This window comes from Mesoplodon densirostris, chromosome 2 (assembly GCF_025265405.1).
Source record: "Mesoplodon densirostris isolate mMesDen1 chromosome 2, mMesDen1 primary haplotype, whole genome shotgun sequence".
NCBI classification, from domain to species: Eukaryota; Metazoa; Chordata; class Mammalia; order Artiodactyla; family Ziphiidae; genus Mesoplodon; species Mesoplodon densirostris.
In genome coordinates this window covers 152,027,691-152,529,243 of record NC_082662.1, presented here as the reverse complement: position 1 = coordinate 152,529,243, position 501,553 = coordinate 152,027,691, and the positions used below count along the sequence as shown (strand labels likewise).

The 501,553-nt window shown below is 42.2% G+C and overlaps 8 protein-coding genes and 1 pseudogene across 18 annotated transcripts; 3 read left to right on the top strand and 6 right to left on the bottom strand.

The window, feature by feature from the left end:
* The first annotated feature begins 38,638 nt into the window (after positions 1-38,638).
* LAMC2 (laminin subunit gamma 2) lies at positions 38,639-99,346 on the top strand. Its single transcript, XM_060088517.1, has 24 exons — positions 38,639-38,712; positions 38,865-39,082; positions 57,703-57,891; positions 65,672-65,807; positions 68,843-68,941; positions 72,019-72,155; positions 72,953-73,075; positions 74,364-74,553; positions 78,112-78,224; positions 81,077-81,295; positions 81,921-82,103; positions 82,940-83,185; positions 85,242-85,387; positions 86,397-86,553; positions 86,860-87,065; positions 88,138-88,217; positions 89,300-89,449; positions 89,975-90,119; positions 90,979-91,128; positions 91,651-91,765; positions 93,188-93,387; positions 95,289-95,447; positions 95,541-95,640; positions 99,086-99,346. The coding sequence occupies exons 2-24, from the start codon at positions 39,004-39,006 to the stop codon at positions 99,337-99,339; spliced, it is 3,576 nt and encodes a 1,191-aa protein (XP_059944500.1). The 5' UTR covers positions 38,639-38,712; positions 38,865-39,003; the 3' UTR covers positions 99,340-99,346.
* Positions 99,347-109,262: 9,916 nt separating this feature from the next.
* On the bottom strand, positions 109,263-318,734 carry NMNAT2 (nicotinamide nucleotide adenylyltransferase 2). Its single transcript, XM_060091160.1, has 14 exons — positions 318,717-318,734; positions 312,487-312,557; positions 278,013-278,086; positions 275,529-275,674; positions 147,437-147,525; positions 146,349-146,416; positions 144,078-144,156; positions 140,760-140,886; positions 139,126-139,206; positions 137,929-137,973; positions 133,728-133,804; positions 112,202-112,303; positions 111,997-112,064; positions 109,263-109,628 (listed from the first exon to the last, which is right to left on the bottom strand). Exons 4-14 carry the CDS (start codon positions 275,611-275,613, stop codon positions 109,526-109,528), a joined length of 924 nt encoding a protein of 307 aa, XP_059947143.1. The 5' UTR covers positions 275,614-275,674; positions 278,013-278,086; positions 312,487-312,557; positions 318,717-318,734; the 3' UTR covers positions 109,263-109,525.
* LOC132484529 (large ribosomal subunit protein eL22-like) lies at positions 306,182-312,512 on the bottom strand (annotated as a pseudogene).
* A 3,514-nt stretch (positions 318,735-322,248) lies between the features above and the next one.
* SMG7 (SMG7 nonsense mediated mRNA decay factor) lies at positions 322,249-394,335 on the top strand. 8 transcript variants are annotated; one of them, XM_060091153.1, is made up of 24 exons: positions 322,249-322,943; positions 345,418-345,509; positions 354,162-354,193; positions 356,591-356,708; positions 358,694-358,826; positions 367,790-367,961; positions 369,541-369,612; positions 370,722-370,872; positions 371,259-371,394; positions 376,035-376,197; positions 376,545-376,701; positions 379,458-379,528; positions 380,737-380,797; positions 381,954-382,073; positions 382,972-383,398; positions 385,494-385,638; positions 386,122-386,504; positions 387,156-387,527; positions 388,301-388,450; positions 390,403-390,483; positions 390,958-391,117; positions 391,806-391,976; positions 392,097-392,242; positions 393,090-394,335. In XM_060091153.1, exons 2-24 carry the CDS (start codon positions 345,457-345,459, stop codon positions 393,201-393,203), a joined length of 3,588 nt encoding a protein of 1,195 aa, XP_059947136.1. In that variant the 5' UTR covers positions 322,249-322,943; positions 345,418-345,456; the 3' UTR covers positions 393,204-394,335. The 8 variants fall into 8 exon arrangements, with proteins under 8 accessions (XP_059947136.1, XP_059947139.1, XP_059947138.1 ...); XM_060091156.1 differs by having other exon boundaries at positions 345,371-345,509; positions 382,972-383,260; XM_060091155.1 differs by having other exon boundaries at positions 345,371-345,509; positions 386,212-386,504.
* On the top strand, positions 333,556-334,801 carry LOC132483245 (large ribosomal subunit protein uL3-like). The gene has a single exon (XM_060088516.1). The coding sequence runs from the start codon at positions 333,568-333,570 to the stop codon at positions 334,777-334,779; it is 1,212 nt and encodes a 403-aa protein (XP_059944499.1). The 5' UTR covers positions 333,556-333,567; the 3' UTR covers positions 334,780-334,801.
* Positions 359,306-359,824, bottom strand: LOC132483244 (glycine cleavage system H protein, mitochondrial-like). Its single transcript, XM_060088515.1, has one exon. The coding sequence runs from the start codon at positions 359,822-359,824 to the stop codon at positions 359,306-359,308; it is 519 nt and encodes a 172-aa protein (XP_059944498.1).
* Positions 394,336-396,986: 2,651 nt separating the features above from the next.
* On the bottom strand, positions 396,987-423,021 carry NCF2 (neutrophil cytosolic factor 2). Of its 4 annotated transcripts, XM_060088511.1 has the most exons (15): positions 422,848-423,021; positions 420,806-420,888; positions 415,452-415,560; positions 410,794-410,928; positions 409,791-409,898; positions 409,439-409,498; positions 407,953-407,996; positions 406,285-406,426; positions 406,015-406,083; positions 404,939-405,014; positions 403,155-403,180; positions 402,583-402,734; positions 402,344-402,455; positions 399,182-399,359; positions 396,987-397,099 (listed from the first exon to the last, which is right to left on the bottom strand). In XM_060088511.1, the coding sequence occupies exons 1-15, from the start codon at positions 423,019-423,021 to the stop codon at positions 396,987-396,989; spliced, it is 1,581 nt and encodes a 526-aa protein (XP_059944494.1). The 4 variants fall into 4 exon arrangements, with proteins under 4 accessions (XP_059944494.1, XP_059944495.1, XP_059944496.1 ...); XM_060088512.1 differs by lacking the exon at positions 409,791-409,898; XM_060088513.1 differs by lacking the exon at positions 410,794-410,928.
* Positions 423,022-447,937: 24,916 nt separating this feature from the next.
* ARPC5 (actin related protein 2/3 complex subunit 5) lies at positions 447,938-458,149 on the bottom strand. Its single transcript, XM_060091150.1, has 4 exons — positions 457,781-458,149; positions 455,332-455,404; positions 452,729-452,905; positions 447,938-449,318 (listed from the first exon to the last, which is right to left on the bottom strand). The coding sequence occupies exons 1-4, from the start codon at positions 457,921-457,923 to the stop codon at positions 449,256-449,258; spliced, it is 456 nt and encodes a 151-aa protein (XP_059947133.1). The 5' UTR covers positions 457,924-458,149; the 3' UTR covers positions 447,938-449,255.
* Positions 458,150-468,916: 10,767 nt separating this feature from the next.
* On the bottom strand, positions 468,917-470,017 carry APOBEC4 (apolipoprotein B mRNA editing enzyme catalytic polypeptide like 4). The gene has a single exon (XM_060088510.1). The coding sequence runs from the start codon at positions 470,015-470,017 to the stop codon at positions 468,917-468,919; it is 1,101 nt and encodes a 366-aa protein (XP_059944493.1).
* Between the last annotated feature and the right edge of the window lie 31,536 nt (positions 470,018-501,553).

Sequence of the window (501,553 nt, the reverse complement as noted above, 5' to 3'; positions counted from 1 at the left end):
AAATGTTTTACGTTTTGCAGGCCATACAGTCTCTGTTACAACTGCTCTGTCTGCTGTTGTAGCAGGAAAGCAGCTGTGAACAGTCTGTAAACAAATGAACAGGGCTGTGATCCAGTACAACTATTTACAGGAACAGGCCCGGGCTTGCGGGCTGGAGTCTGCCGGACCCCCTGGTGTAGTCTCCATATTTGAATAGTGACTACGGAGGACTATTTTCAAATTATTGGGGCTTTCTAAATTAGCAGATGTATGTAAAGAGTTGTCTTTCCACCTTTTAAATACACACATCTTCAGCTAAACTAAAGGTACTTTCGTACTTTCTTTATACGATGAGAAACACTCTCAAACATAATGGAAGGAACAGTAAGTAATGTGCTGGACCAGCAGGCCATCTGGAGGGCTGACCCAACTGGAGTAACTTAAGACCAGATGAAGGAGTTTGCAGCTACAGAGACAACAGTAAGGCTTTGCTCTGCTCTTTGGCTCTGTTTACAGCCCTGAGGCTCTGGGAATGACATGCCACCTGCCCAGTCATGTAAATCATTACAGCTGTAACACCTGTAAAGAAGAACCTGAACTCTTCTCTTTAGACTTCCTCGAAGAGAGCTTTAGAGGGCACTAGTTACTAGCTTTCTTACATACCGTGTTCTTAACCCATTTGTAGGATATGATTCAGGTGCAAATATACCTCCATAGTTACTGTGTCAGAGTGATGAGTGGAATTCTAAAAATTTGTTCCTATTCCTTTTGTTATTTCAGAGTCAGCAGTTTCTCCGAAGTTGGTATCAGCATAATCTGATTCAAAATCTCTCCAAAGGTTTACCCCTTAAATAAGCACTCTAGCCCCTTAATAAATCTGAACTCACCAGACCCACTTCCGTTAAGTTCAAAATAGAATGTCTGGAGAAGACAGGACTCCTGGTGCCCAGGAGAGTCATGAAGTAGAAAAGCAGGTGGCACCTTCCCCCTAAGGTGAGGAAGGACCCACCCAAGGAAAGATCAAATCTCTTCAGGCCAATAGTTTATGGGAACAGAAATGAGAGGGCTGTAAATGTCAGGTAATTTTGCCTGTTCACACTAAGCAGGTTTAATTGAAAATATTAATAGTTGGAGTGAAAAATAAGAACTTTCTGTAAGGAATCTATGTATCTCTCAGAGGCTGCACTCATTCAGGAGTCAACCAGAGTGTCTTCTATTTGTATGGAGTCTCCTAGAATGATTATACCTGCTCTATACCGATAAATGAAATTCTAAGTAAAAATCGTATGCTTAAGAAAGGGAAATATTTAGCAGAAGACCAAAGAAAATCTCAAATAAGAATTCAAATAAGAGAAACCTTAACATTTCAAGTATTAAGACCTCCATGTCTTTGCTTTAACTCTTCTCTGCCCAGAATGTGCTTGCTTTCCCTTCCCCAGTACAGGAAAGCCTACGGTCCAGGTGTTCCCTACTCTGTTGAAACTGGCCAGTCCTTTGTTCACCACCCCTCTCGGCCTGGTACTGGCTTCCGGCATGGCCCTTGGTCATGTGTTTATTGGTCAGGTGGGTCTCACCCACCTCTCCCTCCCCCGTCTCTCCTAACCTCTAAGATCAGGGTCTTGGTTACTCCCTTACACATCCTCAGGGCTAGGAGGCAGACAGTAGTCACTCATGTTGTCTTACAGATGCGATCAAATCAACCTTTCTCATCCTGTTCTCCCACTCCTGTTACTTTTTCCCTGCTGTGAGCAGAGAGGGAGGTTTATGGATACTTGTTAATTTCTCTCTCTTTCTCTCTGTGTCTCTATCTCTCCTCCTCTCCTTCCAATAGCATTCCGTTCACTCAGCACTCTTACCTAAGGATGGATTTGTAGAAAAATAACCAAAACCACTGTCTTTCACCAAATGGCATAGCACAGACCTCACCGGGCTATGCGGTCAGCAACCAGCTGGTGTGATGCGGTGTACAAGGCCTGGGCCTCTGCACTCCCAGCCTCACACTAGCCATTCCCAACGCTGTGTATGTGTGTCTGCGAGTTTTACCCACAGCCCCTTCTGTAGGCATCTCTGGCTCCTGGCCCAAGTTATAATATTAATTCCTTTTCTTTTTCTCTAACTCCTGGGAATGGTCCTAGTAAATTTCAACAGACTGGTTGGTGTTTTATTGTTTGCTTCCTACCTTGGAAAGCCTTATAACTTAGTCCATAGAGGTATTGCTTATGTTTAATTCAGTATGATTAATTCAGTATTAATTCATAAGCAGAGGTATTGCATATGATTAATTCAGTTTGTATTTATTTCTGTAAAAAGTTGAGCTTCAGGCCTTTGATCAAATCAGAATGTAACCCTCTGTTACATCACTGTTCCCATGAGTTTACCCAAGTCAGTGTAAGTGCTTCTCTGTAAAAGGTCCCTGGTCATACCTTTGAGGGCCACCCTTCCATCCTCGCATAATCCTTTTTCACCATGGCTAGTAACCGAAAATTCTACGTGAGCCTTAGACTGATGCTTTGGGGGCCCATGCCATGGTGTCTGCCCTAATAACTGAGATCCTTTGTCATCTTGGTAACTTCAAGGCAATCATCAAATTTTGTGCCATGGCAACTTGTGTTAACAATTTCTAGTGTGATTTCATCCTGAATATTCAGTGCTTGGTTTCTAGGATGTATATGATGCTAATTTTCCTTAATCTTCTCTGTTCATTGATCCCAGACTCTTCTTCCATGGACCTTTCTTTCCTCCTGAGCATGGTTTCCAAGGTGAGATTAGTGCAGAGTAAGCACAAGTCCAGCCAGGAGCAGAAACGTCTGGGGAAGATGTGCTGTCCTAGTGTGGATTACATGTTCCTGGGCTGCTGAGCCAGCGTCCAAGATAAAGGCTCAGGAGAAACAGCTGTGCTTTGGGTAATTACATGTTTAGCGTGGTCAGAGAAGGTTGTGTTACAACTTGCTGGTCCCTCTTGGCTCAGACAGTCTGCTCTCTGTGCTGTCTCGGTCCGGGTGATACAGAGGCGCACACCTGGCCAGAGAGATGAGTTTTGCCATGTAGATTTCAGATGGGCTGCCTGCCCTCTTTATGTTTCTGAGGGCTCAGGCAAGACTAGCACTATCAAAGTAACTCACACTGCATGCCGTGTTTTCAAAGGCACTTTCATAATTGATTTCTTTCATTTGCCTCTCGTGTGATGACGCTCTCCATTTGACCATTGAGAAAATCGAAGCCATGTTTTGCTTCCCCATCACCCTAGCCACAGTTAGCTGTTGCCTCATTTTCTGTCATGATTTTGATCCATTTTCCTTTTAAGGTCCTCGATTATGTACATGTGTTTTATTAAAACTTCCTCAAATCCCTTGTTTAGAGTGATCAAGGCAGGATTTAAATATATTAGTAACTTGCCCAATATTAAGGAACCAGTTAGCGGCAGAACTGTTACTTGGAACCTGATTGTCCTCAAGCAACCTGGGTCATATACACCTCACGGCTCACACCTCTCTCTCTGCTCTTGTTTTTTCCCTCTCTGTCTCTTCCCTCTACATAGGCTCAGGGTTAAGGAGCATGAAGCTGGGTCACCTAGCTTTACCTAGCTTCCTAATGTTAACATCTGATATATCTATGGTTCACTTACCAAAACTAAGAAATTAATATTGGAGGAATACTACTAACTAAACAGTTTTTGCCTACTTTTAAATACCGTTTCAAGACTCCATTTTAAAAGTAATACTGAATTTTAAGACAGAAAATGAAAGTACTCAACATTAATACCCAAGCTATGGGACAACGGGAGTGTGGAGTCCAAAATAATTGATTTTACCTTCATAATACACTCAAAACTGCCCAATACATAACTTATTCCTAGTTAATTGCAAATAAGTCATTAAACAACTTGCTAAAATGTCAGTGTTTCAAAAGAGATTTTGAAAGACCCATCAGAATGAACATGTCATTCATAATATGACACAAATTTAAGTATTTATTAGAAATAGGAAATTTACTCACAAAGACTGCATTGAAATGTTTTGTTCTTATGACATAATTTCAGACTTAGAGAAACATTTTCAAGAACAGTCAAAAAATTCTCCAATACTCTTTATTCAGATTCCACCAATGGTACACTTGCTTTTTCACTGCTCTCTTGCTCTCCGTGGAGAGGGAGAGAAAGAAGTGTTTTAAGTTGCAGACACAATGCCCGTTTACCCATAAATACTTCAATGTGTTATTTCCTAAAGACAGGAAACTTTCTTACATATCGACAGTACAATTGTCAAAATTAGGAAATTCCCATTGATGCAATACTATAATCTACAGCCCTTATACAGATTGCACCATTTGTGGTAGGCAGAATAACGGCCCCCCAAAGATATCCACATCCTAATTCCTAGAACCTATGAATGTGTTAGGTTACACAAGGCAAAGGGGAATTAAGCTTTCTGATGTAATTAGGTTGTGAGTCAGCTGATCTTAAAATTGAGAGATTATCTTGGATTATCTAGTTGGGCCAATCCTTATACATATAAGGATTCTTATAATTGGAAGAGGGAGGCAGAAAAGGAGGTCAGAGTGATGCAATGTGTTAAGACTGCCACTGTCGGCTTGAAGATGGAGGAGGGGGCAGGAGCCAGGGAACGTGGGTGGCCTCTAGAAGCTCAGAAAGAAAGACAAGGGAATGATTCTTCCCTAGAGCCTCCAGAAGGGGACAAAGCCCTGCTGACACCTTGATTTGAGCCCAGGGAGACCCCTATCAGACTTCTAACCTACGGAACTATAAAATAAGAAATTTGCATTGTTTTAAGCCACTAAGTTAAGCCATATTTCCTTTCATCTGGAACAATTCTTGAGTCTTTCTTCGTATTTCATGACATTGACATTTAAAAAAAAATACAGACCCTTATTTTGTAGAATGTTCCTCAATTTGATTTGTTTTCTTTTGATTGGATTCAGCTTGTGCACTTTCATCAGGGTGATCGTAGAAGTGATGCTGAATTTTTTTCAGCACATTAAATCAGGAGACACATAACTAATTACTGGCAATGTTAACTTTGCCATTTGATTGGGCTGGTACCTTCTAGGTTTCTCCATTGTAAAGTTACTCTGTTATCCTTTGTAATTACTAAGTATCTCACAAGGAGATGCTTTGAGACTATATAAATATCCTGTTACTCCTTATACCTTTACCCAATGATGGCGGCTGCCAAATGGAGATTTTCTAACTCCATCATTCTTTCTGTATTTTTTTTTTTTTTTTTTTTGCGGTATGCGGGCCTCTCACTGTTGTGGCCTCCCCCGTTGCGGAGCACAGGCTCCGGACGCGCAGGCCCAGCGGCCATGGCTCACGGGCCCAGCCGCTCCGCGGCATATGGGATCCTCCCAGACCGGGGCACGAACCCGTATCCCCTGCATCGGCAGGCGGACTCTCAACCACTTGCGCCACCAGGGAGGCCCTCTTTCTGTATTAATTGGCGTTAATGCTGGGAGGTAGAGTTTTTCCATCTCTCCCATTTATCTATATCTATATCATATATATTTCTATTACTTTTTTTTTTTTTTTTTGGCCACACCTCATGGCTTGTGGGATCATAGTTCCCCAATTGAACCTGAGCACGGCAGTGAAAACACCAATTCCTAACCACTGGGCCACCAGGGAATTCCTGATTGCTATTACTTTAGATTCATGAATCCTTATTTTATTTACTATTTTGTTCTTGATATTTGTTTTGATCTTAAATGTCCCTTATTTGGCCAATGGGAATACTCTAAAGCTGGCTTCTGTGACCTTTTGATACATCCCCATCATTCTTTAAGCATTATCTTACTTCTGGCACATCAAGACATTACAGGCTCATCTTGTACTTTCCCTGCCCTGATCTTGGAATCCGGCACTTTTCCAGGAGCAAAATTAGGTTTTGTCAATTCTCAAAATGCCAATAGCCAACAACAACAATGATAGCAAAAATAGGTTGCTCAAATGAATGCAAAAACTCTTGAAAATGGTGATGAGTTTTAAGCAAATTGTTCATTAGGCTACCTGACTTTAGGGGACATGGCCTGTTCTCTCCCTATAGATGATTGCCTAGGTTATGCATTATCAACAAATATTTTTGGAGTACTCATTGCTCGTATAGCCTACCTAGTACTGGTACTCATGGGTTTTACAGTGTGACAAAAGCAATTATTCCTACTTTGGGAAATTTATTTAAGTCAAGGAGGCAGCAAAAAACAAAACATAAACAATACAAACAAAAATAGAGAACGACATATTTCTATAAAGTAGGAATATGTGAGGATGTTGGTAAACAGATGCATAGGGATATTATATATATATTTGTGTGCATGTGTGTGTGTGTGTGTGTGTGTGATCAATGAATGCTCAGGACTGGTTATTATGGGAAGTCTTAGAAGGACAAATTATATGAAAAGGTGTGTATTTCTTAGCTGTGTTGGAGAGAATATAATCTTGGAAATGAGCTTGGAAACACTGACCCAAATACGACAATGCATGGACAGAGAATTCAATGATGTGCAGCTGCATAGTTGAGTTTTCTTCCCATCCATTCCTCTCTATGTCTTGAAGATGTTCTGGCAACCCAGCCCTGTGGTCTCTAGCCCCAAGGAAAACTCATGCCCTATATGGGCATTTTCCATGTTCCAGTTCTTGATTGATTATTGTTGGCTACTCTTAATGTGTGGTACTGTCATTTCATAAGACCAATGACATCATGGCAAATTATTTGGTTATTTCAAACTCTCACTTACTATTTGAGGGTCTGAAGAAGTGCCTAGTCATTTGTCAGGGCCCAAAGTAGAAAGATCTTGCCATGTTGAGATCAAAAAAGGTAGTTATCAAACCATTAGTAGTCTATTGATGTTTTATTAGATTCTAAGAAAGGGCTGGCAAAAACTATTGTGGGCCTAATTATGCTCTTTTGCTGAGTGTTATGAGGGTTAAATATGTAATATAATGAGGTTTGTATTCAAGTGGAATTGTGGACTCAGAACGTTTCCTTGAGCAATGGTTTTCAAAGAGAGGCCCTGAGACCAGCAACATCTACGTTGCCTGGTAACTTCTTAGAAATGCACATCCTCAGACCCCACCCCAGACCTACCAAATCAGAAATTCAGAGTTGGGGGGAGAGGGATAATCTGTGTTTTAACAAGCCCCTTCTAGGGGATTCTGATGCTGCCTAGAGCATCAGAGAGTGCTACGCACTGTTCTCGCAATTTTCCCCCTTGTGTTAATCTTTGTTACTGGTATATCCTGTGTGTCTGCATGTTGGACTCAACCAAGCATCATCTTTACTTTCGGCTCTCCTTGCTAGGAAACAGGTTGTAATTGGGGAGAGAGACGTTCAGAATGTGTCTATGCTAATTACAGTGTTAGAGACAGTGTTAACTCTTTTCTGTGCTTCTTAAAACTACTGAGAAACTCTAAGTATTCTATAACACTGAATTGGTTGATTAATCAAGAATTTCCTCTTTTGGAGTACAAAGACCTTCTTAAAAAGTCGGCAGAGACTGATGTATCTATTTTTTAAAATCTTTTAATATAAGTATTTTATCTCCCAATTGATTTCTCCACTTTTTATAAGATCTTCTAAATAGTAATTTCTATCCACTAGGTATGAACAGGCCAAAGGGTTACAGGATAGACTAGACTTTTTATGATTCATCATTACCATCCAATGCTGTGAATGTGGTGAGCTTGTTCTGAAGTATAAAGTAAAAGAGAGCCAAATCATTTAATATGGGTGATTCATTTGAAATTAGGATAACCAACAAATACACCTAAAGACATCAAAAGAAGCTCAGTTTAAACCTCAGACCTTACTGAGCGGCCACAGTTCATGGACAACTTAGCTGTGTGCTCTTAGCTAACTAAGCCTCTCAACCTGCCAGTGTTTCCCATAAGTGGCGCTAGCACAACCTTACAGAGTTCTTCATGTAAGTGGGTAAGTATGTGACATTATACAAAACATAGGATAGTCAGGTAAACTAAGTTTTTGTGGTGCCTGAAGCTTGTACAATTTGGGACCTTCCTTTAAAAAAATATATACAATCACAAATGCAAAAGTAAGGATAGAGCTGGAAAGAGGCCTATAAGCTCCATTACCTCCACATGGGAAATCCATGTCTGTGTGGTTACTATATTTATTTTAAGCCAGGGGAAGGCAGAGCAGTTGCTTCCTTTATGTCACTGTGTCATCGGGCGTGTGCATGACTGTACTTCCCTTCCACTGCAGACACCTCAGCGGTGGTCTGTCCAGGAGAACCTGTTTGGTGTGCTCACTGCATGACGACAGTGGGTGCGGCTCCGAAGGGAGTGCCTGGCCTCCAGAATGTGCCCAGAGGCTGCAGAATCAGACTTTTGCCAAAGGAAGAAAGAGCGCCCCAGGGCAGGCATTCGTGTTGGAGCAACGGGTGGATGACTTGACTGGGGAGACCCCACACTATCTTCTTCACTAAACCTTTTAATCTCAGAATTGGAAGAGGCAGACTCTATTCTTAAAGATCACTTCTTAAAATAGAATTCCATCCACTTCTCTCCTCAGGGAATTATATATAATACCAAAGACAGTCCAATACTGGAGTCATTCTTAGGTGCATTCAGGCCCAAGCCTGCTCTAAGCGTTCACCATACAGAACAGAACATAAACTCTGGACAGCAAGGACTCAGACCCTCATGTTTCAGCCAGGACTTGGTGCCAGGTTATTTTTATTAAAACAAAACAAAATAGCAAACATAACAAAAACAATGCTATTTTAATGAGTTGAAAGATCTAAACTCTTAAGCTTACCCTTCTAAGTCTATTTTTCTGGAGCCTGTGAGATGGTAGAGGACAGGGGTATAGGACAGGGGTCCTCAACCCCCGGTCCTCGGCCTGTTAGGAACCGGGCCACACAGCAAGAGGTGAGCGGAAGGCCAGCGAGTGAAGACTCATCTGCCTCTCCCCATCTCCCCCATTACCGCCTGCACCAATCCCCCTCACCCCCCCACCCCTTGGAAAAATTGTCTTCCACGAAACCAGTCCCTGGTGCCAAAAGGATTGGGGACCGCTGGTATAGGTTAATAATAGTGTTCTTCAAATTATTTAGGGAGCCCATTTCACTGGGGACCCAGAGTACCCTCTGGGTATCTGCACACTTAAGTGGCATTGTGAAGAATATTCTGGTCAGAAAACACTGAGTAGAGCTTCAATGTAGGACTCGAACACCTCAGTTAGTTCCCATTTACCAAAGGAAAATGATTTTTGGTAGTTATAGATCTAGTACTAAAATAGAACCAATGCATGCTCACCTAGCATGCTGAGAGTCTATTCTGTGACTTTCTGAAATAACCTAGGAGAGAGGCTTGCCACCTGTGAATGATGAACACAAATTTATCCAGGACTATGTCAACATCAGCAATCAGAAACTTTAGTTTTTGTTCATATGACATCATTATATCAAGGAAAGTTTTCGCAAGTTTTCCTTACTGACTCTTGAGTATCTCAGAAACTTTAATGACTTGTCATTCTACAACTGTGTACTGAGAATCAGCTCTGGGTGAGGCCCTGACTATGTGGTGGGGATCAAGCTGTGTACAAAACAGACAAAACCCCACCCTTATGGAACTCACATTCTAGTGGGGGAGGCATAATAAACAAAAGATGGATGAAATATGTGTTAGCTAACCATGTAGCACTTCATATGTTCCAGATACCTTTCTAAGAACTTTACAAATATGAAACCTACAACCTGATGAGGTGAGGACTATTATTATTCCCATTTTATAAATGAGAAAAATGAACAATAGAGAGATTCTATCTTGACTACCTGGTAAGTGACATAGTGGGACCTTGAACTCAGGCACACGGACTCCAGGACATACCTGCATCTCAACCACCGCATCATACTGACTCTAAGTGGCACACCGATGTCTAGTAGGGTCGAAAGGAAAATGATTCTCTATGGAGAAAAATAAAGCAGGGAAAGGGGGAAAGAAAATGTTTAGAGGGTATGGCGGAGCTTGCAGTTTTATACAAGATGGTCCAGACAGCCTCACTAAGATGGCATTTGAGTAAAGAGCTGAACCACATGACTGTCTGGAGAAAGCACCTTCCTGATAGAGGCATGAGAGAGTGCAGAGTCCACAAAGAGGAAGTGGCTATGTGACTGGAGGTGAGGAAGAAGGGAGACACTGAGGGAAAGGGGATTGGAGGTGGGCCAGGATGCACAGTGTAGGACCTTGAGGCCATTACAAGGACTTTGGCTTTGAGAGTGAGATGGAATGCCATCGGAAGCTTTTGTAACCAGGAGTCATGTGGTCTGAGCTATACTGTAATAGGAGGATTCTGGCAGTGGTGTTAAGGTAGACTAGAGGGGGGCAACAGCAAAAGCAGGGAGGTGAGATAGGAGGAGATCACAATAATCTGTGCAAAAGATGAGGGGGCCTGTATTAAGGTGACTTCAGTGGAGGTGATGAGAAATGATCCAATTCTGATTATGCTCTGAAGGTACAGCAGGGCAGCAAGATCTGTGAGAATGGGAGGAGTCAAGAATGACTTTAAGGTGCTTGGACTGAAGTCCAAAAGTATGGGAAGACTGAGGCATAAGAGGAGCAGGAGGCAGAACATGAGGAGCTCAGCTTTGTGTTACACTGGGGATGTGAACTCTCCATCCAAATGGAAATTTCAATTAGGAAGTTGAATCTGATCTTAAGAGTTCAGGGGGGCTGTGCAAGGAGGCTAAAGATATCAATGTGAAAGTCGTTAGCAGATGTGCTTAGAGCTGAGACTAGCTGAGAAAACCAAGGGAGTGAGTATAGACAGAAAAGAGACGAGGTCCAAGACCTGAGCCTTGGGTGGTTTCTTCTCCATTAGGAGGGCACTTCTGTGTTAAGGGGTCAGAGAGATGAGGAGGAATTGACCAAGAAGGGGTGATCGGTGAGGTAGAAGAAAAGCCACATGAGCATACAATGTCCTAGAAACCAAGAGAAGTGTTTTAAGGAGAAAGAAAGGAATGGTCAGTTATGTTAAAGGATGCTGAAAGATGCAAGAAATGAAGGCTGAGAATTGGCCATTGCGCTTTACACCATGGAGGTCCTGGAAGGCCGTAGCAGGGGCTGTTTCAGCGGAATGGTGGAATGGTGAAGGCTGAGGCCTAATCGCAGTGGTTGGAGGGGTTTCTTGAAATCTAACTGCAGCAGTTTCAGAAGGTACTGGGAAGAAAGAACCCCGGGGAGGGCACGGATAGACAATTCTTTTGTTGTCCGCAAGGGAGACAACTGTAGAAGGGGCAGAAAAATAGGGCGGAAGCTGAAGTGTAGCACAGGTTCAAGGGAGATTTTTTTTAAATAAATTTATTTATTTTGTTTATTTTTATTTTTGGCTGCATTGGGGCTTCATTCCTGCACATGGGCTTTCTCTAGTTGCAGCGAGCGGGGACTACTCTTCGTTGCGGTGCGCGGGCTTCTCATTGCCGTGGCTTCTCTTGTTGCGGAGCACAGGCTCCAGGCACGCGGCGTTCAGTAGTTGTGGCTCGCGGGCTCAGTAGTTGTGGTGCGCGGGCTCAGTAGGTGTGGCTCGCAGGCTCAGTAGTTGTGGTGCATGGGCTCAGTAGTTGTGGCGCGCGGGCTCAGTAGTTGTGGCGCATGGGCTCAGTAGTTGTGGCACACGGGCTCAGTAGTTGTGGCTCGCAGGGTCCAGTAGTTGTGGCTCACAGACTCTAGAGTGCGGGCTCAGTAGTTGTGGCACACATGCTTAGTTGCTCCACAGCATGTGGGATCTTCCCAGACCAGGGCTCGAACCCATGACCCCTGCATTGGCAGGCGGATTCTTAAACACTGCACCACCAGGGAAGCCCTGGGAGTTATTTTTAAGATGAGAAAAATCCAGAAGATAAAGAAAAACTGATGACACAGGAGCAAAGGTGAAGAATCCCTTTCCAGGGGGTGGGGTGCTATCCTTGACAAAGGTAGTGGGGGAGCCCTTCTGTTGGCCTGGGATGAGGGCTGTGACAGCGGGACAGGTGAAAGGAGGGCAGGTTATTGGATGAGGCAGTAAAAGTGTATGGTAGAGGCTCTCTTCCGAGGGCTTCCACTTTCTCAGAATCTTGGGAAATAGGTCAGCAGACAGTGACATGGGGAGGAGGTGTGAAAGGTTTGGAGAAAGGGGGGAAGAGAAATAGTCTTTGAGGGGAATGGAAGAACAGGCAGCCTAGGGAAATGGAGTCTGATCGCTCACAACCCCTTGAGGTTAATAAGTATGAATTCAAAATGTGACAGTAAGTTGTGCCTGGGATTTTAGTGGGACTCTAAGGGAGGGATTCTAATGACTGACCATGGCATTTAACATGGGTGAAGGGGGCTGAGATGGCAAGAGGGTGTGGGAGGAGTGTATATGTGGAAGGTTCAGTGGTATTTTTAAAGTCTGGGCACTAGAGAGCGTGACCTCCAAAAATCAGAGGTTGTGATTAGAGATTGGGTGCTTGAAACTGAGGTTCTAGAAGAGGTACAGTGGCTTGGAATGGCAAGGTCTAGATGTGATTGTGAGAGTGAGTAGCTGAGTAGGGTATGTTTTACTAGAGAGTTTACTTGGTTAAGCATCACAATCTTCTCTCTCTTTCAATCCTGTCCCAGTGGAAGCTACCTCAATAAATTGTCCAAAAGTTTTATTTTTCAAATGAAGCCGAATGAAATCTTTGTTTACTGGCAGCTCATAGGCCATGAGTGAACCACTGTGATTCATAGATGCCCTGACTGTCTGCATCCTGCACCCATACACGTGACTGGGACATTTGGTGGAAATGGATGGGTTTGAATCTCAAATGAACATTAGCATACATACCTGGTGTTGATGAAGTATACTTGAGTAATTTCTGTAAAGCCAGTGGTTTATGTAGGGATATTTGATCTGCTCTAACCAAGTATCAGATTACTGTATTTCCTTTTGCAGTTGCCATGTGCATTCTGCAAATTGGCCTTCTTTGAAGTGTTCCCCTCTAGGCAAAGAAGTTGAAAACCATTTACCCAGAAATCCTTAATCAGAACACTTAATTGGACTGAATTTTTTTCGGCAATTGATTTAACTGAAAAGAAAAATATCTCAAGAATATAAGCTCATATCAATTATCTCACTAAAAAAAAAGACAACTATCTAAAATTTCCAAGTGAAGTCAGAGGATGGGCAAAAATTTGGCTTACACTGTTTATATTAACTATAGTGCTGAAGAGTAAAAATAATGACTAAGAATGAACAAGATCCATGGGCTTCCCTGGTGGCGCAGTGGTTGAGAGTCTGCCTGCCGATGCAGGGGACACGGGTTTGTGCCCTGGTCTGGGAGGATCCCACATGCTGCGGAGCGGCTGGGCCCATGAGCCATGGCTGCTGAGCCTGCGCGTCCAGAGCCTGTGCTCCAAAACGGGAGAGGCCACAACAGTGAGAGGCCCGCATACTGCAAAAAAAAAAAAAAAAAAAAGAACAAGATCCAAAATCTTCCAGAAAGATTATAATAATCATGCTTTAGGCAATGTGGATGACACAGAGAGGGCACCTAATTTGTTAAAGGCATGAATGCCTTAGTCTGCAAAGCGAAAGTGCCATATTTAAGAAAAAACTGTTAGCTGGCGTTTAGTTAGCAATAAACCATATTCAACCACACCATCTCTTTTCCTGAGCTTTCTATTTAATCAAGGATTCTCCATTTGCTGTGTGTATAGGAAGTGAAAAATTGAGAAGGCTCTGAACTGACCAGGATAATTCTTTTTAAAAATCTTCACCACGATTACAGTAAAACTGTTCAAGGGCTTTTTTCCTTCTGCTCATTTTAATGGCCTGGGATACTAGATCAAAATGCAGGCCTGTTTTCAGGTGTTTGTGAAAGCACACCAGAACAGGATAAGACAGGAACCAAAGCCTCCACCGCTGGGAAATGGATGCTTCCATACACCATGCAGTGGGTGGGTTTCCAAAGATATGTGTCAGAGCCATGGAATGCTGTGACTAAGGCTGTGCCCGACATGAGCATGTTAGAGGTCTCTCTGTCTTGGAGTAAATTCTGGAGAAATAAGCCCTCACCTATTTCTGTCAGCCTGTGCTTTGGAAGCAAATTTTGAATTGCTTTAAGAGAAAAAGTATTCTGATAGAATGAAGACAGTGGCGGCTGAAGTTTGATCTGACCAAAGAGATATGGAAACCTTATAAGCTGATGCAACAATAATCTTCCCCCATTTTCTTTCAAATTAACCCCAAACATATGCTTTTTAGTTTTATAAGAAATCTTTCCAAGGAGAAGTTCAAGTGGATTTTCAGCTACCCAGCCAATTATTCTAATTGTAATTATTCTAATTCTAAGACATGGAATTTATTCTCAAGTTGTTTGGTTGTGTGTGGTATGTGGTGAGGTGTGTGTGTGTCTGTGTGTGTGTATGTGTGTGTGTGTGTGTGTGTGATTTTTAAGAGCATGTTAACACTAGATCAATCGAAAGAGAGAGGCATAGAGAGAGCTTCCTTTCTGAGGAGGGGCAGGATTCATGCCTACAAAGGGAGCCTAATAGCCTGGAACACTGAGAACACATTTTCAGGACATGCTGAGGTAACCAGTTTAAACTTGCCAAGGGATGCTTTTCCACTTGGCTCACAGCTATTCATTTATATTGGTTCTGACCATCCCACTCATTTTATGTTTAATTCCTTATTCATTTTCAGATCTTTCCATATAGGGTTCCTGAGGAATTGCTAATTTCATAGCTGCCCTTTGTGACGCTCAACTAGGAGATTGCCAGGTTTTAGAAATCTTGGTTTTGTCAAATTTCCCCCATGCCCAGCTTAAGAACACTCCAAAGAGTAATACTTAATTACAGAAAGTGGCGAGTTTTCAGGATATCAATTTGAGGGAAGTTGGCTTTAGACTTTCTTCAGTGACGTTTGGGAAAAAAAAAATTCATTCGAAAAAACACTAGGCTAGAAAATTAGTTGAGGAGAAATGACAAATCCCCCACAGAGAAGAATTCCAAATAATTTATCTAAACACTCTGCCCTCCAAGAGGTGGAAGGTAACTCCCTAGCACTTACGTGTGGGCAACATGTAGTGACTTCCTTCCAAAGAGAACTGTGTGGAAAAAGGGGGGAATAGTAACTTTACGGTGGAGAAACCTGGCAAACACTACCTCAGCCAGGTCCTCAAGGTCAACACCGACAGTGATAAGTGATGTTGACAATGTCTATCCTTGATACAATTAAATGGCACTGATCTTTGTGGTCTTCCTCCTAAAAACCCACAACCCCAGTCTAGTGATGAGAAAAACAGACAAATCCCAATGGAGGGACATTCTACAAAACATGGAACCAGTACTACTCAAAACTGTCAAGGTCATCGAAAACATGGACGGTCTGAGAAACTGTCACAGCCAAGAGGAGCTGAAGGAGATGTGACAAGTAAATGTAACATGGTATCCTGGATGCACTCCAGGAACAGAAAAAGGACATTAGGTAAAAACTAAGGACATTCGAATAAAATATGGCTGCTAGTTGAAAACAATGTATCAATATTGGTTCATCAATTGTAACAAATGTACCCTCCTAAAGTAAGATGTAATAGGGGAAACTGGATGTGGGCTATATGTTAATAGAGAATTCAGAGAGAACTATATACTCAATTTTCCTATAAATCTATAACTTTTCTAAAAAATGAAATCTTTTTTTTTTTTTTTTTTTTTTTGCAGTACGCAGGCCTGTGACTGCTGCGGCCTCTCCCGTTGCGGAGCACAGGCTCCGGACGCGCAGGCCCAGCAGCCATGGCTCACGGGCCTAGCCACTCCGCGGCATGTGGGATCTTCCCAGACCGGGGCAGGAACCCTTGTCCCCTGCATCGGCAGGCGGACTCTCAACCACTGCGCCACCAGGGAAGCCCTAAACCTCTCTTATTTGTGGACTTCCCTCCCCCATTCACTCCTTCTCTTCCAGGGACTCAAAGGCTCATACTTTCTTCAACAGGAATTATCCTTGGGATATGAATGGCCGAATTTGTTATGACCCATGTTGTCAGATGTACTGTGTGGATTCTACAGAGGAATAACGGAGGAGGGGCGGGTGCTATGAGCAGGGTGGGAAAGCGTCACTCTCTGAAGTAACGCCTGGTTTTTAATTACAATGTTGGCTCTGATCCCACACTCAGATCCCCTCAGGGATGTGCAGTGATACTGAATCCCATCCTATAGTTGATTCTAGCCCTAAACCTAACATTGTGCCCATCTGATGTCTTGGAAGCAACCCAACCTTGGGACATTTTCAAGTGGTTTCTGTAATGAGCATTAGTGAACCCACAGGTGTGCCTAAGTGAGGATTTGTGAGGCTGAGCATACTTTCCCAACCCTGTATTTCAAAAAGGTTCGTTCCCTTTTATTTACCAAATAAGGTAAAATTGTATATACCAGCCCAAATGAAGAGAACTAGGTGCTCTTTCTTGTTTGCAAAAGATGTGCATAAGACTTTGAGAGAGTAATTTAAACAGCAACTTCTCAAACTCTGCCCTTTTCCATAAATTTCCTTAAATGGTCAGAAAGTTCACAACTTAATAAAGACCCTTAGAAAGGCTAGTCAAAGAATAGACCCATTCAGTTACTTCATAAATATAGGGAGCTAAAAAAATAAAATATTCCATCACGACTTCCTGTTGGAAAAGTCAAAGCTAGTTCAGATCACTTCCAGGGAAGACCTCACCTCTAGAAAATGCTGTTTGTTTTAAAAGTTCCCTGGGGTGTGGGATGGTGACAAGTTTTCTTTACTTTTCTTTTCTTTTTTCCTTTTGGTTATCTATGTGTTCTAATGTTTCTACAGTGGACATGTATCTCTCCTGTCACAACAGAATTAAACAAGAAAAGCTATAAAAGAAAGGGCAGATTGCTGTTTTGGCAGGAAAGGGCTTACCTGGAAAATCATGATGTGAAGGTACACAGGAGGGGTTCTTCCTGTGACTGAGCAGGCATTGTAAAGCTGTGCCCTGGTTTGAGGGAGGTTTCTTCTATGGCTGCAGCAGGACTCTGGATAATTCCATCAAACGCTGTTGGTAGATTGAAGATCTGGTAGAGAGTTCAAATAGTCTGGATCCATGGAATGAACAAATAACTTGAAGACAATTCAGAAAACAAAATGAAACAAACAAAATGACACACGGCTAAGGTTGGAACACAGATCAATATAAGGAACTGATACTAATCCATCTGGAAGAGAAGAATGAGGTTAAGTCAATGGGCTTGAAAAACTAAGGCTTTCCTTCTGAAGCTGGTGTGTTCTTTCTTTTTCAGCTCTGCTGCTCAGAAAAGAACAAGAGAAAAAAATTAACTTAGGTTGACATGTGAGGACCTTATATCGATCCCACTGTGTCCAATTTTCTCTCATCGTGTAGTTGCATCATGATTTAGGGGATTGGACTCAGCTCCAAAGCGGGCCCATGTTATCCAAGCCAGGGGTTGGCAAAATTTTTCTGTAAAAGGCCAGATAATAAATGTCTGAGGATTTATGGGCCTTATGGTCTCTGTTAGCAACTACTGAACACTGCTCTTTTATGGAAAAGTAGCCATGGATAATATGCAGAAGAAGAGAGTGACTATGTTCTAATAAAACTTTCAGATAAACAGCTGGTGGGCAGGATTTGACCCACAACCATTGTTTGCCAACCTCTGGCCTAAGCCAGTCATAGTTATCCATCTCTCTTGCCAGTCGTTAGGGTACCCAAGCTTAAACCAATCAACAAAAAGCATTTTCCTGGTGATAGTTCCTGGTTCAGAGACAGACATATGACCTAAATTGATCCAATCAGGAAGGGGAAAGATTTTTGTTTGAAATTTGGGAGAGGAGAGAGGGGTTTGAGCCTCTAACCCCCCATGTGAATAAGGAAGCATACAACCCTGATTGTTACTGGCAATAACAACTATGATTCTACTACTACGCGGGCAGCCAGACTTCAGATGAAGTGGACCCTGGACAACAGAAGAGAAAGATGGAACTTGGATCCTTGATGGTATCATTAGACCATAGGGTAATTTAACCCTATTTCCCACCTGACCTCTGAATTTTCAGAGATGTGAGCCTCTAAATTTGCTTATTATAAAAACCACTTTGAGTTGGGATTTCAATTACTTGTAGCTAAATGCATCCTAGCTGATGAGAAATTTAAAAATAAGTGTATGGCTCTCAAAAGTTTGCAAACTCTAGAAAGAGTTGACCCTGTTTCTATAAAATTTCCTCTCTGTCTTTAAAAATAAATGTAGAAAAATAGGATATAAAACTACTATAGCTCTTTTTAATTGCCTAATTAGTGAGTGTGTGTCTTCCAGGGGGTCGAGAAGGTTTGATTAAATGACCTTTAATTTACGGAACTGTGGAATATCTGGGTTGGAGGACACTTTCTCTGTGATGAGACAGAGAAGATGGATGCAAAGAGGTACCTGAGGATATGGGTTTTCTCTCTGTCTTCCATTCATACCCTTGGTCTTAAGTGTAGGTCTCTTCCCTTCTTCATCTTCAAGCTCTAAATGTAAGAAAGTACTTTTCATAAGCAACATCTCAGTTTAAAGTTTGTTACTTACACCATTTTTGTTAGAGTTATTTGCAATTCTTCTATATTCATTTTAGTCTCTTTTATTTGTATGAATTTATAGCTTTGGTAATCTGTGAAAATATCTTTTTTTTTTTTTTTTCTTTTTGCGGTACGCGGGCCTCTCACTGTTGTGGTCTCTCCCGTTGCGGAGCACAGGCTCCGGATGCGCAGGCCCAGCGGCCATGGCTCACGGGCCCAGCCGCTCCGCGGCATATGGGATCCTCCCAGACCGGGGCACGAACCCGTATCCCCTGCATCGGCAGGCGGACTCTCAACCACTGCGCCACCAGGGAGGCCCGAAAATATCTTAATAAAGTAAGAGAACTTGAGTTTTAGAATTGTTTTCCTTCCAAGCAGTTCAAATCTGTGTACTATTAACTTAGTCATCTTTCTAACATTCTTAAGGGGTAATTTAGATAAGATAAAATTTCCCTCATCATATTAATATTTAAACTGAGATATAGAAAAGTGAGCCAGTTCAGTCTTTCAAAATAAGTACTAAACATGTATTACTCTTTCAAAAAGATATTACTGAGAGCCTACTAAGAACCAGGCAGTGTTCTAGATCTTGTTACAACACAAAATCCCTGCTGTCCTGTAGCTTATATTTGAGAAGAGACAGATGAAAAAAACATGTAAATCTTATGGCAGGTGGTAATAAGTGGTAAGAAGAAACAGAAAACAAAGGAAGAAATAGAGAATAACTGGGCAGGGGAGGGAGGTGGCATCTGATCATGGTCATCCTCAAGTGGGATGGCTCTGAGGTAGATGGACTCCTAGTTTGAGAAACAGCAGAGGGACCAGGATGGCTGGAGCAGAATGAAGGAAAAAGAGGACAATAGTGGATGGGTTGGAGGGGTGAGGTGGAATGTAGCGTGTATGACCTTAGAGGCTGCATAACGACTTTGGCTTTTATTCTTAGAAAGATGGGAATCACTGGGACAGTCACTGGCTACAGACTCTCTCTCTGACTAGCTTAAATGTACCCAGCAATGCGAAACACAGTACAGTTTTTGAATTCTTACTGTTCACCAAGCTGATTTATAGTCTTAACAAGCAGTTGAGTAGCCATTTATTAGATAAATTAAAGGGATTAATTCATTCTACCAGGGTAAGTCTTTGAAACTCTATAATATTTTTCCCTTTGGTTCCCTTCATGCCTAGTAAATTGTGTTTTTGTTGCACTTGTCTTTTCATCCTTTTCCCATAGATTATACAGAATGAGCTGTATTATTTATCAAGCATCTACCACCCTGCCTGGTTCATAGTAGATGCTCAAAAAATAATAATAATTTAACAAGTAAATGAAAGAATTGGCATAGCAAAATATTTTACTGTGATAAAGGATTCTCTATATAAATTACTTCTATAAAATAAATCTCAGACTTTAATATGAAGAATTTAGCCTAGGGTCACTGAAAAAGACAGATTATAAGAATTTTTTTCCTTTTTTTTACATCATATTATTTTCCTTAAAAATATCAAATTATAGGCTTCCCTGGTGGTGCAGTGGTTGAGAGTCCGCCTGTCCATGCAGGGGACACGGGTTCGTGCCCCGGTCTGGGAAGATCCCACATGCCGCGGAGCGGCTGGGCCCGTGAGCCATGGCCGCTGAGCCTGTGCGTCCGGAGCCTGTGCTCCGCGACGGGAGAGGCCACAACAGTGAGAGGCCCACGTACCACAAAAAAAAAAAAAAAAAAAAAAAAAAAAATCAAATCATAAAATCAAAATCTACATTGTGGTGACAGTTTTTGTAGGTAAATTCCATTTGTAGGTGATGACAACACCTAAGTTTTCAAGAGTGTTCTAGAAAGCAATTTAAAATACATTTAAAATACATATGCTACTTCTTTCATTTCTCATAGAACACCCTTCAAATATAGCAATGTGAATACCTTACTTTACAATCGTGAAAACAAAAATATGTGCAACTTTCCAAACTTTAGACTCAAGAAGGCAAAACTAAATGAGCATGAAACCTATACCCCATTTCCAGGCATCTGGTTTATAGGATTTTATTAATATAAAAGTGATATTTGCCAGTAGAAATGTAAGGTTAGAAAAGTTTAGGTAACACATAAGACAATTTCTGCTGGGTAAAATTTTAATAGTCAAACAACAAATTACTAAGTATTTACTTTCAAAGAATTTTTTTTTTCCATCAGAAGTGATCCTATACACTCACTGATTTTGCAAGAACTCAAATTATGGGACTACTGACCACAGAGACAACACTTAGTTAGAAGTGACCACTGTGAAGGAGAGGTTTAGTGAGACATCCATTTATAAAAAGATGTCAGAGAAGGTCTTGGACCTGTGCTGTGTATGCAGTATGGTAGCCACTAGCCACATGTGGCTATTTAAATTTAAATAAAATTAATGAAAAAAATTAGCCCCTCATTTGCACTAGCCATGTGTAAAATGCTCAATAGACACATGTGACTAGTGGTTAACTTGTTAGAAAATTCACATACAGAACATTTTGACCATTGCAGAAATTTCCACTGGACAGCACCACCTTAGAAAGTACAGGTAGCGGAGTCAAGCTGATGAAATCTTTAATAAAGTTAGGCAAGCAAATTACTCTGGAAAGGGAAGCATGGATTCTGGGGAAAAAACATCTGATCACACTAGAATGGCTCTTTGGGAACACAAATGAGTTTCAAGACAAGATAGAAACAACAGTTGCTGTTTGGATGTTCAAAAAAGTTACTAAAATTCCACACCAGAAATTATTTTAAAACTTTCATTACCTTAGAACCAGAGACAATGTTTTGTTATACACAGGGAACTTAGAGAGAAGAAAGGGCAGTTCTTTGGATGGAGGAAAATGTGCTAAAGGCAATATCCTCCAAAGATTGGTGTGGTAAACAATGTTTTCTAAAATGACTGTAAATTACCTGGAAGACATAATACATGGTTTAATCTTCCAGATGGTATTTTCTCAAGTTGATGCTAAATATCAAATTGATGCAGAGAACAGAAACTTTTTCGGAAAAGCTCACAAGAACTGGAGTAAGAGGATGGTGAAATGTGAAATTCAATGAAAACTGGTGTTAATTATTGTATTTAAGGGAAAATAATCCAAATTAGATTAACTAAATGATGGTATCTGAATCCAGCTTCATATCAAAGACAAAATCAAGAAATCATGTGGACTAATCCTTTGGTTCCCATTTCTTGCTGATGGCTAAAAGGAGCCCCTCTGGGGAGACAAAGCAGAGAAAAGTTTTCCTTCCTTTGGATACATGCAGGCCTGTGCCAGAGTATGTGGCTTGGCAAGAGCAGCTCCGTGCTGGACTTTAGTACTCTATCCCCGCCACCCCTGCATACCTCCTCTGCCAGATGCTCTTGTGCTGGCCATTACCATACAAGGTGACCCGCATGAGGCCCTCCATCCAAAACTGTTATGCTGCCAGTTTGCAAGCTGGGATGCATCCAAATGTAAGGTGCTTTTACAGTCTGGTCCCTCTTTGTCAATATATACATGGGAAAGCTTGGACATATCCTTAGAAAGCTAACCAAAATCATCACTAGAGCAGATTACTAGATGAGTCTAAAAATGGGGTTTTTCATCCAGGAAAGCAAAGAACATGTCAGTAAAGCTTATAAAGTCATAAGGGATTGGGCAATGGCTGTAATATACTCTTGTTTAGCAAATCCTAAAGTACTAAAACCAGGAACAATTAAGAGATCCTTTTAATAAAAGAAAGTTGATTTAATATAGCAGATCAAAAACTTCTAGAAAATATAGATATTTAAAAGAGAGAGTTGGTTAGATTTACAGATGGTAATTCCATAGTATGCTAATAAGTAAATTTTAGGAAATTTTGAACAGTTTTCCTAAACATTTGAGGTTAGAATCATGGAGGCAACCCACCCTCAAAACATCCACTGGTGCTCCTGTGAGGTCCACTGTGTGAGGGGACAGTGACCTGAATCAGCATGGCATTTTATGTGTTATCACTCTTGGCTTTGTCTGTGTTCCTGAGGGAAAATCAACATTGTGGTTGACTGGTTAGAAATGATCTGGTTCTGAAAGGAAGCTCATTAAATTAATTTTTATTAATATAATTTATTTATAAATTTGTAAGAATTCTTCAGAAAATTTTAACAAGAAAGATTAGAATGTAGATAATATTGGGACAGTTAACTCGAAGATGGGTTTTCCATCAGGCCCTGAAGGGTAGAAGATTTGGAATTGCCCTTTTCTTAGAAAATATTGAATGTAAGATTAAAACCTAAAAACCAAACCAACCAAACAAAAGCCCACACATTTTACTCAAAAAGGAGATTTTCTACCTAGAGCTCAAGTAATACGTATCTGTGTGTGTGTGTGTGCGTGTGTGTAGAATTTTTAGCATAGGTATAATCCGTTCTAAGATTACCAAGGCATGTAAAATATATTAATTCCATATAAACAATTCTGCTGCAAAACCAAGTAGTCATATTCTGCTTTTGCTGTGTTTTTCTGTTACTTCCCAGGATTGCTTTAATAGAGCACCCTGAGATAAGAAAATAGCAAAGGTATTAGCAGCTTTGATAAAGCAATTAAATCTTGCTTTGCTGTGTCTTCATACAATAAAAGATAGGACATTGAAACAATTGTCCAAATAATTCAGGCCTGAAATATATTCACCTAAAATATCCAGGGAATTAAGTGTGTCATTTTGGTTTAAGTTGTCTGAATCACTGCGTTAATTCTGCTATTTAATCTAAGTAGACATATTGAAGCTGTGAGAAATTTTTAGGTCAGCGAGGAATGTCTCTAGATTTTTCTGAGATTATTTGAAGTTCTTTCCATAATTGCAGTGATCTCACAGTTTTACCTTTTAACTGAAGTCTAATCCAATCTTCAGGCTTCCTGCAAAAGAACCACCCAGGAATGTTTGGGGATTTCTGTGTAACCAGGCCGTAGAAAAGCTGACCCCAGGGAGACAGCCACTAAATTCTGGAGCTCTTTCGGACTGCTCAGACTCATTACACCATGCTGAAACTAATTTCCAATTATCCTAAGGAGTTCAAGAGTTGAGTTATTTTTTTTTTTTTTCAAATTTTTTTTTTTTATTTTACAAATTTAATCAGTTATACATATACATATGTTCCCATATCCCCTCCCTTTTGCGTCTACCTCCCACCCTCCCTATCCCACCCCTCCAGGCGGTCACAAAGCACCGAGCTGATCTCCCTGTGCTATGCGGCTGCTTCCCACTAGCTATCTACCTTACGTTTGGTAGTGTATATATGTCCATGCCGCTCTTTCACTTTGTCACAGCTTACCCTTCCCCCTCCCAATATCCTCAAGTCCATGCTCTAGTAGGTCTGTGTCTTTATTCCTGTCTTACCCCTATGTTCTTGATGACATTTTTTTCTTAAATTCCATATATATGTGTCAGCATACAGTATTTGTCTTTCTCTTTCTGACTTACTTCACTGTGTATGACAGACTCTAGGTCCATCCACCTCATTACAAATAGCTCAATTTCATTTCTTTTTATGGCTGAGTAATATTCCATTGTATATATGTGCCACATCTTCTTTATCCATTCATCCGATGATGGACACTTAGGTTGTTTCCATCTCCGGGCTATTGTAAATAGGGCTGCTATGAACATTTTGGTACATGTCTCTTTTTGAATTATGGTTTTCTCAGGGTATATGCCCAGTAGTGGGATTGCTGGGTCATATGGTAGTTCTATTTGTAGTTTTTTAAGGAACCTCCATACCGTTCTCCATAGTGGCTGTACCAATTCACATTCCCACCAGCAGTGCAAGAGTGTTCCCTTTTTTCCACACCCTCTCCAGCATTTATTGTTTCTAGATTTTTTGATGATGGCCATTCTGACTGGTGTGAGATGATATCTCATTGTAGTTTTGATTTGCATTTCTCTAATGAGTAAAGATGTTGAGCATCCTTTCATGTGTTTGTTGGCTGTCTGTATATCTTCTGTGGAGAAATGTCTATTTAGGTCTTCTGCCCATTTTTGGATTGGGTTCTTTGTTTTTTTGCTATTGAGCTGCATGAGCTGCTTATAAATTTTGGAGATTAATCCTTTGTCAGTTGCTTCATTTGCAAATATTTTCTCCCATTCTGAGGGTTGTCTTTTCGTCTTGTTTATGGTTTCCTTTGCTGTGCAAAAGCTTTGAAGTTTCATTAGGTCCCATGTGTTTATTTTTGTCTTTATTTCCATTTCTCTAGGAGGTGGGTCGAAAAGGATCTTGCTGTGATTTATGTCATAGAGTGTTCTGCCTATGTTTTCCTCTAGGAGTTTGATAGTGTCTGGCCTTACATTTAGGTCTTTAATCCATTTTGAGCTAATTTTTGTGTATGGTGTTAGGGAGTGATCTAATCTCATACTTTTACATGTCCCTGTCCAGTTTTCCCAGCACCACTTATTGAAGAGACTGTCCTTTCTCCACTGTACATTCCTGCCTCCTTTATCAAAGATAAGGTGACCATATGTCCGTGGGTTTATCTCTGGGCTTTCTATCCTGTTCCATTGATCTATCTTTCTGTTCTTGTGCCAGTACCACACTGTCTTGATTACTGTAGCTTTGTAGTATAGTCTGAAGTCAGGGAGCCTGATTCCTCCAGCTCCGTTTTTCGTTCTCAAGATTGCTTTGGCTATTCGGGGTCTTTTGTGTTCCCATACAAATTGTGAAATTTTTTGTTCTAGGTCTGTGAAAAATGCCATTGGTAGTTTGATAGGTATTGCATTGAATCTGTAGATTGCTTTGGGTAGTAGAGTCAATTTCACAATGTTGATTCTTCCAATCCAAGAACATGGTACATCTCTCCATCTATTTGTATCATCTTTAATTTCTTTCATCAGTGTCTTATAATTTTCTGCATACAGGTCTTTTGTCTCCTTAGGTAGGTTTATTCCTAGATATTTTATTCTTTTTGTTGCAATGGTAAATGGGAGTGTTTCCTTGATTTCACTTTCAGATTTTTCATCATTAGTATATAGGAATGCCAGAGATTTCTGTGCATTAATTTTGTATCCTGCAACTTTACCAAATTCATTGATTAGCTCTAGTAGTTTTCTGGTAGCATCTTTAGGATTCTCTATGTATAGTATCATGTCATCTGCAAACAGTGACAGCTTTACTTCTTCTTTTCCGATTTGGATTCCTTTTATTTCCTTTTCTTCTCTGATTGCTGTGGCTAAAACTTCCAAAACTAGGTTGAATAAGAGTGGTGAGAGTGGGCAACCTTGTCTTGTTCCTGATCTTAGTGGAAATGGTTTCAGTTTTTCACCATTGAGGACGATGCTGGCTGTGGGTTTGTCATATATGGCCTTTATTATGTTGAGGAAAGTTCCCTCTATGCCTACTTTCTGCAGGGTTTTTATCATAAATGGGTGTTGAATTTTGTCAAAAGCTTTCTCTGCATCTATTGAGATGATCATATGGTTTTTCTCCTTCAGTTTGTTAATATGGTGTATCACATTGATTGATTTGCGTATATTGAAGAATCCTTGCATTCCTGGAATAAACCCCACTTGATCATGGTGTATGATCCTTTTAATGTGCTGTTGGATTCTGTTTGCTAGTATTTTGTTGAGGATTTTTGCATCTATGTTCATCAGTGATATTGGCCTGTAGTTTTCTTTCTTTGTGACATCCTTGTCTGGTTTTGGTATCAAGGTGATGGTGGCCTCGTAGAATGAGTTTGGGAGTGTTCCTCCCTCTGCTATATTTTGGAAGAGTTTGAGAAGGATAGGTGTTAGCTCTTCTCTAAATGCTTGATAGAATTCGCCTGTGAAGCCATCTGGTCCTGGGCTTTTGTTTGATGGAAGATTTTTAATCACAGTTTCAATTTCAGTGCTTGTGATTGGTCTGTTCATATTTTCTATTTCTTCCTGATTCAGTCTTGGCAGGTTGTGCATTTCTAAGAATTTGTCCATTTCTTCCAGGTTGTCCATTTTATTGGCATAGAGTTGCTTATAGTAATCTCTCATGATCTTTTGTATTTCTGCAGTGTCAGTTGTTATTTCTCCTTTTTCATTTCTAATTCTATTGATTTGAGTCTTCTCCCTTTTTTTCTTGATGAGTCTGGCTAATGGTTTATCAATTTTGTTTATCTTCTCAAAGAACCAGCTTTTAGTTTTATTGATCTTTGCTATCGTTTCCTTCATTTCTTTTTCATTTATTTCTGATCTGATTTTTATGATTTCTTTCCTTCTGCTAACTTTGGGATGTTTTTGTTCTTCTTTCTCTAATTGCTTTAGGTGCAAGGTTAGGTTGTTTATTCGAGATATTTCCTGTTTCTTAAGGTGGGATTGTATTGCCATAAACTTCCCTCTTAGAACTGCTTTTGCTGCATCCCATAGGTTTTGGGTCGTCGTGTCTCCATTGTCATTTGTTTCTAGGTATTTTTTAATTTCCTCTTTGATTTCTTCAGTGATCACTTCGTTATTAAGTAGTGTATTGTTTAGCCTCCATGTGTTTGTATGTTTTACAGCTCTTTTCCTGTAATTGATGTCTAGTCTCATAGCATTGTGGTCGGAAAAGATACTTGATACAATTTCAATTTTCTTAAATTTACCAAGGCTTGATTTGTGACCCAAGATATGATCTATCCTGGAGAATGTTCCATGAGCACTTGAGAAAAATGTGTATTCTGTTGTTTTTGGATGGAATGTCCTATAAATATCAATTAAGTCCATCTTGTTTAATGTATCATTTAAAGCTTGTGTTTCCTTATTTATTTTCATTTTGGATGACCTGTCCATTGGTGAAAGTGGGGTGTTAAAGTCCCCTACTATGATTGTGTTACTGTCGATTTCTCCTTTTATGGTTGTTAATATTTCTCTTATGTATTGAGGTGCTCCTATGTTTGGTGCATAAATATTTACAATTGTTATATCTTCTTCTTGGATTGATCCCTTGATCATTATGTAGTGTCCTTCTTTGTCTCTTCTAGTAGTCTTTATTTTAAAGTCTATTTTGTCTGATATGAGAATTGCTACTCCAGCTTTCTTTTGGTTTCCATTTGCATGGAATATCTTTTTCCATCCCCTTACTTTCAGTCTGTATGTGTCTCTAGGTCTGAAGTGGGTCTCTTGTAGACAGCATATATATGGGTCTTGTTTTTGTATCCATTCAGCCAGTCTGTGTCTTTTGGTGGGAGCATTTAGTCCATTTACATTTAAGGTAATTATTGATATGTATGTTCCTATTCCCATTTTCTTAATTGTTTTGGGTTCGTTATTGTAGTTCTTTTCCTTCTGTTGTGTTTCTTGCCTAGAGAAGTTCCTTTAGCATTTGTTGTAAAGCTGGTTTGGTGGTGCTGAACTCTCTCAGCTTTTGCTTGTCTGTAAAGGTTTTAATTTCTCCATCAAATCTGAATGAGATCCTTGCTGGGTAGAGTAATCTTGGTTGCAGGTTTTTCTCCTTCATCACTTTAAGTATGTCCTGCCACTCCCTTCTGGCTTGTAGAGTTTCTGCTGAGAGATCAGCTGTTATCCTGATGGGGATTCCCTTGTGTGTTATTTGTTGTTTTTGCCTTGCTGCTTTTAATATGATTTCTTTGTGTTTAATTTTTGACAGTTTGATTAATATGTGTCTTGGTGTATTTCTCCTTGGATTTATTCTGTATGGGACTCTCTGTGCCTCCTGGACTTGATTAACTATTTCCTTTCCCATATTAGGGAAGTTTTCAACTATAATCTCTTCAAATATTTTCTCAGTCCCTTTCTTTTTCTCTTCTTCTTCTGGAACCCCTATAATTCGAATGTTGGTGCGTTTAATGTTGTCCCAGAGGTCTCTGAGACTGTCCTCTGTTCTTTTCATTCTTTTTTCTTTATTTTGCTGTGCAGCAGTTATTTCCACTATTTTATCTTCCACCTCACTTATCCGTTCTTCTGCCTCAGTTATTCTGCTATTGATCCCATCTAGAGTATTTTTTATTTCATTTATTGTGTTTTTAATCGATGCTTGATTCGTCTTTAGTTCTTCTAGGTCCTTGTTAACTGTTTCTTGCATTTTGTCTATTCTATTTCCAAGATTTTGGATCATCTTTACCATCATTATTCTGAATTCTTTTTCAGATAGACTGCCTATTACCTCTTCATTTGTTAGGTCTGGTGGGTTTTTATCTTGCTCCTTCTCCTGCTGTGTGTTTTTCTGTTTTCTCATTTTGCTTATGTTACTGTGTTTGGGGTCTCCTTTTTGCAGGCTGCAGGTTCGTAGTTCCCGTTGTTTTTGGTGTCTGTCCCCAGTGGCTAAGGTTGGTTTAGTGGGTTGTGTAGGCTTCTTGGTGGAGGGGACTACTGCCTGTGTTCTGGTGGTTGAGGCTGGATCTTGTCTTTCTGGTGGGCAGGTCCACGTCTGGTGGTGTGTTTTGGGGTGTTTGCGGACTTTTTATGATTTGAGGCAGCCTCTCAGCTAATGGGTGGCGTTGTGTTCCTGTCTTGCTAGTTGTTTGGCATAGGGTGTCCAGCACTGTAGCTTGCTGGTCGTTGAGTGAAGTTGGGTGCTGGTGTTGAGATGGAGATCTCTGGAAGATTTTCGCTGTTTGATATTATGTGGAGCTGGGAGGTCTCTTGTGGACCAGTGTCCTGAAGTTCGCTCTCCCACCTCAGAGGCACAGCACTGACTCCTGGCTCCTCAATTTGGGATGATTTGTTGTCTATTCATGTATTCCACAGATGCAGGGTACATGAAGTTGATTGTGGAGCTTTAATCCGCTGCTTCTGAGGCTGCTGGGAGAGGTTTCCCTTTCTCTTCTTTGTTCTCACAGCTCCTGGGTCTCAGCTTTGGATTTGGCCCCGCCTCTGCGTGTAGGTCGCCGGAGGGCGTCTGTTCTTCGCTCAGACAGGACAGGGTTAAAGGAGCAGCCTCTTCGGGGACTCTGGCTCACTCAGGCCGGGCGGGAGGGAGGGGCACGGAGTGCGGGGCGAGCCTGCAGCTGCAGAGGTCAGCGTGACGTTGCACCAGCCCGAGGCGCGCCGTGCGTTCTCCCAGGGAAGCCGCCCCTGGATCCCGGGACCCCGGCAGTGGCAGGCTGCACAGGCTCCCGGAAGGGCGGTGTGGACAGTGACCTGCGCTCACACACAGGCTTCTTGGCGGCGGCAGCAGCAGCCCCAGCGTCCCACGCCCGTCTCTGGGCTCCGCGCTTTCAGCCGCGACTCACGCCCGTCTCTGGAGCTGCTTTACGCGGCGCTCTTAATCCCCTCTCCTCGCGCACCAGGAAACCAAGAGGGAAGAAAAAGTCTCCTGCCTCTTCGGCAGCTCCAGAGTTTTCCCGGACTCCCTCCCGGCTAGCTGTGGCACATTAGCCCCCTTCAGGCTGAGTTCTCGCCGCCAGCCCCAGTCCTCTCCCTGCGCTCTGACCGAAGCCCGACCCTCAGCTCCAGCGCCGCCTGCCCCGGCGGGGGAGCAGACAAGCCTCTCGGGCTGGTGAGTGCCGCTCGGCACCGCTCCTCTGTGCGGGAATCTCTCTGCTTTGCCCTACCCAGGTATGTGGGGAGTTTCTTGCCTTTTGGGAGGTCTGGGGTCTTCTGCCAGCGTTCAGTAGGTGTTCTGTAGGAGTTGTTCCACGTGTAGCTGTATTTCTGGTGTATCTGTGGGGAGGAAGGTGATCTCCGCGTCTTACTCTTCCGCCATCTTACCCGGAAGTCAAGAGTTGAGTTATTTAATAAAGAGCTCTTATACCTGGATTAAGGTATCAGACCAAGATAAAACCATTAAGACCTGATTAGATGACGTAAAAGGATTTTGCATAAGAATTCGAAGTCATCATACACTGAAGAGTTACAAAAGGTAATGTGAAAAGGAAAATGTACTCCTAATAACCAAACCTTTATTGCTATCTGCAGGAGGAGAGACAAATATAGTATATCTTATAAAGATTAGGCATTTGGTGGGTCAATTATACTTCAAAAACAAACAAACAAATAAACAAATTCATAGAAAAAGAGATCAGATATGTAGTTACCAGAGGCGGGGGCTGAGGGAAGGGTGAATTGGATGAAGGTAGTCAAGAGATACAAACTCCCAGTAGTAAGATAAATAAGTACTAGGGATGTAATGTACAACACGATAAATATAAGTAACACTGCTCTATGTTATGTATGAAAGTTGTTAAGAGAATAAATCCTAAGAGTTCTCATCACAAGGAAGAAAAATCTTTTTCTATTTCTTTAATTTTGCATCTGTACGAGATGATAGATGTTCATTAAACTTATTGTAATCATTTCATGACATGTAAATCAAAGCATTAATGTTGTACACCTCAAACTTTTACAGTGTTGTATGTCAATTCTATCTCAATAAAACTGGGAAAAAATTCCCTCAGCAAAAGTAAAAATAAATAAAAAGATTAGGCATTTTATTTTTATTTGAAGATCCAACTCAGTTTTTTTTTTTTTTTTAATTTGGAGAAGGGCGTGTTTATCCAAGTGAGAGGCTTAATTTGGTTTTATACTCTAGTTGAATAATAACTCTAGAGCGAGACATTGGCATGGATTTGTGAAGGAGCCTGGGTAACCTCAAAATGAGGATAATAATAGCACCTGCTTCAGAGGGCGGTGGTGAGGAATGAAATCCAAAACCCCTGCAAGGCTCCCAGCACTGAGCTGGGCACCCGCAGAATATTCAGTATAGTTTCGCTGTCAGTATTGTAATTGTCAAAACTCTTATTAGATGTTTAAAATACATCCAAAGTTTCCTATCTAAAGGCAGAGGGTTAGACTCTAAATGCTAATGTTTTAAATTATTAAAGGTGGAAAGTTCCAGATTGAAACTGAGTCACGTTTAGAAACATTGTTTTGTGAACTTGTTTCTTACTTCTGAAAGGCAGCGGTGGGGACCTTTGATCTAAGGTGGCTGCCTGCTTCTTTGGGCTTATCTTGTCATGCCTGCAGCCCTGACCCCCAACACTGCAGTCCAGGGAAGAAGTTCACTGCGGTGGACTCCTTAACTCTCTTTCAAATCTGAATACCTATGGCCCACGTATGAGAGTGGATAAGGAACCAAGGGTGGCATTTAATCTACTAATGGACATTTCACACCTGAGTGGATGACCAAATTTTGTCCACAACACAACAGCTGGCACCCCCCTGAATCCACTAGAGTTCCCTGGCAGAATCTTTCACCCTCGCTTTTTTTTTTTTTTTTTTCTATTTTGCCTTTTTTTGAGCATGTGTCCTTGTTCTCTCCACTCCTCTCCATTTGTTATATTGGTTAAACAAATAATCGGTGTGAATATTTCTGTCTATAATAGCTATATCAAAAAATATGCAAATGGGCTTCCCTGGTGGCACAGTGGTTGAGAGTCCTCCTGCCGATGCAGGGGACACGGGGTCGTGCCCCGGTCCGGGAAGATCCCACATGCCGTGGAGCGGCTGGGCCCGTGAGCCATGGCCACTGAGCCTGCGCGTCCGGAGCCTGTGCTCCGCAATGAGAGAGGCCACAACAGTGTGAGGCCCGCGTACCGAAAAAAAAAAAAAAAAAAATTCGCAAATGAAGTTGCTCTTTGTGGTTAGCTGTTGATTTCCCATCACTTCCCTGGTCCCACGTGCATCACCAGCCAACCATAGAAAAAGGAATATCTCCCCTTAAAAAGTAAACGGTGGGGAGGGGGAGGGATAAATTAGGAGTTTGGGATTAAGAGATACATACCACTATACAAAACAGATAAACAACAAGGACCTACTGTATAGCACAGGGGACTATATTCAATATCTTGTAATAACCTATAGTGGAAAAGAATCTGAAAAAGAATATATAATATGTATATGTACATATAATTTAATCACTTTGCTGTACACCTGAAACTAACACAACATTGTAAATCAACTATACTCCAATATAAAATAAAAATTAAATTAAAAAAATTTTTTTACGGTAAAAGGTATTACTTGAACTCTGGTCTGGCTTCCACTGCTCCCTGAAAACTAGCTGTGGGAACACCATATACATTTCTGCATAAGATGGAAGCTTGCCACTTCAGCCAGGATGCTTGCTTCAGAGAACACTGTTTTTCTGGAGTCTGGCCAACCTCAGAGAATTTACCCAGACGATCCAGGAAACACCAAACCATTTCCATTTATGGACATTTTCCTTTACCAATTAAGAACAAAGGGGGAGTTGTTGGTTTTCTTCCTCTTGATTGCATTATTTTGCGTTTAAAAATTTTATGCAAATGCTGACGTAATTAGAACTATCTGAGGAGATTAAAGGCTTGGGATCAAGACCAGCACCCCTGTCTCCTGCTGGCATGTTAACAGCCAGTGCTTCAGTTTTTATCATAAGTGAGTTTGAAAGCGGGTGACATGCCAGACATTCCTTCTGAAAGTTAACTAAGGTAATGATGGAACTCAAGGCAAAAAATCAACATGTCACTTGCAATTCTATTTGGTAGGTTGGGGTGGAGAGATGACAGTTCTGTGAGGTGATTTACACAGCATGTAAAAAAAAAAGTCCCCTGGAGGATGACAACTGCAAAAGAAACAATGGACAAAGGGGACTTCCAAGGCCTCAGCCTTCCTGGTCATGCCCTGGGGAAATGCTCCAGTACCTTTCCATCTCTGTTCAGAGAACTTCTGCATAGAACATTATCCCCACTGATACCAGGGGTTACACTCTAGATGAATGTGACTACTTTGGAAAAGGTAAGAGGAAATTCTAAGTGCTGACTTCCTAGGACAAAAATCCAAGATGGGTTTAAAATTCATGCTCCTAAGCAAACATTTCAGAAAGGCATCTCTTTCCTTTTGTAAATTGCTGAAACAGACCTCCAGAAAAGGGATCCCTAAATCAACTACACTTCAGTAAAATAAATTAAAAAACAAAAACAAAAACAAAAAACGGAAGAGGGGTCTCCCTGTAATTCTTGGGTGGTATTTCTGCCTGAAGGCCTGAGATGGCTTTCCGCTCGAAGCTCTTTGGAGCTTAATAGAAACAGCAAGACGTCGGGTCTGGAATCTGTGCTCTGGTTTGTCACAATTTATGCAGTCACTGATGTGTTTCTAGTTCTGCGCTTGAGTTTGCACATTTGAATTAAAGTATTGTCTTAATTATAAAATAGCTTTTTTTGAGATTTTTCTCTCGATTAAAAAAAAATAAATTTATTTATTTATTTATTTTTGGCTACGTGGGGTCTTCCTTGCTGCACGAAGGCTTTCTCGAGTTGTGTCAAACGTTGCGGTGTGCGGGCTTCTCATTGCGGTGGCTTCTCTTGTTGCGGAGCATGGGCTCTAGGTGCGCGGGTTTCAGTAGTTGTGGCGCACGGGCTTAGTTGCTCCGTGGCATGTGGGATCTCCCCGGACCGGGCTCAAACCCATGTCCCCTGAATTGTCAGGCGGATTCTTAACCACAGTGCCACCAGGGAAGTCCTGAGATTTTCTCTTATTTTATTATTATTTTTTATTTATTATTATTTTTTTTGCAGTACGCGGGCCTCTCACTGTTGTGGCCTCTCCCGTTGCGGAGCACAGGCTCCGGACGCTCAGGCTCAGCGGCCATGGCTCACGGGCCCAGACGCTCCGCGGCATGTGGGATCTTCCCGGACCGGGGCACGAACCCTTATCCCCTGCATGGGCAGGCGGACTCTCAACCACTGCGCCACCAGGGAAGCCCTCTCTTATTTTTTAATACTAGTTTTATTGAGGTATAATTTATAGACAATCAATTTTACCTGTTTTAAGTGTACAATTCGATTACTTTTGACCACCTTCATATTTCAGAATATTTCCTTCACGCCCTCAAAATTATCCTCACACCGCATTGCTGTCAGTTCCCTACTCCTGGTAACCACTGATCTGTTTTTTTCCTTGTAGTTTTACCTTTTCTAGAATTTCATATAGATGGAATCATATAGAATCTGGTCTTTTGTGTCTGGCTTCTTTCACTTAGCACAATGCGTTGAAATATATTCATGTTCTGTAAGTATCAGTAGATCATTCCTTTTTATTGATGAATAGTATCAAGATTTTTTTTTACTTTTTTTGTGTAAAAATAAACATAACATAAAATTGACTGATTTTTGTCTGAATTTGAAAAAAAAAGATTTATTTGGGTCATGTGGAAAAGCAAATAGATTTTTGTTGCCTTTTTTTTTTTTTTTTTTCCAAAAAGGGCGTATGCGTTTTTTTGTTTGTTTGTTTTTTTAAAGAAGATGTTGGGGGCTTCCCTGGTGGCGTAGTGGTTGACAGTCCACCTGCAGATGCAGGGGACACCGGTTCGTGCCCCGGTCTGGGAAGATCCCACATGCAACGCAGCGGCTGGGCCTGTGAGCCATGGCCGCTGAGCCTGCGCGTCCGGAGCCTGTGCTCCGCAACGGGAGAGGCCACAACAGTGAGAGGCCCGTGTACCACACACACAAAAAAGAAGATGTTGGGGGTAGGAGTTTATTAATTAATTTATTTATTTTTGCTGTGTTGCGTCTTCATTTCTGTGCAAGGGCTTTCTCTAATTGTGGCAAGCGGGGGCCACTCTTCATCGCAGTGAGCGGGCCTCTCACTATGGTGGCCTCTCTTGTTGCGGAGCACAGGCTCCAGACGTGCAGGCTCAGCAGTTGTGGTTCACGGGCCTAGTTGCTCCACGCCATGTGGGATCCTCCCAGACCAGGGCTCGAACCTGTGTCCCCTGCATTAGCAGGTAGATTCTCAACCACTGTGCCACCAGGGAAGCCCTTTCTTGCCTTTTTGAAAAGCATGTGTTTATTGAAGTTAATCATAAGGATATATTCAAATCCATCTTACCTTTATATTTTCTCTGAAATATAATATTCCATCCCCACCCCTACCCATGACTTACTTAAAATGAAGTTCTAAATGGAAAACTTTTGAAACATTAGGCAGGTGAATCTGAACGTGAAGGAAATTTCCAGATGTGTAGCAAAAATACAAATTAATTAACTTCTGAGTAAATGTTTGTAATCAGGACATGAACCTGGATTAGACCAAGTGTTTCACAGACGTTTAAAATTCTGATGGAATAATCAATTAGTAGAAGGGTTAAAGCAAAAAAAAAAAAAAAAATCCCATCTTTCTCTATGATATTTGTTAGCAATTATAACAAGGAAAAACTGATGGTGCTTAGTGATAATAATAGCAACAACTGTTATTATTATTATTACTAGTATTATTATTATAGCTTACTTGTATAATGCATATTATATGCCTGGTGCTGCTCTAAGCACTATATAGGTCATTAACTCATTTAATTTTCCCAACAAATCTACTAGGTAAGTGTTCTATTATTTTTGCCATTTTACAGGTAAAGAAACTGAGGCATAGAGAAAACTAAATAACCTGCCCTGATGAGTGATGAAGCAGCCAGGATTTGGCTCTGGGAATCTATCAGCTCCAGCGCCTTGACTTTTGACCTCTAGAGCATTCTTAACCACAGCAATGCACTAGCGAAATGTTCAGATTGGCAAAGGGAGTTGATACTGTCCCTGAGGGAGGTAGGAAATCAAGCCAGAGCAGAGGTTGCAAGCCTGAGCCAGACAGGTTGTTCAGATGTGTGAAGAGGCCCAGAATAAGGCAAGGAGAGGAGGTAGGAACTGAGAAACACTGGAGCATTCTGTTCATATAAAAGAGGCTACTATTGGCCTGGTATCCAGGGGCCTGCTGCCTGTTTTCTACCCCAGGTCGATGACCCCTGGGGCTCCTTGCAGAACTAACATGTTAGGAAAATCAGAAGTATTTGTTCAAAGTTCATTGTGACTTAGCTTTACTGATGTGAGCCAAGAGTCCACAGCCTGGTGGGGTTATAACAGAGATGTTGATAAATAACCATTGACTACATATTGAATTCATTCAATATTGTGAATTTGTCTTTTTTATGGTGCTTCTTTTTTTTTTTTTTTCTTTTAATCAGACTGCATGGCAGAGGGAAATATCCATGGCGCTTTTTTTTGCCGGCGGAGGGGGGGCATATATATTTATTTATTTATTTAGGCCAAACCCTTTGGCTTGTGGGATCTTAGTTCCCCAACCAGGGATTGAACCCAGGCCCTCGGCAGTGAGAGCACGGAGTCCTAACCACTGGACCTCCAGGGAATTCCCTTTTATGGTGCTTTTTAATCTGACCTAACAAAGAGTTTATGGACTTGAAACTAGATTGCCTGATTTTGAACCTTGGTTTTGACATTTACAAGCAGTGTGACCTCGAGCATGTTGCTGATCTTTCCATGTCTTTCCATGTATCTTTCTTTTTCTCATCTGTAAAATGGGGAAATTAATAGTACATCTGTTTCATAGCATTGTTTTGAAGACTGAAGGATTATGTATAAAAGATTTACAACAGTGATGGCAAATAGGTACTGTATATTTTTTAGCTATTATTATTACTCTCCAAAAATGATGGTAGCTGGAAATTATCTACTCCAACTTTTTTTTTTTTTTTTCGCGGGCCTCTCACTGTTGTGGCCTCTCCCATTGTGGAGCACAGACTCCGGATGCACAGGATCAGTGGCCATGGCTCACGGGCCTAGCTGCTCCGCGGCATGTGGGATCTTCCTGGACTGGGGCATGAACCCGTGTCCCCTGCATCGGCAGGCGGACTCTCAACCACTGTGCTACCAGGGAAGCCCTGCTCCAACTTTTGAAATATAATAAACTATAGTAATCTGTACTAAAATGAAATTACCTTCAAGACGTTACTTTGCAGGGCTCTGCTCTTTGTTCCTGCAGGGCTGGGGGGCATTGCCCATCACTGATGGGTAGGCGTACGAGGAACAGACAACTCAGGGACATGATTTCAGCCTCTACAATGCACCAGATACTAGAAGGGAAAATTCTAAATACCTGGTCTCTGTGACCTGAAACTTCAGCAGTAATCAGACACAATGAGTTTGGGGAGAGAAGAATATTGTTTTGAATCATGGACAGAATAAAAGAAAATCAAGCTTGGGATTAGAAAATTGGAGCTTCCTTTCTAGTCCTCATTTTTTATTGATGGAGATTTGTTTTTAGAGTAGGTGTTGGCCAGTTTGCAGTAACCTACCTCACTCCTATGGGTCCTTGGTGCTGTATTCAGATCCCAGGTATTCCTGAACACCTGGTTCATTCTCCATGTTCTGTACAAAGCCAAAGCTGTCCAGGCAGCCCAACCTGGCCTTGATTACATGCACCGACTGAAATCTTATACCCTTTGACACTTAATCATGTACTATTTTGCATTGTTTGTTGCCCTATGTTGTTATCATGTATGGAACTATCTAGAGAACACCCATTCATTTATTTAGTCAGTGAACAATAGTTTATTGGGGGTCTTTGCAGGCCTTGATGATGAAAAGTAGGGGTGATTATTTTGGACAGATTGTGTGTGTGTGTGTGTATATATATATATATATATATATATATATATATATATATATATATATAAAATACCTCTGGCAATTTAAAAATCTCTAGGAGGAACCAAAGCTTTCTCCTTGGCAGCCACCTCTTTGAATTAGTGCCACCAGCCTCCCTAGGGAAAGGGACAATGTAGGATACACCACTTGCAGTTTCTTACTCACCTAGGACAATGGACTTGGATGATACCCACAGTTGGACTCTGCAGATATTTTCTAAAGGGCCCATAGAGAATGGCATGAGAAATATGCTCTATGATGTAAAAAGAATATAAAATCTGGATCCTCTTTCTTATTCAATCCAACAGAACACTAACTGAGCACCAAGTGCACGCTGGATACTATACTAGTTGTTAGTAATACAGAATGGTACCTAGCCTAGTACAGACGGGTGGGAGGCCCACCAGTCAACAGATGACTTAATGAGTTACTAGGCCTGGTGATCAAGAGGTTATGGGGACCCAGGAGAGGAACCTTGGTCCAGCCAGGTGATGGTGAGGCATAGAATGAGGTGTCACCAGGGTGGATAGGCTGGGGTAGGGCTACTGTATTTCAGAGAGAGGTTGAGCCTAGGCTGGAGGGTAAAGGGGACCCTGTTGTGACTGTTGGAGTGGCCTGTTTTCCTTGATGTCTTTCAGACCAGAGCTGATCACAGCTGCTGACTTATTTCTGAGTTTGCACTCATGAGACTGGGCCTCCCAGTTTGAGGAAGGAGCAGGCTGCTAGCTACCTCCGAATTCTGCCCTGGACCACCCTGGGAGAGAAGGAGGGCTCAGGGGGATCTGGCACATTCCTCCAGAAGGATCCCTGGGCCGAAGCCTCTGCACCACACCCTTGGCCCAGGCCAGGTGTGCACTCTTCTTGAGGCGAGGGGGGAGCCTGGCAGCTGGGGAGAGCGCTTTTACAGCTCCGTGTGTGCTGTGTGTTTGCTTCCCGAGGGCTGGGTCCTCCTTATTCACAGGTGAGTCACACCCTGAAACACACACTCTCTTCCTGTCAGGACTGAGTCAGGTAGAAGAGTCGATAAAACCACCTGATCAAGGAAAAGGAAGGCACAGCGGAGCGCAGAGCGAAAGCTCCCAGCCGCGAGGCGCAGGGCAGCACCCCTGCAGCGGCTGACTGCGCGGCCCGGCCCGGCCATGCCTGCGCTCTGGCTCAGCTGCTGCCTCTGCTTCTCGCTCCTCCTGCCTGCAGCCCGGGCCAACTCCAGGACGCCAGGTGAGTCCCTTCCAGGAGGAACGGCGCAGCCCTGGGATGGGAACTGGCCTTTCCCTGCAGACCGTGACGGCTGCACGCACCTCCGAGGAGCCCCACTTTGTGAAGACCTCTTTAGAGCTCCCTCCTCCTGCCCCATCTGGGGCTCCTCCAGAGATTTGTTTACAATAATATTATATATTATTTACTGATACTATATAAAGCTGTCTGATTCTTAAAATATGAAGCCAATAGGTCGTGCCAAACCAGGGTTTTCCTTGCTTTAAAATTGTTCCTTCTTGATTGCTTTTTTGATCAAAGGGCTTCTGTTTGATCAGTAATAGCAAAACATGTTGGTATATAAATTCTATTCCCAATGTGTGTTTTTACTGATGGGATTTTGGTGAGAATGCTTTCTGTGACTGTGAACCCCACAAAGATTGAAAAGGAATCTCTTCAGTCATCCTTCTGGAATTCCCGTTTCTTTGGGATGGAAAATGAGTTAAGAGTCTTAACAATGCTTTACTTTTGCATAACATTACTTTTTATAGTACTTTCACATAATATGCATTCAACAGGCATTTATTGGGCACCTATGTCATAGGTCATTCGATCTTATCTAGGGCACCCAGTGGCTGTCACTTCATGAGGAGTTCAACTCCTATAAACAAAACTTTCTGGGCCCCTAGCAATGGTTTACTGTATGCCTGTGTCAGCTATGACAACACATAAAGTGTGTTTTCCTTAAGTTTTACTTAGTGGTCACTTAGTGACCAATGTCAATTGTCACTTAGTGACAATGATATTTGCCTGTGTAATTACCCCAAATTCTCAGGTTTATTTTTTCTTCTTGTATCTGATGGCATTTCAATAATTATCTCAATAGGTCCAAGAGCCATCTTCACACATGTGCATGTGTGAACATGAGACTAGGTTCATGGGTACGTGGAATTATCTTAGATATTTCAATTATTACTTTGCAGTCTGGGTGATGCTGCCTGAATTGTATTTGAATGGCATGAATGTTTTAGCGTGTGTTTGAATGCATTTGATAGTCTTTTTTTTTCCCTAAGATAATATTGGAATTAAGTTACAACCCATCATCCTTGACTACCATTTAAAAACCACTTATGAAAATGATCATGTGGGTTAGAGTCCCTCAGAATAAATAACTTTAACCTAGTGAGAAACATCCTAAAAGTAAGAACAGTCTTTGAGTATTAGAATTCAGAGGAACTGCTTATGGATCAAATACTAGAATTCCTTGGTTTAAAAAAAGAAAATATGGAAATGGATTTGCACAAAGCTACATAAGCAGCTACTGGCAGACACATCTGGCACTTGATCCAGTGGTTCTTAGACTGGAACTTTAGGGACCACATTATAAAAGCAATAAAGGGGGGCTTCCCTGGTGGCGCAGTGGTTGAGAGTCCACCTGCTGATGCAGGGGACACGGGTTCGTGCCCCGGTCCGGGAAGATCCCACATGCCGCGGAGCGGCTGGGCCCGTGAGCCATGGCCTCTGAGCCTGCGTGTCCGGAGCCTGTGCTCCGCAACGGGAGAGGCTGCAACAGTGAGAGGCCCGCGTACAGCAAAAAAAAAAAAAAAAAAAAAAAAGTAATAAGGGAACAAGTTACATATGTTTTATATAATGAGTAACTATTGAAGCATTTTCCTTTTTTGGCTATAGCTGAGTGTATGTGTGTGCGTTAGCATTAGATAACAGAAACAAATATGTAGGGTGATGAATTGTTTTATAAAATAACTGTTTAATAAAATCAGACTCAGGGGGACAGAGTTTGGACTCTAACTTCTCAAGGATGGACAAGCTCTGAGTATTCCATCTATATCATTAAGTCAGAAACAGTGTTTAGGTTCATTTCTAGACTTTCCCCTTCCTTAAAGACAGGCCACTTAAAATACTAGGCTGCCTCCTCAAAGGGCTTCATTTGAGGCTCAATGAGAGTGTGAAAAGTTTGTGTTAGGCTAGAGCACACATGCTTTCCCATTTATGGGATCCTGTGATGTAGTGGGAGTTGGACCGAAAGTATGGTGCTTGCCACCTCCCAAAGTGACCTGCATCTGTGCACCTCTGCGAGTCTAAAGCAGTGATATTGCTTCCTGGGTGTTCCCTTGCAGGTGAAATTATGGTGTTTGTTAGATATAATCAGAGTTGGTCTCAGCTAAAGCACAGGTTTTAGAGTCAGCCTGACCTGGCTTCAAAATTTGGCTGATTCACTTACTAGTCCCTTATTCGTAACCATTCAGGTTCCTCAGCTGCTTGGAGTCTGTTCTTTGCCTGTTAAGTGGAGGCAATAGTGCTGTGTATCCTTGCAGGTCTGTTGAAAGGATGAGATGTTACTGTAAAGTGCCTTAAAATGCCTAGAACCACGTTTCTTCAAAAGGTCTGATGCTGGGCTTCCCTGGTGGCGCAGTGGTTAAGAATCCGCCTGCCAATGCAGGGGACACGGGTTCAAGCCCTGGTCTGGGAAGATCCCACATGCTACAGAGCAATTAAGCCCGTGCACCACAACTACTGAGCCAGCGCTCCAGAGCCCGCGCGCCTCAACTACTGAGCCCGCGTGCCACAACTACTGAGCCCACGTGCCACAACTACTGAAGCCCACACTCCTAGAGCCTGTGCTCCACAACAACAGAAGCCACCACAATGAGAAGCCCGTGCACCACAATGAAGAGTAGCCCCCACTAGCCGCAACTAGAGAAAGCCTGTGCGCAGCAACAAAGACCCAATTCATCCAAAAATGAATAAATAAAATAAATTAATTAAAAAAAAAAGTCTGATGCCAAAGTCTGATGTAGTGAACTCAGATGCTTAGAGGTCGTTAAGAAAGATAGAGACTCCCCTTCAGGAGCTCACAGTTGGTGTGAATGTGGGTGTAGCTCCAATGGTCTGGATCATAGTTCACTTGGACAGGTGCGACTGGAGAAGGGAGATAGGAATGAGACTAGAACAGGAATGAGACTAGAAATGTAGCCAAGAATCTGGTTGTGAAGAGCCTCATGTACCAGTCTGTGCCATTAGGTTGGTACCCTGTAAGCAAAGAAGAGTTGCGGTTGCAGATGTTTTGTAAGTGGGGTGGGTGTGGTCAGATTCATGTTTAAAAGATCACTCACTTAAGGGCTTAGAAGATGGAGTTGAGCTAGGAGAGGCAAACAAACAGCCATTGCAATAATCCAAATGAGAGGTGATGAGGGCTTACCTCATGGTGGTGGAATAGTAAAGAGGAAACAGATCACAGAGACATTTAGAAGGTAAAATTGGAAGAATTTGGTGATCCAATGAGTGTGTGCGTGTGTTAGGGATAATAGTAAGGGAAAATTGTGAGAAATGAGAAAGAGTCCAAGATGGGTCCAAGGCTTCAGGCTTGTGTAGTTGGTTAGACAGTGATGCTGTTAAAGGAAATGAGGACTATAAGAGACGATCAGATTTGGGAGCGAGGCTGGGCAATGGATGAAGTGAAGGAAGTGAGTTTCTGTGGGGATCTGTTGTATTTGAGATGCAAGTGGGGGTGTCCAGTGAACAGCTGGAGCTATGATTTTGAAATTTAGAAGAAATTCAAACAATATAAAGTTGGGAGCCCAAAGGTGGAAAACAAAGCCTCGACAATAGATAAGACTACCCAGGACAAAGAGGCAAAAGAAACCTCAACGCTTAACAAGGAGATGGAAGAACAGAGAAGGAGAACAGGAGGAAGGGGCACTGAGGCTAGAGGAGAATCAAGAAAGAGGAGAGGGCTTCCCTGGTGGCGCAGTGGTTGAGAGTCCGCCTGCCGATGCAGGGGACACGGGTTCGTGCCCCGGTCCGGGAAGATCCCACATGCCGCGGAGTGGCTGGGCCCGTGAGCCATGGCCCCTGAGCCTGCGCGTCCGGAGCCTGTGCTCCGCAACGGGAGAGGCCGCAAAAGTGAGAGGCCCGCGTACCGCAAAAAAAAAAAAAAAAAAAAAAAAAGTATTGTAAAACTAACTGCTCTCATGTAATATGAGAGATTTTGAAAAGACTTAAATATGGCCTTATATTCACCTTATATTCTAGTATGTATAGTAAATGGGAGTATAGAATTGGGTTGGAGTGTAAGCTGGAGATTCCTATGTAAGCTTAAATTCTGAGTACCCTGAACTGGGGGCAGCCACTGGTTTAGCTCCACTGATCCAAGAAGCTGAGGATGAATGTTAATTTGTGATCAGTGTTTATGGGAAAGTCAGGAGCATGAAATTAAGATGTTGAGGCCATCCTGGGAATATTTTTCCCATTTAAGTTCTTAGTGGCTCAACTATATTGACATTTTTTTTCCTAGAGAAATTTGCAAGGACAAGACTTGAACCATCTATTACAGACCAGTGTAGAAGTAGGAGCTCCCTAGATTCTGGAATACTCTAATTTAGTCACAAATTAGATCTAGCAGATTACTGAATCATTACTGAGCTGTGTTCTAATATAACCCCCAGGTACATGATGTAATATTTGAATCACACCCAAAGCCAAAAGCTGAGTCTCTTCTGTGTCTCTGGGTGACTGTATGTCCGTATATGTGCCTCCCCAACTAACATGTGCTTCCTTATGTCGTGTAAGAAGAAAAGACTGGTTCTTTCTCTAACATTGATCATGTGAGGACTTCTGCAGTATCAGAGGAAGGTGGAGATCAATTGGGCAAATGTACACATATCCTGGACTTCTTCAGGCTTGTCGACCACTTACAGAAACCCAACTGTTTCTTTTCCAGGTTTTATTTTTAATTCACTGTGTGAATATGGATACTCATATTCTTAAAAAAAAATTAAATGGCAACCAAATAATTTCCCGCACTAACTTAAACATTAGAAAAATGATGAAATCTTCAGCTGCACTTATATGGGGTATTTCTTACAAAAAGTTTTGCGTGTTTCACCACTTTCTTCTCTTATTACAACATCATGGAACTAAATGAGAATGGCCCTTAAGAGTTCTCTACAGGAGCTTCTACTTTTATAGTTAAGGAAAATGACTCTCAGAGAGGCAAAGCAACTGTCCAAATTCTCATGGTTGGTTATAACAGAGCTGAGCTCCGGCATGTATGACCCTCATTTATAGACTGGAAAATTGAGGCACAGGAAAATGATTGCCTTGACCAGAGCCAGGCAGTTAATAACAGGATCAGATTTCAACTGCTAGTTTAATTTTCTTTAACAAGATATTCCCTTGGCTTATTTCTCATTCTTTTAAAGAATTTTCATTTAAATCAATTTTCAGAACTGATGGAATCTTGATGTATTATAAGAACATCCCTTATGCTTCTAGATGGGACATCTGTTCAGACATCTCTATTTGTGTGAGTCAATAGAGTGGCCTTTCCTTTAAAAATGTCAGCAAACAGCAGGTTAAAACCAAGCACAAACTCCAGTCCCTGGGGCCCTGATAAGAGAACAGATTTCAGACTACCATGTTTCCTCTTCTCTTTGTTCAACTCTGTTTATAGATTATCACACAGCTTGGAATTGACCAAGTGGCTCAGGACAGTTGAGGGACAGCAATAAGCCTTTCTGCTTCACCTGTCAATGTTTTGAATTTATTTATTTATTTATTTATTTATTTTTGGCTCTGTTGGGCTTTGTTGCTGTGCGCGGGCTTTCTTTAGTTGTGGTGAGTGGGGGCTACTCTTCGTTGCGGTGCACAGGCTTCTCATTGCCGTGGCTTTTCTTATTGTGGAGCACGGACTCTAGGCACGCGGGCTTCAGTAGTTGTGGCTCATGGGCTCAGTAGTTGTGGCTCGCGGGCTCTAGAGCGCAGGCTCAGTAGCTGTGGTGCACAAGTTTAGTTGCTCCGCGGCATGTGGGATCTTCCCACACCAGGGCTCGAACCCGTGTCCCCTGCATTGGCAGGCGGATTCTTAACCACTGCGCCACCAGGGAAACCCCTGAATTTATTTAAGCATCGTTGTGCCCAGAGGTATTTTCTCTCTCTGCTGGAGACTATTGGTATATATTTTGAAGTCTTTCAGTTTCACAGCCAGAGCATTGACCATTAAGCTTCATACATATTTACTGCTCTTTCAAATCGCTACCCGTTTTGCTCTTGAAGAGAGGAAACTCCTAACGTTTAAAGGTCATTTCTCATTTCAATAGGCTGGTCTACTTTGTGAGAGCAGTGGATCCAACAGCATCCCAAAGCTGCCGCTCTTGCCTCATCCAGGGGGTTGTACGTGGGACGTGGTAGGAGGGGGTCTTCATGTGCTGAGATCTGAGGGGAGAGAACCCAGGCCACAGATGACCTAGCGTGGGAAATGACAGCAGAGCAGCAGCCCATTTGTCTGACTGGGATGCAGGACACGTTGCTCCCACTCCCTGCTGGAGGCTTCATGGTCCAAACTCTTCTTAGAATAATTTGTTACTTCTCTTTATGGATAGATGAAAATGGCTGGTCTCCTAAAGACCATTTAATTCATTCTTCTGTCTTTAGGCAATACAATTTTAATTTATTATTTTCAAATGGAGTTTTTTCAGCAATGAATCTTTAAGGAAGGTCTTATAAATGCATTCCATACTTTTTCCAAAGTTGTAACGTACATGAATTACCACGTTCTTTTGGCAAAACTAAGAACTCTAGTGGTGCATAGTAAGCAGGCACATACCTAAATGTGTGTATCTTTGTGAAGGAATGTAGTGATAGCAAAAAATCTGTGGCTAATCTCCTTGTACAAAAATGTCTTGTTCATAAAAGCAATGAAAGGTTTAAAGAGGAAGAATCATTAGGTAACTTTTTTTTAAGGAGCCAACAAAACACAAATTTAAGCAATTGAAAAACCACATTTAATGTATGCTCCGAAAAGCATTTCAGTACAAGTCAGAATTGCCTTTTAAACTTTTCTTTATTCAGACTCGCCATACATGATTTCTTTCCTTTTGGTCCTCATTGCTTCAGGGGCCACCTCTAGCTGTCCTGGACTCGCTAATATCCTTTACTTCAGCTGCTTCTTAAAGGGGCATATGACACCTTTGCCTGGACCATGTAGTAGCAAGTGCTCAAAGAACACTATGCTCTTTGATTAACAGTCAGATGTGCTTTCTGTATTGGGATGCTTTTCTTTACAGATGATCTCATGGAGATATAGACATTTCTACAGCAGTTTCTGTGGTCAGAAGGGTATAGGGTTACATGCGGTGATAGAATCCTCACCGCGATCACCGTTGATCACACCCTGTAGCTGACACCAGCTGTCTTGGAGTCGAGCCCTTAAAGACGCCGGGTGTAAGAGAAGGGAGCCTCTCCTGTGTCCCTTGTGTCCTAACCTTCTCTTCCCTCTCACCTTTGCTACTCAGACAAAAATTGGCATCCCCAACCTCTCTGTTCACTGGGGTTTCTTTCCCTCTCCCCACTGTCTGCCTGGGCCCTGGTGGGGTGTTAGGGAAGACATCTCCAGGTGTGGTCTCCTGGTCTAGTCCCCACCAGGCTGAGTCATCCACAGTCCAAGTGTACCATTTCTACGTCTAGGTTATAATAAAATGTGCTATGAACTCTTGATGCAAATAGGTGACTGCTTTTAAGCCATAGTCATTCAAAAGGAAACTGTGGTGATCTAAGTTTCATTGACTCTTGATGACTTAAGAGTTGAAACAATTTGTCCATGTTCTAGCCTTCAAAATTGCCCATGCCATTAGAACACCGACGTCTGTTGTTCCTCTCCTCAGAGCACTTCACGTCACAGGCTAACTTGCACTGCTTGGACATTTACACGTCCAGGGAAACAAACGATCAGGCAGGATAGAGCACCAGTGGTCCTGGCTGTGCTGGCCTATAAGACAGCTGTGAAAAATGTGAGGCCGAGAAAGGGATTCAGTTAAAAAACTCTTAGCGAGGGACGTGCCATGTCAGTTTTCTTATTCTATTTAGAAAACATATTGTGACAGACCTGAAGAATCTGAAACTGGAAGCAGTCACACATCAAACCATAGAATTCAAGATCACTTTAAATGATGAAATGTTCAGATTTTGTTTTAAAGTATTTACCCAAGCTGAGAAACATATTAAGCTTTGGAAAGAAAAATCTCATGGAGGAGGTTTTAAATCTAAAAAATATGAGCATTTTCATCTTTTTATCATAATTTAAGAAAAATACTCATCTTGTCATCCTGAGTATCTCTGATTTGGAGGTAATTTCAACAATTGCTTTTCTTCTGAAAATGAGCATCTGTCAGGTTTTTTTAGAGTATACTATTCTCACCTTTACTTTTAGTCACCATTTTCTATCTAGTTATTTACATTTGGACTTCCTAATGAAGGGCCTCATTATAGCTGACTTCCTAGAGGTGAAGTTTGCTACCTTTGAGCAGAAAAGGTTGTCAGTGTACATAAGGCCAGTTCTTTGACTCAGAGGAAGGGAATGATATCTAAATAATAATAAATGAAGATTGAATTTTTAGCATAACTTCTTTGAACAAACCAAAGGTAAGAGAATGGTTGAGGTTGTGTAGCCCCAATCCACATCTCCCCACCAGGATGCTTGTCCTCTGCAGCAAGAATTTTAAGAAACAGAGGAAGTCAAGACCTAAAATGAAATATAAGTGAAATGAATGGCAGAGAGATGAGGAGGTCCCAGTGGGGAGGGTTATGTGAAATTAGTCTGGAAAAGTAGATAGGATTAGGCCGTGGAAGTCTTTGTAGGCAATGTTAAGGAGTTCTGGTCTTTATCCTAAAAGTAAAGGAAAGGTGTCAGAGAGTTTGAAGCAGGGAGGTATTGGTAAAATTTGTATTTGGAAAAGTTTTTCTGACTACTGAGTGGAGGGAGGCAAGAGAAGTTGCAGGCGATCCAGTTATGAAGCTTTGCAGGCAAGCGGTGGCTGGGGTTTGGTGTAGAGTGGCCATAGTGGAGATAGAGTTGGGTGGACTTGAGCTATGTAGACAGTTATATCAATAAAGTTGGGAGTTGAATAGAATAGAGTCAAGCGAGAAAGATGGAGACCCTATAAGGATAGTTCCCAGCTTTCTGATTTGAAGGGATGACAATCACAAGTTTGGTTTTAAACATGTTTTGTGTAAACAGCTTTTGAGACAATCAGCTGGAAATGTAAAGTGGATGACTGGGCATGAGGGTCTAGAGTTGAGAATGAATTCTGAGCCAGGAAAGTATCTTGGTATGTCAATACCCGTTGTGCTTATTGAAGCCCTTGGCTTGGATGAGAGAGTTCTTCAGTGAGAGGCATGGAAGTTCAGGACTGAGCCTTGAGGAACACCCACACTTCGAGTTGGGACAAGGAGAGGATCCCGCAAAGACTTGGATGGGGCAGGGGGTGAGGGTCATAAGCCAAGGGGAAGTACAGTACAGTACAACATCACAGTATCCAAGGGAAGAGAGTTTCAAAAAGGAAGGAGAGAGAAAAACATTCAATGTCTCAGAAAGGGAATGCGGGGCACAAAATACCAGAAATGAAACACAAGGCACACACCTTTCCTCTAAGTAAGGAAGAGAATTGAGCACTGTTTCTAAGTGGTTTATACGTGGACTCATCCACAGGAGATTATGGGCAACTTATTATAAACTTGCTGCTGTTTCACTAAATCAGTATTAGTGCACTGAGCAGCTGACATGGTAGCCAGAGCAGCAAAGCTCAATGTAAGAGCAGCCAGCACACACTGTCAGGTTCAAACATGACGATCAGATTCCTAGCTCCTGAGATAGTCCCACACAGCAGCCAAGTACACTACCTGTCAAGGCTGCCTGATCACGGCAAACTGATCTCATGGTCTCACGCCTGCCTCCTCCCCTCGCCCCTCCTCCCGCGCAGCCCTAGGCGTGCTGCCCTTTGAGATGGGCAGCTCCGGGCTCACACACAGAGGACAGGCAGTCCTGGCACAGAAATAGTTCATCCGGTGAGAGCGGCAACCTGAAAGTCTCAGACACCTCCTTCTAACGAAGTATCACATTCCTCTCACAATTCTTTCTGTTCTCATCTCACCACGTATTTTTTTGGGTACAGACATTAGTTATTTTACACTGAATGCCATACATCTAGACAATGAGAACTCTATGTATTGTGTTGAGAAAATTTCATATTGGGTCCCTAGAGTCCTGGGGGATTTCTGTAAGTTCCAGTTCTTGTTTGGCTTTTCTTAGAGTCAGACTGCCTGCTATCCTTCTAGCTAACCAATCCTTCCAGCCAGCCATTCATCCACCAGTCACAGTCTCAAGCCCTGTACTAGCTACTATGGGGTACAAAAGTGAGAAATGCTATAGAGGAAGTAAGTCATGTACACAAATAGTGATGACTCAAGATATAGTGATAAGTGCCAAGAGAGAGATGGGGATGAAGACCTGTGGGCATCCAGAGGGAGAAGCTCTGAAAGGGTTATCAGTAGAGACCGAACACCATCTAATTTATGTTCCTAAGATCTCTCTGGCTGCCGCATAGGTTTAGGGAGGGTGTGAGCAGGTAGTGCCCAGGCAAAGAAAAGAGCAAGCCTCAAGGTCCAAGGAGGGAAAGAGCTTGGTGCATCCCAGGATTCGTGGGTGTGAGGGTCTATGTGTTGGAGTCCAGTGAACAAGAGCTAGAAAGAGGACCGAGGTCAAGTTGGAGAGGTCAGCAGGGCCAAATCTTCAGGGTTTTTGAGAGGAGTTTGGATTTGAAATTTTGTTGTTACTGTTAGAACACTAAAAACATTGATGTTCCATCATAGGAAAGTGGAAATTAGATCAGCTTGGTGAAAAACAGAGCTGTGCTTTTTTACATTTAGAACAATAGAAAGAGGATCTGTTTGTACACAATTGACCATATGAATGCCAGATTGTTGAAACGTTCTTGTAATTGCTTGTAATGTTTCCTCTGGGGAATTTAAAATGAGGTCTTGATGAACTGCAGCCACTGATGCTGATTATACCAAGACCTTGCCCCAAGTACAACCCTAGGAAATATTTTCAGTTTCCTTTCATTCTCCGAAGGATACAGCTTGGAAACGGCCTTTGCCCCTGAGCTTCCTGTCCTGACCCGTTAGAGTTGTGTGTTTGAGCGAGGGTGGGAGTGTTACGTGAGCCTGAGGCAGTCCACACACGTTGCTGCATTGTTTGTAGAGTTTCCAACTCCTGGATCTTCCTCCTGGAGGGGAACGTGGGTGGTGGTGGGCAGATCAGCCTGTGTCTGGCTGCCCGGCAGGCTTTTCTAAGAAGCACCTTGAGGGTCAGTGATGGTATGCTATTATAGTTATTATGATAATAAATGCTTAAGTGCCAAAGAAGCAGTATACATCGGAGTCAGACACAATTACCACCCAAGCTTTACTAGACTGAAAGAAATACATGAAAATCAGTGAATGATTCGGTTTATGCAGGGCTTGAGGTGAACTTGATGAATCTCGTTCCTTTAGCTGTGGAGATCATCCCCGCTGACAGGGCAAAGATTTAATGAAGTAGAGTGAGGGGGTGGAGAGATGAAAAGACAAAACCTTGAAGAGATGTCCCTAATTTGGAAAGAGTACCATACAAATGAATAGTCAAGTAAGAGTAGTGGGTAGGACCTGGCTCCTATGATACAGAGTTCAGTGAAACAGGGAGAAAGATCCTGCTGCTTTTAATTCTTAGACCCTATAAGGCTTCAGGTCTATTCAGGGTCTGAGTCTGATTTGTTTCTATATTTTCTGGTACAGTGATAGTTTAATGCCAGGTCCTGGACCCGTACCTGTCCATGGTGAAGTGAGGAAAACAAGGATAACATGATGAGTATGTGACAAAGCCCAGTAAATGTCAAATAAGTATATATTTAATGTCTTATTTGACGAAATAAAACACTGCAGCTCCCTTTATTGAAATCTTGCTGGCGCAGGACTATAGAAATCTTGCTGGCTCAGGGCTTCCCTGGTAGCACAGTGGTTAAGAATCCACCTGCCAATGCAGGGGACACAGGTTTGAGCCCTGGTCCGAGAAGATCCCACATGCTGTGGAGCAACTAAGCCTGTGCACCACAACTACTGAGCTTGCACTCTAGAGCCCGTGAGTCACAACTACTGAAGCTCGCTCACCTAGAGCCTGTGCTCCACAGCAAGAGAAGCTGCTGCAATGAGAAGCCTGCACACCGCCATGAAGAGTAGCCCCGGCTCGCCGCCACTGGGGAAAGCCCGCGTGCAGCAATGAAGACCCAACACAGCCAAAAATAAAAATAAAATAAAAAAAGAAAGGAATCTTGCTGGCTCACGAAGTCCCAGTGTCTAAAATGAATGAAATAAATGTGCGTCTCATTGAGAACAGAAGGAAGGAGAAAAAGGAGTAAAAATCAGTTAAACAAAATCTATCAGTGAGGTCCTTTGGAGAGAAAGGGGATTTATCCAGAGAGGGAAAGGAAAATCTGCAAAAAAATGACAGGTGAATAGTTTGATACATTTGTTATAGAAATAATTCATGATAATTTAAAACATCGTGCCTGATAGACAAATAGCCAAAGATCATGAACAGACAGATATCAAAGTAGAGATAAAATAGTAAACCAGAATATGGCACTTTTCAACCCTCCCTTCCTACTCACTTTACCCACCTCCAGCTACCTATTTCCTTTCACTGCTTTATGTATTTCTCCTTAACAAATATTGCTATCCCCATATTCTCCCTATATTATTTACCTTGTTTATTTTCTTTTCCTTCAATTCGCATGAAAACTCCATGAAGGCTGGAACATCTGTTTGTTTTGTCTACCTCTAAATCCCCAGTGCCTAGAACACTGCCTGGCACATAGATGCTCAATCTATATTTATTGGATGAATGGACCTTGACAAATGATTCCCAGCCGACCCATGACACGTCCAAGACCCCCATCTTTATACTTCCATCACTTGCTTTTGTGTCAAGGCTCCCTGATGGAAAGTAGACAACATATTTATAAAATTTACAGCTGACCCCAAATTTGGAAGAATAGCAAGTAGATTACAAAATAAAAATGAAAAAAATTCTAGACATAAAATTGAACAAGGCTAAACATAAGGGAAGGAAAATATAATCAAGAGCATTTTTAGCAAATCCTCTTGTTTTAAAGTGTATTATAGGTGTGTATTTAGGTCTGTGAATCTAAATAAATCATAATCTAAGTTACCAAGAAAGGCTATTTTCTGGATTGGGGTTGTATGGAGAAAAGTGTCCCCTCAATTAACAGGGAAGAGAGTAACTGCTAATTATTGGTATTTTTGTTTTTTGTTTTTTTTTTACTTTTTTTTTGTTTGGTTGCTGCCTCACAGCATGCAAGATCCTTAGTTCCCCCACCAGGGATCGAACCCGTGCCCCCTGCATGGAAGCATGGACTCAACCACTGGACCGCTAATGAAGTCCCTGGTATTTGTATTTTTTTTTAATTTTTTAATTTTTTGGCTGCATTGGGTCTTCGTTGCTCCGCGTGGGCTTTCTCTAGTTGCGGCGAGCGGGGGCTACGGTGCGTGGGCTTCTCATTGGTGGCTTCTCTTGTTGTGGAGCACGGGCTCTAGGGGCGCGGGCTTCAGTAGTTGTGGCTTGTGGGCTCTAGAGCGCCGGCTCAGTAGTTGTGGCGCAGGGGCTTAGTTGCTCCACGGCATGTGGGATCTTCCCGGACCAGGGATCGAACCCATGTCCCCTGCCTTGGCAGGCAGATTCTTAACCACTGCACCACCAGTGAAGTCTGGTATGTGTATTTTTAAAGCATGTCCAGACATATGGGGCCACATGGAGTCCTGAAGATGGTAGAAACACATCTGGGGGTTTCCTGAAGTTCAAGAGAACATTCATTCATTTGTTCATTAAAAATATCTCAAATACCTACTATGGACCGGGCACTGTGCCATACAGTAGGGCTTTATATTTCCTTCTCTAAAGCATGAGACGTGTTTTCAGCCTGTTAGAATAGCAGAGTCCAGTGCAAAGTATTGCCCTCGGACACAGCTTTATTTTTAAAAAAATTTAAAAATATTTTTTGGCCAACCTTTAAAAATCAGTAGATTTCATACCCAAAGCCAGATTTCTGTCTTTAAAAAACATAAGTGGAAATGCTGATTACAATAGGCATCATTCCCATGGGGCTACCATTGGCTGGGGGTGAAGTGCTGCTTCTTCCTTTAGCCCTTTTGTCAGCGTCCCCACTGCTCCCTGTTGCCTTGCTCCTGGCCTGACAGTGCCCTTTGGCAACCAACGTGTCCTGGTAGTGGCTGGACAGAAATCAGTCACAGAATAAAAAAGGCCAGGGCACAAGCTGTAGGAGGCCCATTTTATTAAGCCCAGTTGAAAGAATATTCTGGAATTAGAAAAATAAAGATTTTTTTTCCAGCAGTGAGAATGAATAATAATTGCTCTTAGGAAAGTTAGTCTAAATTTGGGAGATGACTTGAGAGAGGCCATGTTTCACATGCATCAAGGACAGAAAGGATTATTCCATGCCAAAGGAGCAAACTCTCTCTCCTCAGTCTCTGGGTGTGAATGTTTGGAAGATTCGATAGTGAGCCAAGTGTAGTGCAGCTAAGTGTTGAGCTCAGCGCAGCCTGGTAACTTCAGAGTCCCACAGGCAAGGCTGGAGAGAGTTTCTTCCTGGCATTTTCACATACTGCAGATACAGGCAGCCAATACATTCCCTAGGCCTGAGGCCCACAGGTCCCCTCACTCCAGCCTGCATAACACTGGGCTTAAAGGGAAACCCATTTGAGAAGAGGAGGGTAGCTTAGCAATAGGTTTGTAGCTGAGTTCCAGAGTGGAGATGCTGGCTGAAGCCCTCCCTTACTGGAACTATACGGCATCTCCATTGAAGGCTGTGAATTTAAAAGAGGAACATCAATTCTTGCATAGTAGAGCTTTAAAGGAGAAAGGATAGAAGGAGAGGGAAATGGTTTAAAAAAAGATTATAACAAGGTTATCTATTTTTAAAATAGTGCTCTAAAAATATATAATTTCCTTATGAAATTAACTACTACCAGCAAAAAGTTTGTTCTGAATAAAAAAGACACAATGGGGCTTCCCTGGTGGCGCAGTGGTTGAGGGTCTGCCTGCCGATGCAGGGGACAGGGGTTTGTGCCCCGGTCCGGGAGGATCCCACATGCCGCGGAGCGGCTGGGCCTGTGAGCCATGGCCACTGAGCCTGCGCATCCAGAGCCTGTGCTCCGCAGCGGGAGAGGCCACAACAGTGAGAGACCCGCGTACCGCAAAAAAAAAAAAAAAGAAAAAAGACAATGAAAAGTTCGTAATTATTTTGAGATTGCTCCCAAAAGTCATCTGGGGTAGAGATCCCGCTGGGTATCGTCACAAGGATCTCTGGCTGGTGAATTTAGCTCCTAATTGTGCCTAATGAGGTACCTGGTAGAAATTTCACAGCACATGACAGCTGTGTGGCACATCTGTTAGAAATCCAAAAAAACAAATTGGTTACACAAACATTCTTTGGGAAAGTTTCAGCTTAACACCAGTTCTGTGAAAAAGCCCTGGGAGTTTGAATTGAATGCAAACTTCATATGCTTTGAGTTTAATGAAAATGTTAGGCTCATCCGTGGAATTATAATGTCTGGTCCTGTTGTAAGCTGAGCTGTTCAAACCACACTTGAAGAACTGTAGTAAATTCTGGTCAGTTAAAGAAAGATAATGAAAAGTAGAGTTTGTTCCTAGGAGGGGCATCAAGAAGAAATCATGACCTGGGAAATGGTTGAAAGTCTTGGAGGTGACAGGTCTCCAGTTTAACCTGAAGAAGAAAAGACTAAAGAGGGAGATGCTCTAACTATCTTCTGATACTCAAGGACTTGGCTGATGCAGTACCTTGTAAAACAGTGCCTGAAAGAAACACCTGATGAGTACATAAATAAATGGAGAAGAGAGTAGGTATGCCAGCGTGTGTGCCTGTGTGTGTGTGTGCGCGCGCATGCGCATGTGTATGTGTGGTTTTCCAGGGAAGAACAGAACACATGGTAAAAATTACAAGAAGGGAGGCAGATTTAAAACTGCATAAAAATAATTTGTAATAACCAGTGCTGTTTAAGGAGGGATGGGACATCTTACTAGATTAGGAAGAATTCTAGAAGGGTCTGAGTAATTCTCTATGAGGGAGTTATAGAAAGAATACCTACATGCAATGACAAGCCAGCTCTTGGAGGCATAGGGATAACATAGAAAGGTGAGGGCATTGCAATTGGACAGACCTGGGAGCAGTTACATCCTTGCCACTTAGCTGTGTGACCTTAGGTGAGACACCTACCCCCTCTAAGCATTCATTTCTTCATCTGTTGACTGGAGATAATTAAACCCATGTTAAAGTGTTACTGTGAGAATGAACTGAGCTGCTGAATGTAAAGTCCTGGATATAGAGTGGGCTCTAGATAGATGTTCTTGACTTTGCCTAGATTAGGTGGCATCCAAAGGCGTAAGAGAGTGTTTTAGGAGCTCTTGCAAGGAAGTCACTTAGGTGACTTCAGATATACTTAGTCACCTTTGCCACCTTTGTGCCTTCAGAGCTGACCCAGCCTGCACAGGGCAGCTGCTCCATACATGTTGGTACATTTGCTGACTTTTTAAAGTCAGTACTCTGGGTAAGTCATGGCCCTGGGCACTGCCAGAGACAGGCTATCACTAGGGTTGCATGGCCAATGGAGACAGTGTGTCTGGGGGAAAGAAAGTGGGTTTTGGCATCAGACAGAGGTTCAAATCCCAAATCTCCACTGGCTCAAGTTACTTAACCTTTCCAAGCTGCATTTTTCTCATCTAAGGCAATGCCTATTTCATGTGAGTTAGGGGTGAAATAGCACAGACGAAGGACTTGATGTTCTTTTCTCAGTGGGGTCCTTTCAGCAATCCAGGGAGGCACATGATGAAGACTGAATTTCTCAAAGAAGAAATAAGATTCAGAGAGTTGAAGTGATTTGCCTAAGGAATTAGTAGAACCGGTATTTGATACCATTTTTTTACCTCAAGGCTCATCACCTTTTCCAAACCATGGCTGACCTTTTTTTTTTTTTTTTTTTTTTTTTTGCGGTACGCGGGCCTCTCACTGTTGTGGTCTCTCCCGTTGCGGAGCACACGCTCCGGACGCGCAGGCTCAGCGGCCATGGCTCACGGGCCCAGCCGCTCCGCGGCATGTGGGATCTTCCCGGACCGGGGCACGAACCCACGTCCCCTGCATCAGCAGGCGGACTCTCAACCACTGCGCCACCAGGGAAGCCCTGACACATTTTTTGAGCGTCTGCTGTGTGCCAGGTACAATACTAAGGATTTCCCCTGTTACCTCATTGGTGGTTTCAGTCCCACATGGAGATGTTAGTCACTCCATGAATCTCTTTGGAACGTGCACAGGATAAACTTTCCTAGACACTTGGGGAAAGTCATTCTTAATGGGACTATGGTTCTTTTTGACACCTGGCTTTGGGAGAGATATTTATGGCAGTGAGAGGGGAGGACATTACCTGTCCAGACAGTCATATTAGCGCCTCAAGAAAAGGGAACCCTGCTACACTGTTGGTGGGAGTGTAAATTGGTGCAGCCACTATGGAAAACAGTATGGAGGTTCCTCAAAAAACTAAAAATAGAATTGCCATATGAGTCAGCAATCCCACTCCTGGGAGTTTATCTGGACAAAACTATAATTTGAAAAGTTACGTGCACCCCTATGTTCATAGCAACACTATTTACAATAGCCAAGCTGTGGAAGCAACCTAAATGTACATGGACAGATGAATGGATAAAGAAGATGCAGTACATATACACAATGGAATATTACTCCCCCATAAAAAAGAATGAAATCATGCCATTTGCAGCAACATGGATGGACCTAGAGATTATCATACTAAATGAAGTAAGTCAGACAGAGAGACAAATACCATATGATATCATTTACATGTGGAATCTAAAATATGACACAAATGAACTGATCTACGAAACAGAAAACTACTCACAGACCGAGAACAGACTGTGGTTGCCAAGGTGGGTGGGGAGGGATAGACTGAGTTTGGGATTAGCAGATGCAAACTATTATATATAGAATGGATAAATAACAAGGGCCTACTGTAGAACACAGGGAACTATATTCACTATCCTGTAATAAACCAACCATAATGGAAAAGGATATGAAGAAGAATATATATATATGTATGTATAACTAAATCACTTTGCTGAACACTAGAAAATAACAGAGCATTGCAAATCAACTATACTTCAATAAAATAAATTTAAAAAAATATTTGTTCCTCAGCCTTGATCATCACTGTAGGGACGGATGCTAAGGGTCCTGAACAGATGAGACCATCGGCTCTTACACAGTCGTGCTGGAGTGCACAAGCTGGCAGTTCTCAGGTCTTCTCCAGCTCATAGGCTTGTACTATGGGCTTGCACAGAATTTTAAAAATGAATTCCTTGCAAATATTTAAATCAGGACTTTTCACGTAGAAACACACAGTACAGATTTTGGGTTTCTCTGGAGGAGTCGGTAACACTGTCTGGCAACACTGACCTCACGTTCTCTTGGGTTCTCCCGGGCAACACCTGACCAGCACTGCTTCCTTAGGTAAAGCAAGAACTCTCTCCATCATCAGGTGGTGCATTTGACCCCCTTCCCTTCTGCCGTTGAGCAGTTTGAATTAATATGCAGTACCCTGGGCATCATTTGTATTCATAATAATAAAACGCCCGGGAGGATTGCCCCTGACTTGTTTCCTGCTGACGATGTCTTTTTTTGCCCTGAACCTAGTCTGTGATTGCAATGGGAAGTCCAGGCAATGCGTGTTTGATGAGGAACTTCACAGACTGACAGGAAATGGATTCCGCTGCCTCCACTGCAGTGACAACACGGGTGGCATTCACTGCCAGAGGTGCAAGGAAGGATTTTACCGCCAGAGAGACAGAGACCGCTGTTTACCCTGCAATTGTAACTCCAAAGGTAGCTGGATAAAGGGGGAAAGAAAGAGGGAGGGGGGAGGGGAGAGAATGGGGAGGGTGTGAGGGGGAGGGGAGAGAATGGGGAGGGAGGGAGGCAGGGAGAGAGAGCAGGCCAGGAGGGAGATGTTCAATTTCTAGAACAATTGGGAAGATACTGTTCTTTTTAGCAATTTCAATCTGAAAGGAAATATGTTTTTCTTAAGTCTGGGTTATAGGAACCAGCTGTGGTCTTTAGGGTACATTAGTTTGAAGTCTAGTCCCAAGAGAGACACGCGATTACTTTCCTGGCAGATAACAGTCTGTGACCTGGGAACAAAGAAGCTTGCCACTCTTCCAGTGATAGTTCTTCATATCCATAACTGTCCCTTTGACTGACCTCTCAAAAAATAAGAGATTAGAAAGACCTGTTTCGGGTGGTGTGCTGGGCACTAGCAATATGAAGTGATACTAATAGAAGAGACAGACAAATAAATAGGCAGATTAGAGTCATTCACAGGGTTGTGAACAAGAGAAAACAGAACAACAAATAGGAAGCACCTAACAAGGCAGCTGGTTCATAGGAGAGCCTGTTTTTGTTGTTGTTGTTGTTTTTTTTTTTTTTTTTTGCGGTATGCGGGCCTCTCACTGTTGTGGCCTCCCCCGTTGCGGAGCACAGGCTCCGGACGCGCAGGCTCAGCGGCCATGGCTCACGGGCCCAGCCGCTCCGCGGCATATGGGATCCTCCCAGACCGGGGCACGAACCCGTATCCCCTGCATCGGCAGGCGGACTCTCAACCACTTGCGCCACCAGGGAGGCCCTGTTTGTTTTTTTTTAAATGTATCACCCACTGCTGTATTCTCAGAACTATAGGTAGTTTTTGTGTACGCAGACACACACATCCTGCTATATTCATCGTGGGCGGACAGTAAAGACAAGTTAGTAAATGTAAAGAGGGAAAGAGAGGTAAATAAGTTGGGACTTTTTAAGGCTACCTTGTTTGTCTTTTATCCTCCTTGGTAGTATCTGTTTCTCCTCTTTGCCAGAAAGTGTTTAATAGCATAATACGATCAATATTAGTCTACCAAAAAGGTGTAGCCTTAGTGCATGGCTATGACTTAGTGTAGTTCTGTGGAGCCATTTCTTAGCAGCAGCTGAAAGAGTCTAAAAATGGGCAGATTTTGGCCTAGCCATGACTTGCTGGTAGAGTGTGTCAGGGAGCTTTATAGAAAACTGGGGTGACCCTGTGTTGGTACAGACCCATATACCAGCAATCATTCCCAGATTCTTCAGACTTGCTGCTATTATGTGGTTTGAGTCAGATTTGCTCAGCTTTGTGGCTTTGACTCAGCATCCAGAATCCTTTGGGTTTAGCAATTCTCCCTCTGAATCAAAGAATGTCATAAAGAAAAATTAAAAGAAAAATGATTCTACTTTAATGGGCATTTAACCTCTCTGAAGACCCTGTATCCCCTTAGGTTATGCAGCTTTGTTGTGAGTCACTGGAGTTGGGTCATCCCAGCAAAATAATCAGCGAGAATGTGATGAGAAATATAATTGGCTCTGCTGGAAAGCCTGGCCTGAAGACAAGGTTATTAGTCTCAGAATAGACAAGGAGCCTGCAGCCTAGCAAAAAGAGATGGTAATGAAGCTTTACCACGCCATCATTTCTTTTACACTGTGTAGTCCATTGCCCACCCAGCAACAGTGAGCCTGGCTCTTTCTTTTCTTTGGGGGAATAGATATCTCAGACTCAGGGTGAACAGCCTAGTAGGAAGCAGTGGAGCCCAGCGATGATTTATATCTTGTATGATAGCTACCATGCATTACACACTTACTCTATGCCAGGCACTTTTCTAAATGCTTTCATCCAGTAATTAATTTAATCTTCACAAATAACCCTATGAAGGGGGTGCTATTATGATGTTCATTTTACAAATGAGGTATCAGAGGCTTAGAGAGGGAAGTTATGAAACTTGAGGGCTGAGTGGCATGTTGGTGGCAGGGACTGTACCCACCATGCACCATCTCTGGCTACATGTTGGCTGCACAGGTCACTAAATCAGTGGCACAAATTTAATTCCCTATGTGATTTCTCAGTTGCCCAACCAGCCAGGAGGTATTTTTCACTTTCAAATAGTAACTTCCCAAGGGAATTTGTTGTATATTCAATTTCAAACGCAGAATTCATCTTACCAAAAGCTACCATTCCATGCATGGCAAATGAAGCCAACAGCATTCATAATCCCCAAAGTGGTCACAGATTTTGGATGTCATATCAGTTTCTCCTAAATATAGCAACTAGGCTTATTTTTAAGTGATGATTTTGTGGGCTCAGCAACAGGGCTGAATTATCCTCAATTCTTATAACCCTGATAACGTTTTGTGGATACTTTGAAATTCACCGTGTGTGTGTGTGTGTGTGTGTGTGTTTTCCTCCCCAATACCTAAATTCTTGAGATTTATGTAGACATCAATGATATTGGGCTTGTTCTCTTTTTTTTTTTTTTTTTTTGTGGTATGTGGGCCTCTCACTGTTGTGGCCTCTCCCGTTGTGGAGCACAGGCTCCGGACGCGCAGGCTCAGCGGCCATGGCTCACAGGCCTAGCCGCTCCGCGGCATGTGGGATTTTCCCGGACCGGGGCACGAACCCGTGTCCCCTGCATCCACAGGCGGACTCTCAACCACTGCGCCACCAGGGAAGCCCCTGGGATTGTTCTCTTAATTTTATTTTTTTTTACATATATATGACCCAGGCAGTGGATTACTCAAGACTAAAACATTTGAGTTATTATTTAAGACATGTCTTAGATAATAATTTAATTATTATTAAATATAATGATTAAATAATAATAGTGCTATTTTAAAATGCAAGTGTATATATTTTTAAAGGGTTCTCAAAAGGAAGCAAGCTCTCTTGGTTTAAATTTTTAATATTAGTCATTTTAGAATACCTTTGTGAGTCCTCAGATGCATGTAGACTGTATTACATAAGTCCTGAAAGTGCTTATTGAAACAGTAAGCTGTTCTTCATCTGTCCTTTAACCCCAATTGTTCACAGTCCCTAAGAATAGCTCATGATGTAGGAATTGGGACAGGTATTTTTATTGTAATGAGATACTCTGAAAACCCAGTGCTATTATTTTGGAAGTTTGGGAACATGAAATAAATCAGTCCTATTCACAGTAAGGGCCTGTGTACGTTTCCATGTCAACTTTGCAAGGCTTGAAGGAGGCCTAGAAGATATAAGTATAAACTACTTTTTTGAGCACCTACTATGTGTGAGATGTGGAATTAGGCCCTTCATATATTTTATTTATTTATTTTAACATCTTTATTAGAGTATAATTGCTTTACAATGTTGTGTCAGTTTCTGCTTTATAACAAAGTGAATCAGTTATACATATACATATGTCCCCATATCTCTTCCCTCTTGCGTCTCCCTCCCTCCCACCCTCCCTATCCCACCCCTCTAGGTGGTCACAAAGCACCGAGCTGATCTCCCTGTGCTATGCGGCTGCTTCCCATTAGCTATCTATTTTACGTTTGGTAGTGAATATATGTCCATGCCACTCTCTCACTTCGTCCCAGCTTACCCTTCCCCCTCCCCGTATCCTCAAGTCCATTCTCTAGTGTGTCTGTGTCTTTATTCCCGTCTTGCTCCTAGGTTCTTCTGACCGTTTTCTTTTCTTTTCTTTTCTTTTTTTTAGATTCCATATATATGTGTTAGCATACGGTATTTGTTTTTCTCTTTCTGACTTACTTCATTCTGTATGACAGTCTCTAGGTCCAAGGCCCTTCATATATTTTAGTTCAAAGTTTTACAGCAGCTCTACAAGGTATGGTTGTCCCCACTTAAAGAAGGGATGAGGAGCCCTTTGCCCAAGGACACACAGCTAATCAGTGGCAGAGCTGGTATTTGAGGTGAGAATTGTTGGACCCCAAAGCCTGGGCTCTTTTCATGTCCCCCAGCTTCTAGAACAGTATTCTCTACATAATGTCCTATGGAATATTGTGTTTCCCAAGATAATAATAGGCGTTGCCTGTAAGAATGTCAAATAATGTTTGGAAACACTGGCATTAGAAAGTTAAACAAGATTCATGCTTACTGAATGTGCTGTTATGTTGTAAATCTCTGAAAGATTTAGGATGTACCATTTCCCAAACTCTTTTGAACACAGAATGCCTATTTCCATGACATGACTGTTAATACCCATCAGAAGACTGTTTTGTACAGTACTGTTTAGGGCTGTTTGGGAAAAACCCCTAAATAAAGTACAGTCTTCTCCACCTTATAAGAATAATTTGTTGGGACTTCCCTGGTGGCAGAGTGGTTAAGAATCCGCCTGCCAATGCAGGGTACACAGGTTCGATCCCTGGTCCAGGAAGATCCCACACGCCGTGGAACAACTAAGCCCATGCGCCACAACTACTGAGCCCACGTGCTACGACTTCTGAAGCCCCCGCACCTAGATCTAGCCTGTGCCCCGCAACAAGAGAAGCCACCGCAATGAGAAGCCCTCACGCTGCAACGAAGTATAGCCCCTTCTCTCCACAACCAGAGAAAGCCTGAGCTCAGCAATGAAGACCCAACGCAGCCAAAAATAAATAAAATTTTAAAAAAAGAATAATTTGTTTCTGAAAAACTACTGTAGGGAGAGTTTTCTTAAATTGAAAGCATAATTTCCATTAATTTGAATGGAGAAAAACAATGTGTTTTGGGGTCCCAGATTAACACCCCTTTATGTTAAAAATAATTAAATGGTATTAAAGAAGGAACATTTAATGTTACTCATCAGAGCATAAATTCAAACAGGAATTTACCTTCTAAGCCCTGTCTGCTGTTTGTCTCTGAGTGCCAACCCCAGTGGTCTTTCCTCACTCTCATCTTGTTAAATGCTCTCTTGCCTTAGATCCTGAAAACCATCCCCTCTTCCTTCTCCCTTAACTTTTCCCAGAATTCTCCTCCGTGAGACTTCTCCCTGCTCCCATCACCTTTTCCTTAATCAGTGAGGTTCCATTTCTGTCCAAGGCACCTTCCCCTCCTCTATCTGCTCCCGGAGTGACCTTACACTTGCTATAGCTTCCTGTTCTGCCTGTGGGCTGAAGGCTCCTAAGTCTTCATCTGCAGCCTCTTTCTTGAGCTCCAGATGAACGGTTTCACCTAAGTTCATTGTGTCCCAAACTAAACTGGTTATCTTCTCTTTTTTTTTTTTTTTTTTTTTTTTGAGCTACGCGGGCCTCTCACTATTGCGGCCTCTCCCGTTGCGGAGCACAGGCTCCGGACGCGCAGGCTCAGCGGCCATGGCGCACGGGCCCAGCCGCTCCGCGGCATGTGGGATCTTCCTGGAACGGGGCACGAACCCGTGTCCCCTGCATCGGCAGGCGGACTCTCAACCACTGCGCCACCAGGGAAGCCCTGGTTATCTTCTCTTGATGATTCACTGTGAGGCCCTGTTCCTCCTCTGGCCTTCTCTGGTTTGTCAGGAGCCTCATATCTAGCGGTGCCCTCTGGGGACCTGCTGTCGTCTATGTTGACCCACCCCTCTCCCATCATCCATATCCCAGGTCTGTTCATTCTACATCTGCGGTGGCTCTCACAGCATGTGCCTCCTCCTCTTCTCATCCAGACTCCTCTAATCTGGGCCATTGTGTCAGGGGAGGATTTCTGCCCTGAGAGCCTGCTGCTCTCCTGTCCCCAAGCCATCCTGCAGTTGCTCTAGAGTTGACCTTCTAAACTGCACATCTGATCTCGTCGCCACCTGCCTGATCCTCCGAGAACTCCCTATTATCCACAAATGGATTTGTTATCCTTCCATCAGTTCTTAATTCACCAGTAGATACGGTGAGCTAATATAAAGCTCCCAATTCAGTGTCTCACACGTAGCAGGTGCTCAAAAAATGTAGTGTCTGTTATTATCACTGAGGGCCCTTTCAAGTGTTGCAAAGTTGACATGGAGACTTTCACAGACTCTAACTGTGAATGTGACTAATGTATTTCATGTTTCACCTGTGGCTATAGATACAGAGCCAGTACTTTTATTGATTTGAATTGTATCCACAAGTGAATTAAAAGTTCACAGACTGGTAAGAAATTAGAAAAAAAAAAAGGAGCTAATGGTTAGAGTTCTGTTGACTTTACAGATTATGAATAGCCTAATTATCACAGTTAGTTGGAATATAGGGATTACTTTATAATTTCGCCAACTGCTAGGAAGTTATCAAGTGGGTGAGCCACCTTCCACCTCAGCTTTTGGCTTTTTCCTAACTCCTTTCACAATAGCCACACCCTCTTTCTTTTTTTTTTTTTCTTTTTGCGGTATGCGGGCCTCTCACTGCTGTGGCCTCTCCCGTTGCGGAGCACAGGCTCCGGATGCGCAGGCCCAGCGGCCATGGCTCACGGGCCCAGCCGCTCCACGGCATATGGGATCCTCCCAGATCGGGGCACGAACCCGTATCCCCTGCATCGGCAGGCGGACTCTCAACCACTGCGCCACCAGGGAGGCCCCCTCTTTCTTAAGGGTTAATGAATCCAACAGATTTCTGAGCCTCTTCTCTGTGTTGGGTGCTGGGGATACAGCAGGGAACATAAGCTGAGGTAGTCATCGGTAAGCAGGGCTAAGGACTGGGGGAGCAGTGGGGTGGATATTTTAGATATGAGAGTCAGAGAAGGTTTCTCTAGGGAAGTAATATTTAATCAAGATGTTAAGTGCTGAGAATGGGCCAAGGAGGGGAGGTTCTGGGGAAAGAGCATCCAGGCTGAGGGAGAAGCAGGTGCAAGTGCCCAGAGGAGAGAAGCAGTTGACACATTCCAAGAACAGGGAGGGGAGCTGGGGGGCTGGACCTCAGTGAAGGAAAGCGGGAGATGAAGCAAGAGAGGTCGAGTTTGTAGGCCGTGGTACAGAGTTTGCACTTTATTCCGCTCAGAGTGGGGACCCACTGGAAGACTTAAACAGACGAGCCATATGATCTGAATTCTGTTTGAAAAGGAGCACTCTGGCTTCTGTAGAGAGAATGGAGCATAGGGAGGCAAGGATGGAGGCAGGAAGAAGAGTGTGAGGCGGGGTCCGGGTGAGAGAAGATGGAGGCTGGAACTGGGGTGTGGAAGGGGGTGCGGTGAGGGGTGGCTGGGTTCCAGAGTGGCACATTTTGTTATCCTGAGCACCTCTTGCCTTTCATCAATACTCAGTCTGAGAGGTCCCATTTTACAGAGCATGTCTATAAAAAATTAATCATAGGACAAGTACTCTAGTGCCCCAAACCAGGTAAAATGCACAGGGTCTTCACTCCTTACAAGGGATGATGCTCCAAGGGTGAGAATTTCTGCCACTCCAGGTAGGTAGAGGTGCTTTTGGTTAAGAGGCTTTTTTGTACTCTTAAAATCATACCATACAAGCACTGCCCCTTAAAAGATGGTGTTTGCCTGCCAGAGATAAGGGAGAATGTGGCTCACTTTCTCATCCTGTCTTTGTGGAGGCCGAAGTGCTCATTCACCAATGTCCCTTCTTGAGATCTCAAGGATTTGACAAACTACTTAATGTTGAAACCAGAGTAGATATATAAATAATAATGCGTTCAGGAGTCATTTCTGTTCCTTTCCCTGAAGAAGCTATCCTTGGCTGTCAGGACTTTTCCCTAGTGGGTGGATGCATATCCAGATAATGTGAAAGAATTACTAGAAGCAGCAGGTGGTGGTTATTACTTAGTATTTATTGAGCTCCCACAGGGTGACATTTTCTTCCTAATGTTGCATAAATTAAATATGTCCTTTTCTTCTTTCCTTTTCCCTACCTTGTGGTCACAGGTTCTCTTAGCGCTCGATGTGACAATGCTCGACGATGCAGCTGTAAGCCAGGTGTGACAGGAGACAGGTGTGACCGCTGCCTGCCAGGCTTCCACACCCTCACTGAGGCTGGGTGCACCCAAGACCAGAGGCTCCTGTAAGTGCCTGCCCCGTCACTGTGGCTTCCGCTGTGAATAATGGCAATTGTATCAACATTAGGGACCACTTAACATTTACTGATTAACTGAGTTACTGAAACACCGTTTCGAGGACCTCACGTGGGTCATCTCACTGACTCCTCACAATAATCCTAAAAAATTGGGATTAGCCTTATGCTTGTGTTAAAGATAAGAAACTGAAATCGTGAGAGGATAAATAAGATGCCCAGTGTTGCTGGTGAGGGTGGACTGAAAATTCAGGCTCAGAGTTTTGTCTCTGGAGCCTGTGGTCTTCACACTGACAACTGCCCCTCCTTTAGATGAACTAGGATGGAAGTAAAGAGTCCTTCAAGTTTTAAGCTGGAACTCGTTTCAAATAAACAGACTCAGAGTAGGAGAACTTTCTGCATAATTTTAATCCCCTTTAGCTTGAAGCATTCTCTATCCCTCCTCAACTTCCTTTTTGGAAGAAGGTGGAGCATACATTAGAAATCACATGACCAACCCACAGAGATGCAGAGCTGGCAGGGTGTTGGGCTGGCTTAGAGGAGGGGGAGCTTGGCAGGGAAGCCATTGGCTAGAAGGCCACCCACAGAGGAATTGCCTCCCCATTGCCCATGTTTCCAGCCCCTTGCCCATATGAGACCCACCCAGCAGCCATGCCTGCACCATCCCCATTACCACTGGCCCAAGTTCTCTTACCATCCGGGCCTGTATGTGGCTTGTTCTCTCCCAGACCTCCCTGACCCCTCCCTGGGCCCTGTCTCTCTTTTGTAAACCCTTGTAAACTATGACGTGTGTTCTATCCCAGCTCTGCTTCAGATTTCCATTAGCTCCTTGCCCACCTAGAATGAGATCCAAACTTCTTATCTAGGCAGGTAGGGCCCTGCAAGACCCTTCTGCCCCCTCCAGCCTTGGCCTTAGGCTACTGCTCCATTTCTCACCCCCTCCCAGCCTTCCTTTTCTTCTTCAAAGGAGCCAAGCCTATGTGACTTCGGCCTTGGTCTAGAACACTCTTCCCTCCTTCAGAGCCATGCAGAGCTTCACTGGCTCCATCCCCACCTCGTCCATCTCTTCACAGAGGCCTTCCAGACCAGTCCCCACCCCTCCGTGTTCTGACTCTGTTGTTTTACAGTCTCTTATTTTCTACATGCATCTGTTTATCTGTCTCTCCCACTAGAAGGTAAGCCCCACTTGGGCTTTGTCTTGCTCACCACTGCAGGAAGAGGCACGCAGAGGGTGCTCCAGCTCAGTTACACTGGCGTTATGCTTTATTGCCATTGCTGTTCATGTATCTGCCCTGCCTTGAGACTCCTAGAGAACATGGCTATTTCCTATTTCTTACTATCCCTGGTGCTTAGCCACCAGCAGATGCTGAACACATGTTTCTCAGAGGATCCTGATAATGGTATAGAGGGACCAAGATGGGGAGGATACTGTGGGAAGATGAAGACTGGGAAAGAAATCTTCAGGAAGCTGGTTGGGACTTGACATCTGACTGGATGAGGAATGTGAGGGATGAGGAGTCAGATGCAGGCTTGGCAGGATTTGCTGGGGTCACGGGGCAGTCAGAGGGGGAGCAGGTCAGTAGGGAAAAGACAACAGACTTGGTTTTAGACGCATGAGATAAACACATGTGCTTATGTGCCAAACGCAGTGACAGATACCGGTGCTTTGACGAGTCGGTCATTAGTCAAAGCTCTAGTCTGCACAAGTCAAGGAGATTGTGCTAAAATTAAATGAGGAAAATACTGATTATTTTTCATCGAGAAAGTCTTGCGACCAAAAAAAAAAAAAAAAAATCAGCGAAACTAGTAGCAATTTAACTCCTAGGTATACGTTCAAGAGATATGAAAACATACGTAACTGCACAGAAACTTGTCCACAGATGTTCACATTAGCATTATTCATAATAGCTAAAAAGTGGAAACAACCCAAATGTCCATTCCAATGAATGGATGAACAAACTAGTATATTCACGTGACAGGATTTTATTCAGCCATAAAAAGAAGGAACTACTGATACATGGTTGAATCAACATGGATGAATCTTGAAAACATATTAAGTGAAAGAAGCCAAACACAAAAGGCCACATGTTGTTCCATTCCATTTATAGGAAATGTTCAGAATAGGCAAATCTACAGAGACAAAAGTTGGTCAGTGGTTGTCTAGGGCTGGAGGGAGGGAATGAGGGTGATTCCTAAAGGACACGGGGTATCTTTCTGGAGTAATAAAAGTGTTCTAAACTTGGTTGTGGTGCTGGTTGCACAACTCTGAGGGTCAACTAAGACCCATTGAACTGTATACTTTAAATGGGTGAATTACATGGTATGAATTATATGTCAATAGAAGTGTCACTGGAAGAAAGAACTAAATGAACCAAAAGCAAGTAGATGGAATCAATCACGATGAAAGCAGACACCACTGAATTAAACAATAGGGAAACAAATGAGAACTTTTTTTTTTTTTAATATCAACTGACCCAAACAGTCAACCAAACTAAACTAAACAGCTTTGTGATGAATGTGGTTTACATTCTGGGGCAAACCCCTCCTCGTTTTTTTTTTTTTTTTTTGCAGTACGTGGGCCTCTCACTGTTGTGGCCTCCCCCGTTGCGGAGCACAGGCTCCGGACACGCAGGCTTAGCGGCCATGGCTCACAAGCCCAGCTGCTCCGTGGCATGTGGGATCCTCCCGGACCAGGGCACGAACCCACGTCCCCTGCATCGGCAGGCGGACTCTCAACCACTGCGCCACCAGGGAAGCCCCCCTCCTCTTTATAGGATTGGGTAGCAAACAGTTCCTGGACTGGCTGCTGGCCACAGACCACACTTTGAGTAGCTCTAGCATGGACAAACGAATTCTTAAAGGTTCTGAGAGAGATTAGCATGGACAAGAATAGCTAAGAGAGGCCTCACTGAAGATGAAAGATTGACTCAAGTTGGTGACGTTTGCTTATGAGTGCTTGATCTTCAGGTGTATAATTGCAAAGTATTTGGAAACACATCCCTAATTTTCTTTTTCTTCTTTTTCAGAGACTCCAAGTGTGACTGTGATCCAGCTGGCATCTCGGGGCCCTGTGACACAGGCCGCTGTGTCTGTAAGCCAGCTGTCACCGGAGGGCGCTGTGATAGGTCTGTGTGAACTGTGACCCTACGGGCACAGCAGGGTGTCCTTTGGCAACTAGAGTGAGAATTCATCCTCTGAGTGCAATTACGGAAAAGGGACACGTAACAAATGTTGATGACCTTCTTCCTGCCCCCTGTCCTCAAAAACTAGGCTTTATTTATTTATGTTTAATTTTACTTTTTTTTTGGCGGTGCTGCATGGCGTGGAGGATCTTAGTTCCCCGACCAGGGATCAAACCTGTGCCCCCTGCATTGGAAGCACAGAGCCTTAACCACTGGGACTTCCCTCAAAAACTAAACCTTAAAAAAGGTGCAACCAAGACCCCAAATCTCACTGGACTCCAAGCTTTTGCTCTGGGTCCCTTCTCTGTTTATGCTGTGACAGAGGCACAGGACCCCGGTGAGTCCCTGGCCAGCTGGCTCTGAATCCCAGGTGCTCTATGCAAGGTGGTATGCTGCGATGAGGTCACATGACTCAACCTGGTCCCAGGAAAGGCCTGGTCTAATTAAACATGTTGGGGAAATCTTAGTAAGTGGGAATATCGCAGTGTATGGCCACAGATAACCGTCTCATGCTGAGAAGGACCGGGGATGGGATGGTGGTTATATGCACACACATGAAGTAGTGGGGGAGATGTAAGAGCCCTTTGGGTCCCAAACCACGTTGGGACAGGTGGTGCAACCAGGTCGATCCACCTTCAGTTGCTGCTGCAGGAAATTCCTTAAGTACAAACTGTACCCAGACTTAAAACTCTTCCCTCTCCTGAGATTGTTGTGAGCAGAGGGCTGCGAGGTAGGCCCCAGAGGTAAAGGCTTCCCCCTTATTTCCTTAAAAGAAAGAAAGCAGTTCTTTGGCATCCTGCCAGTCTCATATCCCTGGGCAGAAGAAATGCCAGGTACATTCCTGGCTTTTGTTTTCAGGGGGTTCTTTGCTGCTGAGGTGGGGGGGTGAGGAAACATAGCTTTAAGTGTTAAAAAAGGAGTCTTTTTTTTTTTCTTTTTTTTGCTTGTTTTGCCGTACGCGGGCCTCTCACTGTTGTGGCCTCTCCCTTTGTGGAGCACAGGCTCTGGATGCGCAGGCTCAGCGGCCATGGCTCACGGGCCCAGTCGCTCCGCGGCATGTGGGATCTTCCTGGACAGGGGCATGAACCCATGTCCCCTGCCTCGGCAGGCGGACTCTCAACCACTGCGCCACCAGGGAAGCCCAAGGAGTCACTTTTTGAAAGCATTTTAAATTTCAAAATAGAACACAGAAATAGAAAGTCACATAAAATGTTGTCAGCAGCACCAATTATATGAAATAGACCTTTGCTAAAAATATGCCAGCCTCATAACACCCTCCCTCCTTCCTAGAAGTCACCACTATTCTGACTTACTTACTTTTCTTCATAATTAATTACCTAAGTACATCCTTAAACACTGTGGTTTCGTTTTGCCTGATTCCCTTCACTTCCCTCCCCCCACCTCCCTTCCTTTATCATTCCCTCTCCACGCTTTCTGTGCCCCCCACTTCTTTCCTCCCCTCCTCCCTCCCTCCTTCCTTCCTTCTTTCCTTCCTTCCTTCCTTGGTTTTTAATCTGAAGGTTTCCTCCACAGAAACTATAATGATTTTTTAAACCCCTTCTCTATAGGAAAAAAAAAAAACCCAACTTATTTATTTACAGCTGGTTTCTGAAGCATCTGTTGTTCACGGCTAAACTGCTTTTCCGTGATTTTGCACAATGAACATATTCTTGACATATAGTCCAGTGGATTAGACCACGTAATTTATCAGCAGACATACCTGAGTTAGAATTTTTTCTCAGCCACTTACCAGCTGTATGACCTTGAACACGTTTCTTAACCTCTCTGGCCTTGGTCTTATCATCTAAGAAAATTGGAAATAACAATTCCTATCTCATAAGGTTGTAGTGAGGATTAAATGAGGGAGCATAAGTAAGGTGCCTGGCATATCACAAGTGCTAAATAAATGATAAATGAAACTACCATTATTTCATGTAGAAGGATGTCGTTAACTTGAACAGAGAAGAAAACAAATCCTTCCTGGCTTCCCCTGCCCTCTCCTCTATGACCCCAGCCTCCGGGACTTGTCTGCCAGCTGCGGTCCTCAGAGAAATCACCGGAGGGCTTGAGCTAGGAGCAGAGGGGAGGCCAGCCTACATTTTGCTTTTGTAGGAGCCTCTAGCCATCCTTTTTTGGCATAACCTCACCTGCCCCCTCCCCTGGGGGTCAGAGCCTAGGTACAAGGGGCAGGGATGGTGGGCAATGCCAGGGAGGGTGGTCTGGGAGGGGTCAGTACAGCTGAGTGGGCGCTGGGGCAGGAGCATTTGCCTTTCTTTTGCTGGCCCCCACTTCCCACCCTTTTGCCCCTGTTAAATACTTACTCCAGGACAGGGCCAGCTCTGCATATCCCTACCTGACCCCTCTCTGTCTTGCCCACTCAATTCCTCACCAAGGATGGGGAACATCACTGTTTCCAGACCATCACCTCAAACGTGATACTGCTTTACCAGAACAAGAGAAAGTGAATATTCTTCATGCTTTCTTTTTAAATTAATCAATCAATCAATTAATTAATTAATTGACTGTGTTGGGTCTTCGTTGCTGCGTGCGGGCTTTCTCTAGTTGCAGCGAGTGGGGCTACTCTTTGTTGCGGTGCACGGGCTTCTCATTGTGGTGGCTTCTCTTGTTGTGGAGCACAGACTCTAGGCGTGCAGGCTCAGTAGTTGTGGCTCACGGGCTCTAGAGCACAGGCTCAGTAGCTATGGCGCATGGGCTTAGTTGCTCCGTGGCATGTGGGATCTTCCTGGACCAGGGATCGAACCCATATCCCCTGCATTGGCAGGTGGATTCTTAAGCACTGCACCACCAGGGAAGCCCTTTTGTGCTTTCTTAATGGGGAGCTGTGACTTGTCCATCAGGGGGTCTGGGAGTGGGGGGTGGTATGTGCAACTTAGTATTTCTCACCTCTGGGAATTAATGGGCCGGGTGGAAGAGAAAGTAGAAATGATCAGTCATCATATTCTCTATAGGGACAAGAAATAACCTATAATATTGTCCTGATTTCTAAAACAACACTGCAGGTGCCGACCAGGTTACTACCACCTGGATGGGGGAAACCCTGAGGGCTGTACCCAGTGTTTTTGCTACGGGCATTCAGCCAGCTGCCAAAGCTCTGGAGACTACAGTGTCCATAAAATCACCTCTACCTTCCATCAAGGTAAAGCGATCTGTTTTCTAGGTTTTTTGCTTCTAATGTTGTATAGGGTTTTGTGCTTATAGACTTCCGTCCGCAGGATGGGGTCCTTGAGTCATCTTTAGCAACTCTCTTCTCACTTTAAATGTATATTATTTTGTGAGGCAATAAGGAAATGCCTAGTGTCTTGTAAAAGTTATAGCTGAATAGTTTACTCAGACCAGCTTATGAATAACTTAAAAAAATAACTAAAAAGAGACCAGATTTTCATCTCCCTGCATTTCCCATCCCATCTATTTTAAAACTACAAAAGAATCATTCTTTTGGATTGAAGGGCTTAACATGAGTCTTCCTGGAATTCACATTCACTAATAATACCGCTTTCACATACACCAAACGAGTTAATTTATGTGAAATTAGTTACCAAGCTACAAACACTCTAAAAATACAGGAGATTAATATGATTTCAACTCTGAGTTTCTCTTTGAACATATTGGACCCTCTTACCTCACTAAGGCCAGACCCTGTTTATGTAAATAAAATAAAAATACAAATTATAGGCAGATGAAAACATGCTCTCTTATTCTAAGAGTCAGACTCAGAGACAAGAAGTCACAGCAGCTGTAGGGCAGGAGTGGGTGAAGGTGAATACAAAGTAGAGAGGTGCATAGGGGGTTTTGAGGATGGTTCACGAATGTGGAAACATTAAGAAATCCCCACTTGTTACTCACTGCTAGTGAGTAGCAATCAAGTCTTGCCTTGTTTAACTCAGTAGATATTGGGGTTTGTCCAAATGCAGAGTGGTTGTATTTGTGTTTCAGATGTTGATGGCTGGAAGGCTGTCCAAAGAAATGGGTCTCCTGCAAAACTCCAATGGTCACAACGCCATCGAGATGTGTTTAGCTCTGCACGACAGTCAGACCCTGTCTATTTTATAGCTCCTGGTATGTATGGTATTTTTCCTGTAGAAGCCAACTTAGAAGACTAAGAAGTCAGGATAGAAAAATGGGGTTAGAAAATGTGGACATCTTATCACTTAGTGTTCTGGGCAGCAGTATCTCCAGAAGACAATTGGGGCTTCAGCCCTTTTTGACAAAATCATGGCACAGTACAGCAGAACTGGGTGTCCAGGTGGTCAGACCCTGGTTCAGATCCCTACTTCACTCAAATGGGAAGTTTCTAGGTTTCCCATCAAGACAAGAAATAAGGACAGTGGTCAAATCTGTGGGTCTACTGAGAAACAGATGGAAAAGTGAAAAGAAAGCATTTCTCAGAGCTTTAAACTGATTGTAAATGTTAAAAATATACATTAGTCAGAGAAGCTGGATGGAAAAGCTCTGGCTAGAATTTTTTTTAATTAATTAATTAATTTATTTATTTATTTATTTATTTTTGGCTGCGTTGGGTCTTCGTTGCTGCGTGCAGGCTTTCTCTAGTTGCGGCGAGTGGGGCCTACTCTTTGTTGCGGTGCACGGGCTTCTCATTGCAGTAGCTTATCTTGTTGCGGGGCACGGGCTCTAGGCGTGCGGGCTTCAGTAGTTGTGGCTCACAGGCTTCAGTAGTTGTGGCTCATGGGATCTAGAGCGCAGGCTCAGTAGTTGTGGCACACAGGCTTAGTTTCTCCGCGGCATGTGGGATCTTCCCGGACCAGGGCTCAAACCCGTGTCCCCTACATTGGCAGGCGGATTCTCAACCACTGAGTCACCAGGGAAGCCCCTCTGGCTAGAATTTTAATCCTAGTTCATATCCTTAGCTAATATGTGATTCCTGGGCAAGGTGGCCTCTTAACCTTTCCAAACTTCAGTTCCCTCAGCTGTTGAATGTGAAGAATAATGACAACCTCCACGAATTGCTGCCATCAAATGTGATGTCAGTGAAAGTATTCTGTAAACTAGAAAGCATTATGTAACAAATGGTATTATTGCTGATAGACCTGGGATCTTTACATATTGGTCTGTCATAGGGGCCAGGCTATGAATCATGTAATGGATGGAATTGTCTTATAATGAGGCCCTTTTAGCGTTTCAGTAACTAACCCTTTTTTGTGGCCAAGAGCTGCACGGCCATGTCCACTGCCATGAACTGGCTCTTCTGGCAGGGTGGCTGGGGAAGGGTGATGGGTGGGTAACGTAGGATCCCAAGAGAAATTGCCAACATCGATGGAAACTTACTCACTCCTTTGCTTCTCCAGTCTCAGAACTGACCTCAATCTTTTCGAATTCTATTTCACAGCCAAATTTCTTGGGAATCAACAGGTGAGCTATGGGCAAAGCCTGTCTTTTGACTACCGTGTGGACAGGGGAGGCAGACACCCATCCACCCATGACGTGATCCTGGAAGGTGCTGGTCTATGGATCACAGCTCCCTTGATTCCACCTGGCAAGACACTGCCTTGCGGGATCACCAAGACTTACACTTTCAGGTAAAGAGAGGGACTACAAGTGGGTCAAAGAGAGCAAACTGTGACTGAAGTCTGATTCCTTTGTTCATCTAGTCATCATTCACTGGTTCAACAAGCTTTTCTGAGCACCTTTTATGTACCAAACATGGTGTTATGTGCTGAGACAGGTCATGATTGCTGCCCACAAGCCCCGGACAGGCTAATGGGGGAGAAAAATAAACAGATGATTACAGTGCAGCTTGTAAGGGATAAGGTGGACACAGGTGCTTTGAACACACACAGGAGATATCAGTAACTCACACTGGAGGGATCAAGGAAAGCTTCCCAAGAAGACGTGACAAGTGAAGAGCCACTCTTTAAGGAAAGAAAAGGGGGGAAGGTTAACATGGCAGAAGAAGCATGTTTGAGGAAGTTTCGTACATTTAGGAAATTCTAAGTGGTTAAGCATGAGTGGAGCATGGGGTCAGGGAGAGGAATACAGTGAGAAGTGAGGTCAGAGAAAGAGGCTGAGGTAAGGTCATGGATGGCCCCATGTGTGTCTAAGGAGGTTACATGTTATCCTGTGGAATGGGATATTTTTTGAAGTATAATTGACCTAAACACTATGCTAGTTCCAGGTCTAAAACATAGTGATTTGATATTTCTATACATTACAAAACGATCACCCTGATAATTCTAGTTACCACCTGTCACCATACAGTGTTATTACATTATTGACTATATTCCCCAGGGTGTACACTTCATCCCCATGGCTCATTTATTTTATAACTGGAAGTTTGTACCTCTTAATCTCCCTCACCTATTTCACTCATCCCCCCACACCCTCCCCTCTGGCAAATACCTGTTTGTTCTCTGTATCTATGAGTCTGTTTTTGTTCTGTTCTGTTTGTTTGTTTTTTAGATTTAACATATAAATGAAGTCATATGGTATTTGTCTTTCTTTGTCTGAATTATTTCACTTAGCATAATACCCTCTAGGTCCATCCATGCTGTTGCAAATGGCAAGATTTCATTTTTTATGGTTGAGTAATATTCCATTGCATATATATATATATATATATATATATACACACACACACACACACACACACACACACACATACATACATATATACCACATCTTCTTTATCCACTATTGATGGATACTTTCCATATCTTGGCTATTGTAAATAATGCTGCAGTGAACATAGGGATGCATATAGCTTTTTGAATTGGTATTCTTGTTTTTTTCAGAAGAATACCCAGAAGTAGACTTGCTGGATCATATGGTAGTTCTATTTTTACTCTTTTGAGGAACCTCCATACTGTTTTTCATAGTGCCTGCATCAATTTACATTCCCATCAAGAGTGCACAAACATTCCCCTTTCTCCACATCCTTGCTAACACTTGTTATTTGTTGTCTTTTTGATAATAGCCATTCTGACAGGTGTGAGATGATATCTCCTTGTGGTTTTTTTTTTTTTTTTGGCGGTACGTGGGCCTCCTACTGTTGTGGCCTCTCCTGTTGCGGGGCACAGGCTCCGGACGCGCAGGCTCAGTGGCCATGGCTCACGGGCCCAGCCGCTCCGCGGCATGTGGGATCTTCCCAGACCGGGGCACGAACCTGTGTCCCCTGCATCGGCAGGCGGACTCTCAACCACTGCGCCACCAGGGAAGCCCTCCTTGTGGTTTTGATGTGCATTTCTTTGATGGTTAGTGATGTTGAGCATCTTTTTCATGTGTCTGCTGGCCACCTGTATGCCTTCTTTGGAAAACTGTTCATTGAGGTCCTCTGTCCACTTTTTAATTAAGCTGTTTGTTGTTTTGATGTTGAGTTGTATAAGTTATGTGTATATTTTGGATATTAATCCCTTATCAAATATATCATTTGCAAATATTTTCTCTCTAGAATGGGAATTTTGAATGGTGGGTGCAGAGAGTTCAGGGGAGGGGGCTGTGCCTATTAAGTGCTTAGTACTGTGTCAGAGGCTGAGAATTCAAGATGAAGAAACGTGGTCTTTGTCCTTCAAGAGCTCTTGTCTAGTAGGATATGTAACATGTCAAAAAGCAAACATAACACAATACAAAATCTCTTCAGTGGTGGTGCATGCTCATGGGGAGTTGGGAGGAGAGGAAAAAGTCTTAGTTCTGCCTGGAAAAGCATTACTAAGGACGCAGTATGGACTGAGAACAGGAAGAAGCACAGGGCTTTCCCAGGGACAAAATCAGTACAACCCGTACATGTGAGTATATGTGGGAATGTGGAAAGGCATAATACAGGGGATTGATAAGCAGTATTTATGGCTGGAACACAGCGTGTATAGGAGAGATGGGCAGATAAGATTGAAAACGCTGGAAAAAGACCCAGCATGGTGGTTCTTGGATGTCATGTCAAGGTGCTGAGATCTTGCCCATGCCTACAAGATGATGGAAAGCTATTGAGAGATTGGAAGTCGAGAATTGGTGTGATCTGGTGTGAAGGCTGGGTGCAAATACTGTGTGGAGGACAGTTTGTGTAGGGTCTTTAATTGAACCACCAGGACATATTCACAGTGGTTTGAGTGAGGGTTGTTGGGGACCTACCCCAAGGCAGAGGTAAAGGTAATAGAGAATAGAAGACCCACAGCACACACACAATGTGTTCTTAAATAACTGAGTGCAACTTATTCTAACGATACAAACACCCAGCTCTCCACGATGGAACACCCATTCCCACCTTCTCAGCTTGGTAAACTTACTCTTTAAGATTCAGCTTACAGGTTTTTCCTTTGTATTAGCCTTCTCAGAATCCTAGGTAAAGTTACAGTCCATCCTGAGTTTCTATGGCATCCTGTTCATGCCTTTGTTATAGCCCTTTCTGCATTGTATCATAATTATTTGTTTACCCGCCACCCCTGGGAGACACTGATCACCTCACTCTACTTGTCTTTGTATCCTCCGTCCTGATACAGCTTCTGGCTCAAACCAAGTGCACAGTAAACGGTTATTTCACGAATCAGTGGATGAAACAAAAGGGTTAGTATTGTTCCTGGAAGAGCTATTCCAGTAGAAATCAAAACAACATAAAGAAGAATAGTACAGGGGCTGGTGATGTGATGCACTGAGGCAACATGATGCCAAACTAGGAAGTATTAGTTGTGGACAGTGTAGAAGGTGGAAACTGACTTTTGAAAATAGGAGGTGAAATGTGCTCAGATTACAAATCATTTAAACAACAAAACCAAAAATGAATGATGGCTCTTGAGGATCAGAGCTTCTGGAACTCAGAGATGTTCCTGCTATTAGGTTTTATGTGACCAAGAATAGAAAGTGGTCTCTGAGGACTTGGACCAGCACTGGATGCTGTGACCCCAGGAGCTCGGCTTCCTGCACTGGGATGCCCTCCATCAAATCCTGTGGGGCTTGCACTCCCCATGGAGTGAGAAATTTCCAGGCTTGTGCCTATGAGGATGTGGCTACCAGTCCTTCATCCCCGTACAAGCAGGGCTGTGAAGGGGCTTAGCTATTCCCCCATTCTCAGGCATAATTTGTATCGGGTATATGCATTATAAGATTTGATAAGAGTTGGATTTTTCAGCTTTTGCTTTTAAATCATGCAGATTAAATGAAAATCCAAGCAGTAATTGGAGCCCCCAGCTGAGTTACTTTGAGTATCGGAGGTTACTGCGGAACCTCACAGCCCTGCGGATCCGAGCTACCTATGGAGAATACAGTAAGTGGCTAAAAGAAATGAATTTCTCTCTTCTTAGGTTTTAATTTAATTTGTTTCAGCTCTCTAAGGTGGTGACAGTCTCCAAACAATTAAACAAACTACTTAATGGTTTTGATATCGAGTCTCTGATTGGGTCTAGATTTGTACATTCTAGAAGAAGTTGTTAAGAAGGAATGTTTCTTGAAAAGAGGTCAGCACCAATGAAGAATGAATGATACTTCCTCGCTAAAGAGCCTCTGAATTTAGATTAAAGCTGATTATTTGAAGAAGATAACCTACAGCAAAAGGCACTTTCCCTTAGCTCAGAAATCGCTTCTACAACATTGTTCTCTTTATTTCTTGAGTAACTTTCCTTTGGGATTATACTCGGTGCTACCACGTTCGGATATCATCATGTATTCTGTTAATTCCTATTATTGAACTTCTATATACTATGTACTATATTGGGTACTCCTAATCTTGATTGGGATTATTTTTATTTTATTTTATTTTATTTTTATTATTATTATTTTTTTGCGGCACGCGGGCCTTTCACTGTTGTGGCCTCTCCCGTTGTGGAGCACAGGCTCCGCACGTGCAGGCTCAGCGGCCATGGCTCATGGGCCTAGCCGCTCCGTGGCATGTGGGGTCTTCCCGGACTGGGGCACAAACACGTGTCCCGTGCATCAGCAGGCAGACTCTCAACCACTACGCCACCAGGGAAGCCCTTGACTGGGATTATTTAAATGAGACCTCCTTAAGCTTTTTAGCACACATGTAAAAAGGAAGCATGGTTGGCATGCACCATTTCCATGTCACTGATATAGCGAAAAAAGCAGGAAGTAGAAAAGGTGCTTACTAACAATTTATTGAATCTTTACTATGTGCCAAGCACACTACAATACATGCATTGTCTCATTTAATTTCACAAGAAACATAGGAGGTAGATACCACTGTCATTTCTCTTCTACTGTTGAGGAAACACAGTTATCGAGGTGTTTTGTGACTTGCCCAATTCACACAGATAGTGAGGATTGAGCCAGAATTTAAACCCTGATTTTTCTGACACCAGAGCCTGTACAGTCAGTCATGATGAACTACTATATCTTTATGCATGGCATAGTGAGTGAATACCAACTGTCTTTGATAGGGCTATCAATGAAAAAAATTCATCAATAGTCAATCTAAGAGGGCTTCTCTGGTGGCACAGAGGTTAAGAATCTGCCTGCCAATGCAGGGGACACAGGTTTGAGCCCTGGTCCGGGAAGATCCCACATGCTGTGAAGCAACTAAGCCCGTGCGCCACAACTACTGAGCCTGCGCTCTAGAGCCTGTGAGCCACAACTACAGAAGCCCACGCACCTAGAGCCCATGCTCCACAACAAGAGAAGCCACCACAATGAGAAGCCCACACACCGCAATGAAGAGTAGCCCCTGCTCGCAGCAACTAGAGAAAGCCCACGTGCAGCAACGAAGACCCAATGCAGCCAAAAATAAAATAAATAAAATTTAAAAAATTGTCAATCTAAGAAAGAAATGGAAAATCTTATTCGAGCCAATATGAGAATTATAACCCAGAAGACAGTCTCTCAGAGAATTCTGAAGACTGTTCCAAAGAGGTAAAGGGGGAAGCCAGTATATATGTGATTTGGGAAGAGGGTACGTGCAATCAAGCACACATTTTGGTAGAAGGTTACTGCTATTTGCAAGGAACAGATACCTTAGTTAATGGTTTAAGTGCTTTTCTAAGTATGGGACGATGCAAGAAACTGGGTTCATAAAATTTTCTCCTGAAAATATCTGACTATCTGAGGGCCAGTTCTGTCAGGTTTCCTAGAGCACAAAGTGCCACATCCTGATCTTCACCCTGAATTCCTTTCAGGATGTACTGGTCAGTGACTGCAGTGGCTAAAGACTTGATTCTTGTAGAGCTGGATAGTGGGCAACATTCTTTATTTTATAATCCCTTCCCTTTCAGTCTTAAGTTCAACCAAGGTTTGGGAAGCATTTCGTGACCAATTGCTAGGAATGCACATTCCCAGGTCAGGCGAGGATTTCATTGACAGACCACGGAACGTGCTATTACTGGACTAGGTTCAGTTAACAGTAGCCAAAAGCCTCTGGACCGCCTGTCTTTCTAGTCTGTTCTGGTCCAGAAAATAGTTCCCTCTTGTTGCTTCTTCCCATATCCAGAGTTATTATGCATGATTACAATCTTACAGAACTATATATTTGATCAAATTGTTTCAAGTTGCCTAATCATCATTAATTTTATCTGAGGCTCAATCACACATTTGGTAATGCAAGAAACAATAATCTTGTAAAATAGGCAGCATATAATATAGCTAGTAACATTAATAGGTCATAAGCAAGTATTTAAGCTAAGAACTTCCATTAGGTGCGGCCCAGTATCTCCCCAGGTCGTCTGACCAGTCTGTTCTGCGCTAATTGTTATCTTTAAGGAAAATGATATATTGGCATTGTACATAAAGTTCACCAAAGATGTCTGTACATACAAGGCGAGTAGTGGGTCATCATGACCCCTTAAAAGATTGACAAAGGAATGTTATTTTCTAAGGAGTTACATGGCTAGTGCCAGAAGGAGAAAAACTGATCTTTATGGTTGAGCAGGTATTTCTGCCACAGGGGAGGTCTGGTTAACACATAATGCAGATGTACAATGCAACTAGAGGGGAAGGAGGAGGCCAAAGGGCAGAGAAAAAGTTTCATGTTTAAATTTTTCTTGTCTTGCCTTAAAAATGTGAATTTTCATTGCATCAAGGAGTTAAGAAAAATAAAATCCAATGAGAGGCCTGACTTTAGATCCTTGGACCTTACCACTTGCTGCTTCTAAAGTGTTCCCTCTCTTGCAGGTACTGGGTACCTTGACAATGTGACCCTGATTTCAGCTCGCCCCATCTCTGGAGCCCCAGCACTATGGGTTGAACAATGTGTATGTCCTGTTGGGTACAAGGGACAGTTCTGCCAGGAATGTGCTTCTGGCTACAAAAGAGATTCAGCCAGACTGGGACCTTTTGGCACCTGTATTCCATGTAACTGCCAAGGAGGAGGGGCTTGTGATCCAGACACAGGTGAGTGAAATGACACCTGGACCAGATGGTTGGGGGCACAGCCAGGTGACTGAGGTCTCCCGCGGAAGAGAGAGCTGTGTAGGAAAGACCATGCCTGAACTCATTTCAGAGATGGGAAAGGATTAAGGGAAGCAGGGCTGGAGTCAGGGAAGATGGACATGGCGCTTTATTACACTCAATCCTTTTCATTATGGAAATGCCACAGGGTTGTGAGAAAGGTGCTAGGTTACAGGAAATGGCTGTCATGGTTCAGTGCTGGGTGGGGGAATTGGTGTCGAGTTGCAAGCATTGTACGGGGAGATCAAAGGCAATGTCAGGACTGGAATGAATGTGCCCACAAATGGTGTCAGGCCTTGGGGGACAGGGGAGCGGTGTTAAGTTATGGATGGTAAAGGAAGTGTATGTCTGCTTAGCCTGGGAGAGTGAGGGTGAGATTCAGGGTCGTGGCCATGTTTAGAGTTGGTACTAGGGCAGAGTGCCAGCACTCAGGCACTCTGGGGAAAGCTTCAGGAAGGCAGGCTGTGAGTTACTAAGCTCTGACTTGCACATGTCATGCGTATTAAAGCAAGTGTACAGTTTTACCCTGCTCATTTCTCTGCTCCTCCATTCTTCCTCTGCCTCCCAGGAGATTGTTATTCAGGGGATGAAAACCCTGACATCGAGTGTGCCGACTGCCCCATTGGTTTCTACAACGACCCGCGTGACCCCCGCAGCTGCAAGCCCTGCCCCTGTCACAATGGGTTCAGCTGCTCCGTGATGCCCGAGACAGAGGAGGTGGTGTGCAATAACTGTCCCCACGGCGTCACTGGTGAGGCCAGCTGCCTGCCCTGTCCTGATGCCGTGAATCTGCAAGGATAGCTTCTATTCCAAGGGATTCCCAGGGCTAGTCTAAATGGGCTCATTTTAAAGATAAGGATAGCTTGTCGCTGCCCGAGAGCTGAAGTGGATTGAGGAAGGGCAGAGTGTACAGTTACGGGGAGGAAACATCTAAAGCTGTTTTAGGAGGTCTGTAATTAGGAGATGAAGTTTTCAGATGAAATACAGGGTTTAACTAAGTTTTTAAAAATGAACCAAGGTGGGCTTCCCTGGTGGCACAGTGGTTGAGAGTCCGCCTGCCGATGCAGGGGACACGGGTTCGTGCCCCGGTCCAGGAGGATCCCACATGCTGTGGAGCAGCTGGGCCCGTGCGCCATGGCCGCTGAGCCTGTGCGTCTGGAGCCTGTGCTCCACAACGGGAGAGGCCACAACAGTGAGAGGCCCGCGTACCGCAAAAAAAAAAAAAAAAAAGAACCAAGGTGAAGAAGGAAAACTTAGTGGCCTTATAAATGTCGCATCTCTCTGCTGGTCAGTCTGAAAGAAGAGTTTATCTTCAGCAGCAGTCTCGGTGGTATGGGTCTCAATCCGACTTTTTCCCAGTCAGCTAGTTAACTGGCAGGAAGGCTCCTAGTGGCGCTTGTGTTCTAAAATCTGTGACCACCGTGGAGTGGAAGAGCCAGGCCCTGGCCATGGGCTCCCATTCCTGAAGCTACTGTTCTGGGGTCCATGGGGAAAGCTCCTCTAGAGGGCTATTTGTACTTTTGTCCTCTGCGTCTGGTTTCACTGCCAGTGGATGATCGCTCGGGCTTGGCTCTTTGTTCCTTCCAGGTGCCCGCTGCGAGCTCTGTGCTGATGGCTACTTTGGGGACCCCTTTGGGGAACACGGCCCAGTGAGGCCTTGTCAACCCTGTCAGTGCAACAACAATGTGGACCCCAGTGCCTCTGGGAACTGTGACCGCCTGACGGGCAGGTGTCTGAAGTGCCTCCACGGCACAGCCGGTACCCACTGTGACCAGTGCAAAGCAGGCTACTTTGGGGACCCCTTGGCTCCCAACCCAGTGGACAAGTGTCGAGGTAGGACTGCACCCCTAGACGGATTGGACAGCCTGTGTGTGCGTGTGTGCGTGCATGCACGCCTGTGTGTGTACACGTGTAAGAACATACGAATCAGCAAGGCCAACAGCAGGTAACATCGTGGTGCTGCTTTGGTTTCTCTGACCAACTGGCTCGTGAACAGCCTGGACCGTTCGCCTGTCAGAGGTCTTAAGAGCAGTGTCCCCTGCATCAGGGCTCTGGAGCCAGAGCTGGAGGGTGTTGAAAGGGTTAAAACTGGGCGGGACAAGTGCAAAAGGTCAGGTTTATGCTCCAGAGTGGAAGAGGAGATGAAATGGGGCTGCTTCCAGCACCCAGTCCGGAGGCTGGTTGGCAGGGTGGGGCTGCCAGACCCGTAAGCGGAAGGTGATGAAGGGCTCGAAACTAAGCCTGAACACACTGAAGTGGGAGGGGAGTGGGCTGTAAAGAAGTTGAAGAGACCCTCTCAGGAAGTCAGTGCGATTGATGTACAGAAAGGTAACAGTCCAAACGTCTCCTAAGGAGACTGGGCTTCAAAGCAGTAGCTCCCGTGGAGCATTCCTGGGGGCCGCTTCAGATCAAAGCATGAATGTGCAGATCAGGCCTCTTGCTCAGCCCTTCTTTCAAGCCTTCGAACATGTTCTATTCTAGAGGCAAATTCCATTCTAGGGAGCTGGCCTGCCCCACAGACTCACCCCTAGGTCACAAAGGTCCCAGACCAGCCCTGGTGCCCAGAACTCAGGAGCTTCCTCATTTTAAGGTTCAGAGTGCCTTTGGGGACCGAGATTGGAGGACTCCTGGTCTGACAGGAGGTCTGCAGGGAGCCCAGAGCCACCCCCCACAACTCACACCAGTGTCCTCAGCCCCAGAAATGCTGAGGACCTCTGTGCAACTTGGAGCTTCTACCCAGGGGCACGAATTCCACCTGCCCTGAACCCAGCCTGTGGGTTAGCTGTGATGTCCTATGATAGGAAGCATCCACATGACATCAGCGGTACTGAGTTCAAGTCCAGTTTTTTTTAACACACCTATTGTATTACGCTGATCATGCCAATTAATCTCTCTGAGCCTCAGTTTCCTCATATGGATGATTAATATTTTACTCAAAGTGGTTGCAAAGATAAAATAGCATATGAGAAAGCATACTATAAACTATATAATTCCATCTATAAGGTGCTATGAATAGAGATTTCACTGCCTTTAGACCATACATTTTTTCACTCAACTATCTTTTATCAAGCACTTACCGTGTACCCAGTGTGGAGCTAGATACCGAGGTTATAATAATGAATAAATCAGCTCCAGCTCCCAAAGAGCTCATATGCTAATAAGGAAGACACACAAGTATGTAAGCAAATAATGACAGTACGCTTAGACATATGATCATACTACCAAGTGTTTTGTGAGCACTGAAGGTGGAGTAACCCAAAGAATCACTCCAGTAGAGTAGTGTCTCACCCACTGTTACATCCTCAGCTCCTAGAACAGAGCGTGACACATAGTGGTACTGAATCAATTTGATTGAATAAAGGTACTGCTTTACTGCAGAAGGAAAATATCACTGGCTCTTGCCAGGTTCTCATTCCAGCTTGCCATTTTCTTGCTGTGTGTCCTAGGTCAAATTACTCAGCTTCTCTGAGCTCATATTCCTCATCTGTAATATACAGAGAGATGTCTACTTCTGGCACATATAGGCCCAGAAGAAATGTTATTTTCCCTGTGAGCAAAGCCAGAGTGTCTGCAGAATATCCAACAGGCTTATGATTTAATGGGAGGAAGTAAATAAGTGTCACTAGAAAGGATGAACAGTTGTAGTGTCTCTTCATCCAGTCACACACCCCAAACAAACTTGCCAGATGATTCCGAAGACCTCTCTGTATTGCGGGAATGTGCTTGGAGGCGTAGCCAAGAAATGAATCTAACACAATATGAATCAACAAGGGCAAAGAAGGATTCTTTGCCCTTGGTGACTCAATCTTCCTTTTATCTTTGCTATACCTCCAGTTTCTGGAATTAGCTTGACATGAAAGCTTCCTGTTTGTCCATCTTTTTTCTCTAGCTTGCAACTGCAACCCAGTGGGCTCGGAGCCCGTGGAGTGTAGAAGTGATGGCAGCTGTGTTTGCAAGCCAGGATTTGGCGGCCTCAACTGTGAGCATGCAGCATTAACCATCTGTCCAGCTTGCTATAATCAAGTGAAGATTCAGGTGTGAATGCTAGCCAGACCTCACCGCAGGAGTAAAATCCTGAAGTGTCTCCTGGGTGGTTCTGTCACAAATCCAGGACTCTCCTAGGTTCCTGGGGATGGGGGCGGGGATTACTATTTCTTTCTTTAAAAATTGCTATGTTAAAACAACTTCCATATACTAGTAAAAATACTTCAGGCTTATGTTCTTATATTTACCATTTTCAAAACCCCTTTTGCAGATACTGCCGCATTCGGTACTCATGGTAACTTAGTCAAATTGGAAGGAAAAGCGTTCTGATCTCAGCTTTCACGGAGCAAACAAAGTTTTGAAAAATGTGTAATTTTTCAAAGTCACATGGCCAGGTGGAACCGAGAATACCATCCATGTCCCCTGATTCTGAATTCAGTGCTCTTTCCATTATAATATGCCACTTTCTAGCTGGATTTTTTCCCAAGAGATGTCCTTATAAAACAAATGAAGAAGACATAAACATATAAAAGATATGAGGAGTCCAGAGGTGACAAGGCTGTCAAAACAGGAATAGTCTCCAGAAATTTCTCATTCAAATTCCAGAGAAGAATGAAATTGATGTTGTTGTTGTTAATTATTAATTAATATTTTACTGGGGTGAAGGGTGGGGGAGGAAAGGGCCCAAACAGAACCCAAATGTAGAGCAAACTCAACCTATTTTTCCAAATTTATCTATTTAACCAGCCCTCTGTAGCACTTTATTCCAGGCACTGTTCTAAGTACTATACAAATACTAACTCATTTAGTCCAAGTAATAAGTCTGTGAGATATTATTATTATTATCCCCATCCTATGGATAAAGAAAATGACTTACCCAAGGTCACACTGCTAGTGAGTAGTGGGGCCAGGATTCAGACTCAAAGTCTAGGCTCTAGAATCTGAACTTTAACATGACATGCCAAGCATTTCTGGGCTTTTAGCTACTAGCCCCTGGGTACCTGCTATTTGACCATGAACTCTGTCACCTGTTCTAATCCTCTTCCTTGTGTGGTTTCAGATGGATCAGTTTATGCAGCAGCTCCAGAGCCTGGAGACCCTGATTTCAAAGGCTCAGGGTGGCGGTGGAGCAGTACCCAACACAGAGCTGGAGGGCAGGATGCAGCGGGTTGAGCAGACCCTTCAGGACATTCTGAGAGAAGCCCAGGTTTCAGAAGGTGATGAAGGCCAATTTCCTTCACAAAGGAGAGAATTCAGAGTCCTAGAAAGCAACACACTAGGTCACAGAATCTTCGGTGGTAACAGTTCAACAGATGTCTCTGCCTAGCCCTTGCGGAGGTGGAAGGACTGGGATGTTCTCCTGGGATCTGAATGATGGAGATAAAAGAGCAGTTGCATGCATTCATATGTTGAGTTTTCACCATTTTGCCATAAGCCACTCAAAGTCACTTTTTCAACCCTCCGTTATGTTTGACAACTTGGCCCCCAAAATGCTTATCCTCCCTTTCCTTGTTGGTGTTCAGGTGCTATTAGATCCCTCAGTCTCCAGTTGGCCAAGGCCAGGAGCCAAGAGAATAGCTACCGGAACCGCCTGGATGACCTCAAGATGACTGTGGAAAGAGTTCGGGCCCTGGGCAGCCAGCATCAGAACCGGGTTCAGGATACTCACAGGCTCATCACTCAGATGCGCCTGAGCCTGGAGGAAAGTGAAGCTGCCCTGCGAAACACCGTAGGTGGTGCTGGGTTAGGGGGCTGAGAGTCATTGCTGAGATGGAAGACAGCCCATGTCACAGGCTCACCTTTTCTCTCAGGTTTTCTGGTCTCTGGCAGAAGTTAGACTTCTCTTCCTTGCAGCAGTTGCATCTTTCTTTATGTTCTTTGGCTTCCTGCAGTTTCCCATTTTACTGTGCTATGTTCCTCTCCTAGTTCATTTCTTGCTACCCATAGCCTCATCTTGGCCGTCTCTTCTCCCTTCTTTCTGCAAATCTTCTAGGTTGTTAGTTCCCAGAGGGCAGGGTTCAGTTTTGTTCATGTTTACATTCTCAGCCCGTAGCACAATGTGTGGCTGTGATAAATGTTTGCTGTAAGAAAGAGAGAGAGAGAGAGAGAGAGAGAGAGAGAGGAAGAAAGAAATAAAGAACAGATGAAAAAGGAAGAAAGGGAAGGAAGAAGAAAGGAAGGAAGGAGGCCAATAACGGCATGATTCTTAAAATAGGGAAAAAAAATGTTGCCAGTATGATTTTCTTAATGACGTAGTTTGTAGTGTGGTCAGAGGCAGAGGTTTGAATGGGCACTCTTCTCGTTCTAAATAAAGAAGGCAGTGGTGATAATAATGTAAGTGGGTGGATAGGAGGTGGATAAAGAAAACTGGAAGATAATCAGATATTATGCTGAGAAAATGAAGGATTTAAAAATAGTGTGTATTGATTTTCCTTTTGTAAAAAATTCAGAAAATACATAAAAACCCCCTATGGTCTCATTGCTAAGAAATAACTATCATTAAAACTTGGTCTATGTTCTACTGGACTTTGAATACATATGCAAATATAAACATGTATATATTTTAAAATGTATCTCTATCTCTATACAGGCTTCCTTTAAACTTGGATTTCTATTTTATTCTTGTCTATACATTTTTTAATGTAATGACCGTCGTGACCAGGGACTCGACGTGTCACGTTGCAGAATGCTGTGTGACTAATGACAAGTGGCTCTGACAGACAGGTGCAGAACCTGCTTAGGCTCCATGGCTCATATGTAAGCACACGGCAAAGCCTTAACCAATTGTCCTTTTTCCACAGGACGTTCCTCCCTCAGAGCACTATATGGGGCCCAACAGCTTTAAAAGTCTAGCTCAGGAGGCCACGAGACTGGCAGACAGGTGAGCAGTACTGGAGGGCACCTCTGCCTCAGACCACCTCTGCAAGGCCAGACTTGAACAGCGCTGTGGGGTATTCAGGACCAAAGCATATTCATTATCTCCAGGCTCCTTTGCAGCCATCCCCCTGCCCTGAAGCCATTTTTTTAACCCCTTGGCTTTTAGTCTATATAGGTGGCCACTGGGCAAGGCCACTTGGCAGGAGTTGGGGGCGGGGGTGTTTCTTTTGCAGATTTCTTTATGACTCAACAGCATGGCTTTGGTGTATGTCAGGTGTAATTCCTTGGGCCCCATCAAATGAATCAGCCCTTGGAAAAGAATGCTTTGCACCTTTGAGGGACTCCCAGGCTCCCACACCAAGCCTGGGAACAAGTAGCTGCGAGCTGTTTGCTGGCTTGTGGGGGCCAAGTCTGCAGAGGGGGAATGTCCTCCTGAAAACCGGCTCTGCAGGCCCCCAGTGATAACGGGCAGCTCCTTAGTTCTTGCCTGACTATAAATCCTACCATGATGAAGAGGTTTGCTCGTGGCTGAGGGCTCAGCAAGGTGGCAGGCTCTGCTAATCCCAAATGAAATTGTTAGCAGAAGGGGGCTGCCTTGTGTTCTTGCAGCCTCCTGAGCTCGTTTCCATCACTTTCTGGAACCAGGAGGACAAAAGCAACTGGGGGACTTTTATTGACAGGCTTTGTCCCCCTTAGTGGTGGGCTCAGTTTAGAGATGCAGCAAAACTAAATAGGGAGTTGGCTCCTGAATGTAATAAAACCTAGGGGTTTCTCCTGCAGAAAACAGTTTATAAATGCAATATTTTATCACCCTGAGACTTCTCCCACCCATCTCCATAGCTTCCACTGATTATGCCATAAATGGAGAAGATGACCAAAAAAGTCTAGGACATGAGGCTACTTCTCAGAACACCCTCTGCTTCGAGATAGCTTCTCTATTAGAGGAGCTCCATCTCATCTGGGTCAATTCTGTTTGGTTTTTCTAGTCCAACCATTTCCCTTACTCCTCTCCTTTCATTTAAATAAAAGCCCCAAAGGAAGCTCTTTGCCGTGGAAACTCAAATTCTTGGTTTTTGATCCTTTCAGCCACGCTGAGTCAGCCAATAACATGGAGCAACTGGCCAGGGAAACCGAGGACTACTCCCAACAAGCCCTATCCTTGGCGCGCAAGGCTTTGAGTGAAGGAGGCGGAAGCAGCAGGCTGGACGGCTCCATGGTGCAAGGGCTTGTGGGAAAGTACGTTTCAACGGGTCCTCACACGGGCCAATATAATCCACTCTCTCCCAGGGTTCAATGGAAACCACGTCTGAGGGTTGCTGTGTTTCTTTAGAAGTACATCAATGCTAAAGGGACGAGAGGATGAGGGTGTTACTTTGGAGGAAAACAGATGCCTTTAAGGCTGGAAGAAAAGGTTGATTAACCTAAGTAAAGTTTGTGTTTTGATTGAGAGGTGGTATATTTGGAGATACGGTCACTGTCTGTGGTGTTTAAAGGATGTGAGTACACTCATCTGATGGCATGGCACAGATAAACATAATATATTCATATGATCAAGAATTGGGGAAAAAAAATTAGGGAACTTGGGTTGAATTTTTCTGACCCAACCTGTATAAACTTTAAGGTCTGTGTTTAAACTGTGGAAAGGGACACATCTCGTCTGGTTCTTCCAATAATCCCGACCACGTACTTTTAACAGGATGAATTTTTGCTTTTAATAAAAAAGAGTGAATTCTCAAAGTCCTCTTTCTTCACTCCCTGCAGATTGGAGAAAACCAAGTCTCTGGCCCAGCAGTTGTCAAGGGAGGCCACTGAAACTGACATTGAAGCAGATAGGTCTTATCAGCATAGTCTCCGCCTTCTCAATTCAGCATCTGAGCTTCAGGGGGTCAATGATCAGTCCTTTCAGGTAAGGGCACCTAACCTATGCACTGATGTACGGAGGAAGGGCCATAATGCTTTCTTCTCTGGGGATTCCGTTGAATTGTTCAATCATTCAGTTTTTTTCTTCATATTGACTTTTCTTGCTTTAGATTAGAAAGAGTATTTATCCTCCTCATTATCCTTGTTCTTAAACCCCAATCTTGGTCCCTGATAAGGCCATGGCTCACATCCTGAACCTATTCCTATTAGTGGTTAAAAGTTTTCTGTCTCTTTCCTAGTTCTGGGGACTGTTGCAACCTGTGGGAAATTATTATAGATAAAGTTTGATATTTACATTTGGGTCCAACCTATAGTGTATCTCCACATATGGCCACTCAGAAGGCTTTTGTTTTTCTCAAAAGTTTTGCATTGTTTCTGTTATCTTCCTTTAATTATTGCAAATTTATTAGATTAAGATTCAGCTTTCTACCTATGGCAAAAAGTACTCACAATGATTTCCACAAAAATTTTCCCATGTACTGGAGGGGTGGGATGGGGAGGGTGGGAGGGAGGGAGATGCATGAGGGAAGGAATGTGGGAACGGATGTATATGTATGACTGATTCACTTTGTTATAAAGCAGAAACTAATAAAAAAAATTAAAAAAAATTTTCCCATGTATATATAAACTAACACATAAAATAATAAAAAAAAAAATAAAGCAGGCCTAAAACCTGTTTGATGTTTGGGAGACCTGTTGCCTGACTTTCATGAGGAACGTTGCCTCATTTCTGTTAGACTTTGGGCCTGGATAGTTGTTTTCAAACAATGATGGCAGGTCCTTGGAAGTCTGGTGTGACAACTGGTGAGCAGAAAGTAAGGCTCTTTCATTTTGGGGGCTCACAGGTAGAAATGAAGAGGATCAGACAAAAAGCTGACTCTGTCTCAAGCCTGGTGACTAAGCGTGTGGATGAGTTCAAGCGTGTGCAAAGCAATCTGGGAAACTGGGAAGAAGAAACCCGGAAGCTCTTACAGAATGGGAAGAATGGGAGACAGGTATCCTTTGTTAGTCTGTTCATTCAACAAACATGTATTGAAGGGCTACCATGTGAATTAATGCTGTAAGAAGAACCATCAAAAACTCTCGAAAGGTCATGATACTGCTGCTTATAGAGACCTTAATGTAATTAGCTCAGCTCCACCCACTGAGTCAGCCCTCAAATCTAGGAATAGGACTCAGGCCTACTGGGTCTAATTTTGGTCTGGCTCTGTCTACTAGCTTGGTTTCAGGAAGTATCTAGAGTTTAAAATTAGGATTTGCAAATTGTTCTTGTACCTGATAGTGGACCAGAGCTTGAGACTGTTCTTGATGTGGGCTCCTATTGGGTCATTGGGTTATGAAGTTTGTGCTGCCCTGGGTTGTGGAGCGGTTTGCTACAGCACCCCTAGACTCTTTGGCGAATCACAGCTCTCTGCTGTCATGAAGAGAAGTGTGTCAGAGTGAATATGCTGGCAGGAGGGCACTCCCTGGGTGTGTGTTACATTTTCTCTAATCTTGTTCTGCCTGCCTATTTACAGAAATCAGATCAACTGCTTTCCCGTGCCAACCTTGCTAAAAGCAGAGCCCAAGAAGCACTAAGTATGGGCAATGCCACTTTTTATGAAGTTGAGAACATCTTAAAGAACCTCAGAGGTGAGTATTTCATGGTTCAGATCACTTGAGCTTTTTTTTTTTTTTTTTTTTTTTTGCACTACACGGGCCCGTCACTGTTGCGGCCTCTCCCATTGCGGAGCACAGGCTCTGGACTCACAGGCCCAGCCACTCCGCGGCATGTGGGATCCTCCCGGACCGGGGCACGAACCCGTGTCCCCTGCATCGGCAGGCGGACTCCCAACCACTGCGCCACCAGGGAAGCCCCACTTGAGCATTTTAAAGTTATAACCATGACTTTGGTTTATTTTGAATCTTTATAAATCTAAGTGACAGGTACATTGGGGTATTAATAGACACTTAATAAATATCTTTCTAAAGAAAAACATTTTTAAATATTTGATGTAGTAGAAAGAATTGAACTAAATGTCAAAAGGCTTGAGTTCTGATCTCTGCTCAGCCACATGACTGCACTGAGCTGGCTGTGTGACCATAGGCAGGTCCCATGCCTTTCTAGATTCTAATGTTCCCCTCTGGAGAAATTTGAACTAAATGACCTCTAAGGTTCCTCACAGATTCAATATCCCTCTACCATACAGATAATTCTCTTTTCTTTTCCTCCCTCCTCTCTCCCTTTCTTTTTCTTTCTTCCTTTCTTCTTTCTTTCTTCCTTTCCCTCTCTTTCTCTCTCCCTCCCTCCCTCCATCCCTCTTTCTTCCCTTCCTTCCTCCCTCCCTCCCTCCCTCCCCTTTCTTTCTTCTTTTTTTTCTTTCTTCTTTCTTTCTTAATTTCTTTCTCTCTTTCTTCCTTCCTTCCTTTCTTTCTTTCTTTCTTTCTTAATTTCTTTCTTCTTCCTTTCTTTCTTTCTTTCTTTCTTTCTTTTCTTTCTTTCTTTCTTCTTTCTCTTTCTTTTGCCTGGTTGGTTCCAGTATATTGACAGAACCAGTGAGGTTGCTTTGTGGTAATAATAAAGCAAGCTTTGTCATAGCATCTAGATTCCAGGTAATCTGGGTTTATGCCTTGTAGAGATTTGGTTAAAGTTTCAGTCTTCTTCACTAAGAACAAAAAATAAACATTCCTAAGTCTTAGGATTTTCTTCAGAGAAAGTACCTCTCTACCCATTCTGTCCAATTCCCAGCTATTGCCATTGGCAGCTTAGGGTTTAAGGCTCTGGCTTGAAACTTTGGGCTTCAAAGATTCCACCTGCTTCTGATTCACTTTGGGGTTCACTTTTGCAATGATGGGGACCCAGGGCAGGCTGACTGTTGATGGTTAGTTCAGTGCCTCCTTTAAGATGCTTTCTCCTGGACAAGAAAAAGTAATAGCCACAACTGTCCACACTCTCACCCCCTGGACAGTATTAACACTCTTTCTGTAATTTTTCTTAAAAACCTCAGCCACTTTCATCTTCCGTTGGAAGCTAATTTTCAACTTTATGGCAATGTTTTCTTATCTGCATTTCAGAGTTTGACCTGCAGGTTGAAGACAGAAAAGCAGAAGCTGAAGAGGCCATGAAGAGACTCTCCTACATCAGCCAGAAGGTTGCAGATGCCAGTGACAAGACCAAGCAAGCGGAAACGGCCCTGGGCGGTGCTGCTGCTGACGCCCAGAGGGCAAAAAACGCAGCCGGGGAAGCCCTGGAGATCACCGGCAACATAGAACAGGTAAAGGGACATCGAGGTGCAGGTTGGTGAGAGCAGCTCCAAACGCAAGGGTTATGTTCAGTGAGCCAGAGTGCTGGGCTCACGTTGACCCGTAGGGTCCTGTTATGGTCCACGGCGGCCCTAGATCCACTTGGCTGACCCTCCTGTTGATTGGTTCACAGGGCTGTCATTGGCTGAGAACTGCTGCCCTATGCCCACCATTTTCAGCTCCCTTTTTGGATAACACCATGAGAAGAACCATCCAAGACTGTTGTTTATATAGACTATTGTATTAGTTTCCTGGAGCTGCTCTCACAAAGTACCACGGACCGGGTGGCTTAAAACAACAGGAATTTCTTCTCTCACAGTTCTGGAGGCTAGAAGTCTGAGACCAAGGTGACAGCAGAGCTACACTCTCTCCAAGACTCTGGCTAGAAACCTCCCTTGCCTCTTCCTAGCTTCCCGTGGTGGCTGTCAATCCTTTGTGTTCCTTGGTTTGCAGCGACTTCACTCCAGTCCCTGCCTCTGTCATCACATGGAGCTCTTCTTCCTGGGTGTCTCCACCTCTTCTTACAAGGACACTCGTCGTGTTGGCTTAAGGGCCCACTCAACTCCAATATGACTTTATCTTAACTAATTACATATGCAACAGCCCTATTTCCGAATTAGGTCACGTTCTGAGGTACTGGGGTTTAGAATTTCAACATATCCTTTTGGGGGACACAATGCAACTTGTAGCAACTATACCAGTGTTTTGAGTCAAGATTATGAAATTCTGGAGTTCTGGATCCCTTGACCCTATGTTCTGTGTCTAAGCTCCACTTACTCATTTTTCTCTTTCCTTCCATTCTGTGCCAGCACTGTGCTTGGTGCTGGGGATACGGATGTGGGAAAGACCCAGTCCTTCTCTTCAGAGAGCATTCACTGTAATGGGAAAGGGCAGGCTAATTACACTTACAACCCATATGTTAAATGCTACAGTAGAAAGAGTGCTTCTGAGCTGGACGAGAGCTTCGTAGTTCTTATTTAAATATGACTTCTAGAAAGCTTAAGCAACTCTAGAAAGCCCAGAGGGAACTCTTGATATCTAGACTGTGTGGCCTCACCCTTGGACCACTTGGTAACTTACAAAAAATAATCTCAAATCTTAGGTCCCTTGAGGGTAGAGACCAATTTCCTGTGCTTCTCTTTACATGGCTTCTAGGGCAGAGGCGTCTGTGTAACTTGATGCCTAATAGGGGCTTATTGGTAAAGATATTGTTAAGATTCATTCGTCCTAATAAAAACAAAACTCAAAGCTATAGCCCATTCATTCTCTGCACCCCAAACTCAACTGTCTTGGGGAGTAAAGCCATTCAAAAGATGGCGGCAGGGCTTCCCTGGTGGCGCAGAGGCTGAGAGTCCGCCTGCCGATGCAGGGGACACAGGTTCGTGCCCCGGTCCGGGAGGATCCCACGTGCCACGGAGCGGCCGGGCCCGTGCGCCATGGCCGCTGAGCCTGCGCGTCCGGAGCCTGTGCTCCGCAATGGGAGAGGCCACAACAGTGAGAGGCCCGCGTAACGCAAAAAAAAAAAAAAAAAAAAAAAGGCGGCAGCAAAGAAACATGACAGAGAGTGGGATGAGTTTCTCACCCTCTGGGTTTTCCCGACTGGTTGCTGTTTCACTCACCACTTGGTGAGCTTAACCTGAGAGGGAAGCAGTGTCTCAGGGCTGATCATCCTAGTCCCTGGAGACATACCCCCAAATTAACTTGTTTGAGGAAGACCTTGGGGAAGGGTGTGTCCCCAAGTCTGACCCTCTCATTGTTCATCTCACTCCATCGGGCCTGGCTGCAGCTGTATTTTTTCTGCAGTTGTCTTTGGGATGTTTTTGTGCCTTACCCCTCTCTCTCCTTCCGTCCCTGGCTCCTTTTCTTCTCCCAGGAGATGGGGAGTCTGAACTTGGAGGCCAACGTGACAGCAGATGGAGCCTTGGCCATGGAGAAGGGACTGGCTACTCTCAAGAGTGAAATGAGGGAAGTGGAAGGAGAGCTGGCAAGGAAGGAGCAGGAGTTCGGCACGGATAAGGATGCAGTGCAGACGGTAAGTTCCCATGGCTTTCCAGCAGAGAGCACTTTAACCTTGCCGGCGTGGGAACACCCTTGCAAAATGGGCTTGTGTTTATGTGTTCCTCAGGTAATCACAGAAGCCCAAAGTGTTGATAACAGAGCCAGGAATGCTGGAGTCACGATCCAAGACACACTCAACACATTGGACGGCATCCTACACGTAATAGGTATGTGGAATATCCACAACCTTCCAGTCCAAGTTCCAGGGCTTCTCCCGATGAGTGGGAGTCTCAACTTTCCTTAAGGGTATCAGGAAATCTGCTTTGTTTCCAGGCCCAGATACTTCACGGCCTGGAAACTTCTTTACATTTTGGGACTCTATTTTACCATCTCTAAGATGGGTCACTGAGCACCTACCTATTGCCCTTGGAGGTGAAAGTCTGTAGGTCAAAGAACTGGGTGTATGTAGGGCAGGTATATTGAGGCTCAGAGAGGTTAATAATGTCCTGCAGAACACACAGTAAATTGTGGAGGCAGGATTCGAGCTTCACAGTGAAAAAGAATACTGGACAGTTTGACAGTCCTGCTAAGGATTCTGACCTTGATCCTGAGAACTTAGTAGACAGTGTCAAGCAGAGGGATGACATTGTTGCTGTATATTTTGGAAAGATCACTGGGGCAGCTGAGTGGAGGAGAGTATGAAGGTGGGTTAGACAAGAGGCAGGATGAGGTCGTTCAGGAGACAGTTGAAAGAACTGAAGGGAAGTCACAGAGTTCTGAGGAAGTAGGAGTGGTGAGGGGGAAGATCCTCCCAGTCTGTGAGGTCAAAAATCACCCGCCAAGTCTGCTGCTTGTCCCTCCCAGCCACAGTTACACCTTGCTGTAATGGGTTGTGGAAACTTGAGCTGCCAGGTAGATGACCCGAAAGAAATGTCAAGGTGGTAGGTCCACGAGATACTGCAAACTTTTAGGATAAACTAGATTTGATGGCGCCATGTGGCAGCAGCTCAGGTTTCCCCACAGAATCCCATCGAAAAGAAAACCCACATAAAGTAAAATCATGGGCTTGGGCTTCCCTGGTGGCGCAGTGGTTGGGAGTCCGCCTGCCGATGCAGGGGACACGGGTTCGTGCCCCGGTCCCGGAAGATCCCACATGCCGCGGAGCGGCTGGGCCCGTGAGCCATGGCCGCTGAGCCTGCGCGTCCGGAGCCTGTGCTCCACAACGGGAGAAGCCACAGCAGTGAGAGGCCCGCGTACCGCAAAAAAAAAAAAAAAAAAAATTATGGGCCTGGGTAGAACTGATGTCAAACACGTATTGGCCTGTCTCATTGAGCCTGGACTGCAGCATGTATGGACCTAGGGATTCAGTCAGAGATTCCAGCAACATTCAGGAGAACCTCTTTATTTTCTTCTTTTTTTTTTTTATTAGTCTCTGCTTTACAACAAAGTGAATCAGTCATACATATACATCTGTTCCCACATCCCCTCAGGAGAACCTCTTTATTTTCTTCTTTTTTTTTTTTTATTAGTCTCTGCTTTACAACAAAGTGAATCAGCCATACATATACATCTGTTCCCACATCCCCTCAGGAGAACCTCTTTAAAACCGGATTTTTCTGTGGAGTGTCATCATCACCCCGAGAGACCAATATTGTCTGTGTTGTTATCCTGACAGGTTTGTTTTGTGATCCAATGAGCCCCAAAGAGTAAAAGACCCACTAAGGGTAATAAATAAATAAATAAATAAACCCTCCCCAGTGGAGAGTTTAGTGATTTTGCTCAGTGTTCTGAAAAAGGCGATGAAACTAACAGGGCCTTTAAAGAGAAAGTGAGAGCGTGGGGAGAGAGGCTGGATGGGAACTGTCAAACATTTACTGTGTGACAGGCACTGTGCCAGGTTTTTCGTGGTGGAAGATCATTTTAGTCTTTTAAAGGTCCTATAAAGTAAGTTTTATTACTATTATTATTTTTTGTTTGTTCATTTGTTTGTTTGTTTTTGCGGTACGCGGGCCTCTCACTGCCGTGGCCCCTCCCGTTGCTGAGCACAGACTCCGGACACGCAGGCTCAGTGGCCATGGCCCACAGGCCCAGCCGCTCCGCGGCATGTGGGATCCTCCCGGACCGGGGCACGAACCCGCGTCCCCTGCATCGGGAGGCGGACTCCCAACCACTGCGCCACCAGGGAAGCCCCTATTATTATTATTTTTAAAATTTATTTATTTTACTTTATTTTTGGCTGCATTGGGTCTTTGTTGCTGCGCATGGGCTTTCTCTAGTTGTGGCGAGCGGGGGCTGATCTTCATTGTGGTGCTCAGGCTTCTCACTGCGGTGGCTTCTCTTGTTGTAGAGCACGGGCTCTAGGTGCGTGGGCTCAGTAGTTGTGGCGCACGGGCTCAGTAGTTGTGGCTCGTGGGCTGTAGAGCGCAGGCTCAGTAGTTGTGGCGCATGGGCTTAGTTGCTCCACGGCATGTGGGATCTTCCTGAACCAGGGATCGAACCTGTGCCCCCTGCATTGACAGGAGGATTCTTAACCACTGCATCACTAGGGAAGCCCCAAGTTTTATTAGTTTTATTATTTTATTTCACAAAGGAGTAAACAGAAGCTCAGGGAGTTTAATACTGTCCCACCGATCACATAGTAAGTTGTGGAGGTAGGATTCTAACCGAGGTCTCTGTCTCCAGTGTTCCTGCTGTTTTTGAGAAGCTCATGCTGCCTCCCCATGGACATTTTGTCCCCAAGCTTGCTTCACTTTCCCTGCGTGTTGTAGAACCCTGAATTTTGGAATTCTCCCCTGTCCGCAGGTGAAGGACTGATCCACTGGATCAACATTTTTGTTGTAGTGCTGTTTCTACTCTGTTTCCTCTCCTGAGTCCTGGAGCAATAACAGTTTAATCTCTCTAGTTGTGATAAACTTCTGCAGTCAAATGCTATCACTGCACCTGACCTTGAGTTTGAATTGACTAAGGACCACTCAGACCTTTTCAAACTAATTGGGTCTGGCCAGGTGCCCTTCATGCTGACATTAGTGTTAGATTGTTTATGGGTGAAACATACCTGAACAAATGTGACCACATTTCATATTGGAAATAAACTAATATCAAGCCAGATTCCCACTGTTTCAGGCCAGAATGAAGTCTTACATCATTTCATAACAGCTGGAATTCATCCCTCAAATAGCAAAGCACACCTTGGCCTTTCTAAACCCCAAGGCCCAGCCAGTTTCTAAAGGTCTTCTAATAGAAAACAGCAAGAGATTTCCTAAGGGTGGTTCAGAAAGCAGAATTTGGAGTTGATTCTGATGTTAGGAATGAGCTGTGTTGGGCAGACACCTTGAGCAGTATTCAGTCCCTGTGACCTTCAGCCTTCATCTTTTCAGAGCAGGAGCTGTTGCCTCTAGCATGAAAACAGAAATCCAAGCTTCATCTTGCTGAACTAAAGAGTCCAGAGGCTTAAACTGGGCTGTTCAAAACCCAATAATGAGGCTCGTGCTCCCAGAATTTCTTCTAGATTATTTCTAATTTAAAATAAGCCTTTCAAATGCACAGCATACTATTTGCTCTGGGCAGGTGAAAACGGAAATTAGTTAAAGTTACAGAAGGGCCTTCATATGTTCAAGGAGATGTAACCACAGCTTTTTCCTCTGTTAACTCCTTTCTCGTTTCCTAAAATAGACCAGCCTGGAAGTATGGATGAAGAGAGGCTGATCTTACTGGAGCAGAAGCTTTTCCGAGCCAAGGCCCAGATCAACAGTCAGCTGCGGCCGTTGATGTCAAAGCTGGAAGAGAGGGCGAGCTGTCAGAGGGGCTACCTCCGTTCGCTGGAGATGAGCATAGATGGGATTCTGGCTGATGTGAAGAACCTGGAGAACATTAGGGACAACCTGCCCCCAGGCTGCTACAATACGCAGGCTCTCGAGCAACACTGAAGCTGCCTTCGTGATTTCTCAACTGAGGTTCTTGGGATAGAGACCTCAGGCGCAGGAGCCATCTCCTGTGGGTGGGGTGGGATGGGGACATTTGAACATGTTGAATGAGTGCGCTCAGGTCAACGGAACCTGGTCCCGTCCTTGAGACCCTGGCCAGATAAATGTCTTATTGTATCAGTGTGATGCTCTTTGCTTCCTGATTCAGGGTAATGAGGCAAATGGCACTGGGTGTGAGACTCATCGAGGGCCTGGACCCCAAAGGGTAGACTGGATGGAAGGACAAACTGCACAGGCAGGTGTTTGTCTCAGAGTAGTCATAAACCGAGTCCTGGAGTATGGACAAGTGCTGCTGGGTTGTAGACAGCTTATCCTTTGTGTAATGTGACCAAGGGGAAAATTTTTTGACTTTGCCCACACCTAAAATTCTTCCTAACGTCAGAACAGAGAGTGAATCCCAGTCATGCTGTGGTCAGTAAAATACTATTGCCTCATGGTGTCCGATGTGTTTTTGTGGATCAAAGTTCCTCCCACTTATCACCCAGTCCATACACACATACTCCACTTTCAAGCTGGAAGAAGTGAGCAGTGACGGAGTGAGGAGCTGTAAGGCTGGCGCCTTTGGAGCATTGGTACCCTGCCACCTTCGACTTCTTCTGGGCCTGGAAGTGCCCTCCTCTCCCCTGATGATGGCAGGCAACTTAGAGGCGACGTTTTTATTAAAGCATTTCCTGCCAGCCAAGCAAACATTGGGAAAGTATTTACTTTGGGGTTTCAAAGTGATGTAAAAATGTAGCTTGGGCACTGAAAGAGGTGCAATTATCCAAGATTTATTAGTCCTAATTCAATGCCATTTTTCAAACACTAAAAATTATATGCCTCTGTGTGTTCTCTCTTCTGATACCGGACGACGTTCCTACTTACACTTGAGCTGGGTAGAGTCCATCCTTCCATCCGTCCATCCTTCCAACATACACCTATTGTACCGATTGTGTGCCAGGGGCTGGGGTACAGCCGTGTCATAGTCTGTCCTCATAGAGTTGGTTGACTAGTGAGGAAGACAAACCTTGAAAAAAAGTTAAACCTACAAATCCTGTTCATCACAAGTGGTGTTTACTGCAATAACCCCGTGGTTTGCAACCTCTTTTTCTCAACAGAACATGTGTTGCAAGACATCCCATGGGGGCACTTGGGTTTCGGTAAATAGCTGAAATGGCTCTGGGTTGTGTACACTTCTTTGCATTTCAGCTGTCACTCTGCCCCCTTTCCTCCACTGATTGCAACACATTGTTGAGCCATAACACCAGTGGGAATTTCTGGAAAAACCAGAAGCACTTCCAGCCTCAGCTCAGAAGGCTTTGGTGCTGCTTCACCTCTGTACTTCCTTGGCTTTTCATGGACACGTTTTTAAATAAAGAACAATTCTTAGATGCCCGTGGCCGGTTTCTGATTTGTTCAACTCTAAGCTTAAGGTGTAGGTACCAAAGCAATCAAAACAAAGAATGCTTCAGAGACAGCAACGAGCCCTAGAATTAACATCGCTACTTCCTTTTTCTGAGCATCTTGTTTTGCCCTTTCCAACCATGCACACACTTTATGAGATTTAACTGGTGCTGTCTTCTAAGCAAAAAGGAGGATTTATTTCTGGAACAACCTGAGCAGGGTGGGGGTGATAATATTTTTGTCTTTGTTTGCATCAGCTCTAAAATAAAGGTAAAATCAATAGTTTGGGGTACGTTATCCTGTTTTTAATAAACTAAAATTTAATAAATGAAGATCCTGAATTGGCTATCTGCCCAAGTGGCTGAGGAAAGGGTTCTGCTTCTGCCTACACTGACCCCCCCCCCAAATTCTGACCGATCTGATCACTATGCTTTACCATCTCTGAAAGTGCATTTTTAATCCTGTCTTGGAATACACAATCACATAGGCTACAAATTCGCTTACGTTAACGACTACTATCTCACACAGACCTAAAAATATGCATAACGTCCTCACGACAGACTTCCTTCTTGCCCTCATGGCGTACTGGATGTGGAGAAAGGTGGCACAGTAGCCCTCCACATAGTCATTTCCAGAGGCCCTACCGCCATGTGACTTCTCAGGTTGCCCTCTGCACCACCTCCATTCCAGGGGGTGGAGGGGAAAAAAGACATGGAAGACGGAGACACATGGAAGGTCTTTGTGGGCCAGGCCTGGGAGGGGCTGCACATCACTTTCTCTCACATTCTGTGGTCCAGAACCCAGTAGTATTATGACCACATCTTACTGGCAAGGGGTCTAGGAAATAGTCCCTTGGCAGGAAGCCACTTCTCTGACAATTCTATACTGTGAAAGGGGAGCATGCATCATGAGTGACTGGCTATCTGTCGCTGCCAAGTGTAGGATTAGGTAGTAGCGACTCTAGAGAACTTGGTGGGGGATCCCATTAGTTAATAACCAAGATGCATGTAATCATAAAAGGATTCCTCAGTGGGATAGACTGTTAAGGAAGTCATAAAAATGTCTTCCCTGACAAACAGGAAATGACCCCCGACTAGGGATGGGGAGTGGAAAAGTGACTCATGTGACTCTCTTAGTATAATAATGACTCCCTCATTTCTGAGGATGTGGCAGACTGTCCCTAAGAAGAAAGAAGGGGCATGTGACTTAGAAATAGCCTATCCAGGACTTAGACTCTGTTACCAGTCCTGAGCTGACCATGCCAAGTTAAGGGTACTTTCCTTCCTATTTCTTATCAGTGTTTATGATTTGTAGTGGCAACTCTCTTGTGCTTCTCGTCTGAGAGTTGTCTGATTAACTGTGCCACTGGTAAGCTATCACACATATCATCATCTACTTTGGCTCATGGGGATTTCTGTTTGGAGAGGTGGATAGAAATGAAACTGCCCATAGACTGTAACACCTTAGCAGATGTATTTCTTTTCTTTTCTTTTCTTTTTTTAACATCTTTATTGGAGTATAATTGCTTTACAATGGTGTGTTATTTTCTGCTGTATATAACAAAGTGAATCAGCTATACATATACGTATATCCCCATATGCCCTCCCTCTTGCGTCTCCCTCCCACCCTCCTTATCCCACACCTCTATGTGGTCGCAAAGCACAGAGCTGATCTCCCTGTGCTATGCAGCTGCTTCCCACTAGCTATCGATTTTACATTTGGTAGTGTATATATGTCAGTGTTACTCTCTCACTTCTTCCCAACTTACCCATCCCCCTCCCCGTGTCCTCAAGTCCATTCTCTGTCTATGTCTTTATTCCTGTCCTGCCCCTAGGTTCATCAGAACCTTTTTTTTTTTTAGATTCCATACATATGTGTTAGCATACGGTATTTGTTCTTCCCTTTCTGACTTACTTCACTCTGTATGACAGTCTCTAGGTCCATCCACCTCGCTACAAATAACTCAATTTCGTTTCTTTTTATGGCTGAGTAATATTCCATTGTATATATGTGCCACATCTTCTTTATCCATTCATCTGTCGATGGACACTTAGGTTGCTTCCACGTCCTGGCTATTGTAAATAGTGCTGCAATGAACATTGTGGTACATGTCCCTTTTTGAATTATGGTTTTCTCAGGGTATAGGCCCAGTAGTGGGATTGCTGGGTCATATGGTAGTTCTATTTGTAGTTTTTTAAGGAACTTCCATACTGTTCTCCATAGTGGCTGTATCAATTTACATTCCCACCAACAGTGCAAGGGGGTTCCCTTTTCTCCACACACTCTCCAGCATTCATTTTGTTTGTTGATTTTTTGATGATGCCTATTCTGACTGGTGTGAGGTGATGCCTCATTGTAGTTTTGATTTGCATTTCTCTAATGATTAGTGATGTCGAGCATCTTTCCATGTGTTTGTGGGCAATCTGTATATCTTCTTTGGAGAAATGTCTATTTAGGTCTTCTGCTCATTTTTGGATTGGGTTGCTTGTTTTTTTGATATTGAGCAGAATGAGCTGCTTGTATAATTTGGAGATTAATCCTTTGTCAGTTGCTTCGTTTGCAAATATTTTCTCCCATTCTGAGGGTTGTCTTTTCGTCTTGTCTATGGTTTCCTTTGCTGTGCAAAAGGTTTTAACTTTCATTAGGTTGCATTTGTTAGTTTTTGTTTTACTTCCATTTCTCTAGGAGGTGGGTCAAAAAGGATCTTGCTGTGATTTATGTCAAAGAGTGCTCTTCCTACGTTTTCCTCTAAGAGTTTTATGGTGTCTGGCCTTACATTTAGGTCTTTAATCCATTTTGAGTTTGTTTTTGTGAATGGTATTAGGAAGTGTTCTAATTTCATTCTTTTACATGTAGCTCTCCAGTTTTCCCAGCACCATTTATTGAAGAGGCTGTCTTTTCTCCATTGTATACTCTTGCCATCTTTATCAAAGATAAGGTGACAATACGTGTATGGGTTTATCTCTGGACCTTCTATCCTGTTCCATTGATCTATATTTCTCCTTTTGTGCCAGTACCATACTGTCTTGATTACTGTAGCTTTGTAGTATAGTCTGAAGTCTGGGAGCCTGATTCCTCCAGCTCCATTTTTCTTAAGATTGCTTTGGCTATTCTGGGTCTTTTGTGTTTCCATACAAATTGTGCAATTTTTTGTTCTAGTTCTGTGAAAAATGCCATTGGTGGTTTGATAGAGATTGCATTGAATCTGTAGGCTGCTTTGGGTAGTATAGTCATTTTCACACTGTTGATTCTTCCAATCCAAGAACATGGTATTTCTCTCCATCTGTTTGTATCATCTTTAATTTCTTTAGCAGATGTATTTTTGATCTGATCCCAGGATGTGATTCTTTTTTTTCAGTACTCTTGGGAGGCTGAACAAAAGGGTGAGATGATACTCAGCAATGTTCAATGTTTGGAACAAGTCTCAAGGACCAGGAATATGTTTATCTTTCTTTTTTTAATGTTTTATATGGTCATGGGAATGTTGTGGATTCTTGCTGTGGTTAAATTTTCCCACCTGGAAAGCAGAGATTAGATTTTTTTTTTCTCTGCTTTCCTTATACTATGGGCTACATGGAACTTTCTAGGAAATTCCAAGATCTGAAGCTTACTTATGGGTCATAAGGGAAAAAATGTGCTATGTACATGTATGTTAATTCATAGGTAGTGTATATATTTTATAAGTTAGTATAAGTAAGCAAAATAAACCAGTGTTTATACCCAATTTTAAACAAGAGCACATCATTATGTAGTCTCAGGAGAGAAGGAAAAAAGTGTTTAGCTTTGTGAGTAAAATAGCAAACATAAATACAAGCCATCAATTTATAAGGCATATCAAGCACCATCGTGATATGCCAACAAACCCACATGGATACACACAAAGCTGACTAATCTCAGTCTTAAACAAAAAAAGATACTAAGAACCAAACTAATTTTAAAAAACCCCACACAACTCATCTGACAAACAAGTAGCTAAGCCTTAAATGAGGTGGCTAAATGGGGAATTGTTATCTGACCTACTGAATCATGACTGATATTAGCTAAGGACTATCACTATTTACACCTAAACCCATGCATAATGTATGTCACGACTAAAAATTAAATACAAACTAATAGTCACAGCAGGATTGAACAATTAACTTATTCAGTTTTTGCTTGTTTACTTTACCAAACAAAACCAATTGTGAGTTTAACAATTTCTGTCTTACTTAAGATCTTTTATGTCAAGAATCAAGTTATCCAAGTTTTTAATTTTCACAAATACATTTTTAAGTCACAAAGCACTAATTTCATTAAGGATCCAAAGCTAACCAATACCAGACTACGCAGATTAGGTAGAACCTAAGATTTGATTTTTTTAAAAAACTGAGAAAACTTAGGCACAATTGACAAATTTGCTAATTATTCTTCCCTGCTTATGGGTGTGGTTGTATATACTTTCATATTACACATGCTGCATCAGCTAAACCAGGCAGAGAATCTCCTGCTCTAAGAGCATGCTTAACAACCGTTGGCTTATGTCAAGTAAGACTGTGAAGAAAAAGTGGTTAATTCTGCAAATCACAGAGAAGATTCTAGGCCAAGACACGAGACTAGTAGCATCATCTTATTTATTCATGTAATTGAAACATTTTGCTGATAAAACTTTTGTCTGTGACTATTCTAGCAACAAAACTTTACTCAAAATATTTCACTGTGAGATGGTGTTGCAACTTGAATGTAGTTTTTATTAATGTGTTGATTTCCAAAGCAAATCTTATTCTCAAAATGGCAGATTCAGGGACCAAAAAGTGATTCAAAAAAGCTTCCCCCTCCCCATGCCAATCCTTGAGACTGCTTGGATCAAGCTGAGGTCTGGGCCACAGACCTAGACTGAAGGCGGAGGGAAAGAGTGTAACTCATTCCTAACTGACTGTTACAGGCTAATAGGACATTCCAAACATACACAACAAAGAAACTACGTGAAGAATTGCGTTTACTGGGCAGCTATAGGAAGGCGCAGACCAAATGAAGTGGACAGAGCACATTCATCATCTTTACCACGATGCTGTTCCTAAGGTCTCCAAATTGGATGAACTACAAAATCGATCCCTGTTTCCATCCTTCCCATCTCACCTGCCCGCTTTCCTGCCGTAGCCTTGGGAGAGATCCTGAGCTTTTCATATTCTACTGATTTATTTTTGCATTACTCTTCTGATGAATAAAATATAACATGCTTCCCTCTCTTAGTCCTCTAGAGAGAGACAGAGAGTCTGTTTGGGGGAATAGATTGGGGCTATTAAAATACAAGTCATTTCTCCCTGTAATTCTCTGCCTTTTGCTGTAGTTTGGTTATGGAGTCTTGCTTTCAATTTAATTAGAACATCATGTTCTTTTATTCTTTCTGAGAAGCTGAAGCATGAGACTAGGGAACGTTGCGGGAAGGTTGGCCAAGCCGGGACAGGAAGAACAGCGTCTCTAGAAGCTCTAGTTCTGGGTTTCAGGCACTTCAGTAAGAGACTTTCCTCCCCTGTTCCCATGTACATTCAAGGAAAGTGAAAGCAAGAAGGCCCCAGAGGCTGCCTGGGGTTAGGGAAGGGGGGTGGCAAATGAGGTACCAGCTAGCAGCACAGACCCCTGCCCGCAAAGGGCCATTCCTTGAGAAGAGAGTCATTGACACAAAGGGTTTCCCTCCTGCCTGTTCTTACATATCAGCCACTTTCATAAAAGTGGGAGGGACATTTTTATTGGTAGGCAGGAAATGAGGCTCCAGACTCCTCTGACACAATCTTTCTAGCCCATGATCTTCTCACAATCTCTGAGCCTTTAGGTTGGCCTTTTTGGCAAGGAGCAAGACCTGAGTGGAAGTTGGGGTCTCGAGGTCATCTTGCTGGCACCTGGGGCACTACTTCAAACTCTGAATCATCTCTCTGGTGTTGGCCTTGGCTGAGTCACAGTCATTGTGTCCTGCCCTGGACTGAGAGAGGGGCTCTGACCTCCCCCTAGCAAGTGAAGAATGGGGCAGGGCAGGAAATGGACAATTCCATCCAAAAGGGGAGTCACTTTTCCTGGTATTAAAGGAAAGCTATTTTAACATGATCCTTATGATTCACCAAGATAGAATCTGCCCCATTTCATTCCTAGAAATCTTCTATGCTCCCATTCTTTTCCTCAGCTCATCTCATTCTCCCTACAAGCATGCCTTCTGCCTCCCCCTCCCCCCCCTCCCCCCACTGAATGCCGAGAGCCAGCCCTGTTTCCTCTCATGGGTCGTGGACTAAATGGGGCTTGACCACAGAGCCCAGCAAAGGGAAAGTGGACCAAAGAGACAAAAGACAGCTGGTCTTTCTCAGATCTGCTCACGTGGATCTTCAGAATAAACTCTATCCATAAATTCCATATCCTTGAAAATGCATGTTCCCCCAGGGAATCCAGCTCCCTGATTTCCTTTGTTTCGTTTCCTGGCTTGCAACTGTCTTGCCTAGACAAAGACACTTCTGTCACTCTCTCTCCAGCATTAATGTAATCTTGAGCACTTTCTGGGTCTTTGCCTTCCACAAAGCAATCCTTTCTTGGATTCAGATTTCCTCCAAGCCATTGCCATCTCCAGCTATCGGTTTCTAAGGGAAACTTAGCTACAGCCTTCCTCACCATCACATCCTCCCCCAGGACTAGCAAACACAAGGCCATATACAGGGAGCACCTGAGACAAACATAACTTGAGAGAAAGATGCCAGGTAAAGGCTGAAAAGTACATCTTATCTGGTCAGTATCATGGGGAACCAGAGGATCAGAGACCATGCGGTGTGATGACCTAAGGGGCCAGGGAGACGTTAGCCTTTTGCCAGACTCTACACTTGCTCTGTGACCTTAGACCAGCCATTTAATCCAGTGGATCTCTGCTCCCTCATCCTTTAAAGGAAAGGTTGGATCAACAAATCTCTAAAGATCTTTCCAGTTTATGATTCCATGATCCTTAGCCAAACACTGAGACCCAAGAATAGGATCTCACTTCTGTCCTTTGGAGATTATTTCCATAATGCAAGAGGAACAGCACCTCCCCCGCCCCACCTTGCTACTCTTCTGTTGAATTTAGTTTCTTTCCCTGGAGGCTATTGAAGGATGTTACAGATGTGAAATGTGTGGTGAATAACATTGTTTCTTGTGTCAGATTCTACCCGGCCCCTTCTGGGCCAGGGTTGGTACTAGATTTTGGAAAAATTATCCTACCATTCAGGGACCATTCCTCAAAGAACCAAAAACCCAAGAGCCAGAGACTGGATGAGGGACACAGAGTACAGGACGCTAATTTCCTTTTGGTTCTTTAAGCAGGTCATGAACGAGGCCTGAACAACTAGAACAGAGTCTGTCAAAACTATTTCCAGGGCAGCAGAGGAAGGTGGGAAATTAGGGAGAAAAGGGGTGAAACACTTTAGCAGCTCTTGACACTCCCCCGAGATCTCTGTTCTGTGAGCCCACCCCCACCAGGCGGCGATGACTGTGGCTGCTGGGCTCAGCACAAGATGTAATCCTAACCCAGGAACAAGGCTGAGGATCTGCTTCTCAAAAAGGAACTAACCTCAAGCGCCGCCTGTGTTACCAAGCTAGAGTGGGTGAGAATCACCGGTTCCCATCAGGGAAAATAACTGCTTTCTTCTAGGTCATCCTGGACTTACATTATGACAGAACCATTTCCCAGCCAAACAGCCAATAAGTAATTCCAGTTAGCAAAGATCTCTAAGGTTGAGTGAATTCCTAACATATTTTATTTCAGAAATGACTGTATTATTAGGATTTGGCCTTGCGTACGTGATTCTTCTCAAATGCAAGAATGCAGTTAAGTATGGCCTCCAAGGGCTTTGATGGTGATCTGAAGGTCCTTGGTAATGTCCGGGCTGGCAGGGAACAACCCATATTCTGTCATCAGTCACAGCCCAAATAAGTAACCGCACAGATGCCACCAAGAAAGGAGAAGGGACTGGCTCTGTGTGATCACGGGCCCATCAGGAACGTGGTCTTCTGAAACTAGGGAAATGGGCTCAAATCATTCTGAGAAACCCTACTATTCCCAGGCTTGCATCCCAGGTTTCAGAACATGAATGTCTCAATCTCGACCCCAGACTGCGGTGTGTGTGGGCAGCAGAGGGGAGAAAGTGGGTAGGTGGGTGAGGGTGTTGGGAAAGTGGAGGTGGCTTGGCCTCGTTCACCGGGTGTAGCCCACACGCACCTTCTGAGAGCTGAGGCTGGCTGCGGTATCCTATCAAAACGGAAGGAATACCACAGGAATGCAACAAGACTACAAACATAAAGAACCACGGACACTGATTGGTTCCAAGTTCTCTGAGGAGTGAACAGCAACAACACAAAACATAAAAAAACGAAAGAAAAGAAAGAAAGAAAGAAAAATAGCCCTTTGTGGTAAAGGGCATGCTGGGAAGGCGAGGGCCGGAGTCGCCTCCCCAGAGCATGCTGGGAGACGGACACCCACTCATCTCCGAGGACCGCACTTCCCCCACACCTACCCCTTCACCCACCCCCAACCCAGAGACTAGAGGAAAGTTTGTCCGAAGATGACTGTGGAGTGGGGTATGCCGTGGTTCTCTGCAGGTCCTCCACACTGTGGGGGGTTGAGTCAGCAAGTGGGGACAACAGTCAAGATGAGATGGAGGAACAGAGAGGCAGGAGAGAAATGTGATGGACAGAGGCTGCAGGGGCCAGTGTGTTGGTGGAGGATGAGGGGAGATTGGAGTACAGGGCCCTGGGGCTGCTAGCCCGAGGTGTTGATGTACAGCTGGCTCTTAAGAATGTAGTCGATGACCGGCTGGGACAGGTAATCCACAACATGGCCATCCCCATGCTGCAGGGCCAACCTGGATGAGAAGAGACAGTAATCAGATGACATCCTTTCCTGAAGCAAGGCCAGAGGACAGGCCAGCCCATTCCCTTTCAGGGAAAGGGTTTACCCAACACCCCATTACTGGTCTTTGCTTAGGCTAAATACAAGGCATCTCTATCAGGAAAAGCCCTCTTGCCCCCGTAATTCCTCCCCCATCCTAACTCTGCCACTTCCTAACTGAGGAACCTTGGGCAAGTTGTTTAAGCCCATCTATTCTTCCATTTTCTCATTTATAAAATGGGGGTAGTATTTGGGCCGATCTCAGTTATTAAAATGATTAAATGAGTCATTACACAAAGCACTTAGAAAAGCCCAAGCACACAGTAGGCATTTCAATGGAAGTGTTAGCTATTCTTATTTCATTTCTTTGTATTTCTCTACACCATGGTCTCATGAAAATGAACCTTATGATTGACCCCTTCTTTTCCTTCCTATGGAAGCCCTGATAGAGAAGAAGTTGCCCTTCTCACAAGCCCTGGAGGGCGGGTGGACTACCAAGTACAGAAGGGGTCTGGTCATACAGTTTGGTTTCCGCACGGTTTTGCTCCAGCCTTGGTCTGGCTGCTCCCCATTTTCTATGCACACTATGGTCTTGGGAATGTCAGGCCCCAAGGAGCTATTTGTAAGAACTCATATACTCCTCTGGATATCTAGATTCTAAAAGGCATCTGTGCTGTGCACTGTGAGATCTCCCCAGAGGCTGGCTCAGTGCCTTTTCAATGCATAGTGTCCTGACCTTCCAGCAAGCTAGGTCCCCAAGTACCTCCCTGCACAGTTTACAGGGAGCCTTCTTGAAAAAGTGGTCTATACCTGTGGTTTCCAAATGCCAGTCCCAGCTTCACAAGAATCACCCAGGAAGCAGATAGCCAGGCCCAACACCTAGAAATTCTGATTCAGTGGGACTCAGTGGGACACGGGAATTTGTGCTGTGTAAGTTCTCACAGTAATTCTACTGTGCAGCCATGGCTGGAACCACAACCTTCCCCTTTCCCCTCAGTGGTTGTTGTCTCTGGGTTTCTGCTCTCACCTCGCAGTTGATGCTACTATTTCAAGTGTCTACATAATCACCTTCCAGGGAAGAAGTCCAGTAGACCTTTTAAAATCCTGGGCTCATTTGATTTCTCTGAAACATGCGACGCAGATGACAACTGACAGGTCTCTCCATCTTTGTACCCTCTGCTGCTATTTTTCCAGGGCCACCAATGCTGGTGGTTTCTGACTGCTCCTTCGTCTTCTTTTATTTTTTTGTTACTTTTTAAAAATTGAAGTATAGTTGATTTACAATGTTGTGTTAGCTTCAGGTATAAAGTGATTCAGTCGTACATATATATCTATCTATTCTTTTTCAGGTTCTTTTCCCTCGTAGGCTATTACAAAATATTTAGTATAGTTCCTTGTGCTATACAGTAGATCCTTGTTGATTATCTATTTTATACATAGTAGTATGTATATGTTAATCCCAAACTTCTAATTTACTCCTCAGCCTTCTTTTAAATGTTAATGTGTTTTAAGTATTCCCCATAGCCTTCTTTTCTTGCTGACTCTCCCTGTGAGCATAGCCACAGCCCTGAACTTTAATTTACACTTAGGTACTCATGGCTTTCAGTTTTATTACACTTCCAGACCTCTATATTCCACACATCTTATTATTCCACTGGACATTTCCACTTGGGGCTTGTGGTGAAGACTGTTAACTGGTCCCTAGTATCCATTCTTTCTTCTGCTTAGTACTACAACCTCCCAAGATTTAGTTGGACACAGGGCTGCCAAGTTACAAAGTCTACTCCCAGCCTCCCTGGAGGCTAGGCATGGCCACATGACTGAGGCTGAGCCAGGGGGCTGAAGGGGAAGGGATATGTGCAACTTCGGGTCACCTTCTTAAGGACAAAGCTCCTTGCCCTTTCCCACTGGCTGAGGGAACAGTCACTGTAGCAGCTGTGGACCCTGAGAGGGAGGCTTCACATTGAAAAGAACAGAGATTAAGTTTCTTCTGACTTCAGTTAGAGGGATATAAACATTTCTCTTATTTAAAACTCTAACGATTGGAGGTCTTTTTGTTATGGCAGCTTAACCTAAACCGTTACAAATTCCATGCGTACCTCAAACTAGAGTCCAAACTAAAAACCTCCTTTTCCCCCTTCAAACCAGCTAAAACTAATAAATGGCCTGTCCCCCTTTTAAAAGTCAATGACTGGGGACAAATAAATGAGCTCTAAAAAGAAGGCTGCATACTGGGGCAGCAGGTGTCAGCCAACCTAACGGTCAGCCTGGACTGAGGAGAGTTGTATGGGAACCTGTAAGCCAGTCTGACCAAGGTCTCTCTGGTCGTTTGTCAAATGTACCTGCTCTTGGTTGAGCTGACGACAGACATGGGATGGTTGATGTCATCCTTTACCACCATGATGTTGTTCTGGGGACAAAGCAGAGAGAGTAGGTAGCCAGTCTCTCACACTAAACTCCTTTTGCATCCTCACTTCTCCAGCCCCCAGGCTTCTCAGAGAAGGGCCACATCACATTGTTACACCAGCAGGGAGATGGAGGACTCACTTTGTATTTGCGGAGTATTGAGGAGTGATTCATGATTCGGTCTGTGTCGGCTGCGTCCCGGGGGACCACCACGATCCCAAAGTCCCCAACAATCACCTCCATCTGAAGAAACGGTGAGGGGGGAGGGAGAGAGAGAGAGAGGAAGTGCCCTTTGGTGAGACCTTGACTACAAACCCCCTACCAAGCAACTACCTAGCAAGGTGGAGCTATCTTCTCTCGGAACCCCAAGCCTTAGTCCCAAACTTGCCTTCTCAGCCCCATCAGTCAGCTCCTTCAACTTACAACCTGTAACAGTGTTCGTGGAATGAGTGGGAACTTCACCTGGCACCCTTAATGAACACCTCTAGACTGAATTCAGTGGTTCAGTGCACTGAACCTCTAGTGCACTCCTGCGTGTCTAGGCAAGATCTCTCCAATTCCTGAGGCTCCCGCTGAGCTCATAATGCTGAAGAGCAGCATGATACATGGTGCTTACCTGGTAAGTACCCTCTTCGGTTGCTCAGCAAGCATACCCCAGCCCCCGGCTGGTCTCCTGAAAGGGGCTGGAATGCTCCCCTGGCTCACCCATGTCAAAGATGCTGTGGGACTCAGGACAGTGAAAAGCAGGAAGGGCTTGGAAAATGTCAGTGTGCACACAGGCAGTGATAAGGAGGATAACTATGGGGTCACTTCTGAAATCAGCCTCCGATAGAAGCTGGCTCCCATTATGAGAAATGAAACCTTTTCATTTAAAAAATAATTTTTTTGGCTTCCCTGGTGGTGCAGTGGTTGAGAGTCTGCCTGCTGATGCAGGGGACGCGGGTTCGTGCCCCGGTCTGGGAAGATCCCACATGCCGTGGAGCGGCTGGGCCCGTGAGCCATGGCCGCTGAGCCTGCGTGTCCGGAGCCTGTGCTCCGCAACGGGAGAGGCCACAGCGGTGAGAGGCCCGTGTACCACAAAAAAAAAAAAAAAAAATTTTTTTTCCTGATTATAGATACAAGCTTGGGAAACTCAGAAAAAGAAAAAATATATATAAGAAATCAATCACAACCACACAATCCAGAGAACCACTGTTGACAAGTTAGTATTTATGTTCAGGGTTCTTTTCTCTACAAATTGATGTGTATATCCACGACTGGACTGAACTGCAAAATTAATCATTTTACCTATACATTTTTTTTTCTTTTAGCATTATATTGTGAGCATTTTTTCATATGGTTATAAATATTTGAGGAGTTCCCTGGTGGCACAGTGGTTAAGAATCCGCCTGCCAATGCAGGGGACACAGGTTTGATCCCTGGTCCGGGAAGATCCCACATGCCGCAGAACAACTAAGCCCGTGCACCACAACTACTGAGCCAGCACTCTAGAGCCCATGAGCCACAACAATTGAGCCCGTGCCACAACTACTGAAGACCACGTGCCTAGGGCCCATGCTCTGCAACAAGAGAAACCACTGCAATGAGAAGCCTGAACACCTCAACAAAGAGTAGCACCTTTGCTCGCTGCAACCAAAGAAAGCCTGTGTGCAGCAACAAAGACCCAACTCAGCCCCCCCCAAAAAAAAATTGAAGATGTGTTTTGACAATCTGTATATTTCATTGCCTGTCTATACTGATATACCATGATATATTAAATGGAATTTGTGTTATAGACAGTGTACAGTTACTTCTGATTTTTGCAGTGAAAATAACACTTTGTTGAAGATCTGTATACATAAATCTTTTTCCACATCTCTGATTATTTCCTTAGGATAGGAAGTAAAATCATTGGATGAAAGGATATGAACTGGACATATTTCAAGTTCTTGAGACTTATTACCAAGCTGCTTTCTTGAAGGTCATGGAATTTTTCTTTTCAAAGAGCCTGAGAGTTATGGCATTTAATAGACTTGGATCTAGCCTGGGCACATTACAGTTTAGATCTTGCCAATTAAGGATCCCAGGTGGAGGGAGAAGGGGACGGGCAGGTTTCTTCCGAGCATGCAGCTCATTGGGCAAGACCTGCTTTGGGGCAAAAAAAAACAGGTTTTTTCTCATAATTCTCCAACCGAGTGCCACAAAAACAGACATTATAGAGCAGTACAGCCGCTTCTTCTCTATCAGAGGATTTCTGTACCAGCAGAATTCCACTTCTAAGTCTGATTCACTGATTATGCGTGTGTGTGCTTGCACTGTGTGCACCTGTGTGCCCTTGGCTATTTCCATCCACCTTCACCCTATTTCTCCCATGGCTTACAACTGGAGCTAGAGCTGCAATTAAAAATTGGCTGAAGGTGCCATAGGAGGGAAGTTGTGGAGAGAAATTAAAAGCTGGGTGTACAATATCTGAGCCCACATTGGATCGTGCTATTTGGAAGATACAGAACATTACACAACATACCGCATCTACTGGTGATGTTCAGATCTGATAAACTGGCCCCAGGTCTTTGTCCCATAAACCAGGAATGTTAGGGAGAGGCAGGGCAGGGAGTTGGAGGTAGATCCAGCCTCTCCTGCCATAGCATTTAGAATATTGTACTGGGACTCACTACTTAGAAGGTAATTGAAGACGCTGGTTCTCAAATTTGGCTGCACATTAGAATCACCTGAGGACCTTAAAAAACCCTCAAAGCCCAGCTCACACCCAAGATCAACTAAATCAGAATCTCTGGGAATGGGGCCCAGGCATTAGTTTTTTTTTTTTTTTTTTTTTTTAATTCTCTAGATTTTAATTCCAATATGCAACCAAGTTTGAGAACCAATGATCTAGGTACTGAATTAAAACTTGAGGGGAATTATTAGGGTAGAGAAAGAGATAGAAAAGAGAAGGGAGGAGAAAAGACAAGAGATGGAAAGGGAAGGGGAGGGGAAAGGAAGGGAAGGGAAGAGAATCCATCCAAGCTGGTATACATGGAGATTCCTCAACTGCCTGGCTAAGTAGGTAGGTGTTTCGCGATATCTGGTGTTGATTGTATAACATAGGATTTGAATTCAATTTGATTCTGAGGATCTGATGGGTGTTTCATGTATGATGCGTGAAATAACAGGGCTATTTAAAGTGAGCATTCTAGGACTTCCCTGGTGGCACAGAGGTTAAGAATCTGCCTGCTAATTCAGGCGACACGGGTTCGAGCCCTGGTTCAGGAACATCCCACATGCCGTGGAGCAACTGAGCCCGTGTGCCACAACTACTGAGACTGAACTCTATAGCCCGTGAGTCACAACTACTGAGCCCACGAGCCACAACTACTGAAGCCCATGCACCTAGAGGCCATGCTCCGCAACAAGAGAAGCCACTGCAATTAGAAGCCCACACACCACAACGAAGAGTAGCCCCCGCTCACTGCAACTAGAGAAAGCCTGCACACAGCAACGAAGACCCAACGCAGCCAAAAATAAATTAAAAATAAAAATAAATAAATAAAGCATATATATTGCCATTCTGAACCATTGTTTTAATGCTTTAAACTAGAATGCTCTCTCTAGAGAGCATAAACTAGAGAGCATTCTAGTTTAAAGCATTAAAACAACGGTTCAGAATGGCAATCAGGCCTCACAGGGAATGGCCCTACCCGTGACATTAGTGCAGCTGCTGCTTTCTACTCAGGAACTAATGATCTGAGCACCTAATCAATAACAATGCAGGCTGCTCAATGGGTGGTAAGCAGATGGAGACCTTGATGCTTGAGATGGAATTCCTCTTCCAGAAACAGGTGACAGATTTGCCCTCTGGAAATCACAGATGGGGTGAAGGAGATGGGTCTACCAGACAAGACACACAGCTTTACTGCATCCAAGTGGCATCTCTGCAGGGGTTTGGACCAGAGAATGCAGACCTTTTCTGCTCTTTTGGCCAGATCTGAGGACATGGGCTTGATTTTCATGCCAGAAGGTGTTTGTGTGAGTGTGTTTTGGGGTGCTAGGAGGTGCCGGGTGCTAGAGTTGGTGAGGTGTGCCCTCATCCCACAGGTACCGATCTCCCTCCAGGAGCTTAGCTGCCCTGCCCACCCCCACCCCATCCTTGTCTCCTGTCTTCACGTGGCCTCCAAGATCCACCCTCTCCTGGTCATCCTTCTACCTCGCTGGCTGCTCTTTTGTGGCCTCCCTGTGCTGTTCCTTCTCATCTCCCCAATCTCGAATGACTGGAGTCCCCCAGGCTCAGTCCTTGGAGCTCTTTTCTTTTCTATCTACACTTGCATCTTTAATGATTTCATTCAATTTCAAAGCTTTAAAGACACATGGAAGGCTCCCAAATTTATATCTCCAGCGTAGACTTCTCTCCTGAACTTCAGACTCATACATCCAGCAGTCTCTTCAACATGCCCACTTGGATGAGGCATCTCAAACCTAAATAATATGTCCATGAGCCCCTGAACTCTCTGACATCAATCAATCAATCAGTCAGTCCCCTCCACCATCATCCTACAGGCACCAAGATGCTTTTCCTGTAGTCTTTCTCATTTTAGTAAATGGAAACTCTCTTCCTACAGCTGCTCAGGCCAAAGCCTTGGTGCTTTCCTTGATTCCTCTCTTTCTCTCACACTCCACATTCAATCTATAAAGCAACCCAATTGGTTTGGTCTTCAAAACAAATCCCAGAATCTGCTCATTTCTCACCATTTCCATCACTTCTACCCTGGTCCAAGCCTCCTCTGGTAGGTTAAACAATGGGCCCCCAAAACACCGAGGTCCTAATCCCTGGAACCTGTGAATGTTATTTATGTGGCAAAAGAGACTTTGCAGATGTGATTAAAGTAAGGATCTTGAGATTATTCTGGATGACCTAGGTGGGCCCTAATGTAATAACACGTGTCCTTAAAGAAAAAGGCAGAGGGAGATTTAACACAGGAGAGAGAAGATGATGTGAAGATGGAGCAGAGAAGATGCTACACTGTTGGCCTTGAAGATGGAAGAAGGGACCAAGGCATGCAACAAATGCAGCTCTAGAAGCTGGAAAAGGTAGGAAACAGATTCTCCCCAAGAGCCTCTGGAAGGACTATGGCTCTGACTACAACTTAGTATTGGCCCAGTGAAACCTATTTCACACTTCTGGCTTCCAAAAGTGAAAGAGAAAAAATGTGTGTAGTTTTAAGCCACCAAGTTTGCAGCAACAGAAAACTAATTCATATATGATCTTATTTGCAAAGGAGAAATAGAGACAGACATAGAGAACAAATGTATGGATACAAAGGGGAAAGGGGGGGAGGTGTGTGGGATGAATTGGGAGATTGGGATTGACATATATACCCTATTGATACTATGTATAAAATAGATAACTAATGAGAACCTACTGTATAGCATAAGGACCTCTACTCAATGCTCTGTGGTGACCTAAGTGGGAAGGAAATCCAAAAAAGAGGGGATATATGTATACGTATAGCTGATTCACTTTGCTGTGCAGCAGAAACTAATACAACATTGTAAAGCAACTATACTCCAATAAAAATTAATAAAAAAGAATTTTTTAAATTAAAAATAATGAAAACTAATTCATCTCCATCAGCTCTCACTTGGCTTGCTCCGGTTTGTTTTTCTCTTGCCTTTTTCAGTCTATTTCCAACATCCAGACTGATAACGTGAATATACCAAATTATGCTGCTCCTTGGCTCGAAACACTTCACTTAAATACCAAGATGGCGGTGTGGGAAGGAGTCAAGATGGCAGTGTGGGAAGACACAGAGTTAGGTCTCCCCACAACTAGGGTGCCTGCTGGCTGCTGGTGGGGAACTCTGACCCCCAAGAAGACGGGAGGAACCCCAGAGTGAACCAGTAGGATGTAGGGGGACCGAGAGGGAGGAGAAATGGAGGCCAGACAAGATCTGTGCCCCTGAGGCTAGGGATATCAGGAGAGACAGGTGGGAGGGACTCTCCAGGAAGAGCAGGAGAGGAGCAGAGGGCGATTGCCCTCCCCACTCAGGCATGGGGAGCATGCTGAGCTCCCAGGCTGATCCCCCAACCTCCAAGGCCCCTCCAGGCTGCATGGGTCCTTGGGGGCATAGGAGGGAGGCCAGGGGGATCAGGAGAGGAAGGTGGGAGGGGCCCTTGGGGAGGAGTGGGAGAGAAGCGGAGGGCGACTGTCCCGCCCACTTGGGCATGGGGAGCCTGCTGAGCTCCCAGGCTGGTCCCCTGCCCTCCAAGGACCCCCCCATCCCCCTCCAACTGCATTGGTCCTGGGGTCACAGGAGGGAGGCCCGGGAGATCAGGAGAGGCAGGTGGGAGGGGGCCTCCCAGACCCCAGACCAGAGGAGCAGGAGAGGAGAGGAGGGCATTTGCCCTACCCACTCGAGCCCAGGAAGCCTGCTGGGCTCCCAGGTGAGGTCCCCTGTCTTCTGAGACCAGGGGTGGGGGGCACGCCTGGGCCCCTTCTGTTCCTTGAGCCTAAGCCCCACCCCCCATAGGCCCCAGGGCCTTTTCCAGCCCTGTGGGTCCTGAGCATTGGCGCCACCCACCACCCAAACGTTGCCCTTGATTAGGCCCTGCCCTCCACAGCCAAGGCCTTCCCCACCCCCACCCCACCTTTTCTTTTTTGGCTGCCCATGTGGCTTGTGGGATCTTGACTTGCAAGCCCACGGTCAGATGGGAGCTCCTGCAGTGGGAGCTCTGAGTCCAAACCATTGTACTAACAGAGAACCTCAGACCCCAGGGAATATTCATCAGAGTGAGGTCTCCTGGAGGTCTTCATCTCAGCACCAAGACCCAGCTATACCCAACAGCCTACAAACTCCAGTGTTGGAAACCTCAGGTCAAACAACCAGTAAAACAGGAACACAATCCCACTCATTAAAAAAAAAAAAAAAAAAAAAGATGGCAAAAAAATATGTCACAGACGAAGGAGCAAGGTAAACACCTACAAGACCAAATAAATGAAGAGGAAATAAGCAATCTACCTGAAAAAGAATTCAGAGTAATGAGAGTAAAGAAGATCCAGAATCTTGGAAATAGAATGGAAGCACGGATTGAGAGAATACAAAAAATGTTTAACAAAGATCTAGAAGAAGTAAAGAACAAACAAACAGAGATAAACAACACAATAACTGCAATGAAAAATACACGAGAAGGAATCAATAACAATAATGGAGGCAGAAGAACGAATAAGTGAGCTGGAAGACAAAATGGTGGAAATAACTGCCAAGGAGCAGAATAAAGAAAAGAGAATGAAAAGAACTGAAGACAATCTCAGAGACCTCTGTGACAACACTAAATGCACCAGCATTCCAATTATAGGGGTCCCAGAAGAAGAAGAGAAAAAGAAAGGGTCTGAGAAAATATTTGAAGAGGTTATAGTGGAAAACTTCCCTAACATGGGAAAGGAAATAGTCACCCAAGTCCAGGAAGGATAGAGAGTCCCACAGAGGATAAACCCTAGGAAAACCACACCAAGACACATATTAATCAAGCTAACAAAAATTAAATGCAAGAAAAAATATTAAAAGCAGCAAGGGAGGGCTTCCCTGGTGGTGCAGTGGTTGAGAGTCCGCCTTCCAGGGGGACATGGGTTCGTGTCCTGGTCCAGGAAGAATCCCACATACTGCGGAGCGGCTGGGCCCGTGAGCCATGGCCTCTGAGCCTGCGCGTCCAGAGCCTATGCTCCACAACGGGAGAGGCCACAACAGTGAGAGGCACGTGTACCGCAAAAAAAAAAAAAAAAAAAAAGCAGCAAGGGAAAAAACAAAAAATAACATACAAAGGAATCCTCATAAGTTTATAAGCTGATTTTTCAGCAAAACCTCTGCAGGCCAGAAGGGAGTGTTAGGATATACTTAAAGTGATGAAAGAGAAAAACCTACAACCAAGATTACCCAGCAAGGATCTCATTCAGATTCAACAGAGAAGTCAAAAGCTTTTCAGACAAACAAAAGCTAAGAGAATTCAGCACCACCAAACCAGCTTTACAACAAAAGCTAAAGAAACTTCTCTAGGCGGGGAAACACAAGAGAAGAAAAAGACTCACAAAAACAAACCCAAAACAATTAAGAAAATGGTAATAGGAACATACATATTGATAACAACCTTGAACGTAAATGGATTAAATGCCCCAACCCAAAGACACAGACTGGCTGAATGGATACAAAAACAAGACCCATATATATGCTGTCTACGAGAGACTCACTTCAGACCTAGGGACACATACAGACTGAAATGAAGGGTTTGAAAAAGGTATTCCATGCAAATGGAAATCAAAAGAAAGCTGGAGTAGCAATACTCATATCAGATAAAATAGACTTTAAAATAAAGATTTTTACAAGAGATAAGGAAGGACACTACATAATGATCAAGGGATCAATCCAAGAAGATATAACAATTATAAATGTTTATGCACCCAACATAGGAGCACCTCAATACATAAGGCAAAGGCTAACAACCATGAAAGGGGAAATCGACAGTAATACAATAATAGTGGGAGACTTTAACACCCCACTTACATCCAGACAGAAAATAAATAAGGAAACACAAGCTTTAAATGACACAAGAGACCAGATAGATCTAATTGATATTCACAGAACATTCCACCCAAAAGTGGCAGAATACACTTTCTTCTCAAGTGCACATGCAACATTCTCCAGGATAGATCACATCTTGGGTCACAAATCAAGCCTCGGAAAATTTAAGAAAATTGAAATTATATCAAGTATCTTTTCTGACCACAATGCTATGAGATTGGAAATCAATTACAGGAAAAAAACTGTAAAAAACACAAATACATGGAGGCTAAACAGTGCGCTACTAAATAACCAAGAGATCACTGAAGAAATCAAAGAAGAAATAAACAGATCTCACCTCAAGAAACAAGAAAAATCTCAAGTAAACAATCTAACCCTACACTTAAAACAACTAGGGAAAGAAGAACAAAGAAAACCCAAAGTCAGTAGAAGGAAAGAACCCATAAAGATCAGAGCAGAAATAAATGAAATAGAAACGAAGAAAACAATAGCAAAGATCAATAAAACTAAAAGCTGGTTCTTTGAGAAGATAAACAAAACTGATAAACCCTTAGACTCATCAAGAAAAAAAGGGAGAGGACACAAATCAGTAACATTAGAAATGAAAAAGGAGAAATCACAACTGACACTGCAGAAATACAAAGGATTATAAAAAAACTACTACAAACAACTATATGCCAATAAAATGGACAACCATGAAGAAACGGACAAATTCTTGGAAAGGTACAATTTTCCGAGACTGAACCAGGAAGAATTAGAAAATATAAACAGACCTATCACAAGTAATGAAATTGAAACCGCAATTAAAAATCTTCCAACAAACAAACGTCCAGGACCAGATGGCTTCACAGGTGAATTCTATCAAACATTTAGAGAAGAGCTAACACCTATCCTTCTCAAACTGTTCCACAAAATTGCAGAGGGAGGAACACTCCCAAATTCATTCTACAAAGCCACCATCACCCTGATACCAAAACCAGAAAAAGCTATCACAAAAAAAGAAAATTATAGACCAATATCACTGATGAACACAGATGCAAAAATCCTGAACAAAATACTAGCAAACAGATTCCAACAGTACATTAAAAGGATCATATACCATGATCAAGCGGGATTTATCCCGGGGATGCAAGGGTTCTTCAATATTTGCAAATCAATCAATGTGATACACCACATTAACAAATTAAGGAATAAAAACCATATGATCATCTCAATAGACGCAGAAAAAGCTTTTGACAAAACTCAACACCCATTTATGATAAAAACTGTCCAGAAAATGGGCATAGAGGGAAACTACCTCAACATAATAAAGGCCATATATGACAAACCAACAGCAAGCATCATACTCAATGGTGAAAACCTGAAAGCACTTCCACTAGGATCAGGAACAAGGCAAGGATGTCCACTCTCCCCACTCTTATTCAACATAGTTTTGGAAGTCCTAGCCACGGCAATCAGAGAAGAAAAAGAAATAAAAGGAATACAAATTGGAAAAGAAGTCAAACTGTCACTGTTTGCAGATGACGTGATACTATACATAGAAAATCCTAAAGATGACACCAGAAAACTACTGGAACTAATCAATGAATTTGGTAAAGTTGAAGGATACAAAATTAATGCACAGAAATCTCTGGCATTCCTGTATACCAACAATGAAAAATCAGAAAGAGAAATTAAAGAAACACTCCGATTCACCATTGCAACAAAAAGAAAAAAAATACCTAAGAATAAACCTGCCTAAGGAGGTGAAAGACTTGTACTCAGAAAACTATAAAACACTGACAGAAGAAATCAAAGATGACAGAAGCAGATGGAGAAATATACCATGTTCTTGGATTGGAAGAATCAATATTGTGAAAATGACTATACTACCCAAAGCAATCTACAGATTCAATGCAATCCCTCTCAAACTACCAATGGCATTCTTCACAGAATTAGAACAAAAAAATCTTACAATTCATATGGAAACACAAAAGACCCTGAATAGCCAAAGCACTCTTGAGAAAGAAAAACGGAGCTGGAGGAATCAGGCTCCCTGACTTCAATCTATACTACAAAGCTACAGTAATCAAGACAGTATGGTACTGGCACAAAAACAGAAATATAGATCAATGCTACAGGATAGAATGCCCAGAGATAAACCCACGCACATATGAGCACCTAATTTATGACAAAGGAGTCAAGAAGCTACAGTGGAGAAAAGACAGTCTCTTCAATAAGTGGTGCTGGGAAATTGGATAGCTACATGTAAAAGAATGAAATTAGAACACTCCCTAACAGCATACATAAAAATAAACTCCAAATGGATTAAAGACTTAAATGTAAGACCAGACACTATAAAACTTTTAGAGGAAAACATAGGAAAAACACTCTTTGACATAAACCACAGCAAGATAATTTTTGACCCACCTCCTAGAGTAACAGAAATAAAAACAAAAATAAACATATGGGACTTTATTAAACTTAAAAGCTTTTGCACAGCAAAGGAAACCATAAACAAGACAAAAGACAACCCTCAGAATGGGAGAAAGTATTTGCAAATGAAACAACAAAGGATTAATCTCCAAAATATACAAACAGCTCATGGAGCTCAATATCAAATAAACAGACAATGTAGTTTAAAAATGGGTGGAAGACCTAAATAGACATTTCACCAAGGAAAACATACAGATGGCCAAGAGGCACATGAAAAGATGCTCAGCATCACTAATTATTAGAGATGGAAATCAAAACTGCAATGAGGTATCACCTCATGCCGGTCAGAATGGCCATTATCAAAAAAGCTAGAAACAATAAATGCTGGAAAGGGTGCAGTGAAAAGGGAACCTTCCAACAGTGTACTGTTGGTGGGAATGTAAATTGATATAACCACTATGGAAAACAGTATGGAGGTTCCTTAAAAAACTAAAAATAGAACTACTGTATGACCCAGCAATCCCACTACTGGGCATATACCTAGAGAAAACCATAATTCAAAAAGACACATGCACCACAATGTTCATTGCAGCACTATTTACAATAGCCAGGACATGGAACCAACCTAAATGTCAATCGACAGATGAATGGATAAAGAAGATGTGTCACATATGTACAATGGAATATTACTCAGCCATAAAAAGAAACAAAATTGAGTCATTTGTACTGAGGTGGATGGACCTAGGGTCTGTCATACAGAGTGAAGTAAGTCAGAAAGAGAAAAACAAATACCGTATGCTAACGCATATATATGGAATCTAAAAAAAAAAAAATGGTACTGATGAACCCACTTGTAGGGCAGGAATAAAGAGGTAGACATAGAGAATGGACTTGATGACATGGGGTGGGAGGGCGAAGCTGGGGTGAAGTGAGAGTAGCATCGACGTATATACACTACCAGATGTAAAATAGTTGGCTGGTGGGAAGCAGCCGCATAGCACAGGGAGATCAGCTCGGTGCTTTGCGATGACCTAGAGGGGTGGGATAGGGAGGGTGGGAGGGAGGCTCAAGAGGGAGGGGATATGGGGACATGTGTACGCACATGGCTGATTTGCTTTGTTGTGTAAGAGAAACTAACACGGTATGTTGAAGCAATTACACTCCAATAAAGATGTATTTAAAAAAATAAAAAGTATCAATAGAACCCCCCCCTCAAAAAATACCACCTTCTCAGTGAGACCTTCTCTGGCCATGCTATTTCAACCTGCGTCCCTGTGCACGTAGACCCACACCCATCCCACGTCCTCACAGTCCCCACTTCCTACTGTGCTTCATATTCCTCCATAGCATTTATCTCTAACACCTTGTATATTTTCTTTATTTAACCTTTTTTTGCTCTCCTGCTCTCTTCCCTATAAAGGTAACCTTCATGAGGGCAGGCAATTTTGTGTGTTTCGTTCACTGCCATGTTCCTGGGTGAAAAGGACCTGGCACATCATCCATGCTCGATATATGCTGTTGAGCAAGTGGATTCCTGCAGAGTCCCCTCTCCGGCAGTTGTCCTTGAGTTAGCTGATAAACTCTCTCACCTCAGGACATGGAAGGAAGCCCGATGTACCTAATGGAAACTCTGAGAGACCCAAGGCAGTGACTCGAGACAGACTTTCAGTTCCCCATGAAAAGCACGGGTGATCTTACTTCTGTAAGTTCCCAAACTTCATCTGATTGGTCAGCAGAATCACCCCGGAGCTTTAAAAACAATAATAACAACAGCAACAGCCCCTCCAGACCTCACCCCAGGGATTTTGATACAACATGTCTACAATGGGGTGGAGCCTCCCTCTTTACAATGCTTCCTACTCCTCCTGATGTGCACCCACCTTTGGAAAATTGTCACTTTTAATAATAGAGGCAGTTGCCTAAGCTGCTAATACTCTGGCTTGGTTTGGGATGAAGTCAAAATGAGATACTTGTGGGATGAGCACCTCTCTGGGGATTCCAGCAAAAATGAGGACATTTCCTGCCCCACCCCCGCCCCACCCCCGGCCCTGGGGAGATGAGGACAGACGTCTGACCCCGGGAAACGGAGGGCTTCTCAAGCTCTCCCTGCCCACGGAGCCCACAGGAATGTGCCCAGGCCCCTGGGACGGAGCTCCTGTGCCAGCACGAGGGGCCCAACACCTCCCGTGTCTTCATGAAGAGTTCTCTGCAGGTCTTGCCGTGGGGGTGGGAAGGTGGGTGAGGGGGTGGTCAGAGCACCAGAGCCGTCCTGCTTGGCAATTCCCTCTCCCGATGGTGACTGATGTGACCTCATTCTGCCACACGGCAGTGAGGATCAGGGTACAGTCTTGTCCCCCGGCCGCAGACAGTGGCCTCTCACTAGCTCTGGCCTGTGTCGTGTCGCAGAGGTGGGGGTCTGTGACATTCATCCTGCTTCAACTTCCTGCTCACAGGCACAGCTTTGATCATATCTTTTCATCTTCTGGTCAAAGGCTCCCCAGGGGCGGCAGGGGTGGGGATGGGGAGAGGAAGTGGGAGGGGGCAGACTCTGTTCCCCCCAGTGTGGGGAATCTGAGGAAAGGATATGAGACATGTCGAGGCAGGAAGCAACTTGGCCTTGGGAGTGAGAACACTCGTGGCAGCCAGGCAGCAGATCTCTTGGAAGGAATGTGGAATCATCATCATCCTTCCAGGAGGCGGAATTTCAAGACCGGCCCTGCTGGGTTTCAGGGATACTTTGGGTGGGAGGATGCCCTGTGGTCTTAGCCAGGCACTTTCCTGGGCACCAGGGCTGAGCAAGACAGATACGGCTTCATCTCTTGGCTCAAACACTATCTAGTGGGAGACATTAAACAAATGACGAATTATTTCAACTGTATTGCTCTGAAGGATAAGGGCAGGTTACTATTAATCTCTTGTAGAGGCTAATGTCTTCTGGGTAACTGGCAAAAGTTAGGGCCATGTCTCACGGTGGAGGCTGAATTTCTCCAACCAAGCTGTTCCCAGGTACTCTTACATTCTTTCATTCAACAAACTTTTATTGAGTGTATATGGTGAACCAGGCACTGTCCTGGTGTTGCCCAGTGAGACAGACAAGCGCAGTGTGCTCACAAAGCTTACCTCCAGTAGGGAGAGATCGTAAACAAGTAAATACATAGATAAGAAAACGTCAGGTGGAGCTAAGTACAATATTGAATATAAAACAAAATGACTTTTAAGCCGGAACCTAAATGACAAGAACCGGCCAGACATAGGGATACCTGGGAAAAGAGCGTTCCCAGTGAGGCCACAGCTAGTGCAAAGGCCCTGAGGTGGGAAAAACGGTTCAAATAAAGAAACTAGGTGGAACTGGGGCTTAGAGAGGCGGGAGAAGTAGAGAAGGACCAGATCACGATAAAGATGGGGTTTCATTCCAAATGTGAAGAGAAGCCATTAGAGTGCTTTAAACAGAGGGCTTGACTTCCATTAGCGACAGAATCCAATTTACACTGACTTACCCAGGCAAGTCTAACTGGTAAGACCCTCCATGGAATCATTCTGAGATCAGGGTTCAGGATCCTGACCATCTCCCTCAAACAGTCCTCTCTTCTCAAGGTACAGTACCTGAGTTACTCAGGCCAACTCGTACTTCTTCTCCAGATGAGGATATTCAGGGATGAACAGGGGACTACCAGCAGGAAGCGGAAGCACCATTTGTTAGAGGACCTGCTATGCACCAGGCACAGTACTAGCAGCTTTATTTCTTAATACATTTAACCCTTGAAGCAACCATCTTCTGAGATGTGTGCTTCAGTTCTCATTTCATAGATGGGGAAACCAAGACTCAGTGAGATGTAGTAACTAGTCCAAGCTGCACAGCCAGTGAGTGAATTTGAACCCACTCTGGTCCTTTTTAAAGGCCCTTTCCACCACAGTATGCCTCTTCTAGATCCATTTTTAAGACTTCCATTTTAGTGACTTGAAATTTCTTGGTTTGAAAATATAGTCTATCTTATTTTTTCTCCAGGCTTATCCCGAGCTAAGTCTTCAGCTCATTACTCTACATCACCCCCTAAAGTATATAATTTTGTGTGCTTCTGAGTAGGTTAAACAAGATGCAAGGAGAGAGCATCCAGCAGAAACCACACAACAGTAGGTGAGAAGCTTCTGAAACATGCTCCAGCCATTTCGGGAAAGAATCCTCCACCCTTCTTCTGGCCCCTGATCCTCTCTGGAGGGAATGCATTTCCAGGATGGCTCTGTTAGTCCAAATCAATGAATGATCCTTTAGAGGGGTTTCGCAGAGGAAATCATTCCCACTCCCATTTCCAGTCTGCCTGGGACTGTGGGAAGGCAAGGAATTCCAGACTCAAGTCAAAAGCGTGAAAACCAAACCAACAGTGCCTTTCACACGAGAACCCTATCTCGCATGGTAGGGCCGAAGCCGCCTTCCCCAGAGCTGGAAACACGGCATCAGGCTTATCAGTGTGGAGACCTAATCCCCAGGGTGGAAGTGTCCATTGGGCTTCCTGGCTGGGGCTGGACTGTCTGATAAAAACCATCTGAGCCTGAAAAACCAAATGTTTGTCTTTGCTCCATTTATCCTGGAGCCCTGGGATTTCTTCTGGAGTGGCTAGTGCCCCAGGCTCTTCCTCTGTTTATTTTCTTTGGTTGTTTTCCCATAGCTGGTGGATGCAGGAAGCAGTTAGCCCATGCCTGGTTGGCTGGAAAAACGTAGAACACAGCCAATTAGAGCCAGCCTGTGGAATGTTGGGCTTTGAGAAGTGCAAAAAGAAAGAAAAAGAAAAAAAGAAAAAACAGTTTCCTCATTGGCCCATCTCTGGTGCTTAATGTTCCACCTTTGGGTTTTCATTCCTTTGAGTTAAATATTGACCCTTGCTCATTTAAAATGCAAATACCATTTTCAAGCGGGGAATACATTTAATCATTAAACTGAAAGATTTTGCCTGCTTGCTGAAAAGTCAAAAGTCTCCCAGATAAGGACCAAGATAAACCTTCTATTTCAACCAGCCAGAACCAACTCCCCAACAGGTCTTATGCCCACCACTGGACCTTTTACAGCCTTCTCTCAACCTCAAAAGCCCTTCTTTTTGCAGGCACTTAACCCAATCCTGCCCATTATTCAAAGCCCAGCTCAAGTGCTAACCCCTTCCTTGTGGCCTACTATGAATTACACATCATTCTTCCCACTTGTCTGTCTTATCTGGATTAGGGATCTGAATGTATGCAAAGTCCTGCTCTGCTGCTAATAGCTAAGTGGTCTTGGACAAGTCACAATCCACGTGAGCCCTGGTTTCCATACCTATAAATGGGAACCGAGATTCCACTTTCAGGAGTGTTCCGGTGGTTAACTGAGATAATCCATGAGAAACAAGCAAAGTGTATATTGTGTCTCCCCATTAGAAAGCACAGTGCACAATGGTGGGGAACTTTGTCTATTCTGTTTTCTCCATTCCTGCAGCCCTAGAACAATGTCTGGCCCATGGCAGGTACTCAATAAATATTTTAAAACCAATGAATAAATAACAGCCAACATTTATTGACTGCTTACTAGGTTCAAGAACTCTTCTAAACTTTTTATATGTTTTATTTCATGTAATATAAAGAACTAATAGAATAAAAACTGCAAGATATTTTTAGATTGCAAGTGCTGCAAGGACAAACGGTGTGCTTATATTCATACTGGGCACTCAGTATCAGCTGGAAGATTGATTGAACGAAAGAATGCTTGAATCAGAATTAATTGCCAGACTGCCTTCCATTATAATATGATGGACAAAGCAGCTGGCAGCATCAGACCCCTAGACGATGGGTTTTGTCTGGGGGAGGGGAGTGAGGATAAGAGTTTCCTGTTTCACAAATCTATCCATGGCTGACCCTTTAGGCTTTGGCCTTGACTTCCCACAGACCCCAGTCCATGCCTGGATATGTGCTTTGGTGCTGGTGTCAGGATGCGGCATAGCAAACATCAGGTCTCCTGGGGAAAACTAGTTCTAAAAAAAGTCTGGGAATGGGATGGGATAGAGAGACTGGGTCCCAAACTCCAAAGGCTGGTCCAGGAAACTGGATCTTGCTCTCTCTCTGGAATCAAGAATGAAAATGCCAACTGCCAGGCCACACAAGCAACTCTTTTGTATTCCACAGAGAGAAACATGATGAAAATGTATGGAATTTTCTCCTCACAGAATGTAAGGGGAAGGGGTGTGTCATTGGTCAGAGAAGGTCAGAATTCACTATGGGCTGACGGATTTTTGTATCTGTTGGGAAATGCCCAAGGGATGTGTTTGGGTGGGGATGGGTTGTTCCTTTAGTTGTGTAATTAGATTTCTGGATGGAGAGCATAGGTTCAGGAATCCAAAGCAAAAGAAAGAGCAAGACTGACTCAACCGGGAGAGTTTTGATTGTGCCGAAAGAGGGCTTGGCAGCCCTACTGTAGAACAGACTGTCCCAGCTGCTTTCCAGCCTGGGCGGGGCATTGCTGCTCCACGGTCCCCACTGAGCTTTCTTTGCGAAAGGATGGTGGGGCTTCTATGTCTCCCAGACCTGTCTGAACTAGTGGCTTCTCTCTTGGTTTGTTCCTGAGGATTCTGGAGAGACTGGAATGCAGAGCAAGGGTCTAGGACTTTTCCAAGAAACTTGGTTCTCTTCCCCACCCTCCTGTCACATCATTGGCAGATTCAAGGCTTCAGGTTCATGGTCACTGAGCACAGGTCTGTGGCCAGCAAGTATCACTTGGGACACCAGGTGATAAAAAGAAATGTGTTCTGGGCTTCCCCGGTGGCACAGTGGTTGAGAGTCTGCCTGCCGATGCAGGGGACATGGGTTCGTGCCCCGGTCCAGGAAGATCCCACATGCCGTGGAGCGGCTGGGCCCGTGAGCCATGGCCGCTGAGCCTGTGCGTCGGAGCCTGTGCCCCGCAACGGGAGAGGCCACAACAGTGAGAGGCCCGCGTACTGCAAAAAAAAAAAAAAAAAAAAAAAAGAAATGTGTTCTGATAAAGGGTTGAATAAATGAATGAAACCTGGGACAGAAGTGGGTCTCACATATTTGACCCCTGGTCATCTCAGTCATCTCATGGTTAGGAACAGAGATCCCTGAAATGGGCCGCTTCCAGGCAAATTCCAGAGGCTAGAACTTTCTATTAGAATAAGCAGGGCTCACCCGGTACCAGTCTTGAAAGAAAGACCTTCCTTTTCTAGACCCTGAGCTCCAACTTTCCCCAAATACGGACAGTGGGATAATTCACTGAGTTACTAACTAGTTTCATGTTCCCTATATATGCCTTTGCCCAATCCCCGCCCTATTTCTAGCAGAGAACCAGACCCTTTATGAGAGGACTTTTCAGGGCAGAAAATAGTAGGTTTTGAAGTCAATGGCTTTAAACCACTGAAGAGATTTCCCTAGATGTCCAGAGGAGGGGAGAGAAAATAGGGGAGATAGCTTCAGAATAGAAAGAAGAGGTTCAGCTGCCCCCCTTCCACACTAGAAAGAAGCTAGAGAGCTGTGAAGCCCACCCCCTCCTCCCTCCCAGACAGCACCCTAAGGGCAAAGCCTCAGAAGAAAATAGGGCCAGGATCATAGGTGGGTTGGGCCCAGCACGGGGCCTTCCAGACTCAGCCAGGAGTCCCATGCCCCAGGTGGGCCTGGAGCAGGTTGCCATCCACCTCACTGGACCGCGAAGGCCCCAATAGGGAAGATGTCTGCAGTGACCCTGATGAACTGATGTTCACGTTCAGAGCCCACGAGAGCCTCTCAGGTTCTGCTAGTCAGTAATGAATGAGACTAACTTTCCATCATCCCTGCAGGATGGTAATTTGGGGTTGAATTTTCATGTGATTTAAATAAATTGTGATATTTCTGGCACACTTCTGTTGTGGCCTGAAATTCACACTTGTTACATAAGGAAACAGCTCCTTGATTTTGTTTTTGTTGGTTTTTTTTTGCCTCTACCTCGGCTGTCATGATGCTAAGGACCCCACAGATTCACTGTCGGTTGAATCAGGGAACTGAGCAACTGGCTGGGCGGGGGTGGGGAGGTAGAGCTCTAGGCTCTAGAAAACCATCTGGAGTGAGCCCTGGGGGTCTGCTTCACCCAGTCCCCCTTCTGCCTGTGCTGTGGACTGAAGTTCTCAGCACCCTGAACAGGACAGATGTGGGGTCCCTGCTGGCTTGGAATTGCTGTGCCTCTGGGAGCAGCCAGGCTGGGTGCTCCCATCTCCAGGATGACCCGTCAGGTGGGAACTTGGTTGAATAGATGAGGGTCTCACTCCATCTCCACTACCACAGCCCCAGTAAATCCACAGCTATCGGTTTTTCAATTCTTTTCTTGTAACCAACACGTCATTTCAGCATCAGGAACCAACTGGAAGAGGAGTGACCTGGGGCTCTTTTTCCTGGTTCTCTGAATGTGGGATCTGACAACGTCAGGAGCAGCCATGTCGGAGAGAAATTAGAGGCCCTGCAGTCAGCCTTCTCTCTGGGAGGAACACAGAGGGACTGGCCGTGCTTCAAGGGCCCTCAACTGAGTCATTTTCAGGCTCCAGAAAGCCGGGTCTGCCCTTGAGAGTCACACTTAGCAAACAGGCCCTAGAGACGTCCTGTTCATGCAGCGGCCGTTCAGGCTGCTGCCCCTGTCAATTTTATCCCTCTAAATGGCTCCCCAGCTGCCAGGGCCTCCCCATGGGATGGGGCCTCAGGCAGTTGCCCGGATTTGCCTGGATTCTTTTTTTTTTTTTTTTTTTTTGTGGTACGCGGGCCTCTCACTGTTGTGGCCTCCCCCGTTGCGGAGCACAGGCTCCGGACGCGCAGGCTCAGCGGCCATGGCTCACGGGCCCAGCCGCTCCGCGGCATATGGGATCTTCCCGGACCGGGGCACGAACCCGTATCCCCTGCATCGGCAGGCGGACTCTCAACCACTTGCGCCACCAGGGAGGCCCTGCCTGGATTCTTGAAAGAGCTTTGCTGAAATCTTGTACAGAACTTCTCCCGCATTACTTTTTCCTTTCAAAGCAACTTGTGAAGTAGAGAGGAAAGTAAAAGTTAATTAAGCCACTTAATCCAGAACCGAAAAGAGGTTTCAAATTTCACCTGCAGGAAATTGTGCAGGGGTAGAGAGGAAAGGACTACACAGTATAATCTGCTTCCCTGAAACTATGCCTCCCGTCTTGGTTATCCCACAGCAGGTTAGCACCTATGCCCTTCACCTTGAATATTTATGTGTTTATCTATGTGTCTATTTAGGTAAATTCACTTATTAACAGTTGTTGTATGTCACTGTGTGTCAGGTGCTAGGCTGGGCACTTTACATGGATAATCTCACTTAATTCTCCCCAAACCCTATGAGATGGGTACTATTATGATGCCCATTTTAGAGATGGGAAAAACTGATGCTCGGAATATATTTTGTCATGAGCTGTGTTGGAGCAGAACTAGAATCTTGAGTTTAACCCTGAAGGTTCTCTATTTCTCTCTCTCTTCAGAGACATATATGTACATGAAAAATTTTCATATGCAGACATCTTACCAGGTGATAATACTTGGTACCAGGTGGTACCTGATACTTGGGGGCTGGGACTGTATTGGTTATTTCTTTAAAAATCTCAGAATGCTATAGATAACATTCTACAGATTTTTGAAAAACAACCAAGGTCCAAGGAGTTGAGTGATTTGCATGGGGTCACACAGTAAGTAATGAAAAAGTACTAGGTCTAGAATATCTGCCCTGAGAATCCAACTTTCAAAGGGATATGGGTTTGGGAGCTAGTAGCATTAGCTCTGGCTATCAGATGAATGAATTAATGAAAGAACAAAAATGAATGTACATCTGAAGGGTGAGTAACTCATGAATTAGCTAGTTTAACACCATCTCTGTCAGATCTGGTACAAAAGATGTCCAATGAGCTTCTAAATGGTATAAGTTTAACTTCCTAGTTCCCTCTATCCCAAGTCAATTGCCAGAAGGATCCTACTGACCTTTTGCTATTAACTTCTCCTCTCTTGACCCCTTTTCTCTTGTTAAGGGAATTCTAGGGTGGTATTTACCACCTCTTCAAAAGAATCAAAGGAAAACAAAACACACAATAATTTCAAAAGGGCAAAGTCTTTTAAAAAAATTCCCCCCCCCCACCCTGTCTTTCCCCACCAGCACACACCCTCCAAGCACTACGTGGAGAAGGTATTCTATGACTCAGATTGTTTTTTTTCCCAGGGGCTTTCCAGGAGCAAGCCTGAGGAGGAGTGAGTATAAAAATACAGGACGAGATAAAGCTGGGGGGAGGTGAGAATTTTCTTTTTTTAATTTAATTTAATATATATATATATATATATATTTTGCGGTACACGGGCCTCTCACTGTTGTGGCCTCTCCCGTTGCGGAGCACAGGCTCCGGACACGCAGGCTCAGCGGCCATGGCTCACGGGCCCAGCCGCTCCGCGGCATGTGGGATCTTCCCGGACCGGGGCACGAACCCGTGTCCCCTGCATCGGCAGGCGGACTCTCAACCACTGCGCCACCAGGGAAGCCCTAATTTAATTTTTTAAACTAATTTTTACTGGAGAAGAGCTGCTTTGAGAATTTTCTTCCATCATGACGTGAATGGGTTGCCCATTGCCCTCCTGTGTGAGGAGGGAAGTCTACAGGTCAAAGTCGAGTGCCCCCTCCCCATCCATCCCCATGCCAGCTGTGCACAGGCCTTAACCTTGCTACTCACATCTGCCTCATTCCAGAGCCCTGGGATGCAGAAGGACTCCAGAAGGTCACTGCCACACAGCAGCAAGATCCGCAGCTCTGAGGAGGGGGAACAAAGTTTGAAAAGGGAGTGAGTGGAGGCCTGGGAAACATTCAAGTCTCAGCCTTCTTCCCCCGCTGAACACAGAAGTGTCCCATCCTTGGGGCTCCAGAGCCCAGTTCTTCCAGGCACCTCTGCTCACACCTCCCCCAGGCTCATTTACAGACCACCCTCATTCCCTGCAGGAGGAATGCAGCAGAGCGGGAGACTAACTGTCCTGGTTTGCTGGTACTGAGGGGTTTCCAGGATGGGTTTCCATGCTAAGCCAGGATGGCTGGTCACCCAAACAGAGACTGAGCCAGCTACACGCCTAGTGTGAGGTTTAAGGGTCTCTCCTTTGCTCCGTATCACACCGAAGTGCCCGTGGAGTTTGGTTCCTCCGCTGCTGTGCGTTATCTGGGGTTTGTCTCGTCACAAGCACCCGATGGGATGGGGGGCAGGGGACACCGAGTACACCCTCAATTCATCAGCTAGCTCAGCTCATCAGATGTCCTCTCTTTACATGGCCAGTGTCCTCAGCAAAGGGCTTGAGAAGTGAGGCTGCCCCCCACTTTCCTGACTCCCACCCGTACTTCTTGCTTGTCACTTGTTTTTCTTCCCTCATTAAGCTCACTCTGAATTACCCCAGTGAGGCCACTGTCATTTAAAACAGGCAGCAAACTGACCGGGGCCTGAACACTGAGCAACAGGGGGAAAAAGAATCCTGGGATTCTCAGAACCACGTGGGGAGAGACTTCCACCTGGGCTGGGATTCAGGTGGTGCATCTGGTTCCTCGGCATCCCAGGCCCTTCCATCAAGAGGCTGTGGCTGTGGGTATCTTGCCTGAAACAGTGAGACAGCCCCGCTCTGAGCCTTCCAGAGAACGCTGCCACCCTGGACCCTGAGGCCGAGAGATGGGCGGCCGCTCTGCCCGCCTCAGACCCTGTAGCTAGCTCAGGGACCTGACGAGGACTTTCAGGTGGTGAGCTCGCCCTGGCTGCAGGCTGAGTGGAAGGCTGCTGGGCTGGCGACAGACAGTGAGAGCATCTCACGGTCCCAGGTCAGTGCAGCTCATACTCAGGGAGCCCCATGGAGCCCTGGGGTCTTAACTCTTAAATATTCCTGCAGCCTTCCCTCTCCCCTCTCCTCCACATCACACTGTAGTCTCATGGTCTGTTTATGTCCAGGGACCTTAATTGATCTTTATATCTCCAGGGCCTGGCAGAGAGACCTGTGCACAGTAGGTGGCTCAGGATGTGTTGAATGAGTGAACAACAGACAGGCTGACCGCAGAGGCCATGTGGGCAGGCTGTCTAAGAGCCTTCTGGGCGCTCTGGGATGGCAGTCCGGGATGGCGATTGTGGCCTTGTCTCTTGCAGCATGGAGGCCCTGGTCAATGGTGCCTCCCTCTGTGTTAGGCCACCAGCCTTCGGATGGCTGAGAGGAGCCAGACTGGGCTCGTTCTGGGATCCTGTTGTTCCCTGTCTCCAGCTTGGAGCCACCCAGGATTCCAGGTCAGTTCTCTGTTGAAAGGCTGAAGCTCTGGAACCGTGGGCCTAAGAGTCCAGTTAGCTGGCGGTCTCCAGACGACATGCTGGTCCTCAGCTTCTTCTACATCAGTGATCCTCAACCGGGGGCGATTTTGTCTGCAGAATTTGGCAATGTCTGGAGACTTTTTTGGTTGTCAAGACTGGAGAGAGGGGTGTGCCGCTGGCACCTAGTGCTTAGAGGGCAGGAATGCCACTCAACAGTCTACACAGCACACAGCAGCCCCCGTGACACAGGATTATCTGGTCCCCAGTGTCAACAGGGCCGTGGTTGAGAAGCCCTGCTCTACAGCCATGGAAGTGAATCTCTTTTCTATTCCCAAGCCAGAGCCTCACTTTCTCACTTCAAAATAATGTAGGATTATTTTTAAAGCCAAAGCAGATCAAGTTAAAGCGTGGGGTTTGCACCTTTGCTTGCAGCGCTGGAACAGATGGATTTGTCACAGGCCAGAGGCCCTGGCAGGGCTTGGGATCCCACGTGTGGCCGCTGGAGGGCAGCAGTGATTTCTCAGGTTTATCATCTGAGACTAAGGTACGTGTTTTCAGCCCATAAGCCTTGGGTCTGGGGCAGGCCCCCGGAAGCAGTCAGCTGGTTAAGAAAGTGGAAATGGAGCCATAGGTGCTAACTGAGCTAGGAGAAATGGCTTTTTCCTTCTCGTGAAGCGTGCAAGGGGATTTCAAAAAGGGGACGTGTGAGCCAGAGGGCCTCACAGCACAGTGGTCTAGAGGCCAGGCAAGCTCCCTTCCTGGGACCTCCTCTGGGTCCAACTTTCTTCCCCAGTTCAGGATCCAGGGAGCCAGAATCAGCACTCTCCTGCCACACTCTCCTCCCGGGAATCCGGGTTATGCAAAGCCCCAGGCCCTGCAGCCCCTTCCACTCCCCACTGCACACTGAGGCAGCTGCCACCGGTACCACACGAGGCCACAAATCCATCCAGACAGCTGTGGCCACTCAGCTTTCCTTTCTCTGAAAGAGGAGTAAGATGGGGCTAAGACTAGCCCTGCGCCTCACAAGGCTGCAGTGAGATGGTAAAGGTGGAGCGCTAGGAGCTAGGAGCGTGGCCGTGTAAACAAACACCCATCGCATTGCCTCTCGGTAGGAGGGGGAACTCCCCAGGGCGGGACAGCCTGATACACAGGCCCTGGGTGCTGGGAAGGTAAAGAGGTCCCAGCTGAAGCTGGGCCACAATGCATTCCTCCTGGAACAAGGTGTCGGAGGAAAATACACATTGGAATAGAGCTGAAAGTCTGAAGACTGCTCTGAGCTCGGCTGGTCTGGTGGAGAAGACTTCCTCCCTGGGAAGGTAGCTCCTGGCCAGGTGTGGAACAGCAGGGAAGGGGGAGTGCAGGGCTTTTGGGTGTTTGGGGCTGTGGAACCTGGGGTTGCATGCTTCTTCCTGCTGGCTTTGGGAAGCATCCAGAAAGGCAGGCGCCCTTTCCTGTGGTCCTCACATAACCATGTGCTGGTAAATAAAGCCTATGAAAACTTGATAAAAGAATTGGGAAGTGAGGAGTTTTGAGTACTTAATACTTTTGAATACAATGTATTTAACTGTTACTTAATATATTTTAATTTTTAGTATAAACTGCATTTAACAGCTGGTTGGTAAGACCCCTGAAAATTTTACAAATGGCTCTAGCGAATAAATATGAGCCAGCTCAGGCGCACCACTGCCTGGCATCAGGGGACAGGCCCCAGAGAAGTTCCTTGAAATGGCATCACATCTGCTGGGCCTCCTGGGAGAATCCAGTGCCCAGGTGCAGCCCCAAACCTCCAGCTCTGGGAGGGGGTGCCTGGAGCATCTCTGTAGCTCGAGTTGAAGATTAAGCATGTCAGCTGGACACCAGGCTGCCCCTCATCCTAGAATTTCAAGCATTCCAACTGTCACTGACCCTCCTTGTCACCTGGTAGCTGCATCAGCTCCAGCTCCACTCTTGCTGTCTGCCCTTCACCCGGCTTCAGATACTTGTGTCTCTAACTTATTCTGGAACCTTGGAAAGATCTGTTTCCTGGTTTGTTTCCTAGGGTTGCCCAGGACTCAGCTCACTTCTATGGGGGGTTAGCTCCTTCCCATCCTGAGAGCTCCATGTAACCACCCTCCACCTGCTCTGGCCCGGGGCCTTCACTGCCCTCACACACAGTCGGGGCCTTAGTCTCTACTCAAGGCTGCGGGGGAGGTCACAGGTGTGGCTTTCTTCCCCGTCTCTCCTCATCCTCCAAATGCCGGAATCCTCTGCTGAGGAAGGTAGGGGAGCTCTTCTGCTGCAGGCACAGTGCTGTGGGCAAGAGAAGAGTCTCTCTGGCTGGCAATGAACTCAGCTTCCATGATTTTTGAATGAGGGAGAAGAGGCTCTGAAGGGAAAATTGCCAACTGATCCCATCCTACCTCCAGGGAAGCTGCCTGAATCTAGCATGGAGAGGTTAAAGGAGAGATAACTAAGCATATGATCTTAGCTTGGGAACAATCAATTATCCCTCTAAGAGCAGACCCTGCTGCAAACACCACCCAGGGTTTGCAAGGCTCTCCCCTCCCCCGCGTTGCCCGTGGTGGAGGCAGGTGGCTCCAAATGTTCCCACTTGCCCAGCCCCACTCACCAATCTCCTCGTACCGCATCACTGTGCCCAGATTGGCATTCTCATCTAGGGAGGAAAGAGGAAATGCAGAAGCATCAGGGAACCAACTTCCGGATACCTGATGCACGTTCTGTACAAGAGCCTCCGCAGAGGGAGAACCCGGGATGTGGTGACTGGGTGGGAGTAGGGACATCTGAGCAACATAAATGGAGAGCACCGTCTAACTTAAAATGGAGAGGGAGCATCTCCTCAGGCTCCAGAGGCAGGATTCACTGTTCTGGACTTTCAGAATTGGACAGCCTGGCTGCGTTGCCAATGACGGACACACGTGCTCATGCTGAGCGCCTTTTGTTTCCTTCTGTATTTAGGGGAGGCTGGCCACAAGAGCAACTTCCTTGAACCCAGGGTGACAGCTTGTAGTGTCACACGGAGGCGGCCCTCTCCCGTTCAGCGTTCTGGTTCAAAGAACAAGCAAAACTGAGTACGCTGAGATTTTTCACGTGGCAGAATGGAGAGCCCGGGAAAGATGTGAAAGACAGAGGCTTTACCACGTGCTCTGAGTGTGCGCGCCCACATGGGGCACACGGTGTGCAGAACACCGTGGAGATGCCATCCTGGCCCCCTGCCTCCTCAACCATCCCTCTTAGTTCCTATTCAAGGTTGGAAATTGGAAATGGGAGAAACGGCAGCAGTCAGCCCCAAAGCGTCAAAGGAATGGGGGCTAGAGCTTCAGCTCTTCTGCAGAGCCGAATTTGGGGTTTGTAGGAGAAAGAGCCCCAGAGACAGCTATTCTCATCTATGCTGAGTCCTTAGGGGAGCAGCCAAAAAATGGAGAAAATTAAGGAAAGGGCTTGTGTGTTCTTAGCCTCTCAGCAGGAGTACTGACACTGCCAGAGCTGGGAGGACCTGAGGGAGGATGCTGGGCCTCTGAGAACTCTCAGGCGGGTGGACACATTCTATAGAGAGAAGGACCAGAAGAGCCCAAGGAGGGGAGAGGAGTGGGGAAGGTGTCCAGGATCCCTGAGCCAGGATGATCGCGCCTCTGGGCTCCCATCACACCTTGGCCCTGCAGGCCTGGTGACATCCTCTCTTCTCTCCCAAGTTTTGCTCTATAGATGCTCATCCTACAGCAGGTGCTGGGGCTTGTCTGGTGAATGAACAAAGGGAGGAGGGAAAGAAAAGAGGCGGGATTGGTAAAGAAGGTCCTTGCTCCCTTACCCACAAAGGTAAAGCGCTCCACCGGTGGGCGGACACAGCAGATCCGGCTTAGGCTTTCTCCCACCTTTCCCAGGATCTTGGCTATGGGAGAGAGAGCAAGACAGACAGGGACAGACGGAGAGAACCACTCACAACTCACACTCGCGTCAGTCCCACATTTGGGCCACTGTAAACATTGGGGCTGCCCTGGAGGGGCAGGGGTTGGGTCATGGAGGCAGTAGGAGGGTGAAAAGAAAGAACAGAAACATGACAGCTCAAATTCCCTCTTCTCATCCCCAGTCCAAGGCACAAGCATCCTGAGCCCTAGATGGGAATCTATTTTCTGGTCGTGTTTATTACACGGTTGAAAAATTGGAAAACATGGAAGAGGAATATATATAAAAAGGAAAATAGCACCCATAATTCCACCGCTAGAGATAACCACCACTGAAGTATGCATATATTTTTTATTTTCTCCCATTTTTATTATGCGTATTAATGCAGATATGTCTACGTAACATAAATTGGATCATAGTCTACATTTAAAGGGACTGTGCCCTGTTTGCATTTTTCAGTTTTTAATATCATGTGCATTTCTTCAGCCATCCCCAACACTAAAGAGTAACACCCCAATCTACGGAGACTTGGCCTGTGGCAAAGAACTCATTTGGAGTAATTTCTGCTGGGCAAAGGCCTTCCTTCCCTTTCAGATGGTGTTTAGAATAATCAGACATCCTACTTTGGCTGAGAGGGATCTGGTTTTCAGTGATCTTTCTGAGCTCTAATCCAGAGAAGTTTTCTGAGCCCCCAGATGTAGCTATACACAAACTATGAAATTCTGGCTCATCCTTGTGAATTACCCTATTTATGATAGACTGATAACCAAATAGATTATGGTCTCTAGGCTTGAAAAGTAATACCAGGATCTGTCTCTTGCAATTGGCCTGGAAGAAAATATTAGAAAGAACATGGACCTTGGAATCAGACAGTCCTGAATATGAATTCTGGCTCTTCCACTTTTGAGCTGTGTGACCTTAGGTAAATCACTCACCTTCTCTGAAGCTCAGTTTTCTCTTTGTAAATGGGAATATAATATCTATATCACAGAATTACCGCATTAAATGAGAACCCGTGTAAAGCACTGAGCACCGTGCAAGCATATAGTACTAGGTGCTGGGTAAATGTTGGGGGACCCCTGCTCTTTGACAGTGAAGGGATGGCTAAGAGTGTGGGACTCTGGCTGCAGACTGTCTGGGTTTGACTCCTGGCCCTGCTACTTCCTTACTGTGTGATCTTGGCAAGATCCTCAACCCCCTTAGAAAAGGCAGAGAAAAATGCTGCCTTTTGTCTTTAATTCCCACTTAAGGCAATCATATTTATATTAAAATGCACACCATCACCCCTGTCTCTCTCTGTCTCTGTTCCTGTCTCTATCATTGTGACTATTTCTCTCTGATGCCCTACATTAAGAGTTCTCAAAGTATGGTCCCTGGACCAGAGCATCAGCATGGACTTTTTAAAACTGCAAATTCTCTTCCTTCTTCCAGACCCACTGAATCAAATTCTGGGGCAGCGCTTAGCGATGTGGATTTTAACAAGCCCTCCAGGCGATTCTGAAGTTTGAGAGCCACCGCTCTACACCAATGTTCCCCTACCTGCAGTGGGCTTGGTGGGCACATTGCTGTTCTGGTAAATGGGCTGGGAGGTCTCATTCTGGGGCTGTCCAATCACAGGCGTCATGGAGGGTGTGTTGACATTGGAGAGGATGCAGCCAGTCACCCGCTGGGGGAAGGAGGAAGGGCAGAGTCAGTGTCGTTAGCCCAAGAGACTTATGAAAGCGTTTCCCAGTTACCTCCAAATGCTCATCTGCTTGTCCATCATGGTGAGGTGTCCTGGAACTGAGAAAGAGGGCTGGAGGTGGGTTCTAGACCCAGCCACACCCTGTGACCACACTAGGCTAGCAGGAGGTGAGAAACGCGTGGGATGTGTTGTTTCACAGACCTGGGTTCAAGTTTGAGCTCTGCCCCCTTCTGGCTGTGTGACCTTGGATAGTTACCTGCTCTTGAACCTCAGCTCAAGAGCCTAACACAGAGAGGCAAAAGAGCCACGCATCTGGGCTGCGGCAGGATTACACGAGCGAGCACACACAGAGCGCCTTTAGAGCATCTGGCACCTGGCAGGAAGTCTGTACATGTTGTGACCTTCTGTGGAACATGCATGCCTGCTCTCCCTGCCTGCTTCATGGGGCTCAAATGAGGTCATGTCTGCAAAAGGGCTGTGCAAGCTTGGGAAAGGTCATGCAAACAGCAGGCGCTATCACCACCTGCTGCCTCTCCAGGCCGGAGACGCCAATGACAGGGCCAAGCTGGGGAGCAGTGCCAGGCGGAGCAGGGTGTGTTTGTGCTGCAGGAAGAGGGCGGCGTTCTGGGAACTCTTGCGCCTGCTCAGAGTGTGAATACACATTCCAGAGCCAAACGGAAATTCTATGTGTATTATCCATTGTCCTGTGTTATCTGGCCTGCTGCTTCTCTCTAGTGCTACAGAAAGCACAGAGCTGATAACGCAGCATTCTTCACAGCTGACCCAGAAGCAACCCCCCTTGCCCACGGGGAGTGGAGCTATTGGGCAACAGAGAAACAAAGGGTGAATTTTCAATCTGTTTAGCTTCATAGGGCTGTTGCTTATTCAAGGTCCCTTCCCTGAAAGCCAGCTTCCCCTCAATCCCTGGCCCACCACCCTTTCTGGATTACTGAGTCCTGCTGCCAGAGGACACCAAGTCCCAGGATTGGGGTGACCCTCCAAAGGCGTCTTCCACACACCACCGTGCAGGCAGAGCAGAATGTGAGTCCTTCTGAACCCTGGAAAGGCAGGCGTTTGTCTTGTGGGGTGACCTGTCACTTCTGTAATGTTCCTGACAGGAGATGGTCACGAGAGCAAGCAGCCACACCTGGGAGCCGGCTGAGGTTGGGGACCACAGGCTCTTCTTAGCCTGCTTTGTGGGATTCTCTGTCCGGCTGCGGCTGGTGGAGTGGAAGGGACAGTCTGCCTCCTTTTTATTATGATTTCACATCCAGAAAAGAAAACGCCACATTCTCATTAAATAACCGGTCTGGTAGTTGAGGATTTTCTTCTTCTTGCTGCATGCATCATTTGCCCCATTCGACTTGTTCTCTGCTGGAGAAGAAAAGTGCTGGCCACCTGTCCCGCTCTGCCCTCCACAGGCTCCCACGTTCTCAAAGCCTTGCATCACCTATTAAGCCCCGTGTCTATCTCTCCAACAGGTCCACTCTCCATGCCAGGAACACCGGCCTGATGCTGGGACCAGGGAGACTAGGAGTTAACAAGCAGCTCCAAGCTCCCACTCCAAGGCGGGGGGCCATCGGGACTGGCATTCTTTGCCGGCCTGTGACCATCACTGCAACAGCTGGGGGTTGTTGGCCAAGCATCTCGGGCCCAGACTCATGCTTCTGGGCCTGAGTAACAGAGGGAGGGCTCGGGAAGCCCAGACATTTAGACAGCAAAACAGCAGCCAGGCTTTCTGGCTGGTAGAGCCAGGGCTCAGGCATGCCTGCAGGGTCCCCGATTCCTCCCTTCCATCATGCAGCCTGAGGCTCCTGGGTGAAAAGAAGGTGCACAGGTCTCCAGTGTGAAGCCACTGAGATTTAAAGGCTGTCTGCGAATCTTAGCCTCTCCTGACGGATACATCCTTATACAGTAAGATGGATGTCTTTCATTACTGCTGTTGTTGAGACAAGCCCAGAGGAGCAAGTCAGGGCCACCCTACATCAGAGTCCTTCCAAAGGGACCAGGGAAGACTCGGGATGTGTGTGAAAGGTTGTGAAAGCAGAAAAAAAGGAGATGGGTTTTCTTCAATTCCATGGGGGAAAAGCTTATTAGATGAAGCAACAGCCAGCTAGTGCTCTCCACTTCTCTTGCTCTTGACTTCCTGGATGGTCTGGAGCCCCAGAATTCCACACCTGTTCAAATAAAGCACTGTGCACAGCAGGTGGAGAGTGGGGGGACTGGGGCTGCTGGCAGCTCCCCAACGAGAAGATTCTGAAAGGCCCCTCTGACAGCAAACACAGATGCGATGGAGGCGCCCCCTGTGTCGGGATGATGCCATTCTGATCCTTGTTTGGGGCTGGGGAGGGCTGTGCATCAGGGTCAGCGGAGGCAAGCAGGATGGGTTGCGTCTCGTCTCGGTGGGTCAGGCTTCTCGCTATGGATGGCACCACTTTTCACCCCCACACGGTGGGAGTCGATGGGTTGCTATCGATCTGTGAAGGGCGCTTTCTGCACACGCTGACGGCTGCTGCTGGCTGGTGAGGAACCTGTGCTTACCTAGCAACCGGCTCCTCGTCACCGCACACGGCCACAAGCCCTAGGCAGCCATCTGTGTGGACTAGGCAGTCACTGTGTGTCCTCAGATACCCTGGTTCACCTCTCTGTGCTTCCTTTTACCCACAAATAAAACAGAGATGAGGACACTGTCTGCCCGTGGACTCCCGTGAGGAGGAATGAGTGTGCATGACAGTACGACGCCTGTGGGTATGAAGTACAGCAGTCACGGCCACCTACACTGGGGTAAGAGGACCAGTGGGTCCCCAGGAGGTGTGGCAGGAGGACCTGGCTGCTTGTAACTCCGCCCAGTGCCCTGCTCTCCTCCTTTCTTTGCTCGCTTCTCCTTCTCTCCTCACTTTCTGAAGCTTTCCAGCTGTGGTCTCCTGAATCCCACCTTGAATTTACTGCCAGAAGATGAAAACTGCCCCAAGTCATATCGAGGAGGGGGACAAGGCAGGAAGCAGCCTCTGGCGCTGCTCAGGGTCCCTAATTCACTGCCCTCCGTGGTGCTGCTCAGAGCCTGGTCTCTCCCACCGCTGGAGGAAACAACCAGGTCAGTAGGCCAGCAGCATCCTTTCCCTGGCCTGCCCGGCTTCCGTGGTCCACCCAACCCTGAGGCTGGCCCAGCTTACCTTCATGAGGTCCCGATGGTGTTCGAGGACGCTGCAGGTTGTCTGCCAGGTGTCCTGATAGCACTCCCACGGGTCCACCCTGACAATAGGAAAGATGTTTCTCTTGGTTTCCATTCTCACACTCTTTGCTTATTGGTTCCTTCCAATGACATGGCTCAAAAAGCTTAGCAGACCTGGTCATACCAAGTACTTAGACCTTGAATCAGGTAAAACATGGGCTTGAAACACCTTCCTGAGCCTCAGTTTCCCCACTGTAAAATGAGAGGAGTTTGACACAGGCTTACATGAACAGTTGCTGGTACTGGTCTGGCCAGGTTTAATATCAGCACCAGACCTTCCCAACTGTGGGGCTTTGGGAAAGTTATGTGATTTTTTGGTGCTCACTTTCCCATCTGTAAAATGGGAATAACAATAATAACACTCTTGCGGGGTTATTAGAAGGGGTCAATGAGTTTTCTATGCAAAGTGCTTAGTATAGTGTCTTGCTCTTATTCTTACCTGCAAAATGGGAATTCTCCTCTGGACCTTATAGGACTGTGATAAGAATGAAATGAGCCAGGCCCTCATCAAGTGGCGACTGCAGTTACCTGAACTGGGGAATCTGCCCATGTCTTACTCCCTGTGCAGCGGGGTGCCCTGTGGGCATGGAGGTGGGCATGGCAGCCAGACCGGAACGCACAGCCCCGCAGACTGGCCAACCCCTGCTGCACACGGGATGTGAAGTGAGCAGGGATCCAGCCCCTGACGGATGCAGCACTCGGGCTTAATTACCAACTTAATGAGCTGCTAAATTGGGACGTTCCTCAAACATGTACTTAGCAGTTGAGCATTCCCTCCCTAGCCCCACCTCACAGCACACCTAAGGTTTCCAGAGATGAGATCTCATGAACTGAAAACCGTTAGTGACCCAGCTTGCCCTGAGCCCCCAGGTCCCTGACCACCCTCCCCCCTGAGATGGGCAGACACCTGACCTGGCTAAACAGGCTCCCCCATGTCCAAGGACTCTGCACACCCATGCCCCATCTCTAGAGCTATCTCCAAGCCTCTCTGGTGACCCCAGTTCGTGGAATGCGGATTTTCCCAGTGCCTGGAGCAGTGCAGGGCAGGCAGTAAGTGCTCAGTGAATATTTGTTGAATGAATGAGGGAGTTATTTCAGAATCTTCTAATCACATACAAGCAGTAACAGTCTCCTGTTCAGTATTTCCCCCACTGGACCCCATTTGCCCCTGAGGTCATGAGGTGCCGTGCTAAGGGGCTCCGTTTCTACCCTGACGTGACCACAGATGTGCTGTTCCCTCTCAAACTCCTTGACTTCTCCTGAGCTGTCTCCCAACCTCACCTCTGTCTTGGGGGGAAGGGGGGATGAGAAAGTCTGTAAAGGGCATGCACTGTTCACACAAATCACTGCGCACAAATGGCACGGATCGCTATTTAATTATTATTGTCGCTTTCCTTCACTGTTCCCATTTCCACCCACCCCATCTCTTCTCCACTAACTCTCTGCATCCCTCATTTTGAGGTCAGCGGCCCTTCATTCCTCTCCTTTCCTGGAAACCTCTAGGTGCTGCTTATTTTTCCACGGGGGGACATCACAAGACAAATGGTGTATTGCTATTTTTTTTAAAAAACGTCATCTTCTCATGCAAATTATAACTGTAGGAGCTTTGGGGGGCATAATTAGCATAATTAGTGGAGGTTTGCTTTAATTACACTGCAAGCACAGTGGATAACGGTGTCTGCCATCTTAGAACTGTGCAGGGACCGTCTGTGCAGGGATCATCTGAGGGAAAGGCCACGAGCACTTGGACCTGTCCCCCCCACCCGGCCCCGCCCCTCTGTCCCACTGTCATCGCGGGGCCCTAGGAAGCCTGGACGGGAATGGAAAATAGCCAAAGCCGGGGGACCTTCCCCGAAAGGTAGTGACAGCTCATGGAAGTGAGTACGGATGGAAGTGGAGAGGCATCTCGGACTTTCTGGCCCTGTCTCTCCCCAATCCCAGTGATGTCTGTGGAAGCTCCGAGCGTACTCCTGAATCCAAACGTGCCAGAGCAGATGAAACACCAAAAGCTCCCTCTTTAGTGCCCCAGGCTGTATAAATTGGTTAAAAAATAAAGTCATCAGGCCACCCCAGAATGCTTACGTTATTATTGCCTGCATGGGGTTAATCTCTCCCCTGGCCTCCCCACTCCTGTGGGGACTCTTCCTATTGTCCACCCATTCCCAGGGTGTCCCTGGGCCACCCACCTCTGGCATCATCAGGCCAGCCCTACCTGATCCAGTCGGAATTCTGGACGGCCAGCTGACACATGATGAGACGGTGCCGGCTCGACACAAGGCCCTGGGAAGCAACAGAGCAGTCGTTGGGTTGGGAGGCTCACTCTGCTCCCCACAGACTCCCTAAGACTCCATCCCAAGCCAGCCCGTTATAAAAGTGCAGCATTTTTCAGTGCTGACAGAGAATGAAGGTGTGACCTATCCACATGTCCCCCTGCTACACACAAGCGTAGAGTGGCAGGGTGGGCGGGAGAGAAAGAATGGAGGGTGTGTGCAGTATACTCTCCTCCTCCATCAGAGTCAGAGGTGAGCCTCCACTGATGAAGAAGCCAGTGTACACCCAGCACAGAGAGGAGACTTAACGTGCTGAGTGTTGCCTTGTTTCCAGGGTCCATCTGGCTGGGTCACTTCCCCAGAACCCACCAAGTTGTATCTGGGGGAGGAGGTTGAGGTCTGGGAGGGCTTCTAGATTTTCTGGGATGTGTGGCAGGGAGGGAGGGGCAGGGAAATGAATTTTTTTTCCTTTCTTTTTTTTGCGGTACGCGGGCCTCTCACTGTTGTGGCCTCTCCCGTTGTGGAGCACAGCCTCCGGACGCGCAGGCTCAGCGGCCATGGCTCATAGGCCCAGCCGCTCCGTGGCATGTGGGATCCTCCCGGACCGGGGCATGAACCCGTGTCCCCTGCATTGGCGGGCAGACTCCCAAACACTGCGCCACCAGGGAAGCCCGGGAAATGAATTTTAAATCAGATTATAGGAGGCATAGGCCTTTGTCTCCTAAAATCCCAGGAAAGATTGCTCAGCCCATAACCAGCCCCCAGTTTGGCATCCGTGCCGAGTCACACGGCATAGATGAGCTCTGACTGGGCCTGGTCGCAGGCAGCTGTAGCTCCCAGCTGCTGCCCAACCCCCATTCGCTCAGGTCTGACTGTGGTCCAGAGATGGAAAGCAGGACACCTGCTAATGGGTGTTTTGCGTTTCCAGGAATCGTAGATGGCAGAGATGGCAGTGGAGCAGTTTTACATCAGAGGAACCATCGGGTCAGGAAGGGGGGTTAGGGAGGGGAGGGGCACAGGAGGAACGCACCTGTTTTCCATAGGAGTCGTGGACAGGAGACACAATCCCACCAATGACAATAAACCTTCCAGTTTTGTGTAGATAATCTCTGGCTCTTTCTAATTAAGAGAAGAAAACCTCACATTATTAAAGAGGAAAGGTGTGGATTAGAGGTATCATTGAAATCAGTACGTTCAGCTCTGTAAGGCTTATTTCCCGTCTTTCTTGCCATTTAAATAGAAAGTGCCAACTTTCAAAGCAAACATTGGTGTTTCAAAAGGTTATGGAACCAGATTTCAGCCCCCAAAGCGAAAGGATTTAGAAGTCAAGGGGATTAATCCAGGTTTAAAGGTCCAGTGCTGGACTAGCTCAGAGAGATTTAAAACAAGCACCTCACTCAAAGCCAAAAGAGCAACTGATTGGAATTAACCATTATGATCACAAGCAGAAATTATTCCGAAGTGAAGGAGTCATTTTTTAAAAAGAAAAAAGAAGAAGCCTTCTTATAATATGAAAGGTGGGCTGACTGCCTCATGGAGTTACTCAGAAGAGGAAAATCACCAAAACAAATTTAAAGGGCCTTCCACATAATTAGGGAGAATTAACAATCAGACCAGAAAACCAACATTACAGTTGGTTGAGAAAAGTTCGGCCAGAGAAAAGCCCATTTTCTTCTGCTGAAAAAAAGTCATGATGTTGCTTTTTCAAATTTACCAGACAAGCCCAATTTCATTTTCATGAGACAATTTAGCAAACTAATAAGTGATGAAGATTTTGGTTCTGTCTTTCTTCTAAGGTGGTTCGTTGTACAAATCCAACAAGTCCTGAGCTACTACAGCTGAGGGAAGGTGGCGTGGATTTACTGTGTAGCTGAGGGATTCTGTGAGGGAACAGGGGCTTGGGTAGCAAAACTGGCTGTGTAGTTTACAAGCAAGCTTCCAGGATCACCCTGCTGGCTCTCTTAAAAATATTAATTCTCACCACATTTGCCTCTTTTTTTTTCTTTCGATGTGAAATCTCTTAAAGTTTTTTTTAAAAAGTAATTAATAAGCTTTATTTTTTTAGTACAGTTTTAGATTTACAGAATAATTAAGCAGACAGTACATAGAGTTCTATGTATTCAGTCCCCCCATCTTCCGACCTCCCCCCCACACACACCTCATTTCCCCTGTTATTACTATCTTGCATTAGTGGGGTATAATTGTTACATTTGATAGGCCCGTATTGACACATCATTATTAACTATAGGACATAGTTTACATTGAGATTCACTCTTTGTGTTGTATGGTTCTGCAGGTTTTGACAAATGCATAATGACATGTGTCCACACTGGTTTCGTAGAGAATAGTTTCTCCACGCTCAAAATCCACTGTGCTCTCTACCTATTCATCTCTCTCCCTCCTTCCAACCGCTGGTAACCACTGATCTTTTTACTATCTCTATAGTTTTGTCTTTTCAAAATGCCAAATAGTTGGAATCACACACTATGTAGCCTCTTCAGACTGGCTTCTTTCACTTAGCAATTCATATTTAAGGTTCCTCCATGTCTTTTCCTGGCCTGATAACTCATTTCTTTTTATTGCTGAATAATAGTCCATTGTCTGGACATACCACAGTTTGTTTATTCATTCACTAATGGAAGGTCATCTTGGTTGCTTCCAGTTTTCACTGATTATGAATAAAGCTGATATAACATTCATGTGCAGGTTTTTGAGTGGACATAAAATTTCAACTCAGGTAAATATCAAGGAGTGTGATTGCTGGAACATGCGGTAAAAGTATGTTTAATTTTGTAAGAAACTGTCTAACTATCTTCCAAAATGGGTGTACAGTTTTTCATTCCTGCCAGCAGTGAATGAGCGTTCCTGTTGCTCCACATCCTCCCCAGCATTCAGTATTGTCAGTTTCTAACATTATAACGTGTGTCATCTTTGCTTTTTAAAAGAGTGATATTACTTCACTAGTTTCCAAATCTTATTCTGAGGTCAAGAATAAATTGAAGGCCTTGTAGCAAAACCTTTTGGATATCTGAATAAATTCTATAGCCCCTCCTCTCTTCCCTTTGCCCTTTATACCTCAGTCTTCCTTAGGATCATTTCCATATGGGCTTTGGCTGTCACAGATCCTCTGCTGCAATAAGCCAGACCTTCCTTCGTCTCCCTATCTTAGAAAAAGTGTCCTCTCTTTACTCTCCACTTACCAAAGCTTTTCATTTGAAGCTCAGCTCCACCCCACATCCAGCATGCCTGCCCTGGCAACATCCCCCTTTGCTGGACTTACTGACCTACTAGCTCCCTGTGCATCCTGTTCAAGGGATATGATCTGGAAATTGTTTCTGAAAGTTTGTGTCTTTACTCCTCTTCTGTACTGAATTCTTCAGAACCAGGGACTTTGCTGTAGAGAAGAGGTCCTAAATGCACAGCTAAAGGAGATGTGCAGTTAACATGCATGTGAGAAGCAAGCAGAGTGTAAGATGATTTACATTCAAACAACCTTGGCTTGTTCTGTTGCCACTTGACACACTGTACAGGCTTAAGAAAAGCAATCCACAAGTAGTTCAGTCTGTCACCCATGCCAAAGACTTCTTGGGCTCTTAAGCACTCAGCACAGTGGCTTGTTTATTGAGTAATGCTTGTTCAACAAATGCTCATACCTAGAAGGCTCATGTAGCCACCTTCCCTTAGGGTTTCCTTCCACTGGGCCATGTCTGTGCGGAGAGCCACTCACTCCATTCCTCAGACCACACTCCAGAATTTCCAAGGGAAATAGGTTGCACCAAGCAACCTCATTGCCTTAGAAAATGTTATCCTTTCCCTCTGGCCAAGATGAGGGGGCACTTCCCCTGGCAATGCTCCAAAGCTCACTGTCTCACAAAGAAGCAATTTTTGAAAGGGATAGCCCCAACCCTACACCCTAAAAAAGGATTCCTGATCTGAAATAGTTAAACACAAAAGAGTCATGATTGTGATCATGCAGTCAAATCAATTCAGTTAACATTTATTGAGCACAAAATACCATGATGGATCCTAGAGGGATAAGAGTGGCTTTATTTATTGTTCTCCAAAGGTTCACAATAATGGAGAAACAGAAGGCTTTAATGAGAGGCAAAATGGGTGAGTGCTATAGCTGTGGCTTTCAATGTTGTTGTTGTTGGTGGTGGTGTTTTACTGCAACCCACAGTAAGAAATACATTTTATATCCTGGCACAATACATACATATGTATGTTTATGTATAATTAACTGAAACAAATGTTACAATATTTTCTAGTACATTCTATTCTAGTAATTACAAATTTAAGTAAAAAGCTGGTCACAACCTAGTAATGCATGGCAACCTATAGTTTGAACAACTCTGTGAGATACTAGGGCACATGGGAAAAGGGACAAGAGAGGTAATTTTGTCTTCCCAAGGAGTGTGAGGAGTTCCAGCAAATATTCAGAAATTGCACAGTTTAAAATATGCTTATCAGGGCCTCCCTGGTGGCGCAAGTGGTTGAGAGTCCGCCTGCCGATGCAGGGGATACGGGTTCGTGCCCCGGTCTGGGAGGATCCCATATGCCGCGGAGCGGCTGGGCCCGTGAGCCATGGCCGCTGAGCCTGCGTGTCCGGAGCCTGCGCGTCCGGAGCCTGTGCTCCGCAACGGGGGAGGCCACAACAGTGAGAGGCCCGCATACCGCAAAAAAAAAAAAAAAAAAAAAAAAAATATGCTTATCAACTGGTTTAGCCTTAACCACTAGGGTTAGGCTGTAGGGGGCCTGGTAGGGGTGGGGTGAGGGTGAGGGAGGGATACTGTTCGGTAAGCAAGTGGGAATCAAACTTCAGAGGGTCCTGAAAGCCAGGCAAGGAGTGTGACTTTTATGCCACTGTTTGGTCAACATGCATTCTATGGACCACTTGCATTGGAATTACCAGGGAGAGGCTATTAAAATGCAGATTTTTAGGTCCTCATCCAGAGTTACTGAATCAAAATCTCTGGGATTGGGACTTAATCTACTTTTAAAATTAGTTTCCCCAGGTGATTCTTTTGCTCTCTAAAGTTTGAGAACAATAGACATACATTGACAATAACCATAAAGATGAAAAGTATAGATAATAGGGAATCATTGAAGGCTATTGAACCTGGGGAGTGACATGCTCTGAGCTTGAAGAAAAACTCACAGAAAGGATAGTGAAGATGGTGAAAAATCCTGCCTTAAAGGAGACAATCATTCCCGGCAGGAAGTTTGGGGCCAGGTAATGAGGGATAAAGGAAGAAGATGACCCATCAAAACTTCCCAGAGAATGTTCAGGAACCATGGATTTCCTCCTCTCTCCAGACATTTTGTTTGCTTTGCCTCTGGGGCTTTGCAGTTGGATGTGTCAATGCAATGCCATGTCATCAATATTTCAGACCATACCTTTATGACTGTACTAATAGCGCTAGGTTTTATATTCTGCAATTCACTTGTTGCCTTAGTATCCTCTAATTTGAATGGAATGTCAGGCAAGTAAGAAACTGGAGGGACTTAATCTTGGAGGAGTCAAGATGGTGGTGTGGGAAGACACAGAGTTCGCGTCTACCCACAACTAGGGTGCCTGCCGGACACTGGTGAGAGACCCCAATGCCCAAGGAGGTGGGAAGAACCCCCAAGCAAACCAGTAGGACATGGGGGGACTGAGGGTGGGGGAGAAGTGGAGTCTGGACAGGACCAGCGCCCCTGAGGGGTGGCTGAGATGGGGGAGGGGTTCTCATGCTTGGAGGAACCCTCGGAGGCTTGGATCAGAGGGGATGGGGCCCAGCATTTCCACTGCCCTATCGTCCAGGGAAGTCTGCCCGGCTCTCTCTGGCCGGGTCCTATGCCCTCAGAGGTCCCCTCCAGGCTGGGTTGGTCCTGGGGGCATAGAAGGGAGGCTGGGAAAGATCAGGAGAGACAGGTGGGAGGAACCCTCCAGGACAGGAGGAGCAGGAGAGGAGTGGAGGGCATTTGTCCTGCCCACTAGAGCCCAGGAAGCCTGCTGGGCTGCCAGGTGGGGTCCCCCGCTCTCTGAGACCAGAGGTGGGAGGCACGCCTAGGCCCCTTCTCTTCTGTTGAGCCTAATCCCTACCCCACCCCACCCCTGCCTTTTCCAGCCCTGTGGCTACTAAGCATAGGCCCCACCCACTGCCAAAACCTCACCCCTGCTTAGGCCCTGCCCTCCACAACCAAGGCCATTTCCACCTTTTTTCTCTTCCTCCTTTTTACTATTGTGGTTCTGTTTTACCTTCTGGTTGTCGTTTCATCTATACTTTTATTTTTATATTTTTTCTAACATAGTGGTTACTTTCCTAGTCTAATTTTATTTTTTACTTTGTTATTGTTCTCCTTTTTTTTTTTTGCTGCCATGCGCAGCTTGCAGGATCTTGGTTCATGAGCCAGGTGTAAGGCTGAAGTTCCTGAGGTGAGAGCTCCAAGTCCAAACCACTGGACTAACAGAGAACCTCAGACAGCAGGGAATATCGTTCAGAGTGAGGTCTCCTGGAGGTCCTCATCTCAGCACCAAGACCCAGCTTTACTCAACAGCCTACAAACTACAGTGTTGGAAGCCTCAGGCCAAACAACCAGTACGACAGGAACACAATTCCACTCATAAAAAAAAGGAAAAAAAATGAGATGGCAAAAAAAAAATGTCACAGATGAAGGAGCAAGGTAAAAACCTACAAGACCAATTAAATGAAGAGGAAATAGGCAATCTATCTGAAAAAGAATTCAGAGTAATGATAGTAAAGATGATCCAGAATCTCAGAAATACAGTGGAGGTACGGATTGAGAAAATACAAGAAATGTTTAACATTTCTAGAAGATCTAGAAGAACTAAAGAAAAAACAAACAGAGAAAACAACACAATAACTGAAATGAAAAATATACTCGAAAGAATCAATAACAGAATAACTGAGACAGAAGAATGAATAAGTGAGCTGGAAGACAAAATGGTGGAAATATCTGCCAAGGAGCAGAATAAAGAAAAAGAATGAAAAGAATTGAAGACAATCTCAGAGACCTCTGGGACAACACTAAATGCACCAAGATTCGAATTATAGGGGTCCCAGAGAAACAAGAGAAAAAAAAAGGGTCTGAGAAAATATTTGAAGAGATTACAGTGGAAAACTTCCCTAACATGGGAAAAGAAATAGTCACCCAAGTCCTGGAAGCACAGAGAGTCCCATACAGGATAAACCCTAGGAAAAACACACCAAGACACATATTAATCAAGCTAACAAAAATTATATGCAAAGAAAAAATATTAAAAGAAGCAAGGGAAAAAACAAAAAATAACATACAATGGAATCCCCATAATGTTATCAGCTGATTTTTCAGTGGAAACTCTGCAGGCCAGAAGGGAGTGGCAGGATATACTTAAAGTGATGAAAGAGAAAAACCTACAACCAAGATTACCCAGCAAGGATCTCATTCAGATTCAACAGAGAAGTCAAAAGCTTTTCAGACAAACAAAGGCTAAGAGAATTCAGCACCACCAAATCATCTTTACAACAAATGCTAAAGAAACTTCTCTAGGTGGGAAACACAAGAGAAGAAAAAGACCCACAAAAACAACCCAACACAATTAAGAAAATGTTAATAGGAACATACATATTGATAACAACCTTGAATGTAAATGGATTAAATGACCCAACCAAAAGACACAGACTGGCTGAATGGATACAAAAACAAGACCCATATATATGCTGTCTACAAGAGACCACTTCAGACCTAGGAACACATACAGACTGAAAGTGAAGGGATGGAAAAAGATATTCCATGCAAATGGAAATCAAAAGAAAGCTGGGGCCTCCCTGGTGGCGCAGTGGTTGAGAGTCCGCCTGCCGATGCAGGGGATACGGGTTCGTGCCCCGGTCTGGGAGGATCCCATATGCCGCGGAGCGGCTGGGCCCATGAGCCGTGGCCGCTGGGCCTGCGCGTCCGGAGCCTGTGCTCCGCAGCGGGAGAGGCCACGACAGTGGGAGGCCCACATACCGCAAAAAAAGAAAAAAAAAAAAAAAGAAAGCTGGAGTAGCAATACTCATATCAGATAAAATAGACTTTAAAATAAAGATTGTTACAAGAGATAAGGAAGGACACTACATAATGATCAAAGGATCAATCCAAGAAGAAGATATAACAATTATAAATGTTTATGCACCCAACATAGGAGTACCTCAATACATAAGGCAAAGGCTAACAACCATGAAAGGGGAAATCGACAGTAATACAATGATAGTGGGGGACTTTAACATCTCACTTACATCAAGACAGAAAATAAATAAGGAAACACAAGCTTTAAATGACACAGTAGACCCAATTGATCTAATTGATATTTATAGAACATTCCACCCAAAAGTGGCAGAATACACTTTCTTCTCAAGTGCACATGGAACTTGAGAATAGATCAGAATAGATCAGAACTCCAGAATAGATCACATCTTGGGTCACAAATAAAGCCTCGGAAAATTTAAGAAAATTGAAATCATATCAAGTATCTTTTCTGACCACAATACTATGAGATTGGAAATCAATTACAGGAAAAAAACTGTAGAAAACAAATACATGGAGGTTAAACTGTGTTACTAAATAACCAAGAGATCACTGAAGAAATCAAAGAAGAAATAAAAAAATACATAGAAACAAATGACAATGAAAACACGACAACCCAAAACTTCTGGAACACAGCAGAAGCAGTTCTAAGAAAGAGGGAAGTTTATAGCAATTCAATCTCACCTCAAGAAACAAGAAAAATCTCAAATAAACAATTTAATCCTACACCTAAAGCAACTAGAGAAAGAAGAACAAAGAAAACCCGAAGTCAGTAGAAGGAAAGAAATCATAAAGATCAGAGCAGAAATAAATGAAATAGAAACGAAGAAAACAATAGCAAAGATCAATAAAACTAAAAGCTGGTTCTTTGAGAAGATAAACAAAATTGATAAACCCTTAGCCAGATTCATCAAAAAAAAAGGGAGAAGATGCACATCCATATAATTAGAAATGAAAAAGAAGAAATCACAACTGACACTGCAGAAATACAAAGGATTATAAGAGACTACTACAAACAACTATATGCTAATAAAATGGACAACCATGAAGACATGGACAAATTCTTGGAAAGGTGCAATTTTCCAAGACTGAACCAGGAATACTTAGAAAATGTAAACAGACCTATCATAAATAATGAAATTGAAACGATAATTTAAAATCTTCCAACAAACAAAAGTTCAGGACTAGATGGCTTCACAGGCGAATTCTATCAAACATTTAGAGAAGAGCTAACACCTATCCTTCTCAAACTCTTTCAAAAAACTGCAGACTGAGGAACACTCCCAAATTCATTCTACGAAGCCACCATCATCACCCTGATACCAAAACCAGAAAAAGATATCACAAAAAAAGAAAACTATAGACCAATATCACTGATGAACACAGATGTAAAATCCTGAACAAAATACTAGCAAACAGAATCCAACAACATATTAAAAGGATTATACACTATGATCAAGTGGGATTTATCCCAGGGATACAAGGATTCTTCAATATATACAAATCAATCAATGTGATACACCATATTAACAAACTGAAGAATAAAAACCATATGATTATCTCAATAGATGCAGAAAAAGCTTTTGACAAAATTCAACACCGATTTATGATAAAAAACTCTCCAGAAAATGGGCACAGAGGGAACCTACTTCAACATAATAAAGGCCATATATGACAAACACACAGCAAGCATCATATTCAATGGTGAAAACCTGAAAACATTTCCACTAAGATCAGGAACAAGACAAGGATGTCCACTCTCACTACTCTTATTCAATATAGTCTTGGAAGTCCTAGCCACAGCAATCAGAGAAGAAAAAGATAAAACGAATACAAATTGGAAAAGAAGGAGTAAAACTGTCACTGTTTGCAGATGACATGATACTATGCATAGAAAATCCTGAATATGTCACCAGAAAACTACAAGAACTAATCAATGAATTTGGTAAGGTTGTAGGATACAAAATTAATGCCCAGAAATCTCTGGCATTCCTATACACTAACAACGAAAAATCAGAAAGAGAAATTAAGGAAACAATCCCATTTACCATTGCAACAAAAAGAATAAAATACCTAGGAGTAAATCTACCTAAGGAGGCGAAAGACTTGTATTCAGAAGACTGTAAAACACTGATGGAAGAAATCAAAGATGACATAAACAGATGGATAAATATACCATGTTCTTGGATTGGAAGAATCAATATTGTGAAAATGACTGTACTACCCAAGGCAATCTGTGGATTCAATGCAATCCCTATCAAATTACCACTGGCATTCTTCACAGAATTAGAACAAAAAATTTTACAATTCGTATGGAAACACAAAAGACCCCGAATAGCCAAAACAATCTTGAGAAAGAAAAACGGAGCTGGAGAAATCAGGCTCCGTGACTTCAATCTATACTACAAAGCCACAGTAATCAAGACAGTATGGTACTGGCACAAAAACAGAAATATAGATCAATGACACAGGATAGAAAGCCCAGAGATAAATCCATGCACATATGGTCACCTAATTTACAACAAAGGAGGCAAGACCATACAATGGAGAAAAGATAGCCTCTTCAATGAGTCGTGCTGGGAAAACTGGAGAGCTACATATAAAAGAATGAAATTAGAACACTGTATAACACCATACACAAAGATAAACTCCAAATGGATTAAAGACCTAAATGTAAGACCAGACAGTATAAGGCTCTTAGAGGAAAACATAAGAAAAGCACTCTTTGACATAAGCCACAGCAAGATCTTTTTTGACCCACCTCCTAGAGTAATGGAAATAAAAACAAAAATAAACAATGGGACCTAATTAAACTTCAAAGCTTTTGCACAGCAAAAAAAAACCATAAACAAGATGAAAAGACAATGGGAGAAAGTATTTGCAAATGAAACAGTGGACAAAGGATTAATCTCCAAAATATACAAACAGCTCATGGATCTCAATATCAAAAAAACAAACAATTCAACTAAAAAATGGGTGGAAGACCTAAATGGACATATCACCAAAGAAGACATACAGATGGCCGAGAGGCACATGAAAACATGCTCAGCATCACTAATTATTAGAGAAATGGAAATGAAAGCTACAATGAGGTATCACCTCATGCTGGTCAGAATGGCCATTATCAAAAAAAGCTAGAAACAGTAAATGCTGGAAAGGGTGTGGAGAAAAAGGAACCCTCCTGCACTGTTGATGGGAATGTGAATTGATACAACCACTATGGAGAACAGTATTGAAGTTCCTTAAAATCTAAAAAGAGAACTATCGTATGACCCAGCAATCCCACTACTGAGCATATACCCTGAGAAAACCATAATTCAAAAAGAGACATGTACCACAACGTTCATTGCAGCACTATTTACAATAGCCAGGACATGGAACCAACCTAAATGTCCATCAACAGATGAATGGATAAAGAAGATGTGGCACATATATACAATGGAATATTACTCAGCCATAAAAAGAAACGAAATTGAGTTATTTGTAGTGAGGTGGATGGACCTAGAGTCTGTCATACAGAGTGAAGTAAGTCAGAAAGAGAAAAACAAATATCATATGCTAACACATATATATGGAATCCTAAAAAAAAAAAAAATGGTACTGATGAACCTAGTGGCAGGGCAGGAATAAAGACTCAGACGTAGAGAATGGACTTGAGGACATGGGGTTGGGGAGGGGGAAGCTGGGGCGAAGTGAGAGAGTGGCATGGACACATATACACTGCCAAATGTAAAATACATAGCTAGTGGGAAGCAGCAGCATAGCACAGGGAGATCAGCTCAGTGTTTTGTGATGACCTAGAGATGTGGGATAGGGAGGGTGGGAGGGAGGCTGAAGAGGGAGGGGATATGGGGATATATGTATGCATATGGCTGATTCACTTTGTTGTACAACAGAAACTAACACAGTATTGTGAAGCAATTATACTCCAATAAAGATCTATTAAAAAAAAAAAGAAAAAGAAAGAAACTGGAACCCAGCTAAACCTAAGTGGCCAAGGAGCAGATACAATTACTCTTTCTTTGTTTCCCATAGAGATTCTAAATGCTTGAAAAGTCTAGTGATATCTAACTCAGGAACTGTGGTACTGTGGAAACAACACTGAACTTGGGATCATAAGACTTCTGGATCTTGGGTAAGTCACTTAATTTCTCTGAGTGTTAAGTTTCCATATCTGTTAAATGCCTTCTTTCCAAGGTTGTTATGAGGATCCAGTCAAATTCTGAATATAAAAATGCACAATGCCCATGTGGTTTTACTGGAGAATTCTACCAATCATTTAAAGAAGAATTAAAACCAATGCCACAGAAGGATGTAATGTAAAACATGGTGACTATAATTGATAAGTAAAATGATTCTAACACCCAATTCCAATGTGTGTGCATGTGTGTGTGTGTGCATGTGTGTGTGTGTTTCCCGCACCACCAGGCAATTCTTGGACACCAGTGAGGTGTCCTACAATTCAACCCAATTCTGACTCATCTACCTGGAGAGAGCTTTGGATCCCACAGATTAAGGGCTCAGTCTTACAAGACTGCCTCCTCCCCTTCAGATGACAAATTCCAAACTCAGGTTGTTACTGTGCTTCTGACCGACCAAGCGGCTACAAACTGGAGTTTCCCATGACCCACTCCTTGGACTTCATATGCCAGTCACAAGTCCAGGTTGTTACCTGTATTTCTGACCAACTGGCTATAAATCAGAGGCTCCCATGACCACCTCGTTTATCTGATTAATTTACTAGAGCAACTCACAGAACTCAGGAAACCCATTTACTTACCAGATTATCAATTTATTACAAAGGGTATTAAAGGATACAAATCAACAGCCAGAAGAAGAGATACATATAGTGGGGTCCAGAACAAAGGAGCCTCTGCACTCGTGGAGTTTGGGGTCTCATGGAATTTGGGGCATGGCACAGTGGTATGTGGAAGCATTCTGGTTCCCCAACCTAGAAGGTCTTCAAACCCCTTGCTTTTCAGGTTTTTAATGGAGGCTTCATTATTTAGGCATGATTGATTAAATCATTGGCTATTGGTGATTGATTCAACCTACATCCCCACCTCTTTCCCAGAAATCAGAGGGTGGTGCTGAAAGTTCCTACCTTCTTCTCTTAGTTGCTTTCCAAAAGTCATCTCATCAACATTAGCCTAGTTGTGGTGGAAAGGAACTGAGGCAAGAGATCAAGTATTATAACAAAAGATGCCTCCATTGTTCTTATCGCTCAGGAAATTCCAAGGGTTTGGGGAGCTGTGAGCCAGAAACTGTGCACAAAGACCAAATATACATGAGAAACGTATATGTGGACATCTGAATGACCACATCTACCTTTCTTATAAATCACAGTATTGCAATAACACTGTATTATCTAATTTAAATTTGCTAAGAGAGTAGAACTTAAATGTTCTCACCAAAAAAATGTACATCCGTGAGGTGACGAATGTGTTAATTAACTACATGAGAGGAATCCTTTGACAATGTATACTTAAATTAGCACGATGTACACTTTATCTTAAAATTGTATATGTCAATTATACCTTAATAAAACTGAAACTTAAAAAAGATTCTAGAGTTTCTTCTAAAAAATAGAAAAGAAGGGAACCCTTTCCAATTCATTTTATGAAGCCACTATTGCTCTGACATCAAAACCAGACAGAGTACAAAACATGCAAAAATCATTAGCAAAGTATTAGCAAATAGAATCCAGCTATATATAGAAAGAATTATACACCATGACCAAGTGGCATGTAATCCAGTGATGGAAGGCTGTTTCAATATTTGAAAAATCATTCAGTGTAATTCACCACATTAACAGGCTAAAGAAGAAAAATCACATGATTATATCAACTGATGCAGAAGAAGCAGTTGACAAAATTCAACATTCATTCATGATAAAAACTCAGAGAAGTAGGAATAGAAGGGAACTTCTTCAATATGATAAAGAACATCCATGGAAACCTACAGCAAACATCATACTTAATGACGAAAGACTGAATGCTTTCTCCCTGAGATCAGGAACAAGGCAAGGACAGCTGCTCTTACCACTGCTATTCCACATGGTACTGGAAGTTCTAGCTAGCTCAGCAGAGCAAGAAAAAGAAATCAAAGACAAAGAGATTAAAAAAAAAAAACCTATCTCTGTTGCATATGGCATGAAAGTCTACTTAGAAATCCCAAGAAATCTATAAGGAAACTCCAAGAATTAATAAGTGAGTTCAGTAGGCTCATAAGATATAAGATCAACATAAGAAAATCAATTGTATTTCTATATGCTAGCAAAAAAACACATGGAAACAAATTTAAAATACAAGATGACTTAAAACGTTTCAAAAAATAAAATACTTAGGAATAAATATAATAAAACTTATACAGAACTTATATGCTAAAAACTATAAAATACTGATAAAAGAATCAAAGAAGATCTAACAAAATGATGAGACATACTGTGTTTATGGATTAAAAGACTCAACATAGCAAAGATATTAATTTTTCCTGAATTGACATATAAATTTAATGCACTTCCTATCAAAATCTCAGCAAGATTTCTTTTTTGCATAAATGAAGATAAAATAATTCTAAAATTTATATGGAAAGGTAAAGGAGCTGAAATAGTTAATACCTTTTTTAAAAAAAGAGGAATAAAGTGGAAAAATTGATCTGTCTAAATTTTAAACCTTATTATAAAACTATAGTAATCAAGAGTGTGAGGTATTGTCAGAGAGGTAGACGCATAGATCAATGAAATAGAACAGAGAGTCCAGAAATGGCCCCATACAAGGATGGCCGAATGAATTTTGACAAAGGTGCAAAAACAGTTCAATTGAGGAAGGGTAGTCTTTTCAATAAATGGTGCTGGAGCAACTGGACAGCCATAGACCAAAAACAAAAGAAAAACAAAAACACTCTATAGAAAAGTTAATTCAAAATGAATCATAGATTTAAATTATGTAAAACTATAAAACTTTTATTTATTTATTTATTTATTTATTGTGGTATGCGGGCCTCTCACTGCTGTGGCCTCTCCCGTTGCGGAGCACAGGCTTCAGACACGCAGGCTCAGCTGCTATGGCTCACGGGCCTAGCCGGTCCGCGGCACGCGGGATCTTCCCTGACTGGGGCACGAACCCGTGTCCCCTGCATTGGCAGGCGGACTCTCAACCACTGCGCCACCAGGGAAGCCCTATAAAACTTTTAGATGAAAATACGCGAGAAAATCTTTGTGTCCAGGGCTTGGTGAAGACTCTTAAGACATGACACCAAAAACAGGATGTATAAAAGAAAATAAAAGCAAAAAAAAAAAAGCAATAAATTGGACCTTAATAAACAACTTTTTTTTTCTACAAAAGACCCTATTAAGAGGATTAAAAAAACAATTTATAAATGGGGGGAAAATATTTGCAATCCACATGTCTTAGGATTCATATTTGGAGCGTAGAAAGGACCCTCAAAACTTAACAGTAAAAAAACTAACAAGCCAATTAGAAAATGGGCAAAAGATGTGAAAAGACATTTTACTGAAGAGGACAGATGGATGGCAAATAAACACATGAAATGATGTTTAGTACCCCTAAGCATGAGGAAATGTAAATTAAGACCACGAGGAGATATACTTATTCACTAATAGAATGGCTATAAGAAAAAAGAATGACAATGCCAAGTGCTGTCAAGGATGTAGAGAAACTGGGTTCCTTGTACATTGCTGGTGGAAATGTGAAATGGCAAGCTACTCTGAAAACTAGTTTGGCAGTTTCTTAAAAAACTAAACATACATTTACCATATTACTCAGCAATTGCACTCCTGGGTATTTATCCCAAAGAAATCAAACCATGTCTACATAAAAACCTGTACATGATTGCTCATATTAGCTTTATTTTTAACAACCAAATACAGTAAACAAATAAAATGGCCTACAATAGCTAAATGGTTAGACTGTGGTACATCCATACCATGGAACACTACTTAGCAACAAAAAAGGAACAAACAAAAAGGAAAAATGATAAATGCAACAATTGAGATAGATCACCAGTTCATCATACTGAGTGAAAAAAAGCCAATCTCAAAATGTTGCATACTGTATGATTCCATTTACATAACATTCTCAGAAATTATACAGATTTGTGGTTGTCAAAGGTTAGGGATGGGGGTACAGGAAATGGAGGTGGGAGTGACTATAAAGCTGTAGCTCTAGGGAGATCTTTGTGGTGGTGGACTCGTTTTGTATCTTAATTGCATTGGTTACATGAATCTACACATGTGATAAAATCACATATAACTACACATACACTTTATACCAATGTCAATTTCCTCATTTTAATATTGTACTGTAGTTACATAAAATGTAAGCATTTCAGGAAACTGGGTGAAGGGCACATGGGATCTCTTGGTACTATCTTTGCAACTTCCTATGAATCTATATTTGTTTCAAAAGAAAATGTTTTTAAAGAATTCACACTAAACCATGAAACAATGTATAACTTTAAGGTGGCAGTGTGCAAATCCAAGCAAATGGCTAGAAAACTCGGGGGTTAGATGCTTCTGGAAATTTATCTCTCCTCATCCCTTTGTAGTTTTGTTACTATCTGGATTCCAAGGTTTTGGGTTGTTAAGGCTGGGAGGTGTCATTGAAAGCAGTGCTTCTCAAGCTGATGTCCATGTAAATCCTCTGGGGATCTTTTAAGGATGTAGATTCTGATTCCAAGGGTCTCAGTGGGGCCTGAGATCAGGGCCTTGATTAGGGTGAGGTGAGAGGGGCAGGATCATTCAAGTGCAGGGTCAGCTCCTGTCTTCATTTAAAATTATGATATTTTCTTCATCACGGGTTTTTGCATTAATTTTGATTTTTAAAAATATTATTTCTTTTGATTACTGAGTTTGGGGGTGCCCCCTTAAATTTTGCACTGGAGGGGGCCATCCCCCTTGGCCTCACCCTACTCCTGGCCGTGCCTGAGATGCAGCATTTCTAATAGGCTCCCAAATGAGACCAGTGTTGCCAGTGTGTAGACTATATTTTGAATAGCGAGGGACTACAGACAGGTGGGGCAGCCCCTGCCATGGTAGGGTACCCACAAAAGAAGTTCTCCTCCCTCCTCGACTCCACCACTACCACCACTTTGCATGACAAGGGCATTTCTCAACACTGGCAGGTAACCCACTGGCAAAGCCGTAGCTAGGGCCCTGGAATTTAATTTCATGCCAAGCTTCCCAAGTTGTGGTCTATTGTTGTCCATCAGCTCTGTCCCAGGGACACAGCCAAATCACTCTCACATTTTACATTCGGGTCTGACCCACCCTCCATTTGGTCTACTTTCCTTGCTCCTAGTCTCACAGAGCAGGAGCCCGAGGCTCCCAGTGGCATTGTCATGTCCTGTCCTTGGTACCCAAGGATCCACTGTGTCTCACAACTCATTCCAGGCCACTTGGAACCAGGTAAATCTACCTTCCTGACAGGCTGTGCTGGACCCACCAGCCGAGGATAGACACAACACAGGTGATTTATCCATTTATAATAATACATGAGACATGAGACAGACATGTCTCGTCTGCCTCCGGGCTACTCAGTGAACCCGGCTGATGCGTAATCTACTCTCCTCTTCCAGGAAGTTCATGGAGGAAACACAGTGGTCAGGACATCAATACTAACTTGATTTTTCCTTTTCAGCTGCAATTAGAAATGACCCTTTCTGAGTTGTATTCACAGCTGGAGCTGCCTGCATTTTCCTTGTTTGTGAATTTCACAGAGGCAGTCTGGATTTGTAAACATTCTAAATCTCAGAAAGCACTTGCTAATAAAGGAAGAAACCAAACTGTGAGTCCCTCTAGGCAGAGTTATTCCTGCTCAGGGGCTAAAAAAAAAAATTATTTTTAAGGGAACCATCCTTGTGGCCTAGCAAACTGAACCTCGGGCATTCCCTAACAAAAATTTAATGAGTGTTTATTATGTTCCAGGCTCTCTGCCAGGTGCTGTAGGGGACAGAGAGAAGTAAAAGACACAATCCCTATCTCTAGGGAGCTTAGGTTTTCAATGCAAGGACATGGCATCCTCTGCTTAATCAATACCAAAATGAACAGCAGAGACCTTAAGTGCTATAGGACTTCAGGGGAGGAAGCAATCCCAGTGGAATGGGGTGGCCTGGGAAGCTTTCCTAGAACAGATGAGACTTGAGCTGGGTCCTGACAGCAGAGAAGAGGAAGGTATATTCACTCTGTCTTTTTATTTTCTGTTTTCTGATGCTTTAACATCTGGGCCCTTGCTGACCCTGGAAGGGCCACCTCCAAGAGTTTGTCAATTCCTAGAGATAGTAAACAACTTATCCTAGAGATGGAAAACAACTCACTCTAGAATGCACCCTTCCCGTACCACCTCCTCCATCTGGCTCTCACACTCAGGGCCACTATTCCCCCGCCCTAATCACCCCAGAGCTGGGTACCAGACTACTAGAGACAGCTCCTATGTCACAGAGCCTGTTGAAATCATTCACACTAGCCAATCCTAAACCTGCTTACCCTGCCTCCCCCCCTTTCTTCCTACAGAAACCAAAATAAAGGCTCTTACCCATGCCTCACCCCATCTCTCTGCCTCCTGACTGGCCCTGGTGCTTCCCCATGTGGGCCCCCACCCCTGAAACCTGTCATGTCCTCTCCTCTTGGGATCTGTGAGTATACATATCTTTTCAACGGCAATCATCTCCTGATCTGTTGGCCTTGCCACACCTAAATAATAGCAAAGCCTACATTTTGAAACAGAAGAAAGACACTCATTCCAGGGGGACAAGGCAATGTGAGCAGATGAACTGAGTCATGAGTGGAGTCTCCAGGCTCTACGGCTTGGTTTCTTTGAAAAGCAATGATACCATTTTCAGCCACTGTCACTGAGGGTGTCCCCCAAACAACTTGAGCATCTTTCTGGATCTTCCTCTAGTCCCAAATCCTCCGGTCTCAATCCTTTTGGGAAGCAGGGAGCCAGGCGATCACATGCCCCTGGCTGGGTGAAACAGTCAATCATACCAGCCTCTCTGAGTTGTCCAGCCTAAGGCATAAGACAGTTGTCAAGTGAGATTCCTACTTGAGTCTGAAATGAGTATGAAAGGGTGGTATTTTCTCTGACGTTGATCCATGGGTGAGACAATGGGAGCCCACCATACCACCCCTTGGACACCATTAGCTGACTGGGCTAAGAGCCCCCTAAAATAAGTGCAGCTTACTCCCCCCCACCCAGGGATTTACTCATGGACTTACTCACCCCAGGGAGCAGTTAGCTGAGCTCTTCATGAATCAGCCCTGCCCTTGCTAGTCATCTACAAGTGCGTGCCATCACGCCTCAGCGGAACTGGGGGAGAGGATGTGGATTCACCCCTCACTGGATTCACCCAGTGGCTTCTCCCCTTCCTCGTACCCTTTACCTGCAACTCTAGGAGAAGCAATGACATATGAAGCCCCTTGAGGTCATGAGAGCACAGATTTTTCTTCACAGTGAAAGCGTCTTAGTCCTGCCTCTCTGACTCGGGAAGACACGTGATGGAAGCTACGCTTCCCGAGGAGATGACAGCGTGCCCAGATCCGGTGCCTTCTTCTGCCCGGTGTCTGTGGCTAGCGGCTGACCAGCAGAAGAGGTGGTCTGAGCTTGGATGCACGTGGGGATCAGGCTGAGGTCCCTGGACACAGTCATGTGCAGAGCAGCCCTGAAAACCTGGAGAAGCTCCCCTGGACACAGAATCCAGTCTCCTATTGACCATCTGTCAACTCTCACCCGCTGCCCCCACCCCCACCCCCACTGCGCATGCCTCAGTTCATGTCTGAACTGACCTGGGAAAGTAATCAGTGCTTCCCAGAACCCCTTGCATGCTTGGCTTTCCTCTAGTTCCTGGATTTTTAACCATTTGTCTGGCTTTTGCAGCCCTGAACTGGTTGTCAGGGAGAAACAGAGTGGCACAGTCACTCCCTCATTACTGTGGATTTATTTGCTCTACTACCTCTAGCTTGGGAGGATTGGAGTCCCTTTGTCTTCACAGCTGGGAAATGATTTATGACCCTCATTTCCTCAACTCTCACTTCTGACAGACCATGCTGGGGTGAACCTCTCATACGTCCCAGCTGCCATGTGCCACCCCAGAAGTCTCCATTCAAATCCATTCCACTTGAAAAGCCCCCCTCTCCGGCCCCCCACGATCTCCAGCCGTCACCCGTTTCAAACCAGGCTACAAGCTTCTTGGAATTCACCCACTGTTGAAAAAGCTTTTTTCTATTTATTGTCTCAGAAATAGAGAGCTAAATATATACATGAACCCTTCAGTGAGACTCACAAACACGTGAGAGAATTATTTCAGAACCCCGCAGACTGTAATACTAAATATAACTGGGTGGGTGGGTGGATTGGGGAGGGAGGCGTGGCTAGAGTGGAAGGTGAGGGGGAAGGAATAAAGGCAGGAGGAGGACACATGATGTAGAAAACCCACCGTAGCTTCACATTAGGGAGACGAGTCTCTGTCATTTGCATGGAATCAGGCTCTATTTTTAACTGCAAGTCTGTTACTCCACACTTTATTAACCATTAACCTTTTTGAATGGCTTCTTATTTAGGGATAATTCAGGCTTTGCAGTAGGATTTATTGAGGAAATAGCTTTGCCTTTATTAAGTAAAACAAGTGGAGAACATGAGGCCAAGAAGTTTCCTTTTTTGTAAGAATGTGGTCCTCCTGAGGCTGTAGTGAAGGGTAGGATTTCTTAAAGGTTAAAAGTTGCTTTTCTCCTCAAGAACGGTATTGGAAAAATGCTGTTTTCTTCACAGCTTTCTTATTTGTGTTCATCTTTTCTCTCTACTTCCCCAAGAGTCAGTAGAAATACCTTCTGGAAATAAGGGCCCCCTTAGCTAGGGCAACTGACTGCCCGGTTTTGCCCAAAACTTTCCTAGTTTTAGCACTAAAAGTTCTGTGATCGGGAAGACCGTTCAGTCCCCAGCAAACTAAGACAGTTGGTGTGTTATGCTAAATAACGGCCCTCGAAAGAAGTCCACATCCTAATCCCTGGAACCCGAAAATATGTTACCTTAACATAGCAAAAGGGACTTTGCAGATGTGACTTAAATTAAGGATCTTGAGACAGGGAGATTTTCCTGGATTATCCAGATGAGTCCCATGAAATCACAGAGGGAAGGCAGGAGGGTCAGACTCAGAAGCGATGTAACAACAGAATCAGAGGGAGATTTGAAGATGGAGGAAGGAGCCAGGGGACCAGGGATGCAGGCGGCCTCTGGAAGCTGGGAAAGGCGAGGGAGCAGATCTCCCTCAGAGCTTCCAGGAAGAACACACCTTGATTTTGGGACTTCCAGACCACAAGATAATAAATTTCTGTTTCTTTAAGCCAAAAAGTTTGTGATAGTTGATTACAGCAGCAGGAGTAAATCAATATAGTTGTCACCCTAACCCTGCCTCCACCAGGGTGCCCGGTCAACCACTGAATCTTGCCGTCTTTTTCTTTCTTTTTTTTTTTTTTTGCGGTATGTGGCCCTCTCACTGCTGTGGCCTCTCCCGTTGCGGAGCACAGGCTCTGGACGCACAGGCCCAGCGGCCATGGCTCACGGGCCCAGCCGCTCCGCGGCATGTGGGATCCTCCCAGACCGGGGCACGAACCCGCTTCCCCTGCATCAGCAGGTGGACTCTCAACCACTGCACCACCAGGGAAGCCCCGTCTTTTTCTTTTACATGCACGTGGACCAAAGAACAAGGATCAGCTTCCACAGAAGTGGAGAAAAGAAATCAGCTCACAAAAAATGTACATGTGTTAGACTCTTTCAGGGTCACAGAAAGGATACAGTTTTAAAGTAATTCCAGTGTTATTTTGGAATTTCCTCTTTAAAGAAATCTATAAGTAAAGAAATAACTTATAAACACCCCAAAGTAAAGCCTTTGGAATTCCTTAAGTTTAGACACCGAGCCCACCTAGGAGGCAATGGAGTACAATTTTATAGGCTCTAGGTTCAAATCTTGCCCCAGTCGTTGAACCTGTGTTTAAATCCTGACTCAGGCATTACTAGCTGGGTGATCTTGGGTTAGTTACTCAGCTGCTCTGGCTGCTGACTCATCTCTAAGCTGAAGATAATAAAATTATTCAGCTCACAGGGTTATTAGCTAGTAGGTGCAAAGAGCTCAGGATAGCACCAGCACCCAGGAAACACTGACCATACTTTTCTTTCTTGGGAAAGCCTAACAACTCCTTTGGGGAGGGAAGTGTGAGATAATAGAAAATATATATATTGGTCTGTGCCCCCAATTCCTGGCACAGAGCTTCTAAAAGCCTTGTAATTTCCTAAGTGATGAGAAAACTAGGAGCATCTATTGTTCTAGTATATGTCCTTGACCCCCGTCCCTGACACAGGGCTCTTAAAACCCTTGCAAATTCCTAAGTAATGAGAGCACAAGGAAAGTCTTTTGTTTTAATGAGGTGACTCTAGGTGAGTTCCCAGATGACTCCTGGGTGGAGGCTGGTCACCAGGAAGGCCAAGTCATGATTAAAAGCTTGGAATTTTCGGCTCCACATCCCCACACCCTCCCCATCCTCCAGAGAGGGGGGCTGGAAATGGAATTAATAATTGATCGTGCCTACGTGAGGAAGCCTCCATAAAAATCCCAGTAGTAGGTGGTTCAGAGAGCTTCCAGGCTGGTGAACATATCACAGGGAGGGTGACACACCCCAGCTCCACGGGGACAGAAGCTCCTACGCTCGGGACCCTCCCAGACCTCACCCTGTGTATCTCTTCACCTGGCTGTTCATCTGTATCGTATCCTTTAATAAACTGGTGAACGTAAGTGTTTCCCTGAGTTCTGTGAGCTGCCTAAGGCATAAGACAGTTGTCAAGTGAGATTCCTACTTGAGTCTGAAATGAGTATGAAAGGGTGGTATTTTCTCTGACGTTGATCCATGGGTGGGACAATGGGAGCCCACCATGCCATCCCTTGGACACCATTAGCTGAGTGGGCTAAGAGCCCCCTAAAATAAGTGCAGCTTACTCCCCTAAAATAAAATAAAATAAGTAAGCAGCTTACTCCCCTAAAATAAGTGCAGCTTACTAGAGCATTAGCAAATTAACCCAAGGAGGGAATTTTTAGAACCTCGCATCTGTAGAGTTTGGTCAGAAGCACAGGTGAAAGCACGTGAGCTTTCTACTGGTGTCTGAAGTATGTGTGTGGAGTGAGGTGAGGGGTTAGGGTTAGGGTCTGGGGGGAATGGGACAGTCCTGTGGGACTGAGCCCTTAGCCTGTGGGATCTGATGCTAGCTCTGGATAGATAGTGTCAGAAGTGAGATAAACTGTAGGACACCAGGCTGGCGTGGCAGAAACTGCCTGTTGTGGAGAAAAACCTCCAAACATTTGGTCACCAGAAGTGGTAGAAGTGTGTTTTGTATGAGGGGTAAAGGAGACACACGAGGAAGGGTCTCATAGCAGGGAAGAACTGGGATTTTCCCTACGTAGGAAGGTGGAAAACAGATTTTTTTCCTTATAACCAAAGTTATAACAAGAAAAATTCAAAAACTCTATCTAAAAACATGCAGCTTGCCACTGTGGGAGTAGGAAGTCTGAGAAGTCTTACTTTCGACCTGCAGTGCTTGCTGGTATCCCCAGTGAGATGTTTTTCTTGGCGCTCACTACCTCTCTCGTCCTGCCCTATCCTTAGGAGAGCAGATGTGCCCCTCTTGGCTTGAGAAGCCACCTCTGGAGACCAGGAGTCTGACTCTTTCCAGACCCTGATCTCCACTTGTCCTTACGTGAAACCAAAGAAAGCATTCTGAGTCATGTCAGTGAAGCCAAGACTGAGGGCGGGGGTGGGGTGTGCTGCACTTGGGCAGATTTCCACTCACTTTAGAGCATTAGCTGAGTTGCCGGGTGTGTTCAGATGATGGATGGGAGAGAGAGCCACATCCAGGAAATATCAGCCTGGCCCACTGCTCTCCAGGTTATGGACTGAGCCCTGCTGGCACGGGGCACAGAGGTTTCCGGTGCGATGGAGGAGACTGTTCTGAACGGTTCCATTGGTCTTATGAAACTCTCAGAGCGCACAGAGATTTTTGCTGCTTCTCCCTGAACTGACTTGGAGGTATGACTCCAGGGTGCACCAGCAGGAAACAATCTTAAAATGGCCATTAGGATTCTGATGTGAAATGAGATACCATTGTTGTGTATCCCTTAAGGCAATTTAAAAAAATGATACTAATTAGTGTCAGTGAGGATGAAGGGAGGTATGCATTCTAACACCCTGTTGGTGGGAGTACAAATTGATTAAGCCTTTTAGGAAAGCAATATGGAGGTCAGCATCTATCAAAATGACAAATGGGCATAACCACTGACCTGGCGATTCCACTTCCAGGAACCTATACTACAGAAAAAAACTTGCACATGTGCACAGAGATGTGTTCAAAAGGATGTTTCACTTTAGCATTATTTGTAATAGTAAAAAATCAGAAATCAATATGAAAGATGTTAGACAAATTATGGTATATACATCTAAAGGAATATTATGCAGTCATTAAAAACAATGAAGAAGGCCTGACATGGAAGAACTCTAAGACATATTGCTGGGGGGGGTGGAAATCAAGTAACAGAGCAATACCTATAGTATGGTGACATTTGAATAAAATGCTATGAGTGTAAAATAAATTCAGCTAATGATAAGGAGAGAAGGGAAGAAGCTGAAACAGAAGGTATGGTGTGGGCCAGCTTCTTTGCGGAAGTGACATGGGGGCAGAGAAGTGAATGACAAGGCCTCAGCCACACAAAGATCTGGAGGGCACGTGTGGCAGATCAGCGGCAGCAGCTGGTAAAGTCCTGGAGGCGGAAGAGCCAGGCTGGTGCTGGAGTCAGAGAGGTTTGAGGGAGACCCACAGGCAAGGGCCTTGTAAGCAGGGAAGACGTTTGGGATTTTATTCTAAGCGCGTGGAGGGCTGTAGGCAGGAGAAGGATCTGAGTTACATTTCTGAAAGCTCAAAACTGGCCTTGGGTGGGGCTTCCCTGGTGGCGCAGTGGTTGAGAATCTGCCTGCCAATGCAGGGGACACGGGTTCGAGTCCTAGTCTGGGAGGATCCCACATGCCACGGAGCAACTAGGCCCGTGAGCCACAACTACTGAGCCTGCGCGACTGGAGCCTGTGCTCTGCAACAAGAGAGGCCGCGACAGTGAGAGGCCCGCGCACCGCGATGAAGAGTGGCCCCCACTCGCCGCAACTAGAGAAAGCCCACGCACAGAAACGAAGACCCAACACAGCCAAACATAAATAAATAAATAAATTTATTTATTTAAAAAAAAAAAAAATTGGCCATGGGTGGAAAATGAATAGTGGGGGAGCAAGAGTGGAGGCAAGTGACAATCACAGGAGTCCAGGCTAGAAATAGTCATGAACCTACCAATTGCCAGGCCTCCTGTTGTGTTCTTCTGACAGAGATATGTTAGTCTGCATCTTCCAAGGTGTTCGGTAACTACGATATTATTTTTAAAAGTAAAAAGACCTATGTTAAGTGGAGAGTAATATTATAGGAGAATTAAATTTTGTTAGAGTTGATTAATTAATTATCTTGTTAGAAACATATCTTGATCTGGTCAAATTCTTTCCGCAGCATACAGCAGTTTACTCAACAACCTGATATTACATTGTTAGTTTATGAAATGGGTAGCAGAACTGTTCCCCCAACCCAAGAGTGAAAAGGAAACCCCAGGAATTATGAAAACCTGTATAAAATTCCCAAGTCAAGTTCCACAGTCTCATGCTCTTACGTGTACTCTGTATGTGCTTAAGCATAATTCTCTGGTTTCTGTTCCTTTTTTTAGCTAAAGTTACAGTGTCCCCTAGAAGACCAGACTTTTTTTTTTTTTAAATCCTAATTTTAAGCATAGCAAATATTTTCTCTTGGATGAACCTTCTCAGCACTTTTTTGAAAATATAAAGTGGACACTAGAAGAATCATGGAAATTCACCCCGGGCGGTCCATAGCTCTGTTCTTGGAATATAGAAGATGAGTTTCGTGACCTTCCACAGAGAAGGCAGTTCTAATTAGAGTGAAAAGAGACAGCTAGGATTAGGTAAATCTGCAGTCAACCTAGGTGGGGCTCAGATGGACTCTCCCAAACATTCTTAAGATGCCGTATTTCTGATTATTCAAAAACCTTGGCATGGTGATCTGAAGCTTAGTATCTCTAGGTCAGCTTCCCAAACTGCCCTGACCCTGAGACTGCTTTCTAAAACTCTGTGTGAACAGCCAGTGCAGAATATGACATAGTCCTAATGCTTTAGAACCAGCACCCGGAGTAATACAACAAACCCCGACTTCCAGAGTGCCTCAAATATCAAATCACAACTATTTCTCATCCCTCCATTAGCCCAACCTTGAATCAAATGCCCTCCAGCTTGCTCTGGTCCCTCTCCTGTCCCCAGTAGTTTCCCAAGAAGGCCAGAAAGACCCCTATTCTTAAGGAAGTTTCTAGATCAGTTGTTCACAATCAGGGTTGATTTTGCTCTCAGGGGACATTTGCCAATGCCTGGAGACAATTTTGGCTGTCACAATTGGAAGGAGGGTACTACTGGCTTTTAGTTGGTAGAGGCCAGGGATGCTGCTAAACATCCTGCAATGCACAGGACAGCCTCCTACAACAAAGAATTATCTGGTCCAATATATGAATAGTACCAAGGTTGATAAACCCTGCTCTAGATAAACAAAACAAGGCCTCTGTCTTGATAAAGCAGGAACTAATGTTAACACAGGTGGAAGAATTACAGTCCCAAGAGAGAAAAAACAAAAAAGGGCGTTGGGATTTCAGAGTCTGCCTTTCCGCCTCTTTTAGCACTAAGGACTGTTATTGGAAAAAATGACCAAGCCAAAGACCGTTATGACAAAATGCCTGCGTGACAAAGGGATTTCCAAGCCGTCCAGGAGGGTTTTGCGAGATTAGGCCTAAGATTCCTGCTCACCCTAAGAGGCTGCACGTGGAAACTTGTCCCCACTGGAGTGAAGGACAGTGATCTGGGACAAGCTTCAGCTCACCTGCCTTCTTCCTCTCTATACACTCCGTTCCCTTTGCTCTTACAAACCGAATCCATGAAGGCAGTCCCGCATCTCAGTTTCAAAAATCCCCCTGAGCTGACAGAATGAATGGTTTCCGTGCAGTGCCGTTAAAGAGCTCAGGATTTTGGAACAAGCAGACAGCGATATAGGGAATTCTTGGCCAGAGATCAAGGGAGAGAGACCCTTTCTCCTTGCATGTCCTAATTAATTAATTGGTTCTCCATAAAAAGTTGTAAGGGAATAATTCAGACAAGCAGCAGTGAAAGGATTTTTCAGCAGCCTGTTTTCTAGACTCAAAGTAATATTATATAATCATCAGGCTAAACGAATTGCACTGGTTTCTTGGCACTCCCCTGGTAAAGCATTTTTCTTTTGAAAGTTCAAGTGACACGAACCTCTTTGCCCTGTCTTGGCAGGAGTGGACAAAGAGGCCTGTCCTTAGTAAAGCTCCCTGGAAGGACCTGTTTCCCACCTCTCGGGCTGGAGGACAGGAGGGGCTGCTTTATAACCTGATGATTAAGAGCCTTGAAACGTAGTTACGACTTTTCTTTTGTCACGTGGACTGAAAGAAGCAGGCTGCTGCCCAGATCAGAGTAAAACGATCGTAGGATACATCCCAGACTTCAGGCCCCTGCATACACACACATACACACACAGATCATCCTCATCATCATCATCGTCCTGGTGTTCTGCCCAGTTAAACCAAATGCATTTAGAAATTCACAAGCATATTATAAAATAGAAAAAGACAGAGGCATGTTATTCACAGGCTTTTGTTGTTGTTTTGGGGTAGTTTTAAAATTTTTAAATAATCTCAGACTTAAAACAAATTGCAGGAATAATACAAAGAATAATACAAAGAATAAAACAAAGAACTCTATACACCATTCACCCAGATTCCTAATTTGTTAATATCTTACCACATTTGCTTTACCATTTTTGCTTTCTGTACATTCATAGTGTTGTTACTTCTTAAACTATTTGATAGTAAGCTGTCTCTTTGCTCCTAAATACATCAGTGTGTATTTCCCAACAAAAAGGACATTTTAGTGACAGTTTATTAAGTTCATCTTTTCCAGTTGAAGGAAGGCTGAACGTTTGACAATGGTTTCAAAGTCTGAACCTGAAGAATAGGATTTTCCAAGGAGCTCTTGGTATATCTGGGTGCAAATCCTGGCTTTGCTACTCTCCAGCAATGTGACTTTGGATACCTACTTTTTTCTTTTTTTTTTGGCATGCGGGATCTTAGTTTCCCAGCCAGGGATTGACCCCTTACCCCCTGCAATGGAAGGGCGAGTCTTAACCACTGGACTGCAGGGAAGTCCCTGGATACCTTCTTAAGTCTCAGTTTCTTCATCTGTAAAATGGAGATAATGCTGGTAACTCTTTCATAGGTTGCTGTGAGGATCAAATGAACTAAGTCACTAAATAAGACTACAGTGGACAGGTTTAACACACGTGTGACACAATGCTCAGTAATGATAGTGCTTTTGCTCGTAATTATTCAGGACAGCTACTCTCCAATATTTCTCCAACCAGGGTCCTTTCCTATGAAGCCCAATCCCATAGTTTTCATTGGTGGAACTGGCATCACATGTACAATCTCCTTAATTTCTCCCTCTCCACTGCCAGCCACCCACCCCGCCACATACACATCAGTCTTCTGTTCAATTTAACCATGACAAATTTAGAAATTTATGAGCATACTATAGACTAGGAAAGAACAAAAACCCATTTCTCATAAGGTTATTAAAGTACTGTGCTTTGAAGTGGGACAGCCACAAAGACTCTAGCATGCCTGTGATCACATCTCTTAAGGAACAATAGACAGCAATTTGAGTAATTACCGCAGAAGAGAGCGAGATACCTGGCTTCTGGGTATGTGGGTCAACCAGCGGTATTTTCTGTCTCTAGGCATGGATAACTGGGTATTTGATTAGTAAGGAAAAAAGAAAACTAATGTTCAGAATATACTATGTTCCTGCCTATCTTTCTGCCTATGTTCCTAATCTATCTTTCACAAGATAGATATTTCTACTTTCAAGCATCTCCTTTTGAGAACTATACCTCTTAAAATCCAACAACAATGCATGTGTATTAATTAATCACTAATTATTACCAATGGCAGCTCCAAAGGGGAAGGCTGGAATAAATGCCTTGAACCAGAAACCTATGGTTTGGTGCCAGCTACGGCTGGGTTTTCTCTCCAGGGCCCTGCTGGGTGAGTAGCTATTGGGAACTGGGTGCCTTTTGCTGAGCTACAGCTCTGGGCCTCCTGTTTATGAGGCAGACTCTGCCAACGGCTGTCTCAGCTGAAAGTCAGAAGCTTCCTTCAGGATGTCCCATGTGGAACCTTCTGCCTCTCTCTAGGGTTATCCATTCATTACCCTCTAAGATGCCTTCAAATCTTTCACAACTACCTGCCTGTAGGGTGAGACCCAGGCTCCCAAGTAGAGCATATCTGGCCCTTAAATCTGTACCCTGCAGCCCCTCCTCAGCTCCTGCTACAGCCCTCAAGCACGCCCTCTTCCCCCAGTGACATGGATTCATGAACACGCCACCGGTACCTTCATCTCTGTGTTCCTTCTGCCTCAGATGCCCTTCCCTAGCTGGTAACACCTGCCAACCCTTCAAAGTCCAATTCACCACACTGCGAAATTCATTCTTTCTTTCCACAATTCCGTGTATATCTCCATAACAGGTTTGATCACATTTTCTTTGGGGCAACTATAGTTTAGCACAACGCTTTACTTCTTTATACATCCCAGTACCCGGCCCCTCCATATCCACTAAACATTCAATAATACTCTGCAGACACTCATCATATGCATGGCTCTTGAGTTGAACTACAGCACAGGTATGGATAAAAGTGCAAGCAACTAAAAGAATTTCCAGTCTGGAGGTGATTTTTTTCATCTACAAATGTAGCAACGTGTGGGCCAAAAAAACCCCACCAAGGTTCTATACTTTGTATATGCTAGTTTTGAGATTTAAATTCCTAATATCACTTCATACAGAATTTAAGAGATAAAATAATAATTAGGTCAAAAGTTTAACACTCCATCTTAATATTCCATCCAATTTTTTTCTGTTGTTGTCTAGAACATTCATCCACCCCAACAAAAAGATGCTGCTCATGAGTTAAAAAAAAAAAAAAAAAGAAGAGTGGGGCTTCCCTGGTGGTGCAGTGGTTGGGAGTCTGCCTGCCGATGCAGGGGACACGGGTTCATGCCCCGGTCTGGGAGGATCCCACATGCCTTGGAGCGGCTGGGCCCGTGAGCCATGGCCGCTGGGCCTGCGTGTCCGGAGCCTGTGCTCTGCAACGGGAGAGGCCACAGCAGGGAGAGGCCACAGCAGTGAGAGGCCCGCGTACCGCAAAAAAAAAAAAATAGAAGAGCATATTCAATGGACTATTCATCATACTGTGATGACCATCTGTGCCTGGCTGAAATCACTTGGGGCAGATAGATGGATAGAAATAAAATGCTTTTGCACATGCTTTTCAAAGGGTCCGTTTATATTTCAACTGTTTTAACACAATAAAGAATAAGCACCAAGTTCCCCACTGACACGGCATTTCCATATTGGTGAACACAAACATGCGTCATGCACGTTTGGTAGCATGTGTGTAAATAGTCCAGCATTGCTTTAGAGGGTACTGTGCACCGAGGACAGGTGCTGTGTGTGTGTGTGTGCATTTAATTCAAGGCAAATAAAAGACATCACATCCAAACTGCTTTTAAAATATTAGAGTAGCCCATGAACTGAGCACACCACCAAATTCAGAGTAACCAAAGCCTTTAATCTTTGATACGTAGAGGATTTTTCTCCTTAGTGACTACTGAAATAAAACACCTACTCTGGGGGAGGGTTGGGCCTGTATTTCTCTTCTTGGGTTCCGTTTCTGCGCACTCTGACACCATCTATAGACTGGGGGGGCTGCAGGCAGCTTTCCTTGGGAATGCTGATGACATCATAGGCCCAGAGTGTCCGCTGACACCACGTGCTTGGGTTCCCAGGGACATCCCCCCCTGGAATCTGGAATTCATTTTGACACAGGTCACGGAGAGCCATGTGAACAATGAGGAGGGAGCGGGTGGCGGGGCTGAGTGTCTGTCTTCCCAACTCCTCCCTGAGATCAGTGGCCACACGGTGAGATGGAGGCAGAGGGGAGGGGGGCTGGCCCCGCCTCTCCTGCAGGCTCTCCAGCTTGAAAAGGGAGCGGATTCATACCAAACACATTCTCCCTGACCCATTTTCTCCTTCATGTCTGTGAAGATCATGTGCTGAGTCAAACAACAGCCCTGGATTTCTTCTCAGGCCACCGTAATACCCAGGGCAGACCCAGGGTAGGCCAGCTCCACTGGGCATCCTGGGCCTTTGAGCTGGTCAGCCGTGGGCTTCCGATGGACCGTGCAGGAGTGTTGACACTTTGCTGGTGCTCTGGAGGGCAGGACTGGATGTCATCTGGCTTGCTGTCTTACCCATCCCACCCCCCAGCCCTTAGAAGATCATCTTCAATGTTGATACTCAATGAACAGTGAGGGAGTGGATAAATGCAGACTTCTCCCATGGGGATATAGTATATTGTATACTAGGCAAAATATGTTGGAAAGAGCCCCCTATCTGATCCCCCTTCCTCCCACTTGAGGAAAACTGAGGTTTTTCACAGCAGCACCAACTCCTCATGTGGGCCCTGGCTCTGTATTTTGGAATTTCATTTACCTCCTGGGTGTATCCCATGTTCAGACCTCAGGGCCTCCCTCCTGCCCTCAACTGATGGTCACTCAGTACTCTGACACTGCTAATCGCCCGACAGGTGTGTATTTTATAAATGTTACCTGATCCATGTCTAACACACACTTTAATAAGAGCCCTTACCGTCTCTCCCCAGAAAAGTGACTCCAAGATGGGAATTTCCAGAACCTGCATCAAGGTGGGGTAGATCCCTCTAGATTGGGGCCCTCAGGTCATGCCTCAAAAGCAGCAGCCACAGGGCCATGTGGTCAGGATGGTCAGCCCTTTAACTATACACAGTAGGCCCAGCTTCACCCTGCAGGTCTCAGCCCCAAATCACCAGTCCCACCCTTAGCCTGACCTTAGTTTTCTACACACTCTCTGATCCCCGGTCCTCACCACCTGCAATCAAGTCACCTCCAGACAGGCTCTGGAAGCAGAAAAGCCCTGTTAAGAGTTGACTCAGTTTCCCCACATTTTATTGACAGAGAAGAGAAGGCCCAGAGACTGCCCAAGATAACCCATGGGATGGAAAAGGATTCTTGAACTCCCACCCAAGTCCATGAACTCCAGGAATTTTGTCACTGGTCAAGGGACAGGCCTCTACCCACGTTAATGCCAGGAGCTATTCGAAGAGTCTTGACTAGTGTCCAAAATAATTTTTTTTTTTAAATTAGCATCAACTGTGAGCTGGATACTATGCTAATAAGCACAAGAGATACAAACAGAGCACCCAGTGTGGGAGAGAGATACCTAAACAGACAAACACAATACAGTGCTGTAAGAGTTATAACAATGGGCCAGGTTTCTTTTTTTTAATTTTATTTATTTATATTTTATTATTATTATTTATTTATTTTTATTTATTTTTTACTAGATTCTGCTTTATAACAAAGTGAGTCAGTCATACATATACATCTGTTCCCATATCCCTTCCCTCTTGTGTCTCCCTCCCTCCCACCCTCCCTATTGGGCCAGGTTTCTGAGTGTTGTATATATGCCTGGCACTGTGCTACAGGCTTTATAATTACTGTTTTAATGACAGAGGTAGCTCACGGTGCCATGGGAGCTCCTGAGTCCCACAGACAGTGGGAAACTGAGCCTCTAATCCTGGGCACTGGTCCAGGCTAACACCGTCTTTGCCTCACCACCCCCGCCCCCGCAGGCCCTGGGACCCCAGCCCTGGATCCTGAGCGCTCCGCTCACTTTGGCTTTGTTGGGCCTTCTGGGCCTCCCACCCTGAAGCTCTCCTGCCTGTTTGCAGACGCTAGCCCAGTCTGTTAGAGAAAAGCCCAGGCCTGATGAAGAATCGGGGCCAGGCTTTGGAGCTGGCTTCTTCCTTGAGAGGAGGAGGGGGATACAGAAATCATGCCCACAGGAAAGGAGCGATTGAGTTGAGTTCTGTGTCTAGAAGCCAGGTCAGCTCTGGAAGATTTATGCCTGGTCGGTTTTGGAATTCCGAAACCAGAGCAAGGTCATCTTGCCCTCCCTGAGAAAGGAAATCCCCCAGAGAGGGTGGTAGGGGAGGAATTTCTGAGAGCCAGCGTCTCCTGAACAGGGAAGGGAGGGGTCGGGGAGGAGAGAGCAGTAGAACACTGCCCAGCCCTTCTCCCCCTGGGAAAAGTCCTAAATCCTTCCTGTCTCGGGTGAGCCAGAGGCCACGGGCTCCATCTGCTGAGACCTTGTAGATACACACACCAAACAAGCCCCAAACTGCTGACCTCTACCTTTACCTTCGCTGGACTTCCTAAAATCAGATGCAGGAGCAGAGAGCATGGGTGACCCAGACACAGAGCTGTGTGGTCTGGGGTCTGGGTGCCTGGAGCAGGAAGGAGGGAAGGGCCATGAAGTGCAAGGCTACTGAGGATTTTTAAAATCACCTTTTTGTTGTTACTGTTTATTTAATCATCATATCAGCTTTATTGGGGCTGGTATCATTAGGCACAGTTTATGGATGAGAAGCTAAGTGTCAGAGTCAGGAATCACACCAAGTCTGGACTCAGAAGCCGGTGCACTGGGGACACAGGTGTGTGCACACCCCTACACGATAATCACCCAGCCTGAAACTGGTTGGTGGCTCTGGATTTTAGTTGACTCACCTAAAAAAATATCTGCTCTGCTTACTTCCATTCCACCAACGTTGAGAACCTACTATGTGCCAGTGCACTATGCTGAGTGTCAGGAATACAAGGACCTATGAAATCAAAGTCTGGCCCCAGAGTAGTTTATATATCAGTGAGGGGAGAAAGACTTATCCACAGGTCATTTCAGTACAATGCCCACATGCCCAAGTGGTTATAAAGTTTAAGTGAGATGATACATGCAAGTGTTGAGCAAATCCAAGGATCACCCTGATTTCCCCGAGGTTGAGCCAGTGTTCTTAGGAGCAGAAGGAGAATCAAGAACAGGATGGGAAATTCTTCAAGAGTATCCCAGGGCAATCCTTCCATCTCAGGGGTGCCTCCGTACACCAAGGCCTGGGCTGCCTCCTGCTTCCAACTGGTATAGTGACAGGGCCATCCTTTCTTCCCTTTTTTCCTTCCTCCCTTCCTCTCTCTCTCTCTTTTTTCCCTCCCTCCCTCCCTCCCTTCCTTCCTTCCTTCCTTCCTTCTTCCTTCCCATCTCCCTCCTTCCTCCCCTCCCTCCTCCCCTCCCTCCCTCCCTCCGTTCCTTCCTTCTTTCCTTCCTTCCTTCCCCTCTATTTCTTTCTTTTTCCCGCTGTTCTATGAGTGTCCAGCAAAGTCCTTGGTGGAGAGACCCATGGTGAAGGATGGAGTGTAACCTAAGAAGACCTCAGAAGGGAGTTTTCCACCATCTGCTCTGTCTTTGAGCATCTGCGATGTGAAAGAGTTCCCATGCTCTCATTCCCATTTTCCTGGACTTATCCCAATGTGATAGGAAACTCATTATTCATCTCTTTTAACAGCCTCTCCTCTTCTCTGCCTATAGAGGGGAATTGTGGGACAGTGCTGTCTTCTTTGCTGAACCGGGGTAAAGGGAAAGGAGGGAATTGAGAGAAACCAGACTGGGTAGATTGATTTCCTCTGGAAAGTAACTCTGAGTTCCTGGTGGAAGAGAAATAAATAGACCCTGAGAGTGAGATGAGAAGAAAAGAAAGATGCGAATATTCGGGGCTTAGGGAGGGTTTATAGCAGTGTGGGGAGAGGGGATGGTACTTGAGAGATAGTTGTATTTGAAATGTACATGGCGAGACAGATTCTTTTTAAGTGTTGCTCTATTTTGAGCAGAACACGCTTTTGGTGTTCTTTGAGAGATTTTAGCTGAGATTAAGATTTCTTTGTGAATTACTTTCTGTCTATCTGACAGTTGTTTCTGTGAGTACATCACCATGTCAGGACTGGGTCATGAGGCAGCCATGTTTTCTGTGGGTTACACCAGCATTCACAGAATTCAATCAAGTCGTCAGTTCTAACCTCTTCATTTTATTACAGATAAAGAAACAGAGAAAAGTCAGACAGATCCCAGTTCCTTGTTTCTCACCTAATTTCCTAACCAGGTGGTGGAATTGCCCCCGTCCTTTTGTTGCTGAAAGGAAATGAGGAGAGACTGGTGAGCAGAGGAGAAAAAGGAGAGGAGCAGAGAGAGAAGCTATCTCCTGCATTTCCTTCACTGATACTTCCCACATCTCAGCCACCTGCATGCTGGCAGGCAGTGCTAGTCCTCTCTCTGCCTTGTTTAAGCTATATGGCTTTGGGCAAGTCACCTCCTATCTGAGCCTTAGTTTCCTCCTCTATGAAATTGGATTAATAAAAGCAACTTTGGGCTTCCCTGGTGCGCAGTGGTTGAGAGTCCGCCTGCCGATGCAGGGGACGCGGGTTCGTACCCCGGTCCGGGAAGATCCCACATGCCGCGGAGCGGAAAAGCAACTAACCTGCAGGGTAGCTGGGAATTTTGAATGACAATACGGAAGCATGATTTGACCTATAAGCTACAAGGTGTGATGTGATGAAACAAAAATGTCCAACCCTTTATCCCACCAAAAAGAATCCTTTCATTTCAACCTAATTCCATAAACCTCTTTCTCCACAATGAAAAAGGATGCATTCTTTCCTCCTAGGAGAAGGTCCAAATCATATACATAATAAAGGGCTGAGAGAGAGAGAGGAAAGCTCAGAGACTAGGGTATAAAAGAGTTTATTTAGGGGAGAGGTTTGAGAATGTTGGTGCCAGAGCAGCTTTAAGTGTGTAAACTATCTGAATAGAAAAAGAAATAAAATTTTAATTAATGTTGCTGGGACCACATATTTGAGTGCCTTTAACATCCTTGACAATAAAGATGGCATTCCTTTTTAAGTATAAGTAAATGTTGAACTGACTTTTCTGAGTATGACAACCCTCTGAGACTGTACTGTCTGGGTTTACACAGGGTATAAATATGAGGAATTTATCATATTTATATTTATATCATGTTTATCATATTTGTATCATCTGCCTGAGAGACTCTTGAGGGAAGAACATGCTTGAGTGTGTGGTCGCAGGCTCTCCTTAGACCCGAGCACAGTGGGCCTTGACCTCTACTTCTTCAATATCCTGTGCTGCACCTGCAGCCTTGAGGCACAAGGCATCACTGCCACTATCTAGGGCTAAGCTGCTCCTTCTCATCTAGAAAGATCCCCCTCTACCCACTCCATCTAGCTGGGCAGACCTCTCCCTCCTCCTGCCCCTACTCCTTATGAGCTGGGCTTGTCCCAAGCAATGTCCCCAGCTGGGGGCTCTCACATGTCACCAGATTAAGAAGCGTCTACAGAGGGAGCAGCAGCAGCTGTCAGGGGATCACTGAACTACCACTTGGCTCCCCAGGCCCCTGGAGCAGCCATCTGGAGACTAAACTCTTCTTATCCAAATCACGGGGTGAAATATTCAGGACCACACAGTGAAGTCTAAGTCCCATCTGAACACTTGAGACTATTTAGCATTCATTCTCACGATTTTAAAAACTATCTGTCTGTTGACATCTCCCAAATTTCTATCACCTTGCAGACTTCTCCTCTGAGCTCTAATCTCAGAGATCTAATGATCTGCTTGACACCTCTCCCTTGACTGTCTCTCATAAACATCTCAAACTTGATACACACAAAACCAGATTCTCCATATCCATCCGCAAATCTTCACCCCCAACACTCCCCCACCTGCTCCCTCCCTGCAACAATGACACACTGCCCAGGACCTAGTTGCTGAAGCCAGAAACCAGGGTGGTATCGTTTGTTCCTCCCTCTCCTTTAATCCCCACGTCGGCTCCATCAACAGCCTCTAAAATCCACCAGCTTCTTTCTATCTCCACCGCCACCACCATATTCCAAGTGATCCTTATCTCATGCCTGTATGACCAGGGGGTGGAGCTAGAGGAGAACGGGGCTGGAAAGGGGGCACTTTAAACCCGAGATGGAGCCTTGCTCACTGCTGCCCCCACCCCTCATACCTGTTGCATGGGGTCAAAATGGGAAGTTTGGGAATCTGAGAATGGAAAGAACTTGGCACCACAACTCTGGAAGTTGACCCTCTGCAACTCTGGAAGGAGACGGAGATGCCAGCACCAACAGGGATGCCCTGTTAATGCAGATGAGCAGATTTAGGCAGAGAGAGGGCCTGAGATACTACCTTCCCTGCAAACTTCTCCCCTCCCACCCATCCCACCCCGTTATCTTTGCCTCCTATAAGATGGGAAGTAGATCTGACAAATGCCCATGTGCAAAGTAGGACAAAGGTTAGCTGAGAATGGAGAGCTTTGAAGCCTGATGGGTTCATCATAAAGTGGGCAAGGGGATCCAATGTCAGAAGCTTTAAGGTGGATGACCAAACTGGGGACCTGAGATGGGGCACAGTGGTAAGAGCTGAGAGGAGGGCAGAACTTGGAAGGGCAGAGCCCTCAGCAATCACCTCCTGTTGCCCAAGGCAAGAGAACAAATGACAAGTTACATTAAAACAGCAGGTGCCTGCAGAAGACATATGTGGATCAGGAAGGACATAAGCCCCTTGGAATTTTGAGCAAATTCAGAGAGAAAGGGAGAAGGAAAAGGAGGAGAAGAATTCTGAAATTGCTGAAAGAGTACTCAAAAGAGAGTCCCAGAACTTATTATGTCATCTGCATAGTACCCCTGCATAAGGGGGAAATGGACTCTCATTAGCTAAACTGAGTTTCATTATAGAAAAATAAACAAAATTAAGTGTTTGCCAAGGGAAATTTCACACTGGTGAAATGGAGGTCCAATCACACTATTTCCCTTACTCAGAATAGAATCCAACCTCCCTACTTTGACCCCAAAGGTCCTGCATGGTCTGGCTTCTACCTCTTCACCAGCCTTATTTCAAACCTCTCTTCCTGGACCACTAAATGGCAGCTGCTCTGCCTTTGAGTTCCTCCAATACTCTAAGCCCTTTCTTATCTTTGGATGTGCGCTCCATCTCCCCTCCTCCTTTCTGACAATTCAAAGAGATACCACCTTCTCAGGGAAGTCTTCTCTGTCCACTTTCTAAATGGTTTTCTTTATGTCATCCTCTACCTCTGCACCTTGCTTCCATCCTCTTACATTGTACTTCTTCCTTCTTCCTCCCTCCCTTTCTTCCTTCCTCCCTCCCTTCCTTCCTTCCTTCCTTTCATTATAATTAACATACAATATTTTATTACTTTCAGGTGTACAACATAGGGATTCAATATTTTTATAAATTATGAAATGATTACTGCAATAAGACTAGTTACCATCCATCACCATACAAAGTTATTACAATGTTATTGACTATATTCCCCATGCTGTACATTACATCCCCATGACATTTATTTTATAGCTGGAAGTTTGTACTTCTTAATCCCCTTCACCTACCCTCTCCCCTCTGGCAACCACCAGTTTGTTCTCTGTATCTTTAAGTCTGTTTCTGTTTTGTTTTAAGATTCCACACTGAAGTGAAATCATAGACCATTGTCTTTCTCTGACTTATTTCACTTACCCTCCAGGCCCATCCTTGCTGTAGCAAATGGCAAGATTTCATTCTTTTTTTATGGCTGAATAATACTAATATTCCAGATACATATACATATATACACACATACATAACATATATATATGTATATTCTTTATCCATTCATCTGCTGATGGACACTTAGGTTGTTTCCATATATTGGCTATAGTGAGTAATGCTGCTATGAACATGGGGGTGCATATATATTTTTGAGTTTGTGTTTTCATTTTCTTTACATAAATACCCAGAAGTGAATTGCTGGATCATATGGTAGTTCTATTTTTAATTTTCTGAGGATCCTCCATACTGTTTTCCAAAGTGGCTGCACCAATTTACATTCCCACAAACAGTGTAAGAGGTTTCCCTTTTCTCCACATTTTCACCAACATTTGCTGTTTCTGCACTACCTTCCTTCTTTTTGGCTTGCTACTTGTATCCACCACTAGACTTGAACTCCCTAAAGGCAGGGACTTAGACTTTCCTTCCATCACCATTATGTACAAAGCTCCTAGAACTGTGTGTAGTAGGTGCTTGGTAAGTATTTGTTGAACGAATGAATCTCTGAGCCACCAGAGCCCACCCAGTAGGGTATTTAATGCAGGGTAAATGTGGGTTCAATGACTGTGGTTCAAGCAAGCAGTCCCCAAGGTTACTCAGGAATCAGAAGTCACGCCAAGTCCTCTCTCTGGATACAGGGTATATGACTAGAGGCTCCTGGCCCAGGGGCCTTTAGTCATTTCACCATAATTCATCCTGATCTACTAGGGGGAACACCTAACTGAGTCTACCCTCTGACTCTCCAGGTGAGAAACTTGAGGCCCATTGAGATGATGTGACTCTCCAGTTACTTAGGGGTAGAACTGAACCCAGTGTCTGAGCTTCTGACAGCTAGTCACTGCTCTTTACCCCACATCAGGCGGCTTCATCCTAAATTCAATTTCTTCCTCAGTGTAAATAAAGGAATTTTATTCCCTCTCCTTCAGTTAAATGTAAATATGGCCAACTTGTAAAGAGACTAAAATTCATAAATACTCTGGAGAGATACATACATTTACCTGCATGAAAAAAAGGAAAAGTGTCATGTTCTTTAAGAGGCTCAGGGAAATCTTTAAGGTTTTTCTTTAAACTACTTTAATGCTGTGATGGTTTGAGGAAAGCACATTAGAAATCTCTAGAGAAAATGGCTAAATAGGCCCAAGATATTATACCTACTTTAAATAAAACCTTCTTTCACCTCGTATTTCATCTCATATTGTTTCCCAAGTGGAGCAAAATAGATAAGTCCATTGTTACTACTTTTTAATGCAATTTCAATGTGCTTTGGATATTAGAAGAGCCATCACCTTTTCTCCCCTCATACTCAAATAATAGTTAAATCATGTGTTATGACCATTCGCCCTATGTGGGCAGTCTGTTTTATTTCTTCACTATTTGCCCAGCACATAGTACAATTCTTCACACGTAGCCAGTGCTCAAAAAAGAGGTGAATAAAAATGTATTGAGCATCTGCTATATCCTGTGTACCCAGCCTGGGTGCTGATGGTCAGAGGTAGACCAAAGACACATATCCCTGTCCTCATGGAGCCTAAAACCTGGAATGGGGAGACAGACAAGACCGGTATTTATTTTGAAGTATACATACAAACATACACACAAATGTACAATGAGAAAAATGACATGAAATTAATGAACAGAATGCAGTAATCAGGCACACATGAAACAGGCAAAGAAAGCTACTTAGAGATGGTTGCAGGGAAGATATATTGGAGAAAACAATTTTCTTTTGAGGCATGAATGAGGAGGAAATCAGGGGCAGAACTTAGAGCTGAGCATTCCAAGCGGAGGTGTGACAGGTGCAAAGACTCTAGGACAGGATAAAGTTTGGTGTGTTCTAGACCATGAAAGGTCCAGTGTCGCTGGAATGGTTCAGCAGGCGACATATCATGTTGGACGTACTCGAAGGGAAATGTGAAGTCATTGACGGGATTTAAGAAAGGGAATGACATGATTTCACTTATGTTTTGAGAAAAGCACTTTGGGGACTTCCCTGGTGGCACAGTTGTTAAGAATCCGCCTGTCAATGCAAGGGAACACGGGTTCGAGCCCTGGTCCAGGAAGATCCCACATGCTGTGGAGCAACTAAACCCCTGCACCACAACTACTGAGCCTGCAGTCTAGAGCCCATGAGCCACAGCTACTGAGCCCGTGTGCCACAACTACTGAAGCCCACGTGCCTAGAGCCCGTGCTCCGCAACAAAAGAAGCCACCGCAATGAGAAGCCTGTGCACTACAACGAAGAGTAGCTCCCGCTCGCCGCAACTAGAGAAAGCCCACGCCCAGCAATGAAAACCGAACGCAGCCAAAATAAATAAATAAATTATTTAATTAATTTAAAAAAAAGAAAAGCACTCTGGGCTGTGTGGAAAAAGGACTGAGAAACTAGAGGACCAATATATATATATATATATATATATATATATATATATATATATATGTTTTTAGTATCTTTATTGGAGTATGATTGCTTTACAATGGTGTGTTAGTTTCTGCTTTATAACAAAGTGAATCAGCTATATATATATACATATATCCCCATATCTCCTCCCTCTTGCGTCTCCCTCCCTCCCACCCTCTCTATTCCACTGCGCTAGGTGGTCACAAAGCACCGAGCTGATCTCCCTGTGCTATACGGCTGCTTCCCACTAGCTATCTATTTTACATTTGGTACTGTATATATGTCCATGCCACTCTCTCACTTCATCCCAGCTTACCCTTCCCCCTCCCCGTGACCTCAAGTCCATTCTTTATGTCTGCATCTTTATTCCTGTCCTGCCCCTATGTTCTTCAGAACTAATTTTTTTTTTTTTTTTAGATTCCATATATATGTGTTAGCATACAGTATTTGTTTTTCTCTTTCTGACTTACTTCACTCTGTATGACAGACTCTAGGTCCATCCACCTCACTACAAATAACTCAATTTCATTTCTTTATATGGCTGAGTAATATTCCATTGTATATATGTGCCACATCTTCTTTATCCATTCATCTGTCGATGGACACTTAGGTTGCTTCCATGCCCTGGCTATTGTAAATAGAGCTGCAATGAACATTGTGGTACATGACTTTTTGAATTATGGTTTTCTCAGGGTATAGGCCCAGTAGTGGAATTGCTGGGTCTTATGGTAGTTCTATTTTTAGTTTTTTAAGGAACCTCCATACTGTTCTCCATAGTGGCTGTATCAATTTACATTCCCACCAACAGTGCAAGAGGGTTCCCTTTTCTCCACACCCTCTCCAGCATTTATTGTTTGTAGATTTTTTTTTTTTTTTGCGGTATGCAGGCCTCTCACTGTTTGTAGATTTTTTGATGATGGCCATTCTGACTGGTGTGAGGAAATACCTCATTGTAGTTTTGACTTGCATTTCTCTAATGATTAGTGATGTTGAGCATTCTTTCATGTGTTTGTTAGCAATCTGTATATCTTCTTTGGAGAAATGTCTATTTAGGTCTTCTGCCCATTTTTGGATTGGGTTTTTTTTTTTTTTTGGATATTGAGCTGCAAGAGCTGCTCATAAATTTTGGAGATTAATCTTTTGTCAGTTGCTTCATTTGCAAATATTTTCTTGCATTCTGAGGGTTGTCTTTTCATCTTGTTTATGGTTTCCTTTGCTTAGAGGACCAATATTGCAACAGATGAGGTGGGAGTGGATAAGGGAGATAGATGGAAAGGGGAGGATGGGCTCAAGATACAAATGAACTTATTTACAAAACAGAAACAGACTAACAGACTTAGAGAATGAACTTATGGTTACCAGGTGGGAAGGATGGGTTGGGGGAGGATAGATTGGGAGTTGGGGATTGGCATATACACACTACTATATTTAAAATACATAACCAACAAGGGAACTCTGCTCAATACTCTGTAATAACCTAAATGGGAAAAGAATTTGAAAAAGAATAGATACATGTATATGTATAACTGAATCACTTTGCTGTACACCTGAAACTGATACAACACTGTTAATCAACTATGTTCCAAAAAAAAAAAAAAAAAAAAAGATTGGATCATACCCTTGATGTGTAATTTAACCTTTAAAGAGACTAAATCACCTGTATTACATTTAAGGGATTCTATTCACTGGAGGACAATAAATTGATATGTAAACTCTCCTGCATTTGCTATAATACTGAGCAAGTGTCATTTCTTTGAGAATTTGTGTGAACATCATTTATATTAAAGAGTGACCATTAAAAAAAAAAAGATACACATTAGAGGAAGAATTACCAGGTTAGCTGAAAGTTTGGCTCCAGGGGTTAGGGAAGGGCTGGGATAGCCATGTAGGTGGGCAAGGACCCGGGAAGGACCAAGATGAGAAGAATATTATTAGTCTACAATCACACTGCACCGGGATAATAGGGTTTGGATGGCTGTTACCCTTACCATTTCCTGGCAGTGTTCATAGTTCTTTTCTTTCCATAATAGGAAACCAGAGACAGAAATTGGTGAGATAATTTCAGTTCACATGCAAATTATGAAGATGTGTTGCCACAAGAATTACCAAGCCAGCAAACCTAATAAACCATATTTCCATGCAATCCTCCTTGTTCGTTGACAGTTCATGTATATCAGTGCCTCTTACTGTCTGTGCTCCAACAGCTCTTCCCAATTTGAAAATGTGCACAAGGCACAGAGACTAATATTTCCCAGAATCATTTAGCATGGAGTGGGTGGTAGGGTGAACTGGCTGAAGAAGAGAGGGGATGTTTATTCGGCAGCACAGAGCTCTCTGTACACAAAAACCAGGTGATTTCTCGGTGCACAAGGACATTCGTGAGTCACTCGGGCAGATCTCTTGGGAGCAGTGCTTGAAGACTTGGAAATAAAAACAGTCCTTTTGGCTGCCGGTTTTCTTCTTTTGCCCCAGGAGGCCACTGCTTTCCCTCTCTGCTCCTCCCTGCTCCTGGCTGCTCCCTGGCTCCCCTGGGTTTCAGAGGAGCTGGCACTGAGCACTCCCCTTTCTCACTTGACATCCTCTCCAACACAGCAAGCAGCTTTCTTGCCAAATCTCTAGGTCAGTGGCTCATCAAATGTCAGCTGCCCCGGCAGCTCCCAGGACAGGAAGGGAAGTTGCAGCAGCCAGTGCTGAGGGCCAGAGAGAGGAAGGTGTCATGTGAGAGGTTCATCACCTGGTCCTGGAACTGAAGACCACACAGCTCTGTGGCTGGACCCCAGCCACTCAGACTGAGTTGCCAGGTCCCTGAAAAAGGTGAGTGGCCAGACACCACAGGCCAGGACCCTGGCTTCCTGGCTTCCTCCCCACCCAGCCGCCCTACCCCATCTCCCCTCCAGAAACTGGAGGGGCTGTGCTTTCTTTGGACATAATCTGAGGCTGAGATCAGCAAAATCTGGACCCTTAGAGAGCATTTCAGAAAGAGCCTCTGTGGTGCTAATCTAAAGGTTAATGAGCCTTTCTAGGAGGTCCTCTTCTCTGACTCACCATCTCTGCCTCCCTGCCACTCCCCCAATGTTCTTGGGCAGTGGCCCTCTGTCCTCTGGTCCTTTCTCAGAAAGAAGGGGATCAGTGCAAAGTCCTAGGCAGACCCACAGTGAGCCACCATGGCCACTATTGACCTGAGCAATCCTCAGTTTGCTTTCAGAGCTAGCAATCCTCCCAGATCTGGTCTAGGTGATTTGTCTCCAGGTGCCCTGCCTACTGGCCGTCCCAGTCCCAACACTTAGTGCTGCTGGAATGATCTTCTGCAGCAGTAAAAGTCTGCCTCCTGCAAGGGAGATCTTATGGAAGGTCTGCCCAATTTATACTGACCCAAAGACCCCCAGGGACAGGAAGCTGGCTGCCATCTTGTAAAATGTGACCCTATTCTCCAACTCCACTCCATTCCTTCTAGGTGGGTTAGCAGGGCCAACAGGAATCTTTTCCCTGATGTTAGGATTAGAGGCGAGAGAGAAAAACATGGAGAAAGAGAGATTTGGTCCTTCTGTGAGGCCGTAGTTGGCCTTTTTGTGCTGTGAATCTTGAGATGTAGAGGTAGCAAGTCAGCAGAAAGAATGAACAATGAATCAGTTACACAGAAAAAGGCAAAGAGGAGAGATAAAAATACTTCAAGGATTCCCCACAGCATTCCAGAACTGGGTTTCCTGTCTCCCTGAGGCCCATTCCTGCCCACAGGGGCCCATGATTATTCAAATAAAGTCCCTCTTCTTCCTAAAGTGATTTCTCTCTCCACCACCAACATAGAATAATAATGCTATTATATTTCTTTAATTCTAACATGCTCCATCAATTTGAATAATGTTTGTGTGTCTGTGTATGTGTGTTGGGGGAGAAACACTACATTAAAAATAAATACTGTTTGTATGACCTATTCCAATTTCAAAAATGTTCAACATGAAAAGCATGCATCTTAACACTGAGGAAATAGGACACTTCAATTACGCACTCTCTGATCCTGACTCTTAACTAGGTAAAATTGTCCATTTAAATCCAATTAAATTGTATATGTCTCCAAGTCATTAAGAAGTAGCTGGACTCTATCTGTTGTTGTTTACACGGGAGGAGACCACTTGAGTTAGCCCTTAGCTGGTCAGGAATAGCCTTTGGCAGTTTCCTACAGACCCTGCCATGGGGATCCTAACCATGATCATAACTGTGGGACTCATTATGGATCATAATCATAAGAGGATGTCCCTGTTAAGAATGTTATCCAAGCTCTTACTGCCACTCTCAAGGAGGGACACAGTCAGAGCCACATTAAGTTGTCCGCCCTTCCCAAGGAGGCTGCCCACCCACTGCCTTTTTGCCGAGCGTGTTCGCTTTCCTCCCTGCTTCCATCTTCCTCTGGTAATCCCCACGACGAGGTCCAGGAGGAGGCAGGGATGGCTTGGCCCAAGCATAACTGAGCACTTTATGGAGGCTTTGCAAACAGCCAATCTTAGAGTGGTTTGGAAGGCATCTAATCTACTCCTTCCTCTGCAAGATGTGGAACTGGGGCTCAGAGAGCCTGAGAGAGCTGCATAGGGTCCCTTGGCCAGATAGTGGCACAACCCAGACTACACCCAGGTTCACTGACCTCCCATGCTGGGCTCTAGTCTCTCTGTCACCACTCCTCTTCCCCCCAAAGCAGGGAGGCTGGGCATCCAGCAGGGATACAAAGGGAGCCATCATGAGATGCAGCATGACAGGTGATGAAGAGCATGCAGCTGGAGCCAGAGTGCCCAGGTTCAAATCCCAGCTCCACCACTCCCCAGCCCCACCACTCCCCAGCTACGTGGGCTCAGGCCAGCTACCTAACAGCTCTATGCCTCAGTCACCACATCTGTAAAATGGAGATAAAAACAGTATCTATTGCCTAGGATTATTGCAGCATTATTTTAGTTATTGTGAGTAAAGCATTTTGAACACTGCCTGGCACATAGTATACTCTTATGTTTGCTAAATAAAGTTGAGCAGCCTCTGATGCCCCAGGGTCTGAGGAGGAGTCTGTGGGTAGAGCCACCCTGGGGCATCATGTGGACAGAGTCCCTTAGCCCCAGGCTGCGGGGCTGTGTTACAAACGCAGCCAGGTGCAGACCCGAGGAAAGGAGGGTAGGACGGATGCTGCGGCTTGGGTGACCTCAACGCAATGCCCGTCACCTTCCCCACCCATACCCCCTCCTGGAAACCTGCATGTCCTTTCCAAGGGCCTTAGCTAGTGGTGCCCCCTGAGAACACTGTTGGTGGCAGCGGGGCCACATGCTGAATGGCCAGTTACCTCCAACTCCCAAAGCTGGGCCTGGTAGAGGAGAGTGTTTCAGAGCTCTGTGAGAGCTTCCAGAAGTCTGGGTCAACCTGGCACCAGCTCTAAAAGTGTGGAGTGGGGTCACGAAAAGGAACTCCTAAATAAAGGAGCATTTCTTATTAACTGAAAAACACATGGGGTTTTGTGGGGTTTTTTTTTTTTCTTTTTTGCCACATTGCATCTTTAAGGGTTAATTCAAACAGGAACAGAGAGGTGAATTCCATTCCAATTGGCAGCTCCTCCCCCTTTAAGGTCCTCTCAGAGGCTAGTGTAAAACATGCAGAGAAAGGTTTTCACCTCCTTCAGGGCTCAGAGCTCCCAATTCCCGGCTACACGACCCTAACATCTCAGTCAGATCTTCACTCAACATCTCAGAAATGTGGAAAGAACCTTCTCTGCTTCCTTCCTATGCTCAGCGCCCACCCCCCACCCCCCGCCACCGCCCGCCTCACTTCCCCAGGTTTATTAAAGGTCCAGGCTTGATGTTCAGGCAGAGCCACAGCCTGAGACCCTGAACCCCTCGCAGCACTTCCAGCAGAAGGACCGGGGCGGGGCTGCCGAGGGCTGCGGAGGCCTGTTTTCCACCTTGCAGCTGGGGACTTGAGGAGGAGGAGGGCTGACGGGGAAGCTTGAAAGGAAGAGAAGGAGGTTGGAGGGTGAGGAGCTGGCAGGGGACCCTGCTGGACAGACCAGGTGAAAGGAGAGGAGATACCGAGGGGCTGAGTGGCAGAGGGGAGCACAGGCAGGCTGGCCCTGGGGCAGGCCAAGGGAATCTGGGAGCCTGGAAGGGAAGTACCTTTTCTCTTCTAATGAAGAGAAGCCACCAGGCTTACTTTTTTTTTTTTTAAATAAACTTATTTTATTTTATTTATTTATCTTTGGCTGCGTTGGGTCTTCGTTGCTGCGCACGGGCTTTCTCTAGTGTTGGCGAGCCGGGGCTACTCTTTGTTGCGGTGAGCGGGCTTCTCACTGCAGTAGCTTCTCTTGTTGTGGAGCACGGGTTTTAGGCACGCAGGCTTCAGTAGTTGTGGCTCGCGGGCTCAGTAGTTGTGGCGCACGGGCTTAGTTGCTCTGCGGCATGTGGGATCTTCCCGGACCAGGGCTTGAACCCGTGTCCCCTGCACTGACCGGTGGATTCTTATTTTTATTTTTAAATAAAATAAATTTATTTAAAAAAAAAAGAACCCCTGTGTATAATGCCTTTGGGCAACTGTATGCTAATTTGTAGCTTTCCTACCCTTACGCTGCTAAACCTTTTTTGTTTTTTTTAAGATTTTTAGGAATTTCATGTAATGTCTGAAACATTTATATTAACATATTTCCATACAAATAACCCAAAGAAAGTTTAGTATTACTTGTTTTTTGTTTGTTTGTTTGTTTTTATACTGCAGGCTCTTATTAGTCATCAATTTTTTTTTTTTTTTTTTTTTTTTTTTTTTTTTGCGGTATGCAGGCCTCTCACTGTTGTGGCCTCTCCCACTGCGGAGCACAGGCTCCGGACACACAGTCTCAGCGGCCATAGCTCACAGGCCTAGCCGCTCCGTGGCATGTGGGATCCTCCCAGACCGGGGTATGAACCCGCATCCCCTGCATCGGCAGGTGGACTCCCAGCCACTGTGCCACCAGGGAAGCCCAGTCATCAATTTTATACACATCAGTGTATACATGTCAATCCCAATCACCCAATTCAGCACACCACCATCCCCACCCCACCGCGACTTTCCCCCCTTGGTGTCCATACGTTTGTTCTCTACATCTGTGTCTCAACTTCTGCCCTGCAAACTGGTTCATCTGTACCATTTTTCTAGGTTCCACATACATGCGTTAATATACGATATTTGTTTTTCTCTTTCTGACTTACTTCACTCTGTATGACAGTCTCTAGATCCATCCACGTCTCAACAAATGACTCAGTTTTGTTCCTTTTTATGGCTGAGTAATATTCCATTGTATATATGTACCACATCTTCTTTATCCATTTGTCTGTCGATGGGCATTTAGGCTGCTTCCATGACCTGGCTATTGTAAATAGTGCTGCAATGAAAATTGGGGTGCATGTGTCTTTTTGAATTGTGGTTTTCTCTGGGTATATGCCCAGTAGTGGGATTGCTGGGTCATACAGTAATTCTATTTTTAGTTTTTTAAGGAACCTCCATACTGTTCTCCATAGTGGCTGTATCAATTTACATTCCCACCAACAGTGCAAGAGGGTTCCCTTTTCTCCACACCCTCTCCAGCATTTGTTGTTTGTAGATTTTCTGATGATGCCCATTCTAACCGGTGTGAGGTGATACCTCATTGTAGTTTTGATTTGCATTTCTCTAATAATTAGTGATGTTGAGCAGCTTTGCATGTGCTTTTTGGCCATCTGTATGTCTTCTTTGGAGAAATGTCTATTTAGGTCTTCTGCCCATTTTTGGTTTGTTTCTTTAATATTGAGCTGCATGAGCTGTTTATATATTTTGGAGATTAATCCTTTGTCTGTTGATTCATTTGCAAATATTTTCTCCCATTCTGAGGGTTGTCTTTTCATCTTGTTTATGGTTTCCTTTGCTGTGCAAAAGCTTTTAAGTTTCATTAGGTCCCATTTGTTTATTTTTGTTTTTATTTCCATTACTCTAGGAGGTGGATCAAAAAAGATCTTGCTGTGATTTATGTCAAAGAGTGTTCTTCCAATGTTTTTCTCTAAGAGTTTTATAGTGTCCAGTCTTACATTTAGGTCTCAAATCCATTTTGAGCTTATTTTTGTGTATGGTGTTAGGGAGTGTTCTAATTTCATTCTTTTACATGTAGCTGTCCAGTTTTCCTAGCACCACTTATTGAAGAGACTGGCAGGCAGATTCTTAACCCCTGAACCACCAGGGAAGACCCACCAGGCTTCCTTTTTGAACTGCTTTCCTTTCTGGAAGGCTCTGCGCTCTCTCTGTGGGGCCCTCCTGCTGCAGCCTCAGGCCTGAGTCCTTCAGAAAGAGAGACACACACACTCCTGGTAACTCAGGGCCCCCTCCCCAGGGAATACAATCTGCCCCCCACTTTCCCAGGCAACCCTCTTGCCAGCAGCACGCTCTGCTCTGCATCCCCTTGTAACCCTCCAAACTGAACCTGTAAGGTAATACGTTTACAGTATATTGATTTAAGCCACTAAATTTGTGGTAATTTATTACAGCAGTGATAGGAAACTAATACTCTTACAAGCTACTTGATTTCCCCACCACCCAAACCATTTCTAGGTAGGCCTGAAACATGGTGCCCCCCTTGGCTTTCTCTTCAGATAACCTGTGCCTGGTGCTTCCCTCTCCTGACTTAGTAATGCTGCCATTAATTTTCTCATTTCCAGCTATGAATTTATTCTCCACAGCTATCTCAGGGACCCACCAGTATAGTCTAACTGTTCCCAGTAAGGAAGCTGGATGGAGAAACATGAGTCCAGAGGCTCTGAGGAATATGCGTGATGCCATTTCCTCTAACTGAAGAGGACACTGGAAAGGGTCCCTCCAGCAGAAAAGCTGATCAAAGGTTTCTCCATTGGCCCTCCTGGCCACACCCAAAGAAATGTATTGCATGAGTGTGTCATGCAGACTGTGGTTGGCCGTCATACACTGCCATCTCCAGGGATGTACACAGCCCAGGGCCTCCCCTAGAGGTTTGCTGGAAGGATACAGGTTACATGTCCCCGGCCCACCTATCCCCACCCCACCAGCTGTCACCTGGGCAATCTAGCTAGACAAATATCAAAGGAGACCTTCCTTGGCCTTCTACACAGCCTCTTCCAGGGAAAGGTGTTTGTCTTTATTCCTCACTGAACAAGCACAAGCCCATTTTGAGATTCTCTGAGCCCTAGATGGTCAAGACACTCTCTTCTTCTCCAACTTTCACACCACGGGCAGCAGCTCTAGGCCTTAAGGCCCCATCAACATTTAATGTAAATCCTGTTACATTTCAGCACACTCTGTGCTTTTCATGAAAGCCACATTCAACTGAACTTATTTCACCCAAGAGTCTGTTTGTGCCTTCTTGAACAGGTACCGCAGTGGGCAGCTGAGGAGAGCACAAGAACACCCCACCCAGTCTTTCTGGCCCCAACTCAGATGCCCACGGACAGCTGAGCGCTGGTGTTTGGGAGGCTCCAGTGTGCCCTAGGGAGGCGGCTCTGGGCCCACTCCCTGTCTGCTCTGGTCATTGGGTCAGGAATAGGTCACATGTTATTGTCTTAAGTGGAAAGAACTAAGGAACTAGAGCACAGTTTGGGATTAGGTTATCACATGTCTCCCAACTCCTCATCATGTTAATTAATAATGATTACCGGATATAACCTCCCAGGCATTTTATGGATGCCTTGTCATTCAAGTCACTCAACTACTCCATTATTCTAATTTTGCTGGGCTTCTGTGAAAAGTCACCAACAACCACAACCAAAATGACAACTCCCAACGCAGCAGGTTTCTTCCTCCTTATTAGATCCTGTCTCTCTGTTAATGGCAGCACCATCCACTCAGATGCCCCCAATAGAAATGTCTGGTAGAAACCACATGGTCTCATCCTACTTTACACCTCTTTGCTTAATCCATCTCCAGGTCCTGGAAAACCAACATCTCTGGCTGTGGATGCAGATGGGAAGGAGACAGCCCTTCACTGGTGAGTGTAAAATATGAATGAGCCAGCAACCGGCCATCACCTCCACCCGCCCCCTGTGGTGAAGTGGTTGAGTGTAAAGGGCTCCTTTTCTGATCTATGGCTGCTTTTTTTGCAACTGAGCTTAAAGATGTTTCTGCTCAGGTCATCTCCAGTTACAACTTGGCTTTGTCTCCTTGGGATGAACATTTCTCCCATCTATATGATGCCTTCCTGAAGCTTAGGGAAAAATATGACTTCCCAGAAGGGACAACGCATCTGTTCCTCTGGTGCCTTCCCTGTGTCCCAGGGTGGAGTGGATCAAGCCTTTCTCTGCACTCCCATGTTAATTTGTGCATAACTCTTTTTGCAGTTATTGCTAAGCACTGTCATTTATTTCACTGCATTATTCTCTACATATGGTTCTTCAACTAGATTGTAGGCTCTCAGAAGTCAGGTCAGGACCAGGTTTATCTTCTAATCTCCAGACTAGCTAGTGCCTGGCACATTATAGATGCTCATCAATGTTTGTTGGATAAACAACCTCTGAATATAAGGGGCTGGCCTATTCTTTGTGCACAGGATGTTCTCAGGAGATGAAGAGGTTTACAAGGAGAGTAGGAGGCAGAGACCTTCAAGGCAAGAGTGTCTGAACTCTATGAAACTCGTTTCTGGGAAGAACTAAAGCCTGGTCAGAAATTACTTGCTGAATTTATGTGATATCCTCTAATACCAACATTATTCCCTGGCGACAGACTTTCATGGCTTCCTAAATCAGCACAGAGAACTTCAGTTTGTTGGTTTTTAACCAGCACATGCACTATTGTGTTACTAGAGTAGCACCATGATCAAATGTAGGCCTAACGGACTAGATTAGGAATCAAGCTAGGGGGACCAGATTAAATATGACAGCTATTAACATTATGAGTCACTGTCCCCTCCACTTTTCTTTTAATCCTTACACCAGACTTCTGTTACACAGGGCTGACTGAATACATGCATTATTGCCCCTCTCTTGAAACCCCACTAAAATGACATTAAAAGAATAAAAAGGTAAAAATGTCAAGGACAAAGAACATGGTAGGGGAGACGCAAGATGCCTACACATTTTTGGAAGGTGCAAAATAAACGTATGAGTGGTAATTGACGTGGCAGAGTGGAGAAAGCCAAAACTTAAATGCCTGGAGCTAATTTGCACCATTGAACCTAAGAATGACTCAGGATTTGAGGTACCATTACCTTAGAAAGCATGGAGCTGGACAGAGAATGGGTAAAAATTGGCTTAATGGGCTGTTAGACCTACACACCCCCTGGCCTCCTCCGTGTAGCAGTTTGCTGTCCCTCCCTGACCTTGGCAGGAAATGGGAATATTATTCTCTGGAGCAAATGTTCCTAAAAGGTTCTAGACTCTGAGAAATGAGACAAAGTGAAGGGCAGAAGGAAAGTGCTTTCTGGAACACAAGGGGATTAAGTGAAAGTCTCCATGCTGAAGAGTGAGAGCCACAGCTCCCTTTCTCATGAGGCTCCCAGAACACATGCAGACTAGTTCATGTTCCTCAGGCAGAAGATTGAGGACTCCTCTTTAGGGAAATGAGAGGCTCAAGAGAAGCATGGATTGATATTGATGGAACCACCCTTGCACGTCCCTAAAATCCACTAGTCAACAGGCTCCATCTATGACTCAACAAGGCCCAGCTTATAAACGAGCAGTCAAGGATCACCAGTCATTTGAGAAAGCATCCAATATAAAGGTGGAAAAACAAAATAAACAAATGGGGGGAGGGGAGGAACTCAGAGAAACTGGAAATGCAGAAATAGAAAAAAATTAAAGACATTATAATATCCTCAGAGAGATATAAGATCTTGCTTTCATGAAATGAGAAGTAAATTCTATAACAAAGAAACAATTATTCATTCATTCATTAGATATTTACTGTGCCTATTTGTGCATGGCACTATTCTAGGAGCTAGAAACACAGAAATAGTACTAATACAGAAAACATTTAAACATTCCTGCCCTCATGGAGCTTTCATTTCAGTGAGAGAGACAGACAACAAACAAAAAAAATAAGTAAAATATAGTATGCCAGATTATGATAGATGCTATGGAGGAAAAAAATTAGCAGGGAAGGGAGTTAGGGAGAGCTATCAGAAAGGGATCATATAAATGTAACCATGATGATCAGGGACTACCTCAAGGAGACAGTGACATTTGAACAAAGAAATGAAGGAGGCTAGGTAGCAAATATGAGAACAAGGAAAGACTCTTGCCAATTAAAAATATTACAGCCAAAATTTAAAATTCTAAGAAAAGTTGGAAGATTAGGTTGAAGAAATCACATAAAATAACCCACAAAGACAAACAACAATAGGAGAGGGAAAAAAAGGTAGAAGGTAAAAGATGAATCCAAGAGGTTCAATCGGACTAAAAGGTTTCCCAGAGACCCACACATATATGGTGTACTAATTCTCAGCAAAAGCAAAGGAATGGGAAAAGGAACATCTTTTCAACAACAGAAATTGGTGCTGAAACTACTAGAGAAATGAATAGAAAAAAAAAAAAAAAAAAAGAACTTCAACTCCTGTCCAAATATTCCTGAAAAGTTAATTTGACATGGAACTTGGCATATTTATCTAAATATACAAGCTTAAAACCATAAAGCTTCAAGAAGAAAACATAATATAATAAACTTGTGATTTTGCAATAGGTGAAGATTTCTTAGGACAGAAAAAGTACTAACTATAGAAGGAAAATGATAAATTGAACTTCAAGAGAATTTAAAACTTCTGCTCATCACAGGACACTTTTAAGAAAATGAATAGGTAAGTGAACAACTGGAGAAAATATTTGCAATATATGTAACTAAGGACTTCTATCTAGAATATAAAAAGAACTCCTACAACTCAGTAATAAAAAGATAAACCAATTAAAGGAAAATGTGTGAAAACTGAATACATATTGAATACATATTTTTAAACCTTTTTTATTTTGAAAATAATTATAGATTCATAGGAAGTTGCAAAGAGAGTACAGAAAGGTCCTATGTACTCTTCACTGAGTTTCCCCCATGGGTTACATTTTACATCACTTTATACCAATTTGAAGACCTACAATTAAAAAAAGACTGACAATGCCAAATATTGGTGGTGATATGGCAAAACTGAAACCTTTGTACATTGCTGGTGGGATTGTAAAATGGCAACCACTTTGGAAAACGTTTGATATTTCTTTATAAAGTTAAACAGATAGTTATCACATGACTCAGTAATTCTATTCCTAAGTGCTTACCAAAGAGAAGCGAAAACATATGTACATAAAAATACTTCTACAAGAATGTTTATAGCAGGTATGTTCACAATAGCCCCAAAGCAGAAACAACCCATATGTTCATTAACAGATCCTATAAACAAATTATGGTAGATTCGTATAATGGAATACTACTCAGCGGTAAAAAGGGATAAACTGTGCTACTCGCAAGAACACAGAGAAATCTCAATAACATTATGTTGAGCAAAGAAAGCCAAACACAAAGCAATATATACAATGTAATTCCATTTATGTGAAGTTCAAGAATACAAAACTAATCTCTGATGACAGAAATCAGAACGATAGCTGTGTATGGGGGATAAGGATTGACTGGAAGGGGGCATGAGGAAACTTTCTGGGGAGATGGAAATGGTCTGTATCTTGATTGGGGAGTTGGTTACACAGGTATCCAAAATTTATCAAAATTTTGATAAATTTATCAAAATTCATTGAATTGTACACTTACTTGTCACTCTGTATAATCTTTACCTCAGTTTTCAAAAATGAAAAGAATGCAGGAAAAAAGATTTCCACAGTGAGAGAGAGAATGTACTAATGGAGGGAAGGAAATAAGGGGAAAAACACAAATTAATTTTTTTAACTTTTAAATCCTCACATCACTTTTTGATATATTATTTAGTGTTGTTATTGCAATATAGATTTTATAAATAAAACCCTGAGACATAAAGAGCTTAAGTAATTTACTAAAATAAAATAAGGACCTGGATCTAGGTTTTCTTACTACCAATAAACTTAACCACCTCCTCTCTGCAGCAAAAAAATACCATATGTTTGAAAAGCATCTATAATTGAGAGCTGCCATCAGTTTGTAGGCTATTATAATTACCCTTCAAGAGTAATGGACCAAGGATTCAGCTGAAGCATCTCTCTCTTGGCAACAATCATTTCCTGCTCCATTTTAAAATTCTTAATCACTTAGATACCTTGAGCCATCAATACTCTCTATCCACTTGCACTATTACTGCCATTCTCCAAAGATCTAAATGTCTCGTGGATGATGCTAGAAGATGTCACAAACCACACTTCTCTATGGAGAGAGCGGCTGTGCTGTGCTCAGAGGTTTAATGCCCAAGGAATGGGGCTGCTGGAGTGTGTGCACACTGGTGGGGCTGTTTTTTTATTTGGTCTCAAAATCTAAGGAATAAACTGGTAGTTCCCTTATTATTGATTTCATCTAGGTCCCCTCCCTGAAGAAAGTGTATACATTGCTATATTTAAAACAACAACAAGGACCTACTGTATAGCACAGGGAACTCTGCTCAATATTCTGTAACAACCTAAATTGGAAAAGAATTTGAAAAAGAATAGATACAAGTGTGTGTATAACTGAATCACTTTGCTGTACACCTGAAACTAACACAACATTGTTAATCAACTATACTCCAATATAAAATAAAAATTAAAGAAAAGAAAGTGTCTCCTGTGAACTATAGAAATGGAAATGTTACAGAATACAGACAGAAGAGTGGGAATAGATCTGAAAGATCATAACCCTGATACAAGTATCAGAACTCTGAGTTCTTCAGATTGATAAGAATTCATCAGAAAATTGAGAGCCAGAAGGTCCTCAGAGATCATTTATTACAAACGCCCTCACTTTACACATGAAAAAAAATGGAGGTTCATTTTGTGTGCGTGTGAAGGGGGGGCAGAGAGAGAGAAAGAGAGGGAGGGAGGGAGGTGACAGTGTGGAAATAGCATTGAAATTTCAATTAAGAAATCTTGGTTTTCACTTATTAGAAGTACAATCTTGCATCAAGTGTTTAACCAAACCTCAGGTTCTCTTCTGTAAGATGAAAATAAGAGAATCTGTCCTGATTACTCACATGATCTTATGAGAATCAAATAAAACAAGGTCTGAGAAGCTGTTCTGTCAACCCTGTATTAATGCTTGTTATTACTATTACCCAAGTTAGCAAATGGAAAAGCTAAAACTAGAAGCTAGGTCTCCTGAGTGCATTCCATCAGTCTGAAGACTGCCTCTCGACTCCTCAGCTGACCTCAGGAAGCACTCTATTATTTACCTCGTGGCTTAGGATGGAGCATCTGGCTTCAGGGGGTTGTGGAGGAGGAATGTCAGTTGACCACTAGTGAGACGGTGGGGGCTTGGGAAAGAGCAAGAAGCAACTAGAAACTGTCCCATGTCAGAGGATTTGGCCAGGCAAGCTTTTGAAGACTGCCCCGCCCTGTCTCAGGAGAACTGGAGTGGAATGGGGTGGGGAGGGCAGGACTGGGAAGACAGAAGGAAATGTCTGCGGAGGTCAGGATCAAGTGCCTCTAGTTCATTGTTCATTGAGTTTGAAGAGTCCTGCCAGTTGCCCCTTCTCCCCCAGCCCGTCCACTAGGGCTCCCCTGAGGACTAATGTCCCATTACGGGCAGGCACAACAGCTCCGGTTCCTGAGATAACAGTTGCACATCCTCAGGGGTTGATGTCCAGAGTAAGTGCTTGGAGAGCACTGCTTAATCCCTTTCAGCATTTTTGGAAAGAGTTTAAGGTTAACAGCTCCTCTGTGGGAGGACGCCCAGCTCAGAAGAATCCTGGATTCAAATCCTGAGAACATCATTCACAAGCTGAAGGTCCCTGGGCAAGAGATTCACCTTCTCTGAGCTCCAATTTCCGCCTGCTTAAAGTTGGGATAATAATAATAATACCTTCTTTACAGAGGTATTGTGAGAAAGGTAATGATAATGGTTAATATTAATTGAACACTACTATGTGCTGTGCACTGTTCTAAGCACTTGCCATGGATTATCTCAGTTGTCACACAATGTCTTTTTTTCTTTTTCCTTTTATATTGGAGTATAGTTGATTCACAACGTTGTGTTTTTAGTTTCAGGTTTCAGGTGTACAGCAAAGTGATTTAGTTATACATATACATGTGACTATTCTTTTTCAAATTCTTTTCCCATTTAGGTTATTACAGAGTATTGAGCAGAGTTCCCTGTGCTATACAGTAGGTCCTTGTTGGTTATCTATTTCAAATACAGCAGTCACATAATGTATTTTTGATAACTGCTCTGGCACCCAGAAGGTACCCTGTACCTCAGTAAAATGAAGCTCATTTTGAGGGAGCATCTTCATCTCTGCCTTCTAGGTGGCCCAGTGAGAGGCTGGGAAGGGGGCGTGTCTGTCCTAGGGAGGGGTTGGAAGCATTCATTAATGCCTGAACACACAGGCATGTCCTGGGAGGTAAGGCCATTGTTACCTTTAAAAACCAGGAGCCCGTAAACACAAACACATGAAAGAGGAGTGGCCCTTTGAACATCAAGAGAGCCAGCTGGGCTGATTAGAATGATTACAATTAGTGGAGAGTCTGATCCTGTCACCTTCCTTAGGGACAACTGCCAACCAGCCTTGCAAGGGGCCTCAGCCCAGAGAATATGCTCTGGCTTCTCCCTTCCTGGGTGCTGCTTCCCTACAGGGAGTGCTGAATAGCAAACAGCTGTGCTGGCAAATGCAGCCTCTCACACGGCTTCCACTGGAGGCACATCCTCAAGTGTGCACAGCTGATTGGTACCCAGGAGGTGAAGTGGCTGGTGCCAATGGCCCTTTGGATCCTGACAACTGTTTCCTCTGGTTAGCTGCTTCTCGTGAACAGCCAGACTGGGAAGTCTTTCCAAATACCCGCTTGACTTAGGTGTGCACATCCTTCCCTGGATGCTAGGAGGTATTTATCCTCCCAGGCCTGCCAGGCTGGGCTGAGGAAGCATAACCCAAGGATGACCTGCCAGATGGCTGGTTTAATCCAGCAACTGTTATAATGGTCAGGGAGGAAAATGATCATGACCCAGAAGCCCCACCTAACAACATGAATTTATACTAAGGGCGGGTAGTGGTTATTAAAGTAATATCTTTACCTGGGGTGGGCTGTAGTTCACAAAGGCTCCACATATGCTATTACATTAGATGCTGATGACAAGCTGTGAGCTAAAGCAAGACATGTCCTTATTTCACCGACAGGGAAGCTGAGGTTCTGACAGGCTAAGGGACTTGCCCAAGGTCATATCGTTAATGGGCAGCTGCTTTATGAATAAGAAATGACTGGATTAAGGTAGGCTTTCTCAGCCTCAGCACTTTTGACATTTTGGATCAGATAACTCTTTGTCGTAGGGACTGTCCTATGCATTGTAAGATGTTTAGCAGCATCCCTGGCCTCTATCACTACATGCCAGTAGTTCCCCTACCCCAGTTGTGACAACCACAAAAGTCATATGTGGGAATTCCCTGGCGGTCCAGTGGTTAGGATTCCGCACTTCCACTGCAGGGGGCACGGGTTCAATCCCTGGTCGGGGACCTAAGATCCCGCATGCTTACGTTGCTGCCAAAAAAAAAAAAAAAAAAAAAAGTCAGATGTTCCCTGGGAAAGACAATTGCCCCAGGCTGAGAACCACTGGGTTAGGGTAGTAGCAAATGAATGCAGCTGAGGGCCCAATCCCAGTACTTCGTCTGACTCTGCAGCCGAAATTGTGAGTGACCCAGGATCTGGTGAGGGCTAGCTTCTCACCGTGACCCTGACATCAAAATAGATCTCATAGTTAGGAAGTAATTTTCTCCTCCATGCCAATCCTAATGAAAATGAAATGGATCTAATTTCCTATACAATTCTTCTACTACCTACCATTAATAAAATGAAACCTCACTTTCATCTGGCCCTCCTATTTCTGAAGGAATCCAGCAGGGCTGGAGATGGAATTCCTTTAGTCCACTCAGACTTCCCTTTGAGAGAAGGAGAAAACATAAATAAGCTCTGGAAACACTTCCACACAATACAGAATAAAATATTTAGAATATTTAGAGCCCTCACTAAGTACCAGGTGCTGTACTTGGCATTTCATATACTATCTCATTTAAACCCTATTTTCTAGATGTGGAAACTGAAGCTGAGAAAGGCAAAGCATCTTTCCCGGGACCACAGAGCTAGCAATGATGAAGCTCAGGTTTGAGCCTAGGCCTGACTCAGGCAGGGCTTCCTCCCCATCCTAGGGCCACTGGAAATCCTCCGGCTCTTCCACGTCTGCTCTCGATTGGTTCAGAACCCCAGGGCAGACAAGGAATGTGAGAGTTGTCATCAAATCTCATCTTCCCTCCCAAGGCCCATCTCCTGATCTGACATGTTGGAAATCTCCCCCTAGATAGCCTATGGTCTGTTAAAATTACTCTGCCAATACACCACCTCATCCTCTCTTCCCTCCTGCCCCTCACCCTCCTCCTGGCTGACTTGTTTCTATCAATAAAATCAACTACCTTAGCAAGTTATTAAGCCCTTGAAATCATCTTTGACTCTTCCCATCCACTCCCTTCTCCCCCCATCCAATCATTCATCATCTCTCACACCTGTCCCAATGCCCAGCTCCAATTCTACCTCTAGGTTCAGTTCTCTTGGCCTCTCACCTGGATTTTTCTTTTTTTTGGCCGCCCTGTGCAGCTTGTGGGATCTTAGTTCCCCAACCAGAGGTTGAATCCGCACCCTCAGCAGTGAGAGCACCGAGTCCTAACCACTGGACCGCAACGGAATTCCCTCACCTGGATTATTAACGGCTCCTCTCTGTGAGCCCCTCCAGGCTTTTAACCTCCCATCTCATCGCACCCCCTGCCACCAGACTAAACATCAGCAGCCAACTCTGATCTTCATCTTTAGTGGTTCCCAAGGTCAACACAGTTGAGTCCAAATTCCAGACGTACCTTGACTTGCCCCACGTCTACTCTTGCAGGCTCTGTCCCACTATTCCCCAGCCAAATATCTTGTCACCCCCAGGGATCTACGACCTCTGTGTTTCTGCTTACTGCCCACTGTCTGGAACAGCCCTGCAACCCACTCTCACCCCAATTATAGTCATTTCTTGCCCCCTTTCTTCCTGTGACAAAGCAAAGAGCCAAACATATAGAAACCCTCTGTGCCCCTCAAGACCAAGCTCAGATGTCACCTCCTCTATGAAGACTTCCTTGATCTTCCCAGTTAGAATTGACATTTCCTTCCTACTAACTACTATAGCATGTCCTCTGTATCTTCTCCTCTGGCATTTTATCACTTTCTCTGTGAGTGTCTTATCCTTACTGTGCAGCATAAACTCCTGATTCATAATCTGTAAAATGGGGATGATAATAATGGAACTTCTCTCATGGAACTGTTGAGAGAATTAGATGAAATAAATTATTATATGGAAAATGTTTGGGAAATTTAATACACAGAAAAAGTCCTAAAAATGTTTGCTGTTATTATTATCTTTATGTCTTTGAAGCACTTAGCACTGTACTATGGACATAGAAATTATTTTTTAAAAATTTTGAACATATGAATGACTGCAATAGCACTGTTCTTTGGAGATGCAACATGGCTGATCAGCATACAGCCAGGGCTCCAATTACATCCCAGATTTGAATGGAAACGATTTTTTCTTGAGTGCTGCCATTCTCCTCGTGGGAGATGAACCCCAAACCACCCTGTTCTTCTCAGCCAGATGACTTGAACCTTTTTTTTTTCCATGCCAGTGCCCGAGAGATAGCATACTCCTCCGAGGCATAGATCACTTCATCAGCAACTCAGGCTGGGAGGAGTAAGCGGGGACACGTACACTGAAAATCATCTCCAAGGGAATTCCTGATACGCCTCCCTCCACCTCCCATTTTGAAAAGTGTGTCCTCACCTGCCTTTCTTGAAAAATAGGACTTGTACATGAAATGCCCTGTTCCTTAATTTTCCCAACATGGTGATACATTTTCTCCTTTTCTATTCAGCCTGAGGTTTCATTAAAACAGTGGCAACCCAGCAAAGACATCTTTTTGAGGTTTTTTTCAATCCTTTGAAATAATAAGCAACGTGGCTTCTTTGGCCCTAATTTGCGTGTGTGAGCGTGTGTGAGCGTGTGCTCACGTGCATGATTATGTAAGTGCATGCACAGGCGGTAGTGGGAATGGAAATAATTTATTCTGGTGATGCTGAGTGAGTTACTGTTAAACCATTCCTGTCTTCCCTCACCATCAGTGTCCATCCATTGTGCTCCCCTGTGTACAAGGAGCTGCATCCAGCAAAGAAAATATTAGAGTCACAAAGATATTTACGTTCTTTGCCCCTAAGACCTTTGTACCAAAGTGAATATAATGGAAAAAACAAAAGAAGGAGATGGGGGGGTGACAGAGAAAATGTAAATGTTTTTGCATAATACACCAGACCAGCCTTGCAGTCCAGACAGTTTGGAGATTCGCTGGAACAAAGGGTCTTTCACGGCACATGCAAGATAAGGGGCGTTTCAGCACGGTTCTTTTGCTTTAACAAAACAAAACCCAAAACTCCTCTCCTTCATAGCTCCTGCTTCAAGATATAAGGAAGATATTATGTTTTCTGATGTCTCAGGTTTTGGTGAGATCTGATGCTTGACTTACTGAATTCACTATTTGAGTCCTTAATCCTTCCATCAGCTAATGAGCATAACTTTTCCTTGAAATGACAGCCTCAGCAGAGGATCGGGAAGCGAATCCTTGGAAGTCATTGGAGTTTCTCCTCATGTCATGCTTAGGAGAGCCTATGACACAGGTCAGGTCCTTGCCAGGAGAAAGGAACACTGATGTGAACACAGCGAGGACTCGTGCTGCCCGGGGTATGTCTGTTGCAAAGACCAAGGCAGGCAGTGAGAGCATTACCCTGCCAAGTGGCTCCTGACCCATGGGACCTGGCTCATCTGCTTCTTGACCTACACTCTCCTGGGTGCTGGTTTCTGGTGTTCAGAAATAGCCCACATGAAACCTGTCATAAGGATTATATTTCCCCCAAAGGACAGAGCTCTGCTGGTTTGCGATCCTGAATCATCAACTTAATAACACCATTCTGCATGGCAGAATTGAAAGCAGGCTTGGAAATGTTTGCTGCCAAGTTTAGGTGCCTCTGTTCCTTCAGGCAGCCTGGGAGGAGCCTGGGGGAATGGTCCAGAGTCACAGCCAACATTTCAAACTCTTTGCCTGCTCACAGAGGACCAGCCATCCTTAAATGGTCATGTAGACCGAGAAGGGGCAAGACAAATCTCAGGCAGCTCCGATGCTGAAGGCAAGGGAAGAGGAAAATGGAAAGACTTTAAAAGCATTCTCTTTCCAGCCCCCGCTGAGAATTTTAAATGCCTTCTACCCTGACATATTTGAAGTCCGCATTTTATTGTCTGTTTAACTTACCCAGCAAGCTTCGGGGTAGGCGAGAGCTGTGTGGTTATATGTTTGTATCTAGCGCTGAGGGTGCTGTTGACACTCAGAGCAGCAGAAAAGAATAATATGGCTAAAATCCACTGCAGTAGCAGGTGGCCTGGGCACAGAATGTAAAAGCCAAAGGAGAAATTTCCTATCTGGATGGTGCGAAGAGGGCATGAGATTTCCAAAGCTGCAAATGCAAATGCTGGGGAAGGAAAGGAACTTCAGATACATACTGGGACTTCCCTGATGGTGCAGTGGTTAAGAATCCGCCTGCCAATGCAGGGGACATGGGTTCGAGCCCTGGTCCTGGAAGATCCGACATGCCGAGGAGCAACTAAGCCCATGTGCCACAACTACTGCGCCTGCACTCTAGAGCCCATGAACCACAACTACTGAGCCTGCGCTCTAGAGCCCATGAGCCACAACTACTGAAGCCCACATGCCTAGAGCCTGTGCTCTGCAAAAAGAGAAGCCACTGAGATGAGAAGCCTATGCACTGCAATGAAGAGTAGCCCCCACTTGCCACAACTAGAGAAAGCCAGCACGCAGCAATGAAGACCCAAAGCAGCCAAAAATAAATAAAATAAATAAATTTATTAAAAAAAATACACACTGAATTCCTGCTGAAAATTGTCTTGACCTTGCTGATTGGGAGCCTGGCAGGGAGAACTGGGAGGCTCACCCCTCTAGGGAGGAAGGCACAGAAACCATCCCAATGCTGACCTTGCTAGAAGAGGCATGACTCAATCCAAAATAGGAGGCCCCCTTTCTGGGACTGGCAGAGTGTAGTTGGAGGCTCCTGAGCACAACTCTTTTCCAGACTTGCCTTGTGACCCCATCTCACCAGGCCACATTATCACACATTCATATATTCATTCGCCCTTCATTTATTGAGTTCCTACTGTGCACCAGTCATTGTGCAAATACCGAGCGCATAAGGTTATATGGAATACACACAACTCCCACATGGAGCTTACTTTCTGAGGACAACTACAGAGGATGGTAAGTGCTATGAATAAATAAATGCAAGAACAAGGTAGTTGGGGTCCTCCTTCTTTTCCCCTTCCTCACACACCAAGCAAGAGGCATGACCTAGAGTGTCCAGGAAGACAAGGGGGTCCCCGTTCTCACCTACCAACTGAGACCAGGGAACTATCCTGGTCAGCCTTGGTCAGTTTGGGAGGGAAAACTGAAATAAATCCATTCAAAGATATACTGTAGGTTGGAGGTCTTGATGATAAAGGGAAGAAGGAAAAAGGAAGGAAGACAGAAGGAAAGAAAGGGACCCTCATTTTATTACCGCAATTTTATAACTCAAAGTATGTAAGTTATCTTTAGTAAGAAATATGCATGTTTGACTTTCAAAGCCCAATGCTAATGTGTCAAAATTCACTTTTGTTATAGGCTTGATCACAATTCAGCTCTTGGAATACTTGAGAGTGAATGATTTAAAATCTAGATAAGACCCTTGGGAGTGCAATAGAGGGAATTCTTGATGGACACATTAGAGGGAGCTGCTACAGGAAATAAAAGGAGAAATGATAATTTCCATCGATCGCATGTCTACCACATGCCACACAGTACATGTAATTTCATTTAATCTTCACAAATAGTATGTATTATTTTCTCTTTCTTACAGCACAGTGAACTAAGGCTCAGGGAAATTAAATACCTACTTAAGATCACAAAGCTATTAAGTGGTACAGCTGGGATTTGAACCATGCGTTAGATCACTCAAGATGAATCTGTAGGGAAAACTCCCCACTTAGAGAATTGTGTCAGCAAAAATGGCAATGAAATCTCACCACAGAATCTTGTTGAGGGTCGGGGAGGGCGGTGTCCTTGGGAGCCATGTCCCATCATTATTATCAGCCGACCTATCATCACTCAACATTTCCATTCTTCTCTTTAGAACAGTGCCTCATACTCCAGATCAGTGCTCCAGCACCTGGGCCCCATTTTCTTCGGGTCTTGCTCTTTGCTCAGCTACTTATGTCTTCATTTGTCACTGATTTCATTTAAAATGATTTGCATTATAATAGAAACTTTTGGAGACAATGCTATAGTCAAAGCCCTGTGGGATTTTCAGACACTCTGACAGCCTCATGGGGCTCCAGTAGCAGGCTATTCCCTCCATGATACCCTCCAACCACAGGGTTCAGCTCTTTTCATCAAAATAGCAAATACTTAGAACCCTCCATGGACAGAAGTAGTTCTAGGTGACTGAACAAGCTCCAGAGATGCTCAGGATACAGACTGCCAAGTCTGTGAAAGTCTGAACCCTCCTTCCCTGCAGAACTTTGGAAAGAGCCAGCTACCCATTCCTGATCTCACTTCTTCTTCTCTTATATCCCCAGCAGCACCTAGGGAAAAACCTCACCCATAGGGCAGGTGCTAGACACACAAGAGCATTGATAATATCTTCTGGTTGGTTTATTCCTTTCAGCCTAGGGTCTTGGTTAAAAGGACTGAGTCCCCAGAAGGTGATGACCTCCTCACTGCTGGCAGCATTCAAACCAAGGTGGGCTGGGAATATAGCACTGGGAACTTGTGTTCTAAAGTGTTGGATTGGAAGAGCTGCTGGTCCTTCTACAGTTCTGGAGGAGGCTCTAGTGGGCTCCCTGTAAAAGTATAGAAATTGGGTACCCTTGAAAGGGACACTATTAACAGTCAACCCATCCTAAGAGAACATCAATAAATCAGGAGACAAGGTGGCCAGGGTATGATTTGAGTGGATATAACAGCAAATGATATTAGGATCAAGACAGGTGAAACTCAGTGAAATGTAATGTGTTACCAACAGGGATATGGTCTGAGTGGACCTCATATAAGTCCAAAGGAGCAGAACTTATCAGTACTTACTCTTCCAGGGCTGTCCTGGGAAGAGAACAGCCAGCTCAAGGGCAAGTGAACATTCTGCTATAACCCAAAAAATGTCTGTTGTTGGGCAGGGATAGTTCATCAGGGGTTTCTTTCTCAGATAAAACATCCTTTGAGATCACCCACTTTCCTTTGCTCTGAAGCTCTGATCACTAAGCAAGCTTCTGATTACTAATTCTGTCTTCCAGATACTCTGATACTGGATAAGAGATGTGAGAATTCTGGTCACTGAAGTAGAATATCCCCATTGTAAAATGCATATATGGACATTTGAGTTTATAAGTCATTTTATTTCAAACTTGGTTATTGTGAGTCAGTCTAGGAGACCTGGTCCTACAAGCTAATGGCTGGTCCCAGGACCACAGTGACCACACCAAGGTCCTGCATTACGGGAGGGTCTCACCTGAATGAAATCTTAAAGTCTTAGGCAATCCCCTGCTCATCCCTCTCTGACTGACGCACTTTCCAGCTCTAATGTTCGGTGATTTAAGAGTTCTCTGAGTCATCCTGAGATGGAGCTTCAGGGTGCCTGTGTGGCCTGGGCACATGATCTGACCAGATGAGCAAGGAGGGCATAAAGAGGGGGCTGAGGGAGGAGGCCCTGACCATCTTTTTCTGAACATATTCTCCTAAAGAGACAGGAGCAGTTCTTAGACATCTTTTGGAAATAGTCATCAGGATCTTTACCATTCATCCTTCTTGGTATTTTGCAAAATCAGAACAGTTGGAAGATTTTGGAATGCCCTGACAAAGAGTTTTAAGCTAGTAGAAAATCTCACTCCATTGGTACCTTAAAGTCCATTATTCTCTGTGAATAGTGCAGTGGACAATGGGAAAAGACACATTATGAGATGGTGCTTCTAGGGCTTCAATCCTAAGACCACAGCACCGTGTGGAAAATCATCTGAAACTCTATCAAATGCCTGGGAACCATGTTGTCACAGATATTTCCAATCTGACACAATGAAAATGAAGAAATACAACAGGTTTTCAAAGGAGCAGTTGACTCACCCTGTATTGCTGGGTTGCTGGTCTCAAAAAAGAGGTGGTATTACCATTGCCATGGGAACCTCCACTTTCACTAACTGGTATTCAAACCTCCAGCTGGGAACATCCTGTTCCTGTCCCTAACTGCAGCTCATGACCTACTTCTACTTGCTTGAGCGAGTGGCCCCGGTGAGATACCTGGGAGCCAGGATGCCCCAAATCCGCACTCTGGAACTTGCTTCATTCCCTCCATGGCAGAGACCAAGACACATTACTCCATGGTTCAGTGTTGCCACAGTGAGATAAGGATAAAAGTATTAAGCTTTCTCTGATGAATGTTTTAAGAGTTTACCAGATAAAGCTTGAAAGGATAGAGCATCTGGATGTGTGGACAATTCTTTCTTCCCACCATGTTTGTTCAAATTAGGAACCCAAGCCCACAGGTCTTGACCCAACTTGCCACAGCCTTGCCCTCATCTTCAAATAGCCTACTGCCCCAGCAAATAGCTTAACTGGTCTAAAGAAGTGATGGATGGGTAGAGACCGGCTTGAAGACAAAGATGTGAGAGGAAAAGGGAGGAGGGAGGATGAGAGATAAGGTTAAATACTGTCCATGGATGTGGACACAAGATTTGCATCCCGGGCTTCCCTGGTGGCGCAGTGGTTGAGAGTCCGCCTGCCGATGCAGGGGACACGGGTTCGTGCCCCGGTCTGGGAGGATCCCACATGCCGCAGAGCGGCTGGGCCCGTGAGCCATGGCCGTTGAGCCTGCGCGTCCGGAGCCTGTGCTCCGCAACGGGAGAGGCCACAACAGTGAGAGGCCCACATGCCGCAAAAAAAAAAAAAAAAAAAAAAAAAAATTTGCATCCCTTTCTCAGGAGGATCATCAGAACTGTCCTACTGCTATTCCATCTCACTTACCTGTAATCATCCTTAATGCTTTCCTTTTCTCCTCTCTCTCCCACCTCTAATCCATCACCAAATTCTATCAATTTTACCTCCGAACAATATCCCAGATTAACCTACTCCTCTTTACACAGTGGCAAGAAGCCAAATTTTAAAAGCATAAATCAGAACATGTCATTTTTCTGTTCTACAAAGACTTCCTACCGTACTTAGCATATAACCCACAACCTTTCTGCTCGTCCACCAGACACTGGTGATCTATCTGGCCCTGGCCCCTTTGGTTTTGCCTCAACGGCTCTCCCGCCACCCACCATGCTCCAGCCACACTGGCCTCCTTGCTCCCCATCACCATGCTCCCTTCCTCCTCACGGCACCCCCATCTTCCCCCTCCTCCCCCGCCCCACTCTTTCCTTCCTGTTCACCTTCAGACTTCAGTTAAATGCCGTTTTCTCAAAAAGGACTTCTGAGACTCTTCCAATCTGAGTTAGGACCCTCTGACATCCTCTCCCAGAACTCCCGATATTTTTCCTCCAGAGAACTTAGCACACGTTGTCATTATATGATGTCAGTGGTTCTCCAAGTGTAGTTTCTGGACCAACAGCATCAGCGTCACCTGGGAACTCTCCAGGAAATGCAAATGATCGGGCCCCACTCCAGACCCACTGAATCAGAAACTGAGAGTGGGCCTCGAACCTGTGTTTTACCATCCCTTTGCGGGATTCTAATGCACACTAAGGCTTGAGGACCAGGACTCTATTGTCATTCCTATGGCAAGTTAATTGACACCTGTCTTCCCCACTTGAATGAAAACGCCATGAGCTCAGAGCCTGGCACACAGCAGGGGCTTAATACAATTTTGGTGAGTGAATGAATTCATAAATGTGCTTTACATGCGCTGGTTGGGAGGGCTGCCAATGAGGCCAAAATCAGGAATGTAGCCCTGGCCTGGGCTTTGGCAGTTTGCTCTTTCACAGACTTTAATGGTTAACTCACCAGCCAGGGCCCAGCTCAGATCCTACTCACAGTGTGTTTCTGGGTCTATAGAGATTATGACATTGTTCTAACCCATGGAGCCCCTGCTGTAGAGGCAATGCATCTGCTGTCCTTCTCTCAGTCTCAGATACTTGAGGAAATGTTTTGGACAACCAGAGTTGTACCATTCATCTCTCTACCTTTTAAGCAGTGCTTCCTGCTTAAAAGCCAGAACCAATGAAGAATTGCTTCCAGAGAGGCGGAATATCTATTACTAAGCACATGGGAATAGTAAACTCACAAAAGCTGGCAGGTACTGAGTACTCACTCTGTGTCTACTCAGACATATAGTGTCTGAGTGCATCTACACTATCAAGAGATGCACAATTCCATATGATCCTCGAAACAATATCATGAAGTGGGCTATTACTTCATTCTACAGATTTTATAATGAGCCTTAACAAGATTAAATAACTTGTTTTACATCACTCCTTTAGTAGTGGTGAAGCCAGGACTTTAACCTAGCTCTGTCCAAACACCCCTCATTCTTAACCCATTATGCTATACTATTCCGGATAAGTCAGAGAGAGACACAGACTCTTAGAGCCACTTCTGGTGAACAGCCAGCATGTTGGGTGCAACTCATTGGCTCCAAAGGCTTTCCAATCAGCAATACTAGGGAGTGCCCCAGGGTGCCAGGGCACCACCCAGCCAGGTGTGTAGTTTAGCATGTACCTGCTAAATTATAGAGTACAGAAGTGTAGCATCATCACCGTGGGTATTTGTCCCAGATCTCAAATCTTTTGTTTAAACTTGTGCTCAGACCTGACTCCCATTAGACCATGGACCCCACTAACCCCATGCCAGAGACAAGACCAGCTGGATAAACCATGGGCCTGAGCCAACTGGTTAGGATTATCTGTGTTCATGGTATATAAACAAGCAGAGTTAACTAGTAAGGAGGTGAGAAATATTCACCTTTGGAGGGTGCTAAGATTCCTTCAAGCTGCCAGGGGCTATTTATGGCAGTGGAAGATGGAGTTTTCTAAACTGGATATGTCTGAAAATTGGCCTCTAAAACCCAAGCAATTTTCACTAACAAAATCAGGTCTACTGCTACAATTCATAGCCAATATTCTATTCACTTTTAGTGCCCACAGTGGTCTGGGTCTGTGCCATGTGCTACTGATAATATAAAAATTAATAAGACACACCTGCCCTCAAAAAGTTTATGATAAATGACACAGGGTGGCTATGGGGGCAGTAGGCAGAGCAGAGAGTGGAGGATGTTGGTGAGGATAGAAAGAGTGCACTGAAATAATCTAGGTGCCAGAACCTAGGTGCCACGGCCAAGTGCTTGGGCGGCTCAGAGAAGAGAGACATCAAGTTCAATAGAATATTGCAGGGAAGCCCTCATGAAGAACATGATTTTCTGAGCTGGGCCTTGAAGGAGGAAAGAGGGAAAGGCTCAAGCTAAGTGCAAAGGTGGAAACACTGCAAACATATTTTGCAAGATCTTGAGCTGAGTGTCCTGACAGAGAACTGGAGAGCAAACCAGAGTGGAAGGGAGTGGCAGATACCACAGAGAACAGTAGGGGACACCTGCCTTGTCATTTCCCGTCCCCCATCACTTGGTCTGATATTTCAGTTTCCTAAACATGCTGGGTCTAAAGTGTTTCTAGAACCTTCCAGCATACCAAGAATGTGTAGCTTTCTCCTTTTTCTGCCCTCTCACGTTCCTCTCCTCCTTTCTGCATGACAGCAAATTGAAAGATTAAGGGGACACAATAAAGCTGGTGGATGCCCCCTGCCAAATCACTCCTACTTCACTCAGGCATGAATGAGCCAAAGTAGCAGCATCCTGGTGATGCAGGGGAAGGGAAGCCAGGAGATGTAGCCTCTGCTGTCTCTGCCACTACCTCTGTGCAACCTTGGGCAAATGACCTAACCTTTCCGTCCTCAATTTCATCAATTGTAACAAGAGGGTTAGATCAAGTGATCGTGGATATTTTTCCCATTATGAGATTTTCTGACTCCTTCCGTTTTATCATTTTAGAAGACCAATACCTTCTTCCTGAAGGGAAGCATCACATAATCAAAACAAGATTTAATGGTGTCACATAAATAAAATGCCTAAGGGTTGGGAGTAGAGGGGAGGAACTCAAATTACTTGAATACAATAGTGGCAGGTCCGCCCATAATTGAAGGAAGGTGTGTGCCTTGTAATACAGAACTATGCAAGTGTCAATATGAACAAAGCAGGCTGGCAGAAAACAGCTGGACAGAGATGAACGATTAAAGTGTCATTGTTGGTTGTGTTGTTCAAATATAGAATTTTCTTTCTATCTTGATTTTTCTTTTAAAAAGGTATGACTGTTGGGGCTTCCCTGGTGGCGCAGTGGTTGAGAGTCCGCCTGCCGATGCAGGGGACGCGGGTTTGTGCCCCGGTCCGGGAGGATCCCACATGCCGCGGAGCGGCTGGGCTCGTGAGCCATGGCCGCTGAGCCTGCGCGTCCGGAGCCTGTGCTCCGCGGCGGGAGGGGCCACGACAGTGAGAGGTCCGTGTACCGCAAAAAAACCCAAAAAACAAAAAAACAAAAAAACAACAACAACAAAAAAAAAAGGTATGACTGTTGAAGAACAGACTTGTGGTTGCCAAGGGGGAGGTGGAGAGGGAAAGAGATGGACTGGGAGTTTGGGGTTAATAGATGCAAACTATTACATTTAGGATAGATAAACAACAAGGTCCTACTGTATAGCACAGGGAACTATATCCAGTCTCCTGGGATAAACCATAATGGAAAAGAACATTTAAAAAGAATGAGGATTTCCCTGGCAGTCCAGTGGTTAAGACTTCACCTTCCAATACGGGGGGTGCAGGTTCAATCCCTGGTCAGGGAGCTAAGATCCCACATGCCTCATGGCCAAAAAAAAGACCAAAACATAAAACAGAAGCAATATTGTAACAAATTCAATAAAGACTTTTAAAATGGTCCATGTCAAAAAAAAAAAAGAAACAAAAAAAAGAATGTATATATGTGTATAACTGAGTCACTACAGCAGAAATTACCACAACATTGTAAATCAACTGTACTTCAATAAAAAACAAAACAAAACAAAAAGGTATGACTATTAATACCAATCATAGAATACATGAAACTGATTTTATCACATAGTTGATTTTATTACATAATTTTAAAAATTAATTTATTTTTATTAATTTAGTTTTGGCTGCGTTGGGTCTTTGTCGCTGTGCACGGGCTTTTTCTAGTTTCAGCGAGCAGGGGCTACTCTTCGCTGCAGTGTGCAGGCTTCTCACTGCGGTGGCTTCTCTTGTTGCGGAGCACGGGCTCTAGGCACGCGGGCTACAGTAGTTGTGGCTCATGAGCTGTAGAGTGCAGGCTCAGTAGTTGTGGCTCACGGGCTTAGGTGCTCCGCGGCATGTGGGATCTTCCCAGACCAGGGCTCAAACCCGTGCCCCCTGCATTGGCAGGAGGATTCTTAACCACTGTGCCACCACAGAAGCCCTATTACATAATTTTAATAATTCTATCACATCTCCCCAAAAGGCCCTTTCTTTTGGAAGTGGGAGGTAAGGCATATCCTGGGTCCCTTCAGGCTTCTCCAACGCCACACTTACCAACAGACTACATTAGTAAAATAAGAACTTCTTCATAACACACATGCCGTGCTGCCATTCAGAACATTTCCATAAGGAAATGAAGAACTCTCAGGAAATGTAAATCCCTTCTTTTTCCCATTATCCATCCAACAGATAGGAAAGAGAAGAAAACACAGTGGTATGTGAACCACCAGATTTGTTTGTCAGCTGGAACAACACCTCAGCCCATCTTGTACTGTCTGGTTGCTGTGAGATGAGAACAGAAGAAAGCCCTGAAAAGCAGATGCCAGTTGTCTTTGTCTCTTAATTTCTTGGATCAGTTTATATCTTGAACCATGTGAGCTCTGAATTCTGCCCTTCCTCTGTGTGAGGCTGTGTTGGCTTTGGGCGAAGTTTTTTTCAAGCATAGGAGAACAAGACAGAAAGCATCTGTGCCATTAGTAAGGGATAAGTGAGATGGAACCAGCTCAAGGCTGGTGGGAATGTGTCCCTCGGGGCTGCCTCCTTCCTGCCCCTTGCCAAGATCTGGCTCAGCAGTGGGAGAGAGGAAATGGGAAGACACATGACCCAGAGGCCAGCTGAGCTGGGACACAGGTGTGGTTTAAAGGCAGGAAGCACTGGAAGGCATTTGTTCTTGGGACTTTAGCCTAGACATAAAAATCTACTAGTCATTCTTCCTGTAGAGAAACCTGTAGGATAAAGATAGTGGTTTTGCTTACAATCTTCTAGCAGCTTTTTTCTTCTGTCCTTGTTGTCTGCCCAAGCATACCCTTGTCCTTAAAGTTAAGTGTTGTAAAACACTGAATTTTTGCTGACTTTGGACTCTTTTCTGATGGGCTGTTAAGTCTAAATGTGAATTAAGTACCTCCACACACTCTTGGGTTCCTCCAAACCCAGAGATGGGTCACCCCACTGTATCCTGTCCTTATTTCTCTATCATTTCACACTTTGCTCCCAGAAGCCCATATGATACATGTCAGGTCAAAGCTAATTAGATCTCCCCAAATCCTTGGAACAGAGGAAATATGAAGCCCATTTCAGAGATGAGAAAGCCAAATCTCAGCTAAGGAAAAAGAGCCTTGTAGAGTTGACAGGGAAAATTTGGGGCTGAGTAAGATGGAAGATGCACAGCCATCCCAGAGTGAGAGGGTGGAGACAGCTTGTCTTTTCCCATCTGGAAGGATGCTGGCTGCTCACCTCTTCTTCCTTTCTCTCCTCACCTCCAGGTTCCACCCGTGATTGAAATTCTCAGACTCCCACATCCACAAGTCTCCCCACCACCCTTGAATCTCCTAAAGGAAGGCCCTGCTTGTAGACTCCTGTAAATATCACCCATCTAAGGAGTACCTAGCAGGGAGCAATCTGAGAGGTGCCCTCGGCAGAGCTGAGGTCTAAAAAAGCTTTACAGGTCATCTATCAAGATCAAGTTATAGCAAATTTGCCCCTAATGAAAAATAGGCTGAAGGAACAAGGTAAGTGAGTCTGTAAAATGGGCATTGTGCCTGCCCCTCACTGCAAAGACTCTGATCTGCGGGTTGCATATAGAAGACTGACTTTGGGTTTCCCGAGAATTACAATAAACCCAGATGCCCCAGGTTTTGATTTGTCTTTTTCCCCCCAAGTACAAGTGCTCTTTTATTGGTAAAAGCATTTTTATCAGCCGCGTTTTCTTTTATTTTAGAAAGTAATGCATGGGGCTTCCCTGGTAGTGCAGTGGTTAGGAGTCCGCCTGCCAGTGCAGGGGACACGGGTTCGAGCCCTGGGCCGGGAAGATCCCACATGTCACGTAGCTACTAAACCCATGCGCCACAACTACTGAGCCTGCGCTCTACAGCCCGCGAGCCACGACTACTGAAGCCCGTGCGCCTGGAGCCCATGCTCTGCAACAAGAGAAGCCACCGCAATGAGAAGCCCGTGCACCGTGACGAAGAGTAGTAGCCCCTGCTTGCTGCAACTAGAGAAAGCCTGCGCGCAGCAACGAAAACCCAATGCAGCCAAAAATAAAATAAATACATTTTTAAAAAAAGAAAGTAATGCATGATTGTAAAAAAACTCAAACGTAAAAATAAGGGAGAGTGAAAACATCCTGTTTCCTTACCCTCCCCCTCTCTTAATCCACTCCCCAGAGATAATCACTGCTTCAACTGTAAAACTGGGAGAGGCTTTTCTACCCTTTGGGTGATAGTCCCTAACCTCAAAGCCATGACAACCTGCACGTGTGCAGAAGAGGCAATGATAATAATAAACGCTCTGCACATTGAGAGTTCATTATGTGCCGAGCACTGTCGTAAGCATTTTTTCATGCACAGCTTTTTCAATATGCACAACATCCCCATAGGATGGCAGAGGCAAGATTCAAACCCAGGCATTTGACTCCAGGGTCTGGGCTAGACATGACTTACTCCACCTCTGTGCATATCCTCCCCATCCTCATGCCGTCCGCACTTAGCCAGCCACCGCTTGTTCCTGGCTCTCCAATCCAACCCTTAGCTTTGGAGTCAGACAAATCTTGGCACAGATTCTGTCTCTACCACTCACTAGCTATGTGACTTAGGGCAGTTTTCTTAACCTCTATGAGCCTTGGTTTTCTCATCTATAAAACAAGGAGACTTGTCTGTGAGGGAATAAATGTAAGAAATGCTACACCATTAACAAAATACCTGGTACACCCTAGATGCTTGATAAACATTTTTTGTGGGGGGGAGAGGGGGGGGTGCCACGCTACACAGCTTGTGGGATCTTAGTTCCCCAACCAGGGATTGAACCCAGGCCCCTGGCAGTGAAAGCACAGAGTCCTAACCACCGGATCGCCAGGGATATCCCTCAATAAACGTTTCTTAATGAGTATTCGTTCAAATGAAAGTGGCAATAGTAGATCCTAGCAGTGGTTTACCTTTATTATACCGTCGTATTATAAATAATAGGCTGTTGTCTCCTATTGATACTGTACTCCTAGCACCTTAATCTCTATGAGATATACATTAAGATTATTTGTATTGAGTGGTGTATCTCACACCACAACAGAAAGGGACATTCTTTTTTGGCTGTTTATCAAGAACCTCATTTCCAAACCTGTCACATACAACATTTGCAGCAAGCATTCTGGTGGTCATTTTATTGTTAAGTCCTAAATCTTGGTAGCGTGTGCCCAATGGGTTAGGGTTTTTTCTAAATATGGTACCTGACACTTGCTTAAGCCAACCTGGCCTCAGACATATATTTTTATAACAGCTTTGTTGAGATATAATTTATATACTTACCACGACATTCACCCTTAATTTTAAAGTGTACAATTCTGTGGTTTTTAGTGTATTCACAGAGTTGGGCACCCACTGTCACTATCTAGTCTGGAACCCTTTCATCACCAGAAAAGAAATTCCATGCTCCTCAGCAATCACTCGCCATTCCTCCCACACCCCCAGCCCCTGGCAACCACTCATCTACTTTCTATCTCTGGGATTTATTCATTCTGGACATTTCATATCAATGGAATCGTACAATATGTGGACTTTTGTGACTGGCTTCTTTCACTTAGCAAAATGTTTTCAGGTTCCTTCACGATGTAGCAGATATCAGTACTTCATTTCTTTTATGGCTAAATAATATTGCCTTATATAGATATATTGCCTTTATTTATACATTTATCAATTAATGGATATTCGGGGTTGTTTCCACTTTTGTCTGTTCTGAATAATGCTGCTACAAGTAAGCATGTACAAGTTTTGTGTAAATATATGCTTTCAATTCTCTTGGGAGTGGCATTGTTGGGTCATATGGTAACTCTATGTTTACTTTTCTGAAGAACGGACAGGCTGTTTTCCAAAGCAGCTGTACCATGTTACATTCCCATCAGCGATGTACAAGGGTTTCAGTTTCTCCATATCCTTACCAATACTTGTTACTGTCTCTCTTTTTAAATCATAGCCATTCTAGTAGGTGTGAAATGGTATCTCATTGTGGTGGGTTTTTTTTGTGTGTGGTATGCGGGCCTCTCACTGCTGTGGCCTCTCCCATTGCGGAGCACAGGCTCCGGACATGCAGGCTCAGCGGCCATGGCTCACGGGCCCAGCCGCTCCATGGCATGTGGGATCCTCCCGGACCGGGGCACGAACCCGTGTCCCCTGCATCAGCAGGCGGACTCTCAACCACTGTGCCACCAGGGAAGCATTGTGGTTTTGACTTGCATTTTCCTAATAACTAGTAATGTTGAACATATTTCATGTGCTAACTGGCCATTTGCACATCTTCTTTGGAGAAATGTCTATTCAAACACTTTGCCAATTTTAAAAATTGGGTTATTTGTTGGCCTCAGATATTTTTATAACAGTTGTTGTATGTATGGTATGTTAGAAGGATCACAGGCTTACCTGTATTTGACCTGTGTTTGATTCTGGCTCCATCACTTAACTATGTGACCTCAAGCAAGATTATTTCATTTCTCTGAAACTTAGCTTTATTATCCATAAAAGGGGAGTCACACCTCTCTCTCAGGACTGTTATAAGGAAAAATGAGATGCAAAAGCATCAAGCACAGATTGGGGTACTCAACAGACACTCAAAATTTGTTAGACCCTTTAATCACTCCACCCACATCTTAGACATGTTTTCCCTTAGGAAGATGTATCTGACACTGGCGGACCAATTTCAACATGGCCAATGGAGCGGATTGAAGTCTAAAAGGCAGGGCCTCCAGCTGGAAAAGGTCAGTGAATTTACTGTGAGGTCCCCCCAACACATCCAACAATGCTTCCACTTTGGGGTAAAGGTTAGGGTTGGGGTGACATGGCCTTGCTGATCTCTGCATGAGATCATCTGAACAAATATAAGCCATCTCAGTAGCCTGAAAAATAGGATGGAGACAGTTATAAAAGAGCAATTGTAACCCCTTATGCCAGCACCACCAGTACCCTGTGTAACTGTCCGAATTTTGAATAGTAAGACTTTAAGAATGAGTGGCTTGAGCCGGTTGGGTAACATGACATTCAGAGTCTGGCTTTTCATAAGAGCAAGTCTGGCTCTTGCTTATTAACAGTCTGGTAATGCACAAGGCCTGTCATTTGTTCTTTCTCTAATCAATGGATAGGCTGTTTAATTTCCTGATGGGCAACCGAGTAATTTTAGTCTCCCACTCCAAGCTTTTGTCTGGCTTGCTCCACGCGCATAAAAACAACCTTCTTCCTCTTGGTATCACGTGCTGTTTTTCTTCCCATTAAAGCTCAGTTCGAAGGCCATTTCCTCTAAGTAGTCTTTTCTATTAGAGGAAGATAATCCCTGAATGGGTGGCCAGGCTGATAACTGCACTCAGTTATTAATCCTGTAATCATTTATTGAGCATGTATTATGTGTAAGACATTGTGCTGTGTCCTGGGAACACAAAAAGGAATATGACATAGTCTGTGCCTTCAAAGGCTCATGATGTGTTGGGTAAAATGGATGTGTAAACAGATATTTACAAATAACACCATGCTTCCATGATTGCCCCAAAGTGATTTTCATCACCGGAGCACAGCGGGTGGAGCTTGCATGAATAGCAGACTCTAAAGTTTCATCTTTCCTCAGGTATCCTTTGGGCAACCCCTCCATTTACATACAACCATTAGAAGAGAAGAGAAAAAACACACACATTCTTTCATTTTTCTGTGTCAAACCATACTTTGGAGAAGGGAACCAGCAGAAAAGAAATGAAACAGAGTAGATTTTTAAAATTATTTCTCTAAATAGAAAAATAAAAGGAGAAATCACAGGAAAGTATTACAATCAATTTACAGTACTGTTTTGTTATATATAAGTAGAAGCTGCAGGGAGGAATTTAGGCAAGGAGAGAATGATTTCATCTCCCATGTCCCCCAGCGCCTGACAAAGGTTTTCCTGCAACCCCACGAACAGGGTCCTCAGCCTTCTCTAGACTTCCATCTGCTCATATTTAAAATGAAGAGGTTGAACCAGCAGATCCTGACGATTCTGATAGTTCTGAGAGCCTATGAATAAGAGTGGGCAGTCTATTCACGGGTTTATTTTTAGCTGGGAGAAAGGAAGAAAACATGAATAGCAGGAAAAATGGAGGTGTCTTAATGTTTATTTGGTTGTAGAGGGCAGTGAAGGCGTGAGAAGAAGCCTGTTCATTGCTGTTCTTTCTCAGTGGTGAGGCAGGACCACAGAACTGGAGCACAGAGCCCTATGGAAACAGAGAGGAAGCTCAGGAAGATTAGGAACTGAGGAAGACAGCCAACGGGTCCAGGCAGCATTGTTTTTCTAGATTAGGAAATGTGCAACCAGTAGCTTGTAGTAACTAGGCTCTAACGTGATAAAGAAGATGTGGGTATGAAGAATAGGTTTTTAAAATAAGGGACAATGGGGCTTCCCTGGTGGAGCAGTGGTTAAGAATTCGCCTGCCAATGCAGGGGACAAGGGTTCGAGCCCTGGTCCGGGAAGATCCCACATGCCGTGGAGCAACTAAGCCCTTGCACCACAACTACTGAGCCTGTGCTCTACAGCCCGCGAGCCACAACTACTGAGCCCACGTGCCAAAACTACCAAAGCCCACGGGCCTAGAGCCTGTGCTCCGCGACGAGAGGCCACTGCAATGAGAAGCCCGCGCACCGCAACGAAGAGTGACCCCCGCTCGCCTCAACGAGAGAAAAGCCCGCGCACAGCAACGAGGACCCAGCGCAGCCAAAAGTAAATAAATAAAGTAAATAAATTTATATAAATAAATAAATAAGGGACAATGGCAGGTGGCTAGCAGCCCCCGATAGATGTCCAGGACATTGTGCTATATAAACCCCAGAGATTCAGCTCCCTGGGGGACATTGGTCAGGATGTTTGTGTAGCAAGGACTGGATGAGGCAGGATGCCAATAGCAATCTGCAGGCACAGACTGCAGACAAACCGCCCCTGACTCATATCTCCAAATGAAATAACACCTTGGACCAGCCAACTTGCTTTCCCTCTCCATCAAGAATATTTTATCCTCTTATTTTCTTTTGATCACATATGTCAGATTCCTATTCTCTGATACATCGTTACACTTGGGTCAAACTACAACTGCCAAAACAATTAGTGTCTATTTAGAAAGATCCCTAAAAAATACCTCCCAATCTAATAACTATACACATGGCACAAATTATCATTATATGCTACAACCCATCCTTCTGGCCTCATTCATTTGCTCTCCCATGTATGTTTTCATTCATTTATTCATTCAATATTGAGCTTCTGGGCTTCCCTGGTGGCGCAGTGGTTGAGAGTCCGCCTGCCGATGCAGAGGACACGGGTCCATGCCCCGGTCCGGGAAGATCCCACATGCCGCAGAGCGGCTGGGCCCGTGAGCCATGGCCGCTGAGCCTGCGTGTCTGGAGCTTGTGCTCTGCAATGGAAGAGGCCACAACAGTGAGAGGCCCGTGTACCGCAAAAAAAAAATAATAATAATAAAATATTGAGCTTCTATAATCTGTGGGCAAGTCACTTAAACTCCCTACCTCAGTTTTTATCTGTAAATGGACTAATAGTAGCCATCTTAGAGGTTACTGTTAGAATTAAGTGAGTTATTATATGTGCCATGCTTGGAACAGTGCTTGCCACATACTAAGCACCATATAAGCATTAGATTTTATCATTATTATTATTCACTAATTTTACTACTATACAACAGGCTAAGCACTCTGCTACCTTAGAGTTTCCAAGATGTGCCTTCAAAGAGCACACAGTGGCCCAAAATAGTAGCCTTATAAAAAGTATTATCATTATTAATATTGAAAGGAAATGAACATTACACATAACCAGGAGAGAGAAATTGAACAGAGAGTAACCAAAGAGATGTCAGAGGTGAGAGAGGGGAGAGTCTGATGTGGGCACAGGGAGAGATGGTGGTGCCATTGATACACTGAGTGTGAGCTGACGGCAAGACATTCGAGGCAGATGGATATACAGATCTTATGCTAAGATGAGAGATCTGGAATGGAGACATCAATTTGGGAGTCACTGAAAGGTAAACAATAGCAGGAGTATATGAGAGTCAGCAGGAGGAGGCTCCAAAATGTGAGCAGAGAACCCAAGATGGAACCCTGGGGGAACATCCTCATGAAGAGACAAGTAGAGAAAGAAACCTGCAGAGGAAACTGAGATGGAACCAGGAGAAAGTAGGAGGACAACCAGAAGAGTGACACCAAAGAGATCTTGGGGGAGGGGAGTTTCAATGAGAAGCATGTGATCAATAGGGTCAGAAGACTGAAGAGTCCATGAGATTTAGCACCAAAGAGGCCACTGCGAGCCATTCGGGGAAGGTGGAGGGATGCATCCAGTCCTGAGTGAGTCCAGATATGGGTGGAGGTGAAGTGGCTACAAAGAGGTATGACTATCATAAAACCTGGCAGCCCAGGTAGGGAGGAAAAGGGGTGAGCAGCTAGAGAGGGATGCAGGATGGAGGAATCGCACCTCCTACCTCTCCTCTCTTCCCTCCACACAACTCTGGATCCAGCCGTGGTGAAGTGCAGAAAATGCCATGCTCTGAACACACTGTGTCATCTGCAACTTTATACATTAAAAAAAAATTGTGGTAAAATATATATATAACATAAGATTTACCATTTTAACCATCTTTAAGTGTGTACAGTTCAGTGGCATTAAGTACATTCACATTGTTGTGCAACCATACCACCACCCATATTCAGAACATTTTCATCCTCCGCAGCTACAACTCCATGCCCATTAAACAGTAACTCCCCATTCCCTTCCACCCCCAGCCCCCGGTAACCACCAATCTACTTTTTGTCGATAGTTTTGACTACTCAAGGTACCTCCTATAAGTGGAATCATATAACATTTGCCCTTTTGTGACTGCTTAATGTCACTCAGCATGTCTTCAGTGTTCATCCATGCTGTAGCATATTTCAGAATGTCTTTTTAAGGCTGAATAATTTTCCACTGTATGTATGTATACACCACAATTTACCATTTGTCCATCAATGGACATGTTGATTGCTTCCACCTTTTGGTTATTGTGAATAACGCTTCTCTAAACATGGGTGTACAAATATCTGTTTGAGTTCCTGCTTTAACTCCTTTGGGTATACACCCAGAAGTGGCATTGCTGGGTCATATGGTAATTCAACGTTGAATTTTTGAAGAAAATTCACACTGTTTTCCGTAGCAGCTGCACCTTTTTACACTCCCACCGACAGTGCAGTTCCAGAAAGGGTTCCAATTTCTCTACATCCTCACCAACACTTTGTTATTTTCTGTTGCTTTAAAAAAAAATAATAGCCATCCTAATGGGTGTGAAGACCTTTATGTCTTTTTGCGTCTTAATGTTAGCCAAAACATCCTGCTTCCTCCTGCCATCCACACAAAGCCTAGTTACCCATCAATACCTTCTCAGTTCCTCTGAGTGGATTCTGAGAACCACTCCCAACAGAGTTAACCACTCTTTAGGCCTCATGTTTGTTACTTACACATGCTTACTGGATTGCACATGTTACACTGAGGGAAACTATAAGTTTTCAAATCTCTGTCCTCAATGTAGACACGTACACCTTAGAGAATGGAGACTAATTCCTAGTCATCATTATATTCCCATATCCTAGCACAGTGACTGGCATCACAGCCATGCTTTTCTCAGCTTAATAAATAAGCTTAAATAAGGAATAGTTCCTGCCCTCAAAGAATTTATAGTTTTATTACAATTTTAGGACAGGCATAAATATATGAAATCTTAAATAACAGGAGGTCAGGACAGGAATAAAGACGCAGACGTAGAGGGTGGACTTGGGGACAAGGGGAGGGGGAGGGGTGGGCTGGGACGAAGTGAGAGAGTGGCATGGACATATATACACTACCAAATGTAAAATAGATAGCTAGTGGGAAGCAGCCGCATAGCACAGGGAGATCAGCTCAGTGATTTGTGACCACCTAGAGGGGTGGGACAAGGAGGATGGGAGGGAGACACAAGAGGGAAGAGATATGGGGATATATGTATATGTATGGCTGATTCACTTTGTTATATAGCAGAAACTAGCACACCATTGTAAAGCAATTATACTCCAATAAAGATGTTAAAAAAAAAGAAAAAGTGAATAAATAAATAAATAATAGGAGGTCAATGAAAGATACGAGTTGCTCCAAAGAGGGATAACAATAACTTTCCCATGGGTAGTTGAGGGCAGTAGCCTTCAAATATTTTTGATCACATTAACTCTCTCGGTAAAAAGATTCTGAGCACAACTCACCATATATAATATGTATGCAATATATTACTTATAATATATATAATACATTATAAGTAAATTAATTATATATGTGTCTTATTTTACTATTGTGCCTTAAAAATATACACAAAATAAAAATTAAAAGAAGATGTGATAGAAAAAGCGCCTACTGAATGGGAGAAGATATTTGCAAGTGATATATCTGATAAGGGGTTAATATCCAAAATATGCAAACTAATGAACTAATACAACTGAACATAAAAAAAAAAAAAAGCCGGATTAAAAACTGGACAGAGGGCTTGAATAGACATTTTTTGAAAGAAGACATACAGATGGCCAAAAGACACAAGAAAAAATGTTCAACGTCACTAATCATCAGGGAAATGAAAATCAAAGCCACAATGAGATATCATCTCACACCTGTTAGAATGGCTGTTCTCAAAAAGAGAGCAAATAACAAGTGCTGACAAGGATGTGGAGAAAAGGGAACCCTCATGCACTTTTGGTGGGAGTGCAAACTGGTGCAGCCACTATGGAAAACAGTATGGAGATTCCTCAAAAAATTAAAAATAGAACTACCATATGATCAGTAATTCCACTCCTGGGTATTTATCTGAAGAAAATGAAAACACTAATTTGGAAAGATATATGTACTATGTTCATTGCAGTATTATTTATAATAGCTGAGATATGGAAGCAACCAAAGTGTCCGTCCATAGATGAATGGATAAAGAAATCGTGGTGTGTGTGTGTCTCTCTCTCTCTCTCTCTCTCTCTCTCTCTCTCTCTCTCTCTCTCTCTATATATATATATATATATATATATATATATATATATATATCACACACACACACACAATGGAATATTACTCAGCCATAAAAAGAATGAAATCTTGCCATTTGCAACAACAAGGATGGGCCTCAATGGTATTATGCTAAGTGAAATAAGTCAGACAGAGAAATACAAATACTGTACGATTTCACTTATACGTGGAATCTAAAAAACAAACAAAAAAAACAATGAACAAACATAACAAAACAGAAGCAGACTTATAGCTACAGAGAACAAACAGGTGGTTGCCAGAGGGGAGGTGGGTGGAGGGGATGAATGAAACAAGTGGAGGAGATTAAGAGGTAAAACTTACCCAGTTAGAAAATAAATAAGTCTGAGGGATGAAATGTACAGCATGGGGAATGTAGTCAATAATATTGTAATAACTTTGATGTCAGATGGTAACTAGACTTATCATTGTGATTATTTTACAATGTATAGAAATATTGAATCACTACGTTGTGTACCTGGAACTAACATAGTGTTGTAGGATAGAAATCCAAATAGCAAAAAAAAAAAAAAAAGAGGATGCAACAGAAATATAAACAGAAGTGTCAGTATTTTCTTCCTGCACCCCAATGGATTGCCTTGGCACCCCATTCTGGGGACCAGCAATCTAAAGCAGTGGAATACAAAATGGGGTCCCCCCAGCCAGTGTTGGGGCACAGCCATTTTGTCACTAGTCTATGACATGATAAGCACAAAAAATGGAAAGTAAGCATCTGGAAACTTTTACAGCAATTTAACTAGGTACATTCAAGTCTGCCGGACATCAAAATTTTTAAAGTGGCCTTGTGTTGTGTACTCTTTGCTTCTTACTTCATTTGTCTAAATTATTTTTTATTTATTCATTGAATGAATTTAGTAATTAATCTTTACTGTATTTTATAAAAGTATTCACTTGGAAATTAAAAACAAAACAAAACAGAAATCTGTGCTTGGGAAGCACAAGAATAGACAGTAAGTCTTAGGGCCCTGAGCTGGAAGGGCCTCGGAGAGCTGTCTGTCCTCTGGGCTCAGAACTGGGGGAGCATCGTGGCTGCAGTGGACTAGGAAGGCTCCCATTTCTCCTGGCTGCTCCCTGCCCAGGACGGGGTTGTCTGCTCCCTCCTGAGCTCCCAGAGCCCTTTGTACACCACACGATAAACGCTGCTGTTCTGAAGTAAATTGGGATGTTTGGGGAGAATTACAGGCAGGGAGTCTGAAGGGACTCCTGTCCCCGGATCCAGCATGACACAGGGGCGTCTAGGATGTGTGTCTGCTTTCCCTCCTCTGTTCCATTACACGTCACCTTGCTGTCCTCTGATCAGAGCCCTAAGCACTCTGCATTCTCCCTTCCCTATGGACACTCCATAAATATCTGTGGGCAAGGCCAATGAAAACATTAAAACACCATTCTCTTTTCAGACATATTGTGTTGATGCCATTTAACTGGATGTTTTTGCCCCTGGGTTCATAATTCTTTTGTTCTAGCTTAACTACCAAATTCAGCCTCACGTCACAGCCCGCAACTCATGGAGTGAGTCTGTGCAAAATGGGGCAATTTAGCAAGCAGCGTTCCATTTATAACCCTGGTGCTCGACATGGGCAGCGGGGGCTCTTCCATTAACATGCACAGTCACCAGCCCCTGTCCTGACAGCTGCCGAACCACAGACTTCTCCAGAAACCAGGTGTGAGACCCCTTCTCACGGCAACCCTGAGCCAGGTGACAGGCATGCCCGGCAAGGCTCTGCCCTTGGCCCCGGGGACCTCCCTGGAAAAGGCCAGGGCTGGAGCATACGAGATCTCCTGTTTATGGAGCATTTACCGCATGGGCTGTTCTAAGTGCTGAGCACACAGCAGCTCATTCAATTCTCCCCTAAATCCTCTGAGGAAGGTACCTTTTTTAAAAAAACTGTGGTAAAATATACATAACGTAAAACTTACCATTGTAACCATTTTAAATTCAGTGGCATTTAGTACATTCACATTGTTTTGCAACCATCACTACCATCCATATCCAGAACATTTTCATCTTCCCAAACTGAAACTCTGTATCCATTAAATAACAACTCCCCATTCCCCTCCTTCCTCCAGTCCCTGGCAAACACCATTCTACCTTCTGTCTCTATGAATTTGACTACTCTAGGAACGAGGACAGTATTTTTATTATTATCCCCTTTACAGAAGAGGGAACTGAAGCACAAACAGTTTAAGTAACTTGCCTAAGGTAACAGCTAGCAAATGCAAGAGCAGGCAGTCTGACTCTGGAGCCCACTAAGCCATGTGAAAGTGCACAGAAGTCCCGAAAGAAGAGAAAGGGAAACCTCTCCCAGCAGCCTCAGAAGCAGCGGATTAAAGCTCCACAATCAACTCCATGTACCCTGCATCTGTGGAATACATGAATAGACAACAAATCATCCCAAATTGAGGAGCCAGGAGTCAGTGCTGTGCCTCTGAGGTGGGAGAGCCAACTTCAGGACACTGGTCCACAAGAGACCTCCCAGCTCCACTTAATATCAAACGGCGAACATCTTCCAGAGATCTCCATCTCAACACCAGCACCCAGCTTCACTCAACGACCAGCAAGCTACAGTGCTGGACACCCTATGCCAAACAACTAGCAAGACAGGAACACAACGCCACCCATTAGCAGAGAGGCTGCCTCAAATCATAAAAAGTCCGCAAACACCCCAAAACACACCACCAGACGTGGACCTGCCCACCAGAAAGACAAGATCCAGCCTCATCCACCAGAACACAGGCAGTAGTCCCCTCCACCAAGAAGCCTACACAACCCACTAAACCAACCTTAGCCACTGGGGACAGACACCAAAAACAACGGGAACTACAAACCTGCAGCCTGCAAAAAGGAGACCCCAAACACAGTAACATAAGCAAAATGAGAAGACAGAAAAACACACAGCAGGAGAAGGAGCAAGATAAAAACCCACCAGACCTAACAAATGAAGAGGTAATAGGCAGTCTATCTGAACAAGAATTCAGAATAATGATGGTAAAGATGATCCAAAATCTTGGAAATAGAATAGACAAAATGCAAGAAACAGTTAACAAGGACCTAGAAGAACTAAAGACGAATCAAGCATCGATTAAAAACACAATAAATGAAATAAAAAATACTCTAGATGGGATCAATAGCAGAATAACTGAGGCAGAAGAACGGATAAGTGAGGTGGAAGATAAAATAGTGGAAATAACTGCTGCAGAGCAAAATAAAGAAAAAAGAATGAAAAGAACAGAGGACAGTCTCAGAGACCTCTGGGACAACAATAAACGCACCAACATTCGAATTATAGGGGTTCCAGAAGAAGAAGAGAAAAAGAAAGGGACTGAGAAAATATTTGAAGAGATTATAGTTGAAAACTTCCCTAATATGGGAAAGGAAATAGTTAATCAAGTCCAGGAGGCACAGAGAGTCCCATACAGAATAAATCCAAGGAGAAATACACCAAGACACATATTAATCAAACTGTCAAAAATTAAACACAAAGAAATCATATTAAAAGCAGCAAGGCAAAAACAACAAATAACACACAAGGGAATCCCCATCAGGATAACAGCTGATCTCTCAGCAGAAACTCTACAAGCCAGAAGGGAGTGGCAGGACATACTTAAAGTGATGAAGGAGAAAAACCTGCAACCAAGATTACTCTACCCAGCAAGGATCTCATTCAGATTTGATGGAGAAATTAAAACGTTTACAGACAAGCAAAAGCTGAGAGAGTTCAGCACCACCAAACCAGCTTTACAACAAATGCTAAAGGAACTTCTCTAGGCAAGAAACACAACAGAAGGAAAAGAACTACAATAACGAACCCAAAACAATTAAGAAAATGGGAATAGGAACATACATATCAATAATTACCTTAAATGTAAATGGACTAAATGCTCCCACCAAAAGACACAGACTGGCTGAATGGATACAAAAACAAGACCCATATATATTCTGTCTACAAGAGACACACTTCAGACCTAGAGACACATACAGACTGAAAGTAAGGGGATGGAAAAAGATATTCCATGCAAATGGAAACCAAAAGAAAGCTGGAGTAGCAATTCTCATATCAGACAAAATAGGCTTTAAAATAAAGACTACTAGAAGAGACAAAGAAGGACACTACATAATGATCAAGGGATCAATCCAAGAAGAAGATATAACAATTGTAAATATTTATGCACCAAACATAGGAGCACCTCAATACATAAGGGAAATATTAACAGCCATAAAAGGAGAAATCGACAGTAACACAATCATAGTAGGGGACTTTAACACCTCACTTTCACCAATGGACAGGTCATCCAAAATGAAAATAAATAAGGAAACAGAAGCTTTAAATGATACATTAAACAAGATGGACTTAATTGATATTTATAGGACATTCCATCCAAAAACAACAGAATACACATTTTTCTCAAGTGCTCATGGAACATTCTCCAGGATAGATCATATCTTGGGTCACAAATCAAGCCTTGGTAAATTTAAGAAAATTGAAACTGTATCAAGTATCTTTTCCGACCACAATGCTATGAGACTAGATATCAATTACAGGAAAAGAGCTGTAAAACATACAAACACATGGAGGCTAAACAATACACTACTTAATAACGAAGTGATCACTGAAGAAATCAAAGAGGAAATTAAAAAATACCTAGAAACAAATGACAATGGAGACACGACGACCCAAAACCTATGGGATGCAGCAAAAGCAGTTCTAAGAGGGAAGTTTATGGCAATACAATCCCACCTTAAGAAACAGGAAATATCTCGAATAAACAACCTAACCTTGCACCTAAAGCAATTAGAGAAAGAAGAACAAAAACATCCCAAAGTTAGCAGAAGGAAAGAAATCATAAAAATCAGATCAGAAATAAATGAAAAAGAAATGAAGGAAACAATAGCAAAGATCAATAAAACTAAAAGCTGGTTCTTTGAGAAGATAAACAAAATTGATAAACCATTAGCCAGATTCATCAAGAAAAAAAGGGAGAAGACTCAAATCAATAGAATTAGAAATGAAAAAGGAGAAGTAACAACTGACACTGCAGAAATACAAAAGATCATGAGAGATTACTATAAGCAACTCTATGCCAATAAAATGGACAACCTGGAAGAAATGGACAAATTCTTAGAAATGCACAACCTGCCAAGACTGAATCAGGAAGAAATAGAAAATATGAACAGACCAATCACAAGCACTGAAATTGAAACTGTGATTAAAAATCTTCCAACAAACAAAAGCCCAGGACCAGATGGCTTCACAGGCGAATTCTATCAAGCATTTAGAGAAGAGCTAACACCTATCCTTCTCAAACTCTTCCAAAATATAGCAGAGGGAGGAACACTCCCAAACTCATTCTACGAGGCCACCATCACCTTGATACCAAAACCAGACAAGGATGTCACAAAGAAAGAAAACTACAGGCCAATATCACTGATGAACATAGATGCAAAAATCCTCAACAAAATACTAGCAAACAGAATCCAACAGCACATTAAAAGGATCATACACCATGATCAAGTGGGGTTTATTCCAGGAATGCAAGGATTCTTCAATATACGCAAATCAATCAACGTGATACACCATATTAACAAACTGAAGGAGAAAAACCATATGATCATCTCAATAGATGCAGAGAAAGCTTTTGACAAAATTCAACACCCATTTATGATAAAAACCCTGCAGAAAGTAGGCATAGAGGGAACTTTCCTCAACATAATAAAGGCCATATATGACAAACCCACAGCCAGCATCGTCCTCAATGGTGAAAAACTGAAACCATTTCCACTAAGATCAGGAACAAGACAAGGTTGCCCACTCTCACCACTCTTATTCAACATAGTTTTGGAAGTTTTAGCCACAGCAATCAGAGAAGAAAAGGAAATAAAAGGAATCCAAATTGGAAAAGAAGAAGTAAAGCTGTCACTGTTTGCAGATGACATGATACTATACATAGAGAATCCTAAAGATGCTACCAGAAAACTACTAGAGCTAATCAATGAATTTGGTAAAGTTGCAGGATACAAAATTAATGCACAGAAATCTCTGGCATTCCTATATACTAATGATGAAAAATCTGAAAGTGAAATCAAGGAAACACTCCCATTTACCATTGCAACAAAAAGAATAAAATATCTAGGAATAAACCTACCTAAGGAGACAAAAGACCTGTATGCAGAAAATTATAAGACACTGATGAAAGAAATTAAAGATGATACAAATAGATGGAGAGATGTACCATGTTCTTGGATTGGAAGAATCAACATTGTGAAAATGACTCTACTACCCAAAGCAATCTACAGATTCAATGCAATACCTATCAAACTACCAATGGCATTTTTCACAGAACTAGAACAAAAAATTGCACAATTTGTATGGAAACACAAAAGACCCCGAATAGCCAAAGCAATCTTGAGAACGAAAAACGGAGCTGGAGGAATCAGGCTCCCTGACTTCAGACTATACTACAAAGCTACAGTAATCAAGACAGTATGGTACTGGCACAAAAACAGAAAGATAGATCAATGGAACAGGATAGAAAGCCCAGAGATAAACCCACGCACATATGGTCACCTTATCTTTGATAAAGGAGGCAGGAATGTACAGTGGAGAAAGGACAGTCTCTTCAATAAGTGGTGCTGGGAAAACTGGACAGGGACATGTAAAAGTATGAGATTAGATCACTCCCTAACACCATACACAAAAATTAGCTCAAAATGGATTAAAGACCTAAATGTAAGGCCAGACACTATCAAACTCCTAGAGGAAAACATAGGCAGAACACTCTATGACATAAATCACAGCAAGATCCTTTTTGACCCACCTCCTAGAGAAATGGAAATAAAGACAAAAATAAACACATGGGACCTAATGAAACTTAAAAGCTTTTGCACAGCAAAGGAAACCATAAACAAGACGAAAAGACAACCCTCAGAATGGGAGAAAATATTTGCAAATGAAGCAACTGACAAAGGATTAATCTCCAAAATTTATAAGCAGCTCATGCAGCTCAATAGCAAAAAAACAAACAACCCAATCCGAAAATGGGCAGAAGACCTAAATAGACATTTCTCCACAGAAGATATACAGACAGCCAACAAACACATGAAAGGATGCTCAACATCTTTACTCATTAGAGAAATGCAAATCAAAACTACAATGAGATATCATCTCACACCAGTCAGAATGGCCATCATCAAAAAATATAGAAACAAGAAATGCTGGAGAGGGTGTGGAAAAAAGGGAACACTCTTGCACTGCTGCTGGGAATGTGAATTGGTACAGCCACTATGGAGAATGGTATGGAGGTTCCTTAAAAAACTACAAATAGAACTACCATATGACCCAGCAATCCCACTACTGGGCATATACCCTGAGAAAACCATAATTCAAAAAGAGACATGTACCAAAATGATCATAGCAGCCCTATTTACAATAGCCCGGAGATGGAAACAACCTAAGTGTCCATCATCAGATGAATGGATAAAGAAGATGTGGCACATATATACAATGGAATATTACTCAGCCATAAAAAGAAATGAAATTGAGCTATTTGTAATGAGGTGGATGGACCTAGAGTCTGTCATACAGAGTGAAGTAAGTCAGAAAGAGAAAGACAAATACTGTATGCTGACACATATATATGGAATTTAAGAAAAAAATGTCATCAAGAACATAGGGGTAAGACAGGAATAAAGACACAGACCTACTAGAGCATGGACTTGAGGATATGGGGAGGGGGAAGGGTAAGCTGTGACAAAGTGAAAGAGCGGCATGGACATATATACACTACCAAACGTAAGGTAGATAGCTAGTAGGAAGCAGCCGCATAGCACAGGGAGATCAGCTCGGTTCTTTGTGACCGCCTGGAGGGGTGGGATAGGGAGGGTGGGAGGGAGACGCAAAAGGGAGGGGATATGGGAACATATGTATATGTATAACTGATTAAATTTGTAAAATAAAAAAAAAAAACCACAAAAAAAAGATGTATTAAAAATTAATAAAAGCAAAAAAATAAAAGAACTTAGCTCTGAAAAAAAAAATCAGGGAGGGACAAATTAGGAGACTGGGATTGATATATACATGCTACTATGAATAAAATAGATAACTAATAAGGACCTACTATATAGCACAAGGAACTCTACTCAATGCTCTGTAATGGCTTATACGGGAAAAGAATCTTAAAAAGAGTGGATGTATGCATATGTATAACTGATTCACTTTGCTATACACCTGAAACTAATACAGCATTGTAAATCAACTCTACTCCAATAAAAAAATTTAAAAAAGAAAGGAAAAAAAAAAAAAAAGAAAGTGCACAGAAGTCCCTCTGGGGAGACAGCCAGATGCCTCGTTTCTTAATGCCTCATCAGTCCACGACACGTGGCTCTACCCTGGTCGGCAGCAGAGCGGCAAGGTACTCTTCAGGTCCAAGACTCAAGGTGGGAGAAAAAGAAACTGGGATGGTTCATACCACTCAATTTATCCTCTCCTAGTACATCCCACCACACACGTGCGCACACACACACACACACACACACTGCAGTGACAAGAACCTGACTTCTGGATTCAGACAGATCTGGGTTCCAGGCACAGTTTTGTGATGTACTAAATGTCTGCTCTTGGACAATCTGTCTGACCTTTTGTGAACTTCCATTTCTTCTTCATTAATGTGGGAATGATGTTATTTACCTTACGGGTAGGCTGAGAATCAGGGTTAAATGAAATGAATTTGGAAAACCATCAGGCACAGAATCTGACACAGAGCAGAAACTCAGTCGTTGTAACTTCCGTCCCCCTTCTTTTCCACTTCACCCTTCCTTGAAAAGAAAACTGAAAAACCTCCATGAGCGTGCTGGAGCCTGGCCAGTCTTTGGCTGTTGGAGCTACCAAGTGTGCTGGGGAGAGAAAAAATGAGGAAGAGGAAGAGGTGTGGTGGAGGGGAAGGAACGGCTGGGATTGGTTCAGCTTGGGGGAATGAAATTAAATCCCCAGAAAAATACGTGCTGCCTCTTGCATCTCAAGTATTGGCAGGGAAATTAGAACAATGGGACACTGGTGGGTCCACAATAATACTGACGCTGTAAAGAGCCAAATCCCTGCCTGAGCTTCCATCCCCTCGGGCAGTAGGCAGGCTGGACAGCTCCTGCAGAGTCCAGTGTATTGTCCACTGGATCCCCAGAGCCTCACAGCATGCCAGACACACGGCGGGGGGTGGGGGTGGGGCAGTACATACCCACTGAATCAGTGAGTGAGTGAATACATGTCACTTGACCACAGTGCCTAGAGTGTATTTTCACTTAGGAAGAGTGAACTGCCTGGATAAATATTTCAGTGTGGATTCCCCCATGCTCTCCATAAGGAAAAAAAAAGTGAAGTTTGGGGCAGGGGGTTGGGGGTTGAGGGGTGGGGAGGGATTTGATTGATGCTTTCAGCCACCTGGGTCATGAGGCAAACTTCCTGAAACTGTAAATCCAAGGAGTTTAAAAGGCCTGAAGCTCTGGGGTGTTCTAAGTTCTGCTGAGATTGCTTGCAACTGGAGGGCAAGGAAAGGGGGAGCTGCTGTGCTCCCCAAATTTCTTCTCCCCTTTGCAACGATCCACGGTGTTAAAGAAACAAGAAGTGAGCTATGCCTGCTTCTCTGGAGAAACAGGGGCAGCTTCAGGAGACCATCTGGAACAGGTAAGGGGCTCCAGAAGCAAAGGCATGCTTCTCAAGGAACTAGGCTGCTGGGCATTGGCTAATGAAACAAATAGGGGAGAGATATTTAGCAAACCAGAAAAATAGAGACACAGAAAAGAAACAAGGCAGAAGCAGAAACAGTGATGGCATTGAAATAAACTCCACAGTACAGAAAGCCACACAAGAAAGTCAAGGAGAAGGGAACAGCAAAGCCAGGCGGTAGAGATTGAGTGAGGGAGTAAAAGCAAGGCTCCAAGATGGGGCTGGAAGAGTGTGACAGAGAACAAGGCTCAGCCTTCAACTACATAGAATCACATGTTGTCTGCGTGCAGCCACCTGTGCAGAACAGCAGATGGAAAGCCAAGTCCTTCCTGTTCCTCAAAACAAAGTAGACTTTTTAGTGAGACAAAAATTCAGAACTTACTGCAGAATTGCTTGGTTCCTTATCCTCTTCTTCACTGTTTTGCTTCTGCAAACGAAACAGCAAAAATGCCGCCTCCCTTTAATTTAACAGCTAGATAATTTCCAAGGAGATTTTGGAAATGAAAACCATCAAGTGTGATCCTGGAAAGTGATCAAGCTGAATAGCTGGGTTTAAAGGGATGTTGCTATAAGGATAAGATACTCTATGACACTAAAAAGAATTTGGTCCTGATGCCATCTGAGCAGCTCAGCCTGGGAAATGGGGCAGGAATGAATGTCAAAGTTTAATCCCCCAGATCCTGGAGGTGGGAGAGACCCTCCATGGATTCTCCTTGTGAACCAGAGGGCACAAATGTCTTTCCTATTCTAGGTTCCATGAGGAACCCCAGGGAGCTGTAGAGTCCAGGCCCAGATGTCCCATCCCTGGAGCTGACAGGCTCTAAACAGAGCTATGGGGCCAGCGTGCCTGGGATGCTTACTGAGGCACTCAGCTCTAGGTTGGATGAGGGGGGTCTGAGTCATACTTTCCAGTCAAGGGTAGCATCTCTGCTCACCCCACTATGCTCTTCAGATGGTCACTTCTGGTAATCCTTGACAGGAAAACTTTGAACATTGCCAAATGAAATGTCTGGCTCTTTTTAAAAATCAGTACTCTCCATGTGAGGCAGGTACCTGTGGTCCTATAGGTGGAGCCTGATTGCAAATGGCAATTTGCAAGCCCCTTTACGTGGGCTTAATGCACTAGATTCCCAGTGGACAGAGAATGAGCATAGATGTAACAGAATCTGACTATCATGGGGTAGCTGTCTGACCAGTCTGACGGGGCCCTCTTGGCCCTCTTGGCCTCTTCTGCAACCGCCGGGGGAAAAGCTTCAGAACAGCCATGAAATTCCAGTCACCAAGGAAAGAACAAGTGTCCACAAGGGTCTCTGCTTATTCTAAGGCCTCTGACTTCTCCTTTGAGATAGTTGGACTTTACTCTTTTTAAATAATAAGTTAAGTGCTCACTATGTGCCTCTTTGCTAAATACATTTCATATATTATTTCATATAACCCTGATGCAATACTCCAGGTGTTGGGTGTTACTGTCCCCAAATTATAGGGAAGGAAGCTGCAGTTCAGAGAATTTAAGTAACTCTTCCCAAGGTCACAGATCTAGGGATGAGGGTCTGAACAAGTTCTTTCTAACCCTGAGCCCACATCCCTAATCATACACTATAATACCATTTAAGAATTTTAACAAGGAGCTTTAACAAAATTTTAAAAACACAATGATGGGTTCATCAAAAGGAAAAATAGGCTCTCCAGGTGTCTGTTTTCACTCCCCTGGCTCCAGGCATCCTTACCTGGGCGATTCTTCACCTGGCAGTCTGCCCTCAAGAGGCTGCATCCTCAGCACCTCCTACCTCATTGAGGAGAGCCTCTCTTCCCCCCACTTGTGGAGGATCATCTACTTAAACTAGGCCACAGCCATAATCATTCATTCCAGAAGGGGCTGTGATTCACATCTGAGCTTCGGAAAATGGTGTTAGTTTAATTTAAAGGGGAGAAGAAAGCAAAATAAAATGTGCAGATGCTGACGGATTTCTTCAGACCTTAATTTGCATTCATTTTGTTTTCAGGGCATTTGATTTGTTTTTTTATTTTCAAACTGTGTTGTACCAAATGCAAGGAAAATAGATTTACTTAATCTGTATCCTGTGATTTCCCTGTTTATTGATGTCAATACAGAGTAGATGAGGAGCGTGAAGAGAGGGACATCAGACGGTTTTCCATCTCCCCTCTAGGAATCAAAGACAAGAATCACCAAGCCCAGGACTTTTAGAGGCTTCGACAAACTTCAGGGCTGACAGTCACACTATGTGTCACCTCCCTGGTCCTTCCTGGGAGCCACACTAACCTTGACACAAGTGCAACTAGGAGACCTTATTCCTCTCCTTAGGAACAGGATGTGTGTTGATGTTCCCAGTGTGTGTTTAAACACACCCTGCATTTAACCTGAGTGTTGACATTCATTGACCCACAAACGTTTCAAAAGAGGGAAGCATTCCAGCCTTGCTTTTTACAGAAGCAGAGAATCAGGCCTTCCAGGACTAGGGGCGTGGAGGCCATTTAAGACAATCACCACGGTTTCCTAATTCATTTCCCTGCCCATGGTTGGCCTTGTTCTCCACAGAGCTGTCATGATAATATGATTATACCATCTTCTTATTCAAAATTCTTCACCATTACCTACCAAAAGAAATAAACAAAATAATAACCCATGTCTGACGCTGCCATTTACTTATGCCATCATTTGACAATTATTTATTAAGCACCTGCTCTCTGCCAGCACAACCTAATTCTGACCAGGCTCTCCAGGCGTATCTTCTATTCCCCATTCTCTCCACTCTATTCACCCTCCAAACACCTGCACATTCCCCACTCTAAGCCTTTGCCCAGGCTGTTCCCTCCCCCACATACATCCAAATTCTACCAAGCCTCAAGGACAACTCTTTCTTTCCCCTCTGTGAAACCTTCCCTTTTCCCCCCAGGTCAGCATTAATCACTTCTTTGACCACCTGCTGCTACCCTATCCCCAGGAAGAAGTAGCTGTTTCCCTCTCTGAGTTCCTGGACCATCATGCTTTTTCCACATCCCTCTGTTATTTCTTTATGACTTGGTAGTATTATTTCTTTACTACTGTCTATCGAAAGCAAAGTGCATGCTTATTCTCCTCCCTCCACCTTAAAAACAGAACCAAGCAGCCATTCAGCGTATTTTGAATAAATGGGCACAAGAATACTTTCTTGGGGTTTCCCTGATGGCGCAATGGTTGAGAGTCTGCCTGCCAATGCAGGGGACACGGGTTCGAGCCCTGGTCTGGGAAGATCCCACATGCCGCGGAGCAACTGCGCCCGTGAGCCACAACTACTGAGCCTGCGCGTCTGGAGCTTGTGCTGTGCAACAAGAGAGGCCGCAACAGTGAGAGGCCCGTGCACTGCGATGAAGAGTGGCCCCCGCTCGCCGCAACTAGCGAAAGCCCTCGCACAGAAACAAAGACCCAACACAGCCATAAATAAATAAATAAATTTTTTTTTTTTTAAAAAAAGAATACTTTCTTCTCAGTTCCCATGGCACTCGGTGCTCATAATTAGGTCATTGATCACACTCTGCTTAGTATTATAAATACCTGTGTACATAATAATTATAAACCACCGAAGGGCTTATTATCTCTTATTTATCCTTTTATCTCCCACAGCATCTAAAAAGAAATTCCTTTCTCAAAGTGGGCACTCACTAAATGCTATTGAGATGAAAGAAAATTAAAATAAATTCCCATCCTTCCAGATAGATTTAGGGAGGCACTGGGAGAAGACCTAAGGAGTGCTTGGGAGAGCATGCCACAATGTCAGTTCAATTCAGCTAACATTTATTAGCCATATATATATATATATATATATATATATATATATATATATATATATATATATATGTATATTGCACCATACATGTACACACATATAATTAACATTAATGTATTTGTATAATAATATAGTATGGTATTAATAATTAATTTAATAATTAATATCAATCTTATTATTAGCTGAACACCTATTAAGTGGGCTATATTTGAGGGTTAAGTTAGAAAAATAAAGATGAATGTGACATAATCCTGCTTTCCAGGAGCTCACAACAGAAATACAGAAGACAGAACTACATGAAAAGGCAGCCAAGCTCTACAGCAAACCCATGAGTGCTAGGCTGAGGGCTTGTGCTGGTCCATAACTAAGCATCCATTGATCTATGATGATAAAGATAAAAAAATTAAGTTCACTTTATTGAGTTTATTAATCAGGCTAAATTTATTCCAAATAAAAGGATTGTTCACTATTCCAAGAGTACATCCTTTGTACTTTGGGGGGAGGGGGATATTAAACATCCTTTCATATTGAAATAATGGGATGGCAAATGGGTGCTTTTTGGTCTGAAAAATAAAAACTGGAGAACCTGATGTTGATTCTCCCAATTACTTTTGTTTTAATTTTGCTGTTTCATGAAATCCAAACCTGGGATCCACTGTTCCTCCATATTGAACTTCATGATCTTGAAGATGCATTTGACAGTGTGGTAGGTAGAGTAAAGACAAGCCTTGGAAGATATCTTCCAAGAAACACCATGGCCCTGTCTAAAGGAGCTCCATCAGTTCTCTGCATACTGAGGTAGAGTGGTCATATCTTCAGTCCTGAGAACTGTTTGGAAGCCTTAACTTTCATAAGAAGAGTCCAATTCTGCTCAGTTTTTTGTCAAAAGTAAGGCTCTCTGCAGATTTTTCCTCCAGGAATCTCACCAAAGGTTTTCAGGAAAAATCAGGGAGAAAGTTCCCCTCATGGTGCTAGCTGGGGGAGGAAGACAATAGCAACTACTAAAATTCAATCTCCCTTCTGCTATTTAAGGAAGAAAATATTCAGAAGGAAGGACAGTAAAACAATAGTCTGGGGGCTTCCCTGGTGGCGCAGTGGTTGAGAGTCCCCCTGCTGATGCAGAGGACACGGGTTCATGCCCCGGTCCGGGAGGATCCCACATGCCGCAGATCGGCTGGGCCCGTGAGCCATGTCCGCTGAGCCTGCGCGTCTGGAGGCTGTGCTCCGCAACAGGCGAGGCCACAACAGTGAGAGGTCCGTGTACGGCAAAAAACAAAAAACAAAAAACAGAAAACAATAGTCTGAGGGCACTGGTGGAAATTTATTGAAGCTGGAGTAAGGGAATAGGAAAAAAAACAAAGAAGAAAAGCTCTACCTCTAGTGAAGGGACAGGAATGCATGCTGGTCACAACATTGCATCTGGAGGAGGGCTAAGAACACTTGAGAAAGCCACACCCTGAGTCCCAGATTGATAGTGCCTGCCTACAACTGAGACTTAATCAGAACATCAGAGAATGACCCCTCCCCACACCTACCTTCTCCACACTAGCAAGTATCAAGTAAAAATAACACTGGCATACAGCTGGGAGAGCTGCAAAGGCAGATTCTCTCTAAGGAGCAGTGCAAATGGAGACTCAAATACAATCAGGAAGATTAAAAGTCACGCAGAGAACAGACTTTGACAAAACCTTCTTGTAAATCAGTCTATACCATAAACAGAAGTTATTTTTAGAGGAATTTGAAGACTTTGGTGCACTAAGGGTAACCACAGAAACAACAAACTTCAAATACAGCCCAACTTCAACTAGATTAACATAAACTTCCCATACTAAAGGTGTAAAAGGAAAGGAGTGCTCATCTTCAAGCATTAAAAAATATTGGACTCATCTCATTATCTACTGTATTATATAAGTCTGGCCTTCCACAAAAAATTACAAGGCATACAAAAAGAGCCTGAAGAGAAAAGCAATCATTAGGACCAGATTCATAAATGATATAGATGTTGGAGCTATCAGATTAATAATTTAAAATAACTATGATTAATGTGCTAAAGGCTCTAATGGAAAAAGCAAACAACATGGAAAATCAGATAGATAATTTCATCAGAGGGTTGAAAACTATGAGAAGGAATCTAATGAAAATACTAGAAATTAAAAACATAGGAGCAGAGATAAAAAATGCTATGAGTTTGTCAGTAGACTTGACATAGCTGAAGGAAGAATCAGTAAATCAGTGAACTGGAAAACAGGTCAATAGAAATTACCAAACTGAAACACAAAGAGAAATAGTAAAAAAAAAAAAAAAAAACGACAGACTAGAGAATCTGAGAGATGTGAGACAATATTAAATACACAATAGTAAATATATAAGTATTTGGAATAAAAAAAAATCCCAGAACTAAGAAGAGAATGCACAAAAGAAATATGCAAAGAAATAGCAATCAAAAATTGTCCCAGGGCTTCCCTGGGCGCAGTGGTTGAGAGTCCGCCTGCCGATGCAGGGGACACGGGTTCGTGCCCCGGTCCAGGAAGATCCCACATGCCGCAGAGCAGCTGGGCCCGTGAGCCATGGCCACTGAGCCTGCGCATCCAGAGCCTGTGCTCCGCAGCGGGAGAGGCCACAACAGTGAGAGGCCCACGTACCACAAAAAAAAAAAAAGAAAAAAAGAATAAAAAGTAAAAGGATTGAGAAAGACACACTTGCAAACATAACCAAAAGGAAGCTGGAGGAGCCATATCAATTTCACATAAAGTAGACTTCAGCTCAAGGAATATTATCAGGGATAAAGAGAGACATGACATAATGATAAAGCAGTCAATTCAAGAAGTCATAACAATTATAACTGTGTATGCACCTAACAACAGAGCTTCAAAAACTAAGGTCTGCCCTTGATTGGTAACAGAAGTTACCTGAACTCTAGGACCTGGCCGCAGATGCTATAGCCTTGAACCCTCAACTATTAATAAAAGATATACTCATGATATATTCATATTAATTCAAAGGATTTCTTGAAGGATAAGCAGCCCATCCATTTCTATAGTTATTTTAAATTTTATTTCCTAATCTAGCCAAACCATTAGAAAGCTGTGCTCTTGAGCTGCACTATTTTAGTCCTTTATGGAACTGTTTTCTTAATTGTACTTTGATGTTCTGCCAGCAACTTGAACTAAGAGATGTTATAAGAAACAGCCCTATAAAACGCCTTACTGGGCTTAACATAGGGTTATTGTTGAGGAAGCTGTCCCTTAGAGCACACAGTATTCTCTTCATAGGGGCCCATGAAAGAGATTTTTTTTAGGTTTCAGAACTAGGAAAATCTCTATTTCTCTAGTCATAATTCCCTACTTCCTTTGGCTGCTGGAAAATTTGTTCAGAGGCAAACTTTAGCCCATGGAAATTTATGGCATACATTTTTTTTATACTAACTTTACCCCTGAATTTATTTTATTTTCCCATCATCCCAATTTTCCCATCTGTTAATTTTTATTCTGTTACTCTTTTACTGTACTTTTCAAATCAACTTTATTGAGGTATAATTTGCATGTAATAAAATAAACCCATCTTAAGTGTACTGTTCAATGAGTTTTGACAAATATTACCATGTTCCTTTTGTTAGCCATCTAAAAGCAGTTTTGAAGTAAGTAAAGGTAAAAGTAAATGTCACAAGGCAGTCTGTGCTAAGCATTATCATAGAGATATAAACAAATTACTATGGGAATATGAGAGAGGATGAAAAATTCTGACTGGAGGGATAGTGGGTGGAGGGTGAGGGATCTTAGAGAAAAAGTCTCATTTTAAAAAGTGATATCTCACCTTAAATTTTAAAGATGGAATTTAAAAGATTGAAGTAGCAGGAAAGGTAATTTGGAAAAGGAAATGTCTGAGTAAAAGAATCACGTGAAAGATATAGGCGGTTTGGCTGGAGTGGAAGGTGAGCAAGAAAGGAGTATGGGGAAATGAGCCTCTAGCCATGTTGCAGGAGGTTCTGAAAACCAAATGGTGTCTTCTTACATTATTGTGCAGGCAATAGGGCGCCACAGAAGGTTTTCAGCAGAGAAGAAACATAATGACATGTGTTTTAGAAAGATCACTCTGGAAGCAGTGTGAGAACTAGATGGGGATGTTTTGACGGGAGATAGAGACAGCAGTGGGGAGGCTCCTTCAGTGGTCCAGGAGAGAGAGAAAGAGGACCTGGGGCATCTGTTATGAGAATGAAAGAGAGATGAAATCGGGTGCCCTGTAACAGGAAATCTCTAGGAAGGGTCAAAGAATCAGTTATGAGAATGAGTGAGACAGAGATTGACTATACAGATGACCGGGGGACAGGCATCCCCATGATTCCTGTTCTGGACAGAAGATTGCCAGGCCCTGGGTCTTCCTTCTCCCAACCTCTGCCAGCAGAGAAAGCACAAGTTACCAACCCCAAACTAACCCCTACTTTGTGGGGGGTTAACCCAATTGGGGCTGGTCATGGTAGTGAGTTCCTTTACAGTTAACCAGAGCCAATAGCAGGCATAATAATAATAGCTAGTACTTTACTTCAGTTTTAAAAAAGTAAAACGGTAATAACTAACACTTAAAATAACAGTCTCCGTGAGGTACTATTCTAAGCACTTCACATATTTTAACTCATTACTTGCCACAGAATTCCTACAAGTAGGAACTATTATATACCCATTTAATGGATGAAAGAATTGAGGCACAGGGAGAATAAGAGTCTTGCTTGAAATACATAGCTGGTAAATGGCAGAACCAAGAATCAAACCAGGCATGTGATTTCAGAGTCCAGGCTGTGTGTCATTATGCTCTAATGCTGAGTGCTCTGGAGCCTGTAATAATTTCCTAACTCACATGCTCACCCAGGGCCTCTCACTGCCTTAAGGTAGGAGGTGCTGATATTCCTGGCTGAGAGATTAATAAAAATGTGAGGGGAGGCATTGAAGATCAGTGTCTATGGTGTATTTGGTGCCCCATCAGTCATCAGGTATGACCAAGCACAGTATTGGCAAGATGTTGTATCATATATAAACTGCGACCAAGAATATTGCAAAATACGAAATAGAAATAACAAAAATATTGTAAAAATCAATGCCCATAGGTATATATGAGCATGTGTATTCTTGTGTGTGTGGAAAATGTGAGTTATCGATGATGACTGGGGTTGGCAGAAGCAATGGCCTGTAACTCACAGACACCATAAATTCCTGGAAAGCCACTCACCAGCTATTTAACAATCTAAAAATACACCTTTGGAACGAGGCAGGCGAAGGTCTAACTGAGCTAAAACAAACTCAAAGCAGATTACCAATCTACAGACATGCTGAACTTGGACATACTCTGTGAAGACAGGGGCGTGGCCTGGCGCCATCACAAAACCAAAGTCACGCAGCATAAACAAACAGATCGAGCCTGGATTTTTTTTTCTTCCAGAAAAGCCTCCACACTTAAGCTGTAGGCACTGACAGTCCTCCTTTCATCACCTCATGTATGAGATTTGGCCACCCATTCATTTAAGCAACAGATGGGAACTATCTGAATGTGTGTACATAGTTGAAATCAACAAATACTAAAGTCTGCATATGGCGTCATTTGAAATTTATACCAACTCTGTAAGATATTGGAATAATTTCTTATCACAGAAGAATGTGTGGTGCTTATTTGTTCATTCATTCCTTCAGGCACTATGCCAGGGATTGAGGTAGTGAATAAAAAATGAAATCTAAGAATCTGCCCTCAGGTTACCTAGCATCTAGTTAGAGAGCCAGATAAGTAACCAGGTGCATATGAAGCCAACTGATGAGGGCCCCGAGGGTGCTGAGAGCACAGAGGAGGCACTGACCCATTGTGTCAGGGAAGCTCTGGGGAAGAAGGGACATTAGGAGAACCCATAAGGCCCACTGGGAGAACTGTACTAGGGAATTAAAATTTTTGTGTTCTTTTGTGTTTGTTTGTCTAATTCTGCTATAGCATTTTGTTACCTAAAGGACTATCTTTTAAGCAAAAATTATACTCTCCCAGAAAAAAAACCAGGCCATGAGGAAAGGGATGACAAGATCAGGCACTGTCAATGGGAGAGAGGAGATCACATATGTGCAAACAGAAGTTGTCCAAAAACATCCCTCAGGAAAGAGAGGGCTATCCCACGTATAAACCTTCACCAAGTCTCTAATATTTTGAGGTGCCCTTTCAATTACTTTATTTTGAACATCAAAATTGTACTATTGAGGGAGGTTATATTCACCCAGAACAACCACAATCTATGCTAAATTTTGGTGCTTATACAGAACATTTGATGAAATTGGTAAAAAGCAAGACAAAGAAATTTAACACAAGTGTAATAATTATTCTTGGGTATATAACCTCACAATAGCAAGGGATGGATGTTGTATATGAGCTTTTTAAAGATCACTTTTTAAAAACAATATAATTGTTTTGAATATTATTTCTTCATAGGTGAGGTCATACTATATTTACATAATCACATATCCTGCCGTTATCACTTGATATTACTGCATCAACATTTTGCATAAAATTTAAAATTCTTTAACAATAAAAAATAGCCATGTAGTATGTAGTCATTTGTGGATATCATGAATAGCTGGCAATAGGAAAAATGAAAACTGTTCTTATATTATGCAAATGGACACTTATAGCTTAGGATAAAATTTTATTATACTCAGATGCAGAAAGGGTTTTATATCAAACAACTTAGACAAATGTGAAAATATTGTGCTCTGAAAAACTATTAGATGGTTCAAAAATTCACTTCAGCAATGACAAAGACATTTATGTTGAGAATACCTGTGATGAGTTTGAATTAAACTGATGACATGTACATGAAGAAAGGCAATATTTATAAATTAATATACTCTGTCATACAGTATATACTTTAAATCTTCAAGAGTAAATATTACATGAATTAAACATTATTTTAAATGTCATCTGTAGCACTAAAAGTATATATATGTATATTTTTCTGTTGGGAAAACCCTATCTATTTTCTGCATCTTCTTACTGAGAAAACATGGAATAACTTTGATTTGGAATTTATACTGTAGATAAATAATTCGTTTAGGTTTTCTTGACCAATCCCTGTGGAACATCTGATAGATACAGCTAGTAAAAAAAAAAAAAAAAAAAAAAATTAGATAACTCAAAAGCTTGCAGTAGCTTTGGATCATTTAACATCGGGGTAAATTGTCCTTACACCTGTACTCCTACATTATAGCAGAGGACAAATCTGGATTCCTGAAAGTCCACACTAGTTCTCCCATTTGCCTAGACAGTAAAATCTAACACCAACAACCTTAACATTCACGTGCCTTCACAATTTGTCAACTAACCTACCATGTTTCTACACCCCATCTCTCGGTCTTAGCCTCATGCATTCAACATTCAGACAGATGCAACCGCCCAGTATTTCAGGGCTGGCTCTAAATGTTCGGCTTCTGTTCTTTTGCTCATGGTGTTCTCTCTGACTAGAATGGCTCTCCCCTCCCACTCCCCACCATTTCCAAATATCTACAACCTTTCCCTTTCCAAGGTCCATCTAAAATATTACTGCACTCTTATTTCATTTGTCTCAAATAAAAGTAGGCTTCTTTTCTGTAATCCCAAATCCAAATCCCAAGGGCTCTGTACTGGGGGTCTCTCTGCTTGGGTTGGGGGTGAGGAGGGGGATTCTCAGCAGGGGTGGTCTTGAGAGTGAGTGAGGTCAGTCCAAATAATAATAATGAACACTTAGACAACACCAGAATAATAATAGCTGATTCTAATGCAAAAATTGCTGTGTGCTAGGCACTCTTCTAATTACTTCACATAAATTCATTCATTCAATCTTCACAAGAATCCCTTGAAGCAGGTACAATATCATCCATAGTTTACAGATGAGGAAACTACAACCCAATTTAACTAACTTACCCGAGGTGGCCTGGCTACAAGTAACAGAGCTGAGAAAACATGCACTTAACCATTATGCTTTTCTATGTCTGGACTACTAGAAAAAAGACATCAGCTGTGGGCAGGAAGACAGACGGTAAACTGGACGGTACCGAGACCCACATGTTTAGTTGGGTGAAACAAAGGTCAAACATCAAGCAGGCAGGAAGATAACAAGTGAGGGCACAGAGTAGAGTCTATTAGGGCTTTCTTCCCACTCTGGACTAATTTCAGGATCCAAAAGAAATACACTCCTGCCAACTGCTTTGGAAGATGCATAGCATTTTAGGTACCTCATTACTTTTTAAATTACTAATAAACCTGTCACATCTCCCCCAGTAACCATATGTTCCTTGAGGATCCATGCTGAATTCACTTACTATAGTATCTAGAACTATGCTTTGCACATGGTAATTAATCAATAAAATATTGTTAAATGTCATAAACCATTAGTCCACAGTTCAACTGGTTCTTTTTAATAAAGCAAACACATCTTAAAGATATTTTAGGAAGATTTCTATGCAACACTTCAAAAATAATTCATCATTATATTTTTTCTTTATAGTACTTCCTTGTTTTTTTTTTTTTTAATTGTTTGTCTCCCCCAACTAGTATATAAGCTACATAAGGGCCGAGGCTTCATTCTTGTTTATCACTGTATTTCTGGCACCCTAGAACAATGATTGGCACATAAAAAGAACTCAGTAAATATTCATGAAGTGAATATTTGAGAAAGAATGGACTTTGAAAATGCTCACCAGACTCTTGTTGGGCAGACTTTATTCTTGCCAAGCAACCCTGACTTACTGTATCAATACTATTCCATTACCCTCAAAGCAAACAACAGTCATGAAGCACAAGGAAAGGAAAGGGTTTTGCTGGAGTGGGTTGGGAGATGGAGGAGAGACACAGCCTCACACAGAGCACAGCATTTGCCACTTTTCAAATCTCCATTGGGCATCTCTGTCCACACTGGGCTCCAGGCCTGCCCGCTGGTCATCCCTCTACCCTTTCATGCTGCCCACCTCCAGCAATGCAGGTTCCTAAGTGTTCTTCCTCCCGGACCCTACCCTTCCCCTGGGCCCTGAGCAATGTAGGCTCTCCAGTTTACCTGTGGTCCCAATAGCAAGGGACACGCCCCTCGGGATCTATTCTCCTTAGAAGGAAGCATGGGAATTGAAAAGAATTTTTCTCTTTTACAAATATCTTAATTTTTTTTCTGTCACCCACAAAGACCTGAATTTGAATTCAAGTTTTCCATTTTACAGGTGCCTGACCTCAGTCAAATTACATAACCTCTCACCACCTTGATCTTCTCATCTTGTAAACATGAAGACAAAACTGACTTTATAGGGCTGCTGTAAGAATTAAGTGGGACAAAACCAGCAAAAGCCCCTGGTGCAGAGCAGGTTTTAAAGAAAAACGTTACTTCTCTTTTTGTTCTTGAAGCAAATTCTCAATTCTTCAAAAGGACCCATGAACCAAGGAGAGCTGAGGTTTTACCAGACAGGTCAATAGAAACTCACCACCATTGAGCACATTGTTTCCATGGTCCCAGGGACTTGGAGGCATTGACTGCACCGGGTAGTTTTGTGGGCAGCAGTGGTGAGAGAAGGTGGGTGGCCCCGGGGGGTGGGGGGTGACATTACTGATTTCTCTGTGTGTGTTACTTATAAGTCAGAGGTGACTGACTAGGGTGAGCTGCATGTACATCACTGTGAAAACAGCTACTCAGAAATGCTCAAGGTACCAGCCAGCATTGAAAGGGAGACACACAGATCTTAATGACCAGAACGAATATGTCTAAGTGCTTATGGTGAGAAAATGTCACATGCCAAGGTCATGTTCCCACCCTAATCCTGTCACCACTCCCTCAGTCCTCAGTTTCCTGATTATGAGGTGGTGGAGTCTGAGAAGGCATCCCATTCTGCCTTTGTTGGCAGATTGCTAATGCCAAGTGTGTAAGAGCTATCACCGCACATGATTATTTCTGGCTGGTACATCATAATTGCCTCACAAATATTTGTTACCTGCTTGATTCTAATGGTAGTTATACAAATTATACTTAAAACCAAAATTGAAGATTCTTGGCTGCTATCTAAAAGGTAGTCATTCGAGGCAACACTTAAAATTTTTAAAAAGATAACTCAGGATTCCCTGGTGGTGCAGTGGTTGGGAGTCTGCCTGCCGATGCAGGAGACACGGGTTCGTGCCCCGGTCCGGGAAGATCCCACATGCCGCGGAGCGGCTGGGCCCGTGAGCCGTGGCCGCTGAGCCTGCGCGTCCAGAGCCTGTGTTCCGCAACAGGAGAGGCCACAACAGTGAGAGGCCCACGTACCTCAAAAAAAAAAAAAAAAAAAAAGATAACTCAGGCTAGGAATGCCTGACCAGATAAACCAAAATCACTTTGGCAGGGAGAAATGTAAAGTATAGCACATTTATCCAAAACAAAAGAAATAAAGAATTCCTCTCCCAGGCCAAGATTGACTCCCTAACTAATGATGTGAAGGAGAAATTAAACCATGTGGTGCTGCATAAATTTGGAACATTTTGAAGGTCAGCTTGGATCAGAGCATAACATTTTTTCCTTTTACTTTTTATGAAGTCAGTTTCTGAAAAGACATGACAGTTCTGATAGCTTCCACAACTGGAAATCATTCGAGTGATGCACCGGTAAGTTTTAATTTCAAAACTTCGGCCTAAAAATCGATAAAAATCTGACTAAGAAATCTTGAAGTGGGGATGGGGACATCTGATATTTGGCATGTAGATCAGCGCTGATGAAGATCTCTCACACAAGTGCAGGGCCAGAGCCCTTAGAGAAATACCTTCACTCCATCAATTATGTTCTGTCCCTGCTCCTCTGGCATATTTCTCTTCTCTCTTCAGCACCTCCTCCCCCACCTGATGACCGTTCTCCCTATTTCACTGAGAAAATAGAAACTCTCAGAAGAGAATGTCCCCACGCTTCCACCACCAGATCTACCCACCCACCTGCACGTGACTCAGTATCCTCCACTTTCTCTTCTACTCTGATGGATGAATTTTCGGTGCTCCTAGACAAAGCCAACTCCCCTATTTTGCCTTGACCCAACCCCTCTAGCCTATTCAAGGATGTTCTTCCAAGATCTCTCTCTTCTCTTTCTTGCACTAGCAGTTCTTCATATCCATTGGATGATTCCCATCAGTCTGAAAACATGATGCTATTTCTCTCATCTTAAAAAAATAAACAAAACACAGAGACCTTCTCTTGACCCATGTCCCCCTCCAGCCACTCACTTTTCCTCTGCTCTCTTTTAGAGCAACACTTCTCAAAAGAGCATCTAAATTTGCTCTCTCCAATTACACTCCTCTTTCTTCCTTATGTTGACTCTAGTCCAGCGGCCATCCCCACCACTCCAACAGATCTGCTCTTGTCAAAGTCTTCAATGGCCTTTGCTTTGCGAGACCAGTAGTCAGTCTTTGTGCTCATCTTAGTTGACCTCTCAGCAACATATGACATGGTTGATCTTGCCCCCTTGAAGCACCACCTCCACATGGCTTCTTGGATATCACACTCTTCCGAATTTCTTCTGCCTCACTGGCTGATGTTTCACAGTCAACAGCTGCCTCTTCCCCATCTCACCAGTCCCTGAATGCTGCAGTACCCTGAACACTCAGTCCTTGATCCCTGCCCTATCAACACTCACTTCCTCAGTATTCTCAGCCAGTCTCATGGCCCTAAATATCAACTCTACACTGATGACTCCTGAGTTATATTTTTATTTTTATTTTTTATTTAGTAACAGTATATGCTTACTCAGCGTGTCCATTTGGAAGTCCAATCATCCTCCCAGAGGCAACATGCCCAAGATTCAGCTCCTCCTAATAGTCCCTCCTGTTCTTCCCACAGTTACCCCACATCAGTAAATGGCAATTCCATTCTTCCAATGCCTCCGACCAAAAACCTTAGCTCATCTTTTTTTTTTTTTTTTCTTTTTTTTTGTGGTACGCGGGCCTCTCAGTTGTGGCCTCTCCCGTTGCGGAGCACAGGCTCCGGACGCGCAGGCGCAGTGGCCATGGCTCACGGGCCCAGCCGCTCCGTGGCATGTGGGATCTTCCCGGACCGGGGCACAAACCCGTGTCCCCTGCATTGGCAGGCGGACTCTCAACCACTGCGCCACCAGGGAAGCCCCCGCTTAGCTCATCCTTGATTCCTTTTTCTTTCTCACCAAAACAGATCCATATTAACAAATCCTATCAGTGCTTCCTGCAAAATATGTCTAGAATCCTATCACTTCTTGCCACCTCTACCTCCCTGGTCCAAACTACCACAGTTTCTTCTCTAGATTATATGTAGCAGTTATATTATTGTTTATTACATGTTTCTAGTCTCAGTCCCAATGGTCTGTTCTCATCATTGCAGTCAGAGTAAGTCACTGGAAGTCAGATCATGTGACAGTTTTCTTTAAGACCTTCAAATGTCTCCCCTTCTCCCTTAGAGTAAAATCCAGTCCTCACAATGTCCTGTGTGGTCCTACACAATCTGGCCAACCATTATCTCTCCAATCTCATCTACCACTCCCCCTCCCTTCCTCTATTCCAGACACACTGGTTTCCTTATTTTTTTCTTGGACATTTGAGGGAAGTGCTCAGTTTAGGGCTTTTGCACTTGCTGTTGTGTCTGCCTGGAATGCTTTTCCTCCAGCATCCTTATGGCTAAGTCTCTTACTGCCTTCAAGTTTTTGCTCAAGTGTCAGCATCTAGTGAGATCTCCCCTGACCACCCTTTAAAATTGCAACCACTACCTTTTGTACCCCCTATTCTTCCATCTCCCCCCCATCTCTGTTGTACTCCTTGGCACTTACAACCCTAATATACTACACAATTATTATTGTCTCCCCACCTCCTCTAGACTGTAAATGCCACAAAGGCAGGGATTTTTGTCTGTTTTGTTCTCTGATGTACCTCCAGCAACTGGACTACTGCCTACACATAGCAGGCACTTAAAAAAGTATTGGTGTTGGTGGTGTTGGTAAGCAAACTCATAAAGAGCAACTCTGGAAAACAAATAATCTCTAGCTGCTCCAGAAATTAATTCATCTCAAGTGGAAGATAAATTCATTCTTAGGCTAAATATACTTTTGCTACATAAGATTATACAGCATCAAACACAATAATTATAACAGTTATAACTCTTATATTGTGCCTTCCAGTTTACAGAATTCTTTCTCCCATATAGTTGTATTTTATCCTCAGGACAACTCTGAAATTGAACAGGGAAGAGAGTGTCAATCCCATTTTACAGATGAGAAAGATAAGCCCCAGAGCAGTTAAATGTGCCCTTAAGGGTTATCCAGGCAATGAGTACAAAAAGTGGGATGAACACTGGTCCCCTGACTCCAGGATTAAGACTATTGTTGCTATACCAGTCAGCTTTTGACGAAACAACTTGTCCTTCTCTGGAGTACTCAGATGAGTCCTGACAGGATCTGGGGCCATCACTATCCTAATTTGGCTCTTGATTAATTCAACAAATATTAATCGAGTACTTCCTATGTTCCAGCATTTTTCTAAACACTGGGCATACAGTACAGGATAATACAGAGCAGGACAAGGTTATGCTCTCATGGAGTCTATATTCTTAGAGAAGAGATGTCAATAAACAAACACCTCCTAAAATATGTCGGGGTGATAATGCTATGATGAGGAAAGGAATAGAAATTGATGGGGAATGGAGAAGATCAGCTATTTAGAGATGCCCAGTAATGACTTATTAACATGTTACCCACAAATCCTTCCTCTGTCAGCAGGGTGGACAGTGCTTCCAAATGTTGGATGGAAATACTACAAAATGTATCATTATATATTTGAATAATAAAAATGTTCAAGATTCTCTTTCTAGATTCTAGGGAATGGGGGTGATAGAAAAGCTAAATAAAATAGCCTGGTTGACAGCAGGAGAAGATGGCATCAGGACAGTCAACCCTAAGTTATGGGAACACAGATTTTGTTCAAGACAGAAGCGCTTTCTAACGAATGAAGCTGTCCAGCAATCAAACAGCCTGGAAATGAGCTCCCTGTCATGAAAAGTATCCAATAAGAGACTGAATGACCTCTGGAGCCTCTTCCAACTGCATATCTGATTATTCCCCATTCTGTGGAGCCTCTCTCTACCCGAAGTCACCATTAGTTCCAGTGGTCAATAGGGTGAAGACAGGCACAAAAATGTGGCGCCAAACCATGGTTCTCTTGCCAGCCCTCCTAGAGGATGAGCAGTCACCTGACTGTTGGCCCTAGATCCTTCCAGCAGCAGCCAAAGCTGATTCTTCTGCAGGGAGACTAGGGGTACAGACGATCCTAGCTTTACCTTGCAGGACTTACCAAGGACTCACATCTAAATGAGGGGCTCTGCCCGGCGGGAATGGGTGGGATGACTTCGCCAGTCATTCTATTCTCACTGACAGTTAAGCCACCAGTGATTACAGAAAGGAGAATTACAAATTGTCCTGGACAGGAGGCAGTCCCTCTGGATATTCACTGGCAGCGTCCACCTCCACAGGCCTGAGATCCCCACCCGCTCACAATGTCCCTGGATGGCAATCGCCTACCCTCCTCTGCCTTTCAGCCATTTCCCAAAACCTCCACAAACACTGGCAACCAGACCTCCAGGGTGACTGCGTGTTGGCCCAGGCAAGACATCACGGGACAGACACTGGCAACAACTACTATTACTCCCATTTATCCATCACTTACTGTGGGCCAGATAGTTTGCTAAAATCTCTGTATGTGGCAGGATGGACTATAACCTTTATATACGTGGCTGGGACATACTTGGAGAACTACAGCTGGGCACAGGCTGACTAGTGGTGGTGGCTTTTGCTTGCTGAGTGGGATAGGACAACCAAGGGACTTGGAGCCGTGGGAAAGGTGATGGAGAGGATGGAGGGGGAGCTGGGCCAAGGAAGTGAGGGCAGGGGGACCGAGGGCATTTTGTGGGAAGGACATGGGGAGGTGGGGAGCAACTGCTGGAAGAAGAGATATGAACCTGCTGCCATATGGGGAAGAACCAAATTTCTTCTCCCTAAAGTTGCGTGAAATATTTTGGAAATTGTTGGTGATTTACATTGTAACCCCTGCTATCTCTTGGTAAAATGTTTAGTAAAATCTATATCACTTAGTACCTAGAGACTGGATCTGTGCTTTTTCAGCGTGTGCAATAATGCACTGGGGCCCAAGGTGAGAGCCAAGTGGTCAGAAAAGGTGGTATTACAATATATTCACATTATGTCATTTAATCAACAGCCCCAAAAGGTAGGTATTATTATACTCATTTTACAGTGTGTGGGGGGAGGAAGGTTACTGAATAATTATCTGTAGATGTTCTTGCCAACTACAATGTAAAAGAAGGGAGAGAATTTTATACTTATATCTGTCCACTCTGACCCTGTGCCTGTAAGTAAGCAAAATGGTGAGCAGGGCTACTTCACTCTGTTCACCGTCACTGCCCAGGCCCTTCTTGATTTGCTCCCAATCTTCTCCTATTTCCCTCCAGTGCTTCCTGGTTCTGGGCCAGGTCCTTCTCTTTGCTCCTCACTCTGTCCTCTGGACTGTCCACAGGTCTCCTTGGTGGTCTGCAGAGTCCTCTGGCCCAACCACACTTGGTTGCCTTGGGCAGGATCCCCAGAGCAGTGCCAGCCTCTCTGCACACAAACTCTGGCTCTGGCCCACATAGTAGATGCAAGTGCTAGAGGAGGCCTAGCCTCCATTTCTGCATTGTCACAGGCCCAAATGTAGTGCTCAGGGTCCCTTTTCACACAAACGAGCAAGGCAGTGTTTTGCAGTAGTTAAACCAGTGATCTCCAGAGTCAGAGCATGTGGGTCTACATTTCTGCCCACCATGCACTTGCTGTGTCGTTTGACACAAGTTACCCAACCTCTCTGATCATTAGCTGAATGGGAATGATAATATGATTGTTGTAGGGATTAAATGAGGTAAGGCAAGGAGTGCTCTTAAAACAGTGCCTGGCACAAAGTAAGTGCTCGATAAATGTTAGCTCATGTGTTAGTTTATAATGATAAAGTATCGGAGATGAACGGAGTTGGTCACAACACAGGCCAGAGTGTCTATCAGTGGTTCCATTTCCCACAGAGGCCTTTGGGCAAATGCCCTCTGGAGATAGTTCAAGCCTATGGAAAGGGAAAGGAAAAGAAAGCTGAGAGATCACCTAATTTTCAAGCTGGATTTTTCTTTTCTCTTCCCCATCTCTTTAATTTCTAAGGTTCAAACTTTTCCCCACAGCTATAGTCATACAATAAAATGAGATTCCTCATAAACAGTGTCATTTCTTATTCCTCTTCCCTTTCCCAGCCTTTTCAAACGCAATGTGTTTCTGCATTTCTTTAAACAAACAAACAAAAATTATTATCACAATAGACTGAAATTAACCAAATTTGTATCTAAAAGAAATGTGTATGTGTAAATTACTGGGGGTTGTATTGCCTGGGGAATGGGAGCAAGTGAAGAGGAGCCAGGCCAGAAAAACTACATTAAATGGCCGTGATGGGTGGCCCCACTCAGGAGACTGTCTTTACCAGGTCCCCTCCATTCCTTCTCCATCCACTGTTAGAGCTCAATACAACCACAAATGAAACCATGAAAAACCAATCTTTATGAAATAAGTGCAGCTGGGAAGAGCAAATTCCATATGGAGAAGTTATTCAAGCCTCTTGCACAATATTCAGAGCCATAAGATTTACTGGGCAAACTGGGATATTAGGCTTAGACATCTCCCAAGGGCTTCAACAGGGAGATCTTTATTCACTACATTTAAATGCAAATGATAACACAACTGCATGACAATACACTTTGAAAAGCTGATTTAAAACAACCCAAGGGAAGGATTAGGGACCAATAAGAAGGATTTTATTCTAATTTTCTACAGAGGTTAAAGGCAGGCCAAATAGAAGCCCAGAATTCAAAAAGGTTGGCAGGAGCCAACCTTGTCCGCAGACAGAATTTGTTTAATTATTTTCCTCTTCTTATGAAGAAATGGAAGAAAAAAAACTTTCCTTTTTTTTTTTTTTTTTGGCTCATCAAAGACATCTATAGCTACCAAGCAGGACTCCTGATCAATATGAGATTATCTCACCAAACTAATAATAATACAAGCAAAAGCCCAGAAACTTGACACATAGCCTGTGCCATATTGAGGGTGATTGCATATGCTTAGAGATACTGGAAACTGTTCCCAGACCCTTATTCTGATTTATGAGAAACCCTGGTTGTTCAGAGTCCCCAGGTTGGGAACCACTGATGTAGGAAGGAACATCTAACACAGACATTCATGGCTTTGAATGACAAGGAATAAAGAGCCAAATGTTGCATGTCATGGAAGAATGGCCCATTGTGTCCAGGGGGAGTTCCACTCTGGAGGGGAGCCTTGGAAGCCCCATATGACGTGAGAAAGATGGGAAAGACCATAAATCCCTTGCAGTAAAGGCAACGCTGATGCTTGCGTCACCCACTGTTGACTGGGGTGAAGGTATTAACATATCTACTCAAAGATGGAAATTAGACATTGTCCCCATACCAGCCCTGTCTGCAACTCAAACTGTCAAGCAAACAAACATGAAATGGAAAGGAGAAAGATCCAGTCTGTAAATGGAGGTCATATAGATGGAGAAGCAAATATATACTAGCTGAAAGGATCTCACCTTGAAACAATAGGATGTCTGGGATTTACTTCAAAAGAATATAGGCAGGGTAAGGGTAGGAGTACCAATGAATACAGACTGGCAATGAATTGATAATTACTGAAGTTGGGTGACAAGTACATTGGGGTTCGTTATACAATTCTGTTTACTTGTGCATATTTGGAAATTTCCATAAGAAAAATTACTTTTTTGTTATTTGTTTTCTTAAAGATTCCATCTGCCAATTTAAATGTGACACTGACCACCTCTGTTGGGACAAAGTCATCATTGCAGGAAATAAGAGCATTTTTCAAGGGAGCCCTGGGAATAGGGCAGTGCTAAGAGCACAATTGTGAAGGGAGAAGCTAGACAAGATAGGAAGAAAGTTCAGAGTTCAGTCCCAAAACCAGGACTTTTAAACATGGACAAGAGTTGATTTGGAGCTCTCAACAGAACCCATTAAAAAAAAATAGTCCCTGATATGAAATATTAAGAAACTTGATAATTCAACAATTTAGAGACTTCTAGTGTCAGCCCTGTCCCAGAACTTGAAAAATTTCTTTCTTATTCTGAAGGCAGCATGTTACATGTCATACAACCAAGCATGTGCATTGACCTGCAAAGTTCCAGAAGATACCCATCTTGGCAGTATACTAATCAGTTTTGTTTTACCAGCCAGATTTTTAAATAAATTGGACTAAGTTTAGTAGCTTAGTCCATCAAATTGATTGATTATTCAGAATGTCAGGACATTTCAGCATGCAGCTAGCCATAGGTTGCCTTACCTGATTCAATTAGAGACACAGTGCCACAAATAAGGGGAACATCCAATAAACTACATTCAATAATAGGTAAGAAAGCACACATCATGCCACATCAGAATGCTGCGTCACAAACTGGACATAACATTTAAAGAGGGATGTAGACAATGAAGATATGTTTGAAGAAGATGAGCCAGGATGTTATGAAGACTTAGAAACAGTAATAGATGTCCAGCTGAAGGAACTTGTTAGCCTATGGAGAAGACTGGTGAGGAGGGCTGAGTAGCTGTCTTCAGCTATACAAACATCTCACAAACAGAGGAAGACAAATTAGACCTGTTCCATGGATCTCAAGGAAAAGAACTAGAGCCAACACGTAGAAGTCTCAGGAAGGTCAATGTCAGCCCAATAAAGGAAATAATCTTGAAAAAAGTAAAACTGTGCCAAGTGCTATTCGGCTGCTTTGGAAAATAGTGCATTCCCTGGCTCTAGAAGATCTCAAGCCAGAGTTTGGACAAACACTTGCAAAGATGTTTTAAAGGAGATTTCAGGACTGGATGAGGATCTGCATGATTTTTTAAATCTCCTCCAAATGGAGATTCTGTGATTTCTGAAATGAAAACTTACAATTGACAAACCAAGGGTTTTTGTCCATTTTGTTTGTATGAAGTAGAGTAAATAATATACAAAGCTTCCCTGTGCCAGGTGCCATGTACATAAAACCTTTTTCAAACCATGAATAAATAAAAGTAAAACTTAACTCCTTTGTCATCCCCAAACCTACTTTTGCCTCACTGAGAAACCACCGCTGGATGTACCAGACATCTGACTGAAGCACCCAGTGGATAGTTTCAGGATTCATCTTCATCCTTGACCCACATTTTCTACTCCTGCCAAGCTACAAATTTCATAGCCCCCAAACACAACTTGCCGCTTCCCCTGTGGATGCCTGGAAAGGCTGTACTCTGGGATAGGGTTCCCTTCTTATAACACATAAGCCTTCCTATCTTGAGGCAACAATCCATCTCAGTTTTGAAGTCCCTAAATATTTGCTATTTGTCCTGTTTTCTGACTCTGTCATACTTGAATTTCTGTTTCCCTGTGTTTCCTGGTTTCCAAATTCTTGTCTGATTTCTAATCACCTATTTTACCTAAAGTTTGAGATTCTGAATATTCCTAACAGTTCAATCATTCATTCATTTGCTAAATATTTATAGTAACTGCCACGTGCCTAGAGCACTGTGCTAGGCATTTTAGGAGATACAAAGAGCCCTATGACGTGGGCAAGATCCTAAATCTGATAGAGAATATGAAACATGGACTGAAATAGCTAAAACCCACAGCACAATGTGCTAAGGGCTATACCAGTGGTACAAACCGAGTGCTGTCAGAGTTCAGAGGCAGGCGAGATCCTGCAGAAAACCGAGATGTGACTGCAAGAGCAGCCTGTAAAAGCCTGATGCAATTGATGTGCTGATTTTTTAAAATCCTCAAATATAAAGTATACAAAATATTAGACTGAAAGAAGGAGGCAGCCATGAATCAGGTAAAGCAGCGGTCCCCAACCCTTTTGGCACCAGGGACCGGTTTCGTGGAAGACAATTTTCCCATGGACAGTGGGAGGCGGGGGATGGTTCAGGCGCTAAGGCGAGTGATGGGGAGCGGTGGGGAGCAGCAGATGAAGCTTCACTCACCAGCTGCTCACCTCCTGCTGTGCGGCCTGGTTCATAACAGTCTGCAGGCTGCAGATACATACCGGTCCGCAGCCCAGGGGTTGGGGACCCCTGAGGTAAAGGATGTTCTGGGAAAGTACATCAAATGTTCAGCAGCAGATAAACGTCCAACATTAGCCAGAGGGGCTAATCAATGTCCAGTGTAAACCAAACACCAGAAAATCATCCCCATTGTGAACACAGTCATTTACTCAGTCAGCCAGAAAAATTACAATTATGAAATTGAAACTACATTTGCTGCTTAAATGAGTCTTTTTAGAGATTTAGTTTAGACTGAAAATTGTTCATTAAAGAGCTCCTCTGGGTAATGGACTTCAACTGCACTTTATATTTTTAGAACCCTTTAAATTCACTCCCCATTCCAACCCCTAGAGGTAGGTAATATCAGGGATAGGCAAACTTTTTCTGTAAACCGTCAGAAAGTAGTAAATATTTTAGGCTTTGCAATCCAAACAGTTTCTGTCACAACTACTCTGCTCTAATGTTGTAATTTGAAAATAGCCATGGATAGTTTTCACGTGAAGGAGTGTAGCTGTGTGCCAATAAAACTTTATTTATGAATACTCATATTTTAATTTCAGAAAATTTTCATGTGTTACAAAGTATTTTTCTTCTTTTATGTTTTTTCCACCATTTAAAAATGTAAAAGCCATTCTTAGCTTGCATGCCACATTTGGCTGGCAGGCTGTAGTTTGCTGACCCCTGGGTTATATCAATCACCCTACTTACAGATGACAAAACAAAGGTTAAAGGAGACTAAGTATATTCTCAAATCAATAGCAATTCAGTTTCTTAAATTCCATATATAATGGAACTAATGAGAGAAATAATGAAGCAATAGGAAAAACTGAGACATTTACCCACTCTTTATCAACATGTTTCACAGGGTGCGAAAATCATGTATTATCTATAAACTTTGATTCCCTGGGGCATAACAAGTAAATAATTTTTAAACTGTGCTTAGCAAGATTGGTTCATGGTAAATGAGGCAATTATGGCTTAAATTTATATGTACAATACTGTATTGTCTTTCTTAATTTTAATTTATAATGGGTGACAGTCTCTAAGTTAAAAAAAATTTTGCCTTATTTTGAAGATCTTGTAGTTTTTGTGATGAACCACACACTGCTAAATATTTATCAGCACATAAATATCTCAAAAGAGATATGAACAGTTATTGATGTAGTTTAATCTCAGTGCTCCATGGAATGAGGATTCCACCTCTCTGTGGGTACCAAGATGAAGGGTTGAAGAAATGTTGAAGAATAAAGCACTGGGAAACCCAACCCCCCACTGGAATGTCACTTATTTGAGGCTTTAAAATGACATAGTAAATTTCAAAGTCACGGACACCCATAGCTTTATAGCAAGAGCAGATATACAGTATACTTGTTCAAGACCTCCTAAAAGGATTAGAGCAGAAAACAAGTGTCAGAGAAAAGGATCTCCGATGGTCCTCACTCTTCAGACAATTAAGCCTAGGGGAAAGAGAACAGGCACATGGTACAAATGCTTAAAAATCAAGGAAGATCACACTAGGGTGAACTGAGTTCACCAAATCTGAAAATACTCTAACAACAATGAGGTGCCATACTGTTAGGGGAACTACTGACCAAAACCGCCCGCCCTGGCCTCGCATCATAGTAACCACATGCGTGAGTTATCTTACAACAGGAGGTCCTGTTAAAGAATGAGGCGGAACTAACAAGCTACCACCAACCAGAAGAACTGGGGAAAGATTAAAAGAAGAGAGGAGACGCCAGTCCATATGTCCTACCAACCTCCCAGGATCCTTCTTGCCGGAATCCATCTTGGCTGAGCAATGCACATGCCACCAGGAAGGACTCTAAGTCAGAACGATTGGCCAGAGACAACCCAGAAACGAACCCCATTATCATAAACCCTGAGACTGCGAGCCACGTGGCAGAGCAGTTCTCCTGGGTCCCCTGACCCTGATGCTCTCCGCCCAGGCACCCCTTCCCAATAGAGTCTCTTGCTTTGTCAGCAGACACACAGACACACACATGTGTCTTTCTGAGTGTTAGACAAGAGCCAACCCTCGGGCCCTCCAAGGGGTCCCCCTTCCTGTAACAATCCCACTGAAGTGCAGAAGGGCTCCATTTAGAACCTAGGTGAGAACGACTTCCAATGAGAGAGGTGACTGGTTGGTTGTTTATTTGCTTAGGTGGGTTGTACAGCAGTATAATTCCCCACTTATTTATTCCTTCAGTAGAATGGACAAATGGTTCCATTTCAGAAAGTAATAAATAAATAAATAAATAGATAAATAATAAATAAATAAATAAAATTTTAAAATCATGGGGGAAAAAAGCCCTCCATGTTTAGAAAAGTCATACAGAAATAATAGCTTTAAAATATTTAGATAAAATCATGGTGTCAGAGCCCTAATAAAGGGAACACTGACATTTGGGATGTAGGTCCCACATCTGGAATGCACTCCTCTGCCCATCACTAAAAGGGCTGAGTAAAGTCTAAACTCTTTGGTGCCTACCCTCCACCCCTGCCAAAACCTGTTTTCTGGCTCTCTGGTCTCCTGCCCTTTCCTGTCCCCGTCCGCACTCCAGTCATCTAACAAGCTCCCTGGAGATCCCTTAATGTGCCATGATGTTTGGGGCCTTTACACGTACCCAGCTCTTAGCCCAGAGTGCCATTCTCCATCCTGTCCACTGGGCAGCTCCTACCTTCAAGCTCATTCTCACTAATAAATGCCCTGATGATCCTCCCACCATGTCTAGAGCGATCACTTTTTTCTTCTATGTTCTCACTGTACGTCATCCTCCCTTCTTTTTATAGCACTATGACCTGAACTGCTATGTGTAGTTTATCTCCTCTACAGAAGATGATCTCCCTGAGGCATAAGAAGGAATGCCTTTAATTTTCATATCCCTGAGGCTTAGCATGGTGCCAGAGGCACATTCGTAACTCAATAAACATTTGCTGAATGAATGAATTAACGCCCACTGAGTCCTCTTAAGACTCTACCCTTCCTGCCACAGAAAGAATCTAGACTTAAGGTCAGGGTGGTAGGTAATTCTAACATTTCATTCATTCACTCATTCAACAGACATTTATTGAGCACTTACTATGTGCCAGGAACTCTTCTAGGAGCATGAGAAGTGTCAGTGAGCAGAGTAAACAAAGATCCCTGCCATTGAAGAGCTCACATTCTAGTTGGGGAGACAGACATTAAGCAATAAATGTAACAGATAAATAACATGCTTTGTTAAAAGGGGATAAAAGGTAAGGGGAAAAGATATAAGTAGAGCATGACAAGGGGGACTGGGAATGTGTGAGCTGTGATTTTAAACTATGTGATCAGGGGAGTAGGACCTGCCAAGTAGACAGTGAGAAGGTTGAATTTGGACGAAGACTTAGAGAGTCAATTAGACATGGGGATATATGGGGGAAGGGCATTCCAGGCAGCGAGAACATTCAGTGCAGACTCTAAGGCCAAGACAAGGAGGTCAGTGAAGTTGGCTAAGAATGAGGTTGGAAAGAGGTGTGATGAGGTAGGGGGAGGAGGGGGAAAGGTGGCAGATCATGGAGGCCTTTGTAGGTCATTAAAATGACTTTGACCCTGAATGAAATAGGGAACCATTGGAGGATTTTGAGCAAAGGAGCAACATGATCTGACGCACATCTGACTTACATTTTAAAAGGATCACTCAGCTATTTTGTTGAGAATTTAGTATTGGGCCAAGGGTAGAAGCAGAGAGATCAGTTAAGAGGCTATTGCAATGATGTAAATGAACTGTAACAGTGGCTTACATCAGGGCTGTAGATGGGAAAAAGTGACTGGTCCTAGTTTTATTTTGAAGATAGATCCAAAAACATTTGCTGCCATAGATGGGATGTGCAAAGAGAGAAGGATCAAGCATTAGTCCAAGGTTTTCAACCTAAGCAACTGGAACAAGAGAAAAACTATAAGCATTTAGCCTTATCTAGGGGCTATACTTCACTCACCCTCCTACTGTCTGGTAAGTATTAAGTGAGGTCAATATGTAGCAGCATAGTGACCCACGTGGAGGCAACATGATGCAGGAGAGAGAGCAGAGAAAGAGTGCTATTTAGCTGCTACTGCTTCCTGGGGTTAGCCTCTGAGTCTTGCTCATTTTCTGCCTCCTCCTCTTACTCCCTTATCCCCCAAATTACAAGAATTTTCCTTGTTGGCTCACTTGTTCAGAACTAAAGAGAATTATGCCATAGATTTAGTGGAAAACAGTTTAATGGTAGTAGATTTTAAAGAAGCTCAAATAAGGTTAACTCCATTATTAAAATGATCATGGGGAAGGTGATGATGCTGGTAGTGTTTATAATATTTGCCTTTGCTGCAGAGTTCATAAATCATAGAGATATTGTACAAAAGGAGGAGGGAGCCAAAGCCGGGAGGATGGCCTTAGTTACACCTAAGCCACCAAACATCTTTTTTAGGCTAAAACACTTCTGAGGCTATCTGCCAAACTGTATTTTTCTTAAAAAAAAACAACTGTGTTCCATGCATTTGAATGCTTATGATTGGAAAACCTCTGGTAATGGAAAACTTTGTTCTTTTTAAACTGATGCTGCATTTACATATATTGAGATATGGAACACATCCGTAAATAAAGTTGTGTAATTCTCTATAAAATGCATTCCTATATCCCAGTTCTTAGTTTGTTAGATCAGATCCTTAAGAATTATTTTAAATGCCTTTGTTTAACCAAAATTTTGTGTGTTGAGTGTTTCTTTTTTTTTTTTAAACTGGTGTTTAAAAACTATTTAATGCATTCTTTTGTGCCCTTAGAAATCTTTCTTGAGCAAGTCAGGGTGATCTGAAAACTCTTTAGAAATGAACGAGAACTCTACTGAAAAAAAAAAAAGAAATGAACAAGAACTCTACTGGAAAGTGTGTATTTCATAGTATCATTAAATATTGATTAAGCACCCACTACATATACAACACTGTATTGGTGGCTGAGAGGACAATGATATTGTAAAATTTAGATTTGAATCTGTTTAAAGAAACACTTTTAAAACAGGGTTTTCATTCTCTTTCCCAGTCATGCACAGAGTACTTTCACAACTATTACCGATTAATAGAAAAATAACAGAAAATATAGATTATCCGTCTAGTTTTGCATTTTCCTCTCGTCCGAGGATCTCCCTGAAACAAAGAGAGATCCAGACCTGAGGGTTTGCTGGTTATGTTTTTAGTTTAGTTTGCCTCTGCATTTTAGGCTGTTCATTTGACTTGGTCTAAAACTGGAAATTTGTGTAGAAGTGTTTCTCTTGAGACTCATAACATTTTAAAGGAGGTTCCTACTGAGCAGTAATCTGAACTATTTCTTAAAAGTCATATGAACCTCTTAATTCTGATAGTTCTAAGCATAAAGGGTTGGATATGTAGAATAAGATCAAGGAAAACAAAAAGAGAAGAGAATCTGAAAATTAATATTTCTTCATTTCAAAATTCATAGTATATCAGCCTTCTCGGTTATATCCTGTTCATTGGTTTGGGATGCATTCTAGATGGGAGAGTTGCCTATCATAATTAGCATAATTGTGCCCACGTGGGGCTCAGTCAATCAATTCAGCAGGAGAAAGTAAATCAAACTACCTGTTCATGTGGACAAAAATATCTAAATTTTCTTTTTCAGCCATTATTCTCACGTCATTAGCAGACAGAGCTCTCACCAGTTTGAAACTACCATGAGTGATCCATGAGTTTCCATTAGAGGACATTCAACTTATCAGTGAATTAGAATTCCCAAGTGTCCACTTAAATATATTATTATAGCCATCATCATAGTGATGGGGAAGTTCTGGAATGTTCTTTTGAACTGCATCAACTGTTTCCAATCTCACATCCTCAACATTATAAAAGAGTCAACTTTAGGACCTTGATTTTCTCCCACCTCATAGTTTATAAAAAAGCTGGCAAATTCTTTATCTTTTTATTTCCATAATGCTAATGAATTTCAATATATTTCTTGCATGATGAGTTTTGAATAATCCAAATAAAACCTACTAGGAGCTTTCATTAGAAGTTTCAGATGTCCCAGGTTACAAAGAGACTTTGAATTTAGGTATTTCCTTCTTTTGCATTAGTACTTGGTTAGAATACATTATTTCCAAAATCTTAGAGTATGAAGTATGAAGCTTCACTTTCCCCACCAAACCCAAACCTGCTTCTCTTCCAATGTTCTCTATTCATCCACTTTGTATGGAAACCTGCCAGTTACCCTGGGCTACTTTGCCATCACCCACCCATCAAATCACCAAATAAGGATCTCTTTTCCCTCCTAAATATTTTCAAATACACTCATTCTCCATCCCAAATGCCACCAACCTGAGCAAGGTGACAGTCTTCTCTGACTTGAACTCTGTTTGCTGAAATCGGTGCCCATCTGTTCACTACATCTCCATCCTTGCCCTTCACCAGTTTACGTTCAAAATTCAATTAAATCATAATTTTAACAATATGATTATGACATCCCTTTACTTAAAAAAATGCAATATTTTGTCACTGCCATTGGGATAAAATCTAAATTCTTTAATATGACTTACAAGCCTTTATAATTGATCAGATTTCCATCTAACTTCCCAGTCTTATTTCTCAATCCCCTCCTCCTTGAGTCATCCTGAACCTTCTTTTGTTCTAATATGTCATGGCTCTCTGTCTCATCACCCCAGCCCTTTATGCATGGTTGATTCCTCCACCTGGAGCGACATTCATTTATTTTTTATTTATTCAGCAACTATTATGAAGCAAAGACTCTTTATTTGCAATTATTATTATATTATACTATTATGGAGAGCTTACTCCATGCTAGGTACTAGGAAGTAAATCAATGATTAAACCAGGTATGGTTTCTGTCTTAATAAATCTTACTGTCTAGCATGGCAAATAGTCATGAAACACAGAATGAGATTAGAGTTATGGTATGGAAAGTATAAGGTGATGTGGGATCAAATGTCAAGTGTCAGTAAGGGTAACCATACTTAATTGAGGAGTCATTGGAGGTTCCCTGAGGAAGTACTGTTGAAGCTAAAATCTGAAAGATGAGTAGGAGCTAGTTGTGGTAACAGAAGAGTGGAGGAGGAGGAGGAGGAGGAGGCAGGGGGAGTGGTGGAAGAAATGTTCTAGCGGCACAGTTAAATGGAAAATATATGAGTACTAAGAAAAGAAATAGCTCTTCCTTGTTATAAGCATAAGATATTGGGAACAGGTATCTTTATTGAATATATTTTGTTGGTGGCCTGTGTCACAAAGGAAAAGAATTTATAAAGTTCTCGCTACCCTTTTTTAAAAAATTTTATTCATTTATATATATATATTTGGCTGCACTGGGTCTTTGTTGCTGCACGCAGGCTTTCTCTAGTTGCAGTGAGCGGGGGCTACTCTTTGTCGTGGTGCGCGGGCTTCTCATTGCGGTGGCTTCTCTTGTTGCAGAGCACAGGCTCTAGGCCCGCGGGCTCAGTAGTTGTGGCTTGCAGGCTCTAGAGTACAGGCTCAGTAGTTGTGGCACACGGGCTTTGTTGCTCCACGGCATGTGGGATCTTCCCGGATCAGGGTTCGAACCTGTGTCCACTGCATTGGCAGGCGGAGTCTTAACCACTGTGCCACCAGGGAAGCCCCATCTCACTACCCTTTGTTAATAACTAAGTTCAGTGGCTCTTTCTTTCATAAATTCTGTTGCAATTAAAGGAGTAAAAAAAAATCTTTGGTGAGAGACAGCCTGGATATCAGGAAACTAGTTCTATTCTGACTTTTGCTTATGACTGTACCAAATGACTTACTCTTACTTGTACCTCTGCTTTGTTGTTTGTAAAAGGGTGATGATAATATCACCCATTTTAGGTTACAGGGTAGAATCAAATGAGATAGTGGTGCAAAAGCGTAAGTACCACACTACTTAATGAGCTTTTTAAAATATGCATTTCAAGCATACTAAACAGTTTCTCAGTTTTAGACTGTTCTCTACATATTGGTAGAAACACAAATTCATTTTTCTTATGATTTCTAGTTGTAGCAATAGGAGCTGCAATTCCAATTTCACAAGTAGAAAGCCATCTTCAGTACATTTTAAGAGAAACAGAATTAGATTATGTCTCTTTTCAAAAAACCCAATTGTTTTTCAAAAAGACCCAATTGTTCAAACCAAAAATATTTCGAAGTAGAAAAACTGGGAAATCCAGTTACTTTGGAATCATCAAAAAACAGGACACATTTCTGCTGTGATCAAGTCCCTCAATTCCTTTATTTTTTATGGAGAAGTTAATCTGATCAGACCTTTCTTACTTTCCTGTTTAAACTTACTATCAGATCTACCAGTGGCATATTTATTGATAAATATTGGCAATACAAATGCAAAGAAAGTTGTACTGAAATATAATCTCTACATGCTTAATAACTACGAACTTACATGTAAAAAAAAAACAAACATTCTAGCCTCATGTTATCTTTGTATGTAATAAGGCAGACATGAAATAAAACACAGTTGGTTTATGGGTCTGCTTTGCCAAAAACTTTTACTCATCCCTGAAAACATTTTATTTTTTATTTTACTTTTAAATTTTATTTATTTTTTGGCTGCGTTGGGTCTTTGTTGCTGTGCGTGGGCCTCTCATTGGGGTGGCTTCTCTTGTTGCAGAGCACGGGCTCTAGGCGTGTGGGTTTCAGTAGTTGCAGCCCGTGGGCTCAGTAGTTGCAGCACATGGGCCCTAGAGTGCAGGCCCAATAGTTGTGGTGCAGGGGCTTAGTTGGTTCTTGGCATGTGGGATCTTCCCGGACCAGGGATCAAAACCGTGTCCCCTGCATTGGCAGGCAGATTCTTAACCACTGCGCCACCAGGGAAGTCCTGAAAACATTTTAGTCACAGTTAAGTATATAGGTGTCAAATACCTCTATCACAAATATTAATTTTGGGGGGAGTTACCTGGTGGTCCAGTGGTAAAGAATCCGCCTTCCAATGCAGGGGATGCGGGTTTGATCCCTGGTCAGGAACTAAGATCCCACATGCCGCAGGGCAACTAAGCCCGCGGGCCGGGCCGCAAACTACAGAGCCCACGGGCTCTGGAGCCCGCGTGTCACAACTAGAGAGAAGCCCACATGCCAAAACAAAGAGCCCACGGGTAGCAACTAAGAGCCAACACAGCCAAAAATAAATAAATAAATAAATAAATAAATATTTTAAATATTAATTTTTTCTTATATGTTCCCATAGCCACAAATAGGAATAATATCAACTCCCCTTTCAGAATAAAAAGACAAGCTCATTCTAAAATATTTTACAAATAATGAGAACTGTACAAGTACTACTTTACAGAGACGAAGACTGAGTTTTTAGTTCTGAATGACACTTTTTTGTTTTGTTTTGTTTATAGTCTCTTTTTTCTTTGGTAAGCAATTGTATTTCAAAATATAGAAGCTCTATTAAAGGTGTCTAACTTTAAAGTCCTGTTTGCATCTTTATACTTTTTTTCTATTACAAATTGCAGGCATCTTTTAAAAGTTTGATAATTTTATTGCATTAATTATTTCTGTATTGTTGGGGAAAAAAATTTTAAAGCCATTTAAAAGGAGAAAATAGTTCATGGATGCCTGGTTTCTTTAGAGATGGGAAAGAGCTCTTAAGGAAATGCATATTTAGGAATCTCATTTAGTTGATGGCAATTGAATTCTAATCTCTGTTAGTATATGTTTGAAGGAAATAGAGTTCATGGAATTATTCAGTCAGAAGACTAGTGAGCAGTTCTTTCTGCTTTTGGTACAGTGCAAAGGCCTATTCAAGAGGAATCAGAAATGTGGGGTTCCAGTCTCAATTCTGCCACCCACGCTCCATATCACTTAAGCCACTTAAGAAAGCCACTTAGCCTCTGAACATCAGTTTCTCATTTGTAAAATGGAGATAATGATGCCTTTCTTGTAAGCTTCTTATTAAGAATAAGTGACATACACGATGAAAATGCTTTGTAAATCAGAAGCTGCTCTACAAAAATAAATTACAAAACTTATCACTAGCTCAAAGATTCCCATAAGAGATTCTACAAAAAAAAATTGTTTAATATGTATTTTGTGTTCTTGTTCCTGTTTCCTTTTCAATGTATATGTGCTAAATCCTTCATTAGGTTATAAGCTCCTTAAAGCCACAGTGAGCATACCGTATCCTCTTTCCATGTTGCTCTCTGGATTACACATAACTCATGGACACTCAAAAGTCTTTGTTGATATTCTTTCCTCTTCTTCGGTTCCAATAACAAGCAAAAGTTACTACTGTCAAAGTCTCCTTTCACCTATTCTATGTCTAAACTTCCCTGCTGTAATCCATACCTATTTCCATATACTCTCTCCTCTAAACTCGTGGAGAACTGGCAGGTCAGCATCAACTTAACAAAAGCCTTTATCACTATTACTAAACTCTCTTTAGCTGCAAGACAAAATCCCTGGTTCTCAATCTAAATCTACCCCTCCTGCAATCCAAAACAAGTGGAATTAAGTACATCTTTAGTCCCAGGAAGAAAGGAGGTGTACCTGCTGGCCCACTAAAGATTACTAGAGCCAAGGAGTTCCAGAGGAAAGTCCCTCCCTGTCTGGGCAACTGAGAGGAATAAAGTACAGCCACATAAAATGGCTAGAGGAAATACAGACAGAGAAGAAAAGAAGGACGGGGTGAAGACACCAGAATCAAAAGAAAGTGAAAGGAGAGTTTTCAGGGCACTGATATTCCCTAGGAAGGCTGATGAGATGCTCTAGTCTACTTTGATGCTTGGACAAAAGTCTTTATTTAATAGGTAAGTTGGCACCAGCTCCTGACACAACACTTTTAAAAGCAAAAGTATGGTGAGGAAGGGATGGCTACCTCAGTCACCCTCCTTGGATCCTATAAATGTGCCTATCTGATCTGCACTCTGCTCAGAGTATAGTCTTTCCATGAGGTTTTTAATAAGGGTGCCCAGTTCAAATCACCTTTTAGGTTTAAGAGAGGAATATTTTTATTCTAAGCCACCTCTCCCAGTCTTTACCGATATGATGTGGCTTTCACTAAACAGCCCTAGGAGGGCCCACGCAATCCTCAGGCTCCGGGTAAACACGTGTGCCCGCAGCCGGCTCCGGCTCGCCCTGCGTTTCAGCACCGCTGTCTCTGGATAGCGCCTCGCTGGCTGGCCGGCTCAAGGCCTCCCACCCTTCACTCATCCATCCCTAGTCCACTCGCTTTCCTCTTCTCGTTTCTCTCATTGCCAGAAGAAAAGCATCCCGATTGCTAACTTCTCCTCAATTCCTGCTTCAAAAGTGACCTCCGCGTGCCTCCCTCAGGGTCTAAACGCGCAAGCCCCCGCGCCTTTGGGTCCTCCTGGAGCAGCAGCGAAGCCCCACCGTTTACCCACCGGTGGCCCGAGATCTCCGGCAGGCAACGATCACCTTTCCCTTGCCACTTCTCAATCCCAACCAGCAGCCAGGAGCCCCCGTTCACTCGGCCTCTCTCTTCGCCACAAAGCCTCCTTGAAAAAAACGCGCGATGATGCGCCCTCGCCCCGCCCAGCCCCCAAACACACACACACACACACACACACACACACACACAGAGTCATACATACACTCGCACGCCTCAAACCTTGTGGGAGCCATCGCCAACCTGGGCAGAGCCTCAGCCAACTTGGGCCCCATCCTTCAACACCGACTCGCAAAGGGCAGCCCGCAGCAACCGCCCCGCCCCCTCCCCTTCCTAGGCGGCGGGTCCCGGCAGCCAAGCCCAGGCCCCCGCCCCCTGCTCCCCACCTCCACATTCACTAAGCCATCCACCTCGCGCGCGCAATCCACTGTCCACAACCCTCAAACATTTGCTCCGGGCCGCCCCGAACCAGCAGCCAAACCATAAAAGAATCTCCTTGAAGCCCAGCCCTGTTCCTGGTGTGTTGTGTGTGTTTGTCTCTGAAGCATATACACCATTAACTCCTTCGAGCTTTCGGCCCAACCTAAACAAACAGCACGTTATCTCTAACCCCCTTCTCCCTTCTCCGCGCCCCAACCTCTGCCCCCATCCCGATCCTCATCGGCCAAGTAGCCAAAACACCGCACCACCGCACCCCAGTTCTCAAACCTCGACCTCCCACCAACCCGAACCAACACTCCCCTCCGGCCCCTCCCCTCCCCCACCCCTTGGCCCCCAGCGAGGAGGGTCTGGCCCGAGCGAGTGACGCCTCGGAAGCACAGTCTGCGTCCCCTCCCAGGAGCCCAGAATAGAGGGGCTGAGCTCCCACCAGCTGGATCAGCCAGCACACCTCTCCAGATGGGTACTCGCCTTACCGTCAGACGCCCTGGGAAACACAGGTGCCGGGGAAAGGAGAGAGGCGGAAGCAGTCTCCGGGGGTGGGCGGGAGGACTCACCGAACATCTGAATGTGCCCTTTGGTGATGGGATTGAAGCTGCCGCAGGCGAGCAAGATAACGTGGGTCTTGGTGGTCTCGGTCATGGTGCGGGTGGGTCCCTCGCGCTGGTCCAGGGGTCGCCTCTCTTTTTGTGTCTCGATACGTCTGCAGAGGGAGAAAGGAAGGCGAGGCTCCGGCGGTGGATGCTGGGGACTCCAAGGAGCCGCTCCAGACGCAAACCGCGTCACTCCCCGCCTCCCCTTAACGCTTGCAGCGCCGGCAAGATCCGAGGCTGCTTTTGTATTGCTAAGCTCCGTCCTCTTTTCCTTCTAGCTTCTTTCACGCCTCTCGCCCTGGTCTCCCTCTCCTCCCTTTCTCTCCCCCCCACCCCACCCCATCACGCTCTCTTCCTTAGTGTTTACCTATAAGACAAGATGTGGTACCCAAGCCCAGAACCCTGCACACTGACAGGCAACCATCAGTATAGTGTGAGCTCTTTCTCTTACCTCCTTCTGAATTAGTTTTCCTCCCTCAATCTGACATTTTTCTGTCCACACCTACTTTCTTGAACATTTCCAACTCCAAAAGTGTTCGATTTTAAGAACTGTTTTCTTTCTCTCCTCAAAATTTTAAGTGGGGAAATGACAATTGGTCATTTCAGGAGTATTCATTTCTGCCCATCTTTCCCCCCTTATCTCATGGTTTTGAACTACTGAACTGAGTCCAGAGGTTGACCTAGTGGTTGCCAAGAAATAGGGAGAACCTGAATCTTTCCCCTGGCATACTGCTCCTTCTGTGGGTTGAAGCAATGAGAACATGGATGTGACAGAGTTACTAAAGCTGTGTTAGAAAATTATTGTGATCTTACATAAGCTATCAAAATTGAGACAAAGATTTACCCATTCAACAAGTGTTCCTTGAGTGCCCACTATGTGTTAGGCTCTGTTATAAACACTGCTGATAAAGCAAAGTCCCTGTCTTCATCAAGTTTACATTCTACTGGAAGGAGATAGACAACAAACAAACATAGAAGGGAATATTACATGGCAATTGTGCAATGCACAATAAGTGAATGCAGTTCACTCTCTGGCACAATAAAGGGTGAATGGAGAAGAGGGGACCACTTGAAATGAAGAAGTTAGGGAAGACCTCTCTGGGGTGGTGAAATTTAAACTGAGACCCAAATGACAAGGAGTTGCTAGTACAAGTATTCTGGGACAGGGAAGGGCTCATTGTGCTCCTAGAAATGAAAGAAGGCCAGTGTGACCAGACTGCATGAATAATGGGAAAAATGCTAAGAGAGAAGATTGGACTGGTGATTAGGACCAAATCAAGCAGGGCTTGTAGGCTAGGGTAGGGTTTGGATGTTTTTCTAAGAGGAATAACTTAGAGAGGAATAACGAAAGGAAACCACTGAAGCTTTTAGGCAGAGAAGTGATAAGTAATTTACATTTTTATAAGATCACTCTGGCTGCTAGGTGGAAAACCGGAAGGTAAGGAAAGCATTTAGGAAATCCTCCTGGTAGTCTAAGCAGGTGCAGTTGTCCTTGGACTAGGTTTTATAGAGGTGAAGCTGATGAGAAGCAAATGGTCTCAGGATAAGTTTTGTAGATAAAGTTTACAGTCTTTGCAAATGGATTGGATGTGAAGGATGAGGGAAAGAAAAATCTAGGAAAATGTCTAGAAATTTGGTTTAGTAAATGAGTGGACTGAGAATGAGAAAGATGGAGAAAGGAAGTTTCAGGGATGACCGATGTTCTATTCTGATACAATAAATAAACCTAATAATTTGAGATTTTTTAAAAATAGCCTTTCAAAAAACTGAGATATAATTGACATATGCATTGTATTAGTTTTAGGTACACATAATAATTCTGAACTTAGAGATCCACAAGTACAAATATTTACTTTTTTTGGGTTTCAAGATTCTTGGATAAATTTCTACCTATTTTAGTGGGTTGGTCATTGTTTCTTATTTAAGAGCATGTAGTTGGTGTACAGTAAATATTTGTTAAATTATGCTGAACAGCAAATTGATCCTAATATGCATAAAATTTCCAGTTTAAAGATAAGTCATAAGAACTGATGTATATTTGTAATTTGATGTATCTTCCCTCACAGGGGATGCAGATTAGGGGGACAGAAGAGCAGGAGATGTTGAGGGGAGCCCGACTTGGGTAGGAAACTCTGACACTTATTAGCTGGGCAATAAATATTTATTGAGTGTCTGCCACGTGCCAGATACTTAGAGGCTGTGAACAAAACAATCCCCGCTTTAATACAGCTCACATTCTAGAGGGCAAAACAGACCATTAAAAAATAAAATAAACATAATGGTAACGGATACCATAATGAAAAATAAAGCTGGATGAGAAGAAAAGGAAAGGGAAATTCTCCTTTATTCAAGGTGGTCAGGGATGACCTCTCTGATAGGATGGGATCTGAGCAGGGACCTGAAAGAAGTGAAGGAATGTGTCATTTGAATATCTGGGGAAGAACATACCTGGCAGAACAGCAAGTACAAAGAGCCTGAGGAGCAAGACTGTTTGAGAGTCTTCGACAAGCACACCCATGTGGCTGCAGAAAAGAAAGCAAGTGGAAAAGTAAGACAGATCAATAGGGCCTCATAGGCCCTGGTGAGGGCTTTGGCTTTTTCACTGGGAGAGATAGGAAGTCACTGGAGGGTTCTGAATAGAGAAGTTACATGAGCTGACTTACATTTGAAAAGTACCATTTTGGCAGGAAGTATAAATTTTGGAGTCATCAGTATAGTTTTAGATTTAAAACCAAAGGATTAAATGAGGTCACCTAAGGAGTAACATATATATATGTATATATATATATATACATAGAAGAAAAGAGGCCCTCAGATTCAGTCCTGGGGCACACCAAATTAGCAACAGTAGCTAACATTCACTGAATATCAGTAGAAGCCCAGGCATTATAAGCCATTTACAGATGTTAATTCATTTAACACTCACCATAATTCTATGAGTTCAAATAATTTTATTCCATTTTAGAGATGAGCATAAGGGAGAACAGAGAAATGAAATAACTGGTCCTAGTAAGTATGGAGTCAAATTCAAACCCGGTAGTTTTGGTTGAAGGCCCTGCTGTTGATCCAAGCCCACAGTTTCATCTTGTTTCACTGCTATGCTATACAGGCATACCTTGTTTTATTGAGCTTCATAGACATTGCGTTTTTTCAAATTGAAGGTTTGTGACAACCTTGAGTCAAGCAAGTATATCTACACCATTTTTTTCCAACATCATTTGCTCATTTGGGGTCTCTGTGTCACAGTATTTCAAACTTTTTTCATTGTTATTATATTTGTTATGGTGATCTGCAATCAGTTGTCTTTGATGTTACTACGGTAATTGTTTGGGAGCACCATGAACCACACCATATAAGACGGCAAACTTAATTGATAAATGTGTTCTGACTGCTCTACTGACCAGCAGTTACCCCATCTCTCTCCCTCTCCTTGGGCCTCCTTATTTCCTGAGACACAGTGATATTGAAATTAGGCCAATTAATAACCCTAGAATGGCCTCTAAGTGTTCAAGTGAAAGGAAGGGTCAACTGATGCGGCAAGCTCCATCGCTGTCTTATTTTAAGAAATTGTCACGTCTACCCCAGCCTTCAGCATCCATCACCCTGATCAGTCAGCAGCCATCAACATCCAGGGAAGACCCTCCACCAGTCAAATGATTATGACTCACTGAAGGCACAGATGATGGTTATCATTTTTTAACAAAAAAGTATTTTTTAATTAAGGTATGTACATTTTTTTAGACATAATGCTATTTCAAACTTAATTGACCACAGTATAGTGTAAGCAGAAATTTTATAGGCTCTAGGAAACCAAAAAATTCATGTGACTCACTTTATTACAATATTCACTTTACTGTGGTAGTCTGGAACCAAATCTGCAATATCTCCAAGGTATACCTGGACTAACTGCATTCATAAAAATGAGGATAACTATACCCACCAAACCACAGAGATGTGAAGATTACCAGTCATGTAGAACACCTAGCATATAATAGATGGTCAGTACGTGATACCTATTTTATAAATGAGAGAATGGAACTTTGTAGCAGAGGTCTGAAGAACAGACTGAGAATTGCCATACCAAGTGTTCAGGTTCTCCCTCCTTTACCCAGGAAAAATGGAAAAGTAGGCAACAAAATTCAGTGTAACTTGCTGGAATGACTGGACACTCACTCAAGTCTACAAGTTAATTTTAATAAAAAGAAAGAAAGAAAAATGTCCAATTCAACATTCCCACACAGAACAGTGGTCAATAAATATTTACCAATGAATCAAGTACAAAAATCTTTTTTTTACCAGCCCAGTGCTGAGAGAGTAACAATGAAACATGAATTTGTAACACAATGCAATAAATATGTTTCAGTCTTGTAGGTTATGTCTTAAGTAACAGTTTAAATTCTATAGATTAGATTAACTGGTTGTGATTCTAATTGTCTCTTGTAATTTTATTTGTGCTTATCTCTAATTTGTGTATCCCCAAAGAGGGCTCAGGAACTGGAATAGAAAAACATTGAAAGCAAATCTTGGTTCTGTCATTTGCTAATTGTTTGTCTTTGGGCAAGTCATTTATTGCTAAGACTGGAAATACAGTAGTCCACCCTTATCCTCGGTTTCATTTTCTGAGGTTTCAGTTATGCGTGGTCAACCTTGGTCTGAAAATATTAAATGGAAAATTCTGGAGATAAACAATTCATAACTTTTAAATTGTGATTAGCATGATGAAATCTCACGCCCTCTGTCTCCATCCTGCCTGGGACCCCCAACCACCAACATAATCCGTTCCTGACATCTAACCATAGATATTGTCATGGCTGGATGATCCAGGATCAGCCAAAGCAGATGATCCTTCTTCTGACAAATCCTCAGAATGTCAATAGTAGCCTAATGCTATGTCATTCATCTCACTTCATCTCATCATGTAGATGTTTTATTATCTCACATCATCACAAGAAGGGTGATAGAGTACAAGAAGAAATTTTTGAGAGACAGACCACATTCACATAACTTTTACAGTATATTGTTGTAGTTGTTCTATGTTATTATTATTGTTGTTAATCTCTTACTGTGCCTAATTTATAAACTAAACTTTATTATAGGTTTTTACGTATAGGGAAAAATATAGTATATATAGGATTTGGTACTATCCCCAGTTTCAGGAATCCACTGGGGGTCTTGGAACGTATCCCCCATTGATAAGTGGGGACTACTATACCATAATACATGCCATGTGTGCTTTATAGGGGTCCTATATGGATCAAATAAGACCATGTGTGAGTAAATGAGTTGTTTTTTTTTTTTTTTTAAAGCATATCCTCAGCTTTAGGTCAAACTTCACAGTTGTTCCATACAAAATACCTACTGTTTTTAAGTGTTCAGTGTTTCTATTGATGAGTTTGTCAAGGATGTTTCTGGCAGTTCCAATCTTAGAGGGTAATGGCTTTGGGAATGTGCTGATAGTGTAAATATATATCAACCAATGAAAACAAATACCAAAAAACATACTAACAACAAATTTATTCTCAGTGAAGATTCCAAGGCTGGTCCATAAGATACAGAAATAGGAATGTCAACCCTTGCATAATACATGTACCTTAATATATATCGTGATCTATCCTCAGGGGTGCTTATTTTAACTTAGGTAATATAATTTGGTCCAATATTTCAAGTTTCCAACAACTGGTTAATTGCTTTAGGCTGAAAAGGAGCCTGAGTCATTCTCCCACAACCTAAACCTTGCAATCTGCTCCAGCCAGTTCAGTTTCCAAATGGCTCAAGGCAGACAGTCCAACCCAGAACCTTCCCTGCAAAAAAAATCTATTCAAGGGCTTCCCTGGTGGTGCAGTGGTCGAGAGTCCGCCTGCCGATGCAGGGGACATGGGTTCGTGCCCCAGTCCGGGAGGATCCCGCGTGCCGCGGAACGGCTGGGCCCGTGAGCCATGGCCGCTGAGCCTGCGCATCCGGAGCCTGTGCTCCGCAACGGGAGAGGCCACAACAGTGAGAGGCCTGCGTACCGCAAAAAAAAAAAAAAATCTATTCTGATGGACAGGCTTAAGTGTCTATTGGGTCTGATTTGAAAGGTGCATATGTAAAGTCTAGCAGTGTGGGTATGTATGCTCACTTATCTCCCTATTTACCTAGTCCGGATTAATCATCCATTTACATCACAAATCAGGGTAAAACTATTCCATGTTTATGAAGCTGGGTTCCAAAGTAATATTAGAGATCATCCTTCATAGGAAATGCACAAAGTCACACACACAAATGTGGCTCCCTAGTTCCTGGGATCAAGTCAGGTATTGAATATTTATTTCATGTTTCCTGGTAAAAATGATTCTGAGAAAAAAATATTATTCTGAGAAAACCATGACTCCTTGGGATTCTCTTCAGTTCTCTACATTTGTATAGTTCTTTCTCCCTTGTTTTCTCCACTTCTCTTCAAGATAAACATCTTCAGGGATACAGCTAAAGTGATTGGCATTATTCTCCCGTTTTCCCCCCAAGGAGATATTTTTACATCTGTGGGATGAAAAATGTCCCCAAGATTAAAAAAAAAAATGTACCCAAGATTAAGATCCTCCTTCCTCTAGCTCTAAATCTCCCAAGTCTCACTCAAACTTATAATTTCTCTAATTATTCTAATCATATTTCAAAAATGAAAGATGTTTCCAAATTTTAAAACCTGATTATCAATTATAAACATGCCAATTTTGCTGGCACCACAGTGAAAGAAAAAAAGTACATGGGTCTTTATAACCAATAAGCATTGTATACCATTAAAAATAACAAATTTCTTCAACTAACTCAGATATTTGCTGATTTATTTATCATGACTTCTTTCAGATAATAGGGTGAGGGGCATGTACAAATCATTACTTTCATCTTGAGACCAAAGATCTCTTTTCCCAAGAGACAGAAAAATCAGTTCTAACAGACTTAGCAAGAAGTATAATTGATTAAGAAGTAAAATAATTCCTTGAAATGGCATCTGAGAATATCTCTGCCTCCCTCCTTTAAGTCACCCAAATGGAAAACACATTCGGCTCAAGGGAGCATTAAATAAAGGAGAGGGGATGTAAAATACAAAATATTTTTTCCATTACATCAATATCTCACAATTTGGTTAAGTCAGATATAAGCTAGAATTTCAATCCCATCATTTCCCAAACATAGAAGATGTAGAAAGCAGTTGGGGTTCCACTTGTAATACCCTGAACACTCCAAAATTAAACTCCCCCATGAAAAACAGGCCCGGGAACTAGAGGAGGAATGATAAAGATGGTGTGACATGATACCTTTTATTACCTCTACAATGGCTCTAGAGAAGAAGCTCAGATCAAAAGATTATCCTGGGATATAATGAATAGCATGGTAACTATAGTTAACAGTACTGTACTGCATATTTGAAAGTTGCTGAGAGAGTAAATCCTAATAGTTCTCATCATAAGAAAAAAATTTTTTGTAACTATGTATGGGGACAGATGTTAACTAGCCTTATTGTGATCATTTTGCAATACATACATATAATCAAATCATTATGTTGTACAGCTGAAACTAATATAATTTTTTGGGGCATTTTTGTTTGTTTGTTTGTTTTTTTGTGGGATCTTAGTTTCCCAACTAGGAATCGAACCCATGCCCCCTGCAGTGGAACTGAGGAGTCCTAACCACTGGACCACCAGGGAATTCCCTAATATAATGTTATATGCCAATTACACATTATTATTATTATTATTATTATTATTATTATTATTTGGCTCATGGTTTGTGGCCTGTGGGATCTTAGTTCCCTGATCAGGGATTGAACCTGGGCCCTCGGCAGTGAAAGCGTGGAGCCCTAACCACTGGATAACCAAGGACTTCCCAATTACACCTCATTTTTAAAAAAAAGACTATCCTAACAAGAGAATGGATGGTGATCACTAAACTATGCTGCAGAATGTGAGGGTCACCAAAGCAAAAGCCAAATGCAAATACAGTCCCCACTCCATCTTTTTTTTTCCATGTGGCCCTAAATTTGCAATACTAATGTCTCCACTATGTTAAATAACTAGCATGGGGTATCTGCATCTGGAGACCACTATTACAGCACTGATCTGTTACCTAAGAAAATAAGTTAGTTAAAGAATTTTTGTTTCCCAATTTAAATGAGTAAAGAAGTGAATAGGGGACTTCCGTGGTGGCACAGTGGTTAAGAATCTGCCTGCCAATGTAGGGGACATGGGTTTGAGCCCTGGTCCGGGAAGATTTCACATGCCGCGGAGCGACTAAGCCCATGCGCCACTACTGAGTCTGCGCTCTAGAGCCCGTGAGCCACAACTACTGAGCCCACGTACCACAACTACTGAAGCCTGTGCGCCTAGAGCCCGTGCTCTGCAACAAGAGATGCCACCACAATGAGAAGCCCATGCACTGCAACGGAGAGTAGTCCTTGCTCACCGCAACTAGAGACAGCCCGCACGCAGCAACGAAGACCCAAAGCAGCCAAAAAATAAATAAATAAGTAAATAAATAAATTTATATAAAAAAAGAAGCGATTAAGGTAAGACAAAGGGAAGAGGTGGGATAGTGGGGGAAAAAACACATACCTTACTTTCCAGCCAATTACTTCCTAAATATCTCCAGAATTGTTCCATTTTTCTGTATCTTTCTGCTACTTTTCAGCTTCAGGCCACCTTTCTCTCTCTCTTTAATTACTGAAGAATTCTGGCTGGATTTCCTGCCAGTAATCTTTCCCTTCCCTAAGCCATTTTTCATATTCCAGCCAAAGGGATATTTCCCTAAAATATAAATCAAATCGTATCACTCTCTGGCTTTGAATCCTTCAATGGCTTCCCGCAGTCCTCAGAATACTATCCAAACTCTTAAAAGTCTAACAAGTCCCCACATGATCTGGCTCCTAACTGCCCCCTCTCTTCACCCTATTCCCTTTAGTCCAGCCACAATGAACTACTTTTAGGCATCAAATGTGGCATGCTCTCTCTTAGCCAGCAAATGCAAACCTAAATCAACTTAATTTATTTCCTGAGCCTTCTGTGAGCCCCGTAGGTCTGAGTTAATGCCTCTCCTCATAGGTGCTGGTTTTTTCTGTATCACAGCATTATCACAGTGTCCTGCATGGTGATTGCCTTTTGATTTGCTCACACTCTTCACCAACATTTATTCAGACCCTAGCATGAACCAGGCAGTGTGCTTAGCACTCTGCATTCATTATCCCATTTAATTTTCACTGAATCTCAGTTAAGTATAATAGGTTCTTTGATTATACATTACAGCTGAGGAAACTGAGACTTACACGAGTAACTTGTTTAAGTTCACACAGCTAATAAGTGGGGGAGGCAGGCTTTGAACCTGGGTAGTCAACCTGGCACTGCTAGTTCCCAACTCACCCCAAACTTCAATGAGAGCAGGAACAGCTTCTATCTTGTTCGCTGTTATACCCCAGTGACTGTCACAGTCTGGCACATAGCAACGGCTCAAAAACTACTGGTCTCATACATGTGGAATGATTTTTCCTTATGACTGGCTCCACTCTGTGCATAATTTTTTACTCCTATTCTGAGTTGGATGTCTTAAAAACTAAGAAAAGGACTGCACCAAATAAATCTTACCAGGTATTAGTAAGGCCTGTAACTATAAGATCTGTAACTATAAGATCTGTGGGCCTGTTCTTCCCCTCTCCTCTCAAGCTCTCTTTTAGACCACGGTTGTGTTGTCCATTCTGGAAGGAATAAAGTCACACCCTGGAACAGGTTATTGTCAGCTGGAAGTAGACATCCATCTTCAAAGCCCTCTATGTTTGTTCCTGAACTTTAGGGCCTGAAAAGTTAGAAACAACATTCCTCAGACTCTCTGGTAGTCAGACTTCTGGATACTAATTACATTCTACCAGGGGATGTCCTGTGTGAGATTTGGAAGGCAAAAGTGATCAGAAAGCCATCTTACTGCTGCTCTTGCTGCTAAGCAACACTGTTGATGTGTGTTTGAAGCCAGAACCCACATCCAGTAGTCCCTAAATTCTAGTCACCGAAGTCATGGGTGTTGAGAAGCAGTTTGGCAGCTTCCTGTGGACTGCAGCTGTCATGGTGTGCCCTTGAAATCTAGAGTCATGTGGTGGCACCTAACTTCAGTTTCTTTAGTACTCCCAAAGAATTTCCTAAGCACATAGTCCCTTGTTTTTAATCCCTTTCTGCTTGAAATACCTAGAGTTGTTTCTGTTTCCTGAATTGAAACCTACATGACACATCACCTTAAATGCTGTATCTAGCTGTACCCACTTTTTGTGTAGGCAAGAGCAAATTATATGTAAATGCAGTTATTTTGGAAATGTAAATATGCAATGAATAAGCAATTGATTGACAGGAATTAGAATAATGGGTGAAAGAATTATAGGTTTTGTGTGTGTGTGTTTCCCGAGTAGGGGAAGGGAGATGGTGGGGAGGATGAATCAAGCAGAATGATAGATGATGACTGGGAAAAGAGAGAGAGAAAAATGAGTACATGGGCTTCCCTGGTGGCGCAGTCGTTGGGAGTCCGCCCGCCGATGCAGGGGACGTGGGTTCGTGCTCTGGTCTGGGAGGATCCCGCGTGCCGCGGGGCGGCTGGGCCCGTAAGCCATGGCCGCTGAGCCTGCGTGTCCGGAGCCTGTGCTCTGCAACGGGAGAGGCCACGGCAGTGAGAGGCCCACGTACCGCAAAAAAAAAAAAAAAAAAAAAAAAAAAATGAGTACAGAACCCTAGGGTTCTACAAGGGAATAGCAGAGCAGAATTAATAATTGGTTTTTATGACGAACTTGATCCAATAATTGTTTATATGTGTGGAGCCACTTAGAGCTCACAGTGCTTTCACACATGTTATTCTATTTGATTCTTGTAATAAATGATGTTGTGAACTAAGCTTTTGCAGGCTCTGTTATGGATTTTTCATATGAGGAAAGAAAGCAAGGCTCAGGGAGTTTAAGTGACTTCCTCAAGGTTACAGCTAGTAAGTGAGTAGATCAGACCCTTGATTCCAAATTCCAGTGTCCTACTCCAGGCTGCTGGCTACAGAAATCACTTTGGCTTAAGAATGAGGGAGAATTGAGGAATTCAGACTGTCGAGGATAATAACCATGCTATTTTAAATCTGAACACAAAGGCTGTAGAGCCCAGTCATCAAGACCTTTGCCTTACTCAGAATTAGGAGGTGCCTTTCTTTGTTCTTTCCCAGTCACTAAGCCCTGAGAGGTAGGACCTGAGTGGCCTGGCAGTGGAGTTAAGGAGCAAAGTGGATTCAGTCTCTACACTGCATAGGTAAAATTGGCATTTTGTAAATAGTCTTGGCTTGATGTTCCCATACTGTATAGTAAAGTCATTCTTGTGCTTGAAAGTCTGGCTGAGTTCTCATTACTCATCATAGAGAAAGGCACTGGGGCAAAGTAAGAGTAAGTTTTGGTTCTAAGGTCACATTAAAGACAGGACCCTTTGAGTGCTCTGGTGTGACTCATGGTGAAGGGGATGCCTTCTTTACAGGGGGCCCCTTCCACACGGTCCCACTCAGCTCTCATACTTCCTATCATCTCTGTCAGTCCTACTCTAAAGTGAAGATAGGCAAGCGGTCTTGCTTGGGGAACAGAGAGAGCTGTCTCCACTGGGGCAGAGTCATGGACAAATAGCTACTGAGAAGTGGCATGGGAGAGGGAAGGATGAATGAGCAGTCAATTAGGGGAATCAAAAGGAGTTGTTCTACTATTTATTTCCTCTGCCTGGAGGACACTTCAGTATCTGGTGAGAGGATGACAGTCCTCAGTCCTCTGGGTAACTGGCATGATGATAAACACAGATGCATCTGGCCCTGATTTTGGAATTGCGGGGATGAGCGAAGTTTCCTTTAGTTGCTCCCTTGATTAGCCACTCCTCTACATACACATAAAAGATGCACATCTTAAACGGGGTTGCAGGGGGAGTACAGAAAAAAATGTTTAAGAAGCTCGGTAGAGCCATTTGGGTACAAAGAGTACATTTATCCCAGGTGATTAGTGTTCATTGCTTAATGCTTCCTCTGGAGGATTAGTTCTTGGCCTTCTCTGGTTAGCCCAGTCCTCACTGAAAAGTTGCTCTTTAAAGTGATAGACACACAAGTTACTAAAATTATTCTATATTTTTATATCAAACTAATTCAATTTATCTTCTTTCCAATTAGTCTGAATGAGTGTGATAATATAGAGATTGCAAAGTTATTTAAGAAAGAAATTCCAGAGTCAAAGAAGAGGGTGGTTGAGCTGCTGTTTTGCTCACCAAACTTGGAGGTGGCCTTTGAGACAGATGGTAAGAAAGATACTTTTCTTTTATGCGGGTGGTAGACACTGTTGTTTACCAATTCTCTTCTTCCTTTTTTTAGGCTGCCATTCCCAGCTCTCTTTGGGGCCAGTGTGGCTATGTGACCCAGTTCTGGCCAATGACACATGAGGGAAATTAGACTGGGGTGGGAGGAGTAATTTACTCCTGGGAATGATTTTTACTCCTGGTAGAAACAAGAGATGGGAGTTCAATACAATTGTATGAAAATGTGATCTTGCAGCTGCAGCAACAATTCTGTTACCATGAGATGACTCTCTGAGGAGGAACATTCAACACTCAAGGATGTCAAACTAAAAAGATATATATACATTGTTATATATCTTTAATGACATCATTGAGCTGCTTCCCAACCCTGGAACCATCTGTCACCAGATAAATGTGTTAATTGCTTAAGCCATTATTTGTCACATGTTCTGTGATTTGCAGCTATATGTATCCTGACTGATACAACAGACCTAGCAAACAAAAGGATTCTTTAAGTAGGGCTGCCATTACCCCATTCGACACCTCTGTGTAAATTAGATAAGACGCTTCTTCCTCTAGATGGATTTCAAGTCCTACTTGTTTCCTTTGCCAAGTGCCCTGGTGCCATTATAGATCACCAACTTGCCTCCTTAAGTACATCAGAGGGCTACCTCTGTTCAAAGGACTCAGACGCCAATTCCAAATAAGGGGGAGAAAGCAATGAGACTTAATATAATTTTGAGATTGACTGACTAAAATTTGGGCTGTTGTTATTGTTACTGCTCTTCATTTTAAACCATAAATTTGTTTTTGACTCCAAATCCAATATTGGATTTTTCATTATTCAATAGTGTACCCCAAAATACAATTCTGGGAAAAATACTAGTTAGTACAAAATTCTTTTTTTAAGTTTGTGCTACCACACTTCTGCCAATAACCTGTTAAAACTGGGCTGATGAAAACCATATAGAAGCAATATAACCACTTGCAATATGAAACTGTTATGGTGCAGATTACTTAATTCTCCTACTCCTCTATTAAAACTGCTAGAAGCACTGCTTTTAAATAATTAGCATGACATCATTTATCCTTCACATGATGCAAGTAAATTTACGTATTAGGTCAGCTGCTACACATTAGTTGGCACTATGTCATTTTCATCACTTTTAATCAAAGTTTCAAGTTATTAAATAACTTAAGCCAAAGTACTTTTCTGTGAAAACATCTTTCCAATTAATTTTATCACTATAAAAGCTAGTTTTTCCCACATAACTGGTGAAACTAATCAATATGAGTACAGCCATATATGCAGGACACTTATTAACACTTTAAGAGATGCAAATTAATAGGAGTCTGACATGCTTTTCCACTCATTTAATATTATATGCTGTTACTTTAGGTTACTCATTAGTACAAACTCACCTAGAAACAAACATGGGGACTAACATTATATGACAAGATTGAGAATAATCTTAGACGATCATAAAATATAAACACATTTAAAAAATCCTCTTTGGACTCTTAGATGCATTTGAAAACTTTGAGATAATGCATTTAATACAATAGGCTGACAGCCTGAATAGACAAAACAATCATCATAAGTAGACTCAGATGTTATAACTAAACAGGATACAATATATACATTATATTTATATAGTATATATACACTTATATATATCAATTTTAAGATTTACCATAAAGCTACAGTAATCAAGACTGTGTGGAATTGGCAAAAGGATAGACACATAGATCAATGGAACAGAAGAGGGCAGAAATAATCAACTGATTTTTAACAATGTGCCGAGACAGTTCAATGGAGAAAGTATAGTCTTTCCAATAAATGGTACTGAAACAATTCAGCATACATATGCAAAAGAAAGGGAAAAAAAAAAAAGAACCATGTCACAGACTTCACACCTTATGCAAAAATTAACTCAAAGTGGACCATACATCTCAATGTAAAATATAGAAATATCAAGTTTCTAGAAGAAAATATAGAAATTTGCATCATCTTGGATTTGGTGATAAGTTTTCAGATATAACACCAAAAGCACAATCCATAAAAAGAAAAAATTGGGCTTCCCTGCTGGTGCAGTGGTTAAGAATCCGCCTGCCGATGCAGGGGACACGGGTTCGAGCCCTGGGCCGGGAAGATCCCACATACCGCAGAGCAACTAAGCCCCTGAGCCACAACTACTGAAGCCCGCGCACCTAGAGCCCGTGCTCCACAACAAGAGAAGCCACCGCCATGAGAAGCCCGTTCACCTCAATGAAGAGTAGCCCCCACTCAACGCAACTAGAGAAAAGCCTGCACGCAGCAACGAAGACCCAACGCAGCCAAAAATAAATAAATAAATTTATTAAGAAAAAATTGATAAACTGGTCTTATCAAAATTACAAAGTTTGGCTTTGCAAACAAACGAACAATCATGGTTAAGAAGAATGACAAGACAAGCTATAGAGCTGGAGAAAATATTTGCAATTCACATGTCCAATAAAGGACTTAGAGCCAGAGTATAAAAAACTGCTATAACTCAACAAGAAAACACCCCCCCCCCAAAAAGTTGAGCTACTTTTCCAAAGAAATTATACAAATGGCATATAAGTATATGAAAAGATGCTCAAAGTCATTAATCATTAGGAAAATTACAATAAGATACCTCTATTCACCTACTAGAATGACTAAAAAAATTTTTTTAATTAACAATTCCAAATGCTGGTTAAAATGCTGTGCAACAAGCACTCTCAGTCATTGCTTGTGGAAATACAAAATGGTACAGCTAATTTGTAGTTTCTTAACAAAGTAAAACATACACTTACAATACGGCCCAGCAATCCCAACCCTAGGTAATTATGAAAGTGAATTGAAAAACTTGTACATATAGAAGTCTGTAAACGAACATTTACAGTAGCTCTATTCATAATCACTAAAAGCTAGAAGCAACTGAGATGTCCTCAGAGGTGAACAGATTCACAAATTGTAATACCTCTGTACAATGGAATACTACTCAGCAATTTTTACAAAATGAACTCTTGATTCACACAACAACATAGATTAATCTTAAATGCATTTGGTAAGTGAAGGAAGCCGGATCTAAAAGACTACATGCTGTATGGTGCTATTTAACTGGCATTCTGGAAAAGGCAAAACCGTAGAGACAGAAAATACAGATCAGTGGTTGCCAGGAGTTGGGAAGAGGTTGACTGCAAAGGGGCTGGCACAAGGCACATTTCAGGTGTTGGAAATCACTGTGGTGGTGGATATGTGACTCTATGCATTTGTCAACACCCATAGAATGTTACACCTAGTCTAAGAAGGTGTAATTTGCTGTAAAACTGAGAGTGAAACTTACTGTATGCAAATTTTCAGAATCAACCAGGATGGTGGGGGTAAGGGTGGGAGGATCCCAGGATGGAATGCAGACTAACAAATGTAACTGTATTACAAATATATGATATAACCTAACTGAAATGGATGGGGGAAAATGAGCTGACCAAAGTAATGTTGGAAATGTGTTTTGACTGGCTATCATAAGGCTAAAGTAAATGCAACTGTACATAAATGCCTTACTTCCCTTGGTAAATTTGTTTCTCACAGGGGTATAAGTTAGCAATTCTGAAACTACTATGCATGTATACTAGGGTTGAACAAATAAGTAAATAAGTTGTAGCTAATGAAAGCCATGTTTCTCACTGTCAAAGAAAGAAGTTACAAACAAGCAGAGAAGGCTAGAATGAACCCTGTAGTTCTAGATTAAAACTGATTCTATATGTATGAATTCACCATGTGTGTATACACAGGTAGAAAGATACAGAAATAAATATAAATTTGTGTGTACATATGAGTTAGCAAACATACATACATTTCCCTTTCTATCTGCTCAAATGGCCTAGAAGCAATGGCACCCCATTAGCGATGAGCACCCCAATCTTGTTTCTAATTATCATTCTCCAATAAAGAAACCAAGACTCTTTGAAGAAATGGCTGATTCTATGACTGGGATGAGCAAAATACAAGTCTGGAGCTTCTTGTAGTGTCACAAAGTAAGGAAGTGCTAAAAAAATAAAGGATAAGGCATGTCCCTTAAGGGATAAGGTCTTTGGGGGCATCCAAGACTGCTCACACATTCTGTATTATGCTAGAAGGACTTCACAGGGCTCAACATATTATTGTACTAATGACGAAAATTTATCACAGTGACACAATAAGGTTACACAGCAGATAATTGAGGGAAAAAGACACATTGGCCAGAGTCTGGAGAAATCCACCCACAGGCTTTCTATACCAGAGGTCCAGGAGAGGACACACTAGGTGTGTTCCCTTTGCTAGCAGTGAAAATGCAGTGGCACATGGGTAATGTTTCTCCTATTGAAGCCCATTTAAGACTCAGCATTTAGGGATTTTTTGGGGACTAGTCATGTAGGCATGCTTTAGCTGGCATCTACCAAAATCCCAGGCTCTCAGAAGGAAACAGGTATTCAGTGTCTTAAGTGGGCAAAACAACCTTACCGGTATAGAGAATTTTCCATATCAGTGTGGGGAAGTTTTCACAAACCAAGTTCACAGATGCCAGCCAAGGGCAACCTTGCAAGCAGGCCCTTCTAAAGATAGCAGCCTCTGGCCTGCTGTGTTAACTCTTTCCTGCACAGGGTATATCAAAAGGACACAGGACCCAGGGCCAAAATTGGAACAATCTGAACAACAAAACAAATAATTACTGTATTGGATTATAATTCAAAGAATAAAATAGATATCCATGAGTCCATACTGCTATAAATAAGTGAAATAAATAAATAAATAAATAAATAGGGTGGCAGACAAATCTTTGTTACAGGAGAATTCCATATAATAATATAGAAGGAATTAAAGAAATTGAAAATCACCATTAGAGCACCACAATGATAAGTGCTTCAAGAAAGATCCCCTAAAATTAGCAGGTGAAACTAAGAAGAAACAGAATATTTGCATAGCTTCAAAGTACCTCACCCCCAAAAAAAGAACATTAATTATTGCGGTGGTTTAAGCATTTGTTCACAAATTCTTTAATTTGCGGTGGTTTAAGCATTTGTTCACAAATTCTTTAATAATCATCCTTCTGGAATGTGAAGCCTAATTCCCTCCTCCTTGAGTATGGACTGGACTGGGCTTCTTCTAGCAAATAGAGTATGGAAAGGGGAAAATAGTAACTTTACAGTACAGAGAACTGGCAGACTTCAGCTTAACCATGTGATTAACATCATCAGTTATGTCATGTTGATACCAGGTACCCCTGATATGATGTAATCAGAAGGGCACTTCACTCTGATATCATTTCCAAGTTTAGTCTAGTCATGAGAAAACATCAGAAAAATCCCAGTTTAGGGACATTCTACAACATACCTGATCAGTAGTCTTTAAAAGTGTCAAGGTCACGAAAAACAAGGAAAGACTGAGAAATTATCACAGATTTAAGGGAACTTAGATGCAACGACCAAGTCTAACATGGACTGGGTCTCAAAGCCGAAAAAGGACATTAATGGAAAAACTGGTGAAATCAGAATTTACTTAGTAGTTTAGTTAATAGTATTGTACTAATGTTAATCTCACAGTCATTGTACTATGGTTATAAAACATGTTAATGTTAGGGGAAGCTAGACGAAGGATATTCATGAGCTCTCCAACTATATTTGCAACTCTTCTGTAAATCTAAAGTTATTTCAAAACAGCAACAAAAGAATACTTAAGCACTTAGGCTGGAGCATACTAGTTGCTAACTGTTGTTAGCTTCTCTTGGTTAATTTACTTGGTAATCATTCCCAGAGGTTGATAGTGATGGGAAATCTCTCTTGTTGCCCTTACTCCAAACAAAAACTGTATTTCTGGACTTTCCTGGTGGCACAGTGGTTAAGAATCCGCCTGCCAATGCAGGGGACATGGGTTCGAGCCCTGGTCCAGGAAGATTCCACATGCTGCGGAGCAACTAAGCCCGTGTGCCCCAACTACTGAGCCTGTGCTCTAGAGCCCATGAGCCACAACTACTGAGCCTGTGTGCCTAGAGCCCATGCTCCGCAACAAGAGAAGCCACCACAATGAGAAGCCCATGCACCGCAACGAAGAGTAGCCCCCGTTCGCTGCAACTAGAGAGAGCCCGTGTGCAGCACCGAAGACCCAACGCAGCCAAAAATAAATAAATAAATTTATATATTAAAAAAATAGGGGCTTCCCTGGTGGCGCAGTGGTTGAGTTCGCCTGCCGATGCAGGGGACGCGGGTTTGTGCCCCGGTCCGGGAGGATCCCACATGCCGCGGAGTGGCTGGGCCCGTGAGCCATGGCCGCTGGGCCTGCACGTCCGGAGCCTGTGCTCCACAACGGGAGAGGCCACAGCAGTGACAGGCCCGCGTACCACAAAGAAAAAAAAAAAAGTTAAAAACTGTATTTCTAAGGATGAATAATTTTAGTGGAGACTATTTTCCAGAGTGTCAACATGGCTGGAGATTAGGTCTGGACCCATGACCACTCAGGGATAAGATGAGCTGGCTACATACACCCCTACAGCTGGCCTCAACCCTACTAGCGCAGCTATCTAAGCCTGTGTTCTTGAGGCTGTTTGGAAATGTATGGCTCGGGATGCCAGAATCAAACCAACACTGAAGCCAGAAATACCTAAAAATGGGACAGTGTAAAAAAATGTGGCCAATATGGGCCTTACGGCTGGCCCTAAGGGTTCTAGATATTACTAACTTCAACAGTGGTCAAGTAAGAGGCTGGCGAAGGGTGAAGAGGCAGCTTTGGAATACTGTAAACTGTATTGTGGTTTTACCTGTGCTTCATCCTACATTCAAATATTTCTTTCTCCCATTGGAAATGAGCTTTGTAGTTTTACCTGGCTAAGCTCCTTCTTGCTCAGTGGCTTTTGTAAAACTACAGTGAAGTAGTTTTTGCTTATTATTTATGCTCCCACCTACTTCCAAAAAGGATCTAAGATGGCTTATTCCCCAAACAATTTTGCTAACCCTAGGCCTTCATTCTCTTCCAGACCATCTGTTCCTTTTCACCATGAAGTCATAGTACTAAATTTGTGACAGTACAATCATTCCCATGGCAACAGGATGTGGTCCTCACCACTGAATCCTGATTTCACTCTGACCAAGATCAAGCAGCAGGAAGATCGGGAAGTATATTGTAACATTTTCTCTTCTTTTTCAAGTTTTGTTTCTCTCTGAACAAGTTCTTAATTTTGATTCTAAAATCTTATACTCAGCCTAGATATGTGTTTTTGCATAGTTTACATATGAAACATTCTTTCAGTAAATAATTAGATATGCAAGTCAAAAAATAAGTTGAGAATAATCACACAAGCCTACACACACACACACACACACACATACACACACACACACATACACTGTGATGTATAAACTTGCTTGACAATGGGATGTTTTACAAATACCTTTCTGGTTTGTATAGAAGAAAAGAGAACACAGAATCCATTTAAAAGACACGAAACTTCAAGCCTAAGAAGTTTGCTTTGATGACTGTGACAGGCAGTGGAAGGCAGCTGACCTAGTTTCTACTTAGTGCTTTCCTTATCTTGCTGAGCACAAGTAAAACATCAGAGGGTCTTCCCACGTGAGACCAGAGCAAGATAGATAGATGGCTGGCTTTATTTATATAAATGACCAATACCTGGATATTTTGCCCATTTGTTTTAATCACACTCAGCTTAATTACACAATCTTTGGAGAGACTCCTTAGAACGCCATTCACTATACTGTGAAATTGAGTAAAGGGCATGAACTTTGAAAAGAGAACTAGTTACTGGAGTATCAGAAAATACCTGATTAGTACATTAAGTTAGCAGTCTTACAGGACAGGTGACAAAGTGTGTTATAATGAGACTGTTGGACATTCCACATATTATATATTTAAAAAATATACATATATAATGTCATATATATGTTATATATTATATGTCATATTATATGTTATATATTATATAATACATATAACATATTAAATATGTATCATAACATATAACATGTTATATGTATATGTATATAACAGAAGAAAAGTGTAACATGTAAGAACTATCTTCTCTCTCCCTCTGTTCTCCCCCAGCTTCCATGTTGAGTTAATGGGCTAAGTGGGGGAAGGTAGAGGAAGAAAGGGTGATAAGAGCTAGAAAAAAATAGCTGGAGAAGAAGCTAAAGTGATTTATGTTAATGCTTTAAAAGGTAAGAAATTACTTGCAGTGGAAAACATGTGGAAGGAAGAGGAAGTGGAAAGAGAAAGTAGACAAGTGAGAGATAAAGGGAGTGACTAAAAAGCTGAAAAGGAGCATTTTGACAGCCGTTCCTCTGTGATGTGGGTGTTTTGGGGGAAACAAACAGAAAAGGAGGATTTTAAAGTTCTGTTGTTTGTTATGTTATATGATTCACCACTTTGCTACCTCTTCAAGACTTCCGTAAAGACAAATTATTTTTCAAAGCTCTTTAGAGATGGATTCGTAATTCTTCTGAATGAAATAAAATGTTCAGATGGACACTAAGGGCTACAGTAAGCCCTATTCTGATTTTACATATATATAATCAGCTTCTCTTGAAGAAAAAGACGAGCAGTGCCACCACTACTGCTATCTTTTACCCTTGGAAAATATGTTGGCCAGAGCTATCCCACTCCCAAGTCATGTCACATTTGTAGTGGCCAGAGATGGGTGGCATTCTATGGTCTGGAGTTTTTAACTCTAATGAAATTTAATTTTAGCCTTTAAGAATTTAGGAATTTAGATGATCAAACATGGAAGAGTGGAAAAAGGCACTATGACTGCTTTAGGGAGGCCTAAGGCCAAGCCCTAAACCCAGTCTTTGAGGACTTAGAGAAGGCAAGACCAGACTACAGAGAGCACCATGACACCTAAAGAACAGGCCTCCCTGACAATGAGATGTCACATCCAGGCTTGCTCCAATCTGACACTGATCTCTCTGAGTCTTGTTACACATTGTGACTGGTCAGAAAATGCAGAGACTCCTACTGTACCCACGTATAGGAATATGGCAGTAAGTGGTAAGGAAGACTTTGCATGAAGGTCATCATCACTTTTGATGTCATCAACATTTTCTAAGTATAGACATCCTAATGGAGCATATGTAATGATTCAGGGGAGGGTAAGGTAAAACAAGATGGAAGAGATCATCTGGATAGAAATGGGAGGCCAGGGCAGGAATAGGAAGGATCAACTATTCCCCACTGTCCTGCATAACATTAGTTCATAAGATGTGCTGTGGGTTGTTTTTTTTTTTTTTTTTTTTTTTAAGGATCTGTGGGAAGCTAATTTTGGACACATTGCATTTTTTTTTTTTCCCTTTGGGAAATACATACTTGCATGTTATAGGGTCTGTGATGTCTCACCAAGAAAAAAACTTCTGTTAAACTACTGTTGCCCAAACTTATTTGGTGATAGAATACATTATTTAGCAACATCTATTAACATCCAAAGAGGCTACTATTATTCAGAACACATATTGTTTAATATTGGGGTAGATTATGTATATGAAACCATTTTATAACAGGTTATATTACTCTTATACCTAAAAAAAAACAAACAAACATACTGAGGGACACCGGCATTTGTCAAGCTATACCCATTTACTGTGACTTTTGATCTTCCTGTAATTTCAGTGTAGGGCTTCACGCTACTATACTTGCTTCATGAAAACTGGGTGGGGTTTATATTTGCACTCTCTATAGAGATGCATGCTTTCTCCATTTCTCCTAAACGCTCAGTGCCTTTATAATGCCTGTTACTACCCAGGAACTATCATTAGGCACATTTCTAGGATATACACTTTCCTTTGCAGAGTTGCATGCATCAGAGTTTTTTTTTTTTTTTTTTTTTTTTTTTAACTCCCTCCCACCAAAACCAACCTCATTCCTCAGGAACTGCTTTCTGCTAGGGGACTACTATGAATAAATCCACCCTAATGTTACCATGTTACACATTTGCAACATAAAAAGGGCTTGCAGGGCCTCCCTGGTGGCGCAAGTGGTTGGGAGTCCACCTGCCGATGCAGGGGATACGGGTTCGTGCCCCGGTCTGGGGGGATCCCATATGCCGCGGAGCGGCTGGGCCCGTGAGCCATGGCCGCTGAGCCTGCGCGTCCGGAGCCTGTGTTCCGCAACGGGAGAGGCCGAAACAGTGAGAGGCCCGCATACCACAAAAAAAAAAAAAAAAAAAAAGGGCTTGCCAAAAAAAAAAAAAAAAAAAAAAAGGGCTTGCTGAAAATGCAGTGCCTTTATCCCAAAAAAGAAAGTTCACGGTAGGGGTTTCCAGAACTGGAGGAAGTTAACAATAGAAAATGTTTGGGGTTAGATGGCTCTTTAATGATCCACAGATTGTACCACTTAAGAAGTCACCTCTTGTCTTTACATGAAGGGAAATTAATTTGCAGAATGATGCTCTATTTGAAGAAGCCATGCTTGACTGTGTGGTATATTTCTTTTCAATAGTCCAAGAATTGCTGGTGCAGTGTTTTATGAATAACATTCAGTGTAAGGGAGTATCTATTTACATTTAATAAATAAATAAATGACTATCTGCATGGCTGTGGATTTTTTTGTTTTTAATTTTTTGTTTATTTGTAAATAGATAACATACTCACATGATACAAAATGCAAAGGACACAAAACAGCATACCATTAAAAGGATGTTTCTCTCCTTCCTCTGCCCCTCAGTGATCCTGTTTTCCTCTCCAGAGGCAACAATTACTACCAGTTTCTTAAATATCCTCCCATGGATATTCTATGTGTTTACAAACATACACATACTTTCCTTTTCACACAGACGCTAGCATAATATACACACTGCTTTCTACCTTGATTTTTCTCTTATCAATATATCTTAAATATCCTTCCATATTAATATATGGAGAGCTACTGCCTTGATTATTTTAACAGCCGTGTGGTGTTCACTGGATGCCTGTGTTATTTTATTTCATCATTCTATTGAGGGATATATTGTTGCCAATCTTTCATATTATTAACTATATTGCATTAGTAGACTCACTGAATAAACACCTAGAAATGGAATTTGTGTCCATGGGTATGTACATTTTTACTTTTGAAAGATATTTCCCAATTGTTCTCTATCCCTTATACACTCACCACTATGTACGAGTGGCTACTTCCTTAAATCTCTATTAAATCAGTATTTTATCAAATGCTTTGATCTTTGACAATTTGGGAAAAATTGCGTATATTTTTATAACCTGAGAACCAAAGATAGTTAGGGAAGTGACAACTTAGGATAAGTGTAAAGGGCATTTACCTATCTTTTCCATTTGTAATATGAGACAGAATTCCTCATCTTACTTTTTTTTTTTTTTTTTTTTTACCACACCCATGCAGCTTGTGTGATCTTAGTTCCCCAACCAGGGATTGAACCCGTGCCCCCTGCAGTGGAAGCACGGAGTCCTAACCACTGGACCGCCAGGGAACTCCCTCCTCATTTTACTGAACTCAAGAACTTGTCCCTAAGTAGAGAGGTATTGGATTAAAATAATAAGTTGATCTTAAATCAAAAGTGATTGAGATTTAAGTAGGTTACCTCAAAAAGTTAAAGACTCTTTATACCAAGAGGTCCTTATATATACATTAATTCTGGCCTTGACACTTTGGAAGTAGGGGGAAGACTACAACCTCTCTAGGGTTTTCTAGCTTCATGATTTCTGTAATTCTGCAGATATATGAAGTATTAAACAATGAACAGAATACTTTAATTACCAGCATTCACAGTTACAGTTTGTAAAATAAAGAGAAAACATTTCTTTTATAGATCACCAAATATAAATCAGGAGAAAAGGAGGGAGACCCCAGCTGTCTCCACCTTCACCCTCCTAGTCCCGTGGTTACAGCCAGTTGGAGCCATTCAGCATCACTAATTGTAAATTCACACCTCTCACCAGAACCACAGCTCCTGGGCTCCCTGTTAGTTCATTTCATTATTCCTGCCACACATATTCTCTCAGTTTATCAGGTCACCTCCCCCTGCCTCTTCCTTCCCAACCCAAGACAACCCAGTCTTCTTCCCAATGAGAAATTTATCTACATCACTATTCATCCTTGCTTTCTTCTTCTTTTTTTTTTTAAATTTTTATTGGAGTATAGTTGATTTACAATGTTGTGTTAGTTTCAGGTGTACAGCAAAGTGAATCAGTTATACATATACATGTATCCACTCTTCTTTAGATTCTTTTCCCATATAGGCCATTATAGAGAATTGAGTAGAGTTCCCCATGCTGCTTTCTTCTTTTCTAACATAAAAATGCAGCATAAACTCAATGTCCATCCTGACATCGGCAGAAATATAACCTTAACCAATTTTCTCCCTTTCTCTGGGTTGTATTTAAATTTCAGTTTGGGTACTGCATTTATGCTATGGGCAGGGGTTGGTTATGGACATGGTTTGGGGACCCAGGCCATATAGACTGCAGCCACTATCTATTAGCACTGGCAGTCAGTAGATCACCAGCATAAGCCATCTGTCAGCCCATGCTGGGTGCTGCTGGGCTGTCAACTCATTCAGGCCTTTAGGTGCTCCTGAAGTCATTCCACTGAAGCATGGCACTGGCTTGGGCCCATCTTCCTAGACACTGTTCAGTCTTTCTTTGCCCTTTTTTCATGAAAACACATTTTCAAAGAACATTTGATAATATAAACCATCCATGTACTTATTACCCAAAATGAACATATGTTACTCTTTCATATTTTCCTTCAGTACAGTAAAGGGGAAGTTCCCTATGTGCCCTTCGCAGCTTCACTCCCTTCTCTCCCTCATTCCCTAGAGACAACCAATAACATGAATTTGGTACAAATCTAGTCCATGTTGTTATGCTTTTGTTTTATTTATTTGTAGCCAAAACCAATATCTGGTATCTGTTTTTTAAAAGTTTACAAATCAGGTGGGAATGTAAATTGATACAGCCACTATGGAGAACAGTATGGAGGTTCCTTAAAAGACTAAAAATAGAACTACCATACAACCCAGTAATCCCACTACTGGGCATATACCCTGAGAAAACCATAATTCAAAAAGAGTCATGTACCACAATGTTCATTGCAGCTCTATTTACAGTAGTCAGGGCATGGAAGCAACCTAAGTGTCCATCAAGAGATTAATGGATAAAGAAGATGTGGCACATATATATATAATGGAATATTACTCAGCCATAAAAAGAAACGAAATTGAGTTATTTGTAGTGAGATGGATGGACCTAGAGTCCGTCATACAGAGTGAAGTAAGTCAGAAAGAGAAAAACAAATACCATATGCTAACACATATATATGGAATCTAAGGAAAAAAAAAAAAAGGTCATGAAGAACCTAGGAGCAAGACAGGAATAAAGACACAGACCTACTAGAGAATGGAATTGAGGATATGGGGAGGGGTAAGGCTAAGCTGGGACAAAGTGAGAGAGTGGCATGGACATATATACACTACCAAATGTAAGGTAGATAGCTAGTGGGAAGCAGCTGCATAGCACAGGGAGATCAGCTTGGTGCTTTGTGACTACCTAGAGGGGTGGGATAGGGAGGGTGGGAGGGAGGGAGATGCAAGAAGGATGAGATATGAGAACATATGTATATGTAGAACTGATTCACTTTGTTATAAAGCGGAAACTAACACACCATTGTAAAGCAATTATACTCCAATAAAGATGTTTAAAAAAAAAAGTTTACAAATAGTATCATACTAAATATGCTGCAATTTGATGTTGCAGAGTATTTTCAAGATTCATCCATGTATTGATACTAGTTATTTTAACTTCTGTACAGTATTTCATCAAATCAATATACCATATTTTGTCAGTACCCTATATATTCATTCTTGGGGGTATTTCCAGTGTTTTATTAATACCAACGAAATTGTAGTGACTATCCTTTCCTGCCCCTTTTCACCTTATCCTACTCCTTAATTATCTCTATTTGAGTAAATGGCTCCACCAGGCACGTCGGCCAAAAACCTCGGTCAGCCTTGAAACTTTTCCCTCACACCTCAAATCCCCATCACCAAGTTGTCTGTTCTGTATCCTGAATCCAATCACTTCTCAACACTTTTAAACAAGTCCAAGCCACCGATGGCTCTCTCCCACTACTGCAATAGTTTTCTATCCTACCCCATGTGCTAATTCCACTTTACCTTACAGGCTTTCTTTCTTTCTTCCAATGTTCCAAGCTCATTTCTGCTTCAGAGCATTTGTGTTTGCCATGCTTTCTTGCCTGAAATGTACTTTCCTCAGAGCTTAAACATAGACCTTGCTCCCTCATTTCTCTAAGTCTCTCCTAAAATTCACCTTCTCAGGAAGGCCTTCCCGATTCATCCTACCTAAAATAGCACCTCCAGCCCCCATCCCTTTACCCTGCTAAACCTTGTTTCAAGGTACTGGACCCTCCTTGAACTGGTACATAGACTCTTCTTCTAATAATTTCTTTTAAGGCTTATAAAATATCTATTATCTATATCTAATCTATATATCTCCATAAGTCTGTTTCACTTAGTTTCATGAGAGCAGTCTTTGTTGACTTTTTTATTCCCAAAGCCTACTATGATGCTTGGTTCAGGTAACAACTTGATAAACATTATTCAATCAATGAATCAATGTATCCTCATGCATTTTTCAACATTTGTTTTAAATTATGTATCTAGAGGTGGAGTTTCTGGATCATAGAACGTGTGCACTTTCAACCGGACAAGGCATTTCTAAACTGCTCTTTTAAGTGGTTGTACCAATTTACACTTCCAACAGCAGTAGGTAAGATTTCTTGCTTCCATACAACTAATAGTCAACAGTTGGTATTGTGAGTTTTAGAAATGTTTCCCAATCTGATAGATGCTTTATATTTCTCTGATTACTAGGGAGGTTGGGCATATGTTCTTTTACCTATTTTTCTTTCAGGTTGTTTGTCTCTCTCTTATTTATAAAAGTAATTTATATTGTCTGAATATTAATCCTTTGACATATATGTTACAACTATCTTCTCCCAGACCGTGGCTTTCCTTTTAATATGGTGTGTGAGATACTTTATCAAACAGAAGTACTAAATTTGGAGTATTCAAATTTATTAGGCTTTTCCTTTATTATAATTTGTGCTTTTGACGTAATGTTTAAATAATCCTTCCTTCCCCTGTGGTCATAATGTGTGCACCTATAATTTCTTCTAACAATTATAAAGTTTTTATTTTGTCCCAGGTTTAGATCCTTAATTCATCTGGAGTTTAGTTTAGAGCAGTGGTTCTCAAACTGTAGTATGGGGATACCGGGGGTCCCCAAGACGTTTTGCAAGACCAAAACTATTTTTGTAATAATACTAAGACATTATTTGCTTTTTTTCACTCTCATTCTCTCATGAGCAGCAGAATTTTCTAGAGGGAACATGACATGTGATGATGTCATCACTCTGATGGCTAATGGAATGTGTGCTTATCTGTTCATGTGTTTTATACATTTCTTACTTTTAATTTTCAATATAGTGTCTTAGTTGGTTCAGGCTGCTATAACAAAATACCCCAGACCGGGTAGCTTATAAAGAGCAGAAATTTATTGCTCACAGTTCTGGAAGTTGGAAATCTGAGGTTTAGGGTGCCAGCATGGTTGGTTGAGGGAACCTCTTTCTGGTCACAGGCTTCTCATTGTATTCTCACATTGAGGAAAGTGCTATTCAGTAAGTTCCCTACATACAAACCTTCAAGATGTGAACTTTCAAAGATGTGAACGTGTATTCCATCAATGTCAGGCATGAGTGAAATTGTAGCTTGCCCTCCGTCTCCTATTTTTTTTTTTAATATTTATTTATTTGGTTGCTCTGGGTCTCAGTTGTGGCAGGTGGGCTCCTTAGTTGTGGCATGCAAACTCTTAGTTGTGGCATGCATGTGGGATCTAGTTCCCTGACCAGGGATGGAACCCGGGCCCCCTGCATTGGGAGCTCAGAGTCTTAACCACTGCGCAACCAGGGAAGTCCCTCCATCTCCTACTACTGATGATCCTTCAGCTCTACCATCTCCCACTGCCTCTCCCTTCTCCAGTAAGTAAATTTTCTTGCCTGTTCACCTGATGCCAGCCCCTGTATGCCAGCTGTTATATGGTGCTACTGTACTTTTCAAGGCACTGTACTATAAGATTAAAAATGTTTTATTTTTTGTTTTTTTTAATGTATTATCTGTGTGAAAAGTATTATAAACCTATTACAGTGCAGTACTATATAGCCGATTGTGTTAGTTGGGTTCGTAGGCTAACTTTGTTGGACTTAAGAACAAACTGGACTTATGAACGTGCTCTTGGAAAGGAACTCGTTTATATATAGGGGACTTTAGGATTTCAGCACATGAATTTTGGGTGGACACAAACATTCAGATCATAGCATTTGGTAAATATCGACAGATACAACCCATATAAACAAAAACTCTGAGGGATCTTCAATAATTTTTAAGAGTGTCAATGAGTTCTGAAGCCAAAAAATTTTAAGAACTGCTGGCATAAGGTATGAAATAGTGATCTAATTTCATTTCTTTCAGTACAGAAAGTCAGTAGCCCTCAAATTCACTAGGTCTATAATGCTTCCTCTATCATATGCCAAGGTCCCATACACACTTGTGTCTACTTCAGTGCTCTCCTTCATATTACAACACTGCACCATCTAATTACTATAGCTCTGTGAGGAATCTTCCTGTCTGGGGAATAAATCACACTCCCTTGGTTTTTTAGAATTGTCTTGGATCTTCTTAGACCTTTTCTCTTTATAATTAACTTTAGAATTAGTTTGTCAAATTCCACAAAAAAAGTTTTGTTGGGATTTTGATTTAAATTGCACTTAATTGTGGAGTATCATAATACTTATGGTATTGATTTTTCTGTGAATTTAGTATTACATAATTTTTATTAAAATCTTTTATTGCTCCTTTGGTATTTTAGCCATAAAGGTCTTGCACATTTTTGTAAGATTTATTCCTGGGCATCTTATTGTTTCTATTGTAATTGTAAATGGAATGTTTAACACCCGCCCCCCCCCCCCCACTACATAGGTGTATGGAGTTCCTATTACTTAGGTATATAGGATTGCTATTGATTTTTCACATTGATTGTGATTTAGCAACATTGCTGAACACTTAGTCTAATTTTTTTTTTTTCTTGAAGAGCCTCTTGGAGATTCTAGTTTAAAAAATGATGTTGTCTGAAAATATTTTGTTCTCTTCCTTGCTAATGATTGCATACCTTTTTTTTTCCTCTTAAATATAAGGACTAGAACTGGTAGTAAAATGTTTAATTATAGAGGTTATAGCAGGTATGTCATGTTCTTGACTTTAATGGGATTGCTTTTATAGTCTCATAATTATATATGATGTTTGTTATAGACTCTTGGTATATACCCACATCAAGTTAATAGTCTTTGTTAGCTAAGAGATTTTGTTTTTATAGTTCTTGACATTTTAATGCTTTTTTTGTATCTACTGAGATGAGCGTATGGGTCTTTTCCTTAATCTGATAATAAGGTAGATTACAGATGCATTTAAAATTTTAGTAGCACCTTTATATTTGAGGTAAACTTTATTTGTGCTTGATGTATTTTTTTTTTTTTTGTATACGCTGCTGGATTTGATTTCCTAATTACTTGCATATAATTTCCTTATCAGTGTTCAAAAAAATGAGATTCATCTATAATTTTCTTTGCCTGTAGAATTCTTCTATTTTGGTATCAGTATCATAGGAACTTCATAAGCTGGGTTGTCTTTACTTCTATTGTCGGGAATAATTATATAATTTGGGATTGTCTGTTCCATTAAATTTGGTCAAACTTACCTGTAAAACCACCTGGCATGGTTTCTTTGGCAAGGGATAGGGGAAGGGTTTGAGAGACTGTGGACTATTGATCTATTTTGTTGATGACTGATTTATTTAGATTTTCTATTTCTCCTTAAGTCAACTTTTGAATTTGTATTTTTCTGGTAAATTGTAAGTTTTACCTCAGTTTTCAATTTATTGACATAAAGCCACTCAATTATAAATTGTATAGTATAAGCAATGATATTCTTAATCTCTACTGTATCTCTAATTATGTCCCGCTTTGAATTTCTTTTTTTTAAGAATCTGAAAAAGAATTTATTGATGTCTCTCTGTAAGTGAATCAAGTGGATGCACAGCAGAAAGAAACACAGCATTGAAAATCAGCTATACTCCATTATAAAAATAAAGATAAATTACAAAAAAAAAGAGAGAGAAATTCTTTTTTTTGTTTGTTTCCAAAATTTTACTTAAGAATTCATACAAAATACTCCAGATAACTGAGTTTCAATCCTCATCTTTCTCCTCTTCATCTTGATTAATCTGGAAGTAATGTAATTCATAACTTTCTTTGCTGTTAGCAACTATGCATAACCAGTCACGGAGATTATTCTTCTTCAAATATTTTTTGGTGAAGTATTTCAAATACCTTTTGGAAAAAGGCATCTCGGAAGTTTCAGTGATCTTGCTTTTGCTTCTTTCAATTGTTACAACACCTCCTCCAAGATTCCCAGCTTTGCCATTCACTTTCTTTCCTGAAGAAACTGCTCAAAATTGGCAGCATCCATGATTCCATCTTCTACAGGATGAGTGCAGTCAAGAGTAAACTTCAGGGCCTGCTTCTTTTCTTTGCCCCCCTTCACCACAAGCTTTTTCACGGTCACCATGGCGGCAGCAGAGGCAGAAAAGAAGTTGGGTGAACTCGAGAGAAATTCTTTCAAAATTTGTTCAGAGGTGGTGACATAACCTGGAGTCACATCATCTAGCCCCACAGCTGGATGGGTCCTAAGGCTGGACACTCGTGGGGCTGAGTGGCTTGGTGAGGATGTGCAGGCAAATGCAGCCCTATTGGAGTTATACTGCCTGGTCCCCACTCCATGGGTCCAAAATCACCAGGTGCAGGGGTGAATTTCTAATATTATTTGTGCTATCTTCTTCTCAATGTGGCTTGCTAGAAATTTGTTTTATTGGTTTCTCAAAGGATCAGCTTTTGGATTCATTGATCAACGGTATTTTGGGGAGGTTGACTCTATTCATTTCCCAGGTCCTTGAAGTGAACGCTTAGTTCACTCACTTGAAATAAGTTTTTTAAAATTTATTTTATTTTATTTTACTTTTGGCTGTGTTGGGTCTTTGTTGCTGCACGTGGGCTTTTCTCTGGTTACGGAGAGTGGGGGCTATTCTTTGTTGTGGTGCACGGGCTTCTCACTGAGGTGGTTTCTCTTGTTGTGAAGCAAGGGCTATAGGCACACGGGCTTCAGTAGTTGTGGTCACAGGCTCTAGAGCGCAGGCTCAGTAGTTGTGGCGCACGGGCTTAGTTGCTCCGCGGTATGTGGGATCTTCCCGGATCAGGGCTTGAACCCGTGACTCCTGCACTGGCAGGTGGATTCTTAACCACTGTGCCACCAGGGAAGCCCCTGAAATAATTTTTAATAAATGCATTTAATGTCATAACTTTCTTTCAAATCACTGCTTTATCTGTATTATCCAAGTTTTATCATGTATTTTCTTTGTTTTTCTTTTCTAAATGGTGTGTAATTTTTTATTTAAATCATGAGTTATTTAGGAATGTGCTTTTAAGTATTCAAACATATGAGAATTTCTAATTTAACTAAATTCTGATCACAGAATGTGGTCTGTACTATAGTGATTTATTAAAATATCTGGTCAAATTTTATAAATGTTTGATGTGTGTTTGAGAAGAATGTGAATTCTCTATTTGTTAGGTGGAGGGTTTTTATATATGTGGGTATATAATATATTCTCCAAAGAAGATATACAGATGGCCAATGGGCACATAAAAAGATGTTCAATATCACTAATGATTAGAGAAATACAAATCAAAACTACAATGAGGTATCACCTAACACTGGTCAGAATGGCCATCATCAAAAAGTCTACAAATAATAAATGCTGGAGAGGATATGGAGAAAAGGGAACCCTCCTACACTGTTGGTGGGAATGTAAACTGGTGCAGCCACTATGGAGGTTCCTTAAAAAACTAAAAACATAGTTACTAAATGATCCTCTTCTGGGCATATATCCAGAAAAGACAAAACCTCTAATTAGAAAAGATACATGCACCCCAATGTTCATAGCAGCATTATTTACAATAGCCAAGACATGGAAGCAACCTAAATGTCCATGGACAGATGAACAGGTAAAGAAGATGTGGTACATATATACAATGGAATATTACTCAGCCATAAAAAAGAATAAAGTGTTGCCATTTGCAACATGGATAGACCTAGAGATTATCATACTAAGTAAAGTAAGTCAGACAGAGAAAGACAAATATCATCTGATATCACTTACATGTGAAATCTAAAAAAATGATACAAATTAACTAAGTTATTTACAAAACAGAAGTAGACTCACAGACATAGAAAACAAACTTATGGTTACCAAAGGGGAAAGGGGAGGAGGAATAAATTAGGAGCTTGGGATTAACAGATATACATTGCTATATATAAAATAGATAAACAAGGTCCTACTGTATAGCACAGGAAACTATATTCAATATCTTGTAACAACCTATAATGGAAAAGAATCTGAGAAAGAATACATATTTATATATATAAAACTGAATCACTTTGCTGTACACCTGAAAGTAATATAACATTGTAAATCAACTACATTTCAATTTAAAAAATATTATAGAAATCTCTGTTCCCTGAAGATGATCCATTCCCACTGGAATAGAAGTCCATATTGGCAAGTAATCTTTTTTTTGGGGGGGGGGTTTGCGGGCCTCTCACTGTTGTGGCCTCTCCCGTTGCGGAGCACAGACTCTGGATGCACAGGCCCAGCGGCCATGGCTCATGGGCCCAGCCGCTCTGCGGCATGTGGGATCTTCCCAGACCAGGGCACGAACCCGTGTCCCCTGCATCGGCAGGCGGACTCTCAACCACTGCGCCACCAGGGAAGCCCTTGGCAAGTAATCTTAAAATAACTTTACAATAAATGCATTCAAAGAGTTAAAAAATAAAATACCTAAAAAAAAAAAAAAGCTTAAGAAACAAGAAGATATGAATTAAGGAAAGATGAAAATGAAAAATTACTAAATAGAGAAACAGACATTGTGATAAAAATATTCAATGAGATAAACTCTAAACTCGTTACAGTCAGAGAATGAATTATTTCAGCTTTGTTAGAGGTTTAATTGACAAAATCATAAGACATTTAAAGTGTACATTGTGATGATTTGATATACACACACATTGTGAAGGGATTACCCTCTCCCAGTTTATCAAGAATTATTGAATTAGAAGATTAATCTAAGGAATTCATGTAGAATATAGCAAATATTTTATTATTTATTTATTTTTTAAAATTGCAGTATAGTTGATTTATGATGCTGTGCCAATCTCTGCTGTAGAGCAAAGTGACTCAGTTATACACAGACATTCTTTTTTTATATTCTTTTCCATTATGGTTTATCACAGGATATTGAATATAGTTCCCTATTATAGCATGTATTTTAAGCTGTATTATGGCAGTTTAAAATTACAGCCACAGGGCCTCCCTGGTGGCGCAGTGGTTGAGAGTCCGCCTGCCGATGCAGGGGATACGGGTTCGTGCCCCGGTCTGGGAGGATCCCATATGCCGCGGAGCGGCTGGGCCCGTGAGCCATGGCCGCTGGGCCTGCGCATCCGGAGCCTGTGCTCCGCAACGGGAGAGGCCACAACAGTGAGAGGCCCGCATACCGCAAAAAGAAAAAAAATAAATAAATAAAATAAATAAAATAAAATTACAGCCACAGATTCTTTGATACTCCTTCTATTAAGAGATGGGTCTAGCCCCTGCACTCCCCAATCTGGGCAGGTTTGACTAAGTAAGGTGGAAGTGATACTATGTGATTTTTGAGCCTAGATAATAAAAGTCTATGTAGCTTTTGCCTTGTTTTCTGGAATAGTCACTATTGGAGCCCTGAGCTGCCATGGAAGTAGTATGATTACCATGAGGCCGCTACAGTGTGAGGAAACCCAAAGCACATGGAGAAGTCATGTGTAGGTACTCCAGTCTATAGGTCCAGTAGAGTCCTGCCTTTGTCACTGTAGCCTAGACATGTGAATGAAAAAAAAAACAGCCATTCAAGTGACCACCAGCTGTTCAAGTCTTCTCATTTGACACCCTGGACATCATGAAGCAGAGTCAAACTATCCCTGAAGTACCTATCCAAATTTCTATCATACAGAATCTTGGAGATTAATAAAATGGTTATTGTTTCATGCCATTATGTTTTGGAGTGGTTTGTTACATAGCAATACATAGAATACATGAAGGATGCACCTAATTACTAGTTTTAGGAAGAGAATAAATGGTATGGTGGAAGTCATATTTGGAGAGATGATACTAAGAATTTTCTAAAGTTTTTGAAAGAAAAGCAGTTATTAAGTGCAAAAAAAAATTAAAAAAGAAAAGAAATTCATATCCAGATGCACTGTAGTGAAGATGCCTAACATTGAGAATAAAGAGAAAATTTCAAAAGCCACCAAAGAAAAAACATAGATTACCCATAAAAGAATGATAATTAAGACAACAGAATTCTCATCACCAACAAAGGATACCAGAGGTCAACATGGTAATAATTCCAAAGCACTGAGGGGAAAATAACTGTCAACATAGATTTCTATACCTGGCTAAGCTATAATTCAAGAATAATGGTGAAATAGAAAACTTTTCTTTCAAAACTGAGTTTACCAACCATAAATTTTTATTGAATGAATTACTAAATGATGTATTGCAGCAAAAAGAAAAGTGAGTTCACAATAAAAATGTGGTATTAAAGAAACAAGTGGTAAACACAAAAACTGATAAATTAGATTGATAAATCTAATTATACATTGATTGTATAGTAACTTTTATGTTATGCTCTAATAAATACGGAACTAAAATTCTAGATAGCAATAACTGCTCAATACATTTGGTAGCTAAAGCACAGCCTTGTTGGGGCAGAAGGATAGTTGTATTTTAAAAACTATAAATTGTTAGGAAATAAATAGTTCAGTATACATTTAAAAATTTAAGAGTAGCTGCTGATGGCATAGGCAAAATATAATCTATAGTTTCCAAATTAGCAGAGGTAAAAGTAAGAGAATTTGAAAAGTTATCAATTCAACAAAAGCAATTAAGGTAAGCAAATGAATAAAACAAGGAGAAAGCATTGTAAACAGAAAATCAAAAGTAAATGGTAGAGATGGTAGAGGTACTTTTAAACAGATCATACTCATATGAATTGAACTTTCCAGTTAAACAACAGAGACTGTCAGGAATAAAAAAAGAAAACCCAGCTACCTGCTGTTTACAGAAGATGTGCCAATAATAAAATAGCATAGAAAGGTTGAAAATAAAGTAAAAAGTTATAGCAAGCAAATGCTAACCAAAAAAAGTTATAGTAGAATACGAGTATCAGATAAAATAACTGCTTAAAGCAAGTATTGATAAGGATAAAAAGATATTACATAATGATTAAAATTATATTAAAAATAATAAAAATTTAAAAATCACCAAGTTCTATCCAGCTAACCGTATAACCATGAAATTAAACAAAAAGTAACGAATTATAAGAAAAAAAAAGTAGATCAACAATAATATTGGGAAGTTTTAATATAATTTTATTAGAAACTCACAGATCAATTAAACAAAACTAAGTTGAGAGGTTGGTTAATGTTTTTAGCATTAACTTGCCTTGTGTGTGAATTGTAATTCGCAGCTCATCTTAAATGGTAGCTTTATCTTTCTACCTATTCCACTCCATTTGCTGTTTTAGTGTAGCCTCCATGTAGATCCGGAGACCCCATAGTCCAGAACTAGGTGTCACAGGACTCCTGACCCTCAGGGATATGGGGAAGATAACACATCTGTCCTCTAGGCAGGAAAGCAGACTGGCATAAGTCCTGTGTGCACTGATTTCTATTCTTCCTTCCACCCCCACAGATAGGTAGGGGCTTTGTTTGTTTATTTATTTTGTTTTTTAAACTCTAGGTCAGGGTGGAAATCATTTGGAAGCTTTTCCCAAATCTCAGTTTCACAGTGAGCCTGCCTAATGTGCCACACTCTGTACGGGGTGCTGTTGATCCCCACTGCTCTGAGGAATTCAAACTCCTAGCAAACTTCTACTTGCTTCCAGATCCAGAAGACCATCAGGGTCACAGCTCTAGCTTTACCAACCTAGTGGTGTTGCTTTTTCATTTCTGTTACCTAGAGATGATTATCTTGTGAATGAACCCAGAGACATCTCTTAATAAAAAAATAAAATAAAAAGGTTTTGTGATTGGAGTTCTTGGAGAAGATGTGGAAATTCAAAGCATAGCTCACAATACCATTTTGACTATTTTCCTCTGCCTTTCTGGATGCGAGGAACTCTGTGGTCTTGCTACCTTCTTTGGCTTTACTCAGTAATAGGGATTGAGGTTTCTTCTGTTCTCAAATGCCAGAAACCTATTAAGAATCTCTATAAATCTCCTCAGGCTTCTGGCGAAGGATGGGAGGCAAAGCACAAAGTCCTTTTGTTTCTTTCTCTCCTCTCTGATTTTCTGTGTTCATCAATTTGAGGAACTTTTAATATATTCTGGTGCTGAAAGCCTTACCCTTAAATCATCAGTCTTTGTCCTGAATTCTTCAGAGTCTTTGTGACTTTGTAACCTGAAGTTTTAAAATCCTAAAGGGCAAGGGATAAAAGAAAACATTGGGATTGGGGGAGAAACTCCACAATTTACCATCTCATTGTTATTCTACCGGAAAAGAGATTTCCATCTCTGCCATTGTGTCCTGAAAGTCTATCTCTTCCCATTTCCTCAGAAGCCACATTCCTAACTACACAGCCTCTCTTATCCTTATTCTTCTATCCTGGATCCTTACTGCTGAAGGCTCTCACCTCTTCGTAAGACAAAGCCTCTCCTAGCTCTCTCATTTTATAGGCAAGCTTTCTGAAACCACTCAAGCATCTTTAGTTACCATCTACATGCTGATGACACCCAAATTCACAACTCTAGCTCAAATTTCTCTCAAGTTCTCCAGATCCTCAAGATCTCTCAACTCCAGACAACTACAGTTCAACATGTCCACAACAAAATCATTATCTCCACATCCATTCATCTCTCCAAACTATTTCTTCTCTTATGTTTTCTATTTTCATCCAGTTTCCCAAGCAGAAACCTGGGAGTCTCCTTGATTTCTTCCTCTCCATCTCTCACAGCCAATAAATGACCAAGTCCTGCCATTATATTTCCATTTATGGCATATTTATAGCCAAGTATTTATTACATACCACTAGAGCGATAGCAGCATAATGAATTAAAGATGAGGTTAAGGTAGTAGAATAAAAAAAATTAAAATGTCATTGGATTCAAGGTAAAAGTATTTTTGGTAAAGGAAACATATTAGTATTACCCAATAGAACAGAAAGTTTAAAAGAATAAAAACTTACAATTGTTAGGTTGTTAGATTTAGTTAGAAGGTTCCTAGTGATCTCAAAATCACCTAAGGGGTAAAAGAGGATTTTCTGCAGAGTGTCTAGTAGTTTAACAGCTGTCTGGACTGCACTGCTTTGTAATGATTTGTTTTAAATTGGTGTTTTCACTCTTATCATATGGGTAAGAGGTAAGAGAAGGGTAACACTCGCATGGTACCCAAGGGTCAAATTCTTATGATATATTTTGTTTTGGAGAATATCAGCTTTTAAAATGGCAATAGAAAGTTTCTCATGGTCTATATCAGCCTTTTTGAACTGGATCATTAAATGGAATCATCTCGAACTTGCCAGGCAGCAAGAACCAGGGATGTCCTATTCAGCAGATAGAGATTACTGAGTCTGAAAGTATATTTCAGAGGTCGCCAAGTCCCTTTCTTGTTTTTAATTCAGACTGGGGATCTAGTCATTTCTTAGTGTCTCTCATGGAAAGTAGATTCTAATAGATAAGTGTCTAACAACTATTACTACCACCAGGCAGTGTGCTTCTTTGCTCATGCATCTCTTCTTTCTCTTCCTCCAGACTTTATAGTTTTCTTTTTCTCTTTCCCTGCTCTTGCTTCTTCCTCAATTCAGTTTTCCTGCCTCTCTTTTTCTTTCTCACCCATAAATAGGAAAAAAAAAAAAAAAAAAAAAAAGCAAATGTTGAGTTTCCTGACTGGTCACATTCCAGAGAAAGGAGGAAATGCAGGCTGTTATACAACTGGGAGGGGTCAGGTGTGACCTAAAGTTGAGGGACAAGAAGAGAATTATAAAGGTAAGAGAAGGCAAAAAGGTTAAGTAAAGGTTTGATTTTAGACTTTTATTACGTAAAGTGATTCTTTTGTGAATCCCATCTAGGGCATTTCATACTTCTCAGGCTATGATGGTTCCCAGTAGATCCAAAATTGCCAAAGAACGTCAGTAATGATGTATTCAAAGATGATCACTCTCATCAGCTTTTGTACAAAAGAATCAGTACTTGACATTGTGTTAGAGTGAGCCATAGGAAATGCCTTAGGAATTGTCTCTAATGAAGTCTTTTTTTTTCAGTTACCAGTATGTGAAAAGCTATTACATCTATTTTTAATCTTTCTCCTATTCAGTTTCCAATGTTGCTCTCAGGCTTCTGTAACTTGGCAGATAGTTCAGGTATTCTTTAAAAACAATGACAAATAATGAAATTCCCAACAACCACAGCAACCGCCAAAACAGTGAAATCTACTTAGCTTTTTGGTTGGTGGGACATGTTGAAAAATATAAGAAATAAAAGCCACCCACAAATAATTTGCCTCACAAAAACAATTGCTCTTAGTATTATATTGTATTTCTGCCCATTTTCTTTTTTTTTTTTTGGTGGTACGCGGGCCTCTCACTGTTGTGGCCTCTCCCGTTGCAGAGCACAGGCTCCGGACGCCCAGGCTCAGCAGCCATGGCTCACGGGCCCAGCCGCTCCGCGGCATGTGGGATCTTCCCGGACCGGGGCACGAACCCGTGTCCCCTGCATCGGCAGGCGGACACTCAACCACTGTGCCACCAGGGAAGCCCCTCTGCCCATTTTCTATGCAATTATATGTCGGAGTTATACTTTATATATATTGCAGTATATAACTTATATAAGTTATATTAACTTAAATATAACTATGACATAGAGTTACATAGTTTGTATCTTTCAGGCAAATTTTAGTCTAGAATACTTTCAGCTATCGTTTTCCATCACTGTTCTGGCGGTTGAACTATATATATTTCTTTTGCTGCTGGGAAATAGAATTTGAAAAAGTTAACTCTGCAAAATCTCATTCTAAAGGACTTTGCAGTTGACCAGGACACTTAAGTGAATTATCCGATTGCATGTCTTCACTTGATCTCCAGGTGGAATGGTTCCAAAGACCTCTAACAGCTTTATCACTCTATAGTATAACTGCCCCTTAATTCTCCTCTAAGCTTTAAACCCTGAGAGTAAGACTGTATTGTTCACCATTTGCACCCCAGTGACTAGCATGTGACCCAATACATAGAAAATTCGCAATATATTCTTGATGATTGAGTGAATGAAAATGTGAGTAAATAAATACTAAAATTCTAGAAGATCCATAACTCATCAAGCTTTCTCTTTAGTATCAGGATACAACCAGATTAAGGTTCCCAGAAGTAAAGGATTGGTTTAGATTTAGATTTGTCTTGAAAGAGCAGAGAAAGATAGGAATTGATCATCACTTGAACATTCCTTATAGACCCTAAACTCTTTACCTAAAATTCCTATTGTGCTTTAATGCTACAATTTAGCTGTCCCACAAATACTTACAGAAAAGTAATTTTCAACTTTGCTTTCTACAAACTAATTACCTTCTGTAACATCCAGGCCACTGCCACCTACATTTTGGAAGTGTTGGCATCCCAATAGTTGGCATGCCTTATAGGTTTACCACAGGGCCATTATTAAAGAACTAAAACCATGCACATCCTCTTGGTCAAAGGATTGGATCACCTTGGGGACCATAAAGGAAAGCTTGCAGACAGTGGTTGAGAGAGCAAGACAATGAGAGAGAGTGAGCCAGAGAGCCTGCCAGAAATGGCAGTTTGAGAGAGGGCAGGGAAAGCATAAGCAGGTGGTTTCACTCCTCATGAGCCTCCTTATCTTCTTCGGTTTTGACAGATCTTGGATCTCATCTCATCCAAGTATAAAACTCCTAGTGAACTGAGACATTCTCTGTAAGTAGATGAAAGCTGTTTTCCCTCTTGGCAGTTTATACTTGATCACATGATACAACTAGTCATACAGTTTTAAGGCAGCATGCTGTGTACCTCTCTCTCTCCAAATGCAATTTTACAACATTCTGTGTTTTATTTAAAAAAAACAATTTTAATCTACATTAATTAGAGTGTGAAGTTGAGTGTGTGAAGCTCTAATTTATCTTACATGCATAACAAGAGCAGCACCACCTGTTGACTGCCTACTAAGTGCCTGGCACAGCCTAGGTATGTTATACACATTTTCTAATTGAACTTGGAGAACATGCCTGCCTCCAGAAATATAACTTAAATATCTCATTTACTTTGAAATTGCAAATGGCCCTTTCTTTAAGAAACTTACATTAAATTTATTTAGCCCTATCTCATTACAGGGGAAAAAACTAACAATAATAAGGCCAGAATTTATAAACACTTTTCTGGTGAGAAACACAAAGATCACTGAGCTTTCCATTCTACACTCTAATCCAATTTTCTTTCTGAATTTTTAAATCTAATTTTTCTATCCTATTTTCCAACCTAGCTGATAATCTGTCTTCTCTCTTGCCATCTTCCTCAGCAGTGTTTTTTCCTTTGCCATATAATAAGGGAGTTAACTGCTTCCCCTATTCCCAAATTAGAAAACATAAAAGGTTAAATAAAAGTGACTTGGACACTGAAGACTTTTTTCCTACATTGAAGTATGAGACTTTGTGGTGAGATAATTGGTGAGTTACCCATAATCTTATGTGTGCTCTTTACTCATTGCCTAAGTAAATTTCATCTAATTAAAACTTTCATCATGTTAAATATAATAGATTCCTCAGATGGGTTGAAGGCCCAGAGTTCTTTTCTTATTGCTTAGTAATGACCTCTATATTCCATAGGAAGGTCATCAGAAATTTTAAGCATTTATATGAAAGTCGTGGTCCAAATTTCTACTTTTTTTCCCAAGATTAATTGATTCAACAAACATTTATTGAGCACCCTTGTATCAGCCACCCTGCTAGCGGAGTGATAATACAGTAGTGAGCAAAACAGGTATAGTGTTTGCACTACAGAGCTTACAGCCAACTGGAGGCAACAGACACTGAACAAAGAATTACAAATATGACAAATGCCATGAAGAAGATGGGCAGGGTGCTATGGGAATATGTAATAGGTGTAGCTAACCTAGCTTGATGGGGGGTGGGGCAGAGAAGATTTTTCCAGAGAAGTTCAAGTTTAGGCTTGAAGCACAAGAAGGAAGAAGAGTTATCTAGATAAGGGAACAGCTTGTGTAAAGGCTCTGAGTAGAAAAGAACACAACCCATTCAAGGACCTGAGAGAAGGTCACTGTGGCTAGAGTGCTGACTTCAGGAAATGTTAGAGAAGAGGCAGGCAAGGACCAGATCACATAGGTCACCCTAAGGATTGGGGACTTTATTCTGAGGGCAATGGAAAGCCAATGGAAAATTCAAGCCAGGAATTTAAAAAAATTTTAAGCTTAAAATAGCTAAAATGTAGACTATAAGAATATATTAATTCACTAATTTGTTCTGGAATATGCTCTCATATCTAGTAGTCCAATGATACTAAGAATTTTTATAAATGCAGGACAAGCTATCTAGGTTTATAATATGTAGAATTTTTCTGTGAATAGAAAAGACCTTAAGATAGTTAAGCAAAGCAGAACAGTACTTGGGTACATATAAGTACCCAAGTAAGCCTTGAAATGTATGTCCTGAGTTTCTTTGCTTTTCATCTATATCACATTTTAACTTGAATTGAAAATAGAAGTGGTAAAATAATAAAGGTAGGGAAAGGAGGAAGGCATGCATGTGTGTATGAGCGTGTGTGCCCACATGTGGTTTCCTATGGTTTTGAAGAAGAGCAGATTTATGACAATATCAGTATCACATTCTCTGTGCTCAAAAATAGTTGTCTACCCTCCAGAAATTAGGAAAGTAGAGACTATATAATAGGGAAAGATTTTTTTTTTCTTTTAGTGGTGTGTTTTAAGAAAAAAAAATGGCAGCTTCTGGGTAATACAAGAGATTTTGACATGAAATATATTGATTTTAGACTATGGACCCCAAGGTGGTTTCAGTAGTACTGTGCTTGGAGTAGTAAAGAGATCCATGAACACCAAGGCCTTTGGACAATATAGAGTGTAAGAGGCTAAGGTTTTAATTTTCTTTTTTAATACTCTTCAGTCTTCCCTATGGGCATTTCTTCTTGTCTTCTCTAGATGGCCAGCATCCATTAAATTAGTAGATAGGATTTTAAGGTGTGGTTCTTTCCCAGAGGTATTTTCTTACTGGGAGTTGAGAGAAATTCTTGAAGATTAATAAGATTTCCGTTAGTAAATATTAGGAGAGTGGAGAAGGAAGGCTAGCCAGCTCTGACTACCACTCTCTGTCACCTCACTGCCTCCCAAACCAGAAGTTTCTTCTCTTAAATCTTGGACTGCAATGCTTCCTGAATGTTCTGGAGGAGGCTCAGTGACTCCTTCTTAGAAACCAATGAATAAATTCACACTTGGTGAACTGTTTGAGAAAGGCTGCTGACCCTTAGTCTGAGAAATCTTGAGCAACAGGAGACCTGAGTTTAATGTCAATTTGTATCTGTTTCACTATTTGAAGAGAATGAATTACTTACTTGATTCAATCACTTAGCTCCACACCTGAGGTGTAGTAATGACGAGAACATGGGCCAGCTTCATATACATTGTGTCCTTCAGTACTGCAATTGACAAAGCATTCTCATCAAAATAGAAGCACATTAAGTACCTATTGCACACATGATTGGGAAACAATCAGAATATGTAGGTTAACTATTAAAATAAATTAGTGCTTGTTAAGGTTTCATGGAACAGGTGAGATGTGTATTATTATAAAAAGGGAGCAGGTTTACTATGTATTAATTATTAGGCTACCAAAGCTCTGGGTAAATTTGATAGCAATGTTACGAGTAGCTTCTCGGCAAGTACTTGGTGCCAGGTTGAAAACTGGCCACTCTGTTTTCTTGGGCAGAAATGTGGTTATATTAGGCTGCTTTTAGTGATAAAAGGTTTTTAAAAAGTTTCAACCTTCTGGAATCTGACTCACAATGTCCTGATATTGTGTTCTTTTCTGTATTCAGTGTCATGGATAAAGAAATCTATCTTTTAGCACTGAATAAGAATAAATTTGGGTGTGTGGTCAGATTTATGAGTATTACAGACAAAGACTAGATAAACTATTATTTAAAAAAATAATTTTATGCTGCAGTAGTTCTAAATTATTAGTTTTAGCTTGATATAAGAGCAAGAGGGCAAAAAATAAATTGACATTCATCAACTACCAGTGTTGTATGTCAGGCACTCATATCGTCAGTCACCTATATTATCATTAAAGTTCACAGGAAGCCTGTAATAGGTAATGTTTCCATTTTGGTCAAGGAAGAAACTGAACTTCAGAGACTGGGATGGCAGAGTTGGGATGCACACTCAGGTCTCCTAGCTTATGGTCTTTCAATAAAATAACTTAGGCATAAACTGAAAAACTTAAGATTATGTAGGATTAAACAAAATGAAACAGGTTCTCATCTATAATTTCTTTTGGTTTAGATGTAATCTTTATCTGCAGGGGAGAAAACGTGAATAATATTGCAGAAAAATGCTTGTATTCTACAAATCTGTTGATGGGTACTAGTAGAAAGAGATGAGATTAGAAAATGTACATTAAGCAATATGTAAATTTGGGTCATAATTTTTCTGAATCCTATTGATTTTTTAAAGTTATTTTCAAGATGGGCATCAAAGTTTTACAATCTGTAAAATTAAATGTTACTATTCTATCTAGTTTGTAGGGACACTAAAGCTATTGAAGAATCTTGAAACATTATTAGGAAAGCTGCTTTAAAATATAAAGGTTGCTTATATGTCTGACCTTCATCTGTGCACTTTGTTCTTACCTTAATTTTTGCACCCATAATATTGCATCCAAATCATGTCTCTATTCTCTGGTATCTCTACCAGAAGGTGGGTTCCTCCAAGACAGGGACCATGTCTCTTCCATGGTAGTATCCACAGTAACCTGGACAGTGTCTGAAATATAATAAATGCTCAGTAATGTTTATCAAACAAACAACACAACAAAAGGATTCATTTTTTCCAACCCCAGTTTCCTTATTTCCAAAACGAGAAGATACTAATATTTTTCTAGGCCGTCAGGCAGGTCATGATATATGCTCATATACTGTTGACTGGAGATATGAGGCACAGACATAAAAAGTGTTATTAGGATGATTACTAAGGGAGTGGTTATTTTACACAACATAAACTTTTATTCTGTTTAAGATCTTTTTAAAAAAATCTAACCAATAAATTTCAGGAAGAAAATCTAAGGTATTTTAGGTAATATGTAGTAGTAATCTCCATCCTTGGGCTCTCAGGGTTGAAGAAAAGCCAGATCTTAAACCAGAGATGAGAACAATCTTTCACTAGGTGGCTCTCTTTCCCATGAGTGGGCGGCCCCTCGGTGGGTGGAGGGACGACACGGGGCAATGTACAGCTGCAATCACCGCGTGTCACACTGCATCACAGAAGGCGCATGCAGCATGAGGGGCATAGTTCAGTTTCTATGTCGTTAATGATAATCTGTCCTTGGGATTTATTTCAAAGTAGCTTGTACTTTCATTTCCTCCCAACCTACACACAGACATTGGCCCAGTCTTTTAATAGGTGCGGTCTCAGAGAAGGATTTTGATAGCGCCTTTTCACCTAGCATGAAAGACAAAAGGAATCAGGTACCCCGACCGAGCCAAACCAAAATAGCCCATTAAAATTATGATTTTAACTGTCCAGTGAGGGCTGCATTCCTGGAGGGGTTTATACCGTTATACATCCTAAAGTACTTTGGGACAGCTGTTTAAACGCCTCCACAACACGAATGGAAAATATAATTTGTAAAATGTCAAATAATTCTTTCAAACCACTAACACGACGACTTCTCCAGCTACTTCCCACACACTCATTATTATTGAGCCCATTTACGTTATTCTGCTTTTTTAGCCTCAAACATGAGACAAAATACACATAATAAACATTCAAAAAGAATGAAAATCTTTTTCCTAGAAGCCTTTCATGGGAACTTCGCTCAAGTATCTAGGTTTTTCTTGATACTATTTTACCCAATGTTTTCCTCTCCAACCCAAAAGATACATAGTGACAAGTTCTAAAATACTACAAACGCCTGAGAGAAGGAGGAAGTTTGCAAAGGAGAAAGGAACTCGGAGGTCTGTTTTTGATAAGAAAGGGGGACTCCTACTGGGGGGTGCCTCTCAGAGGGATGGCGATCGTGAGCATCTCGCCACGTCCCCTAAGTGCTGAAAAATCACCTGTTAGCCTTCCAAGATGAGTTCCCACTCTCACTCTGGCCTCCTCGCGGCAGGAGGTGGCTCGTGAAGGCCGCGTGGGGGGCTCGCAGGAGGCTAGGTCGCCGAGAGTACGTATGGGGTGTAGTTTGGGGGATTTCAGTAAGGGGTCGACCCGCTGGGGAAAGTCGTATGTCCCCGTCGGCAGAAAAGGGATCTCGGCAGTCGTGTGCCGTTCTCCTCCCTCAGGGACCCCGTCCTGGCGGGACCCCGCCTCCCAGAGCCGGGGGCAGTGGTGGGGAAACCCCTCGCCCGCCTCGCAGCCTAGCGCCGCCGCCTCGCCTAGCCTGCTCCAGCCCGCCGCCCACGAGCCTTCAGGCCCAGCATCTTCTGCGTAGGCCCAGCCCTCCCCAAGCTCGGCACGGAGAGGAAAACTATGGAGGTGGTTCCCGCCCGCAGGCGGGTGGAAAAGCCCATGGTGAATGCCTCGGGGTCTTCCCCATTGCTGCGGGAAAGGGAAAGGGAGGAGAAAATGAACTTCTCCGCCCAGGAGAACTACCCGGATTTCCAACCTGGGGGAGGCCTTTAGATGGAAGGGGAGCCAAGGGGAACCCTGGGCACTTTCCGGGGAATCCACTCGCCAAGGGAGGGTCATTCTGTCTGCACACATTGGTTACTATGACAATACAACTACAGCCTCCAGTTGCCTTGGCAGCTGCTTATCCAATCCGATTCGTTTCTTTTCTCTTCATCCCTGGGCTCCACCCTATCCCCCTCCAACAGCCTCCCTGCGTGTAGGGGGTGGGGCCACAGAAAAGAGGAGGGGGTCCTTAGCTTCACTCTAGGGCGCGAGGGCAGGCCAGAGACGAGGGACTGGCGGCCGGAACTGCAGGAGGAAGGGGCGTCGTTTCCGGTAGGGAAGAGTGGAGGAGTGGAAAAAGGAAGAGAGAAATCGGGTGGAGTGCAAAGACAGGGGAAGACTTTGAGTGTAACTCCCGGTTGATTTGAGCTCGATGTTCCCGGTGAGGCTGGGGTTGCCCCCTTGCGCGGGAGAAGCTGGGTGGATTGGCCGGAAGCCGCCAATCGCCTCCAGTGGGCCGCTCAGCAGCCGCACAGGCGCCCCACCGCTAACTGATCCCAAGAGGGAGCGCTACAGAGAGGCGGAAATCACCCGGAGGGACCGGCGCCGCTGAAATCTCGCGAGAGAGACCCCACTTCCTTCCTCTGCTTCTCCCTCCTCTTTCCCCCGCCCCTATCCCTTCTCCCTCCCCCTCCCCCCTCCCGGGTCGGAGTGTCCCTGAGTCCCACGGGCCGGAGAAGCAGCGAGAGCAGCTATCCTCGCTCCCTCCCCTCGCCTCACTCACCCCCAACCCCCGCCGAGCGAGGAGGAGCCGGAGGAGAGGAAGATGGCGGCGGCCGCCAGCACCCGCGGTGCCGTGGGGCCGCTCCGAGGAGCCTGAGAGACCCACAGAGGCTTCGCGGAAAGACGCGGCGGCGGAGGATGAGCCTGCAGAGCGCGCAGTATCTCCGGTGAGTGCCGAGGCCGACCCGGTACGTAGCGGGGAGCGGGCCGAAGATTGGGGCATGGAGCAACAGACACAGAGGTGGTATGTCCGGGGTGGCGGGGGAGTTGCTGTGTCCTCTCCTTCCCCGGCAGGGAGGCGGGGGCTGCGAGGATCAGCGGGAGGGGGCGGAGCAGGCACACACTTGGGTGCCTAGCCCCCGCGAGCAGGACTGAGTTCCAGCGGAGCCGGCTAGTCTCGGTGCGGAGAAGGAGGTTAGGGAAGCGTGAGAATGTGTGTGCGCGCGCGCCCCGGGTCGCGGGCTCTCTAGTGAGGGTTGGGGGGAGGCGGCGGCGACCCGGAGTGGAGGTGGGTGTGGAGGTGTCTGATCCCGGTGGCGGGGAAACGTGGTGTGTGGGATTGACTGGAGCGATGAATGGGGAGAAGACAAGGTGGAAGTCTGCACACCTGGGGTGTGTGTGGGGCCGGGGAGGGAGGACTAGAGGAGGGGGAGACCGCAGGAAGCTGGAGTTAGTTCTTCATTCTGGGGTTGGAAGTACTGAGGAATAATGTCATCTGTAGTTAGTTGGCGGAGTGCGGGTGGAGGGCATAAAGAAGGGAATGGGTGAGAAAGTGAGGAAAGAAGGAGGCACTACGGATGCGGTTGGGTTCCCCCGAAGAAACTGGGTTAGAATCAGTGCAGTCGGAAGATTCCATTCTAAGAGTCGTGTGGATTCATTAAGAGTGGTGTAAGGAACTTGTATGTCGAGGTAGAGTGACGTATGGGTGCATAGTGAGAGAGTATGTGATGTGTATCTGGGGAGGGTTAAGGGGGCGATTGACACACATTGTAGGAGGAAGAAGATGCAGACACATTGGAACCAAGTACATGGTGGCGAGAGCATATTGCACCAGCTATTGTGCAGCTAGGAAGGTTCCATGGATGCAGAATAAGAGCTTGGAGGTAGAGGTAAACGAGGGTCAAAATCTTGATGACAGAGAAAAATAAGATTGTTAGAGCCTGGGATTAATTGGGGAGTTGCCACTGCTTAGAAAAGGGGAAGGAAGATCCAGAAGCGGGTCCTTTTTGTCTTTTAGTTGCAGAACTAAGAAGGGCAGGCTTATAGGAAAATGATTTTAAAAGTGGTTTCATACCTTGTGGAGGAGGGAATTGGATGGGTTAGAAGTCTGAAATGAGCAGAAAAGTCACTTTAGCTGTTTAGTGAAGTGAAAGTATTGATGTGTGAGTGGATCCCTGCATGTATGTTTCAAGAGAAGGTTTGTAGTTGGGTGATACATGAGGGTAGCTATTCTGCTTTTGAAAGTAGTAATCGTTTTATTAAGCAGTGTGTGTAGAGGAGGGAGTGATGAGATCTTTCAAGTATGGTGGCATGCCTGAGTTTAATAACACACATCATGTACGCTCAATAACTATACGGTGGGTAGTTGGAATGATACCTGTATATCGAAGTCCTTTTTCTCCTTTATTATCCCTTTGTTGTTTAACATATCAGATAAGCTTAATAAATACAACTGTGGCAAAGATGTATGATAGATGCTGTAGAGGGGAGATATGGAAACTATCAGGACAGTCCTTAATTTTAAGCAATTTGTAGATTAATATGTATTAGGAAAGTAAAATATGGTAAGGATCGTGAAAGATGCCAGTTTTATAAGAGTCCAAAGGCAGGAGATTACCTGAGCAATTGAGGTGAATCAGGAAAAGTTTCCTTTGTTTATTTTCTCATTCATACACATGATTCATCAGTCATTTTGTTGATCACCTATATGGGAGGCATTATAATAACTTCTGAGAGTAGAAAAGTGAGAACTCCACCCTCCTCTTGCAGAGTTTACAGTTTGTTAGGCTTCAAGGAGAAAATGGCACTTAAAATGGACCTTAAGGATAAACAGTATTCTGAGAAGTGTGGATTGAGAAGGAGGAATCCAAATGTAAGGAAACTGAGCAGAGATATATGGAAAGGAGGGTTGGGTGCTGGGCGAGGTATTCAGTCCAGTTAAACAAGAATGTAAGGTGATGCAGCTGGAAAAACTTAAGAGTTTCATAGCTTATTAAGTTTGACCCCTTCTTTTTACAGATGAAGAAAGTATAGCCCAAAGAAGTTAAAATTGTTGAGGATCATATAGTTGGTATGTGGAAGCTCTAACTCAAATGTAGGTCTTCTAACTCCAGATCAGCTATACTGTGTGACATCCATTCTTTCCACAGGTATGGCTTGAGAGCTTACTGTATTCTAGGCACTGAGGATTCAGTGGTGAACCAAAGAGTGAACGTGGGAAAGTATTTCCTAATAGAAGGATGCAACAAATGAACATATGAACAGATAAATATGTTTACCAGGTGGTGACAAAGTACTAGGAAGAAAAATAAAGCAAGACAGGGATGTGCTGTTTTTTTATAAACAAGGGTGGTCAGGGAAAGCCTATTTGATTAGGTGCCCATATTTGAGAGTATCTTGACTATTATGGTCTGTAGTTTATGGTTAAAATGGGTGGACAGTGGAGAATCTGAGATGAATTGTTTAGAAGGGAAATCACATGTTCATGGCTATGTATTAGAAAGATGAATCTGTGTAGTGGGCAGTTAAGGGTTAGAAATAAGGTGGTGGCAGTGGGACTGGAAAGGTATGATGAAAAGCAGATTGGGAGAGTGGTGGTATTTTTAATGGGAAGATCAGTTGGCTTTGAGAGGCTTCTGTGTTAATGTATCTTATGTTTTTAAAGTTAGCATGGTAAGGAAGACTTATCCTTAGGTTGTGGGAATCTGTAGTAGACACCTTGAGATGAATTTAGTTCATTGAAGGAGGGAGAAAAGAATAAGAATGAACACAATGTTTAGCCTAAATTTTCCAGCTGAAGTTGAATAGGCAAAACTGAACAGGCATAGGACCTGGAATCACTTAAAAATTCCTGAGAGCCAGTCTTTTCTCGATCTTGTTCATCTATCCTAAGTAAATAAAGCAAGTCTTAGGGCTAATAGTAGTCTGGGGCAGAGATGGGAAGAATTTCCCTCTTTCTCTTCTTTAGATAATCATTCCATTTAAAGTAAAGTGCTGTGAGTAACTAGTGGTTACCAGTGGGGATGGAGTGGGGTGCAGTATAGGGGTGGAAGAGTGGGAGGTACAAACCATTGGGTGTAAGACAGGCTCAAGGATGTATTGTACAACATGGGGAATATAGCCAATATTTTGTAATTACTGTAAATGGAAAGTAACCTTTAAAATTGTATTAAAAATGAAAAAATAAAGTCTGCTGTGAGAGACTAGAGACTATGTTCAGGGAAGCATCATGTTCACTTTCGTTTCTTTGATGCGTATGGAACCATTGGTTTTTATAGACAACCCAGGGAGAATGCTGGGTATTGCTGAGTGAGCGTGGTTGGGCGTATAGCAGTTATTCTTTGTGACTTTCACTTTAGGAAGAGTGTTGTTGTCTACCTTTGTCAGTGGTGTACGACCATGACTGGGCAATTTTTAGACTGTACAGCTACAGATCTTCCCTCATGTAGATGAAAATTAGTTTTGTCTCAGCTGAATTAATTTCTTACAGTAAATGAGCTGGGGTGTCTGGTGTTGAAATGGTGGGGTGGTAAGATGGCAGTTTCAAAAGAGTGAGAAATGAGGATGTGCAGTAAGAAGCATCAGGAAGACAAAGAAAGAGGGAATTCAACAGCAAGGGGACTGAATTCGTCTTGAGTTGTAGAAGTAGAGCATAGATGAAAGGAGAGGAAGCCTATCCTCTGGATGGGTGATGTTCTGGGCAAGAAAGGATGATGAAATTTGTTTGGTTAGAAGGGGAGTGTCATTTTTTGAAATAGGAGACCTAGTAAGACTCCTATCCAAATGATTAAGTTGAGAATACTTTCTTATATTTTATAAAAATAAGAAATGGTCTTAAATATGGGGCTTCTAGACTGAATAACATTGGAAATTTAATACTCGGATGGAAGAAAATTTCAGTGTTTTCTCTTTTGATTTATGACAAAATGGAAAGATTCGTAAAGACTTTGACATCTTTGTTGAGTAAAAGAATAGGGTGTATTGAATATAGTTCATTTGAGAAGGGTGGAAGAAGGATGAGAATAAGCCATCGAGAAGATAGTAGGTGAGGTATAATTTCATGCTTTAAGAGAATAGCATTTGAAAGAATAGAAATACGGAAATTAACATGTCAAAGTTGGAAAAATGGGTGGGGGAAGTATTGAAGTACCATACAGGAAAGGTATCACTGAAGTTGTTTTGGAAGATGAGATAGTGGAATAATCATAGCCATAGGGAATACCAAACAGGTCAAATCTGATGGTACAAGGTGGCACTGGTGCCACTGAATGACATCTGCTGTGACTGTGGGAGGCAACTGTTCATACTCCCCTCCCTCTTTCCTCCACTGTTCTCCTCTTTTTATCTTTCATTTCTTTTTATGCTGAAGGTTTTTATGTGGGATCCACTTGAAGTTGATCCCTGGCGTTAGACCACTGACAGGAAAGGCCTACAAATTGTCTGTTTTGTTAGAAATTTTTTGTATGATACCTCTGTGGGTGGAGAGGTGCATTCCAGTTGCACATTTCTTTGTCAGAAACTTTGTTACCAGAAGTAGAAGTAATATAACATCCACAAGGTGGTTTTTCTGAGACAGCAGGAAAATGGCTGTCATTTAAATACTAATTAAAATAACCAGTGTATTGTCAGATAAAATCTGTCACTGTAAATCTTGAGACAGAGGGAGGTAAAGGGAGGGGATGAGACTGGATAAATTAACAAGCAGAGTCTTATTCTAGCCTGGGGAGGTGAACAAGGTCATGGGATCATTTGGGAGAAATAAATATACTAAATAAGGTGGGCTCCAGGTTCTGGAAGAATCTGGTAATGCTGGACTGGATATTCACTGTTGCTAGAAGCTTCAAGAAGTCCTACAGCACACACTGATATTAATTCACATGGTTGAGAAGTCTCCCCCTGACCCATCCAGCCCCCTCCCACTCCCATGCCCAGGATTTAAAATAGCTTTGGTCCCAGAAAATCAGCCAAACATGGCCGATTTACCAAACATGGGAAAATTGTTTGAAAAAAAAAATGACCCTCTCTTGAGGCTTTATAAGTCTATTTTTTGTTATAATAATGTTAATAGCATTTTACCTGCTTGGATATTAACAGGCTAAATTATTTTAGCAGTTAATTTCTGCCTCCCTTGTGGTTTCGGTTGGATTCAAAATGTATACTTCCTGTCCTAGCCTTTGTTTCGTTGCCTTCTAACAGCTGCTATGTTCTACCTTCATGGTAGATGAAGCATTTGCTGAGTTTTTGTTTTGTTTTGTAAGATATGTTATAATAAGATATGGACTCACTAGTGTAGCAGGTTTGTCATGAGGCAATTTTGGGGTGGAGGGGAGTTCAGACTTGAAAAGGGATAGTTTGTTTTATGGTGGAGAAATACCATTTGCAGCCTCCAACTACATCTCTAAACGTGGCTAGCCTTTCAGATTTTTGTTATTGGTGGCATGCATGAGTACCTGAAAGTTTAGGTGGGTTTGTTTAACTGATTGATCTTTTTCAGAGAATAGACTATTAAGCAGATGTCTTTTGGATAGTCGATTGTTCATCTGTAGGTGGGTATTTTGGCAGATGGTCATCACATATTGCCATTTAAGCTTTGTAATCAAGCTATATTTTAATTTAGTTGCTGAATTGTTGTGGATAGACTTAACAGTGATCTAGGAGGTTACATATAACTAAGAAGGGCTAATCAACAGTTACAGAAAAATACAGGGATGGCATTTTGGCAAACATGTCACATGGTAAGTGAGAACTTGTAACCAACTCCTTTCTTGTTAACATGTAAGTGGAGCTGCTTAGGCAGGTTGTTTTCACCTTCCCTGAGACCCAGTTTTTAAGTCAGTGGAAAGAGTAGGTGACTACGTTAAGAAAACTTCAGGAATCTCAGGTAGAGTAGGTAACAGTGTTGTTCAGGGTTTGTGCTAGATGATTCCTTGTTGCAGGGTGCAATCCTGTGCACCGCAGGATGTTTAACAGCATCCCTGGCCTCTACCCACTAGATGCCAGTATCATTCTCCCCAATTTGTGACAACCAAAAATGTTTCCACACATTGCCAGAAGTTCCCTGTGGGTGCAGATTCACTTAGATTCATGTTTTTTTTTTTTTGTTTTTTGTTTTTTTTTTCTTTTTTCTTTTTGCGGTATGTGGGCCTCTCACTGTTGTGGCCTCCCCCGTTGCGGAGCACAGGCTCCGGACGCGCAGGCCCAGCGGCCATGGCTCACGGGCCCAGCCGCTCCGCGGCATATGGGATCCTCCCAGACCGGGGCACGAACCCGCATCCCCTGCATCGGCAGGCGGACTCTCAACCACTGCGCCACCAGGGAGGCCCTAGATTCATGTTTTTTTTCTTCTCCTTAAAGACACAGATTATTTCTAAGGCTTCTCTTAGCAGTTTTCTCTTAGGTAGTAATAGGCTAGTTACTATGTTTAGACTTCACTCATAGAAACTTGTACAAGTTTTAAATATATTTTTTAAAAAGTTGTGTTTTATTTTACTGGCAGTTATTGAACACTTACTATGTGCAGAGCACAATTATAGGGGCTTTGCCTATGGGAAGCTCAAAGATTCTAGAGAAAGACATTTAAGTAACTGTAATAGTGGATGAACTGGTAAGTGCTATGATAGAGAAACAGGTACTGTGTAAGTTTAGGGAAAAAGAACTTTATTCCAATGGAGTTGGGGTGAGGAAGGTATCTCGGAGGAGGTGAGATTTTATCTGGGTTTTGAAATATGGATGGGACTTTTAAAAAGTGGATTATTGGGTAAATTGACATTTCAGGCATCTCGTGGCTCCTTTATTCCAAATACATTTAAAAAAATTTTATTCACTCCCATTTAATATATGACATTAGAATTCTGGCCAGGCCTTTCTCAGTTTTTCTTACATAAGATTGGTTATGGACAGAGAACTAAGGATATGTGAAGTGGTAGTTCCTGAAGACTTGATGGCTGGTATAGGTCTCGAAAAGGGAAAAGCAGTTTAGCTAGTAGAGTCCTGCAGAATGCCTTTCTTTACCTCTGCTCTTGCTTATATATTACTCCTCCAGAACCTTATTTCAGATGTGCTGTCTCTCTTCTTTTAGTCTTTTTAATTATTCCCTTTACTAGTCTTCCCTTTTGTGGACCAATATCAGCCTTCTGTTAAAAATTCTTTCCTGTTCCCGTTTTCCTTTTAAGCTCTGTCCTTCCTTACCTTGCTTTTATGGCTAACAATTTCAAGTTTGCCCTGTACTGTGTTTTTCCTTTTACTTACCATCTTCTTTTCCTTAGTCCCTTGTAATCCAGCTATTTTTCCTTAGCACTTTATTGGAATTAACCTTTCCAAAGATGCCAAAGACCTAATGGCCAAATTCATCCATTGATTGTTTTCCTGTCTCACACACAGACTTTTGCTCTCCTTTCTCTCAGTCTTTCTGTGTCCCTCTCATATCCATCCATCCATCCCATCAGTAAACATTCAGTTTGCACCAAGATATATCCCAGGTCCCTGGAGATGAAATGAGAATATACTCTCAAGTAGTTTTACCAGGCCTATAAGTAAGTACATAATTACCACATAGTTCATAGCTGCTATGATGTACGCACAGCGGCCATACAGGAACTTCGTGAGCTCTGTTGTTTTTAGCACTGAGATTCTGATTCTTATTTTATCTTACTTTCCTGGTCCACCTCACCCCACTTATGGCAAAAAGAAAAGCATGGCCATATTCCTCTATTTTCTTTTAACATTTTTTTTCCTCAGAAATCACGGTACTTTGCTGTCACCCCATCATCATTGTTTAAAATCTATCAGGCACGTACTTAGTATAAATCATTGTGCTAAGTCCTGCAGAGACAAATTGGTGAAAGATATCATGCCTGCCATTCAGAGAGTTTATAAACTATTTAGTGAAATAGGCATAAACATAAGATCATACATAACAAAGTGCAATCGAGTATAGTGAGTATAGTGGTTTAGAGCAGAGGTCCCCAACCCCCGGACCGCCATCCAGCCCTGTTAGTAACCGGGCTGCACATCAGGAGATGAGCAGCTGGCGAGCGAGCTAGCAAAGCTTCACCTGCATTTACAGCCACTCCTCATCACTTGCATTACCACCTGAGCTCTGCCTCCTGTCAGCATTATGGTGAGTTGTGTAATTATTTCATTATATATGACAATGTAATAATAATAGAAATAAAGTGCACATAAATGTAATGCACTTGAATCATCCTGAAACCATCCCCCCCCCCAATCTGTGGAAAAGTTGTCTTCCATAAAACCGGTCCCTGGTGCTAAAAAGGTTGGGGACCAGTGGTTTAGAGCATGGTCTCTGGGGCAGAACTGCCTGGATCCAAAGCACAGCTCTAACACTTACTAGCTGTATTTCCTTGAGCAAGCTGCTTAAGTTTTCTGTACCTCAGTTTCCACATCTGAAAAGTGAGGGTAGTAGTAGCATCTATCCCTTAGAGTTATAAAGGTCAAGTGAGTTAACATGTAAAGTGCTTGGGATAGTTCTGGCATATAGTAAGCATGTAAGTTTTAGCTATGTGTCAATATAATGCCTGAAATTTAGCCACTGGCACTGACTAATTGATAATTTTGCACCTCTGCCTTCTGGACATTCCTAATTTTAGAATTCTTTCTGTCACAGCAAAGTCAGCACTCTTGAAGGTAAACTCTTAATTAATCCTTACCCTTCTCTTCTCCCCTATCCCTCATGTTTTCTCATTTTGCTCATTGGTGCTGCCACTCCCCATCCTCCCATTCAGGTTTAAAACCTTGCAGTCATCTTTGAATTCTCCCAGTTTTTTCCTCACCCTCTTTCGCACATACATCACTTCGGAAATGCTGCCTTCCTGGTGTCTGTTCTTTTTCATTTCCAGCAGTGTCAATTTATATACATAACTGTTGAAATAGTTATTCACCTTGTACCTTGCCTGCAGTTCTTGCAAGTAGCAAGAAGAAAGCATTGACTTTGGGTTTTTAAACACTACCCACTACTTTCTCTGTTTTTGAACTAACAACATCGCTGGGTCTTGATTTCTTTATCTTTTTTTTTTTTTTTTTTTTTTTGCGGTACGCGGGCCTCTCACTGTTGTGGCCTCTCCCGTTGCGGAGCACAGGCTCCAGATGCGCAGGCTCAGTGGCCATGGCTCACAGGCCCAGCCGTTCCACGGCATGTGGGATCTTCCCGGACTGGGGCATGAACCTGCGTCCCCTGCATCGGCAGGTGGATTCTCAACCACTGTGCCACCAGGGAAGCCCATGATTTCTTTATCTTTAAATTGAACATTGATCTCATAAAACTGTGGTTAGCCTTTAAAATAAAAAAAAAAGTTCACATATGTTTACTAAATTCCGGTTCTCCTTCACACTCCACCACCTGTCCCCCACCCCCCAACCCCGGCCAATTAATTTTACATTGCTTCTATGTACATTATTATTCCTGAAAAGCATTTGTATGTGGCTTTCCCTCACTTCAACTCCTTAGTTTGGCATTCTTGGCCTTCCATAAAATGACCCTCATCTATCTCTGTCACATGATATCTCCTTACCTTTTGAAAAGAGTCAACTGCCCTAGCTAGAGTAATCTACTCATTGTCTTCTAAACATGGTTTATCCACTCTTGCTTTAATCTCTCTTCCAAGGCCATTTCCCCTGCAGGAGGTACTATCCTCCACTCTCTTAAGTTTCACATTCTGTGTGAAAATTTCATGTCCACCCGGGTGATTTCTGCAGTCATTGACTTTCTGTAGCATTTCCTTTCTCTCAGTCATTTGGTACTTATAATTTCTCAAATTTGTAGTGACCTCTTTTTTTTATATAAGTGAGTTATCTCTGCAGCTAGACTGAGTATGATAGAGATCATGTCTCAGCAATTTTTAAATGCATAATGTACATAATGGGTGTTGAATAGAGTTTTCATGCTTTTGTTTCATTTTTGCAAAACATTTATGGAATACTTACGAATGCCGGTGCTAGGCTCTAAGAATATAAAGGCAAATGAACTGATTTTTGTTTCTTAGGCTAGTGGTCTCCTGAGGGAGATGGATGTTGCACAGATATTTCAGGATATAGTTGGCCCTCTGTATCTGCGGGTTCCGCATTTGTGGTTACAGCCAACTGCGGATGGAAAATATCGGGGCAAAAAATTTTCAGAAAGTTCAAAAAACAAAACTTGAATTTGTCAAGTGCAGGCAACTGTGTACGTAGCATTTACATTGTATTTACAGCTATTTACATAGCATTTACATTGGATTAGGTATTATAAGTAATCTAAAGATGCTTTAAAGTATACAGGAGGATAGGGAGGATGTACAAAGGCTATATGTAAGTACTATACCATTTTATATAAGGGACTTGAGCATTTGGGGATCAATCCCCTGCTGATCCCAAGGGGCAGCTGTCATGTGGTAAATACCAAGGTAACTGTTTTCAAGGCTTGCCATGAGTATATTGAGGGAAGTGGAACTTTTACTGCCTGGGAGTTCAGAGATAGCTTCTGGAGTTGAACTCATGAGCTCAGTCTTACAGGATGAGTAGGATTAGTCAGGTAAAGAAAGAAGAGAAGCCCTACCGGCAGCATCCGATGGCAGGATGTCTCACAGGAAGTTCTCCGCTCCCAGGCATGGGTCCCTGGGCTTTCTGCCTTGGAAGCGCAGCAGCCGGCACCACAGGAAGGTGAAGAGCTTCCCCAAGGATGACTCTTCCAAGCCCGTGCACCTCACAGCCTTCCTCGGCTGCAAGGCTGGCACGACCCACATTGTGAGGGAGGTCGATAGGCCAGGGTCCAAGGTGAACAAGAAGGAAGTTGTGGAGGCTGTGACCGTCGTGGAGACGCCGCCCATGGTCATTGTGGGCTACGTGGGCTACGTGGAAACACCTCGAGGCCTCCGGACCTTTAAGACCGTCTTTGCTGAGCATATCAGTGATGAATGCAAAAGGCGCTTCTATAAGAACTGGCATAAATCTAAGAAGAAGGCCTTCCCTGAATACTGCAAGAAGTGGCAGGATGTAGATGGCAAGAAGCAGCTGGAGAGGGACTTCAGCAGCGTGAAGAAGTACTGCCAGGTCATCCGTGTCGTTGCCCACACCCAGATGCGCCTGCTTCCTCTACGCCAGAAGAAGGCCCACCTCATGGAGATCCAGTTGAACGGAGGCACTGAGGCCGAAAAACTGCACTGGGCCCGAGAGAGGCTAGAGCAGCAGGTCCCTGTGAACCAAGTGTTTGGGCAGGATGAGATGATTGATGTCATTGGGGTGACCAAGGGCAAAGGCTACAAAGGGGTCACCAGCCGTTGGCACACCAAGAAGCTGCCCCGTAAGACCCACCGGGGGCTGCGCAAGGTTGCCTGTATTGGGGCGTGGCATCCTGCACGGGTGGCCTTCTCTGTGGCTCGGGCCAGGCAGGAAGGCTACCATCACCACACCGAGATCAACAAGAAGACCGACAAGATTGGCCAGGGCTACCTCATCAAGGATGGCAAACTGATCAAGAACAAGGCCTTTACTGATTACGATCTGTCTGACAAGAGCATCAACCCTCTGGGTGGCTTTGTCCACTACGGTGAAGTGACCAATGACTTTGTCATGCTCAAAGGCTGCGTGGTGGGAACCAAGAAGCGAGTGCTCACCCTTCGCGAGTCCTTGCTGGTGCAGACCACACGGCGGGCCCTGGAGAAGATTGACCTCAAGTTTATTGACACCACCTCCAAATTTGGCCATGGCTGCTTCCAGACTGTGGAGGAGAAGAAAGCGTTCATGGGACCACTTAAGAAGGACCAAATTGCAAAGGAAGAAGGGGCCTAATGTCAGAACAGATTATACAGCTGGTAGACTCTCAATAAAGTTATTTTCCAGTGGGGGGGGGGGCGGGAAAGAAGGGAAGAATGTAGCAGGCAGAATGAGTAAATGCTTGGGGACCGTGTGTTGGAGGAACTCTAAATCTCATTCTGCATTTCCTTTGGGAGTCTAAGGTTCTCTTTCAATAAACCTTTCATTAGTCTTATGGGAGTAATTTATACTTAAATGGCTGATGTTTGTTGTATATATTTCTACTAGAATATGAAGAGATGAGAAATTTATGTAATGCCTCTAGTACTTCCTTTAAGATACATAAATATTTAAATTTCCTTTCCATATTTTTGACAGTAGCCTCATGTTAGGCAAAAATTAGTTATTTGGAACATTATTAAATTATTATGGGGGGAGTTTTAATGAATACATGAATATTCTGAAAATAACTTTGGGTTTATAGACTTATTTTATAGAATCCCTCACCTGTTGAGATCAAACGTGGAAGGTGGAGGTGCGGAAAGGAGTTCTGTAGCATTGGGGGATGAGATCAGAACATTAAGTGAAGTCTCTTTGGATTTAACTTTTTCAAATCTGTCATAAAGAAAAAAAAATCGTTGTAGACCCTTTTTGATCATTAACATTTTGTTCCCACAGTTCTTGATGGCATATTCCCTTCTGTAGTGTCTGTCTTAAGTGAGAAGCATGATTCTGAAATCTATTATATTTAAAGAATTGCTGTATTGATGCATTAATGTCCTCAGTCTATTTCCAGAAACTCCATGGGTTCACTGACCATATATGTTGAGTCCTTTTTGCATCCCTCCTCTTCCCAAAGCCCTACTATTTCAGTGCTATGTTAGTTGGAATATATTATATTAGCATGTGTTTTACTAATACTGCCTCTTAGAAAGGTCATGAATTATTATTTAGTTCTTCACCAGGCAGCAACGAACCAAATTTTCTTTGAGATACTGTGTGGTGATGAGATATAAGATAATCAGAGTAAAATGGAATTGGAAGATGGTATTCAAAGAAAAGATGAGTTAGAGGTATACTTACCTGAAAATTATTTTATTGCTGGTGGGAAAAGATAAAAAGCATAGTGCTAAGAGAACCACCACAGGATGAATTTGGATATAAAAAGTATCTTAGGGCATCTGCAAAATTTTGTACTTCTGCACACATACACAGTTTGTGTAGATGTTTTAAAGTGAAAATTTTGTGTTTTAATATCTAAAATACATATTTCTCAAATTCTGCTTAGTTTAGGGAATTCCCTGGCGGTCCAGTGGTTAGGACTCTGTGCTCTCACTGCCAAGGGCCCGGGTTCAATCCCTGCTCAGGGAACTAAGATCCCACAAGCCACACGGCGTGGCCCAAAAAAAGAAAATTCTGCTTAGTTTAGATAACTGAAATAATAATATTATTTGTCTAAAATAATCATTAGTTTCACTTTGCTTTTCCATGAAAAAAGGTCAGAATATTAAGAAGCACAACTCAAAGGTTAAGGCATATTGGTCATAGATTCTGAAAATGTTAACATGTTAGTCACTTGCTAATTAAAAATATGTTAATTAGGTTGTCTGTAAACCCATACAGGGGTTTTTTTGGCTTCCTATGAAAGCAACATAGTGTAGTGAGTTGAATGAGCAAAGCCTTTGAATTAAGATTGGCCTAATTTGTATTTAGGTTGTCCTGAGTTCAGATCCCAGCTCTGCTGTGTGACCTTAAACCTCTCTAGTTTTAGCTCTTTGCTCTGTATTTTCCTGTCTATAAAATGCCAATGATAGAAGTATTGGGAGAATTACATGGGAAGATGTATATGTAAAACCCACCATAGTTCTAGGTGGGTAAAGAGCCTAATTTATGCATTGTTTTCATTTTCTGCATTTCTGAGTATGAATATATACCTTAAAACTTGTAGTCTTTGAGTTGGTTGGCAGCAATTGTGCCTTAGATGGGTATAAGGTAGTTGACAGGTCTTAACTGTGAAGTAGGCTGTTTGATTCTTCAAGGATATCATCTTACATTTTACTAGTGCTTTATACTTTCAGAATGCTTTTATATAATTGTCTTCTTAAGTTCTTCTATCCTATAACCTTACATAACTGGATTGGCATTTTGTAGAGAAGGAAAATGAGTACCTCATTAGTGGCAGAGTTGACATTGGCCTTAATCTGCTCCCTCCTTGTCCACTGTACACACTTGGGCAGTGCTCTTAAAAATGAAAAATTTTCCCTTTTGGTATCTGTTTGCCATTGATGCTGTCAAGTGGTATAATATATATATGATTTAGATGATTCACAATTAGTGTTTGCAGATTCATATATTAGAAAACATATTTCTTAAAAATTACTTTAGTTTTTAAAAATTTCACATGTAATATAGATCTGGTTCTTGCCACTTCTACATCCAGGAAAGTAATACATACTTGTTTTAAACAAAACAAAACCCAGAAAATTTTAAGAGTGATCATATAACAGTGAAAGAGAGTGCTAATTATTGCTGGGACATCAGGCATAAATCTGGACTGTTCCAGGCACACAGGAACTTACAGTCACCCTACCATCCAGGGTTGTGTAGCCTTTCAGTTATTTTTTTATATGTATATTAGCATTCACATACTTGTATAAACATATGTATGTATATAGTTTTAACAACTGGGATTGTTCTCATTTATATAGTTTGTAATCTTTCTTTTATCACTTGACATTTTATCAAAGACATGTTCATAATTATATATCTAAAGCATCATTGGAAACGTCAGCATGCTGAAAATTACAGGAGTACTGTAATTTTCTAAACTGAATTCCTAACAATGAAAATGTGTGTTGTTTCCAATACTTTATTATTATTAAAAAATGCTGTAATGAACATCCTGGTACACACATATTCTTGTGCATGCTTATTTGAATGACAAGATATGCACATTTCAAAATATTTTGTTAAGTGTGGTAGGCAGAATAACGCGCCTCCCAAAAGACGTCTACATCCTAATCCCCAGAACTTATGAATATATTATGTTACATGGCAAGGGGAAAGAAATTAAGGTTGCTAATCAGCTGACTTTAAAATAAAGAGATTATCTTGGATTTTTTGGTGGGCTCAGTGTAATCACAAGAATCCTTTAACTGTGGAAGAAGGAGGCAGAAGAATCTGAACCAGATTCTGAATCTGAATCTGAACCAGAGAGACATGACTTCCCTAGTGGCACAGTGGTTAAGAATCTGCCTGCCAATACAGGGGACACGGGTTCGAGCCCTGATCCAGGAAGATCCCACATGCCGTGGAACAACTAAGCCTGTGTGCCACAACTACTGACCTTGTGCTCTAGAGCCTGAGAGCCATGACTGCTGAGCCCACGTGCCACAACTACTGAAGCCCACGCACCTAGAGCCCGTGCTCCACAACAAGGGAAGCCACCGCAATGAGAAGCACATGCACCACAGTGAGAAGCACACGCACCGCAATGAAGAGTAGCCCCTGCTCACCTCAACTAGAGAAAGCCCGCGTGCAGCAACGAAGACCGAAAGCAGCCATAAAATAAGTAAATAAATAAATTGAAAAGAAAAGAAAAGAGCCACAGAGGATAACATCCTGTTGGAATGGAAGGGGGTCACAAGCCAAAGAATGCAGGTAGTCTCAAGATCAAGGAAAACGCAAAAACTAGGTTTCTTCCCTAGAGCCTCCAGAAAGCAGCACAGCCATGGTGATACCTTGATTTTTACTGAGACTCACTCAGGCTTCTGACTTTCAGACCTGTAAGAGAATAAAATTTGTGTTGTTTTAAGCCACTAAATTACTGGTAATCTGTTACAGCAGCAATAGGGAAATAATGCCTGGTAGATGTTGCCAGAAAGTTTGTATTGTTTATTCTGGCCCTAGCAGTGTTTGAAAAGTACCTGTTTCTGTACATCCTCACCAGTACTGAAAGTCTCATGATCTCACCTTTTTTTTGAAGCGGATTCCTTGATGGCTTTTCTTGTATTACACACAGACAAGTCTATCCAATACTCTAGCATTTCCCACCCAGAGTGTATTCCGCTGAACACGGGAAATTCATACATGTTAGGGTTCTCAGTATATCCAAGGCAAAATAAGTTTTTAAATACGGGGTTAAACTGGATTCTTTATTTAAGACTTCTCATAGCTTATAACATGCTAATGTGTATTATGAACCTCCAAGAGGGAGATAGAGGTTGGTGTTTCCAAAGCTATGTCACAGCTCATAGAACTGATGTTTTCTTAGAACACTCTTTAAAATGCAGCTCTCCTTTTTCTGTTCTTTTCTCTCTTAATCTTTCTCTTTAATATATTAACCTTTATGTATGTCCATATTATATCTTAGACTTCGTTATTCTTCAGAATTCTTCTACCTCTAAAGTCTTACATTCAACCATTCCATTTTGACCACAGCCTGATCCGCATTAATCCAGCTGCTTCTCTGTTCAGGACTTCCAGTGTAGATTCCAAATTTTTCGCTATTAGTCACTTCCTGCTTTTTTCTTTTCTTCCTCCTGTTTTTTCTCTTCTGCCCATTTTTTGATATATTGCTTTAACCTGTCTTACCAGTATCCTCAGTCCTCTTGTCCTCCCAGCTCACTTGTCTAGGAAAATCTGCTCTGAATGATTCTGAAAATATGCTTCTTTGGTTATTACGGATAGCCTCACTGGAAAAAAAATCTTATAGACTGGCCAATTGTTTAAATGCAGTCTTCCACTTCAATATCAGTTGATTTTCCCCCCAGTTTTGCCCATTTCTTTACAGTAGTTAAACTTTAGCTGTTCTCTTGGAGTTTTACTCTCATAGCAAATGGTCTTTATTTGAACATAAAAATAAAAACCTTTTGGTGGGACTGATCTGCTTCCTGTTCCTTCCTCTACTAGTCCTTGCCTCTGTCGCTCTTAGAAAGGAAAAGGTTCTCATGTTCCTTATTAAGGTGGTTTTCTTTGTTTTTGCTCTGGATCTCATAGACTTTTTTTTTTTTTTTTTTTTTTTTTTTTTACTTTTGGCTGCGTTGGGTCTTCGTTTCTGAGCGCGGGCTTTCTTTAGTTGCAGCAAGCTGGGGCTACTCTTTGTTGCGTGTGCAGGCTTCTTATTGCCATCTTGCTGTGGAGCATGGGCTCTAGGTGCGCAGGCTTCGGTAGTTGTGGCTCACAGGCTCTAGAGCGCAGGCTCAGTAGTTGTGGAGCATGGGCTTAGTTGCTCCACTGGCATGTGGGATCTTCCCGCACCAGCGCTCGAACCCGTGTCCCCTGCATTGGCAGGTGGATTCTTAACCACTGTGCCACCAGGGAAGACCGTAGACTTTTTTTATATTCAACCTTTTCCCTCCTTAATTGGAGCTTTGTCATAAACATTTGAGTAAGCTTCCCTTAACCTGTCCTTCCCTAGCATTTGTTCTATATTTTATCTTCCCCATTTATCACCTTATAAGCATGGTCTATACTGACTCCCTCAACCCATTGTTCTCTGGTTTCTACCCCTACCTTTCCACTGAAGCTATACTTGGTCAGGTCACCAAAGGCTTCTGTTTTTAACTCCAAAGACTCTTTTTTTAGTTGAGGACAGGGACTGTTTTGCTAACACTTGTATCCCTAAGGCCTCCGCAGTGCCTGATACATAGTGGAATCTTTGCATATATTTGATGAGTATTCATTCAAAGCATGTATGAATGTATTTCAGTTTACTAATGTCTGTTATGACTCTTTGCTCTGGCCTTGTTTATGTCTTCATGTGTTTCCTTGTTTTGTTTTGTTTTGTTTTCTAACTCTATTTGAATTTGGTACTTTTTCTATTTGTCTTTTTCTTGTTATGTTCAGGATAATTCTTATATCGAAAGCTGTTATCTCTCATGGGATTTACCTTGTCAGTGTGTTACTTTGCTTTTAAAAGTGGAGCTATATTATCAGAAAGTTTAGCCTGATACTCCAAATATGAGCATTAGCCAAGCACAGCACTTAAAGGTATAGTGATTTAAGAGTAAGGCCTCCTCAAAAAAAAAAAGAGGGCTTCCCTGGTGGTGCAGTGGTTGAGAGTCCGCCTGCCGATGCAGGGGACACGGGTTCGTGTCCCGGTCTGGGAAGATCCCACATGCCGCGGAGTGGCTAGGTCCGTGAGCCATGGCCGCTGAGCCTTGCGCGTCCGGAGCCTGTGCTCCGCAACGGGAGAGGCCACAACAGAGAGAGGCCCGCGTACCGCAAAAAAAAAAAAAGAGAGAGAGAGTAAGGCCTTTACTTTCTGGCAGCCCTGAGTTTGAAAACTGGGTGTATGATCTTGGGTAAGTTATCTAACCTTTTGATTCCAGTTTCCTCAGTGTTAGAATGGAAATAATGTTTCCTAGGGTTTGAGAAGGAATAAATTAGATAACAGAGTAAAAGTTCTTAGCATGGTGCCTTATACCTGGTTAAAAAAAGAAGCACTAGGACTTGCCTGGTGGCGCACTGGTTAAGAATCCGCCTGCCAATGCAGGGGACACAGGTTCGAGCCCTGGACCAGGAAGATCCCACATGCCGCAGAGCAGCTAAGCCAGTGTGCCACAACTACTGAGCCTGCGCTCTAGAGCCCGCGAGCCCCAACTGCTGAGCCTGTGTGCCACAACTACTAAAGCCCACACGCCTAGAGCCTGTGCTCTGCAACAAGAGAAGCCACCACAAGGAGAAGCTTGCACACCACAATGAAGAGTAGCCCCCGCTCGCCGCAACTAGAGAAAGCCCGTGCACAGCAACAAAGACCCAACGCAGCCAAAAATTAAAAAAATAAATTAAAAAATAATTTAAAAAAAAACAGAAGGGGCCTCCCTGGTGGCGCAGTGGTTGAGAGTCCGCCTGCCGATGCAGGGGATACGGGTTCGTGCCCCGATCTGGGAGGATCCCATATGCCGCGGAGCGGCTGGGCCCGTGAGCCATGGCCGCTGGGCCTGCCGCAACGGGAGAGGCCACAACAGTGAGAGGCCCGCATACCGCAAAAAGAAAATAAATAAATAAATAAATAAAATAAAATAAAATAAAATAAAAAAAAACAGAAGAAAAAAGTTACATTTACTTACATATTTATTATTTCTGACCCTCCTCATCTCTTTGTGTAGTTCCAGGTTTCCATCTGGTACCATTTTCTAACAGCCTCAAGAGCTTGTTTTTAATATTTCTTATGGTATTGATCTATTGGCATCAAATTTTCTCAGCTTTTATGTTTCTAAAAATGTCTGTTTCACCTTCAGTTTTAAAGGATATTTTTGCTGGATATAAAATTACAGATTGATAGGATTTTGGGTTTGTTCTTTTTTTTTCTTTCACTAGTTTAAAGATATTATTCCATTATCTTCTGGCTTGCATTTTTTCTGATAAGAATTTTGCCATTATTCTTATCTTTATTTTTTTCTCTGCCTGCTCTTAAGATTTTCTCTTTATCATTGCTTTTCAGCCATTTGATTACAGTGCCTTTGTATGGTTTTCTTTTGTGCTCAAATGCTCAAACTTTATTGAGCTTCTTAGATATCTGGGTTTATAACTTTCATCAGATTTGGAAAATATTCCGTCATTAACTTTTTTTTTTTTTTTTTTTTTTTTTAGTTTCTGCTTTATAACAAAGTGAATCAGTCATACATATACATCTGTTCCCACATCCCTTCCCTCATGCATCTCCCTCCCTCCCACCCTCCCCATCCATCATTATCTTTTCAGATATTTTTTTGTGTAATTGATATGAGCCAGATATGGTATAAACTCTTAATTTCTTTGGATCTGTTGCCTAAGTGAGCTGGTAATTTGATTTTGTTAATATGCTATAGAATTGTATGTTATTTACTGTACATTTTGCAACTAAAGAGGTTTTTGGTTTTTTATTTTCTTCTTGTTTAGCAAAGAAGAACTTAAAAAGTGGGTTTTGAGTGATGTTGGAATCACAGTGAGGCTAGGCTATATCTTTGGGGAGCGGTGTGGGAGAGTATAATAAAATTTGTTTGATCTTTATTTTAGATGGTATCTAAGAAAGTTGTATAGCATGAAGATTTGTCCACAAAAATATCACCTCCCCTTTTTTACCATGTATCCAGGAACTCTTTCTATGAATAGCTTTTGCCCTAAGCTGCAGTGCAAATTATTTGTAGTGATGACTTAGGGTCACTCCAAGGAATGTTCTGCTGTTGCCATTGAAGTCCGTGTATGTTTATTTTTCCTATATAATTTATGTAAGACAATATAGTAAACCTGTGTTGTCAATTGTCTTATTGATCAAAAATTTCTAGAAATTAGGATTTTTGTTTTGCATTGTGATGAGGAGGAAGAGAGTGGGAAGAAGAACTAGAGAGACCTCTGGGACAGAATATATACCAGAGGCTAAAACCAATAAGATTTCCTGGAGAAGAGTTTTTCAGGTTTAAGGAAAAGGGGAATACGGGTGGGTCTTATGCTTTTAAATAGGCAAACTCTGAATAAAATCATAAACAATAAAGTAGTCACAATTTAGTGGGGTTTTTTTTGATTGTTTGTTTGTTTTTGGCTGCATTGGGTCTTCGTTTTTGCGCATGGGCTTTCTCTAGTTGTGCTACCCTTTGTTGCCTTCTGGGGGCTACCCTTTGTTGCAGTGCACAGGCTTCTCATTGCGGTGGCTTCTCTTGTAGAGTATGGGCTCTAGGTGCACGGGCTTCAGTGGTTATGATGCACAGGCTCAGTAGCTGTGGCTCGTGGGCTCTAGAGTGCAGGCTCAGTAGTTGTGGCACACGGGCTTAGTTGCTCCGCGGCATGTGGGATCTTCCCAGACCAGGGATCAAACCCATGTCCCTACGTTGGCAGGTGGATTCTTAACCACTGCACCACCAGGGAGGTTCCACAGTTTAGTTTTGAACATGCGAATTGTTGAAAATTGAGGTCTGTATTGCATCATGGAATAATGAATAAACGAAGTTTAGGTTCTGGAATTCTGATACACCTGGATTTGAACCCCACTATCTTTGTGATTTGGGGCAAGTTTCCTAAAATCTCTGAGCCTTTGTTTCTTTATTTATTTATAAAATTGGGAAAATAGTAGTTACCTCAGGTTGCTATGAAAATTAAATCGATAATGGTTTATGTAATCCACTTGTCATTTACCTAGGTCCCCAATGATTATTAGTTTTCTTTATATATTCACTTTAAATTTTATTCTTTCATCAGGGACCTTTTTACCTTTTAAACATTTACAATATTTAAACAAACCCCTATGGCATTCATGAGACTATACTAATGAGCTTGGGTTTTGTCATGAGGTATTTTCTCCTAGTCTTTTTCACTGAAGTACAACTAAAGTCACATGCTTTGGAAGTATGGAGCCAAAGTCCACATAGACCTCCTGCATGTTTGAAATTTCTCCTAAGACTCGTGTTTTATTGTTAAAAATTGTGAATAACTTTGTCTTCTATTCTAGAATTGATTAATGTGCATTCTTAGCTTCAGTATCCTAATTTTATAATAAGGATAATAACAACATTTACATCATAGGATTCTTGGGAAGAGTAATAATACCTATAATGATAATAATGACAATAATAGCTAACAGTTTTGAGGGCTTATTTAACAAGAAACAATCCTAGGTGTTTTATTTCTATTACCTCATTTAATCCTCAAAACATCTCAATGAAGAAGGTACTTTTATTACTCCTGACAAAACTGGGGCATAGAGAAGCAATTTTCCTAAGGTTATACAGCTAATAAGTGGCAAAGCATAGTTAGAACCCAGGCAGTCTGAATATAAGGTACTTAACTACTACATTTTATATTCCCATTCTGTGAGATCAGGTGTATAGAACATTTAGCATAGAATCTGCTACATAATAATTTTAAATGTAAGCAGTTATCAGTATTCAATAATAATTACTTGATTTATTTTGTCCAAATCTTTGAGTTAACTTGATGTCTCTAAGAAATTGTGCTATGTCTTTCCTGTGGCTTGAGTTATTCCCGGCATGCCATTGAGTGCAGCGTGATACCCAAGCCCATGCCTTTAACCACTACTTTCTACTGCTTCCTCTTTCCTTGTTGGTCTGTGTCCACATTAGAATTTAAATCTGTTAGGAACTATGATCTGTTTTGTTCATCATTGTATACCTCGTCCTTAACACTGTATCTAGTACATAGAAATGACCAATTCATTGTTCAGTGAGTGAATGAAGATCTAAAACCTGCCGTTTTCAGCTGGTCTTAGAATGTAAGCATTATTTATACCATCTATAATTGTGGTTTAATTACTTTACATGTTTTTCCTTCCATAAGCAGTCCAGTTTGGACCAACCATCTGCTCCTGTGTTCTACAGGGCACTCTCACCTTGGTGCTGCAAGAGCCCTGCTGGGTAACTGGTTTCTGTCTTATAGAGATCACTCAGCTTTCAGGCAGGGAGGGAGATTAGGATAACACTTCGATCCCAAACTAGAATTTTAGAAATATACAAAACAGGATTTTTAAATGTGTATTCTAAAGAAACTAAATATAAAAAGGAAAAAAAGCTTTGATATTTTCCCTTTGCCTTTGACATTAGATCATTTTAAATAAAGAGAAAATTTAACTTTCTTCAAGGGGGTTCTCTGTTATTGTGGGTTAACTCATATTTTCCTCCTCTCCTCTATCTAGAATGTCTTAAACCATTCTACCTTATGAGAAATTGGATGTTCTTGCAGATAGTCATTGTGGGAGAAAACGTTTCATTTAAGTCCCAGATGAGGACCGGAAACTTGAAATCAGAGGAGCATCTGAAATCAAGTAATATTAGGTAGGATGAAAATTACAAGGGATTTCTACATGTTTGTATTCCTTTTAGAGATATATGTTAAAGTATTCATATACTATGAACACTAGTACAAGAATTAGAAGCTTTCTGAAGCATTTGATGTTGGCCAGGATGGGGGAGGGGAGTGCTAATGGTTTGGGGTTTTTTGTTTGTTTTTTAAACTTATGTGGCTTCATAAGAACTTTGGCATGTTTACTTTGTCATGAGCATTTATATCTTATAGTTCAAGGAAAATTTTTAAACATTTAAATTTAAGAAATGTTTATGTTTATATATGTGGTCTCTGAATATTTATGATAAGCATAGGGACATGTGATATATCTCGTAGATTATCCTTTAGAATAAAAATTCCTATGTTTTGGGTTACATATATTGCAGTTCATTTGAGTGCAGGGAACATCAGTTCTTGGTTCTATATGTCAGCCTGGATGCAGTCAAGCCTCCTAGGTGCCTATAGAAATAGGTGTATGATGGTATACAAGAGAAGCCCTCTGCAGGTAACTCTTGTCACAGCAGCTTGTATCAGTTCAAATGACAGTGTGAAGGTGCTTGATCTTAAGAGATGGGGCTTTTAAATGAGAAATGCTAGTTGCCCCTACAAGTTGATACTATGACAGTGACACCTATAGCCAGGCCATTCCAGAAGACTTGCTTTACTGTGTAGCGCTTATGAGCTTTGGAACCAGACTGCAGGGTGGAACCCAAGTTCTACCACTTCCTAGTTGTGTGACTTTTTAAGTTTTATATAATCAAAACTAATGTTTGGGGAGAAACAAAAAGTACAATAATATAAATTCTTTGCAATTTTTATGTATCAATTTCTGGTTTTATTTTATGTGCATACTAGAATGCGGTCATTATTACATTCAAACAGTTTCTCTTTTGTCACTTAGCATTATGTGGTGGTATGTAGGATTTTTGACCTCCACCCTGGAATGTTGTCTTCTTCAACCTAGTGTGTTGCCTCAGAAAGGATCCTTTGTCAGTGACTAGATTAGTAAAAGTAATTTGGTGGTCACTGAAGTATTCAAGTCATAGTCAGATTAACCCTCCCTCTAGGAGTTATCACTCATGTTCTTTTATGTAACTTACCTGTTGTCTTATTTATTCCTGATAGCAACTCTGAAAGGGAGTTTGTATCCCTGTTTTATAGATGAGGAAATTGAAGTTTCTTGGAAAGAAATTCCAAGGTAGCACTACTAATATGTAAGAAACCCAGATTCAGGGCCAAGTCTTTTTTATTCTGTATCATTTTGTGTTACATAAAATTGCCTCAAGTATGCTGCACATTTTACCATTCATTAATTCAGCAACATTTTAGTGAACAGCTATGACGTACCAGGCATTATTCTTGGTGTTAGGGATATAGCCTAACCTTCTTCCTCACATTTTTCCATTGTGTCTAATCCATATGGCACTCATCACTTTTTCTCAGGTTCTTTTGCCTGTTCATTTTGTAATTAGCTCAAAGATTTACCATTCTCCTCAGTTAATCTCCCTCTTACTTTCAGACACTGATCCAATTCTCCTACTTTATCTCTGAATTTGAGGCAATGTAGCAGTGAATTCTCTGGACATCTCTCCACCCTGCACTACTCCCAAATTTTCCTAGCGTTATTTCTGTCTAATCTTACCTTCCTCCAATTTCATCCTGCCTCTTTTGCAAAGCCAGTCTTTCATCTCTTCCAGAATCATGCTCTGTTAGTTTTGTTCTTTCCTATATCTTCAAGCTATTCCTTTTTCCTAGCTTCTTTTCTTCATTCTAAACATGCTCAAGTCTCTCCCATTGAAAAAAAGAAACGTCTCTTTACCCGTGGCCCTCTTCTCTTTCTCTTCACAGCCCGCTGTCTTAAGAGTTGCCTTAAACTTCTCCCTCTCATTTGTTCCTCATTCTCACTGCAATTTGACATTTTTTCTTTCTCTGGCAAGGCTATCATTGACTCTTATTTCACCAAATCCAACACACTTTCCAGTCCTTATAGTACTTATCCACTGCCTTTGAGATTGTTGAATACTCTTCCTTTTTATCCTCTTCTTTTCCCTATACCACTCTTCTCTTGCTCTCGTACACCTGTAGTTCCTTCTTGGTGTTCTTCATGGGCTGTCTTTCTTTTATCTGCCACTTAAAAATGAAGATAGGGAGTTAGCACCACCCTTCTGCCTTGCTGGGCAATTACATTTACTCTTATGGTTTTAACTACCATCGCTGTGCTGATCACTCCCAACACTGTATCCCTGGTCTTGATGTCTCCCCTGTGCTTGACACTCATCTTTAAGTGTCTGCTTGCTCACCCCCACTTTGTCAAATACCCAGATGTCCAAGCCAACAATCCGGGAATGATTTTAGACTGTTTCCTCTGCTTTATCTTTCTCCTGCGATTTTACTTCCAGATATTTCTTGAATCGAGGCTTTTCTGTTCATCTGTATTATCACTTCCTTTCTTCCAGTCTCGCCCTTTTAAAATCCGCCTTCCGTGCATCTTGTTGTTGTAGTCTTTTAAAAATGCAATTCTGACAATGCTGTGCCCCTGTTTAAAACTCAGCACTGTTCTCCTAGTAGTTAAAAGATAGAATCTAAGCTCCTTAACGTGTCATACAAGGCCTCACAGTCTGCTCTCTGCCTTGATTCTCCAGCTCATCTTCTGTAGCTTCCTACTGTGCATTTGATCCATTAATCTACCTCCTTCACTAGCTTAGCTTTGTTTTTATTGTGATATTTTCTCTGCCTGGAAGAATAACTCCTTCTCATACTTTGAGATTCCCAGACCAGAAATGGCCCTTTATAAAACTAGGTACACATATTCAAATTGTATAGATTGTAGAGTGAATGTTGTAATATAGAGCAGTGGAGTGTCAGGAGATTTGAAAATTCGTGCCAAAACGTTCCATAAAGAGAGACAGCAAGTTAGTATTTTTATTATCTCTTACTGAGAAAAGCTCCTTTAGGAGCAGCATCTTCCCTAGATGTTCTTTTCTATGTGAAATTCAACAGTAGAGTGATGTGATTTATTTTTTTCTGGTTAATACCATGAGACTTGGTGATATCTTAAAGATCTAAGTGTATATGTGCATGTGTGTCTGCATGTGTAAGCACACACTCACCTTATAGTGTCTACTGTCTGGCTTGTTATTTAACACAAATAATTATCATTAGGTTATTATGTTTATGGTCATAATTTTTGGCTACTGTTATCCCAAATACTCTGTAGTACTTTATGGAAATAGGTAAACAAATTATCTTGGAATAAAACCTGCTGTGGCTTTTATTTAAATTTCCAAAAAAAGTTGCTCTAGCATTACCTCCCAGAACAAAAGAGCCTGATTTACCTTTCCTTAACAACTGTGAGTTTAGAGGATATTGGCTTATATTCCTGTGTTCTGCTCATATGAGAAAGGGGGTTGGGAGGCCAGGTAAAAGGAACTCATTGTATCGGCCCCTGATTTGGAAATGTCCTATATTTTTAAACCATGAATATTAATGTGTGATCATAGAGAGATTATCCTGTATTTGTTACCTTGCATTGTTATATCAGTGCTATGTATAATCAAGCTATTTGTTAAAGAAGATAACCATTAATTAGTTTTTTTCCTCTAGTGACATTATTAAAAAATTACCATAAAATGTTTAACCTTTGAAAACCCCAATTCTTTGGGCAATTACTATCAAACATTCCATTTTTTTTCCCCTTTACAGTCTTGTATAACAGGGGAACTATGATACAATGGTTAGGAGTTAGCCTCTGGAATCAGTGTGTTAAAATGCTACCTCTACTACTTGCTAACTTGATGACTTTGGGCATGTTACTTAATCTCTATCTCCTTGGGTTTCTTCAGCTATAAAGTGGGGGCGGTAATAGTACATAGTGAGGACTGAATGATTACCTTATGGAAAGACCTTACTTCAGAACAGTGTCTGGCAATAATAAGTGCTAAATATAGTGTTAGCTATTTTAGTATACCTAGTGCATTAGAATGCATTAAATGTATTTATAGATCTTGATGATCATGTTCTCTCCAAGAGTATTGTTTCAGATGGTTAGCTTTAAACATATTTGATTATCACTGAATGTTTCAAATTTTATTCAGCCTTTTAATGACTTTCTCTTTTAGTGTTTGATAGAAATGCTTAATTTCCCTTATTATTTACGAACTAAGACAATATATTTAGTATTCTGAAAGCTTTATATTTTATAACTTTAATAGTGCTATTTTATTATTGAAGGCATGATGATTTTAGTTCTTGGATTCTTCATTCATTCATTCTTTTCATTAATTCCTTTAGCTTAAAGTAAGAATAAAAAGGATCTCATGTGGCCACACCTTCTAGAAGCCAAGAGGAAGCATTTAAAAACTATTATCTCTTTATATAAGCATTGTAACGTTAATCTTTAACAATATTGGTCTTTAACAAAACCAGTAGGTCATTGAGGTGTAGTATTTTTTCTTTATAAAAAAGTAAAATAATCAAATAGCCAATTTTGTGCTAATCTTTGTGAAAGCAGTTGGTATAAGATCACATATCTATTGATTTGATTTCTTGTATATTATACATTATTTAAAAAACCTAAAAGTTGTGTAGGGGTGGGAGGATAGGGATTCCTTTTCTTGTGAGATAATTTTTAGTTTAACCCTCTCACCTATCTAAATGGGTATTTTTGGTACACCGAAAAAGGAAGAGTTAGTGGATAATAATATATAAGCCTAACCATGTTTTAAGCAATTTGCAGATTAATTCCATCAGAAATATAGCATGGCCTACAAGTACTAACTTTCTGATTACATGAGACTATATTTTAACATAGTCTTCTTTGTGACAAGATTATGACATTAATGAATAAAAATAGATCTTTAGTCTGAGGAAACTGTTATTGATGATTCCTCATAGGGGAAAACTGTTTGGTTTGGGAACTTACACATATTCGACTTCTCATTTTTGATGAAGTACTCCCTGAAGCAGGAGAGCCAAACTTTTTCTGTAAAGGGCCCAGATAGTAACTGTTTTAGGCTTGGTGAGACATGTGATTGTTGTCTCAGCTACTCACCTCTGCCCTTGTAGCAGAAAGCAGCCATAGACAATATGTAAACGAATGGGCGTGACTGTTCCAATAAAATTTATTTATAAAAATTGATCCAGTGTGAAGGAGGGAGTTTCATCCACAGGCTGACCACTGCACTAGAATGTGGATTTTACTTCTTGTGGTCCTTTTGATAAAAATCCCAGGTATTTATTTCCTAATGTGATCTTTTTAAAAATATCTATTTTATTTATTTATTTATTTATTAGTTTTGGCTGTGTGGGGCCTTAGTTGCAGCACGTGGGATCTTCGTTGCCCTTCATTGCAGCGTGTGGGCTCTTTGTTGTGGTGCATGGCGCGTGGCCTCCAGAGCGTGTGGTCTCTGTAGTTTGCCGCGCACAGGCTCAGTAGTTGTGGCACACGGGCTTAGTTGCCCCGCGTCATGTGGGATCTTAGTTCCCCGACCAGGGATCGACCCCACATCCCCTGCATTGGAAGGCGGATTCTTAACCACTGGACCACCAGGGAAGTCCCTGAACCGATCTTTTAATTTAGACTAGTTGACTTAAATGTTAGGGTTTAATTGACAGAGCACAAAACTGAACCTAGATAAGTCTATGTTAGCTTTTTATGTCATAGAATTTTTTAATTCTAATTTAAAAGAAATAGAAATGACTTGGACTTTGGAATCAGAAAGAACTAAGTTTGTACTTAATTGTACCTAATTGCTTTGTGACTATGGACAAATTATTTCACATTTCAGAGATTCAACTTCCTTGTTTATGGGATGGGAATCATAGTACCTATCTCCCAGGGTTGTTACATTTTCCATTTAGCTAGCTTTTCACCATTTCAATTTAGCAAGGTTATTTTAGTCATTAACACACGTCTCTTTCAGAACCTAGGAGAGAACTGTGCACAGAGGAGCATCTCTTCCCCTGTGTTACTAAGTAATCAGAACTCTTGGAATTTCAAAATGCTTGAACATTCACGTCAGATAGTTTTTATGACATTTTTGCCCTTTTGTTAGTGTTTGGATTTTTAGTTTTACATTTTTCTTGGGCAGATTATAGTGTATACAAATGTAGAGTGAAATTTTGATCTTTGTTTATCAAAGCCTAGAAGCCTGCTCCAGAAACTGTTAGAATTATAGTTCTTCTCTTACTGATGGCCTATCAAAGAAGCAGATTATTTGGAAATAGTTCCTGTTATATGCTCAATATGATCTTCATTTGACTGGAAATTGGTATCCTCGTTAGGCAGATATTAGCATACCAAGATGACATTTGTTCATCTTTATAAGCAAATCTTGTTTGGAAAGAGAAAACAATCATTAGACACATGATCCTAAGTGTATCTTGTATAAACTAGAGTATGCATTTTTAGCTAAGATATGGAAGCATTGTGAAATATGTCCTTTGTAACTTGGCAGCTCAGAATGAAAGGTATTGAATCCAGTGGAGATGCATAAGTAAAGTTGGCTGTCTCAGTATAAGGTTCATAAGTTAGTACTCTAGGAGGGTTTTGGGGTGGGGGAGGAGAGGAGGTTGTTGCTAGGTTAGAATGTGTGCTATTCCTAAGTATGATCTTAGGTTTTAAGGGCATAAATCAAATACCTTGTGAGGATTTTTTTTTTTTTTTTTTTTTTTTTTACGGCAAAAGTTTAACACTCAAACTAGGCTTTATGGATAATGGAATTTGATGTGATGTTACCTTTTAGGACTAAGTGTAGCTGTTTATTTGGTATTGTTCATTTATATTGATAGTTCTTGTGGTTTGTGGTTTCTATAGCATCCTATTGTGATTCTATTTGAAAGCTTAATTTTTAAAAAATATAGATATCTTTTTAAAAGCTAAGAAAATAAAAAGATTCATGTTATGTTTTGATGAAACTAAAATTCACAATTGTTATCAAATAATAAATTACATAAAGCATTTACAGCAAAACTTTTAGAATCTCTAAATATTCTCTAGCTTTTATGTCAAATTTTGTTTTTAAAAATGGAAATCTCGTAAGTTTATATACTTACCTTTTTAGAGTATATGAAAATGATTTAGCCTTTTTCCTTTCTTCACTTAAAAATATGTATTGAATGCCCACTGTGTAGGCAAAGTTGTGATGGTGAGCATTCCTAAAATCTGTGATATACACTGTAAAGAAAAAATACAAATGCTTTGAGAGCATAAAACAGGAATATCCTTCATGTATGCAGGGTTCAAGTAAAGCTTCCTGAGGAAGTAATGTCTCTACTGAGACAAAGGATGAGTAATTATCCAGACAAAGGAGGAAGATGTATTCCTAGCAAAGGGACTCTTCTTTACAAAGGCCCTGAGAGTCAAGGGAGCCAAGCACATTGGAGAATCCAGAAAGAAGTCCAGGGGCTGGAACACAGAGATCAAGGAGAGAAGAGCATAATGGTAGAAGTAGAGTACAGAGACTCTCTTCAGTTACAGAGGGCTTTGTAGACCACTTTAATAAAGATCTTGGTTTCTACCCTAAAAGCAGTGGAAAATCATTAAAGGGTTTTAAGTGTGCAATTGGTGAGGTCAGATTTGCATTTTTTAAAGATCCCTCTGATAGCAGTGGAGAGAGCAGAATGAAGTGAGACAAGAGTGAAGTAGAGAAAACAATTTGGTGGCTTTGCAATAGTCCAGGCAAGGGATGGTTGTAACTTGAATTATAGTGACTGAAGAGGAAGTAAAGGGAGAGCTCCAGATTCAAGATGTATTTGGTAGGTAAAATTCTTTGGAGTTGATAGATTACCAGGGATTTGAGAGAATGTTATCATGGATGACTTCCAGGTGTCTGCTTTTCACAACTGGAAAGCCATGATACATTTGCTAAGGTACAACACACTAGAAAGAGAACCAAGCATGGGGGTGGGGATGGGTCATGAGTTCAGTTTTGGACCTCTTGAATATAGGCAATTCTTGAAGAATTTGGGAGAGAGAAAAGAAGCAGCAGCTAGAGGAAAATCTAGGATAGAAGGTTTTAAAATCTGTGAGAGAATAGGGCATGTTTAAATACTGTGAGAAGGATCCAATAGAGAGGGAAGTTTTTAAATTATTGAAAGAGGGGAGAGGGTAATTAAAGGAGCAGAAGTCCTTAAAAAGGTTAGAAAGAGCATACCTAAGTGTAATTACTGGTCTTAAGTAAGAGATGCAGTACCGCTAGTATTTTAACAAGAGTAAGAAAGAAGAGGGCTCTGTGACTGTAGTAAGTTTAGTAACTGGGCATTGTTTTTCCTGAGGTATGGGGCTGTCCTTTGCCGAAAAGAATTGAGGAGAATGGAGATTTGAAATAGTTATAGTGGCTAGTGAATTGAGAAACATAGAATTTCCTGGCCTCATTGAAGGAAAATTTGGAGGTAAACAGTAAGAAAATGAACTCTACTCAGTAGAAGAGTTCGCGATGACCCTGTGAACTTGTGAGGAATGGCATCAATTTGCCAAGATCTAATGCTACTCTAAACATTAAAGCAGGGACACTATTTGCAGTGCCACAAATAGAGCTGTTATACATTCTTACTGTCATATATAATTTTACTTAACTTTTAGTGTTACTTATGTTGGGTGGGCCTAGTTTGTTTCTAACTGAGATTCTTTTTCCCTTTTCTAGGCAGGCAGAAGTCCTGAAGGCTGACATGACAGGTATTGGCTAGCTCTTTTGTTCTTCACAACTTATTTTATACCATTAAATTAAGAGAAGTGTATCATCTTATTATACTACTTGTAGTACTGTCCTGGTTGCCAGAGGGGATGATAACTTACTATTTATTTTAAATATTTATTGTTTTTATACTTTGAATTCTTACTTAGATGGCTTGTCAACATTTTTATGTAATCTTTGCTACACTGAGTTGAATATTACTTAATTTAATGCATATACTCATTTAATTTTTATAAAATATTTATCAGCTACTTAAGAGATACAGAAAAAATAATTCATATACCATATAAACACAAATATCTCATGGTATTAGATTTATATCTTTGTGTTTATAATTCCCCAAACTTGAATAGTAGGTAAACCTTCAGAAAAAAATGTTTGCAGGAAAACTCTTGCAAATTGAAAGTCCTTGAAATTGAATGAGCTACCTTGCCACTTTTCTTTCTTTTCTCACCTTTTTTGTTTTGACTAACAGCCAAGGTGTTTTTGAAAGAATAACTGGAATTAGTCACTAAAAGGAGCAGATGAATTTAACTCCAAAATAAGGAAATATATGGCAATAACTATGTAGTGATCAATATGTTCTCTGTAACAGCATAACAGCAATATGCTTTCTATAACCATCCTAAAATGTAAAAAAACAGTAAGTGCTAATGGATCTCATCCTAATTTTTGAAGATTTTAGTTCTGCAGTGAAACCTGCAAAGAAGAGTTAAACTTGTAAGCAGCATACCTGCCAAAATTTACAACCAAGAGGAAATGGGCTATTTAGATCTCTTCTCAACCTCTAGAATTGCAGGCTAATGTTCTAAGAATTTTAGATAATCTCATTGTCATCTTGCTCAAGAAGAAAAAGGGGGAAAAAGCCAAAAACACTTTTTATAGGTTTATAGTTCTTCCCATTATTAACATAACTGTCATCATCTTCCATACTATGGATTCTGATATCAGCTCTGAGCTACTGTATTATGCTCTTGTATTGGCATTGTAAACATAATCTATATTGTGTGACAGAAATTGTGCATGGAACCATGTTAAGCCATCTATATACCTTTTACATTTTCTTAACTCTTGAACACCCTCAGTAAGTAGGCTTAGGGTTTGACTTTTGTAGGGGACATTTGACCTGCCCAGAAGGTGACCTGTCCTTAAGATACTAAGTCTCCTCATTTAAATGACAGTCTCACTGATAAGTCAGAGTTAATGATCCCTTACATTCCTTTTCCTGCAATCAGTGAATTGAAGCAGGGTTGAATAAATCTATAAATCAATTTATTTAGTCATTAAAAGCTTAATAAGGAAGGGACTGAGAACCTGATACCAAAAAATAGACCCTATTTTTTAGTAGCCAGCAAACTCTTGTAAGGATTAACTCTGATGTCTGGGAGATTCTCTGTGCAGAATAAGATTATGCTGGCTCTAGATACTAATAGCAGACCTAAAGAAGAGTGAAGATTATGCCATTGTGCAGTGGCAAAATACTAAATGCAACCAGACAGGCTAACTAGCAGCCGGAAATATATAATTGCAAAGTCCATTATTAAGTTCTTCTATTGAGGCAGCTCACTGTCAATTATTGCACTCATAAGCCTAGTAATCGGAAAGGCTAATGTGCCTTGTAGGACTCTGGCAGACAATATGGCCCCAATTTGGTATTACGTATAGTTATAGCCTGACTTTCACCTTGCACCCAGTCTCTCATTTGGCCTCTTGAGCAGTTTAATCACTGTCTGCTACTGGTCCTCATTTACATTAAATAGCAAGTATGTATTGCTCACGAAAGTGTCTTGGCAAGCAGTCTACCGATTGTTAAAATAACACTCACTGTCAAGACTTTATTGGCTTGACATACATAGGAGAGTAGGAGTAATAGCAGAATGCCCAAACAGCTGCTGGATTGTGAGCTGACAGGAGGATTCTGTAAGGACAATTGTGAGAATGATTCAAAAGAAAAAGAGAAAAGCTGCTTTGGACAAAGAGATATAGTTATGAGAGTAAACAGACCAACTTGGCAGTCCATCATTTCAAATGGGGTGACTTATTATGAGGCATATGGCTTCCTATGGTATGAATGCATAGAAATCCAAACCAAGATCAAAGGGTGAACCATTCTCTTTTTTTAAGCCTTTTTCATTTCATGGCGTTATTTCAAAACTAAAAGACAAATACAGAAGCACTTTGAAACAGATGTAGTCATTAGCCAAAAGGTGAAAGTCATCTGAAATGTAGTAGTATAAAACTTCTGCAGCTATCTGTGATATCTGTTTAAAGCATGTTTTTGCTTTGGGGAATGGAGAGTGAAGGAATTTCTGGTGTGGCATAATGGTCTTAACTATCTGTTTATCTGTCTACTGTTCTGTTTTTGTTTTGTTACTCAGATTCTAAGCTGGGTGCAGCCGAGGTCTGGACATCCAGGCAGGCTCTGCAGGACCTGTACCAGAAGATGCTGGTTACTGATTTGGAATATGCTTTAGACAAGAAAGTAGAACAGGATCTGTAAGTACGATCATTTGGGATGTCCCTGTAAGATCAGGAATCTCACCAAGACTTTAGAATAGAAGAGAACAATGTGGTTGTTTCTTTTTAACCTATTTCAGAGTAAGCTTTTTCAATGAAAAAAAAAAAAAAAGGAAAGAAATTCTAATACTTGTGATCTTTTTGAACAAAATATTTGACCATTGATATTACTTTAGATACAGTCTTAGGTAGCAAGAGGAGAAATGTTTAGAGTTGAGTTTTATTAAGGTCTTCAGGGCGTATCATAAAAACAAATTTGTATGTGTTTCAAGTACTAAGAGACAGTGTTTGGATTCTCTGTATTGTATTCAGTCCTATATTTGAGCCATGATTTAAAAAAAGAAATATGAAGTAGGCTTTCTTTGATAAATATGATTCTATAAGTTTCTCCCAAAGGAAAATGTGTTTACATTGTAAGGAAAGTTCTTCCTTTTAATCCAATAAATAGGTATTTCCTTTTTTTCCCCCCTAATAAGACTAGAGAAAGATTTTGTATATTTAGGCTATTCCACTCCTTCTTTCTATTAGGGGTGAAATAGCAGATGACCAGATCCCCAACTGAGTAAATAAATGTCTTTCATGGAAGGCCTTGCCTTATAAATTGGAACAAGGACATTAGCCTGGTGGAAAATCAAAAATCAAGAATATTCTTTTTAATAAGGCTGTTACCCTAAGTAGTGGTGAAGATTAGTTTTTCCTATATTGCACACCTAACCTTTATATTGTTGGGAGATCTGGTAATAGAGCTTAATCACAACCACTCAAACCCATATTTTTGATACTAGAGTCATGGATAAGATGGCATCAAAAATGCTGAGGGGGCTTCCCTGGTGGCGCAGTGGTTGAGAGTCCGCCTGCCGATGCAGGGGACACGGGTTCGTGCCCCGATCCCGGAAGATCCCACATGCCGCGGAGCGGCTGGGCCCGCGAGCCATGGCCGCGGAGCCTGTGTGTCCGGAGCCTGTGCTCTGCAACGGGAGAGGCCACAGCAGTGAGAGGCCTGCGTACAGAAAAAAAAAAAAAAAAAATGCTGAGGGAGTGATTGATTGCCCTCATAAATCATTAAAAACCCCAGTGCTTCAAAAGAGCCTCAAAAGCTGCTGTTGATAAAGAATTAGGTACTTTTCAGGTAGGTTGTAAACCCTTTATCTATCTGTGTTTGCTTCCTTCAGCCAGTAATATCTTCCCTCCATCCTAGTTCCCTTTTTTTGTTTTGTTTCTTTGTGATTTCCCCTGTGATTTCCAAATTAGGGAGTGACTGTATTTCACCATAACTGAATTTAAAATGATTCTCTATACAATTCAATTAATGAAAGGCATTTTATAACAGGATTTTGGTGTGCCATATTTCAGCATTGTGTTGTTTCTTAGTTTGAATAGCCAAAATTGAAATGTCAAAATGAGTTTATATTTCAAGCTCTAACGAAAATATTAACCCCAAGAGAAATAAACAAACTATTAAATAGAACTAGAACTGAGTGCTGTGGGAAATAAGTTTTAGAGAAATAAGAGATATGGCTTAATATTTACAAAAAAACTCCCCCACCCCCACCCCCAGACATGCCACTTGATACAGAACACTCACATATTTTTTGACACAATGGTGCAATATATGGAAATTTGTTAATAGCTTGCTTTTACTTTGGTCTTGCCACTGTAGTTCTAATTTTGTGCCAGGATTCCTAAATAGGTTCTAAGTCTAGTAGCCCTAAAAGATTAATAACTGAAGCCACAGTCTGATTATTCGAACATTTGGTAAGTGTTTACTAAGGTCAGTTGCATTCTACTGCTTGTCTAGTCTTGTTCAAAGGGGAGCATAAAGTTATTTAAGTGAATAACTTTAATGCAGGTTTACTGTCTAGTGTGTTAAAATTATAACAAACAGTTCTTTCTTGTTCTCAGGGGGACCAGTGTCTGCCCAGTGAGTCACTGCTATACCAAATAGAATTACATTTTGTTTTCAGCTGGAATCATGCCTTTAAGAATCAGATCACAACACTACAAGGCCAGGCAAAGAATCGAGCAAACCCGAATCGGAGTGAAGTTCAGGCAAACCTTTCTTTGTTCCTAGAGGCAGCTAGTGGCTTCTATACTCAGGTGAGTTCTTCACTCTATACCAATTTTCCTAAAATTAGTAGTGAATATTCTCTTTGTACACATCTTGTTCATATAAGCACTTGGGGTACCCACTATATGGTCCATCCAGGAGTTGATCACCTATAATCTCAGATGAATCAAAATGTCTGAAATTACTTACCATAAGACCTTTAAAACAGTAAAGACTCTGCTCTTGAAAAGGTGATGGTTCAGCTTAAAGGTTAGAGGTATAATTGTGTGAATAAAAAAAAGGATAATGAGAGCAATGCCTTAGTGAAACAGCAGAAGTAGTGAGTTACAGGTGGTGGTAGAGCAAATGTAAATGTATGGGTGTAGTCATTGTGAAAGTAACAGCGATGTTTTGCCAGGTAAGAAATAGTCAAAATTTGTGATATCAAGTGAGTTTTCATAGTATTATATATACAGTAGAATTTTGTTTGTTTGTTTCTTTCAAACTAGTTTATTTAGGGGTTCCATTTTCACTCCTCAATGGATTTTATGTATTTCTCAGATGTCTCCTCACTCATTAGTTCATCTAGTTCTGAAGGGTTACTGAGTGTCATCTTGATCAGCCAACCATCTTCATAACAAGATATGTTGACAAGTCCTGGATTTTCTGCTAGAGCTTCATTAATTTCAGTTACTTCTCCTGATAGAGGAGAATAGAGTTCACTAGCAGCTTTCACACTTTCCAAAGCACCAAATTCCTCTTGTTTGTTCAATTTTGTCCCAACTTCAGGCAGACTACAGTAAACAACATCTCCCAAAGCTTCCTGTGCAAAATTGCTGATTCCCACTGTTCCAACACCATTTTCTGTTGTTACCCATTCATGTTTGTCTGTGAATTTACGACCGGACAGAATGGGGCCGGTGCACAGCACCTGGCCGGCTCCCGCCCGCAGTCCCCAGGGCCGTGGCGGGCAGGGCGCATTGGGCGCAGAGATGGCGCGCAGGCTGCAGACCGCAGCCCGCACGCTCCGCGCCATTCGCAACACCATGTTCGCTACGGTAGAATTTATCTGGAGCTTCAGTGCTATTAAACTACCTAAGAAATAGAGTAGCCTTTCCTCAGTTTGAATAATAAGCTATTATTTATTGTCCTCAGAGACTTTCCTTGTCCTTAATTACATCTTGATATGACTTCTGAATCAGGCAAGGTAAAAGAATAAATAAATCTTTTTGGACAGTGAATTTTATTTAAGCAGAATTCTTTAGAAAACATCATCTCATCCACTTGTAATAGCATTCATAATTTAATTAATAACGTATATAAATTCTCATCTTATAATGACAAGACAAGGTTTTGCAGATCTTGCTCTGAAAGAAATTCAAGAACCTTCTCTCTGTGCTGCTACTTGACCATTGCTACCTGTATTTTGGCTCCATTTTGGTTTTACTACTTCTTAGAATGAAGAGAAAGAAAAGACTGTTAAAAGATATCAAATAGCCATCATCTTACAGAGATTATTTGTTTTACTTAGACTATAACATTCATCACAGTTCATCATTGAAAGAATTCAAGTATGGTTCTTGTTCTCAAAATTCATTTTTAAATTGATGCCAACTTTTAACAAAAGCTGATATTTCTGGAGAGGGGGATTGTGGTTTGCCGCTAACTAATCCTTATTAGCAGATGTTAAAGATTAATTCATTCTACAAGTAGCTATTAAAAGTCTACTCTTCATAAGGCACAATACTAGACACTGAGAATTGGAGAGAAAAGAGACCATCTTTAACTTTCAAGGGAATATCCAGTCTAAATGAGGAGATGGATACATTAATAGATAGAGGGTTTCTTTTGGCTTTCTGATTATAAAAACATGCATACCAATTTCAAAAGATCTGAAAATTATAAAAAGTCAAAAAATTTTCATTACCCTCTCATTCAGGATAAATTACCCCTTTTAATATGTATGTTTCTAGTGTTTTTATACTTTTGTACATGGTTGTACCTATTCATTCTTGTATCAGCTTTATAAACATAATAAACATAAGTTTTTCCTTGTATTATTAAACAGTTTGATAAGCATCTTTGTTTATAAAGCATTTTCTCTAATACTGGATTACTTCCTGAGGATAGGTTCTTCATTGGATGGTGAATTAAATCATTGGATGAGTGGAGCTTTAATACTATTGATACACATAATTGTTTTCCCAAAAGGTTATCATTTATATTTTTGTATTTCCATCAGCAGTTTATGCAAGTGTCTGTCTTGACATCCACTCACCAGTGTTAAATATTTCAATAAAGGCAAATGAATGATTAATTGAATAACTTATACTTGATAGATGGAAAATAATTTTTCATTTAAAATTTAATGTAATCTAATTACTAGTGATGTTGAACTTTTATATTTTATTAAATATTTGTATTTTATATAAATCATTTATTCCCTTTCATTGTTCAGACCCTAGTTTTTTCCATGGTGATTTGTCTGAGCTTTTTCTATATAAGGGGATATTAATTTTTCTTCCTTTTTTTTTGACAAACATCTTTTTCTCCATTTTCTTCTGTTCTTTCATTTTATTTAAAGTTTTTTGAAATACAGAAGTTATCAGATAGTTTTTGTTTTTATAGTACAGTGTTTCCTTTCCATTTGTCCATAGATTAGTGGATATTTAACAATAACAATAATACTTATATTTAAAAGAACAAATAGGGCTTCCCTGGTGGCGCAGTGGTTGAGAGTCCGCCTGCCAAAGCAGGGGACACACGTTCGTGCCCCGGTCCAGGAGGATCCCACGTGCCGCGGAGCGGCTGGGCCCGTGAGCCATGGCTGCTGGGCCTGCGTGTCCAGAGCCTGTGCTCCGCAACGGGAGAGGCCACAACAGTGAGAGGTCCGCATATCGCAAAAAAAATAAAAATAAAAATAAAAATAAAATAAAATAAAATAAAATAAAATAAAAGAACAAATAGATATTATAATTCAAATATTAAAATTTGAAAACAACACCAGTATCCTGCAATAGAGTAATGGTTAAATAAATTATAGCCTATCTGAAAAATGGAATTATGAAACTATTATAAATGGTATTTATGAAGATTTTTTTTGAGGTTTAGTTGATGTACAATATTATGTTTCAGGTGTACAACATAGTTACAATTTTTAAAGGTTATACTCTATTTATAGTTATTATAAATATTGGCTGTATTCCCTGTGCTGTATAATATATCCTTGTAGCTTATTTATTTTATACATAGTAGTTTGTACCTCTTCATCCCCTACCCCTATCTTGCCCCTCTCCCTTTCCTCTCCTAGCTGGTAACCACTAGTTTGTTCTCTATATCTGTGAGTCTGTTTCTTTTTTGTTATATTCACTGCTTTGTTGTTTTTTTAGATTCCACATATAAGTGATAACATGCAGCATTTGTCTTTCTCTTCCTGACTTATTTCATTTAACATAACATCTTCCAAGTCCATCCATGTTGTTGCAAGTGGCGAAATTTCGTTCTTTTTTATAGCTGAGTACTGTTTCATTGTATATGTATGTATGTGGGGACACACACACACACAGCGCCACACACCACATCTTTATCCATTCATCTGTTGATGGACAGTTAGGTTTCTTCCATATCTTGGCAGTTGTATATAATGCTACTGTGAATATTGGGGTGCATGTATCTTTTTGAATTAGTGTTTCCATTTTTTTTGGATTTATGCCCAGGAGTGGAATTGCTGGGTCCTATGGTAGATCTGTTATTTTTTTTTGAGAAACCTCCGTACTGTTTTCCACAGTGGCTGCACCATTTTACATTTCTACCAGCAGTGTATGGGGGCTTCCTTTTCTCCACATCCTCACCAGCATTTGTTATTTGTGGTCTTTCTGATGATAGCCATTCTGACAGGTGTGAGGTGATACCTCATTGTAGTTTTAATTTGCATTTCTTTGATGATTAGCGATGTTGAGCCTCTTTTCGTGTGCCTGTTGGTCATCTGTATGTCTTCTTTGGAAAAATGTCTATTCAGGTCTTCTGCCCATTTTTTAATCTGGTTGTTTTTTGATATTAAGTTGTATGAGCTGTTTATATATTATTTTGGATATTAACCCCTTATCAGTCATATCACTTGCAAATATTTTCTCCCATTCAGTAGGTTGTCTTTTCGTTTTGTTGACTGTTTCCTTTGCTCTGTGAAAGGTTTTAAGTTTAATTAGGTCCTATTTATGAAGTTTTTTTTTTAAGATGAGGAAATTGTGTTATTATTAAGTGAAAATCATGATGTAATATTATGTGTATATTTGACTCTACATGTTAATTGAATAGCCTTAGCTCAGTGGGGTATTGACAGAAATGGTATCCCAGCCCCCACCCCTACTTCACTACTTTCAACTATGCTTTGTTGAATTCCGGATTCCCGTCATAACATCTTGGACAGATTTCGTACCGTTCTGATTGCTCTTAGGTTTTTAAACATAGTCCAGTTTTAAAACTCCAGTCTCATCTCCAGCTTAAATCGCTTCCTTCCCTCATGTAGTAGAAATTTAAACTGTGAACACAACTGAAGTAGGGAGGGAGGGGTAGTAGGGACTTGCTGCAGCCAGCCCTGGTGGAGGTAGAGGGAAAGCATCCACTTTCTGCAATACATTTTTATATTAGCCATTACACAGACTTGTTTGTTATCTTGAAAAATGATTCTTAACCTTTTTTTTAATGATGTGATATACATGTAACACATTTCCAAGGGTTTGATTGGACATTGATAAATCCAGACAAGTAAAGCAAGAATCATCATTTTTGTTGAGGGGGCATGTTATTTACAAAAACACTTTATAAGCAAGTCAATAATAAAATCATTCAAATGTCTCAAAGTGTTGTTTTATAAAGAAAAATATATAAGTAATCTAATTTTGAAACTTATTTAAAAAATTTTTATAATCAAGCATTGATCTTTCCCCACTGCATTCCATAGGCAATGGTTGAGTGATCACAGCAGTTGCAGAATGAGCAACAATAAACTTTTTTTCAGATCTCAACATTAATAGGACTTGTTGCTTGCATTTTTTGTTGTTGTTATTTTGGCTTGATAATTGAAACAGTTAATGATGTTGTGAACAGTAATGTTCATATATCTTTTTTGATGACATGCAGTGCAGATTAAGCTACCAGATTGGGGAAGTACACCAAGTCCAAATCATTGTACAGCCTTATAGACTAAGATGAGTTTTGAATTTTAATCTTAAGTGTAGTTGCAAGCCATTGGAAAGTAGGCAAGGGAATACCATGATAAGATTTGCATTTTTAAAAGATTACCTTGGATGTTGTGTGGAGAATGAATTAGCAGGTCAGGAATGGAAGGTAGTTAGCATGCTGCTGTAGTAATGGAAGGTTATTAAGGGATTTTTGAAGTATAGCCAGTAGAACTTCCTGATGGTTTGGATTGGATGTGTGGAATCAGGGTAAGGGAAGAGTCAAAGATGACTTGAGTTATCAGATTGAGCAGCTAGCTGCCTGGTTATACCATTTACTGAGATAGGCAACACTGAGGAGAAGGCAGCTCTATCCATGTTACATTAGAGAGATGCCTGTTTGAGAGGAGGGGTCAAATAGGTAATTAGATAAGCTTGGAGCTCAGTGAAAAGGGCAGGGCCAGAGTAAAATTTATGATTACAATAAAGAACCTTGACTTAGACATTAGTGTTTGGCATGGGACTAGGTGGGAACAGGTTTGGCACAGGAGGAGCCACATTGCAATAGAAGAAAGTCAGAGTGGTGCCTTGGAAGCCAGAGAGAAAAGCATTTCAACAAGAGGAAGGGGTGATCAACTCTGTTGAGTGCTACAGAGAAGTCAAGTAAGGTGATTTAAAAGTGATCAATTAGATTTGACAATATGGAAGTCATTGGTGAAATTAATGAATACCATATTTCCTCATTTCTAAAACTTTTTCATACTTTAACACCTCTGAGATAGGGATAAGTTTACAAAAGGTGGTCAGTCACCATTTAATTGGCATTGGTTTTTTTTCCCCTCAATGTTATGGAAATAATAGTTCATCTTATAATTTATGGTATCTTGGATTTGATGAAATGTGTCTGCAGTAGAGTTCTTGAGATAGAAATCTGAGTGGAGTGGATTGACAAGAGACTGATACATGATTATCCTGTGAAGATGATTTTGACTTAGATATTTTGTTAACTATTTAAAGCATGGTTTGGGGGGGATGAATTGGGAGATTGGGATTGACATATATACACTACTCTGTATAAAATAGATAACTAATGAACACCTACTATATAGCACAGGGAACTCTAGTCAGTGCTCTGTGGTGACTTAAATGGAAAGGAAATCTAAGAAAGAGTGTATATATGTGTACATATAACTGATTCACTTTGCTGTATAGCAGAAACTATCACAACATTGTAAAGCAGTTATACTCCAATAAATAATAAATAAATAAATACATGCATACATACATACATACATACATACATACATACATACATACATGATGCCTCGAGCCAGAACCAAACTCCCAATCGAAGTAAAGATGTAACATCATGCAGTATGGGTTTTTTTTAAAAAAACATCAAAGAACAGAACAGTAGAGTACTCCTTATTCTAAGAAAATGGGAGCCCAAAAGAAAGCATTATCATTAAGTTTCTATAGTAAATTAAAAGATGGTATTCTCTATCTTCATAGTTCTCAGTCCTTAGTGTAGAGTGAAGAGCTAATGGTATAAAAGAGTTTTCACAGAATAATTTGCCAAATATAGTTTGGTTCAACTTATTAAACATGTGTTTCTCTTCTTTAGTTCTACTTCGTTTCTGCCTCTAAACTAGTGCTCTCTCACCTGGAATCCTGAACCAGCAGGAACTTTTCTGGTATCTCTACCTACAACTCCTGGGTTCTGGCAAAAATTTTATCATAAGACATTCACATGAAGTTTCAACCATACTTGATTTACTTTTCATGAACTTTTCTTTTTTCTTTTTGATAGATATTCAACCTTGCCTAATTTTCCAGTCTGTTCTTTAAGTACCTGTTGAACTCAGTTCTTTATGCTCTGTTATGTTTCTTCTTGCCATCTTCCACAATCATCTGTTTTTGGGTTTCTTCCATTTTTTTGTTCCTTTCTTGTACTTCTTGCTTTTTTATATTTCTAGACTCTGGCCATTCTGGGCACTAATTTTCTTTACTCAGTTTTATGTCAGCAAATTTCTTGCCCATTAGAAATGTACAGGTATAAGTAAAGATGTAGATAATTGCTGTGCTTCATGAGAAGGGAATACAGGATTTTATATTTGGTTATGGAGGTGGTTTTTATCTTAGGAAAACGGTGGGACATTTTATATCCTGAGTTGGGTGCTCAAGGTGTTTTATTTTGTATTGTGAATTCTGCGCATATTAGAGTGGTGATAGAATCAAGATATTTCTAATTCTGTAACCTTAGTCAAATGACTCGATATTTTTGTTTTCCTATCCTCATCTGAAAAAATGGAGCTTCATATCTACATACTGTATTGCTACCAGTTTATCACAAGGAGAAAGTGAGACAAATGTATCAAATAACCCAGGGAATGAAGTTAATTATAAATGAAGAATATTCTGTTGGCTTATGCTGTCATGTTTGGTATCTTTCCCTCCCTTCCTCCTCTCTCCTGCTGTTTCCTCCCTACTTTATATACCTGTCTTGCTCATTTAGCTATGAACTCTTTAAGGACACAGATTTTTTTTAATTCATCTCTGTGTCTCTATTGCTTACCATGGTGTGTGATACAGTAACCAAATATGTGAATGATTATATTTGTAAGTAAATACTTGAATGAATGAGAATAGAGTGTGAAGAGCTGTGTGGGGGCCAAGAATAAAACCCTTGAGGAGATTAAGGTGGGAGGAGAAAAGCCTTTGAATGAAGGACACTGAAAGGCAAGATAAAAAGAACTAGAAAAGCTCCGTGATCAACCATAACATCAACTGTTTTAAATGTAGCAGAGAGGTCCAGTAAGATGATGACTAGAAAATGTCCATTGTATTTGCTTATTTATAACCAGTTGTCATACAGACAGCAGTTTCAGTAGAGTGGTTGTGGATGTTGGAATGGGGAGAGAACGGGTTGTGTGGAAGTCAGATCATAATGGACTAAGGAGTGAACAGGAATTGAGAAAGTAGATATGACACGTGGCCTCTTTTGAAGGAATTTGGTTGAGAAGAAGAGACATTAGAAGGCTGCTAAAGGAGAAATCTAGAGTCAAGGGAAAGTGCTTTTGTTCTGTGTGTTGTGGTTTTTTTAATAATAATACTTATTGTTTATTTTTCATGGGCAACACTTTATAGGCCACAGCAAAGAAGCTTGAGAAGTTGAAAGTAGATTTAAAAAATGAGAGGATGACAGGCAGGAGGCAGAAAAGAATGAAATAGCATGCTCAGGCAGAGAAATTATCTCTGACCAGGAAGAGGAACCCTCTTATACCATAAGACTAGAGAAGAAAGGAAGAAAGAGCGGGTGCTCTACATAATATCGGAAGTTCCTTCCAGACCTGTAGTACCATGAGATCTTTTGTGTATGCAAAGGCACAAGTTGACCTTGGGCTTAACAAAATAAGTCTCAAGAAACTCCTGAAGTCTGCCAAATAGGTTGGTTTGTATTTAAGTCAAATTTGTAACCAACCACCAGTGTTTAATGGGTTTTGTGTGTTTCTAAGAGGAAAAGAAGATAGATAGATAGATAGATAGATAGATAATTTCATGGAGTTGCTTGCTGAATGAGTCTGAATACCCTCCTCAAGGGGTCCTTTTTTTAATGCTGCTTTTCCTTTTAGATGTACATCCTGGATTGCTCTAATACTTGAGAAGTCCAAAGATGTGATTCGTAATGAATGTTACTAGTTATCCTACGAGAGGTCATCCTATCTCAGGTGTCAGACGTATGCGACATGACTTCCACATGCAAGCTTTACTGTTCGAGTACTTCTGACTTACCAGTTCTGACTCAATACTAAATCTTGCTCATGTTCTCCTTTCAGTTATTACAAGAACTGTGTACAGTGTTTAATGTAGATTTACCGTGCCGTGTGAAGTCTTCCCAGTTGGGAATTATCAGCAATAAACAGACGCATACCAGCGCCATAGTGAAGCCACAGTCTAGTTCCTGTTCTTACATCTGCCAGCACTGCCTCGTCCACCTTGGAGACATTGGTGAGCCATCGCTGTGAGGGAACTGATAATGCGTTCATGCTCTTCTCTGGAGTAGTCACAGAAAGAAATTATCTTCCTTTAAAAATACACACACAACTTAGATTCTCGTAAGAGGAAACTATAAAATGTATTTTAAGGAACCTAGATTTTCGGAATGCTTCGGGATGGGCAAAGGATCTTGAAGGAAGTAACTTCCCTATTCAGATTTAAATTTTATTCAGACTTTATGCAGACGCAGGCAAATAATAAACCAGCAAAAATGTAACCAAAGCTACATTTTTCAAAGTGGTGCCATAATATTTTCTAAAGTCTGTACTCCTTTGGAATTGTGGGGTTTATAAAAATAAGTCATTCTGAAGCTTAGATTGCCTTTTTTTTTCTTCCTACCAGTGCATTAAAAGCTCATTTTTAATTGTTTCCTCTTTAAAGTTAGATTTGTATTTCCATTTTATATATTTTATCTGGGAATGTTATATAACTTATTTATCCTTGTTCATTCCTTTAAGGTGGACCTAAAAGGGTTGTAAAACAAATTAACTATAGGATTATGTTTTGGCTGTCCTCAAATAACAAGGAATGGAGAGCATTACTGCTTTAAGTTCAAAGATTTTAGATTTCTTGTTGTCATAAATCATTGACTCCATGAGAGGTCACATCAAAGTAAGCACTAAAATTTCTACAGGGAGATTCAGTGAGTAGTATATTTAGATTGGTTTTGCTTTCAATGTATTCTTTGCACACACTTAAATATATTGCAATAGGTATGAGGTATTTTTCAAGAAAATTTATTTATTTATTTTTGGCTGCGTTGGGTCTTCGTTGCTGCACGCAGGCTTTCTCTAGTTGTGGCGAGCAGGGGCTACTCTTTGTTACGGTGCACGGGCTTCTCATTGCGGTGGCTTCTCTTGTTGCAGAGCTCGGGCTCTAGGCGCGCGGGCTTCAGTAGTTGTGGCACACGGGCTCAGTAGTTGTGGCTCGCGGGCTCTAGAGCACAGGCTCAGTAGTTGTGGTGGACAGGCTTAGTTGCTCCGTGGCATGTGGGATCTTCCTAGACCAGGGGTCGAACCCGTGTCCCCTGCATTGGCAGGTGGACTCTTAACCACTGTGCCGCCAGGGAAGTCCGGTATGAAGCATTTTTCAAAATCACTTTATAAGATATTGAAGAAATACATAAATTTCAGATCATATTGTATAGTGTTTTTTGTTTTGTTTTGTTTTTAAGTGCCATATAACTCACCCCTTCTTGTGGGCCGGCTCCAGGTCACCAGCATAGTCCATAGTGGGAGCTGGTGATGCATGACACTAGAGGACCTGAAAAAGGGGGCTAGGTAAGCTTTAAAATTGGTTACATGCTGAATGTCCCAAATAGGGAAGGCCGGATAGACACTTCACACATAATCCTATAGTTAATTTGTTTTAAAATATTTTCTGTTTTTAATCATCTTAATTTAATTTTAATGTGTTTATTAATTTTAAATTGTTAAACTATAGTTGTTTTGGAAATATTACCCTAATCCTTGTTTTATCTGTTTGTTTGTTTGTTTGTTTTTAAACGAAACTTCCTTTTTCCTCCTCTCAGCTCGATACAGAAACCAGACCAGCCAGGCAGAGTCCTACTATAGGCATGCGGCTCAGCTTGTCCCCTCTAATGGTGAGTGGGCCATGTCAACTTGTGGTTGATTATGACACTTTACTCTAGATATAGAAAAATGGTAAATAGTTCAAGGCTCATCTTTCAAGTGTTAAGAAACCAAAAAATGTTGAGTTTTGGTATTGATTATTATATTTTTCCTTTTAACTGTACATTCTCTATCTGGAAATAAATTTTTTAAACTAATATTATGATTGTCAGTAAAGCAATATAAATAGAATATCTCCTAATGTGATCTAAAATTGTTTCAACAACTCTGGCTTCCTTAATTACTTATAGAATAATTTTCTTTTTTTTTTTTTAAATACGTGCCTGATTTTTTTTTTTTTTTTTTTTGCGGTATGCGGGCCTCTCACTGTTGTGGCCTCTCCCGTTGCGGAGCACAGGCTCCAGACGCGCAGGCTTAGCGGCCATGGCTCACGGGCCCAGCCGCTCCGCGGCACGTGGGATCTTCCTGGACCGGGGCACGAACCCGCGTCCCCTGCATTGGCAGGCGAACTCTCAGTCACTGCGCCACCAGGGAAGCCCCCTAATTTTCTTTTTAATACCATCATTTCCCTCCTAGAAAAATTATCTCTTATTACTAAAAGATAATGCTTTTGTCTTTTGATGGCTCCCAAGATAGGCATTAGCGGTGATTCTTGAATTAAATTACTGTAGATGTTTGGTGATCTACATTCTTGTTAAGCCACATTGAAAGTCCTTTAAATTCTAAAGGAGCCGCTTAAAGGCAGGGATGGCAGTTGGACAAATTATTTCATGTTGTCTGTGGCTGCTTTCCCACTACAGTGGCAGAGTTGAATAGTCGTGATAAAGACTCTTAGATCCACAAAGCCAACAATATTTATTGTCTAGCCCTTTCTGAAGTCTTACTTGAACTTATTGTGCTCTTCATCCTAATTATGTGACTTTTCAACCTAAATATAATATGTACCATAGCTGACGTGTGCTGTTTTACATTATGCCATTTTTAATGAGGTAGTCATGAGATTTACTTCATGAAATACTCCCCGTTGTTAATACAAAGATTTAAAAACTGACCTTCTATGTTCTGATAGCAAGACTTCATGCATTTTGGGTTGCTTTAGAATCTTAACTTTCTCCTCTAGGTCAGCCTTACAATCAGTTGGCTATCTTAGCTTCTTCCAAAGGAGACCATCTGACCACAATTTTCTACTACTGCAGAAGCATTGCTGTGAAGTTCCCTTTCCCAGCTGCCTCTACTAATCTACAAAAAGCACTTTCTAAAGCACTGGAAAGGTAGGGTTGACTTTTCCAAGAGGACTTTGTAACCTGGTGGCCTTCACCCCTCAAATTTGGGCATGTAAGAAATAATGGCCAGTTACCTATGCTTCTCTTCTCTTAGGTTTGCCTAATTTCTAAACATATACATTACAATAGTTTTGCATGTAGTCATCACTGAATTTCAACCAGTCAGCCTCTGATTTGTTCCCAGTGGAGGAGTACAGGCTGCTGAGTACTGACTCATCTGAGTGTGTTGCAGTTGAAAAGTCAGTCAGATGCCGAATCCTCTCCTTGAGTCACAGGTGCTCAAATAATGTGTTTTTGCAAATCGAAGTCTCTCCTGTAAGAGGTTTTAGCCATTTTGTTGCTTAAGATTCATGGAAGTTTTTCTTTCGTTTCAGCCGGGATGAGGTGAAAACCAAATGGGGTGTTTCTGACTTCATCAAGGCCTTTATTAAGTTCCATGGTCATGTGTACCTGAGTAAGAGCTTGGAAAAGTTGAGCCCTCTTCGAGAGAAATTGGAAGAACAGTTTAAGGTTAGATTTTTTTAAATAGAGAATTTTTTGTCTTGTCTAAATGAGGAAGCATAAGATTTGGAGGAGGCTTACTCCCACTTTTTATGTCATTACTTAATTGCAAACTGTTGATAAAAACTAAATTTAAAGCATGTGAAATTCTTGCATACAGCATTCCTTCAGTTTAAACTGAGGTGCTGTCTATATAAAGAAATACAGCAGCAGTGTTTTCACTAAGTAGCTGAAAATATCATTTGGCAGAAAATATCATAGTGGGAAAAAACAATTTTTCCTCCTTCCTTCTCAGACCAAGCACCTTTCTTTTCTCAGGTTTGGAAGTCCTACATTTGATGGTTTCTGTATTTAGATATGATTCTGTTACCTACTTCACAGATAGTAATCCCATTCTGCAAACCGAGCGCATTGTTCTCATTGTGCTTTGATCTATCAGAGTTTGTGCTTGATTGAAGGAATGTAATGAGAGTTTCATTCAGCAGGAATATGTTGTACTAATTTGTATAAGGAGATAAAATTAAGTAACCTTTGTTCTAATTATATATATGAAAATTTTTTATTAGTATATTAAATTAGCAGTTTAAATGTATAATTTATATAATATTGAAGGAGTCAAAATTAAGTATTAGTATTAATTTTATTTTTAGTTCATTTATTCAACAAATATTTGACTAGTATGTATCAGTCACTGTTTTAGTCACTAGAATCAACAGTAAACAAGACAGTCTCAAAGAACATTTTATATTTCTTGGTTACTTCTGAGTATCTATACACTTGGGGCATTGTCTGTAACTACTTTACAGTTTTATAAGTATTATAAAAGTTTCACATTCCAGAGATTGTTGAACTTAGACAGTTGAGATAATAAATTGGCCAAATATAGTCAGTGTGAAATAGTTTTTACAGATAATCATTTTTAGTTGATACTTTTTATGTGTAAGAGATCATACTAAATAACTATAATAGACACAGTTTGTTTTAAAATAAGCTTCTAGAGTCCCCTTCTGTTCTTTGCTTCTCTTAGTGACCTATTTAAATTTAGCCCATGATTTATAGAGTTGGGTACATGAAAGAAACAACCAATTTTTTAGAGCCCTAGGCTGTTCAGCCTAGAAAGAACAAATAAGGCTAAATAGTTTCATTATAAGTTCTCAGTTATACGAAGGATTATTTTAAAATAACACACCTTTGTCTTCCTGAGGTCAGAAATAAAATCTTAAATTTAAATAGAGACTGTAGGGGGTTACTGAGGGGGTCTCTCTTTTGAGAGATTAAGAGTCGGATTGACAGCCATCTTTCTTGGATGGTTTAGGTGCAGTCCCATTAACTAGCAGGGAGTTGGACCAGATGACGTTTTGATCTTGCTTCCAGCTCTGGTTCTGTGAAAGATATACTCCCTAAATGGGGAGGAAGGGGGGACCTACCTTAGTGAGATCTTCTCTATGTAAGTTATTCTTGTATAGAATCTAGTCAATTTTGTATTTGGTTCAACCTCAAATACTAATACTCTCTTCAGATATATTTCTGAATGTGAAGTTCTGGTGAGTGTATGTGGGCAATTGCTAAAATACACTTTGAAATATCATTCCAACACTCTGAAGTTAAACATAGTACGAGGCAGATCTATTTTAAACCTCACCCAGTACTGAAATGTCAGAAGAACGTTGTTGGAGTGAAATTTTAGCATAGTTGAGTAAGTATTTCTAAAGCCTTTATAGATAATTAGTAATATCCACATGTAAACATCAGTGTATCTGTCTAACTAGCAAGTCTTTAGCTACTCAGCAGAAACATGTACCAACTTGAGGTTCGTTGAAGGACTTAAGGCCTGGGATTTAGGAATTGAGATACAAGGCTTTTTCTGTCTGTTAAATGTGTGCTGTTTCTTTTTTTTTTTTTTTTTTTTTTTTTTTTTTTGTGCGGTACGTGGGCCTCTCTCTGTTGTGGCCTCTCCCGTTTTGGAGCACAGGCTCCGGACGCGCAGGCTCAGCGGCCATGACTCACAGGCCCAGCCGCTCCGCAGCATGTGGGATCTTCCCGGACCGGGGCACGAACCCGCATCCCCTGCATCGGCAGGCAGACTCTCAACCACTGCGCCACCAGGGAAGCCCTGTGCTGTTTCTTAATGGTATTTAGTTCAGTATATTCCTCAGCTGCTGTTGAAAGTGTCTTTGAGGAACAATAAGTCAGTTCTGGTTTGATTTTGTTCCCAGGGAACTCCTCTTGTTTACTAAAATACAATCCAAATGTTATGAAATTACAACTGAATAATTACATATTTACTTCTAAAGGCCTGGGTTATTCCTTCACTAAGTGTTTGAGTACCTACTGTCTACTGTTTACTTTTCTGAAGCTCTTAGAGATATACAGGGGAGAACAAGACAAAGTCTGTGTGTTCATGAACTTACATTATCATTTGCTAGTACTAGGTAGGCTGCACTCATATGCTTTAATGTTTCTGTGCATACACTAGAAAAAAATTTTTAAAGGGCTAGGATTTGTTCGGTAGGACATCACCTTCTAGAATAAATGCCAGTGGATTTATAGATACAAGGGATACATTGCTATAAACTATGCTTACAGGAAAAAATGCCTTTTGAAAAATACAAATTAATATTCTCATGCCAATATTATGCATTTCTGTAAATGATCAGCTTGATCTATAAGGTTGGATGTAGAGATGGAAGGAGAAGTTTTGTGGGAGAACTCTGGAGAAGAGATAGCATTTCAGGACATACGGAGTAGAGGAAAGAAAAATGGTCGATATCTTTTAGAAAAGGAGTGAACATTCTTGATGTATATACTGGAAAGGCAGATGACAAGGAAACAGAGAGATGATAGGGAGAACAGAGTTAAAGAAAAGTAGAATTGTATTTTTTCCCAATGATAACGTGAAAGGTCTTATTAGTAGAATTATAGAACTTATTATGGATATTTCAGATTCTTTAACTGTGTAAAAAAAAAATCTCAAATAGGCTAGACAAAGGCAGCTGTAAATTTCTGAGATGGTAGGATCTCTTGTCACTGCTGGTAGAACTGTAAGTAGTTTTCTGTTTCCCACCATAAGGTTAGTGACAGTGAATTGCCCACTTTCTCCAAAAATTTTCCCTGGGGAGGGAGAGTACTTGGCTATGCTAAAGTGTAGGGCAAAGCCAGGCATCATCTCTAATAGCTATCAACTTTGTTAGGAACTTGTGTTTGAAAAATATTTTATATGGGAGTAATCTAAATTACTGTAGATATTAAGGTAGAAGGGTGTTGAAGTTAAGGCTAACTGAGAGCATGTAGTGAATTTTTCCGTATAGTGCTTATTAGCAGGTCACTGTGAACACTTAGTTATTAAGTAAAAGAAATTTGATTATGAAGACCATGCTTTTCTAATAGGGGAAAATGTAAGTGTAATAATTTGTTGAAGCACCTATAACACTTGTTAATGATTGCTTTAGTTTACCATTTACCCTGTGTTCCAGATATGTTCTTGCTATATATCTCATTTATAAATAAGTTTCTTTTGGGACTTCCCTGGTGGTCCAGTGGTTAAGAATCCGCCTTCCAATGCAGGGGACGTGGGTTCAACCCCTGGTTGGGGAACTAAGATCCCACATGCCTCAGGGCAGCTAAGCACACGTGCTGCAACTACTGAGCCTGTACGTTGTGGAGCCTGCGCACGACAACTAGAGAGAAGCCTGCACGCCGTGACAAAAGATCCCACATGCTGCAACTAAGACCTGACAGGGCAAACAAACAAACAAATAAATAAATGTATGTTAAAAATAAATAAATAAGTTTCTTTAAATGTGTCAAGCCTTTGAAAGAGTAAATCTTATGACAGATTTTTTTAAGTCATCTATTATGTGCCAAGAGTTCAAAACATATTTTTTGAGTCTTTTTATTTGAACTTTTGATTTTCACTCTGTGCACCTACTTTCTAGTCATTGGTCCCAGTTTAATATTTTAGTATGTTTGCATCTCTTATAAAACAGCTTCTAATGGATTAAGATGTATAAATTTATTGATAGTCCCCTAAAATGTTTGTCTCAGGTCATATTAAAAAAATATACAGGGACTTGCCTGGTGGTGCAGTGGTTAAGAGTACACCTGCCAATGCAGGGGACACAGGTTCGAGCCCTGGTCTGGGAAGATGCCACATGCTGCAGAGCAACTAAGCCCATGTGCCACAGCTACTGAGCCCATGTGACACAACTACTGAAGCCCTCACGCCTAAAGCCCATGCTCCGCAACAAGAGAAGCCACCACAATGGGAAGCCCATGCACTACAATGAAGAGTAGCCCCCACTCACCACAACTAGAGAAAGCCCACGCGCAGCAATAAAGACCCAATACAGCCATAAATAAATAAATAAATGTATTTTAAAAAATTATAAAATATATATTTATGTATAGTTTCTCATGGAAAAAAGTATTGTTTTTAAAAAAAAGCTCAAACAGCTCTGTGGTGTCTGGGTTTAATCCTTTCAAGGCAAAAAGTCAACATGAGAAGCATCAGACCATGTCAGACTCAATTAAAATACTCATCTATAAATGTTACCTTTGTGGCTTTAAATGCAGACTGCCAGTTTAATTCTTGTGTCAAAGATGGCTTCTGTTCTTGATAATTTATTCAATATTCCTGTCTTCTTTTACAGAGGCTGCTATTCCAAAAAGCTTTCAACTCTCAGCAGTTAGTTCACGTCACTGTCATTAACCTGTTTCAACTTCATCACCTTCGTGACTTTAGCAATGAAACGGAACAGCATAGTTATAGCCAAGACGAGCAGCTGTGTTGGACACAGTTGCTGGCCCTCTTTAGTGAGTATTAAATCACTTAACTTTCTGTGCCATCTTCTTTGGAAAGCATGATCTTACGCATTTTCATCATTATAACAAAGCATTAGTAACCTTAAAAAGTGTCCTATATTTCTTAATATTGAATCAGGAGGCCTAAACCCTAAGTTCTGTCCTTTTATCTGCTGACACCCCCTCAACAACTGTATCTATAACATTTTTAACATAGGAAAGAAAATGCCTTTTTAGAAAGAAGCTGTAAGATATTTAAGTATTAAGTAGGATACAGCAGGAGGCTCATAATATTTTAATTCAGACTGGTACACAATTTCAAATATCTTATGCTCTCTGAACACATTTTTTCTTTTAAGTGTCTTTTCTTGGCATCCTGTGCAAGTGTCCTCTCCAGAACAAGTCTCAGGAGGAATCCTACAATGCCTATCCCCTACCTGCAGTCAAGGTCTCCATGGACTGGCTGAGACTCAGACCCAGGGTCTTTCAGGAGGCAGTGGTGGATGAAAGACAGTAGTAAGTGTCTCGGAGTGTCATGTTAGCTTGTGTGCTTTGTTTGTTTGATATTCAGATATGTAGAAACTGCCTTCTAAAACAGTATTGGAATAATGGAAGACTTTGTATTTTCCACCTACTCTCTAGAAATTGAACTGAAGACTTCTTTGTATGCTTTTTATTTATTTGTTTGAATTCTTCATATGAGGCACAGTCTTAAGGATTTCTGACTCCCTGTGTGCTCCCCCTATTCCTGGTTGCCATCCTGGGGAAAAGGCATTTTTCACATTTCAAAATGAAATAGAAATAAAACCAGTTTGTTTCTTATTCATTATAATATGCCCCAATTTTATGCTTAGGAGTTGAAGGGAAGAGATTTTTACTTCTTCCATTCTTTTCTGTACATAAGCTGCTTGTTGCCTTTTAGTAACACCCAATTTGAGTTATATTTGTTTTAAGCATAGAAGATTGGAAGTTATTTTGGCTCTCACTATTTTCTCTGTAATTTCTACTCAGAATAATTCTGACAGTTCTTAGGAACTATTCATTTTACAGTGACAAATGAAAGCTTTCAGTTTACCTTTGATTATAGGAATAAATATTTCCAGTAAGGCTTTGCAGTGAGTGGGAAGTTCCTCCCCTGCATATTTTGATGGTGGATATTAGGAGAGTCTCTGAAATATCTGCTTTGTGGCCCAGTATCTACACATGGACCAAGGTCACAACCTAGAAAATGTCCAAGCCACGTTTAAGACCCTGTGATCCCTCTTACTGCATACTTCTCTTTCCTCTTTTCCCCTCAAACCTAACTTTCAGCGCCTTCATTTTTGACATTGTCATGAATAGAGTTTAGCAACATAGTACAGCATACTACACATCTCCTTTCTGTGCCAATGTAGGTATTAGTAAGTCATACATATTTTTAGACATTGCTTTCTTGCACTGGGTTTTCATTTCTCGACCAGAGGTATACACTTTTCCTTCCCGTGTGTACTTTAGAACTTGTGTTTGGTTCAGTAACTTGTATCAGTAATGCTGTGAAAGAAGCTTTGATATTTTTATTCGGTTTTTTGTTCCTATACAGTGATCTTTTAGGCCCATTCTGTGCATTCCCATTTCTTTCTCTTTTTTTTTTTTTTCCTTTCTCTTTTTAATTTTATTTTGGCCATGCCACGCAGCTTACAGGATCTCAGTTCCCTGACCAGGGACTGAACCCGGGCCATGTGCTGAGTCCTAACCACTAGACCACCAGGGAACTCCCAGTGCATTCCCATTTCTTATCGTTGCAAAGGATATTCATCCAGAAGGAACAGTTTATTTACAAACTTTTTTCCTTTTTCTTCCCTATCATTTTCTCTTCCCCATTCCTTCTCTTAGATTTGTTGGGATCTTTAGAATTATGGCCTTGCAGGTATTTCATTCTGTCTTAAATTATGTTACTACTCATTTTAGGCTAGTGTTGGGTATTTCTCTAAAACTGAAGATTTTCCTTATATGTCTGATATATCAAGGTGTAATAATCTTCATTTATATCTTTTAAATGATGAAAAAAACAATTCCTCTTTGTGAACTCAAAGTTTTATATATATTCAAATAACCTTCAGTTTCTTGCTTTTGGGCCATTACAATTTCTAGAACTTTTCTTCTGTACTTTTTTTGAGAGCATGTTATCTTAAGCTAACAAATGCATGAAATAGTGGTGTATTTTTTTCCTTTGTAGAAAGCAAAGTTAGACTTAAGTAACCCACAGTGGGGTAAAGCAATAATATATCATTAAATCATTTCTTACACCCTTATTCTGTAGTCTGTTTCTTGAGATCTCATATTTGTTGCATAAAGACATTGTTGTTCTAGTCTAACCTTCTTTTTTGGGTTATTAACCTTCTTTTTCAACTGTCTCGTAATTTGTTACATCCCCAAAGACTTGTAGCAGACATTTATTCTTCAGTGTTTATTTCCTTATATATTTTTTCTATATTATTCATTTATATTTTTTTAAGCAGCATATTTTCAAAGTGTTTCAAAGTGTACAACTGTCAGAAATAGTTGTCAACTTCCAGCTTTTTTCTGTGATGTGGTGATGTACATCCAATTTCTCTATCCTGGGCAACTCACCTTGGGCTTTCTTTTTTTAAAACACACTTTTCACCAACATTGGTTGTTAAATATTTCAAGAAAACCTTAATGTTAACTTCAGTAGATCGTGATTATTTTTAATGTTTTAACTAAATATTAAGAATATTTTTTAATATTTTGCAAACTTTGGCAAAAATTTTGTATTAGGAAACAGAGGTAAGGATATTACAGCAATGTGTGGATTTTGTTGTATCATAAAAAGGCATAGTCATCACTTTGAACAGAGAATGTGATTTGACTATGATGTAACCACACCCCCATCACAGATTAAAAACTAGTAATGGGTTCCACAACTGATAATGTATGTGAAAACTATAAAAACATAATGTGCTATTTCTCTGGTCAAAGTTTTCTCAGTAAATATCAGTGTTTAAAACTGACAAATTAATTTTGCTAATTGTTAAATTAGGAGCCTGGGAAACGATCTACAGTAGTAGGTGTCTATCATGGAAATTTGGCCCTTTTGGTGTATCTTATCTAGACACATTTGGAAATATGTTTTAGGAAATCATACAGCCTTTAAAATGCTGAAGCAAGGGAAAAATACATAGTCACGGTCCTGTAGGTAACACTTTCATGGCTTATTAGTGTTCTGGTTTTTCATGCAAAAATAAAGTCTGAACTATCTGTTTAATTTACAGCATTTGGCCTTGGCTAATTTCTCTTCTGAATAGTTTCCATCCCCATGAAGAGGATCTTTCAAGTACTAATGGTAAGGGCTACCTTAACCTTGTGTCGCTAACATTGTTCTCCATCACTAATAGTGGGCTTAAGGCCAGAGAAAAACAGGGTTTTGTTCTTAAGTGTTTGACTTTAAATGTAGTAACTCAGAAGTGACTTTGAGCTCTGTATTGATTAAGTGGGTGGAAATAGAGGTGATGTTCTTCCAATTCTCTCAGCAGCTTATTCTCCTGTTTAGCTCCATTTGCATAGGAGTCCAGAGAGTGTAGTACCTTCAGATTCTTTCCATCTTCCTTCCTTCCTCACTCTTAGTAGCTTTTTTTAAGGAACTAATGTGAACAACATTATTCTTTCAAAGTAATACTTGCTTATCATAGAACATTTGGGACATACAAACATAACACAAGTCACCCTTAATTCTTTCATACAGAGATACTTCTGTACTATTCACATGATAGTGTATTTTCTTTGAAGCTTTTACTTATGTGTACATACACACAACCTGCATGTGATTGATATCGGATACAACTTTGTACCTGCTTTATAATTTAACACATTGTTAGCCTTTTCCTTTGTCATTTAAACATTTTGGAACATGATTTTTACAGGCTGCTTAGTATTCTGTCCTGTGGCTCTGCCATAATTTATTTTATCATTGTCCATTTGCTTAAAAAATTTCCCCATTATAAATAATCCTGCACTGAACAGTCCGTAGTTGACTCCTTTCTGATTATTTTTCTTCCATTACATCAGTGCCCCTCAAGCATCATATTTGCAAATGAATCACCTGGGATCTTGTTAAAATGCAGTTTATGACTCAGTAGGTTTAGGAGAATGCCCAAGATTCTGTATTTCTTACAAGCTCCCAAGCGATGTCAATGTTGGTATTCAATACTTTGAGTTAACAAGGAGATAATCTAAACATTGTGATTAATGGATCTGAGGCTTTGAATCTTTAAGGCTGCTAGGGGGAAAAGAAGTCCATTTTACCCATCCTCCTCAGCACTGAGTAGTAGGTGAGTATTAGGACAATGTCTAGGGCCCAAAGGCAACATGCAGGGGTTTGACAGGTAAGTTATTTAATCAAAATTACTATAAAGAAGAGCAGAGAACTATGAGCATTATAGTTTCTTTCTGTCTACAAAAATACTCTTTTTTTTAATTTAAGGAGTAATATCCTGCTGAATGACAATATTTTAATTAAGATATTTACAAATCTTGTTTTCTGCCCTTCTGTAGCTACACCACTTCCAGAGGAGTTTGAGTTACAAGGATTCTTGGCTTTGAGACCTTCTTTCAGGTAGATGGCTTTTATCACTGTTTACCTAGAGTATAAAAAAGCTTCCTAATCAACTTCCCTATATTGTCCATTCTACTCTGCTTCAGCAATTATATTTTTAAAGTACAGGCTTGATGATGTCCCATTACTAATACAAAAACTTCAATTTACCCATCCCCAGTTGTTATCATATCTTTTTTAGCTTAATGTCCAAATGCTTAGTTTTTCAGTCATATTTCCTGCCACTTTCACCTTCCTCCCCTCCAATACTTACACATATTATACATAACACTATGTCCTGTACTTGAATAGCTCTGTATATTTATTCCTCCAAAACTTTGTTCATGCTATGCCTAGAACATTCCCACTTTCTCTTTTGCCCTTCCCTTACCAACCTGTTAGCACTTAACCATACCTGTCCAAGGTCCAGATCAGGTATCACTTAACTCTGTGAAATCTTTTCAAAGCTTATCAGAAGAAACTAACCCTTCTTTATTATGCTTCTCTTATTCTTTGTTTAGCTTTTATTTCTTCAGATTAAATCATAATTATTTGTTCCTTAAGGTAGGGACTGTTTCTCATTTATCTTTGTATCCTTAGTATCTGACCTACTGCCTAGCAATTCTTAGATGCTGCTGCTTCTTTTTTTTTTAAAGATAGCTTAATGAGAAATCTGAAAAATCCTTATTTTTTAGGTTGACTTACCTTTCTAATGTCAGTTAATTCTTTGCTCTATGTACTTTATGATATGTATACATTTTTTCTGATTTAGATTGGGCCACCTTAAAGTGGATAGATTGCTACTGTTTGTTAGAATAGGCATTTCAGAGACCCTTAGCATTGCCATGGTCATTTGAAGTAAGTTACTTATAATGCAAGGTTAGTGTTAATGAAAACTTTATTCTTAGGATAAAAGAATCTTTCCTAATAAAAGATGGTGATTTATTTGAGCTCCTCTGTGAGAAAGTGAAATATAAGTAAAAATATCACATTAATATAGTGAATTTTTCATATTGTCTTTTCTACTTTGTTTCATTGTATTTACAGTCTTTGGGAGCATAAATAAATTCAAACAAATGCAGTTGCTTACATTAAATAGCTAACCTGTCTGGAAAAATCTGAAACCACTGCAGTTCATTAGGTTTAATTTTCTATAATTTGCTTATATCAATTTTAGGAACTTGGATTTTTCCAAAGGCCACCAGGGTATTACAGGAGACAAAGAGGGTCAGCAAAGACAAATACGACAGCAGCGCTTGATCTCTGTAGGCAAATGGATCGCAGATAATCAGCCAAGGTATTCCTCATCGGATACACACACAGCCCCCACATGAGTTTTAGACTTGGTATAATGCTATTGATTGTAAACTCTTAAGTCAAAATGTTGGTAAGACAGCATCAAACTATGACCCTAGTGATCATACGTATCTCTTTATTTAACCTCTGTTCTCTCATTACACTGCCTATTTTAGAGGGGTTTGCCTTGTCACCACTGTTTATCATGAGCCAATTTATAAACACCAATTTATAAACATCTATATAAATCTAACTAAATTGTATGTTCACAGTTACGGTGATTTGTATTGACAGGGGCATGGTGGTCAGTTTCAGTCAAGACAGACCAGGATGGTGCTAGTTAAATATAAAGCAGGTATGGTAGTTGGTGTAATAGACAGGGCATAGGTATTAGAACCAGATGGATTTGAATTCACTGTCTAGTTCTGCCACTTCCCCAGGTGTGTGTCCTTAGGATCTCTGTGGTTGATGATAACGTTCCCAAAGTCAGTAACTGTTTCATATTCATTTTTGTATTCAGGTTCATATTATACTGTAAGCCACTCACATGGTTGCATATTTGAATAAACAATACCTCTGAGCTTCAGTTTTCACGCCTATAAAACAGGAATTATAGCTACTTCAAGGGCCTAGTCCAGTGTCTTGTGCTTAAAACATGCTGAGTAAATGTAGCTGTACTTATTAGAGAACATTAAAAGGGCATGGGAATGTGTGGTGGGGATGTTCAGTGGGATAATGAGAATCTGAGTTTACATAACTGCTTTCTATGTTACCTGAATCCACACCGTTATACCCTGCTGTTTCCCACATTTTAAGGCTGTGGGACCCATACACAGTTCAGTTGTTACTGTCTTTTAGATTTGTGTTTTTCATATATGGATTTATTTTTACTTTTTTAGGCTGATTCAGTGTGAAAATGAGATAGGGAAATTGTTGTTTATCACAGAAATCCCAGAGTTAATACTGGAAGACCCCAGTGAAGCCAAAGAGAACCTCATTCTGCAAGAAACAACCATCATAGAGTCACTGGCTGTGGATGGGAACCCAGGACTGAAATCAGTGCTGTCTACAGGCCGAAATCTGAGCAACAACTGTGACACAGGAGAGAAACCAGTGGTCACCTTCAAAGAGAACATTAAGCCACGAGAAGTGAACAGAGACCAAGGAAGAAGTTTTCCTCCCAAAGAGGTGAGAAGGGACGATAGCAAAGGAATAACTGTAACTAAGAATGATGGAAAGAAGGACAACAACAAGAGGAAAACAGAAACCAAGAAATGCACCTTAGAAAAGTTACAGGAAACAGGAAAGCAGAATGTGGCAGTGCAGGTAAGCTGTATTTGAACTACAAAGCAGGTAGAGGAAGGCTCACACAAAAGGCAAGATTTTTCATTTTGTTCCTAAAGCCTTGAGAATTGACTATCCTGGAAGCTTCAGTGCATTCTTAGAAGGCTGCATAGTAAGGTCATGTCAAGAGCTGTGGTAGATGGGTACTCCACCAACTCTCAGGAATTGTAATGTCAGTGAAAAAAATCTCAACCTGATTTTTGTCAGTTCTCTCCAGTTTAAGTGGCTGGAAATAACCAGTTGCAGAGCTCTCAGTTTCACAAAGAATTATATTTTCTTTGGAAGGTAGAATTGTGATTTATTAATGCTGCAGTGGAAAATTTGGGGTCTTTTATAGATCCCATAGAACCAAGTATATGAAGGCTTGCACGGTGGTTTTTTGTTTTTTGTTCTTCAGATTCACTATACAAAATAAAATACATTCTTGGGGAAAGATGAGGCTATTTTCCTTGACATTTATACCTGCCCCAGCTAGTAGCATTATATAACCTCAGTGTTATCCTGGCTCATGGTAATTTGTAAAGCAAGAACCCAAGTCTCTTGCTGGGAAAGGATAAACACTGCTCAGTTATTTGTGACTTTTCTTTTAAATACACACACACACACCTTTACACACACACACATGCACACACACCTTTCCAAGGAGATACAGATGATTTCATATAAACAAAAGGGTCTTTACTCTGTGCTGGTTTTATTAACACTGCTAATGTTTGTAGCCATTTGATTATTAACACATTTTGGCAAATGTATTTATTTACAGTAGGCATGAGGAATCTTACAGTTTTGAAGTCTGCTTGCAAGTAAACATTACCTGCAGTGCATTTCCCTTACAGTGTTTTGCAGGGAAAGGGAGAAATAAGAACATAGTAGTTCTGTTTTAAGGTTAATAATAGGGGAAGAAACAGAGAAAAACATGGTAGAAATTGAGGAAAGGCACAGAGAGAGTGAGAGGTGTTGGGGAAAGGCAAGGAAGAAAACAAAAGAATTATAAGGCCGCAGGACCAGTGTTTTAGGGTTAAAGAGTTCAGCACTTCCTGCCTGCTCTGGCTCTGTCCTCTGAAACTGCCTCCCCAAAAGGTCCAGATGGAAAATAAAATCTCTTTTCTGGTCTCTCATCCTTTTTAAATCTGACTATTGATGATTAAAGAAAACCTGACAGTAGTCAATATATCACCACCCTCTGTACCTCATCCTGAGTTTTCTATAAGTGCTACCTATTTTTACTCACTTTACTCATCTTTACATTACTTGAGCAGTGCATATGGCATCTACTTCTCTCCAGCTCCAATGTGTAGGATCTCAGGCCTGTTTCTTACTGCTGAAAGTATCCTTATTTATTCTGGGGGTGGTAGGGTTGCAGGGTGGAGGGTGGATGCCTGACTGATACCCTTAAAGCTGCCCAGATGGGGGCTTCCCTGGTGGCGCAGTGGTTGAGAGTCCGCCTGCCGATGCAGGGGACACGGGTTCATGCCCCGATCCGGGAAGATCCCACATGCTGCGGAGTGGCTAGGCCTGTGAGTCATGCCTGCTGAGCCTGCGCGTCCGGAGCCTGTGCTCCGCAACGGGAGAGGCCACAACAGTGAGAGGCCCACGTACCGAAAAAAAAAAAAAAAAAAAAGCTGCCCAGATGAAGTTAAACTGAGGGCCAAAAGTGTCTCATCTGTGGATTAGTGGTCATTATTCATTCATAATTCATGTACATTAAGAGAATACAGGGCCATGGGGCCCATAACAGTGGCTTAAGATCATAGGCAGCTTTTTAAGCCTGTCGGCATCAGGTGTCTCGTTTGTAAAACAAATGAGTTCTCAGGTCTTTTCTGTATTTTGTACTTTTATGATATTGTGAAAGCAAAATAATTGGACTAGTAAAACTAAGCCCTTACAACTTCTTTTGGCAATTAAATAATTTGACTTTCCCATTTTTAATTTAGGTGAAGTGAAATATCTGCAGCATATACTTTTTTTGGTGGGGGGACATAGTAGAATTTTAAATACTTTCTTAGAGTAGGTGCTTCTTTCTGACACGTTTGAGTTTCAGATTATTATAGATAGTTTTGCTTCTGGTTGGTCATAGGTAAAATCCCAGACAGAATTAAGAAGGACTCCAGTGTCTGAAGCCAGGAAAACACCTGTAACTCAAGCCCCAAGTCAAGCAAGTAACTCCCAGTTCATCCCCATTCATCACCCTGGAGCCTTCCCTCCTCTTCCCAGCCGGCCAGGTAAATATATGTTTTGTAGTTTCTTCTGCTGAATTCCATCTGTGTAGGAGTTTCTTTTAACCCACTGAGAAATTGTAGACTCTGAGTGGCATTACTAAACCATAATGTTAAAAGGCATAAGGGAGTTCTCTTCTCCCTAATGTTTATGAAATTGTTTTTTGAGCCATTTCTCTGTAGTTTATGTACAAGTGTATGCTTGTTATTATGAAGGAATTCCTGTCACTAAACATGGCATCTAAGAAACTGCCTTTAGGATACTCCAGTTACCTCCGTGGATAGAACTAGCAGCCAATAGTCTATATTTAATTCTTGAAATCAGGTTAAAGATTGACACCTGATCAGTCTTACTTGATGGTTGATCCCTGTCTTTTATAACTTATTAGAAGACCTCTTCTCCACCCCAGCCCAAAATGACTATACTATTTTTTGTCTTTCTTTTGCTAAGTTTCCTTAGAACTAAACCTATGTTCTTCTGTTTTGAAGGGTTCCCGCCCCCAACCTATGTTATCCCCCCTCCTGTGGCATTTTCTATGGGCTCAGGTTACACCTTCCCAGCTGGTGTTTCTGTCCCAGGAACCTTTCTTCAGCCTACAGCTCACTCTCCAGCAGGAAACCAGGTGCAAGCTGGGAAACAGTCCCACATTCCTTACAGCCAGCAACGGCCCTCTGGACCAGGGCCGATGAACCAGGGACCTCAACAGCCACAGCCACCTTCCCAACAACCCCTTACATCTTTACCAGCTCAGCCAACAGCACAGTCTACAAGCCAGTTGCAGGTTCAGGCTCTAGCTCAGCAGCAACAATCCCCTACAAAAGCTGTGCCGGCTTTGGGGAAAAGCCCTCCTCACCACTCTGGATTCCAGCAGGTAAGTTACAGTTGTGTGTACTGTCCAGCTGAAGTAAGGAGAAGGGAAGGTTGAAATTATTCCTTGTTTGGTTAATTAAAAAATACTAGTTAGGCATTCAACTACTTCTTGCTTAGACTTGTAATGATTATGGGAACACATAAGTCTTCTCTTTGCTGTTTAGGAAAGTTCAGGTGTTCTCCTTTTTACTTTTGTAAAGGACAATAGATCTTAACTACCATTCTTTGCTGCTACTACTTATGAGCTTTATAGAAAAGGATTTTCTGTAAATAATTTCCTCTATTTGAACCTAAACTACAGAAGGGAAATAGTATCGTAATCTTGATGAGGTGTTAATGATACAGTCTTAAATAATTTGTCATCCCACAGCACTTGAAGCAGAGGGAGAAATGTGTGCGTGCCCACCCACACTCACACCCTCATTTATTAAACCTCTTAAATAATGGAACTGAAAGAGAACATGAGTTCAGCGCCCTTAATCTGTTCCCAGAAAGCTCTGTGTATTGAAAAACTTAAAGAGTAAACAAAACTGCATTGCCTAGAGTTTTGTTGGTGGTAAAATCTCTCAGATTCATTCTGTGATTCCTGAGTACTGAGTGTAAGTAACATTGTATTTTATCCTCATCTTGGTGACAGGCATCTCTTTTTTAGTATCAACAGGCGGATGCCTCTAAACAGCTGTGGAATCCCCCTCAGGTTCAAGGCCCATTAGGGAAAATCATGCCTGTGAAACAGCCCTACTACCTTCAAACCCAAGACCCCATAAAACTGTTTGAGCCGTCATTGCAACCTCCTGTAATGCAGCAGCAGCCTCTAGAGAAAAAAATGAAGCCTTTTCCCATGGAGCCATATAACCATAATCCCTCAGAAGTCAAGATCCCAGAATTCTACTGGGATTCTTCCTACAGCATGGCTGATAACAGAGCTGTAATGGCACAGCAAGCCAACATGGACCGCAGGGGCAAACGGTCACCGGGAGTCTTCCGTCCAGAGCAGGATCCTGTGCCCAGGATGCCATTTGAGGTGTGTGTCCTTTCCTATCACCAGGCACTTCAGAGTTAGGTCTGGGGATGCATGTCCTTTAAATTTCTCAAGTAGATGTTTATAAAGGTCACTCTGCTTCATTAGTGCTGCAGAATGCTGCTGAGTACATGGGTGCCGCTTTTGGTCTCCTCTTTACAATTGCATAGTATGCTTGATTTGGGGGAGCTGAAGAATTCTGTTCCTGATTTTGACCTGTGATGGTCTGGCAGAAAATCATGTGCAGAAACCTCTAACACAGCATGTTAGAGAATTCTGAGACAAAGGTCCTCTCAGTTGGGCTGAATCATCTAAGTTTAAAAATAGGTTTATTGCGTATTTAAACAAATTGTTTTCTGAGAGGAACAAAACCAGTTATCTTTGATAGTGGAGTTCCCTGTCCTTGCGCTTTTTATTCATGAGAAACAAGTGTGTTTGTAACTTTTTAAAAAGCTGTTTCTCTGTTTGTTAGCACAAGATAGGCTAATCACTTTGCTCTGTTGCATTGTTTTACTCACTGCCCGCATTAACCTTTTATGTTCTGCTCTGTTACTACTTTTGCTTCTTTCTGTTGTTTCGATCTTTCTCTACCATTGTCCTTGTGTCACTTTGCTTTGGTGTTTCAGGGCCTTTTCCTCTTTGCATAATACTGTCTCACTGTTCATTACTTCTTCCTCCTTGACTTTAGTTGCCTCCATCCCCCCTAATCATGCTACTACTCCTTTGTGCTTTTGTCATCCCTTATTGCATCTCACTGTGATCCTTTCTGTCATTAGGACCCCAAGGGCTCCCCTCTGCTTCCTCCGGACCTGTTAAAGAGTCTGGCTGCCTTGGAGGAAGAGGAAGAGCTGATTTTTTCTAACCCTCCTGATCTTTACCCAGCTCTGCTGGGGCCTCTCGCCTCTCTTCCTGGACGAAGCCTCTTTGTATGTATTTTACATAATTCTTCTTGCTCTAACCTCAACTTCTTTTCTGAGATTTTGTAGTACTTGGAATAGGTGGTTTCTTCTATCTAGGGCTTTCCTTTTTTATAGAATTTTAAAACTTATTTCCTGATTGCCCAAACCTTCAAATGGTAGTAGAACATAGCAAAACATGTCTGATTCCCTAGTTTCCCCAAATCTTATAATTATAACTTTGTTACATGTTATCCAGAAAGCATCCTGCAGGGCTGGTCACACACAGAACGTGATGCTGGCCAATTAACTTACTTTTCAGGTATCATTTCCACCTGGACCCAGGAATTTTAGGTGTCATTTAATCTTGTTTAGGAACAGTGAGATTTTTCCTCATGTATTCAAAATATGAAATGAAATAATGTTCTAGATGTTTTACTGAATAAAAAAATTCTAGATTGATTCTACCGAACAGTATGTGGTTCTTTTCTGTTTGGTTAACTAAGAGCCCTGATCTAAATTCAGAGCCAGATTCATAAACAGAATGAGTGAAAATGAAAAGGCCTCTATTTATAAACATAGCTGGAGTACCATAAATGAGTGAACACAGAGATAAATAACTAGAATGACATAAAATAAAGTCTAAGAATTGATTAGTGGTATCTTTTAAAAATAACCTTCTGTAACCCAGTGTGCATTTCAAAGGATGCCATTGTTTAGATATTTTACTAAGGTGGGGGGACTGTAAGAAAGATGTATGCTATGAGGTCTTTCCCCCTCTCCCTTCACACCATCTTAATAAAACATAAAACAATTCTTGAATTCCACTTTCTCGCTGTTTCTTTCCCATAAACATGGGGTAAGAAGACATTTGTAAGATTAAAGTGCATTGATTTTAGTATTAGGAGAACTGAAAGCTGCTTAATGGCTCTTGTGACAAACTGCCATCCCTGGCACTTGAAGTTCCCTTAAGAATTTTCCTAAGTGAGTGGCCACAGAGACCTTTCACCTCCCCCACCAAAATTAGCAGAAATAAAAGATCCCCTAGACACTTGAACAGTCGTAGTGCAATGGCAGTGCCTAGAGGTTGTTGAATGTCCAGCTACTAAACTGTTGCCTCTATGTGTTTGCCTTTCTTGCTGCTTTTTTTTGCTGGGGTGGCTTGAGGGACAGGCGGTGGAGCACGTCTCTGTACACTAGTTTCCTAATCCCTTAGTTCCTGTTGTGCTTGCCCCTTCCGTTGGAAATGAAGCTGATGGTGGAACACACGGAGGGGGGCCTTCTAGTGGATTTTTTTTCATGTTTAAAAAAACCTTACGGTAGCCCTTCTTATATTTAACATCGTTAATGATGTGTATGAAAGTGCCTTGCATGTAACAGGTGTTTAATAAATGCTTTGTTGACCAACAGTTCAGTGACAGTGAGCATCAGAGATTCAGCTTTTTTTTCCCTAATAACTTTCTCAGGGCCAATAAATGGAAGCTTGACTTCAGCAACTATTTTAATATATACCACAAATAGAGTTGTTAGGAACCATGCTAACAAAACCAGTTGTCAAATGGATTTAAAGGCTTTTTAAAAGTCATTAATCTCAGTGTTTTAAAAATTTAGGGAGAAAACAGTGCCAGATCAGTTCCCCTTCTTGTTTTGAGAGTATTTTAAATGCAGCTGTTGACAAAGGGATTCCTGAGGTTCTTGCCTAGTGAATACTCCAAACTGCCAGTTTCCAGGGTCCCTGCCAGGATCTCTGTGCTAGATTAGAGGTGCTGATCAGGAGGGTTCTGTCTGACTCACCTGTGACAACTGGCACTTATCTGGTGTCATGGTATTAACGGATTTGAATTTATATCTTCTAAGCTTTAAATTGTACAAGATAGGTGAGTACAACTATGCTTAAATTGTGGTCTTTTGGTTGCATGGTATCTTAATATTAAGAAAATGGAAGGCATAATTTAACTACCTTTTTTTCCGGGACTGTGAAGAAATCCTTATTGGAGAAGCCCTCAGAGCTCATGTCACATTCATCCTCTTTGCTGTCGCTCACCGGATTCTCTCTCAATCAGGTGCGTAAACAGTGAAGCATCCTGCTTTGTGCTTTTGTTGTGGGCTAGTATTTTCTTTCCTGTTCTATTTCAATATGTCTGTTTTTCTCTTTCCTTTCTCTTCCATATATTGGTGTTTTCCAGGTATTTGATTTTATTCCCCACCCCCTTTGATTAGGGTACACTAGAGACTTGTATAAGTTTGAATTGTTTAACTTCTCATTAATATTCAAGACTCTGGGGCTCTGTTCTTCAGCAAGTAAATTATTCATACTTTCTAACCCAGGTGGTTTACATAGAGCAAAATAAAGGGTGAGGGAAAGTAAAAGGCAAATGAATTAAATGGGAAAACTGAAAGAAACAGAAGTAAAAGCCTTCAAAAGTTTGTCTTGCAAAGAAAGCCTTAAGATAAGCATCCATGAGCATGAACACTGCATTTTCTTAAATCTCTTTCTTTGGCGTGAGTTTGTTAACTTGGTGGTCATTGTCTTTCAGGAAAGATACCCAAATAACAGTGTGTTCAATGAGGTATATGGGAAAAACCTGACAACCAGCTCTAAAGCAGAACTTAATCCCTCAATGGCCCCCCAGGAAACATCATTGTACTCCCTTTTTGAAGGGACTCCATGGTCTCCATCACTTCCTGCCAGTTCAGGTATTGACTAGTCTTTAAATTATAGACCTTGCATTTCCCGTACACTCAAGTTGATTAAGAGATAGTATGATTGTGTTTTGGTGGGTTTTGTTTGTATTTTGTTGTTGTTATTTGTTTGTTTTTAAAGTAACTTCTGAAGGAAAATAGGGAAAAAAGCCGATGCACTGGTTCACATGATAAATGACACTAAAAAGTGTCATTTATCACTTTTTTACATCCTCAGTAATGAGCAGAGTTGTAAGGGAGAAAAATAAGAGTTTTATCTTAAGGTTTGCAGCTCTTTTTTAGTTTTAGTTTTTAAGTTTTATTTGTAGATATTCGTTCTTTGCAGGAAAAGTTGCACTTTTAAAAATACAGAGTTAATAGTAATTTTTAAGGTTAGGCAATTCTGTTCTGATAGAGAAGAGCAGTTATACTTATCTGAAAGAGGCACACCAAAAGAATGCATTTATTTGACAAAACTGTGTACTGTTTCATTTGTAAGGCAAGGAATGTGCCTTAGGCATGCACAGCAAGACAGACAAGTGCATTTGGCAGGGTCCCCTTTGGGGCCTTTATTTGCCTTTCTCCTGAAACCCTGTGGTTATTGTTAACAGAATTTAAGTGATCAGATCTACAGGAAACTTTCATTCTTGGCATGTTTGTGAAACATCTTTGTTTAATGTCCTGCGTTGCTACTATTCCATAGATCATTCAACACCAGCCAGCCAGTCTCCTCATTCCTCCAACCCAAGCAGCCTGCCAAGCTCCCCTCCGACACACAACCACAATTCTGTCCCATTCTCCAATTTTGGACCCATTGGGACTCCAGATAACAGGGATAGGAGAACGGCAGATCGGTGGAAAACTGATAAACCAGGTGAGATCCAGACTTCATTGCTTAGCAAAAGTGCAAGAACTTACTCTACCCTTCCCTAGCTTTTGGCATTTGGCAGTGATAGAACAACATCTTGAATTATTCTTATCTCTTCATTCCTAGCCATGGGTGGGTTTGGCATTGATTATCTCTCAGCAACATCATCCTCTGAGAGCAGTTGGCATCAGGCCAGCACTTCAGGTGGCTCCTGGACAGGCCATGGCCCATCCATGGAGGATTCTTCTGCTGTCCTCATGGAAAGCCTAAAGGTGAGTGGATCAGGAACAAGAACCACAAGAGATGTCTGCTTTCATTCACATAAATGGCTAATCTTATTCCTAAGGCCCTTAGGATTGATTCATAGCACATACCTAGCAAAGTCCTAGAAGCATGGTCTGCCTTATGAGGTTCTTGAATAGGACTTTTTTTAAATTTGTGAGTTCACTAGTGATAAAGCAGTATCCTCGGGGGACAGACATGAAGGTTTTAGTTGGATTCTAAGATTAAGAAAATTCGGGCTCACCTTGGAATATTTTATTTAAGCCTTTTCTAAACAAGTCAAAGAAGGGCATCTAATTTCAGAAATATTTTGTTTGCCTGAAACCTTTCTGGTAAATGCTCTGGTCTCACATGGAGCTGAGTTTTAGCAAAAAGACTTTATATAAAACATACTTTCACCTTTTCTGGTTTAAAATGATCTTAATGGGAACTAACCTGTCTTGAAGACCTGGTCTTACAACAACTTCTTCTAATAGCTGGGGTTTTTTAGGGTTTGGGAACCTTGGAGCATATATGCCTTTATGTTTGGCTGGGATTGAAAAACAAATCCCTTAAAGACAACCAGGCAGGGCCTCCCTGGTGGCGCAGTGGTTAAGAGTCCGCCTGCCGATGCAGGGGATACGGGTTCGTGCCCCGGTCTGGGAGGATCCCATATGCCGCGGAGCGGCTGGGCCCGTGAGCCATGGCCGCTGGGCCTGCGCATCCGGAGCCTGTGCTCCGCAACGGGAGAGGCCACAACAGTGAGAGGCCCGCATACCGCAAAAAGAAAAAAAAAAAAAAAAAAAAAAGACAACCAGGCATTTGACCTCTGCTGACAAGCTCTGGGCTGTTTTTCAGTCTATCTGGTCCAGTTCCATGATGCATCCTGGACCTTCCGCTTTGGAGCAGCTGTTAATGCAACAGAAGCAGAAACAGCAGCGGGGACAAGGCACCATGAACCCTCCACACTGAGGCCAGAGTGGCAACCCTGGGAATGAAGGCTCCATAAACCATGGCATGTTGGGTTTGCAGGACTGGCCCACACAGTCCCCTGCAGGTGGCAGCCCTCTTTTCTGTTTCTCGCTGTTGAGAGGGTGTAAGTGTTCCACCAGCCCGCTGAGTGTGCACGAAATGTCTGCAGTGCAGCAAAAAGAAAAAACCATCAGGAACTCTCCGTCCCCCCGGGGCCTTCCGGAGGGAGAGAGGAACTGCTGTTTGTCTCACTCAGTTACCTGATATCACCGCCTTTCACCTTCTCCATCGTGCATGTCCCCAGCCACATGGGAAGTGAAAGCTGAGAAGGGAAGGCAGATGGGAGAAGCCAATGGGAACGTCTCAGTCCTTTTTTTCCTCTTTGGGGAGTAAAATAGGAATCCATTAATGATTGCTTTGCTGACTGAGAATGTAGTTGAAATTATTCCTGAACATCTTTTATTATTGTTATTACTCTCAGTAGTAAGATATCACATTGAATTCTTCCATACACGGATGTGCTTCTTCTAGTCAGTGTGTAGCAAAGAAAGCCCCGTGCACTGCTCCTGTGAGAGGTTGGTGGTGACAGGATGGGGAAACGGACCTCTTCAGCCAGTGGAAATGTTCCCTAAGGGAGAGGACAAGGCCTCAGCTTTCACTCAGAAGGTTCTGGTGGGCCCTCCTCTGGCCTGGTGACTCCAGCAGGAAATGCCCTTCACTCTGTAGGTGCTTGAGCCCCAATCGAGGATGCAGCGTGGGTGGTGGTGCTGGGCTGGACTAGCAGACAAACTGCTGTAGGATTTTAAATTAACGTTTTTGATTCCTGTACATTTTACGGTAGCAAAGCAGGCAGTCCCACAGAAGGCAGGCTAGTCCATTCATGGCCTGACGCATTTTAATAGGTAGAAGCTTTCAGTGTGGTTATTTTTTGTTTGGTTGGTTTTTGTGCCCCCATCCTACTTACCACCCACCTCCTCCTGTCCCTACCTCCACCCCTTTTCTACCCTGTGCTGTGTGCTAGTAATCATTATTATTCCTAACATGCACAACATCTCGCCAAGAAGCAACAGCATGGGGTCCAGCAGCTGGGGCCCAAAAGACAGTCTGAAGAAGAAGGAAGCAGCAGCAGCGGCGTCTGCATAGCCCACCGAGGGGCCAGGCCCCTGCCCGGCTGCAGTCTCCCAGCCTCCACTTTCAGAGTGAAATTCAAGGCAACACGGACACGTATGCGTCATGCAGAGAACACAAGGAAGTCCATTCTGGAAAAGACGAAAGAAAGGAAAATAAACTTTTATTTGATATTTATTAGAAGGAAAGAGGACTGAAAATTTTCTTGTGTAGAAACAGAAGGACAGCATTTCTGATAGTCATTTCCTGGAAAAGTAATATTTTAAGGGGAAATTATGGAAACAATCTAAATGTCCAATTGCTGTGCTAGTGGTAGGGTTTATTTTCTGGGAGAGCTCTCCTTTGTATGTGTGTGTGTGAGTGTGCACATGCCCGTCTGCTCCCCCAGAGGGGAGGGGTGATGCGTGTGAGTGTGTGGAGCTAGCGTGGGACTTAACAGCTGGAAAACAGCTGCAGAGCAAAGCACATCCAGGAGCCCTGGTCGGCACTGGAGTCTGGGCAACCCCAGCAATGAAAAGGGGTGAGATTCATGCTCTTTGCTCTTCCGAGACAGTGGTTGGAGTCCTGTATGCTTACATTATTGCTCTTTTAGTTTGACATGGTGTTTGGGTTTTTTGTTTTGTTTTGTTTTATTTTTTTTGAAAGGTCCCAAAGGGTGAAGTCCCCCACCCAATGGCAATATGAAACCTTTTGTGCTTCTTTCCAGCCCCTTCCCCGTGTCCACCTTTCTCCCTTTCCCTCCGTCCCAAGCCTCCTTCCCTGCTGCCTTTACCCACTTTGTGTGTTTGAGCTCTGCATTCAGGCAGCTGCAACATTCCAGTGTTTGAACTGTCACGGATTCTTGCGCCCTTGACAAGCTCACCAGGTTCACCGTCTCGGTCCCACGTAGTGCCCACGTCCCATCTACAGCCCCATTTCTGCATGAGAATTTGGTGTTTGGAATGTTTTCTGACTCTTGGGGCGGGGTTCCTCGCCTTATCATCCTCAGTGTGGAGTAATGAGGAGGGAGAGGAGAATCTTCATCAGAAACTGGTTTTGTGTAATAAACTTTCTTTTGTGTTTATTTTTTTGTTTTTGTTTTTGTTTTTTGTTTTGGTCTGTCTGTGCAAGACCTGCAGCTGCTGAAATCAGCTTTGCCTTTAATTAAACCATGTTCTCTCCAACCAGATCTGTGTATAGATTGTTTCTTTTTTATCCTAAAAGAAAATCCAACTTAAAAAACAAAAACTTAAACTACTTACAAGTCATCTAGGGGAAAGCAAAGGTCAAAAATCAAATATGCTTCAGGGTTATTTTTGCTTTTAGTCATGTTCCTAACCAATGTGCAGGATTATGGAAAGGGATGGGTAGAAAGAAACTTGTCAATTCTTTTAACAGCTCAGCATTTTTATTCTTATTGTCACCCTTAATAAAGCAACTCAGAGATAGTTTATCCTTTTGGCCCAGTAAACTCACTAAGTGTGATGAGCAGCAACAGTAATTGGTGTTCTTTGCTTTGGGGTTGTATTTCTTCAAGTTGTGTCACAAATTTCCAGTGGTAGCCTGCTGGGCCTTTGCATGTGCCAGAAGCCAGCACCACAGCTCACCAGTGTGTGTGTGCATGCCCAGCAGCTGCCCTTTCACCTTGATGTTGATTCAGTCTACACTTCCATTTCCTAACTGTGCTTTTCACACAGACCTACACACTTGAAAAATTGTTAACAAAGCCACATGTGTTCTACAAAAGGAAGTGGGTGGATTAAGGCCAGGTCTTTAGTATTTATGGAAAACTCTCACCCAAGTTAACCCTGAAAAACTGGGCCATTTGGTTAAATGATAACCAGAATAAACCGATAGCATTCTATCACGTATATTACTAGAATACTTATTATAAAATGTTACCTAGTAGGGTAGTACTCACCAACTGGCTTCCTGAACACAGCTGCTTTTCATTTCTTATTTATTAGTGGCAAGCATTCATTATTGAACTCTTAAGAAATGTTCCTCCCTGAGAACACATGAAGGGATGTAGTTCTAGTATTTTAATTTTCTGTGGAATTAAAAGCTGTATCTCAGGGGTACATAACTCAGTCTAGGTTCTGTTTAAGCAACAAGACTGTTAACCCCCCAAAATGTTAATTTTGTGTGTGTGTGTGTGTGTGTGTGTGTGTGTGTGTGTGTGCGCGCGCGCGCGCCTTCTGAATTACCTGTCAAGTTACCTGAGGCCCTAGGAGTCTGTGATAGTAATGGTGCAGGAATGGGGGTGATTACACTTAGGTCTTGGGCCTGCACTCTGGGTATCTTGTTTTTGTAAGTTTTTTATTGAGGCATCACATACACAGAGAGGTGTACCGATAGTAAGTATACAACTTGGTGAATTTTCACGAACTGAACATATCTGGGTAGCCAGCACTCAGAGCAAGAAACAGATTATCACACCCTAGAAGACCCCCTCATGCCCTTCCAGACTCTTCCAAGCACCACCCCCTCCCCACCTCCAAGGTAATCATCATCTTAAGTTCCACATCATTGTCTAATAGGTTAAATTTTAACAGGGAAAAGTAGATGAATTAATACTTCCAAACAGCGATGGCTGTACAGTGTACTGCAGAGGCGTGCTAAATCTTGCAAATGATAGTACCTCCTTTTCTTCAACTTTGTAGGTTGTGAAACATCCTAGACTCCTCTAGGAGTGCTTTCCAAGTCTGTAGTTGCACGTTCTTCAACAAAAACTTTGGGGAAAATGCCAACTTTCCCTTTGCACTCCCCCTCCAGCCATTCTTCATTCACTGATAAAAGGAAAAGTATACTTCAATTTCTAAAATGAGTATAGGAGAATTACCTCATCTGAATATTGCACACAGATCTTTTGTCAGTCCTTCACCCCCCAGTTGTGCTAACAGAGAAAAATCTGCTTTGGAGAGTGATTGGAGGTAAGAGCAAACATAGGACTTAGCCATTTCATTATTGGTTTCTGTCTTAGACATAATGGAGGAATAAAATGCAGAGGAATGAATTAGACTTTTCAAAATGTTACCAAAGGAATAAAGTGAAAGAAATTGAATAATGAGTCTTTAGATATGATTTCTTTTTTAACAAAGAGTTTTAGCTTTGTTGGGAATCTTTTTTTTGATTACAGGAAAGGGACATGCAATTGGTTAAATATATTAAATAAGAATTTTCATAGCACCTATTTTGACCTATGTATGACCTACTCCAAAGCCTATCTACCAGACCATAGAACCAGTTCAGATGTTTATCTTTGGATGTAAGACATCTGCATCAGATGTTACAGCAGCACTGGTGCTTGGATCCTGTCCCCAGAAACTCTTGCTTTAATTAGTGTGGAGTGTGGCCGGGCATCAGGGTTTTTTCTAAAGCTCACTCAAGGTGATTCTAATTGCAAACTGTTGTCTTGATTCTTCCTCCTATAATGTGAGTCATGGATCAGCATTTGTTTGTCGTGGATCCTGGGAGCATACTAGAAACGCCAAAATCTCAGGTCCTACCCCAAACCTGAGTCGGAATCCATTTTAACAAGCTCCCCAGGTGATTCACATTTTAAATTAGAGAAACTTTAGGAATGAAACTCGTAACTGTTGAATACAGTTGAACTCGCCCCTCAGCCCCACACAATGTTTATGCTGAATTCTGTTTTCTCTGTAAGTGTTATAATAAAGTTTCAAAATAGTACACGGATAGTTTCTGAATTAGACCAACTTAGACTTTTATACATATCCCAGTAAAGAGTACACCACCTTCTCTGCATACCTACCCAGAAGGTTTTTCAGAGCATTCACTTGTCTTTTTCTTATCCCCAACCCCCCCAAAAAAACCTCTGGACAATTTAGCTGATTGGTTGATACTGACACTTAAAAAATGGTGTGGGGAGTTAAATCCAACTCTTACAACTGAGTTTCCATTCTCCCTTTCAGAAGATATGCACTGATTGTGCATCCTGTTTGTTTCTCATTACTCATATTTTGAGTTAGTTGCCACAGTCTCGTACACTCACTCTTTACCCCATTAACTTTAAAATCTGCTCTCATTTCTTAACCTTTTAGATTTCCTGTTATAATTGATAATAGTGTTCGGTTTTCACTACTTTGCATTACTAATGCACAAGGTTTCAGCCATGTGAATGAAGCTTTTGATGTGACTCTTACTTGTTACCAGGTAGAGAAATAAGACTGTCAAACCATGAGTTAGAGCGGTGCTCCTCTGTATGGTCAGTAGACCAGCATCACCTAGAAGCTTGTTAAAAATGCAAATTAGTGAGCCCCACCCCAGACCCGAATCAGAATCTCTGGAGCTGGGCCAAGGAATTTTATTTAACAAACTGCAAAGGATGCATGAGCATACTTAAGTTTGAGAGAACTAAATTCGAACCCTCCACTTATTTCAATGTTTAATGTGTTTGATTTGTAACATCCAGGAAAGTTGCCAGAGAGAGCAATTCTGAATAGCTGCTTCTTAAGGCAAAATTTATCCCCTTCCTCCTTCATCTTCGAAAAGTACATCAATTCAAGAACTGTCGTTTGCAGAAGATCAGTATTGTGGTTTGGTGCAAAGGCAAAATTATTCTAGCCACCTTCCAATCCATTAGTTCTGGTATGAGAATCCATGGCTTCCAAAACAATCTTTAATAATCAAAATGTGATTTAAGTCCGCCATTTGTTGCTTCCCTGCCCAGGAGAGAGCATCAGATGGAAAGGTCAGTGCTCAGTTTTGCTCCCTCCGGCTGAAAGCTAGGCAGGATATTGAAACCATTGGCTCAAGTTTGTAGCTTACTGATGTTTTCTTCTCTCTGCTCTTGAATTTATTCCTGCTAACATGTGAATTAGTTACTCTAATCCAGGAGTAGCACTTACCCATTGATATCACCAGGATTACATCCCCTTCCAGAAACTCCAGGTCTTCTGGCTGGGTAGCCTCATAGCTGAAGAGTGCTACCACTTGGCTCCCTTCCTTAAGCTGAGCTTCTGTTGTCTGGTTATTAGCATCCGATTTTTTGGTTTCTTCAGTTTCATCTGGAAAGCCCTGGTCACCCTGAAATAATAAAAGGCCTGTTAGTTTTCCTAACTTCCTGCAGCGAACACTGAGCATCACTAAAGTCAGCATCAGTCAGCAAAATGTCAGTGTAGCACCTGGGTTATAAACTCAGAAAGGCAAGTTTGTGATCAGTACCTAGCATAGACCTGGCATGTACTTTATGAACACCGGATGGTTGGATAAATGAAACCAAAAGGTCTGCAAGACTGTAGATAGTCCTAAAATCTTACTGAAACCTTACAGTAATCCTGAAAAAGGTAGAATAGGTACTATTGTTACTTCTTTTCAGTTGGAGAAACAGAGGTTCAGTCACAAGTAAGTGACAGAACCCAAAGTCAGACCTGGGTTTCTAACTCCCAAATCCAACACCCTTTCCCCAGTACCCACAACACTGGGCACCTTGTTATAGAAATGCAAATTTTCTGCGCCATCCCAAATCTATTAATCAGAAACTCCCTGCAGGAGTTAACAACTGTTACAGAAATTAACAATGATTTAAAACATTAAAAAAAAAAAAAAAACCTTTTCAGTGAAGTAATTCACATTTAGAGCAGAACTCCTAAGCAGAATCCTTTAAAGACAGAACTGAAGGGATTAGTCCAAAAACAGACAATTGGAAAACCTAGAGTGACCTTTCAAACTTTCAAGGGACCCCTTGCACTGGCACTTACCCTCAGGGTGCTGCTGGGCCCTTCCTCTCAGCCAGAGGCACCAGGAAGTCTCAGCTCCAATGTCTCTACTTCCTGAAGACAATTTTCTGAACTCTTAGATAACCACAAGGTTTACTTTGTGGGGTTTACTACAGGGCCTTCCTCCAGGCCCATCCTCTTTAATTCTTCCCCTCCCATTCATTTTTTTTTTTTTCCATTGAACATTTGCCTTTGAGTGAGAACCTACCAAAGAGACCCTTCCCTAACTGAGCAGAAGCCCCTGCCCAGCTGTAGGGATGAGGGTTTGGAGGAGGGGCTCTGCCTTCCACTGTGGGCCCAAGGCCTGCATGGTCTGGAATAGCTTTCCCACTCTGGTCATTTCCATGGCCTCAAAATCTACTTGCAGGTGAAAACTAGTAACTGACCAAGGATTCACTTAGGAACTATTTAATTTTATACCCCCTAGACTGATACAACTGCAGATGCCACAGTCGACAAATGCTGAAGCAGGAAACACAGGTGAGGAGAGGGAGAACTGAAGTGTCACTGGGACCCTACTCGACGACAGCTTTGGACAGGGGAGACTGCAGACTCATGGACTCTGGTCGGGACACCCCAGCCTCCAGACTGTGGATGGGGAGCTGAGTACTCAGAAGAAGCCCACCGGCCAGCCTAGCTGAGCTCCCTGCCTGGCTCATATGCCCCTTGAATCATCAATCCAAAGCAAGGCCTCACTGTTTTCTCCCTGCTCACAGCATCATCCTAGCACAGCAGTGTACAAGGCCTTCCCTGATCTGGCCCTGTGGCCTTTCCAACCTTGTCTCCAGCCACTGTCCTGGTTGCATCCAGTAACACTGAGCCCCCTTTCCCATTATGCTGATTCTTGTGGTCTTCCCTCTGTTCTCTCCATCTATGTAATACATCCATCCTAACCTCCTCCACCTTGCTAATTTCTATGTACCTTTTTCAGGATAAGCTTCAAGACAATTTCAGCATCATTTTCTCTAGGAAGGCTACTGACTTGTCCCACTTCCCTCCAGCCTCTTTGGGTGAGATACCCTCCTGTGTGCTTATATAACACAGTAAGGCATTTGTGCATCTCCATCAGTTTACTTAACACATGCTTTGTAGTCATCTGTTTGCCCTTGTCTTCCCCCCCCAAGAAGGGCCTGTGTCTTAACTAGTTTTTATATCTCTAGTGCCTATCTAAGAGAGCAGTTAGAGCCCAGCAAATGTTGGTTGAAGAATTAATGTCACTTGACAAATGCTGGAAACAACCCACAAGTACACCAACAGGTGAATGAATAAGCAAATTGTGGTATCCATACAGTGGAATACCATTTAGCATTCAAAAGGAATGGACTACTAAAACACAAAAGAATATATCAGTGTATACTGTATGATCCACTAATGTGAAATCACATAAAAGGCAAACAAAAACGTATGTTGACAGAAAGCAGATGGATGGTTTCCAAGGACCATTGTTGGGGGAGAGAATTAACGTCTACAACGAAAAGAAATGGCAACTTTTCCTTGAGAGACTAAGGGACAAAGTCCAAGAGTAATAACTTGTAGCTACTACTTCTAGCCTCAAACTTTGCTCCTGACTCCCTTTATTCTTACTGGAAAGTCAGTTACCTCTTTTCTAGACCTCAGGTCCTATAGATAACCTGCCCTTTTACTGTTAGTATCTCGAGGTGTTCAAGAGTACAGGCAAGCTCTGTGTAATCTTGGTCAGGTTAACCTCCCTTTGCCTTGTTACCTAAATTACAAAATAGGATAACAATACCTGCCTCATAGATTTATGCGGATTATGAGAATTAATACACAGACTGCACAGTACCTGGCACATGGGAAGTTCTCAATAGATGCTTGCTGTTAGTAGGAGTTTTTTATCCAAGGCATCTCTTTGTGAAACAAATGCTCACTACTTTCTTTCACTCCCAAGTGTTCTTCCCCTTGGAAACTTAAGGTGAAGAATGGCTGTGAACTCAGCCTCAAGCTATGACTTCATTCCAACCTTGCTTGATAGTGATGAGTCTAAACATTGAAACAATTAGGTGTGGCAGCAGATGGAAGGGACTAGAAGCTTTCTTTGGGCGCCTGGGCCTGCTCTTCTCTTGTGGGAAACCCTCTCCTGGCTGCAACCCAGGTGAGGATGCAATGGAATGGAGGTAGAGCTGAGGCTTGTTACCCACCGTATCCCTAACACCAAGCCTAGTGCCAGGCACACAGAAGGTGCCGGGTAAATGCTGAATTGCTGTTGAGGAAGTGGCCCATTAAGAAAGTAAGAATCATGGCCTTAGATGCCCTTGGGCTCACCGCACTCACCACTGTGTTCTCACACCACACAGTCAGGCAGTAGTTTTTCACTTGGGCCCAGGCATCATTCATGCTGTCTTCTGAAAGGAGCACCAGCTCACTGCTGTCCCGAGGCCGATAGCTGGGTAGAGATAATGAGGAAGAATCAAGTCAGAGAGCATCAGTGCAGAACCACCCTCCACTCCCACCCACCAGGCCAGCAGCAGGCTCCCAGCTGTCCCCCTAACTGCTCCCTGCGTGGAGCTCACCTCAGCTTAGTATGTTCCGGTAGGAGCTCCAGCTTCTTAGCCACCATGTCCCGGACCTGGCTGTAGGGGAGGCCGGACTGAGTTTCCATGACCACCGTGTACTTGTAGTGCACCTTGAGTGTGTAGGACATGGGGATGCTGAGCTTGACTTCCTGTGGGGAGAGCAAGCAAAGGGAACTCATGAGTGCCTGAGGCTTCCTCTGAGAAACATGCCGGATCACAGGGAGCACCCCGTGGCAGGGAGAGGCCAAGAAGTACCTGGTTTCAGAGTACCACGAGAGGGCCTTCAGAGCTCTGTCCTCCAGCCCAACTCTCACTTGGATAAGAATTCCTGCTGGGTTAGATCTGGCCCACCAGCCATGGGCCAGTAGGCAGTGTGTGCATGGTGGAGGGAGGGACTGTCGAGGGGGTCCCTGGTCCCTGTATGTGTGGTAGCATCTGGTCTACCCTTCCTTTGGGTCTCTTTCTGTATGTAATCCAGGGAGACACACCCGTGGACATGTTTACGTGGGCAGCCCATGCTCTTCCTTCCTCTACCACTTGAAATAGTACAAGGGAAAAAAAAATGTTACCTTGGGCTCTTTTTTTTCTTTCTGACCTAAATGAAGAAGGTAAGGAATAAAACAAAAGAAAATGATGAATGAACACTCTTGGCCAGCCCCTGCCATATACAAGAGGACACCTCTTAGAACAGGGCACCCAACTTCATACCCTTTAACCTCTGGGATGATTACTAATTGTAATAAACTGCAGGGTAAATCACTGGGGCGATGTGAAGGGCAAAGCCATGAACACACAGATGAACCAAGTCTCTGATTTAGGGAAGATATAGGTATTATCAAAGGACCATCACATTCTCACCAACCCGTGGGGTTAGGGAGGGATTCCCCAAAGTCAGTTAACAGCAGTGCTGCTGGTGTAGTGGTATCATTCAAGATTCCCAAAGGTCAGTTAAAGCAGTGGGCTCCATAGAAATGAAAATCAGAGAGTGTAAGATGAGCCAGGGGCCACTAGAAGCAATATTAGAACCACTTATTCTCATTTTGTCCTTTATTTTTGTGTATGTTTTCTAATGTGCAAAATATATTAATATAGCCGTATGTATATAATTTATATAAGGGAAGATAAAGATACTCTAAAGATATTCACCATGGTGGGGACATGATCAAAAAAGATCACTGATCTAAAACCCAGCTGATCACTGGAATCACTTGGGAAGTTTTTTCTAGAAATACAGGTTCCTAAGCCTCATTCCAGTCCTAAGAAATCAGAATCAAAGGCCTAGGAATCCAAATTCTTAAAAATCTTCCTAGGTTAGTATGTTTGCTGGACCCCTAGACAGAAAATACCAAAAAAAAAAAAAAAAAAAAAAAAAGCTATCAAGGACATTTTGGGGGGCAGTAGGAGAAATTTGAATATGAAATATACAATTTCTATTATATAATTAAGATATAATATTAACATTATCCTAGATATAACAATTATATTGTGCTTATGCAGAAGAATGTCCTTGTTCTTAGGAGACAGACGCTGAAGTGCAGGGTGAAGTATCATGAGTCTGTAACTTACTTTCAAGTGGCTCAGCCACTAGAAAAACATTTTATATTAGAGAGAGGAGCAGGGCAAGTATACGGTCCAAAATGTTAACAATTACTGAATTTAGGTGAAAGGTACTCTGGTGTTTATTGTACTATACTTTCAACTTTTCTGTAGGCTTGATATTTTCAAAATAAAAATAGGGGTGGGGAGCATCCCAAGTGATTCTAATGATCAGGTGGGCATGACTATCACTGACCTAGGATCTGGACATGCCACCTATTCAGTGCATCTCTGCCAAGCACTTACTCAGAATCTGCTTAATCTGTATCAGTGACAAAAAGCCCCTGACTTCCCAGGGCAGCCGTCTCCACACATCAGGAGCGTCTGCCTTTCACATTTGCCCCATGGTTCTTTGTCCAGCCCTCAGGGCTCTGCAGAGCAGTTTCTTTTCCAGATAGAGTTCTTCAGACATTTGAAAAGAGCCACTGCATCCGCTGTTTAAGTAAACATGTGAAGCAATTACTTGAAACTTTCCTCCTGGGGTGAGGTCTCAGTACTTGAGGAGTGAGCTGGGATACTCAGTGCCCCTAGAAAGCAGCTACATTTGCCCAAGCCCCACGAGTGTTCTGGAGCAGGCAGGGAGGAAGGCCACTGATTTCCTATGTTTGGGTCGGTGAGTGGTACAGGAGAGAGGGGCCTCTGGGGCCGTGCCGTCCTAAACTGAGTGGCCTGCTGGGAGGACAAGGAACCACATTTTCCTGGAAGGCTGGGAGAGCAACTACACCCAGCCCTGGGATGTTGCTCCAGAGACACAAACCTGGTGACAACTGGGGTCTCCCAGGAGCCCTGGAACTGGGAGGACCTGGGATATCAGACTCCTGCGAGGTTTCCTCCTGGAGGGAACAGGAAGAGAGGGTGAGAACCTTCATTCAGACACAGTTCTTAGGCAGGGATAGGAGTTGGGGGCAGGGGAGACCCTGCAGACCCCCATGGAAAGGAGCCATATGCAAACGACTTCCTAAAAGCTGGGGTGGTGGTAACATTCAGGGGAGACTAAGGAAAGTGTTGGTTAACTGGGAGGCAAGGTTGGCCTGGTGAAAACAAATCAGAGTAGAAATGAGGATCCTAACCCCCAGGTAAAAGGCCCTTGCTGCCTAATCACCCCGTTGAGCCACACTGGAAACCCACTGGAGGTGGGGTAGGACCCCGAGTCTTGTCTTAGCTCACCCTCTCACTCCACATCTCGCCCCTTCAAAGGAAACATTCCACTTCTCATGTGCATGGCAGTTAGAACTTTTCAAGTCATCTGGACGTAGTGACTCTGGGAGGGCCAAGCCCACAGAGGACAACTGGTTGCATAGTCTAGAGAGAGACAGGGTCTCCACTGCCATCAGACATCTGAATGGATCCAACAAAGACCACTCCCCAGGCCTGGCAGAAGGGCAGGTCAACGGAGATGGGGGCTGAGGGTGGGGTGGCAGCGTCAGAAGCAGTGGCTGGCAAGGCCTGCTCTCATTCGGTGTTTTAAAGCAGATTTCTAAATTTGAATGGATTTCACCAGCCAACACATTGACTATTCTTCCAGGTGAAGAGGACATTCTGGGAAGACCTAACATTCATAGGCTATAGCTTTGATCAAGTCACCCCTGACCAGGAGGAATCACAGAGCTGGGGGGCCCCGGCAGGTCCTGCCGATGCCTCTACTCAGCACATCTGGGTTTTTTCCTTCATCCCCAGGTTCCACTCCGGGCAGCTGGTACCAACGCAAGGTGGGCTCGGGACTAGTGTGTCTTCAGTGCCTCTTCCGCACTGCTCTTCTCCCCTCTGTGGTCTGTCAGTGGGGGGCTTGGGGGGCACGTGGGGGGAGCAGGTCAGACCTTGGCACTACAGTACCTGGGGCTTCTGCTGAGAATGGATCCGCAGTTCAGCTGGTTCCAGGTAGTTGCAGGGAACAAGCCCCTTCTGCAGTGCAGCACCACGGAGCCAGAAAGTGGGAAATAGAGATGCACTCATCAGTGCCCACACCACAGAACAGCCCAGAGACATGGGGAGGGGTGGGTGGAGGACAGTTGAAAGAGGGTAGCAGGTGCTGCTCCTCAAAAAGCTCTTCCATGTGCTGCCAGGATCCCGTGACCCCAAGCCCACCCCTGGTCCTCTGAATACCTGCCCGTTGAACATGACCGTAGCCCAGTTATCACTGCACTTCTTCAAGACAAAGACGATGTTCCCTGGCATGACCTGGAGCTCCTCTGGTGTCTCAGGCACAAACCCAAACAGCACACGGTGGGCTTCCCCTTCCAGAGCCCTGCAGGGGGAGGCAGAAGGGACAAGAGGGGATAGACACAAGATACAAGATCCCATCCACTGTCTAGCCTGGACCACATCCCATCCCATGGCGCTATGGACCAGCAACTATGGTCATGGAGCCGGCTCACTCCAGGCACCTTCTAACTCCACTTCTAACTGCCCAGGTGACCCTGAGCAGGGAGCTTGCCTGCCTGAGGTCCCAAGAGGACTCGGTAGGAAACTGCATGTGAACGTGCTCCGTAACCATACGTGCAAGTGGCACAAGAGTAAAAGAAATATAACAACACTCATCACGAGGCCTTGCCATCCCTGCCCTCCCTTCCCTTCTGAGGAGGAAGTTTCCTGGGTATGCTTAGCCAGTGCCCAAGCCTGGGTAGAGCCCAATCAGAGGAAGGGCGCAACGTCAAGGTGGGTGAGAGCCCGCTGGGTGAGGAAGATGAGTTGGGGAGGGGGGAAGAGCAATCACCTAGAGCCAGCATGGGGGTGGGTCAGGCACACGGTGGGGGTCGGGGTGGGGTGGACAGAGAGCAGGAGAGATGAGCCGGGAGGCATGGGGGAGAGTGTAAAGAGCTTTGAGGTTGCCTAGCTGTGCCTTGTACAAGGTCGTTTCCCCTTTACCGGTTCCTCAAGGCCTGCTTTGCTCTTGGGGCGTCCCACTTGTGCCACTTCGGAACGTGTGACTGAGGCAGGTCCACGTTCCCTCCACTCGCTCTGGCCTTGCTGGTTCTCCCTCCCTCCCACTCTGCTCCTGCCTTTCCCTTCAGCCCCTCCTTTTGTTTTCGAACACCGTATTCATTTATAGGGGGGATACTGCCCCCCACCAGCACGTGGAGAGTTTAGGAATGAGCTAAGCCCGCCCCCTGACTTTTATAGTTGCTTTGGTACTTTTTTCACCTTTTGTGACACCCTTCCCTATCGGGAGTGCGGGAGCTAGGCTTGCTTCCTCACTTAGAGATAATAACTCTTAAGAAAGCTGTAGGGTATGTCATTCTTGGCTTCTCATCTTACAGAAGCATGACTTCTTTTTCTTGAGTCCTTCCTCTTCCTTCTTCAGAAGACGTGTGCCAATAGGGAGTGAAAAACGCCCACACAGGAAAGGACGTGCCGTTCCAGCTTCCCACTCGGCTCGCCTGACTCCAGAAGCCCGGCCTCCCCTCTTCCGAGGGGGCTGCGGCCCGCAGAGAGCTCTCCACCCTGGGGTCGGCGTGCGGCCCCCAGCGGCGACCTTCCACGGACACTGCTGCACTTCAGCTACAAGCCCTCACTCTCTGGGCGCACCTTGACCTGGGGACACGGGGCCACCACGCAGCTGTGGCCAGACCCCCATGTCGACCCCACCACGGCCAGGGCTCCGTCCCCCTGCATCACTCCTTTCTAGCCGTGAAAGCCGGAGGAGCCGGCATGCTGGGCTAAACTGCACAGGATTTGGCCCCTGACCCCAGCTTCACCTTCTTCAGCCCTTTGTGGCCATCCGTTCAGGCTTGGAGTTTGGATGGTCTGCATTTTGGCCTAAATCTAACTTACCTGAAGATCTCTGGGGTCTTGGGCCTGGGTGGAGGCTCGGCTGCCTGTTGAACATTCAGGAGAAATGAAGAAGGGCAGGACAGTAAGTGAAGGCGGGGGAGAGAGAACAGACGGTTAACGGTAAGTTAAGCCTCCTTCCAGACCAGAATATCAAAGGCTGCATTTCTGGCTCAATCAGAACACCGTCTAGGGAGAGGACACAGTGCACCCTGACTAAACACTGGAGGATAACGCCTCCCACCAGCTCCCAGGGCCCAGGTTTCACCAGCACGGCTATTCATCTTGAGCCACACCTGGTCTCTGGAGTTCAGCTGTCACAGAGCCACACAGTGTCATGAGGGTGCTATCGCCCTTGAGCTCCATCCCCTTCCTGGGACAGTTTCCCAAAGCGCTGCTCTGTAGTTATTGTCTGTTCTGCCACATGACACTCGTGGGTATTTAAAAATGAACCCAAGGGCCACTGAGCAGGCAAGACGCTCCTTCTGAGGTGTGTTCCCTGTTCTACGTTGAGTAGCATGGAGCCCAGTTATCCAGGCTTCTTCCCCTCTGGGAGTCCCCTGGCTGCCCTGAAGCCCAAAGGAATCCCGCAAGGCTTTCTTCAACTTTATGGTGAAGACAGAGGTCAAAGAATTTTGCCTCTCTTGCTCTCCTCCTTTGCTCATCTTACCCTCCAGTGCCCCGGTGTCGGTCCCATTTTGAGCCAGCGGTCATCTCTCTGACCCCGGGAGGCTGTCAGCGCTGCTCTCAGAGTGACCGGCTGTGTGTACACTGGACCGTGGTTGCCACGCTCAGAAACGCCTCCCTCTGCTAGTGTGGACCAACACTCCTGCCCACCACAGCTCTTTTACAGCAGAGCTGGAATTTTCCTTATCCGGCCCTACCCTCTTCCCCTCATAAGGGAGCTCTGCCTTCACATTTCTAGACCCACGGTCACCTAATCCATCTGGAACTGTGTCTCTGAGCCCAGCTTGAGCAGAAAGATGGTTCACCCTGGGCCCCCCACCTGTGTCCCCGAGGAAATCTTCTGCACGTTGGCAGACAGATGCAGCCAGAAGAGCTACGGCCTCAGGCCCCGGGCCCCATGGGAGTCCCTGACCAGCCCCTGTGTCCTGTGTCTGAGAAGAGGCATTGTGAAAAAGCCTTCCCTAGCTGGGTTTCAATTTCCTGAGAGAATGGTCAAGGCTTCGGGAGAGACGGTATACACCGGAGCTCTCTTAGAACTTAGAGAAGTGAAGCCTGGCATTTGGGGAGAAGGAGGAGTGTTGGTTCCTGAGGACTTGAGAGTAAGCCTAAAACTGCCTCGTTCCCCCACCAGTCATGGGACCCGTGACAGAGGATGGTCGTGCAGACACCCTCAGCGGCACTGAGAGCTCAGCTGAAGGAGCCCTTAAAACAAGGCAGCTCAGCACAAATAGTCTCCCCAGTTGGCTGTTTCCCAGAGAGCTCTGGAGACCTCGATCCCTGGAGAAGGACAGGACCGCCTCACCTCTGGCTGCAGAGGGGCAAACCCCGAGAAACTGTCTTGATCCACCACAGATGCCACGACCTGAAATTGAGCAAGGAACGTGTGAGGGCTCGGTCAGCACTGCTTCCCCCTCCTTCTGTGGTTTTCCCCAAGATTCCCTCCTTTCTCACACCCTGGATCTGTTCTCGCGGGTACTTGGTTTCAGAAGTGGAGGGCGGCTAAGGATGGGCTTGCTGACCCTCTGGGTGAGAAGTTGCTGCTCTCCCAGGGCAGGACCACAAGGCAGGTGCCCTTTTCCAAAGAGTCCCTCCTCCCTTGCTCCACAGGGCCTATGCCAGAGGGATCTCAGGGGACGCTGAGTGACCTCACTTACCGTGGCCTTGCCTAGGTAATCCTTCTTGACCAGTTGAGCCACTTGCTTTTCATTTGGCTGAAACAGCCTGCCCACAGGGATCACCACTGGCTCATACAGCTTCTGTTTCTAAAACACAGAGAACATAGTCTTTTATAACCTGTGAAATGGGGCTAAGGATGCTTGTCCTGCCTCCCTCAATGAATGGACGCATGGATCCGTTGAGATAACCTCACAAGAGCACTTTTTCTCCACGTGCAGGGCCGGACTTGTTATTATTTCAGGGTGTCTAAGGTAGGACCGTTTGGGTTCACAATCACCTTACACCGAGAGGCCATGAGGGCATCTGTGGGTGTTGCTTGCCCAGCATGCTCTTTTCCTAGGGGAGCTGCCCCTTTCCCACTCTGTGTGGCTCAGACAGGGCTGTCACTCACGGCCTGGGAGGCACCACAACCACAAAGGTGGCCCGGGACCCAAGCAAGGCCCACGACAGTGCTCTCTTGGGACTGGTGTTCGCAGACGTGGATAGGCACGTACAGACTGACTTGAGCCCCCTTGTTCCTGGTGTTTAAAAATCATATTTAAAACCAGTTGCATCCCCAGCTGTGCTCAAACGATGGATAGTTTTCACCATTCGTTCATATAATCAATGCATTTTTGTTGAGAGCTGTCATGCACCTGGCACGGAGCCAGGTTTCAAGGACCCGGGGTGAGCAAGCGGGCACAGCCTCTGCCCTTGTGTGCTGGCCCCAGGCCCCAGCCCCCAGCCTCTGCCCCTCCCCGGCTGCCACCAGGCGCCCCTCAGAGGGGCATGAGGAGGGCTCTGCTGTCCCATACTCTAGGCCCCAGCTTCTCAGACTTCCAGGTTCAAGATCCCACATGGAAACATGCCCCAAGATCAGTGTTACCCAGAGTTCAGAGGAGGTAAAAGCACCACGATTACGACTTCCCGATCCGCACGTGCACTAAAACAAACACAAACCCAAGCAAATCCTCCTGCCACCTTCTTCCCCAGCGCACTCACCCAAACACTTTCCATGGCTCTGTCGATTTTGGAATGTCTCGGCTCAGACTTCATGCTCACAGCCAATGCTAAATGTTCCTCAGCCTTTTTCCATTCCTCCTTCTTGGCATACATGAAAGCAATATTATATAACACCTAGAAAAGCACAGGCCACAACATAAAACTTGAGGCTGCTCCGAATCTAGGGACCACGCAGGGGAGAGCTTGCACGTGTGTTGCCGGAATGTTGCCTGGTGACATTTCTCCCTTTCCCAGCTCTCCCGGGAATATCCAAAATACAATCAATCTTGCTCCTGAGTTATATCTAGCACAAGGACGGTGTGAGGAAAACATCATGTAATGCACAAATCCAACATCGTGTGCACTCTTTCAGCAGCCAGGTAGGTCAGGAGGGGTCTAGAATTATTCTGTGGTTTTGGTATTGAGAACAGTGATGTGCTCAAGGCCCCTTGAAGAGTTGGGAATAAAATACAGGCCTGTGGCCTCCCAGACCAGCTTCTGTCACTGAACCAGGGCTCAGAGACTGGACAGGTGTGGGATGGAGAGAGAGAGGGTTCCAGATGCATCACTCGGCATCAGCACCAAGAGAACCCTGTCCAGAACACAGGAGTAACAAGACTGTGATGTAGTCATACGGGCAGGAGGAAACTCTATGGGCAAAAGTCCACTGGACGTGGAAAGAGGCTCGATACAAACTCAGGGCATCACTATACCTGGGGTGGGAGAATATCAAGATGGCAGCTAACAAGCAGGGTTTACTTTAGGTGGAAAGAGGCTCGATACAAACCCAGGGCGTCACTATACCTGGGGTGGGAGAAAATCAAGATGGCAGCTAACAAGTAGGGTTTACTTTACTTCTTTTTAACAACAGTGCAGAAAGTTCTTAGGGCTCCTTGCAGCATGTATGGAGGATGGCTAAACAGCCAGGAGCTGCTGCAAGCTTTTCACAGGTGAAAGTGATGGGAATCACAGCCTGATGCCCCAGGATGGGGTGTGGGCCGTTCTCCAGGGCCTCAGAGAGGAGGTAGAGCTGGTCACCTGAGGCCCGGCTGGAGAAGGGGACTGTTGGCCTTCCAAGCTGTACCACGTGGAGGCAGTGCAGTGGAGGTACCCCAGGGCTGTTTGCTAGTATGTGGCCTCAGCTTCATTATAAGATGGTGATAATAACGTTTCCTGCCTCCAGGTTTTTGTGAGAAATAAATAATTCACCTAAAGCACTGAGTTCAATTGCTTGGCACACACTAGGTGTGCTCTCATTACTATTATCTAGGGAACTATCTCGGGACTTGCTTGGAGGCTGAGCAAAGAGGTCTCGAGACTTGCCTTCTCAGGGAGAGCCCACATGGTTTGGGGGAAGATCACAGGGCCGAGTCTGCAGACTGATGTCATCTGGGGTTTCTTTGTGTTTGCAGTCAGAAGGCTAAATCTACGAAGAACTTGGGGCTCCTGGAAATCCGTGCTGCCTGTCCTTGTCATTGTCCTTATCATCATCATCACCATCATCAACGAGACCATTTACTGACCGCCTCGTTGGGCCAGGCACTTTATCTGCATTATCTCTAACCCCACAACCACCATACAAGGTAGGGGCCTCACTTCTGTGCTTCCATAGTCCTGCCCTAGCACTTCTCTTGCCCTAACATTATCACCTTGCATTACACGTGACCATGAGCTTCTGGCTGCTGACACTGTCTTGTGGACTCCTGGACCTCCATTGCCTGACACTAGCAGGCATTATAAATATATGCAGGGCTTCCCTGGTGGAGCAGTGGTTGAGAGTCTGCCTGCCGATGCGGGTTCGTGCCCCGGTCCAGGAAGATCCCACGTGCCGCGGAGCGGCTGGGCCCGTGAGCCATGGCCGCTGAGCCTGCGCGTCCAGAGCCTGTGCTCCCCGAAGGGAGAGGCCACAACAGTGAGAGGCCCGCGTACCGCAAAAAATAAATAAATTAATTAATTAAATAAATGTATGCAAAAATGAGTGAATTTATTAGCAAATGTGTATGAGGTAAGTACTCAGCCTTTCTTTGCCGATGAGGAGGAACCTGAGGCTCGGAAATGACCCATAACTTCCCTAGGTTTATACAACTAATAAGTGTCGGGCAGGGATCTGATCCCTGTTTCTCTGATCCCAAAGTCCTTGCTTTAGTGGCATCCAGATCCCAAGATGGCTCCCGTGATTCTCACCCTCCCACATCCAAGGGAGCTGACAGGTGTAGCCACTAGAATATTATGGAAATGAGGGGGGTGTGACATTTGAAGCTAAGTTATAAAAGACACTGATGCTCCATATTACTTTCTCTTGGTTCATTACTTCCTCGGGGGGACGTCCAGGTCATGACAGGACTCGGGCCGCCCTTATGGAGAAGTTCATGTGGCAAAGAACTGAGGCGTCCTGACAACCAGTAACACTAACTTGCCAGGCACCTTAGCAGTAGATCCTCCGGCCCCAGTCAAGCTCTCTGATGACAGCAGCCCTGCCAACATCCCGACTGCAAACCGCATGAGAGCCTCTGAGCCAGCACCACCCAGCCAAGCGTGGGTTCCTGACCCCAGACACTGTGAGAGCACAAACGGCATTGCTGTAAGCCACTCTGCTGTAGAGCAATTTGGTAATCAGCAGCAGATAATTAATACACTTCTCTATACCAGTCTGCCACCCACACTGTGATTTGGTCCAGGGCCTCATCCAGATAAAAAGGACAGTTTACCAAGGCAAGTATGGATGGGGGCATGGTTGGTTTTTCCATAGAGTTAGTGGCTGGTGCTGAACGATGGACACAGGGACCAAGCCCAGACAGAGATCTAGACTCCCTTCCTGGGCTATTTCTGAGCAGCAATGAACTGTTGCCCTCTGCGTACATGCTTGGCCAGCCCAGCCCAACCCTGACCATGTGTGCAGGAAGAAAAGAGAGTTTGAAGCCATTTAAAACTTCCTGTTTGGTTCTCAGCCACCTGCTCTTAAGACCTTTTCTAGCAACAGGTTTTTAGGACCCCATGACTGGAAAAGCCCCAGACTCTTTTCAAAAAGGATGGTGTGATTTCTCAGAACCCTGGTGGGAAGGGAGCGGTGGCTTTATAAGTAGGGAAGTGACTGGAGTGTCCCATGTGGTATACGGGACCCTGAAAAGTCCAGCCTCCCTTACAGAGAAGCCCATACAGCCAGTATTTCCTGCCCCCTGGTCATCTCAACTCCAACTAGAGGGGGAACGTCCCTCCCATGGAATTCTGCTTTGATGGTACCATTCTAGGATTCTTTCTCTGGAGGTTCTGTGTAAGTGATTCTCAATCAGGGGTAATTGGCAATATCTAGAGACATTTTAGGTTGTCACACTGTGGGTGGGGTGCTATAGGCATCTAGTGGGTAGAGGACAGGGATGCTGCTCAACACCCTACAATGCACAGGCCAGTCCCCACAATAAAGAATGAGCTGGTCCAACGTATCAAAAGGACCACAGTTGAGAGACGGTACTCTAGAAGCTGGCCAAATGCCAGCCAATTCCCACCGAAAAGCCTCATTTCCCTAGTGTGGGAGAACTGAAGTAAGTTGCTATCCTGTCACAGGGCTGGGTGGAGACGTGTGTCCCCAGGGGCCCAGGCAGCTGTGGACTCTATTATTAGCCCTGAGTGACCCTGGGGACACTTGGCTTCGCCTGTCTGAGAAACTAAAACAAGGGGACATTTTTTCACTAATTCTTCTAAATAAAGATCTATGATATTTGCATGAATTTTAGTTTTAAAGCTACTGGTATATATTTGGGGTTTAGAACCGGAGTGCAGAGGGTGGGTTGGAAAAAGTACATGAACCTATAAAGTCACAGCCAGACATGCCTCTCCGTCTTGGTCATACAGAACATAAGTTATCCTTCTATGGAGACCTTTCCTAACTGTGTGCTCTGAGCTGTTCTTTGACCAGGAGGGGACAGCTTGGTGCTAAATTGTCCTCACTCTCTCTTTGGGTATATACCACGTACATGAGGCCAGACCATTCATCGCAAAGAGTGTGAACTTGGGAACTGAGCAGGGTTAAGGCAGGTCCTGTATGGCGAGTGAACCCGTGATTTTGGATTTGTCAGTATAATGCTGAGAAAATTGCCTGTTCACCTGAATTATGCAAATTATTAGGACAACTGTCACAGGCCAACATGCTCGTGTGCAGCCAAGCCTCCCTTCAGAGAACCCAGCAAACTCATTTCTACATGGTCCTTTGAGCCTCACATTATTAAATCCATGCACTCAGGTAACTGAGGACTCCATGAGGAGCCCAAAGCAATTGATCTGTGTCTTTTCTCTTTTTTTTTTTCCTGTGGTACGCGGGCCTCTCATTGTTGTGGCCTCTCCCATCGCGGAGCACAGGCTCCGGACGCTTAGGCTCAGCGGCCATGGCTCACGGGCCCAGCCGCTCCGCGGCATGTGGGATCTTCCCGGACCGGGGCATGAACCCGTGTCCCCTGCATCGGCAGGCGGACTCCCGACCACTGCGCCACCAGGGAAGCCCGATCTGAGTCTTTTCTTAAGGGAAAAATCTGAGTCCCAAGGCAGGGGAGGCGAAATGCCTTTTTCAGGCTCCTGGATGTGTCAACAGATCGACGTGCATCTCAACTGTCAGCTGCCCCTCAGCCAGCACCCATTCCTGCCCAGGCCGAGCCCTTCCTCCTCACCTCACAGGCAAACAGCTTGAACGGTAGCCCCAGGATCTTGTAGTCGATCAGCTGGTTCCCTCGAAGCTGAGTCAAGGCCTCCTTAAGGTCTTTAAGGGCGGAATCATATCTGCAGGAAAGAAACCAGTTGAAGGCACGGAAGAATAAAGAATAAAATGTGTGTCTGCTGCTCTTTGCCCATCCGTCTCACTAGGACAAGAAGCCTGTCTAATCTCTTTTGACCTTCTCTAGTTTTTTGCCAATCCTGAGCCCCAGCATTCCACAGAACCCAGTGTGAATGGTACCCCCTGGGGTTGTGCATGCCAGCAACCCTGCCAGCCTCCCAATTTCAGGCAGCCACAGGTATTTTTGTCTTTGTGGACTGCACACACCTCCCACCTTTCTGACAACCAGCCTGTCACTTAGCAAGAGAGCCTCAGTCTCCCCTGAGAGCTTTAAGCAGAGCAGCACCTGCTGGCCTCCACGTCCCCACTGGGCTGATCAGAGCATGGCTTGTGCCTTGCTTCCCACCAGGAGGCCAGGCCAGCCTGACGCAGCTCCAAGGGGCCCCTCCTCACCGCCACTGGCATCACCCTCCTGCCCAGAGCCTTCTCTTTCAGCTTCTTCTGAGTCCTGCTTAGCTCTTGGTTTTGTGGCCTTTGTAGTCTCCTGTCCCCTCCCTCCTCCTCCACACACTCTGGGAAAAAGAAAACAGAAATCATCACTTAAGCCAGACAGCATTTCTAAAACTTCTGGCACTGTCCTTCTGCTTTGTTGGGTTGGCATTGTGCCGACTGTCTCAAGGTGGATCAGGGCGGCTGTCATGGATTTGTGGTGAAGAATAGGGCTGACCATATCAATAGTGCCCATGAGCGGGACTTCCCTGGTGGTCCAGTGGTTAAGACTCCGGGCTCCAAATGCAGGGGGCACGGGTTCGATCCCTGGTCAGGATCCCGCATGCCACACAGTGAGGCCAAGAAAACACCCCCAAACAAACAAACAAAAAAACCCCAAAACCACTTAAAAAAATAGTGCCCATGGGGGCGTGGGCAGAACCTGGACCAGACCTGCTTGGCCTGCCCCTGACCTCCACAGATGCCCTGGTGGGAGGGAGCCATTGCCAGGCAGCAGTGGGTAGAAGCAGCAAAAATCAAGCTTTCCCCATCCCCATACCAGCCCCTGGCCTGGCAGGAACAAATGTGGCTGTCTGGTGGCTCCCAGCAGGCAACTGAACCAAAAGTCCCCCGGCCACTGTCGGACCCAGAGCTGCCATGTGTGGTTTCTCTTGAAGGCAAGCCTGGGATCTGGACACAGGCTGGTGGGGACCCTCGAGAGGTGGTGTGGCGTAATGAAGGCACCCTAGGACAGAGGCCGAGAGACTGCGGCCAGCCCCGCCACTAACTGGGAGACCCTGGCAAACTGCTTCCCTGGCCTCAGCTTCCATGTTGATATTATAGGGAGTGCATTGTTATACTCAAGGGGCATAGCACATGAGAAGCTGGCTATTACGTGCTCCTGGATCTAACCTCTGAGGTCACACCCACCTAGACTGGAGTCCTGTCTCTGCCACTTACTATCTAGTGACAAAGGGCAAGTTACTTAATTTCTCTGTTTCCTCATCTTTAGAATTAGAGAATAGTAATAGCACAAAGCATTCAGGTGCTTAGGATGGTGCCTGGCACACACAGTAATTTACTATTTTTATTTATATATATATAAGTAATATAATCTACATATTAATATATATAATACTTTACTATTATTATTATTTTTTTTTTTTCTTTTGCGGTACGCGGACCTCTCACTGTTGTGGCCTCCCGTTGCGGAGCACAGGCTCCGGACGTGTGGGCTCAGCGGCCATGGCTCACGGGCCCAGCTGCTCTGCGACATGTGGGATCTTCCCGGACCGGGGGACGAACCCGTGTCCCCTGCATCGGCAAGCGGACTCTCAACCATTGCGCCACCAGGGAAGCCCTACTATTATTATTAATATTTATAGATCCAGCTCTAAAACTGTCAATTAAATTCATATACCAGTCTTTTCTTACATGCTTACTTAACACTGTATACTGTATTAACTATTATCAGGAGATAAAAATACATAGTTGTAGGAGCTGGAACACTGATCTCAGGGAAGCCTGGAACAGGCCAGGAGGGCAGGCTGGCCAAGAGGTCCCAGGGTGGCGGCAAGGTGGGGGGAGGGAAGCTGGACATTCTGTTATCATTTGCTTGGAAGGAAGTCCCACAGCTGCAGGGGCTGCAGGAGGAACAGCAGCAGGAGACCTGCTTTTGAAACAGAAGGATGGTTTCCTCTAACACATCCTTGTTAATAAAGCTGATTGTAAAACCTGTTAAAAGCAAGAAGGTCAGGGCTTCCCTGGTGGTGCAGTGGTTGAGAGTCTGCCTGCCGATGCAGGGGACATGGGTTCATGCCCCAGTCCGGGAAGATCCCACGTGTCGCGGAGTCGCTGGGCCCGTGAGCCATGGCTGCTGAGCCTGCACATCCGGAGCCTGTGCTCCACAACGGGAGAGGCCCCAACAGTGAGAGGCCCGCGTACCGCAAAAAAAAAAAAAAAAAAAAAAAAGCAGGCAGGTCATTCCTTAAGAAGCAAGAAGCATTTCAAGTCACTTACACATCCTTTTAAGCATTCCCTTGAAGGGGGGCGAGGTAAGCATCTCTGTTCTTTCCGATTCACTGAGCCAAGAAGAAGTGGGCAGGCGGAAAGGCAGGTGTCCTGTTTCATGTTCCACTGCCTGTTCGTGAGAGCGCGGAAGGTCCTCAGAGGGCACGCGTGAGGTTCTGTCACCACTAACCTGCGGGTGTACCTGCCTCTCTGGCATGCGGGCTCAGCAGCTGAGTTTCAGCTGTGAAGTAACAATGCCTGTGTCTCCCTGGGGTTGAATGAGCCCAACAAAATCCTCCTCATAATTCTGCCCGTCAGGATGGTTAAAGATCTGCTTTGCATTCTGCTTTGCGTTATAGTGCTTGTGACCTCTTCCCCTTTTTAATGTACAAGTCCCTTGAAGCAGAGGATATATTTCACCTGCTTTCACTTAATAATTCCATAAGCATTTATTAATACTATACTAGATACTGAAAGCTAGTCTTAATACTATACTGGATTCCAGAGTGAAGAAGTATTCTTTCCTCGCGAGCAGTAGAGGAGACAAATATACAGGCACATATCCGTCATACAGGAGACAAATGTGATAAAAGGACGCACAAAAGAGAGTGGTGGCCACCCTAGGGGGTGAGTTTGCCTGTGGCAAAGCCTGGAGGAGGCGGGTGGGTGGACAGCGCTGAACCACAGGGTAACAGGCAAGGGAAGCTGCCCCTCGTCCTGTAGTAATGGGATCCAGCGGAGGTTCTTCAACAGATCACATTTCTTTTTTTAAGAAGATCACTCTGGGATATGGGTGGAGAAGGCAAGACAGGTGTCTAGGAAATCTGTTTGGATGTGATTGCAATAGTCCTGGTGAAAAATGGGGTCTAAACCAGGGCAGTGCTGGTAGGGAGGGAGAGAAATGGGTGCATCTAAAAGATATTTAAGAAGTCAACTTGACCAGGTTTAGGAAAAGAGACATTCTGGGTTGATCCCAGGTCGACACTTAGTAGCTGGCTGGGTACGGATGGAGATCAATCCAACAGGAGAGGGTGTGATCCTTAAGGGTTCATGTATGATTTTCAGGGGACACTGAACCCCCTGAAGTTGTACATAAATGTATGTATGTGCTTGTATGTGTTTTGGGGGAAGATAGCCATATATTTTGCTATTTGACAGCCACTGTTATAGTGATAAAAAACAGAGTCAAGAGCTGAAACTTGGGGAGGGGAGGACACCAACGCCTATGGATTGAGTGAAAGAAAAGAAGGCAGCTTAGGGCTGAGAATCATGCCTCATTTATATTATTTTCTCAATAGGTAGTTATTGAATTAAAGATAAAACTTGGTAGATTTTTCTCTTAGATTGAACTATTATCAATCACAGACTAATTGAATCCTGGGTCTTATTCCTGGATTTTTCTGAGGTCTTTTTGACGCACTCAGTATATGAGCCTTTCAGATTCTGGGACTTCTGGGCATTTTACGTAGGTTCTTCTTCTGGGGAGACTTCACTTCTGCTCTTACCCATTCAGGTAATCAACTACATCTACATCTTGGAAGTCCTCTGAGCTTCTGCTGGTGGTTGCCCCTAGCAACAGCTCTGCATAGCGGCCTGGCAGGCTTGGTTTCTGACTAAACCCTAGGCTCAAAGTCTTCCAGGGTTGCATGTAGAGCATCAGAGCACAGCCCACCCCTTCCCCAGTGCTTGGGCATTCTCTACAGCCTCCCCTTGGCCCCACCAATGACGCCCTGCCCCACCTGTCGTGCACATACATACACACCATGCCCCTACTGACCATTTTCACTATTTGAAAGCTCTTCATTAGCCTGAGCTGAATCGTCTTCACTACAACTTATACACACTAATGGGACAATTTCTACAAAGGGTCAGTTCACCATCCCCTAAAACATTTAAAATTGATGCTTAGAATATGTTTTCTTTGTTATTTGTATGTTATTGGGGTATTTGGGGGAGGGGCGTGGGAATTGAGATTAACTTTCATTTTCTATTTAGTTGTCTTTTTTTGCTAATATTTTGTGTTGACTGTAAATGCACCAAAAGTACAGAAAGGCTGATAAAGAAAACGGAAATCCCTGTACTTTCACCGCCTGGAGAGAACTGCTGACAACCTTTTGGTCTATGGCCTTTCAGACTATTCTGCAAAATAGAAATGGAATTGTGCTATACATACTATTTTGAAATCTGTTTTAAATTTAGTATCTATGGTGAACTTTCTATATTAAGACATATGCTACATATTTATCTGTATTAATATATTCTTGTACATATAACGTTGCTTATGTTCTCACTTTGGTGGCTGAATTATATCTCATTGAATGGATTAAACCGGGTGTTTGAAAACACATTCTGCAGGAATGAAGGAAGGTTTTGATGTGGTTTCATGACAATCATCATTGTGTGACAGCTCAATACCTCATAGTAGTAGGCCACCATGGATGCTCCCTTGATGGACAAGGTATCACTACCTGGGCTATGACCCATCAGGAACACTGGTGGGGTGCCACACCTAGGCTGTGGTGGTTATATAGGCTCACTGTGGGCCATAACTGGGCAGCAGGCCTGCCTTCCCTCCCCAGAGAGGGCTTCTGCCTCTTGCTGACTGATTGCATAACTTCCCAGAGAAGGTCCAGTCATGCTTCCCAACAGAAGCTGGGGAGATACTGCTCAAACACCAGGTCTGACATCACCAAGACCCCCTCGGGGTTTCTCTGTGCACTTCTCCAGCTTGTGCAACACTGGACCACTTACTTCTCCATCTGGTAGTAGAGCATCCCTCGTTGGAAGTAGGCCACTGCCAAGTGCTTGTCTCGGTTAATGCTTTCGGTGAAGGCCTGTGGGGAGAACAACCAGGCAGTGAGGAGGTGTGAGATGAGCCAGAGGGTGAGACAGGAAGGGTCACAAGAATGGTTCGTGTCTTGAAGGTGACCGGAGGCTGAGGGGTCAGAATGCCCTGTGTTGTCACTTCCTAGTGGCATAGCATGAGGCAGTTTACCTAATCTCCTTGAACCTTAGTTTTCTTCTCCATAAAATGGGGATATTCATATCTGCCTTTCAAGATTACTGACAGGATTAAAATAATACAAGTAATCAAATTTGAAAATAACCTAATTAAAATTTATATACAGCATAATATTTATTTTATAAATGTATTACAGAAATATTATGCAATTAAGGTAATTATCAGTATGTGTGTTCTTATGGCCATTTTGTTCACTGTTTTGAAATATTATACAATTTAAATAATAACAAATAAGAATGCATAGAAAATGCCACGAGTGAGGACTCAAGTATGAAACCAAAGAAAGAATGAGATGCCAGAGCAGAAGAAAGCAAAGAGAAACCTAGAGCAGGGAGACGAAGGGTGGACGGCGGAGTGGGCAAGCCGAGAGGTGAGCTGGGCTGCACAGCCTCGCCCAGGAGCCCCGAGAGGCCGGAGGCAACAGCCCCTGCTGGCGGAGCTGCACCCAGACCAGCTGCCGAGCGTTGCCAACCTCTTCTCCTGACAGTGCCTCTGCGGTGCCATTTGCTCAGTCCCTGGGCAGGCTCCGGAGGGGAGGTGGAGGCCCTCTCCCTCCAGCCAGCTGCAGGGCCCTCCTGCACTCCTGTCTGCCCACTCTGGAGCCGGAGGCAGGCTTGGCAGTCTCTGCAGGTGTTCCAAGTGGCCTGTCTCTCCCTCTTTGTCAGGGTGAGAATGGCTGTGGTAGCAACTAGCCCTTTCAAGGGGCCGGCGAGTCCACCCCACCTTGCAAAGACTTGCAGTAAAAGGTAAAAATAAGGACTCACATTTACACAGTGGTGTGAAGTTACACAGCACTTTAATAGTTGGTGCCTCCTATATGGGAACAGAATCTAAAAAAGAGTGGATATACGTATATGAATAACGGATTCACTTTGCTGTACAGCAGACACTAACCCAACATTGTAAATCAACTATACCCCAATAAAAATTAATTTAAAAAAATAGTTGGTGCCTCACTCAATCTTCATGATGTTTAACTTCTCCAGAAGCTGAGAGCCAGAAGTCTACATGACTTCGTGACGACCAAAGGTCCAGAGAGAAGCAGAGCTGGGGTTTGATCCTAGATTTTCTGCTTCCAAACGCCATACCGTTTCCAGCTTACCATGCCCAATCTGAAAAAGTGATTGTTGAGAACGCTCAACCCCATACTAGGGAAGATGAGAGAAAAAATAGTTGAGAAAGTTGCCATGACATCCCACAACTTGTCCTCGGCAGACATCATTAATCAATCACCGTCTGCTTTCCTATCCTTAAAAGAATGCGCCACATAATGGATCAGAATTGTCACTTGAGATGAAACCGATTTTTCTTAAGCACCTCCTCTTGATCTCTTGGGCAGACAAAGCTCACACACAGGAACGTCTCGGAAAGCCAAAAGCAGTGCTTTAAAATCAGGTGTGAAGCAGTGAGATGGAAATTCTGTGACTAGCAGCTGATAGAAAAAAACATAAAGTAGGGAGGCTTTCAGAAAGGTGTTAAAGAAAGTTTCCAGAATGATTTGAATGTAATAGATGGAGAATAAAGGAGAGCATAACCCACAGCTAAGGGTTCCCAGCAGGCTGCTTGTTAGAACCACCTGGGGAGCTTTTCAAAACTGTGGCCGTGAAGGCTCCTCCCCAGGCCAATTGAATCGGCATCTCTGGGGGTGGGTTGGGCCTGGGCAGCTTTTGTGCTTCCGAAGCTCCTGAGAGGTTTCTAAAGAGCAGCCTGGCTGAGAACCGCTAATGACAAAGGCCCGGGGCAGGCCACGGGCACAGGCATCACCACTCACCTTCTCCGCCTCGGGCATGCTTCCCAGGATCGTGTGCAAGCAGCCGATGTTGAAGCAAATCCTGGAGTGTGGGTCCTGGACAGCGGTGAAGACGTCCAGGGCTCCCTTCCAGTCCTTCTTGTCGGCTGCTAGCACCCCTTCATTCCAGAGGCTGATGGTCTCGGCCAGGGACATGGTCAGGTGCAAACCGGGAGGCAGTGAGCTGGTGTCTCCCCTGGCAGGGCTGCCCTGGCCCTCACTTTCCTGACCTGGAGCTCAGAATGGGGCACAGCCTCCCTTAAGACAACTTCGTGTTGCAAAGGCGGCAGGAAATGTCCCCACCTTTTGGCAACTGATGCATAAGCCTACCTCAAAAGAAAAGGAAAGAGAAGGAGAGAGAGAGGGCAAGCGGGGCGGAGGGTGGAGGAGAGAGGAAGTGCATCAGAGGCTGCCCGTGATGCAGCAGTTCCCCAAAATGTTTCTGCTCTGGCCCCCGGCTCCTCCTCTCTGTCTTCCTTCCCCATCTGTGGGCGGCAGCTTCTGGCCAGAGCTCTGACCCCAGGCTCAGGGTGACCTCCGGCTCCCTGTCAAATGAGGGTGTTGGATGATGACAAAATAGCTCTTTTCGCACATCCTCATAGACCGTCTTGATATATTTGGTTTTTTATCTTGAGCTAAAATTGGCAATCAAATTTCTGAGCAGGAGGGTCTTGGGTGTCCATCAGGGACTGAGATACTTTTGTGAACACTTAGGAAGCTCAGAGGGAACCAGTCTCCTGGAAATGGCAAAATTAGGAGCCAGATATGACAGTGAATTGTGACTTCTCCCATCCTTCAGTGAAAACTGAAGAGACAAGGGGTCTCATTGGTGACTAATGTGTTTACTAAGTCCCCCAAAACACAGATTTACGATTCTTTCCCTTGCTGCCCTGGAAAAGTAAAAGTCAGAAAAATAATTGGGAGTAGAGGGTATAACCAGTTTGATTTACTAAAATCCTGACTTCTTGTTAATCGCTCTCCACCAGAGTAGCGTTAAGGTCAAATGCAATTCTGAGGGTCAAATACTTAGGTGCCAACTCTTGTTCTGTAGTTACTGAAAGCACCTGCCAGTTATCATCAAACTTCCCCTATGGACCTGAAAATAAAACTTAAAAATGTCCATTCTATAAAGCTTGTAGGATCGAAGATGGGAGAATTGAGAAGACGTACACGCACCTTTGCACAGACCACACCCTGTGTTTGGAAGACCTTCCCACCTCACTTCTTTGGCAAAATCCTACTCATCCCTTAAGGCCCGATTAAATATCACCACCTGTCTGAAATCTAGTTCCACACTCCAGGTAGTAGAGAGAATTTCTCACTCCTTTGTACCACCTCTTCCCAAACAATTATATTTGTTGCCATTTCTCTTTTCATCTGCCCAAACTCCTAGACTCCTTGAGGGCTGGGCCCATGGCTTTTTATTCTAGGATCCCCAGCACCAATACTCAATAAATGATGAAGGGATATATTCTAAAAAGAAATTAAAAATTGGCAAATGACCTGCAGGTAGCAGTGATGGCAGGAAGAGATAGTGCTATTCCATCCAGTGAATAAATAATTAAAACTCGGGACTTCCCTGATGGTGCAGTGGTTAAGAATCCACCTGCCAATGCAGAGGTCAGGAGTTCAAGCTCTGGTCCGGGAAGATCCCACATGCTGCGGAGCAACTAAGCCTGTATACCACTACTACTGAGCCTGCTCTCTAGAGCCTGCGAGCCACAACTACTGAGCCCGTGTACCACAACTACCGAGCCCGTGTACCACAACTACTGAAGCCCGTGCACGTAGAGCCCGTGCTCCGCAACAAGAGAAGCCATCACGATGAGAAGCCTGCGTGCCGCAACGAGTAGCCCCTGCTCGCTGCAACTAGAGAAAGCCTGTGCGCAAAGACCCAACACAGCCAAATAAAGACATAAATAAAAAAAAGAAAAAAAGACTTCAGTTATTGAGGAAAGGGACTATTTGCTTGTGCTAAAAAAAAAATTAAAACTCAATTAGCAGGCTTCCCTGGTGGCTCAGTGGCTGAGAGTCCGCCTGCCAATGCAGGGGACACAGGTTCGTGCCTCGGTCCGGGAGGATCCCACACGCCACGGAGCAGCTGGGCCCGTGAGCCATGGCCGCTGAGCCTGTGCGTCCGGAGCCTGTGCTCCGCAACGGGAGAGGCCACAGCAGTGAGAGGCCCGCGTACCGCAAAAAAAAAAAAAAAAAAAAGAAACACAACTCAGTTAGCACATTGAGTATTCCTAGGAAAACCAAGTGGTTTTGTAGCTAACATAGACTTTACTTAAGGCTAGTCCCCTTTTTATTTTATTATCAGAGTCTGCCAGAGAGAACACTCCTTAAGCTGATGTCCATGACTATTCCAGCCTTATTTCCCAGAATGTCCTTCATAACTCCCTGCAAACTCTACTGCTTTGTCCTCTCCCCCAGACCCTCATTTCCTGCCTCTCTGCTTTGGCTCATGCTGGTTCCTCTCCCTGGGCTGCCCTTCCCATGTGTGCACCTTCAAACTCACCATGCACACCCTTCGGTGTCCTGCTCGAATATCACCTTCCTCTGGAAGCTATGCTGAAATCAGGCCTAGCCTCAAGCCTCCAAACCCGTGATCTCACTTTCTCCTGAACTCCCACGTGACACTTAATCACTCTCACTAAAGTGTGTGCACGTGTGTCTTAGCCCCTAGAACAGACTGTTTGCCTGGGATGGGGGGATGTCCTGGGACTGCCCCATCCTTGTATCCCCCAGAGACCCAGCAATGGCGTTCACACTGATTTCTGTCCACTTTCCCTCCCGTCCCCAAGCCACCATCAACTTGTGGGTGAACATATAGTCTCCTAACCTCTTCTCACTCATCCCTCTATTCCCACAGAGTAGCCAGACGAATCTTTTAAAAACACTTGTTGGATCACATCATGTCCCTGTTTTAAAACCTTCAGTGTCTTAGCATTGCTCTTAGGATACAATTCAAATTCTTTCCCATGATGCAGGAAGGACCCTCTCCACGCCCCAGCCCCATGACACACCTTTTCCCATCTGTCCCTCCAGTGCTCCTGTGCACCAGTCTCCTTTCATGTTCTCAGATGGTTTCCTCTGCCTGGAATGCTCTTCCCCCAACCCTCTTCCCAGCTGGTTCCTATTCATCTTTCAGTTCCTCTGGATGCCCTTTCTTTTTTTTTTTTTTTCGGTACGCGGGCCTCTTACTGTTGTTGCCGTTGCAGAGCACAGGCTCCGGACGCGCAGGCTCAGCGGCCATGGCTCACGGGCCCAGCTGCTCCGTGGCACGTGGGATCTTCCTGGACCGGGGCACGAACCCTTGTCCCCTGCATCGGCAGGCGGACTCTCAACCACTGCGCCACCAGGGAAGCCCTGGATGCCTTTTCTTGATCCATGACCTCCCTGTGATCACTCTGCTTTCTCCCTCACAGCACACGGTTCTCTCGGCTCATGACATTTGTCACAATTTGTAATTGTATATCATCTGTGAGATTATTTCTGCACCCCAATGCAGAAACAGTCAGTACTGCTGTCTTTGATTACAACAGTCATTGATACTGTTAGTAGACGGCCTTCTCAGGCCCTCTTCATTCCCCTTTTTTCCTTTGGTAGAACCCCTGTTTTGTTCAAGTCTCTGCTCTCTGGAGGCCATGTGCTTCAGGAGAGGTGAACTCCCAACACTGCCCCAGGGAGCGGGGTTCCGACTGGTTTAGCCACAGGTGTGAGATAGAATTCTAGTTAATAAGACATCAGGGGAAGTCTGCTGAGGCTCTCTGGGAAAGATTTTTTTCCTTACTGATAAAAAAGGACACATGGGAAGAAACAGTACTTGTTTCTCTCCTAGACAGTAGTGTGAAGATGTGCCTGGAACATTGACAGCTATCTTATGACCATCAGGAGAGCCAGCTAAGAGCAAGCCATTGTCTTAAGGAAAAGAGAAGAAAAAACTAAGAAGAACCTGGATCCTTAATTATGTTGATGAGCTCCTAAATTAACCAGTCTTGGAGCTAATCTACTCAGGATTTCTTTGTTGATGAAATAATAAATCTGCTTATTGTTTAAGCCGTTTGAATAGTGTTTTCTGTTCTTTATCGTTTAAAACATTCTAACAGATATACCAATGTATTCTCGATCCCTGGCAAAACACTTGATATAGTAGGTGTTCAGAGAACATTTTTTGGGGGGGAGATTGGGATTGACATGTATACACTGATGTGTGTAAAATGGTTAACTAATAAGAGAAATAAATAAATAAAAACCTTTTTATTTATTTTTAATATTTATTTATTTGGCTGTGCTGGGCCTTAGTTGCAGCACACAGGATCTTCGTTGCCATGTGCAGGATCTTTAGTTGCAGCATGAGGGAACTTTTAGTTGCAGCATGTGGGATCTAGTTCCCTGACCAGGGATCAAACCCGGGTACCCTGGACTGGGAGGGCAGAGTCTTAGCCACTGGAACACCAGTGAAGTCCCCCAGAAAATATTTATTGAATAAATTTTGTTAAGACACTGGTTGAATATCTCAAAGTTTTAGCTCAGTGTCTTCAAAATTATTTCAAAATTCTGTATAAGCAAGATTTACGTTTGCTTTGCTAACAGATCACAAGCTCCTGTTGGATGCGTTCATTCAGTGGGAAGCTAAGAACATTCTGAATGCTTTCCTTTTTCTGAGGGAGGAGCCTGTGAAATCAAACTTATTATTCTCATTATTCCTTGGCACTCAGCAATAGCGTCCTGCTCCCCAGTTTCAGAGCTCAGCGTTCCACCATTCTTTAACTTCTTCTACTACATGAAGCTTCTCTCTCAAACTCCTCAAAGGGTGGGACCAGGTCTCAGTTCTCCCTCATTCTTTCATGTTCTAGTCACATGACAGGTGCTCTGTAGACCCTTGTTAATTGGCCAAATGAACAAAAATTAAGAAAATACAACCGTACTTGAAAAAAATAGAATTTTATGGAGTTTGGCAGTATCACCTTATTTGCATAAAGTGAGGTACCTTTATAATAGCCAGGAATACTTTCTGTGTCCTCAAGAGTACCAGACAGCAAATGCTCAGGAAGTGGGCAGGGAGATTTTATTACATATAAACTGGGCCTGGATTTCACAGGGAGATGCAGAAAATTCAGCATGGGTCTCTTTATTCAGCGATGCTAGTTGAAGACCTCAGTGCTAAAGGTCTTCCTTCTTCAGGAAGACATCATAAGTTAGTCCTGTCTAGTCTACCATTGTGTTCGTTTTCTATTGCTGCATAACAAATCACCACAAACTTAGTGGCTTCAAATAATACACATTTACTCTGACAGTTTTTGTGGGGCAGGAGTCCAGGCATGGCCCAGCTGGGTCCTCTGCTCAGGGTCTCAGGAGGCTGAGATCAAGGTGTTGGCTAGGCTGCATCTCACCTGGAAGCTTGAGTGGGGAAGAACCTTCTCCTAAGTTCCCTCATGTTGTTGGCAGAATGCGTTGCCTTGTAGCTATAGAGTTTATGAAGCTTACTTCTTCAAGACCAGCAATGGAGAGAGAATCTCTAATTCACTGAGTCTCTGATCTCTAGACCCCTTTTTAAAGGGCCTGCTTGATTAGGTCAGGCCCACCCAAAATAATCTCTCTTTTGATTAAAATCAGCTGTTTAGGGATCTTGATTACTTCTGCAAAGTCCTTTCACTCTTGCCATAGTCTGTGGGTGAGAAGCAAGTCACAGTTCCTGCCCACACAAGGGGAGCAGATTACACAAGGGCATCTTAGGACTGGGGTCATCTTAGGATTCTGCCTACCACAACTACAGGGTTACAGCCTTCTCCTTCCCTGACCCACCAGCGAGGTTAGTTACTCCTGCCCTCTGCCCTCAGAGCAGCCTCTCTGCACCTCTCCAACCACATGTTCAACTGCACATGATTGTAATTACTCGTTTAAGTGACTGTTTCCCAACTAGACTGTAAGCTCCAGGAGTACAGGACCTACGTCTGATTTTTCCAGTCTTATCTTTTGTGACTATCACATGGTAGACTCTCAATATATGTGCTAAATATCAATGGTGTGGAAGGTGTTTTAAAGTCACTGTAACGATTTAGTTTGGTTGGTTACATGAATCCTTATACACAACATATCTAGCACCTACATTGGTAGGCACTCAGTAAAAGTTTGATGAGTGAATTAATGAAGGAACACTGAACACTGAAGGAAGCTCTGAACCCTGAGTAGGACAAGTAAAGACACCGGCTCCTCACTATAAAATTGCTCTTTGACTTTTTCTGCACATATGAATCCTGCCCTTCTTTAAAAGCCGAGCTTAGACTCTTCTCCTACATGAAGCCTTTCCTCACCTAATTTAGTCTCAACAATTTTCATTTTTCTGAATTCCTATAGCATTTATAATCAAACGTCAAAACACAAGCACTTTATGTTACATTATCTGTTTCTACCTCATCTTTTCAGCGAGCTGTAAGCTCTTTTTTTTTTTTTTTTTTTTTTTGCGGTACGCGAGCCTCTCACTGTTGTGGCCTCTCCTGTTGCGGAGCACAGGCTCTGGACGCGCAGGCTCAGCGGCCATGGCTCATGGGCCCAGCTGCTCCGCGGCACGTGGGATCTTCCCGGACCGGGGCATGAACCCGTGTCCCCTGCATCGGCAGGCAGACTCTCAACCACTGGGCCACCAGAGAAACCATGTAAGCTCTTTGAAAGCATAGAGTATGCTTTCCGTTTCTTTGCGTTTTCCACAGAACCGAGCATCTAACATCTTACATCAAAAAATTAATCAATATGTACTGATCTAAAATTAAAAAAAATATATGGCTAATCTGATTTAATTCTAGTCCTACACAACTTGTAACTTTCTCTTTTTGGATGCAATTGGCCTTTTCAGTCCTGTGTCTTCTCTCCGTAGTATCCATCACTAAATGTGATCTAGCCACAGAGCCAGGAATGTGGTTTGCATCGTTCCTGGATGCGCTTAAATACTCCATGGGTCTTTCTCTCTAGGAAGGTCAGGTCTCTGGATAATTCATTTATGTGTTTCTTCAGCATATTCCCCGCAGGTAAGCATATTCCTAAGTCAGTAAGTGTTTAAGGGGAAATGCTGTTCTAAGCAAGACAGTGACTGGTGTAGAAGGTTTAGAAACTGACCACCTCATAATACAAAAAAAGGGGAGGGGTACGGGAGAGTTAGAAATGTACCTCCCATTTAGCAAAATATAATTCTTAAAGATTCTCTTTTGCTTCCCCTGTAAGTGTCTCTAACAACTAAAACAGTGTCCAGACATATGATAAATATATGCTGAATGAATGAATGAGGAGTAAATCCCTATTAGGCTGCGCTCCTCCCCCTCCTTCTTTAGGGACACAGAGACAGTGAAACTCAGTGACCTTCCAGACTCTGATTCCAGCTTTTCCTGAGGCCCATCTGAATTCCCACCCTTATCCTCTGAGGGACATTTGTAGGCCCTTATACTAAATTTCAGGGTTTGCTTAAGTTTGCTCTACTTAGTTTTGTTGTATATCAAAAAAAATTTTTTAATGAAAAATACAAGGAGACTTGGCTAATAAAAAATGAAAACTAGATGTGTGCCACAGCCCAAGACGCTAAAACAACAGATTGCTAAAGAGAGATGGGAGATTCTCAGAGGTGAACACAGCCACCTGGGACACAGGGATCCTAGAGATAAAGGAAATGGAGAGGCAACGGGACCCGCCCCCAGGGAATTCTCTCAGGGGGCCAGACACGCACAAATGATAGAAGATGTGGCTCCTGACCAAGAAGGAATCCAAATGCTGGGCAGAGATCAAAGGCAGAGTGCAGGGAAAGCTGAAGCCCAGAGTGAGCTGAGGCTGCAAAAAACACTAAGGACAACACAAAGAGCTCTTAGTGTCCGAGGAAGAGCAGGGAGGGTCACTGCTCGGTGCAGATGGCGTCACATCAACAGATGTCAAAAAGCAGAACTCCTCAGCTTCTACTTTGTTCCTGAGTTAGACAGAGAATGAAGACCCAGACTGAGGATGGTGAGGAAGCTGATAGCTGCTCTAAAGAAATTCCAGTTATTTAATCCAGATGCATTAAGTCCCAGGAACTGAAAGATTTTGTGAGTATGATCCCTAAAACCTTGTCAATAACTGAAGCACTGTGAAGACTGGGATCAATGCTAGAAAGCCAGGATGGATGGGTAAGTGTGATTCTAGTTTTCTAAAAGATATGAATTCTAAAGATGACATCAGAGATTTACCATCTGGGTACTCCCCTGGTGGCGCATCCGCCTGCCGATGCAGGGGACACGGGTTCGTGCCCCGGTCCGGGAGGATCCCACGTGCTGCGGAGCAGCTGGGCCCATGCGCCATGGCCGCTGAGCCTGCGTGTCCGGAGCCTGTGCTCCGCAATGGGAGAGGCCACAACAGTGAGAGGCCCGCATACCGCAAAAAAAAAAAAAAAAAAAGATTTACCAGCTGATCCCTGGAAAGAATTCTAAAATATAGATTATTATACAAAGGCACCTAGAAACAAAAAGGAATTGGTATTTTAGGAACCAGCATGAGTTTACTAAGAACAAGTCTGGTCAAAACAAACTCTTTTCCTTTCCTAATAGGTGGACCAGGAAGGTGTCATGGGCAAATATCAGAAAGATATTTGGCCAAGACATTCCTTAGACAAGATAATTTAGATAATTTCGTTGGCTAAATATTTATGTCCCTAGAGTCTTCTTGATATATCAATGTCAATTTGTGCTTGTAACCTTTTTATAAACAAGTTGGATCAGATTTACAAATGACTCAAAGTTTGGAGAGAGTATCAACATATACAGTAACAGAATCAGAATTTAAATGTTGCCTGGGGCTTCCCTGGTGGCGCAGTGGTTGAGTCTGCCTGCCGATGCAGGGGACACGGGTTCGTGCCCCGGTCTGGGAAGATCCCACATGCCGCAGAGCGGCTGGGCCCGTGAGCCATGGCCGCTGAGCCTGTGCGTCTGTAGCCTGTGCTCCGCAATGGGAGAGGCCACAACAGTGAGAGGCCCCCGTACCGCAAAAAAAAAAAAAAAAATGTTGCCTGACTCATACTGATTCACAAAAACTTCAAGTTGAAATTTGATGGGGAGACATGTTAAGACTTACTCCTAAGTTTAAAAACTCAACTGCCCAAATATAGGAAGATGATTGCTCTCAGGAACAACGTACTGGATGAAGTCTAACCATTTGAGTTGACTGCATGCTGAATGTGAGTCAACAGAACCGTGTGGGTGCCAAAACAGCTAATGCAATCAATCCTGTGCTAACAGAAGTGCAACCAACTCTTGTGTCAGTTGGGTCTTGACTAAATCACCCACCCAGAGACCTGAGTAATCTCTCTGTTGACCAGTGAAGGAGACTGGCACCAACTTTCTAACCTGGAACATTCTTGCACACATTCTTTTCTATCCATAGTGTCTGTCTATCATCCAGGGCTCCCATCCTGACCTGGTTGGCATTCACATCTCTTTCCCCAGAACCCTTGGCTCAGTCAGATTAGAAGACACTGTCTAGAATGCTTGCATTTCATTCAAACCCTTTCCCCATCTGATCACAGGTCAACAGCCACAGCAGACATAGCTCATGTTTTCTTCACAGAGGGACACAATCCCTTCTCTCTGGGGCTTAGTTTCTTTTCTGGGCTTCAGGCAGTCAGCAACATGGACTTCATCAGCATCTAATGACTCAAGAGCCTGGCTTAATGACAGGCTCCTTCTGTGTCCTTCTCAGCACTCAGGTTGACCCACCTGTCCAGGACTTTCACCTGCTTGACAGGTCGACCAAGGCCATCACCCCAGTCATGGAGTCACATCCATCAGAGACGTGTTCCCCAAGTAAGAACACCTATCATCGATGGCTTATGAGATGATTTTAGGCAGTATGTGGGTGAACATTTCTATCATAATAATTATTGTATTATTTTAATTCATTTATTTTTTGGACAAATAATACACTCACATGGTTCAAAATGAACAAATCTGAAAATTATCCTCCCATCACTGCCAAACTCTTCCCACCCACCAGAAACAACCTGTATTAGTGTATCGGCATCCTTCTCTCAGAAGAGATTTTAAGCATATACAAATGTAGACCCCTGACCCCTCCCCTTTAATGCACATACCATTTGATACACAATTCTGCACCTTGCTCTTTTCTCTTTATTATTAAGGACTATTGTTCCTTATCAGGACATAGAGCACTTCCTCTCTCTTTTTTTAATGACCGTGTAGTTTTCCTTCGTATAACCAGTGCCCCATTGAGGGACAGATCGTCAATGTGTTTCTAATTACATGTTATCATAACAACGTTGCAATGAATGTTCTTGTGTACTGTATACATCATTTCACACATCTGTGAACGTATTTATAGGACACATTTATAGAAGTGGAATAGGTGAGACAGAGAGTTTATTTTAATGTATATTAGAAATAATGTATAGCTAGCACACCAAACCCACAATTTCACAGTTATATTTTATAATGGGCTAACGTTTTTACAAAGTGAATTAATGAAAGAAAAATAGTTATAACAGCATAGGTGAATTGAAAATACGGCTAACAATTACAGAATACGGAAGTGATATATAAAGGGCTGGAATTTGAGAAACACTGACCTCACGTGGAACTATCAGCTTCCCTACCAGAAGCCCCTGAAACCTCCAATTCTTGCAGGGTTCAAAGGTAGAGGCAATGCACAGAAGTAGGGGAGAGCTTTGGAGTCCAGAGCCCTGGGTTCGGATGTTGACTTTCCTCCAGCTGGCTGTGGGTCTATACAGCTTCTCACAGCCTCACTTTTCTTGGGTGGAAAGGTGTGTTTTGGGGGAGGGGTGATAATACAGTCAAGAGCTTGGACCACAGTGCCTACCTGATAAACAGAGGCTGTTCTAATTCAGCTATTTTGAATGAATTTGGGAAAGAAAGAGAAGTGAGAATCCTTGTTCTGCCCAACACCTCTCCCTCTCAACACCCCTCCTCTACACAGACATTAATCATGGCAGCGAGAAGTGAAGCCAGAAACAGTGCATAACAGGGTGTGGGACCTGTGCAGTCCCTCAGGGCCCCAGGCTTATAAGGTCCCCATGCTCAGTTTCATTCTCTGCCGTCACCATCTTGAAGTGCTTAATGATTCTGAACAAGAGGCCACATTTTCACTTTGCACAAGGCCCTGCAAATTCTGCAACCAGTCCTGTACATAATGTCAGTCTCACCTGGTCTCCTCCCTCTTATTTCCTCCCCTGACAGACTAGCTCCTGTTGCTCCTGGATGTTGGGACCATCTACAGAGGCTAAAACCTGGCGGCTTCTGCTGCAGCCAGCCCCCCCCACAACCGCCCCCCACTGACACCTTCTGTCCTAGTTTGACCTCTATCAGAGACTTCTCAGCACATTCCTAGCATCCCTCCAGGGGTGAGCCTCGGATCGGCTCCAAGTTCCCCTAGGTTTCCCAGGAAGCCTGAGCTGGTCAGAGCCAGGGTTGGAGGTGCCTCCGTGATTTCTGTCCCTTCCACGCCCCTGAGATCCATGGAAGCACTTAACCGCCGTTGGCCCTCTCTCATTCTGTGTTTTAACCAAGAAAGCATTGCAAGGTCAGAAATCCTGGATTCAAATCCTGGCTCTGTCTTGTACTACCTAAGCCAGCTTACATAAGTCACGTCAATTCCAAGAGCCTCAGTTCCCTCGTCTGCAAAATGGTTATAAGAACAGTGCCTCAGAGACTGAAATGAATCTCCATATAAAAGTGCCACGCAGCTGCTAACATGCAGTGGGTGCTTTCGGATTTCCAAACTTATGACAGAAGAATAAATGGTCTTTGTTTGCTTCGTGGGGTGCTGATTCTCTGTTGTGATATTCCCATCCTCCCACTCCAGGCTCAGAGCGTGCTAGGCACCACCTCCCCAGCTGGACCCTTGGACATTCAATCCCACCTCTGACCCAACTCAGAGCAGTTTTTTCTCAGCTTCTGGTTTGCCTGCTCTTAGCTCTGTAGCCGTTTCCACCTTAGAATTCCTAGGACACAAAAGCTTTGCAGAAGGCTTTATCACACTGAGGTACACCTAAAGCCATAAAATTCATGACACTCTGTCCAGTGTCATTAAATGCTGGTGAAAGTCCCCTTTTACACGAAACAGTGGACTTTCTGCTATAGAATCTATCATAATTTTCCAATAAACAGCGTTTTTCATACTGCTTTCTCTCCCTCTTCGGATTGTCTGCTTACAAGCTATAGGGGAGACGTCTCTTTCTTGCAGTCATGGTCCTCCCGGACCCTCTCTTGCTTTCTTCTTCCATGCCTGTCCATTGGGACATGGAATCCTGGAAGGAAGATGGGGGAATAAGGAGTTTTGAAGCCTGGACAAGTGGTTCTTATCTGGACAAGGAAACATCAAGAAACTATTGTATTTGGTACTTCCCTGGTGGCGCAGTGGTTAAGAATCCTCCTGCCGATGCAGGGGACAAGGTTTCAAGCCCTGGTCCAGGAAGATCCCACGTGCCGTGGAGCAACTAAGCCCGTGCACCACAACTAGTGAGCCTGAGCTCTAGAGCCCGCGAGCCACAACTACTGAGCCCATGTGTCACAACTACTGAAGCCCATGTGCCTAGAGCCCATGCTCCACAACAAGAGAAGCCACCGCAATGAGAAGCCTGTGCACTGCAATGAAGAGTAGCCCTCACTCACCGCAACTAGAGAAAGCCCGTGTGTAGCCAAAGACCCAACGCAGCCAAAAAAATCAATCAATAAAATAAATAAATTTATATAGAGAAAGAAGCTATTGCATTTGAAAAAGAAGAGATACATGTATATGTATAACTGAATCACTTTGCTGTACACCCAAAACTAACACAACATTGTAAATCAGTTATACACCAATATAAAATAAAACTTAATAAAAAAGAGGTTATCGTAATATCTGAGGCAAGAAATAGTCATGTTAAGACAGCTGCAGGAAGAGAGGAAGGGTGGGAATAAATGTCGAAGACAGTTTGGTTTTGCACGTGGAGATAAAGAGGAAGAGGAATCAAAGATAAAGAAGCCCCTGGTGTTTCCAGCCAGAGTGGCTGCTGCAGGAAATGGAGGAGATGGAGAGGTCATCCATCCGCTCCCACAGCTTTGTACAAATAAGTCTCAAAGGATGCTTCTGGCCATGCTGTCTCTGCAGGGCGTAAATCTGAGATCCCCACCAACACCTCAGCCACTGGGCAAGAGGAGGCTGGGAGTGGGAGAGACGGTGTCTCCCATCAGCACACGGGCCACCAGGGGATTCTGCAACATGGCCTTGACTTCCTAGCTGCTTAAAAGCCTAAATATACTGGAAATGTTTCCTCTGTGACCTCAAACAAATTTCTATAAAGGTAAATGAATATCAAAACAAATACAAAAATAGCCAGAAATTTAACAAATGTCTGAGAAATTTGGAATCCCTGGCAGAGTCCTGTGCTCTTCCTTGTGCCTCCCAGGGACCTGGCCCTGTGGCCCTCAGCCTCGAGCACATGTTAGCTGAAGGAAACTGGGCCTGCAGCTCCGTCCCTTCCCTTAGCCACTGCCCTGGGCCCAGGTGCCTTCTCTGATCCCACAGGGGCCCCTTGAAGGGTCTAGACTTCTTCTCTGGCTCCGGCTGGGGCACCTTGACAGAGAGGTGGGTAGGGAGCAGATTGTCCCTGCTGGCGGGACTGGAGATTTGGTGACTCCTAGCTTTCCTGAGGTGATTTGTGAAACTACAAATAAAGGACTGCTGAGGTCATTTGCCAAAGTCAAATGGAGACAGACTCTTTTTTTTTTTTTTTGATACCTTGTTTTTATTTCCTTTTGCTATATACCAGGATGTGGTATTGCTGCAGCATATGGTCCTCTATTTAATTTTTTGAGCAACCTCTACAGTTTTTCCATAGTGGCTAAACTATTTATATCCCCACCAATAGTGCACAAGGGCTCCCTTTTTTCCCATCCTCTCACCAATGCTTATCTCTTGAGACAGACTCTTAAACAACTAGATTTTCTCTGCCTGGGGAAAGAAGCAGGTGAATCCTTGCTCCCCAGGGCTTTTATTTTAACTCTGGAGAAATCTGTGTCATCTGCTGAAGCTCCCACTGAGCTGTTTTCAGGCCCCAAGCAGGGACTCTTCGGATAACCGCTCACTCTAGATTCTGCTCCTCGGATCTCCGTAGCAACCTGGGTACCAGCTGGAAGACCTGAAATTCAGCAGGGCCCTGCTTACCAGGTCTGAGGAAAAGCACTGAACAGTTGACAAACAGGAAGTATCCTTTTGCAGAGGGCTTTTTTTTCTTTCTTTCAAGATGAGTTCTGAGGAATAAAAAAATGTGTTTAGTTGACCATGAAGTTAGCTTTAAAAATCAGATTCTTTTGCTCAATTCTAGGACAATGATTAACAAATTGGCTCTTGGTTTTTTTTTTTTGCGGTACGCGGGCCTCTCACCGCTGCGGCTGAGACTCCCGTTGCGGAGCACAGGCTCCGGACGCGCAGGCTCAGCGGCCATGGCTCACGGGCCCAGCCGATCCGCGGCATGTGGGATCCTCCCGGACCGGGGCACGAACCCGTGTCCCTTGTATCAGCAGGCAGACTCTCAACCACTGCGCCACCAGGGAAGCCCTCTTGGTTATGTTTTTAAGTCAGATGATCACGTTTTAAATTTAGCAATTCAAGGTCCAGCAATTCACTTTCATTTTGTTCAGGCAAACTGTCACAATGCTATATCCCTGAATTAGCTGTTTTCTAAACTACACTGTGATCATTTTCTTATCAATCTTTATACTTGTCGTTTTAACTGTGAAAAAGAAATGGAGGATTGAAATCCAAGGTTGATATCAAGCTTCCCGATCTGCATACGCTAGTGCCCTCTTAAGCAAAGGCTGGCTCAAGGTCCTTGCCCTAAAAAACCCTACATGTGATTGGGGCTGATAAGAAGAGCCAGAGTAAAACAATAGGGACAATACCAGTTCAGCTGAAAATATGCTCTACGGTGTGTGGACTGGAAGCCATTCCCAGAAGATGGAAATGGCTTATGCTTACGTTCTTAGGACTTTGAACAAATGTATTCAAATTAATTCTTCTTTCCTCCAGAATTCAAGTGTTTCAGTAGATTGGTTGTTCTGAAGTGCTATCTTCCATGAACAAAAGGGATTCCTGTTTCTCTTTTGGCTGTCTTTCAGCCACCTGGCTTTCAATAAGATACTTTGTGCTTTTTATAACGTGTGAAACTACAACACCTGTCTAGACCTCAAATGATTCCTCTGGGCCCAGTTTGCAAAATCTCGAGCCAGTGTTCGATTGGTTATCATTATTGCTCTAGCTTCAGAAACTATTTCCCAACCATTTAAGCACCCAAGGTGGAGTTTCTGCACTTCAGCTGGTTACTCCATGCTTCTGTTCACCAAGAACCTATTTGGGGAGATAAAACCATAGAATCTTAGGTTCATTTGCTCTCTGTGAACTTGAAAAAAGGCTCACCTGTTACCTTTAGCCAATTGGTCCTCCAGTTTAACTCTTAGGACTGAAACCCCCATGTCAAGGGTGAATCAGGACGCTGTTTCCACTTCTATTGGAGGCCGGTATTAGGCTGGGATGTGGGGAGAGGAGAGGGAGAGCGGTCCACGTGTCCAGGTGATGGATCCAGGCTGCAGAAGCCCTTATTCCTAGTATCTCTTTTTGCTTGACCCATAGCTGGCCATCAGGCAGTTCTCAATAACCCGAACCCTTTCTCCCTCACCCAGTTCCTGGGTATCTCTTGAGTCATATTCAGGAATGAGGAAGTAAAAGGGGCTGTGAAATGAGGCTCATTGTCATGTGGTTCTCTTTTCCTAATTTGGCCTGGCAGGCCTGGGCACAGGGGCCTGGGAAACATATTTCTTGGCAAGGGTAGAAGGGAAATCTAGTGCCTTCTATTTTCCCATTCGGTGTCTGAACTGACATTCTGGATGAAAATCTCCAGAGGACAAGAGCTGAGCTGTAACTATCCTTTCTTTTTTCCTTTTCCTTTTCTCTTCTTATCTGTCCTAGTTAGGGCACATGTGTGATTTCTAGGCTTGGAAAATGCATCTTTGTGATAAGGGTGATGCAGAAGACCAGCAAAAACATCCACTCCAAAAAACTGTACTTTTGTGACAAATATTCATTTTCCCACTGATAGAGATATGCCAAAAAAGTCTGTATTTTTCCAAACTTTCTATTTTTAGCTCTCTTTTTCTTCTGGTGGCAGAAAACATAATCTCATTCAGTTCCAGGCATACTCAAAACACTTCAAGTTTAAACCTACTCAAGTTTCCCTACTCTGAAATTTCCAAACTTTTCTAGGCGTCTGTTATTCCCTCCCTTTTGAAACTAGCTACTTCTGGGTTACATGGCCTTCAGCATCTCTCTTATCGGTACCCATTCAATTGGTCTCTCTCTCTTTTTCATCTTTTCGGGGGTGGGGAGAGTGGTAGCAAGGGAGGGTTTGGAAGGGGGAGGATGGTGGAGAGCAGAGTAGACCACCGCTGCAAACATTCTCCATCCCTCCACCCTATCTTTCAGTGTTACTTAGGACCATTGCTTTTGAATTTAAAAGCCAAAAATTTGTTGTCTTTCTTCTCTGGCTCCACCATGACAATTCTCCTCTGAGACAAATGGCAGCCTCCTATTTCTCCACAGGAATCTAGGGGAAGGTCACAAAATGAAAGGGACGGTGAGGGACATAATCCTCCATTAACACGTCACCCTATTACATCATCATCATCGCAGTTGTTATGGCGGAGAAGCTCTTCTTTAAAGCTCCACCCCTTCTACTATTGACTCTCAACAGTGGATGCCCCATTGTTGAGCAAAGGGCTCAGGGCCACAGAGAAATATAATATGATTTTGATTTTAAAATCTTTTATTTAAATCTGACTGTGTAGAGAATGGATTGAAAGGCATCTGTGAGGAGATCAGTGAGAAGGTTGTTTCAGTAATCCAGGTGCTGTTACAATCAAATAGCATGTTTACAATTCCCAAGCACAGTCAGGTTTCTTCTTAGTATTCTTTACAAAGAGTGAGTTATATAGACATAATTTTGGCCTCTCGGAGTCTATCGTGTAAAAAATCAGCACTGGTAGGGTCAAATGGGATGACATGCAGACATATAAGATAGCTGGAAAATTGAGAAGTACTCCAGCAAAGACCGAGATCAATCAGTCAATTAGTACAGAAAGAAAATATAACTAACATTTCTTGAAAATCCAATAGATATGTTAGACATTTGACACTCCTTATTGATTTATGCCCCATAACAACTTCATGCTGCAGATGACATTGTATTTACAGATGAATACACAGGCTCAGAAAGGTTAAGCAAATTAACAGAGATCACATAGCTTGTGTGGTCTGTTTGTTCCAAAGTAAAAGCTTGTTTTATCCCACCATATCACCTGCATTTCTTATAATATTCCATTTGAAGTCCTTCATGTAGTGGAAAAAGTTTTGTTTATAACCAGACTCTTAAATTCTAGTTGATCACTGTAATGTGTATATTTCTCTAGGTGATATAATTCTCCAAGCTAACTTCATTAAAATGGGGACTATACCAATATTCATGCATTCATCATTCAACAAAAGGTGCCTGGTCCTTCAATAACATATATGAGGGACCCCAATTACATGCAAGTTTTATAAAGTGACCAGAGGTAAATAATCCAAGGACTCTGCCTTAGAAGAATCTATTTATGAAACACATATTTATTGTTTTCTGAAAGGAGAATCCCGTTTCTGAAAATTTTCTCCTTTATGTTCCATCCATGGAGTTACTGTGATAGTTTGCATGTTAGTAAAGTGAGATCCAGACTACTCCTCACAGTTGATTGGTCCAGAGGTTGGTTCTAGACTCAAGCTGGGCCAATCAGAATCCTTCCCTGGGACATTGGAAGTTGAACTAAGAAAGAGAAGTCAGTCTTGGTCTGGGTGCTTGAACTTCAAAATGGAAAACTTGGGGGGCTTCTGATGGACACATTTTGTCACTTGACTGGTAAAGGAGAGGAAGCTGGTTGGTAATAAAAATAAGAATGGAGCAGACCTGCAGATAAAGGTAGGTATCAGTTTTAGGTAGTAGGCACATAAGTTTAACCAAAGCTTTAGTTAATATCATCTTCTACAGCATCGGGTAGCACCATTTATGCTCATTTCCTATGAGTGGCACACCTTAGAATGCAACCTCAATGAATGGGGTCCCTTGGAGTTGTGATATTAGACAGTCCTATTTTTAGTTGGAGATGGGGCTGTAGATAAAGGCCAGGACCAAATAACTCAGGTATTGAATATAATTGAATGGCCCGCATACTGTCACTTCACCCCTCTAAAACCCAATGCAGACATCACTAATGATAATGGTTTGCCTTCCTGCTGGCTCCCAACATGTCCTACTCAGCACAGCACTCCAGTCACCATTAAGCAGCATGTGCCTTGCCTATATACTTCCTGGTCCAACAGCTGTAGCATGTCATTCATAAATGGCTTTGTCTCAGCAGCAGATGTTTTCCCTCTAGCTAGAACAAACACTGGGGATTATATCCAAATTAAGGAAATCTTTTGCTTTTTGTCTGAGGACTAAGAAAATTGGAACCAATGTTCAATCACTTAGTGATACCATGATATCAATTAATTAACTTGTTTTAATACCTGAAAAATAAGGATTGCATCTTACATACACCAAGTAGCCCCTGGTTTGTATTGGGTTGGCCAAAAGGTTCATTTGGGTTTTTCTGTAACATCTTATGGAAAAATCCGAACGAACTTTCTGGCTAACGCAATGGATACTTGATTGAATGACAGTGAATTGTACCTTAACATGTGAAATACTTTGGGTAGTGTTAGCTGTCCATCTTAAGAAAACTACCCTCAAGTCCTGAAAAAGGCAAGCAAGCTAGTCAATTAGGAACTCTGTGGGACTTCTGCCTGAGGACAAACTAATCACTGGGATCCTTAAATTTGGAACTGTAATTATTGAGAAGGAAAAAAAAAATCAATGTTTTCAAATAAAAAAATCTAAAATTGAAGATCATAAAAACAATAAAGGAAACTTTAAAAATTTTTTATATTTTAAATTTGGAGCTGGGAAAACCTTTCTAAGTATGACTTGAGCACTAAAAACTATGAAAGAAAAGATTAATAAACTCAATTATAGAAAAAGGAAATAACTTTTTTATTCATAATAAAAACCGTCAAAAGACAAACTGCAAGAAAATATTTGATATTTCTATGACAAATAAAAGGCTTATATCCCTATGATAAAAAGAGCTCCCACAAATCGATAAGAAAAAACCCCCATCAAATTGGGCAAAGGAAATACAGAAATAGAAAAGAAAACTGGCTCTTAAAACATATGAAAAGATGCTCAACCTCATTTACATGAAAAGAAATGCAAATATATGATATCATTTTTTTAACCTATGAGATTTGCAAAGGTATAAATGTCTGATTACAAACACATAGGGAAGATGGGTGGAGGGAAACAAACGTTCTCCTACATCACCAGAGGAAGTGTAATTGGTGTTCTAAGGAAGGCAATCTATCAAAATTATAAATACATACTCTTTGACCTAAAATGTCACTTTTAGAAATTTATCTATAAATAGGTTTGAACATATGTAAAATGGTTTATGCAATGTTGTTCAACGTTAATTCATCATAGCATCATTTATAATTACAAAAGATCAGAAACCACCTAAATCAGTAAGGAAATGGTTAGGTAACTTATGGTACATTTATTTATACAATAGAATATTACACAGTCATAAAAGAGAATAAGGGAGTTCTTTAGGTACTGACAGGAAATTATTGCCAAAATATACTTAACGAAAAAGCAAGGTACAGAACACTATTTATAGTATGTTAGTATTTATATAAACAAAGGGGGAAATATATAGGCATTTGTTTATAAATGCATACACTATATCTGTAAGGATGCCCAAGAATTTAGTAATATTAGTTGATTGTTAAAAGGGGAACTGGGGGGGAGGGGAAAATAACCATAGTACATCTTTTTTGCCTTTTGGATATTGAACAATACAAACAAATTTATTTGAAAATAAATAAATTAAAATTTAAAAAAAGGTAAACTTTACTTTTAACTCAGTCATCAAATAGAAGAAAAGCTTAATTTAGAGATACTTCTGGAATCTTGATTCAATTTTTGTATAAACAAAAGGAGGCATCATGTTATTCAGCAGCATTGTCCATTTACGGCATTCATGACCCTAAGAGTTGACATGATTGGAAAATCTTAAGTATAAATAGAGTCAGGAAAGGTGGTTATAAGTTCATGGATACTATTTAATAATTTTTACCTTTAAGGAAAACAAAAAGTATTGGGACACATCTCCGATCTTAGAAGGTGATGCCACAGAATAATGAAAGCTGGTCCATTGTAAATTCCCTTGATGCCACTGGCAGTCAGATGTGAGCTGGAATTCTGTCCTTCAGTCACTTTCTCTGGTAACTTGCAGAGCCACACACTATAACGGCTGCACATGTTACCCACCATGGCTCTAATTTCCACCTAAGGCTGATAAATTTTCTGCCTAAATGTCCACATTGAAGTGAATTGAATTTGTGACTAAACTTGATTGGATCTAGGCTATTTGAACCTAAGGAGGATTTTACTCTCTGCATAGCTCTCAAATTTTTGCTTCTAATATGTTCTCCTATTCAGGCATCCTAGGACCTGTCCATAGAACTTGGAGATATCTTAGTCAGATGATTTGGCTCAATCAATATTATGCAACTAACAGATATCTGCTGAGCATCAACTATGTCAAGGGATTGTGGAGAATGAGTAAGACATGGCTACTATGACCCCAGGAAGGCCACAGAGTCTTCTGGAAGACTCATAGGAAGGTAAAGAGGGTGTCCTGGGGAACATTAGCTAAATGCTCGGCTGGAAAATGTGTTGTCTTAGAAAGCTGGACTATGGAATTCAGTAGGTGAGTCACATACCATTCAATTTGTATTTCATGTATCCGGCCTTTAGGCAACTGTCTCGTAGTGAAAGAGATGAAAACATAGATACTTTATGTTTATTCTCTTTAAACATACAAGTAACATAAATGATGAAGGACAACGGAAATGCAAGCGTCAACTCTGAGTCCTCTGGTGCTTGTGGTTCATCAATGTGGGGAAGTAGCACCACCTTGAGGCCGATGAGATGCTGTATTTCTGTGCGTCCCAGGCTTCTGTAGCTTGACTGCCTGGTATAAGAAGCGCCTGCATTTTAGTACACAGAACATTTTAGTGCTGGGGTTTTCACCTATTCTGTCAGTGATGTTGGGCTGAGGTGGAGAGGCCGGGGGGCAAAAATCCATGGCAGGAATACGGACAAAAGAAGTCTTCTTTTAGAGCACTCGTTTCTAAAATGTTCTGAGCTCATTTAATTTGTTTCTTAATTGGGCTTACCTTCCCATTCCCAATCACTTTGGTGCTCTTTTGTGCTCTTTTTGTCTATAAGGTTAAGTTATTCGTAAATCAAAAGGGAAAATAACGTATTTAAAAATTGGTCCTCGGGCCTCCCTGGTGGCGCAGTGGTTGAGAGTCCGCCTGCCGATGCAGGGGATGCGGGTTCGTGCCCCGGTCTGGGAGGATCCCATATGCCGCGGAGCGGCTGGGCCCGTGAGCCATGGCCGCTGGGCCTGTGCGTCCGGAGCCTGTGCTCCGCAACGGGAGAGGCCACGACAGTGAGGGGCCCACATACCGCAAAAAAAAGAAAAAAAAAAAAAAAAAAATTGGTCCTAGATTTCGGGTTATTTGCTCAATTGCTGGCCAAAGCAATCTATGGAAATAAAAATCAGCATTTTTGCAGTTTAGAAATAAGCATTTCAAATATTTTGAGTCATTTGGGGAATTGTGGGAGGGCATTACTTAATCTGCCTGAGAGCCACATATTTAATTAGTAGAAATTATTCTGAGTGCCTGAGCATGAGCGTAAGATAAACTAATTGGAAAAATGAGGCAGGAGGGTAGAGAGAGGAAAGAGAGGGAAGGAAGGCAGTAGAGGCAGGGACTGAAGAAAGAGAAAAATAAAGAAGAAAAGAATTAGGGAAAGGAAAGGATACAAGGCAAATGGAAACAAGAAGTGGGAAGGGTGGAGGAAGACAACAGCAGGTTAGAATTTATCTAAACCCAACTCAAGGCTGGCCAACATGTGATGGCGCCATGCATGAGGAACACAGTCAAATATTTGCTGTTGGGTTGGTGCCTGGTGAATGGTGGGTTGGTTCCTTACCCATGCAGTCTGTGATTTTGATCCTGATTTCCTCACACCCAGAGTTATCTCAGGAATTTCCCATTTCCCAGGATTTCCCCTCAAAACTAATCTTCAACTGGCTTTGAAACTGGAATGTGAGGGCACTCCAGAAGCGTGGACAGAAATAAGCTTCCAATTTGGGGTACCTCCAAAATGGAACACCAGGCAATTATATTGAAGGTGGCAAAAGTGATTCCTAGGATCAATTAAGCAAATAATTTTTAGTTTATGACCAATAAACTCTTTAACTTGGCTAATGAAATGAGAGATTGCAGCTCTGGTTCTTGCTAAATGGAATTATGACAAAACTAATGAAAACAGAACTTCATTAGTTAAAAGACATCATCTATGAAAACATGGAAAAGAGGAACCTATTAAAAATACTGGGTAAAGCGCAAGACACAAGAGAAACTGCATGCTTTGAGAAACCCAACCCTCAAACACTTTTTTCTAGTGGAGTTATGTATGTTTTGGGTATTGGCCTGTACCTTACACTTTAGTAATCATCAAAAGGCAAGCAAAACTCATGATATAAAAATAGCAACGCTACACTTTGTGTGCTGCAGAGTATGCCTCTAGTGTAGCAGCACTTCTCCAAATCTTTCTTTTGACTTCTCTGCTTGTCAACTTTTGCTTCATTTAAGGGCTCCGGAGTGGATTTTACCTCTCAAGATTAACGCCCAAGCATCAAGATTAGAGATTCCTAGAGAAAGCCCAATGCTCATCTGTCCTGCAAACACCTGTGTTCCCCAAGCACCAGAGTTGAGAAACAAGGGTGGTACAACCTTGGAGTCAGGCAGATGTGAGTTGGAATTCATTTCCTGCAAACTGTGTCTTATATATATTCTCTAAGCTTCAGTTCTGAAGATAAAGTATGATGGGACTGACACATAGTTAAGTACTCAATAAAGGGTGGCTTTTGTGTTTTAGCCCACCTACTCTCACTCAGAATCTTGCTTCGGAAATTAAAAGCCATCATTACTACCACACGCTGCGGGTACTACGCCTTTGGTTTCCTGCTATTTGTGTTATATCTATTTGTGTTATATTTCATACATTTCATAAGCTTGGGTAACTCTGGGCCACATGGACCTATGCAGGACTCCTGATATTGTTTCAATGTTTCAGACTACTTTTAAATGAACACTAAACATAACTGATGTTTTAAGAAATGATCAAAAATACTTAAAGGATAAAATTATTCATATCCATTTTTTATAAGTGAAGCTCTTTATTACTTTCTTTCTTATAAAATATAAATTTCCCATTCTTTTACTACTGTAAAAGGGGTGAGACTCAGTGACCATCAATGTCTATTTCAGCTAAAAATTTTTATCAAAAAGCTCATGACTTTCTTGAATGTCCCTTGGAGATACTTTACCACAACCTAATCCTCTTAATAAATTTCACTGTCTATAACTTTGTTAAAAACATTAAAACCATAGACAGTGACAATTAAACCTACTTCGACTTTCTCTTCTACTCTGTCCATTTCAGTTGGACCTGCCCCTTCTGCCTGTGCACGACCTAGTTCTGACTGATCTGTCTCAGTTTACTCCAGTCCACCCTGACCTCGCTACTCCCTCAACACTGATTAACTGCACTTACAAATACTAATTACTTCGCAATTAGGCTGAAAGCAACTTGTGAGCAAGATCAACGTTACTTTTCCACTATGTCCTTTGTGATCATGGGGAACACAGCTCATGCTTAAAAAATATTCAGTTAATTTGTCCCATCTACAGATGAATTTCACCTGTGTGTTGATGGAATGCTGTAACACATCATCATACTTACTATCAAGTATCAAGTATGACATTCGATAACAGTTACCTAAACGGTAGTTATTGAATGACCAACAAAGGGTACGCGTGCCATTTTTTCCCCTTTAAAAGTGGCAAAAACAAAACGCACAGAAATAGTTAAAAACAAACCACTGAGATTCAAGTAGAAGGGAATGGGTGCCCAGAGTGTCCCTTAGCATTTACATCTTTTTTCCACAATTCATGCTGACTATACCCCCTCTCTCCACCACGATGGTGCTGTATCACAGTTAGTATCACCTGGGCTGACATTTAGCCAAGATGCATCAGTTGAGCCACTTGTTTCCAGCTGGTGTCCATTCTGACTCAGCCCCTGTGCTGTTCTGTTACGTATTTTAATTACCTCCGTTGAGTAAAGCTGTTGGCAAATTTCTAATACACCCATTCCTGTGACTATAAAATATGGAACTCCGGAACCTTCCCCAACACTATAGTCATGAAAGTGATGTTAAGAAGGATTTTATGAAAAAGTACTGCAATATCACTTGTTTTCATTTTAAAGTTTGTATGTGGTTATGTTATACCTATTTGGCCACCTCTAATACCTATAGCTCAGCTTTTCTTACTCATAGCCCTCTGAATTGCCTGCAAGTTTCTAAAGCTTTAAAGGGGGAATCTAGCCAGGAGCAGTGGGAAGGCAATCAGAGGTTGCCTTGAGTAGGTAAGGACGGTAGATGTGAGGTGTAAGAAAGAATTCCGAAGCTGGGCATAAACGACTGCAGCTGCTGGACTAATCTGCACAATCTAGCCTAGGTCTCTGAGCAGGGACACTACAGGTGTTCAGCGGACATCCAGAGGGCTACGGAGTCACTGCAGAGGCTTCATTGTTAATATTTGTTAACGACTCTCTCTTCTCCTCTGCTACCTTATATTTGAATGAAGTCGTTTTATAAACCTTCTACACAAAATTCGTTGCCAAAGAGTATAATAACCTGGTGGGAAAACAGGAACTCTTTCTTCTTCATTAACTATGCATTCATAAGTATTAAAGTAAGAGAAAAATAAATTACTCAACACTGACATTTTATTTTCTGAAGTTTATCATTTTTACAAAACAGAACAAAAAGCAGGTATCAAAAACGGCAAAGAGGTTACAGAATTTCTGCACCAGTTTTCACCCAAGTCGGTGATTATGACACGGGTGTCTATTGTAAATACGAGATACGGTCTGATTTCCCTCATGGTCATAAGCATTCAGGTGACTTGTTTTAGAGCTACTGAATAATTACTTTTTCATAAGCACCGGTCATTTTTTGAGAACCGATTTGGTTTGTCCAACAAAGGGAACACTTTTTGATGTGTGGCATTTTCTTTTTTAAAAAAACACTGAGCTAAAATACAGAACGTGTATGTGTTTGGATCCTAACCAAATCCTTTGAGATCCCAATAATTACCCTGAAAAACACTGAAGACATTTATAGGACATATTAAATACTAGTTATATACCTCATAATGTCGAAGGCAGCTACTATAAAAGAAAATAGCATTTCATTCAGAGGCTGCCCAGAGTTTCAACTACATCATAGTTTCCACATCCTTCCTGATTTGGAGTAGTTTCCCCAAATAGGGCCATATTATTAGAAAAAAAAAAAGTTTTATGCTCATGCCAAACAGGGTCTGGCATTTTACAGATACATTTGTGTAGAGCAAGATTCCTTGCTCTGTACCCTGGGTGACCACAAAAAATCAAGAGGCCATGATTACTGGATGCTGAGAGGAAGAAGCGTACTTAAACTCACATAATCTGGAGGCAAGCAGAAACAGAGTTGGAACTTGGTTGTGGTGTTCAGCCACCACTTGTTCCAGAAACACATTTCATTTAAATAAGGGAAGTACAGTCCAGTTTTGCAATGTTAATAGCTGCCAGTCTCTCAAAAATTTTTTATAAAGATCATTTCCTGGCTAGCAATGAGTTAGGAAACCGGCCTCAAATTCTGATTAAATTTCTCACTACTATTCAAAACAAAACCAAAAAACCGCTCCCAAAAACCAAACAACAAGAAAACCCCCCACACCAGCCAATAGGGGTTAACAATTGCACAATTAAACTTGAATGTAAATTACGCTATGTACAGACTGGTATACACATCACTGAAATCACTTTGAGAGAATGAGACAGTCCTGTTGAAACATTTCTTCTACTTTATCCCAATTACATTAAAGAAAAACTGATATGTAATTTTCTTCTTTATAGATATGAAAAGGAAACAAGAAGGCAAAGCTGAGAGAAACAGATGCTACCCAAAGGGCAGTGGTGGCATTTGGTTGTTTTGGTCTTTGTACCAGCAACTCCCACCCCATGGGAGATATCCGTTCCCGCCGGACTACACGGTTTTCCTTGCCGTCAAGACTCGAACAATGGACCCCACTCCTCCAGCAGCAAGTGCCTAAACACAAACCAAAGTGTCAATATTGGCAGAATCATAAAGGCTCAATTCTCACACCAAGCAAAACATTTTTTCTTCTTTTATTTTTTTAACATCTTTATTGGAGTATAATTGCTTTACAATGGTTAGTTTCTGCTGTATAACAAAGTGAATCAGCTATATGTATACATATATCCCCATATCTCCTCCCTCTTGAGTCTCCCTCCCACCCTCCCTATCCCACCCCTCTAGGTGGTCACAAAGCACAGAGCTGATCTCCCTGTGCTATGCGGCTGCTTCCCACTAGCTATCTGTTTTACATTTGGTAGTATATATATGTCCATGCCACTCTCTCACTTTGTCCCAGCTCACCCTTCCCCCTCCCTGTGTCCTCAAGTCCATTCTCTATGTCTGAGTCTTTATTCCTGTCCTGCCCCTAGGTTCTTCAGAACCTTTTTTTTTTTTTTTTTTTTAGATTTCATATATATGTGTTAGCATACGGTATTTGTTTTTCTCTTTCTGACTTACTTCACTCTGTATGACAGTCTCTAGGTCCATCCACCTTGCTACAAATAACTCAATTTCGTTTCCTTTTATGGCTGAGTAAAATTCCATTGTATACATGTGCCACATCATCTTTATCCATTCATCTGACGATGGACCCTTAGGTTGCTTCCAAAAACATTTTTCTTAAAGGGAGAATGTGTGCAGCAATTGATTTTGGATTCACTCATTTTCACAAGTATTTCTTAAGCACCTATTATGGGCCAGGCACTGTTCTTAGCAATGGGGATATAGTAATTAAAAAAAAAAAAACCTTCAGAGTCCCTGCCCTCAGGTGCTTACATTCTAGTGAGATCCTAGTTTACATTCTAGTGTTGTTTTCAAATAATAATATGTTCTTAAAAGATCTGCAGCATGATGTTTTTGCCGCAAACAGGTGCTCAAATATAAATTTAGGACATTCGCTCTGCTCTCAGCAGTGTCAGGAAGAAATTCAAACTGGGATCAACCATTTTAAGTTCCGTTTAGACTAGTCAGTTTGTCAGATTTTTCTTTTTGCAAGCTAAGAAAATACTATTTAATAGCTAAGAACTTAGGAACTTTGAGTTTGCTTGGAAAATGGGAAGTTATGACTAAGAATTAGGAATTTGAAGCTCTGGTTTACTTGTGGTCGGAAACACTTACTGAATACCTTTGTGTACTGGGTACTGTGCTAGATGCTGGGGGTACAAAAGTGAACAAATACAGCATTCGAGCTACTGAGAAGGGACAGACATATAAACAGATCATTTAAATATAATATAATACATGAAATGACAGAGCTATGCTTTGGGTGCTATAAAAGCACAAAGAGGGGCATATACCCAACCTGAGGGCATAGAGGAATGTGAAATGGTGAGGGAAGGCTTCCTGGAGAAAACGATACATTAAATGGATAAGTAGGTGACAGACTGACATAAAGGGTAAAGAGGCACTGGGGCAGAGAGAAAATCATGAGCAAAGGCATAGAGGTGTGAAACATTATGGTGTGTTCAGGGAAAACACATTACTATGCTTACTGCTGGAGCATAAGGGGAAGAACAACATGGAAGATGAGGCTTGACCTGGGAACTTGGACTTGATTCTGCAGGTGATTCACAAGGGTAGATTTGGAAGTTAGAGACAAGCATTCTGGCAACTGGGGGGAGAACAGATTTGAGGGAGGCAAAACTGGTAGCCAAGAGACCAGTTTAGGAAACTATAGCAACAAAATGTTAGAGATGGTTGAGTGGATGATCTGAGAAGTATGTAGGAGGTAAGACTGTCAAAAACTGGTGACTGTTAGGAAGAAATGAAGACTTAACACATGCCTCAGTTTTCCAGTCTACAAAAGGGGAACAGCAAGCATTCCGTCCTAGCATTTTTAGGAGGATTAAATGAGTTAATATTTAAAAAGTGCTTAGAATACAGTAACTGCTCAGTCAATGTTTGCTATGATCCTGAAACTAGGCTGATAGGTTTTAATGCTGGCTCTTCATCTGTAAATTGAGGATGATAAAGATATTTATATATCTCATAGGGCTGTTGTAAGGATCACATGAAACATAAACTAAAAGTACGGCAGCTGGTGAATAAAAAGTATTCCATGAATAGGATGACTATATCAATTATTCTCCAAACTGATACACTGTAGAGTAAAAGGGAACTATTCATAATTATGTTGGGGACAACAGGCATAAAGTGGGGCTGTCTTGGGAAAACTGGGAGGTATGATAATCCTATCCATAAATGTTAGCTCTTTATATTTGACAGTGTATGAGGAATAAAGTGACTTGATCCAGGTAAAACAGCAAGTTTTACTACCTATTCATACCTTACATGTGTGTTTTTACTCAGATACTGAGATAATAGCTTCTGAAAAACTGAGTTTTGGTAACTGTAAGATGTTAGCGAATATATACCTTACCTCTGGTTGGTTCTATTTGAATGTTACACTGCTTATATCTATACCAATATAATATAAGAGTTGGGTATTAAAGATTACCTTACCAACTTTTTACCTGAAGCTAAAAATTCCCCTTAGCCATTTTTTGGGGGGGGTGGGGGGCGGATAGTATACCAGCATCTGCTTACATTGCAAAACAAAATGCATGAAAAGAGAAAAAAAAAAAGTAAGAATTCTTGATCCCACCTCCGATTTCATTTTTTTAAACTGTGGTAAAATATAACATAAAATTTGCCACATTAGCCATCTTTAAATGTAAAATTCAGTGGCATTAATTACATTCAAAATATTGTACAGCCATCACTGCTATCTATTTACAATACTTTTTCAGCTCTCCAAATAGAAACTCTGTACCCATTAAGCAATAACTCTCTATTCTCCCTTCTCCCCAGCCCCTGGTAATCTCTAATCTACTTCTGGTCTCTATGAATTTGTCTATTCTAGATATTTCATTTAAGTGGAATCACACAGTATTTGTCCTTTTGTGTCTGGCATATTTCACTTTGCATAATGTTTTCATGGTTCATTCATGCTGTAACATGTATCAGAACTTCCTTTTTTTTGGTCAAATAATATACCATTGTATGTATGTGTCACATTTTATCTGTTCATCTGTTGATGGGCACTTGGGTTGTTTCCACCTTTTGGCCATTGTTAAAGAATTCTTGATTTTATTTTCTTTTCAAAGTTTTGATTTAGTTCAAAGTTCAAGATTGTGCTTAATAAAGAATAATCATTACTGAATAAACTTAAGTGTTGCATATCAGCATCTTTTAAGACCAAGGCTAGTAAGCATAAATCTAAACTTTCATTTTCATGCATTTATTTGTAATAGCAAAGATGTATAACCAAAAAGTCAAAATAGTTATTTAGGTGAGAGGCTGTCATTGTTATTCTCTATTACAAAGGAACCAGTCATATAAGTGTATAATTCATAACTTACCTTTTCATGCCACTGCAATAACATAGCACTGCTATTGTCAGAGGGGCTCTCAAAGCCTTTATAAATATACTTCATTAGGAGATCCACACCATTCTTGTCCAGGGATTGAACTGCCTTTTCAATATCATTAGCTTTAAAAGAGATGAGCACCTTCAAGACAATGCTGCCTGCTCGATCCTGAGGGTAAATAAGTAACATCATTTAGACTCATTTTTGTGTGTGGGGTTACAGTTTTAGAAAGGCCACACTGAGAATGTGACATCTGAGTAAAGACCTGAAGGAAAGAGGAAACTTGTGGCGTACTTGAGGAAAGTATTTCAGACAGAGAAAAGAATAACTGCTGTTAGTGTGTGTTCAGTGTTCAAGGAATAGCAAGAAGACCCAAGGTGGCTGGAGCAGAGTGGAGGACAGGAAGTCAGATAGGTAGTGGGAAGACAGAGCACGTAAGCCCTGCAGGCCCTTGTGAGGACTTCGGCTTCCTGTCAGAGAGAAGATGCCGGGAGGTTCTGAGAAGAACAGGGATATAATCTGACTTACACTTTAACAGGACCAGTTGGCTGCCATGTTGAGACTAAGCCGGGGGCAGTGGGGTTGGAGGACAAGGCAGACCACGAAGCAGGGAGACCAGTTTGGAAGTTACTGCAATAAGACAGGCCGGTTTTGGCTAGCATGGTAGCAGCGGAGGTGGTCAGAAGTGGGCAGATTCTTGATATATTTGAGGGTAGAGCGGAAAGGATTTGCTTACAGACAGATGTGATAAGTTATCAATTTATTAAATCAATACATTTCACTTCTTGATCTTAAAAAAAATACAAAACAAAAAAAGAGGAAACTAAATTGCAGTTCTACCATCAACCATCCTTCAGAAATAAGTTATTAATAAACAAAAATTTAAGTTTTTAAAACTTGTTTTGTTTCATATCTATAGTCACTTGACTATAGATATAGTGATCTTCATTCATAATGATCTTTTTTATTTGATAAAAGGCTGCTCTAACAGCAAAGTTATTTTTTTACCCTTCAAGCCAAGCACAGGGAACACTTCATTTCCCCTTTCAACGTTTCTCTTTCTATTCAACACAAAGTGATACCTTCAGCATTCCAACTGGTCAGATTTTACAGTATGTTTCTACCACCTGTTGTTATCTTCAGTTTAAAGACTATGCAATTACCCTATTTAGAAAAATATCCTTGTACCCAGAGCTATAATCTCCCATCCAAAGCTATGATAAAAAACTACCCATATAAAAGCAGAAGGTGGTAAACTGAAATTTCAATGACATTACTCACTTTTAAAAACCAAGGAAATATTTCCCCTTATAAAAGATTATGTGGCCTAGATAATTATTATGCATTTACCTAAGTTATTACTTACTAATATTCAACTAAGGAGATTCTTGGGGCTCCTAGGATGTATGAATACCTACGGACAGTGGGGTCAATGCTCTGGGCTTCATTTTAAACAATAAATAAGTAAATAGGTTCTTAAGAATTACTGAAAGACTGTTACAGGGAATTTAATTATACAACTTTTCTGAAGGGCAATTTGGCAATACCATATGTACCAAAGCCTTAAGAAAATGTGCAGTCTAAAATCCAGCCATTCACTTCTAGAAATTTATTCAAAGGAAACAATTAAGAATTTACCAAAAATTGTTCATTTCAGTACTGTTTATGACAGAAAAAAAGGTCAATTATCTAAATATATGACAAGATTATATATAACTAAACTGCAGCATTATCTATAGGCAGCCATTAAAAAAGATATTGCAGAAACAAACTTATTGCCAAGTAAAGACATTCATGTATGCTGCTATACAGTTGAGAAAGCAGGTTATAAAATTCCATTTTCATTAAAAAAAAACACTCATAGAAACAGTCTATAAGCATATAGCAACACCAAAAAGTCAACTATGGGTCAGCGGTGGGATTATGGATGAGTATTTTTTTATTCTCCCACATTTCTGAGTTTTCTATAATATTTAACAGAATTAAATATTAGAATTTAATTCTATGAAAATGGTAGAATTTTAAAAACATCTTTAAAAAGCAAGTAGAAACTCTTTATTTTGTGAAAGTTTTATTCTTCAAGCCTTTGCTTAAATTCAACCTGAGTGGCCTCCTCTAAAAACACACAGATCTCTCCAATGTTTGAACTTAGTGTGTCTACCATGCAGGATTATCACAACTCAATGTTAGAGTGCTATTTTTTCTTATATAAATTTTCTACCTATCAAATTACATTGTAAGCTCTTCTATGTCAAAGATAGTAAATAGGGCTTCCCTGGTGGCGCAGTGGTTGAGAGTCCGCCTGCCGATGCAGGGGACACGGGTTCGTGCCCCGATCCCGGAAGATCCCACATGCCGTGGAGCGGCTGGGCCCGCGAGCCATGGCCGCGGAGCCTGTGTGTCCGGAGCCTGTGCTCCGCAACGGGAGAGGCCACAGCAGTGAGAGGCCCGCGTACAGCAAAAAAAAAAAAAAAAAAAAAAAAAAAAAAAAAGATAGTAAATAGTTAAAATATTTGTTGATTGTGTGACACTTCAGAGGATTTTGGTAGGAATGCTAAGATATCAGCAGAGAGCGCGTGTTGTCTGTGACTCACCTTCACTGCCTGGCTCTTGGTGTTGATAGGGGGGTTTTTCAGAGCTGCCTGTAGGGCAGCTGTCATGTTTCCTGTGATGGAGGTTAAGGGGATAGCAAAACGGGCAGTCTTCAGGAAAGCACTGTAACTCCCAGGAACCACTGGTTCTGAAGAGTTGACGTTATGCATAGAAAGAAAAATTAGTATGATTGCTATGTTCAATACTGGAAAATTCAACATGTTGGTTTCAAGGATGTTCATCATAGGTAAAATACTGAAAGCAAAAGAGAACACTCAATTTTAAAAAAATAAAGCAAAAACTGTTTCATCCTTTGTTCTAATTAGTAACTGAACACCTTGATAACCTTTCATTCTCCAGTAAGACATATATGCAAACATTATCCAGAGTGATATTTTTTAATATTCTAAAATATATATCAGAATTATTAGGCACCAAAATGAAATAGCCTATCCTCAACCAAAATACATCTTTTTATGTGATTCTAACTGGAAAAATAAAGACCAAACTTTAACTAGAATTATATTCTATATTAACTGAAATGCTGGTAGAAAGTGCTGGCAGATTACTCTAGCAATCTGAATGATATACATTAGCAATCTCTCAATGTTGATGAAAAGAGGCATTATAGAAGAAATAATAATTCAATGACCCTTAGGTGGCAGCTTAATTTTTCTGTTTTGGATATTTTCTCTCATATTTCATAGATATCATTCAAACTGTCTTAGGCCACACCTATTAAATTCAGTCTCACTTTGAAAGCACCAGTGAGTTAGCAAGTATGAGAAACAGAAGGCCAATTAGACCGTCAGAACGTACAGGCATTTCCCTAAAAGGAAAACCACACAGAGTTCACTTGTTCCTCCATCTGTAGTGCCTGAACAGGGCTTGTCTCTTCTTGTAACAAGAGTAGAAGAGACAATATCTTTATAGTTTAAGATGAATTGATTAAAAAGAAGATTCACTATATGGATACAGCAGTCATTTAAGAGTCATCACATGTCACCTAAAATAAGTTGTCTCAGAAAACATCATTTATGCATCACCAAGAATGTTTTTACACAGAATAATCGTCACCACTTATGTTCTGAAGAAAAAGGTCTGACCAAAAAAAACTATGGTTGGTGGTAGGCTGTTATTTTCAAGGCTTAATGGATTTCTAGAGAAGCATGCCTTTTGCAGATTGGCTCATTTATAAGACCTCAAACATTTAAGTATTTAAATAATGCAAAACAGCAACAGCTGATTGGGAAAGTCATGGAAACCAAAGAAACATCTGTATGTTGATAAATGTCTAATGCTGTATTTTAGGCACTTCTAAGACCAGCTATGGCTGCTACCAAATATTTTCACTCATACATTTCCCCATTTAATTTAATAGGACACTGATGAGGAAAGAGTCTAACAAGGCTTCCTAACCTTATGAATACACCCAAGAATAATTAGAAATGAGTGAATTCAGTAATTGAGAATCTCTAAAACTACAGCTTTGGTTATTGCAACATTTACATTTTACTAAAAGAGATCTGATGCAAATGCGTCCTCAAAGTAATGAATATTTAAATATGCAAAAACAACAACCAGAAACTGACAGCCACATTTTAACTAAATGGAAACGATTCCAGCATTACAAAATGATTCTGTTTTGTACAAATGATTCGCCTTCTATTTTATTCACTGGGGTTTATTTTAAATATTTCCAGGGATTCTCTACGTGCATTCCGCGTTTTCTTTCTATTGTCCTTTGCTTAGCAGGTGAAAGGCTCCCAGCTTCCTTCTGGGCAGTTTTGGTGGTTTTGTACTCACTCCCTTTCCCCCGGTTAACAAATTCTGTGCAATCTATATTTTGCCAAATCCCTCTTATGAAAAAAAAAAAAAGGCCACGGACAGAGGGGGCTCAATTCTGCAAATCACCCCATCTCTCCCGGCATGAAGTAAACTATCCTAACGGGGCCAAAACAAAACTACCACCACAATTAAAAGAACATCACTGAAGAAAGATGCCCGTTCCTCCCAATCAGACATGGGTGATAATGAGACTCCGGTAAATACGTTTCTGGGAGGACAACTTCAGCGCCCCGCAACAGCCCGACTGGCCAGCACCAGCGCCGCGAGGGCGCGGCCGGCACCGCGGGTTCCCGGGAGGCGAGAACTTGTTCCTCCATCTGTAGTGCCTGAACCGGGAGCAACCTGAGGAATCGGGGGCGTGGACAGCGCGCCCGGAAGGGCAACTTTCCGAGGGCGGGACCCTGGGGTCTCGGGGCGACTCGGTAGAAATGGGACAGCCCCCTGCCCTCTCAGAACCGGGGACCCAAAGAGACAGGGGTGCTGGGGGCAGCTCCGAACCCGGTCCCCGGCCGGGGCCCGCCGCCCTCACGCCCTGCCCGTAGCGGGGGCCCGGAAGAGGGGCTGGGTTGGGTGGGATGGGGAGGCCGGCGAACAGAAGGATATTGCCGCAGGCAGGAGTCCACCTCGCCCTCGTCGGGCCCGGCCTGCCCGTCGCCCCCGTCTTCCTCGTCCACGAACTTGTTCTCGTCATACTCATCCACGTCCACCTTCCGGAACCGGGCCGACGACACCGTGTTCTTCGACATCCCGATCCGGATCGGTGGCCAAGGCCTCCTCTCGGTGCTGCCTCTACCTTAACAAGCCCAGCCCAGCTGGAACCCGCAGACTGGCGCCTTCACTTCCCTCTTCCGCTCAGAGGCGTCGCGGGCAGCCGCGGCTCGGGTGGTTCTGGGCCTGCGCGCTGGCCGAGCTCCTTCCTCCTCAGGCTCACGCTCTTCTTGAGCCTCCTACGCCACCCCTGCTCTCCTCCAAGGGGAGCGCACCAGGGAGGGAGCGCGCTGGACGCAGTGCGCAGGTGCGGACTCTCTGCAAGAAAGGGGCGGGGCGGGGCGAAGGAGGCGGGGGCGGGAGGGGGCGGGGCAGGAGGGAGGGCAGAAAGCGGTGCCGCGGGCAGAGGTGAGAGGCGATTGGTCCTCCTAGTGCGTCACGTGATCGCTAGGGGGTTTCCATAGAAACGCTTCTCTGCGGTCCAGTCTAGAGGGTCTTAGGTTGGCTGCGATGGGCACTGGGGGCGGGTGGCCTTGGCTTTGCTGCAGCCACCGCCGTCAAGGACCTGTCATCGGGGTCCTGCGTAAGGTCCGGCTGGCACGGACTTGCCTGTGAGGTGGAATGGACTGGTTGCCGGACCAAGTCCCCTGCGGTTGGCAGGAGTATGAGGCGGAGTGATGCACGCCCAGCCGCCCAGCATCGTTCTAGTTGTCAGAGGCATCGCTTTGGACTGTGTGCTGCCCGTGGCTTCGTTCCCGAGCCGGGAGCCCCTTTCTCGGGGTTGGACCTAAGCTGCGCGGCCAGCGGGAGGTCCCCAAGGACGGAGTCGAAAGGTCATATCTTATGTCAGTGCTGTGTAACGGCATAGCGGCTGCACCTGCAGAACTCGAACTAGGTATCGTAACCATTGGGAAGGAGGGGGAGGTGTCTGGGTAGGGGCTGGGGTCCGGTGGTAAGACTGGGGTGAACCTGTGGAATTTGGGGTAGGGTCAGTCATTGACATCTTAAAATAGGTGGTTGTTTGGAGCAGGAATGGTAGAAAAGGGTAGGGGCGAGTTACACTCTCTGGCGCTGAGGGGAAACAAAACGTGTAAGGATAAGTTGAAACCAGACCTTTAAGATTTATCTTTATGGTTTAAGATTTATACGGTTCCGCTAGGCCAGCTTTTTATTGTATTTGACATCTCCATTTATGAGAGCAAAGCTCTTATTGAGCAGGTAAAAAGCATTAAAACTGAGGAAATGGTAGTTGGATTGTGTGTGTAACATTGAAATACAAATATCTGCAGAATAAAATTAATTTGGACGTTTGTCAGGTTTAGTTTAATTTCACCTCTAGCCGAAGGCCGGCTGCTGCCCTAAGTACCTCAGTCCTTGGTTTCCTGTGCTGTAATTGAAAAGAGAACTGGGCTTAGAATCAGAAAACCCTGGCTCGTGTCTTGACTCTTCCTTCCACTCATAATCTATTGACTGAGGCACACCACTTAAAATTCTGAACGTCAGGTTCCTCATTGCAAAAGTGGGGCTAATAATGTGTACTTAACAAGATTGTTCTGAGGATTAAATACAAGAAAGCGTTTGAAACCCTAAAATTCCACATAAATATAAATTGCATGTTATCTGTACCATTGATTTTGGCACTAGTCTTATAAATTACTTAATGATATGTTGTGTTTTATCTTGCCACTGGAAGAGATAGATTCTAAAAGGCAGAGACTGTCTTATATTTCTTTTCTTTTCTTTTTTTAAAAAATTGAAGTATATTGTTGATTTACAATGTTGTGTTAGTTTCTGGTGTACAGCAAAGTGATTCAGTTATATGTATATATTGTATCTTCCTTTACATCTGACATAAAGCTAAGCATGCAGAAGGTACTCAATACATTCAGGTACTCAATTATTCATTGATGAATGAATAAATGTGATAGGCAGTATACAGTTTGAGGGTCACACTGAGAATAATGAATCAGAAAGGAGAGGAAGAGAGATCTCAAAGTCAACTTTGTTGGATACATATACATACATATGTGTATATATATCTGTATCTATATCAATATGTATATACGTATACATAGATAGATAGGTAGATAGCTAGAGACCCTTCAGGAATGGAATGCATCCTTTTTTCTTGGGATGAAGAAGCAATATGGCATTTTTCTTTTCCCAATTAAATTACCCTTCTATAAGAATATCATTTAAGTGACAGAAGTGACATTTATTTAAGTCAACACTCAAGTTACGAGCAAACACACTGCTAAAAACTCCCCCAAGGGCAGTCTTAAGACAGCAAAGGAAAATTTTCTACCTGTTGGTAATATTTATTTTAAAAAGTCGTATACCAAAGTATCAGATCATTATTATGGTGAATGTAATTATATAACTTAGAATAAAGATTTGTTTTAATATTTTTTCTCAGTTTCAATCTTTTGCTAACTCTAGTAAGAGCTAAACAATATACTTGTTTAAATGCTAAAGATGATTGTACTTTTTGTTCTTCTAAATCAAGATTTTCTTTGAAGAGAAAATTGAACATTAGAAGCACATTTGAGAACAAATGGAAACAAGGATTCAAGAGCTAATACATCCCTTCTCTTACATTTCTGTTCTTTTGTATTAGGGCTTATTTAGGAAATTTCTTTATTCTCTTTTTTTAGAACTGGGAAAGAGCACCAGAGTAGAAATCAACTTAAGGGAATAGTGAGTGGAATTTTAAAAATCAAGTTGTTCAAGTGTATAATTGTTTTGATTGCTCAGAATTTTACTCTGTATGTTGAATGTGTTAAATATAATTAATTACTTCTTAGCCACATAAAGCATATTACATTTGAGATGTAATCACGTTAAAAATGTCCTTTTCCAATGCAGTATTTTTTATTGTCTCACAGTGATAAGTACCTAGTGCCCAGTGGGTACTCAACACCTTTCCATCCAATGAATTAACCTGACAAGTTAATTTTGGAATCATATTTAGAGATAGAGCTTTTTTTAATGGATACATTAATTATCTCCCTACCCTCATTAGCTAATAGTTAACTCTATATAAACCTTCAGGGAAATTTCTTTGTGTGTGTGTGTGTGTGTGTGTGTGTGTGTGTGTGTGAAGAAACCAGTCCTTAATAATCTTTTAATTAGAAAATATACATTCTTCTACTTTCTTGCAAATTCCAAATTTTTATGTTGATCATGGCACTTAACTCATTTTAAGTAGTATTATTTTAACTATTTTAATTTTTCAAATGAATACTTATCCCTGAAATAAAGGATCCATATGGTTTTAAGACATTTTATTTATTGTGCAAGTAACCTGGTTTGGTTACTAAAGTAATGCAGAATCTGAATTTTCTCAAGGTTAATGCTGCAACGGTAATATGTACCTCTTTCTGATTTTCTGTGATGATGCAAAGAGTGAAGGATCTTTTTAGTTAGAAAGGATTTTTTTTTTTTTTTTTTTTTTTTTTGCAGTATGCTGGCCTCTCACTGTTGTGTCCTCTCCCGTTGCGGAGCACAGGCTCCGGGCACGCAGGCTCAGCGGCCATGGCTCACGGGCCTAGCCGCTCCGTGGCGTGTGGGATCTTCCCGGACCGGGGCACGAACCCATGTCCCCTGCATTGGCAGGCGGACTCTCAACCACTGCGCCACCAGGGAAGCCCTAGAAAGGATTTTAATGAAACTATCCTGTAATAGATCTCTCTTTTCAGATATTTTAAACAAAGTACTTTACCTACTATGTGCTCTTTTCCCCAAATTTGTCAATATTTATTAATTAACAAACCAAAACATTGAATCCTGTGCACTATTGTTTTTATTATTTGAAGTGGAAGTGAACTCAATGTTAATCAAACATGTCAAAAGTATTATAAATATAAAATAAACAATTTTCAGTTCTGGTATGATAATTTAATACCACTGTTCTCTAGCAACATAATTATTACAATATAAAAAGTGTTTTAGCATGTTATCCATAGACTATGCTATGGTTTAACACTTGTACTTAATATCCAAATGAACTGGTTCAGTGTTGAAACACTAACCTTCAAATCTTTGAGTTTTTCTTTATGATTAATTTTAGCTTTACATAACTTCATGATTACACACTGAGGTAAATAGGGTGAACTATTTTATGATAGGACCTTTATTCTTCAAAGATTAAAAAAAATTTTTACTCTGTACTGTTATCTCAGGAGAAAAGTTTAGTGTTCAATCAAAGAGTAAACCTTGTTTTTTAAACATCCTTATGAATGGGAGTCTTTCTATTTAAAATTTTTTTTACCTGTTTATGATAATATAAAGGAAAGCTATGGGTTTAAAATTTTACTTATTCTATAGTCTTTCCCATTCCTGGGATCTCTTATTAATGCTAACTGTTGTTTTAAAGCTACATTTATTGTCACAATATAAATCATAGTATTTGAGGTAATGTTAATTTACATCTTTTCTAATATTTATATACATTTATTTATTTTTCTTATCTTGTTGCATTAGCTAGATGCTCAAAAACAGTGTTGAAAAATTGGATAGTAGGCTTCTCTTCTTTGTTTCTATTTTAATGGAAATGTCTTTGGTATTTTACCAGTTTTTATTTCCTATTTCTTTATGATTTTTAGGAATGACTGCTGAAATTATCAAATGCTTTTTTGGGGGATCTAATGCTAAAATCTTATAGATTTGGATCTTTTAATTTGTGAATGTGATGAATTATATTTTTTCTGCATTAAATCATTCCTACATTTCTAGAATAAACTCTATTTGACTATTTTAATTACTTCTTAGATTTGGTTAGTTTATATTTTGTTTACACGATTTCAGAATCTATATGTATAAGATTGGTCCACAGTTTCATTTCTTTGTGATATCTTTATCCAGTTTTGATATTAGGATTAGTCTAGCTTTGTAAGATGAATTCAGAAGATTTCACCATTTTTTCTATGCTCTGGAATAGTTTGAATATAGAAAATTACCATGCTGTTTTTTCTTTGAAAGTTGTAGAATGTGCTTACAAAATTATCTGGGCTTGCTCAGATTTTTAGAGGTAGATCTTTTTTTTTTTTTTTTTTTTTTTTTGCTGTACGTGGGCCTCTCACTGCTGTGGCCTCTCCCGTTGCGGAGCACAGGCTCCGGACACACAGGCTCCGCGGCCATGGCTCGCGGGCCCAGCCGCTCCGCGGCATGTGGGATCTTCCGGGATCGGGGCACGAACCCGTGTCCCCTGCATCGGCAGGCGGACTCTCAACCACTGTGCCACCGGGGAAGCCCTAGAGGTAGATCTTTGATCATCTTTATATTCTGTGGTTATTGACTTGTTTGGTTTTTTTTCTCCTTTTGAGTCAATTTTAGAATTTATATTTTTCTTAGTAAATCATGCATTTCATCTAGATTGCCAATTTATTGGCAAGAAGTTCCACAAAGTATTTCGTACAATTATTTTAATATCTTCCATGACCACAGACATATTGCTTTTCTCATTGCTACTATTAACTATTTAAGCAAAATATTAAAATCAACATATTTTTCTTCTTCCCCTAACCTGATTATCACAAGTTCTAGTAACATATCTTTACTTCCTATAGAAAGTAGCTATCTCAGACTTATAGGGTTGATAAAATTTGAAAGATCCTACATTTTCTATCCCTTTCTACTGTCTATCCTTATTCTGTTAATATATTATGAATAATAACAACCACTTAATGAGTGTTTATGGTGTTCTAGACACTTGGTAAATAAGCTCTTTACTTATTTTATTTAATCTAGGGCCTAGGAATTAGTGTTCCCATATTACGGATGAGGAAACTAAGGCTCAGGGAGGTTGTGTAACTCAGCCAATGATGCTCAACTAGCAAGTGGCAGATTTGTATGGGAATTATATCTACTTTCAGTAAGTCTCTTCATTCCCAATTCTACTACTTACCTTTTGCTAAAAATAAGGATATAGCTAAGTACCAAGAGTCTAAATAAACCCACACAATAGCTTGAAATAAACTATAAATTGTGAGCTTTAAAAAACTTATAATGATTTTTTTAAAATATATTTGGTTTTCAGATATTCCTGTGAGCCTTCCACAACTTATCTCAGTATTTTGAGACTAGACATAGAGTGTGTTACCTAATATTTAGTCCGCCACAAAAGATGACCTTTGTGTGTGTGTGTGTGTGTGTGTGTGTGTGTGTGTGTGTGTATGTATGTGTGTATGGAGAGATCAGTAGATGTCAATTAGTAATTCCACTTAATTTTTTAAAAATTGTGGCAAAATACACATAACATACAATTTACTATCTTAACCATTTTAAAATATACAGTTAAGTAGTATTAAGTACATTCCATTGTTGTACAACCATCACCACCATCCATCTCCAGACCTCTTTTTGTCTTGCAATACTGAGACTCTGTATCCATTAAACAATAATTCTTCAGTCCACCCTCGCCCCAGCCCCTGGCAACCACCATTTTACTTTCTGAGATGATAAATTTGATAACTCTAGGTACCCTATATAAGTGGAATAATACAGTATTTGTCTTTTTGTGACTGGCTTATTTCACTTAGCTTGATGTCCTCAAGATTCATCTACGTTGTAGCATGTGTCAGAATTTCCTTCCTTTTTAAGGCTGAATAATATTACATTGTATGAATATGCCACACTTTACCCATTCATCCATCAGTGGACAGTTGGGTTACTTCCACCTTTTGACTAATGTGAATATTGCTGCTTTGAATATGTGTGTACATATATTTTTTTGAGACCCAATTTTCAATTCTTTTGGGTTTATACCCAGAAGTAGAATTGCTGGATCATTTTTTTGTTTTTGTTTTTTAAGGAACCAGTTCTACTTAATTATTTAAATAGGGTAATAAAGCAATGTTCCCAAGCCTAAGGGCTCTCATTTGGTATATCCCTGGGAGTCAAGGACATCCAAGGTAAGGCAATCTCAGGACTTATGTTTGTTTTGAGGTCCTGGGTAACAAGGAATGGGGGTGGGGAAAGTACCAAAACTCTGGGGTCTAGAACCTACTTAAGTTCTCCACCCCAGCCCACCCAGCCTACCTAGCTGCCAGAGTCTAGAGGATGCCCATTGGTACACTAGTTTGAGCAGGATCACAGAAAAGCCACTGGACTGGTACTAAATAGATATTGATTTTTCCAGCCTTTATAGTGAGTCCACATTATTATTATCTTGAGAGGCATTGAAGCATTGTGATTAAGAACATGGGTTCTGGAGCTAGACCTCCTAGGTTTGACTCTCAGATCAGCCTTTACTATTTGAGCAATTACTTAAGCTTTCCTTATTTGTAAAATAGGTACTATAATAATAACTACTTCATAGAATTATTGGGAGGATTAAATGAGTTAATAATTTAAGTACTTAGAAAAATGCCTGACATATAGCTCTCACTAAATGTTAAGTAGTAATAATATTATTTTTAATTAGTATAGGTTACCATTTGGCTTTCCTTAAAACCCCTGGAAACAAGATAAATAACATTCCATTGTGGGAGTTAAACTTTTTGGATTGCATGCACTATGAATCAAGAAAAGATAGCTAATATCATTTTAAAGAGATAAGATTTGCTCCCAGGCTACCAGGATTAGATTGTAGCTTGATGAAATATTAACATCTATAGAAAATCAATACTAGTCATGATAGGAAATGGTTATAGAGGTTTATGTTTTTTCTCACAGCCTTGGCCCACCTAAACACTGTCCAGGGGGCAGGTGCCCTTGTGCATATCTCATCGTTTCATTCCAAGTGGCAGATGTCTGTCCCTGGTAAACAGAGTCTGACAGCACTAAACATTAGAATCACATTATGAACTCCTCTAATCCACAGAGCAACCTTCTTATTATAGTTTGGCTTTTCATGTAGCTTATCTACATGGAGAGACTGTATAGGCTGGACAACTTGAACATCTGGTTTCATATCCAGTTGTAAGTCTCACTGGAAATCAATTAGCTTTCTGCTTTTATATGTAAATCTTGGGAGTTTTGTTAATCTGGTCTGCCCCTGATTTATAAATCCATTTTCTCTATAACGACTAAGTATGTGGTGGAGCCTACAACGGTGAGACCCAAACCCTGCACCATGTTTGATTCACCAAGGAAATGTTCCCCTCCCCCAGGCTCTCATCAGTTTCTTAGGACCTACTTCCCTGCCTTTTTTAGATCAGCACACCACTAGCTCCTTTAATTTATTGGCTTGTATTTTCCTTATTGGAATTACCATATGTGTGGTGGCAGTTATAATTCTTTGCTATCACCATTGCCAGTTTGCTGAGGAAAGGTGGAGCATTCCAATTTCTACTCTTCCCTAAATCCCTGGGCCAGCTTGACACAGACAAGAATCTGTTGCGTGGTGAGTAGGAAGACCTGATCCTTGCACCTTAAGAGCTCACTTCATGGAACTATTGCTCTGACATGTGCCATCTTAGAGCAAAAAGAGCTCAAGGGAACCTTAAAGATGAGCTAGCTCATATCTCTTGTTTTACAGATGAGGAAATAGAGACTAGTTGCCTAGGGTCATATATCTTTATGCTCTCTTAACAGTCTCTTGCTAAAGCTTGACTTTATTGGCCTGGACTCATGATCTATCAGTAACATTCTTCTTCCTACAAAAATCTAACTGTCAAAAGCACTTTTCTTTCCTATTGTTTTGGCAACATTTCCCCCTTTGTTATATACCTCTGATATCCAGGCTTACATTTGAAATACAAATTCGTCATAGATTTCACACTATGTTTCTAACTGGATCCTTTGTATCCTGATTGATACTGTGGTCTTTTTGACCACTTTGGAGACACATCTCATATTAACTAATTGGATGTACTCTTTTTTTTTTTTTTTTTTTTGAGGAGCCCACAAGGCAAGAAGTTTCAGATCTGGCTCCCCAGGCCCCTCTGACTTCCTGGCTATTAGCTGAGTCACCCACCTGGATCTGTCTACTTTTACGATGATCAGAGATCCTGATTTTGTCATCTTAGGGTCTTTTTTTTTAAAAAAAACTCTACATCCCAAGTTGTAGACACATGATTTCATGATCCAATAATAAACTGCAGCATTATCTCTTTAAATAATAATTACTGTATACCCACAACATAATTATATTCTAATAAATCCATAAAAAATTTCAGGTTAACAATAGAAATTCCTTTTAAAATTTTATTCGTGTTTATTTTAATCACAGTAGAAATTTCTATTGTAAACGTTTTTCTTTTTTTTTTTTTTTTTTTTTTGCGGTACGCGGGCCTCTCACTGTTGTGGCCCCTCCCGTTGCAGAGCACAGGCTCCGGACGCACAGGCTCAGCGGCCATGGCTCACGGGCCCAGCCGCTCTGCGGCATGTGAGATCTTTCTGGACCGGGGCACGAACCTATGTCCCCTGCATCGGCAGGCGGACTCTCAACCACTGCGCCACGAGGGAAGCCCAACATTTTTCTTTTCTCCCCCGCCCCCACTTCCTCCTCTCCCCCCTCCGCCTCCTGCTCCTTCTGCATGGAGTATTATGTGCTTTAAGTTTTTTCTTCTAATGGCAAAACTATCTTATTAGCTTAGCATTCATTTTTACACATATTAAGAAAATATTTAGTAGCAAGTTACAGATGAATGCACATTTTTCTTGTAATGCATTTTTACATATTTCTAAGAGGGAAGTGAGGCAGTAAACAGTTAAATGTAAACAAGGTGCTTTAATGTACATGCTCAAAGGGTTAGTCAAGGAGCACTTCTTAGAAGTGTGTTTTGAACAAGATGTTAAGAGACGGTATAGATGTGCACTGGTAAAAAAGAAAGGGGTCAGAATAAAAGGGAAGTAAAACAAATTGTGCATTGGAAAGCTATATCAGAAAAGGGGGGAATGGATCCTAACAAAAAAAGATGTTCATTGCAGTATGATTAAGCAGGCACTTGGCTGGAATGGAAAAGGAATGTTGGGGAGTGGCGATTGGTAAAGTTATTGAGATGTAGATTCACAGTCTTGCTACCCAAGTTTTGCCTGGCTACTGTGCCAGACCCTAAGGGAAAACCAAAGAGGAGAGACAGACAGTGCTTGATCTACAGGAACCTACACTCCTGCTGATAAGACAGAGCAACAGGAAGGTAGAGGAGGAACCTTAAAAGCCAGTAAGAGTGGCTTGGATTTTATGTGGTGTGTGATGGAAGGCGTTTTGGAGACTTTCATATATTATCCTGCCTCTATTATCTTCTCAAGAGGGAAAGATCAAACTGAGCAGGTGGCTGGTTTCAAAAATCAATTTTGGCAGCTATATCTAATCAATTAGCAAAAAGAGCTTTTCTTCACACAAACTATTTTGAACCATTTTAGAAAAAAAAAAAAATGAGCTGCCTAAAATCTGTCCACGGTTAACAGTTAATGGAAAATCACTGATTTGCCTTTGCAGGCAGCACTTAATGTCAGTAACTCAGGCTGTTTTCCAATTTTGCAGTAAATTTTTATACCGAAACCAATTTAGGAAGCTATTTAGTCCATGGGCTTCTTTAGTTGAAAGATGATGTGAGTAGTATAGAGTAATGACATTTTCTAATCCACATCAGAATATTAGCAAGTTACTAATGGCTCCATTTTGATACCGTCACTTTTATTTATTTATTTTTTTTGCGTTACGCGGGCCTTTCACTGTTGTGGCCTCTCCCGTTGCGGGGCACAGGCTCCGGACGCGCAGGCCAAGCGGCCGTGGCTCACGGGCCCAGCCGCTCTGCGGCACGTGGGATCTTCCCAGACCGGGGCACGAACCCATATCCCCTGCATCGGCAGGCGGACTCTCAACCACTGCGCCACCAGGGAAGCCCCCGTCACTTTTAAAATACAGGAGAGAGATCAAGTTGCTTACGGAAACATTGTGGATTATGTTAAAAACAGTGTTGCTTTATAACAGTTGAGATAATAAATAATTCAGGTTTTGCTTTTAGTATATCAGTTTATCTCCATCTTGGGTCAGACCTAAGAGAGAAAGTTCCCAGATTTCTGTTGCCTATCTAATCAAGTCCTCTGGTAGTAGTTTGGTCTCTTGTTGTAGGAATGCCAATTTTAATTTTTCCCTTTCTTCTTCTTTTTATCTGCCTCTTTGCTACTAGCAAACTGTTCGGTGATTTCTACTCTCTCCACTGGCATTACAATGGGAGGCATTCTGAGATCATTGGTTTTCTGGAATGATATTTCAGGCATATTTAAGTGCTTTACGATATTCCTGGGTTTATGTAGGTTTTGTCCTACATGTATTGGTGGTAGGTTTCTGAAAGGCACCAGTACGAAAATGACAGGGACCCTGGGGTCTAGGGTCAGATTGGGTTGCAGTTGTCCACTTGTCACTTGAAAAGACTGTCTGGGAAAGACATTGTTTAAGTGGTAGCCCTCTAAAGCTGCCTGAGCTCTTATGTTCTGATTCTCTTTTGCCTGGGGAAGAATATTGGTGAAATAGGGTTTCACCCCTGTTATGGCATTGATTTCATATGCATTGTGCCTGTCTGCCAGTGCTCTCCCGGTTAAAATGGGCTGGAAAACAGTCACTCCTGACATACCACTCACAAAGTTGTTGAGGAGAGAATGCCAAAGCCCACCACTTATTGGGCTCAAAGTGACCTGTGGCCATAAACTGGCCAGGCTCCGGAGAGCTTCGCGGTTCCATGCTGAGGCAGGAAATTCAGCCTCAGTATGATAGAGCTGAGAAAAGTAAATACTAAGAGTGACGTCTGGATACATTACCAGGAAATTGTACATTTTGCTGATGCAGCAGTGGTTAGCTTCATTGCAAGGGGAGTTGCTGGAATACAGAATGATATGTCTGATGCCGTCGTTATTGTGTATGGTGGAGTCAAAGTAACCATTCATCTCAAATAACATTGATTCCGGATGGGTATCATTCCCAGTGCAACTGCTAGCATGGCCCTTTTGCACCAGGCTTCCAGAAGAAGTTTTTAGTTCATAGAACGTGAGATGTTTTGTTTGAGGATATGTTGGTCCATAAGGGAATCCAAAAATCTGATAAAATTCTGTGTAGGGAACTCTTGCTTCTTCACCTGTCTGAATATGGTAAGGACAATTAGAGCAATCGAGAGAGAATCTCAGCCAGTAATAAGGTTTTACTATTGTTCCACGATTGGCTAGGTATTCCTCATATAAGGGCTCCATTACTAGTTTTATTGTCTTCTAGCCGCAACCCTAAACAAGGAAGAGAAATTATATATAAAACCAATGCAGGGAAAATGAAAGACAATGCATGAATCTATTGAGCCATACTTTTCTTTAAAGGAATTAGCCTAGCAACTATGGTAGCATCTTTGATTCTAAAAGATAGTGATTTATAGCCGTAGATTAGAAAGTTCAGGATTCTAATCCTGAGGATTAGACAGATCCTGGGTAGGAGACAAAAAAGAAAGGCACAATACACTTTTACCTATTCCATAGATTCTGAGGTAGTAGAGCAAATGGGTTAACAGTGCAAGTTCTAGAAACAGACTGTCTTGTTTCAAATCTAGGCTCTGCTGCTTACCAGCTTTGTGACTTTTGGCAAGTTATAGAATGTCTGGGAGCCACAGCTTCCTTCTCTGTAAAATGAGGATAAGAATAGAACCTATCTCACAAGATTATGTCGAGGATTGAATGACGGAATAAATATAAAATGCTTTATTATGTGCCTGACACATATTAAGCACTCGATACATATTAGCTCTCAGTAGTAACAGTATAAATCCCCCAGGTTATCATGATTCCGGTTTATGACAGTACAGAGAAATAAGCAGGGGTTTTGCATTTTGTTCATAATATTCTTCCTTTGATTCTTTTCTGAATATGAAAGTATCTAATATATTGTGCGGAGGTTTTGAGTGTGCTTGCATTTAAAATCAGCTATTTCTTCAAATCACTGGCAATAATTTGGAGGTGGTTTTCTTTTGGGGAATAGAATCTTAGGGTCTATTTTGCTTAATGGTAAAGACTTCTTGGAGAAGTGCCACTTGAGTATTCTTTGGGTTGTGGACCCTCATTCATTGACATCTGAGAGTTTTATTTCCAGTGGGTGGGTCTTATTAGAGCATTTTGGAAACTTTACTATTCTGGAAAGCAAAGATGATTCTTCAGGATATTCCAAATAAATAGTTTCTTGGACGTTAAGCCCCCAAAGTTAAGATTTTAAGTAATGATTTTTCCTTTACAAAAATATCCCTTCAGTATCATTGTTCCTAAGCAGCAGCCAAGGGCATTATAATATAGTTTTAGAAACATTTTACAGTCACTTTTTATTTTACAAGTATTACATGTTTCTTTTGTAGAATATTTTTTTAAATGCTGATACATGACAAAAACCCTCATACCACTTTGTATCAGTTTATATTCCCCTCACTGTTAACAGGTCTATTCCCCCCAGTCTTTTTGCTGTGTATGTTTGCAACGCACAACATAATTAAACCATGTTTTATACTTTGTTTTTTCACTTCGTATTATGTCATGAGGTTTTTCTTCAAAAAACACAATGTTCATGGCTATTTTATCACAAAACTATAACAGGTTCTTTCCTCTTATCATTATTATAAATAATACTTTGATGAACATTTCTGTAAATGTCATTCATGTCTCCAATTCTTTAATGTAGAGCACTAGAAGTTGTATTATTAGATCAAGCTTCGTCAGATTGCTTCCTAGGATGATGTACCAATTTTGTCATTGTCTCCCAGTGTTGTTTATTATGCCCTTTGTCAATCTGAGAAGTGAGCATCAGTATCTCTTCATGGTTATACTTTGTACCTTTTCAATTCCTGGTGAAAAGGTACAAAGGATACCTTTTTACATGCTTATTGGTCTGTAGTATTTATTCTTCTGTGAAAGATATATGATCCCTTACCATTTTTTTTTGTTTGAGGTTTTTCTGATTGATTTGCAATAACTCCTTATGTATCAAGAACATTAGCTGTCATATTTGTTGCAAATATTTTACCTGGTTTATAGAGCCTTTTAATTATTCTGATGGTATTTTTAATTGAGCCAAATTTTACATTTTATGTGGTCTAATTACCATTATGATTTATTTTTTACTACTGTATTTAGAAAAGACTTCCCATCAAAGAGGAGTTTAAGTATTCCCCATTATTTTCTTCTAGTATGTATGGTTTGTACATTACACTCTTTGTCCAGGCAGCAAAATGAATAAAGCAGAAAATTTTAAAGGGGTAAACTGACCATTGCAACAAAATTAATTTCTCACTTTTCGAAATCTAATTTATTACTTCAAAAGTATTTATTACAGCCTCTCATATGGAAGCTCTTTGATCAACTTCTGTCTTCCTCAACCCAGATCACCTCAGTATTTGTATTTGATACAGCCTGATCTCCAGGCTGAAACCTGCAGAGTTCCTTTGCTAATCCTGTCCTGGGCAGAAAATATTTTAGGAGCTCAGTCCAACTGTTGATGGGATATGACTTTACCCATGTCACCATTATCCTAATGGCTGATATCTCTTCAGTAACTCTGGGCACCGCATACCCATCAAATTCCAGGTTTCATCTAATCTCTGACATGTCAACTTAGTCCATAGAATTGGGTGTTTACCTCAGTTGGCTCCTTAGTGCTATATTTTCCTGCCCTGAGGCTTCTTACACCTTGCATAGATTTTCCATGGGATCCTGGACTCTTTTCCTTCTTAACCCTTGGCAGTGGGCTGATCACCTAGAACCCGACAGCATCTCCTGCTTGATCCTGCGTCGTGTTTTCTCCCTGGACCTGCTCCTCTCTCAGCCTTACTCATGAAACTGGATCTCTTTGAATATCAAAACTTGCTGAAACCAAGCCCAAAGTCTCACTTTCTTTTGAATATTGTGCCCTGAATGTGGTCTGCCATTGGGTGGCATACCTGATATCCAGGTTACAACTTAAATTACAGTGTCAACTCACCCATAGGAAATTGACAGATTGATTTGGTTAAAATGTTATGGAAGCGGTACCAAGAGGCCCTTTTCTGCCTTTACTTTTTTTTTTTTTTTTGGAGTGGGGTGTGCAGAGATAACTGTATGTAATAGTCCCAGAATTATCCTTCTGGGAAGGAGAAGTCTTTGTGTTTTCAAGATAAAGGCAGTATGGAAAGTCCTGATTGCTTTTCTAAGCACGCCTTCCTTTGCCTCCCTCTCCTATGGCTATTTTGGCCATGAATGATGCATCATTACTGTCTTAAAGGAGATCTTGAGGACTAGTGGCTTTTATATGTAATGATGGGAGTTCTGGAGTTTCCTTCTTGCTGATGGCTTTTTAGGGTCAACCAACGGCGGTTCCGTATTAGCAAGTCTTCACTTTTTTCAGAAGATTTTAATCACCCTCATCTGAAGGGGAAGCAGGAAAGAATTCCTGCCTCCTTTGCAACACTTACAGAATTTGTAGTTTATATCATCGATTTGCCATTTATGACAGACTGTCTTGTCTTGTTAACTTTTGGTATCTGACCTTTCGTTCTCTCCTAATCAGGCTGAGACATGTCCTGTTTAGCCCAGGGACTACCTCAGGAACCTTGATTGGTTCACAGGCCGGGTTGGCTAAGACTTGTTTCCCCACCATCCTGTGTCCCTACCACCTAGTCCTTTTCCTTCTGCTTTGTCTGTGCTTGGGAAATGCATGTTGCCCTCAGTCAAGCAGATCTACTGGCAGTAGGAAGGAGAGAGCTGCAGAACCCAGCTCCTGGCATCTACTCTCTGTGAGTGGCCCCCTGGGCTACGGCTGTGAGAGGACAGCCTTCCTTAGTTTAACACAAATGATCCATACATGAGGACAATCTGCTTTCTTTTCACTCAGCTAGGATTAGTGAGTACTGGTAAAGCACAGTTTGCACTGGAGTAATTGGAAAATGGAATTTGCCCTTCCCAATCTGTGCGCAATCTGTTAGCAGCTAAAAACAAATGTTAGCAGTTATAATTACCATCATTTCGTCTCCAGGCTTGGATCACATTCCAGGTGTTCTAGGAGTTGGTCCATTCCCTTTTTTCCCCGTTTAAGTCCCATACCCTGTTTCAAGTAGATTCAGCGGGCAATTGTGTTGTAAAATTCACCTCCTGTATTGGTTCAGGACTCTTTCGCAGTTTGTGTCTGTCAGTTCCTTTGAACATGGCTGTCCTGAGTTAGAAAGACCTTGCTGAGGTGTGGCTGCCTCTAAGAACGTTGTTGAATTGGTGCCATGGTAACGTTTGCAAAGTAGCTTCTGCTAGGATACGGCTCTGACACTTATTACTTTATTTGCATTTCAAACCACCTGTTCCAGAGATGAAAATATACATGAATGCATATTCCATTTTGGATAAAAGTGTAATATCTTACTGTTTAAGTGAACATGTTGGGGTTTTTCTCCCTCCGGCTGCGAGAATCGAGTTCTGAGCTCAGCACCTTTGTTCTGATCTAGAGTAGGTGCCAAGCTTGGGGTGTGGACAAGATCTGTTGGTCCTGTTACCTGTGAAGGTGCCAGGGCCCCTCCTTGGGAGCTCACCCTTCTGTGAGAGGGAGGCCCCTGCAAAAGGAGCAGAGACTAGACTTCCCCAAAGGGAGGCATTTTCTACTAATAGCCCCACAGTCCCTGAAGCCAGGGCAGGGCGGGGGGTGGGGTGGGGAGCTCTTTATTTTGTCCAAACCTGGGTTACTACGTGCTAGCAGTTTCCCTCATCTTGCACATTCCCTGGGAGACTCTTGCTATTATGTGTGTGGTTCCCTCTAGTTTAAGACAAGCTTTGCCCCTGTATCAGCTGTGGCCCTTCCTCTGTGGCTGATGGAAGAGCCACTCATCCTTCTGCATGCTTTCCCCCTGCCCCCTTCATCTCCACACCGTCTCCTAGGGCCCTCGACGTGTTGATAATCATGATTCATGGTGCTCACTCTCATTATTCCCGCTCTCCTCTTCCTCAGCCCACTTGAAGGAGTGCGTGCTGATCACTATTATGTGTTTCCATTAGTTACCACCCAAAGTTCTTAAGCATATACACTACTCTAAAAACAATCCATCAGGGATGATGGAAGCACCTAGAAGGCTTCTTGCAGCAGCGTCACCACTCAATTTTGTTTCTCATAGTCAAACTTCCAGTCTCCACAATAGCAACAGCCCTTTCCCTTCTCCTCTCTGAGGCTCCTTCTAGCGTCAATATTTTAGGTTGATCTTTGTGCCTTTTATGGGTCTCAAGTGTATTCGTTACTTCCTCAGCTAGCTGATTTTCAGTGACATTTTCCTTCTTTGGTGCTTGCTCACTCTATTGCATCCCATTCCTTCCCCACCCCTGACCACTGGTCATGCCTTTCTGTCCCTACTTCTTGCCTCCATTTTTCACTGCTAACTCAGTGAACTGGTAAATATAAAAGCAAAAGTTGATCCTCAGATTTCACCTTTTATTTGACCTTAATAAATGATATTCCACTTAAAAATATTACCTTAAAAATGAGCCTCTATCCACTAGTATATTTACCTATTGCATTTTAAGGTAATTTTAGAGATAGGCAATCCCAAGTAGCCAGCCAGTTTTTAAAACAGCTCCATTGAGGTGTAACTGACAAATAAAATTATATATATTTACCGTGTATAATTTGATCTTTTGATGTATTTGTATGTTGTGAAATGATCATAACAATAAAGCTAATTAACATTTTAATCACCTCATATGTGTAAGAGATCAGTATTTGTCTTTCTGTATTTGGTTCATTTCACTTAACAGAATGCCCTCCAGGTTCATCCATGTTGTTGCAAATGGCAGAATTTCCTTTTTAAAGGCTGAATAATATTCCATTGTATGTATATACCACATTCTTTAACCATTCATCTGTCAACGGACACTTAGGTTGTTTCCGTATCATCACTGTTGTGAATAATTCTGCAATGAGTAAGGGAGTGCAGATATCTCTTTGAGATCCTGATTCCAATTCTTTTGGATAAATACCCAGAAGTGGGATTGCTGGATGATATGGCAGTTCTATTTTTAATTTTTTGAGGAACCACTATACTGTTTTCCATAATGGCTGTACCAAATTACAATCCCGCCAGCAATGCGCAATGATTCTCTTTTCCCCATCTTCGCCAACACTTGTTATCTTTTGTCATTTTGATAATAGCCATCCTAACAGGTGTGAGGTGATATCTCATTGTGGTTTTGATTTGCATTTCCATGATGATTAATAATGTTTGAGCACCTTTTCATATACCTGTTGGTCATTTGTATGTCTTTTGAGAAATGTCTGTTCAGGTCCTTTGCCCTTTTTTAAGTCAGATTGTTTTGTTTTTGCTGTTGAGTTGTATGAGTTCCTTATACATTTTGGACATTAACCCCATATCAAATATGTTGTTTGCAAATATTGCTTGCCATTCTGTAGGATGCCATTTTACCCTAAGTTTCTTCTGTTGTGCAGCAGCCTTTTAGTTTGATGCAATCCCACTTGTCTATTTTTACTTTTGACGCCTGCACTTTTGGTGTCATATTCAAAAAAATCATCACCAAGATCAATGTCAAGAAGCTTTTCCCCTATTTTTTCTTCTAGTAGTTTTACAGTTTAAGCTTTTACATGTAAGTCTTTAATCCAATTTCATTCTTTTGCATGAGCCACGATTTTTTTTTTTTTTTTCTTTTTGCGGTATGTGGGCCTCTCACTGTTGTGGCCTCTCCCGTTGTGGAGCACAGGCTCCGGATGCGCAGGCCCAGCGGCCACGGCTCACGGGCCCAGCCGCTCCGCGGCATACGGGATCCTCCCAGACCGGGGCACGAACCCGCATCCCCTGCATCGGCAGGCGGACTCTCAACCACTGCACCACCAGGGAGGCCCGGGCCACGATTTTTTAAGCTACTGTTTTTTTTTTTTTTTTTTTTTACATCTGTTAGTTTTGAAAACTCTAAAGGAGACTGACTTTGCAAAGCTTCCTTTAGGTTGCACAGAATGACTTTTAAAGCTGAATTTAATCACAGAGAAACAATGGACCTTGACCATGGGATTCCTGCTCACAATTATTATTGCTGAGTTGACATTTACAGGAAGGGAGAAGGGTTGAAGAAACATCTAGATTCCCAAACAGACTTCTTTCTTCTGTCTTCCTTTGTTAACTTGCCATGTTTCATCTTTAGTCAGATGAGTTATGATATACATTATATATATATAAGTAATATGAAATTATAATGAAGAAGCTTATAAAGGCCAAATTCTTCTACGCTGATATATGTTTCTAAAAGACCTTTACTTAGTTTAGTTGTAAACTAAAATTTGTTTCTAATCTATGTTCTGGCATCCCAATTTGGGATATACCCAAGATGGCTTGTGTGTTGCTAGTTGCTTCATATAAGGTGACTTCCACTTGGGTGGAAAAAAGTAAAATAATTTCTATGTTATTGCTAAAATATTTCACTTTTATTTGAATGTACTGTGCCCAATTAATTATATAATTCATTGCAGTTTGGTTGACACTGAATAATGATGTCCACATTCATGTAGCAGTAACAAACTACTTCAAAAAAGAAACTGAAGAAAAAAAGCAAGCATGAAATAAAGAAGAGCAGAGAGTTCAGTAGGCTTCATGAAGTTCACTACAGAATTAGGTGGGAAACATGAGATAAGTGTTAGGGTTGAGAGGAAAGGGAGATAAATAGCAGAGGACGCATCTTCTAGTTTGGGGGTCATAAGAAGAATGGCCACAGGGTGGCAGCACAGTCTTAAGAGCGGGAAATTTTCTGTTGGACCACCCTTTAGTTTGCTAAAACCACAGTGTGTGTGTGTGTGTGTGTGTGTGTGTGTGTGTGTGTGTGTGTGTCTCCCAACAGTTTATTTTATCCCTTTATTTTTTTTTTAACTTTTTATTTTATATTGGAGTATGGTTGCTTAACAATGTTGTGTTAGTTTCAGGTGTACAGCAAAGTGATTCAATTATACATATACAAGTATCTATTCTTTTTCAAATTCTTTCCCCATTTAGGTTGTTACATAATATTGAGCAGAGTTCCCTGCGCTATACAGTAGGTCCTTGTAAAACCACACTTTTTTCTCAGAATTCCTCTATGTTGGTTTTCCCCATTATCCTAGGGAAACACCAACAGATGTTCAGAATCAAAGGTCACTCCTAAAACTTAAACTGAGGAAAAATGCAGCATAAGGCACTATCTTTACTCCCAGATTCTGTATAGATGCTCTAAAAAAGGTTTCAAACTATCTGTGAGGAAGGACCAACTTAAGTTACCAAATCATCATACACTAATGATTTTGTAAAATTTCGATGAAAATGATTGTATTAAAAATGAACAAAAAGACATTGAAATCATAAGCCTATTTTTAAAATAAGTAGTTCAACAGATATAATCAGATGAACATATAAAAATTTTTAAATTACATTTTAATAAATATAAACAGAACTTGTCTATTTTTGCTATTTTTGCCTGAGCTTTTGATGTCATATCCAAGAAATCATTGCCAAGACCAATGTCATGAAGCTTTCCCTCTATGTTTCCTTCTAGAAATTTTATAGTTTCAGGTCTTTAATCTATTCTGAGGGTTTCATATGTGTGTGTATGTATGGTTTAAGATAGGGTCCAGTTTCATTCTTTTGCACGTGGATATCCAGTTTTCCTAACACCGTTTGTTGAAAAGACTATCTCTTCCCCATTGTGTAATCTTGGCACCCTTGTCAAAGATCATTTGACTGTATGTGTGTGGTTTGTTTCTGGGCTTTCTATTCTGTCTCAGTGACCTATATGTCTGTCTTTATGTAAATATAAACAGAACAAACGTAACACAGAATAAAAAGAGAAAAGAGTTACCAAAACTATTTACATTGTTTATTGAAAGTATATGTATAGATGATTAATACAGAGATTACTATTACTATATTCTACAATTATATTAAACAAAACATTTATGAAGGATATAGTAAATTTCTATATTCAGTGTCCTATATATGTACATTTTATGGACATAATGTATATCCATTTAAAAATTTTTATTGTGATCAACTTGCTTCTTGCTCGTTACTTTATCCAGTCCAGGTTCAATTGATGATAACACTATTTGCAGCATATAATGTATATCCAGACTGTTTCTATATTTGTTTTAATAGCATCGTAATAGAGAAAGCCAGTTTCAAGAGGTATGCTGATAGGAATAGAGGAAGAGATTTTAAAGCAATTTCACTAGCTGAAGATATTCATTTTTAATGTTTTTTAAAAACAAAGCAAGTGGGCTTCCTTGGTGGCGCAGTGGTTGAGAGTCCGCCTGCCAATGCAGGGGACATGGGTTCGTGCCCCGATATGGGAAGATCCCACATGCCGCGGAGCTGCTGGGCCCATGAGCCATGGCCGCTGAGCCTGCGTGTCCGGAGCCTGTGCTCTGCAACGGGTGAGGCCACAACAGTGAGAGGCCCGCGTACCACAAAAAACAAAAACAAAGCAAGTGATGTAGTATTTTCAAAATTCATTGTCAATGCTTCATCAGTGGCCAGTTCCAACAATTCATCCTGTAAAGTTATATTAAATTTAAATTATATTTCAATGAATGAGTTTATGGTTCCATGAATTTCCTATGCATGGATCTTCTTTTGATGGAGTATAAAAATTTTAAACATTCTATCAATTCTGTCAGGTGTTTGGTAATCATTTTGTGCAGATGTGCAATATCAAAATCATTACCTGCTGCATGGATAATTGTTGTTAAATTATGAAACATGACATAACAATCTGTGAAAACCGTTCTTCCATGCTTCTAATGTTTATTTTGACTTTTCAGTCATCTGCTACTGGAAAACATGTTACATTTCTTCCTTGTTTGGAAATATTAAGATTATTAACATAACTAAGATTTCAGAAAAATAGACGAGTCTGGCTGTCTAATACTTATCTTTAAAAAGTTGAGCCCAAACTGGTTTCTTGTTTATCAGTAACTCTAAATTTATTCAACATCCAAACATTCTCTACAGAACTTTTTTCCTAGATAACCACTGTACCTAGTATACAATTACAGTTGTTTGTGATCAGCTTCCATATTATCACATAAAGAGAATACTCTCAAATGGAATGCATTAGCTTTTATGTAATTCATAATTTTTACTATGTCACTAAGCACATTATTTAGTTTGGCTGACTTTTTTTCATAGTAAGATTTTCTTGATGAAGGAAGAAATGTGTCGCTTTACATTTTGGCTCAAACACCTTAATCTGAGCAATTACTCTAGAACCTTCTCCTATACAAGATTTAAACTCTGAATCACATTTACTGATATAGATCATAGAGGGTCATATCAAGTTTCTCTAAAGTTTTCTAAATACTTTCAGTTTCTATACTTATCTTGTTCACACTGGTAGCAGTTTATGGATGGGCACTGGTTCACAGATTCAGCTTTGAGTGATATTGCTTTCATGTACTTCTTCAGTCCCACTTAAGTCACTATTGGGTAGTGATTCTACTTAACTAAGTTCACTGAATTTTATTTAGGTTAATTCCTCTGTCTAGCTTATAATATAAACGATAAAGAATTTAAATGAAAATATCGTTTGTTGAACTGAGATGAACATTTACTGAATGCCTACTCTGCCAAAAATTTTACATGTCTTACATCCTTAAGAGGTGGTGTTATTACAATTTCCATTTTATAGATAAAGAAACTGAGGTTCAGAGTGTTTAACTAATGCTCAAGATAACATAGCCAGTAATCGGTAAAGCTGGGATTTGAGCGCTCTACAACTCTTTTCTTTATACCAGGATCTCTCCATCATATCCTACTTTTTAGAGCAAAAAGAAAATAATTTCAAATTAATGACCTAGTCATAAGATGAATGGGAAAAATTATATTTCAAAAGTGAGACAATGATAAAGACACCAAAGAGAAGAAAATGTAGGAAAAGTATATCATGATAAAATGATAAGTATGTGTGGGAAAACAGCTGAAAATGTTTGTGGCAAGAGGAAATTTTAAAAATGAACTTTATTGAGGTATCATTTACATATAATAAAATGCACCCATCTCAAGTGTACAGTTTTATGAGTTTTGACAAATGTATGTACTCATGTTACCATCATTACAATAAAAGTAGAGAACATTTCTATCAGTCCCAAATTTCCCCTGTGTCGCTGCCTTCCCTATTAATCACCGTCCCCCATGGCTCTAGGGAAGTTTCATCTATTTGCTGTTACTATAGATTAGATTTGTGTTCTCCAAAGTTTCACATAAATGGACTCATGAAGTATGAACTCTGGGTCTTTCGCTTATTGCTTAACATAATGTTTTTGAGAGTCATCGTGTAATTATGTATAGCAGTAGTTTGTTCCTTTTTAATACTGAGTAATATTCCATTGTATAGATATACTATAATTCATCTGTTCATCTGTTGATGAACATTTGTATTGTTTCTAGTTTTGGGTGATTATAAAAAAAGCTGCTCTGAACATTCATGTCTGAGTGTTTGTGTGGACATGTGTTTCTTTCTTTTGGGCAAATATTTAAGAGTGGAATTGCTAGGTTGTATGATAAATGCATCTCAACTTTCTAAGAACTGCCAAACTGTTTTCCAAAGTGGTTTATTATTTTATATTCCCACTGGCAACATATGAGCATTACAGTTATTCCATATCCTTGCCAACATTTGATATTGTCAGTGAAAGGAAGTATTTAACATATCAATTTAGAAAGACGAGTTTCTTTTAAGCTTATCATTTGACAGGAAGGGAGTGAATAGTGGATGAGATTCTGTCGTACTTCTGTTTCTTCATTTGGATAGCTAATGCTCAATAAATCTCCAAGGGCACCATACTTATTGATATTTAGCTTATCACTGCTTTCAGCAACTCTTGTCCCAATCTCTTCCAATTGAAGTCATTGATAGTGCTGAGTTGAGCTCAGTTCAGTCTTCTCCCTCAATTAGGATGGAATATGTGGCAGCTGAGAGAAAATATTATGATCATAGACTCAGTAGAAGATAAGGTGAGCTCTGAAAATCCTCCAAGTGGTTGCTGTTAAGAAGTCTATTGAGTCTAATTGTTGTTTCACTATAGATATATATTTTTAGCCTGATAATATTGTTTTGATTACTGTGTAAGATTCAGGTGTATAGCATTGTAATTCAACATCTGTGTACACTACAAAGTGGTCACTACCACAAGTCTAGTTACCGTTCATCAACATACAGTTGACCCTCTTCACCCATTTCACACACCCTCAGCACCTTTCCCCTCTGGTGATCACTAATCTGATCTCTGTATCTACGAGTTTGTTTTTGTTTTATTTTGTTTGCTCATTTGTTTTGGTTTTTTAGGCTTCACATATAAATGAAATCATATCTGACTTATCTCACTTAGCCTAACACCTTCAAGGTCCATCTATGTTGTCACACGTGGCAGGGTTTCAGTCTTTTTTATGGCTGAATAGTATTCTAATGTGTATATATGCTACATCTTCTTTATCCATTTATCCACTGATAGACATTTATGTTGTTTCCATATCCTAGTTAGCGTATATAATGCTGCAGTGAACATAGGGGTGCATATATCTTTTTGAATTAGTGTTTTTGTGCTCTTCATGTAAGTACCCATAAGTGGAATAGGTGGGTCATATAATAGTTCTAGTCTTAGTTCTTTGAGGGATCTCCATACTGTTTTCCATAGTGACTGTACCAATTTACAGTCCCACCAACAGTGTAGGGTTCCCTTTTCTTCATATCCTCTCCAACATTTGTTATTCCTTGTCTTTTCAATAATAGCCATTCTATTATAACATGTGTGAGACATAGTCTCATTGTGATTTTCTTTTGCTCTTTATAGATAATTTATGTTTTCTCTGATAACTTTTAAGACACTTTCTTTGCCTTTCATATTTTATAGTTTCCAATGTGATGTGCTTAAGGTGTGGATTTAGTTTTATTTACCCTGCTTGAAACTCAAATTTGGTAATCCTTATTTCACATTAATTCTGGAAAATAGCCATTATCTCTTAAAATTTTTTAATAGGGAATTTCCTGGAGGTCCAGTGGTTAGGACTCTGTGCTTTCACTGCCGAGGGCCCGGGTTCAATCCCTGGTCAGGGAACTGAGATCCTGCAAGCAGTGTGGCCAAAAAAAAATTTTTTTAAATAAACATTTTATTTGTAAATAGTTTCAAACTTAGAAGAAAGCTGCAAAAGTAAACATAGTAACAAGGAACACTCCTGGACCTTTTATCCAGATTTACTTACTGTTAACATTTACATCATTTGCTTTGTCATTTGTGCTTCTTGACATCTCCTTTGTTCTCTCTCCCTGTCTCTCTCTCTCTCTCTTTCTCTCTCTGTATTTTTTTCTGAACTATTTTATGTCATTCATTATCTCTTTAAATATTCTTCTCCTCCATTTTCTCTTCTTTTGGAACATGGATTAGGTATATGTTGAACCTTCTCATTTATCCTGCATGACTCAATTTGTCTGTTGCAATTCCAGTTATTCATCTTTCAGTGTCACATTGCAGGTATTTTCTCCAGATCAGTCATCTAGGTCTCCACTTTTTTCTACAGGTCTGTTAATCTGCTGTTTGACTCACTTATTGAGTATTTAAAATCAATGAGTGTATCATTTCTGATTTTATTTTGTGCTTGTATTTTTCTCCATTTTTATATTTTTGGGTTTTTCATCTTTATTTTATATGTTCTTATTATATAGTCTGTAACAAATAATTCAGTTATCTCTAAAGCTCTTGTGGGTTTAACTCTGTTTTTTGTTATTTCTGCCTATTCTTGCTTATGGTGGATTGCTCCTTTGGATGTTGTAAAATTTTGTTTTCTCAGTCATGCTTGGTGGAGATCCTGTGTGGCCTGCACTGAAGGCATATCTCTCCAGAGCAGTGGTTCTTAGTCTTTGCTGCACATTGGAATCACCTAGTGAGCCTTTAAAATAAGGATGGCAGGTTGAACCCCAGACCAGTTAACTCAGATACTCTGAATATGAGACTGAAGCATCAAAGTTTTTAAAGCTCCACCATCAAGGTTGAGAACCACTGCTCCAGAGAGAGTTTGCCTTTCATTTTTACAGGCACTGCGAGTGTGTTTCCCACCCTTGATCACTTTAATATTAATTTCTCAGCTCTGGGTTCCTGAATTACATAGGTAGGATAATTCTTTTTAACAGTAGAAAGACATTTTTAATAGGGAATATCAGTATACCAATTTGATTCTTTTTGATTGTTTTGTTTTGTTCTGTTTTCTAATTTCATTGAGGAATAATGGACAAATGTAATTGTATGTATTTAAAGTGTAAAAGGTGATGATTTTATATATGTATACATTGTAGAACGATTACCCAAGATCAAGCTAATTAACACATCCATCGCTTCATGTAGTTAACTTTTTTTTTTTCTTGTGGTGAGAATGCTTAAGATCTACTCTCAGCAACTTTCAAGTATATAAGTATATAATAGCATAGTATTAACTATAGTCACCTTGCTGTACATTAGATTCTTAAAACTTATAACTGAAAGTTTGGCCCTTTGACCTACATCTTCCCATTTACTTCTCCTCCTAACTCTTGGTAACCACCATTTTACTCTCTTTCTATGAAGTCAGGTTTGTTTTGTTTTGTTCAGGTTCCACTTGTAATACCATGCAGTATTTGTCTTTCTGTGCTGTCTAGCTTCTTTCACTTAGTATAATGCCTTCCAGTTTCATCCACATTGTTGCAAATGACAGATTTCCTTTTTTATAGCTGAATAATATTCCACTGTATAAATATACCACATTTTCTTTATCCATTCATCTGCTGATGGACATTTAAGTTGTTTCCATATTTTGGCTGTTGTGAATAGTGCTGCAATGAACATGGGAGTGCAGATATATCTTCCAGTTACCAATTTCTTTTCCTTTGGCTATATACCTAGAAGTGGGATTGTTGGATCATATGGTAGTTCTATTTTTTGAGGAACCACTATGAGGTTTTTATTTATTTTTTTAAAATTTATTTATTTTTTGCAGTACGTGAGCCTCTCACTGCTGCGGCCTCTCCCGTTGTGGAGCACAGACTCCGGATGCACAGGCCCAGCAGCCATGGCTCACGGGCCCAGCCACTCCGTGGCGTGTGGGATCCTCCCGGATCGGGGCACGAACCCGTGTCCCCTGCATTGGCAGGCGGACTCTCAACCACTGCGCCACCAGGGAAGCCCTATGAGGTTTTTATAATGGTTGTAACAGTTAACATTTCCACCAGTAGTATATAATGATTCACTTTTCTCCACATTCTCACCAATGTTGGTTAATGTTTGTCTTTTTGATAATAGCTATCTTAACAGGTGTGAGATGGTATCTCATCATGGTTTTAATTTGCATTTCCCTAATGATTAGTGATGTTGAAAACCTTTTCATGTGCCTTTTGGCCATTTGGAAAAATGTCTGTTCAGGTCCTTTACCTATTTTTAATTGGATTATTTGCTTTTTTTTGCCACTTAGTTGTGTGAGATCTTTATATTTTTTTGGATATTAACACCTTATCAGAGATGTGGTTTGCAAATATTTTCTCTCTTTCTGTAAGTTGCCTTTTCAATTTATTGATGGTTGCTTTTGCTCTGCAGAAGCTTTTTAGTTTGATGTAGTCCCACTTGTTTATTTTGGCTTTTGTGCTCTTGGTCTCTTATCCAAAAAAATCACTGCAAAGACCAATGTCAAGGAATTTTTCCCCTATGTTTTCTTCTAGAAGTTTTATGGTTTCAGGTTTTACATTTAAGTCTTTAATACATTTCACATTAACTTTTATGAGTGGTGTAAGATGGGGGGTCCAGTCATTCCATTCTTTTGCATGTGAATATCCAGTTTTCTCAGCACCATTTGTTGAAGAGACTGCCCTTTCTTATTATGTGTTCTTGGTGTCCTTTTCTGAGTTTAGTTGACTCTATATACAAAGGTTTATTTCTGAGCTTTCTGGTCTGTTCCATTGGTCTATGTGCCAGTACCATACTCTTCTGATTACCATAGCTTTGTAGTATAGTTTGAAATCAGAATGTATGATGTCTCTAGCTTTATACATTCACAAGATTGCTTTGGCTATTCAAGGTCTTTTGTGGTTCCATACAAATTTTAGTATAGTTTTTCTATTTCTGTGAAAAATGACAGTAGAATTTTGATAGGGATGGCATTGAATTTGTAGATCTCTTTGGGTGGTATAAACATTTTAACAATATTAATTCTTCCAATCCAAGAACACTGGATTTCCAGTATTTGTTTTCTTCATTTTCTTTCATCAGTGCCTTATAGTTTTCAATGTACAGATATTTCACCTCCTTGGTTAAATTTATTCCTAAGTATATTGTTGTTTTTGATGTTACTGTAAATGGAATTGCTTTTAAAATTTCTTTCAGATAACTCATTGTTAGTGTATAGAAGCACAATTGATTTTTCTACATTGATTTTCTTTTTTTTTTTTTTTTGCGGTACGTGGGCCTCTCACTGTTGTGGCCTCTCCCGTTGCGGAGCACAGGCCCCGGACACGCAGGCTCAGTGGCCATGGCCCACGGGCCCAGCCTCTCCGCGGCATGTGGGATCCTCCCGTACTGGGGCATGAACCCGTGTCCCCTGTGTCGGCAGGTGGACTCTCAACCACTGCGCCACCAGGGAATCCCTATATTGATTTTTTATCCTGCAACTTTGCTGATTTCATTTATTAGTTGTAACAGGTTTTTTTGATGGAGTCTTTAGGGGTTTTCATATGTAAGATCATCTCATCTGCAAACAGGGATTAATTTTACTTCTTAATTTCTAATTTGGATACCTTTTAGTTATCTTTCTTGCCTAATTGCTGTGGCTAGGACTTACAGTAGTATATGTTGAACAGAAGTGGTGAGAGTGGGCATGCTTGTTTTTTTCCTGATCTTAGAAGAAAGGCTTTTAACTTTTCACCATTGAGTAGGGTGTTAGCTGTGGGCTTGTCATATATGGCTTTTATTATGTTGGGGTGTATTGCTTCTATAACTAATTTGTTGAGAGTTTTATCTTGAAAGGATGTGAATTTTGTCAAATGCTTTTTCTGCATCTAATGAAATTATCATTCTGTTAATGTGGTGTGTATTACATTTGTTGATCTGTGTATGTTGAACCATCATTGCATCCCAGGGATAAATCCCACTTGATCATGATATATGACCCTCTTACTGTTCTGTTGAAGTCAGTTTGTTAGTATTTTGTTGAGAATGTTCACCACATCTATGTTCATCAGGGATATTGGCCTGTAATTTTCTTTTCTTGTAGCATCTTCACCTGGCTTCAGTATCAGGGTAATGCCAGCCTCCTAAAATGAGTTTGGAAGTGTTCCTTCCTTTCAATTAGGTAGTAAAATTTGATCCTTGTGTTTGGGGAAGCTCCCCCCACCCCAGACGTCTATGCCAAGATAGACAGTTTCCTTGTCATCTCTTTTTACTGAGAAAGTAGCCCTTTGAGGGCTTATAGGGGCAAGGAGGGCTCTGTTCCACTTCTTCACATTGAGCAAACCCGAGGCTTTATCATCTATTTCTACATGGCTGTGAAAACCCAAGCTTCCTACTTACCCATATCAACAAGTACTCTCTGGACAGCCTAAATGTCAGTGCCAATATAACACATCTATGTTTATGTTCTTCCCTGGTTTTAGGAAGGATTTCCCAAATTTCTAGAATTTCCCTCACTTCCTGGTGACTCATATTTTATCCAGCACTTCTAGGTTGTTTTTTTTTTTTTTTTGTGGACTTAGATCACAACATTGCTGGAAATAGAAGTCTTGCTCTGACTGTGAATCTGTACCTCAGGGCCATACCTTGTCCTTGAATTCATTCTCCTGTTCCTAAAGTCTGCCTGAATCAAGTGTGAACTTGCTGTGTCTTTGGCCATGGTACATTGGGTTTACAAGCGTCCACCTGGTAGACAGACCTCTGGAGCTTCTATGTGTTTCCCTAGACAGTGCCTGGCCTGGTCTTGGCTTCATCTTGATCCAGCTGGTCTGTGTTGCCAAGGTCCCATCATGCTTCGAATTCCAACCTACCTGAATTATGTCAACCTTTATTCTTTTTCTTCTGCTTCCAAATCTCTGTCTTCATTGACTTGTCAAACTTAAGTCTGGTTTCAGTTTATTTCCTGAACTCATCTTTCCACAAAGGACTCTGTCCCTGATTTGAGAGTTTGTAGTGTGGTTTGTAGCAATTTGGGAATGGGTCCAACTCAGGATTCAGGTTTCTAAGATGCCCAGATGGTCTTAGCAAAAAGCTTCTTACTTTCCACTTCATTTCAAAACCACTTAGCTTGAGTATGTAAATTTCAAAGACTTTCTATTACGTGTTGGTAATATATGTACCTAGAGTATTAATTGAGGGTAAATACTGAATTTTTCATTTTGTCAGAAAGAGGAGTTTACAGTTGAGGATATCTTTTTATTTACTTTTATTTGTTTAATTTATGTGTAGCCATCTCCCTGTAATACCAAATAAAACCAGCTGTGGCTGGATTGTGGCTGTTCTGGTCCATGTGCCCTTTTCCTCTGAGACCTTGTGAGGAAACTGAGTTTGGTGAAAAGCATCCAGTGCTTGACAGTGTTGGATAGATCACTTACCCCAGTTTGGACTTTCTTATTTCTTTTAGGAAGCCTGTGGAGATCACCACTGAAACCTCGGTCTTACTCAGAAAGCAACTCATAGCCCTGTACCAATGGGGTTAGCATTTGATCGTGAACATGGCTCTAAGGATTAAACAAGATACCTGGTGGCGAGAGAGCACTATGTGTTAGTAGTAAGCCCACAGGAATCGTGGGTTGTATGGTTGGTCAAGTCTAATAGAATTTTTAATCTTTATCAATTGCATCCTTTGGGGTTTGCGTTGGTGTCTTCCTTTCAATTGTTTTGTTCTTGTTTAGATTTCTCTTCTTACTTTCTCTCTTCTCTTTCTTGGCACTATCTTCAAAAGGAGTCAGGAGGGTCTCCCAGAAGTGGCCTTTGAAGATTGTTGCAATGTGTATACCTGTCAAAAAGGATTGCCCGAACCCTGCTGAAAGCTATTTTACACATCAAGTCCTGAGTCAGTCTCCACTCTCCTGTTCTGATCTGATCATCCAGAATGATCTGAAAGAAAACTATGAGAGCTAATTATAGAGCCCAGAGTAATTTGCAGATGCCTTTTTTTCTTCTTTTTCTCATGCAGGGTACTTAGGAATCTCGCACTCTTGGTGAACCCAATTTACATTTTTGTTGGGATTGGGAAAGTGGGATTTTAGACTTTATTTTGAAGGCAAAACTTGTTAATTTACTTAGGAAGCACTTAAATTCTATTTAGTTTTATTTCTCTTCTCTCTCTCTGTTCTCTTTTTTTCTATTTTTCCCTCCCTTCCTCTCTCTTTCTCTTCCTCCCTCCCTCCCTCCTTCTCTTCCTTCTTTCCTTTCCTTCCCTTTCTTCCCTTCCTCCTTCCTCCCTTCCTCCCTTTCTTGCCTCCCTTCTTTCTTTTCTTGTCTCCTTACAACTTTCCTTCTTTCGTTACATCTTGGTAGCTTGGAACATACCTAAGTATTTTGGAAAATGGACATTGTTGAAGGGAAAATATTATTTCTGTTACAAAAATATGGTTCAGAATAATGAGATCTCAGGTTTGGAAAGAAAACCTAATATTTTTCTATTCCAGCCATTTAACTAATACTTGAATCCCCTCCACTCTATTTGTAGCCTATGATGGGATACCTACATCACCTACAGTGATGGGGAGCTCTCTTTGTTCTGAAATAGCCCATTACAACTTTGAACTGCTCTGGCAGTTATTTAGTTATTGTTTATGTTGAGTTAAAACATACTTTCATGTAACATCTGTCCACTGCTCTTTAGTTTCTCTCCTTGGGACCATATACAGCTGTATTTTTCAAATTTTAGGCTAAAATCCAGGATTGTAAAATAATTTTAGTTGGATATGACCAGCATTAAAAGAGGAGGAGGAGGGCTTCCCTGCTGGCGCAGTGGTTGAGAGTCCGCCTGCTGATGCTGGGGACGCAGGTTCGTGCCCCGGTCAGGGAGGATCCCACATGCCGTGGAGCAGCTGGGCCCGTGAACCATGGCTGCTGAGCTTGCGTGTCCAGAGCCTGTGCTCCGCAACGGGAGAGGCCACAACAGTGAGAGGCCCGCGTACTGCAAAAAAAAAAAAAAAGAGGAGGAGAAGAAGAAATGGAGTAGAATAGAATAGAAAATATCAGAGTGTATCACAAGTAGTAAGGTTTTCATGAAACTTTTGTCTTGATTGAATAATTATTTAATTATATAATTAACTACATATGTGAACTGGATCTCAATGGCTAAAAGAAGTTTGTAAGCTGATGAGAAGAATGTGTCTAAAAAAAATAGAATGTGTCTAACTTTTCTTCCCTATGACCATCCTATAGCTGAGCCATTCTCATGACCTACCAACTCTTTTCTTCCCTAAGCTAAGTATTTCCTTCTACTCATCCATATGTATCATCATCTCACATCTCCTTGCCATCTTTAGTACATGCTCGTATACCTAGTTTGTATGAAAACCATGGACCTGGGATCAAAACAATGTCCCTAGCTGTGCTCTGATGGAAACAGAGGCAAGCAGGGCTATCCTTTGCCTGATTCAATGCATTTCAGTGCAGCCCAAGGTTATATATTGTAGTGGTTAAATTCACGCACCCAGGGGCCACTGGCTTTGGGGTCCAATTCTTCAGCTACTGTAAACCTTAGGGTAAGCTGAATAGTAACCTTGAACAAGTTATTTAACCTCTCTGTGACTCAATTTCTTCATCTGCATATAGGATAATGATATTCCCTAATATTTTTGTGAATATTAAATGAGTCAATACATGTAAAGGACTTAGTGCCAGGCATATAGTAAGCACTCAGTGAACTAATATATTTTTAAAGCAATTACAGCAAATCGTTGATCCATTTAACTTTTTATCAACTCAAATGTCTAGAGCTTTTGGTGTGTGCTGTAAATAGAGCAATCGTACCTCCCAGTTTGCCGAGGGCAGCCCCAATTTGCACCTGCTGTCCTAGCATAATTAACAGTGACCCCTTTTACTCTCAAAAGTGGCCCAGATAGAACCTCATGTCTGATTATTCTTGGAGTAGGAATTAATATTTTCCCCAGTTACATGCCACCCTAGCTAAAAACTGCACCTTCTCTCACTAAGTACGTGATCAATTTTGGATTTATGTGGAAGACCTTTTTTCTCTTTCTATTGAAACTTCACCTCAATTCTCTGCCCACTACCCCTCTTTCCATCCTTGACAAGTGGCAGAACCAAGATTGGAACCAGAGTTCACCTAACAACAAAGGCTAGGCTTTTCCCTCTGCGTGCAGTTACCTGGGTCTATCGCCATCATTCTGCTCTGTGAAGACCTTTTGGTTTCTGATTAAGTCATTGCTGATATTTATTAATCCCCTTAACCTCATATTAGTGACACATTTTTAATTCATTCAAACAAGTATTTAATGAACTCCCACGGGATGCCATGTCCTGTTCTAGGAGCTGGGATGGAGCAAAGGACGAGCTGACACATCCCTTCTCTTAGGGAACTGACGTACCTTAAGGGCTGCTTTGTGGCTTGATTCAAGTAAACTGGAGTTACCAGAATAGGACTGACATAAAGCCCTGAGACTGGTCACTAGATACTTCCTTCTGGATTAAAATTATGTATCCATTAAAAGTAGCATTTGGCAGTCATTTAACAGATAATGAGTCTGTTTTATCACTCAATTTGTATTTCTTCTTCTTATCCAAAGGATAGTATAAACCTACTGTCAAAGGCATTTTTTTCTTGCTACATCATATCTGTCATATTCCTAGATATTAGTCTGCTGTGAAAGAAGGAAATGGTGTTGTTCGGACTAACTGAACCTTAGTGGTGGCCCCATGGTATTCTTTAAGTAACCGCATATTTTAATAGTCTGCTTAGAATGCTGTTGTGGGTTAGTAGTCTGCAGAACTTGCATTCTCTGTCATTTTGAAAATTGGGACTCTTCTTCTTTCTGCCAGTTTCATCTCTTGTTTGCTAAGTTTCCTTAAAGATGCCCACCGTTAGCTCAGTGATCTGATTTGCTAAGTTTTTCCCATATCCTAGAAAATAGTATGGCCAAGCCAGGAGACTTGAGCTTCTTTGCAGAAGCTAGATGCTTTTCTCTCTTAAAATCTTACTCATCATTGGTTTCTATTCCTGTTATGAATGTATGAATGGAATTCTTCACTGAAATTTGGACACTGTGACAGTTGTTGTTATCAAGCCCTCATTATGTACAAAGCACTGTTGCAAGCATTTTACACACTGATCTCCCTTAGTCGTGTTGTATCACCGTGACATCGGAATTATCTCCATCTGAGAGATGAGGAATACAGGATCACACAGGGAGTGAGGTGTAGAGCGGGGACTTAAAACCAGTCTGTCATGACAGAATGACTGGAGAATGGTGTACCCTCAGGACTAAAATTGAGGAAAGAGGTTCTTGATAAAATAGCCTTCTAAAATGGAAGCCTTTCTTCTAATGTGATACAATTGTTTGCATTTGTAATTTATCATTTTGTTGATGATTCATAGTCCGTATTTAAAATGTTAATATTTTACTTCCATAAAGATGAAGTTATTAAAGCAGATGTAGATGAGGCGGAACTTTGGGAGGAAAGGAGTAACAATTTGAGGAAGACCACCCAATTTGTTTTCTCGTAAAGCATCTACAGTGTCTGTTTGTTTGCTTTTCTTCATAAAAATGAAGCAAAGAGTATGTGCAGCTGTGTGTGACCACCTAGGCAGTTTGCTTTCCATGGAACAGATTGGGGCACCAAAGACCAAAGTGCCTTCTTTTGAATTATTTCCTCACTCTCCGTAGATCCATGTTCTTTCCTGCCATGATACCATGATCAGTGAGTTAAATTTTCATTGGTTTATATCAGGCTTACTTCCAAAAAGGATTTGAGGCGATGCCAGTGTCTGTTGACTTATAAGCAACATTAAAAATATTATTACTGGGCCTCCCTGGTTGCGCAAGTGGTTAAGAGTCCGCCTGCAGATGCAGGGGATACGGGTTCGTGCCTCGGTCTGGGAGGATCCCATATGCCGCGGAGCGGCTGGGCCCGTGAGCCATGGCCGCTGGGCCTGCGCATCCGGAGCCTGTGCTCCGCAACGGGAGAGGCCACAACAGTGAGAGGCCCACATACCGCAAAAAGAAAAAAAAAATATTATTACTGTATGACTAACAATATCTATTACTAAATAGTAGGCCTTATACAGACCGGGACCCACATCTCTTCTGTTCACTGGTACGTTACTAGCTCTGAGCACCATCCAAGGCACATGGCCACATTAATTGAATAAATGAATGAATTGGTGAATGGCACGCTGTGTTAGCTTTAAGGGATTTTCAGTATCACTTGTATTTCTTTTGTTGGTGGTGAGTTGAGAAGCTACCTTGTAAAAGAGAAACATTCTTAAAAAAAAAAGTTGTGATGTTTCAAAACGCAGGATTACTTTCCAAGACTTTTGATTTTGGAGCAGTTTTATTAGCTTGGTGAAGATCTAGTCCTGGCCCTGGCTGTTTATCTGAACAACGGGAGGAGTTGAGGAGAGCATGTGCAAGGGTGAGGCAAGAGCCCTCTCACGGTCGCCGTCAGTCCCTCTTTACATGCCCAGAATAGGTACAGACGCTGCCAGCGTGGGGCACTGGCCATACTAACACTTCTCAGACCAGGAGACTTCAGTCCCAAAGTGGACAGAAGAGCCTTTATATAAAGGTCCTAAGACCATCATAGAGATGAGATCCTAAACCCATAATTTGCTCCTTGCCCCTCCTGCTCTTAGGATGTTAGTGGCAAGTTGCTTAACAAAGCTGAAAACTGAGTCTTTCCTTTGGAGAACCTTATTTCTTTCCACTTAAATTATAATTATCATCTGAAAGTACACCAATATTTGATTTAAAATTTTTAATATTTACATTTATAGTTATATTTATACGAAGTTATATATTTAAACCTCATCTAGAGAACTTGATCTAGAGTAAGAGCAATTAGGAAAGGTTTATAGTAGAGAACATGCTAAACCGGCTTAAGGGTTTTTTCCCTCTTTGAAATGTGTAAAATTTCTTTAATTACCCAAGAACTTGAATGTTGTTAATAGGATTCTTAAGTTTAGCATAAAACCTGGAAAATCAACTGCGGGGTTAAGAATCAGCAGTGCCATCTAGTGCTTACTACCTTGAATTACGAATAGAAGTGCCAGCAAGGGATACGGGAGACTAAGAAATTCTGCTCTCTGTTCAGTGATTTACTTAGAGTGTGAAAAGTATTTCTCACCATGTTAAGACTTCAGGTTTATCTGATTAGAAGGGGTCTTCCTTTTAATTCAAACCAGCAAAGACTACAGTTTTCTTTAAGGCCCCCTTAGTGCTGAATTTTTAAAAACATACAGTGACGTTAAAAACAGCAATTATAATTTCATAAAGATTACATGAAGTCATTTCTGAGTAGCAGCTCTCTAAGATGTTCTAATAAAACCCTGGAGTATAGGTTAAATTGAAAAAATTCTATGACATAAATAGGGTAAGCATATATAAGTAAGCAAAAGCATGGCAGGAATATAATCAGGTGATAATCTTGCTTCCTCCATACTTACTGTATGGTAATACAGTAATTTTGCAATCCTTAATTTATCTGCTACTTTAAAAAATGCTTTCCAAAGATTAACAAATATTGATGGGTTCAATCAGAAAAAAAAGTCTGCCTATTCATTAGTTTTAAGTTTATAATAGGTGAGTGTATGGGATCTTTGAAATTTCTAGAATAATTATATTTTAAAACCTTAGCACTTGTAAGAGTATTCATTTGGTTCTTATTTTGCTTTTTACTTTACCAACACACATTAGTTTACAGTTTAGGAAGAATCACCATTGAGACCAGTTTTAATAGTCCTTTGGTAATTCCAAGTTTCATATTGGAAGTGTCTCACATTGGAAGCTTCTTGACAATAGCTCATGAGTTACTTTTTTTTTTCCCCATTAGTAGTATATGTCATGACAGTTAGTAATATGTGTTCATGATAAAATTTCAGGTATCAATCATTCTTTATAAACTGAGCCCCTGGAAATATTCACTGTTAGTAGCTTGGTGTACTATTTTCAATTGCTATATTTGTTAATGAAAATCTTTTCTCTTTCCAGTGGACCAAAGGTGGGGGCACCCTATTCTCACTTTCCTCAGTGGTGCTTTCTTCCAGAGAATTTGCTGGCAATTTTTTCCGCTAAGGCAACTGGTAATTTATTACCATGGTCAGGAAATTTGCACTTTCATTCCTGGTTTTACTGTTTCTACCTTTCTGTGGCATTTAATTTCTTGACAACAACATGTATTTGAGTAGTGCTATGCATATTTCCTGGCCTGTTCAGATATATATCAACCCTGGGCAGAAAGGTTATAGAAAGGTTAAAGACTTTTCCCAAGTTGGCTCACATGTGGCAAAGCCATAATTTGAATGCCTTCTGATTACACATGTCCTGAGGTGAACTCATCTGGTCCCATGACTTTAAATGCTGTCTGAATTCTGATGATTCTCAGATTTGTATTTCCAGCCCTGACTTCTCGCCTGAGCTTCAGACTTGTATATCCAACTGTTGTCTCCTTTTCCCTGTCCTCTCTTTCCTCTCTCCTTCCCCCTCCTGCTCTCCCTTCCCCTTCTTCTCCTTCTCCTTCTTCTTCTTGTCCACTTTGATGCTATCCCAAACTTGATTTCACAATAAAGAGGATCCTGGATGTCTCTACCCCATCCAGTTTCTCTCAAGGTCTTTTCCATCTTAGCCAATGGCATCATTAGCCAGTCATTTGCTCAGGCAAAATCATGAAATAATACTCAGCTTCTCTCTTTCTCAACCTTGACATTGAAACTGATCAGGACCCCATGGGGCTCCTGGGCACAGAAGCCTTTCTGTCCCCCATTTCTTTTTTATAGCGAACAGACTCCAGCCTCCATGACATTTCCTGAGTTCCAAAGGGCAGATTCGAACAGCTGCTAATCAGAGAGGGGAGGGGATGCAGAGACAAGGGAGGAGCAGCCAAGAAACAATAGTGCAGCCTTGGGGCAGGGTCCTGGTTCCCTCTCAAGGGATACACATAACAATATCTTTGAGCTCTTTACACCCCCAACAAATGAAAGGTGTTAGTATGCTTCATTCCAGATTAAAGGAACCAGAGAAGCTCATCAAGATTAGGAGACCACCTGAGACCAGATTAAAGGGGTGCAGGCCCTGCACACACCCTAATCTTATCAGCAACCCCACCCTTGAACCATTGCTATAAAACTCCTCACTAAATCCTCCCGGGTTGGGACACATGGTTTTCAAGGACAGGAGCCCGCTGTGTCCCCCTTTGCCTGGCAAAGCAATAAAGCTATTCTTTTCTACTTCATCCAAAACTCTGTCTCTGAGACTCAATTTGGCACCATTGCTCAGAGGCTGAGTTTTGGCATCAACATCAAATCCATCAGCAAGTGCTAAACCTAACTATTTTTCACCAACCTACTTTCATCTTTTACTTGGGCTACCATAATCACGTCCCACTGGTTTCCCTGCTTCTACTCTATTCCCCATTACCTTGTTTCATTTTTTCATTGTACTTAACAATATAGGATATTATTTGTTATGGATTTCTTGCCTGTCTTGCTCCCTCTAGAATGTAAGCACTACAAGGCAGAAACCTGTCTTGTTACCACTGAATCCCCAGGGCCTAGAACACTGCTGGCAATAGTGAATTTCATGTTGAATGAATGAATGAGTGAATGAATGAGCAAATGAATGAATGAAAGGAAGAAATCTGGTGCTTTTTCAGTAGTTGGGGATTCAGGAAAAATTATTCCTTTGCTGTTTTTTTTTTTTTTTTTTAGTTAAGGTTACTTTAATTAATTAATTTATTTATTTTTGGCTGTGTTGGATCTTCGTTTCTGTGCAAGGGCTTTCTCTAGTTGTGGCAAGCGGGGGCCACTCTTCATCACGGTGCATGGGCCTCTCACTGTCGTGGCCTCTCCCATTGCAGCTCACAGGCTCCAGATGCGCAGGCTCAGTAGTTGTGGCTCACGGGCCCAGTCTCTCCGTGGCATGCGGGATCTTCCCAGACCAGGGCTCGAACCCGTGTCCCCTGCATTAGCAGGCAGATTCTCAACCACTACGCCACCAGGGAAGCCCCTCCTTTGCTGGTTTTATTAGGGCTCTTTTGTAAAGTGTTGAGAGACTTTTATTTAATAATATGTTCTTGAGCTTGGTATTAGAGCTTTATAATCTCAAATATATGGTATCATTTGAGACTTGTTGCATGCATCTTGTGCTCCCTGAGATATTTCTGAGAGATTTTCTGTGGAAACCTAAAAATTAAACTAATTATACTGTTTTCTGGGAAAGGCCTGGCCCAATAAATGAATGGGAAGAAACTGTTGCTGGTTGAGAGAGGCATTCAGTATACCCTTCAACAGTGATTTAAAAGAGAAAAAAAAAGAAGTGAATGCAAAACATCTCTATTTGCTTTGCATTGCCCTTCTTCCAGTAAGGTTAACTTTGAATAAAGAGGCAATTGATATTGTGTCGATTAATAAATTTTTAAAGCTGGAAACTTAAAATGAAGGTCTAAGGATTCTGAAATACTATATTTAAAAAAAATCAATGACTCTATTAAGAAATGCAAAACAAAATGAGGGAAAGGTAGGAAGAGAGATTGATTGGTTATTCTATATTTGGTGTAATGGAAAATATTTTTCTTGAACCAGCAAGATCTGGGCTTTGATTCTAATCTTGCCGCTAGCCAGTCCCATGTCCTTGGGCACATCGCTTCTGGAATCTAGGTTTGTTATCTCTGTTGGTGGTTTAGGGTGATCACATGAGCTGAATCTCAGGAAAGAATTCTTAATAGTATGAAGTATGATACAAATACAATGTAGTATTATTATTTTGTAATGCTAACAATGCTATGTTGAGATATAATTTATAAGCTATAAAAGGCACAGATTAAAAAAAAAAAGAGTTAAAAAAACTCTTTTTTCCCTTCCAGATATAACTGATATACAGCACTGTTTTGGTTTAAGGTGTGCAGCATAATGCTCTGACTTGCATCCATCATCAAATGATTACCACAGTTAAGTTTAGTGAACATCCATCAAGTCGCATACATGCAACATTAAAGAATTAGAAAAAAGAAGCAATATTCTTCCTTGTGCTGAAAACTCTTAGGGTTTACTGTCTTAACAACTTCCATAGGTAACGTACAGCAGTGTTAACCATATTAATCATGTTGTGCATCCCAGGCACTCATTTATCTTGTAACTTGTAAAGGGAGTTTGTCCCTTTTGACTGCCTTCATCCAGTTCCCCCTTCAGCCCCCTCCACACCCACAACTGGTAATCACAGATCTAATCTCTTTTCCTATGAGTTTGTTTTTGAGGTGTAATTGACCTACCACACTGTCATTACAGAACATCATGATTTGATATTTCTATACATTTCCATATGATCACACAGTAGGTCTAGCTATGATATGTCACCCTACAAAAATATTACATAGTTATTGACTGTATTCCCACACACTGGACATTTCATACTCATAACTCATTTATTTTTCAGCTGGAAGTTTGTACCTCTTAATCACCCTCACCTATTTTTATTTTTTTAAAATAAATTTATTTATAATATTTCTATTTATTTTATTTTTGGCTGTGTTGGGTCTTCATTGCTGTGCGCGGGTTTTCTCTAGTTGCGGCAAGTGGGGGCTACTCTTCGTTGCGGTGCGCGGGCTTCTCATTGTGGTGGCTTCTCTTGCTTTGGAGCATGGGCTCTAGGTGCATGGGTTTCAGTAGTTGTGGTGCACAGGCTCAGTAGTTGTGGCTTGCAGGCTCTAGAGTGCAGGCTCAGTAGCTGTTGCGCACGGGCTTAGTTGCTCCACGTCATGTGGGATCTTCCCAGATCAGGGCTCAAACCCATGTCCCCTGCATTGGCAGGCAGGTTCTTAACCACTGGGAAGCCCTTGCCCTCACCTATTTCTTTCCTTCCTCTACCTCCCTCCCCTCTGGTGACCACCTATTTGTTCTCTGTATCTATAACTCTGTTTCAATTTTGTTACATTTGTTCATTTGTTTTAATTTTTAAATTCCACATGTAAGTGAAATCATACAGTATTTGTCTCTGTCTGACTTATTTCACTTAGTGTAATACCTTCTAGGTCCATCCATGTTGTTGCAAATGACAAGAATTCATTCTTTTGTATGGCTGAGTAATATTCCATTGTATATATATATACCGCATTTCTTTATCCATTCATCTATGATGACACTTGGCTTGATTCCATATCTTGGCTATTGTAAATAATTTTGCAGTGAACATAGGGGTGCATATGTCTTTTCTAATTAGTGTTTTTGTTTTCTTCAGATAAATACCTAGGAGTGGAATATTGCTGGATCATATGGTAGTTCTAGTTTTATTTATTTATTTATTTATTTTTTGAGGTATGCGGGCCTCTCACTGTTGTGGCCTCTCCCATTGCGGAGCATAGGCTCTGGATGCGCAGGCCCAGTGGCCACGGCTCACGGGCCCAGCCGCTCAGCGGCATGTGGGATCCTCCTGGACCGGGGCACAAACCCGCGTTCCCTGCATCGGCAGGCAGACTCTCAACCACTGTGCCACCAGGGAAGCCCTCTAGTTTTATTTTTATTATCATTATCTCACCCTTCTAGTATGAGGATCCAGGTTTTCATTCTCTTGCTGTTTTCAACTTTGGGGTCCTAGAACTCCAATAGCTATGAAGATGCCAAGATCTGAACTCAGAGTTTCTTGAAACAACTTAAAATAGTTTTAAATGAGTTTTCTGGGAAATTTTTGCTTGCTTGTTTAACTGATTGTTTATGTGTATCTGAAATTAACAACAGCAATGAAAACACCTTTTATGTAGCACCATCAGTGAGGCTTTATGTTCTTCTTATAAATTTCTGACCATCCTCTAGGATCTCAGATATGAAGTGTTCTTTGGATATATCAGGGGAGAAAGAATGAAGGTTTTCATGTCTTTAAAAGCAATTATAGGTTCAGGTCTCTGAAAAAGGATTAAGTGCCAGGAATGGCACCTCTGCTACCATTTGTTCTTCACTTTAAAAAAAAACTTTTTAAAAGCCAGACTACTGATGCATTTGAATGCCATTAGTACCTATTTCTTAGTTTAGCAGTGTTATTAATTTTTCTTCTTAAAATGGTAGGAAAATGATCCTGAAGCAGTATATTGCGTTTGTTTATTTTATTTCTTCTTTTGAATTTTATTTCATTTATTTTTTTATATAGCAGGTTCTTATTAGTCATCCATTTTATACACATCAGTGTATACATGTCAATCCCAATCTCCCAATTCATCACACCACCACCCCCCCACCACATTTCCCCCTTGGTGTCCAAACGTTTGTTCTCTACCCTGTCTCAATTTCTGCCCTGCAAACTGGTTCATCTGTACCATTTTTCTAGGTTCCACATATATGCGTTAATATACGATATTTGTTTTTCTCTTTCTGACTTACTTCACTCTGTATGACAGTCTCTAGATCCATCGACGTCTCTACAAATGACCCAATTTCTTTCTTTTTTATGGCTGAGTAATATTCCATTGTATATATGTACCACATCTTCTTTATCCATTCATCTGTCAATGGGCATTTAGGTTGCTTCCATGACCTGGCTATTGTAAATAGTGCTGCAGTGAACATTGGGGTGCATGTCTTTCTGAATTATGGTTTTCTCTGGGTATATGCCCAGTAGTGGGATTGATGGGTCATATGGTATAATTCTATATTTAGTTTTTTAAGGAACCTCCATACTGTTCTCCATAGTGGCTGCATCAATTTACATTCCCACCAACAGTGCACTCCACACCCTCTCCAGCATTTGTTTGTAGATTTTCTGATGATGCCCATTCTAACTGGTGTGAGGTGATACCTCATTGTAGTTTTGATTTGCATTTCTCTAATAATTAGTGATGTTGACCAGCTTTTCATGTGCTTCTTGGCCATCTGTATGTCTTCTTTGGAGGAATGTCTATTTAGGTCTTCTGCCCATTTTTGGATTGGGTTGTTTGTTTTTTTAATATTGAGCTGAGTGAGCTGTTTATATATTTTGGCGATTAATCCTTTGTCCGTTGAATGGCTTGCAAATATTTTCTCCCATTTTCAGTGTTGTCTTTTTGTCTTGTTTATGGTCTCCTTTGCTGTGCAAAAGCTTTGAAGTTTCATTAAGTCCCATCTGTTTATTTTTGGTTTTATTTTCATTACTCTAGGAGGTGGATCAAAAAAGATCTTGCTGTGATTTATGTCAAAGAATGTTCTTCCTATGTTTTCCTCTAAGAGTTTTATAGTGTCTGGTCTTACATTTAGGTCTCTAATCCTTTTTGAGCTTATTTCTGTGTATGGTGTTAGGGAATATTCTAATTTCATTCTTTTCCATGTAGCTGTCCAGTTTCCCCAGCATCACTTATTGAAGAGACTGTCTTTTCTCCATTGTATATCCTTGCTTCCTTTCTCTTAGATTAGTTGACCATAGGTGCGTGGGTTTATCTCTGGGGTTTCTACCTTGTTCCATTGATCTCTATTTCTGTTTTTGTGCCAGTACCGTATTGTGTTGATTACCGGAGCTTTGTAGTATAGTGTGAAGTCAGGGAGTCTGATTCCTCCAGCTCCGTTTTTTTCCCTCAAGACTTCTTTGGCTCTTCTGGGTCTTTTGTGTCTCCATACA

Bases quoted from the DNA above. Each gene is read 5' to 3' on its own strand.
- LOC132483244 (XM_060088515.1), bottom strand. From the start codon at position 359,824: ATGGTGTTGCGAATGGCGCGGAGCGTGCGGGCTGCGGTCTGCAGCCTG.
- LAMC2 (XM_060088517.1), top strand. From the start codon at position 39,004: ATGCCTGCGCTCTGGCTCAGCTGCTGCCTCTGCTTCTCGCTCCTCCTG. The intron at 74,554-78,111 runs GTAAAGAGAGGG...TAAATCATGCAG, and splicing joins ACCAAGACTTACACTTTCAG to ATTAAATGAAAATCCAAGCA. The intron at 82,104-82,939 runs GTGAGGCCAGCT...TGTTCCTTCCAG, and splicing joins CTGTCCCCACGGCGTCACTG to GTGCCCGCTGCGAGCTCTGT.
- NMNAT2 (XM_060091160.1), bottom strand. From the start codon at position 275,613: ATGACCGAGACCACCAAGACCCACGTTATCTTGCTCGCCTGCGGCAGC. The intron at 147,526-275,528 runs GTGAGTCCTCCC...TCTCTTAATTAG, and splicing joins AGGGCACATTCAGATGTTCG to AAAGAGCCAGAGATTATCTA. The intron at 139,207-140,759 runs GTAGGGGAACAT...TCTCTCCCATAG, and splicing joins GCCCACCAAGCCCACTGCAG to CCAAGATCCTGGGAAAGGTG.
- LOC132483245 (XM_060088516.1), top strand. From the start codon at position 333,568: ATGTCTCACAGGAAGTTCTCCGCTCCCAGGCATGGGTCCCTGGGCTTT.
- SMG7 (XM_060091152.1), top strand. From the start codon at position 345,394: ATGAGAAATTGGATGTTCTTGCAGATAGTCATTGTGGGAGAAAACGTT. The intron at 358,827-367,789 runs GTGAGTTCTTCA...TTCTCCTTTCAG, and splicing joins CTAGTGGCTTCTATACTCAG to TTATTACAAGAACTGTGTAC. The intron at 371,395-376,034 runs GTTAGATTTTTT...CTTCTTTTACAG, and splicing joins AATTGGAAGAACAGTTTAAG to AGGCTGCTATTCCAAAAAGC.
- ARPC5 (XM_060091150.1), bottom strand. From the start codon at position 457,923: ATGTCGAAGAACACGGTGTCGTCGGCCCGGTTCCGGAAGGTGGACGTG. The intron at 455,405-457,780 runs ATATCCTTCTGT...AACCTCCATCAC, and splicing joins GTGGACTCCTGCCTGCGGCA to AGGAAACATGACAGCTGCCC. The intron at 449,319-452,728 runs GTAAGTTATGAA...GTTTGTGTTTAG, and splicing joins TATTGCAGTGGCATGAAAAG to GCACTTGCTGCTGGAGGAGT.
- NCF2 (XM_060088511.1), bottom strand. From the start codon at position 423,021: ATGTCCCTGGCCGAGACCATCAGCCTCTGGAATGAAGGGGTGCTAGCA. The intron at 406,427-407,952 runs GTAAGTTAGATT...CTCCCCCTGCAG, and splicing joins AAGACCCCAGAGATCTTCAG to GGCTCTGGAAGGGGAAGCCC. The intron at 397,100-399,181 runs GTAAGTGCTACT...TCCTTTTATCAG, and splicing joins AATCCTGGTGATATCAATGG to TGAATGAAGAATGGCTGGAG.
- APOBEC4 (XM_060088510.1), bottom strand. From the start codon at position 470,017: ATGGAGCCCTTATATGAGGAATACCTAGCCAATCGTGGAACAATAGTA.